The 474868-nt window shown below is 49.2% G+C and overlaps 1 protein-coding gene, 341 non-coding genes and 8 pseudogenes across 343 annotated transcripts; 346 read left to right on the top strand and 4 right to left on the bottom strand.

Annotated features, from left to right (window-relative positions):
- Positions 1-896: 896 nt before the first annotated feature.
- Positions 897-144744, bottom strand: DDX4 (DEAD-box helicase 4). 2 transcript variants are annotated; one of them, XM_083153576.1, is made up of 28 exons: positions 144588-144744; positions 136577-136681; positions 129186-129225; positions 123955-124014; positions 104919-104951; positions 104526-104558; positions 100809-100841; positions 91752-91784; positions 90995-91027; positions 85674-85709; positions 73756-73806; positions 70490-70540; positions 63482-63526; positions 37382-37453; positions 30083-30127; positions 29694-29741; positions 25288-25335; positions 25170-25205; positions 24789-24931; positions 19279-19431; positions 17653-17807; positions 15554-15683; positions 14416-14585; positions 9752-9897; positions 8847-8946; positions 7958-8234; positions 5920-6027; positions 897-1291 (listed from the first exon to the last, which is right to left on the bottom strand). In XM_083153576.1, exons 2-28 carry the CDS (start codon positions 136640-136642, stop codon positions 1205-1207), a joined length of 2232 nt encoding a protein of 743 aa, XP_083009702.1. In that variant the 5' UTR covers positions 136643-136681; positions 144588-144744; the 3' UTR covers positions 897-1204. The 2 variants fall into 2 exon arrangements, with proteins under 2 accessions (XP_083009702.1, XP_083009712.1); XM_083153586.1 differs by lacking the exon at positions 100809-100841.
- On the bottom strand, positions 49717-49835 carry LOC146047564 (5S ribosomal RNA). Its single transcript, XR_014466040.1, has one exon. It is a non-coding gene; the product is annotated as a 5S ribosomal RNA (ribosomal RNA).
- LOC146034665 (5S ribosomal RNA) lies at positions 65421-65539 on the bottom strand. Its single transcript, XR_014460075.1, has one exon. It is a non-coding gene; the product is annotated as a 5S ribosomal RNA (ribosomal RNA).
- Positions 79533-79651, bottom strand: LOC146047917 (5S ribosomal RNA). Its single transcript, XR_014466072.1, has one exon. It is a non-coding gene; the product is annotated as a 5S ribosomal RNA (ribosomal RNA).
- Positions 144745-181358: 36614 nt separating the features above from the next.
- Positions 181359-181517, top strand: LOC146044978 (U1 spliceosomal RNA). Its single transcript, XR_014465360.1, has one exon. It is a non-coding gene; the product is annotated as a U1 spliceosomal RNA (small nuclear RNA).
- Positions 181518-182059: 542 nt separating this feature from the next.
- On the top strand, positions 182060-182224 carry LOC146044866 (U1 spliceosomal RNA). Its single transcript, XR_014465308.1, has one exon. It is a non-coding gene; the product is annotated as a U1 spliceosomal RNA (small nuclear RNA).
- Positions 182225-182750: 526 nt separating this feature from the next.
- Positions 182751-182914, top strand: LOC146044008 (U1 spliceosomal RNA). The gene has a single exon (XR_014464811.1). It is a non-coding gene; the product is annotated as a U1 spliceosomal RNA (small nuclear RNA).
- A 617-nt stretch (positions 182915-183531) lies between these two features.
- Positions 183532-183695, top strand: LOC146044635 (U1 spliceosomal RNA). Its single transcript, XR_014465077.1, has one exon. It is a non-coding gene; the product is annotated as a U1 spliceosomal RNA (small nuclear RNA).
- A 3960-nt stretch (positions 183696-187655) lies between these two features.
- On the top strand, positions 187656-187819 carry LOC146044921 (U1 spliceosomal RNA). The gene has a single exon (XR_014465348.1). It is a non-coding gene; the product is annotated as a U1 spliceosomal RNA (small nuclear RNA).
- Positions 187820-188361: 542 nt separating this feature from the next.
- LOC146044767 (U1 spliceosomal RNA) lies at positions 188362-188525 on the top strand. The gene has a single exon (XR_014465209.1). It is a non-coding gene; the product is annotated as a U1 spliceosomal RNA (small nuclear RNA).
- Positions 188526-189067: 542 nt separating this feature from the next.
- Positions 189068-189222, top strand: LOC146044997 (U1 spliceosomal RNA; annotated as a pseudogene).
- Positions 189223-189733: 511 nt separating this feature from the next.
- Positions 189734-189897, top strand: LOC146041683 (U1 spliceosomal RNA). The gene has a single exon (XR_014463545.1). It is a non-coding gene; the product is annotated as a U1 spliceosomal RNA (small nuclear RNA).
- A 542-nt stretch (positions 189898-190439) lies between these two features.
- On the top strand, positions 190440-190603 carry LOC146041690 (U1 spliceosomal RNA). Its single transcript, XR_014463553.1, has one exon. It is a non-coding gene; the product is annotated as a U1 spliceosomal RNA (small nuclear RNA).
- A 534-nt stretch (positions 190604-191137) lies between these two features.
- Positions 191138-191301, top strand: LOC146041665 (U1 spliceosomal RNA). Its single transcript, XR_014463527.1, has one exon. It is a non-coding gene; the product is annotated as a U1 spliceosomal RNA (small nuclear RNA).
- Positions 191302-191827: 526 nt separating this feature from the next.
- LOC146041697 (U1 spliceosomal RNA) lies at positions 191828-191991 on the top strand. The gene has a single exon (XR_014463557.1). It is a non-coding gene; the product is annotated as a U1 spliceosomal RNA (small nuclear RNA).
- Positions 191992-192533: 542 nt separating this feature from the next.
- LOC146042587 (U1 spliceosomal RNA) lies at positions 192534-192697 on the top strand. Its single transcript, XR_014463928.1, has one exon. It is a non-coding gene; the product is annotated as a U1 spliceosomal RNA (small nuclear RNA).
- A 542-nt stretch (positions 192698-193239) lies between these two features.
- LOC146041705 (U1 spliceosomal RNA) lies at positions 193240-193403 on the top strand. Its single transcript, XR_014463561.1, has one exon. It is a non-coding gene; the product is annotated as a U1 spliceosomal RNA (small nuclear RNA).
- Positions 193404-193945: 542 nt separating this feature from the next.
- Positions 193946-194109, top strand: LOC146042443 (U1 spliceosomal RNA). Its single transcript, XR_014463876.1, has one exon. It is a non-coding gene; the product is annotated as a U1 spliceosomal RNA (small nuclear RNA).
- Positions 194110-194651: 542 nt separating this feature from the next.
- LOC146045000 (U1 spliceosomal RNA) lies at positions 194652-194806 on the top strand (annotated as a pseudogene).
- Positions 194807-195309: 503 nt separating this feature from the next.
- On the top strand, positions 195310-195473 carry LOC146041711 (U1 spliceosomal RNA). Its single transcript, XR_014463562.1, has one exon. It is a non-coding gene; the product is annotated as a U1 spliceosomal RNA (small nuclear RNA).
- A 542-nt stretch (positions 195474-196015) lies between these two features.
- On the top strand, positions 196016-196179 carry LOC146041718 (U1 spliceosomal RNA). The gene has a single exon (XR_014463564.1). It is a non-coding gene; the product is annotated as a U1 spliceosomal RNA (small nuclear RNA).
- A 534-nt stretch (positions 196180-196713) lies between these two features.
- LOC146041671 (U1 spliceosomal RNA) lies at positions 196714-196877 on the top strand. The gene has a single exon (XR_014463537.1). It is a non-coding gene; the product is annotated as a U1 spliceosomal RNA (small nuclear RNA).
- A 526-nt stretch (positions 196878-197403) lies between these two features.
- Positions 197404-197567, top strand: LOC146043722 (U1 spliceosomal RNA). The gene has a single exon (XR_014464719.1). It is a non-coding gene; the product is annotated as a U1 spliceosomal RNA (small nuclear RNA).
- A 542-nt stretch (positions 197568-198109) lies between these two features.
- On the top strand, positions 198110-198273 carry LOC146042589 (U1 spliceosomal RNA). The gene has a single exon (XR_014463929.1). It is a non-coding gene; the product is annotated as a U1 spliceosomal RNA (small nuclear RNA).
- Positions 198274-198807: 534 nt separating this feature from the next.
- On the top strand, positions 198808-198971 carry LOC146041724 (U1 spliceosomal RNA). Its single transcript, XR_014463566.1, has one exon. It is a non-coding gene; the product is annotated as a U1 spliceosomal RNA (small nuclear RNA).
- Positions 198972-199513: 542 nt separating this feature from the next.
- Positions 199514-199677, top strand: LOC146042449 (U1 spliceosomal RNA). Its single transcript, XR_014463877.1, has one exon. It is a non-coding gene; the product is annotated as a U1 spliceosomal RNA (small nuclear RNA).
- A 534-nt stretch (positions 199678-200211) lies between these two features.
- LOC146041732 (U1 spliceosomal RNA) lies at positions 200212-200375 on the top strand. The gene has a single exon (XR_014463567.1). It is a non-coding gene; the product is annotated as a U1 spliceosomal RNA (small nuclear RNA).
- A 538-nt stretch (positions 200376-200913) lies between these two features.
- LOC146043645 (U1 spliceosomal RNA) lies at positions 200914-201077 on the top strand. The gene has a single exon (XR_014464642.1). It is a non-coding gene; the product is annotated as a U1 spliceosomal RNA (small nuclear RNA).
- A 534-nt stretch (positions 201078-201611) lies between these two features.
- LOC146044360 (U1 spliceosomal RNA) lies at positions 201612-201775 on the top strand. The gene has a single exon (XR_014464875.1). It is a non-coding gene; the product is annotated as a U1 spliceosomal RNA (small nuclear RNA).
- A 534-nt stretch (positions 201776-202309) lies between these two features.
- LOC146041621 (U1 spliceosomal RNA) lies at positions 202310-202473 on the top strand. Its single transcript, XR_014463517.1, has one exon. It is a non-coding gene; the product is annotated as a U1 spliceosomal RNA (small nuclear RNA).
- Positions 202474-203011: 538 nt separating this feature from the next.
- Positions 203012-203175, top strand: LOC146043324 (U1 spliceosomal RNA). The gene has a single exon (XR_014464323.1). It is a non-coding gene; the product is annotated as a U1 spliceosomal RNA (small nuclear RNA).
- Positions 203176-203709: 534 nt separating this feature from the next.
- On the top strand, positions 203710-203873 carry LOC146042594 (U1 spliceosomal RNA). The gene has a single exon (XR_014463940.1). It is a non-coding gene; the product is annotated as a U1 spliceosomal RNA (small nuclear RNA).
- A 542-nt stretch (positions 203874-204415) lies between these two features.
- Positions 204416-204579, top strand: LOC146043656 (U1 spliceosomal RNA). Its single transcript, XR_014464653.1, has one exon. It is a non-coding gene; the product is annotated as a U1 spliceosomal RNA (small nuclear RNA).
- A 534-nt stretch (positions 204580-205113) lies between these two features.
- On the top strand, positions 205114-205277 carry LOC146041740 (U1 spliceosomal RNA). The gene has a single exon (XR_014463572.1). It is a non-coding gene; the product is annotated as a U1 spliceosomal RNA (small nuclear RNA).
- Positions 205278-205819: 542 nt separating this feature from the next.
- LOC146043667 (U1 spliceosomal RNA) lies at positions 205820-205983 on the top strand. Its single transcript, XR_014464664.1, has one exon. It is a non-coding gene; the product is annotated as a U1 spliceosomal RNA (small nuclear RNA).
- A 534-nt stretch (positions 205984-206517) lies between these two features.
- Positions 206518-206681, top strand: LOC146042616 (U1 spliceosomal RNA). The gene has a single exon (XR_014463945.1). It is a non-coding gene; the product is annotated as a U1 spliceosomal RNA (small nuclear RNA).
- Positions 206682-207215: 534 nt separating this feature from the next.
- On the top strand, positions 207216-207379 carry LOC146044173 (U1 spliceosomal RNA). Its single transcript, XR_014464840.1, has one exon. It is a non-coding gene; the product is annotated as a U1 spliceosomal RNA (small nuclear RNA).
- A 538-nt stretch (positions 207380-207917) lies between these two features.
- On the top strand, positions 207918-208081 carry LOC146041748 (U1 spliceosomal RNA). Its single transcript, XR_014463575.1, has one exon. It is a non-coding gene; the product is annotated as a U1 spliceosomal RNA (small nuclear RNA).
- A 534-nt stretch (positions 208082-208615) lies between these two features.
- LOC146041762 (U1 spliceosomal RNA) lies at positions 208616-208779 on the top strand. The gene has a single exon (XR_014463582.1). It is a non-coding gene; the product is annotated as a U1 spliceosomal RNA (small nuclear RNA).
- Positions 208780-209312: 533 nt separating this feature from the next.
- Positions 209313-209476, top strand: LOC146043678 (U1 spliceosomal RNA). The gene has a single exon (XR_014464675.1). It is a non-coding gene; the product is annotated as a U1 spliceosomal RNA (small nuclear RNA).
- Positions 209477-210010: 534 nt separating this feature from the next.
- LOC146041768 (U1 spliceosomal RNA) lies at positions 210011-210174 on the top strand. The gene has a single exon (XR_014463583.1). It is a non-coding gene; the product is annotated as a U1 spliceosomal RNA (small nuclear RNA).
- A 534-nt stretch (positions 210175-210708) lies between these two features.
- Positions 210709-210872, top strand: LOC146042622 (U1 spliceosomal RNA). The gene has a single exon (XR_014463947.1). It is a non-coding gene; the product is annotated as a U1 spliceosomal RNA (small nuclear RNA).
- Positions 210873-211398: 526 nt separating this feature from the next.
- Positions 211399-211562, top strand: LOC146043799 (U1 spliceosomal RNA). The gene has a single exon (XR_014464773.1). It is a non-coding gene; the product is annotated as a U1 spliceosomal RNA (small nuclear RNA).
- A 534-nt stretch (positions 211563-212096) lies between these two features.
- On the top strand, positions 212097-212260 carry LOC146041776 (U1 spliceosomal RNA). Its single transcript, XR_014463587.1, has one exon. It is a non-coding gene; the product is annotated as a U1 spliceosomal RNA (small nuclear RNA).
- A 517-nt stretch (positions 212261-212777) lies between these two features.
- Positions 212778-212941, top strand: LOC146041784 (U1 spliceosomal RNA). Its single transcript, XR_014463589.1, has one exon. It is a non-coding gene; the product is annotated as a U1 spliceosomal RNA (small nuclear RNA).
- Positions 212942-213475: 534 nt separating this feature from the next.
- On the top strand, positions 213476-213639 carry LOC146042631 (U1 spliceosomal RNA). The gene has a single exon (XR_014463950.1). It is a non-coding gene; the product is annotated as a U1 spliceosomal RNA (small nuclear RNA).
- Positions 213640-214173: 534 nt separating this feature from the next.
- On the top strand, positions 214174-214337 carry LOC146042757 (U1 spliceosomal RNA). The gene has a single exon (XR_014464005.1). It is a non-coding gene; the product is annotated as a U1 spliceosomal RNA (small nuclear RNA).
- Positions 214338-214854: 517 nt separating this feature from the next.
- LOC146043810 (U1 spliceosomal RNA) lies at positions 214855-215018 on the top strand. Its single transcript, XR_014464774.1, has one exon. It is a non-coding gene; the product is annotated as a U1 spliceosomal RNA (small nuclear RNA).
- Positions 215019-216629: 1611 nt separating this feature from the next.
- Positions 216630-216793, top strand: LOC146041792 (U1 spliceosomal RNA). Its single transcript, XR_014463592.1, has one exon. It is a non-coding gene; the product is annotated as a U1 spliceosomal RNA (small nuclear RNA).
- A 534-nt stretch (positions 216794-217327) lies between these two features.
- LOC146042493 (U1 spliceosomal RNA) lies at positions 217328-217491 on the top strand. The gene has a single exon (XR_014463893.1). It is a non-coding gene; the product is annotated as a U1 spliceosomal RNA (small nuclear RNA).
- Positions 217492-218000: 509 nt separating this feature from the next.
- Positions 218001-218164, top strand: LOC146042636 (U1 spliceosomal RNA). Its single transcript, XR_014463952.1, has one exon. It is a non-coding gene; the product is annotated as a U1 spliceosomal RNA (small nuclear RNA).
- A 509-nt stretch (positions 218165-218673) lies between these two features.
- Positions 218674-218837, top strand: LOC146043546 (U1 spliceosomal RNA). Its single transcript, XR_014464543.1, has one exon. It is a non-coding gene; the product is annotated as a U1 spliceosomal RNA (small nuclear RNA).
- A 546-nt stretch (positions 218838-219383) lies between these two features.
- On the top strand, positions 219384-219547 carry LOC146041799 (U1 spliceosomal RNA). Its single transcript, XR_014463594.1, has one exon. It is a non-coding gene; the product is annotated as a U1 spliceosomal RNA (small nuclear RNA).
- Positions 219548-220085: 538 nt separating this feature from the next.
- LOC146042533 (U1 spliceosomal RNA) lies at positions 220086-220249 on the top strand. Its single transcript, XR_014463903.1, has one exon. It is a non-coding gene; the product is annotated as a U1 spliceosomal RNA (small nuclear RNA).
- A 542-nt stretch (positions 220250-220791) lies between these two features.
- On the top strand, positions 220792-220955 carry LOC146041805 (U1 spliceosomal RNA). The gene has a single exon (XR_014463595.1). It is a non-coding gene; the product is annotated as a U1 spliceosomal RNA (small nuclear RNA).
- Positions 220956-221485: 530 nt separating this feature from the next.
- Positions 221486-221649, top strand: LOC146042854 (U1 spliceosomal RNA). Its single transcript, XR_014464040.1, has one exon. It is a non-coding gene; the product is annotated as a U1 spliceosomal RNA (small nuclear RNA).
- A 542-nt stretch (positions 221650-222191) lies between these two features.
- LOC146044960 (U1 spliceosomal RNA) lies at positions 222192-222317 on the top strand (annotated as a pseudogene).
- A 555-nt stretch (positions 222318-222872) lies between these two features.
- Positions 222873-223036, top strand: LOC146041809 (U1 spliceosomal RNA). The gene has a single exon (XR_014463602.1). It is a non-coding gene; the product is annotated as a U1 spliceosomal RNA (small nuclear RNA).
- A 1263-nt stretch (positions 223037-224299) lies between these two features.
- LOC146042456 (U1 spliceosomal RNA) lies at positions 224300-224463 on the top strand. The gene has a single exon (XR_014463878.1). It is a non-coding gene; the product is annotated as a U1 spliceosomal RNA (small nuclear RNA).
- Positions 224464-225001: 538 nt separating this feature from the next.
- LOC146043446 (U1 spliceosomal RNA) lies at positions 225002-225164 on the top strand. Its single transcript, XR_014464444.1, has one exon. It is a non-coding gene; the product is annotated as a U1 spliceosomal RNA (small nuclear RNA).
- Positions 225165-225706: 542 nt separating this feature from the next.
- Positions 225707-225870, top strand: LOC146041818 (U1 spliceosomal RNA). The gene has a single exon (XR_014463610.1). It is a non-coding gene; the product is annotated as a U1 spliceosomal RNA (small nuclear RNA).
- A 534-nt stretch (positions 225871-226404) lies between these two features.
- LOC146043689 (U1 spliceosomal RNA) lies at positions 226405-226568 on the top strand. Its single transcript, XR_014464686.1, has one exon. It is a non-coding gene; the product is annotated as a U1 spliceosomal RNA (small nuclear RNA).
- A 534-nt stretch (positions 226569-227102) lies between these two features.
- On the top strand, positions 227103-227266 carry LOC146041601 (U1 spliceosomal RNA). The gene has a single exon (XR_014463513.1). It is a non-coding gene; the product is annotated as a U1 spliceosomal RNA (small nuclear RNA).
- Positions 227267-227799: 533 nt separating this feature from the next.
- Positions 227800-227963, top strand: LOC146041826 (U1 spliceosomal RNA). The gene has a single exon (XR_014463612.1). It is a non-coding gene; the product is annotated as a U1 spliceosomal RNA (small nuclear RNA).
- Positions 227964-228497: 534 nt separating this feature from the next.
- Positions 228498-228661, top strand: LOC146042720 (U1 spliceosomal RNA). The gene has a single exon (XR_014463993.1). It is a non-coding gene; the product is annotated as a U1 spliceosomal RNA (small nuclear RNA).
- A 534-nt stretch (positions 228662-229195) lies between these two features.
- Positions 229196-229359, top strand: LOC146042641 (U1 spliceosomal RNA). Its single transcript, XR_014463955.1, has one exon. It is a non-coding gene; the product is annotated as a U1 spliceosomal RNA (small nuclear RNA).
- Positions 229360-229893: 534 nt separating this feature from the next.
- LOC146043711 (U1 spliceosomal RNA) lies at positions 229894-230057 on the top strand. Its single transcript, XR_014464708.1, has one exon. It is a non-coding gene; the product is annotated as a U1 spliceosomal RNA (small nuclear RNA).
- A 517-nt stretch (positions 230058-230574) lies between these two features.
- On the top strand, positions 230575-230738 carry LOC146041841 (U1 spliceosomal RNA). The gene has a single exon (XR_014463620.1). It is a non-coding gene; the product is annotated as a U1 spliceosomal RNA (small nuclear RNA).
- A 534-nt stretch (positions 230739-231272) lies between these two features.
- Positions 231273-231436, top strand: LOC146042768 (U1 spliceosomal RNA). The gene has a single exon (XR_014464010.1). It is a non-coding gene; the product is annotated as a U1 spliceosomal RNA (small nuclear RNA).
- Positions 231437-231974: 538 nt separating this feature from the next.
- LOC146043391 (U1 spliceosomal RNA) lies at positions 231975-232138 on the top strand. Its single transcript, XR_014464389.1, has one exon. It is a non-coding gene; the product is annotated as a U1 spliceosomal RNA (small nuclear RNA).
- A 542-nt stretch (positions 232139-232680) lies between these two features.
- Positions 232681-232844, top strand: LOC146041849 (U1 spliceosomal RNA). The gene has a single exon (XR_014463624.1). It is a non-coding gene; the product is annotated as a U1 spliceosomal RNA (small nuclear RNA).
- A 534-nt stretch (positions 232845-233378) lies between these two features.
- Positions 233379-233542, top strand: LOC146042773 (U1 spliceosomal RNA). The gene has a single exon (XR_014464011.1). It is a non-coding gene; the product is annotated as a U1 spliceosomal RNA (small nuclear RNA).
- A 538-nt stretch (positions 233543-234080) lies between these two features.
- LOC146043402 (U1 spliceosomal RNA) lies at positions 234081-234244 on the top strand. The gene has a single exon (XR_014464400.1). It is a non-coding gene; the product is annotated as a U1 spliceosomal RNA (small nuclear RNA).
- A 534-nt stretch (positions 234245-234778) lies between these two features.
- LOC146042516 (U1 spliceosomal RNA) lies at positions 234779-234942 on the top strand. Its single transcript, XR_014463899.1, has one exon. It is a non-coding gene; the product is annotated as a U1 spliceosomal RNA (small nuclear RNA).
- Positions 234943-235484: 542 nt separating this feature from the next.
- LOC146042568 (U1 spliceosomal RNA) lies at positions 235485-235648 on the top strand. The gene has a single exon (XR_014463923.1). It is a non-coding gene; the product is annotated as a U1 spliceosomal RNA (small nuclear RNA).
- A 546-nt stretch (positions 235649-236194) lies between these two features.
- Positions 236195-236320, top strand: LOC146044965 (U1 spliceosomal RNA; annotated as a pseudogene).
- A 555-nt stretch (positions 236321-236875) lies between these two features.
- On the top strand, positions 236876-237039 carry LOC146041857 (U1 spliceosomal RNA). The gene has a single exon (XR_014463630.1). It is a non-coding gene; the product is annotated as a U1 spliceosomal RNA (small nuclear RNA).
- A 534-nt stretch (positions 237040-237573) lies between these two features.
- On the top strand, positions 237574-237737 carry LOC146042801 (U1 spliceosomal RNA). The gene has a single exon (XR_014464020.1). It is a non-coding gene; the product is annotated as a U1 spliceosomal RNA (small nuclear RNA).
- A 542-nt stretch (positions 237738-238279) lies between these two features.
- On the top strand, positions 238280-238443 carry LOC146041861 (U1 spliceosomal RNA). Its single transcript, XR_014463632.1, has one exon. It is a non-coding gene; the product is annotated as a U1 spliceosomal RNA (small nuclear RNA).
- A 538-nt stretch (positions 238444-238981) lies between these two features.
- LOC146041867 (U1 spliceosomal RNA) lies at positions 238982-239145 on the top strand. The gene has a single exon (XR_014463638.1). It is a non-coding gene; the product is annotated as a U1 spliceosomal RNA (small nuclear RNA).
- A 542-nt stretch (positions 239146-239687) lies between these two features.
- LOC146042604 (U1 spliceosomal RNA) lies at positions 239688-239851 on the top strand. The gene has a single exon (XR_014463942.1). It is a non-coding gene; the product is annotated as a U1 spliceosomal RNA (small nuclear RNA).
- Positions 239852-240389: 538 nt separating this feature from the next.
- On the top strand, positions 240390-240553 carry LOC146044624 (U1 spliceosomal RNA). The gene has a single exon (XR_014465066.1). It is a non-coding gene; the product is annotated as a U1 spliceosomal RNA (small nuclear RNA).
- A 542-nt stretch (positions 240554-241095) lies between these two features.
- On the top strand, positions 241096-241259 carry LOC146041874 (U1 spliceosomal RNA). Its single transcript, XR_014463647.1, has one exon. It is a non-coding gene; the product is annotated as a U1 spliceosomal RNA (small nuclear RNA).
- Positions 241260-241793: 534 nt separating this feature from the next.
- On the top strand, positions 241794-241957 carry LOC146041882 (U1 spliceosomal RNA). The gene has a single exon (XR_014463652.1). It is a non-coding gene; the product is annotated as a U1 spliceosomal RNA (small nuclear RNA).
- A 538-nt stretch (positions 241958-242495) lies between these two features.
- On the top strand, positions 242496-242659 carry LOC146041890 (U1 spliceosomal RNA). Its single transcript, XR_014463653.1, has one exon. It is a non-coding gene; the product is annotated as a U1 spliceosomal RNA (small nuclear RNA).
- Positions 242660-243193: 534 nt separating this feature from the next.
- On the top strand, positions 243194-243357 carry LOC146041895 (U1 spliceosomal RNA). Its single transcript, XR_014463658.1, has one exon. It is a non-coding gene; the product is annotated as a U1 spliceosomal RNA (small nuclear RNA).
- A 538-nt stretch (positions 243358-243895) lies between these two features.
- Positions 243896-244059, top strand: LOC146041902 (U1 spliceosomal RNA). The gene has a single exon (XR_014463659.1). It is a non-coding gene; the product is annotated as a U1 spliceosomal RNA (small nuclear RNA).
- A 542-nt stretch (positions 244060-244601) lies between these two features.
- Positions 244602-244765, top strand: LOC146041914 (U1 spliceosomal RNA). Its single transcript, XR_014463664.1, has one exon. It is a non-coding gene; the product is annotated as a U1 spliceosomal RNA (small nuclear RNA).
- A 535-nt stretch (positions 244766-245300) lies between these two features.
- On the top strand, positions 245301-245464 carry LOC146041626 (U1 spliceosomal RNA). Its single transcript, XR_014463518.1, has one exon. It is a non-coding gene; the product is annotated as a U1 spliceosomal RNA (small nuclear RNA).
- Positions 245465-246006: 542 nt separating this feature from the next.
- On the top strand, positions 246007-246170 carry LOC146041918 (U1 spliceosomal RNA). Its single transcript, XR_014463665.1, has one exon. It is a non-coding gene; the product is annotated as a U1 spliceosomal RNA (small nuclear RNA).
- A 535-nt stretch (positions 246171-246705) lies between these two features.
- Positions 246706-246869, top strand: LOC146041629 (U1 spliceosomal RNA). The gene has a single exon (XR_014463519.1). It is a non-coding gene; the product is annotated as a U1 spliceosomal RNA (small nuclear RNA).
- A 542-nt stretch (positions 246870-247411) lies between these two features.
- On the top strand, positions 247412-247575 carry LOC146042700 (U1 spliceosomal RNA). Its single transcript, XR_014463981.1, has one exon. It is a non-coding gene; the product is annotated as a U1 spliceosomal RNA (small nuclear RNA).
- Positions 247576-248101: 526 nt separating this feature from the next.
- LOC146044338 (U1 spliceosomal RNA) lies at positions 248102-248265 on the top strand. Its single transcript, XR_014464872.1, has one exon. It is a non-coding gene; the product is annotated as a U1 spliceosomal RNA (small nuclear RNA).
- Positions 248266-248800: 535 nt separating this feature from the next.
- Positions 248801-248964, top strand: LOC146041637 (U1 spliceosomal RNA). The gene has a single exon (XR_014463520.1). It is a non-coding gene; the product is annotated as a U1 spliceosomal RNA (small nuclear RNA).
- Positions 248965-249506: 542 nt separating this feature from the next.
- Positions 249507-249670, top strand: LOC146042704 (U1 spliceosomal RNA). The gene has a single exon (XR_014463982.1). It is a non-coding gene; the product is annotated as a U1 spliceosomal RNA (small nuclear RNA).
- A 526-nt stretch (positions 249671-250196) lies between these two features.
- Positions 250197-250360, top strand: LOC146043953 (U1 spliceosomal RNA). The gene has a single exon (XR_014464801.1). It is a non-coding gene; the product is annotated as a U1 spliceosomal RNA (small nuclear RNA).
- Positions 250361-250894: 534 nt separating this feature from the next.
- Positions 250895-251058, top strand: LOC146043601 (U1 spliceosomal RNA). The gene has a single exon (XR_014464598.1). It is a non-coding gene; the product is annotated as a U1 spliceosomal RNA (small nuclear RNA).
- A 534-nt stretch (positions 251059-251592) lies between these two features.
- On the top strand, positions 251593-251756 carry LOC146041922 (U1 spliceosomal RNA). Its single transcript, XR_014463679.1, has one exon. It is a non-coding gene; the product is annotated as a U1 spliceosomal RNA (small nuclear RNA).
- A 554-nt stretch (positions 251757-252310) lies between these two features.
- LOC146042538 (U1 spliceosomal RNA) lies at positions 252311-252474 on the top strand. The gene has a single exon (XR_014463904.1). It is a non-coding gene; the product is annotated as a U1 spliceosomal RNA (small nuclear RNA).
- Positions 252475-253008: 534 nt separating this feature from the next.
- On the top strand, positions 253009-253172 carry LOC146041928 (U1 spliceosomal RNA). Its single transcript, XR_014463683.1, has one exon. It is a non-coding gene; the product is annotated as a U1 spliceosomal RNA (small nuclear RNA).
- Positions 253173-253706: 534 nt separating this feature from the next.
- On the top strand, positions 253707-253870 carry LOC146041930 (U1 spliceosomal RNA). The gene has a single exon (XR_014463684.1). It is a non-coding gene; the product is annotated as a U1 spliceosomal RNA (small nuclear RNA).
- A 538-nt stretch (positions 253871-254408) lies between these two features.
- LOC146041936 (U1 spliceosomal RNA) lies at positions 254409-254572 on the top strand. Its single transcript, XR_014463685.1, has one exon. It is a non-coding gene; the product is annotated as a U1 spliceosomal RNA (small nuclear RNA).
- A 542-nt stretch (positions 254573-255114) lies between these two features.
- On the top strand, positions 255115-255278 carry LOC146041943 (U1 spliceosomal RNA). Its single transcript, XR_014463687.1, has one exon. It is a non-coding gene; the product is annotated as a U1 spliceosomal RNA (small nuclear RNA).
- A 535-nt stretch (positions 255279-255813) lies between these two features.
- Positions 255814-255977, top strand: LOC146041643 (U1 spliceosomal RNA). Its single transcript, XR_014463521.1, has one exon. It is a non-coding gene; the product is annotated as a U1 spliceosomal RNA (small nuclear RNA).
- A 542-nt stretch (positions 255978-256519) lies between these two features.
- LOC146042708 (U1 spliceosomal RNA) lies at positions 256520-256683 on the top strand. Its single transcript, XR_014463987.1, has one exon. It is a non-coding gene; the product is annotated as a U1 spliceosomal RNA (small nuclear RNA).
- A 526-nt stretch (positions 256684-257209) lies between these two features.
- On the top strand, positions 257210-257373 carry LOC146044877 (U1 spliceosomal RNA). The gene has a single exon (XR_014465319.1). It is a non-coding gene; the product is annotated as a U1 spliceosomal RNA (small nuclear RNA).
- Positions 257374-257907: 534 nt separating this feature from the next.
- LOC146043557 (U1 spliceosomal RNA) lies at positions 257908-258071 on the top strand. The gene has a single exon (XR_014464554.1). It is a non-coding gene; the product is annotated as a U1 spliceosomal RNA (small nuclear RNA).
- A 535-nt stretch (positions 258072-258606) lies between these two features.
- On the top strand, positions 258607-258770 carry LOC146041650 (U1 spliceosomal RNA). Its single transcript, XR_014463522.1, has one exon. It is a non-coding gene; the product is annotated as a U1 spliceosomal RNA (small nuclear RNA).
- Positions 258771-259312: 542 nt separating this feature from the next.
- On the top strand, positions 259313-259476 carry LOC146042713 (U1 spliceosomal RNA). The gene has a single exon (XR_014463988.1). It is a non-coding gene; the product is annotated as a U1 spliceosomal RNA (small nuclear RNA).
- Positions 259477-260002: 526 nt separating this feature from the next.
- On the top strand, positions 260003-260166 carry LOC146044888 (U1 spliceosomal RNA). The gene has a single exon (XR_014465330.1). It is a non-coding gene; the product is annotated as a U1 spliceosomal RNA (small nuclear RNA).
- Positions 260167-260700: 534 nt separating this feature from the next.
- LOC146043568 (U1 spliceosomal RNA) lies at positions 260701-260864 on the top strand. The gene has a single exon (XR_014464565.1). It is a non-coding gene; the product is annotated as a U1 spliceosomal RNA (small nuclear RNA).
- Positions 260865-261406: 542 nt separating this feature from the next.
- LOC146041948 (U1 spliceosomal RNA) lies at positions 261407-261570 on the top strand. The gene has a single exon (XR_014463688.1). It is a non-coding gene; the product is annotated as a U1 spliceosomal RNA (small nuclear RNA).
- A 534-nt stretch (positions 261571-262104) lies between these two features.
- LOC146041954 (U1 spliceosomal RNA) lies at positions 262105-262268 on the top strand. The gene has a single exon (XR_014463690.1). It is a non-coding gene; the product is annotated as a U1 spliceosomal RNA (small nuclear RNA).
- A 550-nt stretch (positions 262269-262818) lies between these two features.
- LOC146042542 (U1 spliceosomal RNA) lies at positions 262819-262982 on the top strand. Its single transcript, XR_014463909.1, has one exon. It is a non-coding gene; the product is annotated as a U1 spliceosomal RNA (small nuclear RNA).
- A 534-nt stretch (positions 262983-263516) lies between these two features.
- Positions 263517-263680, top strand: LOC146041959 (U1 spliceosomal RNA). Its single transcript, XR_014463691.1, has one exon. It is a non-coding gene; the product is annotated as a U1 spliceosomal RNA (small nuclear RNA).
- Positions 263681-264222: 542 nt separating this feature from the next.
- Positions 264223-264386, top strand: LOC146041970 (U1 spliceosomal RNA). The gene has a single exon (XR_014463694.1). It is a non-coding gene; the product is annotated as a U1 spliceosomal RNA (small nuclear RNA).
- A 534-nt stretch (positions 264387-264920) lies between these two features.
- Positions 264921-265084, top strand: LOC146042726 (U1 spliceosomal RNA). The gene has a single exon (XR_014463994.1). It is a non-coding gene; the product is annotated as a U1 spliceosomal RNA (small nuclear RNA).
- Positions 265085-265618: 534 nt separating this feature from the next.
- LOC146042689 (U1 spliceosomal RNA) lies at positions 265619-265782 on the top strand. Its single transcript, XR_014463974.1, has one exon. It is a non-coding gene; the product is annotated as a U1 spliceosomal RNA (small nuclear RNA).
- Positions 265783-266308: 526 nt separating this feature from the next.
- LOC146044690 (U1 spliceosomal RNA) lies at positions 266309-266472 on the top strand. The gene has a single exon (XR_014465132.1). It is a non-coding gene; the product is annotated as a U1 spliceosomal RNA (small nuclear RNA).
- A 542-nt stretch (positions 266473-267014) lies between these two features.
- Positions 267015-267178, top strand: LOC146041972 (U1 spliceosomal RNA). Its single transcript, XR_014463695.1, has one exon. It is a non-coding gene; the product is annotated as a U1 spliceosomal RNA (small nuclear RNA).
- Positions 267179-267712: 534 nt separating this feature from the next.
- Positions 267713-267876, top strand: LOC146041977 (U1 spliceosomal RNA). Its single transcript, XR_014463697.1, has one exon. It is a non-coding gene; the product is annotated as a U1 spliceosomal RNA (small nuclear RNA).
- A 534-nt stretch (positions 267877-268410) lies between these two features.
- LOC146041985 (U1 spliceosomal RNA) lies at positions 268411-268574 on the top strand. The gene has a single exon (XR_014463701.1). It is a non-coding gene; the product is annotated as a U1 spliceosomal RNA (small nuclear RNA).
- A 534-nt stretch (positions 268575-269108) lies between these two features.
- LOC146043612 (U1 spliceosomal RNA) lies at positions 269109-269272 on the top strand. The gene has a single exon (XR_014464609.1). It is a non-coding gene; the product is annotated as a U1 spliceosomal RNA (small nuclear RNA).
- Positions 269273-269806: 534 nt separating this feature from the next.
- LOC146041992 (U1 spliceosomal RNA) lies at positions 269807-269970 on the top strand. Its single transcript, XR_014463702.1, has one exon. It is a non-coding gene; the product is annotated as a U1 spliceosomal RNA (small nuclear RNA).
- A 554-nt stretch (positions 269971-270524) lies between these two features.
- On the top strand, positions 270525-270688 carry LOC146043854 (U1 spliceosomal RNA). The gene has a single exon (XR_014464783.1). It is a non-coding gene; the product is annotated as a U1 spliceosomal RNA (small nuclear RNA).
- Positions 270689-271222: 534 nt separating this feature from the next.
- On the top strand, positions 271223-271386 carry LOC146041997 (U1 spliceosomal RNA). Its single transcript, XR_014463704.1, has one exon. It is a non-coding gene; the product is annotated as a U1 spliceosomal RNA (small nuclear RNA).
- A 542-nt stretch (positions 271387-271928) lies between these two features.
- LOC146042005 (U1 spliceosomal RNA) lies at positions 271929-272092 on the top strand. The gene has a single exon (XR_014463707.1). It is a non-coding gene; the product is annotated as a U1 spliceosomal RNA (small nuclear RNA).
- Positions 272093-272626: 534 nt separating this feature from the next.
- LOC146042653 (U1 spliceosomal RNA) lies at positions 272627-272790 on the top strand. Its single transcript, XR_014463962.1, has one exon. It is a non-coding gene; the product is annotated as a U1 spliceosomal RNA (small nuclear RNA).
- A 534-nt stretch (positions 272791-273324) lies between these two features.
- Positions 273325-273488, top strand: LOC146042693 (U1 spliceosomal RNA). The gene has a single exon (XR_014463978.1). It is a non-coding gene; the product is annotated as a U1 spliceosomal RNA (small nuclear RNA).
- Positions 273489-274014: 526 nt separating this feature from the next.
- LOC146044910 (U1 spliceosomal RNA) lies at positions 274015-274178 on the top strand. Its single transcript, XR_014465347.1, has one exon. It is a non-coding gene; the product is annotated as a U1 spliceosomal RNA (small nuclear RNA).
- Positions 274179-274720: 542 nt separating this feature from the next.
- Positions 274721-274884, top strand: LOC146042008 (U1 spliceosomal RNA). Its single transcript, XR_014463710.1, has one exon. It is a non-coding gene; the product is annotated as a U1 spliceosomal RNA (small nuclear RNA).
- A 534-nt stretch (positions 274885-275418) lies between these two features.
- Positions 275419-275582, top strand: LOC146042839 (U1 spliceosomal RNA). Its single transcript, XR_014464034.1, has one exon. It is a non-coding gene; the product is annotated as a U1 spliceosomal RNA (small nuclear RNA).
- Positions 275583-276120: 538 nt separating this feature from the next.
- On the top strand, positions 276121-276284 carry LOC146042011 (U1 spliceosomal RNA). The gene has a single exon (XR_014463711.1). It is a non-coding gene; the product is annotated as a U1 spliceosomal RNA (small nuclear RNA).
- Positions 276285-276826: 542 nt separating this feature from the next.
- LOC146042611 (U1 spliceosomal RNA) lies at positions 276827-276990 on the top strand. Its single transcript, XR_014463944.1, has one exon. It is a non-coding gene; the product is annotated as a U1 spliceosomal RNA (small nuclear RNA).
- A 538-nt stretch (positions 276991-277528) lies between these two features.
- Positions 277529-277692, top strand: LOC146042844 (U1 spliceosomal RNA). The gene has a single exon (XR_014464038.1). It is a non-coding gene; the product is annotated as a U1 spliceosomal RNA (small nuclear RNA).
- Positions 277693-278226: 534 nt separating this feature from the next.
- LOC146042461 (U1 spliceosomal RNA) lies at positions 278227-278390 on the top strand. Its single transcript, XR_014463880.1, has one exon. It is a non-coding gene; the product is annotated as a U1 spliceosomal RNA (small nuclear RNA).
- Positions 278391-278932: 542 nt separating this feature from the next.
- Positions 278933-279096, top strand: LOC146041594 (U1 spliceosomal RNA). Its single transcript, XR_014463512.1, has one exon. It is a non-coding gene; the product is annotated as a U1 spliceosomal RNA (small nuclear RNA).
- A 526-nt stretch (positions 279097-279622) lies between these two features.
- Positions 279623-279786, top strand: LOC146042012 (U1 spliceosomal RNA). The gene has a single exon (XR_014463712.1). It is a non-coding gene; the product is annotated as a U1 spliceosomal RNA (small nuclear RNA).
- A 534-nt stretch (positions 279787-280320) lies between these two features.
- LOC146042026 (U1 spliceosomal RNA) lies at positions 280321-280484 on the top strand. The gene has a single exon (XR_014463715.1). It is a non-coding gene; the product is annotated as a U1 spliceosomal RNA (small nuclear RNA).
- Positions 280485-281022: 538 nt separating this feature from the next.
- LOC146044030 (U1 spliceosomal RNA) lies at positions 281023-281186 on the top strand. Its single transcript, XR_014464814.1, has one exon. It is a non-coding gene; the product is annotated as a U1 spliceosomal RNA (small nuclear RNA).
- A 538-nt stretch (positions 281187-281724) lies between these two features.
- On the top strand, positions 281725-281888 carry LOC146043821 (U1 spliceosomal RNA). The gene has a single exon (XR_014464777.1). It is a non-coding gene; the product is annotated as a U1 spliceosomal RNA (small nuclear RNA).
- Positions 281889-282422: 534 nt separating this feature from the next.
- On the top strand, positions 282423-282586 carry LOC146042474 (U1 spliceosomal RNA). Its single transcript, XR_014463885.1, has one exon. It is a non-coding gene; the product is annotated as a U1 spliceosomal RNA (small nuclear RNA).
- A 542-nt stretch (positions 282587-283128) lies between these two features.
- LOC146042033 (U1 spliceosomal RNA) lies at positions 283129-283292 on the top strand. The gene has a single exon (XR_014463716.1). It is a non-coding gene; the product is annotated as a U1 spliceosomal RNA (small nuclear RNA).
- A 526-nt stretch (positions 283293-283818) lies between these two features.
- Positions 283819-283982, top strand: LOC146042479 (U1 spliceosomal RNA). Its single transcript, XR_014463886.1, has one exon. It is a non-coding gene; the product is annotated as a U1 spliceosomal RNA (small nuclear RNA).
- A 534-nt stretch (positions 283983-284516) lies between these two features.
- On the top strand, positions 284517-284680 carry LOC146042041 (U1 spliceosomal RNA). The gene has a single exon (XR_014463717.1). It is a non-coding gene; the product is annotated as a U1 spliceosomal RNA (small nuclear RNA).
- Positions 284681-285214: 534 nt separating this feature from the next.
- LOC146042047 (U1 spliceosomal RNA) lies at positions 285215-285378 on the top strand. Its single transcript, XR_014463719.1, has one exon. It is a non-coding gene; the product is annotated as a U1 spliceosomal RNA (small nuclear RNA).
- Positions 285379-285912: 534 nt separating this feature from the next.
- LOC146043335 (U1 spliceosomal RNA) lies at positions 285913-286076 on the top strand. The gene has a single exon (XR_014464334.1). It is a non-coding gene; the product is annotated as a U1 spliceosomal RNA (small nuclear RNA).
- Positions 286077-288256: 2180 nt separating this feature from the next.
- On the top strand, positions 288257-288423 carry LOC146044983 (U1 spliceosomal RNA). The gene has a single exon (XR_014465362.1). It is a non-coding gene; the product is annotated as a U1 spliceosomal RNA (small nuclear RNA).
- Positions 288424-288927: 504 nt separating this feature from the next.
- LOC146042054 (U1 spliceosomal RNA) lies at positions 288928-289091 on the top strand. The gene has a single exon (XR_014463724.1). It is a non-coding gene; the product is annotated as a U1 spliceosomal RNA (small nuclear RNA).
- A 534-nt stretch (positions 289092-289625) lies between these two features.
- On the top strand, positions 289626-289789 carry LOC146042747 (U1 spliceosomal RNA). Its single transcript, XR_014464001.1, has one exon. It is a non-coding gene; the product is annotated as a U1 spliceosomal RNA (small nuclear RNA).
- Positions 289790-290315: 526 nt separating this feature from the next.
- LOC146042555 (U1 spliceosomal RNA) lies at positions 290316-290479 on the top strand. Its single transcript, XR_014463915.1, has one exon. It is a non-coding gene; the product is annotated as a U1 spliceosomal RNA (small nuclear RNA).
- A 538-nt stretch (positions 290480-291017) lies between these two features.
- LOC146044712 (U1 spliceosomal RNA) lies at positions 291018-291181 on the top strand. The gene has a single exon (XR_014465154.1). It is a non-coding gene; the product is annotated as a U1 spliceosomal RNA (small nuclear RNA).
- Positions 291182-291715: 534 nt separating this feature from the next.
- Positions 291716-291879, top strand: LOC146042064 (U1 spliceosomal RNA). The gene has a single exon (XR_014463727.1). It is a non-coding gene; the product is annotated as a U1 spliceosomal RNA (small nuclear RNA).
- Positions 291880-292413: 534 nt separating this feature from the next.
- On the top strand, positions 292414-292577 carry LOC146042071 (U1 spliceosomal RNA). The gene has a single exon (XR_014463729.1). It is a non-coding gene; the product is annotated as a U1 spliceosomal RNA (small nuclear RNA).
- A 534-nt stretch (positions 292578-293111) lies between these two features.
- On the top strand, positions 293112-293275 carry LOC146042076 (U1 spliceosomal RNA). The gene has a single exon (XR_014463730.1). It is a non-coding gene; the product is annotated as a U1 spliceosomal RNA (small nuclear RNA).
- A 534-nt stretch (positions 293276-293809) lies between these two features.
- LOC146044536 (U1 spliceosomal RNA) lies at positions 293810-293973 on the top strand. The gene has a single exon (XR_014464977.1). It is a non-coding gene; the product is annotated as a U1 spliceosomal RNA (small nuclear RNA).
- Positions 293974-294507: 534 nt separating this feature from the next.
- On the top strand, positions 294508-294671 carry LOC146042751 (U1 spliceosomal RNA). Its single transcript, XR_014464004.1, has one exon. It is a non-coding gene; the product is annotated as a U1 spliceosomal RNA (small nuclear RNA).
- Positions 294672-295197: 526 nt separating this feature from the next.
- On the top strand, positions 295198-295361 carry LOC146042562 (U1 spliceosomal RNA). Its single transcript, XR_014463922.1, has one exon. It is a non-coding gene; the product is annotated as a U1 spliceosomal RNA (small nuclear RNA).
- Positions 295362-295899: 538 nt separating this feature from the next.
- On the top strand, positions 295900-296063 carry LOC146044734 (U1 spliceosomal RNA). The gene has a single exon (XR_014465176.1). It is a non-coding gene; the product is annotated as a U1 spliceosomal RNA (small nuclear RNA).
- A 534-nt stretch (positions 296064-296597) lies between these two features.
- Positions 296598-296761, top strand: LOC146042081 (U1 spliceosomal RNA). Its single transcript, XR_014463731.1, has one exon. It is a non-coding gene; the product is annotated as a U1 spliceosomal RNA (small nuclear RNA).
- A 534-nt stretch (positions 296762-297295) lies between these two features.
- On the top strand, positions 297296-297459 carry LOC146042087 (U1 spliceosomal RNA). The gene has a single exon (XR_014463733.1). It is a non-coding gene; the product is annotated as a U1 spliceosomal RNA (small nuclear RNA).
- Positions 297460-297993: 534 nt separating this feature from the next.
- On the top strand, positions 297994-298157 carry LOC146042101 (U1 spliceosomal RNA). The gene has a single exon (XR_014463737.1). It is a non-coding gene; the product is annotated as a U1 spliceosomal RNA (small nuclear RNA).
- Positions 298158-298691: 534 nt separating this feature from the next.
- LOC146044547 (U1 spliceosomal RNA) lies at positions 298692-298855 on the top strand. Its single transcript, XR_014464988.1, has one exon. It is a non-coding gene; the product is annotated as a U1 spliceosomal RNA (small nuclear RNA).
- A 534-nt stretch (positions 298856-299389) lies between these two features.
- On the top strand, positions 299390-299553 carry LOC146042105 (U1 spliceosomal RNA). Its single transcript, XR_014463738.1, has one exon. It is a non-coding gene; the product is annotated as a U1 spliceosomal RNA (small nuclear RNA).
- Positions 299554-300087: 534 nt separating this feature from the next.
- On the top strand, positions 300088-300251 carry LOC146042109 (U1 spliceosomal RNA). Its single transcript, XR_014463739.1, has one exon. It is a non-coding gene; the product is annotated as a U1 spliceosomal RNA (small nuclear RNA).
- Positions 300252-300785: 534 nt separating this feature from the next.
- LOC146042114 (U1 spliceosomal RNA) lies at positions 300786-300949 on the top strand. Its single transcript, XR_014463748.1, has one exon. It is a non-coding gene; the product is annotated as a U1 spliceosomal RNA (small nuclear RNA).
- Positions 300950-301483: 534 nt separating this feature from the next.
- Positions 301484-301647, top strand: LOC146042122 (U1 spliceosomal RNA). The gene has a single exon (XR_014463751.1). It is a non-coding gene; the product is annotated as a U1 spliceosomal RNA (small nuclear RNA).
- A 534-nt stretch (positions 301648-302181) lies between these two features.
- LOC146042696 (U1 spliceosomal RNA) lies at positions 302182-302345 on the top strand. The gene has a single exon (XR_014463979.1). It is a non-coding gene; the product is annotated as a U1 spliceosomal RNA (small nuclear RNA).
- A 526-nt stretch (positions 302346-302871) lies between these two features.
- Positions 302872-303035, top strand: LOC146042128 (U1 spliceosomal RNA). Its single transcript, XR_014463752.1, has one exon. It is a non-coding gene; the product is annotated as a U1 spliceosomal RNA (small nuclear RNA).
- Positions 303036-303569: 534 nt separating this feature from the next.
- On the top strand, positions 303570-303733 carry LOC146042132 (U1 spliceosomal RNA). Its single transcript, XR_014463754.1, has one exon. It is a non-coding gene; the product is annotated as a U1 spliceosomal RNA (small nuclear RNA).
- Positions 303734-304267: 534 nt separating this feature from the next.
- LOC146042139 (U1 spliceosomal RNA) lies at positions 304268-304431 on the top strand. Its single transcript, XR_014463761.1, has one exon. It is a non-coding gene; the product is annotated as a U1 spliceosomal RNA (small nuclear RNA).
- Positions 304432-304969: 538 nt separating this feature from the next.
- Positions 304970-305133, top strand: LOC146042698 (U1 spliceosomal RNA). Its single transcript, XR_014463980.1, has one exon. It is a non-coding gene; the product is annotated as a U1 spliceosomal RNA (small nuclear RNA).
- Positions 305134-305667: 534 nt separating this feature from the next.
- Positions 305668-305831, top strand: LOC146042147 (U1 spliceosomal RNA). The gene has a single exon (XR_014463768.1). It is a non-coding gene; the product is annotated as a U1 spliceosomal RNA (small nuclear RNA).
- A 549-nt stretch (positions 305832-306380) lies between these two features.
- LOC146042764 (U1 spliceosomal RNA) lies at positions 306381-306544 on the top strand. Its single transcript, XR_014464008.1, has one exon. It is a non-coding gene; the product is annotated as a U1 spliceosomal RNA (small nuclear RNA).
- Positions 306545-307086: 542 nt separating this feature from the next.
- LOC146042521 (U1 spliceosomal RNA) lies at positions 307087-307250 on the top strand. Its single transcript, XR_014463901.1, has one exon. It is a non-coding gene; the product is annotated as a U1 spliceosomal RNA (small nuclear RNA).
- Positions 307251-307784: 534 nt separating this feature from the next.
- Positions 307785-307948, top strand: LOC146043755 (U1 spliceosomal RNA). The gene has a single exon (XR_014464752.1). It is a non-coding gene; the product is annotated as a U1 spliceosomal RNA (small nuclear RNA).
- Positions 307949-308482: 534 nt separating this feature from the next.
- Positions 308483-308646, top strand: LOC146042850 (U1 spliceosomal RNA). The gene has a single exon (XR_014464039.1). It is a non-coding gene; the product is annotated as a U1 spliceosomal RNA (small nuclear RNA).
- Positions 308647-309176: 530 nt separating this feature from the next.
- Positions 309177-309340, top strand: LOC146043766 (U1 spliceosomal RNA). The gene has a single exon (XR_014464763.1). It is a non-coding gene; the product is annotated as a U1 spliceosomal RNA (small nuclear RNA).
- Positions 309341-309870: 530 nt separating this feature from the next.
- On the top strand, positions 309871-310034 carry LOC146042599 (U1 spliceosomal RNA). Its single transcript, XR_014463941.1, has one exon. It is a non-coding gene; the product is annotated as a U1 spliceosomal RNA (small nuclear RNA).
- A 534-nt stretch (positions 310035-310568) lies between these two features.
- Positions 310569-310732, top strand: LOC146042153 (U1 spliceosomal RNA). The gene has a single exon (XR_014463769.1). It is a non-coding gene; the product is annotated as a U1 spliceosomal RNA (small nuclear RNA).
- A 534-nt stretch (positions 310733-311266) lies between these two features.
- Positions 311267-311430, top strand: LOC146041604 (U1 spliceosomal RNA). Its single transcript, XR_014463514.1, has one exon. It is a non-coding gene; the product is annotated as a U1 spliceosomal RNA (small nuclear RNA).
- Positions 311431-311968: 538 nt separating this feature from the next.
- LOC146044833 (U1 spliceosomal RNA) lies at positions 311969-312138 on the top strand. The gene has a single exon (XR_014465275.1). It is a non-coding gene; the product is annotated as a U1 spliceosomal RNA (small nuclear RNA).
- A 534-nt stretch (positions 312139-312672) lies between these two features.
- On the top strand, positions 312673-312836 carry LOC146042164 (U1 spliceosomal RNA). Its single transcript, XR_014463773.1, has one exon. It is a non-coding gene; the product is annotated as a U1 spliceosomal RNA (small nuclear RNA).
- A 532-nt stretch (positions 312837-313368) lies between these two features.
- LOC146042579 (U1 spliceosomal RNA) lies at positions 313369-313532 on the top strand. The gene has a single exon (XR_014463926.1). It is a non-coding gene; the product is annotated as a U1 spliceosomal RNA (small nuclear RNA).
- A 534-nt stretch (positions 313533-314066) lies between these two features.
- LOC146042832 (U1 spliceosomal RNA) lies at positions 314067-314231 on the top strand. Its single transcript, XR_014464031.1, has one exon. It is a non-coding gene; the product is annotated as a U1 spliceosomal RNA (small nuclear RNA).
- A 504-nt stretch (positions 314232-314735) lies between these two features.
- Positions 314736-314899, top strand: LOC146043302 (U1 spliceosomal RNA). The gene has a single exon (XR_014464301.1). It is a non-coding gene; the product is annotated as a U1 spliceosomal RNA (small nuclear RNA).
- A 542-nt stretch (positions 314900-315441) lies between these two features.
- Positions 315442-315605, top strand: LOC146043280 (U1 spliceosomal RNA). The gene has a single exon (XR_014464279.1). It is a non-coding gene; the product is annotated as a U1 spliceosomal RNA (small nuclear RNA).
- A 542-nt stretch (positions 315606-316147) lies between these two features.
- On the top strand, positions 316148-316311 carry LOC146043512 (U1 spliceosomal RNA). The gene has a single exon (XR_014464510.1). It is a non-coding gene; the product is annotated as a U1 spliceosomal RNA (small nuclear RNA).
- Positions 316312-316836: 525 nt separating this feature from the next.
- On the top strand, positions 316837-317000 carry LOC146043876 (U1 spliceosomal RNA). Its single transcript, XR_014464787.1, has one exon. It is a non-coding gene; the product is annotated as a U1 spliceosomal RNA (small nuclear RNA).
- Positions 317001-317534: 534 nt separating this feature from the next.
- Positions 317535-317698, top strand: LOC146042507 (U1 spliceosomal RNA). The gene has a single exon (XR_014463897.1). It is a non-coding gene; the product is annotated as a U1 spliceosomal RNA (small nuclear RNA).
- A 542-nt stretch (positions 317699-318240) lies between these two features.
- Positions 318241-318404, top strand: LOC146042780 (U1 spliceosomal RNA). Its single transcript, XR_014464014.1, has one exon. It is a non-coding gene; the product is annotated as a U1 spliceosomal RNA (small nuclear RNA).
- A 534-nt stretch (positions 318405-318938) lies between these two features.
- On the top strand, positions 318939-319102 carry LOC146043997 (U1 spliceosomal RNA). Its single transcript, XR_014464809.1, has one exon. It is a non-coding gene; the product is annotated as a U1 spliceosomal RNA (small nuclear RNA).
- A 542-nt stretch (positions 319103-319644) lies between these two features.
- On the top strand, positions 319645-319808 carry LOC146042807 (U1 spliceosomal RNA). Its single transcript, XR_014464021.1, has one exon. It is a non-coding gene; the product is annotated as a U1 spliceosomal RNA (small nuclear RNA).
- A 529-nt stretch (positions 319809-320337) lies between these two features.
- On the top strand, positions 320338-320501 carry LOC146042583 (U1 spliceosomal RNA). Its single transcript, XR_014463927.1, has one exon. It is a non-coding gene; the product is annotated as a U1 spliceosomal RNA (small nuclear RNA).
- A 534-nt stretch (positions 320502-321035) lies between these two features.
- Positions 321036-321199, top strand: LOC146042169 (U1 spliceosomal RNA). Its single transcript, XR_014463774.1, has one exon. It is a non-coding gene; the product is annotated as a U1 spliceosomal RNA (small nuclear RNA).
- A 542-nt stretch (positions 321200-321741) lies between these two features.
- Positions 321742-321905, top strand: LOC146042810 (U1 spliceosomal RNA). Its single transcript, XR_014464022.1, has one exon. It is a non-coding gene; the product is annotated as a U1 spliceosomal RNA (small nuclear RNA).
- Positions 321906-322434: 529 nt separating this feature from the next.
- Positions 322435-322598, top strand: LOC146042175 (U1 spliceosomal RNA). The gene has a single exon (XR_014463775.1). It is a non-coding gene; the product is annotated as a U1 spliceosomal RNA (small nuclear RNA).
- A 534-nt stretch (positions 322599-323132) lies between these two features.
- Positions 323133-323296, top strand: LOC146042181 (U1 spliceosomal RNA). The gene has a single exon (XR_014463777.1). It is a non-coding gene; the product is annotated as a U1 spliceosomal RNA (small nuclear RNA).
- Positions 323297-323830: 534 nt separating this feature from the next.
- LOC146042188 (U1 spliceosomal RNA) lies at positions 323831-323994 on the top strand. Its single transcript, XR_014463780.1, has one exon. It is a non-coding gene; the product is annotated as a U1 spliceosomal RNA (small nuclear RNA).
- A 534-nt stretch (positions 323995-324528) lies between these two features.
- Positions 324529-324692, top strand: LOC146043579 (U1 spliceosomal RNA). The gene has a single exon (XR_014464576.1). It is a non-coding gene; the product is annotated as a U1 spliceosomal RNA (small nuclear RNA).
- Positions 324693-325222: 530 nt separating this feature from the next.
- On the top strand, positions 325223-325386 carry LOC146043909 (U1 spliceosomal RNA). Its single transcript, XR_014464793.1, has one exon. It is a non-coding gene; the product is annotated as a U1 spliceosomal RNA (small nuclear RNA).
- Positions 325387-325920: 534 nt separating this feature from the next.
- LOC146044954 (U1 spliceosomal RNA) lies at positions 325921-326057 on the top strand (annotated as a pseudogene).
- A 534-nt stretch (positions 326058-326591) lies between these two features.
- LOC146042194 (U1 spliceosomal RNA) lies at positions 326592-326755 on the top strand. Its single transcript, XR_014463782.1, has one exon. It is a non-coding gene; the product is annotated as a U1 spliceosomal RNA (small nuclear RNA).
- A 534-nt stretch (positions 326756-327289) lies between these two features.
- On the top strand, positions 327290-327453 carry LOC146044613 (U1 spliceosomal RNA). The gene has a single exon (XR_014465055.1). It is a non-coding gene; the product is annotated as a U1 spliceosomal RNA (small nuclear RNA).
- Positions 327454-327987: 534 nt separating this feature from the next.
- Positions 327988-328151, top strand: LOC146044580 (U1 spliceosomal RNA). The gene has a single exon (XR_014465022.1). It is a non-coding gene; the product is annotated as a U1 spliceosomal RNA (small nuclear RNA).
- A 534-nt stretch (positions 328152-328685) lies between these two features.
- On the top strand, positions 328686-328849 carry LOC146042201 (U1 spliceosomal RNA). The gene has a single exon (XR_014463786.1). It is a non-coding gene; the product is annotated as a U1 spliceosomal RNA (small nuclear RNA).
- Positions 328850-329383: 534 nt separating this feature from the next.
- Positions 329384-329547, top strand: LOC146042207 (U1 spliceosomal RNA). The gene has a single exon (XR_014463795.1). It is a non-coding gene; the product is annotated as a U1 spliceosomal RNA (small nuclear RNA).
- A 512-nt stretch (positions 329548-330059) lies between these two features.
- Positions 330060-330185, top strand: LOC146044971 (U1 spliceosomal RNA; annotated as a pseudogene).
- Positions 330186-330740: 555 nt separating this feature from the next.
- LOC146042645 (U1 spliceosomal RNA) lies at positions 330741-330904 on the top strand. Its single transcript, XR_014463958.1, has one exon. It is a non-coding gene; the product is annotated as a U1 spliceosomal RNA (small nuclear RNA).
- Positions 330905-331442: 538 nt separating this feature from the next.
- LOC146042214 (U1 spliceosomal RNA) lies at positions 331443-331606 on the top strand. Its single transcript, XR_014463796.1, has one exon. It is a non-coding gene; the product is annotated as a U1 spliceosomal RNA (small nuclear RNA).
- A 542-nt stretch (positions 331607-332148) lies between these two features.
- LOC146042791 (U1 spliceosomal RNA) lies at positions 332149-332312 on the top strand. Its single transcript, XR_014464016.1, has one exon. It is a non-coding gene; the product is annotated as a U1 spliceosomal RNA (small nuclear RNA).
- A 512-nt stretch (positions 332313-332824) lies between these two features.
- LOC146042220 (U1 spliceosomal RNA) lies at positions 332825-332988 on the top strand. The gene has a single exon (XR_014463799.1). It is a non-coding gene; the product is annotated as a U1 spliceosomal RNA (small nuclear RNA).
- A 534-nt stretch (positions 332989-333522) lies between these two features.
- Positions 333523-333686, top strand: LOC146042234 (U1 spliceosomal RNA). The gene has a single exon (XR_014463803.1). It is a non-coding gene; the product is annotated as a U1 spliceosomal RNA (small nuclear RNA).
- A 534-nt stretch (positions 333687-334220) lies between these two features.
- On the top strand, positions 334221-334384 carry LOC146043931 (U1 spliceosomal RNA). Its single transcript, XR_014464796.1, has one exon. It is a non-coding gene; the product is annotated as a U1 spliceosomal RNA (small nuclear RNA).
- Positions 334385-334896: 512 nt separating this feature from the next.
- On the top strand, positions 334897-335060 carry LOC146044096 (U1 spliceosomal RNA). Its single transcript, XR_014464827.1, has one exon. It is a non-coding gene; the product is annotated as a U1 spliceosomal RNA (small nuclear RNA).
- A 542-nt stretch (positions 335061-335602) lies between these two features.
- LOC146042647 (U1 spliceosomal RNA) lies at positions 335603-335766 on the top strand. Its single transcript, XR_014463959.1, has one exon. It is a non-coding gene; the product is annotated as a U1 spliceosomal RNA (small nuclear RNA).
- A 534-nt stretch (positions 335767-336300) lies between these two features.
- LOC146042241 (U1 spliceosomal RNA) lies at positions 336301-336464 on the top strand. The gene has a single exon (XR_014463805.1). It is a non-coding gene; the product is annotated as a U1 spliceosomal RNA (small nuclear RNA).
- Positions 336465-336998: 534 nt separating this feature from the next.
- LOC146042246 (U1 spliceosomal RNA) lies at positions 336999-337162 on the top strand. The gene has a single exon (XR_014463808.1). It is a non-coding gene; the product is annotated as a U1 spliceosomal RNA (small nuclear RNA).
- Positions 337163-337696: 534 nt separating this feature from the next.
- On the top strand, positions 337697-337860 carry LOC146042503 (U1 spliceosomal RNA). The gene has a single exon (XR_014463895.1). It is a non-coding gene; the product is annotated as a U1 spliceosomal RNA (small nuclear RNA).
- A 529-nt stretch (positions 337861-338389) lies between these two features.
- LOC146043424 (U1 spliceosomal RNA) lies at positions 338390-338553 on the top strand. Its single transcript, XR_014464422.1, has one exon. It is a non-coding gene; the product is annotated as a U1 spliceosomal RNA (small nuclear RNA).
- A 534-nt stretch (positions 338554-339087) lies between these two features.
- On the top strand, positions 339088-339251 carry LOC146042251 (U1 spliceosomal RNA). Its single transcript, XR_014463810.1, has one exon. It is a non-coding gene; the product is annotated as a U1 spliceosomal RNA (small nuclear RNA).
- Positions 339252-339785: 534 nt separating this feature from the next.
- Positions 339786-339950, top strand: LOC146041613 (U1 spliceosomal RNA). Its single transcript, XR_014463516.1, has one exon. It is a non-coding gene; the product is annotated as a U1 spliceosomal RNA (small nuclear RNA).
- A 526-nt stretch (positions 339951-340476) lies between these two features.
- On the top strand, positions 340477-340639 carry LOC146044525 (U1 spliceosomal RNA). The gene has a single exon (XR_014464966.1). It is a non-coding gene; the product is annotated as a U1 spliceosomal RNA (small nuclear RNA).
- Positions 340640-341181: 542 nt separating this feature from the next.
- Positions 341182-341345, top strand: LOC146042498 (U1 spliceosomal RNA). The gene has a single exon (XR_014463894.1). It is a non-coding gene; the product is annotated as a U1 spliceosomal RNA (small nuclear RNA).
- A 550-nt stretch (positions 341346-341895) lies between these two features.
- Positions 341896-342059, top strand: LOC146042257 (U1 spliceosomal RNA). The gene has a single exon (XR_014463815.1). It is a non-coding gene; the product is annotated as a U1 spliceosomal RNA (small nuclear RNA).
- Positions 342060-342601: 542 nt separating this feature from the next.
- LOC146044988 (U1 spliceosomal RNA) lies at positions 342602-342736 on the top strand (annotated as a pseudogene).
- A 491-nt stretch (positions 342737-343227) lies between these two features.
- On the top strand, positions 343228-343391 carry LOC146044426 (U1 spliceosomal RNA). Its single transcript, XR_014464916.1, has one exon. It is a non-coding gene; the product is annotated as a U1 spliceosomal RNA (small nuclear RNA).
- A 3206-nt stretch (positions 343392-346597) lies between these two features.
- Positions 346598-346761, top strand: LOC146044459 (U1 spliceosomal RNA). Its single transcript, XR_014464922.1, has one exon. It is a non-coding gene; the product is annotated as a U1 spliceosomal RNA (small nuclear RNA).
- Positions 346762-347303: 542 nt separating this feature from the next.
- LOC146044074 (U1 spliceosomal RNA) lies at positions 347304-347467 on the top strand. Its single transcript, XR_014464823.1, has one exon. It is a non-coding gene; the product is annotated as a U1 spliceosomal RNA (small nuclear RNA).
- A 534-nt stretch (positions 347468-348001) lies between these two features.
- On the top strand, positions 348002-348136 carry LOC146044993 (U1 spliceosomal RNA; annotated as a pseudogene).
- Positions 348137-348627: 491 nt separating this feature from the next.
- On the top strand, positions 348628-348791 carry LOC146044041 (U1 spliceosomal RNA). Its single transcript, XR_014464816.1, has one exon. It is a non-coding gene; the product is annotated as a U1 spliceosomal RNA (small nuclear RNA).
- Positions 348792-349170: 379 nt separating this feature from the next.
- Positions 349171-349334, top strand: LOC146044701 (U1 spliceosomal RNA). Its single transcript, XR_014465143.1, has one exon. It is a non-coding gene; the product is annotated as a U1 spliceosomal RNA (small nuclear RNA).
- Positions 349335-349875: 541 nt separating this feature from the next.
- Positions 349876-350039, top strand: LOC146042820 (U1 spliceosomal RNA). Its single transcript, XR_014464028.1, has one exon. It is a non-coding gene; the product is annotated as a U1 spliceosomal RNA (small nuclear RNA).
- A 534-nt stretch (positions 350040-350573) lies between these two features.
- On the top strand, positions 350574-350737 carry LOC146042261 (U1 spliceosomal RNA). The gene has a single exon (XR_014463817.1). It is a non-coding gene; the product is annotated as a U1 spliceosomal RNA (small nuclear RNA).
- Positions 350738-351271: 534 nt separating this feature from the next.
- LOC146042267 (U1 spliceosomal RNA) lies at positions 351272-351435 on the top strand. The gene has a single exon (XR_014463818.1). It is a non-coding gene; the product is annotated as a U1 spliceosomal RNA (small nuclear RNA).
- Positions 351436-351981: 546 nt separating this feature from the next.
- LOC146042270 (U1 spliceosomal RNA) lies at positions 351982-352145 on the top strand. Its single transcript, XR_014463820.1, has one exon. It is a non-coding gene; the product is annotated as a U1 spliceosomal RNA (small nuclear RNA).
- Positions 352146-352668: 523 nt separating this feature from the next.
- LOC146044470 (U1 spliceosomal RNA) lies at positions 352669-352832 on the top strand. Its single transcript, XR_014464924.1, has one exon. It is a non-coding gene; the product is annotated as a U1 spliceosomal RNA (small nuclear RNA).
- Positions 352833-353374: 542 nt separating this feature from the next.
- On the top strand, positions 353375-353538 carry LOC146043435 (U1 spliceosomal RNA). Its single transcript, XR_014464433.1, has one exon. It is a non-coding gene; the product is annotated as a U1 spliceosomal RNA (small nuclear RNA).
- A 542-nt stretch (positions 353539-354080) lies between these two features.
- LOC146042826 (U1 spliceosomal RNA) lies at positions 354081-354244 on the top strand. Its single transcript, XR_014464029.1, has one exon. It is a non-coding gene; the product is annotated as a U1 spliceosomal RNA (small nuclear RNA).
- Positions 354245-354778: 534 nt separating this feature from the next.
- On the top strand, positions 354779-354942 carry LOC146043413 (U1 spliceosomal RNA). Its single transcript, XR_014464411.1, has one exon. It is a non-coding gene; the product is annotated as a U1 spliceosomal RNA (small nuclear RNA).
- Positions 354943-355476: 534 nt separating this feature from the next.
- LOC146043887 (U1 spliceosomal RNA) lies at positions 355477-355640 on the top strand. Its single transcript, XR_014464789.1, has one exon. It is a non-coding gene; the product is annotated as a U1 spliceosomal RNA (small nuclear RNA).
- A 525-nt stretch (positions 355641-356165) lies between these two features.
- LOC146042656 (U1 spliceosomal RNA) lies at positions 356166-356329 on the top strand. The gene has a single exon (XR_014463964.1). It is a non-coding gene; the product is annotated as a U1 spliceosomal RNA (small nuclear RNA).
- A 534-nt stretch (positions 356330-356863) lies between these two features.
- Positions 356864-357027, top strand: LOC146042277 (U1 spliceosomal RNA). Its single transcript, XR_014463822.1, has one exon. It is a non-coding gene; the product is annotated as a U1 spliceosomal RNA (small nuclear RNA).
- A 517-nt stretch (positions 357028-357544) lies between these two features.
- Positions 357545-357708, top strand: LOC146042730 (U1 spliceosomal RNA). The gene has a single exon (XR_014463995.1). It is a non-coding gene; the product is annotated as a U1 spliceosomal RNA (small nuclear RNA).
- Positions 357709-358250: 542 nt separating this feature from the next.
- On the top strand, positions 358251-358415 carry LOC146043457 (U1 spliceosomal RNA). The gene has a single exon (XR_014464455.1). It is a non-coding gene; the product is annotated as a U1 spliceosomal RNA (small nuclear RNA).
- A 550-nt stretch (positions 358416-358965) lies between these two features.
- On the top strand, positions 358966-359129 carry LOC146042527 (U1 spliceosomal RNA). The gene has a single exon (XR_014463902.1). It is a non-coding gene; the product is annotated as a U1 spliceosomal RNA (small nuclear RNA).
- Positions 359130-359711: 582 nt separating this feature from the next.
- LOC146044946 (U1 spliceosomal RNA) lies at positions 359712-359870 on the top strand. The gene has a single exon (XR_014465353.1). It is a non-coding gene; the product is annotated as a U1 spliceosomal RNA (small nuclear RNA).
- Positions 359871-360068: 198 nt separating this feature from the next.
- LOC146044063 (U1 spliceosomal RNA) lies at positions 360069-360232 on the top strand. The gene has a single exon (XR_014464821.1). It is a non-coding gene; the product is annotated as a U1 spliceosomal RNA (small nuclear RNA).
- A 526-nt stretch (positions 360233-360758) lies between these two features.
- On the top strand, positions 360759-360922 carry LOC146044778 (U1 spliceosomal RNA). The gene has a single exon (XR_014465220.1). It is a non-coding gene; the product is annotated as a U1 spliceosomal RNA (small nuclear RNA).
- A 542-nt stretch (positions 360923-361464) lies between these two features.
- LOC146042489 (U1 spliceosomal RNA) lies at positions 361465-361628 on the top strand. The gene has a single exon (XR_014463891.1). It is a non-coding gene; the product is annotated as a U1 spliceosomal RNA (small nuclear RNA).
- A 528-nt stretch (positions 361629-362156) lies between these two features.
- On the top strand, positions 362157-362320 carry LOC146043634 (U1 spliceosomal RNA). The gene has a single exon (XR_014464631.1). It is a non-coding gene; the product is annotated as a U1 spliceosomal RNA (small nuclear RNA).
- Positions 362321-362862: 542 nt separating this feature from the next.
- On the top strand, positions 362863-363026 carry LOC146042281 (U1 spliceosomal RNA). The gene has a single exon (XR_014463824.1). It is a non-coding gene; the product is annotated as a U1 spliceosomal RNA (small nuclear RNA).
- Positions 363027-363568: 542 nt separating this feature from the next.
- Positions 363569-363733, top strand: LOC146042486 (U1 spliceosomal RNA). The gene has a single exon (XR_014463889.1). It is a non-coding gene; the product is annotated as a U1 spliceosomal RNA (small nuclear RNA).
- A 542-nt stretch (positions 363734-364275) lies between these two features.
- Positions 364276-364439, top strand: LOC146042291 (U1 spliceosomal RNA). Its single transcript, XR_014463827.1, has one exon. It is a non-coding gene; the product is annotated as a U1 spliceosomal RNA (small nuclear RNA).
- Positions 364440-364969: 530 nt separating this feature from the next.
- On the top strand, positions 364970-365133 carry LOC146044745 (U1 spliceosomal RNA). The gene has a single exon (XR_014465187.1). It is a non-coding gene; the product is annotated as a U1 spliceosomal RNA (small nuclear RNA).
- A 542-nt stretch (positions 365134-365675) lies between these two features.
- On the top strand, positions 365676-365839 carry LOC146044371 (U1 spliceosomal RNA). Its single transcript, XR_014464878.1, has one exon. It is a non-coding gene; the product is annotated as a U1 spliceosomal RNA (small nuclear RNA).
- Positions 365840-366365: 526 nt separating this feature from the next.
- LOC146043942 (U1 spliceosomal RNA) lies at positions 366366-366529 on the top strand. Its single transcript, XR_014464799.1, has one exon. It is a non-coding gene; the product is annotated as a U1 spliceosomal RNA (small nuclear RNA).
- A 550-nt stretch (positions 366530-367079) lies between these two features.
- Positions 367080-367243, top strand: LOC146043269 (U1 spliceosomal RNA). Its single transcript, XR_014464268.1, has one exon. It is a non-coding gene; the product is annotated as a U1 spliceosomal RNA (small nuclear RNA).
- Positions 367244-367801: 558 nt separating this feature from the next.
- On the top strand, positions 367802-367965 carry LOC146044569 (U1 spliceosomal RNA). The gene has a single exon (XR_014465011.1). It is a non-coding gene; the product is annotated as a U1 spliceosomal RNA (small nuclear RNA).
- A 542-nt stretch (positions 367966-368507) lies between these two features.
- On the top strand, positions 368508-368671 carry LOC146042298 (U1 spliceosomal RNA). Its single transcript, XR_014463830.1, has one exon. It is a non-coding gene; the product is annotated as a U1 spliceosomal RNA (small nuclear RNA).
- A 534-nt stretch (positions 368672-369205) lies between these two features.
- On the top strand, positions 369206-369370 carry LOC146043468 (U1 spliceosomal RNA). Its single transcript, XR_014464466.1, has one exon. It is a non-coding gene; the product is annotated as a U1 spliceosomal RNA (small nuclear RNA).
- Positions 369371-369912: 542 nt separating this feature from the next.
- On the top strand, positions 369913-370076 carry LOC146043369 (U1 spliceosomal RNA). Its single transcript, XR_014464367.1, has one exon. It is a non-coding gene; the product is annotated as a U1 spliceosomal RNA (small nuclear RNA).
- Positions 370077-370606: 530 nt separating this feature from the next.
- On the top strand, positions 370607-370770 carry LOC146044052 (U1 spliceosomal RNA). Its single transcript, XR_014464818.1, has one exon. It is a non-coding gene; the product is annotated as a U1 spliceosomal RNA (small nuclear RNA).
- Positions 370771-371279: 509 nt separating this feature from the next.
- LOC146044932 (U1 spliceosomal RNA) lies at positions 371280-371443 on the top strand. Its single transcript, XR_014465349.1, has one exon. It is a non-coding gene; the product is annotated as a U1 spliceosomal RNA (small nuclear RNA).
- A 534-nt stretch (positions 371444-371977) lies between these two features.
- LOC146042301 (U1 spliceosomal RNA) lies at positions 371978-372141 on the top strand. The gene has a single exon (XR_014463831.1). It is a non-coding gene; the product is annotated as a U1 spliceosomal RNA (small nuclear RNA).
- Positions 372142-372683: 542 nt separating this feature from the next.
- Positions 372684-372847, top strand: LOC146044184 (U1 spliceosomal RNA). The gene has a single exon (XR_014464843.1). It is a non-coding gene; the product is annotated as a U1 spliceosomal RNA (small nuclear RNA).
- Positions 372848-373389: 542 nt separating this feature from the next.
- On the top strand, positions 373390-373554 carry LOC146043479 (U1 spliceosomal RNA). The gene has a single exon (XR_014464477.1). It is a non-coding gene; the product is annotated as a U1 spliceosomal RNA (small nuclear RNA).
- Positions 373555-374084: 530 nt separating this feature from the next.
- On the top strand, positions 374085-374248 carry LOC146042734 (U1 spliceosomal RNA). The gene has a single exon (XR_014463996.1). It is a non-coding gene; the product is annotated as a U1 spliceosomal RNA (small nuclear RNA).
- A 550-nt stretch (positions 374249-374798) lies between these two features.
- Positions 374799-374962, top strand: LOC146043700 (U1 spliceosomal RNA). Its single transcript, XR_014464697.1, has one exon. It is a non-coding gene; the product is annotated as a U1 spliceosomal RNA (small nuclear RNA).
- Positions 374963-375504: 542 nt separating this feature from the next.
- Positions 375505-375668, top strand: LOC146044195 (U1 spliceosomal RNA). Its single transcript, XR_014464845.1, has one exon. It is a non-coding gene; the product is annotated as a U1 spliceosomal RNA (small nuclear RNA).
- A 542-nt stretch (positions 375669-376210) lies between these two features.
- LOC146043964 (U1 spliceosomal RNA) lies at positions 376211-376374 on the top strand. Its single transcript, XR_014464803.1, has one exon. It is a non-coding gene; the product is annotated as a U1 spliceosomal RNA (small nuclear RNA).
- A 542-nt stretch (positions 376375-376916) lies between these two features.
- LOC146042786 (U1 spliceosomal RNA) lies at positions 376917-377080 on the top strand. Its single transcript, XR_014464015.1, has one exon. It is a non-coding gene; the product is annotated as a U1 spliceosomal RNA (small nuclear RNA).
- A 530-nt stretch (positions 377081-377610) lies between these two features.
- On the top strand, positions 377611-377774 carry LOC146043313 (U1 spliceosomal RNA). Its single transcript, XR_014464312.1, has one exon. It is a non-coding gene; the product is annotated as a U1 spliceosomal RNA (small nuclear RNA).
- A 542-nt stretch (positions 377775-378316) lies between these two features.
- Positions 378317-378480, top strand: LOC146044558 (U1 spliceosomal RNA). The gene has a single exon (XR_014464999.1). It is a non-coding gene; the product is annotated as a U1 spliceosomal RNA (small nuclear RNA).
- Positions 378481-379006: 526 nt separating this feature from the next.
- On the top strand, positions 379007-379170 carry LOC146042549 (U1 spliceosomal RNA). Its single transcript, XR_014463914.1, has one exon. It is a non-coding gene; the product is annotated as a U1 spliceosomal RNA (small nuclear RNA).
- A 542-nt stretch (positions 379171-379712) lies between these two features.
- On the top strand, positions 379713-379877 carry LOC146043490 (U1 spliceosomal RNA). Its single transcript, XR_014464488.1, has one exon. It is a non-coding gene; the product is annotated as a U1 spliceosomal RNA (small nuclear RNA).
- A 544-nt stretch (positions 379878-380421) lies between these two features.
- LOC146043898 (U1 spliceosomal RNA) lies at positions 380422-380585 on the top strand. The gene has a single exon (XR_014464791.1). It is a non-coding gene; the product is annotated as a U1 spliceosomal RNA (small nuclear RNA).
- Positions 380586-381115: 530 nt separating this feature from the next.
- Positions 381116-381279, top strand: LOC146042306 (U1 spliceosomal RNA). The gene has a single exon (XR_014463832.1). It is a non-coding gene; the product is annotated as a U1 spliceosomal RNA (small nuclear RNA).
- An 824-nt stretch (positions 381280-382103) lies between these two features.
- On the top strand, positions 382104-382267 carry LOC146042482 (U1 spliceosomal RNA). The gene has a single exon (XR_014463888.1). It is a non-coding gene; the product is annotated as a U1 spliceosomal RNA (small nuclear RNA).
- Positions 382268-382805: 538 nt separating this feature from the next.
- On the top strand, positions 382806-382969 carry LOC146042778 (U1 spliceosomal RNA). Its single transcript, XR_014464012.1, has one exon. It is a non-coding gene; the product is annotated as a U1 spliceosomal RNA (small nuclear RNA).
- A 542-nt stretch (positions 382970-383511) lies between these two features.
- Positions 383512-383675, top strand: LOC146042742 (U1 spliceosomal RNA). Its single transcript, XR_014463999.1, has one exon. It is a non-coding gene; the product is annotated as a U1 spliceosomal RNA (small nuclear RNA).
- Positions 383676-384217: 542 nt separating this feature from the next.
- Positions 384218-384381, top strand: LOC146042311 (U1 spliceosomal RNA). The gene has a single exon (XR_014463833.1). It is a non-coding gene; the product is annotated as a U1 spliceosomal RNA (small nuclear RNA).
- A 542-nt stretch (positions 384382-384923) lies between these two features.
- Positions 384924-385087, top strand: LOC146042315 (U1 spliceosomal RNA). The gene has a single exon (XR_014463834.1). It is a non-coding gene; the product is annotated as a U1 spliceosomal RNA (small nuclear RNA).
- A 541-nt stretch (positions 385088-385628) lies between these two features.
- Positions 385629-385792, top strand: LOC146043291 (U1 spliceosomal RNA). The gene has a single exon (XR_014464290.1). It is a non-coding gene; the product is annotated as a U1 spliceosomal RNA (small nuclear RNA).
- A 534-nt stretch (positions 385793-386326) lies between these two features.
- LOC146044019 (U1 spliceosomal RNA) lies at positions 386327-386490 on the top strand. The gene has a single exon (XR_014464813.1). It is a non-coding gene; the product is annotated as a U1 spliceosomal RNA (small nuclear RNA).
- A 526-nt stretch (positions 386491-387016) lies between these two features.
- Positions 387017-387181, top strand: LOC146044855 (U1 spliceosomal RNA). The gene has a single exon (XR_014465297.1). It is a non-coding gene; the product is annotated as a U1 spliceosomal RNA (small nuclear RNA).
- A 529-nt stretch (positions 387182-387710) lies between these two features.
- LOC146041658 (U1 spliceosomal RNA) lies at positions 387711-387874 on the top strand. Its single transcript, XR_014463524.1, has one exon. It is a non-coding gene; the product is annotated as a U1 spliceosomal RNA (small nuclear RNA).
- Positions 387875-388408: 534 nt separating this feature from the next.
- LOC146044940 (U1 spliceosomal RNA) lies at positions 388409-388567 on the top strand. Its single transcript, XR_014465350.1, has one exon. It is a non-coding gene; the product is annotated as a U1 spliceosomal RNA (small nuclear RNA).
- Positions 388568-388781: 214 nt separating this feature from the next.
- LOC146042487 (U1 spliceosomal RNA) lies at positions 388782-388945 on the top strand. Its single transcript, XR_014463890.1, has one exon. It is a non-coding gene; the product is annotated as a U1 spliceosomal RNA (small nuclear RNA).
- A 538-nt stretch (positions 388946-389483) lies between these two features.
- LOC146042319 (U1 spliceosomal RNA) lies at positions 389484-389647 on the top strand. The gene has a single exon (XR_014463835.1). It is a non-coding gene; the product is annotated as a U1 spliceosomal RNA (small nuclear RNA).
- Positions 389648-390189: 542 nt separating this feature from the next.
- On the top strand, positions 390190-390353 carry LOC146042321 (U1 spliceosomal RNA). The gene has a single exon (XR_014463837.1). It is a non-coding gene; the product is annotated as a U1 spliceosomal RNA (small nuclear RNA).
- A 1033-nt stretch (positions 390354-391386) lies between these two features.
- On the top strand, positions 391387-391550 carry LOC146043733 (U1 spliceosomal RNA). Its single transcript, XR_014464730.1, has one exon. It is a non-coding gene; the product is annotated as a U1 spliceosomal RNA (small nuclear RNA).
- Positions 391551-392100: 550 nt separating this feature from the next.
- LOC146044899 (U1 spliceosomal RNA) lies at positions 392101-392264 on the top strand. Its single transcript, XR_014465341.1, has one exon. It is a non-coding gene; the product is annotated as a U1 spliceosomal RNA (small nuclear RNA).
- Positions 392265-392798: 534 nt separating this feature from the next.
- On the top strand, positions 392799-392962 carry LOC146044118 (U1 spliceosomal RNA). Its single transcript, XR_014464831.1, has one exon. It is a non-coding gene; the product is annotated as a U1 spliceosomal RNA (small nuclear RNA).
- A 542-nt stretch (positions 392963-393504) lies between these two features.
- On the top strand, positions 393505-393668 carry LOC146044206 (U1 spliceosomal RNA). The gene has a single exon (XR_014464847.1). It is a non-coding gene; the product is annotated as a U1 spliceosomal RNA (small nuclear RNA).
- A 534-nt stretch (positions 393669-394202) lies between these two features.
- On the top strand, positions 394203-394366 carry LOC146042328 (U1 spliceosomal RNA). The gene has a single exon (XR_014463838.1). It is a non-coding gene; the product is annotated as a U1 spliceosomal RNA (small nuclear RNA).
- A 542-nt stretch (positions 394367-394908) lies between these two features.
- LOC146044217 (U1 spliceosomal RNA) lies at positions 394909-395072 on the top strand. Its single transcript, XR_014464849.1, has one exon. It is a non-coding gene; the product is annotated as a U1 spliceosomal RNA (small nuclear RNA).
- Positions 395073-395606: 534 nt separating this feature from the next.
- LOC146042669 (U1 spliceosomal RNA) lies at positions 395607-395770 on the top strand. The gene has a single exon (XR_014463969.1). It is a non-coding gene; the product is annotated as a U1 spliceosomal RNA (small nuclear RNA).
- A 538-nt stretch (positions 395771-396308) lies between these two features.
- Positions 396309-396472, top strand: LOC146042333 (U1 spliceosomal RNA). The gene has a single exon (XR_014463839.1). It is a non-coding gene; the product is annotated as a U1 spliceosomal RNA (small nuclear RNA).
- A 542-nt stretch (positions 396473-397014) lies between these two features.
- LOC146044646 (U1 spliceosomal RNA) lies at positions 397015-397178 on the top strand. The gene has a single exon (XR_014465088.1). It is a non-coding gene; the product is annotated as a U1 spliceosomal RNA (small nuclear RNA).
- Positions 397179-397712: 534 nt separating this feature from the next.
- On the top strand, positions 397713-397876 carry LOC146044129 (U1 spliceosomal RNA). The gene has a single exon (XR_014464833.1). It is a non-coding gene; the product is annotated as a U1 spliceosomal RNA (small nuclear RNA).
- Positions 397877-398412: 536 nt separating this feature from the next.
- Positions 398413-398576, top strand: LOC146044789 (U1 spliceosomal RNA). Its single transcript, XR_014465231.1, has one exon. It is a non-coding gene; the product is annotated as a U1 spliceosomal RNA (small nuclear RNA).
- Positions 398577-399118: 542 nt separating this feature from the next.
- Positions 399119-399282, top strand: LOC146044756 (U1 spliceosomal RNA). The gene has a single exon (XR_014465198.1). It is a non-coding gene; the product is annotated as a U1 spliceosomal RNA (small nuclear RNA).
- Positions 399283-399824: 542 nt separating this feature from the next.
- On the top strand, positions 399825-399988 carry LOC146044492 (U1 spliceosomal RNA). Its single transcript, XR_014464934.1, has one exon. It is a non-coding gene; the product is annotated as a U1 spliceosomal RNA (small nuclear RNA).
- A 542-nt stretch (positions 399989-400530) lies between these two features.
- Positions 400531-400694, top strand: LOC146042345 (U1 spliceosomal RNA). The gene has a single exon (XR_014463842.1). It is a non-coding gene; the product is annotated as a U1 spliceosomal RNA (small nuclear RNA).
- Positions 400695-401236: 542 nt separating this feature from the next.
- Positions 401237-401400, top strand: LOC146044239 (U1 spliceosomal RNA). Its single transcript, XR_014464853.1, has one exon. It is a non-coding gene; the product is annotated as a U1 spliceosomal RNA (small nuclear RNA).
- A 534-nt stretch (positions 401401-401934) lies between these two features.
- Positions 401935-402098, top strand: LOC146042350 (U1 spliceosomal RNA). Its single transcript, XR_014463843.1, has one exon. It is a non-coding gene; the product is annotated as a U1 spliceosomal RNA (small nuclear RNA).
- A 542-nt stretch (positions 402099-402640) lies between these two features.
- LOC146044250 (U1 spliceosomal RNA) lies at positions 402641-402804 on the top strand. Its single transcript, XR_014464854.1, has one exon. It is a non-coding gene; the product is annotated as a U1 spliceosomal RNA (small nuclear RNA).
- A 534-nt stretch (positions 402805-403338) lies between these two features.
- On the top strand, positions 403339-403502 carry LOC146042674 (U1 spliceosomal RNA). The gene has a single exon (XR_014463970.1). It is a non-coding gene; the product is annotated as a U1 spliceosomal RNA (small nuclear RNA).
- Positions 403503-404039: 537 nt separating this feature from the next.
- On the top strand, positions 404040-404203 carry LOC146042357 (U1 spliceosomal RNA). The gene has a single exon (XR_014463847.1). It is a non-coding gene; the product is annotated as a U1 spliceosomal RNA (small nuclear RNA).
- Positions 404204-404745: 542 nt separating this feature from the next.
- On the top strand, positions 404746-404909 carry LOC146044657 (U1 spliceosomal RNA). Its single transcript, XR_014465099.1, has one exon. It is a non-coding gene; the product is annotated as a U1 spliceosomal RNA (small nuclear RNA).
- A 534-nt stretch (positions 404910-405443) lies between these two features.
- On the top strand, positions 405444-405607 carry LOC146044140 (U1 spliceosomal RNA). The gene has a single exon (XR_014464834.1). It is a non-coding gene; the product is annotated as a U1 spliceosomal RNA (small nuclear RNA).
- Positions 405608-406143: 536 nt separating this feature from the next.
- Positions 406144-406307, top strand: LOC146044800 (U1 spliceosomal RNA). Its single transcript, XR_014465242.1, has one exon. It is a non-coding gene; the product is annotated as a U1 spliceosomal RNA (small nuclear RNA).
- Positions 406308-406849: 542 nt separating this feature from the next.
- LOC146044305 (U1 spliceosomal RNA) lies at positions 406850-407013 on the top strand. Its single transcript, XR_014464865.1, has one exon. It is a non-coding gene; the product is annotated as a U1 spliceosomal RNA (small nuclear RNA).
- A 542-nt stretch (positions 407014-407555) lies between these two features.
- Positions 407556-407719, top strand: LOC146042363 (U1 spliceosomal RNA). The gene has a single exon (XR_014463848.1). It is a non-coding gene; the product is annotated as a U1 spliceosomal RNA (small nuclear RNA).
- Positions 407720-408253: 534 nt separating this feature from the next.
- On the top strand, positions 408254-408417 carry LOC146044437 (U1 spliceosomal RNA). Its single transcript, XR_014464918.1, has one exon. It is a non-coding gene; the product is annotated as a U1 spliceosomal RNA (small nuclear RNA).
- Positions 408418-408934: 517 nt separating this feature from the next.
- On the top strand, positions 408935-409098 carry LOC146042370 (U1 spliceosomal RNA). Its single transcript, XR_014463849.1, has one exon. It is a non-coding gene; the product is annotated as a U1 spliceosomal RNA (small nuclear RNA).
- A 542-nt stretch (positions 409099-409640) lies between these two features.
- LOC146044503 (U1 spliceosomal RNA) lies at positions 409641-409804 on the top strand. The gene has a single exon (XR_014464945.1). It is a non-coding gene; the product is annotated as a U1 spliceosomal RNA (small nuclear RNA).
- Positions 409805-410346: 542 nt separating this feature from the next.
- On the top strand, positions 410347-410510 carry LOC146042376 (U1 spliceosomal RNA). The gene has a single exon (XR_014463850.1). It is a non-coding gene; the product is annotated as a U1 spliceosomal RNA (small nuclear RNA).
- A 542-nt stretch (positions 410511-411052) lies between these two features.
- Positions 411053-411216, top strand: LOC146044261 (U1 spliceosomal RNA). Its single transcript, XR_014464856.1, has one exon. It is a non-coding gene; the product is annotated as a U1 spliceosomal RNA (small nuclear RNA).
- A 534-nt stretch (positions 411217-411750) lies between these two features.
- LOC146042381 (U1 spliceosomal RNA) lies at positions 411751-411914 on the top strand. Its single transcript, XR_014463852.1, has one exon. It is a non-coding gene; the product is annotated as a U1 spliceosomal RNA (small nuclear RNA).
- A 526-nt stretch (positions 411915-412440) lies between these two features.
- On the top strand, positions 412441-412604 carry LOC146043524 (U1 spliceosomal RNA). Its single transcript, XR_014464521.1, has one exon. It is a non-coding gene; the product is annotated as a U1 spliceosomal RNA (small nuclear RNA).
- Positions 412605-413130: 526 nt separating this feature from the next.
- Positions 413131-413294, top strand: LOC146043920 (U1 spliceosomal RNA). The gene has a single exon (XR_014464794.1). It is a non-coding gene; the product is annotated as a U1 spliceosomal RNA (small nuclear RNA).
- Positions 413295-413832: 538 nt separating this feature from the next.
- LOC146042386 (U1 spliceosomal RNA) lies at positions 413833-413996 on the top strand. The gene has a single exon (XR_014463857.1). It is a non-coding gene; the product is annotated as a U1 spliceosomal RNA (small nuclear RNA).
- Positions 413997-414538: 542 nt separating this feature from the next.
- Positions 414539-414702, top strand: LOC146044272 (U1 spliceosomal RNA). The gene has a single exon (XR_014464858.1). It is a non-coding gene; the product is annotated as a U1 spliceosomal RNA (small nuclear RNA).
- A 534-nt stretch (positions 414703-415236) lies between these two features.
- LOC146044404 (U1 spliceosomal RNA) lies at positions 415237-415400 on the top strand. The gene has a single exon (XR_014464899.1). It is a non-coding gene; the product is annotated as a U1 spliceosomal RNA (small nuclear RNA).
- A 538-nt stretch (positions 415401-415938) lies between these two features.
- On the top strand, positions 415939-416102 carry LOC146042394 (U1 spliceosomal RNA). Its single transcript, XR_014463858.1, has one exon. It is a non-coding gene; the product is annotated as a U1 spliceosomal RNA (small nuclear RNA).
- A 542-nt stretch (positions 416103-416644) lies between these two features.
- LOC146044668 (U1 spliceosomal RNA) lies at positions 416645-416808 on the top strand. Its single transcript, XR_014465110.1, has one exon. It is a non-coding gene; the product is annotated as a U1 spliceosomal RNA (small nuclear RNA).
- A 534-nt stretch (positions 416809-417342) lies between these two features.
- On the top strand, positions 417343-417506 carry LOC146044151 (U1 spliceosomal RNA). The gene has a single exon (XR_014464836.1). It is a non-coding gene; the product is annotated as a U1 spliceosomal RNA (small nuclear RNA).
- Positions 417507-418042: 536 nt separating this feature from the next.
- Positions 418043-418206, top strand: LOC146044811 (U1 spliceosomal RNA). The gene has a single exon (XR_014465253.1). It is a non-coding gene; the product is annotated as a U1 spliceosomal RNA (small nuclear RNA).
- Positions 418207-418740: 534 nt separating this feature from the next.
- On the top strand, positions 418741-418904 carry LOC146042681 (U1 spliceosomal RNA). Its single transcript, XR_014463972.1, has one exon. It is a non-coding gene; the product is annotated as a U1 spliceosomal RNA (small nuclear RNA).
- Positions 418905-419442: 538 nt separating this feature from the next.
- Positions 419443-419606, top strand: LOC146042400 (U1 spliceosomal RNA). The gene has a single exon (XR_014463863.1). It is a non-coding gene; the product is annotated as a U1 spliceosomal RNA (small nuclear RNA).
- A 542-nt stretch (positions 419607-420148) lies between these two features.
- On the top strand, positions 420149-420312 carry LOC146044679 (U1 spliceosomal RNA). Its single transcript, XR_014465121.1, has one exon. It is a non-coding gene; the product is annotated as a U1 spliceosomal RNA (small nuclear RNA).
- A 534-nt stretch (positions 420313-420846) lies between these two features.
- On the top strand, positions 420847-421010 carry LOC146044162 (U1 spliceosomal RNA). Its single transcript, XR_014464838.1, has one exon. It is a non-coding gene; the product is annotated as a U1 spliceosomal RNA (small nuclear RNA).
- Positions 421011-421546: 536 nt separating this feature from the next.
- LOC146044822 (U1 spliceosomal RNA) lies at positions 421547-421710 on the top strand. Its single transcript, XR_014465264.1, has one exon. It is a non-coding gene; the product is annotated as a U1 spliceosomal RNA (small nuclear RNA).
- A 542-nt stretch (positions 421711-422252) lies between these two features.
- On the top strand, positions 422253-422416 carry LOC146044316 (U1 spliceosomal RNA). Its single transcript, XR_014464868.1, has one exon. It is a non-coding gene; the product is annotated as a U1 spliceosomal RNA (small nuclear RNA).
- A 542-nt stretch (positions 422417-422958) lies between these two features.
- Positions 422959-423122, top strand: LOC146042408 (U1 spliceosomal RNA). Its single transcript, XR_014463867.1, has one exon. It is a non-coding gene; the product is annotated as a U1 spliceosomal RNA (small nuclear RNA).
- A 534-nt stretch (positions 423123-423656) lies between these two features.
- LOC146044448 (U1 spliceosomal RNA) lies at positions 423657-423820 on the top strand. The gene has a single exon (XR_014464920.1). It is a non-coding gene; the product is annotated as a U1 spliceosomal RNA (small nuclear RNA).
- A 517-nt stretch (positions 423821-424337) lies between these two features.
- Positions 424338-424501, top strand: LOC146042414 (U1 spliceosomal RNA). Its single transcript, XR_014463868.1, has one exon. It is a non-coding gene; the product is annotated as a U1 spliceosomal RNA (small nuclear RNA).
- Positions 424502-425043: 542 nt separating this feature from the next.
- LOC146044514 (U1 spliceosomal RNA) lies at positions 425044-425207 on the top strand. Its single transcript, XR_014464956.1, has one exon. It is a non-coding gene; the product is annotated as a U1 spliceosomal RNA (small nuclear RNA).
- Positions 425208-425749: 542 nt separating this feature from the next.
- On the top strand, positions 425750-425913 carry LOC146042420 (U1 spliceosomal RNA). The gene has a single exon (XR_014463869.1). It is a non-coding gene; the product is annotated as a U1 spliceosomal RNA (small nuclear RNA).
- Positions 425914-426455: 542 nt separating this feature from the next.
- On the top strand, positions 426456-426619 carry LOC146044283 (U1 spliceosomal RNA). The gene has a single exon (XR_014464860.1). It is a non-coding gene; the product is annotated as a U1 spliceosomal RNA (small nuclear RNA).
- Positions 426620-427145: 526 nt separating this feature from the next.
- Positions 427146-427309, top strand: LOC146043535 (U1 spliceosomal RNA). Its single transcript, XR_014464532.1, has one exon. It is a non-coding gene; the product is annotated as a U1 spliceosomal RNA (small nuclear RNA).
- A 526-nt stretch (positions 427310-427835) lies between these two features.
- LOC146042795 (U1 spliceosomal RNA) lies at positions 427836-427999 on the top strand. The gene has a single exon (XR_014464018.1). It is a non-coding gene; the product is annotated as a U1 spliceosomal RNA (small nuclear RNA).
- Positions 428000-428537: 538 nt separating this feature from the next.
- Positions 428538-428701, top strand: LOC146042427 (U1 spliceosomal RNA). Its single transcript, XR_014463872.1, has one exon. It is a non-coding gene; the product is annotated as a U1 spliceosomal RNA (small nuclear RNA).
- A 542-nt stretch (positions 428702-429243) lies between these two features.
- Positions 429244-429407, top strand: LOC146044294 (U1 spliceosomal RNA). Its single transcript, XR_014464863.1, has one exon. It is a non-coding gene; the product is annotated as a U1 spliceosomal RNA (small nuclear RNA).
- A 534-nt stretch (positions 429408-429941) lies between these two features.
- LOC146042685 (U1 spliceosomal RNA) lies at positions 429942-430105 on the top strand. Its single transcript, XR_014463973.1, has one exon. It is a non-coding gene; the product is annotated as a U1 spliceosomal RNA (small nuclear RNA).
- Positions 430106-430643: 538 nt separating this feature from the next.
- LOC146042433 (U1 spliceosomal RNA) lies at positions 430644-430807 on the top strand. Its single transcript, XR_014463873.1, has one exon. It is a non-coding gene; the product is annotated as a U1 spliceosomal RNA (small nuclear RNA).
- A 530-nt stretch (positions 430808-431337) lies between these two features.
- On the top strand, positions 431338-431501 carry LOC146043777 (U1 spliceosomal RNA). Its single transcript, XR_014464768.1, has one exon. It is a non-coding gene; the product is annotated as a U1 spliceosomal RNA (small nuclear RNA).
- A 542-nt stretch (positions 431502-432043) lies between these two features.
- On the top strand, positions 432044-432207 carry LOC146044591 (U1 spliceosomal RNA). The gene has a single exon (XR_014465033.1). It is a non-coding gene; the product is annotated as a U1 spliceosomal RNA (small nuclear RNA).
- Positions 432208-474868: the final 42661 nt, after the last annotated feature.

The following is a 474868-nucleotide window of genomic DNA, read 5'->3' on the forward strand; positions in this document are numbered from 1 at the left end:
CACCAAACCCAGGCAAATCTCTAAGTCTACCAAATATGTCACTCTTGTCTGCCCCATCCCTTTAAAATGTAAGCTCTCACGAGCAGGGCCCTCTTCCCTCATTGGCTTTTTCTTCTGTTAGTTAAAACATATTTGATGGCACAAAACCCTGTGGTTTTCTGCCCCCTTGATACGTATTCCTGTGTCCTGTGCTGATGCCGATATAATTATGTTCCCTGTACTTGTCCTCTATTGTATTCAACTGTAAGTCACTGTTTTGCTTCTTCATTTATGGACTCTATTTGTGAGTCATGGATCCCTTATGTGCCATATAAATAAGGGATAACGTGTGCTAAGAACATCAATTAAAAACTTACAATTAACATGGAATGAATCAAAATTATTTTTACTATGGGGGTGCATCAGTATTTTTCTTTTGCTGACTGTTCATATATTTGCCCTGCATATCAACCTGCTACGATTTAGATAGCAGCGCTGATATGGACAGTGGTACACAGCCTCAGCCAGCTTCCTCATCCCTTCTGGGTTAAATTTAGATAATTCCCTGCTTAAATCATGTACGGAATGTACTCTCCGAATTTAATGCTCTATACAAATTATTCTGGTTAATTTGCAATGCTGTAAATTTGCAGCCTAGCGAGTCCACCAAACCCCGCCCGGCAAAAACACAGGGTGATCCTAACAGACCTGAAGAAGGTCCTAAATGCAAGGATTTTGGGATGGGCATTGATGATTCAGTCAGGACATTTCTTTTTAAGGCTTAAGATAATTACATACCCTCAAACCCTTGTTCTCACTAAATAGTCATAATGATCACATAATGTTGTATTCCCTTACTGCAATAAATTGACTAATTCACAGAAATGTAAAATAAGAAATAAAACCAGAACATTCAAAACATTTGCCATGTAAAACTGTATTTTTGCACACGGCACGGTTTATTGAGAAAAAAAACAACCAAAGCACAACCAAAACCGCATTACAATAAAAACTAATTTTGTGTTTAACAGAAAGTATATATATAATAAGCTGTTGCATATCGTGCCAAAAACCAAAATCCTTTGTTTCCTTAATGGAATACTAGCTAATACAATATTTTAGCCAGCTGGAACATGTATTTTAATGCTTACAACATACAAACACATGGGTTTCAAAAAAAATCCTGAACAAGTGTGTGGTCTTTATGTTTTGTATAGCTTTTTAGCTACCCCCAATCCTCTTCCTCAGCTGCAGCAGCTGCACTTTGTGAGAATCCTTGACTGCTGTAATTGTCTTCTTGAAAGCCACCTTTCTGTATTGGAGAAAGCAAAAACTATTATTCCCGTAATGACTAAATAAAAAGTTTTATATAATAGATTCAAACTGGATGGGGTGCAAAGTAAACCTATGCAAAGTAGCTAAAACAAATTCAAGTTAAAAAAAAACACAAGAACTTCCATTCCCAACAGTGGTACAAACACTTGAATATGTGTTTATTTTTTGCTTTAGAAAATGAGTTGAAACTACTCGGATCCCACCTGTGAATGATATATCTCTGCACTTATCACACAATATCTCCCATCTCGACCACTCCGCTCTGCACAAGATTTGCGTCTCATCTGAGCGGATCAGTAGCTCCCATTCACTATTACAGGACTTTCATCGGGCTGCTCCCATCCTATGGAATGCCCTTCCATGCACAATTAGACTCTCCGCTAGCCTCCAAACTTTCAAGCGTTCCCTGAAACCTCACACCTCTTCAGGCAAGCCTATCATATTTAAGTACTACACGCATAACCCTCTGAGGCACTTATGTATTATATAGCTTCCCTTCTGGACTTGAAACTTGTTGGGACTGCTATGCTATTACTGATGCCTGTCCTTGTGTTTCCCTCCTATGTCCCTATAGATTGTAAGCTTGCAGCAGGGCCCTCTTACCACCAAATCTGTCTGTTGTTACCCAGTTTGTTTTATCACTGTTTACTATTGTAAAGCGCAACGGAATCTGCTGCGCTATATAAGAAACTGCAAATAAATAAATAATAAATATAAATATATGGAATAGCTGCAATTGTGTAGGCAGTGCTTTTGTAAAACAGTCCTGGGACACAATAACTGTGCAAGTTTTCCAGGTCTCCGCTTAAAATCTCAGGTAAAATATAACCCATGAATCCCGTAAAATATGCCAGTCCATAATGAATACTCCTGTGCTCGAGCAAGGTGATATTGAAAATGTGATCTAAAGCATCTATGTATTTACTTTATTCCATATTGTAGAAAGCGTGCGTTTATTTTACTACTTGATCCTGGCATATTAAATACCATCAAGTAAATACTCTGCAATCTATTGCATGCACCTAAGAAATGTAGCATTTATATATTTTGTGTTTGAAAAAATGACTCCTTTCACCAGATTATGTAGGTATAAGGGGTAAATAATAAAAACCCAAGCACCCATTTCAAATCACCAGTTCTACTCGGATTTTGCCAGTGCTGTTTATTACCAGACAAGGCAACACACACACATAGGGGCCATACCAATTTGGAAAAGGGAACTTGTATGTATGTCTGGAGTTCATCTTTGCGCTGCAGCCGGGATCGCCCAGTGTAGGTTTTATTATAAAGTATAAAACACTTGTTTGTTTACCAAAGAGGTTTAAAGGCAATTACAGGTACAGGATAGCCTCATACCAGCACAAGATATATTCCCCTCCCTATCAGTCTCTCCACCACCCTACAAAACTTTAAACAGGCTCTCAAGACCCACTTCTTTATTAAACCCAGCCATCTCTCATCCTAACCTTCTGTTTATGCTCGCTTCTATCTCTGCTGTTTCACCCCAGTTTGTCTGCCCCTCCCCTTTAGAATGTAAACTCTCACGAGCAGGGCCCTCTCCCCTCATGTGCTTTTCTAAGACTATATTTCTGCCACTGTTATAATTGCATCAATGTCTGCTGCTGAACCTGACTTTTATTTACTATGCAATTGCCCTAATTTGCATGTGTGCTGTAATCATTCTTTTTTTTTTTTGCTCCTCTACGTATTGTCAGGTGCTGCAGAACCCTTGTGGCGCCATACAAATAATAATAAAAGGCTGATATTCTATTGCTAAGTGAGCAAAACATCTAAACATAAGCATGGCACCCTCACATTTCTTTCAATCAAAGGCTGTAAAATGAGAATTCTGGACTAATTCAGACTTGATAGCAAAGCAATGGATAAAAACCATGTTGCACTTTAGGTGGGAAAATGTAACATATGCAGAGTCTATGCTGACAGGGTGGAGTCTGATCATTCAATTTGTAATGTCTGGTTCTTTAATTTTTGCTCTTCCTCCTATTCGGAGACAAGCCCTTCCTGGTGTGGTGTCTCTCCTGTGGTTTAATGCTTTATATAAGGAACTTCATCTCCCAAGATAATTTGTGGTTGAGAACAAGTGTTACGACATTGACTCAGTTGTAATGTAAAATCTTTTGAACAGTTCAGAACTAATGATATCCCTAACTCTGCTTTCTTCAGTTACATTATGCGGTACAGTCAGTTTGGTAAATTGCCTCCAGCCATTATATTTTCCTAGTTAAAAATATGCGTACTACATTAGGCTTGAAAGGTCAGGTCTCTATAATGATAATAGTATACAGAAGTTTTGAGTCTTGCTACTATGGTGTAGATGTTGATTGCAGGGAAGTGGTTTCCACCTGAACCATCCTGCATTTCTCCATAGAGAGCTCTACTTAATATAATTTATGGGCAAGAAAGATTTATATTTAAAGGTGCTTACATGTGATGAGATTTTGACTTACACCTTTGACTAAATAGAAAAATTATGTGAAAAACTTAGTAAAAATCTGTCTCCCCTGCTTGCAATACCGATGTGAGGTCAGTATCATAATGAAAAATAGATTATGCAGACAAGGTAATTTTGATTATATCGCTTGTATGTTATTTGGCCATAGGCCAAATAGCATATAGTCAAAATCACAAGTGCATGAAGCCAAAACCTGCCATAGCCAGAATCCCATGGTGTATCCTGGGCAGGTGTAAACTTCTCAGCACCCGAAGCAAAACTGCAACCTATCGTGTCCCCCACATACTGCCACCAATACCCACTTTCCAACTCCGGAATGGAAGGGAGGCTCCCAAAAAATGGAGGCCTCCATTTGAAACCCACAACAGAGTGCAAGGAGGAGGGGCCAGAAAAGTAGGGACATTTGCCTCAAGGGAAAGTATGGAGGTGAGGTATTCTACATAATGCATGTGGCAATTTAAGCTACGAGGAGAGATTAAGCAATTTAGGACTATTTACATTAGAAAAGAGACGCTTAAGGGGGGGACATGCTCAACTTGTATAAATATATCAGGGGCCAATATAAGGAACTGGCAAACATTTTTTCAACAAGAAAGGAATCTAGGACGCGAGGGCATGAGTATAGATTAGAAGAAAAAAGATTTTGTTCATCTAGAACAGGCATGTCCAACCTGCGGCCCTCCAGATGTGCTAAAACTACACATCCCAGCATGCCTTGCCACAATTTGGCTATTAGGGAATGCTAGAATGATGGCAATGCATGCTGGGATGTGTAGTTTTAGCACATCTGGAGGGCCGCAGGTTGGACATGTCTGATCTAGAAGAAAAAATTTCTTTACGGTCAGAGCAGTCAAACTATGGAACTCTCTTCCTGGAGAGGTGGTAACGGCAGAGACACTGAATACGTTCAAAATAAGGTTGGACAAACAATTATTGGTTAATAACATCCATGGTTACAAATAAGAAATATAACCTGTCTTTAAAAGTCTGTTTTCAGTAAAAACAACAACCTAGGCTGAACTAGATGGACGCAGGTCTTTTTTTCAACCTTACCTACTATGTAACTATGTAACTTCTAACAAGCATCCTCCTAGACATCCTTGATTTTTTTGATAGGCGGACTCGGTGGTGCCCACCCAGTTTCTGATGCCCTAGGCCAGGGGTGGCCAAACCGATCCTCGAGATCTACCAACGGTCCATGTTTTCCAGATCACCTAGCTGGTGCAAAAGCTGTAGTCAATACGAACGGTCACATTTTCAAACCTGCTGCATTCATTCCTACTATAGATCCACAGGTTGCCTGGAAAACATGCACCGTTGGTAGATCTTGAGGACCGGTTTGGCCACCCCTGTCCTAGGCAGTTGCCTAATGGTAGAGCCGACCCTCGGTGTATGCCCCTTTAGTCTAAAGGAGTGTTATCTAAATACTATTTGAAATGGGACAGATTAAATACAGTTTTAGGGAGAGCTCAACAATATATTGAATCCTCTGGATGAATGCACACGTGCTGGAAAGCAGTATATTGCCCCACACAACATATTTGGTACTCGATATATACATATATAAATTCTGTACTGTGCAATGTTTGTTATTTGAGCTAAAAGGTATACTTGAGAAACTACATATATTTTCTATTGGCAATAGTTGTATGCTATGACTGTTTTACTTGTAATTCCTTTTTTCCTGAATTATATATTTTATCCTTATTATACAAAATAGCAGACATGGTTAACTTATTGCTTTTATATGATTTTGCACTGTTATGCGTACATGTACTTCAATTTAAAATGAATACAAAGTGACATAATTTAAAATCATTTTATTTTAACATGTTCAGATTGTTAGATTTGTGTGTTATTTTGTTTCTGTGCAGTGTATATACTGGCTGCTTTATTTTTACACGGCAATTTAGATTTCAGTTCAGTTTGAACACAACTCACCCAAATCTAACTCTTTGCAAAAGTTACATTTGCCCCACCTGCAGTGCAACATGGTTTAGTCCATTAGAGAAAAATATGTGCTGTGCGATCCAGTAATAATTAGGCCCGAGGCAGCAAAACCATACTTATACTAAAATAATGAGCATATTCGTCTTTAAAAAATAAATAAAAGCATTGTTTGTACAAACTACCTTTCGATTATCCACTGAGGCAAATCTATTCGTCTGTGGTGCATAGGAAGACATTCCATGAGCGCTGAATGCAATCTCTTCAAGCCAAGCAGGTACCTCCTGATGAGCCTAATCAGAAGAATCAAATCAAAAGATTTGAGAATATCGAACAATCCGACAACACAACTATATACAAACTATATTAGAATATATTGCATTAATTAAGTGTACATTAAAGATACATATTCATTATAAAGCTATACAGATTCTCATTGAAAGGTAAATCTTTGTAGCGTTTATTTCAAGCATATATGTATACAACTTCTAAAACTTCTGGAAAAATATGTTTATCTTAAGAAGTTCTACTGGGCTATGCTCAGAATAAAAACTTGGCCAAGACAGAAATACTGGATTCTAAAAACACAACTGTAGGTATTACAGTATTTTTTTTAAACCATTTGGAGGACCTTGCAGTACAGAGAGAGTGGCAGGGCTCGATCGAGCATGGCACAATTCCACTAAAATATTTGGTCTCTAGTTCCTCCGCTCTATGTCCATCCACTGGTAGAACCTCGGTTTATTAACAAAACCAACCAAAAAACTAGTGAAATCGTTGAAGAATCTCACTATACACTTTTGACCAGTTTTCTCGAAAAATTCGGTTTATGTTTTTACCTGTTAAATCGTTTTCTTCGAGATCCATAGGAGACACATGGCTTTACGATGGATATAAGTTGGATTTAGGACTAGGCACCAAACGGTTTCAAACTTTTGCCACTGGGCAAACCATGCTCCTCCTCCTCCCCTTATACACCAATCGAGGCAGCCATTTAAGTTCGCAAGACCAAGGCAGGAAGAGAAAGGAAGACCAGGAAACACACAGGTCCAATCATATAGGGGTATATTCAATGCCTATGGTGAGCAGTGCCGATCGCTTGCTGTCACAGCTCCCGGGGTCAGTATGGCAACAGCAATTGCGTCCATCAAAATGGTGAGGGACGCCACTATACACAGCGGGCTTGCCGCATTAGTGACAAACCTCTCAGGGGAATCCTTGCCGTCCTCTGATGTGATCCTCACCGAAAACAAGCCACCCTCACCGGCAGCATTGAATACCGCCCATAGAGGACAGTGAAACCAGAGAGACAATGGACGAATACCAAAAACAGGTTTCATGGTGGGATCCCTGTCTCCTACAGATCTCAAAGAGATTTAACAGGTAAGAACATAAATCTAATTTTATTTTTTGCTCCAAAGGAGACAGAGGGCTTGACACTGGGACATACTAAAGCAATACACCCGAGGGTGGTGATGCACCTGAGGTGCACTAAAGAACCCTTTGCCTGAAGGCGGAGTACTCAATGGCAAATTATCAAATGCATAAAAGCGAAGAAACGTGTGGGAAGCCGGCCATGCCTTGCAGAGCTATTCAGCAGTGGGACTACCACGGGCCGTCCAATAAGTACTAACCGATCAAGCACTAACTGATCTGGCAGAATGTGCTCACACTGAAGTCGTGACCTAAAGATCATAAGGCACATAAATATGGCGAACGGTCATTGGATGCTGGACAACGTCTATTTGGACGCTGGCCAACCTCATTTGCGAAAGCCCTAGAACACAAAAAAGTCCTTCCGATTTGCAGTAATCCTGACAGCGATTCACATATTTATACTGAGGGGCCACACCTTGCCCAAAGAGGGCCCCGCCTATAAAGTGTGCTGCAAGTTCTTAACAAATTCAGACAATGAGCTCACCCATGGAGGTTCCAGAAAAGAGGGAGGCAAACCAGACTGGGCCAAAGACTGCTGGGGTGGTGCAGAGAATAATCTACCAGCTGAGCCATCAACTGTGTCAGACACTGACAAAGAGGGCTCCTGAGAGGAGATTGAGGGCTGCTTATGAGCTTTAAAAACCACCTACACACTGGGATGTGCAGTTTTAAAACTGGAGGGCAGCATGAAGAGCAGCTCTTGTTCTAGATTGAATATTTTAAATATATAAAGCTGCAAAATAACTCCCAACACATTAAAAAGAAATATATAATCTGTTAACTTACATCGGTTAAGACTTTCACTAGTGACCGAACAACTCTTTGTTCATCATCGCCTCTTCTATCAAAAAAGGATATTGCTTTTCCAATATTGCCACAGCGACCAGTACGTCCAATTCTATGCACATATTCATCAACATCACCTGGGATATCAAAGTTTATAACATGCAGAACATTCTCAATATCAAGTCCTCTGGCAGCCACAGAAGTGGCGACAATAACAGGACACTGTCCAACACGAAAAGCATGAAGAGCAGTCTCTCTCTCCCTTTGTTCTCTATCTCTGTAAGGAGAAAAAAATAAATGCATTATCTAAAAGGGAAAGTACAACACAATTCAGTATATGTTAGGCACTATAAGCCGGTAAAACTGCATTTAAGCATGCAAAACAATCCCAAATAACTAAGCAATTATAAACTATATAAGCCATAAGGATATAGACACAGTATTGCCTTTTTTTCAAGGTTGCATTGAGTCTTGGACCAGGTACCCTAATTTCTTAAAAAGATACCCGGCACCAGCATTTCTCTCTCCCCCCCCCCCCCCCCCCCCCCTGACGATAGGGAGGGTCCAACGGCAGCCAGAAGATTTCAAATGAATAGGGTGGTCGCTGATTGGCTGAGTGCTCTCAGCCAGTCAGCGGGCACTGTATTCATTTTAAATATAAAGTAAAAGAATGTTATAATCATAGCTTTAACTACAAGCCAACATTTATAGAATTCATATACCTTTAAATCCACATAACCTTGGATTTCAGTCTCTGAAAAATTTACTGCACACACGTACAATGTGTTTTTCATGATTATAAAGTTTTTCAATTGCATGTCAAATCTCTAGCCAAACGTGCCCCAGTTCACGGATATTTGTTCAGAAAAAATGTTCAGACACTGCTTACCCATGGATGCTGGTTGTTGATATTTTCTCTTGACAAAGAAATGATGCAATGAAATCGGCTTTCTTTTTTGTCTTCACAAACACCATGGTGCGTTCGTGACCTGGTAACATTTGAATATAAATGAGCTTTGCTGCATATAAAAATATAAAAGTACCAACCAACAATTCCTCTGGCAATTTCTTAAGGGCCAATTTATCAAAATTGTTAAATGAATGGCGTGTAAAAAGTTTAAATATCGATTGATCTCACATTATGATAAAGAATTTTATCTTACAAATGTATTCATATTTGGGAGCCGAGACAGAGCTTCGTTAATGCCCCGTCCTGGCGAATCTGACTTCCAGCTGTTCTCTCATCGCAAATAAGCTAATTGTTACTGCGCAAGCTCAGCTTCACGGAGGGGACCTCAGGAGAAGCAAACATTAAATACTAACATGGTGGCAAGTGTAAATAACACAGGATGGCTGCATGTAATAAAACGGATTATTAAAGTCTCCTCATATTTATTCACACCACAGAGCATTTATTTGATGTTCACATACTGTGAAAAGATTCTGGGGGGTGACAGAGCTGTAATGATATTTTTTACTATTTAATTTTAATACATATGAGCAGATGGCATTTCCCATTACAGATAAATGCGATACTAGTGCTTGGAGGAGAAATTTACAAATCCTCCAATTGCCCTTTTGGTACATTTACTAAAACACCATTTCACATTATTTTTAAGTAAAAATAAATGGGCCACTTATCACTTTAATGGGTATGTTATTATTGGTCAAGTCAATTGAACACCAAACTATACATTAACTTATTTGGGGTCTCTGTGTTATTAGAATATTTACCATCATCTAGGTGAGAGGATACATCTTGTGTACACACAACCCATAACACTTTTATAATACCTATGTTTTGCAGAATTTCAAGCAACTTGTCTTTCTTCCCATATTCCTCAACCTCAACTATTCTCTGCTCCACATCGCTGCAAGCTCCACCGACTTGTCCAACCACGACGAAAAGGTAATCAGTCTTCAAAATATCCCTAGCAAGGCTTATGGAAACATTACACAAAATTAGCTTTATTTTATTAAGAAATAACTGAGGAAATTAAAATCATACTATAATGCACGTACTGTATAAACTTTTCATGATTTGGAAGTAGTTTGTGTCAGTTTAATTCTTTTTTTTTTATATCTTTATTCATTTTTTTTAAGCAATAACTTTACCACAGCTTACAGGTTGTACATATTTCATACATCCTATGTACCATTTATACATTTTTCAGATTCAATAAATCAAAGAAAAAAATACCTAAATTCATCTTTAACATCTCCCTATTTCCTAGTATGTTGTATGTGGTCCGGTCCCCTATGTAATTTGGCCGCCTCCTCCTCCCCATCAAACCTAAATTCTTTATCCAATTAATTAGTCGTTCAATTAACAGAATCCTCTTGCAATACTGTTCTTGTTTCATACCAGTTTGTTGATTGGAAAAAAATTCTCGGTTGTATTCTTATTTTTATGGGTTGGTTTTCTATGAAACTTTCCCATGTTTCAAATAGGTCCTTGACACTTTTCTCTTTTTGAAATGTTGCCTCTACCCACTCAATCCGGAATAAAAAGTTTTTCTTTGAACATGTTCATTGTGGGGGCTGACCTGTCTATCCACAGTTTATCCTAATCTAAATTTTGCCAGGAATGTTAGTCGCAAAAAGAAAATAAAATCATAATGAGGGTTAAAATGCAATATGCAGTGTTAAGGGGTAAAACCTTAAAATAAGAATATGTATGATATAGATATATATAGATATCAGAAGATTGTAGGTTACTGGATTGTAAGCTCCTCAGAGCAGGACCCTCTTCCCTCCTGTTGTCAAAGCCCTCTTCTCTTCACAAGTCATTGACAGCTCTCCCATACTCAAACATTCAGCGACCATCTTCGTCCGCATACTCATCTCCATCTTTGGCCACAAGCCTCTAGTAGTATGTTCATCAAGTCCTCACTACTTCTATTTAAGCTGTAATGTGTATTGAACTGTGGCATTCTACCTGTACTCTATTTTTGTAATTTATTTCATGTAACGCTAAGTTTTGTCTCCCTGTACTGTTCCTTTGTACAGCGCTGCAAAACACTTATGGCACCCTATGAATAAAATTATAATAATAATATATATCTGGAGATATATATTAAACCAAATTAGAGAAAAAATATTTATTGGAGATATCGCTACAATTAAAATTCTTCAAAATAAGACCCTTATACATTGACACTTCTGCCAACGAAGGAAGGCGCTATGGAAGTCCTTTTCTGAAACATCCTTCAAGCAGCATGTGAAAGCCACTTTGACCTCTGCTACAGTCTCATGGAGGTGTCCTTTGTGGGCTGTCTTCACCCGGGCTAAAAGGAAGAATTCCACCGGGGCCAGATCGGGACTGTAGGGGTCCTGGGGAAGCATTGCGATGCCGTTCCGGACCAGGTAGTCGTTGACTATGAAGCTGGTGTGGCTTGGTGTATTGTCATGAAAAAGCAGCTTTTGATAAGCTTTCACTCCCGAACACTTTCTGGATCATGGCTAATGTCTCCATAGATGATTTTCCGAGTCTCACACAGAATTTAATGGCATAGCGCTGTTCGATAGAACGTTGCATTTTTAAGCTTCAACTGAGCCTAGGGAAAGGGGTCCACTAAAACCATGATATGAACTACACGGAAACTCGTAGGCAACTGTTGAAGCTGACATATCTATCTATAAATATAGAAAACTAACTATATAGATATCTATCTATGAGAGCGAGAGGGGATGTGTTGCACCACTTGCATGTGCTAATAACTTCAGGGAACAGCTAGTCAATAAGCAATATGTATAGAGATGCGGTGACTAATATGCTAAAATGACCTGTGAGTGTTAAAAACCATAAAAATGGATACGAATGTATAAAATCTCTGTCTATTAAATTAGGAGCAAAATGGCAAATGCAGATAAAAATACATCAATCATAAAAAAGGAGGACATGAATATAAAAATACGTAAAAGACTACAAATATAAAAATTTTAAGGGAGAAAAGAGTTTTTCCATAGTAAAAGGTGCTGTATGTGAACTATGTAAAAAGGATAGCTTAACTTATGAGGTACAAGTAGGCAGCAAAAAACACCCAGGGTGTTTTTCCTGCCTGCTGCTACCTCATAAGTTAAGCTATCTAATATTTACTGATTTAGAATGCACAGGAGTGAAAACCACCTGGACTAGATGCATTATTAGTTGCTAGAAATTATAAACTTTAAATGGCACAGATCCATAGGCCATACAATCACAGACCCATCCACCATACAATCCCAAGTGTAAAAATATCTAACTTTCGAATTGCTTCAAGGATAGACAGCATTCTAGTAAGGCAGAATAAGATTCATTTTTCAGCCATTACATTTATTTTGGCTTAGACACATTTTTTGCCCAAGATTAGGTTATGTGTATTATGTTGCACTAAGCGTGAAAAGGTTGACTGCCTGCTTGATAAAATCTATACCAGAACAATTTCTGTAAATTTGTTTTTCAAGGGACATTAAGGGATTTCCCTCATTGTTGAATTATAAGAAGTCACAGTAACTATCAGTGGGGTGGATACATTTGTGCAAATATAAAAATAAAGGTGCACTATTAAATAACTAAAAAGAATGCATGGGGGGGGGGGGGGGGGGGGGGGGGGAGAGGAGGAGACACACACGACACTTGTTTTCTGGAGTAGCATGGTGTAGGACGCTTCTGCCAGCTCTCCCGCTTCTATCCTGGACAATTATCCTCACCGAGACCTATGGTGCAGTTTTCACAAGCTATAGGGGCAACCCTTGACCACTGTTTGCACTATCCCTGTGTTGCTCCCCTGCATCTGGCAGCACGTATACTGGCCGGGTGTTCCTGAAGCCTAGCCTCACGGTGTGGATCTCCATGGACCGGTGTCTATCCCCCTGTGCTGCTATACCTCTCCTACCCTGATTAGAGCGGCCTGAGGGTCCCAGTGCCCCGCGACTCGATGCTTGGAGCTCCGGCGGCTGCTGGACGCTAACACTCTCCCGGCCTGGGTTACTGCAATCAACACAAAGCCATCTTGTGGACTTGTGAGTCACCCTCTTCTGTGCGGAGGTGTGCAGCATTCTGAATGCTATAATGTGCCTACTGGTCTTCTATTCTCACTGCCTTGCTGTGACCCGCAATTAGTGAGCATAGTTGGAGGAGAGTTGAGCTGCGTGCTAGCCGTCGCATTATTGCTATATATTGTTAGTGGGTCACTTCAACTGTGATACTTGTAGTGTGTGGTTACCTACACATCTCTAAAATCATGGATATCTCCATTTCTGAACTACTTCAGGCTATAAATGCCTCTTCGCGCAGGCTCCTTCAGATGCTTGATGACAGATCACTGCTCAAGCTCCCTCCTTTGCCTCTAATGAGTGTGTCGAAGAAATTGAGGTGGACTTATCCCATACCTATTTTGCCTACATGTCCTCCAGCTGATGACAATGTGATCCTGCCTCCCTCAGTGGGACTGAGTTTAGTGGAGCCATGCTGTCCCACGGAGCCTGAACGTGACTATGGTGTTTCAGATCTCCAGATTTCCTATATGTTCCAGTCTGAGGACAATGAATCCAATTATCAACTATCTATGAGAAATTACCATTATTTTTTCTATCCTCATGTGCCCTAGGGTGGGACTATTCTGCCTATACGACAGGAAGGCTTTGTTATATGGCCAGATTAATAATATGCATCTTTAATTGCAAGGGTTGACATGCTTAAGTTTGCATTTTTACTTTGTAAATCAATATTCCATTGTCTATTTTATTTGTGCTTCTGTTAGGCATGCCGCTATATAATAGTGGTACTATTTGCTATTTGTCAATACTCTACTTGTTCCTATAATAGGTTACCGTGCATTTTCAATAGTAAGGGGGGGGTTATTATATAGACGGCTAGGTATAGGTCTATCCTGGAGGAATATTCTGCTTTCCTTTTTTAAATATATATATATTTAAGCAAAACAAAACAATTTCAACTCTCTCCTTGCAAAGGGGATATATTTGTATTTAGGCTTATACTTAATTTTTTGATATATGCACCTGGTTTCCTCTGTCAGGCACAAATGGCGCCTTTGGGTGGCTGGGGTGATGCAGGTGCGTGCTGCAAGTGTTTAACAACTCCGTCTGGGTTATGTCCCCATTTATCCTGTGTCCATTTTATGTCCCCTTCTTTCCTTAGCGGATATACAGATATATATATCTATATTATACCCTAGCCAACTTATATTCTGTACTCTCTTTATGCTGTTTTTGCCTCTGCTTAAGCAAACTATAAAACTCAATAAAAATTATTGAAAAAAAAATGCATACCCATCCAAAAAGACAAACATCTACACATCTCCTAACGAGCACTACAGTAAGTACAAACTGAAGGATTCACTTAATATACACACACAATCCCATGTATTAGTTAAAGTACCGCTGGTGGCAGGGACACATTTTAATAAAGGCTAAATTCCTGTTACAATTAAACATTGCAATTTCTTAACTTTTACCTTTGAATGGGTGCAGGAAATGTAGCACTGAACATCAATGTTTGTCTCTCTTCTCTGCTGGGAATGTCTGGATTCTGCAGTAATTTCATTATGTCTTCTTGAAACCCCATGTCCAACATACGATCAGCTTCATCCAGAATCAGATATTTCAATTTACCCAATCCAATTTTCTGAAACAAACTTTCACTATTACACACCTCAGCCAAAACAAAGAATTTGCTACTTCTCACCAAGATTACAACAAAAAGATACTGTAGTCATTGAAGAGAATAGACATGCATACTTATACCCCTTTCCCACTGCAAATCTTAAACGGTAATTTGCCGTTTTTTTTAGCCTTTTTAAATGGGTAGAGCTGCAGTGGGAATGCTCCAAGTTGCTTTACCCAGTTAAAAATACAGGTTTTTTTTTAAACGGGTAAAAAGCAGACTTTTACCCATTTAAAAGCCATTTTTTCGGCAGTGGGAAAGGGGTACCCCTTTTACCCGTTAAAAAAAAAAAATGGCAAAATGGCACGAGGTCGTCGTCGCCGCCCCCCCCCCCCCCCCCTGCCATAATCAGCACCAGACTGAAGCCCTATTGTCGGGTATCCTGATTTTTTTTAATACCAGCCCCGGCTCCTTCAGCCTGGTGCTGGTTACGGCAGTGGGGGTACCCCACGCCTTTTTTTTTTTTTTTATATTCCACCCCCCTTTTTTACTATAGTTTAAACAGGTTTTTAAACGGGTAAGTGTGAATGTGCCAAAAACGGCTTTTAAATGGTAATTTACCGTTTAAAAGCTGCAGTGGGAAAGGGTCTTTATGGCTCTTACCCGTTTAAAAAAAAGGCAGTGTAGGCAGGGGGAAAGCAGCATTAAAGTGCCTTGTGCACTGTCATAACGACAGCAAATCCCAATGTCAGCTGCTAAGAGATTTGTGCTCTTTCCCATCGGATATTTCACAATATAATTTACATTTTAGTAATAAAAGTAATCTTTCAGAAAACACGTAACTAAGCTGTCCCATATCTTTACATCTGTGTGACAAAAATCTTTAGATCCTTGAGGAACATTGTAGGTTTTTTTTCTGTGAAAAACTTTAAAAAGACTTTCATATTTACTGCAATACCAACATCTGATGCTCATTTCAGCCCATTTACCTTCTTTTTGTCTATTACATCCAATAACCTTCCAGGAGTTGCGCAGAGAATATTGACACCTTGAGAAATCTGTTGTAATGAATGACCTGTCTGTGTTCCTCCATAGATGACAACTGGGCGAACACAGGTTCTGTAAATTTTAATTTAATGAAAAGTTATTCATGCATTTTTGTATTTCAAAAGCAAACTTGGAATAAGCCATTTTATTTTAACAACAACGCATACCTGTAACATTGCATACATTGATTTGTTTTACCACTTAAGAACCATGCACTATTAAGGTGCCCACACATGAATAGATATCGGACCCAATAAGATATTCCTTTGAAATCCAGACCAACACTGACCATGACCACACACAGAACAACTGAGTAAATAATCAGAGGGTTTCATCAATCGTTTAGTGTGCCCATGATCACGGGTGGGTGTACGGAGGCTGCTCCTCTGTCGCACCCCAATCACCCCTGTCGCTGGCAGACATGGAGAGAGGTCATCAGTGGGCAGATTTCAAATGAATAAAGCGGCAGCAGCTACCCTCTCTCCTTGTCTGCCAGCAGCAGGGGGGTTACTGCGGTGCAGGGTGCGTGCGATGCAGCAGAGGTGCCAGAGTATTGCCACATTGGATGGATGTAGCCATGATCCTGCACGACTGGTTGTTCATCATTAGTCAGGCCAAAAGTAGAGAACTTCAAAGACGAGGGCTCTTACGCAATAGTCTGAAAATTGCAGACAAACACTTTTCCAACGATTTAGCCAATAGCTATAAAACAAATACAAAGCCTTTTAAAAACACTTGCTGCTGGACTCAAACCCAGTGCCTGCAACAAGCCCACAACCACGTACAGTATATACATTTATCACTCATCAATTGACATTATATTGTGACCAGCATATCTTCATACAAATAAAATTGCTAGGTGGTAGTCTGAGTGACAGGTCTGCATACTGCCTCCAGCTATGTACATAGAGTAATTACAAGATGAAAACCTTGGTCACACACATACAGGCTACATGCAAAAATAAAAAATTCCCTTCCCAATACCCTGTGTAATTAGTATGCAAAGTTCTGAGGAAAGCTCGCAGTTAAGGTCCATACACACTGGGGGATATTGGGCAGAAAGCCGCTCAAAACACCAAGTTTGAGCGGCTTTCAGCTCAAAGCCGCCCAGTGTGTACAGCCCCGTCAATGAGCGGTTCATCACCGGGAAAGCAGCTCATCTGCGGCTTTGTGGACAGCTCTGCATAGCGCCGCAGTACACAAAGCCACCTGCACGGTGGTAAAGCTGCACTGAGTAAGTGTCCGACTATGGCAAACATCCATTTCATTTATTCTATAAAAAAAAAAAAAAAATACTTTTTTTTTTTTAAGTAGATTACATTTTTTTAAATTTTGGATATATAGATGTGCCCAAATACATCTATCCCTCATGCGATACATTATACTTCATGCGAGAGCACCGGGCGTCTTTTTTCCTTAAAAATCGCAGAATGGAATGAAGTGGATGAGTGACATGCCTATATTCAGTGTGTGACTGCAGCTGTATCTGCGTAAGAAATGGGACATTACAGCGTTTTCTAGGAAAAGGACATGGTGCGACTAGAAGAGTGGTTTAATGTGAAAGGAGGCTAGCTGTATGTGGACACCTCTGTACAAACTACCTCCACATACCCACTTTAGCGTTTTTTAGATAGCCAGCAGCCACCCTGCTCCCCATAAGTATCGCAAGAGACCAGGTGCTTTGGAGGGGGATGTGGGACCTCTATTAACTCTTCATTCAAACTACAACGATACAGATGCGTCTGCATACATCTATGCTCCTTTCTCATTATACAGCCCTTCTAGCGGCATGACTCTGTAGTGCAGTTTTTTTTTTTTTTTTTACTTTTACTTTTACTTTTTCCAATAAAATCTCTTATTTGCTCACAACCCAATTAAGGTTGAAGACCACTGGGGTAAACACTTCCCTAGCTTAAGTAGTTTGTAGTGTCTTAACTACATACCTTCTGCAGCAGAGCATTTTGGTGCTCAGTGTAACAAATTAGGTTGAAGACTTAACTTGTACAAGAAACGTAACAGGTTTTGCAATGACCAAACGTACCCATGGGAAAATTTCCGCGCTTCCAGATATATCTGGTTGATCAGCTCTCTTGTAGGTGCAATGATGATGGCTTCAGGTTCCTGAAGTTCTTTAAATTTACTTGCTGTAACTCCATTCTTCATCATGTAAGCCAAAATTGGCAACAGAAAAGCAGCCTATAAATAGAAATTACATTAGACAGCTGGATTTACAAATGATTTGCAAGCCAATAGGACAATCTCACACTCACAAATACTTGGCTAAGCAGAATTAATATTGTAAAATAGGAAATACTTCAGAGCTAGTGCAATCTTCTGTACTCCCAAATAATGGGTATGGGTCATAGGGTCAAAAAGCCTAAACATGAAAAATATTTATTTATTAGCAGTTTCTTATATAGATATATATACAGATTCCGCAGCGCTTTACAGAGATTATTTGAACATTCAAATCAGTCCCTGCCCCAGTGGAGCTTACAATTTATATTCCCTACCACATGTACACGCACACACAGACATTCTAGGGTTAATGTTTTTTTTGGGAGCCAATTAACCTACCAGTATATTTTTGGATTGTGGGAGGAAACCGAAGTACACGGAGGAAACCCACGCAAGTACAGGCAGAATATACAAACTCTGCACAGTTAGGGCCATGGTGGGTATTGAACCCATGACGTCAGTGTTGTGAGGCAGTAATGCTAACCATTACACCATCTTTCATATCTTCCTATGGTCCAGCAATAATGGTCGACCTAACTGTCTAATTATTGTCGATATGCTGACCACAAACCCATATAGATTATTATCTTACACCAAATTAGTGCAATAGTTGTGCTGTTCAATTAGCAACAACACTGAACCTACTTGCATGACTTCCATCACAGAGCATCCACCCTACCTTGTGGCCTGGCGAGGTAGGGTTTTATTTTTGTTTTCCAATTCGGGAAGGAGATTATCTGTTTTTTAACTTTTACCTATGTAAACATTAATGCTGGTTGCTATTTTTGTATCAATTTTTTTTTTTTTTATTGTGGAAACCTCTGGATCCTGAAGGTCTCACTGTGACTAGGGTGGGTGGACCTGTGCCCTGCAAAAAAAAAACTTTTGAGGAACGTAGGGCACTGACTTGGTTAGCTTCTGGTATATGGGGGATTGAGAGAACATTGCTAAAGTAACCTTTACGTAAATATAGGGCCTGTTTATAAGGCCAGTTCCACAGAATACTTAAAGTCTAAGAACCAGTACCGGATTCATTTGTTTTTTCCCCTTTCTCCCATCTTGGTGTTTGAGATCCGCATTTTGGGAATACTCATTGAACAGGAGGAAGCATATTTCAGTCACCAATATAAAGAAGCAGCGCACCTGTGCCCACTACACTATTGTACTAACGTTGTTAGATAGACAAGATAAATCTACTGCATTGCTAACAACTTCATGATAAAAAGAGCAAACAGTATTAAAAGACATGACCCAGGCGCCATGTACTAAAGGCAATCAATTTAGCTGGAAGAGGGAAAAGGTTTTGTGGTAACGTCAGCAGAGAGCAGTAATGCACACATAACGATTGTTACTAGAAGAACCTTGGAGATACTAAATTAGCTACACGCTGATGACCTTTTTGGAAAAAAGTCTAAACTTGCGTACTTACAGTTTTCCCAGATCCTGTCTGGGCACATGCCATTAAATCGCGACCAGCAATGATGATAGGAATACTGTGCTTTTGTATTGGTGTCAACTTCACATATCCAGCCTTTGCTACATTTCTGTACAGCGTGTCGCTCAGATTTGCTTCTTCAAAAGTCTAATGGTAAATAGAAAAGTGGTACATACTATGAATCTTACAGTAAATATCTATTTGTAACAATGTGGCCGCTTTACATTACATTTGAAATTTCCGGCCTTTCGCCAATACTTAATAGGGTGGTATAATCCTTATATGGCTATAACAATGCTCGCCATAACATCAGAAATGAAAAAAAAAACATTATCCATGCGAGCAAACTTAAGAATTTGTACAGGTTGAGAATTTTATAGTCAGAGATTAAGGGGGATATTCAATCGCCGTCGAGCATCTCCCGTGGGGGAGATGCTCGACGGGCCCTATTCAATGCTGTCTTCCCCGACAGCATTGAACAGGGTTTCCTGTCAGAACGAGCCCGACATCTCTAGCTGTAGGGCTCGTTCTGCCGAGAACAGCCGGGAAGTGACGAGCTGCCGGCCGCAGCTCGTCACTTCCCGGCCGCAACTCGCGGCCACGCCCCCTTCTCGTCCCGCTGCAGGCGGGACATTGAATCCCGCCTGCATGTTCTCGGTCGAGCTGACCGAGAACGGGACTGGGTCATGGCAGGCGAGCAAGCTCGTCTGCCGTGACCAGAAGATTGAATACCCCCCTAAAAGTCTCCACCACAGCTGTATTTTCTCTTTACTGTACATTAACTCCAAGTTCAAATACCACAACCCTGTAAAACCCAATTACATACAGTTCTCCTTTATTATTCCTTTAAAACCACAAAGAATACTAATGTACAGTGTGTGTCACTCATATAGGACAAGCGATCAGGCTTAGAAGACATTTTAGCAGCTAGTGCAGTGGTTACGAAACAGTGTTTGCCATGGCACCCTGGTGTGCCATGGGTTGGTAGTCCATTTGTAATTCAAATTGGTCGGTAAAATAGGCAAAACTAATGCTTGTGGCTTCCCATCATAAAATGTGGACAAACAAAAGTCAATCCTGTCCACCATCACAGAAGTGAAATAAATACCTAAAGGTTATGTGCACCTAAAACATTTTAATTACTTCTGGTATATGTACTGTACAGTGAGCTACGTATGCTGGCACTAACCAGTTTGAGATTAGCCCCCACCCTCTATATAACCCTTCCCTATCCACTAGAACATAAATCTGGGTTTAACAAAGCCAAAAGAAAAAAACCTCCAGAAGAACTGAGACCACAAAAACCAAAATGTATGAAAAAAACACATGTGAGGGATCATAGCATCCCCTGGATTTACTTCAAGGAAGAGATTTTACGGTAGATAAAATTCTTCTTTCCTTTATCATTCATCTGGGGGATACCATTAGCCCTGGAATCATTGGAGCATTGTAATCAGCTACAAGTCCCATGGTGTTGTAGGAGGAACACATGGTGGTTGGATACGTAGAACTTCTTAAATGAATGAACGTACGTATATCTGGAAGAGATGCTATTTTTCTATGGAACCAAACTGACAATGCCGAGATATGGACCTTAAGAGAGGCTAGCCATAAACAGATATCTAACCAACTTGGAAGGAAAGATAGAATTCTGGCAATCTTAAACTTTAGGGCCATACTTGTGGGATGCACACCTGGAAAAAATAAGTGTGCCAGACCCAGTAATAAATCCTAGCTGATGCTGGTTTACTCGCCTGAATTATAGTCCCGATAACCTTGGCAGAAAAAAACGTTTTTAAGTAAGGCAGTCTCAAGCGTCATGCCGTTAAAGACAGGGGCCGCAGGTCTGGGTGCAGTCAAGGCCCCTGGCTGAGCAAATCTGGTCGTAGTGGCAATTGGAATGGTGGTTGAAATGACATCTGCTGAAGGTCCACATACCAATGCCGACGAGGCCAGGCTGGGGCTATCAGAATGAGATCCCGCCTTCTAGTTTCAATTTCCTGAGTACTCAAGGTATCATGGATACCAGAAACATAAGGAAGATGATAATTCCAGTGTACTGACAGAGCATCCATGAAGCTGGCTTGAGGATCCCTGGACCGCAACCCGAACATTGACACTTTGTTGCTGTGTCGGGATGCCATTAGTCTGGAAGGCCCCATCATTTTACGGGAAGAGACAAGACTTTGGGGTGGAGCGACCACTTTCTCAGGTGAATGTCCTGGCGACTTAGGAAAGTCTGCATCTCAATTTAGTACCCCCGGGATGAAGACAGCCGATAGGGCCAGAAGGTGGTGTTCTGCCCAGATCAGGATTTTGGAAACTTCCTGCATGGCTGCTGTGTGGCGAGTGCCCCCTTGACTGTTTATGTATGCCACTGCTGTGGCGTTGCCCAATCTGACTTTCTTCGGAGGAGATCCTGTGAATGAGGGCGTTGTATACTGCCCGAAGCTCCAGCACATTGACGGACAGACGAGTTTCTGGTATGGACCATACGCCTTGCAGGGTCCGTGATTCTACTACCGCTCCCCAGCCGCGCAGGCTGCCATCAGTAGTGAGGAGAGACCATTTTGTGAACCAAAATGGATGACCCGGTGTTAGGCGAGTTGTTTGGAGCCACCAGTGAAGGGACATCCGAACCTCCTGAGTCAATGTGAGAAACGTGGTTCTGATGTGTTGATGATGTCCGTCCCATTTCTGCAATATGAGATGTTGAAGGGAACATGAGTGAAATTGTGCCCACTTGACCATGTCGAAAGTTGACACCATGATGCCCAATATTCTCATTGCTAAATGAACTGAGACTTTGGGGCCTTGAAGAAAGTCCAATCCGAGTGACACGCCCATTGGCAGTGACAGTCTTAAAGTTTCAGTGTCCAGAAGAGCTCCCAGTTGTAGCATCTGTTGAGATGGGGCGAGAGACGATTTCTCCCAATTTAGGAGTCAACCAACCACGGTGAACAGCTATAATTTTTTGCAAATGAGACAGTAGTACCTCCTGTGATTTGGCTACTAGGAGTAGATCGTCCAAGTATGGGAATACTCTGATCCCCTGGTGATGCAGGTGTTCCGCCATTACGGCCATGATTTTGGTAAAAACCCGAGGAAAAGTGGCTAGGCCAAATGGAAGGACCTGGAATTGAAAATGGCGGGCTTGCATAGCAAACCTGAGAAATTTCTGGTATGCTGGAAGAATTGGGACATGTAAGTAACCGTCTCGTATGTCCAGGGAGACCATGTAGTCCCCTGGTTCTTAGGCCAGGATTATTGTACGTAAGGTCTCCATGCAGAATTTTGGGACTTTAACAACTTTGAGTGCCTTTAAATTTAGGATGGACCTGTAAGTCCCATTTGGTTTTGGGACTAGGAACAGGGTTGAATAGAATCTGAGCCCACACAATTGTTCCGCTTTTTGCGGGAGACCGGTGCAAAAGAACTTCTGTGGGGGGTTTCTTTTGAACATAATGGGGTATCCCTTTGACACTACTTCTCTCACCCAGGCATCTGCTGACATTGTGTGCCACTGCTGAGCATAGTGAGGAAGCCTGCCTTCCACCTTGGATCCTCCTGTGGGAGGCCCCTCCCGTCACGCAGCAGGCTTATCTGCTTTGGCCGGAGGTTGTCTAGTGGCCCAGGCATGTTAGGCTTAGAGAACTTGCCAGTGGGGGTAGCCCAGGATAGGATTGACCTTTGGTTTTTACCTTGGGGAAGATAGCACAGAAAGGCAGTTGGTTTAGGTCTCTGCGGTAGAGCTGTATGGAGGCAAGCAGTCTTATCCGCTGCTAGGGAAGCAACAATCTTATTAAGTAATCCAAATAAATTTTCTTCCTTAAACGGCAATAACGTGTGTTTTTTCTTGGATTCAAGGCAGGCTTTCCAGGGAATTAGCCAAATGATAAGACGCCTGTACAGAGCTAGCAGACGCCATAGTGGCTTGACTCCTGCATCTGACATGGCTTCCATAATATATGTAGCGGCCTGTCTAATATGGGAAATGCATAACCTGGCATCTTCAGATGCATCAGGGGGAAGTTCTTCCTCCAGTACCTGTAGCCATGGTAGAATAGCCTTTGCAGCCCAGGTCACCGCAATAGTGGGTCTTTGGATTGCCCCATCAAATGTATAAATGGCATTGAGATAATGTTCCAAGCGCCTATCGGTTGGATCCTTCAGGGAGTACCGGGGAGAACCGATGGCTTAACTAGCCTGGTAACATGTGAATCTACCTGGGGGGGAATTTCCCACAACTTGTAATCCTCTGGAGGCAGAGGATATCAGGATAAAAGCCTTTTTGAAATAGTGGAATTTTTTCCTATGGCGTCCCACTGATCTTTACAGAGCTCCATTAACCAATGAATGAGGAAATTGGGCTTTAATCACTTTTTGAAAACGTCCCTAGTTTTTGCTACTGGTTCTGGCTCTGAGTCAGACAATAAGACTAAATGGATTGTCTCAATGAGGGCTGGTATATCCGTAGACTCAGCCGGTAATGCTGGGGTCCCATCTGGGAATATAGGATCATCATCCTTGTCGTCATTATCAGCATTCTCATCTCCCGTTGTATCATCCTGAACTACTGAGAGTAATGGCGCAGACAGGGGTCTAGCTGGCTGCAATGTATTAGGCAGCAGTTTTTGCATGGCTACTGTGGTTTGTGCTAAGGTCTGAACTGTGGTCGATAAAGTATCAACCCATGAAAGAGGGGGCTGTACAACAGGTGGTGTAACTATGGGAGGCAGAAGGCGATCCACTAGGGTGCCCAACAGGTGTTGCAATCAGCCAGGAGTGTTCACAACACAGAACTGGTTAGCAGCATGGAGCAGAGGAAGATAGAGCAGTAACAGCAGAATTTCACAAGCAGCCATTGAGACCGAAACGTCTCATGAGATATACAGACCTACTGGGCAGTTTGTTCAGAGGAGGAGAAAAGGAGTCACCCATCCCCTGTTAGGGATGTATGGTACCTCTTCCAATTGAAGCACCAAGTTATGGTGGATGGGGAGGGGTTATAGGGAATGGGTGCCAGTCTCAAACTAGTTAGTGCCCACTTCCACAGCTCACTTCACAACAGTGGTAATGGCATGTGGATGATACAAGAGGATTCAGTTTATGGGAAATGCTTTGCAATGATGCCTGCTCCATACATTGCAATGCTTAATTGATAAGACTACTGTATGAACGGTTTTATAGGTAGTTGACCTAATAAAATGCAAATTAACATTTTTTGTAGGTGGTGACAACTAAATGTGCCCATACACTAGTAAGAGTTATCTTCAGATATGGCTGGTTGTAACAAAAACCTGGTAATTTCTGAATGACAGTTTTAGTTTTCCAGCATTTTCAAGCAAATGGTCAACTGTCATTTGCTCTCATCCATAACCATGTTTTTGTTCCAACCAGCCAGATCTGAAGATAAATCTGCGTGCGTATGGCCACCTTTAGAGCAAAAGACTTGATTAAAAAAAAAAAAATCAGTTTAATTTTATTATATAAATTCAACTTACCAGTATAGCTGGTGGGGCATCAATTCCAGATACATCGACCACAATGTCATCATATTTATCAAAATTAATACCAGTTTGATAATGTTTAAATATATCATCTTCAGATTCTGGGGGTGGAGGGGGAATATATGAAACTTTGGGACCTAGAAAGGAGAAATGAAAGGATTACAAAGTGTCAAGGATGCATGGCGCAGGTTACTTGAATCGGACCGGTCTTTTGCCCTTTAAACCACATTGCACTCTTTCCTGAATTGGGTGTCCTAATTACCCAATAGTGCACGTATTCAGCAGTACTTTTAGCAAAACAATTAGTATAAAGTAGCAGTTTGTAAGAATAGGTTTTAGTCTACATATCTTTAGAAGAAAATGCATGTAACATACCTGTACCTAGGTCTGACTTTTCAAAATCATCTTGACCTGAAGGGATGGAAACCAACTTAAATGAACAAATTCCAGATTTTAAAGGAGACCATTAAATGTCAAATTATCATCCCATTACCTCTTCCAGATTCCACTCCAACATCTTCATTTCTCCCCCGATATCCACCTGAAAAATAATGGCAAGTGTTCTTCAGAAAAAAAGGTCATGGTAGATCACTGTTCACTGAATGAATCATGGTCAATAAAGTTGATTCTGATGAACATCTAGACCCGGGGTCATCAACACGTGGCCCTCCACCGGCATGGTCCAATTTGTTTGGGTTTTATTATAAAAATAATATGTCCAGTTTTAAAATATTAATTCTATAAAAGCTTTATTTTAAAATATGTGAAATAAAATCTAAAAATAATAGTTTGTACGGTTTTTAATAAATGCCTCAAGTTTAATTTTGGGATCATGATGGGGTCATTTGAAGTTTTGGACTGTTTAAATAAAGAAAACGAGAACCAGCTTTTCAAAACTTTTCATTTATCTCCTTAAAAATCCCTTTGATGTAGGTTATGTACGGGACACATACAGATTGTCTGGCGGTGGTAGCGTTCAGAAAGCAGACACTGGCATCCCAAAGTATGAAATCCCAATAGGGGGGTAAGGTAATTCAATATACACTCCTCCCCCTCTTCTACAAGCCAGACCCTAGCAGTAGTCGGGTTGCCAACTTTGGTATAATGAATGCCAGGAATCACGACTGCCAGGATGCTGGATGCATCCTTCATGTACAATGACATAGTATGTTCACACTTATTTATAAATAATACTTAATTTAGAACTTTTGCAATATATGTGCATATTTAAAAAATAAAATAAAAAAACACTACAGATCACTATAATTTGGTTCCTAAGCATTGAATTGATAGTGCTACTTGAGGAATTGATTAATTCTAGATGAAGGCTTTTTTTGTATTAAGTATTTCCATTTGCTGAGAACTACTAATTTGTCATGAAGGATAAAGGCCAGAGCTGTCTAACAACCAATGCTTAAGATACAACTCTCCTATCTGAAGTGTTTTACAAGGGAGAAACTGCGATTTAACATTTTAAAGTAAAATCTTAACCCCTTCCCGACATTTGACGTACATGTACGTCATGGCCGGGATGTACTTCCCGACACATGACGTACGTCATGACTTAAAAGTGCCACCGCGTCTACAGACGCGGTGACAGAGGGACGATGTCTGCTGTCCCTGACAGCAGACATCCTCCCTCATTGCCCAGGGGGGGCAGCGATACCTGTGATTGGCTGTTCAATGTGAACAGCCATTTACAGCGTTTTCTGTGTCACCAGCGAATAACGTTCGCCGGTGACACAGGGATCGGTGGTGATTGGTGCTGTAAAGTACAGCACCAATCACCACCGGGTGTAAGGGTGACACTGGTGTCACCCCACCTGCCCCCAAAAAGGCTGTGATTGGTCCATCGGAACGACGGACCAATCACAGCCATGTCACATTCAGTTAACCTGGTTTACCCAAAAGACGTTTAGGACTGTAGGATGAGTCCTAGACGTTGGGATTAGATGAGATTACCTTTATTATTTCTCAGGCCACATTTCCTAATTCATATCGCAATAGGCTCTCGCTTAAACTGTGTCACTAAAATTGCAGCTCAAACATCTGGCTAGTCTCCCTTCTTATTGGTCTTCTGATTTCTAATTGTACCCTCCTCATTGTCACCAGGGATCAAATGACTCCCTATGGATAGTAACTGTCTGAACTCTTCTTACTGTACACAAGTCAGAGCAGTCCTTCCCCCTCGTCCTGGTGTAATACTATGTTCTACTTCCAGGCCTCTGCAGCAGTGCTATATATAGATGAGCAGTGGGCTAGATCTGTCACATTTCATTTCAGTGCCCTGTTACTAGGGTGTGTGGATCCAGGTGTCTGGTTCATTTGGATTATTGATACCTGCTGACTAATATATGGCCATGCACTCAGATCTTTAATATAAATAGGACATTACGTGAATATACCAAATTCATATTGCATAGTATTCCGTTCGAGGGTCTTGCTAATGCAACATAGCACCCACCATTCATTCCACCAGAATGTGTGCTGCAAAATCCAAAAATCACTCCTTCCCTTCTGAGTCCTGCCATGCACCCAAATGGTATTTTTTGGTCACATATGAGGCATTGCCGTACTCGGGAGAAATTGGGGCACAGATTTTGGGGTGCTTTGTCTCCTTCATTCCTTGTGAAAATGAAAAATTTTGAGCCAGAACTGCATTTTTGTGTAAAAAATGTAATTTTTCATTTTCACAGCCCAGTTGTACCACAATTGGTGAAACCCCTGGGGGTTTGAAATGTACACTATACCCCTAGTTGAATTCCCTGAGGGGTGTAGTTTGCAAAATGGGGTCACTTGTGGGGGAGTTCCACTGTAATGGTGCTTCGGGGGTCTTGCTAATGCGACATAGCACCCACCAACATTCCACCAGAATCTGTGCTGCAAAATCCAAATATCACTCCTTCCCTTCTGAGTCCTGCCATGCACCCAAATGGTATTTTTTGGTCACATGTGAGGCATTGCCGTACTCGGGAGAAATTGGGGCACAGATTTTGGGGTGCTTTGTCTCCTTCATTCCTTGTGAAAATGAAAAATTTTGAGCCAGAACTGCATTTTTGTGTAAAAAATGTAATTTTTCATTTTCACAGCCCAGTTGTACCACAATTGGTGAAACCCCTGGGGGTTTGAAATGTACAATATACCCCGAGTTGAATTCCCTGAGGGGTGTAGTTTGCAAAATGGGGTCACTTGTGGGGGGGTTCCTAACTTTTAGCATCTTATGGTGCCTAGAAACCTACATGGTGCCTAAAAAATAATCTCATAAAAAGGAGGCTCCAAAATCAAGTAGGTGCTCCTTCTATTATGAAGCCTGTGGTTTGGTCAACGTGCACACTAGGGCCACATATAGGATATTTATGAAAACAAAAGAATTGGGGGAATCAATTTTTAGTCACATTTCTCTAGTAAAATCTACTGTGTTCCTTAGAAAAATGTATTAACCCCTTCCCGCCGCAGCCTGTTTTTGCCTTCCTGACAAGAGTCCTTTTTTTCAAATCTGACATGTATCACTTAAGTGGGGATAACTTTTTTTTGCTTTTACTTATCCCAGTGATTTTGAGATTGTTTTCCCGTGACACATTGTACTTTAAATTAGTGGTGAATTTTGGTCGATACAATTTTTTTTTTTTTTGTGAAAAATACCAAAATGTCGTAAAAAAATGGAACATTTTGCTATTTGCAAAATGTTACATTTTCTGCTTGTGAGACAAATAATCATACCACTCAAAATAGTTAATAACCAACATATACCATATCTAAACTTTAATTTTAAATCATTATTACAACCGCCTTTAATTTTTTTGGACACTAGGGGGCAGCAGAGTCTAAATTTTACACAACACGCAGTTTAACGCTGGTTTTGGCTGTTCACTTTTGAACAGCCAATCGCAGTGATCGCCCAAGACGGGGGGCAACCCTGCCCCCCCCGGGCAATGAGGGAGGATGTCTGCTGTCAGGGACAGCAGACATTGTTCCTCTGTCACCGCGTCTGTAGACGCGGTGGCACTTTTAAGTCATGACGTACATGTACGTCATGTGTCGGGAAGTACATCCCGGCCATGACGTACATGTACGTCAAATGTCGGGAAGGGGTTAAAATTGAAAATCTGCAAAAAAAAATTAAATTTTGAAATTTCACCTACACTTTGTTTTAATTCCTGTGAAACACCTAAAAGGTTAACAAACTTCTAAAATGCTGTTTTGAATACTGTGAGGGGTGCAGTTTTTGAAATGGCATCATTTATGGGGGTGTCTCACATACAAGTCCCTCAAAGTCACATCAGAACTGAACTGGTCCCTAAAAAAAAATCAGTGTTTGAAATTTTCTTGAAAATTTGAGAATTTGCTATTCATATTTTAAGCCTCCTAGTGTCCAAAAAAATTAAAAGGAGGTTGAAATAATGATGGAAACATAAAGTAGACATATGGTCTATGTTAGTTATTAACTATTTTGAGTGGTATGATTATTTGTCTCACAAGCAGAAAATTGAATATTTTGAAAATTGCTAAATTTTCAATTTTTTCACGACATTTTGGTATTTTTCACAAAAAAAAACACAGACTGTATCGACCAAAATTTACCACTAACTTGAAGTACAATGTGTCACGGGAAAACAATCTCAATCACTGGGATAAGTAAAAGCAAAAAAAAGTTATCCCCACTTAAGTGATACATGTTAGATTTGAAAAAAAGGGCTCTGTCAGGAAGGCAAAAACAGGCTGCGGCGGGAAAAGTTTTTACTCATTTATTAAGTTTCTTATATGGTGTTTCATATTATATAGTTAAAGCATTCTTACTACAGAATACATCCTTTCCCTGACAAAGAAAATAAGGAGAAGGTTAAGAACCATTTCAAGAAACCTGACATTGGAAACTCAGTAAACCTAATTGGGTCTCACCTCTTCTTCCAAAGCCTCTTGTGTTATCAGAATCCCCACCATAGTCACCTTTAAAAAATAAATATAAAATAGATAAGAATATTTCAACTGATAGAGTATATATTTGTATATATATCTCTTCACACATTTTCCATTTAGAGGCACCTATGTAAGAAACTATCACATAGGATAAGAACTTTTGAAGCTACTTAAAATAATGCTTTGGCATTACCTTCCTGTTACCAGTTATACCCCTCCCTACTCTGAGTTACACCAATACAGAATAGCCTCACCTCTTCCTATAAAGTCTCCTGTTACCTCTGCAATAACCTAAATATATACTTATATTTATAACAGCTTATACCCCTTCACATATCATAACTTAAAAATCAAACTGAAAAAAGTCTCACCTCTTCTTCCAAAGTCTCTCGTGTTATCACCATCATCATGTTCATCTAAAACAAAAAAGTAAAAATTTAAGAAAAACGCAACATGTTAAATGTATGACCTCTACATCTAAAGCTGTGAGATACCCATTTATCAATAAAAATTCTTGGGAGAAAAAACACCGCCCCCAACCAAAACACATGGTTCTTGTTAAATCCTTTTCTTCATGTCCACAAGGGGCACAGGGAACAGTGGGTACAGCCTGACCAGTAGAGTCTGGACACCAAATAGTAACAACTCCTTACCGAGTATGCTCAGGTTTCCTCTCTCTCGAGCCTACCCTGACCCCAGTTATGTAGCAGGTCAATTGGCAGGAGCAAGAACAATGAGAAGACTGGCACATATGTAAGCAAGCACAATCAGGTGACCAGGAAACCAGCATACTCAAAATCAAGTGCATCAGTGTGGACACCCTGTGATCATATAGGAGTAAAGGTTTGAATTTAACAAGGTAACACCATAAACCCTTCTATCTTCCTCTGTCCATTAGGGGGCAAAGGAATCAGTGGGAGGTCCTGATGTGCCCCATCCAAGGAGAGTGACGCTCCAGAGATGCTGAGAACAGTACACCCAAATGGTGTGTCAGAGGATGCAAAAGTGTCCAACTTCTAAAAATAAATAAACATAAGGGTAGATTACCAAGTTGCTGTTTTGCAGCGTTGCTCTGCAGAAGCACCATGCTGGGCTGACCAAGATGACCCCAAAGAGCGGGTGGAATGATAACTCATCACCGCTGGGCAAGAAAGACACCATACAATAGGCATTGTGCATCTCTTCTGCACGGATCACTAGCTCCCATAAATTATTACAGGACTTTCATTGGGCTGCTCCCACCCTATGGAATGCCATATCCCTGTGCATACGGGGCAACTGTCGCCGGAAGCACACTCCAGTAACCAATGGCTTCTAGGGGATCAGCTGTTTCCCCCTGTGGCTTCGTCCGGCATAGCCTCCTTTTCGTCAGCAACCATCTCTGAGCAATTGGAAGCCAATATTGCTCAGCAATCCTATTGCTCCGTGTGTACGGGACATAAGGGTTCCAATAGCACCAACTGCAGAGCCCAAAGAATAAAGATAAGTCCAATGAAGCAACCAAAGGAATAAATGGTGGCTGTAAAATTCTGACTAGCAACATAGATGAGCACTTACACTATGATCATAGTGAAGACACACGGCAGTGGAAAGAACAAAAGGGAAATGTCTGGAACTGGAAGTGATCATTGCAGAATGCAAATTTAGAGGAAGCATTGGTGGGTAGCAATTATTGCAACATGTAGAGAGGAAACATGGATGTCCAAAGAGCCATATAATCTCCCATTTCCATGAACAGGATAATGGTACTGTACGAAGAGATACCATACGAAACCGAAGTACCTGAAGATGCTAATTAAATGCACCTGGCATTTTCTTTCCGCCTAAGAAAGAGGTTTTCATGAAACCATATAGAGATTAGTGTATTGGAACAAAATTCTTGGAGACGAGTGAAGGGCACCCTTTAGAGTTTTTCCAGGCCTGTATTTCCTGGGAATACAGTGAAAAAAGAGAACACGACCTGGCGCTGCAGCAAGGTAGCACCTTCGAAAGCAGGCCTGGTCAACCTGTGGCTCTCCAATTGTTGTGAAACTACAAGTCCCAGTATTCATTGCTGGAGTTTTAGCAATGCCTTTGAGTAAAAATGCAGCAGAGCATGCTGGGACTTGTAGTTTCATGAAATGTGAAGAGCCACAGGCAGGCCAGGCCTGCTGTAATGCTTTTTTAGAGCTATTGTCAGCCTGTCAGGTGGGTAACTAAAGAGCCCTTCTAGCTTTTACTACTAATGCAGACACTTTGGAGGTGAAAATACGCGTGTCTACAGCAGATTGCAACACTTAGAACACTGGAGTAATGGTTGCTGGAAATCGGCCTCTATACACCTATGTAGATGCTCCTTTAATAAACAGATGTTTGCAGCTAGTATAAGGGGATTTTTTGTAAGAACTTTTCGTTCAAATCCCTTTCTCTGAATCCACCCTGGTGACAGCTTAACCATGGGATGTAGGAGGGTCCAAAGGAGCCAGACACCTATGCTAAAGCCTTTAGAGAGGCAGGCTCCTCCCTTCTGTATTGCAGGGGAAAGTTTGCCTTAGGCGCTGGAGATGAGGTGTAACTCGATACCCAGCAGCCACCACGTAATAGGGTTGCCAACCTCCAAAATTACAGAAACACAAACAGAAATGTGGGGCGCTCTTGGGTATCAGGATGAAAAAGTTTTATTCAACACACAATGTTTAAAAAGTAACACACATTTAATAGACAATAATGCATGGAAAACACAAAAAATACTAAAATGAATAAATAAAGAAAAATACGTAAATGAAAAGAATTGCAGTATATAATAAAAAATAAGAAAAAAAATAGGCCAAGCAATAAATAAATATCAGCACATCCAATCTAGATATGATGCAAATGATTGCTCAGCGTATTCCACCAGTGTGAATTTCTTCTTTGCCCTTTGTTAGGGACTGGCAGGTGGGTATATACAAATATATGGGGTACAGTTCCTTATGTAAGGCTTAGGTGTCCAGTTATTTGACTGAGACCAATTTGAAGTATGAATGACTAGTGTGCACACTATGTGAAGTTGCAGAAATAGCTTGGCAAAGCGACAGTATAATTGAAGCAAAAGTGGGAGCAAGGACTTCTGTTTTTAAGTTTTTTGCGTAGTGAAACAGTGTCCGTCCTGTCCCCTTTCAAGTTCTTACCAGTGGTTGTCTGCTGGCGTGTTTTCAGACTTGCGCTGAATGGAAAGGTCAGCACCGCAGCGCCGCTCTCTCCATCTTCCGCTCGGCTTAGAAATTGATATCGCCGTTCAGCCGGTAATTGGTTTGTGGCGATAGCCGCTTCCTCCTGCAGCCTTCTCCGCTTGGAGACTCACACGGCGCTTTTTCATCCTGATACCCAAGAGCGCCCCACATTTCTGTTTGTGACCCTTCTGTATCCCAGCATTCCTCAGTTCAACTTCCAGAGCACACTAGGAACATTAACTTAGTACAACGCCTGAACATATTAATATGCACAATAATATAACCATTTAACATGACAACACATGAAACGGCAACTTACTTCGTGTAAGAGAGGGAAAGTTGTGTCACCAGGATGGATTCAGAGTAAGGGATTCGAATGGTAAGTTCTTACAAAAATCCCCTTTTCTCTTTCATCCTTCCTGGTGACACATCGCAACCATGGGACGTTCAAGAGCCGGTCCTTTGGTAGGGTACGCTCAGGCCCGCAGTTCTCATCACTGCGCGCCCAAATGAAGCATCCTCCGACACGAACTTATGGAACCTGTAGAATTTGGTAAGTGTGAACAGAGGACCAAGTGGCAGCCCAGCATACTTCCTCCGCCGCAACCCACAGCCCAAGAGGCAGCAACTGACCTGGTGGTATGAGCATTAATTCTGGAGGTCACTGGTCTGCCCACTTTAGTGTAGGTAAAATCAATAACCGACCTTAACCATCTCGCAATGGTCTGCTTTGAAGCTGGCCAGCCTCTTTTATGTACATCATACAAAACCAATAACAATTCTGTTTTACTCTGTCCACATAAATGTGCAAAGTGCGATCATCCAATTTATTTAGTTTGTCCCTATTCCTGACCTCCTCTGGAGGACTAAACACCAGAATCACAATTTCCTGGTTTAAATGAAAGGCGGATAGCACCTTAGGCAAAACTGTAGGAACTGGTCTCAACACAGCCCTATCATGGAACACCAAAAAACTGAGACTTGCAAGACAAGGCCCCCAATTCAAATGCACGCCTTGCAGACGCGACCGCCAACAAAAACGTCAGTATACAAGTCAGAAACTTTAGGTCAGCCAACCTTAACTGTTCAAAAGGTGGTTTCTGCAGAACAGATAACACCAGAGATAAATCCCAATGAGCCACTGGTTGTCTATAAGGAAGCTTAAGACTGGTAACACACTGAAGGTTTGCACCTCTGGTAACAAGGCCACCTTCTTTTGAAAGAAAATAGACAAGGCACCTTCAATGATTGAAGGCTTAAGCCTGAAAAAAATCCATCCTGGAGAAACTCCAGAAGTCTTTAAACTTTAAATCTAGAGGTGTGAACTTTTTGTCACTCACACCACCTAATGTACATCTTCTAAACTCTAGAATAATTAGCTGCAGAAACCGGTTTCCTTGCACTAATCATGGTTTGGATTACTGCGTGTGAGAAACCCTTTTTTAAGATGGAGGTTTCAAGAGCCAGGCCGTCAAATTGAGCCAAGTTAGGTTCTGATGAAGGAAGGGCCATTGCCTGAGAAGGTCTGGGCGAAGTGGAAGATGCCACAACACTGTCGACAATCTCAGCATGTTGGAATACAAAGATCTCCTTGGCCAATCCGGAGCTATCAGAATGATGGTTGCTTTTTGCGTCCTCACTCTCTTGAGGACCCGCGCCAGCATGGGAAATGGCGGGAAGACGTGCCATGTTGAATTTCCAAAACACTGCCATGGGCATTCACTGCCCTCGTCAACGGATCCCTGGTCCTCGCACAGAACCTGGATACCTGACAATTGTGTCTGGATGCCATTAAGTTCACTTCTGGGAGTCCCCAAAGAGCAACAATTTCCAGAAACACCTCTGGATGTAACGCCCATTCTCCTTCCAGGAGATCTACTCTGAAAAAATCCGCTTCCACATTCCGAATCCCCGGAATGAAAACAGCCGATAAGGCTGGAACATCGGCTTTTGCCCACTCGAAGATCCGAGACACTTCCTGAATTGCCATCCTGCTGCGAGTGCCCCTTTGGTGGTTCAGATAAGCCACAGCCGTGGCATTGTCTGACTGAATTAGAATGGGAGATCCCTTCAGAACCTCTTCTGCCTGCAGAAGCGTCTTCCAGACCACATGCAGCTCCAAGACATTGATCGGCAATGACTATTGCACACCGGACCATAGGTCTTGCAACCTCAGAGTCAGGGTTACTGGCTCCCCATGACCAAAGGGAATGCTCTTACTGGAGGGATTCCAGATCCATCCACCACAGTAAGGAATTCCAAGTTTCTGGAGTCAAGAGAACCCTTTCTTGTTTTATGGACTTAGGATTCCCCGACCAACTTGCAAGGATGTTTCATTGGAAGGGTCTTGAATGAAATCTTGCGTACTGAAGGGTCTCGAAGGTCGCCACCATCTTGCCCAGTAGCTTCAAGCAATGCCATACTGAAGGACCTGTCGACTGCAGTATGATCAATACTGACAAATGTCTCTGGCCTTCGATTCTGGAAGAAATAGACGATGAATATGTGTATCCTGAATGACTACCACAATCTGAAGCCTCTGAGTGGGGCAGAGCTGGTACTTGCAGATTTAAAATCCACCCATGGCTCTGCAGAAACTGAATTGCAGCTGACAGATTCTCCTGCGGCTTCTCTGCTGACTCTGCTTTTAACAAAAGGTCGTCCAAATACGGGATGATTACAATTCCCTGGAGTCTGAGTGCTGCAGCCATGACCTCCATTATCTTTGTGAATACCCTTGGAGCTGTCGCCAGCCCGAAGGGAAGAACCCAAAATTGCAGAATCAAATTGCCTACCGCGAAACGCAGCAAAGACTGATGCTATTCGCAAATAGGCATCTTGAATATCCAGAGGCTAGGAATTCTCCCGGCTCCAAGCTCAGGAGAACGGTTCAAGGATTCCCATTCTGAAGTGATCCGCCCACAAGTGGTGGTTCAGAGACTTCAGGAGAATTTGTCTCAACGAGTTGTCCGGTTTGGGCCCCAAGAACAGAATGGAGTAAAACCCCTTCTTTCCTCTCATGGTTCTGGAATCACCACGCCCTTCTCTAGGAGAGACCTCGCCGCCCCCAAAAGGGCGTGTCTCCCTGACTGAGGGTGTAGGAAGGAACCTCTTTGGATTAATGCCCCTCAGGTTGATGTTGTATCCTTGGGGAACCACATTGAGAACTCAAGCGTTCTGGTACAGCAAGAACGACCCCCCACTCGGATTCCAGACCGGGGAGCCTCCGGCCCGTCATGTGGAGGGCTTCTCCTCACACTTGGAAGCCTGCTTTTTTACGAGGGCACCAAAACGGGGCTTGGGAACCTTTCCCTGTCCAGAAACAAATATTCCTCTACCAGACTGCCCTCTGGATGATGCACCCCCTCTAAAGGAGGGACGAAGGGACGAGTGAAAAGCAGCAAACCTAGAAGCTCCCTGTTTGGCTGCTGCTGTGGCCCACGCAGCCAGACTTCACTGTTATTTTCAAGGTTAGAGTAATGTGTGTAAAGTGCATCAGTGTGATAAAGCACAAGCTGTGGGGTGAGGTATAGAGTCAGTGTGATAGAGCGCAGGCCACAAGAAGGTGAGGGAGGGAATCAATGTGATATTGTCCAGGCTGCACGATGAGGGATTAAGTCAGTGAGAGTGTGCAGGCTGAAGAAATAGGGCTGCACCCAGTAATACTTTTAGGTTGCTTGCCTTTTCCGCACTGAAGTTATGATTACGCCACCTTGAGATGGCAAATCTGAATGCCATGGAGAAGCAGAAGTTACTGGTTTGGGTACCACGGGTAGAGTGTTTATGATTTATTTAAGGTTACCAATGAAAAAAACAGTGCTTTTGAACGGTAGTGTGTGTGTATATCTCTATATATCTACATATATCTATATATCTATCACAATCTCATTTTTTAAGGAGACACAAAACTCCATCACAGGCAGCAACTGGGATGAACTTCTACCCCCCCCCCCCCCCCCCGCCTGGATTCAGATAGCAGCATTTACCCCCCTCTCCACTGAACACAGGTAGCAGTTTATACCCCTATTCATTTAATTAACCTGGTGTCTTTTCACAAGAACCACAAGTTATGTGGGCAGCAAGCCAGAATTTATTTTGTGACGTCAGACGCTGGACTGCATAGGGAGCAGAGCCGAGGTGCGAGTGGACCAAGGCTGCACACTAGTTTTGCCTGACTCTCTGGCTCAGAACCCCCCACACCGTTCAGCATCTGATGTCACAAAGGATGTCCCGGCTCCCTCTGACGCAACAAAGCTTTCCTCAGTGGCGCTGCAGTTTTGGACTGCCGTAGTGCAATGACAAGCAGCTCAGCCCATCGTGCCTCCCACACCTACACTAACCTCACTGCTTAAGTCGGTATTATCTTTGGAATGGTTACTTTGCACGCATTAACCCAGTAATCATAATTTTAACAATCTAAGTAAATGCAGAGAACACAAGTGAGAGATTGCACTAGTGTTTATTTTAAAATAAGCTTACCAGATTTAAATGAACCTCCTCGCCCTCCTCTTCGACCCCTTGATCCAAAACCAGAGTTTTCATTGTTAAAGCCTAATAAGCAAAAAGGAAAACTTTACTAAAGTACACACAAACTCTAATTATGCTATGCATCTATACGGATCTTTGTTACTCTGAACAAGGATGCATATTATCTCCTCCATAAAATTCTATATACAATGTCTGTTTGGCGATCGCTACTTACAGCTACTAAACATATCCGATTACTACTGTTGTCAGTCTACATTTGCCATCTATTACCAACTAAGTCCATATACATCTGGATACGGACATACAGAGGTTGAGAATAGCACTTGAAGGAAAAGTTGTACCCCTTAGAACAGTGGTAGCCAACCCTAGCCTTTTCCAGACAACCTAGCTGCTGCACAGCTGCACTCATTAATCACTGACATTTTAAAAGATCCACAGATGGAGCTAATTAGCTCACTTGTGATTCTGTGAGGAGACCTGCAAAACATGCACTGTTGGTAGCTCTCGAGGACTAGGGTTGGCTATCCCAGCCTTAGAACATTATACTGGTTTAATAACATTTATAACAGTATTTTCTTAACATTTAAATTCTGTTTATGTATAGCAGGACATGTGAGTGCTAGTACTATTGTTGTGGTGCTCTTTTATAAATATATTCCTGTTCTATATTAGTTTATTTTTTAGATTCATTTGAGTAGCGCCCTCTGGTATTATACTGTAGAAATTTAGGTTTGACTGATAATTGGTGGAGTCCAAACTCTTTTGAGATTGTTTTGTAACATTTTCCAGTCTGATTAGCATTACTATTTCAAGGTAATCACAAATATCATTTGTTTATGGCATGAAAATGGGTGGTGAACATCAGTTGTGGATAAATTCCTGTCCTTTAAAGAGATAGGTTGTTCAGGCACATCTGTTATTACATAGATTGAAAATACCTTAAAAAAAAAAAGGTTGAAAAAAAGAACCTTTAGAGAACTAAGTCAAAGACTTAAGTCCAGCAGACCGCTCTAAAAAAGAGTCTAGAGAGCTGGAACATTTAACCACCAAATACAGGGTATGATGAGCAAAACAGGCTCATCATACCCTGTATTTGGTGGTTAACCTTTGCTGATGTCATCTTGACTACAGCATAGTCCTAACCACAGCAATAGACACCCTTTGGCTGTTTCAATACCCACCCAGTCAAATCCAGAGTCATCACCTTGGTGAATATCGGAGGTGCTGACGAGAGGCCAAATGGTAGTGCCTGAAATTGCCAGTGATGATTCTGCACCGCAAACCAAAGGAATGCTTGGTGAGGGGGCCAGTTGGGGATGTGTAGGTATCAATAGATATCAGGGACTCTCCCTGTTCCAACCCCTGAATCACCTACTTGCAGGGATTCCATCTTGAATCTGACCAAGTGCAAACCCAGGTTCAGATCCTTTAAATTGAGGATGGGTCGTACCGAGAAAAAGACTGGAGTAGCAGCCCTGGGTACGCTGTTCTATAGGAATGGGAACCACCACTCCTGCGTCTGGTAATTTGGCAATGGCTGCCAATAACTGTTGCCCCTTCTCTGGAGGAACTAGCAGCCCTGTCTTGGAAAGAGGGATTTTGTACTTACCAGTAAATCCTTTTCTCCGAGTCCACAGGTGTCACTGGAGTTACACTGGGGAATAGAAGGCGACCATAGGGAGCATGGGCACTTTAAAAAAGATTAGAGTGGCTAACTCCTCCCCTTCTACTTCCCCCCCAGGCCAGTCCTAAAGTTTGTGCCCGGAAGGGAGCAGGAAGATAAAACACACTTCCAAGAGGAGGTTAATACCACATACATCCTTCCATACTAGAAGTAAAGAAGAAACAAGAGACAGTGAGAATAACACTGAATACTCAAACGTTCATAGTCAACAGACAACGTAACAACATAACCTAAGGAACCCTAGCAGGGAACTTTAAAGTAATTGGAGAGAACAGCGCTGGGCGGGCGTCCAGTGACACCTGTGGACTCGGAGAAAAGGATTTACTGGTAAGTACAAAATCCCTCTGTCTCCTTCATCCACCAGGTGTCACTGGAGTTACACTGGGGATGTCCCAGAGCCTTCAACCCGGGTGGGTGAGCGCTGAGAACCCCATAACACCCTGCGCCCAAAGACTGAAGCAGAGGCCGCAAAGGTATTAAACCTGTAGAACTTGACGAAAGTCCTACAGCCCGACCAGGTAGCAGCACGACAGAGCTGTTGGAGAGAAACCCCTCGGGCAGCCGCCCAAGAAGAACCCACCGATCTGGTTGAATGTGCAGTGATGCACTGAGGCGGAGTTTGAGAAGAAGAAACATAAGCCTGACGGATAGTCAAGCGAATCCACCTAGAAATAGTCTGCTTCGAAGCCGACCATCCACGACGTATCGGGTCGTAGGTAACAAATAGAGTGTCCGACTTTCTAATGGGGGCTGTACGACTAACAGATTCGTAGAGCCCTCACTACATCCAGAGATCTCGCATCAGGTGTATCATCTGTAAGGGCTGGAACCACAATGGGCTGGTTCAAGTGAAAAGCCGATACCACCTTAGGCAAAAAGGTAAGACTTGTACGGAGCTCCGCTCTGTCAGCATGAAACTGAAGAAAAGGGGATCGACATGACAGAGCCCCCAATTCTGAAACTCGTCTGGCTGAAGCCAGAGCCAGCAAAAGCACGACCTTCCACGTCAGATAGCGAAGGTCCACTTCCTCCAAAGGTTCAAAAACCGAAGTTTGTAAAAACTTAAGGACCAGATCCAGGTCCCAAGGAGCCGTTGGAGGACGAATAGGTGGCTGTAAACGCAGCACCCCCCTGAAAAAAGGTTTGTACTTCTGGAAGGAAGGCCAATTTCTTTTGGAAAAAGATGGAGAGAGCCGAGACCTGAACCTTTAAAGTATTCAGTCTCAGCCCTGAAGTCAAACCCTCCTGTAGGAAAAGAAGTAGCCTCGCCTTTTTGAACAGACAAGTAGAAACCCCACGTCTCTCACACCAAGCCACATATGAACGCCATATGCGGTGATAGTGTGCTGATGTGACCTCTTTCCTAGCTCTAAGCATAGTTGGTATAACTGCTCGAGGTATGCCCGCTCTTCTCAGGATGGACCTTTCAGCAGCCACGCCGTCAAATGAAGACAACGTAAATCTGGGTGAAAGAACGGACCCTGACTGAGCAGGTCTTCCTGAGGTGGCAGGGGCCACGGCTCGTCTATCAGAAGAGATGTCAGATTGGTGTACCACGACCGGCGTGGCCAGTCTGGTGCTACCAACAGAGCCGTGACACCCTCTCTCCTGATTCGCTGAAGTACTCGCGGAATCAGAGGGAACGGTGGAAAGAGATACACATACTGGAAGGGCCAAGGAGCGACCAGCGCGTCCACCCCTTCGGCCTGAGGGTCTTGTGTCCTTGCGAAGAACCTGGGAAGCTGAAAGTTGTGGCGGGACGCCATCAGGTCCACTTCGGGGCAACCCCAGCGGTGGATCAATTTTTGAAAGATTTGAGGGTGCAAGCACCACTCCCCCTGATGAACGTCCCGCCGACTGAGAAAATCTGCCTCCCAGTTTTCTACTCCGGGTATGAACACGGCTGACAGGATCAGTGCGTGGTTCTGAGCCCAGACCAAGATTCTGCTGACCTCCCTCATGGCTGCACAACTGCGGGTGCCTCCCTGCTTGTTGATGTAAGCCACGGTCGTTGAGTTGTCGGATTGCACCCGTACAGCTTTTCCCTGTAGAAAAGTCCTGGCCTGGAGAAGAGCGTAATAAACCACTCTGAGCTCCAGGACGTTGATTGACAGGAGACTCTCCTGAGTCGTCCAAAGTCCTTGGAACTGACGTTCTAGGGTGACCGCTGCCCAGCCTCGGAGGCTGGCATCTGTGGTGATGAGGGTCCATTCCCAAATCGCAAACCTTCTTCCTTGATCCAGGTTGGCGGTGTTGAGCCACCAAAGTAAGGACAGACGAGCTTGAGGGGACAGAGTTACCATCTAGTGCAGGTGTGAGTGAGAACCCGACCACTGCTTGAGGAGCGACAGCTGAAACGGGCGGGAGTGAAAACGCCCGAACTGTATCGCTTCGAATGTGGACACCATCTTTCCCAAGAGTCTGGTGCACAGATGAACCGACACTCGTCTGCGACTCAGGACCAGCCTGACCAGGACCTGCAGGGATTGGATCTTGTCCGCAGGCAGAAACACCCGCATCTGGCTGGTATCCAGTATCATTCCCAGAAATAAGAGACGCTGAGTGGGTTGAAGGTGTGACTTGGTCAAATTGAGAATCCACCCGTGAGAGGAGAGAATCTCCTGTGTGAGCTGAATGTGTTCCAGCAGGGTCTCCTGGGAACGACTCTTCAACAGAAGGTCGTCCAAGTAGGGTATGATAGTAACTCCCAGTGTACGAAGAACCTCCATCATGACCGCCATCACCTTGGTGAATACCCGAGGTGCCGACGAGAGGCCAAACGGTAGTGGACTGGAACTGCCAATGTCGATCCTGCACCGCAAATCGAAGATATGCCTGGTGCGGAGGCCAAATGGGAATGTGCAGGTAAGCGTCCTTGATATCGATTGATACCAAGAACTCTCCCTCTTCCAAACCCTGGATCACAGACTGCAGGGATTCCATCTTGAACTTGACCACATACAAGTACGGGTTCAAATTTTTTAAGTTTAAAATGGGACGTACCGAGCCGTCCGGCTTCGGTACCAGAAAGACTGGAGTAGTAGCCCCGGGTAGGCTGATCTACCGGAACCGGGACCACTACTCCCATGTCCTGCAGCTTTGCAATGGCTGTCAGTAACTGATGCCCTTTTTCTGGAGGCAGAGGTAGACCTGTCTTGAAGAACCTGTTTGGGGGAGACAGATTGAAACAGATCTTGTAACCGAAGGTTATCAGATCTCTTACCAAACTGTCCTGACAGGACTGGAGCCATACCGGACTGAAGTTCCGTAGACGAGCTCCCACCCTGGGATCCCCCAGATGTGTTGGAGGAGCGTCATGCTGTGGGTTTAGTTGCCTTGGGATCCACTGCGGGCGTGGCTGCACCTCTGTAGCCTCTTTGAGAAGGGGCACCCCCTCTGGAGCGGCCTCTGAAACCTCTAGAGGGGCGAAAGGACCGAAAGGAAGACGTCTGTGTGGGCTTCCTGGATGGTGGTGGAGCTGCCGAAGGAAGGAAATGTGACTTTCCACCCGTGGCCTGAGAAATCCACCTATCTAACTCTGGTCCAAACAAGAGTTCTCCATTAAAGGCCATGGATTCCACTGCCCGTTTAGACTCTGCGTCGGCTTGCCACTGGCGAAGCCAGAGGCCTCTATGGCCTGAAATGGACAGTGCCGAAATCCTGGCTGCCACCGCACACACGTCAGATGACGCTTCAATAAGAAAGGTGGAAGCCTCCTGAATCTGATCTGACAACTGCATAATAGTTGCTGGATCTGAGCCGTCACGTACCTCAGATGATATCTGTGACGCCCATACCCCAATGGCCTTATTCACCCAACATCCAATCTGCGCTGGACGTTGAAGAACTCCGGCAGCAGAAAAAAATGTTTTTTAAGGTCATTTCCAACCTACGGTCAGAGATGTCCTTAAGGGTGGTAGCTCCTGGTACCGGGAGAACAGTCTTTTTAGACAGTCTTGATACAGAAGAGTCCACCGTGGGTGGAATCTCCACCTTCTTACGGCCTTCTGGGTGTAAGGGATAATTTTGCAAAAACCTCTTTGGGGTCTGAAACCGTTGGTCTGGAGATTTCCAGGCATCGGTTACATACTCATCCAATTCCTCCGCTAAGGGGAAGTTAGGAGACAGCTTTTGCTTTTTCCTAAAAAGTGAAGGACGTGAGGGTATTTCAACCCCATCCGTAACATTGCAGGCAATCTTAACCATTTGGATTAGATCCTCAATTCCCTGAGAGGCCTGAACAGGATCCTGAGTGTCAGCAACCTCCATATCTTGTTCATCTTGCACATACTGTGCTGTGTGCCATCCACCACAGGCATAGCATCCCCCCCCTCCAGATCAGGCATATCATCAGATCCTATGGAGTGGTGAAAAGGGGAGGCCCACCTCCTTTCTAGGATAGGTGGTTGTGATGTGGAAGGGCGAGACTCAGCCTGCGGGCCCAGGGCCTTGCTGAGGCTTTGAACAGCAGAAGATAAATCACTCTGCTGGTTTCTGGCTGTCTCTCTATCTCTCTGAGATTGTGTAAGTTCAGAGGACAAGCGAGTCATGACCTCTGTAAGCTGTGCAGCCCAGAATGGGGGGTCCACAGGGACTTGTGACTCAGAGGGTTTTACAGTACATTTATCACAGTAAATCACCTCAGGAGAGGAAGGAGTAAATTTGGAATTACATGTCTTACAGGCAATTCTCTTTACACTTCCCCCAGCCATTGTTAAAAGACACAGAGATACTACACACTACCACACACGCAAAGGAGAGTAGGTATAGATACAGTCCAGCAAGAAGGACTGGATAGGAGAGACAGTGAAGTTAGAGGAGCTGCCACAGGTCTAAACAGCGCTATGGTCTATAGTCAGGGAGCGCTATACAATACCTCACTTTGAACACAGCCCAACTGTCTCTCTAAGCTCTTAATCCCCCACTGTAACTACAGTACCGGGAGAGCTTGTAGCAGGACGGTCACCGGAGAAGAGAAGGCACTTGAAGCCTTTGGTGGGACTGCAGCGGTGCAGAGAGCCTCCAGCGTGTAGCAGCGGTGCCTTGTATTAAAAATAAAAATGGCCGCAGCGCGTGTGTAAACGCTGGGATTTGCCGGGGCAGCTGGGAGTTCTTTGCGCGTTGCTCCGCCCCCCGCCTGGCAGCTCCATCTCATCCGGTGCCAGGACTTATCCCTCTGCTAGCCGCCATTTTTTTTACCTGACGTCGCTGCTAACAGCTCGTCCGGGCTTACTTACCCGCATCTGCCGTCGGCGGTCAGGCTGGGGGAGGACCGCGACGTGCTTTGGTGGGCAGCGTCCGTTGCCTCCCGAGACAGTGGTCTCAGCAGCCAGGGAGCCGGACGCAAACCCACGGGCGGCTCCCTCCGGCAGGTCCCACGAAGCAGGCAGATAGTAAAAATCTATCTGCCTGTACTGCGAAGTAAAAATAAAATCTTTTCTAAATGCTCCTGAGAGCAAAAGTGTGTCCGCTCCCTTTCGGGCACAAACAAAGACTGGCCTGGGGGTGGGGGAGTAGAAGGGGAGGAGTTAGCCACTCTAATCTTTTTTAAAGTGCCCATGCTCCCTATGGTCGCCTTCTATTCCCCAGTGTAACTCCAGTGACACCTGGTGGATGAAGGAGAAAACCTGTTTGGGGGAGACAGACTGAAAACGAATCTTGTAGCCTTAGGCCTCAAGTTCTCTTACCCAGGTGTCCCAACAGGACTGGAGCCATACGAGACTGAAGTTGCTCAGTCGGACCGAAAGGATGGCACCTGGGTGGTCCTGCGAGAAGGAGGAAGTGAGACTTACCTCCTGTCGCCTGGGATATCCATTTATCCAGCTCTGGGCCGAACAGGAGCCCCCCATTGAAGGCCAAGGACTCCACTGCACGCTTTGATTCAGCGTAGCCAGAGGGCTCTTCGAGCCGAAATAGATAGTGCAGAAACATCAGCTGCAACTATACAAATGTCAGAGGAAGCATCCATCAGAAAAGTGGAGGCCTCTTGAATTTGTTCTTACAGCTGCATGATAGTAGCAGGGTCTGAACCCTCACATTTCTGTGAGGCCCATATCCCTTTAGCCTTATTAACCCAGCATTCGACTTGCGCTGGGCGCTGTAATACCCCAGCAGCTGAATAAATATTTTTCAAGGTTAACTCCAACTTGCAGTCAGAGATGTCCTTGAGGGTGGTGGACTGTCTGACAGTCGCGACACTGAAGAATCCCCCACTGGGGGTATTTCTACTCTCTGTCTTCAGGCAGTAAAGGATAATTTTGTAAAAACCTGCGAGGGGTTTGAAAAAGTTTGTCTGGATGTTTCCAGGCCTCGTTTACATGGTCATCTAATTCTTCCGCAGTGGGGAAGTTGGATGACTTTTTGCTTTTTCCCAAAAAGGGAGGGTCGGTTAGGAGTGTCTACTCCATCCATCACATTACAGGCGACTTTGACCATGTCAATTAAGTCCTCAATCCCTTGAGAGGGTTGGGCAGGATCTTATGTGTCAAAAGCAAGCACCGTGAGTAGGAAGGGGAGTCTCAGATTGCCCCAGAGCTAAGGCTCTGTACCGCAGAGACTAAATCACTCTGCTGGCTTCTAGATGTCTATCTTTTGGAGACTGAGCGCTCAGAGGATAAGCGTGACATGACGCTGTGTGGCCCAGAAGGGGGGGGGGGGGTCTGCTGGGGCTTGTGATAGAGGAGATTTACAGTGCATTTATCACAGTATAAAATCCCTGCAGAGGAAGGTGTAAATTTGGAATTAGACGTTTTACAAGCAATTCTCTTTGAGCTTCCCCCTGCCATAATAGACAATTATAAGGCACACAGAGGTCTACACACTACCACACACCCAAGGGAGAGTAGGTATAGAAGATCCAGATAGAAACAATGGATGGGAGAGACCGTGAAAAGGAAAAGCTGCCACAGGGTCTAAACAGCGCTATGGTATATATAAGCAAACAAGAGGAGATAAGAGCGGCTGCAAGTTTGGACGCACACCAAACTGTGTGGTTACTAAATTACATTTTTTTATAAAAATATATCAAAAAGTTACAGTAGCAAACCCATCTCGTATGTATAAAAGCCTGGGCTGTGTGCCAGAAAATAAAGTGATACACTTAAAATCTTGCCAGTGCTTCTAAAACTCCGTTAGAGAAATACACACGGCGTAACAAAGGCCCTGCACCCTTTTAAAGCTATTTTTCTGCACCAATTTCCCAACCTCTCTTTGTCACATATTCTATTTTAGTTTATCCAAAGTATGTGATTTTAACCCCTTATTTCGTCTTGTCTAATTACATGTAAGCATGACCCAGAGTTAGTGAAATAAAAGAAAAACAGACGGGTCATTTTTTATAAAAAAATTGAATTTAGTAACCACACAGAATCAGTGCCTTTGTGTGCGTCCAAACTTGCAACCGCTCTTCTCTCCTCTTGTTTGCTTGTATTATTTGGTTGTTAAGACAGCACCCCCACCAGTGAAAACAAGGTGGAATACCCCCACATATAAGGGGAAGAAAACTAGTGTGCAGACTTGCTTTTCTCTCTCTGTGGTATATATACACAGGGAGCGCTATAGCCCTAATTGTTAACAAAGCCCGACTGTCTTCACCTAGTTCTAACCCCCACTAACTCAGACCGGGTAGTGCTGTAGCAGGATGGTCACCAGGAGAAAGGAGTGTTCTTTGCAGCCTTTGGTGGAGCGTGAAGTGACACAGGAGAGCTTCCAGCAGCGTGACCAGTGGTGCAAAGTACAAAAAAAAAAGACCACAGTATACACACTGAAACGCTGGGGAGAGTCAGGCTTGTTGGGAGCACCACGCGGCAGCTCTGCCCCCCCATCCGGATGCGATCTTCTCTAATGGCGCCAGATTTAAAAAATCCGCCTTGTAAAAATCCTGACCTCCGCTGCTAACAGCGGAGCAGGGAATACTCGCCAGCTGCAGCACTGCCGTTGGCTGTGAGGATCGCCGGAATGCACCTCGGTGAGCGGCGCCCATTACATCTCCAGAGACGTGGTCTCTGCACCCAGGGAGCCGGGCACAAACCATAGCAGCAGCAGGCTCCTTCGTAGCAGGCAGATAGTAGCAGCAACTATCTGCCTGTCCTCTTGTAAAAAAAAAAAAAAAAAAAATTGCTGCTTTGTTCATTAACTATTCCCCAGTGCAGTGGTTCCCAAACTGTGTGCCTACGTTTAGGACACTTGCAGGGGTGCCTTGGGTTGGTGGACCCAGATCAATTCATTTTATTTATGGTCAATGTACCAGGCAAAACCAGTGCTTGTATATGTGGACAAACAGAAGCAAATCCTGTCCCTCACCAGATAACGGACATAAAAAACAATGCACTTAATTTGATTTTTTTTTATCTCTGAATATCTCGATAAGAAGCATTTGAACTAGGGGTGCTTTGAAAATGTTTTGATGCTCTAGGGCACAGGTCTTCAACCTGTGGCCCTCCAGATGTTGTGGAACTACATGTCCCAGCATGCCCTGAGGTTTTTTGGCATGCTCTTATAGGAAAAAATGTGGCAATGCATGTTGGAACATGTAGTTTCACAACATCTGGAGGGCCACAGGTTGAAGACCCATGCTCTAGGGTGCCGTGATTTAAAAAAGTTTGGGAACCACTGCCCCAGCGTAAAGGTGGCCATACATCAGAAAGATATTGTACCCAATCATACAATCTCAATTGATTGTAAGATGGATTGTATGCAGATTGTGTGCACATCTTGTGTACACAATCATGCAGATGGATTGTATGACTGATTGTATGATGGACTGTGAGTAGATTGTGTGTCCAAAAACCACCAAGGACTGCCGGGGATTTCAAGGGAAACTGAGATTTATGTCTTACCTGTTAAATCTCTTTCTTCGAGGACGTCAGGGGCCACAGGGATTACATTGGGTAGAGAGTGAGGTCACGACCTTTCCAGCACCAGAAAGGATAAAACTTCTGGACTGCCCAGAGACAGCCCTGGCTCCTCCCTCCTCTACCCCGCCTCCTAGGCTAGCTTACTTTCAGTTTTTTCCAAAGCCAGGCAGGAGACAAGATAGAAGGAAGAGAAACCCATACAGTAACACATTCAACAAATATATGTGTGTGTGGTTGCTCAACAGAGGAACCATAACTGTGACATGTATAAGTACCTCAACAAAGGAACTTTTAACTAAGTTCACTCAACGGAGGAACTATGAACTTCAATACCATGAAGCAGGCGCGGCAGGGAGGGATCCCTGTGGCCCCTGACGTCCTCGAAGAAAGAGATTTAACAGGTAAGACATAAATCTCAGTTTCTTCTGCGGCAGACGTCAGGGGCCAGAGGGATTACATTGGGATGTCCTAAAGCAGCCACCTAAGGGTGGGGACGCGCCTGTGCCGCGGCCAGTATATTCTGGACGAATGCCGAGTTCTGAGAGGCAAACATAACAAACGCAAAAAAGCGTAAGAAATCGTTGGCAGACGACCAAGTTGCCGCCTTGCCAAGTTGCTCTGCCGTTGCACCACCTGTAAAAGCCCGAAACACACCCACAGATGTAGTGGAATGAGCCCGTACCCCTGCAAGAACGGAGAGTGAGGTGAACAAGGAATCCTGCTTGATAAACGACCGCAGATATCGGCTGGCAATAGTCTGCATGGTAGCAGACCAGCCCCTCTTATGAATTCTCTAGTGGATAAAGAGAGAGTCAGATGGCCAAAGTATTACAGCGTGATGTACATAGTCGTGCAAAGCACAGACCATCTCCAGTTGATTGCTGCCCAGGAGAGACCGCCGGCCTACAAAGGGCAGGGATCACTATCTCCTGGATGACTTGAAATTCAGGAAACACCTTGTGAGGTGTAAAGTAACGTTTCAAAGAATCCGTTCTATGAGAATGAAAGACTATGAAAGGCGATTGACCTAACAGAGCCTACCGGGCAGACACCCAGCAGCAACGGTCAACAGGAAAACCGTTGTCCCAGTTAGCCTGTAAAGAGCCCTAAAGGGCCCAAAGAATCAGAGAAAGATTTTATCAAACCACCATGTTTGTAACAACCAGAGGTTGGATCTGCAGGACCCCCTGCAAGAATGAGCGGAGATCATACCACAGAGCTCATAGGCTGTGGAATACAAAGGAGAGAGCTGAGCCCTGTTGCTTTAAAGAAACAGGCGGAGGCCAGCCCCCACTACTTCTACCGAAAGGACAAAACCCTAGACAAACGGTAAATTCTGGGATTGAATTCAATCCCGTGGCTTTTAATTAGGTTGTCTTAACAGCCCTGTGAGCAGTTCTGGCCCCAGAGGCAGACAGATAAGAGAGACCCCTAACAGGGTTCACAGATCCGAGAACCAGATTCTCCTGGATTAAGGTGCCCCCACCTCCACTTTTAATGTACAAATTACTTTGAGGAGGAGCAAAAATGGTGAAAAGCCTACCTCCGCACGAATAGCCACTGGACTGACATAACAGAGCGTGGACTCTGTAACCTGCAGGGTCTCGAGACCTGGACACATACAGGGTGACCTGGTAAATGTGACGCAAAGCCATCAAACCACCATTGGTCCACCCCAATGGCCTACCAACCACAGGAACACCTCCGAAGGGAGGGTCCATCTGTTGGTATAGTTTTGCCAACAAGGCCGGGATCTTGCGCTCCCATTGGAAGAAGCGGGAGGCCTAAGCCTACAGCACCTGGTATTCCCAGATGGTCTCCCATCCAAGTACTAACCAGGCCTGACCCTGCTTGGCTTCCAAGATCAGACGAGATCAGGCGTGTTCAGGGTGGTGTGGCCGTAGGCTCATAGCCGGCCCACTCAGAGTGTCACCCTAGTGGTTGATAACAAACCACCCTTTTTTGCATCACCCGACTGGACCTGCACAGGGTGACCTAGAAACCAAGGTTCTACCTTGCAGAAATCCCACAGGACTGTCTTTTTCACTTAGGTTTCAAGACAGAAGCATCTTTTCCATAATAGCATTATCCAGTCTATGTCTTAAGATGTACTGTTGCGTGTATAAAACGCGGATTTACCAAAAGGATCAGTTTTGGTTATAATGTATGTGTATGTAGATACATTAGAAAACAAACAAACAGGAAACTATATCGAACCGCTGTTTGAATGTAAGAAGCGAGAATGCTGACCTAGCACCGCTATATATATCCACTAATATACATACATACATATACATATATATATATATATATATATATATATATATATACATACATACATACACATATATATATATATATATATTGTGTATGTACATATATATACACACATGTACACACACAAATGCCTACAAACATAAACATATGCATTCATGTACCCCTATACAATAGGTCGTACAGATTAAGAGGCAACATATTGGTATATAGCATATGGTGGCGCTGAAATGAACAAGGCCGTCAACATTGGCAACCAGTAAAACTTCTACCAAAGTGAGATTGCGTCCCTGAAGGGATGCATAGTCAAGGCCATATTAGCTTTTAATTATAAAAGCTACAGCCAGTGTTACTCCGCTAACATAACTTAAAGGAGAACCATAAGAAATGACAAACCGAATTGTTTGTGGGAGAAAACGGGAGCACCCGGAGTAATCCCACGCAATTACGTGGAGAATATACATAAACTCCACCCAGTTAGGGTAATGGCGTTGTTTGAATGGAACCCATGTTATCTACAACAGCTGGTGTTCCCATGTGATCTCAAATGAGATTGGGCATATCCAGTGTGGTATGAATATAGATTGACATCAGTGCCGTGAGGTAGTAATGTTAACCATTACACAATTCGTACTGCACCTCCACAGCTGCATCTCCCAAAAATGCTACCCCGCTGGGGTGCAAGGCTACTAGAGGCCTGGAGGAATACTAAGTCAAATTATCTCAAATGTGCGATCTGCATGTTAGATGCATGTGATCCTAATGTAAATCCGACTACATAGTCAGATCCCACACTGGATTGTATTGTGCGTACACACCACAACCAGCTCTGTATGTGACAGTGCAATGTTCCAACTTCCAATGACCAGGAATACCAAAGGTTATCCTGTGGAGAAATTACATCTCAGAGTCCACCGTTGGTGACGTTTACCATAGTGCCCTGTCAGAACATGAAATAACCCCTGTATTGTGGGTACTGAATCCTTATAGCCGTGCGCCTTGTCTACTTAAGAGACGGGAGCGTTGCTGATTGAGCTATTGCTTTATTAGGGTAAAACAGGCCTGGACTATGTTCCGACAGAGTTTAAAAGTTAGCAGAGGTGTCTTACACCAAGTGTCTGGACCAGAACTGTAATGGCTGCACACACTGTGATTTCTAATTGACTTGCTATGGATAACTTTGCTAACTCATGAGTTAGTAACATACAAGTCATGCTACCTGCATTAGACATTGCTGCCCTTGCCTTTGATTAATGGAGTGACCTCTGTGTCACTCTGATAGCAGGGTATAAGACTTCCTGCTGTCCTCTGTATGTGACAGTGCAATGTTACCCTCAGTATCTGTGCATTAGAGTAAGGCAGTGACCTCTGTGTCACCCTGATAGCAGGGTATAAGACTTCCTGCTGTCCTCTGTATGACCTAGCTGGCAGCAAACTGTCCCCCCATAAACCGTAATCTGAGAACACAGTATCTTTCTGGAAGAAAGCAAGAAGGGGTTTTTATTTTGTCAGCCAGCAGATACACATTGCACAATTAGAGGCTTATTGCAGAAATCTAACGATCTCTATGTCACGGAGGAAAAATACATCAGGCAAGGCAACAGGGTATATGGCCTCAGGCCTCAGATGACAATGTAAACTGAGTTATACACTTTCCACCTGACAATATATACACTACACACACACAGGGAGAGAGAGTAGGTATAGGTAACCAGAGATAGAATCACTGGATAAGAGAGACAGTATAAGGAGATGAGCTGCCACAGGCCAATCAACAACACCATGGTATATAACACAGGAGTGATATGACCTAATTTACATACAGCCCAATACTGTCCCACTATGCTCTAAACCCCACTGTCTGAACACAGAACATGGGGGAGCACCTGCATTCAATATGCAGTTAACCAGGACAAGCTTGAGCACAGCCCTGGCATTAGCAGTCAGGAGCCTCCAGCAGCGTGCAATGGCGGCAAGTATGTTAAAATGACCGCCAGAACCGCCTGATAGCTGGGAAAGTACCATGGACTCCGTCCTTACAACGGCGTCCCTTTTTGAAAGGGTAGCCGCGCCATCAGGCTATACTCATATGCCCAGGCTGGCCGGTGGTACTTGGGCCAGCCTTGCAATGTGTGCAGGACACCAATATAGGAGTCCCTATGTCACTATCGCTGTCCTCTGACATTGTACAAGAGGCAGCTAAACTGGTACAGCTAACACCTATACTTCTGACATGCAGTGATGGTGTTAACACAGTTATGAGACACAGCACAATGCATATAATAATAAAAGTGGCACTGAGCTCCGCAAAGCACATAGGCCGGCAGGAGCATAAAGTACTGTACCCTGTGCTCCAGTAGGAGAGGTACAGGTGGGATTTGCCCATATGGCCCGGCAGTGAAGAGATGGAACTCCAGACTGGCAGAGAGCTCTCTGTGTCCTTCTTACACGTGCAGCAGGCAGGCAGGAAGAGATCAGGGCTGGAAACCCCGTGGGTACATCCTAGCTCCTGTCTCCGGGAGAGGGGCTGTGTGAGGAGAGGCTCCCTTCCCCCTACTAGCAAATGGCCACCGGGATTTCATGACTCATGCGGCGTCGGTAAAATGGCGGGGATCCGGCGCTTGCCGGGCGGCCCCGCATACCGACGCCGCTGCCCACACTCAAAGTCTCCCTGGTGGTCCAGCGGGTCAGGGTGCACACCTAGTGAAAGGAGGCGTTCTGGCCGCTTGCTAGTGCAGCCCGGCGATCCCCCCCACCGGGCTGCTCAGCCGCTATAACTGCGTGCGCATTCGCACTCCCAGCGGGGAGCGCGTTACCTGAAAACGGTTGTCACCGCTGATGTCCCGGTCCCCGTCGCGGCTGTGCTCTCCAGTGCTTCAGAGCCAGCCGAACACCTCCGCTTGTGGGAGCCACGTGGGTGGTGTTGGGCTGCCGGGTCCCGGGTGATGGAGCGCAGTGCAGGGATCTAACAGACCCCCAGTGCTGCTGCTCTGTCACTGACTCCAGTCAGTGTAAAAATAAGAATAAAAAAAAAAATTCAAAACGAAGTTTAAGCTGCTTTAACAGCAGCCCTTTCAAAATGCGTGTTGGCTCCTGCCAGCACAATCAAAACTGAAAGTAAGCTAGCCTAGGAGGCGGGGTAGAGGAGGGAGGAGCCAGGGCTGTCTCTGGGCAGTCCAGAAGTTTTATCCTTTCTGGTGCTGGAAAGGTCGTGACCTCACTCTCTACCCAATGTAATCCCTGTGGCCCCTGACGTCTGCCGCAGAAGAAATTGTACACAATCATGAGCGCAATTGATCTTAAGATTAATCTTTCTGATGCATGGCCAGCTTAACTCCAGTGACATCTAATGGATGAAGGAGAAACTACAAGTTCCATCATGCCTTACCACAGTTTTTCCTATTAAGGAATGATAAAAGGCATGCTGGGATGTGTAATTTCACAACAGCTGGAAGACCATAGTTTGGACATGCCTGCCATAGACCATAAAACCATCATGCAGGAGTGTATAGACACCATGTGTTCCTGGAGAAGGTGGCAAATTCTGGATTGGGATGTGTAACAGAAATGATGACATTGAACCCGTTGTGGAAGATACTGCCTTGTCCCAGACATGTTTATGGGATCTTTTAGGGAAGTAGTATCTTCTATAGGAACGTAAAGGATGCACCGCGTGTGGATCTATTGGTGGAGGGGTCTCCCATTTAGACAGCTCCTTGGGAGGAAGTGTGTAAAAAGACAAAGTGTTTCTCTAATTTGTTATGTGTCTTTAATATTTTGCTCCTTTTAATAAACCAATTATTTTTTATTGTATTGCTCTTATTGGTGCACCACACCAGGACAAATACTTCTCTCTCTCTCACACATTGTAGGATGTGTTGCATGGAGCTGGAGATTTGAGTCAAACACTGGACCAACTGTTCATTGGTGGCTCCAATTGAGAGGAGTATGGGCCGAACGCTGAGGCTGCAACCCCTGCAGGGGCAGCCAGAGGCACCATATTCTAAGGAGTGGCCAGAGGCCGAGATGCAAGTCTATGTACTAGCTGTGTCATTACCTAAGTAAGGGTGGATGCTCATACTGGTTCTGATTCTGGTGGAGTTTCTCATTCAGGGGCAGATGTATGATCCGTCGTTATGGGGGAGAACGGGTATTAGCGCACGTTATGTGCACTGATACTGCTTCTCCCCCATGTATGAAGCAGGTGAGATGCGGTAATGGACAGGGGCGCTATGCGCCCCTGTCCATATCGGCGCTGCTATCAAAATGATAGCAGGCCGAATGTATGAACGGTCAGCATCGCTGACCGCTCCGCACAAAGCCTGCTTTGGCTTCGCCAGCATCAGGCTGGCGAAGCCCTATCTAAACAGCAGGGACAGCGCTGTCCCTGCTGTTAGGTCTGGGCTGCGCTGGGGATCTCGCGTGAACAGCGAGATCCCGCGCATGCCCAGTGCAGCCGGCCGGGGGACAGGAGATAGCGCATCAGTATTAACTGATGCGCTATCTCCAGAAAGGGACATCGCCGAAGGGGGGAGTTAACGCTCCCCCGCTTCGGCAGACAAGATGTTAATACATCTTGTCGATGTCCCTTCCTGCTTCGCCTCGCTATTGAGGCGAAGCAGGAAGTATCATAGCGGCGCGATAAGCGCTGCTATGATACATCTGCCCCTCAGGGACTAAGGCACATGGTCACAGAGTTAACCCCTCTCTTTCCAACAGAGAGGGAAGCAGATTTAGCCTGTGACAGGCCATGAGAGAATGGATATCAATTCCCAGGGGCAGAGGTGGGCACCCTCCACCTCAGATGCTAAACCCCAGGTATCCTGCACACCTGCTGTGCCCTGGTAGGCTAGCGAAAAAGTGCAGTAGGCTGGGCCAACACTGTATTTGCCTACCCTGCTGTCCCCTGCAGCAGGTATGTATCACCACTAGATTCAGTATTGAATCCCGGCGGTCGGGATCCCGGCGTTCAGAATCCCGACAGCCGAAATGCCGACAGGGGGGGTGGGGGGGAGACATGGATCGCCCCCACTTGCGGGCTCGCTGCGCTCGCCACGCAGCGGCCCCTCATCGCTCGCCACGCAGCGGGCCAGGTGCCTCGCTACGCTCGGCACACTAATTTATTCTCCCTCCAGGGGTGTCGTGGACACCCCAGAAGGGAGAAAGTGTCTGCATTTCAGCGGTCGGGATTCTGAACGCCGGGGATCCCGACCGCCGGGATCGTAACTGCATCCCTCACCACTAAAAAGGAGCTCCCCTGTAGGGATTACGGTCATACTCAAAACCTCAGCACCTGTTACGGCCTGCAGAACCCTCTGGGCAGTCAAGACAGAGTTCCACAGCTGATGCAGCAGAGGGGGGCCGCAACAGAAGTCACTACTGTAGTATGGTGCTAGTGCTACCGCCCCGACAAGAGGTGTCGGAGAAGCTACACTGGGTGACCGGCTCTTGGCCGAGTCACTCCCATTAAACAATGAAATAAAAACCCCGGTTTCACCCCTAAAATATGGTGTCTGCTCTTTGACATCAAAAGAAAAATGAGATTTATGTCTTACCTGGTAAATCTCTTTCTTCGAGGACATCAGGGGCCACAGCTTTACTTTGGGTAATAGGAGTGGGAGTGAGCTCCAGCACCCTAGAGGATAACTTTAACTGCCTCCCAGGCAGTCAGGCTCCTCCCCTCCTATACCCCACCTCCAGGCCACGGACCTCAGTTTTTTAACAAGCCATGGCAGGAGACAGGAGAGAAGGAAGAGAAGCACCACACAGAGACACATTCTGAAACATGTTAGTACCCTCAACAGAGGAGTAATATATAACCAGTGAAATGTAACTTGTAACTTAACTGAAGCAGGCGCGGCAGGGAGGGATCCCTGTGGCCCCTGATGTCCTCGAAGAAAGAGATTTACCAGATAAGACAAATCTCATTTTCTCCTTCGGGAGACATCAGGGGCCACAGCTTTACTTTGGGACGTCCTAAAGCAGCCACCTATGGGTGGGGACGCGCCTGCGCCGCAGCCAACACGCTCTGCCCGAAGGCAGAGTCCTGGGAGGCAAATGTATCAAAAGCGTAAAAACGCACAAAAGTAGCAGCTGACGACCATGTCGCAGCTCTGCAAACTTGCTCAGCTGTAGCACCGCCCCGAACAGCCCAAGACGCTCCCACAGACCTAGTGGAATGTGCCCGGATACCAGCCGGAACCGGGAGAGAGGCACCCAGGTATGCCTGCCGGATGACAGAACGAAGCCAGCGGGCAATAGTCTGTTTAGTGGCCGGCCATCCCCTCTTTTGAAAGCCATACAGCACAAAGAGGGAGTCCGTCTTGCGAAAGGACCGGGAGCGGCGCACATAGATGCGCAGCGCCCGTACAACATCCAAGGATGATTGATCCAAAGATGCATCTGGCCCTTGAAAGGCCGGAACCACGATTTCCTGGTTAACGTGGAAACTGGACACCACTTTTGGTAAGTGAGAAGGGACAGTACGAAGAACCGCCCGGTCATTGTGTAAGACCAGGAAGGGGGACTTACAAGACAGGGCAGACAGATCGGACACCCTCCGAGCTGATGCTATTGCCAATAAGAAAACCGTTTTCCAGGTGAGCCAACACAGGTCCACTGACCGCAAAGGCTCAAACGGTGGTTTCTGAAGTGCAGATAGCACAAGGGAAAGGTCCCACGGAGCAACCGGGGGGACAAAGGGAGGCTGGATACGCAGAACCCCCTGCATGAATGTGCGGACATCCCGCAACAGTGCTAATCGTCGGCGAAACAAGATGGACAAAGCCGAGACTTGAACCTTCAAGGTAGATAAGCGCAATCCAGCCTCCAGGCCCTTCTGTAAGAAGGATAGAATCCGAGCCAGGCGGTAAGACTTAGGATTGAAGTGGCGAGTCCTACACCAAACGAAGTAAGCCCTCCAAACCCGATGATAAGCTCTCGCTAGATCTCAAGAGGGAGGTCTCAACAGCCACCCCGTCAAAGCCAGACGCCTCAGGTCTGGATGCAGACACGGACCCTGAGAGAGAAGGTCCCGACGCAGAGGCAAGCGGATCGGGGGGGCCACCGACAGAGCCTGGAGGTCTGAGAACCAGACTCGCCTGGGCCAATACGGGGCCACGAGGATCAATGTGCCTCCCTCCGCCTTCAGCTTGCGAATCAGTCGCAAGAGGAGGGAGAATGGCGGGAAGGCATACATCAGCCTGAACGGCCACGGAGCGGACAGAGCGTCCACCAAGATGGCGGCCGGGTCGCGGGCCCTGGCTCCGTAAGAGGGAACCTTGTGGTTGTGTTGAGAGGCCATCAAGTCCACTTCGGGTAAGCCCCACCGATGTACCAGCATCTGGAAAACCTCCTGATGGAGGGACCATTCGCCGGCATTCAGTGTTTGACGGCTTAGGTAGTCCGCTTCCCAATTCTGGACTCCCGGAATAAAGACCGCCGATAGAGCTGGAATTTTCTTCTCCGCCCACTGAAAGATGCGGGATGTTTCCATCATTGCCGCCCTGCTGCGGGTGCCACCCTGGTGGTTTATATAAGCCACTGTGGTGGAATTGTCCGACTGGACCTGCACCGGACGACCCCTCAGCCAGGGTTCTGCCAGGCAAAGGGCTCGGAAGACCGCCCTCAGTTCGAGGACATCGATTTGGAGCTTGGCCTCCGATGTAGACCAAAGGCCCTGGAAAGACCTCTGGCAAGTGACCTCTCCCCACCCGCGGAGACTGGCGTCCGTAGTGAGAAGGGTCCACTGATGGATCCAGAATGGGCGTCCCAACGTGAGGTTCTGGTCTAGGAGCCACCACGAAAGAGAGAGACGGGTTGTCGGTGATAAGGTTATCACCTGAGATCGGAGAGAGAGGTAGGATCCCGACCACTTGGAGAGGATCTCCTTCTGAAGGGGGCGAGAATGGAACTGGGCATATTCTGCCATGTCGAAAGTCGACACCATGGAACCCAGTACCTTCATGCAGGCATGTATGGACACCCTTCGAGGATGGAGGAGCCGACGGACTCTGGACTGTAGAATCAGACGACGGTCCTCCGGCAGGTAGATCCTCTGATGGATGGTGTCCAACCTGGCCCCTAGGTGAACCATCGACTGTGCCGGAATCAATGAGGACTTGTCCCAATTGATGATCCAGCCGTGTCGCTCCAGAAGCTGTATTACCACCCTCAGGTGGTCCTGGAGAAGTTCTGCAGACGGAGCAAGAATCAACAGGTCGTCCAGATATGGGAGTATCCGGATCCCCTGGTTGCGCAGACTGCTGCCCATTACTGCCATCACCTTTGTGAACACCCGGGGAGCAGTGGATAGACCAAATGGTAGAGCTCGGAACTGGAAATGTTGGTCCAGGATGGCAAAGCGCAGGAACCGCTGGTGTTCTGGGCGAATGGGGATGTGTAAGTACGCATCCTGAATGTCCAGGGATGCCATGAAGTCCCCTGGCTGAAGGGCCAGGACAATGGAGCGCAGAGTCTCCATCCTGAATTTTGGGACCCGTACAAACTTGTTTAGCTTCTTTAGGTTGAGAATGGGCCTGTAGGAACCGTTTGGTTTCCTGACCAAGAAGAGGCTGGCGTAAAACCCCGAACCCCTTTGGGACAAGGGGACGGGTATGATGACCCCTGTTTGAAGCAAACGTTGGACTGCCTGTTCTAGCGCTTTTCCGGGTCTGATGGAAGACTCGTGGAAAAGAACGATGTTGGTGGGCGATGCCAAAAAGTTAAGGAGTAGCCCCGAGAGACCACCTCCTGAACCCACGCGTCTGTGGTGGATTCCAACCAGATGGGGGAAAACTCCAACAGGCGACCGCCCACCCTGGGGTCCTCCCGGTGGGGGCCCCCCCTGTCATGCAGCGGGCTTGTCCGCCGGCTTTGGGTCAGGGCGTCTTGTGGCCCAGGGACGTCTGCCCCTAGCACGGGAGGATCTGCCTCCCTGGGAAGATCTGGAGGAGAAGGACTGTCCTCTACCACGGCCCTGAAACCGAAAGGACTGAAAGGCCGGCCGGGGCCGTGTAGTCGGGGTGGATGGTAGGAAGGCAGTCTTTGATGCTGCCACCGTAGCCACCATCCTGTCCAGCTCAGGACCAAACAAGAGGGAACCATCGAATGGAAGGGCTTCCATTTGGCCCTCTTCGAATCCGTGTCCGCCTTCCAGGAGCGCAACCAAAGTGATCTGCGAGCAGCCACTGCTGAAGCTGACACCCTGGAGGAGAGAGTAGCGGAATCAAGCGCCGCTTCGCCTAAGTAGAGGGCAGCCTGATGTATCAATTCTATAGTCGGCAGAAGGGTATCTGCTGGGGCCCCCTCAGACACCCCTGTTGTGAGGGCAGCAGTCCATTTAGTTAGAGCCATAGCCACCCAGGCTGACGCCAGGGCCGGCCTGCCCGCTGCCCCTGCCGTGGTGTATATCAGCTTCAGGAAGTTTTCCAACTTCCTATCCGCCGTATCCTTAAGAGACGCTGTAGGTATGGGCAACAAGGAGGCTTTAACCAGTTTTGCCACATGAGCGTCTACCCTGGGGGCTGTCTCCCAGGGGATCCTGTCCTCCTGGGGGAGAGGATAGAGGAAGGAGAAACGTTTGTGAATGATAAACTTCCTATTAGGGACCTCCCAAGCTTCCTTAATGACCGAGTCCAGGTTATCGGACTTGGGAAAGCGACTGAAGGAGCGTTTAGGGCGCTTAAAGATAGGGCCCGACTCCGCAGGCGGGTCAGCCTGGTCGTCTACTAGCAGGACCTTCTTAACCGCTGTAATCAGGCCTGGTACATCAAGGCGAGACAGGGGGTCTCTATGAGAAGGGGGGTCCTCTCCAACACAGGCATCCCCTATGTCAGCGGCGACGTCAATGGCGTCATCGACTGCCTCCTCCACATAGTCATCATCATCGACATCGTCTTGCTCCTCCTCCTCCTCATCGTCAGTATCCTGCCTGAGGAGGGGGAGGCGTGGCGACGGTCTTCTAACTAAAAGCCTGCGTGTATCTGCGGGCAGTGGACCCTCCCCCTGGGCATCCAATGCTGGGGGGGCTGCACTCGCTGCCGATGAGGACGGCATGGACCGCTGGGGCAGCGCAGCCGAGACTTTATCAACTAGCTGCGCCATCATCTGCACAAGGGATGAGGCCCAAGCAGGCTCCTGAGAGGAGGCCGTAGGCGTGGGCAGCGCCTGCGCATTGTAGCAGCCTGCGCATACGCCGTCCTGTACATAGTCCAGGGGAGATAGGCCCGCATTACAGGCTGTGCATGACAGCAATGCTGGGGCGTCCCCCTTTTTGGACTTGCTCTTTGGCATAACTACTGTAAGTACAGGAGGGCTGAGTACAAAAAGACACCAAATACACTGCAGCAGCTATTGGGTTAATAAGTACACATATACAGCAAGCATACAGAGGCATACAATGCAAATAGAAAGTCAATGGCACTAGGCTCTTGCAGCAGCTATGGCTGACTGGAGCACTCAATAACTGTGACCTGTGTCCCGCAGGAGATGTACAGGGGGGACTTGCCCAAGCCTCCTGGCAGTGAAAGAATGGAACCCCGGGTGGCACTGGAGCTTCTCCGTGTCCCTCCTCACGTGCAGCCAGGCAGACAGGAAGGGATGTCAGTGGCGGGAACTCTCTGTGCGCCAAGCACAGTTCCCTGCCTACTGTCCCCGGGGGAGGGGCTGATGTGGGGGGAGCCTCCTCCCCCTGCTAACAAATGGCCCCAGGGAAGGTGTCCACATGCAGCGCTGGTAAAATGGCGGGGATCCGGCGCGCGCCGGGCGGCCCCGCATACCAGCGCTGCTGCCCACAAACTAGTTACCCTGGTGGGGCGGCGAGCCGGCCGACCGCTTGCTAGCACAGCCGGCGGTCACCCCTCGCCGGCTGTAGCAGCCATCTCTATGCGCCTCGCTGCGCTATCGCACACGCTCCCGGCATTACTCACAGTGCCGTCCCGGTTCTTCTGAAGCGGGCGCCTGTGGTCCCCGGCGTCCGGCTGTGGCTGCAGGCTCCCCAGTGCCCGGGGGCCGCTGCTGGTCCCCACCCGCGGGTGGCGAGGCAGCGCCGGACCCGGGTGTTGGAGCCAGCAGTGCAGGGGTCTATTCTGATCAAAAATAATAAAAAAAAAAAATTAAAGTTATGGCTGCTAAATAGCAGCCCCTCTTTTGGGTGCATCTGGCTCCTGCCAGCACCCTAGAAAAACTGAGGTCCGTGACCTGGAGGTGGGGTATAGGAGGGGAGGAGCCTGACTGCCTGGGAGGCAGTTAAAGTTATCCTCTAGGGTGCTGGAGCTCACTCCCACTCCTATTACCCAAAGTAAAGCTGTGGCCCCTGATGTCTCCCGAAGGAGAAAATATGGCAGGCTGGAGCTTGGTATAAGGGATTGGAAGGCCAGGCACTGTGGGGGTTTAACTTAAATCTTTTTGTGAATGCCAGCCAAGCCTATACAGACTGTAAGGATTCTTCCTGTGCCCCCTAGTGGAGTCCAGGATTACTCAAAGACAGTGCACTTGGAGGCTAGACGAATTAGTAGCGACATCAATACATAATGAGATTGTAGGTGGAGAGATTGTGTGGGATAGTGGGAGGAAGATCAGCTCAGTCTTATGGGCCCCACACACTGAGCGATATACAGGTATTTTCTGAGCAAGATTACTGAATTTAATTAAATCATCGCAGTGCGTGGGGGCCATAGCGATGTGTCACCACGTGCATCGATTTCTCTTGCCAATTAACAAACCCGCACGAAGGTTATAAATTGATCAGGGCCAGTTTGCTCACTGGAGAATATTTACCCTACAGTTCTGATTTGAGAACTTTAAAACAAATCTGGACACCTGCTACCACATTCAGTAATTATACTGGGACTCAAACACCTCAATTTTGAGGAACTAATCCCCAACCTCTGGTTACGATTAATCCCCAAAGTTAGATTTAATGGTGCACCATTTGTGTGATTTTAAATGCATTGTATGGTTGTTTTGTTATTTTAATATTGTGTTTGTTTTTTAATAAATTGTCCATTTCTTGTTCACCCTTGAGCGCCCTGCAATCTTTTTTGTATTTCTTGTTCTTTAGAGGGTGGCAATCCTCTTTTGCGGTGGCTGCAGGGGAGCAAGATACAGCACCTGGTCCCTAGCGCCAAAGACCATATTTTTCTTGCTCACTGGAGAACACTGCCTCTGACAGCGCTGTTCAGCACTGTGTGCTGAGCCATCTAGCATCACTCAGAATGATCATCTACATACATTGCTACGTGTGTAGCATCCACTAGACAGGTTACGTTTGAGAAAGCACTGGGACATGCAAGAGTAGATAGCAGAGATAGTTGGAGACACGAGTGAGGAGAGCAGGAGAAAGATCATTTTATTGAAGGTACAGTAGGTATGAGTATCAGCATAGAGATGATACTGGAAGTCAAGAGATAATCATTCACCTAAAGAGGACATATAGAGAGGAGAGTACCAAGTACAGAACCTTAGGGACAGCCTACTGTTCGGGGGGAAGGGGAGTTGGAGTGATAGGAGACAGAAAAGGAACAGAGGAAGGACGAAGAAAGCTAGGAGAGGGCAGTATAAAGCAGACTAAGGGAGTGAATGATTTGCAGAAAGAGTGGCCCACAGTGTCAAAAGCTGCAGAGAGGTCAAGTATAAGAAAAGAGCAGTAGCCCTTTGATATATATAATAAGATTCCTGCTATTAAATGCACGGGATGCGGTCATCTATTAGAACGAACTTAGGTCTACAGTCATTAGGTCTACCCCACTAGGTCGACTGGCAGGAAGGTCGACCTGACTTAAGGTCGACATGGGCCAAGGTCGACATGACTTAAGGACGAATTTGCATAAAGGTCGACATGAGGAAGGTCGACTGGTCATAAGGTCGACATGGGTTTTTCACTGTTTTTTGAGCCGACATGTGCCGACAGGCGGTGTTTCATGCCCTACCATCCACTAGGGCGTGGTGGGAGAATAAAATAGTGTGCCGAGCGCAGCGAGTCACCGTGCCTGAAGCATTGCGAGCGAAGCGAGGGTCCGATTCTCATTGCCAACTGTGTCGACATTCAGATAAAAAACAGTGAAAAACCCATGTCGACCTTATGACCAGTCGACCTTCCTCATGTCGACCTTTATGCAAATTCGACCTTAAGTCATGTCGACCTTGGTCCATGTCGACCTTGGTCCATGTCAACCTTAAGTCAGGTCGACCTTCCTGCCAGTCGACCTAGTGGGGTCGACCTAATGACTGTAGACCTAAATGCAGTCTGATGAATGATCCCATTCCAAATGCACCTACCATCTCTGCCTGAAAATCCTCTTGATTCATTTTCCCCATCAAAACCTAAAATGGAAGAAGAGTCCGACATTCAGGACAGAAATGCATTTTCCATCTTATAAACACGAGCAAATGATATACTGAGATTTATGTCTTACCTGTTAAATCTCTTTCTTCGAGGACGTCAGGGGCCACAGGGATTACATTGGGTAGAGAGTGAGGTCACGCCCTTTCCAGCACCAGAAAGGATAAAACTTCTGGACTGCCTAGAGACAGCCCTGGCTCCTCCCTCCTCTACCCCGCCTCCTAGGCTAGCTTACTTTCAGTTTTTCCCAAAGCCAGGCAGGAGACAAGATAGAAGGAAGAGAAACCCATACAGTAACACATTCAACAAATATATGTGTGTGTGGTTGCTCAACAGAGGAACCATAACTGACATGTATAAGTACCTCAACAAAGGAACCTATAACTAAGTTCACTCAACGGAGGAACTATGAACTTCAATACCATGAAGCAGGCGCGGCAGGGAGGGATCCCTGTGGCCCCTGACGTCCTCGAAGAAAGAGATTTAACAGGTAAGACATAAATCTCAGTTTCTTCTGCGGCAGACGTCAGGGGCCAGAGGGATTACATTGGGATGTCCTAAAGCAGCCTAAGGGTGGGGACACGCCTGTGCCGCGGCCAGTATATTCTGGCCGAATGCCGAGTTCTGAGAGGCAAACATAACAAACGCAAAAAAGCGTAAGAAATCGTTGGCAGACGACCAAGTTGCCACCTTGCCAAGTTGCTCTGCCGTTGCACCACCTGTAAAAGCCCGAAACACACCCACAGATGTAGTGGAATGAGCCCGTACTCCTGCAAGAACAGGGAGTGAGGTGAACAAGGAATCCTGCTTGATAAACGACCGCAGATATCGGCTGGCAATAGTCTGCATGGTAGCAGACCAGCCCCTCTTATGAATTCTCTAGTGGATAAAGAGAGAGTCAGATGGCCAAAGTATTACAGCGTGATGTACATAGATGTGCAAAGCACAGACCATCTCCAGTTGACTGCTGCCTAGGAGAGACCGCCGGCCTACAAAGGGCAGGGATCACTATCTCCTGGATGACCTGAAATTCAGGAACCACCTTGTGAGGTGTAAAGTAATGTTTCAAAGAATCCGTTCTATGAGAATGAAAGACCATGAAGGGCGATTGACCTGACAGAGCCTGCCGGGCAGACACCCAGCAGCAACGGTCAACAGGCAAACCGTTGTCCCAGTTAGCCTGTAAAGAGCCCTAAAGGGCCTAAAGAATCAGAGAAAGATTTTATCAAACTACCATGTTTGTAACACCCAGAGGTTGGATCTGCAGGACCCCCTGCCAGAATGAGCGGAGATCGTACCACAAAGCTCATAGGCTGTGGAATACAAAGGAGAGAGCCGAGCCCTGTTCCTTTAAAGAAAACAGGCGGAGGCCAGCCCCCACTACTTCTACCGAAAGGACAAAACCCTAGACAAACGGTAAATTCTGGGATTGAATTCAATCCCGTGGCTCTTAATAAGGTTGTCTTAACAACCCTGTGAGCAGTTCTGGCCCCAGAGGCAGACAGATAAGAGAGATCCCTAACAGGGTTCACAGATCAGAGAACCAGATTCTCCTGGATTAAGGTGCTTCCACCTCCACTTTTAATGTACAAATTACTTTGAGAAGGAGCAAAAATGGGGAAAAGCCTACCTTCGAACGAATAGCCACTGGACTGACATAACAGAGCGTGGACTCTGTAACCTGCAGGGTCTCGAGACCTGGACACATACAGGGTGACCTGGTAAATGACGCAAAGCCATCAATCCACCATTGGTCCACCCCAATGGCCTACCAACCACAGGAACACCTCCGAAGGGAGGGTCCATCTGCCGGTATAGTTTTGCCAACAAGGCCGGGATCTTGCCCTGCACCCATTGGAAGAAGCGGGAGGCCTAAGCCTACAGCACCTGGTATTCCCAGACGGTCTCCCATCCAAGTATTAACCAGGCCTGACCCTGCTTGGCTTCCAAGATCAGACGAGATCAGGTGTGTTCAGGGTGGTGTGGCCGTAGGCTCATAGCCGGCCCACTCAGAGTGTCACCCTAGTGGTTGATAACAAACCACCCTTTTTGCATCTGCACAGGGTGACCTAGAAACCAAGGTTCTACCTTGCAGAAATCCCACAGGACTGTCTTTTTCACTTAGGTTTCAAGACAGAAGCATCTTTTCCATAATATCATTATCCAGTCTATGCCTTAAGATGTACTGTTGCGTGTATAAAACACGGATTTACCAAAAGGATCAGTTTTGGTTATAATGTATGTGTATGTAGATACATTAGAAAACAAACAGGAAACTATATCGAACCGCTGTTTGAATATAAGAAGCGAGAATGCTGACCTAGCACCGCTATATATATCCACATATATATATATATATATATATATATATATATATATATATTGTGTATGTACATATATATATATATATATATATATATATGTACATATATATCCACATATATATATATATATATATATATATTGTGTATGTACATATATATATATATATATATATATATATATATATATATGTACATATATATACACATATATATATATATATATATATATATATATATATATATATATATATACACACACACACACACGTACATACACAAATGCCTACAAGCATAAACATATGCATTCATGTACCCCTATACAATAGGTCGTACAGATTAAGAGGCAACATATTGGTATATAGCATATGGTGGCGCTGAAATGAACAAGGCCGTCAACATTGGCAACCAGTAAAACTTCTACCAAAGTGAGATTGCGTCCCTGAAGGGATGCATAGTCAAGGCCATATTAGCTTTTAATTATAAAAGCTACAGCCAGTGTTACTCCGCTAACATAACTTAAAGGAGAACCATAAGAAAGGACAAACCGAATTGTTTGTGGGAGAAAACGGGAGTACCTGGAGAAATCCCACGCAATTACGGGGAGAATATACATAAACTCCACACAGTTAGGGTAATGGCATTGTTTGAATGGAGCCCATGTTATCTACAACAGCTGGTGTTCCCATGTGATCTCAAACGAGATTATTCGTTATGAATATAGATTGACATCAGTGCCGTGAGGTAGTAATGTTAACCATTACACAGTTCGTACTGCACTTCCACAGCTGCATCTCCCAAAAATGCTACCCCGCTGGGGTGCAAGGCTACTAGAGGCCTGGAGGAATACTAAGTCAAATTATCTCAAATATGCGATCTGCATTTTACATGCATGTGATCCGAATGTAAATCCGACTACATAGTCAGATCCCACACTGGATTGTATTGTGCGTACACACCACAACCAGCTCTATATGTGACAGTGCAATGTTCCAACTTCCAATGAACAGGAATACCGAAGGTTATCCTGTGGAGAAATTAGTCCACCGTTGGTGACGTTTGCCATAGTGCCCTGTCAGAACATGAAATAACCCCTGGTATTTTGTGGGGACTGAATCCTTATAGCCGTGCGACTTGTCTACTTAAGAGACGGGAGCGTTACTGATTGAGCTATTGCTCTATTAGGGTAAAACAGGCCTGGACTATGTTCCGACAGCGTTTAAAAGTTAGCAGAGATGTCTTGCACTAAGTGTCTGGACCAGAACTGTAATGGCTGCACACACTGTGATTTCTAATTGACTTGCTATGGAAAACTTTGCTAACTCATGAGTTAGTAACATACAAGTCATGCTCTCTGCATTAGACATTGCTGCCCTTGCCTTTGATTAATGGAGTGACCTCTGTGTCACTCTGATAGCAGGGTATAAGACTTCCTGCTGTCCTCTGTATGACCTAGCTGGCAGCAAACTGTCCCCCCATAAACTGTAATCTGAGAACACAGTATCTTTCTGGAAGAAAGCAAGAAGGGGTTTTTATTTTGTCAGCCAGCAGATACACATTGCACAATTAGAGGCTTATTGCAGAAATCTAACGATCTCTATGTCACAGAGGAAAAATACATCAGGGAAGGCAGCAGAGACATGCCTCAGATGACAATGTAAACTGAGTTATACACTTTCCACCTGACAATATATACACTACACACACACACAGGGAGAGAGAGTAGGTATAGGTAACCAGAGATAGAATCACTGGATAAGAGACAGTATAAAGGAGATGAGCTGCCCAGGCCATCAACAACACCATGGTATATAACACAGGAGTGCTATGACCTAATTTACATACAGCCCAATACTGTCCCACTATGCTCTAAACCCCACTGTCTGATCACAGAACCTGGGGGAGCTACTGCATTCAATATGCAGTTAACCAGGACAAGCTTGAACACAGCCCTGGCATTAGCAGTCAGGAGCTTCAGCAGCGTGCAATGGCGGCAAGTTTTTTTATGTTAAAATGACCGCCAGAACCGCGTGATAGCTGGGAAAGTACCATGGTCTTTGGGAGCAAACCCTGCGGTAAGCTCCCCTCCTGACCAGCTACGTTCTTACAATGGCGTCCCTTTTTGAAAGGGTAGCCGCGCCATTAGGCTATACTCATATGCACAGGCTGGCCGGACTTGCAATGAGTGCAGGACACCAATATAGGAGTCCCTGTGTCACTATCGCTGTCCTCTAAGATTGTACAAGAGGCAGCTAAACTGGTACAGCAAACACCTATACTTCTGACATGCAGTGATGGTGTTAACAGTTATGACATAGCACAATGCAAATAATAATAAAAGTGGCACTGAGCTCCGCAAAGCACAAAGGCCGGCAGGAGCATAAAGTACTGTACCCTGTGCTCCAGTAGGAGAGGTACAGGGGAGATTTGCCCAAATGGCCCGGCAGTGAAGAGATGGAACTCCAGAACGGCAAGAAGCTCTCTTTGTCCTTACACTTGCAGCAGGCAGGCAGGAAGAGATCAGGGCTGGAAACCCGTGGGTACATCCTAGCTCCTGTCTCCGGGAGAGGGGCTGTGTGAGGAGAGGCTCCCTCCCCCTACTAGCAAATGGCCACCGGGATTAAATGACTCATGTGGCGCCGGTAAAATGGCGGGGATCCGGCGCTTGCCGGGCGGCCCCGCTTACCGACGCCACTGCCCACACTCAAAGTCTCCCTGGTGGTCCAGCGGGACAGAGTGCACAACACTACGAGAGGCGGCGGTTCTGCCGCTTGCTAGTGCAGCCCGGCGATCCCCCTCGCCGAGCTGCTCAGCCGCCATTAGAAATGTGCACGCGCGCGCTCCCAGCAGGGAGCGCTTTACCTGTAAGCGGTGCTCACCGCTGATGTCCCGGTCCCCGTCGCGGCTGTGCTCTCCAGTGCTTCAGAGCCAGCCGAACACCTCCACTTGTGGGAACCACGTGGGTGGTGTTGGGCTGCCGGGTCCCGGGTGATGGAGCGCAGTGCAGGGGTCTAAAAGACCCCCGGCGCTGCTGCTCTGTCACTGACTCCAGTCAGTGTAAAAATAAGAATAAAAAAAAAAAATTAAAAACGAAGTTTAAGCTGCTTTAACAGCAGCCCTTTCAAAATGCGTGTTGGCTCCTGCCAGCACAATCAAAACTGAAAGTAAGCTAGCGGGGTAGAGGAGGGAGGAGCCAGGGCTGTCTCTGGGCAGTCCAGAAGTTTTATCCTTTCTGGTGCTGGAAAGGTCGTGACCTCACTCTCTACCCAATGTAATCCCTTTGGCCCCTGACGTCTGCCACAGAAGAAACATTAACTATAAATGATCTACAAGCTTATGCAATAAATTATTCATCCAGGAAAGTTTAGAGATCTTAAAGAGTATACAGCTACAGCAACCGCACATACTGTAAGCAATACAATGCATGGGTATCCATGCATAGGTACAGATAGTTTAAAAACAAACTTACTTGAGGTATTTAAGTTACCTGTGGCAAAGCATGGATATCAATAAAACCTGAAGTAGTGTTAGGGTGCCTTGGAGACCATGTTTTGGAACAGAGTTTACCACAAATTGTAGACTTATAGATCCAATACATCAGCAATTAATTGTGACAATCCTGAGATCTGGAGAGGATTGTCACAATTTTAGATGTGTGGGCTCCCCCTTTTGGCAATCACAATAAAAAAATTAATAGGGATCGCCAATCGATTGCTTAATAAGATTTTTAAACATGCTTAATAATCTGGTATTATCTGCAGATCTTTTTTATGTGTGTGGGCATTCCCAATTCGTCTTCATCTATTATAAACAGCTGAAGGACAATTGATTGGGCAATTTCCAGATATGAAGATGCAATCTTTAGATGGAAAAATCTGCCGATCACTGAAATAAATCTGTAATGTGTGGGCAAGTCAAATAGATTGTAGAATCCATTTATCTGGCCAAAAAATCCCTGGATCTGGAAATCCATTAATTGTGATTGCTGACGTATGGGGCCCAATACTCATGAAACTAAACAATTTCTGCTCTCACCCCCCTAAGATCCAAGCAGAAATCAAAATGATCGTGTGGCCATGCGGCATCTCCCAGCTTAGGTGCAGGGCGCGATCCAGATAGTTGAATAAATCTTGGAACTTCTTCACAGAGCCAAATATCGGACTTAACTTATCTCCCACCATATTATTGTCTTTCCCACATACATGTCAAAACTACTTACAATATTTTCTGCTCTAGATTAGGTGCTACAAAAGACTTTCTGAATACCCAATTAGTATCACTTTTCTAACTTAATGAGCACTTCACCATTTTAAAAGAGGCCTTCATTGTTTAAACATAGCAAAGTGTTTTGGCAGCTTCATAGTTCTCAAAATGTTCTTGTGTGACAGGGAAACATTTAGGATATGTGGCCACTAAAAATAGTAATCTGAAAACTTCCTGGCGATGCTCTTATTTTGCAGTAGACTAAAGGCCCCTAAACACTGGGTGATTTTGAGATGAAAGCGTGTACGGCCAGGAGTTGAGTGCTGGCTGACGCATGCTCCCACATCACTAGTTGCCACTTATCTGCTGGTAATAAAAACTGAAAATTTATCAAGATGGGGAGGATATTTCCTTGCTTACCCCCTCTCCTTGGGAAACCATTACGTTTTGTACTCTCATTATCATTGAACCCTAAAAAGATAGAGAAGCAAAAACATTAGCATTACACAACTCTGCACTGAAAAGGAAAAAAAGGACAGTCAACTTACTTTTTATATGTATAAATGTATATATAATTATTTGCCCATACTTGTTCATTATTGCATTTCGGTTTTAATCAGACCCGTTACCACAGGTGTAAAAAATCAACCTACCAATGCAATCTCCATTTACAAACATTGGTCATACAAAGTGGGATGTTCTGAAGAGTTCAGTGACAAAGGGGCAGATGTATTAAGCCTGAAGAAGAGATAAACTGGAGATAAACTGGAGATAAAGTGGAGATAAAGTGGAAGGAGATCACGCACCAGCCAATCAAATCACAACGGTCCTATTTCAAACACAGCTGATTGGCTGGTGCTTTATCTCCTTCTACGTTATCTCCACTTTATCTCTTCTCCAGGCTTAATACTTCTGCCCCAAAGTGTGGTACTGTGATAGGATGCAAACTTCGCAATAGACTCTCCATTCCTGCTAGATACTCCAATGTGAAGTTTGGTGGAGAAAGGATAATGGTATGGGACTGATTTTATGGGTTTGGGCTAGGTCTGTTACCACTAGTGAAGGGAGAGGGATGCCAGTCGCACAAGACTGTATATGGCAATGGACCCCCTTACATTACATGTAATTGAATATTGATTTTGAAAGTGGGGGTGTGCAACCAATGGACATATGTAGCTTAAAAGGTGTGTACACACTTGTACAATTATTTAGAGAAATATTGAGAAAGAAATGTCCTTTTTGTAGGTGCACCAGAAAGGAGATAAAATATAACCTTTATTTAACGTTTATTTTAAAAGGCTGCGAAAATACTTAAACGAAAACACAGACAGTGGAATTCACACAATATTTAAAACCAAAGGTGACGGACAGATGGTGCACTGACCATTGTTAATAATCACATGTAACTATCTTATATATGTGATATATGGCAGAAACAAGCAGTATTAATGTAGTAGAGATAAACCTTACAATATACTGGTCATGTGACCTTACTGCAAGTATTCGGGGCGCCCAATTGTTGGTATCTGAGTTCACTGTAGTAACCTGCCTGTATAGGCTACAGGAAGAACTAATATTAGTGTTGCCTTAATAGGGTGTGTGTTTGACCATCACAGTAAATGCGTATTATATCGGGTGTCCCACAACATAGGTGTTTTGGGGAACTATACCCTTGCCAGCAATTCCTGTGGTTTTATATGCAGGAGTATTTAAGCATATAGCCACTGGAACACTGACGCTCGCTAATAGCAGGTTCGTGGAATCTCAGCCCATACAAGGGCTATAGGGATGCCACACTGCCAAATACAGAATCAAAATCCATTGTTTAGAAAATAAGTGCACCAAACTGCAGCGCATCCCTAGCCGGCACCCCAGCTGGGACAGAAGACAGTCATGCTGTTGGCTTGGTGGTTTTGGGGTCCAGTGTGGTTGCAGAGGCACCTCTGCTGCAGCCTCTGGAACCTCAGTGTGAAGGAGCACCCCCTCTGGATCGACCTCGAAATCTGTTTGAGGGACGAAAGGACCGAAAGGATGGCACCTGGGCGGTCCTGCGAGAAGGAGGTGGTGATGCAGAGGGGAGGAAGTGAGACTTACCTCCTGTCGCCTGGGATATCCATTTATCCAGCTCTGGGCCAAACAGGAGCTCCCCATTGAAAGCCAAGGACTCCACTACACGCTTTGAATCAGCGTCTGCCTGCCACTGGCGTAACCAGAGGGCTCTTCAAGCCGAAACAGATCATGCAGAAACTCTAGCACAGGGCTGGGCAACACCGGCCCTCCAGATGTTGATGAACTACACATCCCAGCATGCCTTGCATCAGTTTCAGCATGGCCACATAGCAAAACTAATGCAAAGCATCCTGGGATGTGTAGTTCATTAACATCTGGAGGGCCGGTGTTGCCCAGCCCTGCTCTAGCTGCAACAATACAAACGTCAGAGGAGGCCTCCATCAGAAAAGTGGAAGCCTCTTGAATCTGATCTGACAGCTGCATGATAGTAGCAGGGTCTGAGCCCTCATGTATCTCAGATGAGATTTGTGAGACCCATATACCTATGGCCTTATTAACCCAGCAACCGACTTGCGCCAGACACTGCAATACCCCAAGCAACTGAATAAATATTTTTCAAGGTTTACTACAACTTGCGGTCAGAGATGTCCTTGAGGATGGTGGCCCCAGAAACTGGAAGGACTGTCTCTTGACAGTCACGACACGGATGAGTCCACCACTGAGTGTATTTCTACTTTCTTTCTGCCTTCAGGCAGTAAGGGATAATTTTGTAAAAACCTGCGAGGGGTTTGAAAACGTTTGTCTGGATGTTTCCAGGCCTTGTTTACATGGTCATCTAATTCTTCCGCAGAGGGGAAGTTGGATGACTGCTTTAGTTTTTTTTTGCCAAAAAGGGATGGTCGGCTAGGAGTATCTTATCCCTCTGTAACATTACAGGCGACTTTGACCATGTCAATTAAGTCCTCAATCCCGTGTGAGGGTTGGGGAGGGTCTAGTGTATCAAAAGGAAGAACATCCTGCATATCCTCTGGGGGTGCAAATTTACCCTCCTCTAATTCTGGCATGTTGTCAGAATCAGGGGAGACCACTTGTAGTGGAGAGGTTTTCTTCCTCTGCAAGAGTGGGGGGAGCCGTGAGAAGGAAGGACGAGGGTCAGAGTGCCACGGAGCTAACTCTCTGGTGAGGCTCTGTACCGCAGAGGCTAAATCACTCTGCTGGCTTCTAGATGTCTCCCTATCTTTCAGAGACTGTGAAAGTTCAGGGGAGAAGTTGGCCACACTAATTTTATATTTAAAGTGCCCATGCTCCCTGTGGTTGCCTTCTATTCCCCAGTGTAACTCCAGTGACACCTAGTGGATGAAGGAGAAAGATGTGTGAAACGTCTTGCCGAGAAGGGACAATGCTTAAGAATTTGTGCAGTAAAATAAGTCCAGCTTACCTCTGGTTCAAAAAGGACGAATTGTAACAATGTTCAATAATAATTGTGCACCTCATTCCAGAATAGCAATGAGCCACAGAGTAAAATGAAAATTATTTGTTTTTGTTTCTTTTACATAAGAGATGTTATGCGCTGTATATAAAAGCTTAAAAAAATCTGAACATGAGGCAAATATTAAGAAAAATTAAATTGGAGCATTTAGGTTACATTTTGTCAAAGTTGGCCAGCACATTCCTACCTCCTCTCCATGAAGATCGGGACTGATCATTGTTTTCATTTTCACCATGTTCTAGAGGAAAAAAATGTAACATTTACTATAACTTAGGATCACAGCACAGACATTTATCGACCAGACAGCGTTCAGTAGTTCGGAAACTCTGCACAAATGAGGTTAAGGTGGACTAATTTGTATTTCTCCAATACTTTGTTAAATAATGAGACATTTGTTCTTAACTCTAAAATACTCTTCATAAATTCCAGAGGGACATAGGTTTAGCCATGGGTAAAGGTGAGCTGACCAGCACAAATAGATGAAAACTTCCCACCCGTCCCGGTGTCCATTAACCCCTACAGCCCGCCTAAAAGTTAAGCACAAGGCCATGGGATTCCTACCTCATTTACATAACTATGTAGTGAGGATAAGACTAACTGGGTTTCTTTTTACTTAAGACTTTTTTCTGTATCTGTTCTTCAATGAGCGTACCTTTACTCACACAAGTATAAGCTGTAACAATCATCAAAAGGTATCTAATGAGTCTGGGGCAAAATTTTAAGGAATTCATATGACTCAGTGAGCCCAATTCTGCTCCATTTTTATTCTTTTTACCTGTTTTGTATGAGATAATCTCTACTATGTCGTGAGAATGACAGTTTAAGAATGAAAGAATCGGAGGAAGAAACATTGAAAGATAACAATATATATTTATGATTACATTGGGTAAGCGCCATCTCTTCCATCTAATACAAATTTAACCTATTGCTTTCCTGGGGACATAAGGGAAAAGTCCCCCCTTCGGTGGAATTGAGGCAGCCAACAACCAGATGCAGCGCCCGATTGTTTTGCTCAATCTCCTTTTTTGAAGTGATACCTGGTGCCCGAGCATTATTTTGGAAGCTGGTAGTTGTGGCACAATTATGTCTGTGTGGCAGGAAGCAGTGGCGGACTAGGAGTTGTCTGGGTAAAAGGCTTTCTTGCTCAAACGACAGGGAATTACACTGCTGCTTGAGGACAATCTCAACAGACTTCCCTCCATTATGGCAGCATGATTTTGTGTGCTGTCCTGAGGGTTTATTTACGCTATGATAATCTTGTCCAAATGAACATTGACTGCTATGTGCTGGAGATGGGGTAGCACTTTGCAAAGTGTTTTGTAAACTGCTCTGAGTTCCAATATCTTGAAGGGTAGCTGGCTCTCCTGAGCCACCCCAACCAACCCGAAACAATAAGTGAATGGCTCCTATTACCTTAAGACTGGGTCGATGGGGAGTAAGACCCAGTTTTAAAAGGAGCAGCTCTTGTCCAGATGAACCAGGTAGAGCCACCACAAGAAGGAGTGATGAAAGAGTGATCTGCTACTAAAAATGCAGGGGGGAGTAGTCCCAGTTGGCAAGGATTGCCATTTGTAAAGGTTGAGAGAGAAATCGTAGACACTTCACCATTTTGATGGTGGGGACTAGAGCAGAGGATTTGCAGGCAAGTGTGGACGTACACCTGTCACCTAATAGGATGGTGCGAAACTTGTAGGGACTAATTGTCGCTGTGAAGTGAAACCCACAAGGCTCCCAAGTAACAAAAAAAGTGTAAATTTCCACCAATTGATGACCCATTTATTAGACTGGTGAAGGTTTACAATGAGATGTATATTAAATCTCAGATATTCCAAAGAGTGGGCTAGGATGCGCAATCCTTTAGTATCTGTCACCTTCTTTCTCCCCTGCTGTATTATGCCTAATTCTCTGTCCCGTTTTATCTTTCCCCCTATGAGCAGAGTGAAGACTTGAGGAGCCATGGAAAGTCCAAATAGCAATACTACAAACTGGAAATGCTCCTCATGAACCACAAACCTCAAGATGCTCTAAGGACCCACCCAGATCGGAACATGTAAATGAGCACTTCTGTTACTGTGGAATCTCAAGAAAGGTAGAAAAGTGGTCTTAAAAGCAGTTACTGTAGCCCCAGGACAATCTCCCCACACACAATGGCAGGTATTTAATGCTGTGGGCGAGAGGCGACAGCGAGGAGGACTTCCTGCTCACTGTCACCACTCACCCTGTCAGTATTCAATGCACCACCCCTCAAACGCCAATTCCCCCTCTCACCATTTTTTGAGCAAGGGGGAATTGGCGTACGCGGCTCCAGAAGCAGCGAGACTCGCGGCTAAAAACATTAGCCGCGGGTCTCGCTGTTTTGGGGAATTCTCGCCATCCTGTGACAGCGAGGATTTCCCCAGAACATTGAATAGAGCGAGCGGCAAGCGCGGGGGTTAAACAGCGAGGATCGCTGGTTTTCTGCAATCCTCACTGTTTAACCCCCTCGCCGGCCGCATTGAATACCTGCCATTGATATTACTATGGCCAGTATTTAATCTGCACTGAAGAAACATTTTCACCCAAACACACAGGTTCAGTGAAACGTGTGTTTTTCACCAGACGGAAGTGAAAAAGATCCCTGATAAATTGTGGCACCTGACGGATCTTTGAGGATTAAAAATCTGGGGTAATCAAATGGAGGCTTTTGTCTTCTATCCGCCAGCTATTCTTTGTACAAGACAAATTCTAATTTACAAATACCTGTACTGACAAATAAAATTCTCTCCACCCTTGCCCCCTCCCTAAACCATCACTTCTCCCTCGGTCTCCTATCTCTTTCTCTGCCTCTAATCTTTCTCCTTGCTTCCCTTTTTTCTTCTTGCTCCCTCTCAACCTGCCACTGTGCCTCAAGCTCAGACAAGCCAGTGCTCAAACCAATCCTAACTGAAAATGAAGGAGCAAAATGTATAACCAGACTATAGGAGTGAGGTATACAGGGAGGCTGGAAGCCTCTTCTACTTTTCGCTGAGGTTCTTAGTGTCTAAAGCAGTCATTGGAACAATATGGCTGCCCGGTTTCCTAGAGAGGGAAGAGTGAGCCCAGTGCAACTAACCCGCAAGAGGGGGGTCTGCCAAGGGGTTAGGTAGGGGCTAACTGGAACCGGCTTCAATGCCAGGATAATGGGCAGTACATTAGAATAGTGCTGCGTGCCAAAATGTAATCTTGTGTTCTAGTAGGGGTGGAGACAACCTGGCTCCCACTGCCAGCGCCAGAGACATCCCTTCCTGGTAGCGTATAGACAGCAGCTCCTCATATGCGCTGGAGACTCGGGCCAGTGTTGCAGGCCGATACAAGTGCTCCAACTGCTTAAGGAGGGGGGGGGGTTTGTTTCAGGTTCAATGCACTTACAAAGTGTCTCTAGAAAATAACCAAAACCTGCCCTTTGAGAGACAGAAGTCGCAGACCTCCTATAGAAATTATTAAACCGAAAAGCCACGATGTTCACTAAGAAAAATACAAATTCCAAACCTTACGTTATATCCTGGCAGTAACTTGTTTTCTAGCTTAAATCATGGTGTCAACCACCCTTTTGCTCTTAGGCTCCTGGTCTCAAGAGTCGAGCAAAACCAATCTGGGTTGAGACAAGGACCTTGATGTAGTAGAACTGGCTATAAAGGAGGAAAGAAGTTAACCTCTGCAGCATATCCATGCCCCCCCCCCCCCCCCCCCCCCTTTGCAAAGGTCTTCGGCGACTTGCATAGTCACCAAGCAGCACGCAAGCATCAGGGCGGGCAGGGGGTTGGGAACATGTCTCGACCATGGGAACGCCCAATATTTTATGTGCATACGAATGAAAACTCTGGGCATTTTCATGGGAATGTCAGCAGGCAGACGCCTTCCTGGGGTGGGCAGCTGACAGCACAAAACGTCAGCTGCCCGCAAATAAGTCGGCTTTCACCGACTTCGATTTGCAAGGGCTGGAGAAACCAGATTTCTCCTGCAGCAGGGGCATGTGAGAATGTTTTTTATTTGTGGGTCGCGTTCAGGCAGGCGGCGTCTCAGGTGTTTAAGTAAGCTGTGATGTTTGTTGCTTACGGAGTCAACCTGAATTGGACCTTAAATTCACTGTAGGACCTTCGGGAGAGGTGGGAACAAATACTGAGATTTATGTCTTACCTGTTAAATCTCTTTCTTCGAGGACGTCAGGGGCCACAGGGATTACATTGGGTAGAGAGTGAGGTCACGACCTTTCCAGCACCAGAAAGGATAAAACTTCTGGACTGCCCAGAGACAGCCCTGGCTCCTCCCTCCTCTACCCCGCCTCCTAGGCTAGCTTACTTTCAGTTTTTCCCAAAGCCAGGCAGGAGACAAGATAGAAGGAAGAGAAACCCATACAGTAACACATTCAACCAATATATGTGTGTGTGGTTGCTCAACAGAGGAACCATAACTGTGACATGTATAAGTACCTCAACAAAGGAACTTTTAACTAAGTTCACTCAACGGAGGAACTATGAACTTCAATACCATGAAGCAGGCGCGGCAGGGAGGGATCCCTGTGGCCCCTGACGTCCTTGAAGAAAGAGATTTAACAGGTAAGACATAAATCTCAGTTTCTTCTGCGGCAGACGTCAGGGGCCAGAGGGATTACATTGGGATGTCCTAAAGCAGCCACCTAAGGGTGGGGACGCGCCTGTGCCGCGGCCAGTATATTCTGGCCGAATGCCGAGTTCTGAGAGGCAAACATAACAAACGCAAAAAAGCGTAAGAAATCGTTGGCAGACGACCAAGTTGCCGCCTTGCCAAGTTGCTCTGCCGTTGCACCACCTGTAAAAGCCCGAAACACACCCACAGATGTAGTGGAATGAGCCCGTACCCCTGCAAGAACAGGGAGTGAGGTGAACAAGGAATCCTGCTTGATAAACGACCGCAGATATCGGCTGGCAATAGTCTGCATGGTAGCAGACCAGCCCCTCTTATGAATTCTCTAGTGGATAAAGAGAGAGTCAGATGGCCAAAGTATTACAGCGTGATGTACATAGACATGCAAAGCACAGACCATCTCCAGTTGATTGCTGCCTAGGAGAGACCGCCGGCCTACAAAGGGCACGGATCACTATCTCCTGGATGACCTGAAATTCAGGAACCACCTTGTGAGGTGTAAAGTAATGTTTCAAAGAATCCGTTCTATGAGAATGAAAGACCATGAAGGGCGATTGACCTGACAGAGCCTACCGGGCAGACACCCAGCAGCAACGGTCAACAGGCAAACCGTTGTTCCAGTTAGCCTGTAAAGAGCCCTAAAGGGCCTAAAGAATCAGAGAAAGATTTTATCAAACCACCATGTTTGTAACAACCAGAGGTTGGATCTGCAGGACCCCCTGCCAGAATGAGCGGAGATCGTACCACAAAGCTCATAGGCTGTGGAATACAAAGGAGAGAGCCGAGCCCTGTTCCTTTAAAGAAAACAGGTGGAGGCCAGCCCCCACTACTTCTACCGAAAGGACAAAACCCTAGACAAACGGTAAATTCTGGGATTGAATTAAATCCCGTGGCTCTTAATAAGGTTGTCTTAACAACCCTGTGAGCAGTTCTGGCCCCAGAGGCAGACAGATAAGAGAGACCCCTAAAAGGGTTCACAGATCCGAGAACCAGATTCTCCTGGATTAAGGTGCCCCCACCTCCACTTTTAATGTACAAATTACTTTGAGGAGGAGCAAAAATGGGGAAAAGCCTACCTTCGAACAAATAGCCACTGGACTGACATTACAGAGCGTGGACTCTGTAACCTGCAGGGTCTCGAGACCTGGACACATACAGGGTGACCTGGTAAATGTGACGCAAAGCCATCAATCCACCATTGGTCCACCCCAATGGCCTACCAACCACAGGAACACCTCCGAAGGGAGGGTCCATCTGCCGGTATAGTTTTGCCAACAAGGCCGGGATCTTGCGCTGCACCCATTGGAAGAAGCGAGAGGCCTAAGCCTACAGCACCTGGTATTCCCAGACGGTCTCCCATCCAAGTACTAACCAGGCCTGACCCTGCTTGGCTTCCAAGATCAGACGAGATCAGGCGTGTTCAGGGTGGTGTGGCCGTAGGCTCATAGCCAGGCCCACTCAGAGTGTCATCCTAGTGGTTGATAACAAACCACCCTCTTTGCATCACCCGACTGGACCTGCACAGGGTGACCTAGAAACCAAGGTTCTACCTTGCAGAAATCCCACAGGACTGTCTTTTTCACTTAGGTTTCAAGACAGAAGCATCTTTTCCATAATAGCATTATCCAGTCTATGCCTTAAGATGTACTGTTGCGTGTATAAAACACGGATTTACCAAAAGGATCAGTTTTGGTTATAATGTATGTGTATGTAGATACATTAGAAAACAAACAAACAGGAAACTATATCGAACCGCTGTTTGAATGTAAGAAGCGAGAATGCTGACCTAGCACCGCTATATATATACACATATATATATATATGTCAGTGTGAGTGCCGGACACCTGCTACAAATCCACATATACATACATATACATATATATACATACATATATATATATATATATATATATACACACACACATATATATATATATATACATATATATATATATATATATATATATATATATATAGTGTATGTACATATATATATATATATATATATATATATATACATACATACATACATACACACACATGTACATACACAAATGCCTACAAACATAAACATATGCATTCATGTACCCCTATATAATAGGTCGTACAGATTAAGAGGCAACATATTGGTATATAGCATATGGTGGCGCTGAAATGAACAAGGCCGTCAACATTGGCAACCAGTAAAACTTCTACCAAAGTGAGATTGCGTCCCTGAAGGGATGCATAGTCAAGGCCATATTAGCTTTTAATTATAAAAGCTACAGCCAGTGTTACTCCGCTAACATAACTTAAAGGAGAACCATAAGAAATGACAAACCGAATTGTTTGTGGGAGAAAACGGGAGTACCTGGAGTAATCCCACGCAATTACGGGGAGAATATACATAAACTCCACACAGTTAGGGTAATGGCATTGTTTGAATGGAACCCATGTTATCTACAACAGCTGGTGTTCCCATGTGATCTCAAACGAGATTGGGCATATCCAGTGTGTTATGAATATAGATTGACATCAGTGCCGTGAGGTAGTAATGTTAACCATTACACAGTTCGTACTGCACCTCCACAGCTGCATCTCCCAAAAATGCTACCCCGCTGGGGTGCAAGGCTACTAGAGGCCTGGAGGAATTCTAAGTCAAATTATCTCAAATGTGCGATCTGCATGTTACATGCATGTGATCCGAATGTAAATCCGACTACATAGTCAGATCCCACACTGGATTGTATTGTGCGTACACACCACAACCAGCTCTATATGTGACAGTGCAATGTTCCAACTTCCAAAGACCAGGAATACCGAAGGTTATCCTGTGGAGAAATTACACTTCAGAGTCCACCGTTGGTGACGTTTGCCATAGTGCCCTGTCAGAACATGAAATAACCCCTGGTATTGTGGGGACTGAATCCTTATAGCCGTGCGCCTTGTCTACTTAAGAGACGGGAGCGTTGCTGATTGAGCTATTGCTCTATTAGGGTAAAACAGGCCTGGACTATGTTCCGACAGGGTTTAAAAGTTAGCAGAGGTGTCTGGACCAGAACTGTAATGGCTGCACACACTGATTTCTAATTGACTTGCTATGGAAAACTTTGCTAACTCATGAGTTAGTAACATACAAGTCATGCTATCTGCATTAGACATTGCTGCCCTTGCCTTTGATTAATGGAGTGACCTCTGTGTCACTCTGATAGCAGGGTATAAGACTTCCTGCTGTCCTCTGTATGACCTAGCTGGCAGCAAACTGTCCCCCCATAAACTGTAATCTGAGAACACAGTATCTTTCTGGAAGAAAGCAAGAAGGGGTTTTTATTTTGTCAGCCAGCAGATACACATTGCACAATTAGAGGCTTATTGCAGAAATCTAACGATCTCTATGTCAGAGGAAAAATACATCAGGGAAGGCCACAGACGACAATGTAAACTGAGTTATAGACTTTCCACCTGACAATATATACACTACACACACAGGGAGAGAGAGTAGGTATAGGTAACCAGAGATAGAATCACTGGATAAGAGAGACAGTATAAGGAGATGAGCTGCCACATGCCATCAACAACACCATGGTATATAACAGGAGTGCTATGACCTAATTTACATACAGCCCAATACTGTCCCACTATGCTCTAAACCCCACTGTCTGAACACAGAACCTGGGGGAGCAGCTGCATTCAATATGCAGTTAATCAGGACAAGCTTAAGCACAGCCCTGGCATTAGCAGTCAGGAGCTTCAGCAGCATGCAATGGTGGCAAGTATGTTAAAATGACCACCAGAACCGGGTAGCTGGGAAAGTACCATGGACTCCGTCCTTACAATGGCGTCCCTTTTTGAAAGGGTAGCCGCGCCATCAGGCTATACTCATATGCCCAGGCTGGCCGGTGGTACTTGGGCCAGCCTTGCAATGTGTGCAGGACACCAATATAGGAGTTCCTGTGTCACTATCGCTGTCCTCTAAGTTGTACAAGAGGCAGCTAAACTGGTACAGCTAACACCTATACTTCTGACATGCAGTGATGGTGTTAACACAGTTATGAGACATAGCACAATGCAAATAATAAAGTGGCACTGAGCTCCGCAAAGCACAAAGGCCGGCAGGAGCATAAAGTACTGTACCCTGTGCTCCAGTAGGAGAGGTACAGGGGGGATTTGCCCAGATGGCCCGGCAGTGAAGAGATGGAACTCCAGACTGGCAAAGTGCTCTCTGTGTCCTTCTTACACTTGCAGCAGGCAGGCAGGAAGAGATCAGGGCTGGAAACCACGTGGGTACATCCTAGCTCCTGTCTCCGGGAGAGGGGCTGTGTGAGGAGAGGCTCCCTCCCCCTACTAGCAAATGGCCACCGGGATTAAATGACTCATGTGGCGCCGGTAAAATGGCGGGGATCCGGCGCTTGCCGGGCGGCCCCGCTTACCGACGCCACTGCCCACACTCAAAGTCTCCCTGGTGGTCCAGCGGGACAGAGTGCACAACACTACGAGAGGCGGCGGTTCTGCCGCTTGCTAGTGCAGCCCGGCGATCCCCCTCGCCGAGCTGCTCAGCCGCCATTAGAAATGCGGGGAGCACGTTACCTGTAAGCGGTGCTCACCGCTGATGTCCCGGTCCCCGTCGCGGCTGTGCTCTCCAGTGCTTCAGAGCCAGCCGAACACCTCCGCTTGTGGGAGCCACGTGGGTGGTGTTGGGCTGCCGGGTCCCGGGTGATGGAGCGCAGTGCAGGGGTCTAAAAGACCCCCAGCGCTGCTGCTCTGTCACTGACTCCAGTCAGTGTAAAAATAAGAATAAAAAAAAAAAAAATTAAAAACGAAGTTTAAGCTGCTTTAACAGCAGCCCTTTCAAAATGCGTGTTGGCTCCTGCCAGCACAATCAAAACTGAAAGTAAGCTAGCCTAGGAGGCAGGGTAGAGGAGGGAGGAGCCAGGGCTGTCTCTGGGCAGTCCAGAAGTTTTATCCTTTCTGGTGCTGGAAAGGTCGTGACCTCACTCTCTACCCAATGTAATCCCTCTGGCCCCTGACGTCTGCCGCAGAAGAAAACCGGGAGGGAAGTTACAAGGCGCTGTCACAGAATCCAAAAGAGCTGCTTGAGGAACCCTTGATCGAGCTTTGTATTGCAGCTGTTTCCTGTTTAGACCAGATGCCATGAAATATTTCTGAAGTCTCCCACCTGGATATCAGCTCCGTAAAAACACCTGAGTGAAGCTCCCACTCACCTGGATGAACAATGTGGCGGCTGATTGCGGGAACCCAGGTTTCTGCCCAACAAAGAACATAGGCTACTTCTTTAGTTGCAGGCTAACTGCAAGTGGTGTCCTGATAGCTGACATAAGCATTAGCCTACTTAATACGCACAGGTTGATTCTGAAGGACGTTCTAAACTTACAGCAGAGCATAATAGATCGTTCTTATTTACAGACGATTGATTGGAAGTGCAAATTCCTTCGTGGGCCAAAGACCCAGGAAGTGTGTCCCCTGAATCACAGCACCCCAACCGATCAGACTGGCATTCTTAGTTATGATGAACCCATTCCAAATGGAAAATGGAGAACCTTCATCCTGATCCGGACTCTGGGGCGACCAATGGAGAGATCGACAGATCCGTGTAGACAACTGGAATATCTTACTTTGCCCATTGCTATAACAACTGGTTCTGAAGAGGTCGGCACGGAAACTGGTGAACTGGACCGCCTCAAATGAGGATACCATCTTTCCAACCGCTGCATACCCATGAATAGCAAAACCTGAGACAATATAATTAAAGCACTCAATCTGGGCTGAATCTCCAGAAATGTTTCCTGCGACAGGAAAACCTAACTACACTGGGTATTGAATATATGCTGAGACAGCATGAGAGTGGATTTGCAGAAATTTATACTCTAACCGAAAGCTTGAAGCTGTTTGAGCTGCTGCAAGAGAGGACTGGAAGAAGCTTTGAGCAAAAGATCATCCAGATTATCCGACACATTGACTTCAGACCACCTGAGGACGGAGACTGACCTATGACCTTCGTGAACACCCTTGGTCCGTGAGAATGTTGAAAAGACAGAGCTTGGAACTGAAAATGACCTTGGCCTATAGCAAACTGCAAGAGGTGGCAATGTCCCTTCCACATGGGAACATGGAGGTAGGTGCCCTTGGTAGCCTCCATAGCGTTAATAATGGAACGCAAATACTTCATCTTGAAATTGCCCACAAGGAGATATGGGTTGATCATATTGAAATTAAGAATTTAGCTGAAAGCCATCTGGCTTTTCTACCAGAAACCTACTGGAATGAAAGCCCGGAGCCTTCTAGTAAACCAGGCATGGGACAATTACTCATTGATCCGAGATGATAGCACCTGCTGAAAAGCCACCATTCCTGCAGGCAATCCCAAGGCAGAGGTTTACAAAGACAGATCCAAACTGTTTTGTTTTTTAATTTTGGTGTCAAAAAATCAGTTTTTTTTTTTCTGTGAAGGGGCATGTTATTTTTATTCATGTGCTTATAGCACATGAATATATATTTAATAAAAAAAAATATATTTTATTAATTTTTTTTTTTTTTACACCGAGCAGCCAGCAGGGGGCCGGAGCGCTCGTGCCGCTCATTAGATTTTCATATATTCACTGCATCCGATCATTACATATGCACGATCGGATGCAGTGAATACTGGGTCCCCCGCTGGCTATAGGGGGGGGGCAGCTTGTGCTGCCTGGGTCCCGGGGAGCCCCCTCCCCTTCACATGTTCTGGGGCATCCAGGGAGACTTTAATCTCCCTGGATGCCACCGTCCCACGGCTCCCTGTCAGCTCCCTGCCGCGGACGCTCGTCCGCTGCAGGGGTTAAGACTCGCGGCGAGTGGCGGCGAGTCTTAACCACGTTGAATAGAGCGAGCAGGAGAGGCAGCGAGCCCTCCGTAACACGGCGAGTGCATGGTGAGAGAAAAAATCTCTCGCCATGCACCGCAAATTTATTACATTGAATACTGCCCCAAGAAATCTTTCAATAGACTGAAATGCACCTCCTCTCTGGGACCAAAAGAATCGGAACCTGGGAAACTTTGGTTTTGGATTATAGTTCAGATTGAAAGACTGCAACTACCTTGCACATACAGGCATCAAAGGCCTCAATTACCAAGGCACTAATCCAGGATAGGCCGCAGGGTCTGCTGGTAGTACACGGACAACTATTTGCTTCCCTTACTATAAGATTATGTACTGAGAATAATGGTGCCACAATAGTTACCTATGCTTTCTCACTTTTCAATTACTGTAATGTTAAGTTGTATACCCTTATTATTCTAATATGTGCCATATGTACGGTGCTGTGATCCACGTGTGGCATTTTATAAATACAATATAAGACTATTAGATCTACAACAGCATTCAATGTATGAGAATGTTTAACACCCGTATATCCTACTACACAGAATAAGGAATAAAAAAAAACTTCTCAAGTCAAGCAGAAACATAAAAATATATATATATATATGTACCTCTACTGAACATGCCTGAGCCTCCTCTGCCACGACCTGGAAAGGGAGGAGAAAAGTTAGGATCATAAAAAACATTAGTTTGATGCAAGTGTTTGAAATAGTATACGTAGGTTGGGTATCCCTTAACCGGGTTTTATTTAGGGAGGGAGGGTGGTTGGTTGTTTGCTTGTGTGAATTGCAAACGTAAAGAAATAGTAGGTTAACCTTGCAGAGCCTGATGCATTCTCTATGTAGAGAATGCATTACCATACACTGGTGGCCTAATACAGTTAAATCCTGGGGTGAACTGTAACTATGGGTAGAGTATGAGCTGGAGGAGCCTGGACACCCGAGAGAGTAAGTTTTGTAGACACAGAAGTAGCACTATGTCCTACCAACTCTGCCTTCATCAGCAAGTTAGTAGCTTGTGGGCATGATTTACAAGTGGGCATCCAAAATATCCAGAGCATATATGCTTGAAAAAAAACTAAATGTCTTACCTGTTAAAGCTCTTTCTTCGAGGACGTCAGGGGCCACAGGGCTTAACAGTGGGTAGCGAGCGGATGAGTGACCATTGCAGCACCAGAATGGTTAAACTTCTTGGCTGCTCCCAGGTCAGCCAGGCTCCTTCACACCTCTACCCCACCTCCAGGCCCAGCTACTTTTTTTTTACCAAGCCAGGCAGGAGACAAGATAGAAGGATACAGAAACACATACAAACATGTGTGGTTCCTTGACAGAGAAAACCATAACTGTACGATGAGAGTTCCCTAAAAGCATGGACCAAATCCAGGGAATGCTGCTCATAAGAGGCAACTGGCCTACGAAAGGCAGGGACCACAAGCTCCTGGTTAACAGGAAACTTATACCACCTTGGGGAGGTGTGAAGGAACGGTTCAGTTCAAAGAACAGCCCTATCAGGATGAAATACCAGGAAAGGAGACTGACAGGACAGAGCTGACAGGTCAGACACCCTCCTGGTGAAAGCAATGGCTACCAGGAAAACAGTATTCCAGGTAAGCCAGGATCGGAAGATGCGGGAGGCCTCCGCCCATCGGAAGATGGGCGGAGGCCGACACTGACCTTCGTAAACACCTTAGGTGCCGTGGATAGGCCGAAAGGCAGAGCCTGAAACTGAAATTATAGTCCTGCAGTGCAAACCGCAGAAACTATCAATGTTTTCATTGGATGGGGATATGCAGATACACATCCTGTTTGTCCAGGAATGCCATATAGTCTCCCAATTTTAAGGCCAGAACAATGAACTTCAAGGTTTCCATTACGAACGTCGGGACACTGACAAATTTGGTCAGCCATTTTAGTGCAGCCCGTCGGTCCTCCCTGCTGTGCTGCTACAGCTGCTAGTTGGCGTGCTCCCAGCGGTTACCTTGTCGGTGTCCCGGTGCCCAGTCACGGCTGTCGGTCCCCCCAAGTGCCGGGGGCCGGCCACACCCGTGAGTGTTGTGCGGCTGCAGGGTCGGGGTGATGTTGCAGCAACGCACGTGTCTGAAAGACCCCCCCAGTAAATCCTTTTCTCCGAGTCCACAGGTGTCACTGGAGTTACACTGGGAAATAGAAGGCGACCACAGGGAGCATGGGCACTTTAAATATAAATTTGTGTGACCAACTCCTCCCCTTCTACTTCCTCTCCCAGGCAGTCAAAGATTGTGCCCGGAAGGAGCAGGAAGATACTCAAACTTCCAAAGAGGTACAAAATAACATTCAATACGTATAGCAGAAAAACCTAGCCCAGGGATCCGAATCCTCCAGGCACTTAACGAAGACTGGGGTCTAAGGGGAGGATAGAGGGGGATGAGCCATGCTACACTTCAATTTCTTAAAGTGCCGACTCCTCCAATGCACCACTCTATCCCCAGCGTAGTGACTTCAGTGTCCCCTTGGATGAAGGAGTAATTACCATATAATTATAAACCCTGACAAGGGAAAACTCCAAGGTTACCTGAGAGGAACCTAGCCATGAACAATAATGGAGAACAGCGCCAAGGCGGGCATCCAGTGAGAACTGTGGAATCGGAAAAAGTATTTACGGTAAGTACAGAAATCCCATTTTCTCCTTCATCCACTAGGTATCACTGGAGTTACACAGGGGACGTCGCAGAGCTCCCATCACGGGCGGGAGAGCGCTGAGAATCCCGCAGGACAGATGCCAAACTTAGAAGCTGGTGCCGCAAAGGTGTCAAAACCTATAAAACCGAACAACGGTTTGGCAACCCGACCACTTAGCAGCTCGGCAGAGCTGTTGGGAGACCCCTCGGGCAGCCGCCCAAGAGGGACCCACTGGTAGTAGGAGGCTTTGAGATTCAGCAATGTACGCCTGACGAATGGTCAGACAGATCCATCTGGCAAGTGTCTGTTTTGAAGCTGGCCACCCCTGACGTACAGGGTCGTAGGTGACAAAATATCCGACTTGTGAAAAGAGGCCGAGCGCGAGACATAGATGCGTCGGGCCCTAACCACATCCAAGGATCTTTCCTCTGGTGAAGCCTCCGAAAAGGCTGGTACCGTCATAGGTTGGTTTACGTGGAACGCAGAGACCAAATTTGGAAGAAAAGCTGGTACGGTGCTCTGCCCTGTACGGATGAAACTGAAGGAAAGGAGAACGACAAGAAAGTGCGGTACTTGTTTCCTAGCATGGCGCCCGTTGGGGCCATCGCATGCCATTAACTTAAGGTATGCGATGGGACCCGATCAGACCCGACGACCCGATTTTAGCCCTTCAAAGACGGTTTCCTGTACAATTAAAAAAATCGGTCGCATCGCATGCCATTATAATGGCATGCGACGCGACCGACACGATTTTGCCATTGGAACCAATGTTAAATTGTACCTGAGACCCGATTTTACATTGGATCCAATGTTAAATGCCCAACAGACCCGATTTTTTATGTTATACACACCTGAATGGTTAATTATGAGGTTAAATGCCCCCACCATTGTTAACGCCACCCCACGATCAAAGCGAGACAGCGAGGGGTGGCAGTACACGTCCTCCAACCTTTTCATACCCCCAATATCCATATCGGCGTGGAGTTGATTTCATATAGTGTGGCGAGCGCAGCGATCCACAGAGTCCCGCGAAGGGCCGCGTAATACGTGTGAAGTAATGCACTGCGCTCGCCAAGCTTCGGACACGGTGGCTCGCTGCGCTAGCCACACTATATAAAATCAACTCCACGCCGACGTGGATAGTGGGGGTATGGAAAGGTCGGAGGACACGTACCGCCGCCGCTCGCCACGCTTCGGGTTGGCGTTGATCGTGGGATGGCATTAACAATTGGGGGGGATGGCATTTGACCCATCAGGGTGGGTATACAATTAAATTTGGGGTCTGGGGGGCATTTAACATTGGACCCAATGTAAAATCAGGTCTCAGGGATTGAATACAATGCCAAAAATCGGGTCGGTCGCATCGCATGCGATCAATTTTTCAGACCCGATGGCATACAATTGAAATCGTGGGCGCCGTGCTAGGAAACTAGTAAGGTAAGTGCTCCCAATTCCGAGACTCTCCTGGACGAAGCCAGAGCCAACAGGAGTACCACCTTCTAAGTATGGTAACAGAGATCCACATCTTCCAAAGGTTCAAATTCCAAGGATTGTAGGTATCGGAGTACCAAGTCTAGGTCCCAGGGCGGCGTAGGTGGATGAAAAGGAGGTTGTAACCTCAGAACTCCCTGGAAGGTTTGTACTTCTTGAATGAAGGCCAACCATTTTTGGAAAAATATGGAGAGGGCCAAGACCTGAACTTTTAAAGAATTCAGTCTTAAGCCGGAATTCAAACTGGCCTGTAGAAACAGGAGAAGTCTGGCCATTTTGAACAGGGTAGTGCAGGGTAGTGGACACTCCACGCCCCTCACACCAAGCCACATAAGATCTCCAAATTCGGAGGCAGTGATTTGAAGTGACTTCCTTTCTGGCCCTCAGCATGGTAGGTCTAACAGCTCTTGGGATACCAGCTCGCCTTAAGATGGACCTTTCAGCAGCCACGCCGTCAAATTAAGCCGTCCTAAATCTGGAAAGAGGAAGGGTCCTCGACTGAGGAGGTCCTCCTGAAGAGGCAGTGGCCACGGTTTGCTGAGCCGTCAAGTTCGTGTACCAAGAGCGACAAGGCCAGTCCAGTGCTATGAGCAGGGCCGTGACTCCCTCCCTCCGTATGCAATGTAGTACCCGAGATATCAATGGGAACGGAGGGAAAAGGTACACAAACTGGAAAGACCAAGGTGCGACCAGCGCGTCTACCCCCACAGCCTGTGGGTCCCGAGTCCGTGCAAAGTACCTGGGAAGCTGGAGTTTTGACGGGATGCCATCAGGTCCACCTGCGGCCGGCCCCAACAATGCACTAGGGTCTGAAATACCTGTGGGTTGAGACACCATTCTCCTTGGTGGACATCCTGCCGACTTAGGAAGTCGGCCTCCCAATTGTCTACGCCCGGTATGAAAACGGATGCCCAGACCTGAGCATGGACCCGAGTCCATGCTCAGATATAGGCGACTGCCGTCGCGTTGTTGGACTGAACTCAGATGGCCCTGTCCTGCAGAAAATGTCCCGGTTGCAGGAGAGCATAGTATACTGCTCTGAGCACCAACACGTTGATGGAGAGCAGTATCTTCTTTTTTGTCCATAATCCCTGGAACTGGTGATCCAAAGTGAAAGCGTCCCAGCTCCGAAGACTGCCATCTGTGGTGAGGAGTGTCCACTCCCAGATTCTGAATTTCCTGCCCTTTCGTAGGTTTTCGGAGTTAAGCCACTACTGGAGAGACAGATGTGCTCGAGTGAGTGTTACCTGCTGCTGGAGATGCAGGTGTGACCCTGACCACTGGTAGAGGAGACACAGCTGGAAAGGCCGTGAGTGGAAGCAACTGTATTGGACGGCTTCGAAAGAAGCTAACATTTTTCCGTGGAGTCTGGTACATGGATGTACAGACACCTGTCAACGTCAAGTGAGGAAACCAGAACAATCCACAATTACTGAGAGAAAAGTTTTGTGATTTTCTAAAGTACTGTATGCCCATTATCACTGGTCTAAGGACAACTATCAAGCAAAACCAGTTAAATCAGGGGTGGCCAAACCGGTCCTTGAGATCTACAAACGGTCCACGTTTTCCAGGTTACCTAGCTGGTGCACAGCTGTAGTCATTACTAACTGTCACATTTTAAAACATGCTGCATTCATTCCTACTATAAGATCCACAGGTTGCCTGGAAAACATGCACCGTTGGTAGATCTTGAGGACAGGTTTGGCCACACCCGAGTTAAATGCATCAAATTGGAGAATGTTTTAACAATCACTTGCACAAACGGTTTAAAAATTTATACTAACCTCTGTTGAAATTGTCTCCATCAGATCGATTCCCTTAAAGAATAAGATAAATGAGATTAAACATCCTGCAAACATATGCATAAAAAAGAGCTTTTAAGGATAACTGGTGTTCACAAAATGAACTAGATGGATGCAGTCCCCATATGTCAAACAGGGTTCTCATAATGGAGTCACTAGTATCGTATCACTCGACCACTCATTTTTGCATAGTAGGTTTAACATATGCTACTGATTAAAACAAATCCTTAAGCCAAGAAAAATGAATATAACCCAATGACTTACAGTTATATAAGATTTAGAGTTTTGCTTGACAGCCAATAACGTAGTTCAGCAACATATGGTTGACATGGTCAAAAGACAGCGCATAAGGTCAACAGTACAAAATGATGACTGGTTGAAAGGTCAATACATTAAGTTATGGAGGGTGTTTCTGCACATTTTTCATCTTTTGCTTGTTTTACCATCCATGTGTACAATGACTAGGAATAGTAGCCCATGCCGAGCATGGTACTCTCTTAAGTGTGGTGAGCAAAGTGAGCCTGGGACTATGTTATGTCTGGTCACATAAAAACCTTGTGTATGTTGTGTCAACCTTTTGACCTTTTTCTACTGTCCATATTTTCCATGTCGACATTTTGACCATCAACCACATGAGGTCAACAGAATGTCTTATTACTGTAGATCTTCTATACTACACCCATTATTCCATACTTACAGCAAATTGTGTCAACAATAAGGAGAAATAAGGAGAACTCACCTCCGTCAAAACTGCCTCCATCAAATTTGTTACCTAAAAAAAAAAAAAAGTGTATATTTAGATAAAAAAAACAGCAAGCTAGGCTTTTTTACTTTCTAGAAAAGTTGTATGCGTATTGGTATGGAAAGATTTGGGAGGGATACAATAAAAGTGTACAAAAAAAATACAAATTAAAATGTTTTTAAAAAATGAATTTAAGTCACTAAAAACACTGGGGATAGACCTCTAATTGGTAGATACAGATTAGGAAATGTCAAATCAATATTACCAACATTTTTTTTTTTATTTTTTTTTTTAAGACAGTCTAAATATTGGATTACACTTTAGCAGGTGCATCTCTTTAGATACTACAGTATCTTAAGAAATGCACCTGGCAAGCTTATCAAATTCCAGAACCAGTCAACTAACCTTCATATACTGTTCCTATAGAATCACATCCCCACTGTAAAGCCACACACATCCACTATTTATCTTGTTCACATTTTCCATCCTTTTGACCAAACTGCTGGGTCACCGTATCATACAGCCCACTTTTGCATTCTAATGCCTATTTCCCTAGAGATTGTAAGCATGCAAGCAGGGCCCTCATACCTTTGACAGTCTGTAAATACCCTGTTTGTTGTATCACTGTCTCCTAATGTACAGCTCAACGGAATATGCTGCGCTATATAAGAAACTTAATAAAAAATAAATGTTTTAAAAAAGGGATTGCTTTAATGAATCACTGTACAGGGCTGTTTGTCTTTTTTTTAGGGCTGTAGATCTTTAAGGACGCAGAAAGAACACTTCTACAAGGAGACATCACATACTGGTCCTTAAAGTAGTCGTTGAATACTACAATATGTTAACTTAACTAATCTAGATGAATGAGGTAAATTAAACTATTGCCTTATACCTATAATAGAGGCAACCCTACCCCCTAATATTAATATATACTTTTGACAACATTGGCGAGTTTGGGACCCTTATATCTGGTCACTCATTGGGGGGCAATTCAAATGTGCTTCGTGCCCGCAGCTGACAATAGTTTCTTGTATTGATGCCCATTAGCAGTCAAATGTTTTTCCTCGCAGTCTCTGAAGGTTAGAGAGTAATGGTGTTAAGTCTGAAGTTTCAGTACTTGTTTCCTAGCACGGCGCCCGTCATATATGTGATCGCATACCTTAACTTAAGGTATGCGATGGATGCTACCGACGCGATTTCATAGCTATTTTTAGCCTTTTCCCCGACAATTAAAAAAATCGCGTCCATCGCATGCCTTTAGTTAAGGCATGCAATGCGACCGATGCGATGGACGCGATTTTACATAGGGAACAATGTTAAATGGGCCAATGGACCCGATTTTTCATTGTATACCCACCCTTATGGGTATTTGACATGGTGTTGATCGCGGGGTCGCGTTAACAATGGGGGGCATTTGACCCATCAGGGTTGGGAAACAATAAAAATTGGGGTCTGGGGGCCATTTAACATTGGGGCCAATGTAAAATAGAATCTCAGGGACCATTTCATATTGATTCCAATGTAAAAATCACGTCGATCACATCACATACGATTTGGTTGCATGCGATGACGCAATTTTTTTGGTCCCGATGGATACAATCTTGATCGCAGGCGCCGTGCTAGGAAACAAGTACCGAAGTTTCAGTATTGAAAGCGCCCAAACTGATTTGATGCCCAACCAACTCCTTTAGATGGGTTAACCCACATTGTGCAACAAAGCCCGGAGCGGACAGGCAAGTTAACTACTGTGTGTTTATTAGACAAAATTGAAAAGTTAATAAATGCCCAGCAGGTGACACTAACAAATGAATCTGCCACACTATATTTAAACATGTTCGACTATGTCCTTTATCTATGACTATTTGTGCAGTTTTTCAGAGTCACACCTAGTTTGAAGTAATTAAAGCTGCCATTTGCGAGCAGATTGCAGCCTTAAGGCCCATACACTAGAAGATTATCTTTACAATCTGGCTGGTTGGAATGAAAATCTGGAAATTTCTGGTTAATTACAATCAACCGTTTGCGCCCAAATGCTGGAAAATGGGCAAAAGCAGTCATCTGCATAAATAGATTTAACCAATTTGTCTGTAGGACCAAATTTTGTCTGTTTTCCAGGTTTAGGAGCAAATGGTCAATTGTCATTTTGCTCCGAAAAATTCCAGATTTTCATTCCAACCAGCCAGATTGAAAAGATAATATTGTAGTGTGCATGGGCCTTCACTGTTAGGACCACAGCCTGTGCAGCAGATGCACACTACAAAACCAACCTGTTTCCAGGAGCTTACAGCAACCGGACTCTTAAGGGCCCCTTACACTTGTGATATTTTTTTAGATTTGACCCAATTTATCTGACAAAGGGGCAGATGTATTAAGCCTTAACAAGAGATAAATGCCAGGGTGATAACAAGAGATAAACGTCCAGCCAATCACCTGCCAACTGCCATGTTACAGGCTGTGTTTGAAAGAAGTCAGTAAGGAGCTGATTGGCTGGACGTTTATCTCTCCTTATCACACTTGCATTTATCTCTTGTTAAGGCTTAATACATCTGCCCCAAAATTTGATGTGCCTGAGGTGTAGGACGAAATGCACAATCCCGTGCGCATTGGGTATTACCAAGAGATTGATCCTCATGCACATAGGATAAATCTCGAGTCAATCAGGTCCAACTTGTTGAACAATAATGTAGGGTACACACCACGACGACCCGCTCACGATGCACATCGTGAGCGGGTCTCGCCAGTGTCTCGTCCGACCCGCTCACGGTGACGCGCGGGGGGGCACGACCCGCTCACGATGTGCACAGTGAGCGGGTCCGATCCGATGGCGACCCGCACCCGGCTGTATGGTCGTTCTTCAGATCCTACCTGCAGCAGGTAGGATCTGAATAACGACCGACCCGCGGGGCCGCGCATCGGACCGGGATCGGACCAGAACTGGGGAAAAAAGGGCCCAATCTACCTACAATCTACATCCAATTGGTTGGAATTGGATCTAGATTGAGGGGATCCGGCCCTAGTCGTCCTGGTGTGTACCCAGCATAAGTTGGACAAGTGTAAGGGGGCCTTTAGCCACTCCTGAATTTATTTATCAAGCTTAAGTGTGAAGCGTGGAAGACTTATTCCAATTAACATGTCATTTTGTTACAATGTCACATATTTACATTAAAGCACTTTATAAAGGGATTTTTGTAAGAACTTACCGTTCGAATCCCTTTCTCTGATATGGTCCTGGTGACACAGCTCAACACTGGGATGTAGGAGGGTCCGAAGGAGCCAGGCACCTATCCTAAAGCTTTAGAGGGTAGGCTCCTCCCCTACTGCATCCCGGACTCTTCAGTTCAATCTTTCAAAGCCACTGGAATACATTAACTCAGTACAAACGCCTGCACATATTATATGCACATTTTATAACAGTAACTGTTAACTTTTAACCATTTTAACATGATCATGAAACTTCTGGCATACTTACTGAGCGTAAGGGAGGGATCGCTGTGTCACCAGGACCATATCAGAGAAAGGGATTCGAACGGTAAGTTCTTACAAAAATCCCTTTTTCTCTTTCAATGGTCCTGGTGACACAGCTCAACACTGGGACGTTCCAGAGCCGGTCCTTTGGGTGGGTACGCTCAGGTCTGCAGCTCTCAGCACTGCTCGCCCGAATGATGCGTCCTCCGACACGAACTCGTGGAATCTATAGAATTTGGCAAAGGTATGAACAGATGACCAAGTGGCAGCCCTGCAAACCTGCTCAGCTGTTGCCCCATGTCGAACCGCCCAAGAGGTGGCAACTGACCTGGTGGTATGCGCATTTATTCTGGCCGGTACCGGTCTACCCACTTTGGTGTATGCAAAGGCTATCACAGACCGCAACCACCTAGCAATAGTCTGCTTAGATGCAGGCCAACCAATTTTGTGTACGTCATACAGTACCAATAAAGTATCAGTCTTTCTGACACTCTTTACTCTGTCCACATAGATGCGTAAAGCACGCACAACATCCAAACTCTTCAACTTGTCCCTTTTCTTAGAACCCTCAGGGGGTTGAAACACAGGTAGAACTATCTCCTGATTTAAATGGAAGGCAGAAACTACCTTCGGTAAAAACTGAGGCACTGTTCTCAGAACTGCCCTGTCATCATGAAAAATTAGGAAGGGAGATTTGCATGACAAAGCTCCCAACTCTGACACCCTTTTAGCAGATGCCACTGCCAACAAGAACACTAGCTTCCATGTGAGAAACTTAAGGTCCGCCGACCTTAAAGGCTCAAAGGATGCCTTCTGAAGGCATTCCAAAACCAGTGACAGATCTCAAGGTGCTACTGGTTGCTTGTATGGAGGTTTCAACCTGGATACTCCTTGTAAAAAGGTTTGAATTTCCGGCAAAATGGCTATCCTTTTCTGGAAATAGATGGACAAGGCCGAAATCTGCACCTTCAATGACTGAAGGCTTAGGCCCGATGAAAAACCATCTGTTAAGAATTCCATCATTCTTGATAGCTTAAAATGAGATGTGTGAGCCTTTCTTCTCTCACACCATCGAATGTAAGTCTTCCAGACTCTATAATAATTTGCCGAAGATACAGCTTTTCTGGCTTTTATCATAGTCTGTACTACTGCCTCAGAAAACCCTTTCCTTTTCAAAATGGCGGTTTCAATAGCCAGGCCGTCAAAATCAATCGATCGGAATCCAGGTGATTGAATGGGCCTAGTCTTAGAAGGTCTGGCCTCAGAGGTAGACGCCATGAGTCCACAGACAACCTCTGAAGCCTCGAGTACCAGGACCTCCTTGCCTCCGCTAGTGGATCCCTCGTTCTGGCATAGAACCTGGGCACCTGATGGTTGAACCTGGATGCCATCAGGTCCACATCCGGAGTTCCCCACATCAAAGTGATCTGGTGAAACACCTGAGGGTGTAAGCTCCATTCCCCTTCCTTGAGCTCCTCCCTGCTCAGGAAGTCGGCTTCTATATTCTCTATTCCTGGAATGAATATAGCCGATACAGCTGGAACATTCTGTTCCGCCCATAAGAAGATTATGGACACCTCCCACATGGCCAATTTGCTGCGTGTACCTCCCTGGTGATTCAGATACGCCACAGCTGTGGCATTGTCGGTCTGAATCCTCAAAGGGAGGTTCAGTAACCTGTCTCCCGCCAAGGAAATCACTTTCCAGACAGCTCTCAGCTCCAAGATGTTGATTGGTAACACTGATTCCACTGCCGTCCACAGGCCCTGCAGCCTGAGATCCAGGACTACTGCCCCCAGCCCCTGAGACTGGCGTCGGTAGTTACTACCAACCAGTCCCAGGTCTGTAATGACCGACCCCACTGAAGGGAATCTACTTCTGTCCACCATTTCAAGGAGTCTCGAGTGTCCGAAGACAGCACTATCATCTCCGACTTTATGGTCATAGTGTTTCCTGACCAGGCTGACAAAATGTTCCATTGGAACACCCGAGAGTGGAACCTGGCAAATTGAAGCGTCTCGAATGACGCCACCATTTTCCCCAGGAGCTTGAGGCACCTCCATACTGAAATGCTCTGAGCCCTGAGAATCTCCTGGACTAAGGTGACCAGATTCCTGGCCTTTACCTCCGGGAGAAATACCCGATGGAGATGGGTATCCAGTATGACTCCCAAGAATTGGAGCCTCTGTGATGGTACCAACTGAGATTTTTGTAAATTTAAAATCCAGCCGTGAGCCTGCAAAAAACTGATGGCCTCTGCCAAGTGACTCTGAAGCATGGCTGCTGACTCTGCTTTGAACAGGAGATCGTCCAAATAGGGTATTACTGTGATTCCCCTGAGCCTCAGCACCGCCGCCATCATTGACATTATCTTTGTGAATACCCTTGGCGCGGTTGCTAGCCCAAAGGGTAACGCCCGGAATTGTAAATGCAGGTCTCCTATAGCAAACCTCAACAAGGTCTGATGCTCCGGGTGTATAGGGACGTGCAGATATGCGTCCTGGACATCCATGGACGCCAAAAATTCTCCCTGGTCCAGACTCAGGAGTACTGACCGTAGGGACTCCATTTTGAAATGGTCTACCCATAAATGAACATTTAGGGACTTCAAATTTAGTATTGGCCTAAAAGACCCGTCTGGTTTGGGCACCAGAAATAGAGTGGAGTAAAAGCCTTTCTTCCACTCTGCCCTGGGAACCGGGGTAACCACCCCTTTCTCCAAAAGGGAGTGAGCTGCTCTCACAACAGCTGTACGAAGCAGCGCCTCCTTTGGTAAGGATGTGGGAATGAACCTTTTCGGAGGCAGACCTCTGAAAGGGATTTTGTAGCCCTGGGTTATAATATCTAACACCCAGGCATCCTGGTCTAGAGAAGCCCATGCGTCCCTGAAGTGTGTGAGACGCCCCCCCACCTTTATCACTGCCGGGCAACACCCCTGACAGTCATGCGGAGGGTTTATCCTCTCCTTTGGAGGCAGGCTTCTTGTTAAAGGAACCAAACTTGGACTTATGTGTCTTGCCCCTAGAGGACTGAAACTTTCCCCTGAAAGACTGTCCTCGAAAGGACGCACCACCTCTAGGGGAGGGCCGAAAGGACGGCCTAAAAGCAGAGAACCTGGAGGTCTGCTTAGCCGAGGGAGCCGGCAGAAATGTACTTTTGCCGCCCGTGGCCTGTTTAATAATTTCCTCTAGTTCTGTTCCAAATAGTAACTTTCCCTTGAAAGCTAAAGTTTCTAGGGCCTTTTTGGACTCATTGTCCGCTTCCCAGGCCTTAAGCCAGAGCACTCTCCTGGCATTAATAGAGACTGTGGATACTCTGGTCGCCATTTTAAGAGCTTCCTCCTCTGCTTCCACCACATACTCTGCAGCTGCCTTCATTTTCTCTGCCAGCTGCAATGCACCAGGGTCTGCCTGCAGCATGGTGCATAATTCACCAACCCATTCAATCATGGCCTTAGAGACCCAGGCTGAAGCAATAAGGGGGCGTAGAGTGAATCCCACCCCTTCAAAAATAGCCTTGAGGTTACCCTCCAGCTTTTTATCCACAGAATCTTTAAAAGCTGCACCGCCCTGTACTGGCAATACAGTAGCCTTGGACAAACGTGCCACTGAAGCGTCCACAACTGGCACCTTTTCCCAGAGCTCCGCATGAGACTCTGGCATGGGGTACAGACAAAGGAATCTCTTAGGCATCTGTAGCCTCTTATCAGGAGTTTTCCAAGCCCCTTCCAACAATTCCTGTAACCCCTCATCTGAAGGAAAAGTGACAGCCTCCTTCCGCTGTCGCTTAAAAATACCTTTTACAGGAGTCTTATCCTCCACAGACAGTTTTAAAGCTTGTTTCACAGCTACAATAAGATCCTCTATACCAGCAGAAGAGGTCTCTTCAAAATCATCACCCTGATCCCAGGGGATGTCAGTATACGCTCCCTCCTCCTCATCTGCCAAAGAAGGCATAGCATAAGACCTTTTAGGGGTCCCTGCAACGTCATCCATTTTGTCTAGTATTTCACTAAACCTATTGATCCCCTTAGCAGTATCCTGCATCACCTGAATAAGAGCAGGATCTGCCTGGGTAAGAGGCAAGGAGCCAGAAGACTGCTGAGATGATGGCATAGGTCTCTGTGATTCTACCAACACATAACTCTGCCTGTCCAGAAGCTGCACCAAAGCGTTCACTGACCTGCCTAGGGCACTGGCCCACGCGGGTTCAATCTGCTCTGCACTATGGGCTTCACTCCCCATTAGTCTCAACAGCAGCGCAAGTAATACATAAGCCCCCCTTGGCCATCTGCTCAGGGACAAATTTCTGTGTGCATACATTGCACGCGCTCAGTGCAATAAGGGCTCCCTCCCCCAAAACCACAGCCTGATGCTCAGACATGATGCAAGTGAAAATATATTTATATATATAAATATACAGTGCAAACAATGTACCAGCGTTTATACAGAGTCAATGCACCCAATCACTTAGCTGTCTGTTGGTTTCAGATGCGGGGAAACGATGCCCAGGAAATCCAAATCACTCTGCCAGGATCAGTAAGCCAGCTCAGCTCCGCTGCAAGCGTTCTGAAAGGCGCCAAACACAGAGTGAGGGAAGAGACCAAAAGTCCCTGCTGCTGCGGGGTCCGTGACCTTTTGGCGCCAACCACCCCCAGTCAGCCGCTCCCTAGGTAGGATTTCCTAGTTCCAGTGTCTCCCCCTCGACTGGGGACCACTTGGAACATGCCTGTCACAACGCTGCTGTCCTCTCATATAGGAGCTCAGCGTGTAAGCTCCGCATAAAATGGCCGCCACCATCACAGAGCGCCTGTCCCCCATGATCCCCACCTAAACGTGGAGCCGGTTTCAGGGTACTCCGGAGCCCAGGCAGCTTCTCAACAGAAGCTGTAAGCGCTGCACAGGGAGGCCAGACAGCGTCTCCCTTGTGCACAGTGAGCTGACAGGACGCGCTTCTGTCAGCTCCTGCTGCGCTAGCAGTGTGAGGATTCACTATGAGAATCCTCACACTGTGCCTACCTAGCTAGGGTGAAAGTTAATAAAAAAATAAAAATTCCCTAACTACTCAAATTCTTCGGCTGCTCCTGCAGCCCTTTAGAATAGCACCCACTCCAGTGGGCACCTAACACGAACTGAAGAGTCCGGGATGCAGTAGGGGAGGAGCCTACCCTCTAAAGCTTTAGGATAGGTGCCTGGCTCCTTCGGACCCTCCTACATCCCAGTGTTGAGCTGTGTCACCAGGACCATTGAAAGAGAAATAGGAAGTACAAACGCTCCTTTGTCAAAACTGCCCCCCCTTTAGATCTATTCCCTTAAATAAATGCAAACAAAACAAGGAAAAATTAACCTAGGCTTTTCTTTAAACATGTGCAAATAAGTAGGGAATTTGGTGGAGTCAATTGATCTTTATTGTGGGTAGATACAGGATAGGAAATCTCAAATCAGCATGTTTACAATACATACAAATCACAAACAATTTTCAACTAGATTCACAGCAGGTCCATTTTTTGGACACTATTAGTAATCCCACATTAAACTTAGCTTCCAACTTCCAGCAAATTATTTTATATTAGTAATGATTCTAACTCACCTCTATCAAAACCACCCCTATCAGATCTGTTTCCTTTAAAAAACAGAAATGGGTGATAATTAAAAAAAAAAGTAACATACAAAATGTATTGATTTTATATTCTTGGGGATTAATAGACTGGGATTGATCTACACTCAAGTACATACAGGATAGTCAGAGCCAGATTAAGGTCTAAATGGGCCTGGAGCTGAAAATGATCAAGGGCCTATTATGCGCAATAATGTGGGGGGCGTGACCAGTGTTCTGGTTGGGTGGTCTGCTCATGGGTGTGTCTTTATTTGTGTAAATGCTTTCAACTAATTATATATGCCTGGAAAAGGCAGGGGGCTGGCATAAGAAAAATGCATGGAGATATATTGGCAGCTGCCCTCCAAAGGTACACCCGCAGGATGCCGATGTCCTCAGATACTTGAGGGGTGAGGCGGCACTCCAGTCATAAAAAAAATACTGAAAGCCGAAACTTGGTAGACAACATTTCAGCACCTTTTATGTGGTCACCTAAAGTTACCACACCGTATACCCCTTATACAAATCATGTAACACAATAGTAACCCCCTTATACTGTACTTGCCTCTTACATATTATGACATATGTAATGAGCCAAAATTCACACCGATTGAGCCAAAATTCACACTATGGCAAACAGATTGAGTCAAAATTCACGTTATGCCACACAGATTAAGGCAAAATTCACATTTTGCCATATGGATTGAGCCAAAATGCACACTATACTAGGCATGTCCAAACAGTGGCCCTCCTGCTGTTGTGAAACTACACGTCCCAGCATGCTTTGACATAGTTTTAGCATTCCCTAATAGCAAAACTGTGGAAATGCATGGTGGGACTTGTAGTTTCACAACAGCTGGAGGGCCATAGTTTGGACATGCCTGCACTATACCTAACAGATTGAGCAAAAATGCACAATATGCTCCATAAACAGGGGCATTTGGCGCGCATTAAAAATTGACACCATAATGCCCATTACATGTTAAGCCACACACCATAATGTCCATTAGGTATTATGCCAAACACCATAATGCCTATTAAAAATGATGCTACATAAGTGTTGCTTACCTACATGTTCATTGCCAGGGGTTCGATGCTCATTGCCAGGGGTTCCATGCTCGTTGCCATGTGGGATTACATGCTCATTGCCAAGGGGGAATACATGCTTGCGGTAACTGGGGGACAGCCACCGCGGGGCAGAAATGACAGCCATTGACAGCAGGGCCAGATTAAAGCAGGGGCAAAAGGGGTCAGTACCCATGGGCCCCCTCTAGCTCGGGGCCCCCTGTGGTTGTCATGTATTTTTAACAAAAACATTATTATTATTTTTTTTAGCTAAAGGTTTTGTGCATGGGAGTGGGGTAGTGCTGCAGCTTCACCTATCTGCCAATGTGACATTGATTAATGGTGCTGAGCATCGGGAGCCAAGGCACACTGACTGCACAAGTGTGCAGTGCATTACTGGGAGTTGACTAAGTCCCATGACACTTTGCACAAGAAGGCAGAGGCTGAGAGGTTTATGCGGAGCTCTGATTGGTGGAGCTCATTACATGCTTCTCAGGCCTATGGAGGACAGCAGCAGCCTAGTCATGGGAGGGTTTTTAATCAGAGGCACTGACACTGTGAGGTCTCCTACAGTCCTACAGAGTAAGCAGTTACCCATTGACCAAGTTTATACTGTCTTTACTCTGTGTTTTGACAGTATAATATTCTCTCATGCAATTTGTGGCCAGTAATGACAAGTGCAAGGGGTTCCCCCTGTCTAAAGTGCCCCGGGCCCCCCGAAGGCTTAATCTGGCACTGATTGACAGCCGGGCAGAGAGCAGGGGGCTACCCGGCTGTATTCAGAGCACTGCATGTCCCGGCTATTTGAAATAATACCCCTTTCACACCAGAAAATGCAGGGACTTACTCGGGAATATGATCCCAGGATCATGCAAGGACATTCTCAGACTGGCCCCTTTTACACCAGCCTAATCCCTGCATTTTCTGGTGTGAGGGGGAGAGAAAACCACCGCCGCCCCCTTTAAACAAACAGCTATATCTTCGGAACCAACTGACCCATTTAAATGTAGGCTTCGAATGATTTTGGTCCCGTGAAACTGGGCCGTTTGGTTCCAGAGAATTCTGACCTCAAACAACATGAACAGCCATGAAATTACATTTTAGAAATGAAAAAAAAAAAATTTGGTTTACCCACAATATCTCTAGAACCAATGAACCCATATGGACCAGGTATCAGATTGAAGGCCCAGCGATTTGAGTTCAACTGAGATCAACCTCGAGCTTCTGTAATGCCGGAGTGGGAACTGACAGCCGTTGGAACCGGGTGGAGGTCGGAATTAGCGGGTCCCATGTTATCCTATGGGGACAACGTTCCAGGTTTGCATGGCGGTATCTCTGGTTCCCGGGAGGCTAGCGACACGGGGCTGGGCTAGTTAGAAAGCCCTGACCCTCAGCTACAAAATGTGGGCCTGGAGCTGTAGCTCCATCAGGCCCATTGTTAATCCGGCCCTGAGGATAGTCTCATCAGAATGTTTAGAGTAACTACATTCTACAAAATATTTGCCACCAGAGGAAAAGTTTAGATGACATTTTAGCAGGACATTTTCTGTGGCCACTATTAGTAACCCTACAATTAACAAGTCACCTCCCAGCACTCTATCGGATGCTATTTACAAATATATTCACAATATTTAACAGTTGCAGACTTCAACTTGCACCTGTGATGATGCAACAAGATAACCTCATAAATGTACCAACCATATACAGAATGTTTTAAAAGATCCCTTTGCTGTAATACAATAAGACAAGTCTTATGTAACATTGAATAAACGTAAAATAATTAAAAAATAAAAATCTCTTTAATAAGAAACACATCCTATGTATATCAATGACATCATATACACATCTAATTATAACTAAACTCTAATATATAAAAGATGGACCCCAAAAAAATTTCTTAAAATATTCTGGCAATGTCAGAATGTGTAGGAAGCTCTTTTCACATCAATATAATCATGTTTTCCTCTTTATACACGATTTCCCATGATCACTATCTCTGGCTATAATCAATGAAAAGTCCACTGTGAGCACAAGTGATTTGTTACATCTCCAGTGTTGGATATGGGATCTGCATATATTACCTCTCCTGGAACAGAAATTAACGTGCCACTGCCGTTTGGCAGTCCTTGGCAGGTGGCGTGTGCAGCTAATGGAACAGCTGCCCACCAAATGTACACCAGAGAGGCGGTGGTGTGTGCGATCTTAGCTATGTATTCGCTGTTAGCGACAGGCAGCCCGCAAGCAAGAGGAGTCCCAACGGTTATCCAATTGCTCCTCAGGAAAGTGCTGATGGTAATGGCAAGATGCAGAATATCTCCAGACCGTAATATTCTGAGGTTTCACAAATAATGGTGCAATAATAGGGGGTCCTGTAAATGACTGACACGTTTCGCTCTAGCATGGAGCTCAGAATAGATTTTTTATATTAGATTTTAATTATGTGTACGACATCATATTGATATACCTAGGATGCGTATTATATTATTTCTTAAAGAAATTCATTTTAATACTTATTTACATTTATTCAATATTACATCAGTCTTGTCTTATTGTATTAGAGTGCAGAGATTTTAAAAACCTTCTGTAACCACAATTGACCAAACTTCAATCTTACAGCAAATTCTATGACAAACAATGCAAACTTACCTCTATCAAAACCGCCCCCATCAGATCTGTTTCCTGAACGCAGAAAGAAAAGAAAATTTTCAAACGCTCACTCAAATCATATAATTTAAAGTTAACAAAATTGTTCTATAAAAAGGTGTGGGCAAATTGCTGGGAAGATGTTTAGGTGGAAACATCTCCAAGTTGTAAACATTTGCGAATGTCAATTTTTTCTGTGGATCCAGTCATAAAAACTTGTTAAACTCAAGTCAGCATGTATAGAATGCATAGTTTAATACATTGTAATAATATATGAAGTTTGTAATTAACTTCAGCATTTAAAATTCTTCAGAATCTATTAAACTCACAACCTATACTTTACTCTTATAGCAAAATTTACATAATACAGGTACCTCTTGAATCTTAAAACCTCACCTCTGTTGAATCTGCCTCCATCAGATCTATTCCCTTAAAAAAAAAAAAAAAAAAACAAGATAAATTATACCTGATGTCATTCTACCTTCTCTGGAATATAAACAGTGTGTTGATCGCTACCGAGTACAAACCAGATAATATTTATTTATTAACAGTTTCTTATATAGCGCAGCATATTCCGTTGCGCTTTACAAAGGGGACAGTGATGCAACAAAACAGGGTATTTACAGACAGTCAAAATGTAGGAGGACCCTGCTCGCAAGCTTACAATCTATAATAAATTATTAATCTATATCTGCAGAGCAGATACTATAACCAAAGCATGTTTAACAGGATACAAATAATGGACTTCAGTAAAACACCACTTCTCACCACAAAAACCCATTAAAACCACAACTCACATAATCTTACAATTGTGTCAAATTGCGTATCACTGAAACATACCTGGAAACTGCCTGCATCAGATCTATTACCTTTAATTTAGGGGCAAATAATGTGATTTTGTACTTACCGATAAATCCTTTTCTCCGATTCCACAGGTGGCACTGGAGATCACAGCGGGGAACAGAGGGCGACCATTAGGAGCATGGGCACTTCCTGAGTGTGGCCAGCTCCTCCCCTCTACAGCCAGTCTGAAGACTTGTGCCCAGATGGAGCTAGAAAAAAACACTATTCCGAGAGGACAAACGTGTATCCCAACATTCAGACCAAAGCCAGAAAGGAGAAGAGAAATTTAAGTAACAGAGAACCACACAAAAAACAAACAGTCCAAGTAAAACAAACAGACTTAACATGGGCAGGTGGCGAAAACAGAAAAAAGCAACCTGCAGAGCAGCGCCAGGAAGAGCTTCCAGTGCCACCCGTGGAATCTGAGAAAAATAAATATTGGTAAGTACAAAATCCCATTTTCTCCTTGATCCACCAGGTGGCACTGGAAATCACAGTGAGGACATCCCAGAGCTCCCATCCTGGGCGGGACAGCTCTGAGACGCACCCCCCAACAACCAAACTGAAAAGCGTGGGCCGCAAAGGTTTCAAAAGGATAGAACCGGATAAAGGTACAATGTCCTGTCCACATAGCAGCTCGACAAAGCTGCTGGATAGAAACTCTGCGGGCAGTCGCCCAGGAGGAACCCACCAAACGAGTCGAGTGGGCAGAGATGGACAGCGGAGGCGGCTGTGATGCTGCCACATAAGCCTGACGAATAGTGAGCCGCAACCATCTCGCCAAGGACTGCAACACCAGCCAACCAGGCTTGGCGGAGTAGTAAAGGAGAAAGAGTATCCGATTTCCACAAGGAGGCAGTCCTGGAAACGTAGATCCTCAAGGCGCGGACGACATCTAGGGAACAGGAATCTGGGAAATTGTCTGTAAAAGCAGGCACAACAATAGGCTGATTGATGTGAAAGGAGGAAACCACCTTAGGAAGGAAGCGTTGGTCCGCAATTCCGCCCTATCCTGGTGAAAAATTAAGAATGGAGGTCGACAGAACAGTGCACTCAATTCCGAAACCCGTCTAGCCGAAGCAAGGGCCACGAGAAGCACAGATTTCCAGGTGAGGTATTTGAGGTCCACAGAGTCCAAGGGTTCGAACAGTGGAGATTGCAGAAACGATAGGACCAAATCCAAGTCCTGCGGTGCCGTGGGAGGCCGGAAAGGCGTCTAAAGCCGCAAAACTCCCTGCAAGAAGGCTGCACTTGAGGTAAGAGGGCCAGTTTCTTCTTAAAGAAGATTGAGAGAGCCGACACCTAAAACTTGAGGGAGCCCAGGTGTAAGCCTGCCGGGAGCCCCGCCTGTAGAAAGAGAAGTGGACAAGCCAGCTCTTCAAGATGGCCCTTTCAGTAGCCAGTTAAATGCAGACGACCTAAGTCCAGGTGGAGGAAAGGGCCTTGAGAAAGAATATAGTCTCTTAAAGTCGTCCACTCCCACCAGGTCTCGCATCCTTGCGCAGTAGAGAGGCAGTTGGTGATTGAGGTGAGAAGCCATCAGATCTGAGGGCAGTCCCAACGGTGGATCAGAGCCTGAAAGACCTGCGGATGGAGGTGCCATTCCCCCTGATGGACCTTGTGGTGACTGAGATAGTCCGCCTCCCAATTCTCCACTCCCTTGATGAAGACCGGAGATGGACTGTAGGTGGGTCTCAGCCCAAAGGAGAATAGGACTTAACTCTCATGGCGGCCCTGCTGTGCGTGCCGCCCTGCTTTGTTGACGTACGCCAAAGCTATGGCGTTGACGGATTGTACTCTTACGGAATGACAAAGTAGATCTGACGCGTCCAGTAAGGCATTGTAAATTCACGAAGTTCCAGGATACGTAGGCACTTTTACTGTGTCGACCAAAGACCCTGGAATTGGTTGTCCTGGGTGACCGCTCCCCAACTCGAGAGACTGGCGTCCGTTGTTAGAAGCGTCCAGGACCAAATCCCAAATCTCTTCCCTTGCAGAAGATTCGGAGTGTGGAGCCACCAAGCCAAGGAGGCCCTGGCCTGAGGAGACAGGCGGTTCCTGTGGTTGATGGTGAGATGCAACCCCGACCACTGGTACAGCATGCATAACTGAAAAGGCCTGGACCTGAACATACCGTACTGCACCGCCTCGAAGGTAGCCACCATCTTCCCCAGAAGACAGGTGCAGCGGTGAACAGATACTCGCCGCTGGCGAAGGACCGCTCGAACCAGGAGCTGAAGGGACTGCGCCTTGTCCAGCGGAAGGAACACCCACAGCTGGACTGTGTCCAGGATCATCCCTAGAAACAAAAAGGCATTGAGAAGGCAGAAGCTGAGATTACTGCAGGTTGAGCAACCAACCGTGTCGAAGCAATAGCTGTTGCGTCCGTTGAAGATTGGAAAGGAAGCAATCCGTGAAAGATGCCTTGAGTAAGAGGTCGTCAAAGTAAGGGACCACCAAAATGCCTTGGGACTGCAATACCTGCATCATGACAGCCATGACCTTTGTGAAGATCCTGGGTGCCGAGGACAGGCCGAACGGTAACGCTTGAAACAGGTAATGGCGGTCCTGGATAGCAAACCGCAGAAAAGCTTGGTGGGCCGGCCATATGTGAACGTGGAGGTAGGCATCCTTGATATCTAACGACACCAAGAACTCATCCGCTTCCAGGCCCGCAATAACAGATTGTAAGGATTCCATTTTCAACTTCACAACCCCCATAGGAACGGGTTCAGGTCCTTTAACTTGAGGATTGGTCGAGAGGAGCCGTCCGGCTTTGGAACGAGAAAAAGAGCGGAATAAAACCCTAGACCCCGCTGGTCCAAGAGTACCGAAAACACTACTCCCATAGCCAACAACTTTTGCACCGTGGCCTGGTCTAGCGAAGCTGCAAAACCGGTTGTGAAGAACTGTGAAGGCGGCAGACTTTGGAAATACAGCCTGCAGCCGGAAACAATGAGATTATGGACCCAGCGATCCTGTGGGGACTGGAACCAGACCTCCCTGAACAGGCGCAGACGTGCTCCCACTTTGAGCTCCCCCAAATGAGAGGACAGGGCGTCATGCTAAACGCTTGAGGGAAGATTTTGCTTCCTGGGTGGAGAGGGAGGCCCCTCTACCACGTCCTTTCCCCCACTGCCAGAGGAAGCATCTGACTTGGGGCGACCACGAAAGCGCTGCTGGGGGCAAAAAGAGCGGAAGGAAGGCCCCTGAGCCAGCCGTCTAGGCGGGGGAGGGGGCGTCGCCAAAAGGAGGAAAGTAGACTTTCCACCCTTGGCTTGGGAGATAATTTTGTCCAATTCTGGACCAAAAAGGAACTCTCCCTGGAAAAGAAGGGCATCCACGGCCCGTTTAGACTCAGCATCTGCCAGCCACTGCCGCAACCAGAGTGCTCTGCATGCGGAGATGGATAAGGCAGAGATGCGGTAGGAAATCCTTCAAACGTCAGTAGACGCTTCAGTGACATAGGCCAAGGCCTCTTGGATGTGGTCGGCTATAGTGGCCAGCTCATTCAACTCCACGGTACTTAGTGAGCTCCTTGGAGAGTTGGGATGCCCATATCTCCATGGCTTTGGTAACCCAACAGCTTACCTGCCCCGGACGTTGAAGAACTCCGGTAGCAGAGAATATAGTTTTCAGGGTGGTCAAGCTTCTTGTCAGAAGTGTCCTTTACAGAGGAGGCTCCTGGGATGGGAAGCACGGTCTTCTTTGGGAGACAGACAAGTCCACTTAAGGAGGCTTCTCACATGCCTTTCTGCTGTCTGCAGGAAAAGGGTATGTTGTTAGGAACCTCTGCGAGACCTGGAACCCCTTATCAGGGTGAAGCCAGGCCTCCATGAGAATGTGTTCCAAATCCTCTGACACCAGGAAGGATGCAGTCTGTTTAAGGCGTTTGCCAAACAGTTGGGGGCGTTCCTGGGGTAGATCAGAGTCCGTTATGTCGAAGGTAGACTTGACCATAACAATGAGGTCATCTAACCCCTGAGGAATAGGTTTAGAGACCTGTTGCGCCGCCACCTCAGGGTCATGTTACTCACCCTCCTCTAGAGGGGGTATGTCCTCAATTGAACCCGGCATGTCAATGTTCGCCAAGGTACGTTTGGGAGCGATGACAGTCTGAGGGGCCCGGGTTGAAGGGCAGGTGGTGGCAGGGCCAAGGTAATGGGAGCTCCTGGGACCAGAGCCCTGGTAAGAGACTCCGCTGCTGAGGTGAGCTCAGCCTGTTGCCTCCTCGCAGCCTCCCTATCCCTCTGAGAGGCAGACAACTGAGAGGAGAGGTTAGAGATCACGGTACTCTTTACCTAGCACGGCGCCCATCGCGACCATCGAATGCACTAAAAATCGGGTGCGATGCGATGCCCGCGATTTCACATAGGGACCAATGTTAAAAATGAGATTGGACCCGATTTTAGTGTTCAATGCCTCAATGCGTGGCGACGCGGACACCTGTGAAGCCCGCGAAGGGACGCGTTTACCTGTGAAGGTATCCGCGTATGCTCGCCACGCTTCGGGCCTCGGTGGCTCGCTGCGCTCGCCACACTATTCTATTCTCAACTCCACGCCGACGTGGATAGTGGGGCATGAAAAGGTCGGAGGACTCGTACCGCCGCCGCTCGCCACGCTTCGGGTTGACGTTGATCGTGGGGTGGCGTTAACAATTGTGGGGGCCATTTCAGAGTTAAAGGGCACTATTAGGGCTCTGTGGCCCATTTAACATTGTTTCCTATGGCCAAATCGCGGGCATTGAGGCATTTAACAGTAAAATCGCGGTCAATCACCGTTTTAACATTGTTCCCTATGGGAAAATCGCGGGCATCGCGTCGCACCCGTTTTTAATGTACCCGCGATTTACCCGCGATTTTTTACCCCCGACTAGGTAAAGAGTACCAAGATCACCTCTGAGAGCTGGGACGCTTAAACAAGGACGTCCTGCTGGGGAGGTAGAACAGGTGGCTGGGAGCAGCTATCACATATGACAGCATCCTCCGCCTGAGGTCAACTTGCTGTGACACCTCTTACACCAGGCATTCCCAACCATGGTCCTCAAGGCACACCAACAGTGCAGGTTTTAGTGATATCCAGGCTTCAGCACAGATGGTTTAATCAGAATCCCTCACATACTAATTAAGTCACCTATGCTCAAGCCTGGATATCTACAAAACCTGCACTGTTGGTGTACCTTGAGGACCGTGGTTGGGAATGCCTGTCTTACATACTATCTTATGAGGCTTTGTTGAACCTCCTGCCATGATAGGACAGAGTGTTATCAGCCTGCGCATCTGGCTGGGGCACCCCGACCACTTCGTCAGGATATCCAGCTGGAATGTCCTTGAGTGAAATCTGGCATACTGTATGGCCTCCAAGGAGGCCACTATCTTGCCCATCAGCTTCAAGCAGAGGTGAACCGACACCTGTGGGCCCGCCAACACCTCTACCACCAGTTGCTAAATTGCAGCCACCTTCTCCAGTGGATGGAATACCTTCTGTTCTGCTGTGTCCAGGATCATGCCCAGGAACAGCATTCTATGACTTGGGACCAGGGATGATTTCTTCAGGTTCAAAATCCACCCGTGGTCCGAGAGGATCCTCCTGGTCAGCTGATAAGCACTGCAACAGGCTCCTGCCGACCCTGCCTTGATCAGCAGGTCGTCGAGGTACGGGATGACATTCACCCGATGCTGCCGTAGAAGGGACATCATCTCCGCCATGATCTTCGTGAAGGCGCGGAGCCGTGGACAGGCCGAAGGGCAACGCCTGGAACTGATGTCCCCTTCCCAGCGCAAACCTCAGAAACATTTGGTGTGGGGGCCAAATGGGGACTTGTAGATAGGCGTCCTTGACGTCTATGGAAGCCAGGAACTCCCATGGCTCGAGACTGGCGATGACCGAATGGAGGGACTCCATTCTCAATTTGAACAGCCGCAGGTACGGGTTCAAATCCTTCAGGTTCAGAATGGGCCTCACTGACCCATCTGGCTTGGGCACCAGGAAGAGGTTCGAGTAGTAACCCTGCCCTGGAACCGGCAGGATTACCCTGGACTGGAGCAGTCCCTGGATTGCCCCTTGTAGGAGAATCCGGTCCTCCGCTGCTGTGGGGAAGGCCGACTTGAAGAACCTTCTGGGAGGCGGTCTGTCAAACTCCAGCCTGTAGCCCTGCGAAATAAGAGTCCTGGTCCAGGAATCTAGGCACGAGGCATCCCACACCTGGCTGAAGTATGACAGACGACCCTCCACCTCGAGAGGATCCTGTGGTGGGGAGATCCTGTCATGCTGACGGCTTGGAGGCCGCATGGTCCTGTGTGCCAGAGGGGTTAGGTTTCCTGAACTTACCCCGTCCACCTCTGTTGGCATTGGACGCACCTCTGGCCCTGGAGCGGAACTGAGTCCCACAAAAGGACTGCTGGGTAGGCAAGGTAAATGGACGTTTTGGCACAGGAGGGGCTGATGGAAGAAAAGTGCACTTACCAGCCGTAGCCTTGGAGATCCACTCATCCAGCTCACTCCCAAAAAGCCTCTCCCGAGAAGGGGATACTCTCCACACTGCGTTTGGAGTCCACGTCTGCCACCCACTGTCGCAGCCACAGGGCCCTTTGGGCTGAGACCGCCATTGCAGAGTTGCGGGCATTTATGGCGCCCAATTCCTTCTGGGCCTCGCATAGGACCATTGCCGTGTCCTGAATGTGACGCAGATTTTCACCTATCTGCGCCACCGACATGTCCCCCAGCAAACCTTCGCGGATCTGGGTGGACCACGTGTGAATGGCTCTAGCCATCCAACAACTGTCCAGTACGGGACGTTGAGAGGCCCCACTATCCGTATAAATCGACTTGAGTCGTCTCCAGTCAGCCCCGTCCTTAAGGGTGGAAACACCCGGGACCGGTAGTAACACCTTTTTAGAAAGGCGTGAAACGGAGGAGTCCACAACGGGAGGCTCCTCCCACAATATTCTACCTGCAGGTTCAAAAGGGTACGCATTTGCGAACCTCTTTGTGAGCTGGAACGTCTTCTCAGGGTTTTTCCAGGCGTTTTTGAAAACACCCTCTAGTACCGCCTGCTCTGGGAAACACACAGACTGCTTTTTCTGTGTCATAAAGAAAGAGTCACCCTCAGAAATAATCTCAAGATAAGAGCTATCCCCGACTCAGTGGCCCCACCAGAAATCAAGGATTATGTGTCCAATCTGTTTCAGAAGCTACTACCTTCAGCGACTAGACAGGACTTTATTATTGACCGAGTTCACTGCTTACTAAAACCCCGTAGCGGCTATACATTGGCATTCCCGAGAGATGTTCTTCTTTAAGTGCATTTCTTCCATATTAAGGAGGAACTCCTCAAGGTGGCTAGGAACGCAGAAGCCTCCGATACCTTAGGACATGGGTCCTCAAACTGCGGCCCTCCAGATGTTGTGAAACTACAAATCCCAGCATGCCTTGCCACAGTTTTAACACTCCCTTATAGCAAAACTGTGGCAACGCATGCTGGGATTTGTAGTTTCATAACATCTGGAGGGCCGCAGTTTGAGGACCCATGCCTTAGGAGGTCTACAGATTTATCCTGACCTCTCCCAGTTCACTCTGGAAAAGAGACGCTCCTTCCATCCAATCACCACAGCTCTCAGAGATAACGACATCCAATACAGAAGGGGTTTCCCGGTCAAGTTAATCGTCCGACATGAGTCTTCATCGTACATAATCTCATCTTTTGAGTCTAGAGTAAAATTGCTTGAAGAGTGGGACATTCAGATTCTACAACCCAAAGCCACGATTCCAGCTCCAGTATCGCCAACCTGACTAAGACCTTCTGTTAGGTTGTATTACATTCTTTCTTAGTATTACTTAGCCTTGTTTCCCTTTTTGGCGGTTATATGCGGGTTGGCTGCCCTCCCGTTAGTGTGGGCAATGCCCCGCACCTGAGACCGTAGCCACCTTCTTTATAGAACTGTTTATTTTATTGTAAACTTAAGATTACTCTGTTTTGGAGTAGAAATAGAATTATACTGTTACAGTTTTATTATAATACATATTTCTGTTTTGAGGTACATAGAGTATAGTCATTACACTCTCTTGTATGGCATCGTTAGTTTAGTTTGGACATGGCGTCCTACCCAATCCCATGGCTACCCAAAAACTTGGAGACTCCCGGATTACATCCTAGACTCCCCCGAAGCCTCAGAGTCTATCTCAGATATGATCTCTTCATACCTAATTTTAACTCCCTACCCACTGGTGCGCTCTAAAAGCAGTTCTTAGGGGTGTTGTTATCCAAACGGGAGCCAGACTGAAGTAGCAACGCTTAGCCATGCAGGAGGACCTGGAGCTGAAGCTACTCCAAGCAGAATCCCTCAATAGATCCCTCCCCTCCACTGAAGCGAGAAATAGTGTCCATTCGGAATCAGCTTCAAAAACTTTATTTAGACCGGCTTAAATATGCGTACTTGAAATTCCAACAGAAATTCTACTCTAGGTAACAAAGCAGGCAAATTTCTAGCCCGTAAACTCTGGCTTCGATAAACTAGGAATAGAATCAAAGTTATTCAGACTCAAGACGGGAAAAGACTCTTAAACCCCCCTGATATAGCTGCAGCATTTGCTAAATTTTACAAAAACCTGTACAACCTCCAATCAGACCCTGACACCCCCCAACCCACCTCCGCACTAATCCCTTCCTTTCTGGAAGCCTTACCCTTTCCTAAAGTGTCCATAGAAGAATTAGACGCACTTAATACAAAATGGTCCGAAGAAGAAATTTTACAGGTAATAAAATCCCTACCCCGAGCAAAAGCCCCTGGGCCATATGGCTTCTCCAACGCATTTTACAAAAAATTCAATTAATGAACTTGCCCCCTCCCTATCTTCCTTGTTCAACTATGCTACTGAAGCCGGATCACTCCCGAATGAAATGCTACAAGCCTGCATTCTCACGATCCCCAAACAAGGAAAGGACCCCTCACTTTGCCAAAACTATAGGCCCATAGCCCTCCTTAACAGCGATCTCAAACTTTTTTCAAAATGAATCGCTAATTGGTTAGCCCCCCTCATCCCCAATCTAGTCCACCCAGATCAGGTTGGCATTGTACAAGGTCGGGTAAGTAAAACAAGACATTTTTTCCCCTCAGCACACTGAGCAATGCTAGTAACCAATCTAGAACACTACATGATAATAGAATTCAGAGATATTGGTTACATATACATGCGCAGGTAGGTAGCTCTTAGTTTGGATATATCAAGTAAGGAGCCATTATCATGTGGCTCCTTGCTGGTTAATCGTAGACCCAATTTAGGGTAACGGTGGTGTGGGATGCGGTGCTCCTGGACTGGATGGGCTGGGTGGCTTTAGTGCGGCATGTCCTTACATTCTATTAACACTTTTCCCTCACTAACACTATCTCTATCCTATTTTAATTACATTCATTTATCTCTCTCTTTTTATATAGCTTCGGCTTCCTATCACTAATTATTAACACTTAGTATATCACTGGCATGCCGCACTGGGCTTCCCAGCTTATGATGGTTTTTTGGGGTGCCGCACCCTGCACCTAGATATAGCGCTAGGGACCCCCAATATACAGAGAAGCCTTGACGCGGCTTGGGGGCATAGCATACACCTGCGCAGGTATATGTAACCAATATCTATGAATTCTATTATCATGTAGTGTTCTCGATTGGTTACTAGCATTGCTCAGTGTGCTGAGGGGAAAAAATGTCTTGTTTTACTTACCCAGTATTTAACCCCTCCCTCATGCACCTGGGAAATGCTACTGAACTAATTGAGCATCTACCACTATCTGTATGTATGTTGTTAGAGGCAGAAGGGAGCCCATATTAGGAGGAGATGTGGGTCCTGATATGCCACATGGAGTAGTCAGGGGTTGCTCCAAGGTAGGTAGCTCTTAGTTTGGATATATCAAGTAAGGAGCCATTATCATGTGGCTCCTTGCTGGTTAATCGTAGACCCAATTTAGGGTAACGGTGGTGTGGGGTGCGGTGCTCCTGGACTGGATGGGCTGGGTGGCTTTAGTGCGGCATGTCCTTACATTCTATTAACACTTTTCCCTCACTAACACTATCTCTATCCTATTTTAATTACATTCATTTATCTCTCTCTTTTTATATAGCTTCGGCTTCCTATCACTAATTATTAACACTTAGTATATCACTGGCATGCCGCACTGGGCTTCCCAGCTTATGATGGTTTTTTGGGGTGCCACACCCTGCACCTAGATATAGCGCTAGGGACCCCCAATATACAGAGAAGCCCTGACGTGGCTTGGGGGCATAACATACACCTGCGCAGGTATATGTAACCAATATCTCTGAATTCTATTATCATGTAGTGTTCTAGATTGGTTACTAGCATTGCTCAGTGTGCTGAGGGGAAAAAATGTCTTGTTTTACTTACCCAGTATTTAACCCCTCCCTCATGCACCTGGGAAATGCTACTGAACTAATTGAGCATCTACCACTATCTGTATTGTACAAGGTCGCCAAGCAACTGATAATACTAGAAGGGTATTTGATCTTGCAGAGTATGTTTCTCAGACGGGAGCGGAAGCTATTTTCCTGTCTTTAGATGCCGAAAAGGCTTTTGACAGGCTACATTGGGGCTTTCTTACTGACACCTTGACAAGATTTGGCCTACAGGGGCCGATCCTCTCTTCCATTTTAGCTCTCTATAGCTCCCCCAATGCAGTAGTGTTCAGTAACAGCTTCACATCCTCCCCCTTTAAAATCTCCAACAGGACTAGACAGGGCTGCCCCTTATGCCCTATCATGTATGTATTAGCTATAGAACCCCTAGCTATGGCAATACGACAATCCCTAGCCTTTCCTGGGAATTAGAGTTGGCACGTCCCTCCATAAGATCAGCATGTTTGCCGATTATATCCTTCTCTTAGCAACAAAGCCTAACACCTCCCTCCATGAGATACTTGATCGCTTCAGTGCAGCATCTTTCTATAAACTCAATACGACTAAGACAGAAGCTCTACCGTTTAACCTGAGCGTCGAGAAAATATCCATGTTTAAACAGCGTTAAAAATAGAACTGTAAGAGAGATTACATAGTTTACCTTGGAGTTAACATTCCCAACTCTTTAGCCACAGTCTCTGAAATTAATTTCAACCCCCTGATTTCCCGAATAGATGCATTATTGAAAGAGTGGTTCAGCCTGGAAATATCTTGGCTGGGACGAATCGCAGCCTTTAAAATGTCAATACTACAGAGCAATCCCATACTTAGTCCCACAGAAAATCATTAACCGAACCCACTCAATCCTGAAATATTTTGGGAAGAAAAAACCCCAACGTATAGCATATAAGAAATTGACGAGACTACGAAAACACGGAGGTCTCGAGGTACCAGATTTAAAGAAATACCAACTTGCATGTCTAGTGGCCCAAATAAACGATTGGTCCTTACCTAAAGGCAAAAAACAGTGGGTGGATTTGGAGAACCAATTGTTTTCTAGAGTATCCCTATTAGATCTACTCTGGACCCCTGTCCAAATGAGACCCCCAATACACACCGCCACACGGGCTATATCTGACTCCCTATTTGCATGGGATACATTAGTTATATCGTCCAAAATAGTCTCTCCCCTCCCACAACCTCTCTGAACATGCTCTATCAAAATTATTAACTAATAAACCGCTCTACCTGGATAAAATGCGGCATTAATTCTACTGCAGCTTTGATAGATGGTGTTTCCATAACTCCTTGTAGCTCCCTTCAGGATAATTTTTCCCTACCAGATAAAGAACTCTTCACTTATTGCCGGATTGCCCATTGCATTGGCTAAAGAGTGTGGCGAGATCCTCAGGACCAGTCCAATTACACCCCCCCCCCCCCCCCCCCACATTTTCTGGGCCTGCCCGAAAATAAGACAACTATGGGGAGCGGTTTTTAATCTTGCCTCCAAAGTCATCGGAGCCTCGATCGAGAGATTCCCTCTCCCGGCGTTGCTGCATTTATACCCTCCTGACCTCCCATAGATCAAATGCTACGTCTTAGGCCATGTGTTCATAGCTACACGGGCAGCAATAGCCCAAGAATGGAAAAAGCCATCTCCCCTCCTCTTAATAAAATTATCAGGAAACTACAACATTCGTTCCAAATGGAAACTATGGGCTTAACCTCCTCATCTAAAATATCTTCTCCCCTAGCGACTTGGTCCTGTTGGCGGGATTATGTTACTACCCCAGAAGGGGCAACACTAATATTCGACATGTCCTAATGTATTGCAAAACCCAGTTAGCCTTCTCCAATCTATCGCCAACCAACTCTTTGTAGCTTATTGCTCTTATCTATACCCACAGTGTAATTCATGTATGTATTGGCACTTCTATCTGTATTTGTATAAACTGCTGTATGTTGGATTGTAACCCCCCCCCCCCCCCTCCTTTATTCTGTATCCTGCTCCCCTTCCGTATAAAACGTAACAAATTCTCAATAAAAATTTGGTACTTGTTTCCTAGCACGGCCACAACGATTCGGATCTCGGGCATCGCAGGTAAAAAAATTGCGTCGGTCGCATCGCATGCGGCCAAAAAATCGCATGCGATGCGACCGACGCGATTTTACATAGGGAGCAATGTAAAATGCCTCAATTGACCCAATTAAACATAGGGAACAATGTTCAATGGCCCACAGACCTCAAAAATCCCCCCATAAGTGTGAAATGGGCCCCCCAAAAATTGTTAACGCCACCCCATGATCAACGTGAACCCGAAGCGTGGTGAGCGCAGCGAGCCCCCGAGGGGCGGCGGTACGCGTCCTCCGACCTTTTCATACCCCCACTAGCCACGTCGGCATGGCGTTGAGAATAGAAAGTGTGGCGAGCGCAGCGAGCCACCGAGCCCGTAGCGTGGCGAGCCCCGCGAGGGGACGCGGATACCTTCACAGGTATCCACGTCCCCTCGCTGGCTTCACAGGTATCCGCGTCCCCTCGCCACGGGCTCGGTGGCTCGCCACACTTTCTATTCTCAACTCCACGCCGACGTGGATAGTAGGGGTATGAAAAGGTCGGAGGCCGCGTACCGCCGCCGCTCGCCACGCTTCGGGTTCACGTTGATCGTGGGGTGGCGTTAACAATTTTTTGTGGGCCCATTTCACACTTCAGGGGGGATTTTTGGGGTCTCTGGGCCATTTAACATTGTTCCCTATGTTTAATTGGGTCAATTGAGGCATTTTACATTGCTCCCTATGTAAAATCGCGGGCATCGCGTCGGTAGCATTGCATGCTTTTTTTGGCCGCATGCGATGCGACCGACGTGATTTTGACCTTTTTAATGCTTTTCAATGCCAAATCGCGGGCATCGCGTCGGTCGCATACCATTAGAAATGACCCGCGATTGTGGCCCTGCTAGGAAACCAGTACCATTAATTTATATTGGGGGAAAAAAAAAGTCACCCTCCGTGACTTCCTCCAGAGGGAGCTCTAAGACCTCCCTAATAGCTCTGATCCTGTAACTCCTCTCCCTCATCAAGGATATCATCCTCATCTGTATCAGGGGCCACAGCCGACAAGGGCCTTTTCTGAGGCTGGCTAGGAAAAGGAGTGATATCCACCCTAGCTGACAGGATGGCTAAATCCTTCTGCACCCTCTGAGTTTGCTTTGTATTAGCAGCTAGCTGAGATGAGACTGAGTCTAACAGCGTTTTAATGCTGCTGGCCCATGCGGGCTCATTATCTCCCTGTGACACCCCACTATATAGTGGGGGCATACCACTAGCCAGAGGGGTAGTCCCACTAGGCCAGTGGTGGGCAACAGGCAGCCCGCGGGCCGGATGCGGCCCGCGAGCCGCTTAGGTCTGGCCCACCACTCTGACATATGTGAGTATGACAAGCGGCCCGACTATAGCCGCTTGTCATTGACATTCCATATGCTTGCATAATGTTTATGCTGCCGCCGCCTCTAATGCCTGTTTGTGCTGCGCACAGCATTACTGGGAGCGTGGGAGGGGACGCGATGACGCGGCAGCCGCCTCCCCATCATTGGTTGGCGCGGCCGCATCACCGCATCCCCTCCCATGCTCCCAGAAATGCTGTGCGCGGCAGGCACAGCCACAGACGGGCATTAACGACGGCGGCGCCTCGACTACTGACTGCATGACAACCATCAGCTGGCAATATATTTCATGCCTCTAGGCATGAATCACTTTTTACTCTGAACAGTAAGTTGTCCTTTCTGGATATTTTATTGAACTGCAAAATACTGTTTGTGTGAGATTTTCCTTAGACATCACCCATTGGCCTTTGTTCATGCTCAAGCACCATTTTACTGCCCTAAATCCACTTACTATAATCTGTCACTGCTCTTCTTTCCAAGGGTTACAATGGAGACTGAATTGAGAGGCAGAAGTAAATGTACACTATGTGAGCAGCATGAGTTTTGTACTGAGGCTAATAACATATCCCATATGCCTTTTACATAAATCCTCATTAATACATATGTGCTGCTAATGCTTAAGTAACATCAGTCCAGAGTATTTTAACACTAAAACCTGAGTGTGGGTAGATTTATGTTATGAAATAATGGGTGAGATTTAATAGGATGAGAGTTTCAGAAAGTGAGAGATTTGGTAAGAAATATCCGGTTTTGCCTTGTAAATGATTGCTGCTTCAAAAAAACTGGAGATTTCTTACCAAATCTCTCACTTTCTGAAACGCTCATCCTATTAAATCTCAACCATAATATCATAATTGACAGATATACAGATGGGCAAATTCTGTGCAGGGCAGGCGCTCTCTCCTGGCTTCCCCCTCTCCAAGAACACCGCACCGTGTGTGTGTGGCCCTCGAGTATTTTCTGGTTTTGTTAAGCGGCCCCCCAGCCAAAATAGTTGCCCACCCCTGCAGGCTGTGGAGACATACAGGGTTCACAGGTAACCTGTGACTGAGGCAGGGATAAACTTGGTGCTGCACACCATGCAGGTCAGTTTCTTCACCATTGTGAAGCTGGACACTCAGCCACACCAAACACACACCGATTTGTAAGTGTTCTTTGGCTATGTGTTAAAGACTAATATCTTAACTATAATGTAAGTGGAGGGTGGATCCGCACAGACAATTCAGCACAACTTATGTGTACAGAGCGTTTTGTTACAGGTACTGTTTGATCTCCAAAAGGTGGTGACATCGACCTAATCATCTTTTTATGTGCACAGAGGAGTTAAAAGGCAGCTTCAAATAAGGAATACGTATTAGTGTGGTAAAAGACTGTTATGACAAACGATTAAGTTTACTAAAAAATCTATGTGCACACTGGGAATATAATAAAAAAAAAATTACCCATGTATGTATGTGCACTGTTTGAGAGTATCTAATAATTCCCGGGATCAGCAGGTGACCAGCAACAGGCTCTCTCATTGGGGATTTGATGTATTAATACAGATCCTCAAAAGCAGAAGCCTTGGTTCACAAGCTACCCGACTATACTCCAGTAAACTGTGATCTCTTCAACACTCTCATCTGGCCAGGTTATATGAATAGTTTCCCTGCACTGCTAGACGCATCAGGGATGACATATATCTGACCCGACAGCAGAAGTGTTCTATCTATTTTTTCCCCACAGCAGTCAACCTGACATCGTATAACGGTGACTACAACACACAATGTACCTGTATACCCCTAAATATTTCTATATAACAATAGAATATATAGGGGGCCAGACAAGTAATCAGAGGCCAAGTCCCTGGTGAACACCTGGTATGGTACACGCATGGTTGGTCATGACATGATGCCAAGGAGAAACCTACTGCAGGGGAATATTTCCATGTGTGTGTGAGATTCCTTTAATGAATGCGAGCCAAGACTCCCACATGGCTATTTTGATTGTCCGTTGCACAGCGAAAAATTAAACTAATGGTTCAAATACTTAGACCTATTAGACCATTAATACATAACCACAAGCGTTGAACACAAGGAGCAACCTGACAGTGACCACAATAGGACATATATTCCACTATTAGTCACAATAAAATTGTCAGCACTTGCCCTGAAAAATAATCAGAGGGAGTGAGTAATCACGGTCACACAACGCCTCAATAAATAGGCAGCGTTACAAAAGGAATGCCCATGACCAGTAACGTTAACTGCATGCCTGACCAATTTATGCTCTGACTCAATCATAGCAGAGCAAACACTGGCATTTGCGGACATTTTAATCTTTTTCTCTTTCAAGTGAGAATTTTTCTTTTCAAAGAAGAGTTAGATAGTCATCCTTCTTTTAGGTAAAGTCTTAATAAAAGTTACGTTTTAATGAATCAATACTACATTACATAATTATATACAAAGAGTGCGCCCAAAAAGCACATTTTGCTTTTTTGTGACTTGTGTCTTTGCAAGTCAATCCCCTTCTATTCAGTAATATCTTAACTAGCCAGTGTGGGGTAAACAGAGCTACTTGGGAAACCAGGTCACCCTGTAACCTGAGCTCACAGATTGGAGAGAGCTGGTTCACAGTAAAACGCAGTAATTCTTTAGAAAAACAGTGCTAGGCAAACACAATGTAAGTGTTAATTAGTGCTATAACTCAGAAAGATCCCAGATCCACCCCACCGATGAGGAGCTGTAATGGCTACCTCAGCATGCAGGAAGAAGCAGGAAGTCTTGCCCCCAAAACGGAGCTGGTGCTGTTAGCATTAAAAAGCTAGCGTTTTTAGGCTTATCTGTGCTTTATGCAAAAACCAGACATTGTCATAGCCCTGGTGGTCCAGTGGCTATCTGTACCTGCCAGCAAATATATAAAAGATGGGGGGGTTCGCACGGTACCTACGGGAGGTCCGCCGCTACTGCCACCGCCATCTTGCATTATCACATAAAGTCTGAGTACCCCCTGTGGGGGACCACGACCAGTACTCACCACTTGAAGTCTTCAGACCCTGCCAGGGGTGTGCAGCAGCTGGGAGGTCTGCTCGCCCCAGCGCAATGCTGTGCGGTAACAGAAACCTCTCTCAGGACAAAGTCCTGCAGCAGGGCAGCTCTGCACCTGAAGAGGCCAGTGACTGACCCTTTCCCCTGGCACCCTCGAAGCAGGACTGCTGCCTAGGTCTAAAAGCAGCGCCCCAAAATAACAAACTAAAACAAAATGTTGAAAAATCTCTCTGGAGCTCCCAGAAGTGCAGCCTCTCCTGAGGCACATTTTTCTAAACTGACTAGTGGAGGGAGGATAGAGGGGAGGAGCCAGTGCACCCACACTGAAAGATCTTATGTGCCTGTCTCTCCTGTGGAGGATCTCTATCCCCATAGTATTGAACCCCAGTATTCCATAATGGACATTAAGAGAAAAAAAAATTGAAATGCTCCTGAGAGTAAACTATACACCCAGCTCCTGCAGGGCACAAACTAAGACTGGCTGGAGGGGGGAAGTAGAGGGGAGGAGCTGGTCACACTGTGGAAAATTCTTAAAGTGCCCATGCTCCTGATGGTCACCCTCTATTCCCTACTGTGATCTCCGGTGCCACCTGGTGGATGAAGGAGAAATTTATTTTTATTGAACTTAAACACCAAAACTTTTAAAGATGTCATACAATGGAGGAATACAAATATGGGCATGTCAACTTCTCCCCACAATTTCAAATAAAAAAAGGATACAAAAACATGTAAAGTTATTGATGTTGCAGCAATTCTTAGGCTATTTTATGTTACCCATTGGTAAATTTCCGAGATCTATAAGTGACAAACTAGAAGTGCTTGTGGGCATTTCAGTGGCTTTTTTTTTTTTTTTTGAACCAATCAGATCAATTCAATGTTTACTCTGATCGAAGACCCATTATCTTTTACATGCCCAGTCTGTTCAGCAGCAAATCATGTTTAATCCCATCTAAAGTAGCCACACAATGTGTAAAGTCACTTTAGAGCACCCAAAATGGACACCGCACATTTCTGTTCACCACCTCAGGAGGCCAGGGGCAGAAGTTCCGATACCAGCTGTGACCAAGCCTGAGCTGTAGACTATTTGAATTGCTTCAGTCAGGTGACACCTAGTACCCAGTGTCTAGAATTACTGAAGTGTATTAGATGTTTTCTAGGTGTGTCCAGAAGAGCATACCTCCCAAAATGACCCTCTCCAGGAGGGACAGATTGCTCTGTTCCTGGACTTCCCTGATAATGTATGATTTCTATCACCTGTGGTGAAACACCAGCCTTGTCAATCAACCTGTTTTAAACAGGTGAATGGCAATCAAATTACGAGGGAAGTCCAGAAACTGAATTCTGTCCCTCCTAGAGAGGGTCATGTTGGGAGGTATGTTAGAGTGACCTCAGCTCCGACCTCAATCTGCCCGCTTCTGTCACAGCATTGAGGAAGAGTCAGAGCTTCTGACTAATGAGTGATTAGCGTACAAATTTGCAGATCGTAGTGAATAGCGAACCATTTGCATTTCTCTGGCAGATTTGCACGGGTGAGTTTTCACTCTGTTTTGGCAGTGGCTATGTATTAGCAGTCATGTGCAAATTTGCAGATGAATGATAAGGTCTGAATTAGTCCCAATTGCTGCAGACCATCACGTTAGTACCATGCATTTAAAAAAACAATTCTTTATAATGTCTGAGCTCATCACATTTAACCTCCTGAATAAAATCAATTACCTCTTTGGTTTCCGAAACCTCTTTCTGAAGAGCCAAAGTTTCTATTGAAATCACGGTCAGCTAAAATAAACAAAACATAGAAACATACTTAAAACGACCAACTACAAAGATTGCACAGAGATCCATAGTGGAGAAGTTAGTAAGCTGCGGTAATTAAACATGCGTAAACACTAGATAACTTATCAATATGTATGAAACAATCGTTAACGAGGTCATTGTGCATATTGTTTAGTATGTACAAACTATATAGTAAACAATGCACATTACCATGTGTCACTAACATTGTTCTGTCATCCTGCATGTACAGAGGGGCGTGTTACAGAATGCTCCCATCCCCCCTTAGTCACATCCACAAATATCGCTGGGTACACACATCGAGTAGTGTACCCCCAAGCTTTACTTAGGGGAATTAATCCTAAGTATATTCAAATAACCCTGGCTGCAGCACAGTTAAATGATTTTTCTTATTAGATCTGAGAGGACACCCCCAAAATTTCTCAGTAAAGGGGCCGTAATCAGGTGCCGCACACTCCCAGTTTCTGTGCGTTAACTATCGATAATAGGGTAATTACCAGCCGAGAATAAATGGCTCAGAATGACTAGCCCCAGATGTTAAAAGAAAAGGTTTCTCTAAAACCAGGGGGGGGGACACTGGATTCCATTACAACAGGTATAAGGTGTGGATAGTGGAAGCTGAGCACTACTGTATTTACAAGTAATGCTCTTGCCCCTCTACTACCCATCAAATGTAGACAGAAGAGATGGGAGCTAGGAACAAGAAACATATGCATGCTATGGAAGAAATATTGGCAGGTAACAAAGAGCAGAGGAAGGGCCCTTTGGATTCAGAGGAAGAGATTTACCAGTAGGTACCAAAATCATATTTTCGCTTTCATCTAAAGGCCCCCATACATTAGGCCGACTTGTCCGAAGGACAAGTCTAACCTAATCTACTGACAACTCCCCTGGGGGGGGGGGGTCACATACGATTTGGCACTTGATGTGCCAGGTTTTGCATGTGATAAATCGCATGCGATTTATCACATGCAGTCCCCCCGGGGAGCTGCTGTCAGCGGGAGCCGGGAGCTGAGCAGGGCATGGGGGCTGCAAGCAGGCAGCGGACGCAGCCTGTAGTACCTGCGGTGGAGGGAGCCAGATGCCGAGCGGGGGACTGCAAGCTGGGAGCCAGGCAGGGGAGGCAGTGGGCGCACTGGTCCAGGCGGTGAACTCCACGAGGGGACCAGAGAGCAGAGACCGGGTAGAGTAGGGGAAGCCGGGCAGCAGCGGGCGGACATAGAAATTAATTAACAGTCAGTGATTGGCTGAGAGCGCTCTCAGTCAGAGAGCTCTCAGCCAATTACTGGCTGTCCATTCATTTCTATGTGCCCGGCTTCCCCTACGCTACCCGGTCTCTGATCCCCTTGCGGCGTTCACCGCCTTGAAGTATCTATTTGCGGCATTCCCCCCCCCCGCCCAGGATAGTGCACCCACTACCTCTCTAGCCCGGCTCCCTGCTTACAGTCCCCCGCTCGGCTCCCTCCACCGCATGTACTATATGCTGCGTCCCCTGCCGCCTTAGGCTGCACATAAGATTTCCGACCTCCCGAATCCAACCCGATGCGCACGGGACCGCGCATCGGGTCGGATGGGATGTCTGCACATGCGATTTGGCCCGATTCATCCGAATCGGGTCAAATCGGGCCCAAATCGCATAGTGTATGGCGGCCTTAACAGGGTCCACTGTAGTCAATTACAATCAGATTCCAAAATTATCCCTACGGGAGGGACAGCTTTGAGGATCCTGCAACACGAAACTGCCAAATTGAGCAGCCAAAACATCAAAAGTTTTAAAATTATAGAACTTCACAATCGTGTGAACCAAAGAGCAAATAGCCACAAGGCAAAGTAGCAAAGTTGATGCAACACGTCTCACTACCCATGATGTTCTCTCAGATCTAGTGGAAGGGGCAGGCAGGTTTACATGCATAGACATACGCTTGCTGAATGGTAAGCCGAATCCACCTTGTCACTGTCTGTTTTGAAGATTGCCAACCACGAGGAATGACATCATAAAGGATGAAAAGAATCAGTCTTGCATAATCATGCTGTACTGGTCATAAATCTTTAAGGCCCTGACAACATCCAGTGTCAAAGAACTACCTCACACATACAGTAATGAAGGAACCACGATCTGTTAAGTCACAAGAAACGCTGAGACCACCTTACGATAAAAGTCCTGCATATGCAGTTCAGCCCGATCTTCGGGGATTTACAGGACAGTCAGCGTTTCGACACCTGTCTGGCTGACACCAAAAAGGATTATCTCCATTTTCCAAAAGTTGTATTTCAATTGACTAAATGTGAACTGTTAAAAATGACAAAACCAAGTTTAAGGTCCTATGAAGCACTAGGAGGCTGTACTTTAACAAACCCGATGAAAAGTCTACTTCTGGCAAAAGGGCTAATCTCTGCTGGAATAAAATGGAGGGACAAAACCTTGACCTTAAAGCAGGAATGTCCAAACCGTGGCCCTTCAGATGTTGTGAAACTACACATCCCAGCATGCCTTGCCATAGTTTTAGCATTCCCTAATAGCAAAACTGTGGCAAGGCATGATGGAATTTGTAGTTTCACAACAGCTGGAGGGCCATAGTTTGGACATGCCTGCCTTAAGCGATCCTAGCCAGTAACCCGGATCTAAACATGCCTGCGAGAACAACAAGCAAGGCAGACGACACTTGTGAAAAGAGTCGAACACCGTGCCCAATAGGCTCTTAAAAATCAGATAATGGGCAGCCGGATGGGATTGACAGTCTGGCTCAAACATTAGAATAGAACCCCGTACTCCTTGCGGACCAGTACAATCAATCCGGAAGAAAGGAGAGATTTTACTGAAATTTTGAGAATATCCGCTTTGTCTGCTTGAACCGGGAGACCCGTGAAGAAAAACTTCAGAGGTGTTTGATCATGAAGCCTTGGATAACTATGCTCCGGACCCAAAATTCTTAAGTTGTCTACAGCCATTAGATGGCAAAGCTGAGTAGATGATCACCTGCCCTGTCATGCTGCAGGTTTACCAGGCTTAGAGTGCCTAATGGTGGCCAGTCAAGGACGGTCAGATTTTTGCAATAGAAGCCTTTTTGGAAGTAGGGGGGAACTCTGGCTGAAAACTGACCCCTGGCTTTTCCTTGTGGCCGAATTGAGATCTGCTTGGTCTTTGGATGAGCTGAAGGCAAATAGGCTGTCTTAGAGGTGGCTATGGTTGCCACTAGTTTGTCAAGTTCTGGATAGAAGAGAACGCTCCCCGAAAATGGGAGGGCCTCTAGAGCCTTCGGTGACCATCTGTATTCCAGGCGCATATCCAGAGTGCACGCCTTGCAGCAACTGAGCAAGTCTAAATTTTAGATGAAATTGAGGCTGAATCTAGGGCTGTCCCTCCTAAATATGTGAATATCTGAAAAGATATAGAAATGAGAGGAGCTCCTATCTGCAAGTACCATAATTTTATATATTCAGCCAGTTCTTCCACCCACCTTCCAAAAGCTTTAGCCACCCAGTGTTAAGCAAGAGCCAGATGGCCAGCCAGCCTCGCTTTAGATAATAAGGACTCCAAAAACTGCGCTAGATTCCCATCAGTGGATCTTTAAGTAATGCCACATTAGGGACAGGAAACTTGGTGGACTTGACTAAATGATCTATTTGGGCATTCGCTGGAGGTAGAGAACCTTCCGCTTTTGTCATTTTTCCTGTATTAATGGGTAGAATGACTTCAGGAATCTTAAAACGAAAAACATTTCATTAGGGTGAAACCAACTGAGTATATGCTGGAAATAGAGCAGGATCTTTCTTATGTTATAAGGAAGGTGCCTCTGATGCTGCCTGTTTAGCTACTTCCTTGACATTTAGTGTTGTTCGGACTGCCTTAAATGTGTCCACTCTGCTCTAAGTCATGTGTTCGTCCTGAATGGAGGAGGAAGCCACTTCAGAAGTCTGGGATTCTGCAGCCTTCCAAAAACTGCTCAGATTAAGAGTCTTCCAGTAGAGCACACACCGCAACACCATTTAGACACCTTGCGCTTAGCTGTTGAAACCAGTAAATGCTGCAAGGCGCTAGTAGATACCTGTACTAACCCTGCAATGAAGGGAACCATACCCAAACTGGTTCCAAGTGCAAACCTGGTGGGCCCCCAACCCTAGGAGATGGCACTAGTTTAACTACCTCAGCTGAAATTACAGGCTGTACCGGTAAAGGTGGCCATACATGCAGCGATGCGTGCTCCAACGGCCACCCCGTCACAACGTACAAAATGTATGTGCTGCACCTACTTTTTGTACTAGATCTCATCTCATCGCAATACCGAGATGCGATATTGTATACAATAATTGTAACGTGTATGGGCACCTTTACTCTAGAAGCCAGCTTCCGTGTAGAAGTAAATAAATAAAAAATTCTTGCAGTATGAGAAAAACACTCATAACCCCACATTCGATACCCACACCTACGTCTTTAGAAATTTCACCACTTTCAATCCACACAATGACCCTTCTCCATCCTGCTAAAACCACTTCCTAGTTCAGTGGTTCCCAAAGTTGGCCCTTAAAGGAGCATTAAACATGTGCATTTTAAGTATATCCATGTTTAGTCACGGGTGACTGAATTAGTCAATAGGATTTAACAGTGAATACGCAAAGAATATTTTAAAAACCTGGACTGTTCGCTTTGAAAATGTTTGGGAACCTCTACCTTAAAGGTTCATACACACTGAACGCTATGTAAAGCCGTGGCTCATCTGCTGGCACTCCATGCTTATCGTTGCCCTGTACACACTGGGCAGCTTTTGCGCTGAAAGTCGCCCAGCGTGTATGGGCCTTAGTTATGCTTAATGCTTTTTTTAAACCCATTTATCTTCTTATTCCACCTTCTCTATCCCTTCACACCCTCCCCATTATGACAATTAACCTGCTTCTGCCTTTTCCCCCGAATCAACAAACTCAAAATAAATACCCTCACTGTCATTAACCCATTCTCCACTTCGAACTAGTTAAGAGTGGAGCCAAATTACTACCTTACACAAGGTGACGAACATCCTAGTTCCAGCAAGTCTACAAATATTGTGCATGTACCCTTATTGTGAAAAAAAAAAAAAAACACTAATTGTATATTTGGATTGGTACCAATATTAGATGCAAGGTGGTCATCCCAGAAGTAAAGATTTCAGACGCATACTTACATGAATATGAATTTCTAGCATTCTCTTGTCTATCTGGTTCCTGGAAAAAAAAAATATATAGTTTTTGTGCACCATATAAATCTATAAAAATATCTGTTTAATTCTTCAAATCCTTACAGATCAATAGATTTTTTTTATAAACCACTGGACAATAGTAATACCAACCAACCCACAATAAAACTGTAAAAGAAACCATGAATCAAGCGTTTCATTGCAGGAATAAAAAAAAAAAAAAAAAAAAATTAGGATATAGTTCATAGTACAATTCTGAATGTAATGCCTATTTAAAAAGGTTAATTGCAAATACTGGACAACACAACCCTAGGGCATTTTGCTGCAACAAAAACTGGTAGGGTAACTCCATTCACCAGGGAGATGTGTCATAAGGTGGCCAAAGACCTGTCTAATTTACAATCATGATTGTGTCCAATTTCCCTTCAACTCCCCCACACTCCATCAGCTGTATGATTGCATTGCCTGAAACTCCATTTAAATAGGGTGCTGACCTACTGGAGAGTAAAGAGTGGGGGTCCCCCGTATTTTCAGGACTAGCACTGGGCTCTTGAGCCAGCCCTGGATCTCAAAATACGGGCGACAAAGTGAGAGGGGGTCCCCGGTATTTTAGGGACCAGCACCAGGCTCCACTAGCAGGGGGTGTAATGCCATGGGCAGTTGACACGCTTGACGGGGTCCCGTGGCCAAAGCATTACACACCATAGTCAACCCAGGCCAGGAGTTCTTGGGGAGGTGGGGAACCCCCAAATAAAAGAATCTCACCTCTCCAGGGCAGCTTTTTAAAAAAAATAATATTGTCCTTTACAATGGGACTATAGGTCCAGGCAAGCCTGCCACACATGCTGGTACTTGGGAGAACTACAGGTACCAATATGTGGAGCATTAATGGCCCGCTGGTACCACCTATAACACCCCTGTTAAGGAAATATCAAAATAAAAAATATTTTATTAAGCTGCTGCTTTCCTGGGGGGGGGGGGGGCCTGGGGCTTCTTCACCTCGGGGCCGTGCCTTTTTAAGCTCTTTTGCAACCTCCTAGGGCTTCAGCTGTGTTCTCCTGGGGGCGGTGTCCTTTTAAGCTATTTTGCATGGCCACCACCCCCAGGGCTTCCAGGAGTCTTCTGGAGCTGCTCTTCGCTGCCAGACCCCTATCACGCGCTGGCTAATAAAGCCAGCTCAAGGGGGAGGGGCGATGACCTGGTGAGCCACTATTGGCTGGCCACGGCCTTTTTGCGAAAAAATAAATAAAAAAATTGCTGCTGTCTCCTGCACTGCCGATGGGGGGACACAGCAGAAGGTGAGTAGCCAGCGCTTTTCGGGAGAACGACAGATTGCATGTGCTTAAAAGCACATGCAATCTGCTCCCAATGCCAACTGATCTGACGTGCAGTGCATCAGATCAGAAGACCAATACCCTAACCAGTGGGAACGCGCATTGCACGATTGTGTGCACATTATCTGTGCACATTATCTGCATACAATTAATCATACAACCAGTCAAGATTGTACGATTTGGTACAATATCTTTCTGGTGTATGGGGGCCTATAGTGGAAGTATGCAATGTTACATGATCAATCATGCCTGGTTTCTTTACAAGAGATAAATCAGCTTTGGCTATTTTAGGTAGATTTCACCATTTCATTACATTTAGAAAAAGTACAGATTATTACCTGTTAATAGGCTTTCCTCTACTCCACCATGGCAGCATACTTCTGGGTTTCCGACCCCTTGGGTAGATATCTGAAAGGAACAAAAAATACACTGCCCCCTATATAAGGACCGCCCACCTAGGCTCTGTGTCTTTCATTTTACAAGCTTCAAACAATAACAAAATCATAAAATATATGAAATAACTCGCTCAACCCTTAAATTCAGGGCAGGGAAAACGGCTGCCATGGTGGAGTATAGGATTAACAGGTTAAGAGGTAATCTGTACTTTCCTCTACCTCTACATGGCAGCATACTTCTGGGTCTACCCTAGCAGTTCACTCCACTGGGTAAGTATTTAGTAACACCATCTTCTTTCTTTATAACTTTTTTTTTTTAAATTGCTGCACTAAGGATTTTTCTTCCTAGTTTAGCGTCTTCAGTAGCCGCCACATCCACCCTGTAGTGTTTGGTGAATGTATGTGCCGAGGACCAGTATATGCCGCCTTACACACTTCTTCCAGCGAAGCTGCCCCTTTTTCTGCCCAAGACGCTGCCAATGCTCTCGTTGAATGGGCCTTTAGCCCCACCGGAGGCTCTAATTTCCTAATCTTATATGCTTCGCATATGCATGTTCTTATCCATCTGGATATGGTTATCTTCGGTGCTCCTTACCCCTTTTTTATCCCTTCTGTAAGTACAAACAGTTTTTTTTACTTCCTCCAGGCCTCTGATCTTTTTATATATATCTTCAGTGCCCTGCTTACATCCAAATTATGCAGCCTTGCCTCTTTGGAATTTGTCGGATTCTTGCAGAAGGAAGTCAGTACTATCTCCTGGTTTATGTGAAATTTAGAGACTACCTTTGGTAGAAAATGAGGATTTGTCCTAAACACTGCTCTATCTTCAAAAAAATTGAGGAAAGGTTCTTCTGACCATAACGCCTGCAACTCTGAAACCCTCCTTGCTGAGGTAATTGCTACCAAGAATACTACCTTAGTAGTGAGGAATTTCAACGATACATCCTCTAGGGGTTCAAACGGTTCCCCTGTCAGTACGTTTAAGACCATATTAAGGTCCCATGGAGCCAGTGGGTTATGAAATACCGGCCGGATCCTTTTAATTGCCTGCACAAATCTTTGTATATATCTATCAGCAATTTTCATATCTAGGATAGCACTTATAGTGCCGATATCTGTACCCTCAGAGAGCTAGCTGAAAGGTTCTTCTCCAAGCCTGCTTGCAGAAACTCCAGAATTGTATTTATTTTCCTCTCATCTTTTGCTCCCCGATCTGCAGAAGTGTACATACTTCCTCCACGTCCTATAATATGCACTAGACGTTGAATATTTTCTTGCCTTTAATAGTGTAGTTACTACTTTTTCTGAAAATCCTTTTCTTTTCAGCGTCCTGGTTTCAGCAACCAAGCCGTTAGCTTCCAGTTGTCTGGTTGTCTTTGGTAATAGCGGCCTTGCTGTATTAGATCTTTGTAATCTGGTAATATCCATGGTTCCTCTATCGCCATTTGAGTTAGTTTCACAAACCACGATCTCCTTGGCCAGTATGGTAGGATAACAATCACCCTGGATTTCTCTGCTTATTTTTTTCAGTAACCTGTGAATGACCGGGAATGGTGGGAAGACGTACGCTAGTTCCACCTCCCATTTTTCCGTCAGTGCATCAGTCTTCCATGAGCTTGGTTCCCAATGTCTGGAAATGTAACAGACCCTTCGCATTCTTTTCTGTCGCCATTAAGTCTACTTGTGGAAGGCCCCATTTCCTCACAATAGTCGCGAACACCTCTGGTGAGATCTCCCATTCTCCTGGGGCTATCCTGCTCCGAGTATCGGCTAACCGATTTTCCTTTCCTGCAATAAAGACAGCCTTGAGATTTATGACATGCCTCTGCCCACTGCAGTACTTTTGACGCTTCCATCATCAGGGTTTTGCTCCTTGTTCCCCCCTGTTTGTTCAAGTAGGTCACTACTGACTGGTTGTCCGATCTTATCACAACTTCTTTGTCTATAAGTACACTCTGAAATTTTTGGCATGCCATCCAGACCGCTCTCATTTCTCTTATATTGGAATGACTCTGGCTTGCCTCCATATTCCATTCTCCTTGCGCTGACCTTCGCTCGCACACAGCCCCCCAGCCTTTCTTGCTGGCATCCGTTGTCACCATAATTTGTGTGTGGGTCGCAAAAGACTTCCCCCTGCTTAATCTCTCCATGTTGTTCCACCATCTGAGATCCTCTTTCGCTTCTAATGACAATACGATTTTTTGTTTTTTTCGTCTCCGTCCCATTGCTCTAGAAAGCATCCTTGTAGTGCCCGCATGTGGAACCTTGCCCATGGTATAGCTTCTATTGCTGCAGACATGAGTCCTAGCACTCGCATACATTCCTCTGTATGACTCGTATTCTTCCTTACCATGCTTCTTATTTCTTTGATCAATCTTTGACACCTGTCTTCTGTCAGTTTTACTCGCATGGACTGTGTATCTGAGATCATTCCCAAATACTTCACCTTCTGTGATGGTTCTAGGTGACTTTTCTGATAATTTATAAGCCAGCCATGTTCTTTAAAGTACTCCAGAACTAGTCTTGTATGTTGACCTGCCATGATGAGAAGGTCGTCTAGATACGGCCATATTGACACCCCCTTTATTCTTAAATTGGCCACCAGCACACCACCAATACTTTTGTGAATGTTCTGGGTGACGTTGACAGGCCGAATGGCAGAGACATGAACTGGTAAATTTTCCCTCTTAAGGCCCCCATACACTATGCGATTTGGGCACGATTTCACCCGATTCGGATGAATCAGGCCGTGAAATTGGACCAAATCGCACTTGCAGACACCCCGTCCGACCTCGCATCGGATCGGGGTCGGGAGGTCGGACGGGCTGCACATAAGATTGGCTAAATCTTATGTGCAGCCCAGCCCCGGAGCCGTGCGGGGGATGACAGTGGGCGGGGGATGCCGGCTATAGAGAGCCGAGCAGGGGGAGGCTGCATAGGGAGCCGGGCAGGAGGAGGGTGACAGCGGGAGCAGCGCACCGGACAGGGAGGAGGACGCTGGCTGCCAGGCAGCGGCGGGAGCCGGGAGGAACACAGATAACTTAAAAAAAAAAAAAAAGAGCCCATACAGAATGACTAGCAAGCCATTGATTGGCTGAGACCTCTCTCCTTTACACCTGTTACAAGTAGAACCTGAAGATTTTTCCGGCAGGTTCTTTTTGCACAAAACACATTTTGCTGTATGCATCCTTTTAATATTTGGCCTTCACCTCAGTTTACTCCTTACTGGGTCCTGACCTACATAAGTCAAAAAATATCCACATCACTATAGAAAAACCTGTTCCAAACATAAGCAGCCCAAACACCAACACTATAATCTCTTCCTGGCTTACCCTGCTTCTGCAGGCTGCTTCCTCTCTTCCTCCATATTACCAATTGTAAACAATATGCTGATCTGTTAATAAACAAAAGGTACTTGTTTCCTATCTGGGCGCCCATCGCGGGTACATCGCATGCCATTATAATGACATGCGATGCGACCGACGCGATTACCGCGATTTTACATAGGGACCAATGTTAAATGTCCCAATTGACCCGCGATGACCGCGATTTACCATAGGAAACAATGTTAAATGGATCAATTTCCCCAAATTATCATAGGGAACAAAATTGAAATGGGGCAAAAACACCCCTGAACATAAAAATGTCCCCCCAAAAGTAGTTGACGCCACCCCGCCATCAACGTGAACCCGAAGCGTGGCGAGCGCAGCGAGCCCGCGAGGGGCCTCGGTACGCGTCCTCCGACCTTTTCATGCCCTACTATCCACTAGGGCGTGGAGTGAGAATAGAATAGTGTGGCGAGCGCAGCGAGCCACCGAGCCCGAAGCGTGGCGAGCGCCGCGAGGGGCCGCGGATACCTTCACAGTTATACGCGTCCCCTCGCGGGCTTCCCAGGTGTCCATGGCGACGCGGACACCTGGGAAGCCCGCGAAGGGACGCGTTTACCTGTGAAGGTATCCGCGTCCCCTCACTGCGCTCGCCATGCTTCGGGTTTGGTGGCTCGCTACGCTCGCCACACTATTCTATTCTCACTCCACGCCCTAGTGGATAGTAGGGCATGAAAAGGTCGGAGGACGCGTACCGCCGCCCCTCGCGGGCTAGCTGCGCTCGCCACGCTTCGGGTCACATTGATGGCGGGGTGGCGTCAACTACTTTTGGGGGGACATTTCAATGTTCAGGGGTGTTTTTGGCCCATTTACTATTGTTCCTATGCTGATTTGGGTAAATTGATCCATTTAACATTGTTTCCTATGGTAAATCGTGGTCATCGCGGGTAAATTGAGGCATTTAACATTGTTCTCTATGGGAAAATCGCGGGCATCGCGTCTGGCCCATCGCACCCGATTTTTTTATCGGCCGCGATGCCCCCGATTTTACCGATGCCCGCGATTAAAATCGTGGGCGCCCAGATAGGAAACAAGTACCAAACAAAACTCTAAGCTCAACAAAGACCATGTAATTCCCATAGCCCTAGCAGCGCAGCTGCTTCCATAGGGCCTTACCTTGTCTGCTGGTGTGAAGGAGATGTCTGCAGCAACCTCCAGGGTTTGCAGACTGGTTTAAAAACCTTGTGCCCGGCATTGCGCTCCCCTGTGATGTCAGACGCCGCCTCAATCATTTCCGGGCGATGCCTGATGACGCGCCCGGCGCCGTCCAATGATGTCAGACGCCACACGCGTCCGGCGCGTTCCGGCTTCAGCTCCCAGCTTGTGTTTGGGACTCACTGCCCAGCCGCTGGACCTTTTTACCGGGCACACATCTTACCCTAGCCGCACTGGGCGGCAGGGTCCCACAGCAGACAGACGTCCCATTCAGCTCTCAGCGGCGGGGGTCCCAAAAACCGACATGCCAAGTTCTCAGCTGCACTGGGCAGAGGAACCGACCCTTACTGCACAGGGTAAGACACAGAGCCTAGGGGGGGCGGTCCTTATATAGCAGTGTCTTTTTTGTTCCTTTCAAATATCTACCCAAGGCGGCGGAAACCATGGGGTATGCTGCCATGGGGAGGTAGAGGAAATAGAGAATCATATTAGCCAAATAGTGACAGTACTAGTGAGATCACAATTTACTAAGACTTTCGGCTCTTCGGCTATTTCCTACACCTCCTAAGGCAAGCTTGGCCAACATGTAGGTTCTCCATGTTAATCAGCTGGTACAGCATGCTGGGACTTTAACACCTTAAAAGCCACAGGTTGACCAGGCCTGATCTAGGGAGATCATTTTTCTAAACTGCTTGTACTTTTACATACACGTTGACTCAGAGGGGTCTGTTCAATGCCATGGGCGAGCAGGGCTTCCTGCTCGCTGTTACCACTCACCCTGTCAGTATTCAACTCAACCCCCTCATACACCAATTCCCCCTCGCTCCGTTTTTTGAGTGAGGGGGAATCGGCGTATGCGGCGGCAGAAGCAGCGAGACTCGCTGCTAAATATAGCGGGTTCGCTGCATTAGCCGCGGGTCTCGCTGTTTGGGGGATCACTTGGAAAAGGGGCAGAAATCACCCTGTGTGTATTTTGTGGTTTTCATCACACCCATGGCAGCATTTTTTTAACAATCAGAAATGTGGAGTTGGTGTGGAACACCGCTATTAGAGAATTAGCTATTTTTTCACTAGTTACAAGAACTATAACTAATAAAATCATACCATACCAAGTTTGTAAAATTTGGAACACATGCAGGTGAGCTGTCAAGTTCAGTCTCCCAGTCTTCAGACATGGTCAGTCAGTAAAAGAATGCTTTTTCCACAGGGATGTACTGTAAAAATATATAATTCATTTTAATATAAATACACCCTTATAAGCAGCAGGCATTTTAAACAATCTCTTAATACATTTTACTTGCATAGCTCTGCTAATAAGAAACATTTATTACCATTAATATACTTAATAGTTACTTATTAACCTCCTACAGATGTGGAGCCCCTCATTCACTGCCAGCGCTCGCCAGAACGGCCCCCCTGGCGAAGAGGGACTCCATTAGACTGGGACGCACACGTGTCCCAGTCACTCAGCAGGTGGGCGGCGGGACCCTGCCCCTTCTCCGCTTCAGGGAGACGTGCAGGGTTAGGTGGGGTGCAGGGGCAACTGGAAGCTCTTTCGGAATGGGGCGTGTGAGTGTCCCGTGCCCCCTTCCGACGGATGGCGGGGCTCCGCAAACATAACAGCGGCTCTGTATGTTGCACTTTACAATTCTCGAACAATCAGTTCATGTCCCTTGTAGCAAGCTTACACACAATCAGGAAATAGGCAATGAAACAAGGACACCTATTTATTACTATCAGTTATTTATATGGGATGCGGTCAAAATCCCGGCGGTCGGAACACCGACACCGGAATCCCGGCACTTTGTCCCTCTATGGGTGTCCATGAAACCTAAGGCAATAGATGGTCAGAAAATGGCAGTGTCACTAGCTTATGACATGAAATACCACAACCATAACCAAATCAGCCCACGATGTATGTAATAGGGGGGGTGTAATGTGACCTAGGCACTGCAGATGTACCTTTTTCTGCGGATGGACTCAAACCAGTGCCCTTGAGTCTGGGTCTGAACTCGTGTCTGGGTGTATCCCTAACTACTACCTGAGGATTAGCCTTTCAGACTATGAGCAGGGACACTGCAGCTTGACAAGTCTCACACTTCCCCATGTATCATAGCGAAAGCTATGGGGGTAGCCCCTACGGGACTCTAGACAAGCGGACCCACAGACAGATGTCCTTTTGCGGGCATCTGTGAGAAGAAGACTCAATATAACCGCACAAGCTGGAATGCACTTAGGTTTGTTTCCAGGCAGGTAGTGGGTTATAGCATTACAGTCTACCGGTGCATCAAGGTATACCGGTATAAAACATGTTGGTTTCCAAAACGAATGATTTCTTTGGTTAGAATCACATGTTTGAATCAAACATTGATGCGATAGCTATGTGTATTGTAGCCATTTTGAGCGACAGTGTTAGGACCTGCAGAAAAGTGGGGTGCAGTGAAGGGGGCTGCAGGCTTAAATGCATTGATCAATTCATGAACCAAATAGCCACTATTTATTATCAGTTAATTTAGTGTGTGCAGAGCCCCTACAATGTCTGTTTAAACAATGTGGTCACAAGCCATAGGGCACCCCAAAACTAGGAAAGGTGAGTGCCGATGTTTAGTGTATATATTGTTTTAGATTTTTTTAATTAGTCTTATTGTGGTCACATTCTCTCATGCACCCTGTTTTAACCTATAGTGCATATCTTATGTTAACCAGTTCCCTAGGTGATTAGTGACAGGTGTATTGCACACACACACACGTAACAATCAGCAAGTACACATACACAAGGAGGATAGTACAGGTGACTAGGATGAAACACTGGACAGGAGACACAGTACAAGTGCATAAGCTGCCACATGCTAACTAGCAAAGCTATGGTATATTTCAGGGAGCGCTATAGCCTAATTGACATACAGTCCATCTGTCTCACCAAGCTCTAACCCCACTATCTGCTCACAGAACCTGGGGGAGCTGCAGCAGGTCTGGTCACCGTGAGAAGGGTGCTGTTCTTGTGTCAGGAGACAGTCACAGCATGTGGAGCCTCCTGGAAGTGCCTTAGTATAAAAGATGGCCGCCCACTGTGTAAGTCACGCTGGAGTGAAGCCGGGGCCGCTGGGAGCATACCAAGCAGTAGCTGCCCCCTCCCGGCAGTTGCTTCTCCTTAATGGCGCCAAATGGTTTAAAAACATTATCCTGCATTACTGCCATGGCTAACCGGGGGGTCAGGTATACTCAAAATCTTGCACTGCTGGGCCGGAGGCGGTAGGGCTGAGTGAGGACGGGACGCACACCGCACGCAGTGGCGGCCGTCTACTCCGGAGACGGTGGTCTTTGCAGCTGGGGACTGGGGCACGAGCAGCATGCAGCTGCGGCCAAGTCTCTCTCCCCCCCCCCCCCAGCAGCTCCCACAATGCAGACAGGCAGCGGCAAGTCCCTGCCTGCCTGTCCTCACATGTCTAAAATACATTTCTGTATTAAACTTTCTATCTATTGCATTGTGCCCTGGAGCAACCCAGAGTGTGACCAGCTCCCAGAGGGCACATTCACAAAGGCAGAGAAGTTGGTCACACTCATTTAAATTTAAAGTGCCCATGCTCCCTGTAGTCGCCCTTCTATTCCCCACTGTTATTCCAGTGACACCTAGTGGATGAAGGAGAAAAAGTGAAAAACGCATGTCGACCTTTAGTGGTTGACCGAATGACAATACCCATTGCTGTAAGGCAGTAATGCTAGTGATTACACCATCCGTGATGTCCTACTGTATAATGTTGCAGAGAGATTGTTGTAGCCGCTATATGATGCAGTCACACATGAATGTTGGAAAAAGGACAGCAGGATGCAAAAGTTAAAGAAAATAGGTTTCGTTGTGTGGACTCTAGAGTGGGGCAGCACAGACTATAAAGGTTACCATTACTGCCTCACAGAGCTGAGGTCATGAATTCCATTCCCACCATGGGGAGACTATACAAACTCCTTCACCATGGAGAGTTTGTATAATTCTTGTGTGGGTTAACTCTGGATACTCCCATTCCTCCCACAATACAAAAATATAATGGTAGGTTAATTGGCTGCCACAAAATTAACCCTAGAATGTCTGTGTGTGCGTGTACATGTGGTAGGGAATATAGATTGTAAGCTCCACTGGGGCAGGGACTGATGTGAATGCTCAAATATTCTCTGTAAAGTGCTGTGGAATATGTGCCCTATATAAATAAAGGTGGCCATACATCTACAGTTCAGTTGTCAGATCTGGGGGGAACAAAAACCTGGTAATGGATGAGTGACAGTTTGGCAGTTTAAAGCAAATGGTCAACTGCCATTTGCTCTCATCCATTTTTTTTTTGTTCCAACCATCCCAATCTGACAATCGATCTGTAGATGTATGGCCAACTTAACTTCCTAAATAGAGTATGTAATTAGGTAGGATCTCTTATGGGGGTTATGTTGGTTGTTCTAGAATTTGATAAGCCTGTCTGAAGGGGAGATTTCAGGGAATGCTTGAAGATTTAGTAATTAGAGCAGGCATTCCCAACCACGGTCCTCAAGGCACACCAACAGTGCAGGTTTTAGTGATATCCAGGCTTCAGCACAGATGGTTTAATCAGAATCCCTCAGATACTAATGTCACCTGTGCTCAAGCCTGGATAGCTACAAAACCTGCACTGTTGGTGTGCCTTGAGGACCGTGGTTGAGAATGCCTGAATTAGAGGAAAATCATATTGTGAGCAGGAGAGAATTTCAGTGTGGGTGCAGCCAACAAAAGGTGTCGTAACCATGAATGTGTGTAGGTCCTTTAGAATGTAAGCTCTCACAGGCAGGGCCCTCTTTTCTCACATGCTTTTCTTTCTCTTACTAAAACTATCTTTGACGGCACCAATTCCTGTGTTTTTTTGCCACCAACACGGTTTTCATTTTCATCTGCTTATGCACCCTGCACTATTGTATTCAACTGTAAGTCACTGCTTTGCTTATTCATTAATGTACTCTGTAATTGAGCCCTGCAAATCACTTGTGGCACCATATAAATTAAGAATAGTCATGCATGTGGATGAGACTCCAATCTCTTGCAGAGCAGAGGTCAGATTGTAAAATATGTAAAGGAACAGATATGATAGGGTAGTTTAAGATCAGTGCCCCATATGTGTTAAGCAGATGTATTTATATTGAATATTTGGATAGTTTGGCCAGCTTCGCAGCTGTATACAGAATGCATTGTAGCAGTAAATTTTTGTAAAGGTCCAGAAAGGAGTTTATTCTAGAATCTTGTGCAGTGCTGGGTTCACAATACACAATGGCCCTTATTCTGGATCCCTAGCAAAGGCACCAAACTATTTCTTGACGCTGACCGGCAGAATTTACGCCATTGAAGCCACAGAAGGTGAAAGGCTGGATCCCTGCATGATGTCACTGCCCACAAACACAACTGTATTCTATGGGTGAAATGGGTTTAATGTGAAAGGTACAAAAACGGTAATTAAATGGTAATATACCATTTATAACATTCAATGTGAAAGGGGTTCAACTTGCTCAGACCCGTTTTAAGAAACGTTTTAAATAAAGGGTCTAAGTAGGTATTGCTACATGAAGGGGACCTTTAGACTAGCTCTGACAATTAAATCATCCTCCTAAACGTCAGATGCTCTAAAGGTGCCCATACACGGTAAAATTATTGAATACAATTTGGACTAGATCGCAGCGCATCGGTTTTGCGGTGCAATGAGATACAATGAGATGAGATCTAGTACAAAAAGTACGTGCAGCACACTTTTTGAGCTGTGCGATGAGATGTGTGACGGGAGCTCCCAGCAATTGTACCGTGTATGGGCACCTTAAGGGAGCGAGTCATTTTTTGGGGGAGCCCATTTCAAATAAATGCTATGTAGGAGCTACACATGCAACGTGCATCAGGGACAGCGTGTGAATGCTGCTTAACACAACAGTAACAGTTTTAACATGTAAATTAGTCCTAAAAAAACTTGATATCTTTACAGCCAATTAATGCAATATAGGGATGGACATCTGGAATACGGGTATTGAATGGTTACCTGGTTTCTGACATCAAAACATATGATGGCTAGTTTCCATCATATCATAACCATATCCATATAACACAGCAGCAAAAGCTTCAACATGTGCACATAAGGTGCATACACTACTGCTTTTTGGGCCCTTTACACATGATACCAACATTATTATCGGGCTGATAAATCGTGTGAAAAGTGTAAAATCATAAGTTTTACTTCCAATCCATGGTCCTGTGCGCATTGGATCGTATCCAAAGATTGTCATGGCTGCCACAAGGATTTGCCGTGTCCCAGAGCGGTGAATGGGATGACATGAGACACATCATACGCAAAAGGTCCACATACATATTATCCCATGCGATGCAGCCGCCAGGGAGTTGCCAGAATCTCACATGCAAGGCTGGCACGCGATACCGCACTCTAGTGTATGGGGCCTTTGTTCACCTTGAACTGTGATGGGGTGACTCATATGTTTTCCCCCATCGCAACTAGGAGTAGCAAAACTGGGCAATTTTATTTCACTCCGTTTAAGAAGCTCATTAGCTGCAGAGGTGAAATTTCTTCTCAGTCCCTTGAGGTGCAAGAAGAAATGTGTGCAATATCCTGTTTCAGCACCCTATCTAGGACTTTGAACAGAATTGGCCTTCATTCATGGCTTGTGCGAGCCATCGAGGCATTGAATACTGGGACAGGGAGGGCTGGAAGCAAAGGCTCCAGCCCTCCATAACGCGGCGACAGTGCAGCGAATCCTAAACAGGATTCGGTGCACGCGGCGATTACATTCATTGAATACTGCCCTTACAATGGTCCCATGTGTGCATGTTAACTTAACCCCAGCAGAGGGCATGTTAACTCAACCCCCCAGCAGAAAGCATGTAAATCATAGCTCCCCCCACCCCGCAAGAATGTTAAAGCCCCCACCCCATTGCAGAGAGCCAAAGCATGTTAACCTCTATGGCATTGAGCATTTACCCCCCCTGGCAGAGCATGTAACAAGCATGCAACCACTGGCATCAAGCATAGAATGTGCTATACACGTGTTTTACCCCAAAGTACCTTTAAGGGACTCACTTTTTTAGAGTGGGCTGGTCCCATGGGAGCATGTTAACTTAACTCTCCTACCCCACCCCCAAGCAGAGCATGTCAACTCTCTCCCCACCCCACCAGAGAGCATGTTGTTAAGTCCCCCCAGGCGAAGAGCATGTTAACCTCCCCTCAAATAAGGTACTTCCTCATCTTTGCAGCCACCACTTTTGCCAGTTATGTTAGCCGCTACGTGGATCGCGATTGTCCACTCATGGGCTAGCCCATGCTTCGGGCTTGCCACAACTGTACTATGGATGGCCATCGATGATTCAAAATCATCGATGGTTCATGGCCAATGTCAAATACTTTTGCCATCGATAGGGGAGAACCAGATGGTTTCCCTCCATCGATGGAACAGCAAAACGATGTTTTGCTATTTTTTTCCCCCCCCAAAGTGCCGGGACACTGAACATAGCTCTGCCCTCTACCCCAGTGAAGCCCCGCCCCTGTGGTTTTGATCAGCCCACAGGCCAATCAAACACAATGGAAGTCCATCGATATGTAAAAATATCGATGGCCAGTTGCGGAATTGCCATCGATGGCCATCCCTAAACTGTACTAAGAGTAATGGATGGTGACGTGGACCCTGAAAATAACCCTCGTTCCATAGTGTAAGCGGTGGACACAAAGATATACCTTTTTTTTTTTTAACCAACTTGTTCTTCACAAATCAAGCGTGCATAGAGATAGATTATAACGGTTGCCATGCGAGGGGACATGGTGCACTAATACAGTGTCAATGTTGACATACACCAAACATGATTAAAAAAGGAAAACATCGAAAAAGTTTATCTTTAGCATGTGCAGACCTACTGCCTGTCAAGTAGCAATGGCGTACATAGACACTGTTGACCTAATAATCCACACCCCATAAAAGTAATGTCAGCCCAAACTGCAAAGCTTGCCAAAACTGAGAAATAGTATAACTGCTCAATCTGGCGCCAACTAGTGGCCACATGCTCTGGGGAGCATGTGCCAGCACCTAAAGTGCTAGGAGGTGAACATGGCTTCCCCTCCTCTACTTACCGATCTCTGCATGTTGTGCAAACACCAGGAGGGGCCTATGACCACTCCCCAATGAACCAAGCTCCACTGGGCTCTGCATGTGGGGGGGGGGGGGGGAAGAAAATGGATGACAATCGATAATTAAAATCGATGGTCATCCATTGCATAGTATGGCACTATCGATGGCCAGTTGCACTATTGCCATCGATGGCAATCCCTACCCCTTTAAGAACACTGATCAGAGTAGGTGGATGCAAAAAAGTATTTATACCAAAAGAGGGTGGGTTTTATAAACAGACATTAAACATTTTTTTTCACTATTGGGGTGGTATCGTTCCAGTTAAAAACCACTGTGGGACTCTATTACCAATGCAGCATGGGAGCTACTTTATAATGCTGCCATACATTCAGAAGGGGGATGGGGTGGGGTCTGCAAACCACTTAGTAGACCTTGTGCACCTCTATATATCAAAGACCACCATTTTAATAAAACATACTAATGCCAACATCAATATAACACCGTTTGCCCTAGTTTATATCCAACAAACTAATTTCAGATTTAAAAAGCAGCACACTGCGTACGAATAGGCAAGTCTGCACGTATAGCCAACAATCCCCCTCAAGAAATCCTGGGTAGGTCACTAGGGTTGGGTAAGTGACGGTGGTGAGGGAACCTGGACACTAAAGGCACCAATCCCTATGGAAGAGGGAGCACTGTAAGGAAGCCCAGGCGGGATGTCACGCTGCAGCAGGCCTGGCGTTGGCACCTTACAGGAGGGCACAGCAGCCTACAAAGCCATGGTGACATAACTGTTCCCATCACTAAACCCCCCAACACTCCCTTACTCCGACTACAGACACGAAGCACTGACGAAGGCCGATAGGGAGGACAGGCCCGACGCCCGGCACCCGCGTGCTAACACACCCGTTTACTTGCGACCACTGCACTGACCCAAAACCACCGACGCCGGGCACCGTCGGCATGGGGAAATGAGCTAACCGCCACAATTCTTACCTCCAGCTAAAGAGATGTCCCCGCGGTAACGACTGCCAGGAGGTACGGGTCGGTGACTGCTGCACCTGCGAAGAGCGGAGAGAGTTTGGGGCGTGTCCCGCGGCAGCTCCCTCTCACATGTAGACTCCGGGCGGTGGCGCCATCAACTCTCAGCCAATCAGAGAGAGAAATACTTATTTTCCCGCGAGCCAGGGTTTATTATCACTGTCACGTGATGTGGGACCCGGGCGGCCCGTCCTAAGCATGAAGGCGCCGTGGTGTCTGGTGATAGTGAGTCATGACTGTCATGTTCTCACCCTCACCACCACCACCATCATGACCTGTCTGCTGCTGCTCTGGTAGACCCCTCTGGTGTGGGATAGAAGTGGAAGGACATTATTTAAAAAAAAAAAACCTGCATACTGTACCTATTTATAACGAAAAATATCTGAGTGTAGGCTCAACCACATTATTATAACGTCATAGAAACATAGACACATAGAATTTGACGGCGGATAAGAACCATTTGACCCATCTAGTCTGCCCTTTTTTTTACCCTTCAGGTAATCTCAACCCTTTTTAATCCTTATTTCTTTGTAAGGATATTCATATGCCTATCCCAAGCATGTTTAAATTGTTCTACTGTCTTAGCCTCTACCACCTCTGATGGGAGGCTATTCCACTTATCCACTACCCTTTCTGTGAAGTAATTCTTTCTAACATTTCTCCTGAACCTACCTCCCTCCTACGTCAGCATACAATGCTCTGCTCCTGGACTTCCCTGTATGATTGCCATCACCTGTGTTGAATAGGTTAATACTGCTTTTACACAGAGGAAAAACCCAGGTCAGTGTTGGTGTAAAAGGGACCAACCCAGGTCCATTGACACTGGACTCCTACCCAGGTCCTGACCAGGGTGGAACACTGGTCGGACCTGGGTTGTGAATGGTGTAAAAGGTCCCAACCCAGGTTGGGACATCCGGGTAGTGCTGAAAGGATACCAGAAGCACGGGACGCCTTTCCATAAGTCAGTGCCAAGCGTTCCACAGTGCATTGCAGCAGTAAAAGGCAGCGGACAGTGCACACAGGCTGCTACCTGGCACTCCACACAGGTGGACCTGCCACAACCCTATCTGGCACTAGGAAGCAGCACTGTCAGGCAGTAGCGTAGGTAGGGTTACCACCTAGACCCTTTAATTCCGGACACATGTTAATTACACAGGTTCTGTGGCAGTTTAAAATCAGGTGAAGTGGAGTCTTGAAGTCAGCAAGCCACAGAACCTGTATAATTAATATGTGTCCGGAATTAAAGGGACTATGTGGTAACCCTAAGCGTAGGGTGACCAACTCATTCCTTTAAACAGGGACACATATTAATTACACAGGTTCTGTGGCTGTCTTTCACCTGGTTTTAAACTGCCACACCTCAAGACTCCATTTCACCTGGTTTTAAACTGACCAAGAGCTTAAAGGAGGAGGGTGTGTGATGTGCCTCCCACTCCAGTGACTCAGTGGGTGAGATTTAATAGGATGAGAGATTCAGAAAGTGAGAGATTTGGTAAGAAATCTCCAGATTTTTTTAAAGCTGCAATCATTTACACTGGTAAACCAATTTGATTTTGCAGTGTAAATGATTGCCGCTTTAAAAAAAATTGGAGATTTCTTACCAAATCTCTCACTTTCTGCATCTCTCATCCTATTAAATCTCACTCAGTATTTTTAGGGCTATATACCCTACCTACAGAAATAATTTATGTTCTTTTGGGGGGGGGGGGGGGTAGGCTGGGGGGAGGGGTATGGATTGTATGGTCGACCTAAAGATTGTCGACAGTCATTTGGTCGACACCACTAGGTCGACATACTGCAAGGTCGACCGGGGTCTAGGTCGACATGGGACACGGTTGACAGGTCATTAGGTTGACATGGTCTAAGTTGACAGTCAAAAGGTCAACAAGGGGTTTTTCACTGTGTTTTTTTTTTTACCCGAATGCCGACACAGTCTACATGGACACAGTTTTAAGTGTCCATGCACTCGGCACACTATTTTATTCTCCCACCATGCCCTAGTGCAGTGATGGCTAACCTTGACACTCCAGCTGTTGTTGAACTACACATCCCAGCATGCTCTGCATCAGTTTTAGTATGGCCATATAGTAAAACTGTAGCAGGGCATGGTGGGATGTGTAGTTCAAAAACAGCTGGAGTGTCAAGGTTAGCCATCACTACCCTAGTGGATATTAGTGCATGAAAACAGTGAAAACCCCCATGTCAACCTTTTGACTCTCGACCTAGACCATGTTGACCTAATGCTTGTGTCGACCTAATGACCTGTTGAACTTGTCCCATGTCTACCTAGACCCCTGTGGACCTTGTAGTATGTTGACCTAGTGGTGTCGACCTAATGACTGTCGACCATCCAAGGGGAGCACATGGGAGATTTGGTCTGCTGCAGGGGAAGGGGGCTGGGGGAGCACATGGGAGATGCTGCACTTTTATACCGCTATGTGTGCTTGAGCACTGAATATAACTTTTTGAACAAATATTTAGCAAAATAAACCAACCAACATTTTTCAATGCTTACTTTTCATGTCTTTTAATTTAAATCATCGAGGGAAGGTTGGCTGGCAGTTTATCAGTCCTAAAATTGACATTTTTAATGTCATCCATAGGGAAAAGTAGGGCTGACCAGTGTTCAGTGTAAATGGTGCCGACCCAGGTTGAAGTGCTGTGTAATACCCCTTTCACACCAGAAAATGCAGGGACTCACCCTGGAATATGGCCCAGGAATCATACCGGGCCATTCCCGGGTTGGCCCCTTTCACACCAAAAAAGTCCCTGCATTTTCTGGTGTGAGAAGGGGGCAGGGAGGAGGCCGGCAGTCGGCGGGATGGCGGTGGAGGCGGGCAGGAGGTGTGTAGAATATTCACCCCGGTTGCTGGTCCTCCGTGCAGGCCAGGGATCCACACGGGTGGCAGGCGCAAATGACGGGACAGGCGGCGGATGAAGATGACGCAGCTCTCCGGTGCCCTCACTGCCGCCGGAGAGCTGCGTCATCTTCATCCGCCACCTGTCCTGTCATTTGTGCCCGCTGCCTGTGTGGATCCCCGGCCGGACAGCACACCGAGGACCGGCAACCCGGGTAAGTATCCCCTACCCCATTCACCCCGGCCAGGTCCCCGGGTTAAACCTGGGAACAACCCTGCTCCATAGCAGGGTTGAAATCCCCGCATTTTTTGCCGGGATTTTGGCCCGGGAACCTTTCACACCTGCGCTAGTCGCAGGTTGTTCAAATTATGCTGGTGTGAATGGGGTATAAATGGGGTATGAAGCTGGGTCCAACCCTGGAAACTCCCGTGTTCAAAGACCAGGGTCTGACCAGGGATTTTGGTGTAAAAGTGGTATAAGTGATAAGAAAGGCGTTTAATCACAGGTGATGGCAATCATTCATTGGGGCAGGATGTATTAAACCTGCAGAAGAGATAAAGTGAAAGGAGATAATGCACCAGCCAATCACCTCTCAACTGTCATTTTTCAAACATAGCTGATTGGCTGGTGCGTTATCTCCTTCCACTTTATCGCTAGTTTATCTCTTCACCAGGCTTAATACATCTGCCCCAATAATACCCCTTTTACACCAAAACGCCGGGTCGCACCCGGCTTTTTTAGATCCAGGTTCAAGCCGGGTGCGACCCGGCGTTTAGTGCAATTTACACTGGGCGGACAGCCCGGCCCGCACCCGCCCCCACCCCCCCTCCCGGTGCTTGGAGATGACAGGATGATGTCATCTCCAAGCGGCAATCACCGCCGCCGCCGGACCGGAACGCTGCTGGGGGCAGCCCAGCACTAAGGTAAGCTGCTGGGCTCCCCCCAGTCCCCGCGCACCCCCCGCCATTGGACAGGAGATGAATGGATGCCGCACACAGGCATCCGTTCACCTCCCTCCCCCGCCGCCGCTGCTGTCTGCAGGGTATAGCAGACAGCATCGCCGGCTGTCAGTGTCAGGCTGACAACCCGTCCAACCTGCGGACGCTGCGGTCCGCATTTTGTACGTTCCCCATTCATGTAAATGGGAGCCGGGTCATCCGACCCGGCGTTCCCATTTACACCGCCCTCTACCCAGGTCCTAGCCGTGTTCTACCCAGGTCAGGACCTGGGTAGAAGTCCCGTGTAAAGGGACACCGCGTTAGGGATTTACACCGCCGAAGATCCGGGTCTGACCCGCCGCTGACCCGGATTTTTCGGCGGTGTAAAAGGGGTATAAGAGGGAAATCCAGGAGTAGAGCATTATGTCCCACCTGGAGAGGGCCATGTTGGGAGGTATGCGTCTGATGTCCACTGTTGCAGTGCATACACACCTATCAATTGCTGCGTTCCTGCATTGTCGAGTGCATAGACACTTGCAATGTGATTCTTTAGAAAACTACAACTGGTAGTGAATTAGGCCCCAATTGACCTAATGTAGAGTAGTGTAGTGCTGGCGAATGCACGCATACGCAGATCGCCTGAAAATCACAAATAACAATTTCAATAATCTGCGTAGTGTACTGAATTTGGTCCAATTTCTGATATGTCATATCTCCCTACTTTTAGAATAATGCAATTGGCTTACCGCACGCTCTCAAGGGTTTTAACAATGCCGCAAACCTCGTCCCAGTTTGCTGAGCGGCCGACCATGCCCCCAGCCCTTCTGTCTACCATGAATAGGTGCTGCATACCTCCCAACTGTCCCGATTTTTGCGGGACAGACCCGTTTTATTGGGGCACTGTCCCATGGTGAGGGGGGGGGGGGGTTGGGAGAATAGCAGAGCAGTGGGTAATAGATGTGCACAGCTTCTATTCAGTAAAACAGAGGGGCTGAGAACATGGCCAGCAGCGAATGAGAGGGGTATTCCCAAATGCCCCACCGCCAACAACATAAATCGGGCCTGTCCAGTGAGAATCAGGACAGTTGGGAGGTATGTTTTTTTCGGTACTTGTTTCCTAGCACGGAGCCCACGATTTTTACATCTTAGGGCATCTTATGCATCGCATGCTATATAGCCGCATGCAATGCGATGCAATAATGGGTGCTTACAATGTTAAATGCACCCCCAATACGATTTTTTATTGTATAAGCACCCTAATGGGTGCTTACAATGTTAAATGCACCCCCACGCCACCCCCACTATCAACACCAACCTGAAGCGTGGCGAGCGCAGCGGTACCCGTCCTCCGACCTCAGACAGACTAAATACTGTACACAGGGTTGCCGACTTTATAATTCTCCTCTCCGGGAGAAGCCCGGAGAGGAGAGCTCCAGCAGCCGCTCAGGGGGCGGGGCTTAAGTGTGACATCACTAAGCCCAGCCCCCATGATGACAAACTGCCGAATTCACGGATCTCCGTGGAGGGGGCGGGGCTAAAATGTTGCGATTGTGACATTTTAGCTCCGCCTCCTCCTCTGAGACCCGAGGATTGCGGCATTTTAATGCCGCGATCCAGGGCGCAGGGGGGGTCCCCCCTGAATCCGGGAGGGTTGCCCACCCTTCCAGGGGGCCGGGAGGGGTTCCCGATTTTCGGGAGACTCCCGGCCATTCCGGGAGAGTCGGCAACCCTGACTGTACATGATCCCAAAATGCAGTAAATACAGTCCAGGCTCTGCATAATATAAGGTTTATGTGACTACTAACAACACACTTTAGAAAATCAACCACGCCCTTTCGTCTGCATTTCCTGGTCAGCCTGGCAAGTGCTTTAGAAGTTTAAGTGGGTTGTAAGTGTAATCACAGCAATTAATCTTGCATATGCTTCTGCTGCTGTACAATACAGGTCACAGGGCCAGATGCACCAAGCTTCAAAAAAGTGATAACATGGACAGTGATAAACATGATAGCTGTGGCTACTGATAATACTAATTATTATTATCCTATTTTTTTGCTTAGACCAGTGGTTCCGAAACTGTGGGGGTTATTCTAGTTCACTCTTTCTGACAAAATCCTTCTTAGATGGACAAAACCATGTGCACTGCAGGTGGGGCAGATGTAATATGTGCAGAGAGAGTTAGATTTGGGTGGAGTTTTACTTTAAAGTGAGAGCTATATTGCAGTGTAAAAATAAAGCAGTCCGTATTTTCCCTGCACAGAAACAAAATAGCTCACCCAAATATAACTCTCTCTGCACATGTTACATCTGCCCCTCTGCAGTGCACATGGTTTTGTCCATCTAAGAAGGATTTTGTCGGAAAGAGTGAACTAGAATAACCCCCACAGTTTCGGAACCACTGGTCTAAGCAAAAAAATGGGCACCCTGGGGTGACTCAGGACACTTGCAGTGGTGCCTTGGGTTGGTGGACCAAGATTAATTCATATTATTTATGGTCAATGTACCAGGCAAAACCAGTGCTTGTGGCTGCCAATCATAATATATGTGAACAAACAGACGCAAATCCTGTCCCTCACCAGATAACTGTTATTATTATTATTATTATAATTTTATTTATAAGGCGCCACAAGTGTTTCGCAGCGCCGTACAAAGGAACAATACAGGGAAACAAAACTTGGCATAACATTGAATAAATAACAAAAATACAGTACAAATAAAGAGCGCCACAGATCAATACACATTACAGCTTGGATATAAGTAGTGAGGACTCAATCAACATACAACTAGAGGCTTGAGGCCAATGATGGAGAGGAGTATGCAGACGAAGATGGTCACTGAGTGTTGGAGTAAAGGAGAGCTGTGAGTAAAATGTGAAGAGAAGTGGGCTTTGACAACAGGAGGGAAGAGGGCCCTACTCGGAGGAGCTTACAATCTAGTAGGAAGGGGAGACAGACAGATTACAAGAGGTGCAAGCGAGGGGGTGGTGGTTAGATAGCAGGATGTAAACAGGAAACAGGCAAGGGGTCGGAGAACCAGCTGGTTTATGCAGTGGAAGGGTACGCTTTGATGAATAGGTGAGTTTTCAGTGCCCGTTTGAAGCTTTGCAAGGTCGGGGAGAGTCTAATGGAGCGAGGGAGTGCGTTCCACTGAAGGGGTGCAGCACGGGCAAAGTCCTGTACTCTAGCATGGGAAGCAGTGATCAGGGTGGAGGAGAGACGACATGTGACTGTGACATATAAACACAATGCACTTAATTTAATTAAATTTTTTCTGAATTTCTTGATAAGAAGCATTTGGCCTAGGGGTGCCTTGAAAATATTTTGATGGTCTAGGACAGTGGTTCCCAACCCTTGTCCTCAAATACCCCCAACAGTGCACATTTTCCAGGTCTCCACACAGAATCTCAGGCGACATAATTAGCTCCACCTGTGGATCTTTTAAAATGTGACTGAATAATGAGTGCACCTGCTGGGTGACCTTGAAAACGTGCACTGTTGGGGGTACTTGAGGACCAGGGTTGGGAACCACTGATCTAGGGTGCCGTGATTAAAAAAATTTTTGGTAACCACTTGCATAGGCGAATCTAGAATTATGGTAATGGATGGTACAAATACAAATACACAAGTAGGACCTTTGCGCGGCTTTGCCGCGCGTCAAAAGGGGGCGTGGCCTCATGGGAAGGAGGCATGGCATCACAAAAATGGGCGTGGTATTACACTTTAGACCACGCACCGTAATGCCCATTACACATTTTAGCAAACTCCGCAATACCAGCATGGCACATACAGAAACCTCCTCCTCTCCCCAAATGGCATACACCCTGGGCCAAGGGCTGGGAGTATCATTTTTTGATTGAAAAAGCAGGTCTTTATTGTACATAAAGAATGCAAAAAACAGACGATAACAAATATCACACATATACCGTGTCGCAGCACAGCCAAAACACAGTACACATGCAAACAGTATAGTACATATTATAAAATACAGTACAAGATAAACTCACACTATAGACTATACTATGCACTATGCATTCTAACGGTAACATTTACACAACAGTATACAAGACTATGGGTGTGGAGGGTACGGGGTGAGGGAGGAGGAATCACATGCCCGAAGCTTTATTGACCAGACAGACACATATAAGGGGAGGGCAATAAATAGAAATACATCAACAAAACAACAGACATTGTGAAGTGAGGGGGAAGGGGCCACGGTCCCAAAGTCTTATAAAACAGTCCAAACAAGGGGAAAGGACCAGAAGAAAAGGGGTTTAGTCCTCTTCTTCCTCAGGGCTATCCCGAATGGAATAGTCTCTGAGCAGGCTGTGAACCAGCCTGCGGCAGTCCTGAACGGACATTCTCTCCCTCCGCAATATGAGACGATTTCTGGCAAACCACAAAGCGTCCTTAACACAGTTTATAAGGCGCCAGGCTTCCTGGGTCGCCCCATATGTGTGGGTGCCTGGGAATAGTCCATACAATACCGAAAGGTATGAAAGACAGTTCCTGGGCACGGAGTCCTTGAATTCAGTCTCTAGGGCATCCAACAACAACTGTGCATAGGTGCAGTCCCAGAAGATGTGCATGGAGGTTTCTTCATGCACAAAGCACCAGGGACAATGTCTATACCTACACAAGTTTCGGGAGTGCATGAATGACCGGTGAGGCAAGCCGCCCTGAATGGCCATCCATGACATGTCTTTGTGTCTATTTGTGAGCCTTTTGGAGGCCACATGCTCCCAGACAAACTTGGCAGTTGCTGAAGGGAGCCCTGAAATCGGTTCCATGACGTCTTTGGCTCTGATGAGCTTGTGGACATTTTTAGGTTTCCACAAGTCGGGTTTCAATCCCTCCAGTTGGTGCTCCCTCACAAACTTGGACACATCCAGGTAGAACCATGGAGTAGTCCAGTTGTAAGGGATGGAGCTGTCCCACTTGTCCTATTTAAGGGTCCTCCACATAGGTAGGAGGAAGAAGCGGGACATGGAGTTCCCCGCAGAGCCAGCACAATTGTCAATCAAAGTTCTGCGGATACAGTTACATGCAAAGAAGGCTCTCAGCATAGTTGGAATGTCTGGAATGCCTTTGCCACCTTTGAGGGGATCTTTGTACATAACAATCAGCTTGACTCTGTCCATTTTGGAGCCCCAGATGAAGTGGAAAACGGCCCATGTGATGGCCTTGCAGATCGCTGCCAGAGGTGGCCAGGCCTGGGCGGTGTACTGAAGAACAGGAAGAATCTCATTCCGCAGCACAAGTGTTTTCCCTTCGATGGTAAGGTCTCTGAGACTCCACAATCCAAGTTTTTGACGCATTGTCGCAAGTCTTTCATCCCAGCACTTCAGGGCCGCTCCATCTCCTCCGAACCAGACACCAAGGATCTTGATGAGGTCTGGCTTTACCGTGAATGGAAATGGAGTGGAGGACGACAGGTGCCACTTTCCGAAGAGCATAGCCTCTGACTTCCCAAGGTTGACCCTTGCTCCTGAAGCACGGCCGAAGTCTTCGCAGGTCTGGACGAGGGCCGTCACCGATCTCTGGTCTGCGCAGAACACAGTGACGTCATCCATGTACAGCGAACACTTGGCCTCTGGGTGGTTTGGACCCGGTGCGGTGATCCCTCTGATCTCTTGATTTTGCCTGATGGATACAGCGAAGAGCTCTATAACACAAACAAAAAGAAGAGGTGAAAGAGGGCAGCCTTGTCTGACACCAGACATAACCGAAAAGGGGTCAGTCTTCCAGCCGTTCACCAACACCGAGCTGTAAATGTCAAGGTACATCAGGTTAACATACGAACAGAATAGCTCACCAAGACCAAATTTACGCAGTACCTTGCCCATCAGTTCATGGGAGACACGGTCAAAGGCCTTTTCCTGATCAAGACTGATCAGGGCTGTGCACACATTACGGTCTTTCACGTAATGGACCGTCTCTCTGAGGAGGGCAAGGCTGTCTGCGATTCTGCGGCCTGGAATGGCGCAGGTTTGGTCTGGATAAACGATCTGCCCAATGACAGCCTTCAGCCGGTTGGCCAGTACCTTGGCGAGGATTTTGTAGTCCACGTTCAGAAGAGAGATGGGACGCCAATTTTTCAGGTCACATCTCTCCCCCTTACGCTTATACAAGATCGTGATCATTCCTTCCCTCAGCGAAGAAGGCATTTTGCCCTCCACCACCATCTCCTCGTACAGCTCGAGCAGGTCCGGGCCAATGAGATCCCACAGCGCAACATAAAGCTCTGCTGGGAGACCATCACTGCCCGGAGTCCTGCCCTGCCTAAAGGATTTAGCGGCAGAGAGTACCTCCTCCAACGCCAAGGGAGCATCCATGGCTGATTTACCTGCAGGATCAATAGTGTTAGTGATACCTGACAGGAACTTATCCGCCTCATCTGTGTCTGTAGTCTTAGGGGAGTAGAGGTCGCTGTAGTAGTCGCGAACGACCTTCATCACGCCCTCCTTCCCCTGTCTGGGGATGCCATTCTCATCACGCAGTTCTGTCAGGGGCGTATGGCCAGAGTGGAGTTTCCTGAAAAAGAAGGAAGAACACGTCTCACCCTTCTCCAGATTCTCCACCTTGGAACAGAAGACGATGCGTCTGGACTCCTCCTCAAAGTGCCTTTTCAGGCTCTTTTTGGTCTCGTCCAGGTCGTCCTTCACGTCCCAGCCGCACCGCTGGAGGTCCACCAGGGACTGGAGCTCACGCTGCAGTTTTCTGAGGTTCCTCTTACGGTCGCATGCCTGGATACGCCCTTTAGCCTGAAAGAAACTGCGGATGTTAGATTTGGCATATTCCCACCAATCAGACATGCAGTCAAAGTAACATTTGTCATTCTTCCATGTGATGTAGGCATCCTTAAGCTCAGCCAGTACTTCCTTCCTTTCCAGTAAGGCACAGTTCAACTTCCAGGAGCCTGGGCCAGATGGAAAACCATGGCCCAGAACCCCTTGGAAGAGAATGGCCCTGTGGTCAGAGAAGAAGCAGGGAACCATAGAATGCCTAACCTGCTGCACTGCCCGGGATGTGAACACAAAGTCAATGCGGGAACGCACAGAGCCATCGGGGCGGCTCCACGTGAAATTCACGGAGCCAGCCCCGGGCTGGAAGTATCATTTGGCCCACTCACATAAAACAAGATACACATATACTAGAAAAGCCGTAGTACAGAAACAGGAACAGTGACAGTGCAGAGAGAGAGAGGGGAGAGTCAGAGAGAGAGAGGAGAGAGAGGGGATAGAGAGAGAGAGGGGGATAGACAGAGAGAGAGAGGGGATAGACAGAGAGAGAGAGAGAGAGAGGGGAGGGAGAGAGAGAGGAGGGAGAGACAGAGAGAGAGGGGAGATGGAGAGGGAGAGGGGAGATGGAGATAGAGAGAGGGGAGAGACAGAGAGAGAGAGACAGGAGAGTGCAAAGAGAGAGAGTGGGGGGGAGAGAAAGAGGGATAGCGAAGAGTGGGGGAAAGATGTATAGAATATAAGAATACAGTAAACAAGAGTTGTACGTACCTATGGCAGCAGCAGGGGTTCCAATGGTCAGTGTCAAGCAGCAGCGGTCCCATGGAGGAGGCTGAGGCGGGTCCTGTGGAGGAGGAGGGTGAGGTGGAAGCTGCGGCTTCCATGAAGGAGGAGGCTGTGGCCGTGGTTCTCAATGTGGCCTTAAGGCCCCCATACACTAGGGCGACTTGTCGCCCCCGACTTCCCCCTGAGCTTCCCCGGCTGCTCCCCGGGGGAGCTTGATTAGATTGGGAGCAGGGGGGGGGGGGGGGCTACAGAGCAGGGCTGCTGGTGGGAGCGGGGGGGCTGGGGACGCTGCGGGGAAAACAGGCGGCATAGAGCCGGGAGCTGTCAGTGATAGAAAAAAAAAGCCTATACAATGAATGGGCAGCCTGTGATTGGCTGAGCGCTCTCTCAGCCAATTGCTGACTGGCTGAGAGAGCGCTCAGCCAATCACAGGCCGCCCATTCATTGTATGGGCTTTTTTTTTTATTCCGTACTGACAGCTCCTGCAGCGTCCCCAGCGTCCCCTGCTCCCTCTACCGCCGTGCCGCCCCACTAGGTTCCAAGTCGGGTGGTCGGACGTGCAGCAGGTCCGACCACCCGACGCAGATCCGATGCGCACGGGACTGCGCATTGGATCTGAGGGGACATCAAAACTAGCCGATTTTGGTCCGATTTCGGCCAGATCCGACTGATCTGGCTGAAATCTGACCAAAATCGGCTAGTGTATGGGGGCCTTTAGAAAGGACAGGGGGCACATGCTTCCTCCTCCTCTGAGGAGACAGACACTAGAGGTCATATTTCTCCTCTAGCGTCTGACAGGAAGCACAGCACTGCAGCGTTTAGCAGCAGTGGAAGACTGAGGGACAGGTGGGCGGCGGCAGGAGACGGAGGGCCGGGCAGCCGCCGGCGGGATATGGAGGGATGGGTAGGTGCCAGCGGATGGAAGGAGGGCGGTGGGGCAGCCTCAGAGTGGTCGAGCGGGATGGCGACCACTGCCTTAGACTAAACAGCCGGGCAGCGTACAGCTCTCTCTGCCCGGCTGTCATTTCTTTAAATTTTATGCGGCTGGTGGTCTGGTGCACCCCCGGACCACCCCTTAGATTCGCCTATGACCACTGGCTTAGACCATTACATCTGTTTATTGAGTTATTGAATCCAAGCACTTTCGTCATTTTAGAAAATACCTATTAAAATGTATGTTTTTAGACAGCTATTAGAAGCCACTATAGATTTTTTGGTACTTATGTATTATCTGGGCTCCCATGTTAAATGCACCCCATTTTTTCATACCCCTACTGTCCAACTACGCATGGAGTTGATTTTATATAGTGTGGCGAGCGCAGCGAGCCACCGTGCCCGAAGCGTGGTGAGCGCAGCGAGCCCCGCGAGGGGACGCGGTCTCATAAGAAAAACGGGAGCCCAGATATTACATAAGTACCGATTTTTTTTTTCTGGTGTGCATGTTCCCAAACAAGAGTTTTTCCCGTGCAGGTATCGCCATGCCTGCGTTCGCATGGGGATGCCCAGTGTTTTGTAGGCACCCCTAGGAAACACTTGGCGTCCCCATGCGCAATCCCCCTGCCCGTCGCATGCTCGCCCCAATGTCTACCCCACCTCAGTGACCGTGGGGCAGATTTATTAAGCTTGGTGAAGTGATAAAGTGTCTGGTTTTTATCACCAGCTCCTACCTGTCATTTTTCAAACCAAGCCTGTAACTTCACAGTTAGGACCTGATTCACCGGTGATAAAAACCAGACACTTCACCAAGCTTAATAAATCTACCCCTGTGAAAGTTGTTGAAGGCGTTCGCACAGCCTATTTGCATGCGCAGAACCGAACCATTGATCCCCGGAATTAATATGCTGGGGACCGATCACTACTGCATTAGGCCCATTTTCTGAAAGTCAGTATAAACTATCAGGCATTTTTGTACGAGCAATAACCTTAAGACCTGTGCAGTTTTTCTGTTCTTACACTACAGTATAGTGAATTCATAAGCCAAAATTGCACCATGTGTAAGTACCTTTAGTCAGGCTGCAATCGCAGGGGAACACTATGACTGATGATCGCATTGTTCCTCCAAACTTTTTAACGCAGTTTGCGGAGATCGCAAATGCAGGCAGGGGGTGGTCTGCACTTCATGCTGCATTTGTATTGGTTAAGGATCGCATATGCTAAGCTGCTGCGATCATTTTAGCACATAAAGTACTTGTCAACATACCCGGAATGGACGGGAGGCTCCTGAAAATCGGGTCCACCTCCCGGCACCCCAGACAGATGGGCAAGCCTCGCACCCTTACCATGATTCGTGGCTCTTCAGGAAGTGGGTGGGTCTAAAATTGGTACTTGTTTCCTAGCACGGCGCCCGTTGTGGGTGATCGCATACCTTAACTTAAGGTATGCGATGGATGCGACCGACACGATTTTAGGGCTATTTTTAGCCTTTTCCCCGATAATGAAAAAATTGCGTCCATTGCATGCCTTAAGTTAAGGTCCCAATGCGACCAACGCGATTTAACATTGAATGCTGTCACACCAGGGGGCTTAGTCGACGAGACTGAGACCTCTGGTGGGGACCTGGACCGGTACCTGAACCGGGAAGGTTGGAGAGGACCCTTGCGCATGGAGTGCGCGACAGTGCACCCAGAGCCAATAAGCAGTCAGAGGTAAAATACAACCGGAGTTTATTTGCAGATGGTTGTAATATTAACAGACAGTAAAGTATGCAGGAGAAATGACAGTTTATGCAGATTGCAATACTTTACAGATATGATGATATGTGGGATCGATGGTGGAACATCGGATGTGGAGACTGTGGGTCCGGAATGACGGACGGAAGACTGGAGCTTTCCAGAACAAATAAGAAAGTGCAGGCGCTTGACTTGTATGCTCCGTGATGTGATTTTTTCTCACGTGAAAAATAGATAAAGAAGAAAAAATGTGTATCAGTGACACAATCTCTATATTTTATAAACTTCTTGGGGTACCCTGCACCCAGGGAAGAAACTCGTACCGAAACTCACTCTGAAGTGGAGTGGGACAGGTGTGTAGCGGTTTCTTTATAGGTTCACCACAGTGATGGATAAAAGATATGTACCAAAATTGGAAGTCAATAGGCTCAAATGCATACCGTACTCACTGAAATTTCAGGAGTTTCCAAACATATAAAGGTATCTTTACACTCAAATGCCAGAATAATCGTCAGGCAATCAAAGTCGCAGGAAAGAACAAAGGTACTGCGTACCGTACTCACTGGGGATGTATGCGAGATACACCTATCAAGGTATCTTTGTGGGGTCAGTCAGGTTAGCACTCCTCTTCCAATCAACTCCCCCAGGCAGATAGTATGCCAAAAAAACAGAGGGGATGACCGGTCTTAGTTCAAGGATTTATTGCTGTACAGTGGCCCAATGGCCTAAAGCCACAAAATACAGAAAACAAGAATAAAATACAATAAAAACAGAAACTCACTTATCTTCCAACATGTTTCGACGGTCCCAGCCGCCTTTCTCAAGGATAGATAGTAAATTCTGTGCTTATCCGCCTATCAAGCTACAGACTGATTTATTTATCTGTTGGCTCACTTTAAGCTATAAGCCCTGTTGGAGATAATGACACTGAACCGGAAATAGTTACTCCAGACTGCTATATATACCCTGTCTGATTTACTCACTATCTATCCTTGAGAAAGGCGGCTGGGACCGTCGAAACATGTTGGAAGATAAGTGAGTTTCTGTTTTTATTGTATTTTATTCTTGTTTTCTGTATTTTGTGGCTTTAGGCCATTGGGCCACTGTACAGCAATAAATCCTTGAACTAAGACCGGTCATCCCCTCTGTTTTTTTGGCATACTATCTGCCTGGGGGAGTTGATTGGAAGAGGAGTGCTAACCTGACTGACCCCACAAAGATACCTTGATAGGTGTATCTCGCATACATCCCCAGTGAGTACGGTACGCAGTACCTTTGTTCTTTCCTGCGACTTTGATTGCCTGACGATTATTCTGGCATTTGAGTGTAAAGATACCTTTATATGTTTGGAAACTCCTGAAATTTCAGTGAGTACGGTATGCATTTGAGCCTATTGACTTCCAATTTTGGTACATATCTTTTATCCATCACTGTGGTGAACCTATAAAGAAACCGCTACACACCTGTCCCACTCCACTTCAGAGTGAGTTTCGGTACGAGTTTCTTCCCTGGGTGCAGGGTACCCCAAGAAGTTTATAAAATATAGAGATTGTGTCACTGATACACATTTTTTCTTCTTTATCTATTTTTCACGTGAGAAAAAATCACATCACGGAGCATACAAGTCAAGCGCCTGCACTTTCTTATTTGTTCTGGAGAGTTGGCGAGTGAGGATTACTGGGTGGTCCTCCATTTGAAAGTGAGGCTGCAAGGATCGGTTGCGCCTTGGGACTTTTCTATTTTTCTGTTTTGGAAGACTGGAGCTTGACTGTGGGTCCGGAATGACGGACGGAAGCTTGGCTTGGAGATCCGGAATATCGGACTATCGATGATGATGTGGGAACATCGGATTCAGGTATCGGATATGGAAGAGGACTGTGGGTCCGGAATGACGGACGGGAGATGACTGTGGGTCCGGAATGACGGACGGAAGCAGGAGATCCGGAATATCGGACTAGCGATGAAACATCGATGGTGGATGATGCTGGAGCATCGGAAGGACCAGAGTCCCGGAGCTAGGCTTGGTCGCTGGGCTGAGAGGCAGGATCACAGGCGGTGGAATAACCTGGACTTCACAGGAGATGGAACCTGGAACACACTGCAGCATGGAAGACAACACCAGCAGAGAATACACTTGCACGGAGACAAGGACAGCTGACCGTACACTGGAGACAACTGAAGCACTAGCAATGGTTCGGAGAGCTCCCAGCATACTTATCCCCACTGGGTGGCCAGGATTGGCCGAGGAAGTATGACAGGGAGATCAGAACCAACAGGATTGGACAGCACAGACATGTGACTGGAAAGAACATGGCAGCCCCCATGTCTGCTATGGCGGGAAAGTGTGTTTGTGCACACCATGCTGGATACTGGGAGCAATGGCGGCGGACAGGTGGATTGCCGTGCACTGGGGACTGTCACTGGGAGACAGGAGGCCGGCAGAGATGACGTCTGGACCGCAAGCTGAACCTGCGGAGGCACTTAGCCGGTAAGAAAGTCTGTCTGACAGCTCGGATCGTGACAAATGCATTGTATTCAATGTTAAATTCCTATGTAAAATCTGGTCCATTGTATGCCATTATAATGGCATACAATGCGACCGTTGCGATGGACCCGATTTTACATAGGGAACAATGTTAAATGGCCCAATGGACCCGATTTTTGATTGTATACCCACCCTAATGGGTAATTTGTATGTCAAATGGCCACCCCATTGTTAACGCCACCCCACAATGAACGCCAACCCGAAGTGTGGCGAGCGCAGCGAGCCACTGAGCCTGAAGCATGGCGAGGGGATGCGTAATACCTGTGAAGTAATGCGCGTCCCCTTGCGGGGCTCGCTGCGCTCGTCAGGCTTCGGGCTCGGTGGCTCGCTGCACTCACCACACTATATAACATCAACTCCACGCCGACGTGGATAGTGGGGGTATGAAAAGGTCGGAGGACGCATACTGCCACCCCTTGCGGGCTCGCTGCGCTCGACACGCTTCGGGTTGGCGTTGATCGTGGGGTGGCGTTAACAATGGGGGGGCATTTCACCCATCAGGGTGGGGATACAATGAAAATTGGGGTCTGGGGGGCATTTAACATTGGGGCCAATGTAAAATCGGGTCTCAGGGACCATTTTACATTGGTTCCAATGTAAAAATCGCGTATATCGCATTGCATCGATTTGGTTGCATGCGATGCGATCAACGCGATTTTTTAGCACCCGATGGATACAATTTTCATCGCTGGCGCCGTGCTAGGAAACAAGTACCCTAAAATTATACAAATTGCGTCATTTTAGCCCCGCCTCCTCAACATAGACCTACTAATCATGGTATTTCCTGCACTGGGAGCGGGGCGTCTCCTGGAAAGTATGTCTTAAGGCCCATACACACTGGGCAATTTGGTACTTGTTTAGTTCCATGGCGGCAGCTCTACGCTATGCTGACAACATAGCCTAAGCTACGTTGTCAGCGTAGCAGGTGCCGCCGTGAAACTATACTGGGAGCAGGGTGGGTGCTTCGTTGTATACTTACCGATCCCCACGGGCGACGGTCACGGGCGGCAGCTTTCAGTCCCCCTTCTCCAGTAGTCACTCCCTGGTGCCAGCAATGTACGTAATTCAGCGCATTGCCGCTGGGGGAGCATCACATGGTTTCTCTGCTCCACCAGCGGCACTACGCTAATTGCACACATTGTACGCTATTGGATAGGGGGGATATTAACCATTGTTTCCTTTCAGGGCTACATAAGCAGTTATGTAGTTTACATACCTCCCAACTGTCCCGCTTATCGCGGAAACGTCCCAATATTTTGGGACATTCCCGTGTCCCTCCCGCCGTGGCGGAAACCGGGGGCGTGGCCTCGTGGCAGCGTTGCGTGTATAGTCCACGTCCCCTTTTGACAGGCCACGCCCCCAAAAATCAGCGCGCACACGTCCCGCCTCCATCTTCGCTGAAGTTGGGAGGTATGAGTTTACGTAGGCAGCATAGTGCTGTATTGGTATTCTCAATACAGCACTATGTAACCTACTAACTGCCGCCGTGAAACTAAACAAGTACCGGCAATTTTGCCCAGCATGTATAGACAACAATGATGGGGGAAAATGCTGGGTTAAAAATCGCACATACACACTGAGTGATTTTCCCAGGGGCGGACGACTTTACATAGCAGGACACTATGGAGAGCCATCCAACCAATCACTTATCTGCTGGTAATACCAGGAGATGAGCGGCGGTGGCCAGCGATGATTTGGTTGCTCTCATACACACTGGAAAGGCTTTTGAGCTGAAAGCAGCTGAAACGACAAAACTGAGTTGCTTTCAGCTCAAAATCACCCAGTGTGTATGGGCCTTAAACACAGGCATTCCCAACCACGGTCCTCATAGGCACACTAATAGTCCAGGTTTTAGTGAGATCTATGTTTCAGCACAGGGGACTTGATTAATACTTCAGCTATTTGATTTAAACACAAGTGCTGAAGTCTGGATATCACTAAACCATGCATACCTTTCCATCGTGTCCTGCATATCCAATCCAAGCTAAATACGACCCACAGGCCCTGATTTAGGGGTCAGGCCGCCCCTAGGCACAACATTTTTGGCCGCCCCCCCCCCCCCCTCCATATAAAAAGGTGGATGCTAATAGCTATCTTGATTATAGTAGTAGCCATTATGGCCCGTGGAAGGATAACATTCCTTTTTCACAGTTCTTACGTTTGAGGAGGAACTGTTCTGATGTGTCCCTGTTTGACGAGCAGGCTAACATCTACATTAATCGATTTAAAGAGAAAGGTTACCCTTCCAGGATCATTAATGGAGCTCTACAGCGGGCTAGAAATACCGACAGACTTAAACTATTAGAATACAACAATGATTCTCAGTCTGAAGCCCACAATCCAGCTAACAATAATGCAATGTTTATTACGCAGTTTAACACCAGAGATCGCGAATTAAGGAAAATCTTTAATAAACATTGGAATGTGCTAAAGATGGACCCGGTACTTAATGTACATATTCCCATTAGACCGAAAATGGTGTTTAGAAAGGCTAATACCATCAAATCCATTGTGTCTAGAAGTCAGCTTGAAAATATTCAACCCACCTCGAGTCAGAGTACTTTTCTGTCCATCAAAGGCAGTTATCCTTGTAACAGTTGCAAAACTTGTAAATATATGGAAAAAGGATCTGTTATTGATGCAGCTTTGGGGACATTCAGAATTAATGATTTTATTAATTGCAATTCATCACATGTGGTGTACCTTATAAAATGCAGCTGTGGATTGAGGTATATTGGAAAAACTAAAAGATGCCTTAAAATCCGTATATTAGAACATCTTCGCAATATTAAGCATGGCATACTCAATCACAGCTTATCTAGGCATTTTAAGGAACACCACAATTGCGATCCCTCTGGCCTGATTTTCAAAGGTATAGATTTGATTAAACAGGGCAAAAGAGGAGGTGATATTGAGCGGCGTCTGCTTAGGAGAGAGACGCAGTGGATTTTAAAACTCAATACATTGACCCCGGTAGGGTTAAATGAAGGGTACGAGATCACCCCCTTCATAAACTGAGTTTTATTCATTTTTCTAATGTGTCTCTCTTTTCTTCAACAGAGCCGACTTTTTTGCATTTTGCGCCATATCCCTGTCATTTTCTGTCAATTTTTAAATGAATTCTATGTCTTGCTAATAGAAAAATATGCTTTTTTTGTCTGCTGTCTTTTTTTGTCATTTTTCATGTATTTTTTATACTTTGTATTTTTATCATTGATTGTATCGTGATTTTTATGTAAAATGTATTTTAGTTGGTCCATGTATTGTATACATGTGATTGACATATATATGTCTTGCTGCAACCGCTGATGTATGAATATGCGAAGTATTTTTAAAAGCCAAGTTTTTATGTATGCTTGTACCTTTATGGAGCTCAGCTGCTGCCTTTGCTCTAATTTGTAGTGTTAGCAGTTCATTGGCTGTCTATCACGTTAAATATCGGGTTGTCAGTCACAGTAGCCACGCCCTCTGACGAAGTCCCAGTGACGAAACGCGTCAGGACGTGGCCTGTGACTTCTACCCGACCTGTGTGCTGTCTCCCGTCATCCGTCTGTTACATCTGACGCCGGTGTCTCCAAGTTCCATCGCCTTAGCAGCGCAACCCAGCGCCTGTCAAGCCGCGGTTTCCTGGAGTTCAACTTACAGGTATTGGACGTGTGAGCAGCCCTGCCTATTTGTGCTTATATCTATGCCATGTGGTAACCAGCCCACACTGTCTTTATAATTGGTACGAGCAATTGCCTTTTACTGTGGATCATTGTCCTTGTGGATCCAATAAAAAATATCACTTTTAATGCACCATGAAGCGCCCTCTTCCATTCTCTTTGTTTTAGATCTTTCTGTGCCTTTGGAACCCTGGGCATTCGTGGTTTCACGAGAGGAGGAGCTGCAGTTCAGCATTTTGAACTTTGGTGCCAAATTAAGACCTTTGGACTTTGGTCTAAACCCAGCTGGTCTGAGTCTGTAATCAGCGCTCTAAAACAACGCTTCTGGCTATATCTTTCTGTGTGTATACAGGGTTCAGTTGTTTTGGTAGCTGCAGATTTTTGTGTGTACCTGTTATAAATCTTTCTTATCGATATGTTTAGACATACAGATTTAAGCAATAAGCGGTCACAGGAATGTTCTAGAATTTTTAATGAGAATAATCCCACTAAAATTGGGACTGATAACCTCTCTGATGTTAATGATGTTGTGGTTTCCCTTGAGAGACTTCTTATTAGAGAGGCTAAGACCTGGTGGGACATTAAAGGGTTGGACAACTATGTCACACACAACCGTATCCCCCGAGGTCTCCGCATCAATAAGAATCCTACCACGGGTCTTGATAATGCTGTGTTTATGAAGGAGTGGCATCATATATTGGATGAATGCTCCATGGGTCTTATGAAATTGCTTATGTTTGAAAAAAAGAAAGTTCTTAAAGAGGTTGAAAAAGAAATTTGCATTCTGAGCCCAGCACTTGAACAATTGTTCGAGAGCGAGAAACTTAATTCCATTAAAAGTGATTTGGATAAAAAGGTTTCTCTCATTGAGAGCAAAATTGTAGAAAGCAAACAAAAGAAGTTTCTACGCGATAAAATCGATTATGAAACTGATAGAGTGAGGACTTGGCAGCAGTCCAAAACCACCAAAAATGATAATAAAACTAGAAATAAGAAAATACATTTGTTTGCTCCTGCGATGCCTAATAACACTGCAGCTCCCAATCATAGGCCCTTTAGAGCCCATAACCATGGTAACAGGCCGGTATATGCTAATGAGCAATCAGGGAACTGGCAGAAAGTTCCGTTTAGAAATCGTAATAAATTTTCAAATAGAAACTCTCCAGGCATGAGAGACCCTAAAAAATTCTGGCATCAAACGGTCTATGAGCCTAGTGAACAAAAGGGATTTGTTCACAACAACAGATTCGAACGGCTCAGGACACTAAATAGAGAAGATGATAACCAGAATACTTTTTTAGGAATGAGAACCCCTGTTCGCGAATCTCGCTTACAGGGTTTTCTGCAAAAGACCCCCCAAAGCTTAAAAAGAAGGCTAGGGGAAAACGGGGAACAGGGTCTTCCAAGAAGAGAACCCAAAATGAGAATTGTGTAGACATAGTGTCCAGTGATGTACTCAGTAATACTGAGAGTAAAGATAATATTATAATCAATTTATCTAAGAAAGTTCTTACAGTAACTGAGAAGGCAGTCCTGACTAAAGGTCTTTCGTTTGCTCCTTCGAAAGAACCTAACAAAGTAGATCTTACTATTGACCTTAATCTATTTGTTAGGAAACTAACTCTTCAGCGACATTTTCTTCGTAAAAATGATAATGCTAATCCCACTATATGTCCCCCATCCTCCCAATCAGGGTTGAAGAAAAGGTCGACGTATTACCCAGTGGAATCACGGGGACCATACCTAGATCTTTTCTCCGAACTTGTTAAAAAAGACATTGATAAAATGAACATTAAAAATAGCAGACAATTTAACCTCAGTAAAAAGGAATCTGACGTTCTTAAAAATCTTGCTCTTGACACATCTGTCGTCATTAAAAATGCAGACAAAGGTGGGAGTATAGTAATTTTGGACCGTGAATATTATGTGGCTGAAGCCTATAATCTCCTTCACGATACCAAATCCTATACTAAACTTGAAAGAGACCCCACCAGTATGTATTTGATTGAACTTGAGGCTTTACTCAAAATAGGTTTAGATGCTAAACATATAAATTTAGATGAATATAGATATCTATATAACACCACTCCTAATATAGCCACGTTCTATCACCTGCCAAAGGTGCACAAAAATCGATGTGCTCCTCCAGGCAGGCCTATTGTTGCTGGTGTGGGGTCACTTACCTCACACCTCTCTGAATATGTCAACACATTTATCAAGAAATATGTACCGTTGATTGACACCTATGTAAAGGATTCAACTCATTTGCTTAAACTTATTCAGGGTGTCGAATGGAAGGCAAATTATCGCTTCGCCACCATCGATGTTCAAGCACTCTATACGAGCATCCCACATGAGTTGGGCATATGGGCAATTGAACAGAGGTTGCTAAGGGATGTTTCACTGTCTCATGAAATGACAAGATTTATCTGTGACTGTCTCAAATTTGTGCTTAAACACAACTATTTTGAATTCTTGGGGGAGTGGTTCTTGCAGGTCTGTGGGACCGCGATGGGGACGATATGCGCCCCCAGCCTGGCAAATATTTTCATGGGAGAATGGGAGATTGAGACATTTTCCTCTGACCTCCTAGATCATGTGATATTAATAAAAAGATATATTGATGATATCATAGTGATTTGGAATGATGATGAGAATTCCTTCAATCATTTTATGTCAAGGATTAATAATAATCGTTTCAATCTTAAGTTTACCTGTAATTGGCAGGTTGACACTATTGAATTCTTGGACATCTTACTCACGGTTAAAAATTTCCCTAAAGTACCCTCCATCGAGACATCCACCTTTTTTAAAAAGGTGGATGCTAATAGCTATCTTGATTATAGTAGTAGCCATTATGGCCCGTGGAAGGATAACATTCCTTTTTCACAGTTCTTACGTTTGAGGAGGAACTGTTCTGATGTGTCCCTGTTTGACGAGCAGGCTAACATCTACATTAATCGATTTAAAGAGAAAGGTTACCCTTCCAGGATCATTAATGGAGCTCTACAGCGGGCTAGAAATACCGACAGACTTAAACTATTAGAATACAACAATGATTCTCAGTCTGAAGCCCACAATCCAGCTAACAATAATGCAATGTTTATTACGCAGTTTAACACCAGAGATCGCGAATTAAGGAAAATCTTTAATAAACATTGGAATGTGCTAAAGATGGACCCGGTACTTAATGTACATATTCCCATTAGACCGAAAATGGTGTTTAGAAAGGCTAATACCATCAAATCCATTGTGTCTAGAAGTCAGCTTGAAAATATTCAACCCACCTCGAGTCAGAGTACTTTTCTGTCCATCAAAGGCAGTTATCCTTGTAACAGTTGCAAAACTTGTAAATATATGGAAAAAGGATCTGTTATTGATGCAGCTTTGGGGACATTCAGAATTAATGATTTTATTAATTGCAATTCATCACATGTGGTGTACCTTATAAAATGCAGCTGTGGATTGAGGTATATTGGAAAAACTAAAAGATGCCTTAAAATCCGTATATTAGAACATCTTCGCAATATTAAGCATGGCATACTCAATCACAGCTTATCTAGTGTTAAAGTGCATTAACTATGACCAGAGAGACAATAAGTGAAAAGCGCTGGTTACGTAATAAGTCCGCAACCAACGTACCCTTTATACCTAACTACGTGCGAACAAAACGCAGCGCAGCGTAGCGTACCTTTTATTGTATTATGTACACCAAGAACCAATACCTTAATCAGAGATTCCTTCGCAGTACTTTGTCTCTAATCTGCGAATATACCTTATCGGACAGTGTCTGTAATATACCTTGTCGCTATTTGCGAATAAACAGACACGACCACTGTATAGAAATAAGGAGATAAGAACTCCTGAAAAAGGTTGTATTTAAGTCCCTAATGGACAAAAGGGGGTTACAGAAATAAGAATAAACAGGTATAACAAGTAATACAATATACTAACAATGAATACTAAACAGACTCTGCTAAGGGGAAAGAATACAGATACAAGACACAATCAGCCAAGCAATACTATAAGAATAAATACCGTGAAAATGCAACCGTTTACCGTGGTCATCTAGTAAGCGAGGCGCAGTCCGGTCAGAGCTCACTATCGTTCAGGAATGAACTATAGTCCGGTAGGAAGGTCAAGGGACGGTAGATGTGCCGAAGAGACCCTGGCTGCTCTGGGTCGCCTATCTTATAGGGTCAGAAAGGGGAGGTCAAAGGCCATTCTCATTGGTCAGAGATCATATGTCCGGTCCACTGTGATTGGAGGTTAGACGCTGTACCTGGTCTGACCAGGTGCAGGGGAGTGAACTTTAAGAGTCCTTTGTTTGGTGGTTTCGGCGTCAGCAAGGATAAGAACCGGTTTGAGCTAGTTTCCTTTGTTAACTACTTACAACAGAAACTGTCTCTGGAATATGGATTATGTCCATAACTATCGGGCAATGTGCATTGCGACATATTCGCAATGACCGGAATACTTCGCATAATGAACTGAGCGGAACGGTACTAAACACGATATAGACAGGTGTGTGCAGGGCTAACTAAGCTATGTGTGGCGTTCTAAACCTTTTAACTATATTTCATTTCGTGTAAGTGTGTTATTATGAATTTATGTGTGATAGTATGTCTACTCTTCTGGTCCACATTGTCACACATACTCGGGTATGGAAACTTTATTTGCGCAACTCTGCGAACCAAAATGGCGGCCATACTATCACAAAATGGCGTGTGTGTACCTAGACTTCCACAGTCCACCCTTTAACAGTAAATATAAAACTGTTACATTACAAAACATTTCACACGACAATACAGAAATTCATAATCCAAACAGAGAAATTGGGATACATGAAATAAACACATAAGGGGAGTAAACCATCTGCTCTCGGCCGATCCAGGATCATGGATAAACGATGGGCCGCATTTATCGAACAATCTACTCAGGGTCACGAAGGATAATGTACAGTTTTGGGATAAAAATAAAAACAGGGGTGGTTACAACATATACACGTTTTTCAGATATGGCATCCTTTGGTAGGTATTGTTTGTGACAACAGACCCTTGAACTCTTTGTTGTCTCTCTTTTTTTGGTATGCTTTTAAGTATGATGGTGTTATCACTATCAAACATCCGGTCCTGGGTAATGTATCAAGTTTATAGATTCTACCTTGACCTAAACTGGGATGGGTAACACACTCTCAGAACTCTGTATTGTCCGTCCAATGCCTGGCAGCAGTGCGGCGGCGGTATCCTTGATTTTGAAGATAACGGATAGTGGGAGGGGAGACAAGAATAGGACCCACAACAATAGAGAAAACTGAGAAAGGAAAAATTTTGTTAGTGATCCTTTCAACCTGTTACCAGTGGGGTGTGTCACAGTCCCTTTTTGTAGCTTGTACAGGTTGCTTGACCTTAGCTGCTCTCCAGTCCTCCCGAAATGGTGTCTCTTAGCGATTTCTTTCTTTCGCCCTCGAGTGTAGGGACCTTCCGGTTTTCAGTTCTTTTGGCAGTAGGACGAACGTACCCGAATCTCTCTCTGCGACTTTGTTATTGAGGTAGTGCTGGTCAACAAGATCTGGGGTGGTCCTTTCCAAAGGTCTATCAAGCAACCTGTATATGGCAAAGCAGGGGAAACCACAACAACATCTCCTGGTTCATGGTTATGACAGTTCACAACAGGTGTCAACAAAGTCCTTTTGCTGCAGTTTTCCAGGTGTGGATACATCACTTGCATTTGTGGTCTAGGATCTCCTTGTGGGATTACCATAACCTGGGGCTGCCCGCCAAGCAATGTTTCGATGTGGACCAATGAGGTGGAGTTCTGAGAGTGATTTTACTACTACAAAAAGAGATTATGGGGTGTACCATCAGTCCCTGAAGGTTAACACATGACTTAAACCTTTTATATATATTTGCATACTCAAGGGTGTTTCTGGGCTGCCATATCTATACACACAAACGTCAACATATATATATACATAAAAAAATAGATAAATAAATAACTTAAATGCTTCTAGAGTGGACTGTACAAAGCCAATTTTGTATTACCTGCAGAGGATCCTGCTGGAGGAGGGATGTGGAGATGGCTCTGTGGGAACAGCCGTTGCAGTTTGTTTCCCCCAGACAAGTAAGGCATGATTCTGTCGTCTTACCTGTCTGTGGGCACACCAGTAATTTTGGACTAATTTTTTTTCCACATACCTTCCCTGTCAAGACAAGTCAGGCCATGGGCTATCTCTGTCCTGACAGTTTGGCATGTTCTTAGAGTCACTGGTTTACCTTGTCCATCTTTCTATTCCTGTCCACATCCCTTCGGCTTCCAGACTGCTTCTCCTGCAGGGGACACAAATCTTGTATTACTATGTGAATATACTGGCATTTACAGGGGGGACACAAACATTATCCGCAGAGCGCATGGCTCACCCAGCTGCCTTGCCAGCATGTTCATTATCAAGTGACACTGAATCCTCATCGAAGATGTGGCCTTTACACTTGATAACAGCCACTCTGTCCGGCAGCTGTGTGACTGTCAGAAATCTTTTAAACTTACAACGCTTGCGCCACTGGAGTGCCAGCTACTGAAACAAAACATCTGAGGCGCCATAGGGCCTAAGATCTTCTGTATTACCCCAACAAACATACTTGGAGTCGGCATGAATATTGGCTGTTTTTCTCTCAGTTCGCAGTACTATTAATGAGACTGCTGTTGCTGAGTGAGACGTCCAATGGGATCAGCCTCTACTATGCCTTTTCCATCTATTACGGTATAGCCAGTGTACAATTTTCCCTCTCGGTGTTGTGGAAAGAACGAAAAAAAAAATGAATTACCTCTTCCAATGGGTTGTTACCACCCTTTGGGGGCATGCTGCAAAAGGTCTGACTCAAACATGTCATGCAATCATATTCGTCTCGGCTCCCACTAAATTCCACCATTCCAGCAACCTCAGCACCAATCCACCCTTTGTGCCTTTGGCGGGCACACCTGGTAAGAGTGTTGCTGGGTTTACAATATTACCCATTTTACATGGTAACATCAATGCAAGTTCCCATTTAGTGAACTTGGCTGATGAAAATTTTTCACATGTTTAGGCAGAATTTTAGGAGTGTCCAGACTATATGAGGAGCATAAACAGTTAAAACACACCCCAACACCACATTCTCAGTTTTGTTTACCAGTAGTGCTATGGCAACTACACTGTGTAGACAAGTATGAAGTGCTTAAGTAATAGAGTTTAATTGCACACTGCAGTACGACATTGGTCAGGCTGGCATCACCAGGTTTCTTACGTCACTATATCTGTCGCCCCCTCAGCAGGTCTAATATTCTAAATCACATGGTCTCTTGTGTCAGTCATACCCATGTCAAAGGCTGTAATCAGGCCTGTTTCTCCTTCTTTATTATCCACATCTGTCTGTGAAGACATGGGTATTGTGATTGCATCTATTTATATGTAAATGCGTTTTACAACCCTTTTCATTCTTTGTAGAAGGGGAATGCTTTGTGCATTACTTGGACTGCTTTTCACAAGATGGTGGCTGTGGTTGCCCTGGGTAACATTAGGAGTAATGCTTAAAGTTATTGGGACTTTGTTCAAGATTTACTGAAAAATATCTATATTGTGACTACTCGCTTTTCAGGGTACCGCATATTCACAATGGTATTTCTCTGCTGGGAGTGCGACAGATTCTTCGAACTATTTATCTATGATTTGTGGGTTTCTGGAACAAAAGAGTAGGGGAAGGAGAAAAAAATTGGAAAAAAAAGAAAAGAGAGAAAAACTCAAAAAGGGTAGAAAATATTAATGACAGTAATGTGTACATTTATTTTCAACAGAAACATTTTTTTTCTTTTATTTTGATGACGCCAGGATTTAGCACTATGGGGGAATTGGCTCTCAACTATTTGGTTCTTACCCTTTTCAACTCCTGTTCTGATTCATAAGCCCTCCCTTTCTTTCTGTTTCCCAGTGTGGTTGTGACTACGGGCTGTGTCTAGGGGTATTTAGCTAAAAGTTCTCTTTTGGGAACCTTGTTATTTCACTGGGTATTTTTCCAGCTCAACCTCAGATTTCGAATGGTGAGGCTGTACTTTGGGGCGCTATACTTTCTGTTTTTAACAGGGTTTCTATTGAAGCTATGGTTGCCATTGATCCTGTGTCCTTCCCATCTTTAGTTCAAAGGGAACTCGGTATTTGTGCTGTAGTTTTTAGCTACCTTAGATGGATTTGACTCTATAACAGTGGAATACAACATTAGCCTCTGAGGACTGTCCAGCATATCTTGCACTTCTTGTGTAAGATTTCTAGGAGTGTCCAGAAATACCCCATCAGGGGTGCAATAGATGACACATCCCATTTTACATAGTAAATCTCTACCCAGGAGGTTAGTCGGGCCGCTGCAGCCAACAGAAGTGAGTGTTTGGTATGCAGAGGCCCGCTTGTAACATCTGCTGGTTTTGTCAGTGGGTAATGCTGTATTTTTCCTGTTACCCCAATTGCTGCTACTGATTGGTTAGTGAAACCCAAGTGAAGAGGAGTGTTGAGAACAGATCTGGCCACCCCTGTATCAACCAAAAAGGTTTGTCTTACTCCAGTTATATCAACTTTCACCTGAGGTTCCTCTCTAAGGTATTGAGTTTGTCTAACTGGTTGTAGGATGCAGGTATGACCTGCTTCCTATTGTCTGACCTGGGTTGCCCTTAGCACAGTGTCAGCCATCAGATGGGGAGGAGGCATGTTGCGTGACCTGTCTGTCTCCTCCCATTGTCTAGGGGCTGGGTATCTCCGTGTCTCACCTTTGTGAGATTCCCATTCTCGCTTATGTGTCTTGATAACTTCTGGGGTTTCCTGACCTACAATGAGCTGAGTAGTGACCTTCCCTATTGCAGTTGTAACAGATAATTGGCTTTCTACCTGTGTCCCTGGTGTTTCGTTGGTAGGCAGCTTTGTTTGGGGCATTAGTAAGGGCTTGGATGCTAACCATCATCAGTTTGTCAGTTTGCAGTTCCCTGTGCTTCTTAATGTTGCGGTCGTGGTCCACAGCAGATTCCCGTAGGGCGTCTACTGTCATTCCACGCCAATTTGGAAAGGAAGTTTGGACTCTGGCTCTCAGGTTTTCGTTAAGCCCTTCCACCAGCACAGACACAATCAGCTCCCTCAAGTGGGGGTCGTCCTTAGGTTTAGAGACACCAGTGTATTTTGATACTGCCATCAAACCCCAGTTGAAATATTCGCTAGCTACTTCACCATCTTTTTGTTTGATAGTGAATATCTTGCTATATTCCACTGCTGCAGGAAAATACACTCCCAACTGTAAGTTGATTAGGCGTATATTTTCCTGATTGATCTCATCATTTATATCCCTGTCCACTTTCAATCCACTATCCTGAATGAATTTCGGGATGTCTATGTGAGTGGGGAGACAAGCCCTCAACATGATTCTCCAATCCTTGTTGGTGGGCTCATCAGAGTTTCCCAGATCCCTTACAAATTTCCGGCACAGAGCCAGATCTTTCCTAGGATCAGGGAAATCTGAAATGATGGACCGCAGCTCTAGCCGTGTCCATGGGTTTAGCATGGTCATCTTTCTGGTAGGTATCACACCATCTCTGTCTGCCTTACCATAGGGAACCTCCAGTGTGCGAACAGGGTATGTTTGTACCACATCCGCATTACTGGGACCTGCTTGGGAGTCGTCCGTGTCTGTGCTGTGTTGTGTGTACTTACCTGTGTCTCCAATCGTGTTCCTGGCATCAGCCATCTCCTCGACCAGAATGGCAGCAGCAGCTTGGGCTGTCTCAGCCTCTCTCTCCTTTCCGCTAGCTTCGCAAGGGATGGCTGATGTCAGGAATCTCCCTTGTGGATCTGTATCTTGCTTATAGGGGGTAAAAACAGGGTACAAGTTAGCAATGGATACATTATTACTTATGTCTTTCTTATAAGTCATTAACCCCTTCGGCACATATGGGGGTGGGGGAGCTGATTCTATTGTGGCTGCGACTGTAATGGTTGCATTTTTATTGTGGCTGATTGCGTCAAGTATTGCCAGACCTCTGGTTCCCCATTGTTCCTGTCCTTCCTTCTGCCACAATTTAAGAATATCTATATGCTTCACTCTCTCTTTACGACTGGAGAGTAGGCATATTTCATCTTTTACTGCTGATAAGATTTCTGGATCGAAGCTACCAACACTGGGAAATTCTAACTTGCTGCCTTGTGTCATTTTTCTCCATTTATTTTGGTAAACAACTGCGAGTTCACCGTGCTTCCTGCACATAATAAAAGCAGCCGATCCTTTTGGCCGGCTTGCTTCCTCCCTAACATGCACGTTATCACAGCGTGACCCGTTATTACCCATAATTACAGGAATAAACGTTCACGCCTAATAGATATCGGTGGGTTATTTAAGTTGAGAGCTCCCCAACCACTCACTTCTCCACACAGCGACACTTCAACGCAATCAAGCGAAGAGCCCACAATGCGAGGTAACGTACTCAATCACCAAGTCTTTCAACTAGCAGCGAACTTCTAGCCAACTTGCTTGGTGCGGCACAATTTTTCCAGGGTATAACAAACTTGCTTTCCTATACCCCCAAAAATCGGATTTCTAAAGTAGCTAATCGGAAACAAGTGCGTTCCGATATATCTTCTTGTACCCTCCTAGCGGAATCAATTCCACTGAAGGGGCAGTTCCTATGGGCACGTCGTCACGTGAACCCGGTCCTAACTGGACTGTCCTACACTGGACTACACTGCGCTGAGTCGTGCCGTCACACACCCGTTCGCCTCAGTTATTTTGCACACTGGGCGCTAGTTACACCTTGGTCTTATGCTTATTTTTGAAATATTTCTGTACAGAAAATTTTCCCAGGCCGGTAGCTTTTCACTAGATTCTTATGCAGGTATAAATCCCTTATAATAAACTATAGGAATCTATTAAAATAATGCTTGAGTTGCTTGCTTATGAAAAAATGAACAAAAAGAAAAACAAACTTATTTTCTCTTTATTTGATCACCACCTTATCCACAGTATATTGCTATACTGTTTAAATAAAGCTAGTGGTTCAATACTGTTCACCTTTGAGTTCCTATGTGTGCTGCATGTGCAGTACCAATGAACAGCCACGTGTGTACATGCGTTGTTCACAGGCCGCCGATGAATCGGCCACCCACGTGTTCTATAGTGTATTTGCAAGGTTGCGCTCGGGTTTCGCTATACGCAGTAATTGCGCCTAAATGTGGAATAAATCCCTTAACTCTGTCCGAGAGTTACGTATCAAGATGCGAAATAAATCCCGTACTTAATCCGTAAACCACGTACAAAGATGCGAAACTTTCCCGATGTGGGCACGTGCGCGCGCACCTTGCGTAATACACAATAGACGCTTTACGTTACTGCAAAAGGCCCAGGACTTGTCGCCACGTGGCGGAGTCCCTGTTTTTGTGGTAACTAACAATAAACAATTATAGTTTTGCACAGAGGGGATCCTCTATGTACTATAATAAACACAGATTCCACGTGTGCGAACCTTATCGCACGTGGTACATATACTGTAATGAACAAGCAACTCAAGACACTATACCCCGTTAAACTACTTGTGGCAGGCAGAAGTACAGTTTATTAAACACTTAATATATGCTTTAAAACACGTGGCTTTCACTCATTGTACTCCGGGTTCAGCGCTAGCACTTCCCGAACCCCGCACCGCCGTGGACTCGGCCTATCCAGCAATGGAAACAAATAAATACTTCCACCCTTTTGCTGGTATAGGTCGAGCCGCACGCCTGGTACTGAGTTCTGGACTGTGGAGCGGACGGACGAGCCCTCAATTGTTAAAGTGCATTAAATATGACCAGAGAGACAATAAGTGAAAAGCGCTGGTTACGTAATAAGTCCGCAACCAACGTACCCTTTATACCTAACTACGTGCGAACAAAACGTAGCGCAGCGTAGCGTACCTTTTATTGTATTATGTACACCAAGAACCAATACCTTAATCAGAGATTCCTTCGCAGTACTTTGTCTCTAATCTGCGAATATACCTTATCGGACAGTGTCCGTAATATACCTTGTCGCTATTTGCGAATAAACAGACACGACCACTGTATAGAAATAAGGAGATAAGAACTCCTGAAAAAGGTTGTATTTAAGTCCCTAATGGACAAAAGGGGGTTACAGAAATAAGAATAAACAGGTATAACAAGTAATACAATATACTAACAATGAATACTAAACAGACTCTGCTAAGGGGAAAGAATACAGATACAAGACACAATCAGCCAAGCAATACTATAAGAATAAATACCGTGAAAATGCAACCGTTTACCGTGGTCATCTAGTAAGCGAAGCGCAGTCCGGTCAGAGCTCACTATCGTTCAGGAATGAACTATAGTCCGGTAGGAAGGTCAAGGGAAGGTAGATGTGCCGAAGAGACCCTGGCTGCTCTGGGTCGCCTATCTTATAGGGTCAGAAAGGGGAGGTCAAAGGCCATTCTCATTGGTCAGAGATCATATGTCCGGTCCACTGTGATTGGAGGTTAGACGCTGTACCTGGTCTGACCAGGTGCAGGGGAGTGAACTTTAAGAGTCCTTTGTTTGGTGGTTTCGGCGTCAGCAAGGATAAGAACCGGTTTGAGCTAGTTTCCTTTGTTAACTACTTACAACAGAAACTGTCTCTGGAATATGGATTATGTCCATAACTATCGGGCAATGTGCATTGCGACATATTCGCAATGACCGGAATACTTCGCATAATGAACTAATCGGAACGGTACTAAACACGATATAGACAGGTGTGTGCAGGGCTAACTAAGCTATGTGTGGCGTTCTAAACCTTTTAACTATATTTCATTTCGTGTAAGTGTGTTATTATGAATTTATGTGTGATAGTATGTCTACTCTTCTGGTCCACATTGTCACACATACTCGGGTATGGAAACTTTATTTGCGCAACTCTGCGAACCAAAATGGCGGCCATACTATCACAAAATGGCGTGTGTGTACCTAGACTTCCACACTAGGCATTTTAAGGAACACCACAATTGCGATCCCTCTGGCCTGATTTTCAAAGGTATAGATTTGATTAAACAGGGCAAAAGAGGAGGTGATATTGAGCGGCGTCTGCTTAGGAGAGAGACGCAGTGGATTTTAAAACTCAATACATTGACCCCGGTAGGGTTAAATGAAGGGTACGAGATCACCCCCTTCATAAACTGAGTTTTATTCATTTTTCTAATGTGTCTCTCTTTTCTTCAACAGAGCCGACTTTTTTGCATTTTGCGCCATATCCCTGTCATTTTCTGTCAATTTTTAGATGAATTCTATGTCTTGCTAATAGAAAAATATGCTTTTTTTGTCTGCTGTCTTTTTTGTCATTTTTCATGTATTTTTTATACTTTGTATTTTTATCATTGATTGTATCGTGATTTTTATGTAAAATGTATTTTAGTTGGTCCATGTATTGTATACATGTGATTGACATATATATGTCTTGCTGCTACCGCTGATGTATGAATATGCGGAGTATTTTTAAAAGCCAAGTTTTTATGTATGCTTGTACCTTTATGGAGCTCAGCTGCTGCCTTTGCTCTAATTTGTAGTGTTAGCAGTTCATTGGCTGTCTATCACGTTAAATATCGGGTTGTCAGTCACAGTAGCCACGCCCTCTGACGAAGTCCCAGTGACGAAACGCGCCAGGGCGTGGCCTGTGACTTCTACCCGACCTGTGTGCTGTCTCCCGTCATCCGTCTGTTACATCTGACGCCGGTGTCTCCAAGTTCCATCGCCTTAGCAGCGCAACCCAGCGCCTGTCAAGCCGCGGTTTCCTGGAGTTCAACTTACCGGTATTGGACGTGTGAGCAGCCCTGCCTATTTGTGCTTATATCTATGCCATGTGGTAACCAGCCCACACTGTCTTTATAATTGGTACGAGCAATTGCCTTTTACTGTGGATCATTGTCCTTGTGGATCCAATAAAAAATATCACTTTTAATGCACCATGAAGCGCCCTCTTCCATTCTCTTTGTTATATATATATATATATATATATATATATATATATATATGCATAATTAAAAAAAACACCAGTACTCACTAACAACATATGTAGCACCCAGTGTACACACTTGAAGGTACACACTTTTATCATGACACTTTATTAGCACTTACTGTTATAGCCGGGATGCAAACAGTTAAAAGTGCTCCAGAAACATTCTGCTCCTACAGCATGAAGAGAGGAGAGGAGGGCTGGTTTCACACACTCCGGCTCCTGCCGGACGGTGAAATCCCGCACGGCCAGGGAGCCGTGCCGCACACACTAGTTTATCATGGAGGGGATGGCCACAGCCCGGCAGCCGTCCCTTCCAGTGGTGGGATCCGGCTGCAGCCGTGCGGCCGGTCTGTGGCCGTCCCGTGTGAATGGACACAATAGTGTCCATTCACAACTAATGTGTGCGGCACGGCTCCCTGGCCGTGCGGGATTTCACCGTCCGGCAGGGGCCGTAGTGTGTTAAACCGGCCATAGGACTGCTCTTAACCTGAGTCCTGAGTGCAGGGAGACAGACTCCGGAGTTTCAGGTTGTCAGCGTGTGAGCAGGGCAGAGGGCAGGCATACTGCCTGTATGCACTGCTCGGAAGGAGGGAGGGATGAGTCTCTGTATCTTCAGGCTGCAGTGCCGGCGCTGCTACCCAGAGTCTAACAGGTTGGTACAGCGGCAGCCAAAGGACAGCAGCAGCGCTGCTGAGCTGAACACACTGGCATAGCTGTGGGGATGCAGGGAGGCTAGAGAGCTCCTCCCTGCACTGAGGAGCGGCGGCAAGCTGCCGCGCTGTAAAAGAGTAAGAGTGTCATACTGACAGAGTGACAGCAGATGCCTGCCAGCTGCCGCCCATACTAGGTGCCGCCCTAGACAAATCCGGCCCTGCCTGATTCAGGCCCTGCCTGATTCAGGTCATACTTGCCTGTCTGACCCCCTCCTTCATGGAGAAAATGCTCTGTTCCTGGGATTCTCAGGTAATGTATGATTGCCATCACCTGTGGTGAAACGCCTTTCTTATCAATTAACTAGCTCACCACAGGTGATGGCAATCCTACATTACCAGGGAAGTCCAGGAACAGAGCATTTTCTCCCTGAAGGAGAGGGTCAGACAGGCAAGTTTGATTCAGGTTGGCTCGATAAGCTGCGAACATAGCAGAGCTTACTGAGCACCGCACAGCTGGACTGCTGTGTGGACTCATTCGGCATCTTGCATAGTGGTCGAGGCATTCGCACAGGGGGGGGGCTGGATCGAGGCGGGCAGGGGTTACTTGCATGGGGACCTCGACCTAGAAGTACCCAGGAAAATGCTGGGTGCGCCCAGGAAAATGCTTGGCATCCTCATGCAAACGCAGGTAGACAGCCGCTCGCCCCATTCTCGAACTGGAAGGTGCAAATATAGGTGAGTCAAGACTGACTAATAATTGTTTGGAACTACTGCACTAGACAATGGCCCTCATTGTAATCTGATCGGTCCCAGTCATATTCGCACCGGGGACCGATGTTTGCGCTCTGCGTATGGATTGCTGTGCGGATGAGTTGCAGGACTTGCATAGTCACTGAGGCATTCGCACAGGGGGGGGGGCAGATTGAGACGGGCAGGAGCCGTTTTCATTGGACGCCCATCGTTTCCTGGGTGTACATGCGAAAACGCTGGATGCACCTGGAAACCGCTGGGTGTCCCCATGCATTCTCGGACCGAACAGCGCACATATAGGTCAGACTGAATTATATTTGCGAAAAGGGGTAAAAATCATTCGATGGTTGGCAACCCTGGAATGATTTCACCCCCGTTGGCTACCCTGTGAATGAATGTTTATGCCAAATATCCATTCGCAAAGCGGCGGGGATGCTCAGATTGCGGTGGGGCGGGCATTGGCTCGCCCGGCTGGTGGCGTAAGATGGCTCACTAAGCAGCACTTTTTCTCTGCTTGGCGAGTCAACCAGAAACACCCCGATATGCATGATAATATCATTAACAAGGGTGTGAATCAAAGGGTCAACAGTGTCTAGGTCGGCATGAGGTTTTCACCATCGACATGGTCCCCTAATTTGTGTAGCGCGTACCCTTGCATGGTTCGCTTTGCTCGTAAAAAATTCATGTTGTCTTTTTTGATGTGTTGACCATTGTCAATGTTGACCTACTTAATTTTTTTCAACGTCGATGGTGACGACTTATTGACTGTCGACCTATCATCCAGATAGTGGCACTACTGCCCCACTGCCAACATGGCCTCAAGCTCAGCAAGCATAGAAATGGCTGCTGATTACAATGTCAGCCAATTTATCAACGCATGAGAATCAGGAGAGCGCAGCTGGCATATAACAGGAGACACAATGCGTCCTTTAACACCCAGATTAAAAGATTGCTACAAACAGAGCCGGCCCTAGCCTAAATGATGCCCTAGGCAATATTTTGGCTGGTGCCCCCTAGCACCGCCACTAGTTCCACCTCTGACCCTGCTCCCCTTTCCCAGCACCACCAACCCTCATCATAGCAGTCATAATTTTAGTGCTCCTACGATGATCACGAAGGTGGTTCTCCCAGGGCGAGGCTCATCCATTGCACTCCGGGTGTGTTGACCCCTGTGATTTCCCCAAATGCGGGAAACTCGACTGCATAATTTGTGGTAGTGGGGGACTGCGTTCGCGCTTTCCCCTGATCAGCTCTGGTAAAAGTCAGCCCTTTGTACCTAGTACCTCCATTAGGCTTGCTTTCCTTCCTTCAATCCTTTCATCACTCTTAGCCCTGCCCACGCGCCCCTTAAGCTGCGCCATTAGCTTACACTCTGTGTTCTGCTCTGATCTCTACTGCTGTGTGCTGGCTGCATATGCTTCCTTGTTTTTACTTTGCTTGTGCCTTGTAGTGTGCTTTGCATATACAACCAGTAGAGGTCGCTGCAGGACCCACACTCACTTGCGTTGCCAAGGAGGCCTCCAGCTGTTGCATGCCGACTGCTTGAATGACAACACAATATGCAAATCCGTGTGCTCTGGGAATGATTTGCACTAGTTGTGGGTATAGTTTGGGGGGATGCGTCAGGAATAGGCACTTTTCCACTTTACCACCTCAATGTTAATAGATGTGGCCTCCCTGCGGTATTTTGTCCCCAGCTGGGAGTTGCTTGTGCTGCCTCAGGTAAATCTCCTTCAGCCAAAGGGGGTGTGCCTGAGCTGCGGCCCTCCTGAGCCCTAGTCCAACTCATACTTACCTGGCAGGGGAGATACCATGATCACGAAGGTGGTTCTCCCAGAGCGAGGCTCATCCATTGCACTCCGGGTGTGTTGACCCCTGTGATTTCCCCAAATGCGGGGAAACTCGACTGCATAATTTGTGGTAGTGGGGGACTGTGTATGCGCTTTCCCCTGATCAGCTCTGGTAAAAGTCAGCCCTTTGTACCTAGTACCTCCATTAGGCTTGCTTTCCTTCCTTCCTTTCATCACTCTTAGCCCTGCCCACGCGCCCCTTAAGCTGCGCCATTAGCTTACACTCTGTGTTCTGCTCTGATCTCTACTGCTGTGTGCTGGCTGCATATGCTTCCTTGTTTTTACTTTGCGTGTGCTTTGCATATACAACCAGTAGAGATCGCTGCAGGACCCACACTCACTTGCGTTGCCAAGGAGGCCTCCAGCTGTTGCATGCCGACTGCTTGAATGACAACACAATATGCAAATCCGTGTGCTCTGGGAATGATTTGCACTAGTTGTGGGTATAGTTTGGGGGGATGCGTCAGGAATAGGCACTTTTCCACTTTACCACCTCAATGTTAATAGATGTGGCCTCCCTGCGGTATTTTGTCCCCAGCTGGGAGTCGCTTGTGCTGCCTCAGGTAAATCTCCTTCAGCCAAAGGGGGTGTGCCCGAGCTGCGGCCCTCCTGAGCCCTAGTCCAACTCATACTTACCTGGCAGGGGAGATACCATGATCACGAAGGTGGTTTTCCCAGGGTGAGGCTCATCCATTGCACTCCGGGTGTGTTGACCCCTGCGATTTCCCCAAATGCGGGAAACTCAACTGCATAATTTGTGGTAGTGGGGGACTGCGTTTGCGCTTTCCCCTGATCAGCTCTGGTAAAAGTCAGCCCTTTGTACCTAGTACCTCCATTAGGCTTGCTTTCCTTCCTTCCTTCCTTCCTTCCTTCCTTCCTTCCTTCCTTCCTTCCTTCCTTCCTTCCTTCCTTCCTTCCATCCATCCTTCCATCCTTCCATCCTTTCATCACTCTTAGCCTTGCCCACGCGCCCCTTAAGCTGCGCCATTAGCTTACACTCTGTGTTCTGATCTCTACTGCTGTGTGCTGGCTGCATATGCTTCCTTGTTTTTACTTTGCTTGTGCCTTGTAGTGTGCTTTGCATATACAACCAGTAGAGGTCGCTGCAGGACCCACACTCACTTGCGTTGCCAAGGAGGCCTCCAGCTGTTGCATGCCGACTGCTTGAATGACAACACAATATGCAAATCCGTGTGCTCTGGGAATGATTTTCACTAGTTGTGGGTATAGTTTGGGGGGATGCGTCAGGAATAGGCACTTTTCCACTTTACCACCTCAATGTTAATAGATGTGGCCTCCCTGCGGTATTTTGTCCCCAGCTGGGAGTCGCTTGTGCTGCCTCAGGTAAATCTCCTTCAGCCAAAGGGGGTGTGCCCGAGCTGCGGCCCTCCTGAGCCCTAGTCCAACTCATACTTACCTGGCAGGGGAGATACCATGATCACGAAGGTGGTTTTCCCAGGGCGAGGCTCATCCATTGCACTCCGGGTGTGTTGACCCCTGCGATTTCCCCAAATGCGGGAAACTCAACTGCATAATTTGTGGTAGTGGGGGACTGCGTTTGCGCTTTTCCCTGATCAGCTCTGGTAAAAGTCAGCCCTTTGTACTAGAGATGGGCAAAACGGCTCACTGAGTCGACCCGGGTCTGTCAGTGAAAAGATCTAGATCCTTTGGGTGGCTCTGCGGCTCAGTTTGTGTAAAAAAGACAGTTATTTATGGTTTGAGTTGGTGTACCATACCTCCCAACATGACCCTTTCCAGAAGGGACACAATGCTCTGTTTCTGGACTTCCCTCTTAATGTTTGATTGTTATTACCTGTGTGGAAACACCTTTCTTACCCATTTACCTGTTTAGAACAGGTAATAGCAATCATTCGTTAAGAGGGAAGTCCAGAAACAGAGCAGTCGTAGGTCAGAGATGGGGAACCTTTGGCCATCCAGCTGTTGTTGGACTACACATCCCAGCATGCCCTGCTACAATTTGCTATTTGGCCATGATAAAACTGTTGCAGGGAATGCTGGGATGTGTAGTCCAACAACAGCTGGGGCCAAAGGTTCTCTAACCCTGACCTAGGTGGTGCACTTAACATAGATTGTTCTCCACAGTATTAGCCCATAGAATCTATGATTTTACACACAGGGAAAATTGACTAATAATTGAATAGCCCTGCGTGGTAAACACAGTAGAAAATTGAATATTGAATACGTTGGGTTTGCCCCCTTATATATCTCAGGGTCCCTTCCTGTGGGGCTACCGGTCTCTGTACTACTACTACAATTAGCCTGTAGCCCCTCCCCTTGAATATCTCCCCAATAGGCCCTCAGCATTTCAGGCATACACGCTGCCGGATACGGCAGTAGGGGGAGGTGGAGTCTGACATTCTGTGGCTCACTGTACAAATCAGGCCTCCCTCTTGAAGACCCCTTTTCATTGCCAGTTTCGGGAGGGAGGAGGGGGTCCCTATGATATAAAAATAAAAGTGTCTACTCACCCATTAAATACAACCATTTCCCTCATGCCTACCTATATACTTGTACAATGAGAAATACAGGGAATAATCCTTTGTGAGGTGGTGTTCTGGGGTATTGATCATATTGGGGCAATTTATCAATTTTGAGGGCGCAGGGACAGGGCTCCGAAATGAGCCCGTCCCTGCGAAGCCCTAACCTGGAAGCCGGGGGGTCAGACCCCCGCTGACCCCTCTCATCCGAGCCGGGCAGTGCGATGTGTAGGCATAGACTACAATGGGCTATCGCCATCTCAGAATGGCGGTAGCCCAGGGGTGCGAAGCCGGGCTGCCCGATGTTGATACATCGGGCAGCTTCGCATCCCCCATAGAAACCTATGGGGATGCGGCCGGCTGCGCTGAAAGGGGGATCGCAGCAGGGATCGGAGATTCCTGCTGCGGTTCCCCGATGATACATTTAGGGGATACTGGCTTACTAGAGTAGAAGATACCATGTCTCTGGTACATGTACAGCTGCTAGCCAGGGAGTACACGGAGGGTGTCAGAAGGAGAAGAGGAGCTTACAGCGGGATGCGGCTCCTTAAAGTGTTCTGTACATTGCACATTTTAGAGAAATGTAATGACATCATCTCCAAGGGCCAGGCCCGCGGTGATCCCCGCCGGGACCACTGATCGCCGTGTTGGGGACAGCCCAGCACCAAGGTAAGCTGCTGGGCTGCCCCCAGCCCAGTGCACCCCTCCAGCCATCGTCCTGGAGGTGAATGGATGCCTCACACCGGCATCCATTCACCTCCTCCGCTGCTGTCTGCTGAATATAGCAGACAGCAGCGCAGGCTGTCTGTGCCCCCCTGTCCAACCTGCGGATGCTGCGGTCCCCCATTGATGTAAATGGGAGCCGGGTCGGATGACCCAGTGTACCCATTTACACCGACTGCCCTCTACCCAGGTCATAGTCATGTTCTACCCAGGTCAGGACCTGGGGAAAAGGTTGTTTGGTCGACTGAACTAGGTCGACATTAGGTCAACAACACTAGGTCGACATGCTGAAAGGTCGACGTGGTTTTAGGTCGACGTGGTTTTAGGTCGACATGGAACAAGGTCGACGTGGTTAGTAGTAATAGTACGTTTATTTATAAGGCGCCGCAAAAGTGTCCGCAGCGCCGTACATAGTAAACAAAAAACAAATGACAAGGTAACATACAGGGTTTGTTGAAAAAGTCGACGTGGTTACAGGTCGACGTGGTTTTACGTCGACATGGAACAAGGTCTACATGGTTATAGGTCAACATGAGGAAGGTCGACAGGTCATAAGGTCGACATGGGGATTTTCACTGTTTGTTGAGCCGACATGTGCTGACAGGCGGTATTTCATGCCCTACCATCCACTAGGGCGTGGTGGGAGAATATAATAGTGTGGCAAGCGAAGTGAGCCACTGTGCCCGAAGCATTGCGAGCGATGCGAGGGTCCGATTTCACTTCCAACTGTGTTGACATTCGGGTCAAAAAACAGGGAAAACCCCATGTCGACCTTATGACCTTTCGACCTTCCTCATGTCACCCTAACGTCCATGTCGACCTAAAACCACGTCGACCTTGTTCCATGTCGACCTCTTCCCATGTCAACCTTTCTGCATGTCGACCTAGTGACTGTCTGACCAACGCTTGTCTGACGAACAATCCAGTTCCCAGGACCTGGGTAGAAGTCCAGTGTAAAGGGACACGACGTGTCCCATTTACACTGCCGCTGACCGGGGTCTGACCCGCTGAAGACCCGGGGTTTTGCGGCGGTGTAAAAGGGGTATTAATTTTGCTCAATGCCAAGGGAGACTAAATTTGCTTATTGCCAAGGGGGATTAAATGTGTTCATTGCCAAGCGGGACTAAATTTGCTCATTGCCAAGCCCCCCCCAAATGAAAGTTAAAAGAAGGCCCCCTTCCCCTCCAAATTAAAGTTAAAAGTACTACACAGCCCAGCAAACACAGATCTAGTAAAAAAAAAAAAAAAAACATGTGCACTTCCTAACTAAAGTCTGTGTGTCTGTGAGAATGTGTGTTCATACTTCTACACAACTTTCTGTGATACTGTACTAGTAGAAGATGGTGAAGCAATCTTGCAATGCCTCTGCTGAGTCTGCTGTGGACCTCCTTCAGGGCTTCAAGAAGAATCTAGATCTGCACATGACACAGCAGCAGCAGCAGCAGCAGCAGCAGCAGCAGCAGCAGCAGCAGCAGCAGCAGCAGCACAAGCAGGCTTGTTTTTCTATTCACTCACAGTCTCCAATTAGAAGAAAATATCTCAGCTGCCAAAGGGGGCAGTGCTGAGCTCAAGCAATGCATTGTATTGTATGCAATTCAAAACGTAACTGATCCGGATCACCATTTTGGGATCGGCGGCTCCCTCGTTCTTTGAAGGGAGCCGTTCAAAAGAACTGGATCGTTCACGAACGACCCATCTCTACTTTGTACCTAGTACCTCCATTAGGCTTGCCTTCCTTCCTTCCTTCCTTCCTTCCTTCCTTCCTTCCTTCCTTCCTTCCTTCCTTCCTTCCTTCCTTCCTTCCTTCCATCCTTCCTTCCTTCCTTCCTTCCTTCCATCCTTTCATCACTCTTAGCCCTGCCCACGCGCCCCTTAAGCTGCGCCATTAGCTTACACTCTGTGTTCTGCTCTGATCTCTACTGCTGTGTGCTGGCTGCATATGCTTCCTTGTTTTTACTTTGCTTGTGCCTTGTAGTGTGCTTTGCATATACAACCAGTAGAGGTCGCTGCAGGACCCACACTCACTTGCGTTGCCAAGGAGGCCTCCAGCTGTTGCATGCCGACTGCTTGAATGACAACACAATATGCAAATCCGTGTGCTCTGGGAATGATTTGCACTAGTTGTGGGTATAGTTTGGGGGGATGCGTCAGGAATAGGCACTTTTCCACTTTACCACCTCAATGTTAATAGATGTGGCCTCCCTGCGGTATTTTGTCCCCAGGTGGGAGTTGCTTGTGCTGCCTCAGGTAAATCTCCTTCAGCCAAAGGGGGTGTGCCCGAGCTGCGGCCCTCCTGAGCCCTAGTCCAACTCATACTTACCTGGCAGGGGAGATACCATGATCATGAAGGTGGTTCTCCCAGGGCGAGGCTCATCCATTGCACTCCAGGTGTGTTGACCCCTGCGATTTCCCCAAATGCGGGAAACTCGACTGCATAATTTGTGGTAGTGGGGGACTGCGTTCGGGCTTTTCCCTGATCAGCTCTGGTAAAAGTCAGCCCTTTGTACCTAGTACCTCCATTAGGCTTGCTTTCCTTCCTTCCATCCTTTCATCACTGTTAGCCCTGCCCACTCGCCCCTTAAGCTGCGCCATTAGCTTACACTCTGTGTTCTGCTCTGATCTCTACTGCTGTGTGCTGGCTGCATATGCTTCCTTGTTTTTACTTTGCTTGTGCCTTGTAGTGTGCTTTGCATATACAACCAGTAGAGGTCGCTGCAGGACCCAAACTCACTTGCGTTGCCAAGGAGGCCTCCAGCTGTTGCATGCCGACTGCTTGAATGACAACACAATATGCAAATCCGTGTGCTCTGGGAATGATTTGCACTAGTTGTGGGTATAGTTTGGGGGGATGCGTCAGGAATAGGCACTTTTCCACTTTACCACCTCAATGTTAATAGATGTGGCCTCCCTGCGGTAATTTGTCCCCAGGTGGGAGTCGCTTGTGCTGCCTCAGGTAAATCTCTTTCAGCCAAAGGGGGTGTGCCCGAGCTGCGGCCCTCCTGAGCCCTAGTCCAACTCATACTTACCTGGCAGGGGAGATACCATGATCACGAAGGTGGTTCTCCCAGGGCGAGGCTCATCCATTGCACTCCGGGTGTGTTGATCCCTGCGATTTCCCCAAATGCGGGAAACTCGACTGCATAATTTGTGGTAGTGGGGGACTGCGTTCGGGCTTTTCCCTGATCAGCTCTGGTAAAAGTCAGCCCTTTGTACCTAGTACCTCCATTAGGCTTGCTTTCCTTGCTTCCATCCTTTCATCACTCTTAGCCCTGCCCACGCGCCCCTTAAGCTGCGCCATTAGCTTACACTCTGTGTTCTGCTCTGATCTCTACTGCTGTGTGCTGGCTGCATATGCTTCCTTGTTTTTACTTTGCTTGTGCCTTGTAGTGTGCTTTGCATATACAACTAGTAGAGGTCGCTGCAGGACCCACACTCACTTGCGTTGCCAAGGAGGCCTCCAGCTGTTGCATGCCGACTGCTTGAATGACAACACAATATGCAAATCCGTGTGCTCTGGGAATGATTTGCACTAGTTGTGGGTATAGTTTGGGGGGATGCGTCAGGAATAGGCACTTTTCCACTTTACCACCTCAATGTTAATAGATGTGGCCTCCCTGCGGTATTTTGTCCCCAGGTGGGAGTTGCTTGTGCTGCCTCAGGTAAATCTCCTTCAGCCAAAGGGGGTGTGCCCGAGCTGCGGCCCTCCTGAGCCCTAGTCCAACTCATACTTACCTGGCAGGGGAGATACCATGATCACGAAGGTGGTTCTCCCAGGGTGAGGCTCATCCATTGCACTCCGGGTGTGTTGACCCCTGCGATTTCCCCAAATGCGTTCGCGCTTTCCGCTGATCAGCTCTGGTAAAAGTCAGCCCTTTGTACCTAGTACCTCCATTAGGCTTGCTTTCCTTCCTTCCATCCTTTCATCACTCTTAGCCCTGCCCACGCGCCCCTTAAGCTGCGCCATTAGCTTACACTCTGTGTTCTGCTCTGATCTCTACTGCTGTGTGCTGGCTGCATATGCTTCCTTGTTTTTACTTTGCTTGTGCCTTGTAGTGTGCTTTGCATATACAACCAGTAGAGGTCGCTGCAGGACCCACACTCACTTGCGTTGCCAAGGAGGCCTCCAGCTGTTGCATGCCGACTGCTTGAATGACAACACAATATGCAAATCCGTGTGCTCTGGGAATGATTTGCACTAGTTGTGGGTATAGTTTGGGGGGATGCGTCAGGAATAGGCACTTTTCCACTTTACCACCTCAATGTTAATAGATGTGGCCTCCCTGCGGTATTTTGTCCCCAGCTGGGAGTCGCTTGTGCTGCCTCAGGTAAATCTCCTTCAGCCAAAGGGGGTGTGCCCGAGCTGCGGCCCTCCTGAGCCCTAGTCCAACTCATACTTACCTGGCAGGGGAGATACCATGATCACGAAGGTGGTTCTCCCAGGGCGAGGCTCATCCATTGCACTCCGGGTGTGTTGACCCCTGCGATTTCCCCAAATGCGGGAAACTCGACTGCATAATTTGTGGTAGTGGGGGACTGCGTTCGCGCTTTCCCCTGATCAGCTCTGGTAAAAGTCAGCCCTTTGTACCTAGTACCTCCATTAGGCTTGCTTTCCTTCCTTCCATCCTTTCATCACTCTTAGCCCTGCCCACGCGCCCCTTAAGCTGCGCCATTAGCTTACACTCTGTGTTCTGCTCTGATCTCTACTGCTGTGTGCTGGCTGCATATGCTTCCTTGTTTTTACTTTGCTTGTGCCTTGTAGTGTGCTTTGCATATACAACCAGTAGAGGTCGCTGCAGGACCCACACTCACTTGCGTTGCCAAGGAGGCCTCCAGCTGTTGCATGCCGACTGCTTGAATGACAACACAATATGCAAATCCGTGTGCTCTGGGAATGATTTGCACTAGTTGTGGGTATAGTTTGGGGGGATGCGTCAGGAATAGGCACTTTTCCACTTTACCACCTCAATGTTAATAGATGTGGCCTCCCTGCGGTATTTTGTCCCCAGCTGGGAGTCGCTTGTGCTGCCTCAGGTAAATCTCCTTCAGCCAAAGGGGGTGTGCCCGAGCTGCGGCCCTCCTGAGCCCTAGTCCAACTCATACTTACCTGGCAGGGGAGATACCATGATCACGAAGGTGGTTCTCCCAGGGCGAGGCTCATCCATTGCACTCCGGGTGTGTTGACCCCTGCGATTTCCCCAAATGCGGGAAACTCGACTGCATAATTTGTGGTAGTGGGGGACTGCGTTCGCGCTTTCCCCTGATCAGCTCTGGTAAAAGTCAGCCCTTTGTACCTAGTACCTCCATTAGGCTTGCTTTCCTTCCTTCCATCCTTTCATCACTCTTAGCCCTGCCCACGCGCCCCTTAAGCTGCGCCATTAGCTTACACTCTGTGTTCTGCTCTGATCTCTACTGCTGTGTGCTGGCTGCATATGCTTCCTTGTTTTTACTTTGCTTGTGCCTTGTAGTGTGCTTTGCATATACAACCAGTAGAGGTCGCTGCAGGACCCACACTCACTTGCGTTGCCAAGGAGGCCTCCAGCTGTTGCATGCCGACTGCTTGAATGACAACACAATATGCAAATCCGTGTGCTCTGGGAATGATTTGCACTAGTTGTGGGTATAGTTTGGGGGGATGCGTCAGGAATAGGCACTTTACCACCTCAATGTTAATAGATGTGGCCTCCCTGCGGTATTTTGTCCCCAGGTGGGAGTCGCTTGTGCTGCCTCAGGTAAATCTCCTTCAGCCAAAGGGGGTGTGCCCGAGCTGCGGCCCTCCTGAGCCCTAGTCCAACTCATACTTACCTGGCAGGGGAGATACCATGATCATGAAGGTGGTTCTCCCAGGGCGAGGCTCATCCATTGCACTCCGGGTGTGTTGACCCCTGCGATTTCCCCAAATGCGGGAAACTCGACTGCATAATTTGTGGTAGTGGGGGACTGCGTTCGCGCTTTCCCCTGATCAGCTCTGGTAAAGGTCAGCCCTTTGTACCTAGTACCTCCATTAGGCTTGCTTTCCATCCTTTCATCACTCTTAGCCCTGCCCATGCGCCCCTTAAGCTGCGCCATTAGCTTACACTCTGTGTTCTGCTCTGATCTCTACTGCTGTGTGCTGGCTGCATATGCTTCCTTGTTTTTACTTTGCTTGTGCCTTGTAGTGTGCTTTGCATATACAACCAGTAGAGGTCGCTGCAGGACCCACACTCACTTGCGTTGCCAAGGAGGCCTTTAGCTGTTGCATGCCGACTGCTTGAATGACAACACAATATGCAAATCCGTGTGCTCTGAGAATGATTTGCACTAGTTGTGGGTATAGTTTGGAAGGATGCGTCAGGAATAGGCACTTTACCACCTCAATGTTAATATATGTGGCCTCCCTGCGGTATTTTGTCCCCAGGTGGGAGTCGCTTGTGCTGCCTCAGGTAAATCTCCTTCAGCCAAAGGGGGTGTGCCCGAGCTGCGGCCCTCCTGAGCCCTAGTCCAACTCATACTTACCTGGCAGGGGAGATACCATGATCACGAAGGTGGTTCTCCCAGGGCGAGGCTCATCCATTGCACTCCGGGTGTGTTGACCCCTGCGATTTCCCCAAATGCGGGAAACTCGACTGCATAATTTGTGGTAGTGGGGGACTGCGTTCGCGCTTTCCCCTGATCAGCTCTGGTAAAAGTCAGCCCTTTGTACCTAGTACCTCCATTAGGCTTGCTTTCCTTCCTTCCATCCTTTCATCACTCTTAGCCCTGCCCACGCGCCCCTTAAGCTGCGCCATTAGCTTACACTCTGTGTTCTGCTCTGATCTCTACTGCTGTGTGCTGGCTGCATATGCTTCCTTGTTTTTACTTTGCTTGTGCCTTGTAGTGTGCTTTGCATATACAACCAGTAGAGGTCGCTGCAGGACCCACACTCACTTGCGTTGCCAAGGAGGCCTCCAGCTGTTGCATGCCGACTGCTTGAATGACAACACAATATGCAAATCCGTGTGCTCTGGGAATGATTTGCACTAGTTGTGGGTATAGTTTGGGGGGATGCGTCAGGAATAGGCACTTTTCCACTTTACCACCTCAATGTTAATAGATGTGGCCTCCCTGCGGTATTTTGTCCCCAGGTGGGAGTCGCTTGTGCTGCCTCAGGTAAATCTCCTTCAGCCAAAGGGGGTGTGCCCGAGCTGCGGCCCTCCTGAGCCCTAGTCCAACTCATACTTACCTGGCAGGGGAGATACCATGATCACGAAGGTGGTTCTCCCAGGGCGAGTCTCATCCATTGCACTCTGGGTGTGTTGACCCCTGCGATTTCCCCAAATGCGGGAAACTCGACTGCATAATTTGTGGTAGTGGGGGACTGCGTTCGCGCTTTCCCCTGATCAGCTCTGGTAAAAGTCAGCCCTTTGTACCTAGTACCTCCATTAGGCTTGCTTTCCTTCCTTCCATCCTTTCATCACTCTTAGCCCTGCCCACGCGCCCCTTAAGCTGCGCCATTAGCTTACACTCTGTGTTCTGCTCTGATCTCTACTGCTGTGTGCTGGCTGCATATGCTTCCTTGTTTTTACTTTGCTTGTGCCTTGTAGTGTGCTTTGCATATACAACCAGTAGAGGTCGCTGCAGGACCCACACTCACTTGCGTTGCCAAGGAGGCCTCCAGCTGTTGCATGCCGACTGCTTGAATGACAACACAATATGCAAATCCGTGTGCTCTGGGAATGATTTGCACTAGTTGTGGGTATAGTTTGGGGGGATGCGTCAGGAATAGGCACTTTTCCACTTTACCACCTCAATGTTAATAGATGTGGCCTCCCTGCGGTATTTTGTCCCCAGGTGGGAGTCGCTTGTGCTGCCTCAGGTAAATCTCCTTCAGCCAAAGGGGGTGTGCCCGAGCTGCGGCCCTCCTGAGCCCTAGTCCAACTCATACTTACCTGGCAGGGGAGATACCATGATCACGAAGGTGGTTCTCCCAGGGCGAGGCTCATCCATTGCACTCCGGGTGTGTTGACCCCTGCGATTTCCCCAAATGCGGGAAACTCGACTGCATAATTTGTGGTAGTGGGGGACTGCGTTCGCGCTTTCCCCTGATCAGCTCTGGTAAAAGTCAGCCCTTTGTACCTAGTACCTCCATTAGGCTTGCTTTCCTTCCTTCCATCCTTTCATCACTCTTAGCCCTGCCCACGCGCCCCTTAAGCTGCGCCATTAGCTTACACTCTGTGTTCTGCTCTGATCTCTACTGCTGTGTGCTGGCTGCATATGCTTCCTTGTTTTTACTTTGCTTGTGCCTTGTAGTGTGCTTTGCATATACAACCAGTAGAGGTCGCTGCAGGACCCACACTCACTTGCGTTGCCAAGGAGGCCTCCAGCTGTTGCATGCCGACTGCTTGAATGACAACACAATATGCAAATCCGTGTGCTCTGGGAATGATTTGCACTAGTTGTGGGTATAGTTTGGGGGGATGCGTCAGGAATAGGCACTTTTCCACTTTACCACCTCAATGTTAATAGATGTGGCCTCCCTGCGGTATTTTGTCCCCAGGTGGGAGTCGCTTGTGCTGCCTCAGGTAAATCTCCTTCAGCCAAAGGGGGTGTGCCCGAGCTGCGGCCCTCCTGAGCCCTAGTCCAACTCATACTTACCTGGCAGGGGAGATACCATGATCACGAAGGTGGTTCTCCCAGGGCGAGGCTCATCCATTGCACTCTGGGTGTGTTGACCCCTGCGATTTCCCCAAATGCGGGAAACTCGACTGCATAATTTGTGGTAGTGGGGGACTGCGTTCGCGCTTTCCCCTGATCAGCTCTGGTAAAAGTCAGCCCTTTGTACCTAGTACCTCCATTAGGCTTGCTTTCCTTGCTTCCATCCTTTCATCACTCTTAGCCCTGCCCACGCGCCCCTTAAGCTGCGCCATTAGCTTACACTCTGTGTTCTGCTCTGATCTCTACTGCTGTGTGCTGGCTGCATATGCTTCCTTGTTTTTACTTTGCTTGTGCCTTGTAGTGTGCTTTGCATATACAACTAGTAGAGGTCGCTGCAGGACCCACACTCACTTGCGTTGCCAAGGAGGCCTCCAGCTGTTGCATGCCGACTGCTTGAATGACAACACAATATGCAAATCCGTGTGCTCTGGGAATGATTTGCACTAGTTGTGGGTATAGTTTGGGGGGATGCGTCAGGAATAGGCACTTTTCCACTTTACCACCTCAATGTTAATAGATGTGGCCTCCCTGCGGTATTTTGTCCCCAGGTGGGAGTTGCTTGTGCTGCCTCAGGTAAATCTCCTTCAGCCAAAGGGGGTGTGCCCGAGCTGCGGCCCTCCTGAGCCCTAGTCCAACTCATACTTACCTGGCAGGGGAGATACCATGATCACGAAGGTGGTTCTCCCAGGGTGAGGCTCATCCATTGCACTCCGGGTGTGTTGACCCCTGCGATTTCCCCAAATGCGTTCGCGCTTTCCGCTGATCAGCTCTGGTAAAAGTCAGCCCTTTGTACATAGTACCTCCATTAGGCTTGCTTTCCATCCTTTCATCACTCTTAGCCCTGCCCACGCGCCCCTTAAGCTGCGCCATTAGCTTACACTCTGTGTTCTGCTCTGATCTCTACTGCTGTGTGCTGGCTGCATATGCTTCCTTGTTTTTACTTTGCTTGTGCCTTGTAGTGTGCTTTGCATATACAACCAGTAGAGGTCGCTGCAGGACCCACACTCACTTGCGTTGCCAAGGAGGCCTCCAGCTGTTGCATGCCGACTGCTTGAATGACAACACAATATGCAAATCCGTGTGCTCTGGGAATGATTTGCACTAGTTGTGGGTATAGTTTGGGGGGATGCGTCAGGAATAGGCACTTTTCCACTTTACCACCTCAATGTTAATAGATGTGGCCTCCCTGCGGTATTTTGTCCCCAGCTGGGAGTCGCTTGTGCTGCCTCAGGTAAATCTCCTTCAGCCAAAGGGGGTGTGCCCGAGCTGCGGCCCTCCTGAGCCCTAGTCCAACTCATACTTACCTGGCAGGGGAGATACCATGATCACGAAGGTGGTTCTCCCAGGGCGAGGCTCATCCATTGCACTCCGGGTGTGTTGACCCCTGCGATTTCCCCAAATGCGGGAAACTCGACTGCATAATTTGTGGTAGTGGGGGACTGCGTTCGCGCTTTCCCCTGATCAGCTCTGGTAAAAGTCAGCCCTTTGTACCTAGTACCTCCATTAGGCTTGCTTTCCTTCCTTCCATCCTTTCATCACTCTTAGCCCTGCCCACGCGCCCCTTAAGCTGCGCCATTAGCTTACACTCTGTGTTCTGCTCTGATCTCTACTGCTGTGTGCTGGCTGCATATGCTTCCTTGTTTTTACTTTGCTTGTGCCTTGTAGTGTGCTTTGCATATACAACCAGTAGAGGTCGCTGCAGGACCCACACTCACTTGCGTTGCCAAGGAGGCCTCCAGCTGTTGCATGCCGACTGCTTGAATGACAACACAATATGCAAATCCGTGTGCTCTGGGAATGATTTGCACTAGTTGTGGGTATAGTTTGGGGGGATGCGTCAGGAATAGGCACTTTTCCACTTTACCACCTCAATGTTAATAGATGTGGCCTCCCTGCGGTATTTTGTCCCCAGCTGGGAGTCGCTTGTGCTGCCTCAGGTAAATCTCCTTCAGCCAAAGGGGGTGTGCCCGAGCTGCGGCCCTCCTGAGCCCTAGTCCAACTCATACTTACCTGGCAGGGGAGATACCATGATCACGAAGGTGGTTCTCCCAGGGCGAGGCTCATCCATTGCACTCCGGGTGTGTTGACCCCTGCGATTTCCCCAAATGCGGGAAACTCGACTGCATAATTTGTGGTAGTGGGGGACTGCGTTCGCGCTTTCCCCTGATCAGCTCTGGTAAAAGTCAGCCCTTTGTACCTAGTACCTCCATTAGGCTTGCTTTCCTTCCTTCCATCCTTTCATCACTCTTAGCCCTGCCCACGCGCCCCTTAAGCTGCGCCATTAGCTTACACTCTGTGTTCTGCTCTGATCTCTACTGCTGTGTGCTGGCTGCATATGCTTCCTTGTTTTTACTTTGCTTGTGCCTTGTAGTGTGCTTTGCATATACAACCAGTAGAGGTCGCTGCAGGACCCACACTCACTTGCGTTGCCAAGGAGGCCTCCAGCTGTTGCATGCCGACTGCTTGAATGACAACACAATATGCAAATCCGTGTGCTCTGGGAATGATTTGCACTAGTTGTGGGTATAGTTTGGGGGGATGCGTCAGGAATAGGCACTTTACCACCTCAATGTTAATAGATGTGGCCTCCCTGCGGTATTTTGTCCCCAGGTGGGAGTCGCTTGTGCTGCCTCAGGTAAATCTCCTTCAGCCAAAGGGGGTGTGCCCGAGCTGCGGCCCTCCTGAGCCCTAATCCAACTCATACTTACCTGGCAGGGGAGATACCATGATCATGAAGGTGGTTCTCCCAGGGCGAGGCTCATCCATTGCACTCCGGGTGTGTTGACCCCTGCGATTTCCCCAAATGCGGGAAACTCGACTGCATAATTTGTGGTAGTGGGGGACTGCGTTCGCGCTTTCCCCTGATCAGCTCTGGTAAAGGTCAGCCCTTTGTACCTAGTACCTCCATTAGGCTTGCTTTCCATCCTTTCATCACTCTTAGCCCTGCCCATGCGCCCCTTAAGCTGCGCCATTAGCTTACACTCTGTGTTCTGCTCTGATCTCTACTGCTGTGTGCTGGCTGCATATGCTTCCTTGTTTTTACTTTGCTTGTGCCTTGTAGTGTGCTTTGCATATACAACCAGTAGAGGTCGCTGCAGGACCCACACTCACTTGCGTTGCCAAGGAGGCCTTTAGCTGTTGCATGCCGACTGCTTGAATGACAACACAATATGCAAATCCGTGTGCTCTGAGAATGATTTGCACTAGTTGTGGGTATAGTTTGGAAGGATGCGTCAGGAATAGGCACTTTACCACCTCAATGTTAATATATGTGGCCTCCCTGCGGTATTTTGTCCCCAGGTGGGAGTCGCTTGTGCTGCCTCAGGTAAATCTCCTTCAGCCAAAGGGGGTGTGCCCGAGCTGCGGCCCTCCTGAGCCCTAGTCCAACTCATACTTACCTGGCAGGGGAGATACCATGATCACGAAGGTGGTTCTCCCAGGGCGAGGCTCATCCATGGCACTCCGGGTGTGTTGACCCCTGCGATTTCCCCAAATGCGGGAAACTCGACTGCATAATTTGTGGTAGTGGGGGACTGCGTTCGCGCTTTCCCCTGATCAGCTCTGGTAAAAGTCAGCCCTTTGTACCTAGTACCTCCATTAGGCTTGCTTTCCTTCCTTCCATCCTTTCATCACTCTTAGCCCTGCCCACGCGCCCCTTAAGCTGCGCCATTAGCTTACACTCTGTGTTCTGCTCTGATCTCTACTGCTGTGTGCTGGCTGCATATGCTTCCTTGTTTTTACTTTGCTTGTGCCTTGTAGTGTGCTTTGCATATACAACCAGTAGAGGTCGCTGCAGGACCCACACTCACTTGCGTTGCCAAGGAGGCCTCCAGCTGTTGCATGCCGACTGCTTGAATGACAACACAATATGCAAATCCGTGTGCTCTGGGAATGATTTGCACTAGTTGTGGGTATAGTTTGGGGGGATGCGTCAGGAATAGGCACTTTTCCACTTTACCACCTCAATGTTAATAGATGTGGCCTCCCTGCGGTATTTTGTCCCCAGGTGGGAGTCGCTTGTGCTGCCTCAGGTAAATCTCCTTCAGCCAAAGGGGGTGTGCCCGAGCTGCGGCCCTCCTGAGCCCTAGTCCAACTCATACTTACCTGGCAGGGGAGATACCATGATCACGAAGGTGGTTCTCCCAGGGCGAGTCTCATCCATTGCACTCTGGGTGTGTTGACCCCTGCGATTTCCCCAAATGCGGGAAACTCGACTGCATAATTTGTGGTAGTGGGGGACTGCGTTCGCGCTTTCCCCTGATCAGCTCTGGTAAAAGTCAGCCCTTTGTACCTAGTACCTCCATTAGGCTTGCTTTCCTTCCTTCCATCCTTTCATCACTCTTAGCCCTGCCCACGCGCCCCTTAAGCTGCGCCATTAGCTTACACTCTGTGTTCTGCTCTGATCTCTACTGCTGTGTGCTGGCTGCATATGCTTCCTTGTTTTTACTTTGCTTGTGCCTTGTAGTGTGCTTTGCATATACAACCAGTAGAGGTCGCTGCAGGACCCACACTCACTTGCGTTGCCAAGGAGGCCTCCAGCTGTTGCATGCCGACTGCTTGAATGACAACACAATATGCAAATCCGTGTGCTCTGGGAATGATTTGCACTAGTTGTGGGTATAGTTTGGGGGGATGCGTCAGGAATAGGCACTTTACCACCTCAATGTTAATAGATGTGGCCTCCTTGCGGTATTTTGTCCCCAGGTGGGAGTCGCTTGTGCTGCCTCAGGTAAATCTCCTTCAGCCAAAGGGGGTGTGCCCGAGCTGCGGCCCTCCTGAGCCCTAGTCCAACTCATACTTACCTGGCAGGGGAGATACCATGATCACGAAGGTGGTTCTCCCAGGGCGAGGCTCATCCATTGCACTCCGGGTGTGTTGACCCCTGCGATTTCCCCAAATGCGGGAAACTCGACTGCATAATTTGTGGTAGTGGGGGACTGCGTTCGCGCTTTCCCCTGATCAGCTCTGGTAAAAGTCAGCCCTTTGTACCTAGTACCTCCATTAGGCTTGCTTTCCTTCCTTCCATCCTTTCATCACTCTTAGCCCTGCCCACGCGCCCCTTAAGCTGCGCCATTAGCTTACACTCTGTGTTCTGCTCTGATCTCTACTGCTGTGTGCTGGCTGCATATGCTTCCTTGTTTTTACTTTGCTTGTGCCTTGTAGTGTGCTTTGCATATACAACCAGTAGAGGTCGCTGCAGGACCCACACTCACTTGCGTTGCCAAGGAGGCCTCCAGCTGTTGCATGCCGACTGCTTGAATGACAACACAATATGCAAATCCGTGTGCTCTGGGAATGATTTGCACTAGTTGTGGGTATAGTTTGGGGGGATGCGTCAGGAATAGGCACTTTTCCACTTTACCACCTCAATGTTAATAGATGTGGCCTCCCTGCGGTATTTTGTCCCCAGGTGGGAGTCGCTTGTGCTGCCTCAGGTAAATCTCCTTCAGCCAAAGGGGGTGTGCCCGAGCTGCGGCCCTCCTGAGCCCTAGTCCAACTCATACTTACCTGGCAGGGGAGATACCATGATCACGAAGGTGGTTCTCCCAGGGCGAGGCTCATCCATTGCACTCTGGGTGTGTTGACCCCTGCGATTTCCCCAAATGCGGGAAACTCGACTGCATAATTTGTGGTAGTGGGGGACTGCGTTCGCGCTTTCCCCTGATCAGCTCTGGTAAAAGTCAGCCCTTTGTACCTAGTACCTCCATTAGGCTTGCTTTCCTTCCTTCCATCCTTTCATCACTCTTAGCCCTGCCCACGCGCCCCTTAAGCTGCGCCATTAGCTTACACTCTGTGTTCTGCTCTGATCTCTACTGCTGTGTGCTGGCTGCATATGCTTCCTTGTTTTTACTTTGCTTGTGCCTTGTAGTGTGCTTTGCATATACAACCAGTAGAGGTCGCTGCAGGACCCACACTCACTTGCGTTGCCAAGGAGGCCTCCAGCTGTTGCATGCCGACTGCTTGAATGACAACACAATATGCAAATCCGTGTGCTCTGGGAATGATTTGCACTAGTTGTGGGTATAGTTTGGGGGGATGCGTCAGGAATAGGCACTTTACCACCTCAATGTTAATAGATGTGGCCTCCTTGCGGTATTTTGTCCCCAGGTGGGAGTCGCTTGTGCTGCCTCAGGTAAATCTCCTTCAGCCAAAGGGGGTGTGCCCGAGCTGCGGCCCTCCTGAGCCCTAGTCCAACACATACTTACCTGGCAGGGGAGATACCATGATCACGAAGGTGGTTCTCCCAGGGCGAGGCTCATCCATTGCACTCCGGGTGTGTTGACCCCTGCGATTTCCCCAAATGCGGGAAACTCGACTGCATAATTTGTGGTAGTGGGGGACTGCGTTCGCGCTTTCCCCTGATCAGCTCTGGTAAAAGTCAGCCCTTTGTACCTAGTATCTCCATTAGGCTTGCCTTCCTTCCATCCTTTCATCACTCTTAGCCCTGCCCACGCGCCCCTTAAGCTGCGCCATTAGCTTACACTCTGTGTTCTGCTCTGATCTCTACTGCTGTGTGCTGGCTGCATATGCTTCCTTGTTTTTACTTTGCTTGTGCCTTGTAGTGTGCTTTGCATATACAACCAGTAGAGGTCGCTGCAGGACCCACACTCACTTGCGTTGCCAAGGAGGCCTCCAGCTGTTGCATGCCGACTGCTTGAATGACAACACAATATGCAAATCCGTGTGCTCTGGGAATGATTTGCACTAGTTGTGGGTATAGTTTGGGGGGATGCGTCAGGAATAGGCACTTTTCCACTTTACCACCTCAATGTTAATAGATGTGGCCTCCCTGCGGTATTTTGTCCCCAGGTGGGAGTCGCTTGTGCTGCCTCAGGTAAATCTCCTTCAGTCAAAGGGGGTGTGCCCGAGCTGCGGCCCTCCTGAGCCCTAGTCCAACTCATACTTACCTGGCAGGGGAGATACCATGATCACGAAGGTGGTTCTCCCAGGGCGAGGCTCATCCATTGCACTCCGGGTGTGTTGACCCCTGCGATTTCCCCAAATGCGGGAAACTCAACTGCATAATTTGTGGTAGTGGGGGACTGCGTTCGCGCTTTCCCCTGATCAGCTCTGGTAAAAGTCAGCCCTTTGTACCTAGTACCTCCATTAGGCTTGCTTTCCTTCCTTCCATCCTTTCATCACTCTTAGCCCTGCCCATGCGCCCCTTAAGCTGCGCCATTAGCTTACACTCTGTGTTCTGCTCTGATCTCTACTGCTGTGTGCTGGCTGCATATGCTTCCTTGTTTTTACTTTGCTTGTGCCTTGTAGTGTGCTTTGCATATACAACCAGTAGAGGTCGCTGCAGGACCCACACTCACTTGCGTTGCCAAGGAGGCCTCCAGCTGTTGCATGCCGACTGCTTGAATGACAACACAATATGCAAATCCGTGTGCTCTGGGAATGATTTGCACTAGTTGTGGGTATAGTTTGGGGGGATGCGTCAGGAATAGGCACTTTACCACCTCAATGTTAATAGATGTGGCCTCCTTGCGGTATTTTGTCCCCAGGTGGGAGTCGCTTGTGCTGCCTCAGGTAAATCTCCTTCAGCCAAAGGGGGTGTGCCCGAGCTGCGGCCCTCCTGAGCCCTAGTCCAACTCATACTTACCTGGCAGGGGAGATACCATGACCACGAAGGTGGTGCTCCCAGGGCGAGGCTCATCCATTGCACTCCGGGTGTGTTGACCCCTGCGATTTCCCCAAATGCGGGAAACTCGACTGCATAATTTGTGGTAGTGGGGGACTGTGTTCGCGCTTTCCCCTGATCAGCTCTGGTAAAAGTCAGCCCTTTGTACCTAGTACCTTCATTAGGCTTGCTTTCCTTCCTTCCATCCTTTCATCACTCTTAGCCCTGCCCACGCGCCCCTTAAGCTGCGCCATTAGCTTACACTCTGTGTTCTGCTCTGATCTCTACTGCTGTGTGCTGGCTGCATATGCTTCCTTGTTTTTACTTTGCTTGTGCCTTGTAGTGTGCTTTGCATATACAACCAGTAGAGGTCGCTGCAGGACCCACACTCACTTGCGTTGCCAAGGAGGCCTCCAGCTGTTGCATGCCGACTGCTTGAATGACAACACAATATGCAAATCCGTGTGCTCTGGGAATGATTTGCACTAGTTGTGGGTATAGTTTGGGGGGATGCGTCAGGAATAGGCACTTTACCACCTCAATGTTAATAGATGTGGCCTCCTTGCGGTATTTTGTCCCCAGGTGGGAGTCGCTTGTGCTGCCTCAGGTAAATCTCCTTCAGCCAAAGGGGGTGTGCCCGAGCTGCGGCCCTCCTGAGCCCTAGTCCAACACATACTTACCTGGCAGGGGAGATACCATGATCACGAAGGTGGTTCTCCCAGGGTGAGGCTCATCCATTGCACTCCGGGTGTGTTGACCCCTGCGATTTCCCCAAATGCGGGAAACTCGACTGCATAATTTGTGGTAGTGGGGGACTGCGTTCGCGCTTTCCCCTGATCAGCTCTGGTAAAAGTCAGCCCTTTGTACCTAGTATCTCCATTAGGCTTGCCTTCCTTCCATCCTTTCATCACTCTTAGCCCTGCCCACGCGCCCCTTAAGCTGCGCCATTAGCTTACACTCTGTGTTCTGCTCTGATCTCTACTGCTGTGTGCTGGCTGCATATGCTTCCTTGTTTTTACTTTGCTTGTGCCTTGTAGTGTGCTTTGCATATACAACCAGTAGAGGTCGCTGCAGGACCCACACTCACTTGCGTTGCCAAGGAGGCCTCCAGCTGTTGCATGCCGACTGCTTGAATGACAACACAATATGCAAATCCGTGTGCTCTGGGAATGATTTGCACTAGTTGTGGGTATAGTTTGGGGGGATGCGTCAGGAATAGGCACTTTTCCACTTTACCACCTCAATGTTAATAGATGTGGCCTCCCTGCGGTATTTTGTCCCCAGGTGGGAGTCGCTTGTGCTGCCTCAGGTAAATCTCCTTCAGTCAAAGGGGGTGTGCCCGAGCTGCGGCCCTCCTGAGCCCTAGTCCAACTCATACTTACCTGGCAGGGGAGATACCATGATCACGAAGGTGGTTCTCCCAGGGCGAGGCTTATCCATTGCACTCCGGGTGTGTTGACCCCTGCGATTTCCCCAAATGCGGGAAACTCGACTGCATAATTTGTGGTAGTGGGGGACTGTGTTCGCGCTTTCCCCTGATCAGCTCTGGTAAAAGTCAGCCCTTTGTACCTAGTACCTCCATTAGGCTTGCTTTCCTTCCTTCCATCCTTTCATCACTCTTAGCCCTGCCCACGCGCCCCTTAAGCTGCGCCATTAGCTTACACTCTGTGTTCTGCTCTGATCTCTACTGCTGTGTGCTGGCTGCATATGCTTCCTTGTTTTTACTTTGCTTGTGCCTTGCAGTGTGCTTTGCATATACAACCAGTAGAGGTCGCTGCAGGACCCACACTCACTTGCGTTGCCAAGGAGGCCTCCAGCTGTTGCATGCCGACTGCTTGAATGACAACACAATATGCAAATCCGTGTGCTCTGAGAATGATTTGCACTAGTTGTGGGTATAGTTTGGAAGGATGCGTCAGGAATAGGCACTTTACCACCTCAATGTTAATAGATGTGGCCTCCCTGCGGTATTTTGTCCCCAGGTGGGAGTCGCTTGTGCTGCCTCAGGTAAATCTCCTTCAGCCAAAGGGGGTGTGCCCGAGCTGCGGCCCTCCTGAGCCCTAGTCCAACTCATACTTACTTGGCAGGGGAGATACCATGATCATGAAGGTGGTTCTCCCAGGGCGAGGCTCATCCATTGCACTCCGGGTGTGTTGACCCCTGCGATTTCCCCAAATGCGGGAAACTCGACTGCATAATTTGTGGTAGTGGGGGACTGCGTTCGCGCTTTCCCCTGATCAGCTCTGGTAAAAGTCAGCCCTTTGTACCTAGTACCTCCATTAGGCTTGCTTTCCTTCCTTCCATCCTTTCATCACTCTTAGCCCTGCCCATGCGCCCCTTAAGCTGCGCCATTAGCTTACACTCTGTGTTCTGCTCTGATCTCTACTGCTGTGTGCTGGCTGCATATGCTTCCTTGTTTTTACTTTGCTTGTGCCTTGTAGTGTGCTTTGCATATACAACCAGTAAAGGTCGCTGCAGGACCCACACTCACTTGCGTTGCCAAGGAGGCCTCCAGCTGTTGCATGCCGACTGCTTGAATGACAACACAATATGCAAATCCGTGTGCTCTGGGAATGATTTGCACTAGTTGTGGGTATAGTTTGGGGGGATGCGTCAGGAATAGGCACTTTTCCACTTTACCACCTCAATGTTAATAGATGTGGCTTCCCTGCGGTATTTTGTCCCCAGGTGGGAGTCGCTTGTGCTGCCTCAGGTAAATCTCCTTCAGCCAAAGGGGGTGTGCCCGAGCTGCGGCCCTCCTGAGCCCTAGTCCAACTCATACTTACCTGGCAGGGGAGATACCATGATCACGAAGGTGGTTCTCCCAGGGCGAGGCTCATCCATTGCACTCCGGGTGTGTTGACCCCTGCGATTTCCCCAAATGCGGGAAACTCAACTGCATAATTTGTGGTAGTGGGGGACTGCGTTCGCGCTTTCCCCTGATCAGCTCTGGTAAAAGTCAGCCCTTTGTACCTAGTACCTCCATTAGGCTTGCTTTCCTTCCTTCCATCCTTTCATCACTCTTAGCCCTGCCCACGCGCCCCTTAAGCTGCGCCATTAGCTTACACTCTGTGTTCTGCTCTGATCTCTACTGCTGTGTGCTGGCTGCATATGCTTCCTTGTTTTTACTTTGCTTGTGCCTTGTAGTGTGCTTTGCATATACAACCAGTAGAGGTCGCTGCAGGACCCACACTCACTTGCGTTGCCAAGGAGGCCTCCAGCTGTTGCATGCCGACTGCTTGAATGACAACACAATATGCAAATCCGTGTGCTCTGGGAATGATTTGCACTAGTTGTGGGTATAGTTTGGGGGGATGCGTCAGGAATAGGCACTTTACCACCTCAATGTTAATAGATGTGGCCTCCTTGCGGTATTTTGTCCCCAGGTGGGAGTCGCTTGTGCTGCCTCAGGTAAATCTCCTTCAGCCAAAGGGGGTGTGCCCGAGCTGCGGCCCTCCTGAGCCCTAGTCCAACTCATACTTACCTGGCAGGGGAGATACCATGATCACGAAGGTGGTTCTCCCAGGGCGAGGCTCATCCATTGCACTCCGGGTGTGTTGACCCCTGCGATTTCCCCAAATGCGGGAAACTCGACTGCATAATTTGTGGTAGTGGGGGACTGCGTTCGCGCTTTCCCCTGATCAGCTCTGGTAAAAGTCAGCCCTTTGTACCTAGTACCTCCATTAGGCTTGCTTTCCTTCCTTCCATCCTTTCATCACTCTTAGCCCTGCCCACGCGCCCCTTAAGCTGCGCCATTAGCTTACACTCTGTGTTCTGCTCTGATCTCTACTGCTGTGTGCTGGCTGCATATGCTTCCTTGTTTTTACTTTGCTTGTGCCTTGTAGTGTGCTTTGCATATACAACCAGTAGAGGTCGCTGCAGGACCCACACTCACTTGCGTTGCCAAGGAGGCCTCCAGCTGTTGCATGCCGACTGCTTGAATGACAACACAATATGCAAATCCGTGTGCTCTGGGAATGATTTGCACTAGTTGTGGGTATAGTTTGGGGGGATGCGTCAGGAATAGGCACTTTTCCACTTTACCACCTCAATGTTAATAGATGTGGCTTCCCTGCGGTATTTTGTCCCCAGGTGGGAGTCGCTTGTGCTGCCTCAGGTAAATCTCCTTCAGCCAAAGGGGGTGTGCCCGAGCTGCGGCCCTCCTGAGCCCTAGTCCAACTCATACTTACCTGGCAGGGGAGATACCATGATCACGAAGGTGGTTCTCCCAGGGCGAGGCTCATCCATTGCACTCCGGGTGTGTTGACCCCTGCGATTTCCCCAAATGCGGGAAACTCAACTGCATAATTTGTGGTAGTGGGGGACTGCGTTCGCGCTTTCCCCTGATCAGCTCTGGTAAAAGTCAGCCCTTTGTACCTAGTACCTCCATTAGGCTTGCTTTCCTTCCTTCCATCCTTTCATCACTCTTAGCCCTGCCCACGCGCCCCTTAAGCTGCGCCATTAGCTTACACTCTGTGTTCTGCTCTGATCTCTACTGCTGTGTGCTGGCTGCATATGCTTCCTTGTTTTTACTTTGCTTGTGCCTTGTAGTGTGCTTTGCATATACAACCAGTAGAGGTCGCTGCAGGACCCACACTCACTTGCGTTGCCAAGGAGGCCTCCAGCTGTTGCATGCCGACTGCTTGAATGACAACACAATATGCAAATCCGTGTGCTCTGGGAATGATTTGCACTAGTTGTGGGTATAGTTTGGGGGGATGCGTCAGGAATAGGCACTTTACCACCTCAATGTTAATAGATGTGGCCTCCTTGCGGTATTTTGTCCCCAGGTGGGAGTCGCTTGTGCTGCCTCAGGTAAATCTCCTTCAGCCAAAGGGGGTGTGCCCGAGCTGCGGCCCTCCTGAGCCCTAGTCCAACTCATACTTACCTGGCAGGGGAGATACCATGATCACGAAGGTGGTTCTCCCAGGGCGAGGCTCATCCATTGTACTCCGGGTGTGTTGACCCCTGCGATTTCCCCAAATGCGGGAAACTCGACTGCATAATTTGTGGTAGTGGGGGACTGCGTTCGCGCTTTCCCCTGATCAGCTCTGGTAAAAGTCAGCCCTTTGTACCTAGTACCTCCATTAGGCTTGCTTTCCTTCCTTCCATCCTTTCATCACTCTTAGCCCTGCCCACGCGCCCCTTAAGCTGCGCCATTAGCTTACACTCTGTGTTCTGCTCTGATCTCTACTGCTGTGTGCTGGCTGCATATGCTTCCTTGTTTTTACTTTGCTTGTGCCTTGTAGTGTGCTTTGCATATACAACCAGTAGAGGTCGCTGCAGGACCCACACTCACTTGCGTTGCCAAGGAGGCCTCCAGCTGTTGCATGCCGACTGCTTGAATGACAACACAATATGCAAATCCGTGTGCTCTGGGAATGATTTGCACTAGTTGTGGGTATAGTTTGGGGGGATGCGTCAGGAATAGGCACTTTACCACCTCAATGTTAATAGATGTGGCCTCCTTGCGGTATTTTGTCCCCAGGTGGGAGTCGCTTGTGCTGCCTCAGGTAAATCTCCTTCAGCCAAAGGGGGTGTGCCCGAGCTGCGGCCCTCCTGAGCCCTAGTCCAACTCATACTTACCTGGCAGGGGAGATACCATGATCACGAAGGTGGTTCTCCCAGGGCGAGGCTCATCAATTGCACTCCGGGTGTGTTGACCCCTGCGATTTCCCCAAATGCGGGAAACTCGACTGCATAATTTGTGGTAGTGGGGGACTGCGTTCGCGCTTTCCCCTGATCAGCTCTGGTAAAGGTCAGCCCTTTGTACCTAGTACCTCCATTAGGCTTGCTTTCCTTCCTTCCATCCATCCTTTCATCACTCTTAGCCCTGCCCACGCGCCCCTTAAGCTGCGCCATTAGCTTACACTCTGTGTTCTGCTCTGATCTCTACTGCTGTGTGCTGGCTGCATATGCTTCCTTGTTTTTACTTTGCTTGTGCCTTGTAGTGTGCTTTGCATATACAACCAGTAGAGGTCGCTGCAGGACCCACACTCACTTGCGTTGCCAAGGAGGCCTCCAGCTGTTGCATGCCGACTGCTTGAATGACAACACAATATGCAAATCCGTGTGCTCTGGGAATGATTTGCACTAGTTGTGGGTATAGTTTGGGGGGATGCGTCAGGAATAGGCACTTTACCACCTCAATGTTAATAGATGTGGCCTCCTTGCGGTATTTTGTCCCCAGGTGGGAGTCGCTTGTGCTGCCTCAGGTAAATCTCCTTCAGCCAAAGGGGGTGTGCCCGAGCTGCGGCCCTCCTGAGCCCTAGTCCAACTCATACTTACCTGGCAGGGGAGATACCATGATCACGAAGGTGGTTCTCCCAGGGCGAGGCTCATCCATTGCACTCCGGGTGTGTTGACCCCTGCGATTTCCCCAAATGCGGGAAACTCGACTGCATAATTTGTGGTAGTGGGGGACTGCGTTCGCGCTTTCCCCTGATCAGCTCTGGTAAAAGTCAGCCCTTTGTACCTAGTACCTCCATTAGGCTTGCTTTCCTTCCTTCTATCCTTTCATCACTCTTAGCCCTGCCCATGCGCCCCTTAAGCTGCGCCATTAGCTTACACTCTGTGTTCTGCTCTGATCTCTACTGCTGTGTGCTGGCTGCATATGCTTCCTTGTTTTTACTTTGCTTGTGCCTTGTAGTGTGCTTTGCATATACAACCAGTAGAGGTCGCTGCAGGACCCACACTCACTTGCGTTGCCAAGGAGGCCTCCAGCTGTTGCATGCCGACTGCTTGAATGACAACACAATATGCAAATCCGTGTGCTCTGGGAATGATTTGCACTAGTTGTGGGTATAGTTTGGGGGGATGCGTCAGGAATAGGCACTTTACCACCTCAATGTTAATAGATGTGGCCTCCTTGCGGTATTTTGTCCCCAGGTGGGAGTCGCTTGTGCTGCCTCAGGTAAATCTCCTTCAGCCAAAGGGGGTGTGCCCGAGCTGCGGCCCTCCTGAGCCCTAGTCCAACTCATACTTACCTGGCAGGGGAGATACCATGATCACGAAGGTGGTTCTCCCAGGGCGAGGCTCATCCATTGCACTCCGGGTGTGTTGACCCCTGCGATTTCCCCAAATGCGGGAAACTCGACTGCATAATTTGTGGTAGTGGGGGACTGCGTTCGCGCTTTCCCCTGATCAGCTCTGGTAAAAGTCAATCTTTGTACCTAGTACCTCCATTAGGCTTGCTTTCCTTCCTTCCATCCTTTCATCACTCTTAGCCCTGCCCACGCGCCCCTTAAGCTGCGCCATTAGCTTACACTCTGTGTTCTGCTCTGATCTCTACTGCTGTGTGCTGGCTGCATATGCTTCCTTGTTTTTACTTTGCTTGTGCCTTGTAGTGTGCTTTGCATATACAACCAGTAGAGGTCGCTGCAGGACCCACACTCACTTGCGTTGCCAAGGAGGCCTCCAGCTGTTGCATGCCGACTGCTTGAATGACAACACAATATGCAAATCCGTGTGCTCTGGGAATGATTTGCACTAGTTGTGGGTATAGTTTGGGGGGATGCGTCAGGAATAGGCACTTTACCACCTCAATGTTAATAGATGTGGCCTCCTTGCGGTATTTTGTCCCCAGGTGGGAGTCGCTTGTGCTGCCTCAGGTAAATCTCCTTCAGCCAAAGGGGGTGTGCCCGAGCTGCGGCCCTCCTGAGCCCTAGTCCAACTCATACTTACCTGGCAGGGGAGATACCATGATCACGAAGGTGGTTCTCCCAGGGCGAGGCTCATCCATTGCACTCCGGGTGTGTTGACCCCTGCGATTTCCCCAAATGCGGGAAACTCAACTGCATAATTTGTGGTAGTGGGGGACTGCGTTCGCGCTTTCCCCTGATCAGCTCTGGTAAAAGTCAGCCCTTTGTACCTAGTACCTCCATTAGGCTTGCTTTCCTTCCTTCCATCCTTTCATCACTCTTAGCCCTGCCCACGCGCCCCTTAAGCTGCGCCATTAGCTTACACTCTGTGTTCTGCTCTGATCTCTACTGCTGTGTGCTGGCTGCATATGCTTCCTTGTTTTTACTTTGCTTGTGCCTTGTAGTGTGCTTTGCATATACAACCAGTAGAGGTCGCTGCAGGACCCACACTCACTTGCGTTGCCAAGGAGGCCTCCAGCTGTTGCATGCCGACTGCTTGAATGACAACACAATATGCAAATCCGTGTGCTCTGGGAATGATTTGCACTAGTTGTGGGTATAGTTTGGGGGGATGCGTCAGGAATAGGCACTTTACCACCTCAATGTTAATAGATGTGGCCTCCTTGCGGTATTTTGTCCCCAGGTGGGAGTCGCTTGTGCTGCCTCAGGTAAATCTCCTTCAGCCAAAGGGGGTGTGCCCGAGCTGCGGCCCTCCTGAGCCCTAGTCCAACTCATACTTACCTGGCAGGGGAGATACCATGATCACGAAGGTGGTTCTCCCAGGGCGAGGCTCATCCATTGCACTCCGGGTGTGTTGACCCCTGCGATTTCCCCAAATGCGGGAAACTCGACTGCATAATTTGTGGTAGTGGGGGACTGCGTTCGCGCTTTCCCCTGATCAGCTCTGGTAAAAGTCAGCCCTTTGTACCTAGTACCTCCATTAGGTTTGCTTTCCTTCCTTCCATCCTTTCATCACTCTTAGCCCTGCCCACGCGCCCCTTAAGCTGCGCCATTAGCTTACACTCTGTGTTCTGCTCTGATCTCTACTGCTGTGTGCTGGCTGCATATGCTTCCTTGTTTTTACTTTGCTTGTGCCTTGTAGTGTGCTTTGCATATACAACCAGTAGAGGTCGCTGCAGGACCCACACTCACTTGCGTTGCCAAGGAGGCCTCCAGCTGTTGCATGCCGACTGCTTGAATGACAACACAATATGCAAATCCGTGTGCTCTGGGAATGATTTGCACTAGTTGTGGGTATAGTTTGGGGGGATGCGTCAGGAATAGGCACTTTACCACCTCAATGTTAATAGATGTGGCCTCCTTGCGGTATTTTGTCCCCAGGTGGGAGTCGCTTGTGCTGCCTCAGGTAAATCTCCTTCAGCCAAAGGGGGTGTGCCCGAGCTGCGGCCCTCCTGAGCCCTAGTCCAACTCATACTTACCTGGCAGGGGAGATACCATGATCACGAAGGTGGTTCTCCCAGGGCGAGGCTCATCCATTGTACTCCGGGTGTGTTGACCCCTGCGATTTCCCCAAATGCGGGAAACTCGACTGCATAATTTGTGGTAGTGGGGGACTGCGTTCGCGCTTTCCCCTGATCAGCTCTGGTAAAAGTCAGCCCTTTGTACCTAGTACCTCCATTAGGCTTGCTTTCCTTCCTTTCATCACTCTTAGCCCTGCCCACGCGCCCCTTAAGCTGCGCCATTAGCTTACACTCTGTGTTCTGCTCTGATCTCTACTGCTGTGTGCTGGCTGCATATGCTTCCTTGTTTTTACTTTGCTTGTGCCTTGTAGTGTGCTTTGCATATACAACCAGTAGAGGTCGCTGCAGGACCCACACTCACTTGCGTTGCCAAGGAGGCCTCCAGCTGTTGCATGCCGACTGCTTGAATGACAACACAATATGCAAATCCGTGTGCTCTGGGAATGATTTGCACTAGTTGTGGGTATAGTTTGGGGGGATGCGTCAGGAATAGGCACTTTACCACCTCAATGTTAATAGATGTGGCCTCCTTGCGGTATTTTGTCCCCAGGTGGGAGTCGCTTGTGCTGCCTCAGGTAAATCTCCTTCAGCCAAAGGGGGTGTGCCCGAGCTGCGGCCCTCCTGAGCCCTAGTCCAACTCATACTTACCTGGCAGGGGAGATACCATGATCACGAAGGTGGTTCTCCCAGGGCGAGGCTCATCCATTGCACTCCGGGTGTGTTGACCCCTGCGATTTCCCCAAATGCAGGAAACTCGACTGCATAATTTGTGGTAGTGGGGGACTGCGTTCGCGCTTTCCCCTGATCAGCTCTGGTAAAAGTCAGCCCTTTGTACCTAGTACCTCCATTAGGCTTGCTTTCCTTCCTTCTATCCTTTCATCACTCTTAGCCCTGCCCATGCGCCCCTTAAGCTGCGCCATTAGCTTACACTCTGTGTTCTGCTCTGATCTCTACTGCTGTGTGCTGGCTGCATATGCTTCCTTGTTTTTACTTTGCTTGTGCCTTGTAGTGTGCTTTGCATATACAACCAGTAGAGGTCGCTGCAGGACCCACACTCACTTGCGTTGCCAAGGAGGCCTCCAGCTGTTGCATGCCGACTGCTTGAATGACAACACAATATGCAAATCCGTGTGCTCTGGGAATGATTTGCACTAGTTGTGGGTATAGTTTGGGGGGATGCGTCAGGAATACGCACTTTACCACCTCAATGTTAATAGATGTGGCCTCCTTGCGGTATTTTGTCCCCAGGTGGGAGTCGCTTGTGCTGCCTCAGGTAAATCTCCTTCAGCCAAAGGGGGTGTGCCCGAGCTGCGGCCCTCCTGAGCCCTAGTCCAACTCATACTTACCTGGCAGGGGAGATACCATGATCACGAAGGTGGTTCTCCCAGGGCGAGGCTCATCCATTGCACTCCGGGTGTGTTGACCCCTGCGATTTCCCCAAATGCGGGAAACTCGACTGCATAATTTGTGGTAGTGGGGGACTGCGTTCGCGCTTTCCCCTGATCAGCTCTGGTAAAAATCAGCCCTTTGTACCTAGTACCTCCATTAGGCTTGCTTTCCTTCCTTCCATCATTTCATCACTCTTAGCCCTGCCCACGTGCCCCTTAAGCTGCGCCATTAGCTTACACTCTGTGTTCTGGCTGCATATGCTTCCTTGTTTTTACTTTGCTTGTGCCTTGTAGTGTGCTTTGCATATACAACCAGTAGAGGTCGCTGCAGGACCCACACTCACTTGCGTTGCCAAGGAGGCCTCCAGCTGTTGCATGCCGACTGCTTGAATGACAACACAATATGCAAATCCGTGTGCTCTGGGAATGATTTGCACTAGTTGTGGGTATAGTTTGGGGGGATGCGTCAGGAATAGGCACTTTTCCACTTTACCACCTCAATGTTAATAGATGTGGCCTCCCTGCGGTATTTTGTCCCCAGGTGGGAGTCGCTTGTGCTGCCTCAGGTAAATCTCCTTCAGCCAAAGGGGGTGTGCCCGAGCTGCGGCCCTCCTGAGCCCTAGTCCAACTCATACTTACCTGGCAGGGGAGATACCATGATCACGAAGGTGGTTCTCCCAGGGCGAGGCTCATCCATTGCACTCCGGGTGTGTTGACCCCTGCGATTTCCCCAAATGCGGGAAACTCGACTGCATAATTTGTGGTAGTGGGGGACTGCGTTCGCGCTTTCCCCTGATCAGCTCTGGTAAAAGTCAGCCCTTTGTACCTAGTACCTCCATTAGGCTTGCTTTCCTTCCTTCCATCCTTTCATCACTCTTAGCCCTGCCCATGCGCCCCTTAAGCTGCGCCATTAGCTTACACTCTGTGTTCTGCTCTGATCTCTACTGCTGTGTGCTGGCTGCATATGCTTCCTTGTTTTTACTTTGCTTGTGCCTTGTAGTGTGCTTTGCATATACAACCAGTAGAGGTCGCTGCAGGACCCACACTCACTTGCGTTGCCAAGGAGGCCTCCAGCTGTTGCATGCCGACTGCTTGAATGACAACACAATATGCAAATCCGTGTGCTCTGGGAATGATTTGCACTAGTTGTGGGTATAGTTTGGGGGGATGCGTCAGGAATAGGCACTTTACCACCTCAATGTTAATAGATGTGGCCTCCTTGCGGTATTTTGTCCCCAGGTGGGAGTCGCTTGTGCTGCCTCAGGTAAATCTCCTTCAGCCAAAGGGGGTGTGCCCGAGCTGCGGCCCTCCTGAGCCCTAGTCCAACTCATACTTACCTGGCAGGGGAGATACCATGATCACGAAGGTGGTTCTCCCAGGGCGAGGCTCATCCATTGTACTCCGGGTGTGTTGACCCCTGCGATTTCCCCAAATGCGGGAAACTCGACTGCATAATTTGTGGTAGTGGGGGACTGCGTTCGCGCTTTCCCCTGATCAGCTCTGGTAAAAGTCAGCCCTTTGTACCTAGTACCTCCATTAGGCTTGCTTTCCTTCCTTCCATCCTTTCATCACTCTTAGCCCTGCCCACGCGCCCCTTAAGCTGCGCCATTAGCTTACACTCTGTGTTCTGCTCTGATCTCTACTGCTGTGTGCTGGCTGCATATGCTTCCTTGTTTTTACTTTGCTTGTGCCTTGTAGTGTGCTTTGCATATACAACCAGTAGAGGTCGCTGCAGGACCCACACTCACTTGCGTTGCCAAGGAGGCCTCCAGCTGTTGCATGCCGACTGCTTGAATGACAACACAATATGCAAATCCGTGTGCTCTGGGAATGATTTGCACTAGTTGTGGGTATAGTTTGGGGGGATGCGTCAGGAATAGGCACTTTACCACCTCAATGTTAATAGATGTGGCCTCCTTGCGGTATTTTGTCCCCAGGTGGGAGTCGCTTGTGCTGCCTCAGGTAAATCTCCTTCAGCCAAAGGGGGTGTGCCCGAGCTGCGGCCCTCCTGAGCCCTAGTCCAACTCATACTTACCTGGCAGGGGAGATACCATGATCACGAAGGTGGTTCTCCCAGGGCGAGGCTCATCCATTGCACTCCGGGTGTGTTGACTCCTGCGATTTCCCCAAATGCGGGAAACTCGACTGCATAATTTGTGGTAGTGGGGGACTGCGTTCGCGCTTTCCCCTGATCAGCTCTGGTAAAAGTCAGCCCTTTGTACCTAGTACCTCCATTAGGCTTGCTTTCCTTCCTTCCATCATTTCATCACTCTTAGCCCTGCCCACGTGCCCCTTAAGCTGCGCCATTAGCTTACACTCTGTGTTCTGGCTGCATATGCTTCCTTGTTTTTACTTTGCTTGTGCCTTGTAGTGTGCTTTGCATATACAACCAGTAGAGGTCGCTGCAGGACCCACACTCACTTGCGTTGCCAAGGAGGCCTCCAGCTGTTGCATGCCGACTGCTTGAATGACAACACAATATGCAAATCCGTGTGCTCTGGGAATGATTTGCACTAGTTGTGGGTATAGTTTGGGGGGATGCGTCAGGAATAGGCACTTTTCCTCTTTACCACCTCAATGTTAATAGATGTGGCCTCCCTGCGGTATTTTGTCCCCAGGTGGGAGTCGCTTGTGCTGCCTCAGGTAAATCTCCTTCAGCCAAAGGGGGTGTGCCCGAGCTGCGGCCCTCCTGAGCCCTAGTCCAACTCATACTTACCTGGCAGGGGAGATACCATGATCACGAAGGTGGTTCTCCCAGGGCGAGGCTCATCCATTGCACTCCGGGTGTGTTGACCCCTGCGATTTCCCCAAATGCAGGAAACTCGACTGCATAATTTGTGGTAGTGGGGGACTGCGTTCGCGCTTTCCCCTGATCAGCTCTGGTAAAAGTCAGCCCTTTGTACCTAGTAGGGATGGGACATCGAAAGAAAACATCGATCAAATGATGTTTTTCAACATTGGTTGCAAAACATCATTTAGACCTAAACATTGGTACTGTGAACCCGATGTTAACCGATGTTTCGATATTTTTTAAATAAACTGGTTACCAAAGCATATAATACACTAATAAGCTTCTGAAATGATAAATAATCCCTCTATTAAGTTTATCTTGTTGGAGGCTTACAGTTATACACACACAATGGATATATGATTCATGTTTTGTGGTAAATCAAATTTGTTACTGAAGGAAAAAAACATGAAGCGTTAACTATCAAAACTTTATTACAACAACTCACAATCTGCTATTTTTACCTAGATTTTTAACTGTAGCAACAGGCTAATAACTTATGTTGATCATAGAAAATATCAAAAAAACTGTACACACAGTGCAACATAGAACATACTACATAGAACAATCACATAGTACATTGAAAAAAACTCTTTGTAGCAAAATAGGAATCTACTATTGAGGTACATAAATTATGGGCCTCACAATACAGGTGGATAAATCAAAATAAAAACTGGGAGGGGAATAATAGAACTTGGGGAAGGGGAGACTCCAGTCCAGCATACTTTCAAACTGGCCCCCAAATTTTCCCAATAGCTGCATCCAGCCAGCCATCATAGCAACCAGTGAGTCACTATCAGCACCAGTTGCAGTGAGGCAGGGGTGGGGCTGTCCTGTGTGCTGCTGCTGAATGGCTGGCCAGACTGTCTTTCACTGTCAGCTACCAACCACAGCAGCAGCACACAGCCACACACACATATGAAAGCCCAGCCAGCAGTGATACTGTCATGTTTGTTAATGTTTTTTTTATCAGTCTCTTAAGTTTTTAATGAATATAAATCAAGGAGAGAGTGAGCTGGCTGCAAACACAAAAGAAAAAAACATTGGAAGATTGTGAAAAACATCGGGGGGAGAAATCTTGCGATGGTGATGAAACATTGGATCCTCAACATTGCAGGGTTAAACATCGAACATTGGAACCATAAATCCGATGTTACCGATGAAACATCATATGATTACCCATCCCTAGTACCTAGTACCTCCATTAGGTTTGCTTTCCTTCCTTCCATCCTTTCATCACTCTTAGCCCTGCCCACGCGCCCCTTAAGCTGCGCCATTAGCTTACACTCTGTGTTCTGCTCTGATCTCTACTGCTGTGTGCTGGCTGCATATGCTTCCTTGTTTTTACTTTGCTTGTGCCTTGTAGTGTGCTTTGCATATACAACCAGTAGAGGTCGCTGCAGGACCCACACTCACTTGCGTTGCCAAGGAGGCCTCCAGCTGTTGCATGCCGACTGCTTGAATGACAACACAATATGCAAATCCGTGTGCTCTGAGAATGATTTGCACTAGTTGTGGGTATAGTTTGGAAGGATGCGTCAGGAATAGGCACTTTACCACCTCAATGTTAATAGATGTGGCCTCCCTGCGGTATTTTGTCCCCAGGTGGGAGTCGCTTGTGCTGCCTCAGGTAAATCTCCTTCAGCCAAAGGGGGTGTGCCCGAGCTGCGGCCCTCCTGAGCCCTAGTCCAACTCATACTTACCTGGCAGGGGAGATACCATGATCACGAAGGTGGTTCTCCCAGGGCGAGGCTCATCCATTGCACTCCGGGTGTGTTGACCCCTGCGATTTCCCCAAATGCGGGAAACTCGACTGCATAATTTGTGGTAGTGGGGGACTGCGTTCGCGCTTTCCCCTGATCAGCTCTGGTAAAAGTCAGCCCTTTGTACCTAGTACCTCCATTAGGCTTGCTTTCCTTCCTTCCATCCTTTCATCACTCTTAGCCCTGCCCACGCGCCCCTTAAGCTGCGCCATTAGCTTACACTCTGTGTTCTGCTCTGATCTCTACTGCTGTGTGCTGGCTGCATATGCTTCCTTGTTTTTACTTTGCTTGTGCCTTGTAGTGTGCTTTGCATATACAACCAGTAGAGGTCGCTGCAGGACCCACACTCACTTGCGTTGCCAAGGAGGCCTCCAGCTGTTGCATGCCGACTGCTTGAATGACAACACAATATGCAAATCCGTGTGCTCTGGGAATGATTTGCACTAGTTGTGGGTATAGTTTGGGGGGATGCGTCAGGAATAGGCACTTTACCACCTCAATGTTAATAGATGTGGCCTCCTTGCGGTATTTTGTCCCCAGGTGGGAGTCGCTTGTGCTGCCTCAGGTAAATCTCCTTCAGCCAAAGGGGGTGTGCCCGAGCTGCGGCCCTCCTGAGCCCTAGTCCAACTCATACTTACCTGGCAGGGGAGATACCATGATCACGAAGGTGGTTCTCCCAGGGCGAGGCTCATCCATTGTACTCCGGGTGTGTTGACCCCTGCGATTTCCCCAAATGTGGGAAACTCGACTGCATAATTTGTGGTAGTGGGGGACTGCGTTCGCGCTTTCCCCTGATCAGCTCTGGTAAAAGTCAGCCCTTTGTACCTAGTACCTCCATTAGGCTTGCTTTCCTTCCTTCCATCCTTTCATCACTCTTAGCCCTGCCCACGCGCCCCTTAAGCTGCGCCATTAGCTTACACTCTGTGTTCTGGCTGCATATGCTTCCTTGTTTTTACTTTGCTTGTGCCTTGTAGTGTGCTTTGCATATACAACCAGTAGAGGTCGCTGCAGGACCCACACTCACTTGCGTTGCCAAGGAGGCCTCCAGCTGTTGCATGCCGACTGCTTGAATGACAACACAATATGCAAATCCGTGTGCTCTGGGAATGATTTGCACTAGTTGTGGGTATAGTTTGGGGGGATGCGTCAGGAATAGGCACTTTACCACCTCAATGTTAATAGATGTGGCCTCCTTGCGGTATTTTGTCCCCAGGTGGGAGTCGCTTGTGCTGCCTCAGGTAAATCTCCTTCAGCCAAAGGGGGTGTGCCCGAGCTGCGGCCCTCCTGAGCCCTAGTCCAACTCATACTTACCTGGCAGGGGAGATACCATGATCACGAAGGTGGTTCTCCCAGGGCGAGGCTCATCCATTGTACTCCGGGTGTGTTGACCCCTGCGATTTCCCCAAATGCGGGAAACTCGACTGCATAATTTGTGGTAGTGGGGGACTGCGTTCGCGCTTTCCCCTGATCAGCTCTGGTAAAAGTCAGCCCTTTGTACCTAGTACCTCCATTAGGCTTGCTTTCCTTCCTTCCATCATTTCATCACTCTTAGCCCTGCCCACGCGCCCCTTAAGCTGCGCCATTAGCTTACACTCTGTGTTCTGGCTGCATATGCTTCCTTGTTTTTACTTTGCTTGTGCCTTGTAGTGTGCTTTGCATATACAACCAGTAGAGGTCGCTGCAGGACCCACACTCACTTGCGTTGCCAAGGAGGCCTCCAGCTGTTGCATGCCGACTGCTTGAATGACAACACAATATGCAAATCCGTGTGCTCTGGGAATGATTTGCACTAGTTGTGGGTATAGTTTGGGGGGATGCGTCAGGAATAGGCACTTTACCACCTCAATGTTAATAGATGTGGCCTCCTTGCGGTATTTTGTCCCCAGGTGGGAGTCGCTTGTGCTGCCTCAGGTAAATCTCCTTCAGCCAAAGGGGGTGTGCCCGAGCTGCAGCCCTCCTGAGCCCTAGTCCAACACATACATACCTGGCAGGGGAGATACCATGATCACAAAGGTGGTTCTCCCAGGGCGAGGCTCATCCATTGCACTCCGGGTGTGTTGACCCCTGCGATTTCCCCAAATGCGGGAAACTCGACTGCATAATTTGTGGTAGTGGGGGACTGCGTTCGCGCTTTCCCCTGATCAGCTCTGGTAAAAGTCAGCCCTTTGTACCTAGTACCTCCATTAGGCTTGCTTTCCTTCCATCCATCCTTCCTTTCATCACTCTTAGCCCTGCCCACGCGCCCCTTAAGCTGCGCCATTAGCTTACACTCTGTGTTCTGCTCTGATCTCTACTGCTGTGTGCTGGCTGCATATGCTTCCTTGTTTTTACTTTGCTTGTGCCTTGTAGTGTGCTTTGCATATACAACCAGTAGAGGTCGCTGCAGGACCCACACTCACTTGCGTTGCCAAGGAGGCCTCCAGCTGTTGCATGCCGACTGCTTGAATGACAACACAATATGCAAATCCGTGTGCTCTGGGAATGATTTGCACTAGTTGTGGGTATAGTTTGGGGGGATGCGTCAGGAATAGGCACTTTTCCACTTTACCACCTCAATGTTAATAGATGTGGCCTCCCTGCGGTATTTTGTCCCCAGGTGGGAGTCGCTTGTGCTGCCTCAGGTAAATCTCCTTCAGCCAAAGGGGGTGTGCCCGAGCTGCGGCCCTCCTGAGCCCTAGTCCAACTCATACTTACCTGGCAGGGGAGATACCATGATCACGAAGGTGGTTCTCCCAGGGCGAGGCTCATCCATTGCACTCCGGGTGTGTTGACCCCTGCGATTTCCCCAAATGCGGGAAACTCGACTGCATAATTTGTGGTAGTGGGGGACTGCGTTCGCGCTTTCCCCTGATCAGCTCTGGTAAAAGTCAGCCCTTTGTACCTAGTACCTCCATTAGTCTTGCTTTCCTTCCTTCCTTCCATCCTTTCATCACTCTTAGCCCTGCCCACGCGCCCCTTAAGCTGCGCCATTAGCTTACACTCTGTGTTCTGCTCTGATCTCTACTGCTGTGTGCTGGCTGCATATGCTTCCTTGTTTTTACTTTGCTTGTGCCTTGTAGTGTGCTTTGCATATACAACCAGTAGAGGTCGCTGCAGGACCCACACTCACTTGCGTTGCCAAGGAGGCCTCCAGCTGTTGCATGCCGACTGCTTGAATGACAACACAATATGCAAATCCGTGTGCTCTGGGAATGATTTGCACTAGTTGTGGGTATAGTTTGGGGGGATGCGTCAGGAATAGGCACTTTACCACCTCAATGTTAATAGATGTGGCCTCCTTGCGGTATTTTGTCCCCAGGTGGGAGTCGCTTGTGCTGCCTCAGGTAAATCTCCTTCAGCCAAAGGGGGTGTGCCCGAGCTGCAGCCCTCCTGAGCCCTAGTCCAACACATACTTACCTGGCAGGGGAGATACCATGATCACAAAGGTGGTTCTCCCAGGGCGAGGCTCATCCATTGCACTCCGGGTGTGTTGACCCCTGCGATTTCCCCAAATGCGGGAAACTCGACTGCATAATTTGTGGTAGTGGGGGACTGCGTTCGCGCTTTCCCCTGATCAGCTCTGGTAAAAGTCAGCCCTTTGTAACTAGTACCTCCATTAGGCTTGCTTTCCTTCCATCCATCCTTTCATCACTCTTAGCCCTGCCCACGCGCCCCTTAAGCTGCGCCATTAGCTTACACTCTGTGTTCTGCTCTGATCTCTACTGCTGTGTGCTGGCTGCATATGCTTCCTTGTTTTTACTTTGCTTGTGCCTTGTAGTGTGCTTTGCATATACAACCAGTAGAGGTCGCTGCAGGACCCACACTCACTTGCGTTGCCAAGGAGGCCTCCAGCTGTTGCATGCCGACTGCTTGAATGACAACACAATATGCAAATCCGTGTGCTCTGGGAATGATTTGCACTAGTTGTGGGTATAGTTTGGGGGGATGCGTCAGGAATAGGCACTTTTCCACTTTACCACCTCAATGTTAATAGATGTGGCCTCCCTGCGGTATTTTGTCCCCAGGTGGGAGTCGCTTGTGCTGCCTCAGGTAAATCTCCTTCAGCCAAAGGGGGTGTGCCCGAGCTGCAGCCCTCCTGAGCCCTAGTCCAACACATACTTACCTGGCAGGGGAGATACCATGATCACGAAGGTGGTTCTCCCAGGGCGAGGCTCATCCATTGCACTCCGGGTGTGTTGACCCCTGCGATTTCCCCAAATGCGGGAAACTCGACTGCATAATTTGTGGTAGTGGGGGACTGCGTTCGCGCTTTCCCCTGATCAGCTCTGGTAAAAGTCAGCCCTTTGTACCTAGTACCTCCATTAGGCTTGCTTTCCTTCCTTCCATCCTTTCATCACTCTTAGCCCTGCCCACGCGCCCCTTAAGCTGCGCCATTAGCTTACACTCTGTGTTCTGCTCTGATCTCTACTGCTGTGTGCTGGCTGCATATGCTTCCTTGTTTTTACTTTGCTTGTGCTTTGCATATACAACCAGTAGAGGTCGCTGCAGGACCCACACTCACTTGCGTTGCCAAGGAGGCCTCCAGCTGTTGCATGCCGACTGCTTGAATGACAACACAATATGCAAATCCGTGTGCTCTGGGAATGATTTGCACTAGTTGTGGGTATAGTTTGGGGGGATGCGTCAGGAATAGGCACTTTTCCACTTTACCACCTCAATGTTAATAGATGTGGCCTCCCTGCGGTATTTTGTCCCCAGGTGGGAGTCGCTTGTGCTGCCTCAGGTAAATCTCCTTCAGCCAAAGGGGGTGTGCCCGAGCTGCGGCCCTCCTGAGCCCTAGTCCAACTCATACTTACCTGGCAGGGGAGATACCATGATCACGAAGGTGGTTCTCCCAGGGCGAGGTTCATCCATTGCACTCCGGGTGTGTTGATCCCTGCGATTTCCCCAAATGCGGGAAACTCGACTGCATAATTTGTGGTAGTGGGGGACTGCGTTCGCGCTTTCCCCTGATCAGCTCTGGTAAAAGTCAGCCCTTTGTACCTAGTACCTCCATTAGGCTTGCTTTCCTTCCTTCCATCCTTTCATCACTCTTAGCCCTGCCCACGCGCCCCTTAAGCTGCGCCATTAGCTTACACTCTGTGTTCTGCTCTGATCTCTACTGCTGTGTGCTGGCTGCATATGCTTCCTTGTTTTTACTTTGCTTGTGCCTTGTAGTGTGCTTTGCATATACAACCAGTAGAGGTCGCTGCAGGACCCACACTCACTTGCGTTGCCAAGGAGGCCTCCAGCTGTTGCATGCTGACTGCTTGAATGACAACACAATATGCAAATCCGTGTGCTCTGGGAATGATTTGCACTAGTTGTGGGTATAGTTTGGGGGGATGCGTCAGGAATAGGCACTTTTCGACTTTACCACCTCAATGTTAATAGATGTGGCTTCCCTGCGGTATTTTGTCCCCAGGTGGGAGTCGCTTGTGCTGCCTCAGGTAAATCTCCTTCAGCCAAAGGGGGTGTGCCCGAGCTGCGGCCCTCCTGAGCCCTAGTCCAACTCATACTTACCTGGCAGGGGAGATACCATGATCACGAAGGTGGTTCTCCCAGGGCGAGGCTCATCCATTGCACTCCGGGTGTGTTGACCCCTGCGATTTCCCCAAATGCGGGAAACTCGACTGCGTTCGCGCTTTCCCCTGATCAGCTCTGGTAAAAGTCAGCCCTTTGTACCTAGTACCTCCATTAGGCTTGCTTTCCTTCCTTCCATCCTTTCATCACTCTTAGCCCTGCCCACGCGCCCCTTAAGCTGCGCCATTAGCTTACACTCTGTGTTCTGCTCTGATCTCTACTGCTGTGTGCTGGCTGCATATGCTTCCTTGTTTTTACTTTGCTTGTGCCTTGTAGTGTGCTTTGCATATACAACCAGTAGAGGTCGCTGCAGGACCCACACTCACTTGCGTTGCCAAGGAGGCCTCCAGCTGTTGCATGCCGACTGCTTGAATGACAACACAATATGCAAATCCGTGTGCTCTGGGAATGATTTGCACTAGTTGTGGGTATAGTTTGGGGGGATGCGTCAGGAATAGGCACTTTTCCACTTTACCACCTCAATGTTAATAGATGTGGCCTCCCTGCGGTATTTTGTCCCCAGGTGGGAGTCGCTTGTGCTGCCTCAGGTAAATCTCCTTCAGCCAAAGGGGGTGTGCCCGAGCTGCGGCCCTCCTGAGCCCTAGTCCAACTCATACTTACCTGGCAGGGGAGATACCATGATCACGAAGGTGGTTCTCCCAGGGCGAGGCTCATCCATTGCACTCCGGGTGTGTTGACCCCTGCGATTTCCCCAAATGCGGGAAACTCGACTGCATAATTTGTGGTAGTGGGGGACTGCGTTCGCGCTTTCCCCTGATCAGCTCTGCTAAAAGTCAGCCCTTTGTACCTAGTACCTCCATTAGGCTTGCTTTCCTTCCTTCCATCCTTTCATCACTCTTAGCCCTGCCCACGCGCCCCTTAAGCTGCGCCATTAGCTTACACTCTGGGCGGTGTTCAATGAGCCTGATTCGCCAGGTTTTTATGGTGAATTTGTGCTGTTTGGCGAATTTCTGACTAAAACGGTGAATCACCCTATTCAATGACCAGTTGGCGAATACATTTGAAGGTTTTTTTCACCATGATTCACCGAGTAGCAATCGCTATCTTTTTATGGTGAAGTGGAATGTGAACTTTTAAAATAAAGTGTTCTGTTTTTTACATTTGGTGTCAAAAAATCAGGAATTTTCATCTGAGGAGGGGCATGCTATTTTTATTCATGTGCTGTAAGCACATGAATATATATTTAATTTTAAAAATAATATTTTTTTTTTTTATTTTTTTTTTACACAGCAGCCAGCAGGTGGCGCCAGAGCGGAGCCGCTCATTACATATTCATATATTCACTGCACGATCATTACGATCCTGTGTAGTAAATATATGCTTGCCTGCTGGCACCCCGGGGGGGCAGCCTGTGCTGCCTGGCACCCGGGGAGCACACCTAACCCCCCACAAAGGTCTGGGCTAGGCAGAGAGACTACCATCTCTCTGCCTGGCACCGTCCTGAGGCTCCCTGCGGCAATCGCCGCAGGAGCTCATATTCGCCTGTCAGGGGCAGCGAGCCCCTGACACGTTGAATACCGGAGCCCGCTGGCTCCGGAACGTGGCGAATGTGCAGCGAATCCTAAAAAGGATTCGCTGCACCTCGCAGGGTATTCACATTGAATACCGCCCTCTGTGTTCTGCTCTGATCTCTACTGCTGTGTGCTGGCTGCATATGCTTCCTTGTTTTTACTTTGCTTGTGCCTTGTAGTGTGCTTTGCATATACAACCAGTAGAGGTCGCTGCAGGACCCACACTCACTTGCGTTGCCAAGGAGGCCTCCAGCTGTTGCATGCCGACTGCTTGAATGACAACACAATATGCAAATCCGTGTGCTCTGAGAATGATTTGCACTAGTTGTGGGTATAGTTTGGAAGGATGCGTCAGGAATAGGCACTTTACCACCTCAATGTTAATAGATGTGGCCTCCTTGCGGTATTTTGTCCCCAGGTGGGAGTCGCTTGTGCTGCCTCAGGTAAATCTCCTTCAGCCAAAGGGGGTGTGCCCGAGCTGCGGCCCTCCTGAGCCCTAGTCCAACTCATACTTACCTGGCAGGGGAGATACCATGATCACGAAGGTGGTTCTCCCAGGGCGAGGCTCATCCATTGCACTCTGGGTGTGTTGACCCCTGCGATTTCCCCAAATGCGGGAAACTCGACTGCATAATTTGTGGTAGTGGGGGACTGCGTTCGCGCTTTCCCCTGATCAGCTCTGGTAAAAGTCAGCCCTTTGTACCTAGTACCTCCATTAGGCTTGCTTTCCTTCCTTCCTTCCATCCTTTCATCACTCTTAGCCCTGCCCACGCGCCCCTTAAGCTGCGCCATTAGCTTACACTCTGTGTTCTGCTCTGATCTCTACTGCTGTGTGCTGGCTGCATATGCTTCCTTGTTTTTACTTTGCTTGTGCCTTGTAGTGTGCTTTGCATATACAACCAGTAGAGGTCGCTGCAGGACCCACACTCACTTGCGTTGCCAAGGAGGCCTCCAGCTGTTGCATGCCGACTGCTTGAATGACAACACAATATGCAAATCCGTGTGCTCTGGGAATGATTTGCACTAGTTGTGGGTATAGTTTGGGGGGATGCGTCAGGAATAGGCACTTTACCACCTCAATGTTAATAGATGTGGCCTCCTTGCGGTATTTTGTCCCCAGGTGGGAGTCGCTTGTGCTGCCTCAGGTAAATCTCCTTCAGCCAAAGGGGGTGTGCCCGAGCTGCGGCCCTCCTGAGCCCTAGTCCAACTCATACTTACCTGGCAGGGGAGATACCATGATCACGAAGGTGGTTCTCCCAGGGCGAGGCTCATCCATTGCACTCCGGGTGTGTTGACCCCTGCGATTTCCCCAAATGCGGGAAACTCGACTGCATAATTTGTGGTAGTGGGGACTGCGTTCGCGCTTTCCCCTGATCAGCTCTGGTAAAAGTCAGCCCTTTGTACCTAGTACCTCCATTAGGCTTGCTTTCCTTCCTTCCATCCTTTCATCACTCTTAGCCCTGCCCACGCGCCCCTTAAGCTGCGCCATTAGCTTACACTCTGTTTTCTGCTCTGATCTCTACTGCTGTGTGCTGGCTGCATATGCTTCCTTGTTTTTACTTTGCTTGTGCCTTGTAGTGTGCTTTGCATATACAACCAGTAGAGGTCGCTGCAGGACCCACACTCACTTGCGTTGCCAAGGAGGCCTCCAGCTGTTGCACGCCGACTGCTTGAATGACAACACAATATGCAAATCCGTGTGCTCTGGGAATGATTTGCACTAGTTGTGGGTATAGTTTGGGGGGATGCGTCAGGAATAGGCACTTTTCCACTTTACCACCTCAATGTTAATAGATGTGGCCTCCCTGCGGTATTTTGTCCCCAGGTGGGAGTCACTTGTGCTGCCTCAGGTAAATCTCCTTCAGCCAAAGGGGGTGTGCCCGAGCTGCGGCCCTCCTGAGCCCTAGTCCAACTCATACTTACCTGGCAGGGGAGATACCATGATCACGAAGGTGGTTCTCCCAGGGCGAGGCTCATCCATTGCACTCCGGGTGTGTTGACCCCTGCGATTTCCCCAAATGCGGGAAACTCGACTGCATAATTTGTGGTAGTGGGGGACTGCGTTCGCGCTTTCCCCTGATCAGCTCTGGTAAAAGTCAGCCCTTTGTACCTAGTACCTCCATTAGGCTTGCTTTCCTTCCTTCCATCCTTTCATCACTCTTAGCCCTGCCCACGCGCCCCTTAAGCTGCGCCATTAGCTTACACTCTGTGTTCTGCTCTGATCTCTACTGCTGTGTGCTGGCTGCATATGCTTCCTTGTTTTTACTTTGCTTGTGCCTTGTAGTGTGCTTTGCATATACAACCAGTAGAGGTCGCTGCAGGACCCACACTCACTTGCGTTGCCAAGGAGGCCTCCAGCTGTTGCATGCCGACTGCTTGAATGACAACACAATATGCAAATCCGTGTGCTCTGAGAATGATTTGCACTAGTTGTGGGTATAGTTTGGAAGGATGCGTCAGGAATAGGCACTTTACCACCTCAATGTTAATAGATGTGGCCTCCCTGCGGTATTTTGTCCCCAGGTGGGAGTCGCTTGTGCTGCCTCAGGTAAATCTCCTTCAGCCAAAGGGGGTGTGCCCGAGCTGCGGCCCTCCTGAGCCCTAGTCCAACTCATACTTACCTGGCAGGGGAGATACCATGATCACGAAGGTGGTTCTCCCAGGGCGAGGCTCATCCATTGCACTCCGGGTGTGTTGACCCCTGCGATTTCCCCAAATGCGGGAAACTCAACTGCATAATTTGTGGTAGTGGGGGACTGCGTTCGCGCTTTCCCCTGATCAGCTCTGGTAAAAGTCAGCCCTTTGTACCTAGTACCTCCATTAGGCTTGCTTGCCTTCCTTCCATCCTTTCATCACTCTTAGCCCTGCCCACGCGCCCCTTAAGCTGCGCCATTAGCTTACACTCTGTGTTCTGCTCTGATCTCTACTGCTGTGTGCTGGCTGCATATGCTTCCTTGTTTTTACTTTGCTTGTGCCTTGTAGTGTGCTTTGCATATACAACCAGTAGAGGTCGCTGCAGGACCCACACTCACTTGCGTTGCCAAGGAGGCCTCCAGCTGTTGCATGCCGACTGCTTGAATGACAACACAATATGCAAATCCGTGTGCTCTGGGAATGATTTGCACTAGTTGTGGGTATAGTTTGGGGGGATGCGTCAGGAATAGGCACTTTACCACCTCAATGTTAATAGATGTGGCCTCCTTGCGTTATTTTGTCCCCAGGTGGGAGTCGCTTGTGCTGCCTCAGGTAAATCTCCTTCAGCCAAAGGGGGTGTGCCCGAGCTGCGGCCCTCCTGAGCCCTAGTCCAACTCATACTTACCTGGCAGGGGAGATACCATGATCACGAAGGTGGTTCTCCCAGGGCGAGGCTCATCCATTGCACTCCGGGTGTGTTGACCCCTGCGATTTCCCCAAATGTGGGAAACTCGACTGCATAATTTGTGGTAGTGGGGGACTGCGTTCGCGCTTTCCCCTGATCAGCTCTGGTAAAAGTCAGCCCTTTGTACCTAGTACCTCCATTAGGCATCCTTCCATCCTTTCATCACTCTTAGCCCTGCCCATGCGCCCCTTAAGCTGCGCCATTAGCTTACACTCTGTGTTCTGCTCTGATCTCTACTGCTGTGTGCTGGCTGCATATGCTTCCTTGTTTTTACTTTGCTTGTGCCTTGTAGTGTGCTTTGCATATACAACCAGTAGAGGTCGCTGCAGGACCCACACTCACTTGCGTTGCCAAGGAGGCCTCCAGCTGTTGCATGCCGACTGCTTGAATGACAACACAATATGCAAATCCGTGTGCTCTGGGAATGATTTGCACTAGTTGTGGGTATAGTTTGGGGGGATGCGTCAGGAATAGGCACTTTTCCACTTTACCACCTCAATGTTAATAGATGTGGCCTCCCTGCGGTATTTTGTCCCCAGGTGGGAGTCGCTTGTGCTGCCTCAGGTAAATCTCCTTCAGCCAAAGGGGGTGTGCCCGAGCTGCGGCCCTCCTGAGCCCTAGTCCAACTCATACTTACCTGGCAGGGGAGATACCATGATCACGAAGGTGGTTCTCCCAGGGCGAGGCTCATCCATTGCACTCCGGGTGTGTTGACCCCTGCGATTTCCCCAAATGCGGGAAACTCGACTGCATAATTTGTGGTAGTGGGGGACTGCGTTCGCGCTTTCCCCTGATCAGCTCTGGTAAAAGTCAGCCCTTTGTACCTAGTACCTCCATTAGGCTTGCTTTCCTTCCTTCCATCCTTTCATCACTCTTAGCCCTGCCCACGCGCCCCTTAAGCTGCGCCATTAGCTTACACTCTGTGTTCTGCTCTGATCTCTACTGCTGTGTGCTGGCTGCATATGCTTCCTTGTTTTTACTTTGCTTGTGCCTTGTAGTGTGCTTTGCATATACAACCAGTAGAGGTCGCTGCAGGACCCACACTCACTTGCGTTGCCAAGGAGGCCTCCAGCTGTTGCATGCCGACTGCTTGAATGACAACACAATATGCAAATCCGTGTGCTCTGAGAATGATTTGCACTAGTTGTGGGTATAGTTTGGAAGGATGCGTCAGGAATAGGCACTTTACCACCTCAATGTTAATAGATGTGGCCTCCCTGCGGTATTTTGTCCCCAGGTGGGAGTCGCTTGTGCTGCCTCAGGTAAATCTCCTTCAGCCAAAGGGGGTGTGCCCGAGCTGCGGCCCTCCTGAGCCCTAGTCCAACTCATACTTACCTGGCAGGGGAGATACTATGATCACGAAGGTGGTTCTCCCAGGGCGAGGCTCATCCATTGCACTCCGGGTGTGTTGACCCCTGCGATTTCCCCAAATGCGGGAAACTCGACTGCATAATTTGTGGTAGTGGGGGACTGCGTTCGCGCTTTCCCCTGATCAGCTCTGGTAAAAGTCAGCCCTTTGTACCTAGTACCTCCATTAGGCTTGCTTTCCTTCCTTCCATCCTTTCATCACTCTTAGCCCTGCCCATGCGCCCCTTAAGCTGCGCCATTAGCTTACACTCTGTGTTCTGCTCTGATCTCTACTGCTGTGTGCTGGCTGCATATGCTTCCTTGTTTTTACTTTGCTTGTGCCTTGTAGTGTGCTTTGCATATACAACCAGTAGAGGTCGCTGCAGGACCCACACTCACTTGCGTTGCCAAGGAGGCCTCCAGCTGTTGCATGCCGACTGCTTGAATGACAACACAATATGCAAATCCGTGTGCTCTGGGAATGATTTGCACTAGTTGTGGGTATAGTTTGGGGGGATGCGTCAGGAATAGGCACTTTACCACCTCAATGTTAATAGATGTGGCCTCCTTGCGGTATTTTGTCCCCAGGTGGGAGTCGCTTGTGCTGCCTCAGGTAAATCTCCTTCAGCCAAAGGGGGTGTGCCCGAGCTGCGGCCCTCCTGAGCCCTAGTCCAACTCATACTTACCTGGCAGGGGAGATACCATGATCACGAAGGTGGTTCTCCCAGGGCGAGGCTCATCCATTGTACTCCGGGTGTGTTGACCCCTGCGATTTCCCCAAATGCGGGAAACTCGACTGCATAATTTGTGGTAGTGGGGGACTGCGTTCGCGCTTTCCCCTGATCAGCTCTGGTAAAAGTCAGCCCTTTGTACCTAGTACCTCCATTAGGCTTGCTTTCCTTCCTTCCATCCTTTCATCACTCTTAGCCCTGCCCACGCGCCCCTTAAGCTGCGCCATTAGCTTACACTCTGTGTTCTGCTCTGATCTCTACTGCTGTGTGCTGGCTGCATATGCTTCCTTGTTTTTACTTTGCTTGTGCCTTGTAGTGTGCTTTGCATATACAACCAGTAGAGGTCGCTGCAGGACCCACACTCACTTGCGTTGCCAAGGAGGCCTCCAGCTGTTGCATGCCGACTGCTTGAATGACAACACAATATGCAAATCCGTGTGCTCTGGGAATGATTTGCACTAGTTGTGGGTATAGTTTGGGGGGATGCGTCAGGAATAGGCACTTTACCACCTCAATGTTAATAGATGTGGCCTCCTTGCGGTATTTTGTCCCCAGGTGGGAGTCGCTTGTGCTGCCTCAGGTAAATCTCCTTCAGCCAAAGGGGGTGTGCCCGAGCTGCGGCCCTCCTGAGCCCTAGTCCAACTCATACTTACCTGGCAGGGGAGATACCATGATCACGAAGGTGGTTCTCCCAGGGCGAGGCTCATCCATTGCACTCCGGGTGTGTTGACTCCTGCGATTTCCCCAAATGCGGGAAACTCGACTGCATAATTTGTGGTAGTGGGGGTCTGCGTTCGCGCTTTCCCCTGATCAGCTCTGGTAAAAGTCAGCCCTTTGTACCTAGTACCTCCATTAGGCTTGCTTTCCTTCCTTCCATCATTTCATCACTCTTAGCCCTGCCCACGCGCCCCTTAAGCTGCGCCATTAGCTTACACTCTGTGTTCTGGCTGCATATGCTTCCTTGTTTTTACTTTGCTTGTGCCTTGTAGTGTGCTTTGCATATACAACCAGTAGAGGTCGCTGCAGGACCCACACTCACTTGCGTTGCCAAGGAGGCCTCCAGCTGTTGCATGCCGACTGCTTGAATGACAACACAATATGCAAATCCGTGTGCTCTGGGAATGATTTGCACTAGTTGTGGGTATAGTTTGTGTGGATGCGTCAGGAATAGGCACTTTTCCACTTTACCACCTCAATGTTAATAGATGTGGCCTCCCTGCGGTATTTTGTCCCCAGGTGGGAGTCGCTTGTGCTGCCTCAGGTAAATCTCCTTCAGCCAAAGGGGGTGTGCCTGAGCTGCGGCCCTCCTGAGCCCTAGTCCAACTCATACTTACCTGGCAGGGGAGATACCATGATCACGAAGGTGGTTCTCCCAGGGCGAGGCTCATCCATTGCACTCCGGGTGTGTTGACCCCTGCGATTTCCCCAAATGCGGGAAACTCGACTGCATAATTTGTGGTAGTGGGGGACTGCGTTCGCGCTTTCCCCTGATCAGCTCTGGTAAAAGTCAGCCCTTTGTACCTAGTACCTCCATTAGGCTTGCTTTCCTTCCTTCCATCCTTTCATCACTCTTAGCCCTGCCCATGCGCCCCTTAAGCTGCGCCATTAGCTTACACTCTGTGTTCTGCTCTGATCTCTACTGCTGTGTGCTGGCTGCATATGCTTCCTTGTTTTTACTTTGCTTGTGCCTTGTAGTGTGCTTTGCATATACAACCAGTAGAGGTCGCTGCAGGACCCACACTCACTTGCGTTGCCAAGGAGGCCTCCAGCTGTTGCATGCCGACTGCTTGAATGACAACACAATATGCAAATCCGTGTGCTCTGGGAATGATTTGCACTAGTTGTGGGTATAGTTTGGGGGGATGCGTCAGGAATAGGCACTTTACCACCTCAATGTTAATAGATGTGGCCTCCTTGCGGTATTTTGTCCCCAGGTGGGAGTCGCTTGTGCTGCCTCAGGTAAATCTCCATCAGCCAAAGGGGGTGTGCCCGAGCTGCGGCCCTCCTGAGCCCTAGTCCAACTCATACTTACCTGGCAGGGGAGATACCATGATCACGAAGGTGGTGCTCCCAGGGCGAGGCTCATCCATTGCACTCCGGGTGTGTTGACCCCTGCGATTTCCCCAAATGCGGGAAACTCGACTGCATAATTTGTGGTAGTGGGGGACTGCGTTCGCGCTTTCCCCTGATCAGCTCTGGTAAAAGTCAGCCCTTTGTACCTAGTACCTCCATTAGTCTTGCTTTCCTTCCTTCCTTCCATCCTTTCATCACTCTTAGCCCTGCCCACGCGCCCCTTAAGCTGCGCCATTAGCTTACACTCTGTGTTCTGCTCTGATCTCTACTGCTGTGTGCTGGCTGCATATGCTTCCTTGTTTTTACTTTGCTTGTGCCTTGTAGTGTGCTTTGCATATACAACCAGTAGAGGTCGCTGCAGGACCCACACTCACTTGCGTTGCCAAGGAGGCCTCCAGCTGTTGCATGCCGACTGCTTGAATGACAACACAATATGCAAATCCGTGTGCTCTGGGAATGATTTGCACTAGTTGTGGGTATAGTTTGGGGGGATGCGTCAGGAATAGGCACTTTACCACCTCAATGTTAATAGATGTGGCCTCCTTGCGGTATTTTGTCCCCAGGTGGGAGTCGCTTGTGCTGCCTCAGGTAAATCTCCTTCAGCCAAAGGGGGTGTGCCCGAGCTGCAGCCCTCCTGAGCCCTAGTCCAACACATACTTACCTGGCAGGGGCGATACCATGATCACGAAGGTGGTTCTCCCAGGGCGAGGCTCATCCATTGCACTCCGGGTGTGTTGACCCCTGCGATTTCCCCAAATGCGGGAAACTCGACTGCATAATTTGTGGTAGTGGGGGACTGCGTTCGCGCTTTCCCCTGATCAGCTCTGGTAAAAGTCAGCCCTTTGTACCTAGTACCTCCATTAGGCTTGCTTTCCTTCCATCCATCCTTTCATCACTCTTAGCCCTGCCCACGCGCCCCTTAAGCTGCGCCATTAGCTTACACTCTGTGTTCTGCTCTGATCTCTACTGCTGTGTGCTGGCTGCATATGCTTCCTTGTTTTTACTTTGCTTGTGCCTTGTAGTGTGCTTTGCATATACAACCAGTAGAGGTCGCTGCAGGACCCACACTCACTTGCGTTGCCAAGGAGGCCTCCAGCTGTTGCATGCCGACTGCTTGAATGACAACACAATATGCAAATCCGTGTGCTCTGGGAATGATTTGCACTAGTTGTGGGTATAGTTTGTGTGGATGCGTCAGGAATAGGCACTTTTCCACTTTACCACCTCAATGTTAATAGATGTGGCCTCCCTGCGGTATTTTGTCCCCAGGTGGGAGTCGCTTGTGCTGCCTCAGGTAAATCTCCTTCAGCCAAAGGGGGTGTGCCTGAGCTGCGGCCCTCCTGAGCCCTAGTCCAACTCATACTTACCTGGCAGGGGAGATACCATGATCACGAAGGTGGTTCTCCCAGGGCGAGGCTCATCCATTGCACTCCGGGTGTGTTGACCCCTGCGATTTCCCCAAATGCGGGAAACTCGACTGCATAATTTGTGGTAGTGGGGGACTGCGTTCGCGCTTTCCCCTGATCAGCTCTGGTAAAAGTCAGCCCTTTGTACCTAGTACCTCCATTAGGCTTGCTTTCCTTCCTTCCATCCTTTCATCACTCTTAGCCCTGCCCATGCGCCCCTTAAGCTGCGCCATTAGCTTACACTCTGTGTTCTGCTCTGATCTCTACTGCTGTGTGCTGGCTGCATATGCTTCCTTGTTTTTACTTTGCTTGTGCCTTGTAGTGTGCTTTGCATATACAACCAGTAGAGGTCGCTGCAGGACCCACACTCACTTGCGTTGCCAAGGAGGCCTCCAGCTGTTGCATGCCGACTGCTTGAATGACAACACAATATGCAAATCCGTGTGCTCTGGGAATGATTTGCACTAGTTGTGGGTATAGTTTGGGGGGATGCGTCAGGAATAGGCACTTTACCACCTCAATGTTAATAGATGTGGCCTCCTTGCGGTATTTTGTCCCCAGGTGGGAGTCGCTTGTGCTGCCTCAGGTAAATCTCCATCAGCCAAAGGGGGTGTGCCCGAGCTGCGGCCCTCCTGAGCCCTAGTCCAACTCATACTTACCTGGCAGGGGAGATACCATGATCACGAAGGTGGTGCTCCCAGGGCGAGGCTCATCCATTGCACTCCGGGTGTGTTGACCCCTGCGATTTCCCCAAATGCGGGAAACTCGACTGCATAATTTGTGGTAGTGGGGGACTGCGTTCGCGCTTTCCCCTGATCAGCTCTGGTAAAAGTCAGCCCTTTGTACCTAGTACCTCCATTAGTCTTGCTTTCCTTCCTTCCTTCCATCCTTTCATCACTCTTAGCCCTGCCCACGCGCCCCTTAAGCTGCGCCATTAGCTTACACTCTGTGTTCTGCTCTGATCTCTACTGCTGTGTGCTGGCTGCATATGCTTCCTTGTTTTTACTTTGCTTGTGCCTTGTAGTGTGCTTTGCATATACAACCAGTAGAGGTCGCTGCAGGACCCACACTCACTTGCGTTGCCAAGGAGGCCTCCAGCTGTTGCATGCCGACTGCTTGAATGACAACACAATATGCAAATCCGTGTGCTCTGGGAATGATTTGCACTAGTTGTGGGTATAGTTTGGGGGGATGCGTCAGGAATAGGCACTTTACCACCTCAATGTTAATAGATGTGGCCTCCTTGCGGTATTTTGTCCCCAGGTGGGAGTCGCTTGTGCTGCCTCAGGTAAATCTCCTTCAGCCAAAGGGGGTGTGCCCGAGCTGCAGCCCTCCTGAGCCCTAGTCCAACACATACTTACCTGGCAGGGGCGATACCATGATCACGAAGGTGGTTCTCCCAGGGCGAGGCTCATCCATTGCACTCCGGGTGTGTTGACCCCTGCGATTTCCCCAAATGCGGGAAACTCGACTGCATAATTTGTGGTAGTGGGGGACTGCGTTCGCGCTTTCCCCTGATCAGCTCTGGTAAAAGTCAGCCCTTTGTACCTAGTACCTCCATTAGGCTTGCTTTCCTTCCATCCATCCTTTCATCACTCTTAGCCCTGCCCACGCGCCCCTTAAGCTGCGCCATTAGCTTACACTCTGTGTTCTGCTCTGATCTCTACTGCTGTGTGCTGGCTGCATATGCTTCCTTGTTTTTACTTTGCTTGTGCCTTGTAGTGTGCTTTGCATATACAACCAGTAGAGGTCGCTGCAGGACCCACACTCACTTGCGTTGCCAAGGAGGCCTCCAGCTGTTGCATGCCGACTGCTTGAATGACAACACAATATGCAAATCCGTGTGCTCTGGGAATGATTTGCACTAGTTGTGGGTATAGTTTGGGGGGATGCGTCAGGAATAGGCACTTTACCACCTCAATGTTAATAGATGTGGCCTCCTTGCGGTATTTTGTCCCCAGGTGGGAGTCGCTTGTGCTGCCTCAGGTAAATCTCCTTCAGCCAAAGGGGGTGTGCCCGAGCTGCAGCCCTCCTGAGCCCTAGTCCAACACATACTTACCTGGCAGGGGAGATACCATGATCATGAAGGTGGTTCTCCCAGGGCGAGGCTCATCCATTGCACTCCGGGTGTGTTGACTCCTGCGATTTCCCCAAATGTGGGAAACTCGACTGCATAATTTGTGGTAGTGGGGGACTGCGTTCGCGCTTTCCCCTGATCAGCTCTGGTAAAAGTCAGCCCTCTGTACCTAGTACCTCCATTAGGCTTGCTTTCCTTCCTTCCATCCTTTCATCACTCTTAGCCCTGCCCACGCGCCCCTTAAGCTGCGCCATTAGCTTACAATCTGTGTTCTGCTCTGATCTCTACTGCTGTGTGCTGGCTGCATATGCTTCCTTGTTTTTACTTTGCTTGTGCCTTGTAGTGTGCTTTGCATATACAACCAGTAGAGGTCGCTGCAGGACCCACACTCACTTGCGTTGCCAAGGAGGCCTCCAGCTGTTGCATGCCGACTGCTTGAATGACAACACAATATGCAAATCCGTGTGCTCTGGGAATGATTTGCACTAGTTGTGGGTATAGTTTGGGGGGATGCGTCAGGAATAGGCACTTTTCCACTTTACCACCTCAATGTTAATAGATGTGGCCTCCCTGCGGTATTTTGTCCCCAGGTGGGAGTCGCTTGTGCTGCCTCAGGTAAATCTCCTTCAGCCAAAGGGGGTGTGCCCGAGCTGCGGCCCTCCTGAGCCCTAGTCCAACTCATACTTACCTGGCAGGGGAGATACCATGATCACGAAGGTGGTTCTCCCAGGGCGAGGCTCATCCATTGCACTCCGGGTGTGTTGATCCCTGCGATTTCCCCAAATGCGGGAAACTCGACTGCATAATTTGTGGTAGTGGGGGACTGCGTTCGCGCTTTCCCCTGATCAGCTCTGGTAAAAGTCAGCCCTTTGTACCTAGTACCTCCATTAGGCTTGCTTTCCTTCCTTCCTTCCATCCTTTCATCACTCTTAGCCCTGCCCACGCGCCCCTTAAGCTGCGCCATTAGCTTACACTCTGTGTTCTGCTCTGATCTCTACTGCTGTGTGCTGGCTGCATATGCTTCCTTGTTTTTACTTTGCTTGTGCCTTGTAGTGTGCTTTGCATATACAACCAGTAGAGGTCGCTGCAGGACCCACACTCACTTGCGTTGCCAAGGAGGCCTCCAGCTGTTGCATGCTGACTTCTTGAATGACAACACAATATGCAAATCCGTGTGCTCTGGGAATGATTTGCACTAGTTGTGGGTATAGTTTGGGGGGATGCGTCAGGAATAGGCACTTTTCCACTTTACCACCTCAATGTTAATAGATGTGGCTTCCCTGCGGTATTTTGTCCCCAGGTGGGAGTCGCTTGTGCTGCCTCAGGTAAATCTCCTTCAGCCAAAGGGGGTGTGCCCGAGCTGCGGCCCTCCTGAGCCCTAGTCCAACTCATACTTACCTGGCAGGGGAGATACCATGATCACGAAGGTGGTTCTCCCAGGGCGAGGCTCATCCATTGCACTCCGGGTGTGTTGACCCCTGCGATTTCCCCAAATGCGGGAAACTCGACTGCGTTCGCGCTTTTCCCTGATCAGCTCTGGTAAAAGTCAGCCCTTTGTACCTAGTACCTCCATTAGGCTTGCTTTCCTTCCTTCCATCCTTTCATCACTCTTAGCCCTGCCCACGCGCCCCTTAAGCTGCGCCATTAGCTTACACTCTGTGTTCTGCTCTGATCTCTACTGCTGTGTGCTGGCTGCATATGCTTCCTTGTTTTTACTTTGCTTGTGCCTTGTAGTGTGCTTTGCATATACAACCAGTAGAGGTCGCTGCAGGACCCACACTCACTTGCGTTGCCAAGGAGGCCTCCAGCTGTTGCATGCCGACTGCTTGAATGACAACACAATATGCAAATCCGTGTGCTCTGGGAATGATTTGCACTAGTTGTGGGTATAGTTTGGGGGGATGCGTCAGGAATAGGCACTTTTCCACTTTACCACCTCAATGTTAATAGATGTGGCCTCCCTGCGGTATTTTGTCCCCAGGTGGGAGTCGCTTGTGCTGCCTCAGGTAAATCTCCTTCAGCCAAAGGGGGTGTGCCCGAGCTGCGGCCCTCCTGAGCCCTAGTCCAACTCATACTTACCTGGCAGGGGAGATACCATGATCACGAAGGTGGTTCTCCCAGGGCGAGGCTCATCCATTGCACTCCGGGTGTGTTGACCCCTGCGATTTCCCCAAATGCGGGAAACTCGACTGCATAATTTGTGGTAGTGGGGGACTGCGTTCGCGCTTTCCCCTGATCAGCTCTGCTAAAAGTCAGCCCTTTGTACCTAGTACCTCCATTAGGCTTGCTTTCCTTCCTTCCATCCTTTCATCACTCTTAGCCCTGCCCACGCGCCCCTTAAGCTGCGCCATTAGCTTACACTCTGTGTTCTGCTCTGATCTCTACTGCTGTGTGCTGGCTGCATATGCTTCCTTGTTTTTACTTTGCTTGTGCCTTGTAGTGTGCTTTGCATATACAACCAGTAGAGGTCGCTGCAGGACCCACACTCACTTGCGTTGCCAAGGAGGCCTCCAGCTGTTGCATGCCGACTGCTTGAATGACAACACAATATGCAAATCCGTGTGCTCTGGGAATGATTTGCACTAGTTGTGGGTATAGTTTGGGGGGATGCGTCAGGAATAGGCACTTTACCACCTCAATGTTATTAGATGTGGCCTCCTTGCGGTATTTTGTCCCCAGGTGGGAGTCGCTTGTGCTGCCTCAGGTAAATCTCCTTCAGCCAAAGGGGGTGTGCCCGAGCTGCGGCCCTCCTGAGCCCTAGTCCAACACATACTTACCTGGCAGGGGAGATACCATGATCACGAAGGTGGTTCTCCCAGGGCGAGGCTCATCCATTGCACTCCGGGTGTGTTGACCCCTGCGATTTCCCCAAATGCGGGAAACTTGACTGCATAATTTGTGGTAGTGGGGGACTGCGTTCGCGCTTTCCCCTGATCAGCTCTGGTAAAAGTCAGCCCTTTGTACCTAGTACCTCCATTAGGCTTGCTTTCCTTCCTTCCATCCTTTCATCACTCTTAGCCCTGCCCACGCGCCCCTTAAGCTGCGCCATTAGCTTACACTCTGTGTTCTGCTCTGATCTCTACTGCTGTGTGCTGGCTGCATATGCTTCCTTGTTTTTACTTTGCTTGTGCCTTGTAGTGTGCTTTGCATATACAACCAGTAGAGGTCGCTGCAGGACCCACACTCTCTTGCGTTGCCAAGGAGGCCTCCAGCTGTTGCATGCCGACTGCTTGAATGACAACACAATATGCAAATCCGTGTGCTCTGGGAATGATTTGCACTAGTTGTGGGTATAGTTTGGGGGGATGCGTCAGGAATAGGCACTTTTCCACTTTACCACCTCAATGTTAATAGATGTGGCCTCCCTGCGGTATTTTGTCCCCAGGTGGGAGTCGCTTGTGCTGCCTCAGGTAAATCTCCTTCAGCCAAAGGGGGTGTGCCCGAGCTGCGGCCCTCTTGAGCCCTAGTCCAACTCATACTTACCTGGCAGGGGAGATACCATGATCACGAAGGTGGTTCTCCCAGGGCGAGGCTCATCCATTGCACTCCGGGTGTGTTGACCCCTGCGATTTCCCCAAATGCGGGAAACTCGACTGCATAATTTGTGGTAGTGGGGGACTGCGTTCGCGCTTTCCCCTGATCAGCTCTGGTAAAAGTCAGCCCTTTGTACCTAGTACCTCCATTAGGCTTGCTTTCCTTCCTTCCTTCCATCCTTTCATCACTCTTAGCCCTGCCCACGCGCCCCTTAAGCTGCGCCATTAGCTTACACTCTGTGTTCTGCTCTGATCTCTACTGCTGTGTGCTGGCTGCATATGCTTCCTTGTTTTTACTTTGCTTGTGCCTTGTAGTGTGCTTTGCATATACAACCAGTAGAGGTCGCTGCAGGACCCACACTCACTTGCGTTGCCAAGGAGGCCTCCAGCTGTTGCATGCCGACTGCTTGAATGACAACACAATATGCAAATCCGTGTGCTCTGAGAATGATTTGCACTAGTTGTGGGTATAGTTTGGAAGGATGCGTCAGGAATAGGCACTTTACCACCTCAATGTTAATAGATGTGGCCTCCCTGCGGTATTTTGTCCCCAGGTGGGAGTCGCTTGTGCTGCCTCAGGTAAATCTCCTTCAGCCAAAGGGGGTGTGCCCGAGCTGCGGCCCTCCTGAGCCGTAGTCCAACACATACTTACCTGGCAGGGGAGATACCATGATCACGAAGGTGGTTCTCCCAGGGCGAGGCTCATCCATTGCACTCCGGGTGTGTTGACCCCTGCGATTTCCCCAAATGCGGGAAACTCGACTGCATAATTTGTGGTAGTGGGGGACTGCGTTCGCGCTTTCCCCTGATCAGCTCTGGTAAAAGTCAGCCCTTTGTACCTAGTACCTCCATTAGGCTTGCTTTCCTTCCTTCCATCCTTTCATCACTCTTAGCCCTGCCCATGCGCCCCTTAAGCTGCGCCATTAGCTTACACTCTGTGTTCTGCTCTGATCTCTACTGCTGTGTGCTGGCTGCATATGCTTCCTTGTTTTTAATTTGCTTGTGCCTTGTAGTGTGCTTTGCATATACAACCAGTAGAGGTCGCTGCAGGACCCACACTCACTTGCGTTGCCAAGGAGGCCTCCAGCTGTTGCATGCCGACTGCTTGAATGACAACACAATATGCAAATCCGTGTGCTCTGGGAATGATTTGCACTAGTTGTGGGTATAGTTTGGGGGGATGCGTCAGGAATAGGCACTTTTCCACTTTACCACCTCAATGTTAATAGATGTGGCTTCCCTGCGGTATTTTGTCCCCAGGTGGGAGTCGCTTGTGCTGCCTCAGGTAAATCTCCTTCAGCCAAAGGGGGTGTGCCCGAGCTGCGGCCCTCCTGAGCCCTAGTCCAACTCATACTTACCTGGCAGGGGAGATACCATGATCACCAAGGTGGTTCTCCCAGGGCGAGGCTCATCCATTGCACTCCGGGTGTGTTGACCCCTGCGATTTCCCCAAATGCGGGAAACTCGACTGCATAATTTGTGGTAGTGGGGGACTGCGTTCGCGCTTTCCCCTGATCAGCTCTGGTAAAAGTCAGCCCTTTGTACCTAGTACCTCCATTAGTCTTGCTTTCCTTCCTTCCTTCCATCCTTTCATCACTCTTAGCCCTGCCCACGCGCCCCTTAAGCTGCGCCATTAGCTTACACTCTGTGTTCTGCTCTGATCTCTACTGCTGTGTGCTGGCTGCATATGCTTCCTTGTTTTTACTTTGCTTGTGCCTTGTAGTGTGCTTTGCATATACAACCAGTAGAGGTCGCTGCAGGACCCACACTCACTTGCGTTGCCAAGGAGGCCTCCAGCTGTTGCATGCCGACTGCTTGAATGACAACACAATATGCAAATCCGTGTGCTCTGAGAATGATTTGCACTAGTTGTGGGTATAGTTTGGAAGGATGCGTCAGGAATAGGCACTTTACCACCTCAATGTTAATAGATGTGGCCTCCCTGCGGTATTTTGTCCCCAGGTGGGAGTCGCTTGTGCTGCCTCAGGTAAATCTCCTTCAGCCAAAGGGGGTGTGCCCGAGCTGCGGCCCTCCTGAGCCCTAGTCCAACACATACTTACCTGGCAGGGGAGATACCATGATCACGAAGGTGGTTCTCCCAGGGCGAGGCTCCTCCGTTGCACTCTGGGTGTGTTGACCCCTGCGATTTCCCCAAATGCGGGAAACTTGACTGCATAATTTGTGGTAGTGGGGGACTGCGTTCGCGCTTTCCCCTGATCAGCTCTGGTAAAAGTCAGCCCTTTGTACCTAGTACCTCCATTAGGCTTGCTTTCCTTCCTTCCATCCTTTCATCACTCTTAGCCCTGCCCACGCGCCCCTTAAGCTGCGCCATTAGCTTACACTCTGTGTTCTGCTCTGATCTCTACTGCTGTGTGCTGGCTGCATATGCTTCCTTGTTTTTACTTTGCTTGTGCCTTGTAGTGTGCTTTGCATATACAACCAGTAGAGGTCGCTGCAGGACCCACACTCACTTGCGTTGCCAAGGAGGCCTCCAGCTGTTGCATGCCGACTGCTTGAATGACAACACAATATGCAAATCCGTGTGCTCTGGGAATGATTTGCACTAGTTGTGGGTATAGTTTGGGGGGATGCGTCAGGAATAGGCACTTTTCCACTTTACCACCTCAATGTTAATAGATGTGGCCTCCCTGCGGTATTTTGTCCCCAGGTGGGAGTCGCTTGTGCTGCCTCAGGTAAATCTCCTTCAGCCAAAGGGGGTGTGCCCGAGCTGCGGCCCTCCTGAGCCCTAGTCCAACACATACTTACCTGGCAGGGGAGATACCATGATCACGAAGGTGGTTCTCCCAGGGCGAGGCTCATCCATTGCACTCCGGGTGTGTTGACCCCTGCGATTTCCCCAAATGCGGGAAACTCGACTGCATAATTTGTGGTAGTGGGGGACTGCGTTCGCGCTTTCCCCTGATCAGCTCTGCTAAAAGTCAGCCCTTTGTACCTAGTACCTCCATTAGGCTTGCTTTCCTTCCTTTCATCACTCTTAGCCCTGCCCACGCGCCCCTTAAGCTGCGCCATTAGCTTACACTCTGTGTTCTGCTCTGATCTCTACTGCTGTGTGCTGGCTGCATATGCTTCCTTGTTTTTACTTTGCTTGTGCCTTGTAGTGTGCTTTGCATATACAACCAGTAGAGGTCGCTGCAGGACCCACACTCACTTGCGTTGCCAAGGAGGCCTCCAGCTGTTGCATGCCGACTGCTTGAATGACAACACAATATGCAAATCCGTGTGCTCTGGGAATGATTTGCACTAGTTGTGGGTATAGTTTGGGGGGATGCGTCAGGAATAGGCACTTTTCCACTTTACCACCTCAATGTTAATAGATGTGGCCTCCCTGCGGTATTTTGTCCCCAGGTGGGAGTCGCTTGTGCTGCCTCAGGTAAATCTCCTTCAGCCAAAGGGGGTGTGCCCGAGCTGCGGCCCTCCTGAGCCCTAGTCCAACTCATACTTACCTGGCAGGGGAGATACCATGATCACGAAGGTGGTTCTCCCAGGGCGAGGCTCATCCATTGCACTCCGGGTGTGTTGACCCCTGCGATTTCCCCAAATGCGGGAAACTCGACTGCATAATTTGTGGTAGTGGGGGACTGCGTTCGCGCTTTCCCCTGATCAGCTCTGGTAAAAGTCAGCCCTTTGTACCTAGTACCTCCATTAGGCTTGCTTTCCTTCCTTCCTTCCATCCTTTCATCACTCTTAGCCCTGCCCACGCGCCCCTTAAGCTGCGCCATTAGCTTACACTCTGTGTTCTGCTCTGATCTCTACTGCTGTGTGCTGGCTGCATATGCTTCCTTGTTTTTACTTTGCTTGTGCCTTGTAGTGTGCTTTGCATATACAACCAGTAGAGGTCGCTGCAGGACCCACACTCACTTGCGTTGCCAAGGAGGCCTCCAGCTGTTGCATGCCGACTGCTTGAATGACAACACAATATGCAAATCCGTGTGCTCTGAGAATGATTTGCACTAGTTGTGGGTATAGTTTGGAAGGATGCGTCAGGAATAGGCACTTTACCACCTCAATGTTAATAGATGTGGCCTCCCTGCGGTATTTTGTCCCCAGGTGGGAGTCGCTTGTGCTGCCTCAGGTAAATCTCCTTCAGCCAAAGGGGGTGTGCCCGAGCTGCGGCCCTCCTGAGCCCTAGTCCAACTCATACTTACCTGGCAGGGGAGATACCATGATCACGAAGGTGGTTCTCCCAGGGCGAGGCTCATCCATTGCACTCCGGGTGTGTTGACCCCTGCGATTTCCCCAAATGCGGGAAACTCGACTGCATAATTTGTGGTAGTGGGGGACTGCGTTCGCGCTTTCCCCTGATCAGCTCTGGTAAAAGTCAGCCCTTTGTACCTAGTACCTCCATTAGGCTTGCTTTCCTTCCTTCCATCCTTTCATCACTCTTAGCCCTGCCCACGCGCCCCTTAAGCTGCGCCATTAGCTTACACTCTGTGTTCTGCTCTGATCTCTACTGCTGTGTGCTGGCTGCATATGCTTCCTTGTTTTTACTTTGCTTGTGCCTTGTAGTGTGCTTTGCATATACAACCAGTAGAGGTCGCTGCAGGACCCACACTCACTTGCGTTGCCAAGGAGGCCTCCAGCTGTTGCATGCCGACTGCTTGAATGACAACACAATATGCAAATCCGTGTGCTCTGAGAATGATTTGCACTAGTTGTGGGTATAGTTTGGAAGGATGCGTCAGGAATAGGCACTTTACCACCTCAATGTTAATAGATGTGGCCTCCCTGCGGTATTTTGTCCCCAGGTGGGAGTCGCTTGTGCTGCCTCAGGTAAATCTCCTTCAGCCAAAGGGGGTGTGCCCGAGCTGCGGCCCTCCTGAGCCCTAGTCCAACTCATACTTACCTGGCAGGGGAGATACCATGATCACGAAGGTGGTTCTCCCAGGGCGAGGCTCATCCATTGCACTCCGGGTGTGTTGACCCCTGCGATTTCCCCAAATGCGGGAAACTCGACTGCATAATTTGTGGTAGTGGGGGACTGCGTTCGCGCTTTCCCCTGATCAGCTCTGGTAAAAGTCAGCCCTTTGTACCTAGTACCTCCATTAGGCTTGCTTTCCTTCCTTCCTTCCATCCTTTCATCACTCTTAGCCCTGCCCACGCGCCCCTTAAGCTGCGCCATTAGCTTACACTCTGTGTTCTGCTCTGATCTCTACTGCTGTGTGCTGGCTGCATATGCTTCCTTGTTTTTACTTTGCTTGTGCCTTGTAGTGTGCTTTGCATATACAACCAGTAGAGGTCGCTGCAGGACCCACACTCACTTGCGTTGCCAAGGAGGCCTCCAGCTGTTGCATGCCGACTGCTTGAATGACAACACAATATGCAAATCCGTGTGCTCTGGGAATGATTTGCACTAGTTGTGGGTATAGTTTGGGGGGATGCGTCAGGAATAGGCACTTTACCACCTCAATGTTAATAGATGTGGCCTCCTTGCGGTATTTTGTCCCCAGGTGGGAGTCGCTTGTGCTGCCTCAGGTAAATCTCCTTCAGCCAAAGGGGGTGTGCCCGAGCTGCGGCCCTCCTGAGCCCTAGTCCAACTCATACTTACCTGGCAGGGGAGATACCATGATCACGAAGGTGGTTCTCCCAGGGCGAGGCTCATCCATTGCACTCCGGGTGTGTTGACCCCTGCGATTTCCCCAAATGCGGGAAACTCGACTGCATAATTTGTGGTAGTGGGGGACTGCGTTCGCGCTTTCCCCTGATCAGCTCTGGTAAAAGTCAGCCCTTTGTACCTAGTACCTCCATTAGGCTTGCTTTCCTTCCTTCCATCCTTTCATCACTCTTAGCCCTGCCCACGCGCCCCTTAAGCTGCGCCATTAGCTTACACTCTGTGTTCTGCTCTGATCTCTACTGCTGTGTGCTGGCTGCATATGCTTCCTTGTTTTTACTTTGCTTGTGCCTTGTAGTGTGCTTTGCATATACAACCAGTAGAGGTCGCTGCAGGACCCACACTCACTTGCGTTGCCAAGGAGGCCTCCAGCTGTTGCATGCCGACTGCTTTAATGACAACACAATATGCAAATCCGTGTGCTCTGGGAATGATTTGCACTAGTTGTGGGTATAGTTTGGGGGGATGCGTCAGGAATAGGCACTTTTCCACTTTACCACCTCAATGTTAATAGATGTGGCCTCCCTGCGGTATTTTGTCCCCAGGTGGGAGTCACTTGTGCTGCCTCAGGTAAATCTCCTTCAGCCAAAGGGGGTGTGCCCGAGCTGCGGCCCTCCTGAGCCCTAGTCCAACTCATACTTACCTGGCAGGGGAGATACCATGATCACGAAGGTGGTTCTCCCAGGGCGAGGCTCATCCATTGCACTCCGGGTGTGTTGACCCCTGCGATTTCCCCAAATGCGGGAAACTCGACTGCATAATTTGTGGTAGTGGGGGACTGCGTTCGCGCTTTCCCCTGATCAGCTCTGGTAAAAGTCAGCCCTTTGTACCTAGTACCTCCATTAGGCTTGCTTTCCTTCCTTCCATCCTTTCATCACTCTTAGCCCTGCCCACGCGCCCCTTAAGCTGCGCCATTAGCTTACATTCTGTGTTCTGCTCTGATCTCTACTGCTGTGTGCTGGCTGCATATGCTTCCTTGTTTTTACTTTGCTTGTGCCTTGTAGTGTGCTTTGCATATACAACCAGTAGAGGTCGCTGCAGGACCCACACTCACTTGCGTTGCCAAGGAGGCCTCCAGCTGTTGCATGCCGACTGCTTGAATGACAACACAATATGCAAATCCGTGTGCTCTGAGAATGATTTGCACTAGTTGTGGGTATAGTTTGGAAGGATGCGTCAGGAATAGGCACTTTACCACCTCAATGTTAATAGATGTGGCCTCCCTGCGGTATTTTGTCCCCAGGTGGGAGTCGCTTGTGCTGCCTCAGGTAAATCTCCTTCAGCCAAAGGGGGGTGTGCCCGAGCTGCGGCCCTCCTGAGCCCTAGTCCAACTCATACTTACCTGGCAGGGGAGATACCATGATCACGAAGGTGGTTCTCCCAGGGTGAGGCTCATCCATTGCACTCCGGGTGTGTTGACCCCTGCGATTTCCCCAAATGCGGGAAACTCGACTGCATAATTTGTGGTAGTGGGGGACTGCGTTCGCGCTTTCCCCTGATCAGCTCTGGTAAAAGTCAGCCCTTTGTACCTAGTACCTCCATTAGGCTTGCTTTCCTTCCTTCCATCCTTTCATCACTCTTAGCCCTGCCCACGCGCCCCTTAAGCTGCGCCATTAGCTTACACTCTGTGTTCTGCTCTGATCTCTACTGCTGTGTGCTGGCTGCATATGCTTCCTTGTTTTTACTTTGCTTGTGCCTTGTAGTGTGCTTTGCATATACAACCAGTAGAGGTCGCTGCAGGACCCACACTCACTTGCGTTGCCAAGGAGGCCTCCAGCTGTTGCATGCCGACTGCTTGAATGACAACACAATATGCAAATCCGTGTGCTCTGGGAATGATTTGCACTAGTTGTGGGTATAGTTTGGGGGGATGCGTCAGGAATAGGCACTTTTCCACTTTACCACCTCAATGTTAATAGATGTGGCCTCCCTGCGGTATTTTGTCCCCAGGTGGGAGTCACTTGTGCTGCCTCAGGTAAATCTCCTTCAGCCAAAGGGGGTGTGCCCGAGCTGCGGCCCTCCTGAGCCCTAGTCCAACTCATACTTACCTGGCAGGGGAGATACCATGATCACGAAGGTGGTTCTCCCAGGGCGAGGCTCATCCATTGCACTCCGGGTGTGTTGACCCCTGCGATTTCCCCAAATGCGGGAAACTCGACTGCATAATTTGTGGTAGTGGGGGACTGCGTTCGCGCTTTCCCCTGATCAGCTCTGGTAAAAGTCAGCCCTTTGTACCTAGTACCTCCATTAGGCTTGCTTTCCTTCCTTCCATCCTTTCATCACTCTTAGCCCTGCCCACGCGCCCCTTAAGCTGCGCCATTAGCTTACATTCTGTGTTCTGCTCTGATCTCTACTGCTGTGTGCTGGCTGCATATGCTTCCTTGTTTTTACTTTGCTTGTGCCTTGTAGTGTGCTTTGCATATACAACCAGTAGAGGTCGCTGCAGGACCCACACTCACTTGCGTTGCCAAGGAGGCCTCCAGCTGTTGCATGCCGACTGCTTGAATGACAACACAATATGCAAATCCGTGTGCTCTGAGAATGATTTGCACTAGTTGTGGGTATAGTTTGGAAGGATGCGTCAGGAATAGGCACTTTACCACCTCAATGTTAATAGATGTGGCCTCCCTGCGGTATTTTGTCCCCAGGTGGGAGTCGCTTGTGCTGCCTCAGGTAAATCTCCTTCAGCCAAAGGGGGGTGTGCCCGAGCTGCGGCCCTCCTGAGCCCTAGTCCAACTCATACTTACCTGGCAGGGGAGATACCATGATCACGAAGGTGGTTCTCCCAGGGTGAGGCTCATCCATTGCACTCCGGGTGTGTTGACCCCTGCGATTTCCCCAAATGCGGGAAACTCGACTGCATAATTTGTGGTAGTGGGGGACTGCGTTCGCGCTTTCCCCTGATCAGCTCTGGTAAAAGTCAGCCCTTTGTACCTAGTACCTCCATTAGGCTTGCTTTCCTTCCTTCCATCCTTTCATCACTCTTAGCCCTGCCCACGCGCCCCTTAAGCTGCGCCATTAGCTTACACTCTGTGTTCTGCTCTGATCTCTACTGCTGTGTGCTGGCTGCATATGCTTCCTTGTTTTTACTTTGCTTGTGCCTTGTAGTGTGCTTTGCATATACAACCAGTAGAGGTCGCTGCAGGACCCACACTCACTTGCGTTGCCAAGGAGGCCTCCAGCTGTTGCATGCCGACTGCTTGAATGACAACACAATATGCAAATCCGTGTGCTCTGGGAATGATTTGCACTAGTTGTGGGTATAGTTTGGGGGGATGCGTCAGGAATAGGCACTTTTCCACTTTACCACCTCAATGTTAATAGATGTGGCCTCCCTGCGGTATTTTGTCCCCAGGTGGGAGTCGCTTGTGCTGCCTCAGGTAAATCTCCTTCAGCCAAAGGGGGTGTGCCCGAGCTGCGGCCCTCCTGAGCCCTAGTCCAACTCATACTTACCTGGCAGGGGAGATACCATGATCACGAAGGTGGTTCTCCCAGGGCGAGGCTCATCCATTGCACTCCGGGTGTGTTGACCCCTGTGATTTCCCCAAATGCGGGAAACTCGACTGCATAATTTGTGGTAGTGGGGGACTGCGTTCGCGCTTTCCCCTGATCAGCTCTGGTAAAAGTCAGCCCTTTGTACCTAGTACCTCCATTAGGCTTGCTTTCCTTCCTTTCATCACTCTTAGCCCTGCCCACGCGCCCCTTAAGCTGCGCCATTAGCTTACACTCTGTGTTCTGCTCTGATCTCTACTGCTGTGTGCTGGCTGCATATGCTTCCTTGTTTTTACTTTGCTTGTGCCTTGTAGTGTGCTTTGCATATACAACCAGTAGAGGTCGCTGCAGGACCCACACTCACTTGCGTTGCCAAGGAGGCCTCCAGCTGTTGCATGCCGACTGCTTGAATGACAACACAATATGCAAATCCGTGTGCTCTGGGAATGATTTGCACTAGTTGTGGGTATAGTTTGGGGGGATGCGTCAGGAATAGGCACTTTACCACCTCAATGTTAATAGATGTGGCCTCTTTGCGGTATTTTGTCCCCAGGTGGGAGTCGCTTGTGCTGCCTCAGGTAAATCTCCTTCAGCCAAAGGGGGTGTGCCCGAGCTGCGGCCCTCCTTAGCCCTAGTCCAACTCATACTTACCTGGCAGGGGAGATACCATGATCACGAAGGTGGTTCTCCCAGGGCGAGGCTCATCCATTGCACTCCAGGTGTGTTGACCCCTGCGATTTCCCCAAATGCGGGAAACTCGACTGCATAATTTGTGGGAGTGGGGGACTGCGTTCGCGCTTTCCCCTGATCAGCTCTGGTAAAAGTCAGCCCTTTGTACCTAGTACCTCCATTAGGCTTGCTTTCCTTCATTCCATCCTTTCATCACTCTTAGCCCTGCCCACGCGCCCCTTAAGCTGCGCCATTAGCTTACACTCTGTGTTCTGCTCTGATCTCTACTGCTGTGTGCTGGCTGCATATGCTTCCTTGTTTTTACTTTGCTTGTGCCTTGTAGTGTGCTTTGCATATACAACCAGTAGAGGTCGCTGCAGGACCCACACTCACTTGCGTTGCCAAGGAGGCCTCCAGCTGTTGCATGCCGACTGCTTGAATGACAACACAATATGCAAATCCGTGTGCTCTGAGAATGATTTGCACTAGTTGTGGGTATAGTTTGGAAGGATGCGTCAGGAATAGGCACTTTACCACCTCAATGTTAATAGATGTGGCCTCCCTGCGGTATTTTGTCCCCAGGTGGGAGTCGCTTGTGCTGCCTCAGGTAAATCTCCTTCAGCCAAAGGGGGGTGTGCCCGAGCTGCGGCCCTCCTGAGCCCTAGTCCAACTCATACTTACCTGGCAGGGGAGATACCATGATCACGAAGGTGGTTCTCCCAGGGTGAGGCTCATCCATTGCACTCCGGGTGTGTTGACCCCTGCGATTTCCCCAAATGCGGGAAACTCGACTGCATAATTTGTGGTAGTGGGGGACTGCGTTCGCGCTTTCCCCTGATCAGCTCTGGTAAAAGTCAGCCCTTTGTACCTAGTACCTCCATTAGGCTTGCTTTCCTTCCTTCCATCCTTTCATCACTCTTAGCCCTGCCCACGCGCCCCTTAAGCTGCGCCATTAGCTTACACTCTGTGTTCTGCTCTGATCTCTACTGCTGTGTGCTGGCTGCATATGCTTCCTTGTTTTTACTTTGCTTGTGCCTTGTAGTGTGCTTTGCATATACAACCAGTAGAGGTCGCTGCAGGACCCACACTCACTTGCGTTGCCAAGGAGGCCTCCAGCTGTTGCATGCCGACTGCTTGAATGACAACACAATATGCAAATCCGTGTGCTCTGGGAATGATTTGCACTAGTTGTGGGTATAGTTTGGGGGGATGCGTCAGGAATAGGCACTTTTCCACTTTACCACCTCAATGTTAATAGATGTGGCCTCCCTGCGGTATTTTGTCCCCAGGTGGGAGTCGCTTGTGCTGCCTCAGGTAAATCTCCTTCAGCCAAAGGGGGTGTGCCCGAGCTGCGGCCCTCCTGAGCCCTAGTCCAACTCATACTTACCTGGCAGGGGAGATACCATGATCACGAAGGTGGTTCTCCCAGGGCGAGGCTCATCCATTGCACTCCGGGTGTGTTGACCCCTGTGATTTCCCCAAATGCGGGAAACTCGACTGCATAATTTGTGGTAGTGGGGGACTGCGTTCGCGCTTTCCCCTGATCAGCTCTGGTAAAAGTCAGCCCTTTGTACCTAGTACCTCCATTAGGCTTGCTTTCCTTCCTTTCATCACTCTTAGCCCTGCCCACGCGCCCCTTAAGCTGCGCCATTAGCTTACACTCTGTGTTCTGCTCTGATCTCTACTGCTGTGTGCTGGCTGCATATGCTTCCTTGTTTTTACTTTGCTTGTGCCTTGTAGTGTGCTTTGCATATACAACCAGTAGAGGTCGCTGCAGGACCCACACTCACTTGCGTTGCCAAGGAGGCCTCCAGCTGTTGCATGCCGACTGCTTGAATGACAACACAATATGCAAATCCGTGTGCTCTGGGAATGATTTGCACTAGTTGTGGGTATAGTTTGGGGGGATGCGTCAGGAATAGGCACTTTACCACCTCAATGTTAATAGATGTGGCCTCTTTGCGGTATTTTGTCCCCAGGTGGGAGTCGCTTGTGCTGCCTCAGGTAAATCTCCTTCAGCCAAAGGGGGTGTGCCCGAGCTGCGGCCCTCCTTAGCCCTAGTCCAACTCATACTTACCTGGCAGGGGAGATACCATGATCACGAAGGTGGTTCTCCCAGGGCGAGGCTCATCCATTGCACTCCAGGTGTGTTGACCCCTGCGATTTCCCCAAATGCGGGAAACTCGACTGCATAATTTGTGGTAGTGGGGGACTGCGTTCGCGCTTTCCCCTGATCAGCTCTGGTAAAAGTCAGCCCTTTGTACCTAGTACCTCCATTAGGCTTGCTTTCCTTCATTCCATCCTTTCATCACTCTTAGCCCTGCCCACGCGCCCCTTAAGCTGCGCCATTAGCTTACACTCTGTGTTCTGCTCTGATCTCTACTGCTGTGTGCTGGCTGCATATGCTTCCTTGTTTTTACTTTGCTTGTGCCTTGTAGTGTGCTTTGCATATACAACCAGTAGAGGTCGCTGCAGGACCCACACTCACTTGCGTTGCCAAGGAGGCCTCCAGCTGTTGCATGCCGACTGCTTGAATGACAACACAATATGCAAATCCGTGTGCTCTGGGAATGATTTGCACTAGTTGTGGGTATAGTTTGGGGGGATGCGTCAGGAATAGGCACTTTACCACCTCAATGTTAATAGATGTGGCCTCCTTGCGGTATTTTGTCCCCAGGTGGGAGTCGCTTGTGCTGCCTCAGGTAAATCTCCTTCAGCCAAAGGGGGTGTGCCCGAGCTGCGGCCCTCCTGAGCCCTAGTCCAACACATACTTACTTGGCAGGGGAGATACCATGATCACGAAGGTGGTTCTCCCAGGGCGAGGCTCATCCATTGCACTCCGGGTGTGTTGACCCCTGTGATTTCCCCAAATGCGGGAAACTCGACTGCATAATTTGTGGTAGAGGGGGACTGCGTTCGCGCTTTCCCCTGATCAGCTCTGGTAAAAGTCAGCCCTTTGTACCTAGTACCTCCATTAGGCTTGCTTTCCTTCCTTCCATCCTTTCATCACTCTTAGCCCTGCCCATGCGCCCCTTAAGCTGCGCCATTAGCTTACACTCTGTGTTCTGCTCTGATCTCTACTGCTGTGTGCTGGCTGCATATGCTTCCTTGTTTTTACTTTGCTTGTGCCTTGTAGTGTGCTTTGCATATACAACCAGTAGAGGTCGCTGCAGGACCCACACTCACTTGCGTTGCCAAGGAGGCCTCCAGCTGTTGCATGCCGACTGCTTGAATGACAACACAATATGCAAATCCGTGTGCTCTGAGAATGATTTGCACTAGTTGTGGGTATAGTTTGGAAGGATGCGTCAGGAATAGGCACTTTACCACCTCAATGTTAATAGATGTGGCCTCCCTGCGGTATTTTGTCCCCAGGTGGGAGTCGCTTGTGCTGCCTCAGGTAAATCTCCTTCAGCCAAAGGGGGTGTGCCCGAGCTGCGGCCCTCCTGAGCCCTAGTCCAACTCATACTTACCTGGCAGGGGAGATACCATGATCACGAAGGTGGTTCTCCCAGGGCGAGGCTCATCCATTGCACTCCGGGTGTGTTGACCCCTGCGATTTCCCCAAATGCGGGAAACTCGACTGCATAATTTGTGGTAGTGGGGGACTGCGTTCGCGCTTTCCCCTGATCAGCTCTGGTAAATGTCAGCCCTTTGTACCTAGTACCTCCATTAGGCTTGCTTTCCTTCCTTCCTTCCTTCCTTCCATCCTTTCATCACTCTTAGCCCTGCCCACGCGCCCCTTAAGCTGCGCCATTAGCTTACACTCTGTGTTCTGCTCTGATCTCTACTGCTGTGTGCTGGCTGCATATGCTTCCTTGTTTTTACTTTGCTTGTGCCTTGTAGTGTGCTTTGCATATACAACCAGTAGAGGTCGCTGCAGGACCCACACTCACTTGCGTTGCCAAGGAGGCCTCCAGCTGTTGCATGCCGACTGCTTGAATGACAACACAATATGCAAATCCGTGTGCTCTGGGAATGATTTGCACTAGTTGTGGGTATAGTTTGGGGGGATGCGTCAGGAATAGGCACTTTTCCACTTTACCACCTCAATGTTAATAGATGTGGCTTCCCTGCGGTATTTTGTCCCCAGGTGGGAGTCGCTTGTGCTGCCTCAGGTAAATCTCCTTCAGCCAAAGGGGGTGTGCCCGAGCTGCGGCCCTCCTGAGCCCTAGTCCAACTCATACTTACCTGGCAGGGGAGATACCATGATCACAAAGGTGGTTCTCCCAGGGCGAGGCTCATCCATTGCACTCCGGGTGTGTTGACCCCTGCGATTTCCCCAAATGCGGGAAACTCGACTGCATAATTTGTGGTAGTGGGGGACTGCGTTCGCGCTTTCCCCTGATCAGCTCTGGTAAAAGTCAGCCCTTTGTACCTAGTACCTCCATTAGGCTTGCTTTCCTTCCTTCCATCCTTTCATCACTCTTAGCCCTGCCCATGCGCCCCTTAAGCTGCGCCATTAGCTTACACTCTGTGTTCTGCTCTGATCTCTACTGCTGTGTGCTGGCTGCATATGCTTCCTTGTTTTTACTTTGCTTGTGCCTTGTAGTGTGCTTTGCATATACAACCAGTAGAGGTCGCTGCAGGACCCACACTCACTTGCGTTGCCAAGGAGGCCTCCAGCTGTTGCATGCCGACTGCTTGAATGACAACACAATATGCAAATCCGTGTGCTCTGAGAATGATTTGCACTAGTTGTGGGTATAGTTTGGAAGGATGCGTCAGGAATAGGCACTTTACCACCTCAATGTTAATAGATGTGGCCTCCCTGCGGTATTTTGTCCCCAGGTGGGAGTCGCTTGTGCTGCCTCAGGTAAATCTCCTTCAGCCAAAGGGGGTGTGCCCGAGCTGCGGCCCTCCTGAGCCCTAGTCCAACTCATACTTACCTGGCAGGGGAGATACCATGATCACGAAGGTGGTTCTCCCAGGGCGAGGCTCATCCATTGCACTCCGGGTGTGTTGACCCCTGCGATTTCCCCAAATGCGGGAAACTCGACTGCATAATTTGTGGTAGTGGGGGACTGCGTTCGCGCTTTCCCCTGATCAGCTCTGGTAAAAGTCAGCCCTTTGTACCTAGTACCTCCATTAGGCTTGCTTTCCTTCCTTCCATCCTTTCATCACTCTTAGCCCTGCCCACGCGCCCCTTAAGCTGCGCCATTAGCTTACACTCTGTGTTCTGCTCTGATCTCTACTGCTGTGTGCTGGCTGCATATGCTTCCTTGTTTTTACTTTGCTTGTGCCTTGTAGTGTGCTTTGCATATACAACCAGTAGAGGTCGCTGCAGGACCCACACTCACTTGCGTTGCCAAGGAGGCCTCCAGCTGTTGCATGCCGACTGCTTGAATGACAACACAATATGCAAATCCGTGTGCTCTGAGAATGATTTGCACTAGTTGTGGGTATAGTTTGGAAGGATGCGTCAGGAATAGGCACTTTACCACCTCAATGTTAATAGATGTGGCCTCCCTGCGGTATTTTGTCCCCAGGTGGGAGTCGCTTGTGCTGCCTCAGGTAAATCTCCTTCAGCCAAAGGGGGTGTGCCCGAGCTGCGGCCCTCCTGAGCCCTAGTCCAACTCATACTTACCTGGCAGGGGAGATACCATGATCACGAAGGTGGTTCTCCCAGGGCGAGGCTCATCCATTGCACTCCGGGTGTGTTGACCCCTGCGATTTCCCCAAATGCGGGAAACTCGACTGCATAATTTGTGGTAGTGGGGGACTGCGTTCGCGCTTTCCCCTGATCAGCTCTGGTAAAAGTCAGCCCTTTGTACCTAGTACCTCCATTAGGCTTGCTTTCCTTCCTTCCTTCCATCCTTTCATCACTCTTAGCCCTGCCCACGCGCCCCTTAAGCTGCGCCATTAGCTTACACTCTGTGTTCTGCTCTGATCTCTACTGCTGTGTGCTGGCTGCATATGCTTCCTTGTTTTTACTTTGCTTGTGCCTTGTAGTGTGCTTTGCATATACAACCAGTAGAGGTCGCTGCAGGACCCACACTCACTTGCGTTGCCAAGGAGGCCTCCAGCTGTTGCATGCCGACTGCTTGAATGACAACACAATATGCAAATCCGTGTGCTCTGGGAATGATTTGCACTAGTTGTGGGTATAGTTTGGGGGGATGCGTCAGGAATAGGCACTTTACCACCTCAATGTTAATAGATGTGGCCTCCTTGCGGTATTTTGTCCCCAGGTGGGAGTCGCTTGTGCTGCCTCAGGTAAATCTCCTTCAGCCAAAGGGGGTGTGCCCGAGCTGCGGCCCTCCTGAGCCCTAGTCCAACTCATACTTACCTGGCAGGGGAGATACCATGATCACGAAGGTGGTTCTCCCAGGGCGAGGCTCATCCATTGCACTCCGGGTGTGTTGACCCCTGCGATTTCCCCAAATGCGGGAAACTCGACTGCATAATTTGTGGTAGTGGGGGACTGCGTTCGCGCTTTCCCCTGATCAGCTCTGGTAAAAGTCAGCCCTTTGTACCTAGTACCTCCATTAGGCTTGCTTTCCTTCCTTCCATCCTTTCATCACTCTTAGCCCTGCCCACGCGCCCCTTAAGCTGCGCCATTAGCTTACACTCTGTGTTCTGCTCTGATCTCTACTGCTGTGTGCTGGCTGCATATGCTTCCTTGTTTTTACTTTGCTTGTGCCTTGTAGTGTGCTTTGCATATACAACCAGTAGAGGTCGCTGCAGGACCCACACTCACTTGCGTTGCCAAGGAGGCCTCCAGCTGTTGCATGCCGACTGCTTTAATGACAACACAATATGCAAATCCGTGTGCTCTGGGAATGATTTGCACTAGTTGTGGGTATAGTTTGGGGGGATGCGTCAGGAATAGGCACTTTTCCACTTTACCACCTCAATGTTAATAGATGTGGCCTCCCTGCGGTATTTTGTCCCCAGGTGGGAGTCACTTGTGCTGCCTCAGGTAAATCTCCTTCAGCCAAAGGGGGTGTGCCCGAGCTGCGGCCCTCCTGAGCCCTAGTCCAACTCATACTTACCTGGCAGGGGAGATACCATGATCACGAAGGTGGTTCTCCCAGGGCGAGGCTCATCCATTGCACTCCGGGTGTGTTGACCCCTGCGATTTCCCCAAATGCGGGAAACTCGACTGCATAATTTGTGGTAGTGGGGGACTGCGTTCGCGCTTTCCCCTGATCAGCTCTGGTAAAAGTCAGCCCTTTGTACCTAGTACCTCCATTAGGCTTGCTTTCCTTCCTTCCATCCTTTCATCACTCTTAGCCCTGCCCACGCGCCCCTTAAGCTGCGCCATTAGCTTACATTCTGTGTTCTGCTCTGATCTCTACTGCTGTGTGCTGGCTGCATATGCTTCCTTGTTTTTACTTTGCTTGTGCCTTGTAGTGTGCTTTGCATATACAACCAGTAGAGGTCGCTGCAGGACCCACACTCACTTGCGTTGCCAAGGAGGCCTCCAGCTGTTGCATGCCGACTGCTTGAATGACAACACAATATGCAAATCCGTGTGCTCTGAGAATGATTTGCACTAGTTGTGGGTATAGTTTGGAAGGATGCGTCAGGAATAGGCACTTTACCACCTCAATGTTAATAGATGTGGCCTCCCTGCGGTATTTTGTCCCCAGGTGGGAGTCGCTTGTGCTGCCTCAGGTAAATCTCCTTCAGCCAAAGGGGGGTGTGCCCGAGCTGCGGCCCTCCTGAGCCCTAGTCCAACTCATACTTACCTGGCAGGGGAGATACCATGATCACGAAGGTGGTTCTCCCAGGGTGAGGCTCATCCATTGCACTCCGGGTGTGTTGACCCCTGCGATTTCCCCAAATGCGGGAAACTCGACTGCATAATTTGTGGTAGTGGGGGACTGCGTTCGCGCTTTCCCCTGATCAGCTCTGGTAAAAGTCAGCCCTTTGTACCTAGTACCTCCATTAGGCTTGCTTTCCTTCCTTCCATCCTTTCATCACTCTTAGCCCTGCCCACGCGCCCCTTAAGCTGCGCCATTAGCTTACACTCTGTGTTCTGCTCTGATCTCTACTGCTGTGTGCTGGCTGCATATGCTTCCTTGTTTTTACTTTGCTTGTGCCTTGTAGTGTGCTTTGCATATACAACCAGTAGAGGTCGCTGCAGGACCCACACTCACTTGCGTTGCCAAGGAGGCCTCCAGCTGTTGCATGCCGACTGCTTGAATGACAACACAATATGCAAATCCGTGTGCTCTGGGAATGATTTGCACTAGTTGTGGGTATAGTTTGGGGGGATGCGTCAGGAATAGGCACTTTTCCACTTTACCACCTCAATGTTAATAGATGTGGCCTCCCTGCGGTATTTTGTCCCCAGGTGGGAGTCGCTTGTGCTGCCTCAGGTAAATCTCCTTCAGCCAAAGGGGGTGTGCCCGAGCTGCGGCCCTCCTGAGCCCTAGTCCAACTCATACTTACCTGGCAGGGGAGATACCATGATCACGAAGGTGGTTCTCCCAGGGCGAGGCTCATCCATTGCACTCCGGGTGTGTTGACCCCTGTGATTTCCCCAAATGCGGGAAACTCGACTGCATAATTTGTGGTAGTGGGGGACTGCGTTCGCGCTTTCCCCTGATCAGCTCTGGTAAAAGTCAGCCCTTTGTACCTAGTACCTCCATTAGGCTTGCTTTCCTTCCTTTCATCACTCTTAGCCCTGCCCACGCGCCCCTTAAGCTGCGCCATTAGCTTACACTCTGTGTTCTGCTCTGATCTCTACTGCTGTGTGCTGGCTGCATATGCTTCCTTGTTTTTACTTTGCTTGTGCCTTGTAGTGTGCTTTGCATATACAACCAGTAGAGGTCGCTGCAGGACCCACACTCACTTGCGTTGCCAAGGAGGCCTCCAGCTGTTGCATGCCGACTGCTTGAATGACAACACAATATGCAAATCCGTGTGCTCTGGGAATGATTTGCACTAGTTGTGGGTATAGTTTGGGGGGATGCGTCAGGAATAGGCACTTTACCACCTCAATGTTAATAGATGTGGCCTCTTTGCGGTATTTTGTCCCCAGGTGGGAGTCGCTTGTGCTGCCTCAGGTAAATCTCCTTCAGCCAAAGGGGGTGTGCCCGAGCTGCGGCCCTCCTTAGCCCTAGTCCAACTCATACTTACCTGGCAGGGGAGATACCATGATCACGAAGGTGGTTCTCCCAGGGCGAGGCTCATCCATTGCACTCCAGGTGTGTTGACCCCTGCGATTTCCCCAAATGCGGGAAACTCAACTGCATAATTTGTGGGAGTGGGGGACTGCGTTCGCGCTTTCCCCTGATCAGCTCTGGTAAAAGTCAGCCCTTTGTACCTAGTACCTCCATTAGGCTTGCTTTCCTTCCTTCCATCCTTTCATCACTCTTAGCCCTGCCCACGCGCCCCTTAAGCTGCGCCATTAGCTTACACTCTGTGTTCTGTTCTGATCTCTACTGCTGTGTGCTGGCTGCATATGCTTCCTTGTTTTTACTTTGCTTGTGCCTTGTAGTGTGCTTTGCATATACAACCAGTAGAGGTCGCTGCAGGACCCACACTCACTTGCGTTGCCAAGGAGGCCTCCAGCTGTTGCATGCCGACTGCTTGAATGACAACACAATATGCAAATCCGTGTGCTCTGGGAATGATTTGCACTAGTTGTGGGTATAGTTTGGGGGGATGCGTCAGGAATAGGCACTTTACCACCTCAATGTTAATAGATGTGGCCTCTTTGCGGTATTTTGTCCCCAGGTGGGAGTCGCTTGTGCTGCCTCAGGTAAATCTCCTTCAGCCAAAGGGGGTGTGCCCGAGCTGCGGCCCTCCTTAGCCCTAGTCCAACTCATACTTACCTGGCAGGGGAGATACCATGATCACGAAGGTGGTTCTCCCAGGGCGAGGCTCATCCATTGCACTCCGGGTGTGTTGACCCCTGCGATTTCCCCAACTGCGGGAAACTCGACTGCATAATTTGTGGGAGTGGGGGACTGCGTTCGCGCTTTCCCCTGATCAGCTCTGGTAAAAGTCAGCCCTTTGTACCTAGTACCTCCATTAGGCTTGCTTTCCTTCCTTCCATCCTTTCATCACTCTTAGCCCTGCCCACGCGCCCCTTAAGCTGCGCCATTAGCTTACACTCTGTGTTCTGCTCTGATCTCTACTGCTGTGTGCTGGCTGCATATGCTTCCTTGTTTTTACTTTGCTTGTGCCTTGTAGTGTGCTTTGCATATACAACCAGTAGAGGTCGCTGCAGGACCCACACTCACTTGCGTTGCCAAGGAGGCCTCCAGCTGTTGCATGCCGACTGCTTGAATGACAACACAATATGCAAATCCGTGTGCTCTGAGAATGATTTGCACTAGTTGTGGGTATAGTTTGGAAGGATGCGTCAGGAATAGGCACTTTACCACCTCAATGTTAATAGATGTGGCCTCCCTGCGGTATTTTGTCCCCAGGTGGGAGTCGCTTGTGCTGCCTCAGGTAAATCTCCTTCAGCCAAAGGGGGGTGTGCCCGAGCTGCGGCCCTCCTGAGCCCTAGTCCAACTCATACTTACCTGGCAGGGGAGATACCATGATCACGAAGGTGGTTCTCCCAGGGTGAGGCTCATCCATTGCACTCCGGGTGTGTTGACCCCTGCGATTTCCCCAAATGCGGGAAACTCGACTGCATAATTTGTGGTAGTGGGGGACTGCGTTCGCGCTTTCCCCTGATCAGCTCTGGTAAAAGTCAGCCCTTTGTACCTAGTACCTCCATTAGGCTTGCTTTCCTTCCTTCCATCCTTTCATCACTCTTAGCCCTGCCCACGCGCCCCTTAAGCTGCGCCATTAGCTTACACTCTGTGTTCTGCTCTGATCTCTACTGCTGTGTGCTGGCTGCATATGCTTCCTTGTTTTTACTTTGCTTGTGCCTTGTAGTGTGCTTTGCATATACAACCAGTAGAGGTCGCTGCAGGACCCACACTCACTTGCGTTGCCAAGGAGGCCTCCAGCTGTTGCATGCCGACTGCTTGAATGACAACACAATATGCAAATCCGTGTGCTCTGGGAATGATTTGCACTAGTTGTGGGTATAGTTTGGGGGGATGCGTCAGGAATAGGCACTTTTCCACTTTACCACCTCAATGTTAATAGATGTGGCCTCCCTGCGGTATTTTGTCCCCAGGTGGGAGTCGCTTGTGCTGCCTCAGGTAAATCTCCTTCAGCCAAAGGGGGTGTGCCCGAGCTGCGGCCCTCCTGAGCCCTAGTCCAACTCATACTTACCTGGCAGGGGAGATACCATGATCACGAAGGTGGTTCTCCCAGGGCGAGGCTCATCCATTGCACTCCGGGTGTGTTGACCCCTGTGATTTCCCCAAATGCGGGAAACTCGACTGCATAATTTGTGGTAGTGGGGGACTGCGTTCGCGCTTTCCCCTGATCAGCTCTGGTAAAAGTCAGCCCTTTGTACCTAGTACCTCCATTAGGCTTGCTTTCCTTCCTTTCATCACTCTTAGCCCTGCCCACGCGCCCCTTAAGCTGCGCCATTAGCTTACACTCTGTGTTCTGCTCTGATCTCTACTGCTGTGTGCTGGCTGCATATGCTTCCTTGTTTTTACTTTGCTTGTGCCTTGTAGTGTGCTTTGCATATACAACCAGTAGAGGTCGCTGCAGGACCCACACTCACTTGCGTTGCCAAGGAGGCCTCCAGCTGTTGCATGCCGACTGCTTGAATGACAACACAATATGCAAATCCGTGTGCTCTGGGAATGATTTGCACTAGTTGTGGGTATAGTTTGGGGGGATGCGTCAGGAATAGGCACTTTACCACCTCAATGTTAATAGATGTGGCCTCTTTGCGGTATTTTGTCCCCAGGTGGGAGTCGCTTGTGCTGCCTCAGGTAAATCTCCTTCAGCCAAAGGGGGTGTGCCCGAGCTGCGGCCCTCCTTAGCCCTAGTCCAACTCATACTTACCTGGCAGGGGAGATACCATGATCACGAAGGTGGTTCTCCCAGGGCGAGGCTCATCCATTGCACTCCAGGTGTGTTGACCCCTGCGATTTCCCCAAATGCGGGAAACTCAACTGCATAATTTGTGGGAGTGGGGGACTGCGTTCGCGCTTTCCCCTGATCAGCTCTGGTAAAAGTCAGCCCTTTGTACCTAGTACCTCCATTAGGCTTGCTTTCCTTCCTTCCATCCTTTCATCACTCTTAGCCCTGCCCACGCGCCCCTTAAGCTGCGCCATTAGCTTACACTCTGTGTTCTGTTCTGATCTCTACTGCTGTGTGCTGGCTGCATATGCTTCCTTGTTTTTACTTTGCTTGTGCCTTGTAGTGTGCTTTGCATATACAACCAGTAGAGGTCGCTGCAGGACCCACACTCACTTGCGTTGCCAAGGAGGCCTCCAGCTGTTGCATGCCGACTGCTTGAATGACAACACAATATGCAAATCCGTGTGCTCTGGGAATGATTTGCACTAGTTGTGGGTATAGTTTGGGGGGATGCGTCAGGAATAGGCACTTTACCACCTCAATGTTAATAGATGTGGCCTCTTTGCGGTATTTTGTCCCCAGGTGGGAGTCGCTTGTGCTGCCTCAGGTAAATCTCCTTCAGCCAAAGGGGGTGTGCCCGAGCTGCGGCCCTCCTTAGCCCTAGTCCAACTCATACTTACCTGGCAGGGGAGATACCATGATCACGAAGGTGGTTCTCCCAGGGCGAGGCTCATCCATTGCACTCCGGGTGTGTTGACCCCTGCGATTTCCCCAACTGCGGGAAACTCGACTGCATAATTTGTGGGAGTGGGGGACTGCGTTCGCGCTTTCCCCTGATCAGCTCTGGTAAAAGTCAGCCCTTTGTACCTAGTACCTCCATTAGGCTTGCTTTCCTTCCTTCCATCCTTTCATCACTCTTAGCCCTGCCCACGCGCCCCTTAAGCTGCGCCATTAGCTTACACTCTGTGTTCTGCTCTGATCTCTACTGCTGTGTGCTGGCTGCATATGCTTCCTTGTTTTTACTTTGCTTGTGCCTTGTAGTGTGCTTTGCATATACAACCAGTAGAGGTCGCTGCAGGACCCACACTCACTTGCGTTGCCAAGGAGGCCTCCAGCTGTTGCATGCCGACTGCTTGAATGACAACACAATATGCAAATCCGTGTGCTCTGGGAATGATTTGCACTAGTTGTGGGTATAGTTTGGGGGGATGCGTCAGGAATAGGCACTTTTCCACTTTACCACCTCAATGTTAATAGATGTGGCCTCCCTGCGGTATTTTGTCCCCAGGTGGGAGTCGCTTGTGCTGCCTCAGGTAAATCTACTTCAGCCAAAGGGGGTGTGCCCGAGCTGCGGCCCTCCTGAGCCCTAGTCCAACTCATACTTACCTGGCAGGGGAGATACCATGATCACGAAGGTGGTTCTCCCAGGGCGAGGCTCATCCATTGCACTCCGGGTGTGTTGACCCCTGCGATTTCCCCAAATGCGGGAAACTCGACTGCATAATTTGTGGTAGTGGGGGACTGCGTTCGCGCTTTCCCCTGATCAGCTCTGCTAAAAGTCAGCCCTTTGTACCTAGTACCTCTATTAGGCTTGCTTTCCTTCCTTCCATCCTTTCATCACTCTTAGCCCTGCCCACGCGCCCCTTAAGCTGCGCCATTAGCTTACACTCTGTGTTCTGCTCTGATCTCTACTGCTGTGTGCTGGCTGCATATGCTTCCTTGTTTTTACTTTGCTTGTGCCTTGTAGTGTGCTTTGCATATACAACCAGTAGAGGTCGCTGCAGGACCCACACTCACTTGCGTTGCCAAGGAGGCCTCCAGCTGTTGCATGCCGACTGCTTGAATGACAACACAATATGCAAATCCGTGTGCTCTGAGAATGATTTGCACTAGTTGTGGGTATAGTTTGGAAGGATGCGTCAGGAATAGGCACTTTACCACCTCAATGTTAATAGATGTGGCCTCCCTGCGGTATTTTGTCCCCAGGTGGGAGTCGCTTGTGCTGCCTCAGGTAAATCTCCTTCAGCCAAAGGGGGTGTGCCCGAGCTGCGGCCCTCCTGAGCCCTAGTCCAACTCATACTTACCTGGCAGGGGAGATACCATGATCACGAAGGTGGTTCTCCCAGGGCGAGGCTCATCCATTGCACTCCGGGTGTGTTGACCCCTGCGATTTCCCCAAATGCGGGAAACTCGACTGCATAATTTGTGGTAGTGGGGGACTGCGTTCGCGCTTTCCCCTGATCAGCTCTGGTAAATGTCAGCCCTTTGTACCTAGTACCTCCATTAGGCTTGCTTTCCTTCCTTCCTTCCTTCCATCCTTTCATCACTCTTAGCCCTGCCCACGCGCCCCTTAAGCTGCGCCATTAGCTTACACTCTGTGTTCTGCTCTGATCTCTACTGCTGTGTGCTGGCTGCATATGCTTCCTTGTTTTTACTTTGCTTGTGCCTTGTAGTGTGCTTTGCATATACAACCAGTAGAGGTCGCTGCAGGACCCACACTCACTTGCGTTGCCAAGGAGGCCTCCAGCTGTTGCATGCCGACTGCTTGAATGACAACACAATATGCAAATCCGTGTGCTCTGGGAATGATTTGCACTAGTTGTGGGTATAGTTTGGGGGGATGCGTCAGGAATAGGCACTTTTCCACTTTACCACCTCAATGTTAATAGATGTGGCTTCCCTGCGGTATTTTGTCCCCAGGTGGGAGTCGCTTGTGCTGCCTCAGGTAAATCTCCTTCAGCCAAAGGGGGTGTGCCCGAGCTGCGGCCCTCCTGAGCCCTAGTCCAACTCATACTTACCTGGCAGGGGAGATACCATGATCACAAAGGTGGTTCTCCCAGGGCGAGGCTCATCCATTGCACTCCGGGTGTGTTGACCCCTGCGATTTCCCCAAATGCGGGAAACTCGACTGCATAATTTGTGGTAGTGGGGGACTGCGTTCGCGCTTTCCCCTGATCAGCTCTGGTAAAAGTCAGCCCTTTGTACCTAGTACCTCCATTAGGCTTGCTTTCCTTCCTTCCATCCTTTCATCACTCTTAGCCCTGCCCACACGCCCCTTAAGCTGCGCCATTAGCTTACACTCTGTGTTCTGCTCTGATCTCTACTGCTGTGTGCTGGCTGCATATGCTTCCTTGTTTTTACTTTGCTTGTGCCTTGTAGTGTGCTTTGCATATACAACCAGTAGAGGTCGCTGCAGGACCCACACTCACTTGCGTTGCCAAGGAGGCCTCCAGCTGTTGCATGCCGACTGCTTGAATGACAACACAATATGCAAATCCGTGTGCTCTGGGAATGATTTGCACTAGTTGTGGGTATAGTTTGGGGGGATGCGTCAGGAATAGGCACTTTACCACCTCAATGTTAATAGATGTGGCCTCCTTGCGGTATTTTGTCCCCAGGTGGGAGTCGCTTGTGCTGCCTCAGGTAAATCTCCTTCAGCCAAAGGGGGTGTGCCCGAGCTGCGGCCCTCCTGAGCCCTAGTCCAACTCATACTTACCTGGCAGGGGAGATACCATGATCACGAAGGTGGTTCTCCCAGGGCGAGGCTCATCCATTGCACTCCGGGTGTGTTGACCCCTGCGATTTCCCCAAATGCGGGAAACTCGACTGCATAATTTGTGGTAGTGGGGGACTGCGTTCGCGCTTTCCCCTGATCAGCTCTGGTAAATGTCAGCCCTTTGTACCTAGTACCTCCATTAGGCTTGCTTTCCTTCCTTCCATCCTTTCATCACTCTTAGCCCTGCCCATGCGCCCCTTAAGCTGCGCCATTAGCTTACACTCTGTGTTCTGCTCTGATCTCTACTGCTGTGTGCTGGCTGCATATGCTTCCTTGTTTTTACTTTGCTTGTGCCTTGTAGTGTGCTTTGCATATACAACCAGTAGAGGTTGCTGCAGGACCCACACTCACTTGCGTTGCCAAGGAGGCCTCCAGCTGTTGCATGCCGACTGCTTGAATGACAACACAATATGCAAATCCGTGTGCTCTGGGAATGATTTGCACTAGTTGTGGGTATAGTTTGGGGGGATGCGTCAGGAATAGGCACCTTTCCACTTTACCACCTCAATGTTAATAGATGTGGCTTCCCTGCGGTATTTTGTCCCCAGGTGGGAGTCGCTTGTGCTGCCTCAGGTAAATCTCCTTCAGCCAAAGGGGGTGTGCCCGAGCTGCGGCCCTCCTGAGCCCTAGTCCAACTCATACTTACCTGGCAGGGGAGATACCATGATCACGAAGGTGGTTCTCCCAGGGCGAGGCTCATCCATTGCACTCCGGGTGTGTTGACCCCTGCGATTTCCCCAAATGCGGGAAACTCGACTGCATAATTTGTGGTAGTGGGGGACTGCGTTCGCGCTTTCCCCTGATCAGCTCTGGTAAAAGTCAGCCCTTTGTACCTAGTACCTCCATTAGGCTTGCTTTCCTTCCTTCCATCCTTTCATCACTCTTAGCCCTGCCCACGCGCCCCTTAAGCTGCGCCATTAGCTTACACTCTGTGTTCTGCTCTGATCTCTACTGCTGTGTGCTGGCTGCATATGCTTCCTTGTTTTTACTTTGCTTGTGCCTTGTAGTGTGCTTTGCATATACAACCAGTAGAGGTCGCTGCAGGACCCACACTCACTTGCGTTGCCAAGGAGGCCTCCAGCTGTTGCATGCCGACTGCTTGAATGACAACACAATATGCAAATCCGTGTGCTCTGGGAATGATTTGCACTAGTTGTGGGTATAGTTTGGGAGGATGCGTCAGGAATAGGCACTTTACCACCTCAATGTTAATAGATGTGGCCTCCCTGCGGTATTTTGTCCCCAGGTGGGAGTCGCTTGTGCTGCCTCAGGTAAATCTCCTTCAGCAAAAGGGGGTGTGCCCGAGCTGCGGCCCTCCTGAGCCCTAGTCCAACTCATACTTACCTGGCAGGGGAGATACCATGATCACGAAGGTGGTTCTCCCAGGGCGAGGCTCATCCATTGCACTCCGGGTGTGTTGACCCCTGCGATTTCCCCAAATGCGGGAAACTCGACTGCATAATTTGTGGTAGTGGGGGACTGTGTTCGCGCTTTCCCCTGATCAGCTCTGGTAAAAGTCAGCCCTTTGTACCTAGTACCTCCATTAGGCTTGCTTTCCTTCCTTCCATCCTTTCATCACTCTTAGCCCTGCCCACGCGCCCCTTAAGCTGCGCCATTAGCTTACACTCTGTGTTCTGCTCTGATCTCTACTGCTGTGTGCTGGCTGCATATGCTTCCTTGTTTTTACTTTGCTTGTGCCTTGTAGTGTGCTTTGCATATACAACCAGTAGAGGTCGCTGCAGGACCCACACTCACTTGCGTTGCCAAGGAGGCCTCCAGCTGTTGCATGCCGACTGCTTGAATGACAACACAATATGCAAATCTGTGTGCTCTGAGAATGATTTGCACTAGTTGTGGGTATAGTTTGGAAGGATGCGTCAGGAATAGGCACTTTACCACCTCAATGTTAATAGATGTGGCCTCCCTGCGGTATTTTGTCCCCAGGTGGGAGTCGCTTGTGCTGCCTCAGGTAAATCTCCTTCAGCCAAAGGGGGTGTGCCCGAGCTGCGGCCCTCCTGAGCCCTAGTCCAACTCATACTTACCTGGCAGGGGAGATACCATGATCACGAAGGTGGTTCTCCCAGGGCGAGGCTCATCCATTGCACTCCGGGTGTGTTGACCCCTGCGATTTCCCCAAATGCGGGAAACTCGACTGCATAATTTGTGGTAGTGGGGGACTGCGTACGCGCTTTCCCCTGATCAGCTCTGGTAAAAGTCAGCCCTTTGTACCTAGTACCTCCATTAGGCTTGCTTTCCATCCTTTCATCACTCTTAGCCCTGCCCACGCGCCCCTTAAGCTGCGCCATTAGCTTACACTCTGTGTTCTGCTCTGATCTCTACTGCTGTGTGCTGGCTGCATATGCTTCCTTGTTTTTACTTTGCTTGTGCCTTGTAGTGTGCTTTGCATATACAACCAGTAGAGGTCGCTGCAGGACCCACACTCACTTGCGTTGCCAAGGAGGCCTCCAGCTGTTGCATGCCGACTGCTTGAATGACAACACAATATGCAAATCCGTGTGCTCTGGGAATGATTTGCACTAGTTGTGGGTATAGTTTGGGGGGATGCGTCAGGAATAGGCACTTTACCACCTCAATGTTAATAGATGTGGCCTCCTTGCGGTATTTTGTCCCCAGGTGGGAGTCGCTTGTGCTGCCTCAGGTAAATCTCCTTCAGCCAAAGGGGGTGTGCCCGAGCTGCGGCCCTCCTGAGCCCTAGTCCAACTCATACTTACCTGGCAGGGGAGATACCATAATTACGAAGGTGGGTCTCCCAGGGCGAGGCTCATCCATTGCACTCCGGGTGTGTTGACCCCTGCGATTTCCCCAAATGCGGGAAACTCGACTGCATAATTTGTGGTAGTGGGGGACTGCGTTCGCGCTTTCCCCTGATCAGCTATGGTAAAAGTCAGCCCTTTGTACCTAGTACCTCCATTAGGCTTGCTTTCCTTCCTTCCATCCTTTCATCACTCTTAGCCCTGCCCACGCGCCCCTTAAGCTGCGCCATTAGCTTACACTCTGTGTTCTGCTCTGATCTCTACTGCTGTGTGCTGGCTGCATATGCTTCCTTGTTTTTACTTTGCTTGTGCCTTGTAGTGTGCTTTGCATATACAACCAGTAGAGGTCGCTGCAGGACCCACACTCACTTGCGTTGCCAAGGAGGCCTCCAGCTGTTGCATGCCGACTGCTTGAATGACAACACAATATGCAAATCCGTGTGCTCTGGGAATGATTTGCACTAGTTGTGGGTATAGTTTGGGGGGATGCGTCAGGAATAGGCACTTTTCCACTTTACCACCTCAATGTTAATAGATGTGGCCTCCCTGCGGTATTTTGTCCCCAGGTGGGAGTCGCTTGTGCTGCCTCAGGTAAATCTCCTTCAGCCAAAGGGGGTGTGCCCGAGCTGCGGCCCTCCTGAGCCCTAGTCCAACTCATACTTACCTGGCAGGGGAGATACCATGATCACGAAGGTGGTTCTCCCAGGGCGAGGCTCATCCATTGCACTCCGGGTGTGTTGACCCCTGCGATTTCCCCAAATGCGGGAAACTCGACTGCATAATTTGTGGTAGTGGGGGACTGCGTTCGCGCTTTCCCCTGATCAGCTCTGCTAAAAGTCAGCCCTTTGTACCTAGTACCTCCATTAGGCTTGCTTTCCTTCCTTCCATCCTTTCATCACTCTTAGCCCTGCCCACGTGCCCCTTAAGCTGCGCCATTAGCTTACACTCTGTGTTCTGCTCTGATCTCTACTGCTGTGTGCTGGCTGCATATGCTTCCTTGTTTTTACTTTGCTTGTGCCTTGTAGTGTGCTTTGAATATACAACCAGTAGAGGTCGCTGCAGGACCCACACTCACTTGCGTTGCCAAGGAGGCCTCCAGCTGTTGCATGCCGACTGCTTGAATGACAACACAATATGCAAATCCGTGTGCTCTGGGAATGATTTGCACTAGTTGTGGGTATAGTTTGGGGGGATGCGTCAGGAATAGGCACTTTACCACCTCAATGTTAATAGATGTGGCCTCCTTGCGGTATTTTGTCCCCAGGTGGGAGTCGCTTGTGCTGCCTCAGGTGAATCTCCTTCAGCCAAAGGGGGTGTGCCCGAGCTGCGGCCCTCCTGAGCCCTAGTCCAACACATACTTACCTGGCAGGGGAGATACCATGATCACGAAGGTGGTTCTCCCAGGGCGAGGCTCATCCATTGCACTCCGGGTGTGTTGACCCCTGCGATTTCCCCAAATGCGGGAAACTCGACTGCATAATTTGTGGTAGTGGGGGACTGCGTTCGCGCTTTCCCCTGATCAGCTCTGGTAAAAGTCAGCCCTTTGTACCTAGTACCTCCATTAGGCTTGCTTTCCTTCCTTCCATCCTTTCATCACTCTTAGCCCTGCCCATGCGCCCCTTAAGCTGCGCCATTAGCTTACACTCTATGTTCTGCTCTGATCTCTACTGCTGTGTGCTGGCTGCATATGCTTCCTTGTTTTTACTTTGCTTGTGCCTTGTAGTGTGCTTTGCATATACAACCAGTAGAGGTCGCTGCAGGACCCACACTCACTTGCGTTGCCAAGGAGGCCTCCAGCTGTTGCATGCCGACTGCTTGAATGACAACACAATATGCAAATCCGTGTGCTCTGGGAATGATTTGCACTAGTTGTGGGTATAGTTTGGGGGGATGCGTCAGGAATAGGCACTTTACCACCTCAATGTTAATAGATGTGGCCTCCTTGCGGTATTTTGTCCCCAGGTGGGAGTCGCTTGTGCTGCCTCAGGTAAATCTCCTTCAGCCAAAGGGGGTGTGCCCGAGCTGCGGCCCTCCTGAGCCCTAGTCCAACTCATACTTACCTGGCAGGGGAGATACCATGATCACGAAGGTGGTTCTCCCAGGGCGAGGCTCATCCATTGCACTCCGGGTGTGTTGACCCCTGCGATTTCCCCAAATGCGGGAAACTCGACTGCATAATTTGTGGTAGTGGGGGACTGCGTTCGCGCTTTCCCCTGATCAGCTCTGGTAAAAGTCAGCCCTTTGTACCTAGTACCTCCATTAGGCTTGCTTTCCTTCATTCCATCCTTTCATCACTCTTAGCCCTGCCCACGCGCCCCTTAAGCTGCGCCATTAGCTTACACTCTGTGTTCTGCTCTGATCTCTACTGCTGTGTGCTGGCTGCATATGCTTCCTTGTTTTTACTTTGCTTGTGCCTTGTAGTGTGCTTTGCATATACAACCAGTAGAGGTCGCTGCAGGACCCACACTCACTTGCGTTGCCAAGGAGGCCTCCAGCTGTTGCATGCCGACTGCTTGAATGACAACACAATATGCAAATCCGTGTGCTCTGGGAATGATTTGCACTAGTTGTGGGTATAGTTTGGGGGGATGCGTCAGGAATAGGCACTTTACCACCTCAATGTTAATAGATGTGGCCTCCTTGCGGTATTTTGTCCCCAGGTGGGAGTCGCTTGTGCTGCCTCAGGTAAATCTCCTTCAGCCAAAGGGGGTGTGCCCGAGCTGCGGCCCTCCTGAGCCCTAGTCCAACACATACTTACTTGGCAGGGGAGATACCATGATCACGAAGGTGGTTCTCCCAGGGCGAGGCTCATCCATTGCACTCCGGGTGTGTTGACCCCTGTGATTTCCCCAAATGCGGGAAACTCGACTGCATAATTTGTGGTAGAGGGGGACTGCGTTCGCGCTTTCCCCTGATCAGCTCTGGTAAAAGTCAGCCCTTTGTACCTAGTACCTCCATTAGGCTTGCTTTCCTTCCTTCCATCCTTTCATCACTCTTAGCCCTGCCCATGCGCCCCTTAAGCTGCGCCATTAGCTTACACTCTGTGTTCTGCTCTGATCTCTACTGCTGTGTGCTGGCTGCATATGCTTCCTTGTTTTTACTTTGCTTGTGCCTTGTAGTGTGCTTTGCATATACAACCAGTAGAGGTCGCTGCAGGACCCACACTCACTTGCGTTGCCAAGGAGGCCTCCAGCTGTTGCATGCCGACTGCTTGAATGACAACACAATATGCAAATCCGTGTGCTCTGAGAATGATTTGCACTAGTTGTGGGTATAGTTTGGAAGGATGCGTCAGGAATAGGCACTTTACCACCTCAATGTTAATAGATGTGGCCTCCCTGCGGTATTTTGTCCCCAGGTGGGAGTCGCTTGTGCTGCCTCAGGTAAATCTCCTTCAGCCAAAGGGGGTGTGCCCGAGCTGCGGCCCTCCTGAGCCCTAGTCCAACTCATACTTACCTGGCAGGGGAGATACCATGATCACGAAGGTGGTTCTCCCAGGGCGAGGCTCATCCATTGCACTCCGGGTGTGTTGACCCCTGCGATTTCCCCAAATGCGGGAAACTCGACTGCATAATTTGTGGTAGTGGGGGACTGCGTTCGCGCTTTCCCCTGATCAGCTCTGGTAAATGTCAGCCCTTTGTACCTAGTACCTCCATTAGGCTTGCTTTCCTTCCTTCCTTCCTTCCTTCCATCCTTTCATCACTCTTAGCCCTGCCCACGCGCCCCTTAAGCTGCGCCATTAGCTTACACTCTGTGTTCTGCTCTGATCTCTACTGCTGTGTGCTGGCTGCATATGCTTCCTTGTTTTTACTTTGCTTGTGCCTTGTAGTGTGCTTTGCATATACAACCAGTAGAGGTCGCTGCAGGACCCACACTCACTTGCGTTGCCAAGGAGGCCTCCAGCTGTTGCATGCCGACTGCTTGAATGACAACACAATATGCAAATCCGTGTGCTCTGGGAATGATTTGCACTAGTTGTGGGTATAGTTTGGGGGGATGCGTCAGGAATAGGCACTTTTCCACTTTACCACCTCAATGTTAATAGATGTGGCTTCCCTGCGGTATTTTGTCCCCAGGTGGGAGTCGCTTGTGCTGCCTCAGGTAAATCTCCTTCAGCCAAAGGGGGTGTGCCCGAGCTGCGGCCCTCCTGAGCCCTAGTCCAACTCATACTTACCTGGCAGGGGAGATACCATGATCACAAAGGTGGTTCTCCCAGGGCGAGGCTCATCCATTGCACTCCGGGTGTGTTGACCCCTGCGATTTCCCCAAATGCGGGAAACTCGACTGCATAATTTGTGGTAGTGGGGGACTGTGTTAGCGCTTTCCCCTGATCAGCTCTGGTAAAAATCAGCCCTTTGTACCTAGTACCTCCATTAGGCTTGCTTTCCTTCCTTCCATCCTTTCATCACTCTTAGCCCTGCCCACACGCCCCTTAAGCTGCGCCATTAGCTTACACTCTGTGTTCTGCTCTGATCTCTACTGCTGTGTGCTGGCTGCATATGCTTCCTTGTTTTTACTTTGCTTGTGCCTTGTAGTGTGCTTTGCATATACAACCAGTAGAGGTCGCTGCAGGACCCACACTCACTTGCGTTGCCAAGGAGGCCTCCAGCTGTTGCATGCCGACTGCTTGAATGACAACACAATATGCAAATCCGTGTGCTCTGGGAATGATTTGCACTAGTTGTGGGTATAGTTTGGGGGGATGCGTCAGGAATAGGCACTTTACCACCTCAATGTTAATAGATGTGGCCTCCTTGCGGTATTTTGTCCCCAGGTGGGAGTCGCTTGTGCTGCCTCAGGTAAATCTCCTTCAGCCAAAGGGGGTGTGCCCGAGCTGCGGCCCTCCTGAGCCCTAGTCCAACTCATACTTACCTGGCAGGGGAGATACCATGATCACGAAGGTGGTTCTCCCAGGGCGAGGCTCATCCATTGCACTCCGGGTGTGTTGACCCCTGCGATTTCCCCAAATGCGGGAAACTCGACTGCATAATTTGTGGTAGTGGGGGACTGCGTTCGCGCTTTCCCCTGATCAGCTCTGGTAAATGTCAGCCCTTTGTACCTAGTACCTCCATTAGGCTTGCTTTCCTTCCTTCCATCCTTTCATCACTCTTAGCCCTGCCCATGCGCCCCTTAAGCTGCGCCATTAGCTTACACTCTGTGTTCTGCTCTGATCTCTACTGCTGTGTGCTGGCTGCATATGCTTCCTTGTTTTTACTTTGCTTGTGCCTTGTAGTGTGCTTTGCATATACAACCAGTAGAGGTTGCTGCAGGACCCACACTCACTTGCGTTGCCAAGGAGGCCTCCAGCTGTTGCATGCCGACTGCTTGAATGACAACACAATATGCAAATCCGTGTGCTCTGGGAATGATTTGCACTAGTTGTGGGTATAGTTTGGGGGGATGCGTCAGGAATAGGCACCTTTCCACTTTACCACCTCAATGTTAATAGATGTGGCTTCCCTGCGGTATTTTGTCCCCAGGTGGGAGTCGCTTGTGCTGCCTCAGGTAAATCTCCTTCAGCCAAAGGGGGTGTGCCCGAGCTGCGGCCCTCCTGAGCCCTAGTCCAACTCATACTTACCTGGCAGGGGAGATACCATGATCACGAAGGTGGTTCTCCCAGGGCGAGGCTCATCCATTGCACTCCGGGTGTGTTGACCCCTGCGATTTCCCCAAATGCGGGAAACTCGACTGCATAATTTGTGGTAGTGGGGGACTGCGTTCGCGCTTTCCCCTGATCAGCTCTGGTAAAAGTCAGCCCTTTGTACCTAGTACCTCCATTAGGCTTGCTTTCCTTCCTTCCATCCTTTCATCACTCTTAGCCCTGCCCACGCGCCCCTTAAGCTGCGCCATTAGCTTACACTCTGTGTTCTGCTCTGATCTCTACTGCTGTGTGCTGGCTGCATATGCTTCCTTGTTTTTACTTTGCTTGTGCCTTGTAGTGTGCTTTGCATATACAACCAGTAGAGGTCGCTGCAGGACCCACACTCACTTGCGTTGCCAAGGAGGCCTCCAGCTGTTGCATGCCGACTGCTTGAATGACAACACAATATGCAAATCCGTGTGCTCTGGGAATGATTTGCACTAGTTGTGGGTATAGTTTGGGAGGATGCGTCAGGAATAGGCACTTTACCACCTCAATGTTAATAGATGTGGCCTCCCTGCGGTATTTTGTCCCCAGGTGGGAGTCGCTTGTGCTGCCTCAGGTAAATCTCCTTCAGCAAAAGGGGGTGTGCCCGAGCTGCGGCCCTCCTGAGCCCTAGTCCAACTCATACTTACCTGGCAGGGGAGATACCATGATCACGAAGGTGGTTCTCCCAGGGTGAGGCTCATCCATTGCACTCCGGGTGTGTTGACCCCTGCGATTTCCCCAAATGCGGGAAACTCGACTGCATAATTTGTGGTAGTGGGGGACTGTGTTCGCGCTTTCCCCTGATCAGCTCTGGTAAAAGTCAGCCCTTTGTACCTAGTACCTCCATTAGGCTTGCTTTCCTTCCTTCCATCCTTTCATCACTCTTAGCCCTGCCCACGCGCCCCTTAAGCTGCGCCATTAGCTTACACTCTGTGTTCTGCTCTGATCTCTACTGCTGTGTGCTGGCTGCATATGCTTCCTTGTTTTTACTTTGCTTGTGCCTTGTAGTGTGCTTTGCATATACAACCAGTAGAGGTCGCTGCAGGACCCACACTCACTTGCGTTGCCAAGGAGGCCTCCAGCTGTTGCATGCCGACTGCTTGAATGACAACACAATATGCAAATCTGTGTGCTCTGAGAATGATTTGCACTAGTTGTGGGTATAGTTTGGAAGGATGCGTCAGGAATAGGCACTTTACCACCTCAATGTTAATAGATGTGGCCTCCCTGCGGTATTTTGTCCCCAGGTGGGAGTCGCTTGTGCTGCCTCAGGTAAATCTCCTTCAGCCAAAGGGGGTGTGCCCGAGCTGCGGCCCTCCTGAGCCCTAGTCCAACTCATACTTACCTGGCAGGGGAGATACCATGATCACGAAGGTGGTTCTCCCAGGGCGAGGCTCATCCATTGCACTCCGGGTGTGTTGACCCCTGCGATTTCCCCAAATGCGGGAAACTCGACTGCATAATTTGTGGTAGTGGGGGACTGCGTACGCGCTTTCCCCTGATCAGCTCTGGTAAAAGTCAGCCCTTTGTACCTAGTACCTCCATTAGGCTTGCTTTCCATCCTTTCATCACTCTTAGCCCTGCCCACGCGCCCCTTAAGCTGCGCCATTAGCTTACACTCTGTGTTCTGCTCTGATCTCTACTGCTGTGTGCTGGCTGCATATGCTTCCTTGTTTTTACTTTGCTTGTGCCTTGTAGTGTGCTTTGCATATACAACCAGTAGAGGTCGCTGCAGGACCCACACTCACTTGCGTTGCCAAGGAGGCCTCCAGCTGTTGCATGCCGACTGCTTGAATGACAACACAATATGCAAATCCGTGTGCTCTGGGAATGATTTGCACTAGTTGTGGGTATAGTTTGGGGGGATGCGTCAGGAATAGGCACTTTACCACCTCAATGTTAATAGATGTGGCCTCCTTGCGGTATTTTGTCCCCAGGTGGGAGTCGCTTGTGCTGCCTCAGGTAAATCTCCTTCAGCCAAAGGGGGTGTGCCCGAGCTGCGGCCCTCCTGAGCCCTAGTCCAACTCATACTTACCTGGCAGGGGAGATACCATAATTACGAAGGTGGGTCTCCCAGGGCGAGGCTCATCCATTGCACTCCGGGTGTGTTGACCCCTGCGATTTCCCCAAATGCGGGAAACTCAACTGCATAATTTGTGGTAGTGGGGGACTGCGTTCGCGCTTTCCCCTGATCAGCTATGGTAAAAGTCAGCCCTTTGTACCTAGTACCTCCATTAGGCTTGCTTTCCTTCCTTCCATCCTTTCATCACTCTTAGCCCTGCCCACGCGCCCCTTAAGCTGCGCCATTAGCTTACACTCTGTGTTCTGCTCTGATCTCTACTGCTGTGTGCTGGCTGCATATGCTTCCTTGTTTTTACTTTGCTTGTGCCTTGTAGTGTGCTTTGCATATACAACCAGTAGAGGTCGCTGCAGGACCCACACTCACTTGCGTTGCCAAGGAGGCCTCCAGCTGTTGCATGCCGACTGCTTGAATGACAACACAATATGCAAATCCGTGTGCTCTGGGAATGATTTGCACTAGTTGTGGGTATAGTTTGGGGGGATGCGTCAGGAATAGGCACTTTTCCACTTTACCACCTCAATGTTAATAGATGTGGCCTCCCTGCGGTATTTTGTCCCCAGGTGGGAGTCGCTTGTGCTGCCTCAGGTAAATCTCCTTCAGCCAAAGGGGGTGTGCCCGAGCTGCGGCCCTCCTGAGCCCTAGTCCAACTCATACTTACCTGGCAGGGGAGATACCATGATCACGAAGGTGGTTCTCCCAGGGCGAGGCTCATCCATTGCACTCCGGGTGTGTTGACCCCTGCGATTTCCCCAAATGCGGGAAACTCGACTGCATAATTTGTGGTAGTGGGGGACTGCGTTCGCGCTTTCCCCTGATCAGCTCTGGTAAAAGTCAGCCCTTTGTACCTAGTACCTCCATTAGGCTTGCTTTCCTTCCTTCCATCCTTTCATCACTCTTAGCCCTGCCCACGCGCCCCTTAAGCTGCGCCATTAGCTTACATTCTGTGTTCTGCTCTGATCTCTACTGCTGTGTGCTGGCTGCATATGCTTCCTTGTTTTTACTTTGCTTGTGCCTTGTAGTGTGCTTTGCATATACAACCAGTAGAGGTCGCTGCAGGACCCACACTCACTTGCGTTGCCAAGGAGGCCTCCAGCTGTTGCATGCCGACTGCTTGAATGACAACACAATATGCAAATCCGTGTGCTCTGAGAATGATTTGCACTAGTTGTGGGTATAGTTTGGAAGGATGCGTCAGGAATAGGCACTTTACCACCTCAATGTTAATAGATGTGGCCTCCCTGCGGTATTTTGTCCCCAGGTGGGAGTCGCTTGTGCTGCCTCAGGTAAATCTCCTTCAGCCAAAGGGGGTGTGCCTGAGCTGCGGCCCTCCTGAGCCCTAGTCCAACTCATACTTACCTGGCAGGGGAGATACCATGATCACGAAGGTGGTTCTCCCAGGGCGAGGCTCATCCATTGCACTCCGGGTGTGTTGACCCCTGCGATTTCCCCAAATGCGGGAAACTCGACTGCATAATTTGTGGTAGTGGGGGACTGCGTTCTCGCTTTCCCCTGATCAGCTCTGGTAAAAGTCAGCCCTTTGTACCTAGTACCTCCATTAGGCTTGCTTTCCTTCCTTCCTTCCATCCTTTCATCACTCTTAGCCCTGCCCACGCGCCCCTTAAGCTGCGCCATTAGCTTACACTCTGTGTTCTGCTCTGATCTCTACTGCTGTGTGCTGGCTGCATATGCTTCCTTGTTTTTACTTTGCTTGTGCCTTGTAGTGTGCTTTGCATATACAACCAGTAGAGGTCGCTGCAGGACCCACACTCACTTGCGTTGCCAAGGAGGCCTCCAGCTGTTGCATGCCGACTGCTTGAATGACAACACAATATGCAAATCCGTGTGCTCTGAGAATGATTTGCACTAGTTGTGGGTATAGTTTGGAAGGATGCGTCAGGAATAGGCACTTTACCACCTCAATGTTAATAGATGTGGCCTCCCTGCGGTATTTTGTCCCCAGGTGGGAGTCGCTTGTGCTGCCTCAGGTAAATCTCCTTCAGCCAAAGGGGGTGTGCCCGAGCTGCGGCCCTCCTGAGCCGTAGTCCAACACATACTTACCTGGCAGGGGAGATACCATGATCACGAAGGTGGTTCTCCCAGGGCGAGGCTCATCCATTGCACTCCGGGTGTGTTGACCCCTGCGATTTCCCCAAATGCGGGAAACTCGACTGCATAATTTGTGGTAGTGGGGGACTGCGTTCGCGCTTTCCCCTGATCAGCTCTGGTAAAAGTCAGCCCTTTGTACCTAGTACCTCCATTAGGCTTGCTTTCCTTCCTTCCATCCTTTCATCACTCTTAGCCCTGCCCATGCGCCCCTTAAGCTGCGCCATTAGCTTACACTCTGTGTTCTGCTCTGATCTCTACTGCTGTGTGCTGGCTGCATATGCTTCCTTGTTTTTAATTTGCTTGTGCCTTGTAGTGTGCTTTGCATATACAACCAGTAGAGGTCGCTGCAGGACCCACACTCACTTGCGTTGCCAAGGAGGCCTCCAGCTGTTGCATGCCGACTGCTTGAATGACAACACAATATGCAAATCCGTGTGCTCTGGGAATGATTTGCACTAGTTGTGGGTATAGTTTGGGGGGATGCGTCAGGAATAGGCACTTTTCCACTTTACCACCTCAATGTTAATAGATGTGGCTTCCCTGCGGTATTTTGTCCCCAGGTGGGAGTCGCTTGTGCTGCCTCAGGTAAATCTCCTTCAGCCAAAGGGGGTGTGCCCGAGCTGCGGCCCTCCTGAGCCCTAGTCCAACTCATACTTACCTGGCAGGGGAGATACCATGATCACCAAGGTGGTTCTCCCAGGGCGAGGCTCATCCATTGCACTCCGGGTGTGTTGACCCCTGCGATTTCCCCAAATGCGGGAAACTCGACTGCATAATTTGTGGTAGTGGGGGACTGCGTTCGCGCTTTCCCCTGATCAGCTCTGGTAAAAGTCAGCCCTTTGTACCTAGTACCTCCATTAGTCTTGCTTTCCTTCCTTCCTTCCATCCTTTCATCACTCTTAGCCCTGCCCACGCGCCCCTTAAGCTGCGCCATTAGCTTACACTCTGTGTTCTGCTCTGATCTCTACTGCTGTGTGCTGGCTGCATATGCTTCCTTGTTTTTACTTTGCTTGTGCCTTGTAGTGTGCTTTGCATATACAACCAGTAGAGGTCGCTGCAGGACCCACACTCACTTGCGTTGCCAAGGAGGCCTCCAGCTGTTGCATGCCGACTGCTTGAATGACAACACAATATGCAAATCCGTGTGCTCTGAGAATGATTTGCACTAGTTGTGGGTATAGTTTGGAAGGATGCGTCAGGAATAGGCACTTTACCACCTCAATGTTAATAGATGTGGCCTCCCTGCGGTATTTTGTCCCCAGGTGGGAGTCGCTTGTGCTGCCTCAGGTAAATCTCCTTCAGCCAAAGGGGGTGTGCCTGAGCTGCGGCCCTCCTGAGCCCTAGTCCAACTCATACTTACCTGGCAGGGGAGATACCATGATCACGAAGGTGGTTCTCCCAGGGCGAGGCTCATCCATTGCACTCCGGGTGTGTTGACCCCTGCGATTTCCCCAAATGCGGGAAACTCGACTGCATAATTTGTGGTAGTGGGGGACTGCGTTCTCGCTTTCCCCTGATCAGCTCTGGTAAAAGTCAGCCCTTTGTACCTAGTACCTCCATTAGGCTTGCTTTCCTTCCTTCCATCCTTTCATCACTCTTAGCCCTGCCCACGCGCCCCTTAAGCTGCGCCATTAGCTTACACTCTGTGTTCTGCTCTGATCTCTACTGCTGTGTGCTGGCTGCATATGCTTCCTTGTTTTTACTTTGCTTGTGCCTTGTAGTGTGCTTTGCATATACAACCAGTAGAGGTCGCTGCAGGACCCACACTCACTTGCGTTGCCAAGGAGGCCTCCAGCTGTTGCATGCCGACTGCTTGAATGACAACACAATATGCAAATCCGTGTGCTCTGGGAATGATTTGCACTAGTTGTGGGTATAGTTTGGGGGGATGCGTCAGGAATAGGCACTTTACCACCTCAATGTTAATAGATGTGGCCTCCTTGCGGTATTTTGTCCCCAGGTGGGAGTCGCTTGTGCTGCCTCAGGTAAATCTCCTTCAGCCAAAGGGGGTGTGCCCGAGCTGCGGCCCTCCTGAGCCCTAGTCCAACTCATACTTACCTGGCAGGGGAGATACCATGATCACGAAGGTGGTTCTCCCAGGGCGAGGCTCATCCATTGCACTCTGGGTGTGTTGACCCCTGCGATTTCCCCAAATGCGGGAAACTCGACTGCATAATTTGTGGTAGTGGGGGACTGCGTTCGCGCTTTCCCCTGATCAGCTCTGGTAAAAGTCAGCCCTTTGTACCTAGTACCTCCATTAGGCTTGCTTTCCTTCCTTCCATCCTTTCATCACTCTTAGCCCTGCCCACGCGCCCCTTAAGCTGCGCCATTAGCTTACACTCTGTGTTCTGCTCTGATCTCTACTGCTGTGTGCTGGCTGCATATGCTTCCTTGTTTTTACTTTGCTTGTGCCTTGTAGTGTGCTTTGCATATACAACCAGTAGAGGTCGCTGCAGGACCCACACTCACTTGCGTTGCCAAGGAGGCCTCCAGCTGTTGCATGCCGACTGCTTGAATGACAACACAATATGCAAATCCGTGTGCTCTGGGAATGATTTGCACTAGTTGTGGGTATAGTTTGGGGGGATGCGTCAGGAATAGGCACTTTTCCACTTTACCACCTCAATGTTAATAGATGTGGCTTCCCTGCGGTATTTTGTCCCCAGGTGGGAGTCGCTTGTGCTGCCTCAGGTAAATCTCCTTCAGCCAAAGGGGGTGTGCCCGAGCTGCGGCCCTCCTGAGCCCTAGTCCAACTCATACTTACCTGGCAGGGGAGATACCATGATCACGAAGGTGGTTCTCCCAGGGCGAGGCTCATCCATTGCACTCTGGGTGTGCTGACCCCTGCGATTTCCCCAAATGCGGGAAACTCGACTGCATAATTTGTGGTAGTGGGGGACTGCGTTCGCGCTTTCCCCTGATCAGCTCTGGTAAAAGTCAGCCCTTTGTACCTAGTACCTCCATTAGGCTTGCTTTCCTTCCTTTCATCACTCTTAGCCCTGCCCACGCGCCCCTTAAGCTGCGCCATTAGCTTACACTCTGTGTTCTGCTCTGATCTCTACTGCTGTGTGCTGGCTGCATATGCTTCCTTGTTTTTACTTTGCTTGTGCCTTGTAGTGTGCTTTGCATATACAACCAGTAGAGGTCGCTGCAGGACCCACACTCACTTGCGTTGCCAAGGAGGCCTCCAGCTGTTGCATGCCGACTGCTTGAATGACAACACAATATGCAAATCCGTGTGCTCTGGGAATGATTTGCACTAGTTGTGGGTATAGTTTGGGGGGATGCGTCAGGAATAGGCACTTTACCACCTCAATGTTAATAGATGTGGCCTCCTTGCGGTATTTTGTCCCCAGGTGGGAGTCGCTTGTGCTGCCTCAGGTAAATCTCCTTCAGCCAAAGGGGGTGTGCCCGAGCTGCGGCCCTCCTGAGCCCTAGTCCAACTCATACTTACCTGGCAGGGGAGATACCATGATCACGAAGGTGGTTCTCCCAGGGCGAGGCTCATCCATTGCACTCCGGGTGTGTTGACCCCTGCGATTTCCCCAAATGCGGGAAACTCGACTGCATAATTTGTGGTAGTGGGGGACTGCGTTCGCGCTTTCCCCTGATCAGCTCTGGTAAAAGTCAGCCCTTTGTACCTAGTACCTCCATTAGGCTTGCTTTCCATCCTTTCATCACTCTTAGCCCTGCCCACGCGCCCCTTAAGCTGCGCCATTAGCTTACACTCTGTGTTCTGCTCTGATCTCTACTGCTGTGTGCTGGCTGCATATGCTTCCTTGTTTTTACTTTGCTTGTGCCTTGTAGTGTGCTTTGCATATACAACCAGTAGAGGTCGCTGCAGGACCCACACTCACTTGCGTTGCCAAGGAGGCCTCCAGCTGTTGCATGCCGACTGCTTGAATGACAACACAATATGCAAATCCGTGTGCTCTGGGAATGATTTGCACTAGTTGTGGGTATAGTTTGGGGGGATGCGTCAGGAATAGGCACTTTTCCACTTTACCACCTCAATGTTAATAGATGTGGCCTCCCTGCGGTATTTTGTCCCCAGGTGGGAGTCGCTTGTGCTGCCTCAGGTAAATCTCCTTCAGCCAAAGGGGGTGTGCCCGAGCTGCGGCCCTCCTGAGCCCTAGTCCAACTCATACTTACCTGGCAGGGGAGATACCATGATCACGAAGGTGGTTCTCCCAGGGCGAGGCTCATCCATTGCACTCCGGGTGTGTTGACCCCTGCGATTTCCCCAAATGCGGGAAACTCGACTGCATAATTTGTGGTAGTGGGGGACTGCGTTCGCGCTTTCCCCTGATCAGCTCTGGTAAAAGTCAGCCCTTTGTACCTAGTACCTCCATTAGGCTTGCTTTCCTTCCTTCCTTCCATCCTTTCATCACTCTTAGCCCTGCCCACGCGCCCCTTAAGCTGCGCCATTAGCTTACACTCTGTGTTCTGCTCTGATCTCTACTGCTGTGTGCTGGCTGCATATGCTTCCTTGTTTTTACTTTGCTTGTGCCTTGTAGTGTGCTTTGCATATACAACCAGTAGAGGTCGCTGCAGGACCCACACTCACTTGCGTTGCCAAGGAGGCCTCCAGCTGTTGCATGCCGACTGCTTGAATGACAACACAATATGCAAATCCGTGTGCTCTGGGAATGATTTGCACTAGTTGTGGGTATAGTTTGGGGGGATGCGTCAGGAATAGGCACTTTACCACCTCAATGTTAATAGATGTGGCCTCCTTGCGGTATTTTGTCCCCAGGTGGGAGTCGCTTGTGCTGCCTCAGGTAAATCTCCTTCAGCCAAAGGGGGTGTGCCCGAGCTGCGGCCCTCCTGAGCCCTAGTCCAACTCATACTTACCTGGCAGGCGAGATACCATGATCACGAAGGTGGTTCTCCCAGGGCGAGGCTCATCCATTGCACTCTGGGTGTGTTGACCCCTGCGATTTCCCCAAATGCGGGAAACTCGACTGCATAATTTGTGGTAGTGGGGGACTGCGTTCGCGCTTTCCCCTGATCAGCTCTGGTAAAAGTCAGCCCTTTGTACCTAGTACCTCCATTAGGCTTGCTTTCCTTCCTTCCTTTCATCCTTTCATCACTCTTAGCCCTGCCCACGCGCCCCTTAAGCTGCGCCATTAGCTTACACTCTGTGTTCTGCTCTGATCTCTACTGCTGTGTGCTGGCTGCATATGCTTCCTTGTTTTTACTTTGCTTGTGCCTTGTAGTGTGCTTTGCATATACAACCAGTAGAGGTCGCTGCAGGACCCACACTCACTTGCGTTGCCAAGGAGGCCTCCAGCTGTTGCATGCCGACTGCTTGAATGACAACACAATATGCAAATCCGTGTGCTCTGGGAATGATTTGCACTAGTTGTGGGTATAGTTTGGGGGGATGCGTCAGGAATAGGCACTTTACCACCTCAATGTTAATAGATGTGGCCTCCTTGCGGTATTTTGTCCCCAGGTGGGAGTCGCTTGTGCTGCCTCAGGTAAATCTCCTTCAGCCAAAGGGGGTGTGCCCGAGCTGCGGCCCTCCTGAGCCCTAGTCCAACTCATACTTACCTGGCAGGGGAGATACCATGATCACGAAGGTGGTTCTCCCAGGGCGAGGCTCATCCATTGCACTCCGGGTGTGTTGACCCCTGCGATTTCCCCAAATGCAGGAAACTCGACTGCATAATTTGTGGTAGTGGGGGACTGCGTTCGCGCTTTCCCCTGATCAGCTCTGGTAAATGTCAGCCCTTTGTACCTAGTACCTCCATTAGGCTTGCTTTCCTTCCTTCCATTCTTTCATCACTCTTAGCCCTGCCCATGCGCCCCTTAAGCTGCGCCATTAGCTTACACTCTGTGTTCTGCTCTGATCTCTACTGCTGTGTGCTGGCTGCATATGCTTCCTTGTTTTTACTTTGCTTGTGCCTTGTAGTGTGCTTTGCATATACAACCAGTAGAGGTCGCTGCAGGACCCACACTCACTTGCGTTGCCAAGGAGGCCTCCAGCTGTTGCATGCCGACTGCTTGAATGACAACACAATATGCAAATCCGTGTGCTCTGGGAATGATTTGCACTAGTTGTGGGTATAGTTTGGGGGGATGCGTCAGGAATAGGCACTTTACCACCTCAATGTTAATAGATGTGGCCTCCTTGCGGTATTTTGTCCCCAGGTGGGAGTCGCTTGTGCTGCCTCAGGTAAATCTCCTTCAGCCAAAGGGGGTGTGCCCGAGCTGCGGCCCTCCTGAGCCCTAGTCCAACTCATACTTACCTGGCAGGGGAGATACCATGATCACGAAGGTGGTTCTCCCAGGGCGAGGCTCATCCATTGCACTCTGGGTGTGTTGACCCCTGCGATTTCCCCAAATGCGGGAAACTCGACTGCATAATTTGTGGTAGTGGGGGACTGCGTTCGCGCTTTCCCCTGATCAGCTCTGGTAAAAGTCAGCCCTTTGTACCTAGTACCTCCATTAGGCTTGCTTTCCTTCCTTCCATCCTTTCATCACTCTTAGCCCTGCCCACGCGCCCCTTAAGCTGCGCCATTAGCTTACACTCTGTGTTCTGCTCTGATCTCTACTGCTGTGTGCTGGCTGCATATGCTTCCTTGTTTTTACTTTGCTTGTGCCTTGTAGTGTGCTTTGCATATACAACCAGTAGAGGTCGCTGCAGGACCCACACTCACTTGCGTTGCCAAGGAGGCCTCCAGCTGTTGCATGCCGACTGCTTGAATGACAACACAATATGCAAATCCGTGTGCTCTGGGAATGATTTGCACTAGTTGTGGGTATAGTTTGAGGGGATGCGTCAGGAATAGGCACTTTTCCACTTTACCACCTCAATGTTAATAGATGTGGCTTCCCTGCGGTATTTTGTCCCCAGGTGGGAGTCGCTTGTGCTGCCTCAGGTAAATCTCCTTCAGCCAAAGGGGGTGTGCCCGAGCTGCGGCCCTCCTGAGCCCTAGTCCAACTCATACTTACCTGGCAGGGGAGATACCATGATCACGAAGGTGGTTCTCCCAGGGCGAGGCTCATCCATTGCACTCCGGGTGTGTTGACCCCTGCGATTTCCCCAAATGCGGGAAACTCGACTGCATAATTTGTGGTAGTGGGGGACTGCGTTCGCGCTTTCCCCTGATCAGCTCTGGTAAAAGTCAGCCCTTTGTACCTAGTACCTCCATTAGGCTTGCTTTCCATCCTTTCATCACTCTTAGCCCTGCCCACGCGCCCCTTAAGCTGCGCCATTAGCTTACACTCTGTGTTCTGCTCTGATCTCTACTGCTGTGTGCTGGCTGCATATGCTTCCTTGTTTTTACTTTGCTTGTGCCTTGTAGTGTGCTTTGCATATACAACCAGTAGAGGTCGCTGCAGGACCCACACTCACTTGCGTTGCCAAGGAGGCCTCCAGCTGTTGCATGCCGACTGCTTGAATGACAACACAATATGCAAATCCGTGTGCTCTGGGAATGATTTGCACTAGTTGTGGGTATAGTTTGGGGGGATGCGTCAGGAATAGGCACTTTACCACCTCAATGTTAATAGATGTGGCCTCCTTGCGGTATTTTGTCCCCAGGTGGGAGTCGCTTGTGCTGCCTCAGGTAAATCTCCTTCAGCCAAAGGGGGTGTGCCCGAGCTGCGGCCCTCCTGAGCCCTAGTCCAACTCATACTTACCTGGCAGGGGAGATACCATGATCACGAAGGTGGTTCTCCCAGGGCGAGGCTCATCCATTGCACTCTGGGTGTGTTGACCCCTGCGATTTCCCCAAATGCGGGAAACTCGACTGCATAATTTGTGGTAGTGGGGGACTGCGTTCGCGCTTTCCCCTGATCAGCTCTGGTAAAAGTCAGCCCTTTGTACCTAGTACCTCCATTAGGCTTGCTTTCCTTCCTTCCATCCTTTCATCACTCTTAGCCCTGCCCACGCGCCCCTTAAGCTGCGCCATTAGCTTACACTCTGTGTTCTGCTCTGATCTCTACTGCTGTGTGCTGGCTGCATATGCTTCCTTGTTTTTACTTTGCTTGTGCCTTGTAGTGTGCTTTGCATATACAACCAGTAGAGGTCGCTGCAGGACCCACACTCACTTGCGTTGCCAAGGAGGCCTCCAGCTGTTGCATGCCGACTGCTTGAATGACAACACAATATGCAAATCCGTGTGCTCTGAGAATGATTTGCACTAGTTGTGGGTATAGTTTGGAAGGATGCGTCAGGAATAGGCACTTTACCACCTCAATGTTAATAGATGTGGCCTCCCTGCGGTATTTTGTCCCCAGGTGGGAGTCGCTTGTGCTGCCTCAGGTAAATCTCCTTCAGCCAAAGGGGGTGTGCCCGAGCTGCGGCCCTCCTGAGCCCTAGTCCAACTCATACTTACCTGGCAGGGGAGATACCATGATCACGAAGGTGGTTCTCCCAGGGCGAGGCTCATCCATTGCACTCCGGGTGTGTTGACCCCTGCGATTTCCCCAAATGCGGGAAACTCGACTGCATAATTTGTGGTAGTGGGGGACTGCGTTCGCGCTTTCCCCTGATCAGCTCTGGTAAAAGTCAGCCCTTTGTACCTAGTAGCTCCATTAGGCTTGCTTTCCTTCCTTCCATCCTTTCATCACTCTTAGCCCTGCCCACACGCCCCTTAAGCTGCGCCATTAGCTTACACTCTGTGTTCTGCTCTGATCTCTACTGCTGTGTGCTGGCTGCATATGCTTCCTTGTTTTTACTTTGCTTGTGCCTTGTAGTGTGCTTTGCATATACAACCAGTAGAGGTCGCTGCAGGACCCACACTCACTTGCGTTGCCAAGGAGGCCTCCAGCTGTTGCATGCCGACTGCTTGAATGACAACACAATATGCAAATCCGTGTGCTCTGGGAATGATTTGCACTAGTTGTGGGTATAGTTTGGGAGGATGCGTCAGGAATAGGCACTTTACCACCTCAATGTTAATAGATGTGGCCTCCCTGCGGTATTTTGTCCCCAGGTGGGAGTCGCTTGTGCTGCCTCAGGTAAATCTCCTTCAGCCAAAGGGGGTGTGCCCGAGCTGCGGCCCTCCTGAGCCCTAGTCCAACTCATACTTACCTGGCAGGGGAGATACCATGATCACGAAGGTGGTTCTCCCAGGGCGAGGCTCATCCATTGCACTCCGGGTGTGTTGACCCCTGCGATTTCCCCAAATGCGGGAAACTCGACTGCATAATTTGTGGTAGTGGGGGACTGCGTTCGCGCTTTCCCCTGATCAGCTCTGGTAAAAGTCAGCCCTTTGTACCTAGTACCTCCATTAGGCTTGCTTTCCTTCCTTCCATCCTTTCATCACTCTTAGCCCTGCCCACGCGCCCCTTAAGCTGCGCCATTAGCTTACACTCTGTGTTCTGCTCTGATCTCTACTGCTGTGTGCTGGCTGCATATGCTTCCTTGTTTTTACTTTGCTTGTGCCTTGTAGTGTGCTTTGCATATACAACCAGTAGAGGTCGCTGCAGGACCCACACTCACTTGCGTTGCCAAGGAGGCCTCCAGCTGTTGCATGCCGACTGCTTGAATGACAACACAATATGCAAATCTGTGTGCTCTGAGAATGATTTGCACTAGTTGTGGGTATAGTTTGGAAGGATGCGTCAGGAATAGGCACTTTACCACCTCAATGTTAATAGATGTGGCCTCCCTGCGGTATTTTGTCCCCAGGTGGGAGTCGCTTGTGCTGCCTCAGGTAAATCTCCTTCAGCCAAAGGGGGTGTGCCCGAGCTGCGGCCCTCCTGAGCCCTAGTCCAACTCATACTTACCTGGCAGGGGAGATACCATGATCACAAAGGTGGTTCTCCCAGGGCGAGGCTCATCCATTGCACTCCGGGTGTGTTGACCCCTGCGATTTCCCCAAATGCGGGAAACTCGACTGCATAATTTGTGGTAGTGGGGGACTGCGTACGCGCTTTCCCCTGATCAGCTCTGGTAAAAGTCAGCCCTTTGTACCTAGTACCTCCATTAGGCTTGCTTTCCATCCTTTCATCACTCTTAGCCCTGCCCACGTGCCCCTTAAGCTGCGCCATTAGCTTACACTCTGTGTTCTGCTCTGATCTCTACTGCTGTGTGCTGGCTGCATATGCTTCCTTGTTTTTACTTTGCTTGTGCCTTGTAGTGTGCTTTGCATATACAACCAGTAGAGGTCGCTGCAGGACCCACACTCACTTGCGTTGCCAAGGAGGCCTCCAGCTGTTGCATGCCGACTGCTTGAATGACAACACAATATGCAAATCCGTGTGCTCTGGGAATGATTTGCACTAGTTGTGGGTATAGTTTGGGGGGATGCGTCAGGAATAGGCACTTTACCACCTCAATGTTAATAGATGTGGCCTCCTTGCGGTATTTTGTCCCCAGGTGGGAGTCGCTTGTGCTGCCTCAGGTAAATCTCCTTCAGCCAAAGGGGGTGTGCCCGAGCTGCGGCCCTCCTGAGCCCTAGTCCAACTCATACTTACCTGGCAGGGGAGATACCATGATCTAGGGATGGACATCGGAAGCCAACCATCAAATGATGGCAGTGCTTCCACCATTGAAACTTTCGATGCGATGGTAACTAACCATCAAATCAAAAGTATTCGATGGTGAAAACTAGTTATATGACTAGTGCATGCGCAAAAGCCTGTATTGCCATTTGTAAGCTAGTAATTGAGTTTGGTGGCAGGGCCCAGGCTCTGAGCAACATATTACTTTATCATTGGACATTGTGTGTATAATATACATATATAATATTCACACAATGCCCAATGATGAAGTAGTATAATAATTTTGTACACATTATTAACACTTTAACAGCAAGTAATCAAAATGTAATAAAATTAGATAAATTGTAAACTAACTCGTTTTAGGTTTCACTATTTTTCCAGATAGGAAAATGTCTATTTATTAAGGCAAGTGTAACTACACACACACACAAATAAGGGAGATGACGGTATAGTGGTCATCACATCATTTATATGGTGAGATAAATATTGCAATGAGCAGGGCCGGCTCTACCATTAGGCAGCTGCCTAGGGTGCCAGGATCTGTGGGGGCACCACTAATAATGCTACACACTAGGCGATTCTAGCTTCCATCGTCAGCTATATGGTCGCTCAGTGACCATATTGCCGGTGATACCTAGCGACCTTCGCCGTGTGTGCGCTCCCACCGCAGCCCAGCGACGGTCGCAGGAACTTGCTAGAATCGCTGGTCCCCAGTACAAAACTGATAAACAGCAATTCAGTCGCTGAGCGACCAATCGCTAGCGACAAGGTCACGTAATATCGGACCCGACCAGGTGCTTAGACCGGCAGGCAGCCACCCGTTCCTCCTGGCGGTGAGGCGGGTGGGAAGCAGGGATGCATGCAATCTATCACAACGGATCGAATGCGTTCCTGCCGCCGGGAAGGTCCCTGCAGCCTGCAGGCTGTCCTGTGTCCGTACACTGCTGCGAGACGTCACAGCAGTGTATGGGCACCTTTATCTTGGTTCATTCCACTGGTACCCCAGGACTGTGTATATTGTTCCTCACTATATTCACAGAAACAGACAATCTCTGACCAACACTTCACTGATGATCATATAGTGTTTGCTGCCTGGTAATACTAATGCAGTATATTAATGAGTGTTGTATGTGACTGACATTCACAAATATCTGTAGCTAGTTGTATTGTGTACTTATTATTATTGTAGCTTGCCTGAGCTGGTATAACATTCAGTGACGTCTCCTCCTCTGAATCCTCCAGAGCTCAGTGTGTCTGTGAAATTTGCTGCTGTTTGAGTGACTGGTGCTGCAGGGTGAGGTTTGTGCTCTGATTGGCTCTCTGAGTCAGGGAGAGCCAATCAGAACTAGCAGTGGGCCCTGTTGCCTAGCAGCTACAGCAACCATAGAGAGGGAGAGGGAGGGAAGCAGAGAGAAAGTCAGACAGCCTCCAACGAACCTAGGAAGTTTCCCTGACACAGACACAGCAGCCAGGGGAGGCATAGCTTTTGGGAATTACAAAAAATAAGCCACCATCGGTACACCATCGAATGATTAGCATTCGATGGTGATAAACATCGGAAGGTCACCATTAAATGGTAAAAACACTAACATCGAAAGAAAAACATCGATGTTTCCGAAACATCGACCATCGATGTCCATCCCTACCATGATCACGAAGGTGGTTCTCCCAGGGCGAGGCTCATCCATTGCACTCCGGGTGTGTTGACCCCTGCGATTTCCCCAAATGCGGGAAACTCCACTGCATAATTTGTGGTAGTGGGGGACTGCGTTCGCGCTTTCCCCTGATCAGCTCTGGTAAAAGTCAGCCCTTTGTACCTAGTACCTCCATTAGGCTTGCTTTCCATCCTTTCATCACTCTTAGCCCTGCCCACGCGCCCCTTAAGCTGCGCCATTAGCTTACACTCTGTGTTCTGCTCTGATCTCTACTGCTGTGTGCTGGCTGCATATGCTTCCTTGTAGTGTGCTTTGCATATACAACCAGTAGAGGTCGCTGCAGGACCCACACTCACTTGCGTTGCCAAGGAGGCCTCCAGCTGTTGCATGCCGACTGCTTGAATGACAACACAATATGCAAATCCGTGTGCTCTGGGAATGATTTGCACTAGTTGTGGGTATAGTTTGGGGGGATGCGTCAGGAATAGGCACTTTACCACCTCAATGTTAATAGATGTGGCCTCCTTGCGGTATTTTGTCCCCAGGTGGGAGTCGCTTGTGCTGCCTCAGGTAAATCTCCTTCAGCCAAAGGGGGTGTGCCCGAGCTGCGGCCCTCCTGAGCCATAGTCCAACTCATACTTACCTGGCAGGGGAGATACCATGATCACGAAGGTGGTTCTCCCAGGGCGAGGCTCATCCATTGCACTCCGGGTGTGTTGACCCCTGCGATTTCCCCAAATGCGGGAAACTCGACTGCATAATTTGTGGTAGTGGGGGACTGCGTTCGCGCTTTCCCCTGATCAGCTCTGGTAAAAGTCAGCCCTTTGTACCTAGTACCTCCATTAGGCTTGCTTTCCTTCCTTCCATCCTTTCATCACTCTTAGCCCTGCCCACGCGCCCCTTAAGCTGCGCCATTAGCTTACACTCTGTGTTCTGCTCTGATCTCTACTGCTGTGTGCTGGCTGCATATGCTTCCTTGTTTTTACTTTGCTTGTGCCTTGTAGTGTGCTTTGCATATACAACCAGTAGAGGTCGCTGCAGGACCCACACTCACTTGCGTTGCCAAGGAGGCCTCCAGCTGTTGCATGCCGACTGCTTGAATGACAACACAATATGCAAATCCGTGTGCTCTGGGAATGATTTGCACTAGTTGTGGGTATAGTTTGGGGGGATGCGTCAGGAATAGGCACTTTACCACCTCAATGTTAATAGATGTGGCCTCCTTGCGGTATTTTGTCCCCAGGTGGGAGTCGCTTGTGCTGCCTCAGGTAAATCTCCTTCAGCCAAAGGGGGTGTGCCCGAGCTGCGGCCCTCCTGAGCCCTAGTCCAACACATACTTACCTGGCAGGGGAGATACCATGATCACGAAGGTGGTTCTCCCAGGGCGAGGCTCATCCATTGCACTCCGGGTGTGTTGACCTCTGCGATTTCCCCAAATGCGGGAAACTCGACTGCATAATTTGTGGTAGTGGGGGACTGCGTTCGCGCTTTCCCCTGATCAGCTCTGGTAAAAGTCAGCCCTTTGTACCTAGTACCTCCATTAGGCTTGCTTTCCATCCTTTCATCACTCTTAGCCCTGCCCACGCGCCCCTTAAGCTGCGCCATTAGCTTACACTCTGTGTTCTGCTCTGATCTCTACTGCTGTGTGCTGGCTGCATATGCTTCCTTGTTTTTACTTTGCTTGTGCCTTGTAGTGTGCTTTGCATATACAACCAGTAGAGGTCGCTGCAGGACCCACACTCACTTGCGTTGCCAAGGAGGCCTCCAGCTGTTGCATGCCGACTGCTTGAATGACAACACAATATGCAAATCCGTGTGCTCTGGGAATGATTTGCACTAGTTGTGGGTATAGTTTGGGGGGATGCGTCAGGAATAGGCACTTTACCACCTCAATGTTAATAGATGTGGCCTCCTTGCGGTATTTTGTCCCCAGGTGGGAGTCGCTTGTGCTGCCTCAGGTAAATCTCCTTCAGCCAAAGGGGGTGTGCCCGAGCTGCGGCCCTCCTGAGCCCTAGTCCAACTCATACTTACCTGGCAGGGGAGATACCATGATCACGAAGGTGGTTCTCCCAGGGCGAGGCTCATCCATTGCACTCCGGGTGTGTTGACCCCTGCGATTTCCCCAAATGCGGGAAACTCGACTGCATAATTTGTGGTAGTGGGGGGCTGCGTTCGCGCTTTCCCCTGATCAGCTCTGGTAAAAGTCAGCCCTTTGTACCTAGTACCTCCATTAGGCTTGCTTTCCTTCCTTCCTTCCATCCTTTCATCACTCTTAGCCCTGCCCACGCGCCCCTTAAGCTGCGCCATTAGCTTACACTCTGTGTTCTGCTCTGATCTCTACTGCTGTGTGCTGGCTGCATATGCTTCCTTGTTTTTACTTTGCTTGTGCCTTGTAGTGTGCTTTGCATATACAACCAGTAGAGGTCGCTGCAGGACCCACACTCACTTGCGTTGCCAAGGAGGCCTCCAGCTGTTGCATGCCGACTGCTTGAATGACAACACAATATGCAAATCCGTGTGCTCTGGGAATGATTTGCACTAGTTGTGGGTATAGTTTGGGGGGATGCGTCAGGAATAGGCACTTTACCACCTCAATGTTAATAGATGTGGCCTCCTTGCGGTATTTTGTCCCCAGGTGGGAGTCGCTTGTGCTGCCTCAGGTAAATCTCCTTCAGCCAAAGGGGGTGTGCCCGAGCTGCGGCCTTCCTGAGCCCTAGTCCAACACATACTTACCTGGCAGGGGAGATACCATGATCACGAAGGTGGTTCTCCCAGGGCGAGGCTCATCCATTGCACTCCGGGTGTGTTGACCCCTGCGATTTCCCCAAATGCGGGAAACTCAACTGCATAATTTGTGGTAGTGGGAGACTGCGTTCGCGCTTTCCCCTGATCAGCTCTGGTAAAAGTCAGCCCTTTGTACCTAGTACCTCCATTAGGCTTGCTTTCCTTCCTTCCATCCTTTCATCACTCTTAGCCCTGCCCATGCGCCCCTTAAGCTGCGCCATTAGCTTACACTCTGTGTTCTGCTCTGATCTCTACTGCTGTGTGTTGGCTGCATATGCTTCCTTGTTTTTACTTTGCTTGTGCCTTGTAGTGTGCTTTGCATATACAACCAGTAGAGGTCGCTGCAGGACCCACACTCACTTGCGTTGCCAAGGAGGCCTCCAGCTGTTGCATGCCGACTGCTTGAATGACAACACAATATGCAAATCCGTGTGCTCTGGGAATGATTTGCACTAGTTGTGGGTATAGTTTGGGGGGATGCGTCAGGAATAGGCACTTTACCACCTCAATGTTAATAGATGTGGCCTCCTTGCGGTATTTTGTCCCCAGGTGGGAGTCGCTTGTGCTGCCTCAGGTAAATCTCCTTCAGCCAAAGGGGGTGTGCCCGAGCTGCGGCCCTCCTGAGCCCTAGTCCAACTCATACTTACCTGGCAGGGGAGATACCATGATCACGAAGGTGGTTCTCCCAGGGCGAGGCTCATCCATTGCACTCCGGGTGTGTTGACCCCTGCGATTTCCCCAAATGCGGGAAACTCGACTGCATAATTTGTGGTAGTGGGGGACTGCGTTCGCGCTTTCCCCTGATCAGCTCTGGTAAAAGTCAGCCCTTTGTACCTAGTACCTCCATTAGGCTTGCTTTCCTTCCTTCCATCCTTTCATCACTCTTAGCCCTGCCCACGCGCCCCTTAAGCTGCGCCATTAGCTTACACTCTGTGTTCTGCTCTGATCTCTACTGCTGTGTGCTGGCTGCATATGCTTCCTTGTTTTTACTTTGCTTGTGCCTTGTAGTGTGCTTTGCATATACAACCAGTAGAGGTCGCTGCAGGACCCACACTCACTTGCGTTGCCAAGGAGGCCTCCAGCTGTTGCATGCCGACTGCTTGAATGACAACACAATATGCAAATCCGTGTGCTCTGGGAATGATTTGCACTAGTTGTGGGTATAGTTTGGGAGGATGCGTCAGGAATAGGCACTTTACCACCTCAATGTTAATAGATGTGGCCTCCCTGCGGTATTTTGTCCCCAGGTGGGAGTCGCTTGTGCTGCCTCAGGTAAATCTCCTTCAGCCAAAGGGGGTGTGCCCGAGCTGCGGCCCTCCTGAGCCCTAGTCCAACTCATACTTACCTGGCAGGGGAGATACCATGATCACGAAGGTGGTTCTCCCAGGGCGAGGCTCATCCATTGCACTCCGGGTGTGTTGACCCCTGCGATTTCCCCAAATGCGGGAAACTCGACTGCATAATTTGTGGTAGTGGGGGACTGCGTTCGCGCTTTCCCCTGATCAGCTCTGGTAAAAGTCAGCCCTTTGTACCTAGTACCTCCATTAGGCTTGCTTTCCTTCCTTCCATCCTTTCATCACTCTTAGCCCTGCCCACGCGCCCCTTAAGCTGCGCCATTAGCTTACACTCTGTGTTCTGCTCTGATCTCTACTGCTGTGTGCTGGCTGCATATGCTTCCTTGTTTTTACTTTGCTTGTGCCTTGTAGTGTGCTTTGCGAATACAACCAGTAGAGGTCGCTGCAGGACCCACACTCACTTGCGTTGCCAAGGAGGCCTCCAGCTGTTGCATGCCGACTGCTTGAATGACAACACAATATGCAAATCCGTGTGCTCTGGGAATGATTTGCACTAGTTGTGGGTATAGTTTGGGAGGATGCGTCAGGAATAGGCACTTTACCACCTCAATGTTAATAGATGTGGCCTCCCTGCGGTATTTTGTCCCCAGGTGGGAGTCGCTTGTGCTGCCTCAGGTAAATCTCCTTCAGCCAAAGGGGGTGTGCCCGAGCTGCGGCCCTCCTGAGCCCTAGTCCAACTCATACTTACCTGGCAGGGGAGATACCATGATCACGAAGGTGGTTCTCCCAGGGCGAGGCTCATCCATTGCACTCCGGGTGTGTTGACCCCTGCGATTTCCCCAAATGCGGGAAACTCGACTGCATAATTTGTGGTAGTGGGGGACTGCGTTCGCGCTTTCCCCTGATCAGCTCTGGTAAAAGTCAGCCCTTTGTACCTAGTACCTCCATTAGGCTTGCTTTCCTTCCTTCCATCCTTTCATCACTCTTAGCCCTGCCCACGCGCCCCTTAAGCTGCGCCATTAGCTTACACTCTGTGTTCTGCTCTGATCTCTACTGCTGTGTGCTGGCTGCATATGCTTCCTTGTTTTTACTTTGCTTGTGCCTTGTAGTGTGCTTTGCATATACAACCAGTAGAGGTCGCTGCAGGACCCACACTCACTTGCGTTGCCAAGGAGGCCTCCAGCTGTTGCATGCCGACTGCTTGAATGACAACACAATATGCAAATCTGTGTGCTCTGAGAATGATTTGCACTAGTTGTGGGTATAGTTTGGAAGGATGCGTCAGGAATAGGCACTTTACCACCTCAATGTTAATAGATGTGGCCTCCCTGCGGTATTTTGTCCCCAGGTGGGAGTCGCTTGTGCTGCCTCAGGTAAATCTCCTTCAGCCAAAGGGGGTGTGCCCGAGCTGCGGCCCTCCTGAGCCCTAGTCCAACTCATACTTACCTGGCAGGGCAGATACCATGATCACGAAGGTGGTTCTCCCAGGGCGAGGCTCATCCATTGCACTCCGGGTGTGTTGACCCCTGCGATTTCCCCAAATGCGGGAAACTCGACTGCATAATTTGTGGTAGTGGGGGACTGCGTACGCGCTTTCCCCTGATCAGCTCTGGTAAAAGTCAGCCCTTTGTACCTAGTACCTCCATTAGGCTTGCTTTCCTTCCTTCCATCCTTTCATCACTCTTAGCCCTGCCCACGTGCCCCTTAAGCGGCGCCATTAGCTTACACTCTGTGTTCTGCTCTGATCTCTACTGCTGTGTGCTGGCTGCATATGCTTCCTTGTTTTTACTTTGCTTGTGCCTTGTAGTGTGCTTTGCATATACAACCAGTAGAGGTCGCTGCAGGACCCACACTCACTTGCGTTGCCAAGGAGGCCTCCAGCTGTTGCATGCCGACTGCTTGAATGACAACACAATATGCAAATCCGTGTGCTCTGGGAATGATTTGCACTAGTTGTGGGTATAGTTTGGGGGGATGCGTCAGGAATAGGCACTTTACCACCTCAATGTTAATAGATGTGGCCTCCTTGCGGTATTTTGTCCCCAGGTGGGAGTCGCTTGTGCTGCCTCAGGTAAATCTCCTTCAGCCAAAGGGGGTGTGCCCGAGCTGCGGCCCTCCTGAGCCCTAGTCCAACACATACTTACCTGGCAGGGGAGATACCATGATCACGAAGGTGGTTCTCCCAGGGCGAGGCTCATCCATTGCACTCCGGGTGTGTTGACCTCTGCGATTTCCCCAAATGCGGGAAACTCGACTGCATAATTTGTGGTAGTGGGGGACTGCGTTCGCGCTTTCCCCTGATCAGCTCTGGTAAAAGTCAGCCCTTTGTACCTAGTACCTCCATTAGGCTTGCTTTCCATCCTTTCATCACTCTTAGCCCTGCCCACGCGCCCCTTAAGCTGCGCCATTAGCTTACACTCTGTGTTCTGCTCTGATCTCTACTGCTGTGTGCTGGCTGCATATGCTTCCTTGTTTTTACTTTGCTTGTGCCTTGTAGTGTGCTTTGCATATACAACCAGTAGAGGTCGCTGCAGGACCCACACTCACTTGCGTTGCCAAGGAGGCCTCCAGCTGTTGCATGCCGACTGCTTGAATGACAACACAATATGCAAATCCGTGTGCTCTGGGAATGATTTGCACTAGTTGTGGGTATAGTTTGGGGGGATGCGTCAGGAATAGGCACTTTACCACCTCAATGTTAATAGATGTGGCCTCCTTGCGGTATTTTGTCCCCAGGTGGGAGTCGCTTGTGCTGCCTCAGGTAAATCTCCTTCAGCCAAAGGGGGTGTGCCCGAGCTGCGGCCCTCCTGAGCCCTAGTCCAACTCATACTTACCTGGCAGGGGAGATACCATGATCACGAAGGTGGTTCTCCCAGGGCGAGGCTCATCCATTGCACTCCGGGTGTGTTGACCCCTGCGATTTCCCCAAATGCGGGAAACTCGACTGCATAATTTGTGGTAGTGGGGGGCTGCGTTCGCGCTTTCCCCTGATCAGCTCTGGTAAAAGTCAGCCCTTTGTACCTAGTACCTCCATTAGGCTTGCTTTCCTTCCTTCCTTCCATCCTTTCATCACTCTTAGCCCTGCCCACGCGCCCCTTAAGCTGCGCCATTAGCTTACACTCTGTGTTCTGCTCTGATCTCTACTGCTGTGTGCTGGCTGCATATGCTTCCTTGTTTTTACTTTGCTTGTGCCTTGTAGTGTGCTTTGCATATACAACCAGTAGAGGTCGCTGCAGGACCCACACTCACTTGCGTTGCCAAGGAGGCCTCCAGCTGTTGCATGCCGACTGCTTGAATGACAACACAATATGCAAATCCGTGTGCTCTGGGAATGATTTGCACTAGTTGTGGGTATAGTTTGGGGGGATGCGTCAGGAATAGGCACTTTACCACCTCAATGTTAATAGATGTGGCCTCCTTGCGGTATTTTGTCCCCAGGTGGGAGTCGCTTGTGCTGCCTCAGGTAAATCTCCTTCAGCCAAAGGGGGTGTGCCCGAGCTGCGGCCTTCCTGAGCCCTAGTCCAACACATACTTACCTGGCAGGGGAGATACCATGATCACGAAGGTGGTTCTCCCAGGGCGAGGCTCATCCATTGCACTCCGGGTGTGTTGACCCCTGCGATTTCCCCAAATGCGGGAAACTCAACTGCATAATTTGTGGTAGTGGGAGACTGCGTTCGCGCTTTCCCCTGATCAGCTCTGGTAAAAGTCAGCCCTTTGTACCTAGTACCTCCATTAGGCTTGCTTTCCTTCCTTCCATCCTTTCATCACTCTTAGCCCTGCCCATGCGCCCCTTAAGCTGCGCCATTAGCTTACACTCTGTGTTCTGCTCTGATCTCTACTGCTGTGTGTTGGCTGCATATGCTTCCTTGTTTTTACTTTGCTTGTGCCTTGTAGTGTGCTTTGCATATACAACCAGTAGAGGTCGCTGCAGGACCCACACTCACTTGCGTTGCCAAGGAGGCCTCCAGCTGTTGCATGCCGACTGCTTGAATGACAACACAATATGCAAATCCGTGTGCTCTGGGAATGATTTGCACTAGTTGTGGGTATAGTTTGGGGGGATGCGTCAGGAATAGGCACTTTACCACCTCAATGTTAATAGATGTGGCCTCCTTGCGGTATTTTGTCCCCAGGTGGGAGTCGCTTGTGCTGCCTCAGGTAAATCTCCTTCAGCCAAAGGGGGTGTGCCCGAGCTGCGGCCCTCCTGAGCCCTAGTCCAACTCATACTTACCTGGCAGGGGAGATACCATGATCACGAAGGTGGTTCTCCCAGGGCGAGGCTCATCCATTGCACTCCGGGTGTGTTGACCCCTGCGATTTCCCCAAATGCGGGAAACTCGACTGCATAATTTGTGGTAGTGGGGGACTGCGTTCGCGCTTTCCCCTGATCAGCTCTGGTAAAAGTCAGCCCTTTGTACCTAGTACCTCCATTAGGCTTGCTTTCCTTCCTTCCATCCTTTCATCACTCTTAGCCCTGCCCACGCGCCCCTTAAGCTGCGCCATTAGCTTACACTCTGTGTTCTGCTCTGATCTCTACTGCTGTGTGCTGGCTGCATATGCTTCCTTGTTTTTACTTTGCTTGTGCCTTGTAGTGTGCTTTGCATATACAACCAGTAGAGGTCGCTGCAGGACCCACACTCACTTGCGTTGCCAAGGAGGCCTCCAGCTGTTGCATGCCGACTGCTTGAATGACAACACAATATGCAAATCCGTGTGCTCTGGGAATGATTTGCACTAGTTGTGGGTATAGTTTGGGAGGATGCGTCAGGAATAGGCACTTTACCACCTCAATGTTAATAGATGTGGCCTCCCTGCGGTATTTTGTCCCCAGGTGGGAGTCGCTTGTGCTGCCTCAGGTAAATCTCCTTCAGCCAAAGGGGGTGTGCCCGAGCTGCGGCCCTCCTGAGCCCTAGTCCAACTCATACTTACCTGGCAGGGGAGATACCATGATCACGAAGGTGGTTCTCCCAGGGCGAGGCTCATCCATTGCACTCCGGGTGTGTTGACCCCTGCGATTTCCCCAAATGCGGGAAACTCGACTGCATAATTTGTGGTAGTGGGGGACTGCGTTCGCGCTTTCCCCTGATCAGCTCTGGTAAAAGTCAGCCCTTTGTACCTAGTACCTCCATTAGGCTTGCTTTCCTTCCTTCCATCCTTTCATCACTCTTAGCCCTGCCCACGCGCCCCTTAAGCTGCGCCATTAGCTTACACTCTGTGTTCTGCTCTGATCTCTACTGCTGTGTGCTGGCTGCATATGCTTCCTTGTTTTTACTTTGCTTGTGCCTTGTAGTGTGCTTTGCGAATACAACCAGTAGAGGTCGCTGCAGGACCCACACTCACTTGCGTTGCCAAGGAGGCCTCCAGCTGTTGCATGCCGACTGCTTGAATGACAACACAATATGCAAATCCGTGTGCTCTGGGAATGATTTGCACTAGTTGTGGGTATAGTTTGGGAGGATGCGTCAGGAATAGGCACTTTACCACCTCAATGTTAATAGATGTGGCCTCCCTGCGGTATTTTGTCCCCAGGTGGGAGTCGCTTGTGCTGCCTCAGGTAAATCTCCTTCAGCCAAAGGGGGTGTGCCCGAGCTGCGGCCCTCCTGAGCCCTAGTCCAACTCATACTTACCTGGCAGGGGAGATACCATGATCACGAAGGTGGTTCTCCCAGGGCGAGGCTCATCCATTGCACTCCGGGTGTGTTGACCCCTGCGATTTCCCCAAATGCGGGAAACTCGACTGCATAATTTGTGGTAGTGGGGGACTGCGTTCGCGCTTTCCCCTGATCAGCTCTGGTAAAAGTCAGCCCTTTGTACCTAGTACCTCCATTAGGCTTGCTTTCCTTCCTTCCATCCTTTCATCACTCTTAGCCCTGCCCACGCGCCCCTTAAGCTGCGCCATTAGCTTACACTCTGTGTTCTGCTCTGATCTCTACTGCTGTGTGCTGGCTGCATATGCTTCCTTGTTTTTACTTTGCTTGTGCCTTGTAGTGTGCTTTGCATATACAACCAGTAGAGGTCGCTGCAGGACCCACACTCACTTGCGTTGCCAAGGAGGCCTCCAGCTGTTGCATGCCGACTGCTTGAATGACAACACAATATGCAAATCTGTGTGCTCTGAGAATGATTTGCACTAGTTGTGGGTATAGTTTGGAAGGATGCGTCAGGAATAGGCACTTTACCACCTCAATGTTAATAGATGTGGCCTCCCTGCGGTATTTTGTCCCCAGGTGGGAGTCGCTTGTGCTGCCTCAGGTAAATCTCCTTCAGCCAAAGGGGGTGTGCCCGAGCTGCGGCCCTCCTGAGCCCTAGTCCAACTCATACTTACCTGGCAGGGCAGATACCATGATCACGAAGGTGGTTCTCCCAGGGCGAGGCTCATCCATTGCACTCCGGGTGTGTTGACCCCTGCGATTTCCCCAAATGCGGGAAACTCGACTGCATAATTTGTGGTAGTGGGGGACTGCGTACGCGCTTTCCCCTGATCAGCTCTGGTAAAAGTCAGCCCTTTGTACCTAGTACCTCCATTAGGCTTGCTTTCCTTCCTTCCATCCTTTCATCACTCTTAGCCCTGCCCACGTGCCCCTTAAGCGGCGCCATTAGCTTACACTCTGTGTTCTGCTCTGATCTCTACTGCTGTGTGCTGGCTGCATATGCTTCCTTGTTTTTACTTTGCTTGTGCCTTGTAGTGTGCTTTGCATATACAACCAGTAGAGGTCGCTGCAGGACCCACACTCACTTGCGTTGCCAAGGAGGCCTCCAGCTGTTGCATGCCGACTGCTTGAATGACAACACAATATGCAAATCCGTGTGCTCTGGGAATGATTTGCACTAGTTGTGGGTATAGTTTGGGGGGATGCGTCAGGAATAGGCACTTTACCACCTCAATGTTAATAGATGTGGCCTCCTTGCGGTATTTTGTCCCCAGGTGGGAGTCGCTTGTGCTGCCTCAGGTAAATCTCCTTCAGCCAAAGGGGGTGTGCCCGAGCTGCGGCCCTCCTGAGCCCTAATCCAACACATACTTACCTGGCAGGGGAGATACCATGATCACGAAGGTGGTTCTCCCAGGGCGAGGCTCATCCATTGCACTCCGGGTGTGTTGACCCCTGCGATTTCCCCAAATGCGGGAAACTCGACTGCATAATTTGTGGTAGTGGGGGACTGCGTTCGCGCTTTCCCCTGATCAGCTCTGGTAAAAGTCAGCCCTTTGTACCTAGTACCTCCATTAGGCTTGCTTTCCTTCCTTCCATCCTTTCATCACTCTTAGCTCTGCCCATGCGCCCCTTAAGCTGCGCCATTAGCTTACACTCTGTGTTCTGCTCTGATCTCTACTGCTGTGTGTTGGCTGCATATGCTTCCTTGTTTTTACTTTGCTTGTGCCTTGTAGTGTGCTTTGCATATACAACCAGTAGAGGTCGCTGCAGGACCCACACTCACTTGCGTTGCCAAGGAGGCCTCCAGCTGTTGCATGCCGACTGCTTGAATGACAACACAATATGCAAATCCGTGTGCTCTGGGAATGATTTGCACTAGTTGTGGGTATAGTTTGGGGGGATGCGTCAGGAATAGGCACTTTACCACCTCAATGTTAATAGATGTGGCCTCCTTGCGGTATTTTGTCCCCAGGTGGGAGTCGCTTGTGCTGCCTCAGGTAAATCTCCTTCAGCCAAAGGGGGTGTGCCCGAGCTGCGGCCCTCCTGAGCCCTAGTCCAACTCATACTTACCTGGCAGGGGAGATACCATGATCACGAAGGTGGTTCTCCCAGGGCGAGGCTCATCCATTGCACTCCGGGTGTGTTGACCCCTGCGATTTCCCCAAATGCGGGAAACTCGACTGCATAATTTGTGGTAGTGGGGGACTGCGTTCGCGCTTTCCCCTGATCAGCTCTGGTAAAAGTCAGCCCTTTGTACCTAGTACCTCCATTAGGCTTGCTTTCCTTCCTTCCATCCTTTCATCACTCTTAGCCCTGCCCATGCGCCCCTTAAGCTGCGCCATTAGCTTACACTCTGTGTTCTGCTCTGATCTCTACTGCTGTGTGTTGGCTGCATATGCTTCCTTGTTTTTACTTTGCTTGTGCCTTGTAGTGTGCTTTGCATATACAACCAGTAGAGGTCGCTGCAGGACCCACACTCACTTGCGTTGCCAAGGAGGCCTCCAGCTGTTGCATGCCGACTGCTTGAATGACAACACAATATGCAAATCCGTGTGCTCTGGGAATGATTTGCACTAGTTGTGGGTATAGTTTGGGGGGATGCGTCAGGAATAGGCACTTTACCACCTCAATGTTAATAGATGTGGCCTCCTTGCGGTATTTTGTCCCCAGGTGGGAGTCGCTTGTGCTGCCTCAGGTAAATCTCCTTCAGCCAAAGGGGGTGTGCCCGAGCTGCGGCCCTCCTGAGCCCTAGTCCAACACATACTTACCTGGCAGGGGAGATACCATGATCACGAAGGTGGTTCTCCCAGGGCGAGGCTCATCCATTGCACTCCGGGTGTGTTGACCCCTGCGATTTCCCCAAATGCGGGAAACTCGACTGCATAATTTGTGGTAGTGGGGGACTGCGTTCGCGCTTTCCCCTGATCAGCTCTGGTAAAAGTCAGCCCTTTGTACCTAGTACCTCCATTAGGCTTGCTTTCCTTCCTTCCATCCTTTCATCACTCTTAGCCCTGCCCACGCGCCCCTTAAGCTGCGCCATTAGCTTACACTCTGTGTTCTGCTCTGATCTCTACTGCTGTGTGCTGGCTGCATATGCTTCCTTGTTTTTACTTTGCTTGTGCCTTGTGGTGTGCTTTGCATATACAACCAGTAGAGGTCGCTGCAGGACCCACACTCACTTGCGTTGCCAAGGAGGCCTCCAGCTGTTGCATGCCGACTGCTTGAATGACAACACAATATGCAAATCCGTGTGCTCTGGGAATGATTTGCACTAGTTGTGGGTATAGTTTGGGAGGATGCGTCAGGAATAGGCACTTTACCACCTCAATGTTAATAGATGTGGCCTCCCTGCGGTATTTTGTCCCCAGGTGGGAGTCGCTTGTGCTGCCTCAGGTAAATCTCCTTCAGCCAAAGGGGGTGTGCCCGAGCTGCGGCCCTCCTGAGCCCTAGTCCAACTCATACTTACCTGGCAGGGGAGATACCATGATCACGAAGGTGGTTCTCCCAGGGCGAGGCTCATCCATTGCACTCCGGGTGTGTTGACCCCTGCGATTTCCCCAAATGCGGGAAACTCGACTGCATAATTTGTGGTAGTGGGGGACTGCGTTCGCGCTTTCCCCTGATCAGCTCTGGTAAAAGTCAGCCCTTTGTACCTAGTACCTCCATTAGGCTTGCTTTCCTTCCTTCCATCCTTTCATCACTCTTAGCCCTGCCCACGCGCCCCTTAAGCTGCGCCATTAGCTTACACTCTGTGTTCTGCTCTGATCTCTACTGCTGTGTGCTGGCTGCATATGCTTCCTTGTTTTTACTTTGCTTGTGCCTTGTAGTGTGCTTTGCATATACAACCAGTAGAGGTCGCTGCAGGACCCACACTCACTTGCGTTGCCAAGGAGGCCTCCAGCTGTTGCATGCCGACTGCTTGAATGACAACACAATATGCAAATCTGTGTGCTCTGAGAATGATTTGCACTAGTTGTGGGTATAGTTTGGAAGGATGCGTCAGGAATAGGCACTTTACCACCTCAATGTTAATAGATGTGGCCTCCCTGCGGTATTTTGTCCCCAGGTGGGAGTCGCTTGTGCTGCCTCAGGTAAATCTCCTTCAGCCAAAGGGGGTGTGCCCGAGCTGCGGCCCTCCTGAGCCCTAGTCCAACTCATACTTACCTGGCAGGGGAGATACCATGATCACGAAGGTGGTTCTCCCAGGGCGAGGCTCATCCATTGCACTCCGGGTGTGTTGACCCCTGCGATTTCCCCAAATGCGGGAAACTCGACTGCATAATTTGTGGTAGTGGGGGACTGCGTACGCGCTTTCCCCTGATCAGCTCTGGCAAAAGTCAGCCCTTTGTACCTAGTACCTCCATTAGGCTTGCTTTCCATCCTTTCATCACTCTTAGCCCTGCCCACGCGCCCCTTAAGCTGCGCCATTAGCTTACACTCTGTGTTCTGCTCTGATCTCTACTGCTGTGTGCTGGCTGCATATGCTTCCTTGTTTTTACTTTGCTTGTGCCTTGTAGTGTGCTTTGCATATACAACCAGTAGAGGTCGCTGCAGGACCCACACTCACTTGCGTTGCCAAGGAGGCCTCCAGCTGTTGCATGCCGACTGCTTGAATGACAACACAATATGCAAATCCGTGTGCTCTGGGAATGATTTGCACTAGTTGTGGGTATAGTCTGGGGGGATGCGTCAGGAATAGGCACTTTACCACCTCAATGTTAATAGATGTGGCCTCCTTGCGGTATTTTGTCCCCAGGTGGGAGTCGCTTGTGCTGCCTCAGGTAAATCTCCTTCAGCCAAAGGGGGTGTGCCCGAGCTGCGGCCCTCCTGAGCCCTAGTCCAACTCATACTTACCTGGCAGGGGAGATACCATGATCACGAAGGTGGTTCTCCCAGGGCGAGGCTCATCCATTGCACTCCGGGTGTGTTGACCCCTGCGATTTCCCCAAATGCGGGAAACTCGACTGCATAATTTGTGGTAGTGGGGGACTGCGTTCGCGCTTTCCCCTGATCAGCTCTGGTAAAAGTCAGCCCTTTGTACCTAGTACCTCCATTAGGCTTGCTTTCCTTCCTTTCATCACTCTTAGCCCTGCCCACGCGCCCCTTAAGCTGCGCCATTAGCTTACACTCTGTGTTCTGCTCTGATCTCTACTGCTGTGTGCTGGCTGCATATGCTTCCTTGTTTTTACTTTGCTTGTGCCTTGTAGTGTGCTTTGCATATACAACCAGTAGAGGTCGCTGCAGGACCCACACTCACTTGCGTTGCCAAGGAGGCCTCCAGCTGTTGCATGCCGACTGCTTGAATGACAACACAATATGCAAATCCGTGTGCTCTGGGAATGATTTGCACTAGTTGTGGGTATAGTTTGGGGGGATGCGTCAGGAATAGGCACTTTTCCACTTTACCACCTCAATGTTAATAGATGTGGCCTCCCTGCGGTATTTTGTCCCCAGGTGGGAGTCGCTTGTGCTGCCTCAGGTAAATCTCCTTCAGCCAAAGGGGGTGTGCCCGAGCTGCGGCCCTCCTGAGCCCTAGTCCAACTCATACTTACCTGGCAGGGGAGATACCATGATCACGAAGGTGGTTCTCCCAGGGCGAGGCTCATCCATTGCACTCCGGGTGTGTTGACCCCTGCGATTTCCCCAAATGCGGGAAACTCGACTGCATAATTTGTGGTAGTGGGGGACTGCGTTCGCGCTTTCCCCTGATCAGCTCTGGTAAAAGTCAGCCCTTTGTACCTAGTACCTCCATTAGGCTTGCTTTCCTTCCTTCCATCCTTTCATCACTCTTAGCCCTGCCCATGCGCCCCTTAAGCTGCGCCACTAGCTTACACTCTGTGTTCTGCTCTGATCTCTACTGCTGTGTGTTGGCTGCATATGCTTCCTTGTTTTTACTTTGCTTGTGCCTTGTAGTGTGCTTTGCATATACAACCAGTAGAGGTCGCTGCAGGACCCACACTCACTTGCGTTGCCAAGGAGGCCTCCAGCTGTTGCATGCCGACTGCTTGAATGACAACACAATATGCAAATCCGTGTGCTCTGGGAATGATTTGCACTAGTTGTGGGTATAGTTTGGGGGGATGCGTCAGGAATAGGCACTTTACCACCTCAATGTTAATAGATGTGGCCTCCTTGCGGTATTTTGTCCCCAGGTGGGAGTCGCTTGTGCTGCCTCAGGTAAATCTCCTTCAGCCAAAGGGGGTGTGCCCGAGCTGCGGCCCTCCTGAGCCCTAGTCCAACTCATACTTACCTGGCAGGGGAGATACCATGATCACGAAGGTGGTTCTCCCAGGGCGAGGCTCATCCATTGCACTCCGGGTGTGTTGACCCCTGCGATTTCCCCAAATGCGGGAAACTCGACTGCATAATTTGTGGTAGTGGGGGACTGCGTTCGCGCTTTCCCCTGATCAGCTCTGGTAAAAGTCAGCTCTTTGTACCTAGTACCTCCATTAGGCTTGCTTTCCTTCCTTCCTTCCATCCTTTCATCACTCTTAGCCCTGCCCACGCGCCCCTTAAGCTGCGCCATTAGCTTACACTCTGTGTTCTGCTCTGATCTCTACTGCTGTGTGCTGGCTGCATATGCTTCCTTGTTTTTACTTTGCTTGTGCCTTGTAGTGTGCTTTGCATATACAACCAGTAGAGGTCGCTGCAGGACCCACACTCACTTGCGTTGCCAAGGAGGCCTCCAGCTGTTGCATGCCGACTGCTTGAATGACAACACAATATGCAAATCTGTGTGCTCTGAGAATGATTTGCACTAGTTGTGGGTATAGTTTGGAAGGATGCGTCAGGAATAGGCACTTTACCACCTCAATGTTAATAGATGTGGCCTCCCTGCGGTATTTTGTCCCCAGGTGGGAGTCGCTTGTGCTGCCTCAGGAAAATCTCCTTCAGCCAAAGGGGGTGTGCCCGAGCTGCGGCCCTCCTGAGCCCTAGTCCAACTCATACTTACCTGGCAGGGGAGATACCATGATCACGAAGGTGGTTCTCCCAGGGCGAGGCTCATCCATTGCACTCCGGGTGTGTTGACCCCTGCGATTTCCCCAAATGCGGGAAACTCGACTGCATAATTTGTGGTAGTGGGGGACTGCGTACGCGCTTTCCCCTGATCAGCTCTGGTAAAAGTCAGCCCTTTGTACCTAGTACCTCCATTAGGCTTGCTTTCCATCCTTTCATCACTCTTAGCCCTGCCCACGCGCCCCTTAAGCTGCGCCATTAGCTTACACTCTGTGTTCTGCTCTGATCTCTACTGCTGTGTGCTGGCTGCATATGCTTCCTTGTTTTTACTTTGCTTGTGCCTTGTAGTGTGCTTTGCATATACAACCAGTAGAGGTCGCTGCAGGACCCACACTCACTTGCGTTGCCAAGGAGGCCTCCAGCTGTTGCATGCCGACTGCTTGAATGACAACACAATATGCAAATCCGTGTGCTCTGGGAATGATTTGCACTAGTTGTGGGTATAGTTTGGGGGGATGCGTCAGGAATAGGCACTTTTCCACTTTACCACCTCAATGTTAATAGATGTGGCCTCCCTGCGGTATTTTGTCCCCAGGTGGGAGTCGCTTGTGCTGCCTCAGGTAAATCTCCTTCAGCCAAAGGGGGTGTGCCCGAGCTGCGGCCCTCCTGAGCCCTAGTCCAACTCATACTTACCTGGCAGGGGAGATACCATGATCACGAAGGTGGTTCTCCCAGGGCGAGGCTCATCCATTGCACTCCGGGTGTGTTGACCCCTGCGATTTCCCCAAATGCGGGAAACTCGACTGCATAATTTGTGGTAGTGGGGGACTGCGTTCGCGCTTTCCCCTGATCAGCTCTGGTAAAAGTCAGCCCTTTGTACCTAGTACCTCCATTAGGCTTGCTTTCCTTCCTTCCATCCTTTCATCACTCTTAGCCCTGCCCACGCGCCCCTTAAGCTGCGCCATTAGCTTACACTCTGTGTTCTGCTCTGATCTCTACTGCTGTGTGCTGGCTGCTGGCTGCATATGCTTCCTTGTTTTTACTTTGCTTGTGCCTTGTAGTGTGCTTTGCATATACAACCAGTAGAGGTCGCTGCAGGACCCACACTCACTTGCGTTGCCAAGGAGGCCTCCAGCTGTTGCATGCCGACTGCTTGAATGACAACACAATATGCAAATCCGTGTGCTCTGGGAATGATTTGCACTAGTTGTGGGTATAGTTTGGGGGGATGCGTCAGGAATAGGCACTTTTCCACTTTACCACCTCAATGTTAATAGATGTGGCCTCCCTGCGGTATTTTGTCCCCAGGTGGGAGTCGCTTGTGCTGCCTCAGGTAAATCTCCTTCAGCCAAAGGGGGTGTGCCCGAGCTGCGGCCCTCCTGAGCCCTAGTCCAACTCATACTTACCTGGCAGGGGAGATACCATAATCACGAAGGTGGTTCTCCCAGGGCGAGGCTCATCCATTGCACTCCGGGTGTGTTGACCCCTGCGATTTCCCCAAATGCGGGAAACTCGACTGCATAATTTGTGGTAGTGGGGGACTGCGTTCGCGCTTTCCCCTGATCAGCTCTGGTAAAAGTCAGCCCTTTGTACCTAGTACCTCCATTAGGCTTGCTTTCCTTCCTTCCATCCTTTCATCACTCTTAGCCCTGCCCACGCGCCCCTTAAGCTGCGCCATTAGCTTACACTCTGTGTTCTGCTCTGATCTCTACTGTTGTGTGCTGGCTGCATATGCTTCCTTGTTTTTACTTTGCTTGTGCCTTGTAGTGTGCTTTGCATATACAACCAGTAGAGGTCGCTGCAGGACCCACACTCACTTGCGTTGCCAAGGAGGCCTCCAGCTGTTGCATGCCGACTGCTTGAATGACAACACAATATGCAAATCCGTGTGCTCTGGGAATGATTTGCACTAGTTGTGGGTATAGTTTGGGGGGATGCGTCAGGAATAGGCACTTTTCCACTTTACCACCTCAATGTTAATAGATGTGGCCTCCCTGCGGTATTTTGTCCCCAGGTGGGAGTCGCTTGTGCTGCCTCAGGTAAATCTCCTTCAGCCAAAGGGGGTGTGCCCGAGCTGCGGCCCTCCTGAGCCCTAGTCCAACTCATACTTACCTGGCAGGGGAGATACCATGATCACGAAGGTGGTTCTCCCAGGGCGAGGCTTATCCATTGCACTCCGGGTGTGTTGACCCCTGCGATTTCCCCAAATGCGGGAAACTCGACTGCATAATTTGTGGTAGTGGGGGACTGCGTTCGCGCTTTCCCCTGATCAGCTCTGCTAAAAGTCAGCCCTTTGTACCTAGTACCTCCATTAGGCTTGCTTTCCTTCCTTCCATCCTTTCATCACTCTTAGCCCTGCCCACGTGCCCCTTAAGCGGCGCCATTAGCTTACACTCTGTGTTCTGCTCTGATCTCTACTGCTGTGTGCTGGCTGCATATGCTTCCTTGTTTTTACTTTGCTTGTGCCTTGTAGTGTGCTTTGCATATACAACCAGTAGAGGTCGCTGCAGGACCCACACTCACTTGCGTTGCCAAGGAGGCCTCCAGCTGTTGCATGCCGACTGCTTGAATGACAACACAATATGCAAATCCGTGTGCTCTGGGAATGATTTGCACTAGTTGTGGGTATAGTTTGGGGGGATGCGTCAGGAATAGGCACTTTACCACCTCAATGTTAATAGATGTGGCCTCCTTGCGGTATTTTGTCCCCAGGTGGGAGTCGCTTGTGCTGCCTCAGGTAAATCTCCTTCAGCCAAAGGGGGTGTGCCCGAGCTGCGGCCCTCCTGAGCCCTAGTCCAACTCATACTTACCTGGCAGGGGAGATACCATGATCACGAAGGTGGTTCTCCCAGGGCGAGGCTCATCCATTGCACCCCGGGTGTGTTGACCCCTGCGATTTCCCCAAATGCGGGAAACTCGACTGCATAATTTGTGGTAGTGGGGGACTGCGTTCGTGCTTTCCCCTGATCAGCTCTGGTAAAAGTCAGCCCTTTGTACCTAGTACCTCCATTAGGCTTGCTTTCCTTCCTTCCATCCTTTCATCACTCTTAGCCCTGCCCATGCGCCCCTTAAGCTGCGCCATTAGCTTACACTCTGTGTTCTGCTCTGATCTCTACTGCTGTGTGCTGGCTGCATATGCTTCCTTGTTTTTACTTTGCTTGTGCCTTGTAGTGTGCTTTGCATATACAACCAGTAGAGGTCGCTGCAGGACCCACACTCACTTGCGTTGCCAAGGAGGCCTCCAGCTGTTGCATGCCGACTGCTTGAATGACAACACAATATGCAAATCCGTGTGCTCTGGGAATGATTTGCACTAGTTGTGGGTATAGTTTGGGGGGATGCGTCAGGAATAGGCACTTTACCACCTCAATGTTAATAGATGTGGCCTCCTTGCGGTGTTTTGTCCCCAGGTGGGAGTCGCTTGTGCTGCCTCAGGTAAATCTCCTTCAGCCAAAGGGGGTGTGCCCGAGCTGCGGCCCTCCTGAGCCCTAGTCCAACTCATACTTACCTGGCAGGGGAGATACCATGATCACGAAGGTGGTTCTCCCAGGGCGAGGCTCATCCATTGCACTCCGGGTGTGTTGACCCCTGCGATTTCCCCAAATGCGGGAAACTCGACTGCATAATTTGTGGTAGTGGGGGACTGCGTTCTCGCTTTCCCCTGATCAGCTCTGGTAAAAGTCAGCCCTTTGTACCTAGTACCTCCATTAGGCTTGCCTTCCTTCCATCCTTTCATCACTCTTAGCCCTGCCCACGCGCCCCTTAAGCTGCGCCATTAGCTTACACTCTGTGTTCTGCTCTGATCTCTACTGCTGTGTGCTGGCTGCATATGCTTCCTTGTTTTTACTTTGCTTGTGCCTTGTAGTGTGCTTTGCATATACAACCAGTAGAGGTCGCTGCAGGACCCACACTCACTTGCGTTGCCAAGGAGGCCTCCAGCTGTTGCATGCCGACTGCTTGAATGACAACACAATATGCAAATCCGTGTGCTCTGGGAATGATTTGCACTAGTTGTGGGTATAGTTTGGGGGGATGCGTCAGGAATAGGCACTTTACCACCTCAATGTTAATAGATGTGGCCTCCTTGCGGTATTTTGTCCCCAGGTGGGAGTCGCTTGTGCTGCCTCAGGTAAATCTCCTTCAGCCAAAGGGGGTGTGCCCGAGCTGCGGCCCTCCTGAGCCCTAGTCCAACTCATACTTACCTGGCAGGGGAGATACCATGATCACGAAGGTGGTTCTCCCAGGGCGAGGCTCATCCATTGCACCCCGGGTGTGTTGACCCCTGCGATTTCCCCAAATGCGGGAAACTCGACTGCATAATTTGTGGTAGTGGGGGACTGCGTTCGTGCTTTCCCCTGATCAGCTCTGGTAAAAGTCAGCCCTTTGTACCTAGTACCTCCATTAGGCTTGCTTTCCTTCCATCCTTTCATCACTCTTAGCCCTGCCCACGCGCCCCTTAAGCTGCGCCATTAGCTTACACTCTGTGTTCTGCTCTGATCTCTACTGCTGTGTGCTGGCTGCATATGCTTCCTTGTTTTTACTTTGCTTGTGCCTTGTAGTGTGCTTTGCATATACAACCAGTAGAGGTCGCTGCAGGACCCACACTCACTTGCGTTGCCAAGGAGGCCTCCAGCTGTTGCATGCCGACTGCTTGAATGACAACACAATATGCAAATCCGTGTGCTCTGGGAATGATTTGCACTAGTTGTGGGTATAGTTTGGGGGGATGCGTCAGGAATAGGCACTTTACCACCTCAATGTTAATAGATGTGGCCTCCTTGCGGTGTTTTGTCCCCAGGTGGGAGTCGCTTGTGCTGCCTCAGGTAAATCTCCTTCAGCCAAAGGGGGTGTGCCCGAGCTGCGGCCCTCCTGAGCCCTAGTCCAACTCATACTTACCTGGCAGGGGAGATACCATGATCATGAAGGTGGTTCTCCCAGGGCGAGGCTCATCCATTGCACCCCGGGTGTGTTGACCCCTGCGATTTCCCCAAATGCGGGAAACTCGACTGCATAATTTGTGGTAGTGGGGGACTGCGTTCGCGCTTTCCCCTGATCAGCTCTGGTAAAAGTCAGCCCTTTGTACCTAGTACCTCCATTAGGCTTGCTTTCCTTCCTTCCATCCTTTCATCACTCTTAGCCCTGCCCACGCGCCCCTTAAGCTGCGCCATTAGCTTACACTCTGTGTTCTGCTCTGATCTCTACTGCTGTGTGCTGGCTGCATATGCTTCCTTGTTTTTACTTTGCTTGTGCCTTGTAGTGTGCTTTGCATATACAACCAGTAGAGGTCGCTGCAGGACCCACACTCACTTGCGTTGCCAAGGAGGCCTCCAGCTGTTGCATGCCGACTGCTTGAATGACAACACAATATGCAAATCCGTGTGCTCTGGGAATGATTTGCACTAGTTGTGGGTATAGTTTGGGGGGATGCGTCAGGAATAGGCACTTTACCACCTCAATGTTAATAGATGTGGCCTCCTTGCGGTATTTTGTCCCCAGGTGGGATTCGCTTGTGCTGCCTCAGGTAAATCTCCTTCAGCCAAAGGGGGTGTGCCCGAGCTGCGGCCCTCCTGAGCCCTAGTCCAACTCATACTTACCTGGCAGGGGAGATACCATGATCACGAAGGTGGTTCTCCCAGGGCGAGGCTCATCCATTGCACTCCGGGTGTGTTGACCCCTGCGATTTCCCCAAATGCGGGAAACTCGACTGCATAATTTGTGGTAGTGGGGGACTGCGTTCGCGCTTTCCCCTGATCAGCTCTGGTAAAAGTCAGCCCTTTGTACCTAGTACCTCCATTAGGCTTGCTTTCCTTCCTTCCATCCTTTCATCACTCTTAGCCCTGCCCACGCGCCCCTTAAGCTGCGCCATTAGCTTACACTCTGTGTTCTGCTCTGATCTCTACTGCTGTGTGCTGGCTGCATATGCTTCCTTGTTTTTACTTTGCTTGTGCCTTGTAGTGTGCTTTGCATATACAACCAGTAGAGGTAGCTGCAGGACCCACACTCACTTGCGTTGCCAAGGAGGCCTCCAGCTGTTGCATGCCGACTGCTTGAATGACAACACAATATGCAAATCCGTGTGCTCTGGGAATGATTTGCACTAGTTGTGGGTATAGTTTGGGGGGATGCGTCAGGAATAGGCACTTTACCACCTCAATGTTAATAGATGTGGCCTCCTTGCGGTATTTTGTCCCCAGGTGGGAGTCGCTTGTGCTGCCTCAGGTAAATCTCCTTCAGCCAAAGGGGGTGTGCCCGAGCTGCGGCCCTCCTGAGCCCTAGTCCAACTCATACTTACCTGGCAGGGGAGATACCATGATCACGAAGGTGGTTCTCCCAGGGCGAGGCTCATCCATTGCACTCTGGGTGTGTTGACCCCTGCGATTTCCCCAAATGTGGGAAACTCGACTGCATAATTTGTGGTAGTGGGGGACTGCGTTCGCGCTTTCCCCTGATCAGCTCTGGTAAAAGTCAGCCCTTTGTACCTAGTACCTCCATTAGGCTTGCTTTCCTTCCTTCCTTCCATCCTTTCATCACTCTTAGCCCTGCCCACGCGCCCCTTAAGCTGCGCCATTAGCTTACACTCTGCGTTCTGCTCTGATCTCTACTGCTGTGTGCTGGCTGCATATGCTTCCTTGTTTTTACTTTGCTTGTGCCTTGTAGTGTGCTTTGCATATACAACCAGTAGAGGTCGCTGCAGGACCCACACTCACTTGCGTTGCCAAGGAGGCCTCCAGCTGTTGCATGCCGACTGCTTGAATGACAACACAATATGCAAATCCGTGTGCTCTGGGAATGATTTGCACTAGTTGTGGGTATAGTTTGGGGGGATGCGTCAGGAATAGGCACTTTACCACCTCAATGTTAATAGATGTGGCCTCCTTGCGGTATTTTGTCCCCAGGTGGGATTCGCTTGTGCTGCCTCAGGTAAATCTCCTTCAGCCAAAGGGGGTGTGCCCGAGCTGCGGCCCTCCTGAGCCCTAGTCCAACTCATACTTACCTGGCAGGGGAGATACCATGATCACGAAGGTGGTTCTCCCAGGGCGAGGCTCATCCATTGCACTCCGGGTGTGTTGACCCCTGCGATTTCCCCAAATGCGGGAAACTCGACTGCATAATTTGTGGTAGTGGCCGTGGGGGACTGCGTTCGCGCTTTCCCCTGATCAGCTCTGGTAAAAGTCAGCCCTTTGTACCTAGTACCTCCATTAGGCTTGCTTTCCTTCCTTCCATCCTTTCATCACTCTTAGCCCTGCCCACGCGCCCCTTAAGCTGCGCCATTAGCTTACACTCTGTGTTCTGCTCTGATCTCTACTGCTGTGTGCTGGCTGCATATGCTTCCTTGTTTTTACTTTGCTTGTGCCTTGTAGTGTGCTTTGCATATACAACCAGTAGAGGTCGCTGCAGGACCCACACTCACTTGCGTTGCCAAGGAGGCCTCCAGCTGTTGCATGCCGACTGCTTGAATGACAACACAATATGCAAATCCGTGTGCTCTGGGAATGATTTGCACTAGTTGTGGGTATAGTTTGGGGGGATGCGTCAGGAATAGGCACTTTACCACCTCAATGTTAATAGATGTGGCCTCCTTGCGGTATTTTGTCCCCAGGTGGGAGTCGCTTGTGCTGCCTCAGGTAAATCTCCTTCAGCCAAAGGGGGTGTGCCCGAGCTGCGGCCCTCCTGAGCCCTAGTCCAACTCATACTTACCTGGCAGGGGAGATACCATGATCACGAAGGTGGTTCTCCCAGGGCGAGGCTCATCCATTGCACTCCGGGTGTGTTGACCCCTGCGATTTCCCCAAATGCGGGAAACTCGACTGCATAATTTGTGGTAGTGGGGGACTGCGTTCGCGCTTTCCCCTGATCAGCTCTGGTAAAAGTCAGCCCTTTGTACCTAGTACCTCCATTAGGCTTGCTTTCCTTCCTTCCATCCTTTCATCACTCTTAGCCCTGCCCACGCGCCCCTTAAGCTGCGCCATTAGCTTACACTCTGTGTTCTGCTCTGATCTCTACTGCTGTGTGCTGGCTGCATATGCTTCCTTGTTTTTACTTTGCTTGTGCCTTGTAGTGTGCTTTGCATATACAACCAGTAGAGGTCGCTGCAGGACCCACACTCACTTGCTGGCCTCCAGCTGTTGCATGCCGACTGCTTGAATGACAACACAATATGCAAATCCGTGTGCTCTGGGAATGATTTGCACTAGTTGTGGGTATAGTTTGGGGGGATGCGTCAGGAATAGGCACTTTTCCACTTTACCACCTCAATGTTAATAGATGTGGCCTCCCTGCGGTATTTTGTCCCCAGGTGGGAGTCGCTTGTGCTGCCTCAGGTAAATCTCCTTCAGCCAAAGGGGGTGTGCCCGAGCTGCGGCCCTCCTGAGCCCTAGTCCAACTCATACTTACCTGGCAGGGGAGATACCATGATCACGAAGGTGGTTCTCCCAGGGCGAGGCTCATCCATTGCACTCCGGGTGTGTTGATCCCTGCGATTTCCCCAAATGCGGGAAACTCGACTGCATAATTTGTGGTAGTGGGGGACTGCGTTCGCGCTTTCCCCTGATCAGCTCTGGTAAAAGTCAGCCCTTTGTACCTAGTACCTCCATTAGGCTTGCTTTCCTTCCTTCCATCCTTTCATCACTCTTAGCCCTGCCCACGCGCCCCTTAAGCTGCGCCATTAGTTTACACTCTGTGTTCTGCTCTGATCTCTACTGCTGTGTGCTGGCTGCATATGCTTCCTTGTTTTTACTTTGCTTGTGCCTTGTAGTGTGCTTTGCATATACAACCAGTAGAGGTCGCTGCAGGACCCACACTCACTTGCGTTGCCAAGGAGGCCTCCAGCTGTTGCATGCCGACTGCTTGAATGACAACACAATATGCAAATCCGTGTGCTCTGAGAATGATTTGCACTAGTTGTGGGTATAGTTTGGAAGGATGCGTCAGGAATAGGCACTTTACCACCTCAATGTTAATAGATGTGGCCTCCCTGCGGTATTTTGTCCCCAGGTGGGAGTCGCTTGTGCTGCCTCAGGTAAATCTCCTTCAGCCAAAGGGGGTGTGCCCGAGCTGCGGCCCTCCTGAGCCCTAGTCCAACTCATACTTACCTGGCAGGGGAGATACCATGATCACGAAGGTGGTTCTCCCAGGGCGAGGCTCATCCATTGCACTCCGGGTGTGTTGACCCCTGCGATTTCCCCCAAATGCGGGAAACTCGACTGCATAATTTGTGGTAGTGGGGGACTGCGTTCGCGCTTTCCCCTGATCAGCTCTAGTAAAAGTCAGCCCTTTGTACCTAGTACCTCCATTAGGCTTGCTTTCCTTCCTTCCATCCCTCTTAGCCCTGCCCATGCGCCCCTTAAGCTGCGCCATTAGCTTACACTCTGTGTTCTGCTCTGATCTCTACTGCTGTGTGCTGGCTGCATATGCTTCCTTGTTTTTACTTTGCTTGTGCCTTGTAGTGTGCTTTGCATATACAACCAGTAGAGGTCGCTGCAGGACCCACACTCACAGCTGTTGCATGCCGACTGCTTGAAAGACAACACAATATGCAAATCCGTGTGCTCTGGGAATGATTTGCACTAGTTGTGGGTATAGTTTGGGGGGATGCGTCAGGAATAGGCACTTTACCACCTCAATGTTAATAGATGTGGCCTCCTTGCGGTATTTTGTCCCCAGGTGGGAGTCGCTTGTGCTGCCTCAGGTAAATCTCCTTCAGCCAAAGGGGGTGTGCCCGAGCTGCGGCCCTCCTGAGCCCTAGTCCAAATCATACTTACCTGGCAGGGGAGATACCATGATCACGAAGGTGGTTCTCCCAGGGCGAGGCGCATCCATTGCACTCCGGGTGTGTTGAGCCCTGCGATTTTCCCAAATGTGGGAAACTCGACTGCATAATTTGTGGTAGTGGGGGACTGCGTTCGCGCTTTCCCCTGATCAGCTCTGGTAAAAGTCAGCCCTTTGTACCTAGTACCTCCATTAGGCTTGCTTTCCTTCCTTCCATCCTTTCATCACTCTTAGCCCTGCCCACGCGCCCCTTAAGCTGCGCCATTAGCTTACACTCTGTGTTCTGCTCTGATCTCTACTGCTGTGTGCTGGCTGCATATGCTTCCTTGTTTTTACTTTGCTTGTGCCTTGTAGTGTGCTTTGCATATAAAACCAGTAGAGGTCGCTGCAGGACCCACACTCACTTGCGTTGCCAAGGAGGCCTCCAGCTGTTGCATGCCGACTGCTTGAATGACAACACAATATGCAAATCCGTGTGCTCTGGGAATGATTTGCACTAGTTGTGGGTATAGTTTGGGGGGATGCGTCAGGAATAGGCACTTTTCCACTTTACCACCTCAATGTTAATAGATGTGGCCTCCCTGCGGTATTTTGTCCCCAGGTGGGAGTCGCTTGTGCTGCCTCAGGTAAATCTCCTTCAGCCAAAGGGGGTGTGCCCGAGCTGCGGCCCTCCTGAGCCCTAGTCCAACTCATACTTACCTGGCAGGGGAGATACCATGATCATGAAGGTGGTTCTCCCAGGGCGAGGCTCATCCATTGCACTCCGGGTGTGTTGACCCCTGTGATTTCCCCAAATGCGGCAAACTCGACTGCATAATTTGTGGTAGTGGGGGACTGCGTTCGCGCTTTCCCCTGATCAGCTCTGGTAAAAGTCAGCCCTTTGTACCTAGTACCTCCATTAGGCTTGCTTTCCTTCCTTCCATCCTTTCATCACTCTTAGCCCTGCCCACGCGCCCCTTAAGCTGCGCCATTAGCTTACACTCTGTGTTCTGCTCTGATCTCTACTGCTGTGTGCTGGCTGCATATGCTTCCTTGTTTTTACTTTGCTTGTGCCTTGTAGTGTGCTTTGCATATACAACCAGTAGAGGTCGCTGCAGGACCCACACTCACTTGCGTTGCCAAGGAGGCCTCCAGCTGTTGCATGCCGACTGCTTGAATGACAACACAATATGCAAATCCGTGTGCTCTGGGAATGATTTGCACTAGTTGTGGGTATAGTTTGGGGGGATGCGTCAGGAATAGGCACTTTTCTACTTTACCACCTCAATGTTAATAGATGTGGCTTCCCTGCGGTATTTTGTCCCCAGGTGGGAGTCGCTTGTGCTGCCTCAGGTAAATCTCCTTCAGCCAAAGGGGGTGTGCCCGAGCTGCGGCCCTCCTGAGCCCTAGTCCAACTCATACTTACCTGGCAGGGGAGATACCATGATCACGAAGGTGGTTTGCCCAGGGCGAGGCTCATCCATTGCACTCCGGGTGTGTTGACCCCTGCGATTTCCCCAAATGCGGGAAACTCGACTGCATAATTTGTGGTAGTGGGGGACTGCGTTCGCGCTTTCCCCTGATCAGCTCTGGTAAAAGTCAGCCCTTTGTACCTAGTACCTCCATTAGGCTTGCTTTCATCACTCTTAGCCCTGCCCACGCGCCCCTTAAGCTGCGCCATTAGCTTACACTCTGTGTTCTGCTCTGATCTCTACTGCTGTGTGCTGGCTGCATATGCTTCCTTGTTTTTACTTTGCTTGTGCCTTGTAGTGTGCTTTGCATATACAACCAGTAGAGGTCGCTGCAGGACCCACACTCACTTGCGTTGCCAAGGAGGCCTCCAGCTGTTGCATGCCGACTGCTTGAATGACAACACAATATGCAAATCCGTGTGCTCTGGGAATGATTTGCACTAGTTGTGGGTATAGTTTGGGGGGATGCGTCAGGAATAGGCACTTTTCCACTTTACCACCTCAATGTTAATAGATGTGGCTTCCCTGCGGTATTTTGTCCCCAGGTGGGAGTCGCTTGTGCTGCCTCAGGTAAATCTCCTTCAGCCAAAGGGGGTGTGCCCGAGCTGCGGCCCTCCTGAGCCCTAGTCCAACTCATACTTACCTGGCAGGGGAGATACCATGATCACGAAGGTGGTTCTCCCAGGGCGAGGCTCATCCATTGCACTCCGGGTGTGTTGACCCCTGCGATTTCCCCAAATGCGGGAAACTTGACTGCATAATTTGTGGTAGTGGGGGACTGTGTTCGCGCTTTCCCCTGATCAGCTCTGGTAAAAGTCAGCCCTTTGTACCTAGTACCTCCATTAGGCTTGCTTTCCTTCCTTCCATCCTTTCATCACTCTTAGCCCTGCCCATGCGCCCCTTAAGCTGCGCCATTAGCTTACACTCTGTGTTCTGCTCTGATCTCTACTGCTGTGTGCTGGCTGCATATGCTTCCTTGTTTTTACTTTGCTTGTGCCTTGTAGTGTGCTTTGCATATACAACCAGTAGAGGTCGCTGCAGGACCCACACTCACTTGCGTTGCCAAGGAGGCCTCCAGCTGTTGCATGCCGACTGCTTGAATGACAACACAATATGCAAATCCGTGTGCTCTGGGAATGATTTGCACTAGTTGTGGGTATAGTTTGGGGGGATGCGTCAGGAATAGGCACTTTACCACCTCAATGTTAATAGATGTGGCCTCCTTGCGGTATTTTGTCCCCAGGTGGGAGTCGCTTGTGCTGCCTCAGGTAAATCTCCTTCAGCCAAAGGGGGTGTGCCCGAGCTGCGGCCCTCCTGAGCCCTAGTCCAACACATACTTACCTGGCAGGGGAGATACCATGATCACGAAGGTGGTTCTCCCAGGGCGAGGCTCATCCATTGCACTCCGGGTGTGTTGACCCCTGCGATTTCCCCAAATGCGGGAAACTCGACTGCATAATTTGTGGTAGTGGGGGACTGCGTTTGCGCTTTCCCCTGATCAGCTCTGGTAAAAGTCAGCCCTTTGTACCTAGTACCTCCATTAGGCTTGCTTTCCTTCCTTCCATCCTTTCATCACTCTTAGCCCTGCCCATGCGCCCCTTAAGCTGCGCCATTAGCTTACACTCTGTGTTCTGCTCTGATCTCTACTGCTGTGTGCTGGCTGCATATGCTTACTTGTTTTTACTTTGCTTGTGCCTTGTAGTGTGCTTTGCATATACAACCAGTAGAGGTCGCTGCAGGACCCACACTCACTTGCGTTGCCAAGGAGGCCTCCAGCTGTTGCATGCTGACTGCTTGAATGACAACACAATATGCAAATCCGTGTGCTCTGGGAATGATTTGCACTAGTTGTGGGTATAGTTTGGGGGGATGCGTCAGGAATAGGCACTTTTCCACTTTACCACCTCAATGTTAATAGATGTGGCCTCCCTGCGGTATTTTGTCCCCAGGTGGGAGTCGCTTGTGCTGCCTCAGGTAAATCTCCTTCAGCCAAAGGGGGTGTGCCCGAGCTGCGGCCCTCCTGAGCCCTAGTCCAACTCATACTTACCTGGCAGGGGAGATACCATGATCACGAAGGTGGTTCTCCCAGGGCGAGGCTCATCCATTGCACTCCGGGTGTGTTGACCCCTGCGATTTCCCCAAATGCGGGAAACTCGACTGCATAATTTGTGGTAGTGGGGGACTGCGTTCGTGCTTTCCCCTGATCAGCTCTGGTAAAAGTCAGCCCTTTGTACCTAGTACCTCTATTAGGCTTGCTTTCCTTCCTTCCATCCTTTCATCACTCTTAGCCCTGCCCACGCGCCCCTTAAGCTGCGCCATTAGCTTACACTCTGTGTTCTGCTCTGATCTCTACTGCTGTGTGCTGGCTGCATATGCTTCCTTGTTTTTACTTTGCTTGTGCCTTGTAGTGTGCTTTGCATATACAACCAGTAGAGGTCGCTGCAGGACCCACACTCACTTGCGTTGCCAAGGAGGCCTCCAGCTGTTGCATGCCGACTGCTTGAATGACAACACAATATGCAAATCCGTGTGCTCTGAGAATGATTTGCACTAGTTGTGGGTATAGTTTGGAAGGATGCGTCAGGAATAGGCACTTTACCACCTCAATGTTAATAGATGTGGCCTCCCTGCGGTATTTTGTCCCCAGGTGGGAGTCGCTTGTGCTGCCTCAGGTAAATCTCCTTCAGCCAAAGGGGGTGTGCCCGAGCTGCGGCCCTCCTGAGCCCTAGTCCAACTCATACTTACCTGGCAGGGGAGATACCATGATCACGAAGGTGGTTCTCCCAGGGCGAGGCTCATCCATTGCACTCCGGGTGTGTTGACCCCTGCGATTTCCCCAAATGCGGGAAACTCGACTGCATAATTTGTGGTAGTGGGGGACTGCGTTCGCGATTTCCCCTGATCAGCTCTGGTAAAAGTCAGCCCTTTGTACCTAGTACCTCCATTAGGCTTGCTTTCCTTCCTTCCATCCTTTCATCACTCTTAGCCCTGCCCATGCGCCCCTTAAGCTGCGCCATTAGCTTACACTCTGTGTTCTGCTCTGATCTCTACTGCTGTGTGCTGGCTGCATATGCTTCCTTGTTTTTACTTTGCTTGTGCCTTGTAGTGTGCTTTGCATATACAACCAGTAGAGGTCGCTGCAGGACCCACACTCACTTGCGTTGCCAAGGAGGCCTCCAGCTGTTGCATGCCGACTGCTTGAATGACAACACAATATGCAAATCCGTGTGCTCTGGGAATGATTTGCACTAGTTGTGGGTATAGTTTGGGGGGATGCGTCAGGAATAGGCACTTTTCCACTTTACCACCTCAATGTTAATAGATGTGGCTTCCCTGCGGTATTTTGTCCCCAGGTGGGAGTCGCTTGTGCTGCCTCAGGTAAATCTCCTTCAGCCAAAGGGGGTGTGCCCGAACTGCGGCCCTCCTGAGCCCTAGTCCAACTCATACTTACCTGGCAGGGGAGATACCATGATCACGAAGGTGGTTCTCCCAGGGCGAGGCTCATCCATTGCACTCCGGGTGTGTTGACCCCTGCGATTTCCCCAAATGCGGGAAACTTGACTGCATAATTTGTGGTAGTGGGGGACTGCGTTCGCGCTTTCCCCTGATCAGCTCTGGTAAAAGTCAGCCCTTTGTACCTAGTACCTCCATTAGGCTTGCTTTCCTTCCTTCCATCCTTTCATCACTCTTAGCCCTGCCCACGCGCCCCTTAAGCTGCGCCATTAGCTTACACTCTGTGCTCTGATCTCTACTGCTGTGTGCTGGCTGCATATGCTTCCTTGTTTTTACTTTGCTTGTGCCTTGTAGTGTGCTTTGCATATACAACCAGTAGAGGTCGCTGCAGGACCCACACTCACTTGCGTTGCCAAGGAGGCCTCCAGCTGTTGCATGCCGACTGCTTGAATGACAACACAATATGCAAATCCGTGTGCTCTGGGAATGATTTGCACTAGTTGTGGGTATAGTTTGGGGGGATGCGTCAGGAATAGGCACTTTACCACCTCAATGTTAATAGATGTGGCCTCCTTGCGGTATTTTGTCCCCAGGTGGGAGTCGCTTGTGCTGCCTCAGGTAAATCTCCTTCAGCCAAAGGGGGTGTGCCCGAGCTGCGGCCCTCCTGAGCCCTAGTCCAACTCATACTTACCTGGCAGGGGAGATACCATGATCACGAAGGTGGTTCTCCCAGGGCGAGGCTCATCCATTGCACTCCGGGTGTGTTGATCCCTGCGATTTCCCCAAATGCGGGAAACTCGACTGCATAATTTGTGGTAGTGGGGGACTGCGTTCGCGCTTTCCCCTGATCAGCTCTGGTAAAAGTCAGCCCTTTGTACCTAGTACCTCCATTAGGCTTGCTTTCCTTCCTTCCATCCTTTCATCACTCTTAGCCCTGCCCACGCGCCCCTTAAGCTGCGCCATTAGCTTACACTCTGTGTTCTGCTCTGATCTCTACTGCTGTGTGCTGGCTGCATATGCTTCCTTGTTTTTACTTTGCTTGTGCCTTGTAGTGTGCTTTGCATATACAACCAGTAGAGGTCGCTGCAGGACCCACACTCACTTGCGTTGCCAAGGAGGCCTCCAGCTGTTGCATGCCGACTGCTTGAATGACAACACAATATGCAAATCCGTGTGCTCTGAGAATGATTTGCACTAGTTGTGGGTATAGTTTGGAAGGATGCGTCAGGAATAGGCACTTTACCACCTCAATGTTAATAGATGTGGCCTCCCTGCGGTATTTTGTCCCCAGGTGGGAGTCGCTTGTGCTGCCTCAGGTAAATCTCCTTCAGCCAAAGGGGGTGTGCCCGAGCTGCGGCCCTCCTGAGCCCTAGTCCAACTCATACTTACCTGGCAGGGGAGATACCATGATCACGAAGGTGGTTCTCCCAGGGCGAGGCTCATCCATTGCACTCCGGGTGTGTTGACCCCTGCGATTTCCCCAAATGCGGGAAACTCGACTGCATAATTTGTGGTAGTGGGGGACTGCGTTCGCGCTTTCCCCTGATCAGCTCTGGTAAAAGTCAGCCCTTTGTACCTAGTACCTCCATTAGGCTTGCTTTCCTTCCTTCCATCCTTTCATCACTCTTAGCCCTGCCCATGCGCCCCTTAAGCTGCGCCATTAGCTTACACTCTGTGTTCTGCTCTGATCTCTACTGCTGTGTGCTGGCTGCATATGCTTCCTTGTTTTTACTTTGCTTGTGCCTTGTAGTGTGCTTTGCATATACAACCAGTAGAGGTCGCTGCAGGACCCACACTCACTTGCGTTGCCAAGGAGGCCTCCAGCTGTTGCATGCCGACTGCTTGAATGACAACACAATATGCAAATCCGTGTGCTCTGGGAATGATTTGCACTAGTTGTGGGTATAGTTTGGGGGGATGCGTCAGGAATAGGCACTTTTCCACTTTACCACCTCAATGTTAATAGATGTGGCTTCCCTGCGGTATTTTGTCCCCAGGTGGGAGTCGCTTGTGCTGCCTCAGGTAAATCTCCTTCAGCCAAAGGGGGTGTGCCCGAGCTGCGGCCCTCCTGAGCCCTAGTCCAACTCATACTTACCTGGCAGGGGAGATACCATGATCACGAAGGTGGTTCTCCCAGGGCGAGGCTCATCCATTGCACTCCGGGTGTGTTGACCCCTGCGATTTCCCCAAATGCGGGAAACTTGACTGCATAATTTGTGGTAGTGGGGGACTGCGTTCGCGCTTTCCCCTGATCAGCTCTGGTAAAAGTCAGCCCTTTGTACGTAGTACCTCCATTAGGCTTGCTTTCCTTCCTTCCATCCTTTCATCACTCTTAGCCCTGCCCACGCGCCCCTTAAGCTGCGCCATTAGCTTACACTCTGTGCTCTGATCTCTACTGCTGTGTGCTGGCTGCATATGCTTCCTTGTTTTTACTTTGCTTGTGCCTTGTAGTGTGCTTTGCATATACAACCAGTAGAGGTCGCTGCAGGACCCACACTCACTTGCGTTGCCAAGGAGGCCTCCAGCTGTTGCATGCCGACTGCTTGAATGACAACACAATATGCAAATCCGTGTGCTCTGGGAATGATTTGCACTAGTTGTGGGTATAGTTTGGGGGGATGCGTCAGGAATAGGCACTTTACCACCTCAATGTTAATAGATGTGGCCTCCTTGCGGTATTTTGTCCCCAGGTGGGAGTCGCTTGTGCTGCCTCAGGTAAATCTCCTTCAGCCAAAGGGGGTGTGCCCGAGCTGCGGCCCTCCTGAGCCCTAGTCCAACTCATACTTACCTGGCAGGGGAGATACCATGATCACGAAGGTGGTTCTCCCAGGGCGAGGCTCATCCATTGCACTCCGGGTGTGTTGACCCCTGCGATTTCCCCAAATGCGGGAAACTCGACTGCATAATTTGTGGTAGTGGGGGACTGCGTTCGCGCTTTCCCCTGATCAGCTCTGGTAAAAGTCAGCCCTTTGTACCTAGTACCTCCATTAGGCTTGCTTTCCTTCCTTCCATCCTTTCATCACTCTTAGCCCTGCCCACGCGCCCCTTAAGCTGCGCCATTAGCTTACACTCTGTGTTCTGCTCTGATCTCTACTGCTGTGTGCTGGCTGCATATGCTTCCTTGTTTTTACTTTGCTTGTGCCTTGTAGTGTGCTTTGCATATACAACCAGTAGAGGTCGCTGCAGGACCCACACTCACTTGCGTTGCCAAGGAGGCCTCCAGCTGTTGCATGCCGACTGCTTGAATGACAACACAATATGCAAATCCGTGTGCTCTGGGAATGATTTGCACTAGTTGTGGGTATAGTTTGGGGGGATGCGTCAGGAATAGGCACTTTACCACCTCAATGTTAATAGATGTGGCCTCCTTGCGGTATTTTGTCCCCAGGTGGGAGTCGCTTGTGCTGCCTCAGGTAAATCTCCTTCAGCCAAAGGGGGTGTGCCCGAGCTGCGGCCCTCCTGAGCCCTAGTCCAACTCATACTTACCTGGCAGGGGAGATACCATGATCACGAAGGTGGTTCTCCCAGGGCGAGGCTCATCCATTGCACTCCGGGTGTGTTGACCCCTGCGATTTCCCCAAATGCGGGAAACTCGACTGCATAATTTGTGGTAGTGGGGGACTGCGTTCGCGCTTTCCCCTGATCAGCTCTGGTAAAAGTCAGCCCTTTGTACCTAGTACCTCCATTAGGCTTGCTTTCCTTCCTTCCATCCTTTCATCACTCTTAGCCCTGCCCACGCGCCCCTTAAGCTGCGCCATTAGCTTACACTCTGTGTTCTGCTCTGATCTCTACTGCTGTGTGCTGGCTGCATATGCTTCCTTGTTTTTACTTTGCTTGTGCCTTGTAGTGTGCTTTGCATATACAACCAGTAGAGGTCGCTGCAGGACCCACACTCACTTGCGTTGCCAAGGAGGCCTCCAGCTGTTGCATGCCGACTGCTTGAATGACAACACAATATGCAAATCCGTGTGCTCTGGGAATGATTTGCACTAGTTGTGGGTATAGTTTGGGGGGATGCGTCAGGAATAGGCACTTTACCACCTCAATGTTAATAGATGTGGCCTCCTTGCGGTATTTTGTCCCCAGGTGGGAGTCGCTTGTGCTGCCTCAGGTAAATCTCCTTCAGCCAAAGGGGGTGTGCCCGAGCTGCGGCCCTCCTGAGCCCTAGTCCAACTCATACTTACCTGGCAGGGGAGATACCATGATCACGAAGGTGGTTCTCCCAGGGCGAGGCTCATCCATTGCACTCCGGGTGTGTTGACCCCTGCGATTTCCCCAAATGCGGGAAACTCGACTGCATAATTTGTGGTAGTGGGGGACTGCGTTCGCGCTTTCCCCTGATCAGCTCTGGTAAAAGTCAGCCCTTTGTACCTAGTACCTCCATTAGGCTTGCTTTCCTTCCTTCCATCCTTTCATCACTCTTAGCCCTGCCCACGCGCCCCTTAAGCTGCGCCATTAGCTTACACTCTGTGTTCTGCTCTGATCTCTACTGCTGTGTGCTGGCTGCATATGCTTCCTTGTTTTTACTTTGCTTGTGCCTTGTAGTGTGCTTTGCATATACAACCAGTAGAGGTCGCTGCAGGACCCACACTCACTTGCGTTGCCAAGGAGGCCTCCAGCTGTTGCATGCCGACTGCTTGAATGACAACACAATATGCAAATCCGTGTGCTCTGGGAATGATTTGCACTAGTTGTGGGTATAGTTTGGGGGGATGCGTCAGGAATAGGCACTTTACCACCTCAATGTTAATAGATGTGGCCTCCTTGCGGTATTTTGTCCCCAGGTGGGAGTCGCTTGTGCTGCCTCAGGTAAATCTCCTTCAGCCAAAGGGGGTGTGCCCGAGCTGCGGCCCTCCTGAGCCCTAGTCCAACTCATACTTACCTGGCAGGGGAGATACCATGATCACGAAGGTGGTTCTCCCAGGGCGAGGCTCATCCATTGCACTCCGGGTGTGTTGATCCCTGCGATTTCCCCAAATGCGGGAAACTCGACTGCATAATTTGTGGTAGTGGGGGACTGCGTTCGCGCTTTTCCCTGATCAGCTCTGGTAAAAGTCAGCCCTTTGTACCTAGTACCTCCATTAGGCTTGCCTTCCTTCCATCCTTTCATCACTCTTAGCCCTGCCCACGCGCCCCTTAAGCTGCGCCATTAGCTTACACTCTGTGTTCTGCTCTGATCTCTACTGCTGTGTGCTGGCTGCATATGCTTCCTTGTTTTTACTTTGCTTGTGCCTTGTAGTGTGCTTTGCATATACAACCAGTAGAGGTCGCTGCAGGACCCACACTCACTTGCGTTGCCAAGGAGGCCTCCAGCTGTTGCATGCCGACTGCTTGAATGACAACACAATATGCAAATCCGTGTGCTCTGGGAATGATTTGCACTAGTTGTGGGTATAGTTTGGGGGGATGCGTCAGGAATAGGCACTTTACCACCTCAATGTTAATAGATGTGGCCTCCTTGCGGTATTTTGTCCCCAGGTGGGAGTCGCTTGTGCTGCCTCAGGTAAATCTCCTTCAGCCAAAGGGGGTGTGCCCGAGCTGCGGCCCTCCTGAGCCCTAGTCCAACACATACTTACCTGGCAGGGGAGATACCATGATCATGAAGGTGGTTCTCCCAGGGCGAGGCTCATCCATTGCACTCCGGGTGTGTTGACCCATGCGATTTCCCCAAATGCGGGAAACTCGACTGCATAATTTGTGGTAGTGGGGGACTGCGTTCGCGCTTTCCCCTGATCAGCTCTGGTAAAAGTCAGCCCTTTGTACCTAGTACCTCCATTAGGCTTGCTTTCCTTCCTTCCATCCTTTCATCACTCTTAGCCCTGCCCACGCGCCCCTTAAGCTGCGCCATTAGCTTACACTCTGTGTTCTGCTCTGATCTCTACTGCTGTGTGCTGGCTGCATATGCTTCCTTGTTTTTACTTTGCTTGTGCCTTGTAGTGTGCTTTGCATATACAACCAGTAGAGGTCGCTGCAGGACCCACACTCACTTGCGTTGCCAAGGAGGCCTCCAGCTGTTGCATGCCGACTGCTTGAATGACAACACAATATGCAAATCCGTGTGCTCTGGGAATGATTTGCACTAGTTGTGGGTATAGTTTGGGGGGATGCGTCAGGAATAGGCACTTTACCACCTCAATGTTAATAGATGTGGCCTCCTTGCGGTATTTTGTCCCCAGGTGGGAGTCGCTTGTGCTGCCTCAGGTAAATCTCCTTCAGCCAAAGGGGGTGTGCCCGAGCTGCGGCCCTCCTGAGCCCTAGTCCAACTCATACTTACCTGGCAGGGGAGATACCATGATCACGAAGGTGGTTCTCCCAGGGCGAGGCTCATCCATTGCACTCCGGGTGTGGGAAACTCGACTGCATAATTTGTGGTAGTGGGGGACTGCGTTCGCGCTTTTCCCTGATCAGCTCTGGTAAAAGTCAGCCCTTTGTACCTAGTACCTCCATTAGGCTTGCTTTCCTTCCTTCCATCCTTTCATCACTCTTAGCCCTGCCCACGCGCCCCTTAAGCTGCGCCATTAGCTTACACTCTGTGTTCTGCTCTGATCTCTACTGCTGTGTGCTGGCTGCATATGCTTCCTTGTTTTTACTTTGCTTGTGCCTTGTAGTGTGCTTTGCATATACAACCAGTAGAGGTCGCTGCAGGACCCACACTCACTTGCGTTGCCAAGGAGGCCTCCAGCTGTTGCATGCCGACTGCTTGAATGACAACACAATATGCAAATCCGTGTGCTCTGGGAATGATTTGCACTAGTTGTGGGTATAGTTTGGGGGGATGCGTCAGGAATAGGCACTTTACCACCTCAATGTTAATAGATGTGGCCTCCTTGCGGTATTTTGTCCCCAGGTGGGAGTCGCTTGTGCTGCCTCAGGTAAATCTCCTTCAGCCAAAGGGGGTGTGCCCGAGCTGCGGCCCTCCTGAGCCCTAGTCCAACTCATACTTACCTGGCAGGGGAGATACCATGATCACGAAGGTGGTTCTCCCAGGGCGAGGCTCATCCATTGCACTCCGGGTGTGTTGACCCCTGCGATTTCCCCAAATGCGGGAAACTCGACTGCATAATTTGTGGTAGTGGGGGACTGCGTTCGCGCTTTCCCCTGATCAGCTCTGGTAAAAGTCAGCCCTTTGTACCTAGTACCTCCATTAGGCTTGCTTTCCTTCCTTCCATCCTTTCATCACTCTTAGCCCTGCCCACGCGCCCCTTAAGCTGCGCCATTAGCTTACACTCTGTGTTCTGCTCTGATCTCTACTGCTGTGTGCTGGCTGCATATGCTTCCTTGTTTTTACTTTGCTTGTGCCTTGTAGTGTGCTTTGCATATACAACCAGTAGAGGTCGCTGCAGGACCCACACTCACTTGCGTTGCCAAGGAGGCCTCCAGCTGTTGCATGCCGACTGCTTGAATGACAACACAATATGCAAATCCATGTGCTCTGGGAATGATTTGCACTAGTTGTGGGTATAGTTTGGGGGGATGCGTCAGGAATAGGCACTTTACCACCTCAATGTTAATAGATGTGGCCTCCTTGCGGTATTTTGTCCCCAGGTGGGAGTCGCTTGTGCTGCCTCAGGTAAATCTCCTTCAGCCAAAGGGGGTGTGCCCGAGCTGCGGCCCTCCTGAGCCCTAGTCCAACTCATACTTACCTGGCAGGGGAGATACCATGATCACGAAGGTGGTTCTCCCAGGGCGAGGCTCATCCATTGCACTCCGGGTGTGTGGACCTCTGCGATTTCCCCAAATGCGGGAAACTCGACTGCATAATTTGTGGTAGTGGGGGACTGCGTTCGCGCTTTTCCCTGATCAGCTCTGGTAAAAGTCAGCCCTTTGTACCTAGTACCTCCATTAGGCTTGCTTTCCTTCCTTCCATCCTTTCATCACTCTTAGCCCTGCCCACGCGCCCCTTAAGCTGCGCCATTAGCTTACACTCTGTGTTCTGCTCTGATCTCTACTGCTGTGTGCTGGCTGCATATGCTTCCTTGTTTTTACTTTGCTTGTGCCTTGTAGTGTGCTTTGCATATACAACCAGTAGAGGTCGCTGCAGGACCCACACTCACTTGCGTTGCCAAGGAGGCCTCCAGCTGTTGCATGCCGACTGCTTGAATGACAACACAATATGCAAATCCGTGTGCTCTGGGAATGATTTGCACTAGTTGTGGGTATAGTTTGGGGGGATGCGTCAGGAATAGGCACTTTACCACCTCAATGTTAATAGATGTGGCCTCCTTGCGGTATTTTGTCCCCAGGTGGGAGTCGCTTGTGCTGCCTCAGGTAAATCTCCTTCAGCCAAAGGGGGTGTGCCCGAGCTGCGGCCCTCCTGAGCCCTAGTCCAACTCATACTTACCTGGCAGGGGAGATACCATGATCATGAAGGTGGTTCTCCCAGGGCGAGGCTCATCCATTGCACTCCGGGTGTGTGGACCTCTGCGATTTCCCCAAATGCGGGAAACTCGACTGCATAATTTGTGGTAGTGGGGGACTGCGTTCGCGCTTTTCCCTGATCAGCTCTGGTAAAAGTCAGCCCTTTGTACCTAGTACCTCCATTAGGCTTGCTTTCCTTCCTTCCATCCTTTCATCACTCTTAGCCCTGCCCACGCGCCCCTTAAGCTGCGCCATTAGCTTACACTCTGTGTTCTGCTCTGATCTCTACTGCTGTGTGCTGGCTGCATATGCTTCCTTGTTTTTACTTTGCTTGTGCCTTGTAGTGTGCTTTGCATATACAACCAGTAGAGGTCGCTGCAGGACCCACACTCACTTGCGTTGCCAAGGAGGCCTCCAGCTGTTGCATGCCGACTGCTTGAATGACAACACAATATGCAAATCCGTGTGCTCTGGGAATGATTTGCACTAGTTGTGGGTATAGTTTGGGGGGATGCGTCAGGAATAGGCACTTTACCACCTCAATGTTAATAGATGTGGCCTCCTTGCGGTATTTTGTCCCCAGGTGGGAGTCGCTTGTGCTGCCTCAGGTAAATCTCCTTCAGCCAAAGGGGGTGTGCCCGAGCTGCGGCCCTCCTGAGCCCTAGTCCAACTCATACTTACCTGGCAGGGGAGATACCATGATCACGAAGGTGGTTCTCCCAGGGCGAGGCTCATCCATTGCACTCCGGGTGTGTTGACCCCTGCGATTTCCCCAAATGCGGGAAACTCGACTGCATAATTTGTGGTAGTGGGGGACTGCGTTCGCGCTTTCCCCTGATCAGCTCTGGTAAAAGTCAGCCCTTTGTACCTAGTACCTCCATTAGGCTTGCTTTCCTTCCTTCCATCCTTTCATCACTCTTAGCCCTGCCCACGCGCCCCTTAAGCTGCGCCATTAGCTTACACTCTGTGTTCTGCTCTGATCTCTACTGCTGTGTGCTGGCTGCATATGCTTCCTTGTTTTTACTTTGCTTGTGCCTTGTAGTGTGCTTTGCATATACAACCAGTAGAGGTCGCTGCAGGACCCACACTCACTTGCGTTGCCAAGGAGGCCTCCAGCTGTTGCATGCCGACTGCTTGAATGACAACACAATATGCAAATCCGTGTGCTCTGGGAATGATTTGCACTAGTTGTGGGTATAGTTTGGGGGGATGCGTCAGGAATAGGCACTTTACCACCTCAATGTTAATAGATGTGGCCTCCTTGCGGTATTTTGTCCCCAGGTGGGAGTCGCTTGTGCTGCCTCAGGTAAATCTCCTTCAGCCAAAGGGGGTGTGCCCGAGCTGCGGCCCTCCTGAGCCCTAGTCCAACTCATACTTACCTGGCAGGGGAGATACCATGATCACGAAGGTGGTTCTCCCAGGGCGAGGCTCATCCATTGCACTCCGGGTGTGTTGACCCCTGCGATTTCCCCAAATGCGGGAAACTCGACTGCATAATTTGTGGTAGTGGGGGACTGCGTTCGCGCTTTCCCCTGATCAGCTCTGGTAAAAGTCAGCCCTTTGTACCTAGTACCTGCATTAGGCTTTCCTTCCTTCCATCCTTTCATCACTCTTAGCCCTGCCCACGCGCCCCTTAAGCTGCGCCATTAGCTTACACTCTGTGTTCTGCTCTGATCTCTACTGCTGTGTGCTGGCTGCATATGCTTCCTTGTTTTTACTATGCTTTGCATATACAACCAGTAGAGGTCGCTGCAGGACCCACACTCACTTGCGTTGCCAAGGAGGCCTCCAGCTGTTGCATGCCGACTGCTTGAATGACAACACAATATGCAAATCCGTGTGCTCTGAGAATGATTTGCACTAGTTGTGGGTATAGTTTGGAAGGATGCGTCAGGAATAGGCACTTTACCACCTCAATGTTAATAGATGTGGCCTCCCTGCGGTATTTTGTCCCCAGGTGGGAGTCGCTTGTGCTGCCTCAGGTAAATCTCCTTCAGCCAAAGGGGGTGTGCCCGAGCTGCGGCCCTCCTGAGCCCTAGTCCAACTCATACTTACCTGGCAGGGGAGATACCATGATCACGAAGGTGGTTCTCCCAGGGCGAGGCTCATCCATTGCACTCCGGGTGTGTTGACCCCTGCGATTTCCCCAAATGCGGGAAACTCGACTGCGTTCGCGCTTTCCCCTGATCAGCTCTGGTAAAAGTCAGCCCTTTGTACCTAGTACCTCCATTAGGCTTGCTTTCCTTCCTTCCATCCTTTCATCACTCTTAGCCCTGCCCACGCGCCCCTTAAGCTGCGCCATTAGCTTACACTCTGTGTTCTGCTCTGATCTCTACTGCTGTGTGCTGGCTGCATATGCTTCCTTGTTTTTACTTTGCTTGTGCCTTGTAGTGTGCTTTGCATATACAACCAGTAGAGGTCGCTGCAGGACCCACACTCACTTGCGTTGCCAAGGAGGCCTCCAGCTGTTGCATGCCGACTGCTTGAATGACAACACAATATGCAAATCCGTGTGCTCTGGGAATAATTTGCACTAGTTGTGGGTATAGTTTGGGGGGATGCGTCAGGAATTGGCACTTTTCCACTTTACCACCTCAATGTTAATAGATGTGGCTTCCCTGCGGTATTTTGTCCCCAGGTGGGAGTCGCTTGTGCTGCCTCAGGTAAATCTCCTTCAGCCAAAGGGGGTGTGCCCGAGCTGCGGCCCTCCTGAGCCCTAGTCCAACACATACTTACCTGGCAGGGGAGATACCATGATCACGAAGGTGGGTCTCCCAGGGCGAGGCTCATCCATTGCACTCCGGGTGTGTTGACCCCTGCGATTTCCCCAAATGTGGGAAACTCGACTGCATAATTTGTGGTAGTGGGGGACTGCGTTCGCGCTTTCCCCTGATCAGCTCTGGTAAAAGTCAGCCCATTGTACCTAGTACCTCCATTAGGCTTGCTTTCCTTCCTTCCATCCATCCTTTCATCACTCTTAGCCCTGCCCACGCGCCCCTTAAGCTGCGCCATTAGCTTACACTCTGTGTTCTGCTCTGATCTCTACTGCTGTGTGCTGGCTGCATATGCTTCCTTGTTTTTACTTTGCTTGTGCCTTGTAGTGTGCTTTGCATATACAACCAGTAGAGGTCGCTGCAGGACCCACACTCACTTGCGTTGCCAAGGAGGCCTCCAGCTGTTGCATGCCGACTGCTTGAATGACAACACAATATGCAAATCCGTGTGCTCTGGGAATGATTTGCACTAGTTGTGGGTATAGTTTGGGGGGATGCGTCAGGAATAGGCACTTTACCACCTCAATGTTAATAGATGTGGCCTCCTTGCGGTATTTTGTCCCCAGGTGGGAGTCGCTTGTGCGGCCTCAGGTAAATCTCCTTCAGCCAAAGGGGGTGTGCCCGAGCTGCGGCCCTCCTGAGCCCTAGTCCAACTCATACTTACCTGGCAGGGGAGATACCATGATCACGAAGGTGGTTCTCCCAGGGCGAGGCTCATCCATTGCACTCCGGGTGTGTTGACCCCTGCGATTTCCCCAAATGCGGGAAACTCGACTGCATAATTTGTGGTAGTGGGGGACTGCGTTCGCGCTTTCCCCTGATCAGCTCTGGTAAAAGTCAGCCCTTTGTACCTAGTACCTCCATTAGGCTTGCTTTCCTTCCTTCCATCCTTTCATCACTCTTAGCCCTGCCCACGCGCCCCTTAAGCTGCGCCATTAGCTTACACTCTGTGTTCTGCTCTGATCTCTACTGCTGTGTGCTGGCTGCATATGCTTCCTTGTTTTTACTTTGCTTGTGCCTTGTAGTGTGCTTTGCATATACAACCAGTAGAGGTCGCTGCAGGACCCACACTCACTTGCGTTGCCAAGGAGGCCTCCAGCTGTTGCATGCCGACTGCTTGAATGACAACACAATATGCAAATCCGTGTGCTCTGGGAATGATTTGCACTAGTTGTGGGTATAGTTTGGGGGGATGCGTCAGGAATAGGCACTTTTCCACTTTACCACCTCAATGTTAATAGATGTGGCCTCCCTGCGGTATTTTGTCCCCAGGTGGGAGTCGCTTGTGCTGCCTCAGGTAAATCTCCTTTAGCCAAAGGGGGTGTGCCCGAGCTGCGGCCCTCCTGAGCCCTAGTCCAACTCATACTTACCTGGCAGGGGAGATACCATGATCACGAAGGTGGTTCTCCCAGGGCGATGCTCATCCATTGCACTCCGGGTGTGTTGACCCCTGCGATTTCCCCAAATGCGGGAAACTCGACTGCATAATTTGTGGTAGTGGGGGACTGCGTTCGCGCTTTCCCCTGATCAGCTCTGGTAAAAGTCAGCCCTTTGTACCTAGTACCTCCATTAGGCTTTCCTTCCTTCCATCCTTTCATCACTCTTAGCCCTGCCCACGCGCCCCTTAAGCTGCGCCATTAGCTTACACTCTGTGTTCTGCTCTGATCTCTACTGCTGTGTGCTGGCTGCATATGCTTCCTTGTTTTTACTATGCTTTGCATATACAACCAGTAGAGGTCGCTGCAGGACCCACACTCACTTGCGTTGCCAAGGAGGCCTCCAGCTGTTGCATGCCGACTGCTTGAATGACAACACAATATGCAAATCCGTGTGCTCTGAGAATGATTTGCACTAGTTGTGGGTATAGTTTGGAAGGATGCGTCAGGAATAGGCACTTTACCACCTCAATGTTAATAGATGTGGCCTCCCTGCGGTATTTTGTCCCCAGGTGGGAGTCGCTTGTGCTGCCTCAGGTAAATCTCCTTCAGCCAAAGGGGGTGTGCCCGAGCTGCGGCCCTCCTGAGCCCTAGTCCAACTCATACTTACCTGGCAGGGGAGATACCATGATCACGAAGGTGGTTCTCCCAGGGCGAGGCTCATCCATTGCACTCCGGGTGTGTTGACCCCTGCGATTTCCCCAAATGCGGGAAACTCGACTGCATAATTTGTGGTAGTGGGGGACTGCGTTCGCGCTTTCCCCTGATCAGCTCTGGTAAAAGTCAGCCCTTTGTACCTAGTACCTCCATTAGGCTTGCTTTCCTTCCTTCCATCCTTTCATCACTCTTATCCCTGCCCACGCGCCCCTTAAGCTGCGCCATTAGCTTACACTCTGTGTTCTGCTCTGATCTCTACTGCTGTGTGCTGGCTGCATATGCTTCCTTGTTTTTACTTTGCTTGTGCCTTGTAGTGTGCTTTGCATATACAACCAGTAGAGGTCGCTGCAGGACCCACACTCACTTGCGTTGCCAAGGAGGCCTCCAGCTGTTGCATGCCGACTGCTTGAATGACAACACAATATGCAAATCCGTGTGCTCTGGGAATGATTTGCACTAGTTGTGGGTATAGTTTGGGGGGATGCGTCAGGAATAGGCACTTTACCACCTCAATGTTAATAGATGTGGCCTCCTTGCGGTATTTTGTCCCCAGGTGGGAGTCGCTTGTGCTGCCTCAGGTAAATCTCCTTCAGCCAAAGGGGGTGTGCCCGAGCTGCGGCCCTCCTGAGCCCTAGTCCAACTCATACTTACCTGGCAGGGGAGATACCATGATCACGAAGGTGGTTCTCCCAGGGCGAGGCTCATCCATTGCACTCCGGGTGTGTTGACCCCTGCGATTTCCCCAAATGCGGGAAACTCGACTGCATAATTTGTGGTAGTGGGGGACTGCGTTCGCGCTTTCCCCTGATCAGCTCTGGTAAAAGTCAGCCCTTTGTACCTAGTACCTCCATTAGGCTTGCTTTCCTTCCTTCCATCCTTTCATCACTCTTAGCCCTGCCCACGCGCCCCTTAAGCTGCGCCATTAGCTTACACTCTGTGTTCTGCTCTGATCTCTACTGCTGTGTGCTGGCTGCATATGCTTCCTTGTTTTTACTTTGCTTGTGCCTTGTAGTGTGCTTTGCATATACAACCAGTAGAGGTCGCTGCAGGACCCACACTCACTTGCGTTGCCAAGGAGGCCTCCAGCTGTTGCATGCCGACTGCTTGAATGACAACACAATATGCAAATCCGTGTGCTCTGGGAATGATTTGCACTAGTTGTGGGTATAGTTTGGGGGGATGCGTCAGGAATAGGCACTTTACCACCTCAATGTTAATAGATGTGGCCTCCTTGCGGTATTTTGTCCCCAGGTGGGAGTCGCTTGTGCTGCCTCAGGTAAATCTCCTTCAGCCAAAGGGGGTGTGCCCGAGCTGCGGCCCTCCTGAGCCCTAGTCCAACTCATACTTACCTGGCAGGGGAGATACCATGATCACGAAGGTGGTTCTCCCAGGGCAAGGCTCATCCATTGCACTCCGGGTGTGTTGACCCCTGCGATTTCCCCAAATGCGGGAAACTCGACTGCATAATTTGTGGTAGTGGGGGACTGCGTTCGCGCTTTTCCCTGATCAGCTCTGGTAAAAGTCAGCCCTTTGTACCTAGTACCTCCATTAGGCTTTCCTTCCTTCCATCCTTTCATCACTCTTAGCCCTGCCCACGCGCCCCTTAAGCTGCGCCATTAGCTTACACTCTGTGTTCTGCTCTGATCTCTACTGCTGTGTGCTGGCTGCATATGCTTCCTTGTTTTTACTATGCTTTGCATATACAACCAGTAGAGGTCGCTGCAGGACCCACACTCACTTGCGTTGCCAAGGAGGCCTCCAGCTGTTGCATGCCGACTGCTTGAATGACAACACAATATGCAAATCCGTGTGCTCTGAGAATGATTTGCACTAGTTGTGGGTATAGTTTGGAAGGATGCGTCAGGAATAGGCACTTTATCACCTCAATGTTAATAGATGTGGCCTCCCTGCGGTATTTTGTCCCCAGGTGGGAGTCGCTTGTGCTGCCTCAGGTAAATCTCCTTCAGCCAAAGGGGGTGTGCCCGAGCTGCGGCCCTCCTGAGCCCTAGTCCAACTCATACTTACCTGGCAGGGGAGATACCATGATCACGAAGGTGGTTCTCCCAGGGCGAGGCTCATCCATTGCACTCCGGGTGTGTTGACCCCTGCGATTTCCCCAAATGCGGGAAACTCGACTGCATCATTTGTGGTAGTGAGGGACTGCGTTCGCGCTTTCCCCTGATCAGCTCTGGTAAAAGTCAGCCCTTTGTACCTAGTACCTCCATTAGGCTTGCTTTCCTTCCTTCCATCCTTTCATCACTCTTAGCCCTGCCCACGCGCCCCTTAAGCTGCGCCATTAGCTTACACTCTGTGTTCTGCTCTGATCTCTACTGCTGTGTGCTGGCTGCATATGCTTCCTTGTTTTTACTTTGCTTGTGCCTTGTAGTGTGCTTTGCATATACAACCAGTAGAGGTCGCTGCAGGACCCACACTCACTTGCGTTGCCAAGGAGGCCTCCAGCTGTTGCATGCCGACTGCTTGAATGACAACACAATATGCAAATCCGTGTGCTCTGGGAATAATTTGCACTAGTTGTGGGTATAGTTTGGGGGGATGCGTCAGGAATTGGCACTTTTCCACTTTACCACCTCAATGTTAATAGATGTGGCTTCCCTGCGGTATTTTGTCCCCAGGTGGGAGTCGCTTGTGCTGCCTCAGGTAAATCTCCTTCAGCCAAAGGGGGTGTGCCCGAGCTGCGGCCCTCCTGAGCCCTAGTCCAACACATACTTACCTGGCAGGGGAGATACCATGATCACGAAGGTGGGTCTCCCAGGGCGAGGCTCATCCATTGCACTCCGGGTGTGTTGACCCCTGCGATTTCCCCAAATGTGGGAAACTCGACTGCATAATTTGTGGTAGTGGGGGACTGCGTTCGCGCTTTCCCCTGATCAGCTCTGGTAAAAGTCAGCCCTTTGTACCTAGTACCTCCATTAGGCTTGCTTTCCTTCCTTCCATCCTTTCATCACTCTTAGCCCTGCCCACGCGCCCCTTAAGCTGCGCCATTAGCTTACACTCTGTGTTCTGCTCTGATCTCTACTGCTGTGTGCTGGCTGCATATGCTTCCTTGTTTTTACTTTGCTTGTGCCTTGTAGTGTGCTTTGCATATACAACCAGTAGAGGTAGCTGCAGGACCCACACTCACTTGCGTTGCCAAGGAGGCCTCCAGCTGTTGCATGCCGACTGCTTGAATGACAACACAATATGCAAATCCGTGTGCTCTGGGAATAATTTGCACTAGTTGTGGGTATAGTTTGGGGGGATGCGTCAGGAATAGGCACTTTACCACCTCAATGTTAATAGATGTGGCCTCCTTGCGGTATTTTGTCCCCAGGTGGGAGTCGCTTGTGCTGCCTCAGGTAAATCTCCTTCAGCCAAAGGGGGTGTGCCCGAGCTGCGGCCCTCCTGAGCCCTAGTCCAACTCATACTTACCTGGCAGGGGAGATACCATGATCACGAAGGTGGTTCTCCCAGGGCGAGGCTCATCCATTGCACTCCGGGTGTGTTGACCCCTGCGATTTCCCCAAATGCGGGAAACTCGACTGCATAATTTGTGGTAGTGGGGGACTGCGTTCGCGCTTTCCCCTGATCAGCTCTGGTAAAAGTCAGCCCTTTGTACCTAGTACCTCCATTAGGCTTGCTTTCCTTCCTTCCATCCTTTCATCACTCTTATCCCTGCCCACGCGCCCCTTAAGCTGCGCCATTAGCTTACACTCTGTGTTCTGCTCTGATCTCTACTGCTGTGTGCTGGCTGCATATGCTTCCTTGTTTTTACTTTGCTTGTGCCTTGTAGTGTGCTTTGCATATACAACCAGTAGAGGTCGCTGCAGGACCCACACTCACTTGCGTTGCCAAGGAGGCCTCCAGCTGTTGCATGCCGACTGCTTGAATGACAACACAATATGCAAATCCGTGTGCTCTGGGAATGATTTGCACTAGTTGTGGGTATAGTTTGGGGGGATGCGTCAGGAATAGGCACTTTACCACCTCAATGTTAATAGATGTGGCCTCCTTGCGGTATTTTGTCCCCAGGTGGGAGTCGCTTGTGCTGCCTCAGGTAAATCTCCTTCAGCCAAAGGGGGTGTGCCCGAGCTGCGGCCCTCCTGAGCCCTAGTCCAACTCATACTTACCTGGCAGGGGAGATACCATGATCACGAAGGTGGTTCTCCCAGGGCGAGGCTCATCCATTGCACTCCGGGTGTGTTGACCCCTGCGATTTCCCCAAATGCGGGAAACTCGACTGCATAATTTGTGGTAGTGGGGGACTGCGTTCGCGCTTTCCCCTGATCAGCTCTGGTAAAAGTCAGCCCTTTGTACCTAGTACCTCCATTAGGCTTGCTTTCCTTCCTTCCATCCTTTCATCACTCTTAGCCCTGCCCACGCGCCCCTTAAGCTGCGCCATTAGCTTACACTCTGTGTTCTGCTCTGATCTCTACTGCTGTGTGCTGGCTGCATATGCTTCCTTGTTTTTACTTTGCTTGTGCCTTGTAGTGTGCTTTGCATATACAACCAGTAGAGGTCGCTGCAGGACCCACACTCACTTGCGTTGCCAAGGAGGCCTCCAGCTGTTGCATGCCGACTGCTTGAATGACAACACAATATGCAAATCCGTGTGCTCTGGGAATGATTTGCACTAGTTGTGGGTATAGTTTGGGGGGATGCGTCAGGAATAGGCACTTTACCACCTCAATGTTAATAGATGTGGCCTCCTTGCGGTATTTTGTCCCCAGGTGGGAGTCGCTTGTGCTGCCTCAGGTAAATCTCCTTCAGCCAAAGGGGGTGTGCCCGAGCTGCGGCCCTCCTGAGCCCTAGTCCAACACATACTTACCTGGCAGGGGAGATACCATGATCACGAAGGTGGTTCTCCCAGGGCGAGGCTCATCCATTGCACTCCGGGTGTGTTGACCCCTGCGATTTCCCCAAATGCGGGAAACTCGACTGCATAATTTGTGTTAGTGGGGGACTGCGTTCGCGCTTTCCCCTGATCAGCTCTGGTAAAATTCAGAGTACCTAGTACCTCCATTAGGCTTGCTTTCCTTCCTTCCATCCTTTCATCACTCTTAGCCCTGCCCACGCGCCCCTTAAGCTGCGCCATTAGCTTACACTCTGTGTTCTGCTCTGATCTCTACTGCTGTGTGCTGGCTGCATATGCTTCCTTGTTTTTACTTTGCTTGTGCCTTGTAGTGTGCTTTGCATATACAACCAGTAGAGGTCGCTGCAGGACCCACACTCACTTGCGTTGCCAAGGAGGCCTCCAGCTGTTGCATGCCGACTGCTTGAATGACAACACAATATGCAAATCCGTGTGCTCTGGGAATGATTTGCACTAGTTGTGGGTATAGTTTGGGGGGATGCGTCAGGAATAGGCACTTTACCACCTCAATGTTAATAGATGTGGCCTCCTTGCGGTATTTTGTCCCCAGGTGGGAGTCGCTTGTGCTGCCTCAGGTAAATCTCCTTCAGCCAAAGGGGGTGTGCCCGAGCTGCGGCCCTCCTGAGCCCTAGTCCAACTCATACTTACCTGGCAGGGGAGATACCATGATCACGAAGGTGGTTCTCCCAGGGCAAGGCTCATCCATTGCACTCCGGGTGTGTTGACCCCTGCGATTTCCCCAAATGCGGGAAACTCGACTGCATAATTTGTGGTAGTGGGGGACGGCGTTCGCGCTTTCCCCTGATCAGCTCTGGTAAAAGTCAGCCCTTTGTACCTAGTACCTCCATTAGGCTTGCTTTCCATCCTTTCATCACTCTTAGCCCTGCCAACGCGCCCCTTAAGCTGCGCCATTAGCTTACACTCTGTGTTCTGCTCTGATCTCTACTGCTGTGTGCTGGCTGCATATGCTTCCTTGTTTTTACTTTGCTTGTGCCTTGTAGTGTGCTTTGCATATACAACCAGTAGAGGTCGCTGCAGGACCCACACTCACTTGCGTTGCCAAGGAGGCCTCCAGCTGTTGCATGCCGACTGCTTGAATGACAACACAATATGCAAATCCGTGTGCTCTGGGAATGATTTGCACTAGTTGTGGGTATAGTTTGGGGGGATGCGTCAGGAATAGGCACTTTTCCACTTTACCACCTCAATGTTAATAGATGTGGCTTCCCTGCGGTATTTTGTCCCCAGGTGGGAGTCGCTTGTGCTGCCTCAGGTAAATCTCCTTCAGCCAAAGGGGGTGTGCCCGAGCTGCGGCCCTCCTGAGCCCTAGTCCAACTCATACTTACCTGGCAGGGGAGATACCATGATCACGAAGGTGGTTCTCCCAGGGCGAGGCTCATCCATTGCACTCCGGGTGTGTTGACCCCTGCGATTTCCCCAAATGCGGGAAACTCGACTGCATAATTTGTGGTAGTGGGGGACTGCGTTCGCGCTTTCCCCTGATCAGCTCTGGTAAAAGTCAGCCCTTTGTACCTAGTACCTCCATTAGGCTTGCTTTCCTTCCTTCCATCCTTTCATCACTCTTAGCCCTGCCCACGCGCACCTTAAGCTGCGCCATTAGCTTACACTCTGTGTTCTGCTCTGATCTCTACTGCTGTGTGCTGGCTGCATATGCTTCCTTGTTTTTACTTTGCTTGTGCCTTGTAGTGTGCTTTGCATATACAACCAGTAGAGGTCGCTGCAGGACCCACACTCACTTGCGTTGCCAAGGAGGCCTCCAGCTGTTGCATGCCGACTGCTTGAATGACAACACAATATGCAAATCCGTGTGCTCTGGGAATGATTTGCACTAGTTGTGGGTATAGTTTGGGGGGATGCGTCAGGAATAGGCACTTTACCACCTCAATGTTAATAGATGTGGCCTCCTTGCGGTATTTTGTCCCCAGGTGGGAGTCGCTTGTGCTGCCTCAGGTAAATCTCCTTCAGCCAAAGGGGGTGTGCCCGAGCTGCGGCCCTCCTGAGCCCTAGTCCAACTCATACTTACCTGGCAGGGGAGATACCATGATCACGAAGGTGGTTCTCCCAGGGCGAGGCTCATCCATTGCACTCCGGGTGTGTTGACCCCTGCGATTTCCCCAAATGCGGGGAAACTCGACTGCATAATTTGTGGTAGTGGGGGACTGCGTTCGCGCTTTCCCCTGATCAGCTCTGGTAAAAGTCAGCCCTTTGTACCTAGTACCTCCATTAGGCTTGCTTTCTATCCTTTCATCACTCTTAGCCCTGCCCACGCGCCCCTTAAGCTGCGCCATTAGCTTACACTCTGTGTTCTGCTCTGATCTCTACTGCTGTGTGCTGGCTGCATATGCTTCCTTGTTTTTACTTTGCTTGTGCCTTGTAGTGTGCTTTGCATATACAACCAGTAGAGGTCGCTGCAGGACCCACACTCACTTGCGTTGCCAAGGAGGCCTCCAGCTGTTGCATGCCGACTGCTTGAATGACAACACAATATGCAAATCCGTGTGCTCTGGGAATGATTTGCACTAGTTGTGGGTATAGTTTGGGGGGATGCGTCAGGAATAGGCACTTTACCACCTCAATGTTAATAGATGTGGCCTCCTTGCGGTATTTTGTCCCCAGGTGGGAGTCGCTTGTGCTGCCTCAGGTAAATCTCCTTCAGCCAAAGGGGGTGTGCCCGAGCTGCGGCCCTCCTGAGCCCTAGTCCAACACATACTTACCTGGCAGGGAGATACCATGATCACAAAGGTGGTTCTCCCAGGGCGAGGCTCATCCATTGCACTCCGGGTGTGTTGACCCCTGCGATTTCCCCAAATGTGGGAAACTCGACTGCATAATTTGTGGTAGTGGGGGACTGCGTTCGCGCTTTCCCCTGATCAGCTCTGGTAAAAGTCAGCCCTTTGTACCTAGTACCTCCATTAGGCTTGCTTTCCTTCCTTCCATCCTTTCATCACTCTTAGCCCTGCCCACGCGCCCCTTAAGCTGCGCCATTAGCTTACACTCTGTGTTCTGCTCTGATCTCTACTGCTGTGTGCTGGCTGCATATGCTTCCTTGTTTTTACTTTGCTTGTGCCTTGTAGTGTGCTTTGCATATACAACCAGTAGAGGTCGCTGCAGGACCCACACTCACTTGCGTTGCCAAGGAGGCCTCCAGCTGTTGCATGCCGACTGCTTGAATGACAACACAATATGCAAATCCGTGTGCTCTGGGAATGATTTGCACTAGTTGTGGGTATAGTTTGGGGGGATGCGTCAGGAATAGGCACTTTTCCACTTTACCACCTCAATGTTAATAGATGTGGCCTCCCTGCGGTATTTTGTCCCCAGGTGGGAGTCGCTTGTGCTGCCTTAGGTAAATCTCCTTCAGCCAAAGGGGGTGTGCCTGAGCTGCGGCCCTCCTGAGCCCTAGTCCAACTCATACTTACCTGGCAGGGGAGATACCATGATCACGAAGGTGGTTCTCCCAGGGCGAGGCTCATCCATTGCACTCCGGGTGTGTTAACCCCTGCGATTTCCCCAAATGCGGGAAACTCGACTGCATAATTTGTGGTAGTGGGGGACTGCGTTCGCGCTTTCCCCTGATCAGCTCTGGTAAAAGTCAGCCCTTTGTACCTAGTACCTCCATTAGGCTTGCTTTCCTTCCTTCCATCCTTTCATCACTCTTAGCACTGCCCATGCGCCCCTTAAGCTGCGCCATTAGCTTACACTCTGTGTTCTGCTCTGATCTCTACTGCTGTGTGCTGGCTGCATATGCTTCCTTGTTTTTACTTTGCTTGTGCCTTGTAGTGTGCTTTGCATATACAACCAGTAGAGGTCGCTGCAGGACCCACACTCACTTGCGTTGCCAAGGAGGCCTCCAGCTGTTGCATGCCGACTGCTTGAATGACAACACAATATGCAAATCCGTGTGCTCTGGGAATGATTTGCACTAGTTGTGGGTATAGTTTGGGGGGATGCGTCAGGAATAGGCACTTTTCCACTTTTCCACTTTACCACCTCAATGTTAATAGATGTGGCCTCCCTGCGGTATTTTGTCCCCAGGTGGGAGTCGCTTGTGCTGCCTCAGGTAAATCTCCTTCAGCCAAAGGGGGTGTGCCCGAGCTGCGGCCCTCCTGAGCCCTAGTCCAACTCATACTTACCTGGCAGGGGAGATACCATGATCACGAAGGTGGTTCTCCCAGGGCGAGGCTCATCCATTGCACTCCGGGTGTGTTGACCCCTGCGATTTCCCCAAATGCGGGAAACTCGACTGCATAATTTGTGGTAGTGGGGGACTGCGTTCGCGCTTTCCCCTGATCAGCTCTGGTAAAAGTCAGCCCTTTGTACCTAGTACCTCCATTAGGCTTGCTTTCCTTCCTTCCATCCTTTCATCACTCTTAGCCCTGCCCATGCGCACCTTAAGCTGCGCTATTAGCTTACACTCTGTGTTCTGCTCTGATCTCTACTGCTGTGTGCTGGCTGCATATGCTTCCTTGTTTTTACTTTGCTTGTGCCTTGTAGTGTGCTTTGCATATACAACCAGTAGAGGTCGCTGCAGGACCCACACTCACTTGCGTTGCCAAGGAGGCCTCCAGCTGTTGCATGCCGACTGCTTGAATGACAACACAATATGCAAATCCGTGTGCTCTGGGAATGATTTGCACTAGTTGTGGGTATAGTTTGGGGGGATGCGTCAGGAATAGGCACTTTTCCACTTTACCACCTCAATGTTAATAGATGTGGCCTCCCTGCGGTATTTTGTCCCCAGGTGGGAGTCGCTTGTGCTGCCTCAGGTAAATCTCCTTCAGCCAAAGGGGGTGTGCCCGAGCTTCGGCCCTCCTGAGCCCTAGTCCAACTCATACTTACCTGGCAGGGGAGATACCATGATCACGAAGGTGGTTCTCCCAGGGTGAGGCTCATCCATTGCACTCCGGGTGTGTTGACCCCTGTGATTTCCCCTGATCAGCTCTGGTAAAAGTCAGCCCTTTGTACCTAGTACCTCCATTAGGCTTGCTTGCCTTCCATCCTTTCATCACTCTTAGCCCTTCCCACGCGCCCCTTAAGCTGCGCCATTAGCTTACACTCTGTGTTCTGCTCTGATATCTACTGCTGTGTGCTGGCTGCATATGCTTCCTTGTTTTTACTTTGCTTGTAGTGTGCTTTGCATATACAACCAGTAGAGGTCGCTGCAGGACCCAAACTCACTTGCGTTGCCAAGGAGGCCTCCAGCTGTTGCATGCCGACTGCTTGAATGACAACACAATATGCAAATCCGTGTGCTCTGGGAATGATTTGCATTAGTTGTGGGTATAGTTTGGGGGGATGCGTCAGGAATAGGCACTTTACCACCTCAATGTTAATAGATGTGGCCTCCTTGCGGTATTTTGTCCCCAGGTGGGAGTCGCTTGTGCTGCCTCAGGTAAATCTCCTTCAGCCAAAGGGGGTGTGCCCGAGCTGCGGCCCTCCTGAGCCCTAGTCCAACTCATACTTACCTGGCAGGGGAGATACCATGATCACGAAGGTGGTTCTCTCAGGGCGAGGCTCATCCATTGCACTCCGGGTGTGTTGACCCCTGCGATTTCTCCAAATGCGGGAAACTCGACTGCATAATTTGTGGTAGTGGGGGACTGCGTTCGCGCTTTTCCCTGATCAGCTCTGGTAAAAGTCAGCCCTTTCGTACCTAGTACCTCCATTAGGCTTGCTTTCCTTCCTTCCTTCCTTCCTTCCTTCCTTCTAGGGATGGACATCGGAAGCCAACCATCAAATGATGGCAGTGCTTCCACCATTGAAACTTTCGATGCGATGGTAACTAACCATCGAATCAAAAGTATTCGATGGTGAAAACTAGTTATATGACTAGTGCATGCGCAAAAGCCTGTATTGCCATTTGTAAGGTAGTAATTGAGTTTGGTGGCAGGGCCCAGGCTCTGAGCAACATATTACTTTATCATTGGACATTGTGTGTATAATATACATATATAATATTCACACAATGCCCAATGATGAAGTAGTATAATAATTTTGTACACATTATTAACACTTTAACAGCAAGTAATCAAAATGTAATAAAATTAGATAAATTGTAAACTAACTCGTTTTAGGTTTCACTATTTTTCCAGATAGGAAAATGTCTATTTATTAAGGCAAGTGTAACTACACACACACACAAATAAGGGAGATGACGGTATAGTGGTCATCACATCATTTATATGGTGAGATAAATATTGCAATGAGCAGGGCTGGCTCTACCATTAGGCAGCTGCCTAGGGTGCCAGGATCTGTGGGGGCACCACTATAATGCTACACACTAGGCGATTCTAGCTTCCATCGTCAGCTATATGGTCGCTCAGTGACCATATTGCCGGTGATATCTAGCGACCTTCGCCGTGTGTGCGCTCCCACCGCAGCCCAGCGACGGTCGCTGGTCGCAGGAACTTGCTAGAATCACTGGTCCCCAGTAAAATACTGATGACCAGCAATTCGGTCACTGAGCGACCAATCGCTAGCGACAAGGTCACGTAATATAAAAAATAGTTCACTATATATAAAAACAGTTAAGGTGCCCCTACACTGAGGCGATTTGGTCCGATTGTGACCAATTGACCCCTTAAATCGGACCAAATCGCCTCTCCCTGACATGCTGTTGGGTCCCGTGCGCATCGGACCCGACCAGGTGCTCAGACCGGCAGGCAGCCACCCGTTCCTCCTGGCGGTAAGGCGGGTGGGTAGCAGGGATGCATGCAATCTATCACAACTGATCGCATGCGTTCCTGCCGCCGGGAAGGTCCCTGCAGCCTGCAGGCTGTCCTGTGTCCGTACACTGCTGCGAGACGTCACAGCAGTGTATGGGCACCTTTATCTTGGTTCATTCCACTGGTACCCCAGGACTGTGTATATTGTTCCTCACTATCTCACTATATTCACAGAAACAGACAATCTCTGCCCAACACTTCACTGATGATCATATAGTGGTTGCTGCCTGGCAGTGGCGTAACTATGGAGGGTGCAGGGGGTGCAACTGCTATGGGGCCCGGGCCTTTGGGGGGCCCGAGGGCTAAGCAGGCATCCCCTGCACCCTTTGGATTTTTTTTATTTAATAGTGCCTCGGCAGCGCTGCCGTCCCATCCCTCCTTTCATCTCTGCCCCCTTCGCCTCGTGTGACGTGTCTCCTCTCTCCCCCCCTCCGCAAGCGGCTATGGTTTGGCCAATGTTTGGGGAGGAGCTGGCCTGGCTAATCCAGCCTCGGCTCTCCCCTTATCCTACCCCTCTCTGACGCTGCCGGTGCCGGTGACCAGCGCGAAAATGGAACAGCTGTGCAGTGATTGCGCTGGTAGCGCCGATGAGACCCGTGCTGCTGAGAGGAGGGGATCCGTGCTGCTGAGGGGACCATCTGTGATGTGCAGACTCGGCGCTGCTGATGAGATCTGCCACTGAGGTCCCCGCGCCGGTATAGAGACCCAGTACAGGGCGCTACTGCTGTATGTAATAAGCGCAGCTCACACTGAAGGGGGCGGGGGTGAATTAGGAGCGCATAAACTGATTATTTTCTTAATAGTTTCAAACTGAAGCACCCCCCCCCCCAGACACTTCTCTATTCTCTCTCCTCTCTTCTGTTTTCCTCTGTCTTGCACTCTGTCACCCCCCCCCCCCCCCAGCCCCCTCTCTTTCCTGTTTTCTTTCTCCTCTTTAAGGGGCTCATTTATTAAGGATTGTATATACAATGTGATCTGGGTGGAATATTACTGCCCATTATCGCATTGTAATATGCAATTCTATCGTGGGGGTATATAATCCCGCACAAGCAGGGATAGGGCCGAAAGCACCTGCAATGTGCTCAGCCATTTGCTGGGGGGTCCGCGCATGGGCGGTCATCACTGACCCCCACCGACCCCACTGCCCCAGTAGGGGGGCCCCTTTAAAGATTTTGCTATGGGGCCCAAAGAGTTCTAGTTACGCCCCTGCTGCCTGGTAATACTAATGCAGCTTATTAATGAGTGTTGTATGTGACTGATGTATGTGACTGACATTCACAAATATCTGTAGCTAGTTGTATTGTGTACCTATTATTATTATTGTAGCTTGCCTGAGCTGGTATAACATTCAGTGACTTCTCCTCCTCTCTGAATCCTCCAGAGCTCAGTGTGTCTGTGAAATTTGCTGCTGTTTGAGTGACTGGTGCTTCAGGGTGAGGTTTGTGCTCTGATTGGCTCTCTGAGTCAGTGAGAGCCAATCAGAACTAGCAGTGGGCCCTGTTGCCTAGCAGCTACAGCAACCATAGAGAGGGAGAGGGAGGGAAGCAGAGGGAAAGTCAGACAGCCTCCAACGAACCTAGGAAGTTTCCCTGACACAGACACAGCAGCCAGGGGATGCATAGCTTTTGGGAATTACAAAAAATAAGCCACCATCGGTACACCATCGAATGATTAGCATTCGATGGTGACAAACATCGGAAGGTCACCATTAAATGGTAAAAACACTAACATCGAAAGAAAAACATCGATGTTTCCGAAACATCGACCATCGATGTCCATCCCTACTTCCTTCCTTCCTTCCTTCCTTCCATCCTTTCATCACTCTTAGCCCTGCCCACGCGCCCCTTAAGCTGCGCCATTAGCTTACACTCTGTGTTCTGCTCTGATCTCTACTGCTGTGTGCTGGCTGCATATGCTTCCTTGTTTGATAGTTTGGGGGGATGCGTCAGGAATAGGCACTTTTCCACCTCAATGTTAATAGATGTGGCCTCCCTGCGGTATTTTGTCCCCAGGTGGGAGTCGCTTGTGCTGCCTCAGGTAAATCTCCTTCAGCCAAAGGGGGTGTGCCCGAGCTGCGGCCCTCCTGAGCCCTAGCCCAACTCATACTTACCTGGCAGGGGAGATACCATGATCACGAAGGTGGTTCTCCTAGGGCGAGGCTCATCCATTGCACTCTGGGTGTGTTGACCCCTGCGATTTCCCCAAATGCGGGAAACTCGACTGCATAATTTGTGTTAGTGGGGGACTGCGTTCGCGCTTTCCACTGATCAGCTCTGGTAAAAGTCAGCCCTTTGTACCTAGTACCTCCATTAGGCTTGCTTTCCTTCCTTCCATCCTTTCATCACTGTTAGCCCTGCCCACTCGCCCCTTAAGCTGCGCCATTAGCTTACACTCTGTGTTCTGCTCTGATCTCTACTGCTGTGTGCTGGCTGCATATGCTTCCTTGTTTTTACTTTGCTTGTGCCTTGTAGTGTGCTTTGCATATACAACCAGTAGAGGTCGCTGCAGGACCCACACTCACTTGCGTTGCCAAGGAGGCCTCCAGCTGTTGCATGCCGACTGCTTGAATGACAACACAATATGCAAATCCGTGTGCTCTGGGAATGATTTGCACTAGTTGTGGGTAAAGTTTGGGGGGATGCGTCAGGAATAGGCACTTTTCCACTTTACCACCTCAATGTTAATAGATGTGGCCTCCCTGCGGTATTTTGTCCCCAGGTGGGAGTCGCTTGTGCTGCCTCAGGTAAATCTCCTTCAGCCAAAGGGGGTGTGCCCGAGCTGCGGCCCTCCTGAGCCCTAGTCCAACTCATACTTACCTGGCAGGGGAGATACCATGATCACGAAGGTGGTTCTCCCAGGGCGAGGCTCATCCATTGCACTCTGGGTGTGTTGACCCCTGCGATTTCCCCAAATGCGGGAAACTCGACTGCATAATATGTAGTAGTGGGGGACTGCGTTCGCGCTTTCCCCTGATCAGCTCTGGTAAAAGTCAGCCCTTTGTACCTAGTACCTCCATTAGGCTTGCTTTCCATCCTTTCATCATTCTTAGCCCTGCCCACGCGCCCCTTAAGCTGTGCCATTAGCTTACACTCTGTGTTCTGCTCTGATCTCTACTGCTGTGTGCTGGCTGCATATGCTTCCTTGTTTTTACTTTGTTCGTGCCTTGTAGTGTGCTTTGCATATACAACCAGTAGAGGTCGCTGCAGGACCCAAACTCACTTGCGTTGCCAAGGAGGCCTCCAGCTGTTGCATGCCGACTGCTTGAATGACAACACAATATGCAAATCCGTGTGCTCTGGGAATGATTTGCACTAGTTGTGGGTATAGTTTGGGGGGATGCGTCAGGAATAGGCACTTTTCCACTTTACCACCTCAATGTTAATAGATGTGGCCTCCCTGCGGTATTTTGTCCCCAGGTGGGAGTCGCTTGTGCTGCCTCAGGTAAATCTCCTTCAGCCAAAGGGGGTGTGCCCGAGCTTCGGCCCTCCTGAGCCCTAGTCCAACTCATACTTACCTGGCAGGGGAGATACCATGATCACGAAGGTGGTTCTCCCAGGGTGAGGCTCATCCATTGCACTCCGGGTGTGTTGACCCCTGTGATTTCCCCTGATCAGCTCTGGTAAAAGTCAGCCCTTTGTACCTAGTACCTCCATTAGGCTTGCTTGCCTTCCATCCTTTCATCACTCTTAGCCCTTCCCACGCGCCCCTTAAGCTGCGCCATTAGCTTACACTCTGTGTTCTGCTCTGATATCTACTGCTGTGTGCTGGCTGCATATGCTTCCTTGTTTTTACTTTGCTAGTAGTGTGCTTTGCATATACAACCAGTAGAGGTCGCTGCAGGACCCAAACTCACTTGCGTTGCCAAGGAGGCCTCCAGCTGTTGCATGCCGACTGCTTGAATGACAACACAATATGCAAATCCGTGTGCTCTGGGAATGATTTGCACTAGTTGTGGGTATAGTTTGGGGGGATGCGTCAGGAATAGGCACTTTTCCACCTCAATGTTAATAGATGTGGCCTCCCTGCGGTATTTTGTCCCCAGGTGGGAGTCGCTTGTGCTGCCTCAGGTAAATCTCCTTCAGCCAAAGGGGGTGTGCCCGAGCTGCGGCCCTCCTGAGCCCTAGTCCAACTCATACTTACCTGGCAGGGGAGATACCATGATCACGAAGGTGGTTCTCCTAGGGCGAGGCTCATCCATTGCACTCCGGGTGTGTTGACCCCTGCGATTTCTCCAAATGCGGGAAACTCGACTGCATAATTTGTGGTAGTGGGGGACTGCGTTCGCGCTTTTCCCTGATCAGCTCTGGTAAAAGTCAGCCCTTTCGTACCTAGTACCTCCATTAGGCTTGCTTTCCTTCCTTCCTTCCTTCCTTCCTTCCTTCCATCCTTTCATCACTCTTAGCCCTGCCCACGCGCCCCTTAAGCTGCGCCATTAGCTTACACTCTGTGTTCTGCTCTGATCTCTACTGCTGTGTGCTGGCTGCATATGCTTCCTTGTTTGATAGTTTGGGGGATGCGTCAGGAATAGGCACTTTACCACCTCAATGTTAATAGATGTGGCCTCCCTGCGGTATTTTGTCCCCAGGTGGGAGTCGCTTGTGCTGCCTCAGGTAAATCTCCTTCAGCCAAAGGGGGTGTGCCCGAGCTGCGGCCCTCCTGAACCCTAGTCCAACTCATACTTACCTGGCAGGGGAGATACCATGATCACGAAGGTGGTTCCCCCAGAGCGAGGCTCATCCATTGCACTCCGGGTGTGTTGACCCCTGCGATTTCCCCAAATGTGGGAAACTCGACTGCATCATTTGTGGTAGTGGGGGACTGCGTTCGCGCTTTCCCCTGATCAGCTCTGGTAAAAGTCAGCCCTTTGTACCTAGTACCTCCATTAGGCTTGCTTTCCTTCCTTCCATCCTTTCATCACTCTTAGCCCTGCCCACGCGCCCCTTAAGCTGCGCCATTAGCTTACACTCTGTGTTCTGCTCTGATCTCTACTGCTGTGTGCTGGCTGCATATGCTTCCTTGTTTTTACTTTGCTTGTGCCTTGTAGTGTGCTTTGCATATACAACCAGTAGAGGTCGCTGCAGGACCCACACTCACTTGCGTTGCCAAGGAGGCCTCCAGCTGTTGCATGCCGACTGCTTGAATGACAACACAATATGCAAATCCGTGTGCTCTGGGAATGATTTGCACTAGTTGTGGGTATAGTATGGGGGGATGCGTCAGGAATAGGCACTTTTCCACTTTACCACCTCAATGTTAATAGATGTGGCCTCCCTGCGGTATTTTGTCCCCAGGTGGGAGTTGCTTGTGCTGCCTCAGGTAAATCTCCTTCAGCCAAAGGGGGTGTGCCCGAGCTGCGGCCCTCCTGACCCTAGTCCAACTCATACTTACCTGGCAGGGGAGATACCATGATCACGAAGGTGGTTCTCCCAGGGCGAGGCTCATCCATTGCACTCCGGGTGTGTTGACCCCTGCGATTTCCCCAAATGCGGGAAACTTGACTGCATAATTTGTGGTAGTGGGGGACTGCGTTCGCGCTTTCCCCTGATCAGCTCTGGTAAAAGTCAGCCCTTTGTACCTAGTACCTCCATTAGGCTTGCCTTCCATCCTTTCATCACTCTTAGCCCTTCCCACGCGCCCCTTAAGCTGCGCCATTAGCTTACACTCTGTGTTCTGCTCTGATCTCTACTGCTGTGTGCTGGCTGCATATGCTTCCTTGTTTTTACTTTGCTTGTGCCTTGTAGTGTGCTTTGCGTATACAACCAGTAGAGGTCGCTGCAGGACCCACACTCACTTGCGTTGCCAAGGAGGCCTCCAGCTGTTGCATGCCGACTGCTTGAATGACAACACAATATGCAAATCCGTGTGCTCTGGGAATGATTTGCACTAGTTGTGGGTATAGTTTGGGGGGATGCGTCAGGAATAGGCACTTTTCCACTTTACCACCTCAATGTTAATAGATGTGGCTTCCCTGCGGTATTTTGTCCCCAGGTGGGAGTCGCTTGTGCTGCCTCAGGTAAATCTCCTTCAGCCAAAGGGGGTGTGCCCGAGCTGCGGCCCTCCTGAGCCCTAGTCCAACTCATACTTACCTGGCAGGGGAGATACCATGATCACGAAGGTGGTTCTCCCAGGGCGAGGCTCATCCATTGCACTCCGGGTGTGTTGACCCCTGCGATTTCCCCAAATGCGGGAAACTCGACTGCATAATTTGTGGTAGTGGGGGACTGCGTTCGCGCTTTCCCCTGATCAGCTCTGGTAAAAGTCAGCCCTTTGTACCTAGTACCGCCATTAGGCTTGCTTTCCTTCCTTCCATCCTTTCATCACTCTTAGCCCTGCCCACGCGCCCCTTAAGCTGCGCCATTAGCTTACACTCTGTGTTCTGCTCTGATCTCTACTGCTGTGTGCTGGCTGCATATGCTTCCTTGTTTTTACTTTGCTTGTGCCTTGTAGTGTGCTTTGCATATACAACCAGTAGAGGTCGCTGCAGGACCCACACTCACTTGCGTTGCCAAGGAGGCCTCCAGCTGTTGCATGCCGACTGCTTGAATGACAACACAATATGCAAATCCGTGTGCTCTGGGAATGATTTGCACTAGTTGTGGGTATAGTTTGGGGGGATGCGTCAGGAATAGGCACTTTACCACCTCAATGTTAATAGATGTGGCCTCCTTGCGGTATTTTGTCCCCAGGTGGGAGTCGCTTGTGCTGCCTCAGGTAAATCTCCTTCAGCCAAAGGGGGTGTGCCCGAGCTGCGGCCCTCCTGAGCCCTAGTCCAACTCATACTTACCTGGCAGGGGAGATACCATGATCACGAAGGTGGTTCTCCCAGGGCGAGGCTCATCCATTGCACTCCGGGTGTGTTGACCCCTGCGATTTCCCCAAATGCGGGAAACTCGACTGCATAATTTGTGGTAGTGGGGGACTGCGTTCGCGCTTTCCCCTGATCAGCTCTGGTAAAAGTCAGCCCTTTGTACCTAGTACCTCCATTAGGCTTGCTTTCCTTCCTTCCTTCCATCCTTTCATCACTCTTAGCCCTGCCCATGCGCCCCTTAAGCTGCGCCATTAGCTTACACTCTGTGTTCTGCTCTGATCTCTACTGCTGTGTGCTGGCTGCATATGCTTCCTTGTTTTTACTTTGCTTGTGCCTTGTAGTGTGCTTTGCATATACAACCAGTAGAGGTCGCTGCAGGACCCACACTCACTTGCGTTGCCAAGGAGGCCTCCAGCTGTTGCATGCCGACTGCTTGAATGACAACACAATATGCAAATCCGTGTGCTCTGGGAATGATTTGCACTAGTTGTGGGTATAGTTTGGGGGGATGCGTCAGGAATAGGCACTTTTCCACTTTACCACCTCAATGTTAATAGATGTGGCCTCCCTGCGGTATTTTGTCCCCAGGTGGGAGTTGCTTGTGCTGCCTCAGGTAAATCTCCTTCAGCCAAAGGGGGTGTGCCCGAGCTGCGGCCCTCCTGAGCCCTAGTCCAACTCATACTTACCTGGCAGGGGAGATACCATGATCACGAAGGTGGTTCTCCCAGGGCGAGGCTCATCCATTGCACTCCGGGTGTGTTGACCCCTGCGATTTCCCCAAATGCGGGAAACTCGACTGCATAATTTGTGGTAGTGGGGGACTGCGTTCGCGCTTTCCCCTGATCAGCTCTGGTAAAAGTCAGCCCTTTGTACCTAGTACCTCCATTAGGCTTGCTTGCCTTCCATCCTTTCATCACTCTTAGCCCTTTCCACGCGCCCCTTAAGCTGCGAAATTAGCTTACACTCTGTGTTCTGCTCTGATATCTACTGCTGTGTGCTGGCTGCATATGCTTCCTTGTTTTTACTTTGCTTGTAGTGTGCTTTGCATATACAACCAGTAGAGGTCGCTGCAGGACCCAAACTCACTTGCGTTGCCAAGGAGGCCTCCAGCTGTTGCATGCCGACTGCTTGAATGACAACACAATATGCAAATCCGTGTGCTCTGGGAATGATTTGCACTAGTTGTGGGTATAGTTTGGGGGGATGCGTCAGGAATAGGCACTTTTCCACCTCAATGTTAATAGATGTGGCCTCCCTGCGGTATTTTGTCCCCAGGTGGGAGTCGCTTGTGCTGCCTCAGGTAAATCTCCTTCAGCCAAAGGGGGTGTGCCCGAGCTGCGGCCCTCCTGAGCCCTAGCCCAACTCATACTTACCTGGCAGGGGAGATACCATGATCACGAAGGTGGTTCTCCTAGGGCGAGGCTCATCCATTGCACTCTGGGTGTGTTGACCCCTGCGATTTCCCCAAATGCGGGAAACTCGACTGCATAATTTGTGTTAGTGGGGGACTGCGTTCGCGCTTTCCACTGATCAGCTCTGGTAAAAGTCAGCCCTTTGTACCTAGTACCTCCATTAGGCTTGCTTTCCTTCCTTCCATCCTTTCATCACTGTTAGCCCTGCCCACTCGCCCCTTAAGCTGCGCCATTAGCTTACACTCTGTGTTCTGCTCTGATCTCTACTGCTGTGTGCTGGCTGCATATGCTTCCTTGTTTTTACTTTGCTTGTGCCTTGTAGTGTGCTTTGCATATACAACCAGTAGAGGTCGCTGCAGGACCCACACTCACTTGCGTTGCCAAGGAGGCCTCCAGCTGTTGCATGCCGACTGCTTGAATGACAACACAATATGCAAATCCGTGTGCTCTGGGAATGATTTGCACTAGTTGTGGGTAAAGTTTGGGGGGATGCGTCAGGAATAGGCACTTTTCCACTTTACCACCTCAATGTTAATAGATGTGGCCTCCCTGCGGTATTTTGTCCCCAGGTGGGAGTCGCTTGTGCTGCCTCAGGTAAATCTCCTTCAGCCAAAGGGGGTGTGCCCGAGCTGCGGCCCTCCTGAGCCCTAGTCCAACTCATACTTACCTGGCAGGGGAGATACCATGATCACGAAGGTGGTTCTCCCAGGGCGAGGCTCATCCATTGCACTCTGGGTGTGTTGACCCCTGCGATTTCCCCAAATGCGGGAAACTCGACTGCATAATATGTGGTAGTGGGGGACTGCGTTCGCGCTTTCCCCTGATCAGCTCTGGTAAAAGTCAGCCCTTTGTACCTAGTACCTCCATTAGGCTTGCTTTCCTTCCTTCCATCCTTTCATCACTGTTAGCTCTGCCCACTCGCCCCTTAAGCTGCGCCATTAGCTTACACTCTGTGTTCTGCTCTGATCTCTACTGCTGTGTGCTGGCTGCATATGCTTCCTTGTTTTTACTTTGCTTGTGCCTTGTAGTGTGCTTTGCATATACAACCAGTAGAGGTCGCTGCAGGACCCAAACTCACTTGCGTTGCCAAGGAGGCCTCCAGCTGTTGCATGCCGACTGCTTGAATGACAACACAATATGCAAATCCGTGTGCTCTGGGAATGATTTGCATTAGTTGTGGGTATAGTTTGGGGGGATGCGTCAGGAATAGGCACTTTTCCACTTTACCACCTCAATGTTAATAGATGTGGCCTCCCTGCGGTATTTTGTCCCCAGGTGGGAGTCGCTTGTGCTGCCTCAGGTAAATCTCCTTCAGCCAAAGGGGGTGTGCCCGAGCTGCGGCCCTCCTGAGCCCTAGTCCAACTCATACTTACCTGGCAGGGGAGATACCATGATCACGAAGGTGGTTCTCCCAGGGCGAGGCTCATCCATTGCACTCCGGGTGTGTTGACCCCTGCGATTTCCCCAAATGCGGGAAACTTGACTGCATAATTTGTGGTAGTGGGGGACTGCGTTCGCGCTTTCCCCTGATCAGCTCTGGTAAAAGTCAGCCCTTTGTACCTAGTACCTCCATTAGGCTTGCTTTCCATCCTTTCATCATTCTTAGCCCTGCCCACGCGCCCCTTAAGCTGTGCCATTAGCTTACACTCTGTGTTCTGCTCTGATCTCTACTGCTGTGTGCTGGCTGCATATGCTTCCTTGTTTTTACTTTGTTCGTGCCTTGTAGTGTGCTTTGCATATACAACCAGTAGAGGTCGCTGCAGGACCCAAACTCACTTGCGTTGCCAAGGAGGCCTCCAGCTGTTGCATGCCGACTGCTTGAATGACAACACAATATGCAAATCCGTGTGCTCTGGGAATGATTTGCACTAGTTGTGGGTATAGTTTGGGGGGATGCGTCAGGAATAGGCACTTTTCCACTTTACCACCTCAATGTTAATAGATGTGGCCTCCCTGCGGTATTTTGTCCCCAGGTGGGAGTCGCTTGTGCTGCCTCAGGTAAATCTCCTTCAGCCAAAGGGGGTGTGCCCGAGCTGCGGCCCTCCTGAGCCCTAGTCCAACTCATACTTACCTGGCAGGGGAGATACCATGATCATGAAGGTGGTTCTCCCAGGGCGAGGCTTATCCATTGCACTCCGGGTGTGTTGACCCCTGCGATTTCTCCAAATGCGGGAAACTCGACTGCATAATTTGTGGTAGTGGGGGACTGCGTTCGCGCTTTCCCCTGATCAGCTCTGGTAAAAGTCAGCCCTTTGTACCTAGTACCTCCATTAGGCTTGCTTTCCATCCTTTCATCACTCTTAGCCCTGCCCATGCACCCCTTAAGCTGCGCCATTAGCTTACACTCTGTGTTCTGCTCTGATCTCTACTGCTGTGTGCTGGCTGCATATGCTTCCTTGTTTTTACTTTGCTTGTGCCTTGTAGTGTGCTTTGCATATACAACCAGTAGAGGTCGCTGCAGGACCCACACTCACTTACGTTGCCAAGGAGGCCTCCAGCTGTTGCATGCCGACTGCTTGAATGACAACACAATATGCAAATCCGTGTGCTCTGGGAATGATTTGCACTAGTTGTGGGTATAGTTTGGGGGGATGCGTCAGGAATAGGCACTTTTCCACTTTACCACCTCAATGTTAATAGATGTGGCCTCCCTGCTGTATTTTGTCCCCAGGTGGGAGTCGCTTGTGCTGCCTCAGGTAAATGTCCTTCAGCCAAAGGGGGTGTGCCCGAGCTGCGGCCCTCCTGAGCCCTAGTCCAACTCATACTTACCTGGCAGGGGAGATACCATGATCACGAAGGTGGTCCGCCCAGGGCGAGGCTCATCCATTGCACTCCGGGTGTGTTGACCCCTGCGATTTCCCCAAATGCGGGAAACTCGACTGCATAATTTGTGGTAGTGGGGGACTGCGTTCGCGCTTTCCCCTGATCAGCTCTGGTAAAAGTCAGCCCTTTGTACTTAGTACCTCCATTAGGCTTGCTTTCCTTCCTTCCATCCTTTCATCACTCTTAGCCCTGCCCACGCGCCCCTTAAGCTGCGCCATTAGCTTACACTCTGTGTTCTGCTCTGATCTCTACTGCTGTGTGCTGGCTGCATATGCTTCCTTGTTTTTACTTTGCTTGTGCCTTGTAGTGTGCTTTGCATATACAACCAGTAGAGGTCGCTGCAGGACCCACACTCACTTACGTTGCCAAGGAGGCCTCCAGCTGTTGCATGCCGACTGCTTGAATGACAACACAATATGCAAATCCGTGTGCTCTGGGAATGATTTGCACTAGTTGTGGGTATAGTTTGGGGGGATGCGTCAGGAATAGGCACTTTTCCACTTTAGATGTGGCCTCCCTGCGGTATTTTGTCCCCAGGTGGGAGTCGCTTGTGCTGCCTCAGGTAAATCTCCTTCAGCCAAAGGGGGTGTGCCCGAGCTGCGGCCCTCCTGAGCCCTAGTCCAACTCATACTTACCTGGCAGGGGAGATACCATGATCAAAAAGGTGGTTCTCCCAGGGCGAGGCTCATCCATTGCACTCCGGGTGTGTTGACCCCTGCGATTTCCCCAAATGTGGGAAACTCGACTGCATAATTTGTGGTAGTGGGGGACTGCGTTCGCGCTTTTCCCTGATCAGCTCTGGTAAAAGTCAGCCCTTTGTACCTAGTACCTCCATTAGGCTTGCTTTCCATCCTTTCATCACTCTTAGCCCTTCCCACACGCCCCTTAAGCTGTGCCATTAGATTACACTCTGTGTTCTGCTCTGATCTCTACTGCTGTGTGCTGGCTGCATATGCTTCCTTGTTTTTACTTTGCTTGTGCCTTGTAGTGTGCTTTGCATATACAACCAGTAGAGGTCGCTGCAGGACCCACACTCACTTACGTTGCCAAGGAGGCCTCCAGCTGTTGCATGCCGACTGCTTGAATGACAACACAATATTCCAATCCGTGTGCTCTGGGAATGATTTGCACTAGTTGTGGGTATAGTTTGGGGGGATGCGTCAGGAATAGGCACTTTTCCACTTTACCACCTCAATGTTAATAGATGTGGCCTCCCTGCGGTATTTTGTCCCCAGGTGGGAGTCACTTGTGCTGCCTCAGGTAAATGTCCTTCAGCCAAAGGGGGTGTGCCCGAGCTGTGGCCCTCCTGAGCCCTAGTCCAACTCATACTTACCTGGCAGGGGAGATACCATGATCACGAAGGTGGTTCTCCCAGGGCGAGGCTCATCCATTGCACTCCGGGTGTGTTGACCCCTGCGATTTCCCCAAATGCGGGAAACTCGACTGCATAATTTGTGGTAGTGGGGGACTGCGTTCGCGCTTTCCCCTGATCAGCTCTGGTAAAAGTCAGCCCTTTGTATTTAGTACCTCCATTAGGCTTGCTTTCCTTCCTTCCATCCTTTCATCACTCTTAGCCCTGCCCATGCGCCCCTTAAGCTGCGCCATTAGCTTACACTCTGTGTTCTGGCTGCATATGCTTCCTTGTTTTTACTTTGCTTGTGCCTTGTAGTGTGCTTTGCATATACAACTAGTAGAGGTCGCTGCAGGACCCACACTCACTTGCGTTGCCAAGGAGGCCTCCAGCTGTTGCATGCCGACTGCTTGAATGACAACACAATATGCAAATCCGTGTGCTCTGGGAATGATTTGCACTAGTTGTGGGTATAGTTTGGGGGGATGCGTCAGGAATAGGCACTTTTCCACTTTACCACCTCAATGTTAATAGATGTGGCCTCCCTGCGGTATTTTGTCCCCAGCTGGGAGTCGCTTGTGCTGCCTCAGGTAAATGTCCTTCAGCCAAAGGGGGTGTGCCCGAGCTGCGGCCCTCCTGAGCCCTAGTCCAACTCATACTTACCTGGCAGGGGAGATACCATGATCACGAAGGTGGTTCTCCCAGGGCGAGGCTCATCCATTGCACTCCGGGTGTGTTGACCCCTGCGATTTCCCCAAATGCGGGAAACTCGACTGCATAATTTGTGGTAGTGGGGGACTGTGTTCGCGCTTTCCCCTGATCAGCTCTGGTAAAAGTCAGCCCTTTGTACCTAGTACCTCCATTAGGCTTGCTTTCCTTCCTTCCATCCTTTCATCACTCTTAGCCCTGCCCATGCGCCCCTTAAGCTGTGCCATTAGCTTACACTCTGTGTTCTGCTCTGATCTCTACTGCTGTGTGCTGGCTGCATATGCTTCCTTGTTTTTACTTTGCTTGTGCCTTGTAGTGTGCTTTGCATATACAACCAGTAGAGGTCGCTGCAGGACCCACACTCACTTGCGTTGCCAAGGAGGCCTCCAGCTGTTGCATGCCGACTGCTTGAATGACAACACAATATGCAAATCCGTGTGCTCTGGGAATGATTTGCACTAGTTGTGGGTAAAGTTTGGGGGGATGCGTCAGGAATAGGCACTTTTCCACTTTACCACCTCAATGTTAATAGATGTGGCCTCTCTGCGGTATTTTGTCCCCAGCTGGGAGTCGCTTGTGCTGCCTCAGGTAAATGTCCTTCAGCCAAAGGGGGTGTGCCCGAGCTGCGGCCCTCCTGAGCCCTAGTCCAACTCATACTTACCTGGCAGGGGAGATACCATGATCACGAAGGTGGTTCTCCCAGGGCGAGGCTCATCCATTGCACTCCGGGTGTGTTGACCCCTGCGATTTCCCCAAATGCGGGGAAACTCAACTGCATAATTTGTGGTAGTGGGGGACTGCGTTCGCGCTTTCCCCTGATCAGCTCTGGTAAAAGTCAGCGCTTTGTACCTAGTACCTCCATTAGGCTTGCTTTCCTTCCTTCCATCCTTTCATCACTCTTAGCACTGCCCATGCGCCCCTTAAGCTGCGCCATTAGCTTACACTCTGTGTTCTGCTCTGATCTCTACTGCTGTGTGCTGGCTGCATATGCTTCCTTGTTTTTACTTTGCTTGTGCCTTGTAGTGTGCTTTGCATATACAACCAGTAGAGGTCGCTGCAGGACCCACACTCACTTGCGTTGCCAAGGAGGCCTCCAGCTGTTGCATGCCGACTGCTTGAATGACAACACAATATGCAAATCCGTGTGCTCTGGGAATGATTTGCACTAGTTGTGGGTATAGTTTGGGGGGATGCGTCAGGAATAGGCACTTTTCCACTTTTCCACTTTACCACCTCAATGTTAATAGATGTGGCCTCCCTGCGGTATTTTGTCCCCAGGTGGGAGTTGCTTGTGCTGCCTCAGGTAAATCTCCTTCAGCCAAAGGGGGTGTGCCCGAGCTGCGGCCCTCCTGAGCCCTAGTCCAACTCATACTTACCTGGCAGGGGAGATACCATGATCACGAAGGTGGTTCTCCCAGGGCGAGGCTCATCCATTGCACTCTGGGTGTGTTGACTCCTGCGATTTCCCCAAATGTGGGAAACTCGACTGCATAATTTGTGGTAGTGGGGGACTGCGTTCGCGCTTTCCCCTGATCAGCTCTAGTAAAAGTCAGCCCTTTGTACCTAGTACCTCCATTAGGCTTGCTTTCCTTCCTTCCTTCCTTCCTTCCTTCCTTCCTTCCTTTCTTCCTTCCTTCCATCCTTTCATCACTCTTAGCCTTGCCCACGCGCCCCTTAAGCTGCGCCATTAGCTTACACTCTGTGTTCTGCTCTGATCTCTACTGCTGTGTGCTGGCTGCATATGCTTCCTTGTTTTTACTTTGCTTGTGCCTTGTAGTGTGCTTTGCATATACAACCAGTAGAGGTCGCTGCAGGACCCACACTCACTTGCGTTGCCAAGGAGGCCTCCAGCTGTTGCATGCCGACTGCTTGAATGGCAACACAATATGCAAATCCGTGTGCTCTGGGAATGATTTGCACTAGTTGTGGGTATAGTTTGAGGGGATGCGTCAGGAATAGGCACCTTTCCACTTTACCACCTCAATGTTAATAGATGTGGCCTCCCTGCGGTATTTTGTCCCCAGGTGGGAGTCGCTTGTGCTGCCTCAGGTAAATCTCCTTCAGCCAAAGGGGGTGTGCCCGAGCTGCGGCCCTCCTGAGCCCTAGTCCAACTCATACTTACCTGGCAGGGGAGATACCATGATCACGAAGGTGGTTCTCCCAGGGCGAGGCTCATCCATTGCACTCCGGGTGTGTTGACCCCTGCGATTTCCCCAAATGCGGGAAACTTGACTGCATAATTTGTGGTAGTGGGGGACTGCGTTCGCGCTGGGAATGATTTGCACTAGTTGTGGGTATAGTTTGGGGGGATGTGTCAGGAATAGGCACTTTACTACCTCAATGTTAATAGATGTGGCCTCCCTGCGGTATTTTGTCCCCAGGTGGGAGTCGCTTGTGCTGCCTCAGGTAAATCTCCTTCAGCCAAAGGGGGTGTGCCCGAGCTGCGGCCCTCCTGAGCCCTAGTCCAACTCATACTTACCTGGCAGGGGAGATACCATGATCACGAAGGTGGTTCTCCCAGGGCGAGGCTCATCCATTGCACTCCGGGTGTGTTGACCCCTGCGATTTCCCCAAATGCGGGAAACTCGACTGCATAATTTGTGGTAGTGGGGGACTGCGTTCGCGCTTTCCACTGATCAGCCCTGGTAAAAGTCAGTGCCTTGTACCTAGTACCTCCATTAGGCTTGCTTTCCATCCTTTCATCACTCTTAGCCCTGCCCATGCGTCCCTTAAGCTGCGCCATTAGCTTACACTCTGTGTTCTGCTCTGATCTCTACTGCTGTGTGCTGGCTGCATATGCTTCCTTGTTTTTACTTTGCTTGTGCCTTGTAGTGTGCTTTGCATATACAACCAGTAGAGGTCGCTGCAGGACCCACACTCACTTACGTTGCCAAGGAGGCCTCCAGCTGTTGCATGCCGACTGCTTGAATGACAACACAATATGCAAATCCGTGTGCTCTGGGAATGATTTGCACTAGTTGTGGGTATAGTTTGGGGGGATGCGTCAGGAATAGGCACTTTTCCACCTCAATGTTAATAGATGTGGCCTCCCTGCGGTATTTTGTCCCCAGGTGGGAGTCGCTTGTGCTGCCTCAGGTAAATGTCCTTCAGCCAAAGGGGGTGTGCCCGAGCTGCGGCCCTCCTGAGCCCTAGTCCAACTCATACTTACCTGGCAGGGGAGATACCATGATCACGAAGGTGGTTCTCCCAGGGCGAGGCTCATTCATTGCTCTCCGGGTGTGTTGACCCCTGCGATTTCCCCAAATGCTGGAAACTCGACTGCATAATTTGTGGTAGTGGGGGACTGCGTTCGCGCTTTCCCCTGATCAGCTCTGGTAAAAGTCAGCCCTTTGTACTTAGTACCTCCATTAGGCTTGCTTTCCTTCCTTCCATCCTTTCATCACTCTTAGCCCTGCCCACGCGCCCCTTAAGCTGCGCCATTAGCTTACACTCTGTGTTCTGCTCTGATCTCTACTGCTGTGTGCTGGCTGCATATGCTTCCTTGTTTTTACTTTGCTTGTGCCTTGTAGTGTGCTTTGCATATACAACCAGTAGAGGTCGCTGCAGGACCCACACTCACTTGCGTTGCCAAGGAGGCCTCCAGCTGTTGCATGCCGACTGCTTGAATGACAACACAATATGCAAATCCGTGTGCTCTGGGAATGATTTGCACTAGTTGTGGGTATAGTTTGGGGGGATGCGTCAGGAATAGGCACTTTTCCACTTTACCACCTCAATGTTAATAGATGTGGCCTCCCTGCGGTATTTTGTCCCCAGGTGGGAGTCGCTTGTGCTGCCTCAGGTAAATCTCCTTCAGCCAAAGGGGGTGTGCCCGAGCTGCGGCCCTCCTGAGCCCTAGTCCAACTCATACTTACCTGGCAGGGGAGATACCATGATCACGAAGGTGGTTCTCCCAGGGTGAGGCTCATCCATTGCACTCCGGGTGTGTTGACCCCTGCGATTTCCCCAAATGCGGGAAACTCGACTGCATAATTTGTGGTAGTGGGGGACTGCGTTTGCGCTTTCCCCTGATCAGCTCTGGTAAAAGTCAGCCCTTTGTACCTAGTACCTCCATTAGGCTTGCTTTCCTTCCTTCCATCCTTTCATCACTCTTAGCCCTGCCCATGCGCCATTAGCTTACACTCTGTGTTCTGCTCTGATCTCTACTGCTGTGTGCTGGCTGCATATGCTTCCTTGTTTTTACTTTGCTTGTGCCTTGTAGTGTGCTTTGCATATACAACCAGTAGAGGTCGCTGCAGGACCCACACTCACTTGCGTTGCCAAGGAGGCCTCCAGCTGTTGCATGCCGACTGCTTGAATGACAACACAATATGCAAATCCATGTGCTCTGGGAATGATTTGCACTAGTTGTGGGTATAGTTTGGGGGGATGCGTCAGGAATAGGCACTTTTCCACTTTACCACCTCAATGTTAATAGATGTGGCCTCCCTGCGGTATTTTGTCCCCAGCTGGGAGTCGCTTGTGCTGCCTCAGGTAAATGTCCTTCAGCCAAAGGGGGTGTGCCCGAGCTGCGGCCCTCCTGAGCCCTAGTCCAACTCATACTTACCTGGCAGGGGAGATACCATGATCACGAAGGTGGTTCTCCCAGGGCGAGGCTCATCCATTGCACTCCGGATGTGTTGACCCCTGCGATTTCCCCAAATGCAGGAAACTCGACTGCATAATTTGTGGTAGTGGGGGACTGCGTTCGCGCTTTCCCCTGATCAGCTCTGGTAAAAGTCAGCCCTTTGTACCTAGTACCTCCATTAGGCTTGCTTTCCTTCCTTCCATCCTTTCATCACTCTTAGCCCTGCCCATGCGCCCCTTAAGCTGTGCCATTAGCTTACACTCTGTGTTCTGCTCTGATCTCTACTGCTGTGTGCTGGCTGCATATGCTTCCTTGTTTTTACTTTGCTTGTGCCTTGTAGTGTGCTTTGCATATACAACCAGTAGAGGTCGCTGCAGGACCCACACTCACTTGCGTTGCCAAGGAGGCCTCCAGCTGTTGCATGCCGACTGCTTGAATGACAACACAATATGCAAATCCGTGTGCTCTGGGAATGATTTGCACTAGTTGTGGGTATAGTTTGGGGGGATGCGTCAGGAATAGGCACTTTTCCACTTTACCACCTCAATGTTAATAGATGTGGCCTCCCTGCGGTATTTTGTCCCCAGCTGGGAGTCGCTTGTGCTGCCTCAGGTAAATGTCCTTCAGCCAAAGGGGGTGTGCCCGAGCTGCGGCCCTCCTGAGCCCTAGTCCAACTCATACTTACCTGGCAGGGGAGATACCATGATCACGAAGGTGGTTCTCCCAGGGCGAGGCTCATCCATTGCACTCCGGGTGTGTTGACCCCTGCGATTTCCCCAAATGCGGGAAACTCGACTGCATAATTTGTGGTAGTGGGGGACTGCGTTCGCGCTTTCCCCTGATCAGCTCTGGTAAAAGTCAGCCCTTTGTACCTAGTACCTCCATTAGGCTTGCTTTCCTTCCTTCCATCCTTTCATCACTCTAAGCCCTGCCCATGCGCCCCTTAAGCTGCGCCATTAGCTTACACTCTGTGTTCTGCTCTGATCTCTACTGCTGTGTGCTGGCTGCATATGCTTCCTTTTTTTTTCTTTGCTTGTGCCTTGTAGTGTGCTTTGCATATACAACCAGTAGAGGTCGCTGCAGGACCCACACTCACTTGCGTTGCCAAGGAGGCCTCCAGCTGTTGCATGCCGACTGCTTGAATGACAACACAATATGCAAATCCGTGTGCTCTGGGAATGATTTGCACTAGTTGTGGGTATAGTTTGGGGGGATGCGTCAGGAATAGGCACTTTTCCACTTTACCACCTCAATGTTAATAGATGTGGCCTCCCTGCGGTATTTTGTCCCCAGCTGGGAGTCGCTTGTGCTGCCTCAGGTAAATGTCCTTCAGCCAAAGGGGGTGTGCCCGAGCTGCGGCCCTCCTGAGCCCTAGTCCAACTCATACTTACCTGGCAGGGGAGATACCATGATCACGAAGGTGGTTCTCCCAGGGCGAGGCTCATCCATTGCACTCCGGGTGTGTTGACCCCTGTGATTTCCCCAAATGCGGGGAAACTCAACTGCATAATTTGTGGTAGTGGGGGACTGCGTTCGCGCTTTCCCCTGATCAGCTCTGGTAAAAGTCAGCCCTTTGTACCTAGTACCTCCATTAGGCTTGCTTTCCTTCCTTCCATCCTTTCATCACTCTTAGCCCTGCCCATGCGCCCCTTAAGCTGCGCCATTAGCTTACACTCTGTGTTCTGCTCTGATCTCTACTGCTGTGTGCTGGCTGCATATGCTTCCTTGTTTTTACTTTGCTTGTGCCTTGTAGTGTGCTTTGCATATACAACCAGTAGAGGTCGCTGCAGGACCCACACTCACTTGCGTTGCCAAGGAGGCCTCCAGCTGTTGCATGCCGACTGCTTGAATGACAACACAATATGCAAATCCGTGTGCTCTGGGAATGATTTGCACTAGTTGTGGGTATAGTTTGGGGGGATGCGTCAGGAATAGGCACTTTTCCACTTTACCACCTCAATGTTAATAGATGTGGCCTCCCTGCGGTATTTTGTCCCCAGCTGGGAGTCGCTTGTGCTGCCTCAGGTAAATGTCCTTCAGCCAAAGGGGGTGTGCCCGAGCTGCGGCCCTCCTGAGCCCTAGTCCAACTCATACTTACCTGGCAGGGGAGATACCATGATCACGAAGGTGGTTCTCCCAGGGCGAGGCTCATCCATTGCACTCCGGGTGTGTTGACCCCTGCGATTTCCCCAAATGCGGGAAACTCGACTGCATAATTTGTGGTAGTGGGGGACTGCGTTCGCGCTTTCCCCTGATCAGCTCTGGTAAAAGTCAGCCCTTTGTACCTAGTAACTCCATTAGGCTTGCTTTCCTTCCTTCCATCCTTTCATCACTCTAAGCCCTGCCCATGCGCCCCTTAAGCTGCGCCATTAGCTTACACTCTGTGTTCTGCTCTGATCTCTACTGCTGTGTGCTGGCTGCATATGCTTCCTTGTTTTTACTTTGCTTGTGCCTTGTAGTGTGCTTTGCATATACAACCAGTAGAGGTCGCTGCAGGACCCACACTCACTTGCGTTGCCAAGGAGGCCTCCAGCCGTTGCATGCCGACTGCTTGAATGACAACACAATATGCAAATCCGTGTGCTCTGGGAATGATTTGCACTAGTTTGGGGGGATGCGTCAGGAATAGGCACTTTTCCACTTTACCACCTCAATGTTAATAGATGTGGCCTCCCTGCGGTATTTTGTCCCCAGGTGGGAGTCGCTTGTGCTGCCTCAGGTAAATGTCCTTCAGCCAAAGGGGGTGTGCCCGAGCTGCGGCCCTCCTGAGCCCTAGTCCAACTCATACTTACCTGGCAGGGGAGATACCATGATCACGAAGGTGGTTTACCCAGGACGAGGCTCAGCCATTGCACTCCGGGTGTGTTGACCCCTGCGATTTCCCCAAATGCGGGAAACTCGACTGCATAATTTGTGGTAGTGGGGGACTGCGTTCGCGCTTTCCCCTGATCAGCTCTGGTAAAAGTCAGCGCTTTGTACCTAGTACCTCCATTAGGCTTGCTTTCCTTCCTTCCATCCTTTCATCACTCTTAGCCCTGCCCACGCGCCCCTTAAGCTGCGCCATTAGCTTACACTCTGTGTTCTGCTCTGATCTCTACTGCTGTGTGCTGGCTGCATATGCTTCCTTGTTTTTACTTTGCTTGTGCCTTGTAGTGTGCTTTGCATATACAACCACTAGAGGTGGCTGCAGGACCCACACTCACTTGCGTTGCCAAGGAGGCCTCCAGCTGTTGCATGCCGACTGCTTGAATGGCAACACAATATGCAAATCCGTGTGCTCTGGGAATGATTTGCACTAGTTGTGGTTATAGTTTGGGGGGATGCGTCAGGAATAGGCACCTTTCCACTTTACCACCTCAATGTTAATAGATGTGGCCTCCCTGCGGTATTTTGTCCCCAGGTGGGAGTCGCTTGTGCTGCCTCAGGTAAATCTCCTTCAGCCAAAGGGGGTGTGCCCGAGCTGCGGCCCTCCTGAGCCCTAGTCCAACTCATACTTACCTGGCAGGGGAGATACCATGATCACGAAGGTGGTTCTCCCAGGGCGAGGCTCATCCATTGCACTCCGGGTGTGTTGACCCCTGCGATTTCCCCAAATGCGGGAAACTCGACTGCATAATTTGTGGTAGTGGCGGACTGCGTTCGCGCTTTCCACTGATCAGCTCTGGTAAAAGTCAGCCCTTTGTACTTAGTACCTCCATTAGGCTTGCTTTCCTTCCTTTCATCACTCTTAGCCCTGCCCACGCGCCCCTTAAGCTGCGCCATTAGCTTACACTCTGTGTTCTGCTCTGATCTCTACTGCTGTGTGCTGGCTGCATATGCTTCCTTGTTTTTACTTTGCTTGTGCCTTGTAGTGTGCTTTGCATATACAACCAGTAGAGGTCGCTGCAGGACCCACACTCACTTGCGTTGCCAAGGAGGCCTCCAGCTGTTGCATGCCGACTGCTTGAATGACAACACAATATGCAAATCCGTGTGCTCTGGGAATGATTTGCACTAGTTGTGGGTATAGTTTGGGGGGATGCGTCAGGAATAGGCACTTTACCACCTCAATGTTAATAGATGTGGCCTCCCTGCGGTATTTTGTCCCCAGGTGGGAGTCGCTTGTGCTGCCTCAGGTAAATCTCCTTCAGCCAAAGGGGGTGTGCCTGAGCTGCGGCCCTCCTGAGCCCTAGTCCAACTCATACTTACCTGGCAGGGGAGATACCATGACCACGAAGGTGGTTCTCCCAGGGCGAGGCTCATCCATTGCACTCCGGGTGTGTTGACCCCTGCGATTTCCCCAAATGCGGGAAACTCGACTGCATAATTTGTGGTAGTGGGGGACTGCGTTCGCGCTTTCCCGCTTTCCCCTGATCAGCTCTGGTAAAAGTCAGCCCTTTGTACCTAGTACCTCCATTAGGCTTGCTTTCCTTCCTTCCATCATTTCATCACTCTTAGCCCTGCCCACGCGCCCCTTAAGCTGCGCCATTAGCTTACACTCTGTGTTCTGCTCTGATCTCTACTGCTGTGTGCTGGCTGCATATGCTTCCTTGTTTTTACTTTGCTTGTGCCTTGTAGTGTGCTTTGCATATACAACCAGTAGAGGTCGCTGCAGGACCCACACTCACTTGCGTTGCCAAGGAGGCCTCCAGCTGTTGCATGCCGACTGCTTGAATGACAACACAATATGCAAATCCGTGTGCTCTGGCAATGATTTGCACTAGTTGTGGGTATAGTTTGGGGGGATGCGTCAGGAATAGGCACTTTTCCACTTTACCACCTCAATGTTAATAGATGTGGCCTCCCTGCGGTATTTTGTCCCCAGCTGGGAGTCGCTTGTGCTGCCTCAGGTAAATGTCCTTCAGCCAAAGGGGGTGTGCCCGAGCTGCGGCCCTCCTGAGCCCTAGTCCAACTCATACTTACCTGGCAGGGGAGATACCATGATCACGAAGGTGGTTCTCCCAGGGCGAGGCTCATCCATTGCACTCCGGGTGTGTTGACCCCTGCGATTTCCCCAAATGCGGGAAACTCGACTGCATAATTTGTGGTAGTGGGGGACTGCGTTCGCGCTTTCCCGCTTTCCTGCTTTCCCCTGATCAGCTCTGGTAAAAGTCAGCCCTTTGTACCTAGTACCTCCATTAGGCTTGCTTTCCTTCCTTCCATCATTTCATCACTCTTAGCCCTGCCCACGCGCCCCTTAAGCTGCGCCATTAGCTTACACTCTGTGTTCTGCTCTGATCTCTACTGCTGTGTGCTGGCTGCATATGCTTCCTTGTTTTTACTTTGCTTGTGCCTTGTAGTGTGCTTTGCATATACAACCAGTAGAGGTCGCTGCAGGACCCACACTCACTTGCGTTGCCAAGGAGGCCTCCAGCTGTTGCATGCCGACTGCTTGAATGACAACACAATATGCAAATCCGTGTGCTCTGGCAATGATTTGCACTAGTTGTGGGTATAGTTTGGGGGGATGCGTCAGGAATAGGCACTTTTCCACTTTACCACCTCAATGTTAATAGATGTGGCCTCCCTGCGGTATTTTGTCCCCAGGTGGGAGTCGCTTGTGCTGCCTCAGGTAAATCTCCTTCAGCCAAAGGGGGTGTGCCCGAGCTGCGGCCCTCCTGAGCCCTAGTCCAACTCATACTTACCTGGCAGGGGAGATACCATGATCACGAAGGTGGTTCTCCCAGGTCGAGGCTCATCTATTGCACTCCGGGTGTGTTGACCCCTGCGATTTCCCCAAATGCGGGAAACTCGACTGCATAATTTGTGGTAGTGGGGGACTGCGTTCGCGCTTTCCCCTGATCAGCTCTGGTAAAAGTCAGCCCTTTGTACCTAGTACCTCCATTAGGCTTGCTTTCCTTCCTTCCATCCTTTCATCACTCTTAGCCCTGCCCATGCGCCCCTTAAGCTGCGCCATTAGCTTACACTCTGTGTTCTGCTCTGATCTCTACTGCTGTGTGCTGGCTGCATATGCTTCCTTGTTTTTACTTTGCTTGTGCCTTGTAGTGTGCTTTGCATATACAACCAGTAGAGGTCGCTGCAGGACCCACACTCACTTGCGTTGCCAAGGAGGCCTCCAGCTGTTGCATGCCGACTGCTTGAATGACAACACAATATGCAAATCCGTGTGCTCTGGGAATGATTTGCACTAGTTGTGGGTATAGTTTGGGGGGATGCGTCAGGAATAGGCACTTTTCCACTTTACCACCTCAATGTTAATAGATGTGGCCTCCCTGCGGTATTTTGTCCCCAGGTGGGAGTCGCTTGTGCTGCCTCAGGTAAATCTCCTTCAGCCAAAGGGGGTGTGCCCGAGCTGCGGCCCTCCTGAGCCCTAGTCCAACTCATACTTACCTGGCAGGGGAGATACCATGATCACGAAGGTGGTTCTCCCAGGGCGAGGCTCATCCATTGCACTCCGGGTGTGTTGACCCCTGCGATTTCCCCAAATGCGGGAAACTCGACTGCATAATTTGTGGTAGTGGGGGACTGCGTTCGCGCTTTCCCCTGATCAGCTCTGGTAAAAGTCAGCCCTTTGTACCTAGTACCTCCATTAGGCTTGCTTTCCATCCTTTCATCACTCTTAGCCCTGCCCATGCGCCCCTTAAGCTGCGCCATTAGCTTACACTCTGTGTTCTGCTCTGATCTCTACTGCTGTGTGCTGGCTGCATATGCTTCCTTGTTTTTACTTTGCTTGTGCCTTGTAGTGTGCTTTGCATATACAACCAGTAGAGGTCGCTGCAGGACCCACACTCACTTGCGTTGCCAAGGAGGCCTCCAGCTGTTGCATGCCGACTGCTTGAATGACAACACAATATGCAAATCCGTGTGCTCTGGGAATGATTTGCACTAGTTGTGGGTATAGTTTGGGGGGATGCGTCAGGAATAGGCACTTTTCCACTTTACCACCTCAATGTTAATAGATGTGGCCTCCCTGCGGTATTTTGTCCCCAGCTGGGAGTCGCTTGTGCTGCCTCAGGTAAATGTCCTTCAGCCAAAGGGGGTGTGCCCGAGCTGCGGCCCTCCTGAGCCCTAGTCCAACTCATACTTACCTGGCAGGGGAGATACCATGATCACGAAGGTGGTTCTCCCAGGGCGAGGCTCATCCATTGCACTCCGGGTGTGTTGACCCCTGCGATTTCCCCAAATGCGGGGAAACTCAACTGCATAATTTGTGGTAGTGGGGGACTGCGTTCGCGCTTTCCCCTGATCAGCTCTGGTAAAAGTCAGCCCTTTGTACCTAGTACCTCCATTAGGCTTGCTTTCCTTCCTTCCATTCTTTCATCACTCTTAGCGCTGCCCATGCGCCCCTTAAGCTGCGCCATTAGCTTACACTCTGTGTTCTGCTCTGATCTCTACTGCTGTGTGCTGGCTGCATATGCTTCCTTGTTTTTACTTTGCTTGTGCCTTGTAGTGTGCTTTGCATATACAACCAGTAGAGGTCGCTGCAGGACCCACACTCACTTGCGTTGCCAAGGAGGCCTCCAGCTGTTGCATGCCGACTGCTTGAATGACAACACAATATGCAAATCCGTGTGCTCTGGGAATGATTTGCACTAGTTGTGGGTATAGTTTGGGGGGATGCGTCAGGAATAGGCACTTTTCCACTTTACCACCTCAATGTTAATAGATGTGGCCTCCCTGCGGTATTTTGTCCCCAGCTGGGAGTCGCTTGTGCTGCCTCAGATAAATGTCCTTCAGCCAAAGGGGGTGTGCCCGAGCTGCGGCCCTCCTGAGCCCTAGTCCAACTCATACTTACCTGGCAGGGGAGATACCATGATCACGAAGGTGGTTCTCCCAGGGCGACGCTCATCCATTGCACTCCGGGTGTGTTGACCCCTGCGATTTCCCCAAATGCGGGAAACTCGACTGCATAATTTGTGGTAGTGGGGGACTGCGTTCGCGCTTTCCCCTGATCAGCTCTGGTAAAAGTCAGCCCTTTGTACCTAGTACCTCCATTAGGCTTGCTTTCCTTCCTTCCATCCTTTCATCACTCTAAGCCCTGCCCATGCGCCCCTTAAGCTGCGCCATTAGCTTACACTCTGTGTTCTGCTCTGATCTCTACTGCTGTGTGCTGGCTGCATATGCTTCCTTGTTTTTACTTTGCTTGTGCCTTGTAGTGTGCTTTGCATATACAACCAGTAGAGGTCGCTGCAGGACCCACACTCACTTGCGTTGCCAAGGAGGCCTCCAGCTGTTGCATGCCGACTGCTTGAATGACAACACAATATGCAAATCCGTGTGCTCTGGGAATGATTTGCACTAGTTTGGGGGGATGCGTCAGGAATAGGCACTTTTCCACTTTACCACCTCAATGTTAATAGATGTGGCCTCCCTGCGGTATTTTGTCCCCAGGTGGGAGTCGCTTGTGCTGCCTCAGGTAAATGTCCTTCAGCCAAAGGGGGTGTGCCCGAGCTGCGGCCCTCCTGAGCCCTAGTCCAACTCATACTTACCTGGCAGGGGAGATACCATGATCACGAAGGTGGTTCACCCAGGGCGAGGCTCATCCATTGCACTCCGGGTGTGTTGACCCCTGCGATTTCCCCAAATGCGGGAAACTCGACTGCATATTTTGTGGTAGTGGGGGACTGCGTTCGCGCTTTCCCCTGATCAGCTCTGGTAAAAGTCAGCGCTTTGTACCTAGTACCTCCATTAGGCTTGCTTTCCTTCCTTCCATCCTTTCATCACTCTTAGCCCTGCCCATGCGCCCCTTAAGCTGCGCCATTAGCTTACACTCTGTGTTCTGGCTGCATATGCTTCCTTGTTTTTACTTTGCTTGTGCCTTGTAGTGTGCTTTGCATATACAACCAGTAGAGGTCGCTGCAGGACCCACACTCACTTGCGTTGCCAAGGAGGCCTCCAGCTGTTGCATGCCGACTGCTTGAATGACAACACAATATGCAAATCCGTGTGCTCTGGGAATGATTTGCACTAGTTGTGGGTATAGTTTGGGGGGATGCGTCAGGAATAGGCACTTTACCACCTCAATGTTAATAGATGTGGCCTCCCTGCGGTATTTTGTCCCCAGGTGGGAGTCGCTTGTGCTGCCTCAGGTAAATCTCCTTCAGCCAAAGGGGGTGTGCCCGAGCTGCGGCCCTCCTGAGCCCTAGTCCAACTCATACTTACCTGGCAGGGGAGATACCATGACCACGAAGGTGGTTCTCCCAGGGCGAGGCTCATCCATTGCACTCCGGGTGTGTTGACCCCTGCGATTTCCCCAAATGCGGGAAACTCGACTGCATAATTTGTGGTAGTGGCAGACTGCGTTCGCGCTTTCCCCTGATCAGCTCTGGTAAAAGTCAGCCCTTTGTACTTAGTACCTCCATTAGGCTTGCTTTCCTTCCTTTCATCACTCTTAGCCCTGCCCACGCGCCCCTTAAGCTGCGCCATTAGCTTACACTCTGTGTTCTGCTCTGATCTCTACTGCTGTGTGCTGGCTGCATATGCTTCCTTGTTTTTACTTTGCTTGTGCCTTGTAGTGTGCTTTGCATATACAACCAGTAGAGGTCGCTGCAGGACCCACACTCACTTGCGTTGCCAAGGAGGCCTCCAGCTGTTGCATGCCGACTGCTTGAATGACAACACAATATGCAAATCCGTGTGCTCTGGGAATGATTTGCACTAGTTGTGGGTATAGTTTGGGGGGATGCGTCAGGAATAGGCACTTTTCCACTTTACCACCTCAATGTTAATAGATGTGGCCTCCCTGCGGTATTTTGTCCCCAGCTGGGAGTCGCTTGTGCTGCCTCAGGTAAATGTCCTTCAGCCAAAGGGGGTGTGCCCGAGCTGCGGCCCTCCTGAGCCCTAGTCCAACTCATACTTACCTGGCAGGGGAGATACCATGATCACGAAGGTGGTTCTCCCAGGGCGAGGCTCATCCATTGCACTCCGGGTGTGTTGACCCCTGCGATTTCCCCAAATGCGGGAAACTCGACTGCATAATTTGTGGTAGTGGGGGACTGCGTTCGCGCTTTCCCCTGATCAGCTCTGGTAAAAGTCAGCCCTTTGTACCTAGTACCTCCATTAGGCTTGCTTTCCTTCCTTCCATCCTTTCATCACTCTTAGCCCTGCCCATGCGCCCCTTAAGCTGCGCCATTAGCTTACACTCTGTGTTCTGCTCTGATCTCTACTGCTGTGTGCTGGCTGCATATGCTTCCTTGTTTTTACTTTGCTTGTGCCTTGTAGTGTGCTTTGCATATACAACCAGTAGAGGTCGCTGCAGGACCCACACTCACTTGCGTTGCCAAGGAGGCCTCCAGCTGTTGCATGCCGACTGCTTGAATGACAACACAATATGCAAATCCGTGTGCTCTGGGAATGATTTGCACTAGTTGTGGGTATAGTTTGGGGGGATGCGTCAGGAATAGGCACTTTTCCACTTTACCACCTCAATGTTAATAGATGTGGCCTCCCTGCGGTATTTTGTCCCCAGGTGGGAGTCGCTTGTGCTGCCTCAGGTAAATGTCCTTCAGCCAAAAGGGGTGTGCCCGAGCTGCGGCCCTCCTGAGCCCTAGTCCAACTCATACTTACCTGGCAGGGGAGATACCATGATCACGAAGGTGGTTCTCCCAGGGCGAGGCTCATCCATTGCACTCCGGGTGTGTTGACCCCTGCGATTTCCCCAAATGCGGGAAACCCGACTGCATAATTTGTGGTAGTGGGGTACTGCGTTCGCGCTTTCCCCTGATCAGCTCTGGTAAAAGTCAGCCCTTTGTACCTAGTACCTCCATTAGGCTTGCTTTCCTTCCTTCCATCCTTTCATCACTCTTAGCCCTGCCCACGCGCCCCTTAAGCTGCGCCATTAGCTTACACTCTGTGTTCTGCTCTGATCTCTACTGCTGTGTGCTGGCTGCATATGCTTCCTTGTTTTTACTTTGCTTGTGCCTTGTAGTGTGCTTTGCATATACAACCAGTAGAGGTCGCTGCAGGACCCACACTCACTTGCGTTGCCAAGGAGGCCTCCAGCTGTTGCATGCCGACTGCTTGAATGACAACACAATATGCAAATCCGTGTGCTCTGGGAATGATTTGCACTAGTTGTGGGTATAGTTTGGGGGGATGCGTCAGGAATAGGCACTTTTCCACTTTACCACCTCAATGTTAATAGATGTGGCCTCCCTGCGGTATTTTGTCCCCAGCTGGGAGTCGCTTGTGCTGCCTCAGGTAAATGTCCTTCAGCCAAAGGGGGTGTGCCCGAGCTGCGGCCCTCCTGAGCCCTAGTCCAACTCATACTTACCTGGCAGGGGAGATACCATGATCACGAAGGTGGTTCTCCCAGGGCGAGGCTCATCCATTGCACTCCGGGTGTGTTGACCCCTGCGATTTCCCCAAATGCGGGGAAACTCAACTGCATAATTTGTGGTAGTGGGGGACTGCGTTCGCGCTTTCCCCTGATCAGCTCTGGTAAAAGTCAGCCCTTTGTACCTAGTACCTCCATTAGGCTTGCTTTCCTTCCTTCCATCCTTTCATCACTCTTAGCCCTGCCCATGCGCCCCTTAAGCTGCGCCATTAGCTTACACTCTGTGTTCTGCTCTGATCTCTACTGCTGTGTGCTGGCTGCATATGCTTCCTTGTTTTTACTTTGCTTGTGCCTTGTAGTGTGCTTTGCATATACAACCAGTAGAGGTCGCTGCAGGACCCACACTCACTTGCGTTGCCAAGGAGGCCTCCAGCTGTTGCATGCCGACTGCTTGAATGACAACACAATATGCAAATCCGTGTGCTCTGGGAATGATTTGCACTAGTTTGGGGGGATGCGTCAGGAATAGGCACTTTTCCACTTTACCACCTCAATGTTAATAGATGTGGCCTCCCTGCGGTATTTTGTCCCCAGGTGGGAGTCGCTTGTGCTGCCTCAGGTAAATGTCCTTCAGCCAAAAGGGGTGTGCCCGAGCTGCGGCCCTCCTGAGCCCTAGTCCAACTCATACTTACCTGGCAGGGGAGATACCATGATCACGAAGGTGGTTCTCCCAGGGCGAGGCTCATCCATTGCACTCCGGGTGTGTTGACCCCTGCGATTTCCCCAAATGCGGGAAACTCGACTGCATAATTTGTGGTAGTGGGGGACTGTGTTCGCGCTTTCCCCTGATCAGCTCTGGTAAAAGTCAGCCCTTTGTACCTAGTACCTCCATTAGGCTGGCTTGCTTGCTTTCCTTCCTTCCATCCTTTCATCACTCTTAGCCCTGCCCATGCGCCCCTTAAGCTGCGCCATTAGCTTACACTCTGTGTTCTGCTCTGATCTCTACTGCTGTGTGCTGGCTGCATATGCTTCCTTGTTTTTACTTTGCTTGTGCCTTGTAGTGTGCTTTGCATATACAACCAGTAGAGGTCGCTGCAGGACCCACACTCACTTACGTTGCCAAGGAGGCCTCCAGCTGTTGCATGCCGACTGCTTGAATGACAACACAATATGCAAATCCGTGTGCTCTGGGAATGATTTGCACTAGTTGTGGGTATAGTTTGGGGGGATGCGTCAGGAATAGGCACTTTTCCACTTTACCACCTCAATGTTAATAGATGTGGCCTCCCTGCGGTATTTTGTCCCCAGCTGGGAGTCGCTTGTGCTGCCTCAGGTAAATGTACTTCAGCCAAAGGGGGTGTGCCCGAGCTGAGGCACTCCTGAGCCCTAGTCCAACTCATACTTACCTGGCAGGGGAGATACCATGATCACGAAGGTGGTTCTCCCAGGGCGAGGCTCATCCATTGCACTCCGGGTGTGTTGACCCCTGCGATTTCCCCAAATGCGGGAAACTCAACTGCATAATTTGTGGTAGTGGGGGACTGCGTTCGCGCTTTCCCCTGATCAGCTCTGGTAAAAGTCAGCCCTTTGTACCTAGTACCTCCATTAGGCTTGCTTTCCTTCCTTCCATCCTTTCATCACTCTTAGCCCTGCCCACGCGCCCCTTAAGCTGCGCCATTAGCTTACACTCTGTGTTCTGCTCTGATCTCTACTGCTGTGTGCTGGCTGCATATGCTTCCTTGTTTTTACTTTGCTTGTGCCTTGTAGTGTGCTTTGCATATACAACCAGTAGAGGTCGCTGCAGGACCCACACTCACTTACGTTGCCAAGGAGGCCTCCAGCTGTTGCATGCCGACTGCTTGAATGACAACACAATATGCAAATCCGTGTGCTCTGGGAATGATTTGCACTAGTTGTGGGTATAGTTTGGGGGGATGCGTCAGGAATAGGCACTTTTCCACTTTACCACCTCAATGTTAATAGATGTGGCCTCCCTGCGGTATTTTGTCCCCAGGTGGGAGTCGCTTGTGCTGCCTCAGGTAAATCTCCTTCAGCCAAAGGGGGTGTGCCCGAGCTGCGGCCCTCCTGAGCCCTAGTCCAACTCATACTTACCTGGCAGGGGAGATACCATGATCACGAAGGTGGTTCTCCCAGGACGAGGCTCATCCATTGCACTCCGGGTGAGTTGACCCCTGCGATTTCCTCAAATGCGGGAAACTCGACTGCATAATTTGTGGTAGTGGGGGACTGCGTTCGCGCTTTCCCCTGATCAGCTCTGGTAAAAGTCAGCCCTTTGTACCTAGTACCTCCATTAGGCTTGCTTTCCTTCCTTCCATCCTTTCATCACTCTTAGCCCTGCCCATGCGCCCCTTAAGCTGCGCCATTAGCTTACACTCTGTGTTCTGCTCTGATCTCTACTGCTGTGTGCTGGCTGCATATGCTTCCTTGTTTTTACTTTGCTTGTGCCTTGTAGTGTGCTTTGCATATACAACCAGTAGAGGTCGCTGCAGGACCCACACTCACTTGCGTTGCCAAGGAGGCCTCCAGCTGTTGCATGCCGACTGCTTGAATGACAACACAATATGCAAATCCGTGTGCTCTGGGAATGATTTGCACTAGTTGTGGGTATAGTTTGGGGGGATGCGTCAGGAATAGGCACTTTTCCACTTTACCACCTCAATGTTAATAGATGTGGCCTCCCTGCGGTATTTTGTCCCCAGCTGGGAGTCGCTTGTGCTGCCTCAGGTAAATGTCCTTCAGCCAAAGGGGGTGTGCCCGAGCTGCGGCCCTCCTGAGCCCTAGTCCAACTCATACTTACCTGGCAGGGGAGATACCATGATCACGAAGGTGGTTCTCCCAGGGCGAGGCTCATCCATTGCACTCCGGGTGTGTTGACCCCTGCGATTTCCCCAAATGCAGGAAACTCGACTGCATAATTTGTGGTAGTGGGGGACTGCGTTTGCGCTTTCCCCTGATCAGCTCTGGTAAAAGTCAGCCCTTTGTACCTAGTACCTCCATTAGGCTTGCTTTCCTTCCTTCCATCCTTTCATCACTCTTAGCCCTGCCCATGCGCCCCTTAAGCTGTGCCATTAGCTTACACTCTGTGTTCTGCTCTGATCTCTACTGCTGTGTGCTGGCTGCATATGCTTCCTTGTTTTTACTTTGCTTGTGCCTTGTAGTGTGCTTTGCATATACAACCAGTAGAGGTCGCTGCAGGACCCACACTCACTTGCGTTGCCAAGGAGGCCTCCAGCTGTTGCATGCCGACTGCTTGAATGACAACACAATATGCAAATCCGTGTGCTCTGGGAATGATTTGCACTAGTTGTGGGTATAGTTTGGGGGGATGCGTCAGGAATAGGCACTTTTCCACTTTACCACCTCAATGTTAATAGATGTGGCCTCCCTGCGGTATTTTGTCCCCAGCTGGGAGTCGCTTGTGCTGCCTCAGGTAAATGTCCTTCAGCCAAAGGGGGTGTGCCCGAGCTGCGGCCCTCCTGAGCCCTAGTCCAACTCATACTTACCTGGCAGGGGAGATACCATGATCACGAAGGTGGTTCTCCCAGGGCGAGGCTCATCCATTGCACTCCGGGTGTGTTGACCCCTGCGATTTCCCCAAATGCGGGAAACTCGACTGCATAATTTGTGGTAGTGGGGGACTGCGTTCGTGCTTTCCCCTGATCAGCTCTGGTAAAAGTCAGCCCTTTGTACCTAGTACCTCCATTAGGCTTGCTTTCCTTCCTTCCATCCTTTCATCACTCTAAGCCCTGCCCATGCGCCCCTTAAGCTGCGCCATTAGCTTACACTCTGTGTTCTGCTCTGATCTCTACTGCTGTGTGCTGGCTGCATATGCTTCCTTGTTTTTACTTTGCTTGTGCCTTGTAGTGTGCTTTGCATATACAACCAGTAGAGGTCGCTGCAGGACCCACACTCACTTGCGTTGCCAAGGAGGCCTCCAGCTGTTGCATGCCGACTGCTTGAATGACAACACAATATGCAAATCCGTGTGCTCTGGGAATGATTTGCACTAGTTTGGGGGGATGCGTCAGGAATAGGCACTTTTCCACTTTACCACCTCAATGTTAATAGATGTGGCCTCCCTGCGGTATTTTGTCCCCAGGTGGGAGTCGCTTTTGCTGCCTCAGGTAAATGTCCTTCAGCCAAAGGGGGTGTGCCCGAGCTGCGGCCCTCCTGAGCCCTAGTCCAACTCATACTTACCTGGCAGGGGAGATACCATGATCACGAAGGTGGTTCACCCAGGGCGAGGCTCATCCATTGCACTCCGGGTGTGTTGACCCCTGCGATTTCCCCAAATGCGGGAAACTCGACTGCATAATTTGTGGTAGTGGGGGACTGCGTTCGCGCTTTCCCCTGATCAGCTCTGGTAAAAGTCAGCGCTTTGTACCTAGTACCTCCATTAGGCTTGCTTTCCTTCCTTCCATCCTTTCATCACTCTTAGCCCTGCCCACGCGCCCCTTAAGCTGCGCCATTAGCTTACACTCTGTGTTCTGCTCTGATCTCTACTGCTGTGTGCTGGCTGCATATGCTTCCTTGTTTTTACTTTGCTTGTGCCTTGTAGTGTGCTTTGCATATACAACCAGTAGAGGTCGCTGCAGGACCCACACTCACTTGCGTTGCCAAGGAGGCCTCCAGCTGTTGCATGCCGACTGCTTGAATGGCAACACAATATGCAAATCCGTGTGCTCTGGGAATGATTTGCACTAGTTGTGGGTATAGTTTGGGGGGATGCGTCAGGAATAGGCACCTTTCCACTTTACCACCTCAATGTTAATAGATGTGGCCTCCCTGCGGTATTTTGTCCCCAGGTGGGAGTCGCTTGTGCTGCCTCAGGTAAATCTCCTTCAGCCAAAGGGGGTGTGCCCGAGCTGCGGCCCTCCTGAGCCCTAGTCCAACTCATACTTACCTGGCAGGGGAGATACCATGATCACGAAGGTGGTTCTCCCAGGGCGAGGCTCATCCATTGCACTCCGGGTGTGTTGACCCCTGCGATTTCCCCAAATGCGGGAAACTCGACTGCATAATTTGTGGTAGTGGCGGACTGCGTTCGCGCTTTCTCCTGATCAGCTCTGGTAAAAGTCAGCCCTTTGTACTTAGTATCTCCATTAGGCTTGCTTTCCTTCCTTTCATCACTCTTTGCCCTGCCCACGCGCCCCTTAAGCTGCGCCATTAGCTTACACTCTGTGTTCTGCTCTGATCTCTACTGCTGTGTGCTGGCTGCATATGCTTCCTTGTTTTTACTTTGCTTGTGCCTTGTAGTGTGCTTTGCATATACAACCAGTAGAGGTCGCTGCAGGACCCACACTCACTTGCGTTGCCAAGGAGGCCTCCAGCTGTTGCATGCCGACTGCTTGAATGACAACACAATATGCAAATCCGTGTGCTCTGGGAATGATTTGCACTAGTTGTGGGTATAGTTTGGGGGGATGCGTCAGGAATAGGCACTTTACCACCTCAATGTTAATAGATGTGGCCTCCCTGCGGTATTTTGTCCCCAGGTGGGAGTCGCTTGTGCTGCCTCAGGTAAATCTCCTTCAGCCAAAGGGTGTGTGCCCGAGCTGCGGCCCTCCTGAGCCCTAGTCCAACTCATACTTACCTGGCAGGGGAGATACCATGATCACAAAGGTGGTTCTCCCAGGGCGAGGCTCATCCATTGCACTCCGGGTGTGTTGACCCCTGCGATTTCCCCAAATGCGGGAAACTCGACTGCATAATTTGTGGTAGTGGGGGACTGCGTTCGCGCTTTCCCCTGATCAGCTCTGGTAAAAGTCAGCCCTTTGTACCTAGTACCTCCATTAGGCTTGCTTTCCTTCCTTCCATCCTTTCATCACTCTTAGCCCTGCCCATGCGCCCCTTAAGCTGCGCCATTAGCTTACACTCTGTGTTCTGCTCTGATCTCTACTGCTGTGTGCTGGCTGCATATGCTTCCTTGTTTTTACTTTGCTTGTGCCTTGTAGTGTGCTTTGCATATACAACCAGTAGAGGTCGCTGCAGGACCCACACTCACTTGCGTTGCCAAGGAGGCCTCCAGCTGTTGCATGCCGACTGCTTGAATGACAACACAATATGCAAATCCGTGTGCTCTGGGAATGATTTGCACTAGTTGTGGGTATAGTTTGGGGGGATGCGTCAGGAATAGGCACTTTTCCACTTTACCACCTCAATGTTAATAGATGTGGCCTCCCTGCGGTATTTTGTCCCCAGCTGGGAGTCGCTTGTGCTGCCTCAGGTAAATGTCCTTCAGCCAAAGGGGGTGTGCCCGAGCTGCGGCCCTCCTGAGCCCTAGTCCAACTCATACTTACCTGGCAGGGGAGATACCATGATCACGAAGGTGGTTCTCCCAGGGCGAGGCTCATCCATTGCACTCCGGGTGTGTTGACCCCTGCGATTTCCCCAAATGCGGGGAAACTCAACTGCATAATTTGTGGTAGTGGGGGACTGCGTTCGCGCTTTCCCCTGATCAGCTCTGGTAAAAGTCAGCCCTTTGTACCTAGTACCTCCATTAGGCTTGCTTTCCTTCCATCCTTTCATCACTCTTAGCCCTGCCCATGCGCCCCTTAAGCTGCGCCATTAGCTTACACTCTGTGTTCTGCTCTGATCTCTACTGCTGTGTGCTGGCTGCCTATGCTTCCTTGTTTTTACTTTGCTTGTGCCTTGTAGTGTGCTTTGCATATACAACCAGTAGAGGTCGCTGCAGGACCCACACTCACTTGCGTTGCCAAGGAGGACTCCAGCTGTTGCATGCCGACTGCTTGAATGACAACACAATATGCAAATCCGTGTGCTCTGGGAATGATTTGCACTAGTTGTGGGTATAGTTTGGGGGGATGCGTCAGGAATAGGCACTTTTCCACTTTACCACCTCAATGTTAATAGATGTGGCCTCCGCCTCCCTGCGGTATTTTGTCCCCAGGTGGGAGTCACTTGTGCTGCCTCAGGTAAATCTCCTTCAGCCAAAGGGGGTGTGCCCGAGCTGCGGCCCTCCTGAGCCCTAGTCCAACTCATACTTACCTGGCAGGGGAGATACCATGATCACAAAGGTGGTTCTCCCAGGGTGAGGCTTATCTATTGCACTCCGGGTGTGTTGACCCCTGCGATTTCCCCAAATGCGGGAAACTCGACTGCATAATTTGTGGTAGTGGGGGACTGCGTTCGCGCTTTCCCCTGATCAGCTCTGGTAAAAGTCAGCCCTTTGTACCTAGTACCTCCATTAGGCTTGCTTTCCTTCCTTCCATCCTTTCATCACTCTTAGCCCTGCCCACGCGCCCCTTAAGCTGCGCCATTAGCTTACACTCTGTGTTCTGCTCTGATCTCTACTGCTGTGTGCTGGCTGCATATGCTTCCTTGTTTTTACTTTGCTTGTGCCTTGTAGTGTGCTTTGCATATACAACCAGTAGAGGTCGCTGCAGGACCCACACTCACTTGCGTTGCCAAGGAGGCCTCCAGCTGTTGCATGCCGACTGCTTGAATGACAACACAATATGCAAATCCGTGTGCTCTGGGAATGATTTGCACTAGTTTGGGGGGATGCGTCAGGAATAGGCACTTTTCCACTTTACCACCTCAATGTTAATAGATGTGGCCTCCCTGCGGTATTTTGTCCCCAGGTGGGAGTCGCTTGTGCTGCCTCAGGTAAATGTCCTTCAGCCAAAAGGGGTGTGCCCGAGCTGTGGCCCTCCTGAGCCCTAGTCCAACTCATACTTACCTGGCAGGGGAGATACCATGATCACGAAGGTGGTTCTCCCAGGGCGAGGCTCATCCATTGCACTCCGGGTGTGTTGACCCCTGCGATTTCCCCAAATGCGGGAAACTCGACTGCATAATTTGTGGTAGTGGGGGACTGCGTTCGCGCTTTCCCCTGATCAGCTCTGGTAAAAGTCAGCCCTTTGTACCTAGTACCTCCATTAGGCTGGCTTGCTTGCTTTCCTTCCTTCCATCCTTTCATCACTCTTAAGCAGCCCATACACGCTGCTATGAGGGCGTGCTTTCCGTGCTGTACTAGCACAGATCACATTGCATTGCATTGCATGTTTATCCGTTGTGCATGCAATTTGATGCAATTTGATGAAACCTAAGTACAAAAAGTATGTGCAAGCACATACTTTTTGTACTTAGTTTTCATCAAATTGCATCAAATTGCATGCACAACGGATGAACATGCAATGCAATGCAATGTGATCTGTGCTAGTACAGCACGCCCACAAAGCAGCGTGTATGGGCAGCTTTAGCCCTGCCCATGCGCCCCTTAAGCTGCGCCATTAGCTTACACTCTGTGTTCTGCTCTGATCTCTACTGCTGTGTGCTGGCTGCATATGCTTCCTTGTTTTTACTTTGCTTGTGCCTTGTAGGGTGCTTTGCATATACAACCAGTAGAGGTCGCTGCAGGACCCACACTCACTTACGTTGCCAAGGAGGCCTCCAGCTGTTGCATGCCGACTGCTTGAATGACAACACAATATGCAAATCTGTGTGCTCTGGGAATGATTTGCACTAGTTGTGGGTATAGTTTGGGGGGATGCGTCAGGAATAGGCACTTTTCCACTTTACCACCTCAATGTTAATAGATGTGGCCTCCCTGCGGTATTTTGTCCCCAGCTGGGAGTCGCTTGTGCTGCCTCAGGTAAATGTACTTCAGCCAAAGGGGGTGTGCCCGAGCTGCGGCCCTCCTGAGCCCTAGTCCAACTCATACTTACCTGGCAGGGGAGATACCATGATCACGAAGGTGGTTCTCCCAGGGCGAGGCTCATCCATTGCACTCTGGGTGTGTTGACCCCTGCGATTTCCCCAAATGCGGGAAACTCGACTGCATAATTTGTGGTAGTGGGGGACTGCGTTCGCGCTTTCCCCTGATCAGCTCTGGTAAAAGTCAGCCCTTTGTACCTAGTACCTCCATTAGGCTTGCTTTCCTTCCATCCTTTCATCACTCTTAGCCCTGCCCACACGCCCCTTAAGCTGCGCCATTAGCTTACACTCTGTGTTCTGCTCTGATCTCTACTGCTGTGTGCTGGCTGCATATGCTTCCTTGTTTTTACTTTGCTTGTGCCTTGTAGTGTGCTTTGCATATACAACCAGTAGAGGTCGCTGCAGGACCCACACTCACTTGCGTTGCCAAGGAGGCCTCCAGCTGTTGCATGCCGACTGCTTGAATGACAACACAATATGCAAATCCGTGTGCTCTGGGAATGATTTGCACTAGTTGTGGGTATAGTTTGGGGGGATGCGTCAGGAATAGGCACTTTTCCACTTTACCACCTCAATGTTAATAGATGTGGCCTCCCTGCGGTATTTTGTCCCCAGGTGGGAGTCGCTTGTGCTGCCTCAGGTAAATCTCCTTCAGCCAAAGGGGGTGTGCCCGAGCTGCGGCCCTCCTGAGCCCTAGTCCAACTCATACTTACCTGGCAGGGGAGATACCATGATCACGAAGGTGGTTCTCCCAGGGTGAGGCTCATCCATTGCACTCTGGGTGTGTTGACCCCTGCGATTTTCCCAAATGCGGGAAACTCGACTGCATAATTTGTGGTAGTGGGGTACTGCGTTCGCGCTTTCCCCTGATCAGCTCTGGTAAAAGTCAGCCCTTTGTACCTAGTACCTCCATTAGGCTTGCTTTCCTTCCTTCCATCCTTTCATCACTCTTAGCCCTGCCCATGCGCCCCTTAAGCTGCGCCATTAGTTTACACTCTGTGTTCTGCTCTGATCTCTACTGCTGTGTGCTGGCTACATATGCTTCCTTGTTTTTACTTTGCTTGTGCCTTGTAGTGTGCTTTGCATATACAACCAGTAGAGGTCGCTGCAGGACCCACACTCACTTGCGTTGCCAAGGAGGCCTCCAGCTGTTGCATGCCGACTGCTTGAATGACAACACAATATGCAAATCCGTGTGCTCTGGGAATGATTTGCACTAGTTGTGGGTATAGTTTGGGGGGATGCGTCAGGAATAGGCACTTTTCCACTTTACCACCTCAATGTTAATAGATGTGGCCTCCCTGCGGTATTTTGTCCCCAGGTGGGAGTCGCTTGTGCTGCCTCAGGTAAATCTCCTTCAGCCAAAGGGGGTGTGCCCGAGCTGCGGCCCTCCTGAGCCCTAGTCCAACTCATACTTACCTGGCAGGGGAGATACCATGATCACGAAGGTGGTTCTCCCAGGGTGAGGCTCATCCATTGCACTCTGGGTGTGTTGACCCCTGCGATTTCCCCAAATGCGGGAAACTCGACTGCATAATTTGTGGTAGTGGGGTACTGCGTTCGCGCTTTCCCCTGATCAGCTCTGGTAAAAGTCAGCCCTTTGTACCTAGTACCTCCATTAGGCTTGCTTTCCTTCCTTCCATCCTTTCATCACTCTTAGCCCTGCCCATGCGCCCCTTAAGCTGCGCCATTAGTTTACACTCTGTGTTCTGCTCTGATCTCTACTGCTGTGTGCTGGCTACATATGCTTCCTTGTTTTTACTTTGCTTGTGCCTTGTAGTGTGCTTTGCATATACAACCAGTAGAGGTCGCTGCAGGACCCACACTCACTTGCGTTGCCAAGGAGGCTTCCAGCTGTTGCATGCCGACTGCTTGAATGACAACACAATATGCAAATCCGTGTGCTCTGGGAATGATTTGCACTAGTTGTGGGTATAGTTTGGGGGGATGCGTCAGGAATAGGCACTTTTCCACTTTACCACCTCAATGTTAATAGATGTGGCCTCCCTGCAGTATTTTGTCCCCAGGTGGGAGTCGCTTGTGCTGCCTCAGGTAAATCTCCTTCAGCCAAAGGGGGTGTGCCCGAGCTGCGGCCCTCCTGAGCCCTAGTCCAACTCATACTTACCTGGCAGGGGAGATACCATGATCACGAAGGTGGTTCTCCCAGGGCGAGGCTCATCCATTGCACTCCGGGTGTGTTGACCCCTGCGATTTCCCCAAATGCGGGAAACTCGACTGCATAATTTGTGGTAGTGGGGGACTGCGTTCGCGCTTTCCCCTGATCAGCTCTGGTAAAAGTCAGCCCTTTGTACCTAGTACCTCCATTAGGCTTGCTTTCCTTCCTTCCATCCTTTCATCACTCTTAGCCCTGCCCATGCGCCCCTTAAGCTGCGCCATTAGCTTACACTCTGTGTTCTGCTCTGATCTCTACTGCTGTGTGCTGGCTGCATATGCTTCCTTGTTTTTACTTTGCTTGTGCCTTGTAGTGTGCTTTGCATATACAACCAGTAGAGGTCGCTGCAGGACCCACACTCACTTGCGTTGCCAAGGAGGCCTCCAGCTGTTGCATGCCGACTGCTTGAATGACAACACAATATGCAAATCCGTGTGCTCTGGGAATGATTTGCACTAGTTGTGGGTATAGTTTGGGGGGATGCGTCAGGAATAGGCACTTTTCCACTTTACCACCTCAATGTTAATAGATGTGGCCTCCCTGCGGTATTTTGTCCCCAGCTGGGAGTCGCTTGTGCTGCCTCAGGTAAATGTCCTTCAGCCAAAGGGGGTGTGCCCGAGCTGCGGCCCTCCTGAGCCCTAGTCCAACTCATACTTACCTGGCAGGGGAGATACCATGATCACGAAGGTGGTTCTCCCAGGGCGAGGCTCATCCATTGCACTCCGGGTGTGTTGACCCCTGCGATTTCCCCAAATGCGGGAAACTCGACTGCATAATTTGTGGTAGTGGGGGACTGCGTTCGCGCTTTCCCCTGATCAGCTCTGGTAAAAGTCAGCCCTTTGTACTTAGTACCTCCATTAGTCTTGCTTTCCTTCCTTCCATCCTTTCATCACTCTTAGCCCTGCCCACGCGCCCCTTAAGCTGCGCCATTAGCTTACACTCTGTGTTCTGCTCTGATCTCTACTGCTGTGTGCTGGCTGCATATGCTTCCTTGTTTTTACTTTGCTTGTGCCTTGTAGTGTGCTTTGCATATACAACCAGTAGAGGTCGCTGCAGGACCCACACTCACTTGCGTTGCCAAGGAGGCCTCCAGCTGTTGCATGCCGACTGCTTGAATGACAACACAATATGCAAATCCGTGTGCTCTGGGAATGATTTGCACTTGTTGTGGGTATAGTTTGGGGGATGCGTCAGGAATAGGCACTTTTCCACTTTACCACCTCAATGTTAATAGATGTGGCCTCCCTGCGGTATTTTGTCCCCAGGTGGGAGTCGCTTGTGCTGCCTCAGGTAAATCTCCTTCAGCCAAAGGGGGTGTGCCCGAGCTGCGGCCCTCCTGAGCCCTAGTCCAACTCATACTTACCTGGCAGGGGAGATACCATGATCACGAAGGTGGTTCTCCCAGGGCGAGGCTCATCCATTGCGCTCCGGGTGTGTTGACCCCTGCGATTTCCCCAAATGCGGGAAACTCGACTGCATAATTTGTGGTAGTGGGGGACTGCGTTCGCGCTTTCCCCTGATCAGCTCTGGTAAAAGTCAGCCATTGTGCCTAGTACCTCCATTAGGCTTGCTTTCCATCCTTTCATCACTCTTAGCCCTGCCCATGCGCCCCATAAGCTGCGCCATTAGCTTAGACTCTGTGTTCTGCTCTGATCTCTACTGCTGTGTGCTGGCTGCATATGCTTCCTTGTTTTTACTTTGCTTGTGCCTTGTAGTGTGCTTTGCATATACAACCAGTAGAGGTCGCTGCAGGACCCACACTCACTTGCGTTGCCAAGGAGGCCTCCAGCTGTTGCATGCCGACTGCTTGAATGACAACACAATATGCAAATCTGTGTGCTCTGGGAATGATTTGCACTAGTTGTGGGTATAGTTTGGGGGGATGCGTCAGGAATAGGCACTTTTCCACTTTACCACCTCAATGTTAATAGATGTGGCCTCCCTGCTGTATTTTGTCCCCAGGTGGGAGTCGCTTGTGCTGCCTCAGGTAAATCTCCTTCAGCCAAAGGGGGGTGTGCCCGAGCTGCGGCCCTCCTGAGCCCTAGTCCAACTCATACTTACCTGGCAGGGGAGATACCATGATCACGAAGGTGGTTCTCCCAGGGCGAGGCTCATCCATTGCGCTCCGGGTGTGTTGACCCCTGCGATTTCCCCAAATGCGGGAAACTCGACTGCATAATTTGTGGTAGTGGGGGACTGCGTTCGTGCTTTCCCCTGATCAGCTCTGGTAAAAGTCAGCCCTTTGTACCTAGTACCTCCATTAGGCTTGCTTTCCTTCCATCCTTTCATCACTCTTAGCCCTGCCCACGCGCCCCTTAAGCTGCGCCATTAGCTTACACTCTGTGTTCTGCTCTGATCTCTACTGCTGTGTGCTGGCTGCATATGCTTCCTTGTTTTTACTTTGCTTGTGCCTTGTAGTGTGCTTTGCATATACAACCAGTAGAGGTCGCTGCAGGACCCACACTCACTTGCGTTGCCAAGGAGGCCTCCAGCTGTTGCATGCCGACTGCTTGAATGACAACACAATATGCAAATCCGTGTGCTCTGGGAATGATTTGCACTAGTTTGGGGGGATGCGTCAGGAATAGGCACTTTTCCACTTTACCACCTCAATGTTAATAGATGTGGCCTCCCTGCGGTATTTTGTCCCCAGCTGGGAGTCGCTTGTGCTGCCTCAGGTAATTGTCCTTCAGCCAAAGGGGGTGTGCCCGAGCTGCGGCCCTCCTGAGCCCTAGTCCAACTCATACTTACCTGGCAGGGGAGATACCATGATCACGAAGGTGGGTCTCCGAGGGCGAGGCTCATCCATTGCACTCCGGGTGTGTTGACCCCTGCGATTTCCCCAAATGCGGGGAAACTCAACTGCATAATTTGTGGTAGTGGGGGACTGCGTTCGCGCTTTCCCCTGATCAGCTCTGGTAAAAGTCAGCCCTTTGTACCTAGTACCTCCATTAGGCTTGCTTTCCTTCCATCCTTTCATCACTCTTAGCCCTGCCCACGCGCCCCTTAAGCTGCGCCATTAGCTTACACTCTGTGTTCTGCTCTGATCTCTACTGCTGTGTGCTGGCTGCATATGCTTCCTTGTTTTTACTTTGCTTGTGCCTTGTAGTGTGCTTTGCATATACAACCAGTAGAGGTCGCTGCAGGACCCACACTCACTTGCGTTGCCAAGGAGGCCTCCAGCTGTTGCATGCCGACTGCAACACAATATGCAAATCCGTGTGCTCTGGGAATGATTTGCACTAGTTGTGGGTATAGTTTGGGGGGATGCGTCAGGAATAGGCACTTTTCCACTTTACCACCTCAATGTTAATAGATGTGGCCTCCCTGCGGTATTTTGTCCCCAGGTGGGAGTCGCTTGTGCTGCCTCAGGTAAATCTCCTTCAGCCAAAGGGGGTGTGCCCGAGCTGCGGCCCTCCTGAGCCCTAGTCCAACTCATACTTACCTGGCAGGGGAGATACCATGATCACGAAGGTGGTTCTCCCAGGGTGAGGCTCATCCATTGCACTCCGGGTGTGTTGACCCCTGCGATTTCCCCAAATGCGGGAAACTCGACTGCATAATTTGTGGTAGTGGGGGACTGCGTTCGCGCTTTCCCCTGATCAGCTCTGGTAAAAGTCAGCCCTTTGTACCTAGTACCTCCATTAGGCTTGCTTTCCTTCCTTTCATCACTCTTAGCCCTGCCCATGCGCCCCTTAAGCTGTGCCATTAGCTTACACTCTGTGTTCTGCTCTGATCTCTACTGCTGTGTGCTGGCTGCATATGCTTCCTTGTTTTTACTTTGCTTGTGCCTTGTAGTGTGCTTTGCATATACAACCAGTAGAGGTCGCTGCAGGACCCACACTCACTTGCGTTGCCAAGGAGGCCTCCAGCTGTTGCATGCCGACTGCTTGAATGACAACACAATATGCAAATCCGTGTGCTCTGGGAATGATTTGCACTAGTTGTGGGTATAGTTTGGGGGGGTGCGTCAGGAATAGGCACTTTTCCACTTTACCACCTCAATGTTAATAGATGTGGCCTCCCTGCGGTATTTTGTCCCCAGGTGGGAGTCGCTTGTGCTGCCTCAGGTAAATCTCCTTCAGCCAAAGGGGGTGTGCCCGAGCTGCGGCCCTCCTGAGCCCTAGTCCAACTCATACTTACCTGGCAGGGGAGATACCATGATCATGAAGGTGGTTCTCCCAGGGTGAGGCTCATCCATTGCACTCCGGGTGTGTTGACCCCTGCGATTTCCCCAAATGCGGGAAACTTGACTGCATAATTTGTGGTAGTGGGGGACTGCGTTCGCGCTGGGAATGATTTGCACTAGGAATGATTTGCACTAGTTGTGGGTATAGTTTGGGGGGATGTGTCAGGAATAGGCACTTTACCACCTCAATGTTAATAGATGTGGCCTCCCTGCGGTATTTTGTCCCCAGGTGGGAGTCGCTTGTGCTGCCTCAGGTAAATCTCCTTCAGCCAAAGGGGGTGTGCCCGAGCTGTGGCCCTACTGAGCCCTAGTCCAACTCATACTTACCTGGCAGGGGAGATACCATGATCACGAAGGTGGTTCTCCCAGGGAGAGGCTCATCCATTGCACTCCGGGTGTGTTGACCCCTGCGATTTCCCCAAATGCGGGAAACTCGACTGCATAATTTGTGGTAGTGGGGGACTGCGTTCGCGCTTTCCCCTGATCAGCTCTGGTAAAAGTCAGCCCTTTGTACCTAGTACCTCCATTAGGCTTGCTTTCCTTCCATCCTTTCATCACTCTTAGCCCTGCCCATGCGCCCCTTAAGCTGCGCCATTAGCTTACACTCTGTGTTCTGCTCTGATCTCTACTGCTGTGTGCTGGCTGCATATGCTTCCTTGTTTTTACTTTGCTTGTGCCTTGTAGTGTGCTTTGCATATACAACCAGTAGAGGTCGCTGCAGGACCCACACTCACTTGCGTTGCCAAGGAGGCCTCCAGCTGTTGCATGCCGACTGCTTGAATGACAACACAATATGCAAATCCGTGTGCTCTGGGAATGATTTGCACTAGTTGTGGGTATAGTTTGGGGGGATGCGTCAGGAATAGGCACTTTTCCACTTTACCACCTCAATGTTAATAGATGTGGCCTCCCTGCGGTATTTTGTCCCCAGCTGGGAGTCGCTTGTGCTGCCTCAGGTAAATGTCCTTCAGCCAAAGGGGGTGTGCCCGAGCTGCGGCCCTCCTGAGCCCTAGTCCAACTCATACTTACCTGGCAGGGGAGATACCATGATCACGAAGGTGGTTCTCCCAGGGCGAGGCTCATCCATTGCACTCCGGGTGTGTTGACCCCTGCGATTTCCCCAAATGCGGGAAACTCGACTGCATAATTTGTGGTAGTGGGGGACTGCGTTCGCGCTTTCCCCTGATCAGCTCTGGTAAAAGTCAGCCCTTTGTACCTAGTACCTCCATTAGGCTTGCTTTCCTTCCTTCCATCCTTTCATCACTCTAAGCTCTGCCCATGCGCCCCTTAAGCTGCGCCATTAGCTTACACTCTGTGTTCTGCTCTGATCTCTACTGCTGTGTGCTGGCTGCATATGCTTCCTTGTTTTTACTTTGCTTGTGCCTTGTAGTGTGCTTTGCATATACAACCAGTAGAGGTCGCTGCAGGACCCACACTCACTTGCGTTGCCAAGGAGGCCTCCAGCTGTTGCATGCCGACTGCTTGAATGACAACACAATATGCAAATCCGTGTGCTCTGGGAATGATTTGCACTAGTTGTGGGTATAGTTTGGGGGGATGCGTCAGGAATAGGCACTTTTCCACTTTACCACCTCAATGTTAATAGATGTGGCCTCCCTGCGGTATTTTGTCCCCAGCTGGGAGTCGCTTGTGCTGCCTCAGGTAAATGTCCTTCAGCCAAAGGGGGTGTGCCCGAGCTGCGGCCCTCCTGAGCCCTAGTCCAACTCATACTTACCTGGCAGGGGAGATACCATGATCACGAAGGTGGTTCTCCCAGGGCGAGGCTCATCCATTGCACTCCGGGTGTGTTGACCCCTGCGATTTCCCCAAATGCGGGAAACTCGACTGCATAATTTGTGGTAGTGGGGGACTGCGTTCGCGCTTTCCCCTGATCAGCTCTGGTAAAAGTCAGCCCTTTGTACCTAGTACCTCCATTAGGCTTGCTTTCCATCCTTTCATCACTCTTAGCCCTGCCCATGCGCCCCTTAAGCTGCGCCATTAGCTTACACTCTGTGTTCTGCTCTGATCTCTACTGCTGTGTGCTGCCTGCATATGCTTCCTTGTTTTTACTTTGCTTGTGCCTTGTAGTGTGCTTTGCATATACAACCAGTAGAGGTCGCTGCAGGACCCACACTCACTTGCGTTGCCAAGGAGGACTCCAGCTGTTGCATGCCGACTGCTTGAATGACAACACAATATGCAAATCCGTGTGCTCTGGGAATGATTTGCACTAGTTGTGGGTATAGTTTGGGGGGATGCGTCAGGAATAGGCACTTTTCCACTTTACCACCTCAATGTTAATAGATGTGGCCTCCCCAGAGCCGGCCTTAGGCATAGGCCAACTAGGCAACTGCCTATGGCATTTGGAATGCCTAGGGGCATCAGCAGCTTCTGCTGATTAAAATGATATGCAGCATGCCTATATTCTGTGTGTGAGTGAGGCTGTATCTGCATATGAAATAGTGTATTCATGGAAATTACTGTAACATAGCATTCCGTATGCAGGTACAGCCACAGTCGCACACAGAATATAGGCATGCTGCATATCATTTTACTCATCAGAAGCTCCTTGTGTGTGCTGGTCATAACATTGCAGATAAGATGAATTTTCAGCTAAAAAGGCACCGAATGGGTGCGCTGGTTCTATTTAAAATATTGCGGGTAGGGACACCAAAATGATGACTGCTATGATGAGGGTTGATGGTGCTGGGAAAGGGGAGCAGGGTCAGAGACGGAACTAGTGGCGGTGCTAGGGGGCAACAGTCAAAATCTTGCCTAGGGTGTAATTTAGGCTAGGGCCAGCCCTGGGCCTCCCTGCGGTATTTTGTCCCCAGGTGGGAGTCACTTGTGCTGCCTCAGGTAAATCTCCTTCAGCCAAAGGGGGTGTGCCCGAGCTGCGGCCCTCCTGAGCCCTAGTCCAACTCATACTTACCTGGCAGGGGAGATACCATGATCACAAAGGTGGTTCTCCCAGGGCGAGGCTCATCCATTGCACTCCGGGTGTGTTGACCCCTGCGATTTCCGCAAATGCGGGAAACTCGACTGCATAATTTGTGGTAGTGGGGGACTGCGTTCGCGCTTTCCCCTGATCAGCTCTGGTAAAAGTCAGCCCTTTGTACCTAGTACCTCCATTAGGCTTGCTTTCCTTCCTTCCTTCCTTCCATCCTTTCATCACTCTTAGCCCTGCCCATGCGCCCCTTAAGCTGCGCCATTAGCTTACACTCTGTGTTCTGCTCTGATCTCTACTGCTGTGTGCTGGCTGCATATGCTTCCTTGTTTTTACTTTGCTTGTGCCTTGTAGTGTGCTTTGTATATACAACCAGTAGAGGTCGCTGCAGGACCCACACTCACTTGCGTTGCCAAGGAGGCCTCCAGCTGTTGCATGCCGACTGCTTGAATGACAACACAATATGCAAATCCGTGTGCTCTGGGAATGATTTGCACTAGTTGTGGGTATAGTTTGGGGGGATGCGTCAGGAATAGGCACTTTTCCACTTTACCACCTCAATGTTAATAGATGTGGCCTCCCTGCGGTATTTTGTCCCCAGGTGGGAGTCGCTTGTGCTGCCTCAGGTAAATGTCCTTCAGCCAAAGGGGGTGTGCCCGAGCTGCGGCCCTCCTGAGCCCTAGTCCAACTCATACTTACCTGGCAGGGGAGATACCATGATCACGAAGGTGGTTTGCCCAGGGCGAGGCTCATCCATTGCACTCCGGGTGTGTTGACCCCTGCGATTTCCCCAAATGCGGGAAACTCAACTGCATAATTTGGGGTAGTGGGGGACTGCGTTCGCGCTTTCCCCTGATCAGCTCTGGTAAAAGTCAGCCCTTTGTACCTAGTACCTCCATTAGGCTTGTTTTCCTTCCTTCCATCCTTTCATCACTCTTAGCCCTGCCCATGCGCCCCTTAAGCTGCGCCATTAGCTTACACTCTGTGTTCTGCTCTGATCTCTACTGCTGTGTGCTGGCTGCATATGCTTCCTTGTTTTTACTTTGCTTGTGCCTTGTAGTGTGCTTTGCATATACAACCAGTAGAGGTCGCTGCAGGACCCACACTCACTTACGTTGCCAAGGAGGCCTCCAGCTGTTGCATGCCGACTGCTTGAATAACAACACAATATGCAAATCCGTGTGCTCTGGGAATGATTTGCACTAGTTGTGGGTATAGTTTGGGGGGATGCGTCAGGAATAGGCACTTTACCACCTCAATGTTAATAGATGTGGCCTCCTTGCGGTATTTTGTCCCCAGGTGGGAGTCGCTTGTGCTGCCTCAGGTAAATCTCCTTCAGCCAAAGGGGGTGTGCCCGAGCTGCGGCCCTCCTGAGCCCTAGTCCAACTCATACTTACCTGGCAGGGGAGATACCATGATCACGAAGGTGGTTTGCCCAGGGCGAGGCTCATCCATTGCACTCCGGGTGTGTTGACCCCTGCGATTTCCCCAAATGCGGGAAACTTGACTGCATAATTTGTGGTAGTGGGGGACTGCGTTCGCGCTTTCCCCTGATCAGCTCTGGTAAAAGTCAGCCCTTTGTACCTAGTACCTCCATTTTGCCTGCTTTCCTTCCTTCCATACTTTCATCACTCTTAGCCCTGCCCACGCGCCCCTTAAGCTGCGCCATTAGCTTACACTCTGTGTTCTGCTCTGATCTCTACTGCTGTGTGCTGGCTGCATATGCTTCCTTGTTTTTACTTTGCTTGTGCCTTGTAGTGTGCTTTGCATATACAACCAGTAGAGGTCGCTGCAGGACCCACACTCACTTGCGTTGCCAAGGAGGCCTCCAGCTGTTGCATGCCGACTGCTTGAATGACAACACAATATGCAAATCCGTGTGCTCTGGGAATGATTTGCACTAGTTGTGGGTATAGTTTGGGGGGATGCGTCAGGAATAGGCACTTTTCCACTTTACCACCTCAATGTTAATAGATGTGGCCTCCCTGCGGTATTTTGTCCCCAGGTGGGAGTCGCTTGTGCTGCCTCAGGTAAATCTCCTTCAGCCAAAGGGGGTGTGCCCGAGCTGCGGCCCTCCTGAGCCCTAGTCCAACTCATACTTACCTGGCAGGGGAGATACCATGATCACGAAGGAGGTTTTCCCAGGGCGAGGCTCATCCATTGCACTCCGGGTGTGTTGACCCCTGTGATTTCCCCAAATGCGGGAAACTCGACTGCATAATTTGTGGTAGTGGGGGACTGCGTTCGCGCTTTCCCCTGATCAGCTCTGGTAAAAGTCAGCCCTTTGTACCTAGTACCTCCATTAGGCTTGTTTTCCATCCTTTCATCACTCTTAGCCCTGCCCACGCGCCCCTTAAGCTGCGCCATTAGCTTACACTCTGTGTTCTGCTCTGATCTCTACTGCTGTGTGCTGGCTACATATGCTTCCTTGTTTTTACTTTGCTTGTGCCTTGTAGTGTGCTTTGCATATACAACCAGTAGAGGTCGCTGCAGGACCCACACTCACTTGCGTTGCCAAGGAGGCCTCCAGCTGTTGCATGCCGACTGCTTGAATGACAACACAATATGCAAATCCGTGTGCTCTGGGAATGATTTGCACTAGTTGTGGGTATAGTTTGGGGGGATGCGTCAGGAATAGGCACTTTTCCACTTTACCACCTCAATGTTAATAGATGTGGCCTCCCTGCGGTATTTTGTCCCCAGGTGGGAGTCGCTTGTGCTGCCTCAGGTAAATCTCCTTCAGCCAAAGGGGGTGTGCCCGAGCTGCGGCCCTCCTGAGCCCTAGTCCAACTCATACTTACCTGGCAGGGGAGATACCATGATCACGAAGGTGGTTCTCCCAGGGCGAGGCTCATCCATTGCACTCCGGGTGTGTTGACCCCTGCGATTTCCCCAAATGCGGGAAACTCGACTGCATAATTTGTGGTAGTGGGGGACTGCGTTCGCGCTTTCCCCTGATCAGCTCTGGTAAAAGTCAGCCCTTTGTACCTAGTACCTCCATTTTGCCTGCTTTCCTTCCTTCCATACTTTCATCACTCTTAGCCCTGCCCACGCGCCCCTTAAGCTGCGCCATTAGCTTACACTCTGTGTTCTGCTCTGATCTCTACTGCTGTGTGCTGGCTGCATATGCTTCCTTGTTTTTACTTTGCTTGTGCCTTGTAGTGTGCTTTGCATATACAACCAGTAGAGGTCGCTGCAGGACCCACACTCACTTGCGTTGCCAAGGAGGCCTCCAGCTGTTGCATGCCGACTGCTTGAATGACAACACAATATGCAAATCCGTGTGCTCTGGGAATGATTTGCACTAGTTGTGGGTATAGTTTGGGGGGATGCGTCAGGAATAGGCACTTTTCCACTTTACCACCTCAATGTTAATAGATGTGGCCTCCCTGCGGTATTTTGTCCCCAGGTGGGAGTCGCTTGTGCTGCCTCAGGTAAATCTCCTTCAGCCAAAGGGGGTGTGCCCGAGCTGCGGCCCTCCTGAGCCCTAGTCCAACTCATACTTACCTGGCAGGGGAGATACCATGATCACGAAGGAGGTTTTCCCAGGGCGAGGCTCATCCATTGCACTCCGGGTGTGTTGACCCCTGTGATTTCCCCAAATGCGGGAAACTCGACTGCATAATTTGTGGTAGTGGGGGACTGCGTTCGCGCTTTCCCCTGATCAGCTCTGGTAAAAGTCAGCCCTTTGTACCTAGTACCTCCATTAGGCTTGTTTTCCATCCTTTCATCACTCTTAGCCCTGCCCACGCGCCCCTTAAGCTGCGCCATTAGCTTACACTCTGTGTTCTGCTCTGATCTCTACTGCTGTGTGCTGGCTACATATGCTTCCTTGTTTTTACTTTGCTTGTGCCTTGTAGTGTGCTTTGCATATACAACCAGTAGAGGTCGCTGCAGGACCCACACTCACTTGCGTTGCCAAGGAGGCCTCCAGCTGTTGCATGCCGACTGCTTGAATGACAACACAATATGCAAATCCGTGTGCTCTGGGAATGATTTGCACTAGTTGTGGGTATAGTTTGGGGGGATGCGTCAGGAATAGGCACTTTTCCACTTTACCACCTCAATGTTAATAGATGTGGCCTCCCTGCGGTATTTTGTCCCCAGGTGGGAGTCGCTTGTGCTGCCTCAGGTAAATCTCCTTCAGCCAAAGGGGGTGTGCCCGAGCTGCGGCCCTCCTGAGCCCTAGTCCAACTCATACTTACCTGGCAGGGGAGATACCATGATCACGAAGGTGGTTCTCCCAGGGCGAGGCTCATTCATTGCACTCCGGGTGTGTTGACCCCTGCGATTTCCCCAAATGCGGGAAACTCGACTGCATAATTTGTGGTAGTGGGGGACTGCGTTCGCGCTTTCCCCTGATCAGCTCTGGTAAAAGTCAGCCCTTTGTACCTAGTACCTCCATTAGGCTTGCTTGCCTTCCATCCTTTCATCACTCTTAGCCCTTCCCACGCGCCCCTTAAGCTGCGCCATTAGCTTACACTCTGTGTTCTGCTCTGATCTCTACTGCTGTGTGCTGGCTGCATATGCTTCCTTGTTTTTACTTTGCTTGTGCCTTGTAGTGTGCTTTGCATATACAACCAGTAGAGGTCGCTGCAGGACCCACACTCACTTGCGTTGCCAAGGAGGCCTCCAGCTGTTGCATGCCGACTGCTTGAATGACAACACAATATGCAAATCCGTGTGCTCTGGGAATGATTTGCACTAGTTGTGGGTATAGTTTGGGGGGATGCGTCAGGAATAGGCACTTTTCCACTTTACCACCTCAATGTTAATAGATGTGGCCTCCCTGCGGTATTTTGTCCCCAGGTGGGAGTCGCTTGTGCTGCCTCAGGTAAATCTCCTTCAGCCAAAGGGGGTGTGCCCGAGCTGCGGCCCTCCTGAGCCCTAGTCCAACTCATACTTACCTGGCAGGGGAGATACCATGATCACGAAGGTGGTTCTCCCAGGGCGAGGCTCATCCATTGCACTCCGGGTGTGTTGACCCCTGCGATTTCCCCAAATGCGGGAAACTCGACTGCATAATTTGTGGTAGTGGGGGACTGCGTTCGCGCTTTCCCCTGATCAGCTCTGGTAAAAGTCAGCCCTTTGTACCTAGTATCTCCATTAGGCTTGCTTTCCTTCCTTCCATCCTTTCATCACTCTTAGCCCTGCCCACGCGCCCCTTAAGCTGCGCCATTAGCTTACACTCTGTGTTCTGCTCTGATCTCTACTGCTGTGTGCTGGCTGCATATGCTTCCTTGTTTTTACTTTGCTTGTGCCTTGTAGTGTGCTTTGCATATACAACCAGTAGAGGTCGCTGCAGGACCCACACTCACTTGCGTTGCCAAGGAGGCCTCCAGCTGTTGCATGCCGACTGCTTGAATGACAACACAATATGCAAATCCGTGTGCTCTGGGAATGATTTGCACTAGTTGTGGGTATAGTTTGGGGGGATGCGTCAGGAATAGGCACTTTTCCACTTTACCACCTCAATGTTAATAGATGTGGCCTCCCTGCGGTATTTTGTCCCCAGGTGGGAGTTGCTTGTGCTGCCTCAGGTAAATCTCCTTCAGCCAAAGGGGGTGTGCCCGAGCTGCGGCCCTCCTGAGCCCTAGTCCAACTCATACTTACCTGGCAGGGGAGATACCATGATCACGAAGGTGGTTCTCCCAGGGCGAGGCTCATCCATTGCACTCCGGGTGTGTTGACCCCTGCGATTTCCCCAAATGCGGGAAACTCAACTGCATAATTTGGGGTAGTGGGGGACTGCGTTCGCGCTTTCCCCTGATCAGCTCTGGTAAAAGTCAGCCCTTTGTACCTAGTACCTCCATTAGGCTTGTTTTCCTTCCTTCCATCCTTTCATCACTCTTAGCCCTGCCCATGCGCCCCTTAAGCTGCGCCATTAGCTTACACTCTGTGTTCTGCTCTGATCTCTACTGCTGTGTGCTGGCTGCATATGCTTCCTTGTTTTTACTTTGCTTGTGCCTTGTAGTGTGCTTTGCATATACAACCAGTAGAGGTCGCTGCAGGACCCACACTCACTTACGTTGCCAAGGAGGCCTCCAGCTGTTGCATGCCGACTGCTTGAATAACAACACAATATGCAAATCCGTGTGCTCTGGGAATGATTTGCACTAGTTGTGGGTATAGTTTGGGGGGATGCGTCAGGAATAGGCACTTTACCACCTCAATGTTAATAGATGTGGCCTCCTTGCGGTATTTTGTCCCCAGGTGGGAGTCGCTTGTGCTGCCTCAGGTAAATCTCCTTCAGCCAAAGGGGGTGTGCCCGAGCTGCGGCCCTCCTGAGCCCTAGTCCAACTCATACTTACCTGGCAGGGGAGATACCATGATCACGAAGGTGGTTTGCCCAGGGCGAGGCTCATCCATTGCACTCCGGGTGTGTTGACCCCTGCGATTTCCCCAAATGCGGGAAACTTGACTGCATAATTTGTGGTAGTGGGGGACTGCGTTCGCGCTTTCCCCTGATCAGCTCTGGTAAAAGTCAGCCCTTTGTACCTAGTACCTCCATTAGGCTTGCTTTCCTTCCTTCCTTCCTTTCATCACTCTTAGCCCTGCCCATGCGCCCCTTAAGCTGCGCCATTAGCTTACACTCTGTGTTTTCTGCTCTGATCTCTACTGCTCTGTGCTGGCTGCATATGCTTCCTTGTTTTTACTTTGCTTGTGCCTTGTAGTGTGCTTTGCATATACAACCAGTAGAGGTCGCTGCAGGACCCACACTCACTTACGTTGCCAAGGAGGCCTCCAGCTGTGGCATGCCGACTGCTTGAATAACAACACAATATGCAAATCCGTGTGCTCTGGGAATGATTTGCACTAGTTGTGGGTATAGTTTGGGGGGATGCGTCAGGAATAGGCACTTTACCACCTCAATGTTAATAGATGTGGCCTCCTTGCGGTATTTTGTCCCCAGGTGGGAGTCGCTTGTGCTGCCTCAGGTAAATCTCCTTCAGCCAAAGGGGGTGTGCCCGAGCTGCGGCCCTCCTGAGCCCTAGTCCAACTCATACTTACCTGGCAGGGGAGATACCATGATCACGAAGGTGGTTTGCCCAGGGCGAGGCTCATCCATTGCACTCCGGGTGTGTTGACCCCTGCGATTTCTCCAAATGCAGGAAACTCGACTGCATAATTTGTGGTAGTGGGGGACTGCGTTCGCGCTTTCCCCTGATCAGCTCTGGTAAAAGTCAGCCCTTTGTACCTAGTACCTCCATTAGGCTTGCTTTCCTTCCTTCCATCCTTTCATCACTCTTAGCCCTGCCCATGCGCCCCTTAAGCTGCGCTATTAGCTTACACTCTGTGTTCTGCTCTGATCTCTACTGCTGTGTGCTGGCTGCATATGCTTCCTTGTTTTTACTTTGCTTGTGCCTTGTAGTGTGCTTTGCATATACAACCAGTAGAGGTCGCTGCAGGACCCACACTCACTTGCGTTGCCAAGGAGGCCTCCAGCTGTTGCATGCCGACTGCTTGAATGACAACACAATATGCAAATCCGTGTGCTCTGGGAATGATTTGCACTAGTTGTGGGTATAGTTTGGGGGGATGCGTCAGGAATAGGCACTTTTCCACTTTACCACCTCAATGTTAATAGATGTGGCCTCCCTGCGGTATTTTGTCCCCAGGTGGGAGTCGCTTGTGCTGCCTCAGGTAAATCTCCTTCAGCCAACGGGGGTGTGCCCGAGCTGCGGCCCTCCTGAGCCCTAGTCCAACTCATACTTACCTGGCAGGGGAGATACCATGATCACGAAGGTGGTTCTCCCAGGTCAAGGCTCATCCATTGCACTCCGGGTGTGTTGACCCCTGCGGTTTCCCCAAATGCGGGAAACTCGACTGCATAATTTGTGGTAGTGGGGGACTGCGTTCGCGCTTTCCCCTGATCAGCTCTGGTAAAAGTCAGCCCTTTGTACCTAGTACCTCCATTTTGCCTGCTTTCCTTCCTTCCATACTTTCATCACTCTTAGCCCTGCCCATGCGCCCTTTAAGCTGCGCCATTAGCTTACACTCTGTGTTCTGCTCTGATCTCTACTGCTGTGTGCTGGCTGCATATGCTTCCTTGTTTTTACTTTGCTTGTGCCTTGTAGTGTGCTTTGCATATACAACCAGTAGAGGTCGCTGCAGGACCCACACTCACTTGCGTTGCCAAGGAGGCCTCCAGCTGTTGCATGCCGACTGCTTGAATGACAACACAATATGCAAATCCGTGTGCTCTGGAAATGATTTGCACTAGTTGTGGGTATAGTTTGGGGGGATGCGTCAGGAATAGGCACTTTTCCACTTTACCACCTCAATGTTAATAGATGTGGCCTCCCTGCGGTATTTTGTCCCCAGGTGGGAGTCGCTTGTGCTGCCTCAGGTAAATCTCCTTCAGCCAAAGGGGGTGTGCCCGAGCTGCGGCCCTCCTGAGCCCTAGTCCAACTCATACTTACCTGGCAGGGGAGATACCATGATCGCGAAGGTGGTTCTCCCAGGGCGAGGCTCATCCATTGCACTCCGGGTGTGTTGACCCCTGCGATTTCCCCAAATGCAGGAAACTCGACTGCATAATTTGTGGTAGTGGGGGACTGCGTTCGCGCTTTCCCCTGATCAGCTCTGGTAAAAGTCAGCCCTTTGTACCTAGTACCTCCATTTTGCCTGCTTTTCTTCCTTCCATACTTTCATCACTCTTAGCCCTGCCCACGCGCCCCTTAAGCTGCGCCATTAGCTTACACTCTGTGTTCTGCTCTGATCTCTACTGCTGTGTGCTGGCTGCATATGCTTCCTTGTTTTTACTTTGCTTGTGCCTTGTAGTGTGCTTTGCATATACAACCAGTAGAGGTCGCTGCAGGACCCACACTCACTTGCGTTGCCAAGGAGGCCTCCAGCTGTTGCATGCCGACTGCTTGAATGACAACACAATATGCAAATCCGTGTGCTCTGGGAATGATTTGCACTAGTTGTGGGTATAGTTTGGGGGGATGCGTCAGGAATAGGCACTTTTCCACTTTACCACCTCAATGTTAATAGATGTGGCCTCCCTGCGGTATTTTGTCCCCAGGTGGGAGTCGCTTGTGCTGCCTCAGGTAAATCTCCTTCAGCCAAAGGGGGTGTGCCCGAGCTGCGGCCCTCCTGAGCCCTAGTCCAACTCATACTTACCTGGCAGGGGAGATACCATGATCACGAAGGTGGTTCTCCCAGGGCGAGGCTCATCCATTGCACTCCGGGTGTGTTGACCCCTGCGATTTCCCCAAATGCGGGAAACTCGACTGCATAATTTGTGGTAGTGGGGGACTGCGTTCGCGCTTTCCCCTGATCAGCTCTGGTAAAAGTCAGCCCTTTGTACCTAGTACCTCCATTTTGCCTGCTTTCCTTCCTTCCATACTTTCATCACTCTTAGCCCTGCCCACGCGCCCCTTAAGCTGCGCCATTAGCTTACACTCTGTGTTCTGCTCTGATCTCTACTGCTGTGTGCTGGCTGCATATGCTTCCTTGTTTTTACTTTGCTTGTGCCTTGTAGTGTGCTTTGCATATACAACCAGTAGAGGTCGCTGCAGGACCCACACTCACTTGCGTTGCCAAGGAGGCCTCCAGCTGTTGCATGCCGACTGCTTGAATGACAACACAATATGCAAATCCGTGTGCTCTGGGAATGATTTGCACTAGTTGTGGGTATAGTTTGGGGGGATGCGTCAGGAATAGGCACTTTTCCACTTTACCACCTCAATGTTAATAGATGTGGCCTCCCTGCGGTATTTTGTCCCCAGGTGGGAGTCGCTTGTGCTGCCTCAGGTAAATCTCCTTCAGCCAAAGGGGGTGTGCCCGAGCTGCGGCCCTCCTGAGCCCTAGTCCAACTCATACTTACCTGGCAGGGGAGATACCATGATCACGAAGGAGGTTTTCCCAGGGCGAGGCTCATCCATTGCACTCCGGGTGTGTTGACCCCTGTGATTTCCCCAAATGCGGGAAACTCGACTGCATAATTTGTGGTAGTGGGGGACTGCGTTCGCGCTTTCCCCTGATCAGCTCTGGTAAAAGTCAGCCCTTTGTACCTAGTACCTCCATTAGGCTTGTTTTCCATCCTTTCATCACTCTTAGCCCTGCCCACGCGCCCCTTAAGCTGCGCCATTAGCTTACACTCTGTGTTCTGCTCTGATCTCTACTGCTGTGTGCTGGCTACATATGCTTCCTTGTTTTTACTTTGCTTGTGCCTTGTAGTGTGCTTTGCATATACAACCAGTAGAGGTCGCTGCAGGACCCACACTCACTTGCGTTGCCAAGGAGGCCTCCAGCTGTTGCATGCCGACTGCTTGAATGACAACACAATATGCAAATCCGTGTGCTCTGGGAATGATTTGCACTAGTTGTGGGTATAGTTTGGGGGGATGCGTCAGGAATAGGCACTTTTCCACTTTACCACCTCAATGTTAATAGATGTGGCCTCCCTGCGGTATTTTGTCCCCAGGTGGGAGTCGCTTGTGCTGCCTCAGGTAAATCTCCTTCAGCCAAAGGGGGTGTGCCCGAGCTGCGGCCCTCCTGAGCCCTAGTCCAACTCATACTTACCTGGCAGGGGAGATACCATGATCACGAAGGTGGTTCTCCCAGGGCGAGGCTCATCCATTGCACTCCGGGTGTGTTGACCCCTGCGATTTCCCCAAATGCGGGAAACTCGACTGCATAATTTGTGGTAGTGGGGGACTGCGTTCGCGCTTTCCCCTGATCAGCTCTGGTAAAAGTCAGCCCTTTGTACCTAGTACCTCCATTTTGCCTGCTTTCCTTCCTTCCATACTTTCATCACTCTTAGCCCTGCCCACGCGCCCCTTAAGCTGCGCCATTAGCTTACACTCTGTGTTCTGCTCTGATCTCTACTGCTGTGTGCTGGCTGCATATGCTTCCTTGTTTTTACTTTGCTTGTGCCTTGTAGTGTGCTTTGCATATACAACCAGTAGAGGTCGCTGCAGGACCCACACTCACTTGCGTTGCCAAGGAGGCCTCCAGCTGTTGCATGCCGACTGCTTGAATGACAACACAATATGCAAATCCGTGTGCTCTGGGAATGATTTGCACTAGTTGTGGGTATAGTTTGGGGGGATGCGTCAGGAATAGGCACTTTTCCACTTTACCACCTCAATGTTAATAGATGTGGCCTCCCTGCGGTATTTTGTCCCCAGGTGGGAGTCGCTTGTGCTGCCTCAGGTAAATCTCCTTCAGCCAAAGGGGGTGTGCCCGAGCTGCGGCCCTCCTGAGCCCTAGTCCAACTCATACTTACCTGGCAGGGGAGATACCATGATCACGAAGGAGGTTTTCCCAGGGCGAGGCTCATCCATTGCACTCCGGGTGTGTTGACCCCTGTGATTTCCCCAAATGCGGGAAACTCGACTGCATAATTTGTGGTAGTGGGGGACTGCGTTCGCGCTTTCCCCTGATCAGCTCTGGTAAAAGTCAGCCCTTTGTACCTAGTACCTCCATTAGGCTTGTTTTCCATCCTTTCATCACTCTTAGCCCTGCCCACGCGCCCCTTAAGCTGCGCCATTAGCTTACACTCTGTGTTCTGCTCTGATCTCTACTGCTGTGTGCTGGCTACATATGCTTCCTTGTTTTTACTTTGCTTGTGCCTTGTAGTGTGCTTTGCATATACAACCAGTAGAGGTCGCTGCAGGACCCACACTCACTTGCGTTGCCAAGGAGGCCTCCAGCTGTTGCATGCCGACTGCTTGAATGACAACACAATATGCAAATCCGTGTGCTCTGGGAATGATTTGCACTAGTTGTGGGTATAGTTTGGGGGGATGCGTCAGGAATAGGCACTTTTCCACTTTACCACCTCAATGTTAATAGATGTGGCCTCCCTGCGGTATTTTGTCCCCAGGTGGGAGTCGCTTGTGCTGCCTCAGGTAAATCTCCTTCAGCCAAAGGGGGTGTGCCCGAGCTGCGGCCCTCCTGAGCCCTAGTCCAACTCATACTTACCTGGCAGGGGAGATACCATGATCACGAAGGTGGTTCTCCCAGGGCGAGGCTCATTCATTGCACTCCGGGTGTGTTGACCCCTGCGATTTCCCCAAATGCGGGAAACTCGACTGCATAATTTGTGGTAGTGGGGGACTGCGTTCGCGCTTTCCCCTGATCAGCTCTGGTAAAAGTCAGCCCTTTGTACCTAGTACCTCCATTAGGCTTGCTTGCCTTCCATCCTTTCATCACTCTTAGCCCTTCCCACGCGCCCCTTAAGCTGCGCCATTAGCTTACACTCTGTGTTCTGCTCTGATCTCTACTGCTGTGTGCTGGCTGCATATGCTTCCTTGTTTTTACTTTGCTTGTGCCTTGTAGTGTGCTTTGCATATACAACCAGTAGAGGTCGCTGCAGGACCCACACTCACTTGCGTTGCCAAGGAGGCCTCCAGCTGTTGCATGCCGACTGCTTGAATGACAACACAATATGCAAATCCGTGTGCTCTGGGAATGATTTGCACTAGTTGTGGGTATAGTTTGGGGGATGCGTCAGGAATAGGCACTTTTCCACTTTACCACCTCAATGTTAATAGATGTGGCCTCCCTGCGGTATTTTGTCCCCAGGTGGGAGTCGCTTGTGCTGCCTCAGGTAAATCTCCTTCAGCCAAAGGGGGTGTGCCCGAGCTGCGGCCCTCCTGAGCCCTAGTCCAACTCATACTTACCTGGCAGGGGAGATACCATGATCACGAAGGTGGTTCTCCCAGGGCGAGGCTCATCCATTGCACTCCGGGTGTGTTGACCCCTGCGATTTCCCCAAATGCGGGAAACTCGACTGCATAATTTGTGGTAGTGGGGGACTGCGTTCGCGCTTTCCCCTGATCAGCTCTGGTAAAAGTCAGCCCTTTGTACCTAGTATCTCCATTAGGCTTGCTTTCCTTCCTTCCATCCTTTCATCACTCTTAGCCCTGCCCACGCGCCCCTTAAGCTGCGCCATTAGCTTACACTCTGTGTTCTGCTCTGATCTCTACTGCTGTGTGCTGGCTGCATATGCTTCCTTGTTTTTACTTTGCTTGTGCCTTGTAGTGTGCTTTGCATATACAACCAGTAGAGGTCGCTGCAGGACCCACACTCACTTGCGTTGCCAAGGAGGCCTCCAGCTGTTGCATGCCGACTGCTTGAATGACAACACAATATGCAAATCCGTGTGCTCTGGGAATGATTTGCACTAGTTGTGGGTATAGTTTGGGGGGATGCGTCAGGAATAGGCACTTTTCCACTTTACCACCTCAATGTTAATAGATGTGGCCTCCCTGCGGTATTTTGTCCCCAGGTGGGAGTTGCTTGTGCTGCCTCAGGTAAATCTCCTTCAGCCAAAGGGGGTGTGCCCGAGCTGCGGCCCTCCTGAGCCCTAGTCCAACTCATACTTACCTGGCAGGGGAGATACCATGATCACGAAGGTGGTTCTCCCAGGGCGAGGCTCATCCATTGCACTCCGGGTGTGTTGACCCCTGCGATTTCCCCAAATGCGGGAAACTCAACTGCATAATTTGGGGTAGTGGGGGACTGCGTTCGCGCTTTCCCCTGATCAGCTCTGGTAAAAGTCAGCCCTTTGTACCTAGTACCTCCATTAGGCTTGTTTTCCTTCCTTCCATCCTTTCATCACTCTTAGCCCTGCCCATGCGCCCCTTAAGCTGCGCCATTAGCTTACACTCTGTGTTCTGCTCTGATCTCTACTGCTGTGTGCTGGCTGCATATGCTTCCTTGTTTTTACTTTGCTTGTGCCTTGTAGTGTGCTTTGCATATACAACCAGTAGAGGTCGCTGCAGGACCCACACTCACTTACGTTGCCAAGGAGGCCTCCAGCTGTTGCATGCCGACTGCTTGAATAACAACACAATATGCAAATCCGTGTGCTCTGGGAATGATTTGCACTAGTTGTGGGTATAGTTTGGGGGGATGCGTCAGGAATAGGCACTTTACCACCTCAATGTTAATAGATGTGGCCTCCTTGCGGTATTTTGTCCCCAGGTGGGAGTCGCTTGTGCTGCCTCAGGTAAATCTCCTTCAGCCAAAGGGGGTGTGCCCGAGCTGCGGCCCTCCTGAGCCCTAGTCCAACTCATACTTACCTGGCAGGGGAGATACCATGATCACGAAGGTGGTTTGCCCAGGGCGAGGCTCATCCATTGCACTCCGGGTGTGTTGACCCCTGCGATTTCCCCAAATGCGGGAAACTTGACTGCATAATTTGTGGTAGTGGGGGACTGCGTTCGCGCTTTCCCCTGATCAGCTCTGGTAAAAGTCAGCCCTTTGTACCTAGTACCTCCATTAGGCTTGCTTTCCTTCCTTCCTTCCTTTCATCACTCTTAGCCCTGCCCATGCGCCCCTTAAGCTGCGCCATTAGCTTACACTCTGTGTTTTCTGCTCTGATCTCTACTGCTCTGTGCTGGCTGCATATGCTTCCTTGTTTTTACTTTGCTTGTGCCTTGTAGTGTGCTTTGCATATACAACCAGTAGAGGTCGCTGCAGGACCCACACTCACTTACGTTGCCAAGGAGGCCTCCAGCTGTGGCATGCCGACTGCTTGAATAACAACACAATATGCAAATCCGTGTGCTCTGGGAATGATTTGCACTAGTTGTGGGTATAGTTTGGGGGGATGCGTCAGGAATAGGCACTTTACCACCTCAATGTTAATAGATGTGGCCTCCTTGCGGTATTTTGTCCCCAGGTGGGAGTCGCTTGTGCTGCCTCAGGTAAATCTCCTTCAGCCAAAGGGGGTGTGCCCGAGCTGCGGCCCTCCTGAGCCCTAGTCCAACTCATACTTACCTGGCAGGGGAGATACCATGATCACGAAGGTGGTTTGCCCAGGGCGAGGCTCATCCATTGCACTCCGGGTGTGTTGACCCCTGCGATTTCTCCAAATGCAGGAAACTCGACTGCATAATTTGTGGTAGTGGGGGACTGCGTTCGCGCTTTCCCCTGATCAGCTCTGGTAAAAGTCAGCCCTTTGTACCTAGTACCTCCATTAGGCTTGCTTTCCTTCCTTCCATCCTTTCATCACTCTTAGCCCTGCCCATGCGCCCCTTAAGCTGCGCTATTAGCTTACACTCTGTGTTCTGCTCTGATCTCTACTGCTGTGTGCTGGCTGCATATGCTTCCTTGTTTTTACTTTGCTTGTGCCTTGTAGTGTGCTTTGCATATACAACCAGTAGAGGTCGCTGCAGGACCCACACTCACTTGCGTTGCCAAGGAGGCCTCCAGCTGTTGCATGCCGACTGCTTGAATGACAACACAATATGCAAATCCGTGTGCTCTGGGAATGATTTGCACTAGTTGTGGGTATAGTTTGGGGGGATGCGTCAGGAATAGGCACTTTTCCACTTTACCACCTCAATGTTAATAGATGTGGCCTCCCTGCGGTATTTTGTCCCCAGGTGGGAGTCGCTTGTGCTGCCTCAGGTAAATCTCCTTCAGCCAACGGGGGTGTGCCCGAGCTGCGGCCCTCCTGAGCCCTAGTCCAACTCATACTTACCTGGCAGGGGAGATACCATGATCACGAAGGTGGTTCTCCCAGGTCGAGGCTCATCCATTGCACTCCGGGTGTGTTGACCCCTGCGGTTTCCCCAAATGCGGGAAACTCGACTGCATAATTTGTGGTAGTGGGGGACTGCGTTCGCGCTTTCCCCTGATCAGCTCTGGTAAAAGTCAGCCCTTTGTACCTAGTACCTCCATTTTGCCTGCTTTCCTTCCTTCCATACTTTCATCACTCTTAGCCCTGCCCATGCGCCCTTTAAGCTGCGCCATTAGCTTACACTCTGTGTTCTGCTCTGATCTCTACTGCTGTGTGCTGGCTGCATATGCTTCCTTGTTTTTACTTTGCTTGTGCCTTGTAGTGTGCTTTGCATATACAACCAGTAGAGGTCGCTGCAGGACCCACACTCACTTGCGTTGCCAAGGAGGCCTCCAGCTGTTGCATGCCGACTGCTTGAATGACAACACAATATGCAAATCCGTGTGCTCTGGGAATGATTTGCACTAGTTGTGGGTATAGTTTGGGGGGATGCGTCAGGAATAGGCACTTTTCCACTTTACCACCTCAATGTTAATAGATGTGGCCTCCCTGCGGTATTTTGTCCCCAGGTGGGAGTCGCTTGTGCTGCCTCAGGTAAATCTCCTTCAGCCAAAGGGGGTGTGCCCGAGCTGCGGCCCTCCTGAGCCCTAGTCCAACTCATACTTACCTGGCAGGGGAGATACCATGATCACGAAGGTGGTTCTCCCAGGGCGAGGCTCATCCATTGCACTCCGGGTGTGTTGACCCCTGCGATTTCCCCAAATGCGGGAAACTCGACTGCATAATTTGTGGTAGTGGGGGACTGCGTTCGCGCTTTCCCCTGATCAGCTCTGGTAAAAGTCAGCCCTTTGTACCTAGTACCTCCATTAGGCTTGCTTTCCTTCCTTCCATCCTTTCATCACTCTTAGCCCTGCCCACGCGCCCCTTAAGCTGCGCCATTAGCTTACACTCTGTGTTCTGCTCTGATCTCTACTGCTGTGTGCTGGCTGCATATGCTTCCTTGTTTTTACTTTGCTTGTGCCTTGTAGTGTGCTTTGCATATACAACCAGTAGAGGTCGCTGCAGGACCCACACTCACTTGCGTTGCCAAGGAGGCCTCCAGCTGTTGCATGCCGACTGCTTGAATAACAACACAATATGCAAATCCGTGTGCTCTGGGAATGATTTGCACTAGTTGTGGGTATAGTTTGGGGGGATGCGTCAGGAATAGGCACTTTACCACCTCAATGTTAATAGATGTGGCCTCCTTGCGGTATTTTGTCCCCAGGTGGGAGTCGCTTGTGCTGCCTCAGGTAAATCTCCTTCAGCCAAAGGGGGTGTGCCCGAGCTGCGGCCCTCCTGAGCCCTAGTCCAACTCATACTTACCTGACAGGGGAGATACCATGATCATGAAGGTGGTTCGCCCAGGGCGAGGCTCATCCATTGCACTCCGGGTGTGTTGACCCCTGCGATTTCCCCAAATGCGGGAAACTCGACTGCATAATTTGTGGTAGTGGGGGACTGCGTTCGCGCTTTCCCCTGATCAGCTCTGGTAAAAGTCAGCCCTTTGTACCTAGTACCTCCATTAGGCTTGCTTTCCTTCCTTCCATCCTTTCATCACTCTTAGCCCTGCCCATGCGCCCCTTAAGCTGCGCCATTAGTTTACACTCTGTGTTCTGGCTACATATGCTTCCTTGTTTTTACTTTGCTTGTGCCTTGTAGTGTGCTTTGCATATACAACCAGTAGAGGTCGCTGCAGGACCCACACTCACTTGCGTTGCCAAGGAGGCCTCCAGCTGTTGCATGCCGACTGCTTGAATGACAACACAATATGCAAATCCGTGTGCTCTGGGAATGATTTGCACTAGTTGTGGGTATAGTTTGGGGGGATGCGTCAGGAATAGGCACTTTTCCACTTTACCACCTCAATGTTAATAGATGTGGCCTCCCTGCGGTATTTTGTCCCCAGGTGGGAGTCGCTTGTGCTGCCTCAGGTAAATCTCCTTCAGCCAAAGGGGGTGTGCCCGAGCTGCGGCCCTCCTGAGCCCTAGTCCAACTCATACTTACCTGGCAGGGGAGATACCATGATCACGAAGGTGGTTCTCCCAGGGCGAGGCTCATCCATTGCACTCCGGGTGTGTTGACCCCTGCGATTTCCCCAAATGCGGGAAACTCGACTGCATAATTTGTGGTAGTGGGGGACTGCGTTCGCGCTTTCCCCTGATCAGCTCTGGTAAAAGTCAGCCCTTTGTACCTAGTACCTCCATTAGGCTTGCTTTCCTTCCTTCCATCCTTTCATCACTCTTAGCCCTGCCCATGCGCCCCTTAAGCTGCGCCATTAGCTTACACTCTGTGTTCTGCTCTGATCTCTACTGCTGTGTGCTGGCTGCATATGCTTCCTTGTTTTTACTTTGCTTGTGCCTTGTAGTGTGCTTTGCATATACAACCAGTAGAGGTCGCTGCAGGACCCACACTCACTTGCGTTGCCAAGGAGGCCTCCAGCTGTTGCATGCCGACTGCTTGAATGACAACACAATATGCAAATCCGTGTGCTCTGGAAATGATTTGCACTAGTTGTGGGTATAGTTTGGGGGGATGCGTCAGGAATAGGCACTTTTCCACTTTACCACCTCAATGTTAATAGATGTGGCCTCCCTGCGGTATTTTGTCCCCAGGTGGGAGTCGCTTGTGCTGCCTCAGGTAAATCTCCTTCAGCCAAAGGGGGTGTGCCCGAGCTGCGGCCCTCCTGAGCCCTAGTCCAACTCATACTTACCTGGCAGGGGAGATACCATGATCGCGAAGGTGGTTCTCCCAGGGCGAGGCTCATCCATTGCACTCCGGGTGTGTTGACCCCTGCGATTTCCCCAAATGCAGGAAACTCGACTGCATAATTTGTGGTAGTGGGGGACTGCGTTCGCGCTTTCCCCTGATCAGCTCTGGTAAAAGTCAGCCCTTTGTACCTAGTACCTCCATTTTGCCTGCTTTTCTTCCTTCCATACTTTCATCACTCTTAGCCCTGCCCACGCGCCCCTTAAGCTGCGCCATTAGCTTACACTCTGTGTTCTGCTCTGATCTCTACTGCTGTGTGCTGGCTGCATATGCTTCCTTGTTTTTACTTTGCTTGTGCCTTGTAGTGTGCTTTGCATATACAACCAGTAGAGGTCGCTGCAGGACCCACACTCACTTGCGTTGCCAAGGAGGCCTCCAGCTGTTGCATGCCGACTGCTTGAATGACAACACAATATGCAAATCCGTGTGCTCTGGGAATGATTTGCACTAGTTGTGGGTATAGTTTGGGGGGATGCGTCAGGAATAGGCACTTTTCCACTTTACCACCTCAATGTTAATAGATGTGGCCTCCCTGCGGTATTTTGTCCCCAGGTGGGAGTCGCTTGTGCTGCCTCAGGTAAATCTCCTTCAGCCAAAGGGGGTGTGCCCGAGCTGCGGCCCTCCTGAGCCCTAGTCCAACTCATACTTACCTGGCAGGGGAGATACCATGATCACGAAGGTGGTTCTCCCAGGGCGAGGCTCATCCATTGCACTCCGGGTGTGTTGACCCCTGCGATTTCCCCAAATGCGGGAAACTCGACTGCATAATTTGTGGTAGTGGGGGACTGCGTTCGCGCTTTCCCCTGATCAGCTCTGGTAAAAGTCAGCCCTTTGTACCTAGTACCTCCATTTTGCCTGCTTTCCTTCCTTCCATACTTTCATCACTCTTAGCCCTGCCCACGCGCCCCTTAAGCTGCGCCATTAGCTTACACTCTGTGTTCTGCTCTGATCTCTACTGCTGTGTGCTGGCTGCATATGCTTCCTTGTTTTTACTTTGCTTGTGCCTTGTAGTGTGCTTTGCATATACAACCAGTAGAGGTCGCTGCAGGACCCACACTCACTTGCGTTGCCAAGGAGGCCTCCAGCTGTTGCATGCCGACTGCTTGAATGACAACACAATATGCAAATCCGTGTGCTCTGGGAATGATTTGCACTAGTTGTGGGTATAGTTTGGGGGGATGCGTCAGGAATAGGCACTTTTCCACTTTACCACCTCAATGTTAATAGATGTGGCCTCCCTGCGGTATTTTGTCCCCAGGTGGGAGTCGCTTGTGCTGCCTCAGGTAAATCTCCTTCAGCCAAAGGGGGTGTGCCCGAGCTGCGGCCCTCCTGAGCCCTAGTCCAACTCATACTTACCTGGCAGGGGAGATACCATGATCACGAAGGAGGTTTTCCCAGGGCGAGGCTCATCCATTGCACTCCGGGTGTGTTGACCCCTGTGATTTCCCCAAATGCGGGAAACTCGACTGCATAATTTGTGGTAGTGGGGGACTGCGTTCGCGCTTTCCCCTGATCAGCTCTGGTAAAAGTCAGCCCTTTGTACCTAGTACCTCCATTAGGCTTGTTTTCCATCCTTTCATCACTCTTAGCCCTGCCCACGCGCCCCTTAAGCTGCGCCATTAGCTTACACTCTGTGTTCTGCTCTGATCTCTACTGCTGTGTGCTGGCTACATATGCTTCCTTGTTTTTACTTTGCTTGTGCCTTGTAGTGTGCTTTGCATATACAACCAGTAGAGGTCGCTGCAGGACCCACACTCACTTGCGTTGCCAAGGAGGCCTCCAGCTGTTGCATGCCGACTGCTTGAATGACAACACAATATGCAAATCCGTGTGCTCTGGGAATGATTTGCACTAGTTGTGGGTATAGTTTGGGGGGATGCGTCAGGAATAGGCACTTTTCCACTTTACCACCTCAATGTTAATAGATGTGGCCTCCCTGCGGTATTTTGTCCCCAGGTGGGAGTCGCTTGTGCTGCCTCAGGTAAATCTCCTTCAGCCAAAGGGGGTGTGCCCGAGCTGCGGCCCTCCTGAGCCCTAGTCCAACTCATACTTACCTGGCAGGGGAGATACCATGATCACGAAGGTGGTTCTCCCAGGGCGAGGCTCATCCATTGCACTCCGGGTGTGTTGACCCCTGCGATTTCCCCAAATGCGGGAAACTCGACTGCATAATTTGTGGTAGTGGGGGACTGCGTTCGCGCTTTCCCCTGATCAGCTCTGGTAAAAGTCAGCCCTTTGTACCTAGTACCTCCATTAGGCTTGCTTTCCATCCTTTCATCACTCTTAGCCCTGCCCATGCGCCCCTTAAGCTGCGCCATTAGCTTACACTCTGTGTTCTGCTCTGATCTCTATTGCTGTGTGCTGGCTGCATATGCTTCCTTGTTTTTACTTTGCTTGTGCCTTGTAGTGTGCTTTGCATATACAACCAGTAGAGGTCGCTGCAGGACCCACACTCACTTGCGTTGCCAAGGAGGCCTCCAGCTGTTGCATGCCGACTGCTTGAATGACAACACAATATGCAAATCCGTGTGCTCTGGGAATGATTTGCACTAGTTGTGGGTATAGTTTGGGGGGATGCGTCAGGAATAGGCACTTTACCACCTCAATGTTAATAGATGTGGCCTCCTTGCGGTATTTTGTCCCCAGGTGGGAGTCGCTTGTGCTGCCTCAGGTAAATCTCCTTCAGCCAAAGGGGGTGTGCCCGAGCTGCGGCCCTCCTGAGCCCTAGTCCAACTCATACTTACCTGGCAGGGGAGATACCATGATCACGAAGGTGGTTTGCCCAGGGCGAGGCTCATCCATTGCACTCTGGGTGTGTTGACCCCTGCGATTTCCCCAAATGCGGGAAACTCGACTGCATAATTTGTGGTAGTGGGGGACTGCGTTCGCGCTTTCCCCTGATCAGCTCTGGTAAAAGTCAGCCCTTTGTACCTAGTACCTCCATTAGGCTTGCTTTCCTTCCTTTCATCACTCTTAGCCCTGCCCACGCGCCCCTTAAGCTGCGCCATTAGCTTACACTCTGTGTTCTGCTCTGATCTCTACTGCTGTGTGCTGGCTGCATATGCTTCCTTGTTTTTACTTTGCTTGTGCCTTGTAGTGTGCTTTGCATATACAACCAGTAGAGGTCGCTGCAGGACCCACACTCACTTGCGTTGCCAAGGAGGCCTCCAGCTGTTGCATGCCGACTGCTTGAATGACAACACAATATGCAAATCCGTGTGCTCTGGGAATGATTTGCACTAGTTGTGGGTATAGTTTGGGGGGATGCGTCAGGAATAGGCACTTTACCACCTCAATGTTAATAGATGTGGCCTCCTTGCGGTATTTTGTCCCCAGGTGGGAGTCGCTTGTGCTGCCTCAGGTAAATCTCCTTCAGCCAAAGGGGGTGTGCCCGAGCTGCGGCCCTCCTGAGCCCTAGTCCAACTCATACTTACCTGGCAGGGGAGATACCATGTTCACGAAGGTGGTTCTCCCAGGGCGAGGCTCATCCATTGCACTCCGGGTGTGTTGACCCCTGCGATTTCCCCAAATGCGGGAAACTCGACTGCATAATTTGTGGTAGTGGGGGACTGCGTTCGCGCTTTCTCCTGATCAGCTCTGGTAAAAGTCAGCCCTTTGTACCTAGTACCTCCATTAGGCTTGCTTTCCTTCCATCCTTTCATCACTCTTAGCCCTGCCCATGCGCCCCTTAAGCTGCGCCATTAGCTTACACTCTGTGTTCTGCTCTGATCTCTACTGCTGTGTGCTGGCTGCATATGCTTCCTTGTTTTTACTTTGCTTGTGCCTTGTAGTGTGCTTTGCATATACAACCAGTAGAGGTCGCTGCAGGACCCACACTCACTTGCGTTGCCAAGGAGGCCTCCAGCTGTTGCATGCCGACTGCTTGAATGACAACACAATATGCAAATCCGTGTGCTCTGGGAATGATTTGCACTAGTTGTGGGTATAGTTTGGGGGGATGCGTCAGGAATAGGCACTTTTCCACTTTACCACCTCAATGTTAATAGATGTGGCCTCCCTGCGGTATTTTGTCCCCAGGTGGGAGTCGCTTGTGCTGCCTCAGGTAAATCTCCTTCAGCCAAAGGGGGTGTGCCCGAGCTGCGGCCCTCCTGAGCCCTAGCCCAACTCATACTTACCTGGCAGGGGAGATACCATGATCACGAAGGTGGTTCTCCCAGGGCGAGGCTCATCCATTGCACTCCGGGTGTGTTGACCCCTGCGATTTCCCCAAATGCGGGAAACTCGACTGCATAATTTGTGGTAGTGGGGGACTGCGTTCGCGCTTTCCCCTGATCAGCTCTGGTAAAAGTCAGCCCTTTGTACCTAGTACCTCCATTTTGCCTGCTTTCCTTCCTTCCATACTTTCATCACTCTTAGCCCTGCCCACGCGCCCCTTAAGCTGCGCCATTAGCTTACACTCTGTGTTCTGCTCTGATCTCTACTGCTGTGTGCTGGCTGCATATGCTTCCTTGTTTTTACTTTGCTTGTGCCTTGTAGTGTGCTTTGCATATACAACCAGTAGAGGTCGCTGCAGGACCCACACTCACTTGCGTTGCCAAGGAGGCCTCCAGCTGTTGCATGCCGACTGCTTGAATGACAACACAATATGCAAATCCGTGTGCTCTGGGAATGATTTGCACTAGTTGTGGGTATAGTTTGGGGGGATGCGTCAGGAATAGGCACTTTTCCACTTTACCACCTCAATGTTAATAGATGTGGCCTCCCTGCGGTATTTTGTCCCCAGGTGGGAGTCGCTTGTGCTGCCTCAGGTAAATCTCCTTCAGCCAAAGGGGGTGTGCCCGAGCTGCGGCCCTCCTGAGCCCTAGTCCAACTCATACTTACCTGGCAGGGGAGATACCATGATCACGAAGGAGGTTTTCCCAGGGCGAGGCTCATCCATTGCACTCCGGGTGTGTTGACCCCTGTGATTTCCCCAAATGCGGGAAACTCGACTGCATAATTTGTGGTAGTGGGGGACTGCGTTCGCGCTTTCCCCTGATCAGCTCTGGTAAAAGTCAGCCCTTTGTACCTAGTACCTCCATTAGGCTTGTTTTCCATCCTTTCATCACTCTTAGCCCTGCCCACGTGCCCCTTAAGCTGCGCCATTAGCTTACACTCTGTGTTCTGCTCTGATCTCTACTGCTGTGTGCTGGCAGCATATGCTTCCTTGTTTTTACTTTGCTTGTGCCTTGTAGTGTGCTTTGCATATACAACCAGTAGAGGTCGCTGCAGGACCCACACTCACTTGCGTTGCCAAGGAGGCCTCCAGCTGTTGCATGCCGACTGCTTGAATGACAACACAATATGCAAATCCGTGTGCTCTGGGAATGATTTGCACTAGTTGTGGGTATAGTTTGGGGGGATGCGTCAGGAATAGGCACTTTTCCACTTTACCACCTCAATGTTAATAGATGTGGCCTCCCTGCGGTATTTTGTCCCCAGGTGGGAGTCGCTTGTGCTGCCTCAGGTAAATCTCCTTCAGCCAAAGGGGGTGTGCCCGAGCTGCGGCCCTCCTGAGCCCTAGTCCAACTCATACTTACCTGGCAGGGGAGATACCATGATCACGAAGGTGGTTCTCCCAGGCCGAGGCTCATTCATTGCACTCCGGGTGTGTTGACCCCTGCGATTTCCCCAAATGCGGGAAACTCGACTGCATAATTTGTGGTAGTGGGGGACTGCGTTCGCGCTTTCCCCTGATCAGCTCTGGTAAAAGTCAGCCCTTTGTACCTAGTACCTCCATTAGGCTTGCTTGCCTTCCATCCTTTCATCACTCTTAGCCCTTCCCACGCGCCCCTTAAGCTGCGCCATTAGCTTACACTCTGTGTTCTGCTCTGATCTCTACTGCTGTGTGCTGGCTGCATATGCTTCCTTGTTTTTACTTTGCTTGTGCCTTGTAGTGTGCTTTGCATATACAACCAGTAGAGGTCGCTGCAGGACCCACACTCACTTGCGTTGCCAAGGAGGCCTCCAGCTGTTGCATGCCGACTGCTTGAATGACAACACAATATGCAAATCCGTGTGCTCTGGGAATGATTTGCACTAGTTGTGGGTATAGTTTGGGGGGATGCGTCAGGAATAGGCACTTTTCCACTTTACCACCTCAATGTTAATAGATGTGGCCTCCCTGCGGTATTTTGTCCCCAGGTGGGAGTCGCTTGTGCTGCCTCAGGTAAATCTCCTTCAGCCAAAGGGGGTGTGCCCGAGCTGCGGCCCTCCTGAGCCCTAGTCCAACTCATACTTACCTGGCAGGGGAGATACCATGATCACGAAGGTGGTTCTCCCAGGGCGAGGCTCATCCATTGCACTCCGGGTGTGTTGACCCCTGCGATTTCCCCAAATGCGGGAAACTCGACTGCATAATTTGTGGTAGTGGGGGACTGCGTTCGCGCTTTCCCCTGATCAGCTCTGGTAAAAGTCAGCCCTTTGTACCTAGTATCTCCATTAGGCTTGCTTTCCTTCCTTCCATCCTTTCATCACTCTTAGCCCTGCCCACGCGCCCCTTAAGCTGCGCCATTAGCTTACACTCTGTGTTCTGCTCTGATCTCTACTGCTGTGTGCTGGCTGCATATGCTTCCTTGTTTTTACTTTGCTTGTGCCTTGTAGTGTGCTTTGCATATACAACCAGTAGAGGTCGCTGCAGGACCCACACTCACTTGCGTTGCCAAGGAGGCCTCCAGCTGTTGCATGCCGACTGCTTGAATGACAACACAATATGCAAATCCGTGTGCTCTGGGAATGATTTGCACTAGTTGTGGGTATAGTTTGGGGGGATGCGTCAGGAATAGGCACTTTTCCACTTTACCACCTCAATGTTAATAGATGTGGCCTCCCTGCGGTATTTTGTCCCCAGGTGGGAGTTGCTTGTGCTGCCTCAGGTAAATCTCCTTCAGCCAAAGGGGGTGTGCCCGAGCTGCGGCCCTCCTGAGCCCTAGTCCAACTCATACTTACCTGGCAGGGGAGATACCATGATCACGAAGGTGGTTCTCCCAGGGCGAGGCTCATCCATTGCACTCCGGGTGTGTTGACCCCTGCGATTTCCCCAAATGCGGGAAACTCAACTGCATAATTTGGGGTAGTGGGGGACTGCGTTCGCGCTTTCCCCTGATCAGCTCTGGTAAAAGTCAGCCCTTTGTACCTAGTACCTCCATTAGGCTTGTTTTCCTTCCTTCCATCCTTTCATCACTCTTAGCCCTGCCCATGCGCCCCTTAAGCTGCGCCATTAGCTTACACTCTGTGTTCTGCTCTGATCTCTACTGCTGTGTGCTGGCTGCATATGCTTCCTTGTTTTTACTTTGCTTGTGCCTTGTAGTGTGCTTTGCATATACAACCAGTAGAGGTCGCTGCAGGACCCACACTCACTTACGTTGCCAAGGAGGCCTCCAGCTGTTGCATGCCGACTGCTTGAATAACAACACAATATGCAAATCCGTGTGCTCTGGGAATGATTTGCACTAGTTGTGGGTATAGTTTGGGGGGATGCGTCAGGAATAGGCACTTTACCACCTCAATGTTAATAGATGTGGCCTCCTTGCGGTATTTTGTCCCCAGGTGGGAGTCGCTTGTGCTGCCTCAGGTAAATCTCCTTCAGCCAAAGGGGGTGTGCCCGAGCTGCGGCCCTCCTGAGCCCTAGTCCAACTCATACTTACCTGGCAGGGGAGATACCATGATCACGAAGGTGGTTTGCCCAGGGCGAGGCTCATCCATTGCACTCCGGGTGTGTTGACCCCTGCGATTTCCCCAAATGCGGGAAACTTGACTGCATAATTTGTGGTAGTGGGGGACTGCGTTCGCGCTTTCCCCTGATCAGCTCTGGTAAAAGTCAGCCCTTTGTACCTAGTACCTCCATTAGGCTTGCTTTCCTTCCTTCCTTCCTTTCATCACTCTTAGCCCTGCCCATGCGCCCCTTAAGCTGCGCCATTAGCTTACACTCTGTGTTTTCTGCTCTGATCTCTACTGCTCTGTGCTGGCTGCATATGCTTCCTTGTTTTTACTTTGCTTGTGCCTTGTAGTGTGCTTTGCATATACAACCAGTAGAGGTCGCTGCAGGACCCACACTCACTTACGTTGCCAAGGAGGCCTCCAGCTGTGGCATGCCGACTGCTTGAATAACAACACAATATGCAAATCCGTGTGCTCTGGGAATGATTTGCACTAGTTGTGGGTATAGTTTGGGGGGATGCGTCAGGAATAGGCACTTTACCACCTCAATGTTAATAGATGTGGCCTCCTTGCGGTATTTTGTCCCCAGGTGGGAGTCGCTTGTGCTGCCTCAGGTAAATCTCCTTCAGCCAAAGGGGGTGTGCCCGAGCTGCGGCCCTCCTGAGCCCTAGTCCAACTCATACTTACCTGGCAGGGGAGATACCATGATCACGAAGGTGGTTTGCCCAGGGCGAGGCTCATCCATTGCACTCCGGGTGTGTTGACCCCTGCGATTTCTCCAAATGCAGGAAACTCGACTGCATAATTTGTGGTAGTGGGGGACTGCGTTCGCGCTTTCCCCTGATCAGCTCTGGTAAAAGTCAGCCCTTTGTACCTAGTACCTCCATTAGGCTTGTTTTCCATCCTTTCATCACTCTTAGCCCTGCCCACGTGCCCCTTAAGCTGCGCCATTAGCTTACACTCTGTGTTCTGCTCTGATCTCTACTGCTGTGTGCTGGCAGCATATGCTTCCTTGTTTTTACTTTGCTTGTGCCTTGTAGTGTGCTTTGCATATACAACCAGTAGAGGTCGCTGCAGGACCCACACTCACTTGCGTTGCCAAGGAGGCCTCCAGCTGTTGCATGCCGACTGCTTGAATGACAACACAATATGCAAATCCGTGTGCTCTGGGAATGATTTGCACTAGTTGTGGGTATAGTTTGGGGGGATGCGTCAGGAATAGGCACTTTTCCACTTTACCACCTCAATGTTAATAGATGTGGCCTCCCTGCGGTATTTTGTCCCCAGGTGGGAGTCGCTTGTGCTGCCTCAGGTAAATCTCCTTCAGCCAAAGGGGGTGTGCCCGAGCTGCGGCCCTCCTGAGCCCTAGTCCAACTCATACTTACCTGGCAGGGGAGATACCATGATCACGAAGGTGGTTCTCCCAGGGCGAGGCTCATTCATTGCACTCCGGGTGTGTTGACCCCTGCGATTTCCCCAAATGCGGGAAACTCGACTGCATAATTTGTGGTAGTGGGGGACTGCGTTCGCGCTTTCCCCTGATCAGCTCTGGTAAAAGTCAGCCCTTTGTACCTAGTACCTCCATTAGGCTTGCTTGCCTTCCATCCTTTCATCACTCTTAGCCCTTCCCACGCGCCCCTTAAGCTGCGCCATTAGCTTACACTCTGTGTTCTGCTCTGATCTCTACTGCTGTGTGCTGGCTGCATATGCTTCCTTGTTTTTACTTTGCTTGTGCCTTGTAGTGTGCTTTGCATATACAACCAGTAGAGGTCGCTGCAGGACCCACACTCACTTGCGTTGCCAAGGAGGCCTCCAGCTGTTGCATGCCGACTGCTTGAATGACAACACAATATGCAAATCCGTGTGCTCTGGGAATGATTTGCACTAGTTGTGGGTATAGTTTGGGGGGATGCGTCAGGAATAGGCACTTTTCCACTTTACCACCTCAATGTTAATAGATGTGGCCTCCCTGCGGTATTTTGTCCCCAGGTGGGAGTCGCTTGTGCTGCCTCAGGTAAATCTCCTTCAGCCAAAGGGGGTGTGCCCGAGCTGCGGCCCTCCTGAGCCCTAGTCCAACTCATACTTACCTGGCAGGGGAGATACCATGATCACGAAGGTGGTTCTCCCAGGGCGAGGCTCATCCATTGCACTCCGGGTGTGTTGACCCCTGCGATTTCCCCAAATGCGGGAAACTCGACTGCATAATTTGTGGTAGTGGGGGACTGCGTTCGCGCTTTCCCCTGATCAGCTCTGGTAAAAGTCAGCCCTTTGTACCTAGTATCTCCATTAGGCTTGCTTTCCTTCCTTCCATCCTTTCATCACTCTTAGCCCTGCCCACGCGCCCCTTAAGCTGCGCCATTAGCTTACACTCTGTGTTCTGCTCTGATCTCTACTGCTGTGTGCTGGCTGCATATGCTTCCTTGTTTTTACTTTGCTTGTGCCTTGTAGTGTGCTTTGCATATACAACCAGTAGAGGTCGCTGCAGGACCCACACTCACTTGCGTTGCCAAGGAGGCCTCCAGCTGTTGCATGCCGACTGCTTGAATGACAACACAATATGCAAATCCGTGTGCTCTGGGAATGATTTGCACTAGTTGTGGGTATAGTTTGGGGGGATGCGTCAGGAATAGGCACTTTTCCACTTTACCACCTCAATGTTAATAGATGTGGCCTCCCTGCGGTATTTTGTCCCCAGGTGGGAGTTGCTTGTGCTGCCTCAGGTAAATCTCCTTCAGCCAAAGGGGGTGTGCCCGAGCTGCGGCCCTCCTGAGCCCTAGTCCAACTCATACTTACCTGGCAGGGGAGATACCATGATCACGAAGGTGGTTCTCCCAGGGCGAGGCTCATCCATTGCACTCCGGGTGTGTTGACCCCTGCGATTTCCCCAAATGCGGGAAACTCAACTGCATAATTTGGGGTAGTGGGGGACTGCGTTCGCGCTTTCCCCTGATCAGCTCTGGTAAAAGTCAGCCCTTTGTACCTAGTACCTCCATTAGGCTTGTTTTCCTTCCTTCCATCCTTTCATCACTCTTAGCCCTGCCCATGCGCCCCTTAAGCTGCGCCATTAGCTTACACTCTGTGTTCTGCTCTGATCTCTACTGCTGTGTGCTGGCTGCATATGCTTCCTTGTTTTTACTTTGCTTGTGCCTTGTAGTGTGCTTTGCATATACAACCAGTAGAGGTCGCTGCAGGACCCACACTCACTTACGTTGCCAAGGAGGCCTCCAGCTGTTGCATGCCGACTGCTTGAATAACAACACAATATGCAAATCCGTGTGCTCTGGGAATGATTTGCACTAGTTGTGGGTATAGTTTGGGGGGATGCGTCAGGAATAGGCACTTTACCACCTCAATGTTAATAGATGTGGCCTCCTTGCGGTATTTTGTCCCCAGGTGGGAGTCGCTTGTGCTGCCTCAGGTAAATCTCCTTCAGCCAAAGGGGGTGTGCCCGAGCTGCGGCCCTCCTGAGCCCTAGTCCAACTCATACTTACCTGGCAGGGGAGATACCATGATCACGAAGGTGGTTTGCCCAGGGCGAGGCTCATCCATTGCACTCCGGGTGTGTTGACCCCTGCGATTTCCCCAAATGCGGGAAACTTGACTGCATAATTTGTGGTAGTGGGGGACTGCGTTCGCGCTTTCCCCTGATCAGCTCTGGTAAAAGTCAGCCCTTTGTACCTAGTACCTCCATTAGGCTTGCTTTCCTTCCTTCCTTCCTTTCATCACTCTTAGCCCTGCCCATGCGCCCCTTAAGCTGCGCCATTAGCTTACACTCTGTGTTTTCTGCTCTGATCTCTACTGCTCTGTGCTGGCTGCATATGCTTCCTTGTTTTTACTTTGCTTGTGCCTTGTAGTGTGCTTTGCATATACAACCAGTAGAGGTCGCTGCAGGACCCACACTCACTTACGTTGCCAAGGAGGCCTCCAGCTGTGGCATGCCGACTGCTTGAATAACAACACAATATGCAAATCCGTGTGCTCTGGGAATGATTTGCACTAGTTGTGGGTATAGTTTGGGGGGATGCGTCAGGAATAGGCACTTTACCACCTCAATGTTAATAGATGTGGCCTCCTTGCGGTATTTTGTCCCCAGGTGGGAGTCGCTTGTGCTGCCTCAGGTAAATCTCCTTCAGCCAAAGGGGGTGTGCCCGAGCTGCGGCCCTCCTGAGCCCTAGTCCAACTCATACTTACCTGGCAGGGGAGATACCATGATCACGAAGGTGGTTTGCCCAGGGCGAGGCTCATCCATTGCACTCCGGGTGTGTTGACCCCTGCGATTTCTCCAAATGCAGGAAACTCGACTGCATAATTTGTGGTAGTGGGGGACTGCGTTCGCGCTTTCCCCTGATCAGCTCTGGTAAAAGTCAGCCCTTTGTACCTAGTACCTCCATTAGGCTTGCTTTCCTTCCTTCCATCCTTTCATCACTCTTAGCCCTGCCCATGCGCCCCTTAAGCTGCGCTATTAGCTTACACTCTGTGTTCTGCTCTGATCTCTACTGCTGTGTGCTGGCTGCATATGCTTCCTTGTTTTTACTTTGCTTGTGCCTTGTAGTGTGCTTTGCATATACAACCAGTAGAGGTCGCTGCAGGACCCACACTCACTTGCGTTGCCAAGGAGGCCTCCAGCTGTTGCATGCCGACTGCTTGAATGACAACACAATATGCAAATCCGTGTGCTCTGGGAATGATTTGCACTAGTTGTGGGTATAGTTTGGGGGGATGCGTCAGGAATAGGCACTTTTCCACTTTACCACCTCAATGTTAATAGATGTGGCCTCCCTGCGGTATTTTGTCCCCAGGTGGGAGTCGCTTGTGCTGCCTCAGGTAAATCTCCTTCAGCCAACGGGGGTGTGCCCGAGCTGCGGCCCTCCTGAGCCCTAGTCCAACTCATACTTACCTGGCAGGGGAGATACCATGATCACGAAGGTGGTTCTCCCAGGTCGAGGCTCATCCATTGCACTCCGGGTGTGTTGACCCCTGCGGTTTCCCCAAATGCGGGAAACTCGACTGCATAATTTGTGGTAGTGGGGGACTGCGTTCGCGCTTTCCCCTGATCAGCTCTGGTAAAAGTCAGCCCTTTGTACCTAGTACCTCCATTTTGCCTGCTTTCCTTCCTTCCATACTTTCATCACTCTTAGCCCTGCCCATGCGCCCTTTAAGCTGCGCCATTAGCTTACACTCTGTGTTCTGCTCTGATCTCTACTGCTGTGTGCTGGCTGCATATGCTTCCTTGTTTTTACTTTGCTTGTGCCTTGTAGTGTGCTTTGCATATACAACCAGTAGAGGTCGCTGCAGGACCCACACTCACTTGCGTTGCCAAGGAGGCCTCCAGCTGTTGCATGCCGACTGCTTGAATGACAACACAATATGCAAATCCGTGTGCTCTGGGAATGATTTGCACTAGTTGTGGGTATAGTTTGGGGGGATGCGTCAGGAATAGGCACTTTTCCACTTTACCACCTCAATGTTAATAGATGTGGCCTCCCTGCGGTATTTTGTCCCCAGGTGGGAGTCGCTTGTGCTGCCTCAGGTAAATCTCCTTCAGCCAAAGGGGGTGTGCCCGAGCTGCGGCCCTCCTGAGCCCTAGTCCAACTCATACTTACCTGGCAGGGGAGATACCATGATCACGAAGGTGGTTCTCCCAGGGCGAGGCTCATCCATTGCACTCCGGGTGTGTTGACCCCTGCGATTTCCCCAAATGCGGGAAACTCGACTGCATAATTTGTGGTAGTGGGGGACTGCGTTCGCGCTTTCCCCTGATCAGCTCTGGTAAAAGTCAGCCCTTTGTACCTAGTACCTCCATTAGGCTTGCTTTCCTTCCTTCCATCCTTTCATCACTCTTAGCCCTGCCCACGCGCCCCTTAAGCTGCGCCATTAGCTTACACTCTGTGTTCTGCTCTGATCTCTACTGCTGTGTGCTGGCTGCATATGCTTCCTTGTTTTTACTTTGCTTGTGCCTTGTAGTGTGCTTTGCATATACAACCAGTAGAGGTCGCTGCAGGACCCACACTCACTTGCGTTGCCAAGGAGGCCTCCAGCTGTTGCATGCCGACTGCTTGAATAACAACACAATATGCAAATCCGTGTGCTCTGGGAATGATTTGCACTAGTTGTGGGTATAGTTTGGGGGGATGCGTCAGGAATAGGCACTTTACCACCTCAATGTTAATAGATGTGGCCTCCTTGCGGTATTTTGTCCCCAGGTGGGAGTCGCTTGTGCTGCCTCAGGTAAATCTCCTTCAGCCAAAGGGGGTGTGCCCGAGCTGCGGCCCTCCTGAGCCCTAGTCCAACTCATACTTACCTGACAGGGGAGATACCATGATCATGAAGGTGGTTCGCCCAGGGCGAGGCTCATCCATTGCACTCCGGGTGTGTTGACCCCTGCGATTTCCCCAAATGCGGGAAACTCGACTGCATAATTTGTGGTAGTGGGGGACTGCGTTCGCGCTTTCCCCTGATCAGCTCTGGTAAAAGTCAGCCCTTTGTACCTAGTACCTCCATTAGGCTTGCTTTCCTTCCTTCCATCCTTTCATCACTCTTAGCCCTGCCCATGCGCCCCTTAAGCTGCGCCATTAGTTTACACTCTGTGTTCTGGCTACATATGCTTCCTTGTTTTTACTTTGCTTGTGCCTTGTAGTGTGCTTTGCATATACAACCAGTAGAGGTCGCTGCAGGACCCACACTCACTTGCGTTGCCAAGGAGGCCTCCAGCTGTTGCATGCCGACTGCTTGAATGACAACACAATATGCAAATCCGTGTGCTCTGGGAATGATTTGCACTAGTTGTGGGTATAGTTTGGGGGGATGCGTCAGGAATAGGCACTTTTCCACTTTACCACCTCAATGTTAATAGATGTGGCCTCCCTGCGGTATTTTGTCCCCAGGTGGGAGTCGCTTGTGCTGCCTCAGGTAAATCTCCTTCAGCCAAAGGGGGTGTGCCCGAGCTGCGGCCCTCCTGAGCCCTAGTCCAACTCATACTTACCTGGCAGGGGAGATACCATGATCACGAAGGTGGTTCTCCCAGGGCGAGGCTCATCCATTGCACTCCGGGTGTGTTGACCCCTGCGATTTCCCCAAATGCGGGAAACTCGACTGCATAATTTGTGGTAGTGGGGGACTGCGTTCGCGCTTTCCCCTGATCAGCTCTGGTAAAAGTCAGCCCTTTGTACCTAGTACCTCCATTAGGCTTGCTTTCCTTCCTTCCATCCTTTCATCACTCTTAGCCCTGCCCATGCGCCCCTTAAGCTGCGCCATTAGCTTACACTCTGTGTTCTGCTCTGATCTCTACTGCTGTGTGCTGGCTGCATATGCTTCCTTGTTTTTACTTTGCTTGTGCCTTGTAGTGTGCTTTGCATATACAACCAGTAGAGGTCGCTGCAGGACCCACACTCACTTGCGTTGCCAAGGAGGCCTCCAGCTGTTGCATGCCGACTGCTTGAATGACAACACAATATGCAAATCCGTGTGCTCTGGAAATGATTTGCACTAGTTGTGGGTATAGTTTGGGGGGATGCGTCAGGAATAGGCACTTTTCCACTTTACCACCTCAATGTTAATAGATGTGGCCTCCCTGCGGTATTTTGTCCCCAGGTGGGAGTCGCTTGTGCTGCCTCAGGTAAATCTCCTTCAGCCAAAGGGGGTGTGCCCGAGCTGCGGCCCTCCTGAGCCCTAGTCCAACTCATACTTACCTGGCAGGGGAGATACCATGATCGCGAAGGTGGTTCTCCCAGGGCGAGGCTCATCCATTGCACTCCGGGTGTGTTGACCCCTGCGATTTCCCCAAATGCAGGAAACTCGACTGCATAATTTGTGGTAGTGGGGGACTGCGTTCGCGCTTTCCCCTGATCAGCTCTGGTAAAAGTCAGCCCTTTGTACCTAGTACCTCCATTTTGCCTGCTTTTCTTCCTTCCATACTTTCATCACTCTTAGCCCTGCCCACGCGCCCCTTAAGCTGCGCCATTAGCTTACACTCTGTGTTCTGCTCTGATCTCTACTGCTGTGTGCTGGCTGCATATGCTTCCTTGTTTTTACTTTGCTTGTGCCTTGTAGTGTGCTTTGCATATACAACCAGTAGAGGTCGCTGCAGGACCCACACTCACTTGCGTTGCCAAGGAGGCCTCCAGCTGTTGCATGCCGACTGCTTGAATGACAACACAATATGCAAATCCGTGTGCTCTGGGAATGATTTGCACTAGTTGTGGGTATAGTTTGGGGGGATGCGTCAGGAATAGGCACTTTTCCACTTTACCACCTCAATGTTAATAGATGTGGCCTCCCTGCGGTATTTTGTCCCCAGGTGGGAGTCGCTTGTGCTGCCTCAGGTAAATCTCCTTCAGCCAAAGGGGGTGTGCCCGAGCTGCGGCCCTCCTGAGCCCTAGTCCAACTCATACTTACCTGGCAGGGGAGATACCATGATCACGAAGGTGGTTCTCCCAGGGCGAGGCTCATCCATTGCACTCCGGGTGTGTTGACCCCTGCGATTTCCCCAAATGCGGGAAACTCGACTGCATAATTTGTGGTAGTGGGGGACTGCGTTCGCGCTTTCCCCTGATCAGCTCTGGTAAAAGTCAGCCCTTTGTACCTAGTACCTCCATTTTGCCTGCTTTCCTTCCTTCCATACTTTCATCACTCTTAGCCCTGCCCACGCGCCCCTTAAGCTGCGCCATTAGCTTACACTCTGTGTTCTGCTCTGATCTCTACTGCTGTGTGCTGGCTGCATATGCTTCCTTGTTTTTACTTTGCTTGTGCCTTGTAGTGTGCTTTGCATATACAACCAGTAGAGGTCGCTGCAGGACCCACACTCACTTGCGTTGCCAAGGAGGCCTCCAGCTGTTGCATGCCGACTGCTTGAATGACAACACAATATGCAAATCCGTGTGCTCTGGGAATGATTTGCACTAGTTGTGGGTATAGTTTGGGGGGATGCGTCAGGAATAGGCACTTTTCCACTTTACCACCTCAATGTTAATAGATGTGGCCTCCCTGCGGTATTTTGTCCCCAGGTGGGAGTCGCTTGTGCTGCCTCAGGTAAATCTCCTTCAGCCAAAGGGGGTGTGCCCGAGCTGCGGCCCTCCTGAGCCCTAGTCCAACTCATACTTACCTGGCAGGGGAGATACCATGATCACGAAGGAGGTTTTCCCAGGGCGAGGCTCATCCATTGCACTCCGGGTGTGTTGACCCCTGTGATTTCCCCAAATGCGGGAAACTCGACTGCATAATTTGTGGTAGTGGGGGACTGCGTTCGCGCTTTCCCCTGATCAGCTCTGGTAAAAGTCAGCCCTTTGTACCTAGTACCTCCATTAGGCTTGTTTTCCATCCTTTCATCACTCTTAGCCCTGCCCACGCGCCCCTTAAGCTGCGCCATTAGCTTACACTCTGTGTTCTGCTCTGATCTCTACTGCTGTGTGCTGGCTACATATGCTTCCTTGTTTTTACTTTGCTTGTGCCTTGTAGTGTGCTTTGCATATACAACCAGTAGAGGTCGCTGCAGGACCCACACTCACTTGCGTTGCCAAGGAGGCCTCCAGCTGTTGCATGCCGACTGCTTGAATGACAACACAATATGCAAATCCGTGTGCTCTGGGAATGATTTGCACTAGTTGTGGGTATAGTTTGGGGGGATGCGTCAGGAATAGGCACTTTACCACCTCAATGTTAATAGATGTGGCCTCCTTGCGGTATTTTGTCCCCAGGTGGGAGTCGCTTGTGCTGCCTCAGGTAAATCTCCTTCAGCCAAAGGGGGTGTGCCCGAGCTGCGGCCCTCCTGAGCCCTAGTCCAACTCATACTTACCTGGCAGGGGAGATACCATGATCACGAAGGTGGTTTGCCCAGGGCGAGGCTCATCCATTGCACTCTGGGTGTGTTGACCCCTGCGATTTCCCCAAATGCGGGAAACTCGACTGCATAATTTGTGGTAGTGGGGGACTGCGTTCGCGCTTTCCCCTGATCAGCTCTGGTAAAAGTCAGCCCTTTGTACCTAGTACCTCCATTAGGCTTGCTTTCCTTCCTTTCATCACTCTTAGCCCTGCCCACGCGCCCCTTAAGCTGCGCCATTAGCTTACACTCTGTGTTCTGCTCTGATCTCTACTGCTGTGTGCTGGCTGCATATGCTTCCTTGTTTTTACTTTGCTTGTGCCTTGTAGTGTGCTTTGCATATACAACCAGTAGAGGTCGCTGCAGGACCCACACTCACTTGCGTTGCCAAGGAGGCCTCCAGCTGTTGCATGCCGACTGCTTGAATGACAACACAATATGCAAATCCGTGTGCTCTGGGAATGATTTGCACTAGTTGTGGGTATAGTTTGGGGGGATGCGTCAGGAATAGGCACTTTACCACCTCAATGTTAATAGATGTGGCCTCCTTGCGGTATTTTGTCCCCAGGTGGGAGTCGCTTGTGCTGCCTCAGGTAAATCTCCTTCAGCCAAAGGGGGTGTGCCCGAGCTGCGGCCCTCCTGAGCCCTAGTCCAACTCATACTTACCTGGCAGGGGAGATACCATGATCACGAAGGTGGTTCTCCCAGGGCGAGGCTCATCCATTGCACTCCGGGTGTGTTGACCCCTGCGATTTCCCCAAATGCGGGAAACTCGACTGCATAATTTGTGGTAGTGGGGGACTGCGTTCGCGCTTTCTCCTGATCAGCTCTGGTAAAAGTCAGCCCTTTGTACCTAGTACCTCCATTAGGCTTGCTTTCCTTCCATCCTTTCATCACTCTTAGCCCTGCCCATGCGCCCCTTAAGCTGCGCCATTAGCTTACACTCTGTGTTCTGCTCTGATCTCTACTGCTGTGTGCTGGCTGCATATGCTTCCTTGTTTTTACTTTGCTTGTGCCTTGTAGTGTGCTTTGCATATACAACCAGTAGAGGTCGCTGCAGGACCCACACTCACTTGCGTTGCCAAGGAGGCCTCCAGCTGTTGCATGCCGACTGCTTGAATGACAACACAATATGCAAATCCGTGTGCTCTGGGAATGATTTGCACTAGTTGTGGGTATAGTTTGGGGGGATGCGTCAGGAATAGGCACTTTTCCACTTTACCACCTCAATGTTAATAGATGTGGCCTCCCTGCGGTATTTTGTCCCCAGGTGGGAGTCGCTTGTGCTGCCTCAGGTAAATCTCCTTCAGCCAAAGGGGGTGTGCCCGAGCTGCGGCCCTCCTGAGCCCTAGCCCAACTCATACTTACCTGGCAGGGGAGATACCATGATCACGAAGGTGGTTCTCCCAGGGCGAGGCTCATCCATTGCACTCCGGGTGTGTTGACCCCTGCGATTTCCCCAAATGCGGGAAACTCGACTGCATAATTTGTGGTAGTGGGGGACTGCGTTCGCGCTTTCCCCTGATCAGCTCTGGTAAAAGTCAGCCCTTTGTACCTAGTACCTCCATTTTGCCTGCTTTCCTTCCTTCCATACTTTCATCACTCTTAGCCCTGCCCACGCGCCCCTTAAGCTGCGCCATTAGCTTACACTCTGTGTTCTGCTCTGATCTCTACTGCTGTGTGCTGGCTGCATATGCTTCCTTGTTTTTACTTTGCTTGTGCCTTGTAGTGTGCTTTGCATATACAACCAGTAGAGGTCGCTGCAGGACCCACACTCACTTGCGTTGCCAAGGAGGCCTCCAGCTGTTGCATGCCGACTGCTTGAATGACAACACAATATGCAAATCCGTGTGCTCTGGGAATGATTTGCACTAGTTGTGGGTATAGTTTGGGGGGATGCGTCAGGAATAGGCACTTTTCCACTTTACCACCTCAATGTTAATAGATGTGGCCTCCCTGCGGTATTTTGTCCCCAGGTGGGAGTCGCTTGTGCTGCCTCAGGTAAATCTCCTTCAGCCAAAGGGGGTGTGCCCGAGCTGCGGCCCTCCTGAGCCCTAGTCCAACTCATACTTACCTGGCAGGGGAGATACCATGATCACGAAGGAGGTTTTCCCAGGGCGAGGCTCATCCATTGCACTCCGGGTGTGTTGACCCCTGTGATTTCCCCAAATGCGGGAAACTCGACTGCATAATTTGTGGTAGTGGGGGACTGCGTTCGCGCTTTCCCCTGATCAGCTCTGGTAAAAGTCAGTCCTTTGTACCTAGTACCTCCATTAGGCTTGTTTTCCATCCTTTCATCACTCTTAGCCCTGCCCACGTGCCCCTTAAGCTGCGCCATTAGCTTACACTCTGTGTTCTGCTCTGATCTCTACTGCTGTGTGCTGGCAGCATATGCTTCCTTGTTTTTACTTTGCTTGTGCCTTGTAGTGTGCTTTGCATATACAACCAGTAGAGGTCGCTGCAGGACCCACACTCACTTGCGTTGCCAAGGAGGCCTCCAGCTGTTGCATGCCGACTGCTTGAATGACAACACAATATGCAAATCCGTGTGCTCTGGGAATGATTTGCACTAGTTGTGGGTATAGTTTGGGGGGATGCGTCAGGAATAGGCACTTTTCCACTTTACCACCTCAATGTTAATAGATGTGGCCTCCCTGCGGTATTTTGTCCCCAGGTGGGAGTCGCTTGTGCTGCCTCAGGTAAATCTCCTTCAGCCAAAGGGGGTGTGCCCGAGCTGCGGCCCTCCTGAGCCCTAGTCCAACTCATACTTACCTGGCAGGGGAGATACCATGATCACGAAGGTGGTTCTCCCAGGGCGAGGCTCATTCATTGCACTCCGGGTGTGTTGACCCCTGCGATTTCCCCAAATGCGGGAAACTCGACTGCATAATTTGTGGTAGTGGGGGACTGCGTTCGCGCTTTCCCCTGATCAGCTCTGGTAAAAGTCAGCCCTTTGTACCTAGTACCTCCATTAGGCTTGCTTGCCTTCCATCCTTTCATCACTCTTAGCCCTTCCCACGCGCCCCTTAAGCTGCGCCATTAGCTTACACTCTGTGTTCTGCTCTGATCTCTACTGCTGTGTGCTGGCTGCATATGCTTCCTTGTTTTTACTTTGCTTGTGCCTTGTAGTGTGCTTTGCATATACAACCAGTAGAGGTCGCTGCAGGACCCACACTCACTTGCGTTGCCAAGGAGGCCTCCAGCTGTTGCATGCCGACTGCTTGAATGACAACACAATATGCAAATCCGTGTGCTCTGGGAATGATTTGCACTAGTTGTGGGTATAGTTTGGGGGGATGCGTCAGGAATAGGCACTTTTCCACTTTACCACCTCAATGTTAATAGATGTGGCCTCCCTGCGGTATTTTGTCCCCAGGTGGGAGTCGCTTGTGCTGCCTCAGGTAAATCTCCTTCAGCCAAAGGGGGTGTGCCCGAGCTGCGGCCCTCCTGAGCCCTAGTCCAACTCATACTTACCTGGCAGGGGAGATACCATGATCACGAAGGTGGTTCTCCCAGGGCGAGGCTCATCCATTGCACTCCGGGTGTGTTGACCCCTGCGATTTCCCCAAATGCGGGAAACTCGACTGCATAATTTGTGGTAGTGGGGGACTGCGTTCGCGCTTTCCCCTGATCAGCTCTGGTAAAAGTCAGCCCTTTGTACCTAGTACCTCCATTAGGCTTGCTTTCCTTCCTTCCATCCTTTCATCACTCTTAGCCCTGCCCACGTGCCCCTTAAGCTGCGCCATTAGCTTACACTCTGTGTTCTGCTCTGATCTCTACTGCTGTGTGCTGGCTGCATATGCTTCCTTGTTTTTACTTTGCTTGTGCTTTGCATATACAACCAGTAGAGGTCGCTGCAGGACCCACACTCACTTGCGTTGCCAAGGAGGCCTCCAGCTGTTGCATGCCGACTGCTTGAATGACAACACAATATGCAAATCCGTGTGCTCTGGGAATGATTTGCACTAGTTGTGGGTATAGTTTGGGGGGATGCGTCAGGAATAGGCACTTTTCCACTTTACCACCTCAATGTTAATAGATGTGGCCTCCCTGCGGTATTTTGTCCCCAGGTGGGAGTCGCTTGTGCTGCCTCAGGTAAATCTCCTTCAGCCAAAGGGGGTGTACCCGAGCTGCGGCCCTCCTGAGCCCTAGTCCAACTCATACTTACCTGGCAGGGGAGATACCATGATCACGAAGGTGGTTCTCCCAGAGCGAGGCTCATCCATTGCACTCCGGGTGTGTTGACCCCTGCGATTTCCCCAAATGCGGGAAACTCGACTGCATAATTTGTGGTAGTGGGGGACTGCGTTCGCGCTTTCCCCTGATCAGCTCTGGTAAAAGTCAGCCCTTTGTACCTAGTACCTCCATTAGGCTTGCTTTCCTTCCTTCCATCCTTTCATCACTCTTAGCCCTGCCCATGCTCCCCTTAAGCTGCGCCATTAGCTTACACTCTGTGTTCTGCTCTGATCTCTACTGCTGTGTGCTGGCTGCATATGCTTCCTTGTTTTTACTTTGCTTGTGCCTTGTAGTGTGCTTTGCATATACAACCAGTAGAGGTCGCTGCAGGACCCACACTTACTTGCGTTGCCAAGGAGGCCTCCAGCTGTTGCATGCCGACTGCTTGAATGACAACACAATATGCAAATCCGTGTGCTCTGGGAATGATTTGCACTAGTTGTGGGTATAGTTTGGGGGGATGCGTCAGGAATAGGCACTTTTCCACTTTACCACCTCAATGTTAATAGATGTGGCCTCCCTGCGGTATTTTGTCCCCAGGTGGGAGTCGCTTGTGCTGCCTCAGGTAAATCTCCTTCAGCCAAAGGGGGTGTGCCCGAGCTGTGGCCCTCCTGAGCCCTAGTCCAACTCATACTTACCTGGCAGGGGAGATACCATGATCACGAAGGTGGGTCTCCCAGGGCGAGGCTCATCCATTGCGCTCCGGGTGTGTTGACCCCTGCGATTTCCCCAAATGCGGGAAACTCGACTGCTTAATTTGTGGTAGTGGGGGACTGCGTTCGCGCTTTCCCCTGATCAGCTCTGGTAAAAGTCAGCCCTTTGTACCTAGTACCTTCATTAGGCTTGCTATCCTTTCATCACTCTTAGCCCTGCCGGGATGGACATCGGAAGCCAACCATCAAATGATGGCAGTGCTTCCACCATTGAAACTTTCGATGCGATGGTAACTAACCATCGCATCAAAAGTATTCGTTGGTGAAAACTAGTTATATGACTAGCGCATGCGGAAAAGCCTGTATGGCCATTTGTAAGGTGGTAATTGGGTTTGATGGCAGGGCCCAGGCTCTGAGCAACATATTACTTTATCACTTGACATTGTGTGTATAATATACATATGTAATATACACAATGCCCAATGATGAAGTAGTATATTAATTTTGTACACATTATTAACACTTTAACAGCAAGTAATCAAAATGTAATAAAATTAGATAAATTGTAAACTAACTCACTTTAGGTTTCACTATTTTTCCAGATAGGAAAATGTCTATTTATTAAGGCAAGTGTAACTACACACACACACAAAAAAGGGAGATGACGGTATAGTCGTCATCACATAATTTTTATGGTGGAGGTAAATATTGCAATGAGCAGGGCTGGTTCTACCATTAGGCAGCTGCCTAGGGTGCCAGGATCTGTGGGGGCACCACTAATAATGCTACACACTAGGCGATTCTAGCTTCCATTGTCAGCTATATGGTCGCTCAGTGACCATATTGCCGGTGATACCTAGCGACCTTCGCCGTGTGTGCGCTCCCACTGCAGCCCGTCGCTGGTCGCAGGAACTTGCTAGAATCGCTGGTCACCAGTAAAATACTGATAACCAGCAATTCGGTCGCTGAGCGACCAATCGCTAGCGACAAGGTCACGTAATATAAAAAATAGTTCACTATATATAAAAACAGTTAAGGTGCCCCTACACTGAGGCGATTTGGTCCGATTTTGGCCAATTGCGACCAATCGACCCCTTAAATCGGACCAAATCGCCTCTCCCTGACATGCCGTTGGGTCCCGTGCGCATCGGACCCGACCAGGTGCTCGCACCGGCAGGCCGTCCACGGTCCGACCACCCGTTCCTCCTGGTGGTGAGGCGGGCCGGAAGCAGGGACGCATGCAATCCTTCACAACGGATCGCATGCGTCCGTGCTGCCAAGAAGGTCCCGGCAGCTTGCAGGCTGTCGGGTGTCCGTACACTGCTGCGAGGCGTCGCAGCAGTGTATGGGCACCTTAAGCTTGGTTCATTCAACTGGTACCCCAGGACTGTGTATATTGCTCCTCACTATATTCACAGAAACAGACAATCTCTGACCAACACTTCACTGATGATGATATAGTGGTTGCTGCCTGGTAATACTAATGCAGCTTATTAATGAGTGTTGTATGTGAGTGACATTCACAAATATCTGTAGCTAGTTGTATTGTGTACTTATTATTATTATAGCTTGCCTGAGCTGGTATAACATTCAGTGACGTCACTGTCTCCTCCTCTCTGATCCTCCAGAGCTCAGTGTGTCTGTAGCTAGCTGTATTGGGTACTTATTATTATTGTAGCCTGCCTGAGCTGGTATAACATTCAGTGACGTCACTGTCTCCTCCTCTCTGATCCTCTATAGCTCAGTGTGTCTGTAGATAGTTGTACTGTGTACTTATTATTATTGTAGCTTGCCTGAGCTGGTATAACATTCAGTGACGTCACTGTCTCCTCCTCTCTGAATCCTCCAGAGCTCAGTGTGTCTGTGAAATTTGCTGCTGTTTGAGTGACTGGTGCTGCAGGGTGAGGTTTGTGCTCTGATTGGCTCTCTGAGTCAGTGAGAGCCAATTAGAACTAGCAGTGGGCCCTGTTGCCTAGCAGCTACAGCAACCATAGAGAGGGAGAGGGAGGGAAGCAGAGAGAAAGTCAGACAGCCTCCAACGAACCTAGGAAGTTTCCCTGACACAGACACACCAGCCAGGGGAGGCATATCTTTTGGGAATTACAAAAAATAAGCCACCATCGGTACACCATCGAATGATTAGCATTCGATGGTGACAAACATTGGAAGGTCACCATTAAATGGCAAAAACACTAACATCGAAATAAAAACATTGATGTTTCTGAAACATCGACCATCGATGTCCATCCCTAAGTGGGGGACTGCGTTTGCGCTTTCCCCTGATCAGCTCTGGTAAAAGTCAGCCCTTTGTACCTAGTACCTCCATTAGGCTTGCCTTCCTTCCATCCTTTCATCACTCTTAGCCCTGCCCACGCACCCCTTAAGCTGTGACATTAGCTTACACTCTGTGTTCTGCTCTGATCTCTACTGCTGTGTGCTGGCTGCATATACTTCCATGTTTTTACTTTGCTTGTGCCTTGCAGTGTGCTTTGCATTTACAACCAGTAGAGGTTGCACCCTATCATTGACTGGAAAAAAGGTAGAGAAGCCATAAGCTTCTTTCTTAGTAGAAGTGATTATGCTATGGACCTACAAAACTTCTTAATAGAAGCCATTGCATTTTTTTTAACAAATTACTACTTCTATTTTAACGGGAGCTACTTTTAACAAATTAAAGGAACCGCCGTGGGTACCAAGTTCGCCCCAAGTTACTCCAATCTTTTTATGGCCTTTTGGGAGATGCAGGCAGTGGATGACAGGTTGGCGGCTGGGGCGGACCTGGTATCATGATGGAGTTTTATTGATGATATCATTTTATTTGGAGAGGAGATGAAAATATTTTAAAATATTTTTGTGATGTTTTAAATGTGAATGATTTTAACATTACTCTAACTTTTAACGTAAGCAGAACAGAATTAGTATTTTTAGATCTTCAAATATACATTGAAACTGGTAAAGTACACACTAAGACCCACAGGAAGGCAACAGATTCTAACTCGTTCATACAAACAAACAGCGAGCACCATCATCGATGGCTCGAAAGCATTCCTGTTGGGCAGTACATGCGTTTGAAAAGAAATTGCTTGAAGGAAGAAGTCCTGGAAGAACAATTTCTAGAAATAGATCAACGCTTTGTACAGAAAGGATACACTGAGAAAACTTTAACTGAATTACAATCAAAAGTGAATAAGATGAGTAGAACAGAGCTGCTAAAACCAAAAACTAAAAAAGATAAGAGTAAAGATTTGAGTATAGCGGATTGGGCCTTCTTTTCACAGTATGGTTCTTACCACAAGAAAGTGGAAAACATAGTGAAAAAAAAACTGGAAAATTTTACTTGATGACCCAGTACTAGGAAAAATGATGCCCACAACACTCAGATTCATATATAGAAGAGTCCCATCCCTTAAAAAGCTTTTAGTTAAGAGTGCTCTCACTGAAAAAACTGGAGGCAGCGACCGCAATAAGGGTTTTCACAGGTGCGGTTCCTGCCTGATGTGTATAACTACAAGTAATAAACCATATGAGAAGAAAGCCACATCATTTGAGGTAAATGGTGTAAAATACAAAATAAACCAATTCATCACATGCCATTCGAGAAATGTCATTTACCTATTGGAATGTGAATGTGACATGATCTATATAGGGAAAACCACCCGTAACTTAAAACTTAGATCAGCTGAACATGTGTACAACATCCGTAAGGGCCTTATGACACATCCCCTGTCTGAGCATTTTTTAAAGAATCATCAAAAGTGCGAAGGACACATAAACAGATTTTTGGGGATACAACAAAGTACCTCGAATTGGAAAAATAGGGACCTAGATATGAGACTGGCCAAAAGTGAAATAAATTGGATATTTAATTTGAACACACTTTTACCCAATGGTCTTAATTCAGATTTTGAAGTGAAGTGGTTTTTAGATGATTCATTTTACGAGTTTTACAGATTTTATCAGTTGTATAGATTTTATAAAACCTGAAAATGTTTTTACTCATGAAATTTTCTTTCTTCTTCTTTTTAAATAAATGTCCAAAAATGGCTATCTGTGTCACTTGGGATGGCACTCCCGGTATTTAGGGATGGACTCTGCCGGAATACGAAGTACGGCATAGAACGGTATAAAAGGAGGAGCCATACCTATACACAAGTGGTACAATTCCTTGTGAACAGATTATCGTGAAAAAACTTGCCGTGAGATGTATTAAAGATGGAAAAAGCTGTGCCCACAAGCCTGCCCATATAAAAAATGGTGGACCGTAAAACATGGAAATTCGTGAATTTATGAAAAGAGAAATGGAGGAAGGATAAGAATGAATGAGATCTGCTGCCCTAAGTATAGGAAATTTGGCGCTAAAGCTCTAAGAGAATTAAAATAAATTAGTCACTCTAATTCCGGCTAGCTTCGGCGAAACCGGAAGCGGAAGTGACGTATTGTCCGGTGGACCGCAAACTGGAAGTGCCGGGTGGAACGCACAGCACTTCCGGCCCGCGAAAATCGCGGTTTTATCATTGGTCTCCTGCTCCTGGGAGGGGGATAAAAGGAGACTCCAGGTCATTTGAATCTATGCTCAGCTTGAGGAAGGAGGTAGTAAGACTTCCGAAACGCGTTGCTGCTAAATCCATGCCTTCTGCACTTTGAACTTGGAGCATCTTGGCACAGGATCACTTTATTTGGACGCACGGACACTTTTGGACGCAGTTGCACTTTATCCATTGGCGATATCCATCATCTAAAGCAGCGGTGGCCAACCCGCATCGGCGGCCAATAGGAAATGGCAGCGGCGAGCCAATCAGCTCTCGCTGCGCCGTTTCCGCCCCGCCCCCGGCGTCAGACGCCAGCGGGAGGGCGAAAAGTCGTCTCCACGCCGGCGGAGTGCAGGAGAGCTCCTGAAGACGCGAGAAGCCTCCGGAGGACGGCGCAGAAGACGACGGCGGGGAGAAGAGTTCCGGCGCCGCTGAAGAGGCCAGAAGACGCCAGGATCAAGACAGAAGATCTCCGGCACCTACTGCAAGAAGAAAGAAGATGGCTCCCGGAGAGGCCAGCGGGGGTGGGAAGCAAAAGAGCTGACAAAGCTCCCCCCAGCGGCCACTCCCAACACCAGGTAGGAGCCTTTGGCCTCCTACCCCCCATCCACCCTAGACCACCGGCTGTCGGGCACTAGGCCCGTGGGTACATTCAGGCCCTTCCGGCCTGTGGGCGCATTAGTCGGGCCCTCTTGGCCCGTGGTTCATATGTTTGTAGGGCCCTCCTGGCCCTCTAGGTGGGCCCTTTAGTTAGGAAGCTGGGCCCTCCAGCATAGGTGTTGCACTGTGGGCATCACCTGTGCTGGAGGGCCCAGCTTCCTAACTGTGGGGGCGTATGATGTTTGGCACTGTGGGGGCATGTGATGTTTGGCACTGTGGGGGGCATATGATGTTTGGCACTGTGGGGGGCATATGATGTTTGGCACTGTGGGGGGCATATGATGTTTGGCACTGTGGGGGGCATATGATGTTTGGCACTGTGGGGGGCATATCTGGCACTGGGGGCATAAAGTTTTGTCATGTGGCCACTCCCCTTGTGTCATATGACCACGCCCCTGGCCACTCCCCTGATCACGGCCCTTTTGGCACACGCGCCTTTGGCGCGCGCATGATGTTGGCTCTTTTGCTTGACCGACGATATTTTTCAGCTCTTTACCTCTGACCAGTTGGCCACCCCTGATCTAAAGCTTACTGCGGTGGTGCCGCAGATTTGGACTACTAACATAGCCCACCGCAGTCCACATATATGGTGAGATACCTATGCATATATACCTGCACCCAGCATAAAGTGCACCCAGAAGTGAAGTGTCTGTCACACCCGATTGTATGGTACTTTTTATGAATTCATTTGTTTGTTCAGCTTGATGTAAATAAAATTTTTTGCCATTAATGCAAAAGTGTTTTGAACATTTTTTGGAAGAGTTGCGCCACGCCACACAAATCTGTTTTGTATCCAGTGTCCATTGGGGAAGGTGTATCCCTTTTTTTCTGGTGGGGTAGGCTGCACCCTTCCAATTTATTGCGCTCTTCCACCCACAAATCTTTGTTTCCAATAAATATGTTAGTACAAAAGGTTTACAAATGCATAATATATCGATGAACTTAAAACTCCTAATAATTCTATTAAGCACCTTATCTCCTTTTGTGGTATTAAAGTGATTTAACCGGATTGGAGAAACAATGATCGAGATAACAGACTGGCTCGTGTGAAGATGAAAATTATATATGTATTAAAAAAATGGTGCAGAAAGGCCTAAATGCAGATTTTGAAATAAAGTGTTTCCTTTTGCAAATTGTTTAAATATTTATAAATATAGTAACATAGTAATATAGTAATTAAGGTTGAAAAAAGACGTTCAACCTATCTGACTTGAGTAAGTCATATCTATAGGCAGTGGCATAACTATATACAATTGGGCCCCATAGCAAATATTTGTAAGGGCCCCTAATTTTCACCTAATGCTGAAAAATGTATACAGCACATGATACTTTGACAGGCAAAGTGGGCCCCTCTCAGCTCTGGGCCCCATAGCAGCTGCACCCCCTGCACCTATTGTAGTTATGCCCTGGCCTATAGGATTCCCTTGGTACTTGTTTCCTAGCACGGCCACAACGATCATGATCGCGGGCATCGGGGGTAAAATCGGGGCCATCGCGGGCATCGCATGCACTAAAAAATCGGCTGCGATGGGCCAGACGCGATGCCCGCGATTTCCCCATAGAGAACAATGTTAAATGCCTCAATTTACCCGCGATGACCCCGATTTCCCATAGGAAACAATGTGAAATGGATCAATTTTCCCAAATTATCATAGGGAACAATGGTAAATGGCCCAAAAACACCCCTGAACATTAAAATGTCCCCCCAAAAGTACTATATGCCACCCCGCGATCAACGTGAACCCGAAGCGTGGCGAGCGCAGCGAGCCCGCGTGGGGTGGCGGTACGCGTCCTCCGACCTTTTCATATCCCACTATCCACGTCGGCGTGGAGTTGAGAATAGAATAGTGTGGCGAGCGCAGCGAGCCCCGCGAGGGGACGCGGATACCTTCACAGTTAGACGCGTCCCCTCGCGGGCTTCCCAGGTGTCCATGGCGACGCGGACACCTGTGAAGCCCGCGAAGGGACGCGTTTACCTGTGAAGGTATCCGCGTCCCCGCGCGGGGCTCGCTGCGCTCGCCACGCTTCGGGCTCGGTGGCTCGCTGCGCTCGCCACACTATTCTATTCTCAACTCCACGCCGACGTGGATAGTGGGGGTATGAAAAGGTCGGAGGACGCGTACCGCCGCCCCTCGCGGGCTCGCTGCGCTCGCCACGCTTCGGGTTCACGGTTATCGCGGGGTGGCGTGAACTACTTTTGGGGGGACATGTCAATGTTCAGGGTTTTTTGGGGGGGGTTTCTGGCCCATTTACCATTCTTCCCTATGATGATTTGTGTAAATTGACCCATTTAACATTGTTTCCTATGGGAAATCGCGGTCATCGCGGGTAAATTGAGCCATTTAACATTGTTCCCTATGGGGAAATCGCGGCCATCGCGGGTGGACCATTTAAGCATTTTTGGCCGCATACGACCCGACCGATGCGATTTTCACTGTTTTCAATGCATTTCAATGGAAAAATCGGGGGCATCGCGTCGGTCGCGTCGCAGGCCACTAAAGTTACCCCCGATGGCCGCGATTTGTGGCCGTGCTAGGAAACAAGTACCATTCCCTTAGTGGCCAAAAATGCATCCAGTTTTGCTTTAAATCCATTAACAGTAGTTGCTGTAACCCCCCCCCCCCCCACCGGCAATGAGTTCCAGACTTTTACTGCTCTAATGGTGAAAAATCCTCTTCTTAGTTCAGTATGGAATTTATTTTCCTCGAGCCCCAGTACATGCCCGCGTGTCCTAGTATAGGCCTGTTAGTGACCATAATCTCCCAGTTCCATATAATTCCCAATCCTGTATTTGAACATGCTAATCATATCAGAACTGGGACAAGAGGTCTACAGCAAAAAGGTAGACAACCATTAGGTCGACAAACAAGAAGGTCGACAAGCAAAAAGGTCGACATGTAAAAAGGTCGACATTCATAAAGGTAGACAGTGTCTAGGTCGACAGCCAAAAGGTCAGCATGCAAAAAGGTCGACATGTAAAAAGGATGACATGTAAAAAGGACACCATTCATACAGGTCGACATTCATAAAGGTCGACAGTCAAAATGTCGACATGGGGTTTTTCACTGTTTTTTTACCCGAATGTGGACACAGTTTGAAGTGCACCACATCCCCTTGCATCACTTGCTTCGCTCGCCATGCTTCAGGCAAGGTGCCTCGCTACACTCAGCACACTATTTTATTCTCCCACCACACCCTAGTGGATGGTAGGGTATGAAATACCACCTGTTGGCACATGTCGGCTCAAAAAACAGTGAAAACCCCATGTTGACCTTTTGACTGTCGACCTAGACACTGTTGACCTAAAGCTTATGTCGACCTTTTTACATGTTGACCTTTTTGCTTATCGACCTTCTTGCTTGCCAACCTAATGGTATCGACCTAATGGTTGTCTACCTTTTTGCTGTAGACCCGTTGTCCGGATCCCATCATATAACCTCTCAACCTCCATTTCTCCAGTACAAACATATTCAGCCTTGTTAACCTATCTTTGTTTTCCAGTGACTCGAGACCTTTCACTAGCTTGAGCTATTGGGATATCCCAGATATATCTGGGATATCTATCGACCATTTAGTTCTTAATACTGGAAGATCCTCCATCTGACTATGGTCCAAGATATATTTGTAGAGTTTAGACACTCTCTTCCTTTCCCCTAATTTGTTAATGAATATTTTAACTGGTGTTTTCGTCAATTTGTGTGTTCTCCAATCTAAAATGACGGGACAACGCACACCTTAACTGTAGATATCTAAATAACATCCCTTTAGGCAATGCGTATTCAGTCTGCAATAGCAGGAAGGATTTTATTACATTATTATTATATAGCTGTCCAACAGCATTGATTCCATATTGGTTCCATATCTGTCCAATCTGTTCTTTATTCCATTTCTTCAGCTCTTTCAAGGAGAAAAGACATACATCTGGATCTATTCCCTCAAATTTTGTAGTTTTACTCACTCTATTCCAGATTTTAATTGACTGTATCATAATTGGTGGCGTCCCCCGATCCCTCTCTGCCCCCAAAATAGTTTGCATTGGGGTGCGCCCTGGGGCAGCCACTCCTATAAATTCCAGTAATCCCGGAGGCATTTCATTCTCCCTGACCCAATTACATATATGGGTTAACTGGGCTGCATAATAATAGAATCTAAAGTTGGGCATTGCCATTCCCCCATGTTCCCTATCTCTAGTAAGAGTTTCCCATTTAATTCATGGTTGCTTATTTCTCCAAATAAATGATATAATAATACTGTTAATCTTTCTAAAAATATCTTCTATAAATATGGGGGATTGCTGAAAAATATATAAAAATGTAGGCAAAATTACCATTTTTATTAAATTTATACGTCCCAATATTGTTAATGGCAATTTCATCCAACAATTACATTTCATTTTAGTTTCTTCAATTATTATATATATATATATATATATATATATATATATATATATATATATATTTATTTATTATCAGTAACAAATTTCTTTGGGCCGCTAGAAATAATAATTCCAAGATACTTAAATTTCTCCGATAATGGGAGAGGGGAATCAACCCAAAGTTCCTCCCTGATTTTTCCCTCTATTGTCAAAAGATGGGACTTATTCCAATTGACCGATATCCCAGAAAGACGCCCAGATTCACGTAAAATCTCTATCACTGTTGGCAAATCCTTGCCATAATCTGTTACACCGACCAGCAAGTCGTCAGCATATAGGGAGACAATATTTAAATTCCTTACTGTTACCATCCTCCCAATCCCCAAAGTTGCCCTTATCTTACACGCTATTGGCTCAATCGCCACTGCAAAGAGCAGTGGCGATAGGGGGCATCCCTGAAGGGTACCTCTTGCCAATGGAAAGGATTCCGAGACATAGCCATTAACAACCACTCTAGCTCTGGGGTTGCGGTATAAGAGAAAAATCAGCCCTATAAACCGTGGGCCAAAGCCGAAGGATTTTAAGACTGACCGCAGAAAAGGCCATTCGACAGAGTCAAATGCCTTATTGGCATCGAATGAGGCTATTGCTGCGGTAGCCCCAGCATGCTCCAAAGTCTGAATATACATAAAGTCTTACATTTGTTGAAGTGGATTTCCCACTAATAAACCCAGTTTGATCTGGGTGTACAACATCACTGATCACCCTGCCAAGCCTATTCGCCAAAATCTTAGCAAATATCTTGGCATCTGCCGTGATCAGGGATATTGGACGATATGAGTCCACATAAAACGGGTCCTTACCACTCTTAGGAATAACCGTTATAACAGATTCTGTCATTGAGTATGCCAGGCCCCCATCCTCCTCCATTTTCTGAAAGAAGTGAAGCAACCCCTGGGTGTCAATAACTGCCCAAATTTCCCATATACTTCGGCTGGCAACCCATCTATCCCAGGGGCCTTTCCAGCAGATAATGAGTTTATCGCAACCTCTACTTCTTCTATAGCAATTGGCGACTCAAGAATAGTTGTAGCTTCAGGAGTTAGTTTTGGTAAGTCAATCCCTTCCACAAATTTCTGAATGTCCCTTTCCCCTGCTTTCTCTAATTTAGATTTATACACTTCCTTAAAGATTTCAGATGTCCTTGTCACTATTTCTCCTGTTTCTGAGATTATCTTGCTAACTAAGTTTGTGGGTCTATCTACTTTGGAAAGAAGGGACATGTATTTACCTGCTCTATCCAAGTTTAAATACATTTGATGAGAACTTGCAAGCAGTCTACCTCTGGTCATGTTTTGTAAGTGTTCCACTCAGTTTTCTGAGCACTCAACCAAGCCATTCTAGCACTTTCAGTTTTATCTATAATATAACCCTGTTCATTTTCTACCATTTCTGCTTCTAGTTCTTGGGAGACCCTCTTAATATGAGTTATTTCTTAATCATACATCCCCTAAAGAAGGCCTTAAATGAATCCCATACATAAGTGGGTTTGGTTGAACCAATATTAATGTTAAAGAAGCCCTCAACCTCCCAGGCTATATCCTCCAGACTATCTAACTGAGCCAGCCATACTTGTTGTAGTTTCCAATATCGATAACCCACTTCTTTCTCTAGATCGATCTGCATCAGTATTGGAGAGTGGCCAGAAATCCCACGGGGTTTGTGTTCAATTAGGGTTATATTATTTAGCATTTTTTCTGATGACAAAATCATATCAATCCTAGAAAAGGATTTTTTTGCAGGGGAGTAACAGGTGTACTGTAGAGATGTAGGATGCCTATCACTCCATACATCACTCCAACCCACTTCTCTGATAAAGTCACCAATACCTCGCCTTTTATTAGCCTATTCTCCCCTATTACTCCAACTATCCATTACGGCAGGGCTGGGCAACACCGGCCCTCCAGATGTTAATGAACTACACATCCCAGCATGCCTTGCATCAGTTTCAGCATGGCCACATAGCAAAACTAATGCAAAGCATCCTGGGATGTGTAGTTCACTAACATCTGGAGGGCCGATGTTGCCCAGCCCTGCATTACGGGATTCATAACTGCGTTAAAGTCTCCCAAACATACAACATTATTTTCTGGATGTGAGGCAGAAAAATCTACTGCCAACTTCAAGATCTCATAAGTAAAGGGTGGCGGTACATAGATTGCCATAATACAAAACCTAATAGAGTTTACATAACAATCCAAAAATATAAATACCCCCCTGATCGATTTTAACTGTTTAAAGTTTTTTTAATGATTATTGAAACCCCTGGGAGGAGGAAGTAAACGGGGCATGAAATGTCGTCCCTATCCAGGGGCGCTTCAATGCTAATAACTTGTCCCCACAGAGGTGGGTTTCCTGAAGGCAGATTATATCTGCCTCTAGCTGTTTACATTGCTTGAGTGCGAGATTGCGTTTGAACTTTTCGTTCATACCCCATACGTTCCAGGTCATCAGCCTAATCATAACCACAGATTTCCATCAGGCCCAACCCAATCAATAAATTGGCCATACAGGCCTTCTTTTGAGACCACCCTAAGAGATTGGCTAGCAGCTGTGTAGTGCTGGTGTAGAGGTGGCAGATCTCGCCAGACACACACCAAACGAGGGGTGACCCGCTGGACACTGTACGACGTGACCTATAATTGGGACATTGGTCGATGAGAGTAACTCATACAGGGTGACGTGGATTCTGACTCATATCAATATTGGATCAGACCACTCTCCTGCACCGGCCTGAGGACAATCTTTATTGTGGACAAACACTAACATAACAAATATACACACAATAAACTAAAGTTGAATAATATTGATGATACCAAGAATAAATAATAAGGAGGATATAGAGTTGGACTACATTGAGTGAGGATTTATATCCTTTTTAAATACACTGTTTGTGTTTATATGTATCACTGTCTGTCCATATTTTGCAACAATTTAAAAAAAAATCTAATAAAGGTTACATTTTATTTTTTGCTAATCTGTGCACCACGCAGAGACATTCTTTCCTCTTTTTCTACAAATTGTTAATCCTGTGTCCTGTGGTAGCACACCCTCCCAATCTGGGGTTAAACCGACCAATTTACAACCGCATTGAGGGTACAATTAAAAACTTTTTTTGCTCAGATAAACCTGTGCGACTGATCCTCCAGTTCCCCTTTTCCCAATTTTTTTCTAACATAAAAAACTAACAGACACACAAACAACATTTAACACACACCCCCTCCCCCCACCCATCCTCCCTTTATTACCTACCCCTTTAGGCATACCTATTTCCATACCACCCCTCTAACTAATCCCTATTCTCTTTTCTCCTTCCTTGCTGGGGACTAATTAACTAATAACCACCGGCTCTCCAGAATTTTAAAGATAACTATAAGAAACATACTCCTCACCCCCCAACTTCCCCAGAGCTTGATCACATTACAACTCCCATTGATATTTGTTACAATTCTGAATCCCCATCCCAACCTCTCCCCCACCCCCTCCACATCTGCAACACCATAACAACAGTGATCATCTTATTGGTCCACAGCAATTTGATTTCTATCTAGCCACTTAGCAGCTTCACCGGGCGAGAGGAAAAACTTTGTTTCACCATCCGAGATCACTCTCAATTTTGAGGGATACATCATGGAGTATTTAAAGTCAAGTTCTCTTAATCTGATTTTAACCTCACGGAACTTGGCTCTCTCTCGCTGCACTTCCAAAGGAAAATCAGGAAAAACAGAGATCCTTGAGCCCTTATACCCAAAGTCCCCTTTCTCCCGGGCCATCCTTAATATCGCATCCCGATCCCTAAAATTAAGGATTTTAGCAATAAAAGTCCTAGGTGGGCCTCCTGGAGGTGGGGGGCGGGCTGGCACCCGATGTGCCCTCTCAACTGCGAATTGAGCTGTGAATGCCCCTTCCGCAAATTCCTTTTTCAGCCTTTCCTCTAGGAACTTTTCTGGGGTTCGTCCCTCTGCCCGCTCTTCAAGTCCCACAAACCGGACATTGTTACGCCTCATCCGACCCTCAATGTCCGACATTTTATGGCGCAGCTCACTTAACTGTCCTGACATCATATTAACTTGCTTTTGTAGTGGACCAGAGGCATCCTCAATTATGGACATACGATTTTCTAATTCCGTTACTCGCTCCCTGGTCTTCTGAGCGTCATTTCTTATCAGCATGATATCTGACTGGACTTGATTAACTTGCTCAGAGAGGCGGACTTCACATTTGTTCACTGCCTCTAGGACCTGTGGTAAGGTCACTTCAGAGGTTTGAGGGGCACTAGAACTTTTAGACTGGGTTGTCTGCGGTGTACTAGTTTGTGAGCTATTTGCGGCATTAGTTTGTGAGCGTGCGTATTTTTCTAGCCTCGCAGCAGCTGTGCTTTGGCCTGTTTTTCCCATTTTCCTCTGAAATTAGGGGGCCAGTATTTTTATTTATTTTTTTAAAAGAGAGGCTGGGAAGGGAGGTCAGGAGGGAGAAGGACTCCTATCGATTGTGGGAATGCAATGTTACTCCGGTGGCTGGAGTCAATCATTTTCTTTATTACAGAGACTTGTCCAGTGTGATATCTAGACTTCACTGTCCAAGCGACACCGTTACTTATTGCCTCTCGATCCACAATAGTACTCTGTCCAAATTATTCCAACAGGCAGTCTCTCTTATACTTCCCCAACAGGGGTTCCCTTGCCCCCGCTATCCTTACACCCAGGCACTGTTTTTTAGTGCAGTGGAATTCTGAAATCAGCAATAGAATGGCTTGCCGGCCAGCTTAGATTTCCACTCAGGACTCACACTAGACCATAATACATCATAAAGGAGGGGTGGGAAGTGCATTCAGCTCCAATACTACCAATTTCCCAGCTCCTACTCCACATTTCATCTGGGACCTTTTGCCTTTACCTCTCCAGGGGCACTTGAATGCCAAGCAGTCCTCTCCTCCTCTCCCTCCTGTCACCACTCGCCTGGGGTTTCCTGGGGTTTCCAAGTCCTGCTGCCCGCTGTTCGGCTGCTCTCCCTTAGCCTGGCTGCTTCACGTGTCTCACTCAGAATAGAAACGCCGGAGGCTCCAGCGTCCAGTCAGTTCTTCGGCGCATGCGCCGTGTGCCTGCCCCACGTGACGGGATTCGTCACCGCTGCTTCCTCCGGGCTCCGTACTCCAGCAGGCACCGGCTAACACTCACAGTCCGAGCCGCGGCATAGAGGATCCACAGGGGCCAACACAGCCACCAATCAGCTTACCCAGGTATATGCTGTGGGAAACGGGGGAGGGGGTGGCAGCATACAACGCTGGAAGGGCTGGAGAGCCGGACCTTTCGCCTCCCTCCTCACTCACAGGCTGCCGTGGCCACTCCCCTACGCCCTAACTCGGCTGCCTAAAATTTAGACACGAACACCAAATAATATTTTTAAAGTAAAATCTTTTATTATAAACTTAACAAACTTGTAAACATTTAGAATATAAATATAAAAACTTTATAATAAATATAGAAAAACAACTATAAACTATCAAAAATTTCTAAAGCTGCTGGTAATGGATGGGATCAATATGTGTATCCATCCCTGTTTGGGAGGGAGATGGTGTTTCCCCCAAACCCTGGAAGGGACCACTGGATGAAACTGGTGGTATTGGCACTGGTGAAGGTACTCCAGTTTGTTGCTGCCATGGTTGCGCAGAAGTGTGATACTGGGGATAATGACCTGGCAGGTACATATGGTGGTGTGGTACTGGGGCAGGGTTGATGGGTTGGAATGACCTAGGGGGGTCATCAGTAAGGCAAGTTTGTCGGGTAAGGGTCCCGACACTGGCCCGGTACAGGGTGTCGCTGATGATCCGCTCAGCCTATGCCCTTGTTGCAGGATCTAGTTTTCACAGTTTTTTGGCAACTGCGTTCCCCACGTGGTCCTGTTCATCCTCATCAAATGCCATGAGCCGATTGGCAGACTCCAGAATCTGGCGAGTCATGACCTCAGATGTATCTGGTGTCTGCCTTGGCCTTTTACAGCCTCTCCTTGATGGAGCTCCAGGCTGCTGCGTGGCTTGCTGAGTGCTGGTTGTGGGTGTAGGCGCAGAGCAGAGGAGGGGTGAAGGCAGCTGTGAGGCCACATCCAGTGTCGGTGAACACTGCTCTTCAACAAATAGAGAAGGCTGTAAAACATAATGTAACAACAAAATCACTGATTTGTTGTGTAAAACCTGTTTACTTCTATAATTCAGTTCCCTATGACTACTGAGGAGTGGCAAGCTATTGCCCAAGATTTCAAGGATCTTTGGAATTTCCCCAATTGTGGTGGTGCCATCGATGGCAAGAATATCCGCATCATGCCCCCAGCTAATAGTGGCTCTTTTTTCTACAATTATAAGGGCTTCTTTAGCATTGTTTTAATGGCTATTGCCAATGCCAAATATGAATTAATCTTTGTGGACATGGCAGGGTGTCTGATGGTGGGGCTTTGGAAAAGACCATGTTCCATGACAAACTTAAAAACTATGGACTTAATTTACCAGAGCGGACACAGAATGTGCATGTTTAAACTTTGTTTTTGTGGCTGATGAGGCGTTTGCCTTGCATGCCAATGTTGTAAAACCCTACCCACAAAGGTTGCTTAATAGAGAACGCAGAATTTTCGGTACTTGTGTAGTATCACGGCGCCCGTCACGTCGCATCGCATACCACTAATTAAGGTATGCGATGGTATGCGATGGCATGCGATGGACCCGATTTGAGGCTTTTCCTGGGAAGAGTGTACAATTTTAATATCGCATCGCATGCCATTATAATGGCATGCGATGCAACCCGATTTCAATGTTAAATGCCCACCCAGACCCGATTTTCAATTGTATCCCCACCCTGATGGGTAATTACAATGTTAAATGCCCCCCCCCCCCATTGTTAACGCCATCCCACTATAAATGCCAACCCGAAGCATGGCGAGTGCAGCGAGCCCACGAGGGGCGGCGGTACGCATCCTCCAACCTTTTCATACCCCCACTATCCACATTGGCGTGGAGTTGATTTTATATAGTGTGGCGAGCGCAGCAAGCCACCGAGCCCGAAGGGTGGCGAGCGCAGCGAGACCCGCGAGGGGCCGCGTAATACTTGTGAAGTAATGCGCGTCCCCACTCGGGGCTCGCTGCGCTCGCCACGCTTCGGGCTCAGTGGCTCGCCACACTATATAAAATCAACTCCCCGATGACGTTGATAGTGGGGGTATGAAAAGGTCGGAGGACGCGTACCACGCTTCGGGTTGCCGTTGATAGAGGGGTGGCGTTAACAATGGGGGGGCATTTAACATTGCCAGTACCCATCAGGGTGCGTGTACAATATAAAATCGGGTATAATCGTGTCTCATCGCATCGCATCCGATCATATGGCATGCGATGCGATGCGATTTTTTTGGTTGTACAATGCCATGCGATGGAAATGGGGGCGCCGTGATAATACACAAGTACCGAATTTTCAATTACCGCCTGTCACGAGCTAGGTGAGTGGTTGAAAATACATTTGGCATTCTTAGCCATAAGTTTAGGATTTTTCATAGTGCCATAAAACTGCGACTAGATAAAATAGACAAGGTAGTTATGGCCTGTTGTGTGCTGCACAACTATCTATGCATAAAAACACAGTCTGCACACCCCAATGTTTCAAACATGGATGACAGTGAAACAGTTGAGGAGCCAGTAGGATTGACATGTTTGGAGACCAATCTAAACACAAGAAATGCTACTATGCATGCCAAATTGACCAGAGAAGAGTACTTGCAGTACTTTAATGGTGTAGGCGCAGTGGATTGGCAGGATGAAATGATCTGCTAAATTGCTATGACATGCTACCTTTGTACTGTACTTTATTTGTACTTTTTATCTGCATTTTCAATAAATATTTCAAATGTGTATAATCTGTGTACTTACTGTGCCAGAGAGGGTTTCCTCAGCAAGTTCAGGGTTCTGAGGTGTGGAGCATGGGACAGCCTGGGCCACAGTCATATTGCCGATGGATACCCCCGGCAGCTCTTGGTCCACCATGAATGCCAGCAGATCATAGTACCAGAGCCTGGGCACATAAACTTGGTCCATACCGGCCCCTGATTTCCTGGATGCCTCTATCTTGTTCAGCTCCTTTTTAAACACTCTTCTCATGTTGGCAATCCTTGCCCGCACCCATTCTATATTTGCCGTGGGGTAATAAGGGAGGCTGACCTTAACCAGCTCCTCCAGCGCGACAGCTCTCTTCTGCCTATTGGAATAATCTCTGGCTTTGCTATTCCAGAGACAATTCTGGTCTCTGTAGGCCTCAATGAATTCCTTCATGAATTCAACGTTTTTCTCTGCCATTCTCGAAATGTCTGTTCAAAAATAAAACATAATGGACATTACTTTAATGATACACACAACAAATACATCAATAAAGCATTTGTCATAACTGTGGTTGAGTACTCACCAAAGGAAAGAGTGAAAGGAAGAGTGTGTATTCTGTTGTTTACGTCCACGTATTTCTCCAGAATGAAGATTCTTTTGTGTTGCAAGCATAGAAATCCTGTTGCTCAGGTGCAGTGTTCAGTGGCACAAACAACGTGCCTACAAGGAGCCATGTACTGCTCTCAGATCACAAAACTGACTTTTGACCCTGTATTTGAAAACCATAAAGACGGGCAACACGTCAGCTGGCAAAGTGACTATGGACAGATACGGCAAACTGACTGTAGTCGCGTACCCCGTCTTTATAGCAGTTTGCCGTATCTGTCCATAGTGACCCTGCCGGCTGACTGTAGACGCTTTCCCCCGTCTTTATAGCAGCCGGCAGGGTGACTAGGCACATGTACGGCGACCTGCTGTAAAGATGGGGTGCATGTATAATATGATTATTTCTTTAAATTTACATGGGGAGAGGTGAACGCTTCTTGTGCTGTAGGAGAGATCATGCAGCTATGGAATGCCCACATGGGCGTTCCAGCTTGGCAGTATAGTCGCAAGAACGGCCAGCATATCGATTGAACGTGCGTACACACTGCACTTTTGTTCCGATTTGGGCCCGTCATGTCGGATGAATATTAAACAGCACTGAACCTTTGACCGACCGAGTATGGACGGACAAGACCGTTTTTGGACGTTTATCGCTCGTACACACCTATACAATCTGGACGGCCATTCGTCCCAGAACGGAAGAACGGCCGATGATTGTATATATGTGTACCCAGCTTAAGTTGCTCTTCTCTGTATCTGTTCCAATTAATTTGTGTCCCTTTTAAGGTGCCCAGAACTGAACACAGTATTCTAAGTGTGGTCTCACCAATGTCTTGAAAAGAGGCACTATAACATTGGCATCCCTTGAATCCATTCAAGCCCTTCCATTGTATTCCCTTCATATTAATATCCACTGCATGCCACTCCATTGTATTCCCTTCATATTAATATCTACTATGCTTTATACACTAATGGTGTTTTTTACTATTTATTGTATTGTATTGTATTGCATAATTTATTGTAGTAAATGTTTTGGCTAGTGTTTATGTTACACAGGCCTTGATTAGCTGGTCATGTGACCAGCTGTAGTCTGTCCTAATTAGACCTGCTGGTACTTGTGAGTTATCCGGGCGCCCGATGTTGAAATTAAATGACAGTGTCACAGATCTGCTTAGTCAAGCTTACCTGTATGGTGATTCTGCTCTGTGTCTCAGTCTTGTCTCCATTCATGCTGCCAGACAGTCTGTGCATTGCTGGTTCATTGATTGATTGTACCTGATAGAAATCCTGGCAGAAGCTGGAATCACCTGTAACCCTTTGCTCTCCTGTTCCATGTGGCTCACCTGTTTAGTTCAGACTGAAGTATTCTGGATTCCTGCCTCAGATTGCAGATTGCCCTCTGTCATTTCCTCCAATCAATACAAGGCAGGGGGGATAAATATCTTGCTCACAGAGGCAGAACTGACTTCAGCAACTTGTCTTCCTGCTGCATGTGCTGGATGCTCTGTGCAGTTCAAACCTGCTTCCTGGAATCCCTGCGTGAGTCTTCAGCGTTCAGCTCCCAGAGGCTCTGCTTGTCCAGTGCTCCCGGTCTGGTCCACAAATTGTCCAATTCCTGTTCCAGCTCCTGCTCATCTAGTTCCTGTGTTTATACTCGGTTTTCTTCAGTTATTTGTTATATGCCAAGTCAGCCATTTCAGTTCTGTTATCTCCGTCACCTGTTCCTGTGTCAACGCCAAGTCACTACCCTGTCCTGATACCAGTTTCCTGACCTGCCTGCTACAGTCATCCAGCCATCCAATCTTCAGTCATCCAGCCATCCAATCTTCAGTCATCCAGCCATCCAATCTTCAGTCATCTAGCCATCCAATCTTCAGTCATCCAGCCATCCAATCTTCAATCATCCAATCGTCCAATCTTCAATCATCCAATCGTCCAATCTTCAGTCAGCCAATCGTCCAATCTTCAGGTATCCTTTTCTCTAAACTCAAATCCTGAACATTGCCTTATCCTCCCAGAACTACCGGCACATATCTTGTTTATTTTGAACGGACTGCCATCTTGTTTATTTTTGCAAAGGACTGCTATCTCTTGTTACTTGTTATTTATCAGAGACTTGCATCTATTTATTATTTGTCCAATCAAGAAGTATTGATCCTGGTTACATTATCTGTTATATGAGTTCCTTCAATAAACCTGTTTGTGTTAACCCATCTCCGGCTGGTCACGCCTCTCTTCCTGAGATCCGCACCACTCCATCAATCCACCATCTGACCACTCCAGTCACGACTGATTCCACACACCCATTTCGTGACAGTTTGCTGAAGTCACATGGACTTGGTCAGTGATCAGAGTGTGAGAAGTGTGGGTTGTCTAGATCACAGTACCAGCATGGAGAGACAGATTGATCTTCAGTTCTTACTCACAAAGTTCTGGCAAGACTTATCTGGTTGTTCTTGCAAGCTGCAGCAATCCTTGCCGGCTAATGAATCCTCACGTGTCACATCTGCAGCCGCATGTCATTTGGCCTCTTCACCTCTACCCCCTGACTACCTGGCTACTCCAAAGGAGGACGATGAGGCTTCTGCGGACAGTGGGTCTGTCATAAGTCCGTTACTTTGCCATCTGCGATCTGGTTCTGCTTGGACCTTTAAAGAGCCAGAATCAGAGACAATAAAGGTTTTACACCAGTTACTGAATCAACTACAGGAATTACCATCTAAAATTTTTTCTGTAGTCTCCGCCATATTGGACAGTTCTTTGGTACCCCTTTCCACTGGAACTGTGCGCAAAGGAACTTCCACTACACTTCCAAGTACTCCTGAGAAGTCCTCTCATAAGCCTTGTAAGGACATACCACAAAGCAGACCACGAGCCCAGCTGTCTGAGGAGGAACGTCAGCGGCGCAGGCAGCTAGACCTGTGCTTCTATTGTGGTGGTTCAGACCATTTCATAGAAGATTGTTCTCTCCGTCTGCCCAGAAATGGGGAGATTCCTCCCGTTACAGCTCAGAAAGAAACCCGAGTTAATACTTGGGGCCCTAGAACAAAGATCATCTTGGCCAAACACGGTTTTACTGCTGTCCACAGAGCTCCTGGGAAGGTTCCTGTATCCATTACTGGAGGTGGAGTCTCAGGATTTTCTGCCCAAAAGCATGTGTCCGTCTCATCAACCTCAGGAGGGTTGTCAAATACCACAGCCCCAGCAGAGGTATCTTGTGCTAAAGATTCAGAACGAGTATCCCGTCTCCAGCCCCAAGAGGGGGTTCAGCCTTTTCAGCCCCAGAGGGGAGTTCAGCCTCTCCAGTCTCAAGAAGGGGTCTGCTGTATCCAGCCCCAGAAGGGAGTCCAGAATCTCCAGCCCCAGGAGGGGGCTCTCAGTCTCCAGCCCCAGGAGGGGGCTCTCAGTCTCCAGCCCCAGGAGGGGGCTCTCAGTCTCCAGCCCCAGGAGGGGGCTCTCAGTCTCCAGCCCCAGGAGGGGGCTCTCAGTCTCCAGCCCCAGGAGGGGGCTCTCAGTCTCCTGCCCCAGGAGGGGGCTCACAGTCTCCTGCCCCAAGAGGGGGTTCAAAGTCTCCTGCCCCAAGAGGGGGTTCAAAGTCTCCTGCCCCAAGAGGGGGTTCAAAGTCTCCTGCCCCAAGAGGGGGTTCAAAGTCTCCTGCCCCAAGAGGGGGTTCAAAGTCTCCTGCCCCAAGAGGGGGTTCAAAGTCTCCAGTCCCAGAATGGGATTTCAAGTGTCCAGTCCCAAGTAGGGGTGAATCCAGGTGTCCAGTCCCAGAAGGGGGATATTCCAGGTGTCGAGCTCCAAGAGGGGGACATTCCAAGTATCGAGTCCCAGGAGGGGGTCCTGTATACCAGAGACCCTGGAGGAGAGTCAGACACTTCTGCCCTGGCCTCCGGGCCTGAGGACACTTCTGCCCTGGCCTCCGGGCCTGAGGACACTTCTGCCCTGGCCTCCGGGCCTGAGGACACTTCTGCCCTGGCCTCCGGGCCTGAGGACACTTCTGCCCTGGCCTCCGGGCCTGAGGACACTTCTGCCCTGGCCTCCGGGCCTGAGGACACTTCTGCCCTGGCCTCCGGGCCTGAGGACACACCTGCCCTGGCCTCCGGGCCTGAGGTTGTTCCAGTTATTCCAGTGCAGACTGCCTTGCCCAAGGCATCCGAGGGGTCTGCCATGCACAAAACACTCAATGTGCCCGCCGTGTCTGAGGCTTCCGTGGTTCCAGTTTTTCCTAAAAAGTCCAAGATTCTTGATCAGCTAAAGCCTTCCAAAGCCCCAATTCCATCAAAACCATTTCAAGATTCAAGCAGAGAATATTCGCCCATCTATTTTGATGGGGATCTTGTCCATTATGAAGCCCTGGTGAACCAATATTTGTCTATATTGGAAACCGAACCTTCATCTGGTCTCACGCTAGCCAACATCGTCAGTTACCTGTTTTTGTCATTTAAAGGAGAAGCTTTGGAGTGGGCTTGTCCACTTTATGAATCTAACGACTCCAGACTTCGAGATCTGACATCCTTCTCCAAGGCCGTAGTGGAAAGGTTCGGTTCAAAGACTCCCTGTAAGAATTCCTCCACCACTACAGTTAAAAGTCATCCGGTGGCCAAAACCAACCATTCTTTGCCATCCATCCAAGATTGTGCGCCATCTCAACAATGCCTTAGAACCTCCAAGGTTTCAAAAAATTGTCTATTGATGCCCAAATCTATGGACGTTAGACTTGGGTACACATCCATGTCCACCCATTGTGTTGGTTCCTCTGGACTGTCCAATTCTCCAGGATCATCTTCTGAAAAGCAATCTGCCCCGTCAATACCCACCATATGTATTGGATCTTCCGCTTCATGCTACCTCAGTGGTCCTTCAGGGAGTTTCAATTCAACTGAGAGGTCTTCAATCCTGACCTTAGACCAAGACTCAAATTCAGAGTATGATTCTGATTATGATGCCACTCCCTTCCTGGGAGGTCCTGTGTTCTCTGGTGCCTGTTTTGCAGAACCTAAAGCTTCACCTTCCTCAAAAAAATCAAAGCAATTATCTAAGAAAAAGAAGAAGCATCGTCGTTAACCTTGAGTTCCCTTCCAAAGAAGGTTCTGGCATAGGTGTCCGGAGTCCACCCTGAAGGAGGGGGTAATGTCACAGATCTGCTTAGTCAAGCTTACCTGTATGGTGATTCTGCTCTGTGTCTCAGTCTTGTCTCCATTCATGCTGCCAGACAGTCTGTGCATTGCTGGTTCATTGATTGATTGCACCTGATAGAAATCCTGGCAGAAGCTGGAATCACCTGTAACCCTTTGCTCTCCTGTTCCATGTGGCTCACCTGTTTAGTTCAGACTGAAGTATTCTGGATTCCTGCCTCAGATTGCAGATTGCCCTCTGTCATTTCCTCCAATCAATACAAGGCAGGGGGGATAAATATCTTGCTCACAGAGGCAGAACTGACTTCAGCAACTTGTCTTCCTGCTGCATGTGCTGGATGTTCTGTGCAGTTCAAACCTGCTTCCTGGAATCCCTGCGTGAGTCTTCAGCGTTCAGCTCCCAGAGGCTCTGCTTGTCCAGCGCTCCCTGTCTGGTCCACAAATTGTCCAATTCCTGTTCCAGTTCCTGCTCATCTAGTTCCTGTGTTTATACTCGGTTTTCTTCAGTTATTTGTTATATGCCAAGTCAGCCATTTCAGTTCTGTTATCTCCGTCACCTGTTCCTGTGTCAACGCCAAGTCGCTACCCTGTCCTGATACCAGTTTCCTGACCTGCCTGCTACAGTCATCCAGCCATCCAATCTTCAGCCATCCAATCTTCAGTCATCCAGCCATCCAATCTTCAGTCATCTAGCCATCCAATCTTCAGTCATCCAGCCATCCAATCTTCAATCATCCAATCGTCCAATCTTCAATCATCCAATCGTCCAATCTTCAGTCAGCCAATCGTCCAATCTTCAGGTATCCTTTTCTCTAAACTCAAATCCTGAACATTGCCTTATCCTCCCAGAACTACCGGCACATATCTTGTTTATTTTGAACGGACTGCCATCTTGTTTATTTTTGCAAAGGACTGCTATCTCTTGTTACTTGTTATTTATCAGAGACTTGCATCTATTTATTATTTGTCCAATCAAGCAGTATTGATCCTGGTTACATTATCTGTTATATGAGTTCCTTCAATAAACCTGTTTGTGTTAACCCATCTCCGGCTGGTCACGCCTCTCTTCCTGAGATCCGCACCACTCCATCAATCCACCATCTGACCACTCCAGTCACGACTGATTCCACACACCCATTTCGTGACAGACAGTACATTAAGAATATGATGCGACGCGATGCAACGCGATTTCCCTTGAAATTTCCTTGTAGACAAAATCGCGTCGCAATCGCGTCGCATTGTATGCTATTGTATGGTATACGATGTGATGCGACGCGATTTTAACCCATCCCTCCCAATTGTAATCCCGCCCTCTGCCACATCTGGCACAATTTCACTCTGAGGGAGTTTTGACAGGAGAAAAGAAGTGGTTTGCTGTGGTGCTGTGTATGAGACTTTTCGTGAGGTGAATTTTCAGAAATTTGCTTTCAATTTCTTTGGATATTGGCCCATTTTTCCCCTTACATCCTATTTCACAGTATGGCTTTGCCGGCCAGTATCTTCAGCTTCCCCAAAACAGAAGAGGATACTGTGAAGTTCATGCAGGACAATGGGCTGCTTCCATCAACAGCTACCTGTCCAAATGGACACCCAATGCGCCTGTCCGTGAAAGAGCGGAAATGGCGCTGCTATATAAAAAGCTGTGGCAAAAAGCAAAGTCTGCGGGCCTCACTATTTTACCCTGGATGCAGACTTCCATTTATGACAATCCTCAGATTTATTTTCTGCTGGTGTGAGGAACTTACATCCATAGACTTCTGTGACAAACATTTGAACATCTGCAATAAGACGGCTATCTTTTACAATGCATTGATGCGGGAGGCATGTCAATGCGACCTCATGTCCCAGCCTCAATGCCGGATTGGTGGAGCAGGCAAAATTGTGGAGATAGATGAGTCGCTGTTCGCAAAAGACAAGCCATTGTCGGCAGAGTTCTCCCACAGCAGTGGGTCTTTGGAGGAGTGTGTCGCGAAACAGGGGAATGTTTCATGTTGCCTGTGGAAAAGAGAGATGCGACGACCCTGATGACCGCAATTGCAGAGCACATCGAGGCTGGCACTACAATTGTAAGCGATTGCTGGCGTGCGTACAATACCGCAGAACTGGAGCGGGCTGGATACAATCACTTGAGGGTCAATCATAGATATAACTTTGTGGACCCAGACACTGGAGCACACACACAAAATATAAAAAGACTATGGGGATGTGCAAAGTGGCGGAACAAACGCCAGCGGGGCACAGCCCGCCATCACCTTGACTCTTACATGCAAGAATTTGTGTGGCGAAAGTGCCTGGCGGGTGACAGCCCATTTAACCGCATTCTACATGCACTAAGTTTGTTGGCTAAGTAATTACGCCTATTAATGATTGTATGATATGTGTTCTTGTTGTTCTAATTTATTGCTGATATATGATAATTACAGTTATTCCTTAAATTCTGTTGTCCTTAATGTGTCAGATATGAATGATATTGATGAATGATATTGGATGTTCACAATCAGGCCACTATCAACGTGAACCCGAAGCGTGGCGAGCGCAGCGAGCCCGCGAGGGGCGGCGGTACGCGTCCTCCGACCTTTTCATACCCCCACTATCCACGTCGGCGTGGAGTTGAGAATAGAATAGTGTGGCGAGCGCAGCGAGCCACAGAGCCCGAAGCGTGGCGAGCGGACGCGGACACCTGTGAAGCCCGCGAGGGGACGCGGATAGCTGTGAAGGTGTCGGCGTCCCCTCGCGGGGCACGCTGCGCTCGCCACGCTTTGGGCTCGCTGCGCTCGCCACACTATTCTATTCTCAACTCCACGCCGACGTGGATAGTGGGGGTATGAAAAGGTCGGAGGACGCGTACCGCCACCCCTCGCGGGCTCGCTGCGCTCGCCATGCTTCGGGTTGGCGTCATTAGTGGGGTGGCGTTAACAATGGGGATGGGATTTCACTTTTGTCACTTTTTGGGGGTTTTGGGCATTTTTTCATTGAAATAAATGTAAAATCGGGTCTCAGGGACCATTTTACATTGATTCCAATGTTAAAATCGGGTCCACTGCTAAAATCGAGTGCTGCTCTCGTCGCATCGCATCGCATGCCATTTGGTTAACACGCGATGCGACGCGATTTTTTGGGACCCGATCAAAAATCGGGCGCCCGGATAACTCACAAGTACCGACCTGCTATATCTGGTCATATAGAAGGCAGTCCTCTGCCTGGGCAGTTCTTTAATTGAGAAATATACAAAGTGGGATTTACTTATAAAGAACAGTTATAAAACAGTTGAAAAACATTGAACAACATCAAACAAGATAAATACCATACTTATTCCACATTATTTCAAAACAATATCCACTCTACTTAGCCTGATCACAAACATACAAACTATCACATCATGCTCACCACAATGCTACTTCTCATTTCATTACATGGCATACTCACCAAACTTCAACCATCCTATAATCTCCCTGACACTCACCACTCAGTACACATTGCCTCTTCCATTATTCACTCCCCTCTTCTAAACACTCATGAGCTCTTTACTTACCTCTCTACTTGTACTTTCACATCCACATCCCATCACCAATACAAAAAACGGTACTTGTTTCCTAGCAGGGCGCCCACGATTTTGATCGTGGGCTTCGTAAGGAAAAAAATCGCGTCGTGCGCATCGCATGCGGCCAAAAAATCGCATGCGATGCGACCGACGCGATGACCGCGATTTTACATAGGGAACAATGTTAAATGGCCCAATTGATCCGATTTCACATAGGGAACAATGTTAAATGGCCCACAGACCCCAAATACCCACCCTGAAGTGTGAAATGGCCCCCCCAATTGTTAACGCCACCCCACGATCAACGTCAACCCGAAGCGTGGCGAGCGGCGGCGGTACGCGTCCTCCAATCTTTTCATACCCCCACTATCCACATCGGTGTGGAGTTGAGAATAGAAAGTGTGGCGAGCGCAGCGAGCCACCTAGCCCGAAGCGTGGCGAGCGGACGCGTAACACGCTCCCGAAGCGTGGCGACCGCAGCGAGCCCCGCGAGCGCCACGCTTCGGGAGCGTGTTACGCGTCCCCTCGCGGGGCTCGCAACGCTCGCCACGCTTCGGGCTCGGTGGCTCGCTGCGCTCGCCACACTTTCTATTCTCAACTCCACACCGACATGGATAGTGGGGGTATGAAAAGATCAATTGGGGGACCATTTCACACTTCAGGGTGGCTATTTGGGGTCTGTGGGCCATTTAACATTGTTCCCTATGTGAAATCGGGTCAATTGGGCCATTTAACATTGTTCCCTATGTAAAATCGTGGTCATCGCGTCGGTCGCATCGCATGCCATTATAACGGCATGCGATGTACATGCGATGCCCGCGATGGGCGCCCTGCTAGGAAACAAGTACCCAAAAAACTGCAAACATAGACCTATATCTATCTCTCCTTTCTAATCTTATTAGCTGGTGACATATCACCAAATCCAGGCCCCAACCACCTGACCCACTCAGATGTCATTGTTTCTATAAGCCTAGAAATTCAGCTAACCTCATAAATATCACATGCCTCCCACCACACACCAAACAACTTAAATGTGCCCTATTGAATGCACGCTCTGTTTGCAATAAATTAACATCCATCCATGACCTCTTCATCTCTCACAACTTCAATTTGATGGCCATTACAGAAACCTGGCTCACACAATCAGACACGGTCTCGCCTGCAGCACTGTCACATAGTGGTTTCCACTTCACTCACTGAACCTCTAACTGTAAAGGAGGTGGAGTTGGCAGGGCCGGCGCCACCACTAGGCAGCTCTAGGCATTTGCCTAGGGCGCCGGCCACTGGAGGGCGGCACTTGGGACAGAGCAGGTCACATTCCACCCCCCTTCCCACCCTGGACCCAGGTGAGGTGAGCTGCAGCAGCGCCCGCACACGCACCACTACCCCACCCCTACCGTACAGCAGGTGAGCGGTGGTTATGACTGGCGGCTTTGTGCAGGAACTCTCCCGGGCGGTGATTGACAGCGGGGGCTCAGGAAGCGCTGCTGTGCTTTGATGGTGCCATCGGACACACAGTGCGTGGGGACACTGAACTTGCGCTGTCTCACTATCAGCACAAGCACCATCATAGCAGAGCAGCGCTTCCTGAGCCCCTGCTGTCAATTGTCGCCCAGGAGAATCTCCCCCCTGGAGTGACCCGGCAGCGGCGGTGGACGCATCACTCCCCCCCCCAGCCGGTAAGTGGCGGGTGAGCGGCGGGTGGGGGGCGGGTTAGCGTCAGAGTGCTCCCCCCCGCCTGGGGTGTTGTGGTCTCTAGCACCGGCCCTGGGAGTTGGTATATTACTGTCACAAGCCTTCACATACTCAGTTCTACCACCAGTTCCTTCACTCACATTTACATCATTTGAAGTACACTCTATTAGGGTTTTTCCCTTTCTCTCTGTGTGTTGCTGCTATCTATCTTCCACCTGGGCTTCCCAAATCTAAATTTCTGGAATATTTCTCTGCCTGGCTCCCCCATTTCTTATCCTCTGACATCTCCACTATCATCCTGGGTGACTTCAACATTGCTATTGACAGTCCACCATCTCTGCATGCCTCCAAACTCCTCTCTCTAACCTCCTCTCTTGGCCTCTCCCAGTGGTCCGACGCCTCTACTCATGAGGAAGGCCACTGCCTTGACCTTGTCTTCACCAGGCTGTGCTCAGTCTCTGATTTTACTAACACTCCCTTCCCTCTCTCTGATCACAATCTCATTACCCTCTTACTCTCCTCCATTACCTCAAGCTCACTGACACAGAAATCATGCATGCCTATTCTAACCCGCAGAAATACTAATGCTATTCATTTTCCACAACTTTCCACCTCCCTCCAACAACAGCTCTAACTAATTTCTACATTTGCCTCTCATGACTCTGCTGTTTCCCACCTCTACCTGACTCTTGCAACAGCCCTTGATGAAGTGGCTCCAGCTACCCATTATACCCCACGTAGGCTTAGATGCCAACCGTGGCACTCCAAAACAACAAGACAACTACAAAATCAGTCACGTAAAGTAGAACGCCAATGGCGTAAATCTCGTAATATGACTGATTTCCTCACATATAAGGCTAGCTACCACTCCTACTGCAATGCTTTGGACACGGCCAAACAAACATACTACCAATCTCTCAACTCTTCTCATGCCACCAACCCTAAGCGACTTTTTAACACCTTTAAGTCTCTTCTGTACCCTCCCCCTCCTCCCCCACCGGCTACCATCAGTGCCCCAGAACTTGCCTCCTACTTTAAGGACAAGATTGATAACATCCGAGATTAAATGGTATGCTCTTCCACAACCTCTAACCCACTTTTTTCCACACCTGAACCACCTGAACCCTCTGGCACTTTCTCTTTGTTTGAGCCCACAAATGAAAAGGAAGTATCCACACTCTTCTTATTCTCCTACTCTACTACCTCGACTCTTGATCCTATACCTGCACAAGTCATTAAAAATCTATCTCCTGTGCTTATTCCAACCGTAACTAAAATCTGCAATCTCTCTCTGGTACTTTTCCGTCTCTGCTCAAACATGCAGTGATTACTCCCATTCTGAAGAAACACAATTCTGACCCTAACTCTCTCTCTCTAACTATCGTCCTATCTCTTAGCTCCCATGCCTCTCCAAGCTACTCGAGAGACTTGTCTACTCTCGCCTCACAAACTTTCTTAACTCTAACACCCTATTAGACCCGCTTCAGTCAGGCTTTCGCTCTCAACACTCCACTGAGACAGCACTGACTAAAGTGGTGAATGATCTGGTAACTGCTAAGTCTAAAGGCCATTACTCACTGCTTATTCTTCTAGATCTTTCTGCTGCGTTTGTGGATCACACTCTCATTTTACAAACACTACACTCCCTAGGTCTTAACCCCTTCCTGACACAGCCAGTTTTTGCGTTCCTGACAGAGCCATTTTTTTCAAATCTGACATGTATCACTTAAGTGGGGATAACTTTTTTTTGCTTTTACTTATCCCAGTGATTTTGAGATTGTTTTCTCGTGACACATTGTACTTCAAATTAGTGGTAAATTTGGGTCGATACAGTCTGTGTTTTTTTGTGAAAAATACCAAAATGTCGTAAAAAAATGGAAAATTTAGCAATTGGCAGGACTCAGAAGGGAAGGAGTGATATTTGGATTTTGCAGCACAGATTCTGGTTGAATGACCCCTGAAGCACCAATACAGTGGAACCCCCCCACATGTGACCCCATTTTGCAAACTACACCCTTCAGGGAATTCATCAGGGGGTATAGTGTACATTTCAAACCCCCAGGGGTTTCACCAATTTTGATACAACTGGGCTGTGAAAATGTGACATGTGACCCCATTTTGCTCACCAGCTTTGGGAGGGGGGCTGGCGCTGCGGCTGGTGGGGGGGGTGGGAGGGGTGCTGGCGCTGCGGCAGCCGGGTGGGTGGGAGGGGGGGCTGACGGGTGGGAGGTGGGGGGGGGCTGGCGATCGGTGGTGATCGGTGCTGTACTTAACAGCACCGATCACTGTATATATATATATATATATGTGTGTGTGTATATATATATATATGTGTATATATATATATATATATATATATATATACACACATATATATATATATATGTGTATATATATATATATATATACATATATACACATATATATATATATAAATATATATATATATAGTTAATTTAATCCCATTTTCCCCTATATTCTTTCTGCTGCTGTGTGGGGGGTGGGAGGGGGGCTGGCGCTGCGGCTGCTGGCTGGGTGGGAGGGAGGTGGGAGGGAGGCTGCCGGGTAAGTGGGAGTGAGGCTGCCGGGTGGGTGGGAGGGTGGGCTGCCAATCGGTGCCGATCGGTGGTGATCGGTGCTGTACTTAACAGCACCGATCACCACCGATCCCTGTGTTACCGAGCGGCTTAGCCGCCGGTAACACAGAAAACGCTGCAATTGGCTGTTCACTTTTGAACAGCCAATCGCAGCGATCGCCGACCGGGGGGGGGCACCCCTGCCCCCCCTGGGCGGCGAGGGGGGATGTCTGCTGTCAGGGACAGCAGACATCTCCAAACTGTCACCGCGTCCCGACCATGACGTAAATGTACGTCAAATGTCGGGAAGGGGTTAATGATACAGCCCTTTCCTGGTTCACCTCTTACCTATCTGATCACTCTTTCACTGTTCGCTTTTCTGACTCTACTTCCTCTTCACTACCTCTGTCAGTCGGAGTTCCGCAAGGCTCAGTCTTAGGTCCTCTGCTTTTCTCAATCTATACCTCCTCACTTGGCAAACTAATCAGCTCTTTCGGATTTCAGTATCACTTATATGCAGATGATACTCAAATCTATCTATCAACCCCAGAGTTGTCACCAGTGGTTTTGGGCCGAGTCTCTGAATGTCTCTCTGCCATCTCAGTTTGGATGTCTTCTCGCCAACTCAAACTCAATATTTACAAAACAGAATTACTTATATTCCCACTAACTAAGAACAGTTAACATCCCGATATCTCCATCACTGTTGACAACTTGACAATCTACCCTACCCCACAAGCTCGTTGCTTAACCCCTTCCCGACATTTGACGTATATATACGTCATGGCCGGGATGTACTTCCCGACACATGACGTATATATACGTCATGACTTTAAACTGTCCCCGCGTCTATAGACGCGGTGACAGTTTAAACATGTCTGCTGTCCCTGACAGCAGACATGTCCCAGCATGTCCAGGGGGGGCGGCGATCGCTGTGATTGGCTGTTCAATGTGAACAGCCAATCGCAGCGTTTTCCTGTGTTACCGGCGAATATGACGCTCGGTAACACAGGTGTCAATCACCGCCGGGTGTGAGGGGGCGTGAGGGGGTCACCGGTGATGACCACACCTCACCCCACCTGCCCCCAAGGCTGTGATTGGTCCGTCGGACCGATGGACCAATCACAGCCATAGTGCGTTATTTAAACTAACGGTGACTGCGCTGCAGACGCCATTCCGGTCTGGAATTGCGTGCAGAGCGGTCACCGGCCAATCTGTCGTGATATACATACCTGATCCTTGCCTGATCCTTGCCTGATACTTACCTGATCACCGCTGGTAGCGTGCTGCCAGCAGCTGGATGCTTCCTGGATCTTGTCACTTCCTGTGTGCTGCTGCTGCAGTTTCATAGAGTGACAGATAGTGAGAGATAGTGAGAGATAGTGAGAGATAGTGAGAGATAGTGACAGAGAGTGATAGAGAGTGCTATATTTTGTGTCTGCTGCACCCCCTTTTGTGCTGATCAGTATATCTGTGCTGATCAGCAACTTTTTGGGGGTGCAGGGGTTATTTTTTTATATATATACCTGTCAGTTGCACCAAAGCTTGTGCTGCCTGTGCAACTGACTGCTGCCCCCCTGCTGCCCCCCCCCCTTTTGTGCTGATCAGTATAAATTAACTGATCAGCAACTTTTTGGGGGTCCAGGGTTTTTTTTTTTATATATACCCTGTCAGGTTGCACCCACAGTTGTGTGCCTGCTGCCCCTCACTGCTAATCAGTGTTGCATCACTGCATCACTGATCTGCAGTTTTTTTTTTTTTTGGAGAGTGTAGTGGGGTTTTGTTTTTACACCCACGTTGCTTTTGTGGGTGTCCTGTGGCCGCTGAGCGCTGATCAGTGACGTACATCACTGAACAGCATTTTTGGCACAGGGTTGATATAATTTTTTTTCTGCAGTTTTTAAATTGTTTTTTTTTTTGGGAGAGTGCAGTGGGGTTTTGTTTTTACACCAACGTTGCTTTTGTGGGTGTCCTGTGGCCGCTGAGCGCTGATCAGTGACGTACATCACTGAACAGCATTTTTGGCACAGGGTTGATATAATTTTTTTTCTGCAGTTTTTTTAAATTGTTTTTTTTTTTGGAGAGTGCTGTGGTTTATTTTTTTTAAATTGTTTTTACACCCACGTTGCTTTTGTGGGTGTCCTGTGGCCGCTGAGCGCTGATCAGTGACGTACATCACTGAACAGCATTTTTGGCACAGGGTTGATATAGTTTATTTTTTTTTTTGGATCAAATTCCTGTTGCCTTTGAGCGCTGTTCAGTGACGGACGTTACTGACCAACATCTGTGCTCAATTTTTGGCGCAGGACCTTTTTTTTTTTTTTTTTAACCCCTTCAATTTTTTTTTTTTTATTGGGATCAAATTCCTGTATAAAGTATTTTTTTTCTGCACTACATACACACTACACACTACATACCCCCCGTGTTGAAATAAAGTTTGTACCCCCCCTACACTATACATGTGTTGAAACATTACACTTACAGAAACACAAAAATAAAAATGGCATCCCAAATGTCATCCCAGTCATCCAGAAGAATGTATTCAGCGGAGGAGGCATATGCCATGCTTGCCTCTGACTCTGACACAGCCAGTGATGCAAGCGGGGAATTTGAAGGATTCGTCTTAAGCTCCTCTTCCTCCTCTAGTGATGAGGGACCCCCTCAAAGACGCCCCCGTAGAGCAGCTGAGACCCCCCCAAATGATTGATCCCGTATGGACCCCACCACCAGACAATTTTGAGCCCCAGGTTCCTGAGTTTTTGGCCATCCCAGGAATCCAATTTGATTCAACAGGTCTCAGAGAAATTGACTTTTTCAAATTATTTTTCTCTGATGATTTTATAAATGTAATGGTGGACCAAAGTAATTTATATGCCCACAGTTTATTGCTCAAAACCCCACGTCATCATTTGCTAGGTGGACCCCTGTAGATGCAGTAGAGATGATGACATTTTGGGGTCTGGTGTTACATATGGGCATAGTAAAAAAGCCAGAAATTAGGCAATATTGGAGTACAGATGTTCTGTACAGCACCCCACTTTACCGTATGGCCATGACTCGGACTCGTTTTGAGACAATCCTTAAATTTTTACATTACACCGATAATGCACAGTGCCCACCCAGAGATGATCCCACCTTTGACCGGCTATTCAAAGTCAGGCCGGTCATTGATCATTTCAGTGCCAAATTTGCAGAGATGTACATCCCTGAAAAATTTATTTGTATCGACGAGTCCCTTATACATTTTAAAGGAAGGGTTAAATTCCGCCAGTACCTTCCCAATAAGAGGGCAAGGTATGGCATAAAAATGTATAAGCTGTGTGAAAGCACCTCAGGGTACACCCACAGGTTTAGGGTATATGAAGGGAAGGACTCAAGAATTGAACCGCCAGAATGCCCCCCCCTCCCTCGTAGGTGTTAGTGGAAAAATTGTCTGGGATTTAGTGCACCCCTTCCTGGATAAAGGTTATCACCTCTATGTGGATAACTTTTACACTAGCATCCCCCTGTTTAAGGCCCTTGGTTCAAGAGGTACAGCAGTTTGCGGTACTGTGCGCAAGAACCAAAGAGGCCTCCCAAAAACGCACATTGCCCAAGTACTGAGAAGGGGTGAAAGCAGGGCACAATCCACCGAAAATATGTTGTTGGTCAAATATAAGGACAAGAGGGATGTCCTTATACTGACAACAATTCATGGAGACAGTACCACCTCAAAACCTAATTGTATCCTAGATTACAATCAGTACATGGGCGGAGTGGATCTTTCAGATCAGGTACTGAAGCCGTACAGTCCCCTGCAGAAAACAAAAATCTGGTACAAGAAGCTGGCCATGTATATCATCCAGATGGCACTGTATAACGCTTACGTGCTATTCCGTTCTACCAGCCAGAGGGGGACATTTATGCACTTTCAAGAGGAAGCCATAAAGGGCCTAATATTTGGGAACCAGCAGGCAGAGGGCCCCAGTACTTCTAGTACTGGCCCCCGTATTGTACCAGGGCAGCATTTTCCTAACGAAATCCCCTCCACTGCAAAAAAGGGCAGGACACAAAAAAGGTGCAAAGTTTGCTATAAAAAGGGAATAAGAAAGGATACTATTTTCCACTGTGAAACTTGCCCTGACAAACCCGGCCTATGTATAAAGGAGTGTTTTAAAATATACCACACATCTATGGATTATTAGGTTCATCATTTCACCGTGCTTCGGGGGTCTTGCTAATGCCACATAGCACCCACCATTCATTCCACCAGAATCTGAGCTGCAAAATCCAAAAATCACTCCTTCCCTTCTGAGTCCTGCCATGCACCCAACTGGTATTTTTTGGTCACATATGAGGCATTGCCATACTCGGGAGAAATTGGGGCACAGATTTTGGGGTGCTTTTTCTCCTTCATACCTTATGAAAATGACAAAGTTTGAGCCAGAACTGCATTTTTGTGTAAAAAAATGTAATTTTTCATTTGCACAGCCCAGTTGTATCAAAATTGGTGAAACCCCTGGGGGTTTGAAATGTACACTATACCCCTAGATGAATTCCCTGAGGGGTGTAGTTTGCAAAATGGGGTCACTTGTGGGGGGGTTCCACTGCATTGGTGCTTTGGGGGTCTTGCTAATGCGACATAGCACCCACCAACATTCCACCAGAATCTGTGCTGCAAAATCCAAATATCACTCCTTCCCTTCTGAGTCCTGCCATTTTTTGGTCACACATGAGGCATTGCCGTACTCGGGAGAAATTGGGGCACAGATTTTGGGGTGCTTTGTCTCCTTCATTCCTTGTGAAAATGAAAAATTTTGAGCCAGAACTGCATTTTTGTGTAAAAAATTTAATTTTTAATTTTCACTGCCCAGTTGTACCACAATTGGTGAAACCCCTGGGGGTTTGAAATGTACACTATACCCCTAGATGAATTCCCTGAGGGGTGTAGTTTGCAAAATGGGATCACTTGTGGGGGGGTTCCACTGTATTGGTGCTTCGGGGGTCTTGCTAATGCGACATAGCACCCACCAACATTCCACCAGAATCTGAGCTGCAAAATCTAAAAATCACTCCTTCCCTTCTGAGTCCTGCCATGCACCCAAATGGTATTTTTTGGTCACATGTGAGGCATTGCTGTACTCGGGAGAAATTGGGGCACAGATTTTGGGGTGCTTTGTCTCCTTCATTCCTTGTGAAAATGAAAAATTTTGAGCCAGAACTGCATTTTTGTGTAAAAAATTTAATTTTTCATTTTCACTGCCCAGTTGTACCACAATTGGTGAAACCCCTGGGGGTTTGAAATGTACACTATACCCCTAGATGAATTCCCTGAGGGGTGTAGTTTGCAAAATGGGGTCACTTGTGGGGGGGTTCCACTGTATTGGTGCTTTGGGGGTCTTGCTAATGCGACATAGCACCCACCAACATTCCACCAGATTCTGAGCTGCAAAATCCAAAAATCACTCCTTCCCTTCTGAGTCCTGCCATGCACCCAAATGGTATTTTTTGGTCACATGTGAGGCATTTCCGTACTCGGGAGAAATTGGGGCACAGATTTTGGGGTGCTTTTTCTCCTTCATACCTTATGAAAATGAAAAATTTTGAGCCAGAACTGCATTTTTGTGTAAAAAAATGAAATTTTTCATTTGCACAGCCCAGTTGTATCAAAATTGGTGAAACCCCTGGGGGTTTGAAATGTACACTATACCCGTAGATAAATTCCCTGAGGGGTGTAGTTTGCAAAATGGGGTCACTTGTGGGGGGGTTCCACTGTATTGGTGCTTCGGGGGTCTTGCTAATGCGACATAGCACCCACCAACATTCCACCAGAATCTGAGCTGCAAAATCCAAAAATCACTTCTTCCCTTCTGAGTCCTGCCATGCACCCAAATGGTATTTTTTGGTCACATGTGAGGCATTGCCGTACTCGGGAGAAATTGGGGCACAGATTTTGGGGTGCTTTTTCTCCTTCATACCTTATGAAAATGAAAAATTTTGAGCCAGAACTGCATTTTTGTGTAAAAAAATGTAATTTTTCATTTGCACAGCCCAGTTGTATCAAAATTAGTGAATCCCCTGGGGGTTTGAAATGTACACTATACCCCTAGATGAATTCCCTGAGGGGTGTAGTTTGCAAAATGGGATCACTTGTGGGGGGGTTCCACTGTATTGGTGCTTCGGGGGTCTTGCTAATGCGACATAGCACCCACCAACATTCCACCAGAATCTGAGCTGCAAAATCTAAAAATCACTCCTTCCCTTCTGAGTCCTGCCATGCACCCAAATGGTATTTTTTGGTCACATGTGAGGCATTGCCGTACTCGGGAGAAATTGGGGCACAGATTTTGGGGTGCTTTGTCTCCTTCATTCCTTGTGAAAATGAAAAATTTTGAGCCAGAACTGCATTTTTTGCAAATTTAATTTTTCATTTTCACTGCCCAGTTGTACCACAATTGGTGAAACCCCTGGGGGTTTGAAATGTACACTATACCCCTAGATGAATTCCCTGAGGGGTGTAGTTTGCAAAATGGGGTCACTTGTGGGGGGGTTCCTAACTTTTAGCATCTTATGGTGCCTAGAAACCTACATGGTGCCTAAAAAATAATCTCATAAAAAGGAGGCTCCAAAATCAAGTAGGTGCTCCTTCTATTATGAAGCCTGTGGTTTGGTCAACGTGCACACTAGGGCCACATATAGGATATTTATGAAAACAAAAGAATTGGGGGAATCAATTTTTAGTCACATTTCTCTAGTAAAATCTACTGTGTTCCTTAGAAAAATGTATTAAAATCTGCAAAAAAAATGAAATTTTGAAATTTCACCTACACTTTGTTTTAATTCATGTGAAACACCTAAAGGGTTAACAAACTTCCAAAATGTTGTTTTGAATACTGTGAGGGGTGCAGTTTTTGAAATGGCATCATTTATGTGGGTGTCTCACATACAAGTCCCTCAAAGTCACATCAGAACTGAACTGGTCCCTAAAAAAATCAGTGTTTGAAATTTTCTTGAAAATTTGAGAATTTGCTTTTCATATTTTAAGCCTCCTAGTGTCCAAAAAAATTAAAAGGAGGTTGAAATAATGATGGAAACATAAAGTAGACATATGGTCTATGTTAGTTATTAACTATTTTGAGTGGTATGATTATTTGTCTCACAAGCAGAAAATTTAACATTTTTCAAATTGCAAAATTTTCCATTTTTTTACGACATTTTGGTATTTTTCACAAAAAAACACAGACTGTATCGACCCAAATTTACCACTAATTTGAAGTACAATGTGTCACGAGAAAACAATCTCAAAATCACTGGGATAAGTAAAAGCAAAAAAAAGTTATCCCCACTTAAGTGATACATGTCAGATTTGAAAAAAAGGGCTCTGTCAGGAAGGCAAAAACAGGCTGCGGCGGGAAGGGGTTAAGGGTCATCCTCGACTCTGAACTGTCCTTTCTTCCCCACATGCAGTCTGTCTCCAAATCATGTTACATGCATCAAAAAACATATCCAAAATATGACCGTATCTCACACAAGACACTACTAAATCTCTTATCCATGCACTCATTATATCCCGTATTGATTATTGCAATAGTCTCCTAACTGGTCTTCCCAAGAACAGACTCTCACCGCTACAATTCATTTTAAATGCTGCTGCTAGGCTGATCTTCCTTGCAAGACGCTCATCGTCTGCTGATCCGCTCTGCCAGTCCCTCCATTGGTTACCTGTATCTTACCGTATTCAATATAAAACACTTCTACTAGCATATAACCATACTGCACCAGCATATATTTCTCTACTTATCACAAAATATCTCCCATCTCGACCACTCCGCACTGCAGAAGATTTGCATCTCTCTTCTGAACGGATCACTAGCTCTCATTCACTATTACAAGATTTTCATCGGGCTGCTCCCATCCTATGGAATGCCCTTCCATGCACAACAATACTCTCTGCTAGCCTCCAAACTTTCAAGCGTTCCCTGAAAACTCACCTCATATTTAAGTTCTACACGCATAACCCTCTGAGGCACTTATGTATTATATAGCTTCCCTTCTGGACTTGTAACTTGGTGGGACTGCTATACTATTACTGGTGCCTGTCCTTGTGTTTCCCTCCAATATCCTTATAGATTGTAAGCTTGCAGCAGGGCCCTCTAACCCTCAAGTCTGTCTGGTTTTACCCAGTTTGTTTTATCACTGTCTACAATTGTAAAGCGCAACGGAATCTGCTGCGCTATATAAGAAACTGTAAATAAATAAATAATAATTAAATACATTTGTACGGAATTAACATCCCAGTGTCTCTAAACTACATAAAAATGGGATTGTTCTCATTTTAGGGACAGATGTATCAAGCTTCAAATAGTGATAAAGTGGAGAGTGATAAAATACCAGCCAATCAGCACCTGACTGACATTTTTCAAATCCAGTCTGTAGCATGTCAGTTAGGAGCTCATTGGCTGGCTGTTTATCACTCTCCATTTTATCACTTTTTGAAGCTTGATACATCTGACCCTTATGGAGAGTGGATTCCTGATTTGCGTTACAACTTACCAGAAGTCATCACCAATGTATCCGGTTTATGGATTCAAAACACCATTATCTCGAAGATCCTCAGGCGCCTAGGTAATGATCGCAAACCCAGAAGGGTTTCTTTGGGGCATCCAGGTATTATTTGGCAGGAACACTGCTGAACTCACAGAATACAAAGGGAACATCGATAAATGCAGACCGGACTGGACTGAAACTTAGGATTTGATGGTTTTTATTTTTAAATATATTGATGTTGCTTTTACATTGCCTAAACGTTTAAGACCCATTATTTTGAAATTATATTTAAAACTGGTCTGAGCCACTAAACCCCTTTCACATTGCAGATGAAAACCTGTTTAACCCCAAAGAACACGTTTCAAGCGATAGAAATAGAGCCGTTCACAGTGCATAAAAAATGGCTTTTTAACCGTTTAAGAAATACCGGTATTTATTTCTTAAACGGTTAAAGCACCCTGGAGCTTTCACACTGCAGCTCTAAATGTTTTAAAAGGCAAAAAAAAACGACAATTGACGTTTAAGAGCTGCAGTGTGAAAGGGGGTATATTGTAAGTCTTATTGTCTATATAAAATATGCCATATAATCATGGGAAACATTAAGGGGGAAATTTACTAATATGAAAAACCTAGTTTTTCTAATTAGTATTTTCCCTACGACTGCATACGACTGTTTCAGTCGTATGCAAAGTCGTGTTCCGGAGGGGAAATTACAAAGCAGTCATATACGACTGCTTTGTAACCCTCCAATGGTGTAACCATTCGTAATAGCGGCCGTATATACGGCCGCTAATACAAATTTTTATGGCAGTCTGCACGGATCAGTCAGATCCGTACAGGCTGCAGTGTGTAAAAAAAAATAGAAAAAAAAATAGGGCCGGTAATTAAAAATCAGGGAACCCGACAAATAGGGGTTCCCCGATTTTTAACAACCAGCCCCAGGCTCCAGGTCCGGGGCTGGTTCCCAAAATACGGGGGACAAAATGACTAGGGGTCCCCCGTATTTTAAGAACCAGCCACAGGCCAAACCAGCCAGCAGGGTAATGCCACAGCTGGGGAGAGACTTTTTATACAAGTCCCCCCGGCCAAAGCATTCAGCCCTACCGACCAGTCAGCCTGGCCAGGGGCCCTGGGGGAGTGGGGACCCCCCCAATAAAGGGGTCCCCCCCCTCCAGGACTTACCTGACCAGGCTGAAGCCTGGTGCTGTCCCTGGTGGCCCTGTGCGGTGGCCACCGGGCTGATCTTGGTGTAAAAAATAGAACAATAAACTATTGTAAACTGTGGAACTATGAGTCCCAGCAAGCCTCCCCTGCAAGATGGGACTTGGTGAACCACAAGTCCCAGCCTGCGGGGCATTAAAGGGCCTGCTGGGTCTTGTAGTTCCACAGTAAAAAAAATAGTTAAATAAATACACACTGACACCTGAAAAATAAAAGTTTAATAAATACATTACACACACACTGATACTTACCTATCTTGATCCCGTAGGTAGGTCCCAGAGTCTTGATCCGGTGCCTTGTCCTGGTTCCGGATCATGTCGTCTTTCTTCACCATCGATCTTCATGTCGGCGTCGGCGTCAGGTCCGGGTCCGAAGAAATCCATGGTGGACCTGTGGAAGGAAATCCAACTCACCCAGGTCCTCCATGGAAGTTCTTCTGGCTTGGTCCGACGTAGTCCAGGCATTCTTCCATCTTCTGGCTTCTTATTCACGCTGCCGGCGACTCCAGCAAAGCTCCCCTACTGTCAGAGCCGCAGAGATGTTTCCTCCTCGAGTCTGGACTAAGAATGAATTCTGGCCAATCAGAAGCCGACTTTCCTGGCTCCTGATTGGCCGCTAGGCTACGAAGCTAGGGTGACCAACTCATCCCTTTAATCTGGGACACATATTAATTACACAGGTTCTGTGGAAGTTTAAAACCAGGTGAAATGGAGTCTTGAGGTGTGGCAGTTTAAAACATGTGAAAGCCAGCCACAGAACCTGTGTAATTAATATGTGTCCCGGATTAAAGGGATGAGTTGGTCACCCTAGCTTCGGGACCCGCTGAGGACCGAGCGTAGCGCAGGCAGCACACAGCGGAGGGTTGCTGTGGGTAAAATAAGCTGCCGGGCCCTTCCAGAGGCCGGTGTGATGTTAGTGTAATAGGGCCAGATTCCCTAAACTTCAAAAGTGATAAAATGGAGAGTGTTAAACAGCCAACCAATCAGCTCCTGCCTGCCATTTTTCAAACACAGTTTGTGGCATGGCAGGTAGGAACTGACTGGCTGGCTGTTTATCACTCTCCATTTTATCACTTGTGAAGCTTAGAGAATCCGGCCCTTAGAATGCTTAATATTTGTAGACACTCCCTTACTAATATGTGTAAGCCTGAATCTTCGGTGATGGTCCCTAGGACCAGGAGAATGCTGGGGAAGTGGGTGGTCCTGGGGCAGTGTGTCTGGAGTTGGATGGAATAAAACAGCACAGCAGTGAACTCACGTCTCTGTCCTTATGACTGGATTTACAAACATATGAACAAAACAGCCGGGGCCCCGGACAGCTGTACCCACAGCACCCCCCTGTCAGCAGCCCTGCCAATTAATCTCTGCCACTTCACCCGCGGCCGCCCCCACTCTCCATGCTGCGCTGCCCGCCTGCCGGCATCAAATTGGACAGCATTGACTTCATGCCCACCCCCAGCAATTCGTTACTAGCGCATGCGCAGTCACTGTTTTCTCCAAAAACCTTAAAAACCCGGGAGGATCACGTCTATTCCCGTGAGACCGGGAGTGAGAGCCAAAATGCGGGAGACTCCCGCAAAATGCTGGAGCAGTGGTTCCCAACTCTGGTCCTCAAGTACCCCCAACTAGGGATGGCCATTGACCATCGATGATTTGAAATCATCGATGGTTCATGGCCGATGTCGAATACTTTTGCCATCGATGGGGGAGTACCAGAATGTTTCCCTCCATCGATGGAATAGCAAAACAATGTTTTGCTTTTTTTTGTTGTTCAAAGTGCTGGGACAATGGATGACCATCGATATAGAAAAATATTAATGGTCATCCATTGCATAGTTAAGCACTATCGATGGCCAATTGCTGAATTGCCAACGATGGCAACCATCGATGGCAAAGGCAACGATGGCCATCCCTACCCCCAACAGTGCACGTTTTCCAGGTCTCCACACAGAATCACAAGTGACATAATTAGCTCCAGCAGAGGATCTTTTAAAATGTGCCTGAATAATCTGTGCACCTGCTGG

Source organism: Crinia signifera, chromosome 1, assembly GCF_055691185.1.
Source record: "Crinia signifera chromosome 1, ASM5569118v1, whole genome shotgun sequence".
NCBI lineage: Eukaryota > Metazoa > Chordata > Amphibia > Anura > Myobatrachidae > Crinia > Crinia signifera.

Coding starts and splice junctions, on each gene's coding strand:
- DDX4 (XM_083153576.1), bottom strand. CDS start 136,642: ATGTCTGAAGACTGGGAGACTGAACTTGACAGCTCACCTGCATGTGTT. Junction 25,206..25,287: donor TGGAGTGGAATCTGGAAGAG/GTAATGGGATGA, acceptor CCATCCCTTCAG/GTCAAGATGATTTTGAAAAG. Junction 1,292..5,919: donor CCTCAGTGGATAATCGAAAG/GTAGTTTGTACA, acceptor TCTCCAATACAG/AAAGGTGGCTTTCAAGAAGA.